The sequence below is a fragment of the Mesoplodon mirus genome, assembly GCF_964341445.2.
Source record: "Mesoplodon mirus genome assembly, chromosome: 3".
NCBI classification, from domain to species: domain Eukaryota; kingdom Metazoa; phylum Chordata; class Mammalia; order Artiodactyla; family Ziphiidae; genus Mesoplodon; species Mesoplodon mirus.
In genome coordinates, this window is record NC_138978.1 from 128,316,043 (window position 1) to 128,843,175 (window position 527,133).

At 39.4% G+C, this 527,133-nt stretch overlaps 6 protein-coding genes and 1 long non-coding RNA gene across 11 annotated transcripts; 4 read left to right on the forward strand and 3 right to left on the reverse strand.

Moving 5' to 3' along the window:
- Nucleotides 1–16,325: 16,325 nt before the first annotated feature.
- On the forward strand, nt 16,326–33,340 carry LRRC52 (leucine rich repeat containing 52; the record flags this gene model as incomplete). Its single annotated transcript, XM_082613899.1, has 2 exons — nt 16,326–16,947; nt 33,015–33,340. The coding sequence occupies 2 exons, from the start codon at nt 16,326–16,328 to the stop codon at nt 33,338–33,340; spliced, it is 948 nt and encodes a 315-aa protein (XP_082470025.1).
- Nucleotides 33,341–131,111: 97,771 nt separating this feature from the next.
- On the forward strand, nt 131,112–149,655 carry MGST3 (microsomal glutathione S-transferase 3). Its single transcript, XM_082614394.1, has 6 exons — nt 131,112–131,238; nt 144,167–144,290; nt 145,410–145,483; nt 146,333–146,390; nt 148,642–148,714; nt 149,411–149,655. The coding sequence occupies exons 2-6, from the start codon at nt 144,174–144,176 to the stop codon at nt 149,545–149,547; spliced, it is 459 nt and encodes a 152-aa protein (XP_082470520.1). The 5' UTR covers nt 131,112–131,238; nt 144,167–144,173; the 3' UTR covers nt 149,548–149,655.
- Nucleotides 149,656–151,542: 1,887 nt separating this feature from the next.
- Nucleotides 151,543–159,673, forward strand: LOC309799491. Of its 2 annotated transcripts, none has more exons than XR_014293289.1 (3): nt 151,543–158,842; nt 159,247–159,362; nt 159,477–159,673. It is a non-coding gene; the product is annotated as an uncharacterized lncRNA (long non-coding RNA). The 2 variants fall into 2 exon arrangements; XR_014293290.1 differs by having other exon boundaries at nt 151,543–156,938; nt 157,036–159,362.
- Nucleotides 159,674–159,756: 83 nt separating this feature from the next.
- ALDH9A1 (aldehyde dehydrogenase 9 family member A1) lies at nt 159,757–188,775 on the reverse strand. 2 transcript variants are annotated; one of them, XM_082612715.1, is made up of 11 exons: nt 188,373–188,774; nt 186,427–186,572; nt 178,132–178,261; nt 177,008–177,142; nt 175,528–175,724; nt 174,716–174,856; nt 169,371–169,559; nt 169,068–169,155; nt 165,394–165,535; nt 162,053–162,165; nt 159,757–160,465 (listed from the first exon to the last, which is right to left on the reverse strand). In XM_082612715.1, exons 1-11 carry the CDS (start codon nt 188,551–188,553, stop codon nt 160,371–160,373), a joined length of 1,557 nt encoding a protein of 518 aa, XP_082468841.1. In that variant the 5' UTR covers nt 188,554–188,774; the 3' UTR covers nt 159,757–160,370. The 2 variants fall into 2 exon arrangements, with proteins under 2 accessions (XP_082468841.1, XP_082468842.1); XM_082612716.1 differs by lacking the exon at nt 165,394–165,535 and having other exon boundaries at nt 188,373–188,775.
- Nucleotides 188,776–218,903: 30,128 nt separating this feature from the next.
- On the reverse strand, nt 218,904–266,511 carry TMCO1 (transmembrane and coiled-coil domains 1). 3 transcript variants are annotated; one of them, XM_082612452.1, is made up of 7 exons: nt 266,284–266,509; nt 265,799–265,876; nt 256,480–256,539; nt 244,575–244,621; nt 243,153–243,220; nt 232,639–232,783; nt 218,904–219,483 (listed from the first exon to the last, which is right to left on the reverse strand). In XM_082612452.1, the coding sequence occupies exons 1-7, from the start codon at nt 266,351–266,353 to the stop codon at nt 219,385–219,387; spliced, it is 567 nt and encodes a 188-aa protein (XP_082468578.1). In that variant the 5' UTR covers nt 266,354–266,509; the 3' UTR covers nt 218,904–219,384. The 3 variants fall into 3 exon arrangements, with proteins under 3 accessions (XP_082468578.1, XP_082468577.1, XP_082468579.1); XM_082612451.1 differs by lacking the exon at nt 218,904–219,483 and adding an exon at nt 227,972–228,415 and having other exon boundaries at nt 266,284–266,511; XM_082612453.1 differs by lacking the exon at nt 218,904–219,483 and adding an exon at nt 228,200–228,410 and having other exon boundaries at nt 266,284–266,510.
- On the reverse strand, nt 225,601–227,959 carry LOC309799394 (fibroblast growth factor 4-like; the record flags this gene model as incomplete). The annotated part of the gene is given in 2 exon segments (XM_082612454.1): nt 225,601–227,608; nt 227,612–227,959. Coding segments are annotated over 2 exon segments (531 nt in total). The 3' UTR covers nt 225,601–227,425.
- Nucleotides 266,512–266,576: 65 nt separating the features above from the next.
- LOC309799235 (uncharacterized protein) lies at nt 266,577–485,759 on the forward strand (the record flags this gene model as incomplete). Its single annotated transcript, XM_082612214.1, has 4 exons — nt 266,577–266,667; nt 301,493–301,586; nt 484,749–484,967; nt 485,702–485,759. The coding sequence occupies exons 1-4, from the start codon at nt 266,625–266,627 to the stop codon at nt 485,757–485,759; spliced, it is 414 nt and encodes a 137-aa protein (XP_082468340.1). The 5' UTR covers nt 266,577–266,624.
- Between the last annotated feature and the right edge of the window lie 41,374 nt (nt 485,760–527,133).

The window sequence follows — 527,133 nt, forward strand, 5'->3', positions numbered from 1 at the left end:
ATGAATGGAGATCTGAGTAGCACATCTACACAGAAAAAAGACTGGAAATGCACCAAAATGTTAACAGTGGTTATGGAATTGTGTATTATTTTTATTTTCTTCTTTATTTTTATTTTCTTCTTTATCCTTTCCATATTTTCCATGTTTTGGCAAAAAGCATAATAATCAGAAAAAAAGGTGTTATACTCAGGAAAATAAGGTCTTTTATTTTAAAATGAGGATTATCAAGGGATTTCTGTTTTCCTTAATCTCTGTTACTCTTATCCCCACAAATCTTTTGAAAGTGATGGTTCTAATATATTCATAGTTTGCTTGGAGACATTTGTGTTAGGATATTATTGTCAGAACAAGACAAAGCTTTAAATCACACACATACACACAGAGCACTGTCTTTGGTTCACTTGCTGAGGTCTTTGCTTCCTTCAATGTTTATGAGGAAGTTTCCAATTTCTCTCTCGAAACAACTGCATTGGGAGGAAGGAAAAGAACTGGAGTCGGGCAGGTGAGGGAGTTCACATTTACAGTCTGCTACATTCAGGGCTGGGGCAGGGGTTTCCAGCATCACATAGTGATAGGTAACATCATTACCAGTCTACAAAAAACAAGGTTCAGAGTCAAGTACATTGCCGCACATCTAGTAAGAGCTGGAGATGGGATTCACTCCAGTTCTGTTCGGCCCAAAATCTGTGTTCATTCCTCTACACCTCACCCCCTTCAGTCAGAATATATCCATATCCTGCAGCTCAGCAAATCTGGGAGAGCTGATCATTGGAAATGCCTTGGCATGCAATGTGGAATTCTGTCAAGAGTGGACTGAGGGTCAAGCGATTGTCTTCTAACACTGGCTGTGGCCAAGGCGCCAGATGACTTTGGACAAGTTAGTCTTCTTGCCCATAGAAGGAGTGGCTGGAATAGTGGTTTCAAAAGGGCTTTCCTGCTTTTAACCTCTGGCTCCCCCAATATTCATTTACATATGTGTGAGCGGTGGTGCTGTCAGGAAGCCAGGGCTACTCATTGTGCTGCAAGAGAAAACAGAGGTCTTGAAACAGTTTCCTGTGAGTGCCTCATCCAGAACTACTGATAAAGTCAACCACACACCAGCAAAAGACTGGTAACAATCCAAACACCAGTGGATAGAGGACTAGTTAAATAGTCCTCTATGTTATAGCCATACAGTGGAATGCAATGCAGACATGAAAAAGAATTGGGGGAGTTATCCAGCACTTTCTATGCTGGGCTTCCAGGATGCCACATCTCCTTCCTCCCTGGTTATCCCATCTCAGTCTCTGTTGCTGGCCTTCCCTCTTCCCAACCTCTAAATGTTAGAGGTACCAGGAATCAGTCCCGGCCTTCTCTACATTCTCTCTCTGCATTCAATTTCTGATGGCCATCTGGGCCCAGGGTTTAAAATATCTGATGACACCCAAATTTATGTCTCCAGCCCTAACCTAAGCCTTGCCCTCTAGACCCATATATCCTACTGGGATAGGAAACAGCCACCCTGAGTATAACACTAAGCCAGAAAATGGCAGTTCCCACCCTACTGGCCCCTCCATCCCCATTTTCCCCATTTTAGTAAATGGAGAACATTCACTTAGCCGCTCAGGTCACTTTGCTTTCTCTCACACCCCACATTCTGCAGGCTTTACTCTCAAAATATAAATCTACTGTTACAACCCTCGCCCACGCCACTGTCACCTGCCTCCTGATTATAGCAACAGCCACCTGCCCGTCAATGCCACTCCTGCCCTTGACAGTCTGTTCACCACACAGCAGGTGGAAGGATCTTTTAAAAACATATCAGCTATTATCCCCTGCCCAAACCACGCAATGGATGTATATATCACTTAGGGCCTTGTGGGCTGCGTCCCCTGCCTGCCTCTGTGACCCCCTCTCCCATCACATACCTGTCTCATTCTGCCGCATCCACAGCAGACGCCTGTTCCTCTCACATGCTTGACACATCCCCATCCTCAGGTCTTTGTGTCGTTCCGTCCATCCGGCAAGCTAATGCCCCCACCTTGGCATGGGTCATGCCTCTCTTTTATGTCATCTTCCCAGGCTGGCCTTCCCTGGCCTTCTTAGCTAAAAGAGCCCCCATCACTTCTATCCTTACCCTGTTTTTATTTTCCTTCATAGCACCCAGAATACTTCTAGAAGGACATACAAATTGTAAAAAGATGGTTGCCTCTGTGAATGGAGACCAAAGGACGAGAGTAGGAGGGAAATGTATTTTTCAGTGATAATTATTGGAGCTGTCCAAATTATTTCCCATGGGCATGAACTAGTTTTTCAATCGAAAAAAGAAAATCCCCTTTTGTCTGGTCACGTGTTGTTCTAATTGGACACATTTTGCCTTATTGATAACACTCCTCAGCCTTCCCTATTGCCCTACCAGTGTCTTCAAACATCTCCAGACCACCTTGATTTCTCCAAATGGGACCACCACATCCTCCAAGTTTTGTTTTGGTTTAGTTTTGTTTTGCAGTGGGGGGAGGTTCCTTACCACCAAGATCAAAGACCAGAGTTTGATTTCACATATACTATTCTGACAGCTCCAGGGACAGTGGCTCCTCTGCAGAAGGACATTTCTCCACTCCTCTCCCAGGGAAGCTCAGAGCTTTGCTGTGTCCCAGTTACATCTCCCCTGCTCTCCCAGTGACTCTTGATTGTTCTAAACCCCCAGGCTGCCAATTCCATTTTGCACCAGTCTCAGAATCACACATCATTAGTTTGGGCAACACCATTTGTAAAGGACAGCTGGGATGTGTCTTTCAGTAGGAGGTAAAGGGGTTGTTTCCTGCCCTGAAGCTTGTCCCTGGCCTGGTCCACAGAACCTGAGACCCACAGACATAGCTCCTGTGTTTCTCAGATGACCAAACAGAAGCCTAAAGTGAGACACTTGCCCAAGGTTGCTAGGTTAGTTAATGAAGCACCAGGACTAAATTCAGGTCCCCAAGTTCCCAGTTCTAGGCTCTTTCCAGCCAGATCACCATCAGGGGGCAATGCAATTAGGCTGCCCCTCAGCCCCAGGCTTAGTTTTCAGGGGAATTGAAGGAAGGGGAGGGAGGAGATCAGGTTCACAGCCAGAGCAGGTTCTGGAGTCTCTGAAGGGCACTGGCCTCTCATGGATTTAACCAGGGCTTGGGGCCAGCTCCTGAGCACACTTGGGACATATAGGGACATGCTAGTAATTTCCTCAGACCTCAGCCTCCTTCACAGACCTCAACACACATATAATTTCCCTTCCATGATCCAGAATTGGGTATACTTTAAGTTGACTGCAGAAAACTCTTACCTCTAAAAAGAAAAAGAAAACAAAGTATTGCAAAAGCAGAGGTCATTAAACAAAACTACTCTTCTCTGTGGTGATGCCTGATCAGAGAAGAATGTTTAAGAAAACACCAAAAGCATGGGATTCCATTTGTAATGGATTTATCCATCAGAGATTACACACTCACACACACTCTCATGGTCAAAATAAGTGATAAGCTTTGGTGGTTACAGGTCTGCTAGGGAAAGAGTCAAGAGGCAGCTTCAGGTGTAGGCTTCATGTAATGCTCCCAAGAAAGTTCATTGTCAAGAGTTTCTCATCCAGTGCAGGGGGCGGTGATCTCATACAGTCCAGTGTTGTGTGAAGAGAGATTGCCTGCATTGTGTGTGCTTTTTGAGGCTGTGCTGAAGGTCTGCAGCCACGAGCTGTGCTCCAGCCTCATCTAACACACACTTGGACTGTTTGGTCCTGGAACCTTGTCTGCTGGTCTTGCTGTTCTCAGAACCGTAGGTTATCTGAGCAACTTCTCTCTGTGGGATGGCCTTAGCTGAGCAGTTCTTTTGGAATTCTTCTGGAACTGGCTCTAATCTCTGATGGTGTCAAACAGCTACTAATAACAAACTAAATTCTAACTCACCAGCAAATTAGTCATTATTACTGCAATATTATTTATTTGGGGGAACTTAAATTATTGTATTATTCTGTATTGGCTATGATATATTTTATTAATAACTCATAACAATTCTAAAATCAAACAAAAATAATAGCTACTGTCTTTTCTGAACACTTTCCTATATGCCAGATTCCCTGTTAATTATGTCGCTGAATATCAAAAAACCATTGTAGGAATAAAGTATGATTATGCCCATTGTACAGATAACAAAACTGAAGAGGGATTCAGTGAGCTGTCAGTCACACAACTGATAAGTCAGGTCCACCTGACTCCAAATTTCATGTTTTAACCACCATGTTATACAACCTCTCATTACTGAGTATTTAGAACATTTATAAGATGCTATTGGCATCATGGAGGAAGTGATTCTTTGGTGGCCTCTAAGTTTGACCTTTTTACCTATTAACCAAAGGGGTATCAGTGAACCCTAGTTTTAGCTTCATGCTATTGCTGCCAGGTATGCAAAGATGATCTTCCTTCCACAGGACATTGTGGAACTTTTTTTTTAATTTAATCTATTTTTTATACAACAGGTTCTTATTAGTCATCAATTTTACGCACATCAGTGTATACATGTCAATCCCAATCACCCAATTCATCACACCACGATCCCCACACCCCCGCAGCTTTCCCCCCTTGGTATCCATATGTTTGTTCTCTACATCTGTGTCTCAACTTCTGCCCTGCAAACCGGTTCATCTGTACCATTTTTCTAGGTTCCACATGCATGTGTTAATATATGATATTTGTTTTTCTCTTTCTGACTTACTTCACTCTGTATGATAGTCTCTAGATCCATCCACATCTCAACAAATGACCCAGTTCCGTTCCTTTTTATGGCTGAGTAATATTCCATTGTATATATGTACTACAACTTCTTTATCCATTCATCTGTCGATGGGCACTTAGGTTGCTTCCATGACCTGGCTATTGTAAATAGTGCTGCAATGAACACTGGGGTGCATGTGTCTTTTTGAATTATGGTTTTCTCTGGGTATATGCCCAGTAGTGGGATTGCTGGGTCATACGGTAATTCTATTTTTAGTTTTTTAAGGAACCTCCATACTGTTCTCCATAGTGGCTGTATCAATTTACATTCCCACCAACAGTGCAAGAGGGTTCCCTTTTCTCCACTCTCTCCAGCATTTGTTCTTTGTAGATTTTCTGATGATGCCCATTCTAACTGGTGTGAGGGGATACCTCATTGTAGTTTTGATTTGCATTTCCCTCATAATTAGTGAACTTGAGCAGTTTTTCATGTGCTTCTTGGCCATCTGTATGTCTTCTTTGGAGAAATGTCTATTTAGGTCTTCTGCCCATTTTTGGGAAGCACCACAGAAAAGGCCAGGGTCACAGTCAATTCAAAAATTCACTTCAGAAATCTTTATAACATCATAATGCATACTATTAACTGGCAGTATATTGTCATGAACTTAATTTCCTTCAACAAGAGTGATTCAGGACCTACTATGAGTTAGGCATTATATGAATATACAAATATTTACATAATGAATAGGTCCCTGGGTCCCAAGGAGCTCACAGTCTAGTGGGAAATGTATAATTATGGTACATTATGATGAGAACTGTCATAAAGTACAAAGTTCAAGAAAGTCTAGGGTAGGTCTGTCTGGAGGGATCCCAAGAGGCCTAGCATGTAAACTGAAGGAGGAGTTTGAACTGGGTCTTAAAGAGTAAGCAGGAATTGCAAAGCCAACAGAGAACAAGAAAAAGAATCCAAAGGGTAAATAATGTAAAGAGGCTGGGGAACACTGTGAGTGTCAGTGGGTGCCAGCAAGCACCTAAGGGTCTAGTGGTAACAAACAAGTTTGGGAAGGAAGTTGGGTCAGATCCTAAAAGGCCTGGACTCACACGTGTTAGGAAGATTGACCATCATCTGTCCACAGGACAATGGTGAGCCATTCAATGTTTCTGAGCAGAGAAGTGGAGCAATTAGAATGGTTTCCTGACAAAGAAAGATCACTCTGGAGGCTGTGTGGCCAACAGATTAATAGGTATCTGGGTCTGGGTAGATTTGATGATCCTGAATATTTAATTAAATGAATTTCCTAAACATGAAAAGTATGATACATTTTAATGTGTTTCTGTCTCTCTCTCTATGGCAACTAATCTTAATTATCTCAGAACTCTGAGCTCAGGAAGATATCTCACCTGTTTATCTTCAGAGGGAACAAGTCAAGGGTTTACTCTGAGTATTAAATGTGCATTTTTATATGTTAAGGGCTTAATTAAGTAGCATTGAAATCCATATGCAGCTTATTGAAACTGAAAGTACATGGAATGATAGAGGGAAAAATATATAAAAGTTGCCATGTTGAAGCATTGTTATTAAAAGAACAGAAAACTCCTGTTAAAAACCAACTCATGGTACCCTGGTGTCTTAATCTATTCAGACTGTTATAAAAAATGCCACAGACCGGGTGTCTTATAACAACAGAAATTTATTGCTCACAGTTCTGAAGGCTGGAAGTCTGAGATCAAGATGCTAGCATATTTGGATAAAGGCCCTCTTCCAGGTTTCAAACTTCTTGTATCCTCACATGGTGGAAGGGGCCTCTTTTATAAGGCATTAATTCCATTCATGAAGCCTCCACCCACACGACCTAATCACCTTTTAAAGGCCCCACCTCCTAATATCATCACTTTGGTCTTTAGGCTTTAACCATAGCACCTGGATTGCATTTGCTACAGGTAAATTCATGTCCTTTGGGTTCTTACAGCATCTTTCCACGTTAAAAAGAAAGCCTGTGGAGGAAATATGATCCAGCCTACACCTGCTGGTCCCCCACACCTGCTCCCTCCTCCCCCAGAACATAGATGGGCACACACCCAACACCCAACACCAGTGTTATAACCCAGTCTACCATTGTGGTTTAGCTGACTCCAAAAGTTTAAAGAAGTCATCCCTAAAGCAAAATAAATTGGGGTAAGCACCCAGGATAGCAGGACAAGTGGAAAAGAAAAAAATCTCAGTAGAGTCAAACAAAAGGAGTGGACCCTGCATCATATACACCAGTATATGCAATCGGCTGGTCATCTATTCATTCAGGAATCAGAGAGCACCTGGTATCTGCTCAGCTCTGGCCCAGGCACTGGGAATGCAAAGAGAAATCAGAAACGGTCACTCTCCTCAAGGAACGTCTATCTATATCTTTTGATGCAATTCTGTAACTGCTTACGTATTCAGAGGAGGAAGTTGAGGCTCAGAGATGCTAATTCACTTTAAGACCAAGGATCCCAGCCTGGGGGTGGGAGGCAGGGAGAGGGTGGATATGAGGCAATAAGACCAAGTGTGAGAGCTCAGGAGAGCAAGCGTCATAAAAGAAGTCCCCAAGCCAGGGGCCAAATTTACACATAGGGACCCCAGATGAGGGGAAGAGCACTGTCTAGACTGGAAGCCATTCAGACCATTATGTGCCCCAAAGACCATCTTAACACTAAAAGCATTAAATAAATAAATAAATAAATAAATAAATAAATAAATTTAAAAGGATTGACTTCTTGTTTTGTTTTTTTGTTTGTTTGTTTTTGTGGTACGCGGGCCTCTCACTGCTGTGGCCTCTCCCGTGGCGGAGCACAGGCTCCGGACACGCAGGCTCCGGACGCGCAGGCTCAGCAGCCATGGCCCACGGGCCCAGCCGCTCCGTGGCATGCGGGATCCCTCCGGACCGGGGCACAAACTCCCACGCCCTGAATCGGCAGGCGGACTCCCAAACACTGTGCCACCAGGGAAGCCCAAAGACTGACTTCTTAACTACAGTAAAGATACTTAGGAGTCAGAGGGTAGAGTGGTAAACTGTGTAGCCTCTGGAGACACAAAGATCTGAGTTCAAATCCCAGCTCTGCTACCTAATAACTTCGAGCAGGTTACTTGATTTTGCCATGTGTTAACAATACTTATCTCAAGGGCTTGTTGTGAGAATTACATGAGATAATGCACCTAATGTGCTTAACACAGTGGCTGGCACTCAGTGAGAATCAGTAAAAGTGAGGACACTTCAAACTCACCAAGCTCAAAAATGAAAGAATGGTTTGTTCTCACAAATCTGTTCCTTCTGCACCTGGATTCCCTACCTGCGTGATTTCCACCCATTCACCAAAATCAGGAGCCATTCTCAATTCCATTTCTCATACCACCACCCTTCCTCCTTTCTCTGTTATCTTCATCATCACAGCTAACATGTTTAATGTATTTCTATGTTCAATGAAGATGTTCATATTTTTTCTGTGATGCTAAGCTAAGCACTTTAGAAGATCTTTAATTGGGCAGAGAAACCCTTATGGGGAAGGTATATCATTATCTCCATTTTGCATTTGGGGAAATTGAGACTTAGAGAGGTTAAGAAACTTGTCCATGATCATACAGCTAGCTCCATTAGACTAATTCCAAAACCCATATGCTTAAACATTACACTATATTGCCTCCCAACCAACCAGTCACTAGATAAGCCCTATGGATTCTCCCTGTTTAGTTCTTGTTGGATTTATTTCTTGTCACTGCCCAATGGCCACGACCTGCTTTGCTAAAGCCCAGGGAGGGCTGTGGGTTTTAGGAATGGAGGTGGGCCACCATGGGGAGCTTTGAATGCCAGGCTGATGGGGAAACTGACCAACACTGAATCTCTGAGCCTGAGAAAGCGTGCTGTTGAGCTGGAAGCAGCCTCAGAGGAGAGGGTGGGCAGGAGGTACTGAGGCCAGGGATGAGAATAATACATTAGATGTGAGGTACATTGGGCCTGAAGTGAGGGGGTGGGAGTGGGAATGAAAAGAAAGTCTGGATGCGACAGACATTACCTCACCAGGCACAAATACTCTCGAGGCTGGAATGTGGTTTAATAATTCTGTTACTAGGGCAACAGCAAAAGAATCTATCTCAGAAGGAACCCAACGTGGACTGTTTCTGCACAGAAGTGTGGCAGCTGTAAGCTGGGAAAACAGAGGTGACGGCAAGTGGCCAAATGATGCAGCAGGATGTATGGACCAGGATTTTCTTATAGGCATTTTTCTGACCTTTAACCCTCTACAGTTTGGGGAGTGGAGAGACATCTGAAGCAAGCTCTCCAGGAAGAAAGACAGCAAGATCTATGAAGCAGAGGCCCTTTAAGCCCCATGACAGACTAGGGACCCTGCCGCTGATACTTAGGTTAATCTAAGGATACCCACAAGGGAGGAGGATGCCTTGCCCACATCCACCCTCATAGTGAAGCTGAGCAGGACACTGTGGGGCTCCTGGGCATGGAAGCCTTTCCGTGTTCCCTGTTCCTTGTTTGTAGAGAACACATGCCAGCTGCCATGAACTTCCTTGAGTCCCAAAGGGCAGATTTAAACAGTTGCTAATCAGGGAAGGGAAGGGATGCAGAGACAAGGGAGGAGCAGCCAAGAAACAATCGTGCAGCCTTGGGGCAGGGTCCTGGTTCTGCCTCAAGGGATACACATAACAATATCTTTTGAGCTCCTAATAGAACTAAAACCTCAAATAAATGGAAGATGTCAGTATTCTTCATTCCAGAGAAGACCACCTGAGGCCAGATTAAAAGGAAACAGAGAAGTTCATCAAGAGATTATCTGAGACCAGATTGAAGGGGTGCAGGCCCTATACACAGCCTAATCTTATCAGCAACCCCACCCTTGATGTATTGCTCTAAAACTCCTCACCAAATCCTCCCAGGTTGGGACACACAGTTTTCAAGGGCAGGAGCCCACTGTGTCCCCCTTTGCCTGGCAAAGCAGTAAAGCTATTCTCTCTACTTCACCCAAAACTCTATCTCTGAGATTCAATGCAGCACTGGTGCACAGAGACCAAGCTTTCAGAATCAACAGGAGCTCTCATGGAGAAGAGCTCGGATGGAGAGCATGCCTGGTGGAGGAGGCAAAAGCATTTATCACAGAGTTAACCTGTCACTCAACTATCTACTTTCCTCTGACTTGATATCACTGGGACTATGGACAGGTCTTAAAGGTCATTTTTTCAGTCTGTCCAGGAAGTGAAGTGCTAGGAAGACCTGCCCATAGGAGTGGGTCCATGAGCTCTGATGGGAAGTACTGATGCTTCTTGCAAGGCCCATAGTACAGTAGGCTTTCTTCCTATGAGCTCCCTGCTTCTCCCTGCCTTTTACCATTTGTCCTTGCAGAAGCAGCATGATGAAGTACCCATATCATTCCACGTAGCTCTGATAGCCAGACCTTCCAAAAAATTAACAGCCTTTGAAAAACACTAGGAAAACTTTGAGACTTAGAGACGTTCTCACCAACCTCACTCAGGATTAGTGCTATCCTTTTCAATTTCCAAATCAAATACCAAGTTGACTGCTCTACATACCATCAAGCAAAAAATCCTCTAACATCTTCCTGTAGCATTTGTGTTCAAAGTTTTTACCTCCCACATTATTTATTTTCTTGAAAATCTGTCCACAAGGCATGCTGAAGGAGAGACAGGATTCAATTTCCTTCAATCCTCCTCCTGACTTCCTGTGAGCTTATGTGAGGTGTAGATTGAGAGACCACCAAAGGCTTTCACTGTATTCAAATTTCAGTAACAAATATTAAAAGAATAGGCCAAGGGGTAGGGTGGTCACACTTGATTATGGAGAGATTTTCACCTGAGTGGTTTTGCACTACCAGGGGCTTCAATAAGTATCCACCACCCAATGGTTTGCTCAAGGAATATAGCATGTACCAGATTGTCTTCAAAGGTCTAATGAATTCCTTCTTACAGGAGTGGGTACATAGGGAATTTGAGTCACCTCAGTGACTCAAATATATATAGAAACAGTCTCAATCTTTAGTATAAGAATTTCAAGCTGATAAGTGTCATAAGCCTTTTGAAAGACAAGGAACCCCAAAACATTCATAGATCATATGACAACAGTGGTTTTGATCTTGTCTGAAGTCAAGGTACCATTTGGTACTAGGAAGCAACAATTTATTCCATGGAGCCTGTAAAAACAAGCATGAACATTTTGAGGCATTTGCCCATGATACAGTGGTATGGTTTAGTAATTAAGGGCTTACACTCAGAAGTAAAACTTTCTGAACCAAATCCTATCTCCATTATTCACCACCTCTGTGACCTTGGGCAGGTGGCACCTCCTAGAGCTTCTCTGTCTTCATCTGTAAGATGGGGGTCATGCTACATGACGCACTGTGTTGCTGGGAGGATCACATGCATGACACAAGGGGATAGTAAACAGTAGATGTGTTATATTAAATCATATGCAATCTTTTTTTTAACATCTTTTATTGGAGTATAATTGCTTTACAATTGTATGTTAGTTTCTGCTTTATAACAAAGTGAATCAGCTATACATATACATATATCCTCATATCCCCACCCTCTTTCGTCTCCCTCCCACCCTCCCTATCCCACCCCTCTAGTAGGTGGTCACAAAGCACCATCTAGAGCTGATCTCCCTGTGCTACGTGGCTGCTTCCCACTAGCTATCTATTTTACATTTTGTAGTGTATAAAATCACATGCAATCTTTATAAGAACGCTGGAAAAGCAAGATTTGTCATCCTTTTTTATCATAAAGGAAACTAATACCACTAGAACTAAGGTGTTTGCCCAAAGTCACTCAATGAGGAGTCTTCTCATCTCAAAGCTCACACTACACCACAGTCCTCTCAGATCCCATGTTGAAATCTACAAAGAGTCCATATTCTCCTCCCACATCAATGGGCTCAGGCAAAGTCACAATGTGAGTTTCAGGCATAATGACTACTCACCTAAGGCTAGCTGTGGGCAATAGGATATAGATTTGTTATAAACTGAAAATGTGATCCTATCCCCCCAAAACAGTGTGCAGTTTTGAGGCTTTCCCTTGGATTCCACTGGATAATGAATGTTGCAGAAATGTGTAATGTGGATGAAGCCTGAAGACAAAGGCATCCCTGGGGAACACAGCAATTGGCCTGATTTCCCCTGGTCTGTACTCTGTAAGGTTCCAATCTCCTGAGAGGAACTCAGGCAGCCTGAGGAAAAAGACAAAAATAGTTCATACCAGGTGGTACTAAAAACAGACCCAAGGCTCATCATAGATAGATAGATAGGTAGATAGATACGTAGATTTGGCCCTTAAGCCCCAGGCTTCCCAGCATGTCTTGGGAGTTTTTTGTGTTTTCCTTTCTTTCAGGCTGACCCTTCTATTAATTTTCATCTGCTTTCCACAGGACTTACCCCAAGCCTCATACCTGCTGAGGTGACCTTGCTGAAAAGGGCTCAGACAATGTCAAAAGTCTGGAGTGAATTGGATACCATCAGCAGCTCCTACAGAAATGTCCTTGAAATTTGGACATTCTTTAGATCTAAATTCACTAAATTCCCTGCCCAGGAAGCAGGACACAGTAGTAACTTGTGTGCCCCTAGGTTCCTAACCCCATGTAAGTACTGACTTGAACACATTAGCAGTTTTAACTTAATGACACATGTATTATTTTCTGCTATTTTTCTCCTGGGCAAATAAACGTGTGTCAAAATTACATTTCCCTTAGCACCTATACCCATGCATCTGGGTGGAATATTTACTGGCTAACTTTTATGGACTTGCTTACACTGTGTCAAGCACTGGGTGGTTGCTTGACTCTCTGTCCCTAGTGCTTGGGTCTTAAAAGCTCCAAGCATCTGTCCTCTCCCTGAGCAGACTGGGTCTTCATAGAACTTTAAATTTGGAAGGGCCCTTAGAGAGCATCCTGTCTCATTTCACAGAAAGGAAATCAAGGTCCTGGGAGTCACAAAGTCACACTGCTTTACAGTGAGAGAAATCGAGTGTCTCGGTTGAGTCCACTTTGCTCTATGTCACCCTGCCCTTTCCTTTTATATGTCAGGGGACTTTTGGATCATGAGAGAGCTGTTTGGAGGCAGGCTGGTACCTGAGAGTGATCATTAAGCTGGGAAGTCAGTGTCTCTATCAGATGCAGCTAAAAATAGAAGCCTGCCCAAGACCAGACTCAGCAAGAGAGATTGTACTGATACCAGGGGCTTCTCAGCATGCTCACCTCATACCCACCTGTGCTACGGGAAGGATCGTCATGCCGGCCACCTAGGGGGCAGAGGTAGGCTCATAAAACAGCTGTCCATACTAAGGGCAACTTAGCTGCAGCTGAAGCTGCATGAGTAGCTCGCTGGAAGAGCAAATTCCGTCTGCACCCACCTGACAGGTGGGGCTACGTGATGTGATTAGAAGGAATAGAAAGGCTCTTCTCTTGGCTCCAAAATTCTTCCCCTACTGGCTCACTGGGTGGTGCCTGAAACCTCTCCACTAAGAAGGAGTTTGGAAGTCCTAAGGAGATTTGGAAATTATCTTGTCCACCTCCCCCAATATGTAGATGAGAAAAATATAGCCCCAGAGACCTTAAACAACTCCACCAAAGGCAAACAGCCCCATCTAGAATTTCCCAAAAAAGGATCCCTGAGATAGTAGTTTCACAAGATGTTCCTTGAAAAAAGAATTTTTACGGTTCTGAGATCAGGTAGTCTGGGAAAGGCTACATTCTTTACTCTCCTTTTTCTCGTCCACTCATTCACTAACACATATTTACTCGGTCTCAAAATGAGGAACACATTTTAAGGATCTGGTCTAACCTGGAAAAGCTGAAATTAGCCTGTGGATATTCAGACTTCAGGACCAAAAATTACACAGCTAGCTCAAGCCAAAGGACTGTTCCTTGAGTTTAACCACTCATGATGCTTTGTTAAAATAAAAATACTTCAGAGAGAGAGACACAGCCATTGTGTGTTAGTCAATAAGCTTTAGTATGCTTTATTCATCTAAGGCTTTTCTAAGTGACAACACTTGTAATCTTATGGCCAGACAGGTAAGCCTGAGCCTGAGGCTAATGTCTTGAGAAAGTTAGTCTACATGAGGGGCTGGAAACTCAATAGGGCAACATGGAGACACTGGTTCCCTGAGGAAAGGAAGAGTCAGAAAGAGAGAGAAAGTCATGGAAGAAAAGGTGGACTTACTTCACTCAGCATGACCATCTCTAGGTCCATCCCTGTTGCTGCAAATGACATTACTTCATTCTTTTTTATAGCTGAGTAATATTCCATTGTGTGTGTGTATATATATACCACATCTTCATTATCCATTCTTCTGTCGATGGACATTTAGGTTGCTTCCATAGCTTGGCTATTGTAAATAGTGCTGCTATGAACATTGGGGTGTATGTATCTTTTCGAATTATGGTTTTCTCTGGATATATGCCCAGTAGTGAGATTGCAGGATCATATGGTAGCTCGGGAGATTGGGACAGAGATATACACACCACTATATATAAAACAGATAACTAATAAGGACCTACTGTATACCCCAGGGAACTCTACTCAATACTCTGTAATGGCCTATATGGGAAAAGAATCTAAAAAAGAGTGGATATATGTATATGTATAACTGATTCACTTTGCTGTACAGCAGAAACTAACACAACATTGTAAATCAACTATACTCTAATAAAAATTTTAAAAATAAAAAATAAAGTATTGAGAAGATTTTTTTTAAAAAGAAAGGGTGGAACATCAGTAGAATCACTCCACGAGCCCTGGTAGGCCAGGCAGCATCATCTCTCATCAAAAAGAAACACAACACACACAGCACCATGTAAATAAAGCATCCCCACCACACCCCACCATCAAACCACACCTTTGCCCCAGCCCCGAAAAGAAACGATCACTCTGGAAATTAATTCTTCTCCATAGACTTTATGTTCCAAATTCCTCTCCTGGGCAATCATGTAAAGATCTGGCCAGGAAGTTATTTATTTTTTTAATTATAAGGAGAGGGTGACACTTCTATCAATAAAATTCTGCTTCAATTAGTACAATTATCATTTGGGTCATTATTTTAAGTGTTTAGATTTCTACTTAAATAAGGTCACTTTCAATTCGGTAAACACACCAAAGTCATCATCCTAATTCATGGCCAGTAACCCTGGGAATGCTGAGTAAGTAAACACAATCGAGCATTAGCTAACCAGCCACAAATCCACTTGAGTTTATTAATTTCTCTCTTGGCAGAGAAACAAGAAAAGGGAGCAAACCATCAGAGACATTCACGCATCATTCATTCAATAAATATTTATTATATATCAGGTGCCAGGCACTGTGCTAAGCTAAATATAGATTTCATTACTTTATTAATATTCAAGTTATGTTATCTATGAATGTTTCAAAGAATGAAATCCTATTTTCCCCAAAATAAAACTTTTAATTCCTGAGATGCTTTTTCTTTGTTTGTGCCCAATGTGCCTTTTTCCATAGAATGGGTGAGATACATCCTAACACTTAAGCTTCCAGACTCTCCATCCTTCCCTCCAAAAGATGCCCTCCCATTCTCCCTCAAGCAGCTAATGAGTATAAACTCATACTAGAAGCACTAGTGAGGCCCTCATTATTTTAAAAATCCTAGAATATAAATGGTAAGAAATAGTTCCTATCATTGCACTCAGATTTTTTTTTAAATACATTTGGGTTTTGTTTTAGGGGGAATATTTATAGTTGCTCAAAAGGCTTTTAAATACTAGTACACATATATATTCCAAATGCAGACAGGGTTGTATGCAAACTGGGAATACAGTCGTAAGAACACCACCTTATCAGGGAATTTCCCTTGCCTCGTTTCAAAGGCACTCCCCCCTCCTCCACCCTTTCCCATCTTCTCCCGACAACACCCCAAAAATGGCACCTATCCAAACTCAATACCTAAGGAAGAGACCCACGCTGAGAACTGACCTCAGACAGGTCACTTTTCACATCAGTAAAAAAAAGGGAGTTGGACTGGAGATTTCCGTGATCCCTCTATGGCCTGCGGATTAGGGGGTGCAATCTAGTCTAATCCACTGCACCTCCTTGGGGAGCTGATTCACACGCGCACACACGGTGAATCCGTGCGCTTCCCCCCACTCCCCCAGGGACAGCCGGCTTACTGAGTTAACACAAAACACCCTCACACCACCCAGAAGAAGAGTCAGGACTCTCCCTCCCTCAGCTGGGCAGTCTCCGGAGGCTGCTGACATCACAAAGGTGTCAACTGGCAACCTCATTGTCACGTGGCTCTCCCCTGGCTCCCCTTCACTTGCGAACGCAGGGAAAGAGTGAGACCTTTTAAAGCCGCCAAGCCGGCAGGCTTCCAGCAGCAGTCTGGGAGTGAGCAATCAGCAGAGCCACCAAGCCGGGCGGCAGGGCATTGGGCCTCGCGTTTCAACTTCTGTTCAGTTCTCCTGTAATGGAAAATCGCTTCGCCCAAAGCCAGTGTTACAGTTCTTTCCAGCGCCCCACCCCCCGCCCCACCACGCCCCTCGGCAGCCTCCCGATCAGAGGGACAGCGCCCGCTGGAAAGTGGAAGGAGGGTAGTCGCCGCTTCTTACTATGTCCCGTGCTTCAGGCCCTGGGCCCGGGTGGTTACTCTTTTCCTTTGGAATGGGACTGGTATCGGGGTCAAGGTGTCCAAATAACTGTCAGTGTCAAGCCCAAGAAGTGATCTGCACAGGGGCCCAGTTAACTGAATACCCCTCTGACATACCCCTGAACACCCGGAGGCTGTACCTGAATGATAACAGCATCCTTTTTTTGCCAGCGATGAATCTAGGACTCCTCAGTGACCTTGTTTACCTGGACTGTCAGAAGAACCTGATTCAGGAGGTGATGGATTATACCTTCGTCGGGGTCTTCAAACTCATCTACCTCGATCTCAGCTTCAACAATTTAACCTTGATCTCCCCATACAGTTTCTCCATGCTCAGCAACCTGGTGCAGCTGAACATTTCCAGCAACCCTCATCTGTTATCACTCAACAAGTACACCTTTGCCAACACCACCTCTTTGAGGTACCTGGACCTCAGAAATACCGGCTTGCAGACCTTGGACCATGCCGCCTTCCATAACCTCATAACACTCCAGACCCTGTATCTGAGTGGAAACCCCTGGAAATGCAACTGCTCTTTCCTGGACTTCACCATCTACTTAATAATGTCCCCTCTGAACCATCCAGGTGAGGACTTGACTGGGTGTGGGGATGAGGATGTGATGGCATAGGAGGAATTGGTTCCAGAAAAAGTGAAGTCAAAAGATGGTCAGTGTGGGAGAGATGTCTGGGTAAAGTTGATTGAAAGCGTTATTGCTCTGCAGGATCCATCCTTGGGTTGACTGGAGAGGCAGTAAGGACCAGTAGAAAAAGTTCTAGAATAGCCATCCAAATAGCTGAGTTCTGCTGCCACACTCAGCCCTTACTACTTGGCTGCCCTTGGGGAAGTCACAAATTCTCTATGCCTCAGTTTCCTGATCCATAAAGTAGGGACAATATTACCAAACATACAGAGTTGTCATGTCAACAGGAAATGATATGTGTGGAAATGGTAAAGTACTGTAACTGCAAAGTGACAAAGAAATACAGGGACACTGTATTCCATTGGTAAACTATTTTAATCTGTTTAAGTCAGTGACTGACATTTTTCAGGATCTAAAAGTAAATTCAGTCATTCATAGCCAGCAGAAAATCCAGTGGTATGATATACAGAAGGGAAAGTTCAACAGAGACAGAGGAGGGGCACGTGAGCGACCTGGACATGAATGAGAGAGGGAGGAGAAGAGAAGGCATTTGATATCTTCTTTGTCATCAGATGCTAACCTCACAAGGAAGGAGAGCACGGCATGAATGGGTGGCGAATGGACCACCAGTGTCCACTGTGTCAAGCAGGGAGATTCCAATCTCACAGGCAGACTCTCAAGTCTTACCTGGTAGAGTTCCAAGCCAGTTGCTGCCACTCTATCCACTGTCTCCACCCCTCTGCCATGGTCCCTGGGGCACTCCAGTGCCTCATCCCTTCTTCTTTTCAGTGACTTTACTGTCCCATTCTCATCCTTCAATTCCCCCACTCCACCAATACCACTTTCACCCAGGGAAGTCAGAACTTCATAGAAGTGTGAAATAACCCCTCACAGAAAGCCTGGAGGCACTGATGTAGTTAAACCCTATCAGAACCAAGTCTCCTCTGCCTTCCCTGGGTGTGTGTTTTTGAAAATATTTTCATGCACCAGCTTCACAAAAGTCCTGCTGAAGTTTCCACCCTGAAGTCCTGCCCATGTGGCAATATTCTAGAAAGATTCCTGACCAAAATGACAGACTTTAAGGCGCACTAGGGGAGAAGGAGATGGGTGGTGAGAACAAGTAAAAATGTGCCCTCCTGGCTTTCCAATGCACGTGTCTTGAACTGTCTTCCAAGCAGGGGCTGGACTGTGATGAGGCAAGCAAGGCTCCCAGGATGCAGAATCGAAGGTGGCACTGAGACTGAGTGTCTCCTTAAATTTTGTGCCCGAGGCACCTGGCCCTGCTGCCAGGTACTTCAACATGAGTTAGAATAAATCAAAAGGAACAAACGTTGTCAGACCATCTTAACAGTACTAATCATAAAAGAACACAGGAGCAGTTTCTTGGGGGGCTCGCCTTGCCTCTCCAGTGATCATGCTTTCCACTTTTCTCAATGACTGGTGCTGTGCTGCTTTCTAGAAAGCTCTCTAAAAGAGGGTCAGTATTAATCATTCTCATGCATCAAATGTGATTCCCAAATGGGATTCTCCCTGTCAGTGTTCATGTAACTAGCCTGTGGACCAGCATCATCTTTTCTTGACACCTCCCCACCGTTCATACACATTTTCCTTGAGCAGAAACCACCAATTTGCCAGGAGGACCCCCTACTTAGCTGAAAAGGGTAAGTAGCTTGGCTTCTTCCCCAGTGCCTAAGCCTATCACTTCACCTCCCACCAAATCTCCCGTAATCAGAATTTTGCTTAAAACGTGTCTTCTCAGAACTTTCAGGCTAACTACTTTGGACTCCTTGACTCAATTCAATCCAGGATTGAAAAGGATTATAAACCAGGTCTGTTTCACTGAATATTTTCAAAAATGTCAGAGGCGGGTGTCTATCTTGTCAAGCTCATAAGCTCCTCATGAATAAAGAGTCTGGCTTTTGAGGCAGAAAAATCTTTCATCCACTGGCCAGTGGGAGCCCCCCACCCTGACACACACACACACACACACACACACACACACACACACACACACACAATTGCTAATCTGCTCATCTCCCTCTGCTGTTTGGTGGCATAGAGGAATCCTCCCAGTTCACTTCATACAGAAATATGGTCTCATTGCTCCAGTTCACTATTATTATCTCTTAAAAACAGCAGTGAGCCCCAGCCCAGACATAGAATAATTTAGCTTTGTACGGAGCTTTGTAGCTGCTGAAGTTTTTTCACACATGCTGTTTCAGTTTCTTTACTTGAGTGTCACACCAACCCTTAAATTTTGTGCTCTAGGACTGTGGAAGAGGCTAGGATGGGTATTTTTAACCCCTATCCTATGGTTGAGAAGATAGACTGATTCACCCAAAACTACACAGCTACTAAAAGGCAAGAAAATGGTTTGAACCTCCTGATTTCACATTCAAGTCTTTTCCCATGTGGCTACTCTCTCTTAAATCCTCAAATTATGGATCAAATTGGATCCATTGATCAAATTGGATCATAACTATGATCCAATAAGTCACTTTAGTTATAAATATGTCATGTTGTAAGCATATGCCCACAGCACCTAAATTTTAGCTTTATTTCCTACCTGTCCACACTTGGAACTCACACTAGATCATTTTCATTGGATAATAAACCCTAGTCATCATAAACTCATTATAATATGCCTGCACTTCCCTTGCGAACCGAGGTTTCACCCCAATCTACCCGAACTCTAAAAGAATGAACCTAACCTCAGTGTTTGCTCTCCTTTGCATGTTATTCAGTCTGGTTCTCCCTTTCCATACACACACACACACACACACACACACACACAAAACCACAAACATACACATGAACACACACGCAAACACATACATACATGCACATATACAAACACAAAGTTGTATCTACACAAACATACCACACATACATATATACATAATTACATACACACTCACCCACATATTACATATGCATGACACACATACACATATAAATGCACAGATACACATCAATACATGAACACACACACACACACATACACAAAAAGCTGAAAACACTCACACAATAAAATTCATTAGATGCTTCTCTTGCCCTTTAGTCAGACCTCAACATAATGGAAGATGTTTATTTCATGTGACTCTCATATGATGATTCATGTCTCTGTTAGGTGGAAATACCTTTGCTATTTACAAACACTCTAGTTGAACTCTCAACCTTTAGCCCACCTATTATACCACATTTTCTATCAAAACGGTACTCTCTGGCATGTTCTAGAATGGGGTCTACACTTCTCTTCCCCATGTGCCCAAATTTCAGGATACAGGAAGAAGTTCTATGAAATAAGCTAAATAACCTGGTTATTTATGAAGGAGAATCCAACTTAAAGATGGGTTTCGTTTTAGACCCAGGGAGATACTAAACCTCAGTATTGGGAGATTTTGCCTGCAGTGCAGTACTGAGGTCTGCATGACAGCAGAATTCCAGTATATAGACCCCTTGAAAAGCAAGGCAGTGAAGTAAGAGACTTCCATGCTACCACTCAGCTCACACATTCATCCATTTAAATATTTCTTGAGTGCCTATTATGTGCCAAACAAGCGTTCATAGAGGTAGCTAGCCAAGAACCCTGGTGTTGTGCATTGAGACTCATCTGACTATGGGCCACCTGCACCTTATGTGTCCCATGGTCCAATTAGGCGCAGCAGAACTAACCTCACTGGACACAGCAAGACAAAAAAGGCAAGCATGTGCCTTTTGGGGTAGAACAATTACTTCGGACAGCCTCAGCTACAGGTGGTGAAGGACGGCCACCATACAGGCAGGAGAGCCCAGTGTGAAGAGCTCAGGTTCTGGAATGTAACTGTTGTGGATCATAACCCTAGCCCTGCCACTTAGTATCTGTAGGAGATAGATAATTTACTTAACCTCTCCACACTTCAATTTCTTCATCTTTCAGACAGGTCTAATAATAGAACCAACCTGTCTAGGGCTGGTGTAAGGATGAAATGAGAACATTTATAAACTGCCGTTAACATTAAGCCTGGCACACCATAAACATTCAATAAACAAATGGTTGGCAGATGTAGGAAAGATACAGGATACTAAGAGAGTAGCAAATATCAGTCAGGTGGTCCCAGGGACAAGCAGTGGACTTCAGGAAGGCTCAGCCTTATTGGAGGACAGTGTACCCTGTCCAGGAGACATGACCATACAGATGCATATGGGGATATAAATAGGAGATGGGAAGGTAGGCAGCAGGTCCCAGGATTCTAATCCCTGAGAATGGGACAGAGGGAATCCTGGAGTTGAATATTGGATGAGTTATGAATACAGGAGTTCAGACCCTGGGAAATAAAACCAGAAGCTGAAATCAAGGCTTGGTCTCAGCCCAGGCCATGAGACTCAGGGCTGTGCCAGCAGCAGCAAGGTGGCTCTTCCTGAGTCACCTGAGTCTGGAACTGAAGTTCTACCTTAAACACAAACCCCACTTCCAGAAACAGGTGTGAACATGCAGACATCTTTCAAGGGATGAGGGCAAGGAGGTCAGTTCAACTATGGGGCAGACATGGCCTTGGGAGAAGGAAGTCACCTACATGGTGTAATTTTGTGATCTGAAGAGTAATGAGTAGTCTTTTTGCCCCAGTCTCTCCCCATCCACAGCCTACCATTGGGCTAAAATTAGCCATTAGAGATTCATCCTTCTGGGTCCCTAAAAGTGCTCCAATCTTGAAAAAGACTGTGAACAAATATGTAAGTTCCAGGGCAGAATAATACAGGTGCCCCTAAGCTTTTATCAACTTTCATATCAGAGGGAAGAGTGAGTGCTTGGGAAATGCAATTAGCTAAGATTAATTCTGCAGCAGTGGGGGAACCTTGAAGGAAACCAAGATCCAGGAAAGAAATGGAGAGGTGTTAAAACAAAAGAAATGAGGGCAATAATATGTCCTTCCCCTATGTCACACCTTGGCTAAGTTCACCCCCCACAGAGGGGCTGTAGAGGAGGCTGAATGTTTTATTCACCGTATTTCATCACAAGGTTACAGCAGATAGGAACCTCAAAACTTTCCCATATTGACAAGAGATTTGGCACTATTATCAAAAGTCTTCCTCAGAGGAAACCCTCCAACGATATACTCACCAGATGCACTGAAAACTGCCCAGTCCTCAAAGAGTTTATGTATTCACTTTCCAAACACAAAAATCATAGCAGGAATGGAGGTGAGTTGAAATGTGCTGGTTGCCTGGATGCTCTGATCAATACAGAGTTAAAACAGGTCCACAGATTCCATTTCCTTTTTGGCTCAGGTCAGAAAATAGGAGAACTAATTCCTGGCTGGAACTGTAATTTTCCAGTCATTAATGCTGCTTGAAGGTGAGAGTAGAAATTGAGCTCTTCCCAGGAGAGAGCTCCCCAGCAGGACAGGGTTGAATGCCTCTGAAGACGCTCTCAAAAACTCACGTAGCTCTAAGCTCCTGGACAGAAAAAGCCTGGCTTCCTACATCCCCTCCACCCTCAAAGTCTGGTCCAGCACTGTCCAACAAAAGCTTCTGCAGCAGTAGAAATGGTCTAAACCTGTACTGTCCAATACACTACCCACTAGCCACATGTGGCTGTTGAGCTCTTGAAATTAGACTAGTGGAACTGAGGAACTGAATTTTTAATTTTACATCATTTCAATTCATTTAAATAGCCACATGTATGGCTAGTGGCCACCATATTGGTGGGTGAAGCCTTTAATATAGGAAGATATAGGAAGCTTAAGCTGGAACTTTAGAATCTAGCCACCTCCCAGGTAAGTGGCTATAGAGCCCAGCCCAGTGTGGAGATCTTCTGGCACCCAAGTTCAATATTTTCTCCCATGCCATGATATTTCCTTACTATCAGGCACATCACATTCTATTCAACTCTGAAACATTTATTGTATGTTTATTACATGCCCAACATTGTATTTATGTTGCTGGGGTGCTTTATCACAGGGAAAGAAGTCATAATTCCTGTCTTTAATAAGGCAAATCTAGGGATACAAGAGAGAGAAAATGTAGTTGAAAGCCAGGAAGCCTGATCCCAGTCATGCCAGTGTGTGATTTGGGGCAAGTCATTTTTCCCTCTGAGTCTCATTTGTCTCTGAAATAAGGGAATAGGATTAAATACTCTATGAATCCCTTCTAGTTGGCAGCTTATGGACCTAATTAGAAAGATAAGATGCACTTAGATGAAGGAAGAGGAGAGCAGTGGTCAGCAGACAGGGTCCCAGATGAGCAAGTGCACAATGAGTCCGTGTCGAGGTGCAGGTGTTCCTAGAGATGAGGGCAGTGGTCACACAATTAGGAAGTGCAACCTCTAACTCCTGCACTCTCCTGCCTCCTGTCTTAAGCAATGGCCTTGAACAATGCCTGGCCTTGAACAATGCCTCCACCTCCCAGGCACTCAGTGCCCTGGACTTTCCTTCCAGACCTGGCCTGCTCCGCCAGTGATTCTCAAACTGTAATGAGCACAAGAGCCCAGGCTCCATATCCAGAGGTGATGACTCAGTGAGATTTTGGGGCAGGTGCTCCTTAGGCCACATTTTGAGAAACCCTAGGACAATGGTCTGGGTTCTAGTTCTATGGTGGCTGCTACAACTGGTGAATAAATTGATTTGCACTAAGATGTTAGTAGCTAATAATGTTTTGATATGTCTCCCTCAAGGGGCATTTGCAATGTAACAGGGAACAACCAGAAACAGTGAGAATTCAGAAAATCACAGGCTACTAGCGTAGATGTGGAGGTAGTCTCAGGACAGAGGGTCCATCTGTGTCAACCCTTAAATTATAGTCCTTAGGCAGTCCTGCTTAGTCCGATGGTGGGGCCCACAATTCAAAAAGAGGAGTCCGGGCAGGAGTGCTGCCGAGGCAGGGAGACAAAGTCACTCAGGGACATCTGCAGGGAGCAGATGGGTTGGGTCATGTGCTGTTTCAAGTACAAGTCATTCTGAGGGCATTTTGAACAGGGAACATCTCAGTTTCATTCTGAGGCTATTTCATCCTGTATTCAAGGCTGCTCTCATAGTATAATGGCCCCATTTCAATCCACCAAGTACAAAATCATCTACAACTGCGCCAAAACTTAGATTTCCAGAATGAATTCAGGTCCTCACACCCTTCCACTATTAATGCTAACCCATCTCCTCCATCAGGGAAATTGCAATAAAGACCAGACACCAAAAAAGGGAACAGCTGGGCAGCAGTCATTGCCAAGGCTGTCAGCTGCTCCGCTAGCACATCTCTCCCACCTGATCACGAACACCCTGGCCTTGTGGCTCCCTCCTGCTGAGAGCCAGAGGAGCAGCCTCATGAGGACAATGAGGGGGCTGAGAGGGGTGAGACTGGGTCAGTGATCCCTAAATCATCCAGAAAATTCGAGAAGCGATGGGGATGGCAAGCATGTGCAGTTTGGGAAGGACCTCTAACTCAGCCCTGTTGGAATCCCTGAGGGTGGGTGATCTAAAGTTCCCTCAAGCTCAGAAATGCCAGACCTCTATGCATGGCCCCTCTGATCAACCAACGCCACTCAGGCCCCTAGAAGGAGGCAGTGCAAGGCCAGCCAAAGCAGCCAACCTCAGTTTCTTCATCTCTAGAGAGGAAGAATTCCCCAAGCTGTAAGGAATCCAGCAAAGCGTGGTTGCAGCTAGAAAGAGAAGTGGGAGTCCGGCCATCTAGGGCCTTTGTTTATGGTTTTTCTAGAGAACATGCAATGTATCCTGAGAAGTTTTGACAGGCAGGTAAGATGGATACAGGGCTAGGAGGCTTGTATGGGCATTCAGACAAGAGAGGATGGCAGCCTATGGCAACAGTGTGGATGAAGAGGTACAGACAGGTCGGAAGGAACTGTTTGGAAGGTAGAAGCAACAGGACTTGGGACTGAACTAGACCCTCCCAGAGTTCCCTGTGCTCCCTTTGTGACTCTTAGCACAATTAACAGATTTGTATTAATTTAACATTTGTCTTCCCTGATAGACAGGAAGGTCGGTAAGAGCAAAGAGCAGGTCTGAATCTTCAGAAAGATTCAGACACAGAGAAAATGCTCAAGAAATATTTGAGTGAATAAAAAATCAATGAGACATCGAAAATAAAGGAAAGGAAAAAAATCAAGTATTGGCTTGGACAGCTATGGGGGCTCCACTGAGAGGAGGGGTAGTGAGGGGGTTAGGGGAGAAGCCAAGTCCCATCTTGATCGTGTTGAGTGGGAGGTCTTTGTGAGCCAGGAGGCATTTGGATATTCTGACCTGAAATTCAGAATGGAGAATAAAATATATGTTTGGAAATCATCAGCTCACTGGTGATCATCAAAACCAAACAAAGGATGAGATCAGCCAGGGAAAGAGTTTAGAATGAGAGGGTAACAGGGCAAGGACAGAAACTTTGGGGAATGCCAACATATTGAAGCATCAAGTAAGAAGAGCAGAGAACTTAATAAAGTGAAGGGACCAGCAATGGAAATATGGTGCAGGGTGGTGTGGTCTTTCTAGACAGAGGGAAGATTAAGTGCAAAGGCCCTGGGGTGGAATGAGCTCAATGTAGCAGAAGGTGGGTATGGCTGAAGCGGAGTGAAGCCAAGGTAAGAAATGAGGTAAAAAATCAGAGGCCAGATCTTATAGGACCAACAGGCCATGGAGAGGCTTTTGACTTTATTCTAAATGTGACAGGAAGTCATGAAAGGGTTTTGAGCAGGAAGTGACACGATCTATGGTTTACAGCTGGTTCCCACTGCTAAATGGAGAGAGACTGTGGAAAGTGGGGACACAAGTTAAGAGGCTGTCACAGTTCAGGTGAAGGAAAGACTGTGGCTTGGCCCAGGGTAATGGTTCAGAAGATAAGAAGAGGTAAGAATTGGGATATATTTTGAAGGTAGGACTAACAGGATTGTCTCATGGCTTAAATTATGGGATGTGAGAGAGGAAACAGGAAGGGCTCCCAAGTTTCTGCCTGGGTGACTGGTGAACGGTGCTGCCTTCCACCACTGAACTTTTCTAAATTGCCTATTATCCATGCGGATAATAACTGTCCACTATCTGGATTTTTCTGAGAGGATGAGTTATCATTCAGCAGGTCCTAGGCCTAACAGAGCAAACTAGGGTTTGCCATTAGCTTCCAGGAACTGCCTGGTACCATCCCCCAGGCCTGTCATGTAGCTGGCTCCCCTCCTCCATTAAAACCTGCTCAAGAAAGGCAGTAGCAGGGGTTCCCCAGGGAAGGGCTTAAGTCATTGGCTTCTTTTTCGGAGGACTTTACACTTTAAGCCTTCTTTTATCAGTGGAATGAAAGGTTCTATCTCCTGCTGGCAGAATTTTGGGTACTGACAAGCACATGAGAAGTATTATGAGGAAAAGGGGTCTTTCTACCTCTAAATCTTGCCCATATACAACCACTTATACAAAAAAAAACAGTCCTGTAGCCTAAAGCACCCTTAAAGCACAAGAATAATCAGGTTGAACTTGCTGGATTTCAAGGTTGTTCCTGTAATGTTCCAAGAGTCTATGAATCAGGTTTAACCTTTACCAAAATATGAACTCTTTATCCAAGGGAAAAAATTGTATCAGATAAGAACTGTACTGCCCAAGCCCAAATCATCCAAAGCCAAGGATGCTTCAGACCGGGAGTCAGCACACATTTTCTATGAAAGGGCAAATAATAAATATTTTAAGCTTTGTGGGTCTTTGTTGCCACTATTCACTCTGTCATTTGTAACATGAAAGCAGCCATAGAATATACATGAATGAATGGGCATGGCTGTGTTCCAATAAAACTTTATTTACAAAAACAGGCTGCAGGATGGATTTGGCCCACAGGTTGTAATTTGCTGAAGCCTGGCTCATGCCATCAAGGGAAGACAGCTGGGTGATGAGGAAAAGGAGCTCTAGGGAGGCAAAGGTAGGAGCAAATGGAGGACTGGAAATGCTCAGAGGACCATGCATGAGGGTCTAAGAAGGGAGCCTTGTTGGCCAGTTGGCTTTGGTGGTGCTGGGCTGCTATATGGTCCAGTCTAGGTTTCCCTCTAGGGAGTCTTCTCTGGGCCACCCATAGTACAGCAGAATATGATAGTGATCCCTTCAAATTCCATCAGAAACCAGTCCTAAACAGCAAGGCCAAAAATATGAGTTTAAGAACTGCTGTATGAGATTAAACCAATAATCCACTCATTCTCTATGCATTCAATAGACATTTATCAAACCTCTATTGTGTACCAGGCACTAGGGCTACAAAGGTGAACAAATAGGGTCTCTGCTCTCAAACAGTAATTGGGAAATAATAATAACTACCTTTTGCCATCATGCTGGCAGCCCTTGCATCCTCAGCCCCTTCCCCATCTGCACTTACCCTCATTTCCTTCTCTGCAGTCTCAGAGGACACTTCAAGGCTTACCCCTCCATTTGAACAGAACAGTCATCTGTTCCTGCCTCCTCCAGGACTTCACACCCCTTAGCTCACTGAATCCTTCCCCAGACTCTCACAAGGTAAGCAGGGATTGGTATTAGCCTAGTGTAGAGTAGTCCAAGGTGGCAAGAGGTTAGCTGACCCACCTATAGTCTTCTATCTCCCCAGGTTCCCTTTCCTCCAGTCGAGCATTATGTCAATGACATTGACCCCAAGAGGCATTAATAACAAACAATATTTAATTCACTCAACAAACATACTTTGAGCTCTAGTATGTGTTAAGCACTATTCTAGATGTTGAGGACACAGCAGTGAAAACAAATCCATGCCTTCATGGAGTTCATAATCTAGTGGGCGGAGGCAGACAAATGAATAGGTAGTTGACAAATACATAATTTAGCTGGAGAAAAAAATACTGAACATCTAATGATGTTCAGGCAAGCTAGGGCCTAAGGAGGAGAAATGAGGGAATTAGGCCTTTCTCTAGGCTCCAGGTGGAAGTTTCATGACAAAGTGCTTAAGCTGTTAGAAACTGGTATTTGCTCTCCAAGTTGCAGTGTAATTGAGAGAGAAGTCTCCAAATTCTATCCTCTCACTCTACGTGGCCACCACATGGAGGCTGGCCTCCTCCACTCAGCCCAGACAGTTCCTAAGCAAGACTGCCCAGGGAGCTCAGAGCAGCCTGCTCCTCTGGAGAGCTAAGCAGACCCCAGAACTGTGGTCACTTCTGCAGACCAAGAAAAGGAGCAGTTCCTCTTAAAACCACCAGGTTCAAGCTGGCTTTCTGAAGGAAGGCTTTCTGGGCTCCTGCATTAACAGGTGTGGTTCTGGGCCCCAGAAACTCTTGCTCCTCCATGCATTCGATTTTGGCAGACAGGTTTTCCACCTGTGAGCAACGTGCCACATGTGGAACTAAATAAGGGGGTAGTTTATGTTTCCTTAGGAACTATTTGCAGGAAGAATTTAAACATTAATGATGCCTGTAATTGTACCTGGGCACTTTAACTGGGGCAAATGTCCTGCACCCGTGAAGTAGAGCTGAGGAAGTGATAAGATGGGGCTTAGTCACATGTTTGTAATGTGAATGAAAGCCCTGGGATTGTGCAGCGCACAGAACACACAGCAGTACCTGATAGCCTTTTCTCAGAGGCAAGGAGATCAAGAAAGGCAGAGACAGAATAATTGATGAACAATTTTTTTCATTCTGTAGTCTGGGAATAATTAAAACTACTTAGTGGGGTGCTCAGGAGTAGAGTTTAATTCTATGAAGCACCTTATATGGTGTCTAGCACATATCAGACACTCCAGGATGAGTAGATAGGTCTATAAACTCTCAAGTCATCATACTAGACTAGGAAAAGAATGCATGACTAACAAGCTAAAGAAGAGGAAATGAAATCATAAAATAGAAGGAACATAGTCAAGGGATGGGATCATTTAAAAAGTAGGACAAATGGAAAACAAATAGTTAATCCAAATATACCAGTCTAACATTAAACATTAATGATTAAAATACAAAGTTTGCTAGATTGATGAAAAACAAAACCCAACTACATCCTGCTTACTAAATATACCTTAAGTATAGAAACATAGAAAGATCAAAAGTAAAAGGATGGGAAAAGCTACACAATGCAAACACTAACCAAAAGAAATTTGGTACAGCCATACTAATGTAATCAAACAGAGTACACTTTAAGTACGAAGCATTACTACAGATAATAAGTGATATTGATCAATGAGAAAAGGGTAAATCTACCAAGAAGAGGTAACTTTATATGCATCTAATAATATAGCTTCAAAATATGTAAAGCAAAACTTGACGGAATTATACAGAGAAGTAGACAACTGCATAATCATAACTGGTGACTTTAACATACTTCCCCTGTAACTAATAGACAACTAACAATCTAATAGTAACTGAGACAATAGTTTTGAAAAGTCAATAAAGATATAAATAAAAATAAATAAAGGGCTTCCTTGGTGGCGCAGTGGTTGGGAATCCGCCTGCCGTTGCAGGGGACGCGGGTTCGTGCCCCGGTCCGGGAAGATCCCACATGCTGCGGAGCGGCTGGGCCCGTGAGTCATGGCCGCTGAGCCTGCGCGTCCAGAGCCTGTGCTCTGCAATGGGAGAGGCCACAACAGTGAGAGGCCCGCGTACCGCAAATAAATAAATAAATAAATAAACAAACAAACAAATAAAGATACAGAAGATCTGTGTAAAACCACACCCTAATCAACATACAATGTACTCAACAAAGACAGAATACATTTTTTTCAGTGCACGTGCAAAAACTACTAAAATCGACTTTATGTCCAGCCATAAAGCAAATTCTCGATAAATCTCAAAGGATTGAAATCATAAAGAGTATATCTCTGACCACAGTAGAACTGAACTAGAACTCAATAATAAAAACATTACTAGAAAATCCCCAAATACTTAAAAATTAAGTAATTCATTCAGTGAATGATAGCTCTTATTATCAAGAGCAGTAATGATCAGACATGGATTATGTCGTCAAGAGCTAAAAATGTCTCTAGTAGGAGAGAAAAGATGTACCCCTTTTCTAGCAAATAACCACCAAGCAACATAGAATGTGATAGGTGCAGTAAGAATGATACTAGGAAATGCTATAGATGAGCTCGGAGTGGGAACAATCACATGACTGCCCTCTGACGTGGTTTGGGAAGGGTTATTGGGGGTAGATGCATTTACACTAGACCTTGAAGGATAGGAAGGACTTGATCACGCAAAAATTAGAGGAAGAGATATTTGATGCAAAAAGAGCAGTGTAACAAAGCTAACTACAGATAAGGGGGATATGTAATCAAGGAATAAAGACAGTTTAATTTGACAAGGGCAGTGTACTGGGAGAACTCAGAAGTAAGGTGGGAAAGGTAGGAGGGGGCAGATCCTGAGGGCTCTGAACACCAGGCCAGTTGATCTGGATGTTATTCTGAGCCCCACAGGGGAGTCAGAGGAGAGTTTTGATCCAGAGTGTGCCTGGCAAGAGCCTAGCTTGCAGAAGGGGAAATCTGGCAGGAGTGTGTGAAATGGTCCAGAGCTGGGAAACTGGGAATGGGTGGAGACAGACCTGCTAAGAGTTGAGAGCTCACACCTTGGCAGTGACAGGCAATGAGGGGGGGGAGAGTGAATACAGCAGTAGAAAAACCCTCCCCACAGATCCACCCACATCCCTCACTTAAAAGCAGCCTAACAATGCATTAAAATCACTGCCTAATTGCTCCTTTCAAGGTAATGCTCCAAAATGAAGAAATATGCGTTTAATGTTTAGTCTCATCTCTGCCACCCAAGCCCCAATTTAAAAGCCTAATCTTTTTAAAAATAGAATGAGATAAACTGCCGTAGGCACACTCCAGACCCTCAGAATCCCATGTTCTCCTTTCTCAAATACATCTTTCTTTGTATATTCCCATGTGGTGTCTTTGGCAGCTTGGGCAGGTGACTTAAGCCCTCTCTTGCTAGAATTCCTGAAGATGGCAGGAGCCTCCCCTGCTCCTCACCAGCCCCACACTCTTGGGCCTCCTGGGCAAAACCCCAGAGGTCCTGGAACCAGGCTGAGTAGAGACAAGTCTTGAGGTGTAATTGTGTTCCTCTCCCTTTACAGCACCCTGAGATGGAGGCCCAAGACCCCTTTCCCTCTCCCATGGGCCAGGGTTGCCCTGAGGGCCACTGTCTCACACTCATTCTAGAGAGGGGTTTCTTCCTCTCCTTTCCTCTGTAATCTTTGTAACCAGTGGATGTAGCAGCCCCCATGCCGGCTTCCTCCTCATATGTCTACAGCCTCCTCCATCAAGGAGCCCTCACAGCATCACAGACTTCAGGCCATCTTCCTGAAAGTAACAAATGACTTCACTATAGGTGCACTGACCCAGAACCAGGGTGCAGGGAATAGTGTCCAGCTTGGAGAGGACTTAGCGCTCAGCCTGGACAGCTCTCTCTAGCCACCCAAAGCCAGCTGCCTCCTACCCAGTCAGCTCACTTCTGTATTCCTTTCCCTAATTCTCCTGCTTCTAGCTCCAGTCCAAGCCTGATTTCCCTCACATCCTTGGTCACCAAGGATATCAGTGTCTTCACATAGTCTGGAGTTTCTACCCTGATCTCGGTGAAGCTTCTCCCCACACTTGCCTCTCTCTGTATCTCCCACTTCTGCAAAAAAAGCTCAGATAGCTCAGTCTGGGTTTTCTCTGTCTCCTGTCCCCTGCCTGGAACCTGCAGGTTATCCAAAACCTTCAAGTTAGGAAACCTTCCTGAGTCTCAGTTTCCTTATGTGTAAAACAAGGATGATAGTGTGTATCAACGTTGCTGTAAGAATTAAACGAGATAGCATTTGTATATCACTTAGCATGTAGACAGAACTTGGTAAATATTAGCTGCTATTATGATTTGGATCATAGTTGTCTCAAGCCCTGGTCTCAACCCTGAATGTGAGCTCATTTATCTAATGCTCATTTATATTCACCTGGACACCACTCACAGGCACCTCAGCATCAACACAGAGGAGTATATGGAGCTAGAAAAATGCAGGGCTGATGACAGAGCTCTGAGTCATCTGTGCATCTATTGTGCACAGTGTATTGTGTGCACTATTGTGTACAATAGCTTGCCTTCTCACCTGCGGCAGTTAAATCCTCCTAACTACCCTGAGAATAGGTAGTGTTCTTTGTAAGATGAGGCAATGGTATTCAGAGACAGAGTCAGACATCCTGCTGAAGTTTACCGAATTAGTAAGTAACAATGGGTTTGAACCCTAGTCTGTCTGGCTCCAGAGCCCACTTTGCCTTCTCTTATATACTGAAGTCTGCAGTGCTTGGTGTGGAAAGGTGCTCAGAGAAGAAGCCAGGCAGCTGAGTCAGTGGCTAAAAAGGACTGAAAACTCATGTAGATCATATGATCATCCAATGATACCAACATCACCACCGAGAAACGGAACTGCTTCCGGTATTAGCTGTCTCTTTTCCCTGAGCTCCGCCTTGATTTCTCCAGGTTGGGGGCAGGTGGGGCTGAGGGTGAGGCATAGAGAGCACACAGTAGGCATTTCCAGAGAATTTTGTCCCTCCTAAATGGTGTGCGATGACATTGGGTGGCCTTAGTGATCCCTGGCTGGGCTCAGGAACAGGACAAGGGAAAAGGACAAGGTGGAGGGGGAAGGAGGGGGTCAATAAGAGGAAGGGGAGACAGAGATGATGAACACTGGTGGAGTTTTGTGGAGTGTCAACACTCCATGGCAATTTTGCTTAAGTTTCCAACCTCCCAGCTCCTGCTGTGGTCTCTCGTTCCTTGAGGAGCCTTAAAAAGCAAAGCCCATTTTCAGGAGGTGAATCTGAACACAGCTAAGCCTAGGGCAAAAAGCAGTCCAGGAGCAGTCTCAAACCTTAATGTGCTCAGAGATCACCTGGGGATCTTGTTAAGATTCAGATTCTGATTCAGGAGGCCTTGGGGTGGTGCCTGAGATTCTGCATTTCTAACGGGGTCCATGTGATGCCGATATCGCTGGCCCGCAGACCACACTTTGAGTAGCGAGAGTCCAGACAGCCTCTCCAAGTCCCTGGTGGCCTCAGGACCCTGGGAGTTCTGCTGTTTCAGCACTCTGCCTGCTGTGTGTTTCCTCTTAGATGAACAAAATGCCACGTGCCTGGAGCCCACAGAACTGGCAGGGTGGCCCATCACGAAGGTGGGGAACCCGCTCCGGTACATGTGCGTCACGCACCTGGACCACCAAGACTACATCTTCCTGCTGCTCATTGGCTTCTGCATCTTCTCCGCGGGCACCGTGGCCGCCTGGCTGACGGGCGTGTGCGCCGTGCTCTACCAGAATGCCCACCGCAGATCAAGCGAGGATGAGGCAGAGGACGAGCTCGGGCAGAGGGTGGAAGTCAGCAGGAGGATTTTTCAAAGCAGGGTGGACTCTGGCCAGGACGGGTTTCCTCAGCTGATTTAGTTGCCAGGCGCTGCTGTCTGATAGACCTTTCCCAGGCTCCCTGCTTTCCATCTTGCCCTCCCCTTCCCACTCCTCAGAGCTGTCTTAGAGATTGAAGCCTATTAGTAAAATAAATAAAACATTTGGTGGCCATTTCACAGGTTGGTCATTTCCTGTTCAAGCAACCCAAGGATAATTCCTTGATCTCAGAAGGATGGCATAGAACAAAGTCTAGAGAAGCTGTTGGAGGCACCTAAATGCTGAGGAAGGCCACCCCGAAAGCGGGCTAACTTGTGTTTGATGAGCACCTACTATGCTATGCCCCTAAACTAAGTGCTGGAGGGAGGGATGTGACAAATGCAAGATTTGAGATCCGTCCTCAAAGAGCAACAATTTAGGGCAGGGCTGGGGGGGGGCAGTCAAGATTAAAATGATTCAAATGGAGAAAAATACAAGGCAAAATGACAAGGACTAACATGAATGGAATATGTCTATGGGCTATCTTCACACTTCACCTCCTAATTATCACAACAATCCTACTTTACAGTGGCACTATTTTACTCAAATGGTAAGCAGTACAGCCTCCCAAAGTCCACATTCTTTCCTTTAAACAAAGCTGCCTTTCAAAGAAATGTTTAGCAACATAACCAAAGGTTCGTCGTGTCAGCCTTGGACAAAACGAAGGAGAGAGGCACACAGAGCCGGCCACCACTTACTGAGGCCTTACCAAATGCCCAGTATCCTACCACGCTTCAGAAGCATTTTCTCATGGGGTTAATCCTCACAACAACCAGGTCAGGAGGTCATTGTTTCCTCATTTTTCTGATGCTCAGAGAAACCAAGTAACCAGCTCAAGATCACACAGATGATAAGATGCAGAACAATTGCTGCACCTCAGGCTGCCTGACCCCAAAGCCCATGCTCTATGCAATGTGACCTCTTGTCTCTGATAAAGCAGAATAGCTAAGTATGTACCCATATGGTCCTGCTCTCAGGAGTGCTTAGAAGAAGGGAAAGAAAGCAGAAGGCAGGGGTGGTTCAACCCAAAGACCCATTCCAGGTTTTCCCTTTCTCTCTACCCAGATCAAATCATGCTCACGTTCAAGACTAGATCAAAGGCCCGCCCATGGAGCTAGCTGTCCCTAAACCCCCAACCAGACCTGCCTTTACCTCTGCACTTCCGCTGTGAATTGCACATTATTCCCCCAAATTTGTCTGGTGTGATGGTTAAGAGCATGGGTTCACAAATAGGATTCCTACCCCTGGTTTTGTCCTTACACCTGTGTGAACTTGGGCTTCCTACTTGTCATGACCTTGAGGACAGAGACTGCCTGTTATTCTCCATGGACACAGCACATGCCTTACACAAAGTAGGGGCTCAATAAATGTTTATTATTGCATTCTATTTAAATCCCAGCTCACCAATCATTCTTATTCTGTTATCCCGATTGTGAGGGGTGACCATGGACAAGTTATTTAACTTCTCTGTGCCTCAGTTTCTTCATCTGTAAATGGCACTCATTATAGTGCTTACATCACAGAGGGATATTGTGGAACTAAAATGAATACCAATTATAATAATATATCCTGGATAATTTTAGACTTACAGAAAAATTACAAAGAGAGAACAGAGAATTCCCATATAGCCTTCACCCAGTTTCCCCTAAAGTTAGCTCATATTACAGTTATCTCACAGTACATCCGTCACAACTAAAAAAGTAACATTGGAATACTACTATTAACTAAATTTCAGACTTTATTTGGATTTCACCAGTTATTCCCCAATGTCCTTTTTCTGTTCCAGGATCCAATCAAGGTTACCACATTTGCATTTAGGATATTCTTTAAAATAACAATATATCTAACATTTATTGGGCATTTCTGTATGTCAAGCATAGTTCTGAGTGTTTCTATATATATTGACTCATTTAACTGTCAAAATAACCCTGTGAGGTGGATATTATCATTATTATTACCCCCATTAGATAAGGAACTTAGGGCTTAAGTAACTAGCTCAACATTACACAATAAGACCAGAAGTCAAACCAGCTCTGTCTGACTGTTTTCCCCAAACCACTAGTCAATAGTAGCTCTCAAGAATTTAAACTACCAAGATAGTCTTGGCAAAAGAAATCTGAATTGCAGCTTTGCACAATAGTTTCTCCCCTAAGAGGCCCTGGATCTTTCCACACACACACACAAAATTGGACTCAGCATCTTCTCTGACTGGCCCTGAAGAGACTGCAGTGAATGGGCAGAATTAAGATGCTCGGGGATCTTACAGTCCAGTTTGGTTGAGACATAAGTAAACATGTGATTTCAGGCCAGAGTGGTAAGTGAAAGGTAGGCCTCGGGGTTCAAAGGGACACAAAGGAAGGATACCTAACCCAGAAAATAGTAGGGAGTCTTGAAAGGCTTCCCTGAGGAAGAGACATCTAAGCTGAGACTTGAAGGTTGAGTTGAGATGAGCCAGGCAAAGTGGCAAAGAATATATGTGGGCTAGGGGGACATTCTAAGTAACAAGAACTACACATGTAAATGCCCAGAAGTGGGAAAGAGCCTGACATGTCATTATAGCTAGAATATAGAGTGGAAGGAGAGGAAGACAGGAGATATCATGTAAGAGAGAGACCCAAGTCCAGACTCTGAAGTCCTTACGCATACCTTGTGTTACACAGGGTTATGATAGGTTCTGCTGCAGTAACAGATAAACCCTAAAGTTTCCTTGGCTTAACACAACAAAGACAATTTTCACTCATGTAAAGTCTGATGTGGGAAGAGCAGCCCTCCTCCATCCTGCAGCTACAGCCTCTAGAACACGAGCCTCAGGTCCACTGCAGAAGAGAGAAGAGATGTAATAGGCATGTAGCTCTTACCTCCCCAGGCCTGGAAATGACATGTCACTTTCCCTCACACTTTGCATGTTCCCAACCTCATGGCAGTCTGTGTGCCAGGAAAGCAAAATACGATGGTAGACAAAACACTGCGTCTAGCCTACTGTGATAAGGAATTTGAAGTGTCCCCTGGGGACCCCAAGGTCCACTCGAGAGTTTTTAGCATGAGAATCACATGGTCTAATTTGTGCTTAGAAAGCTCACTCTGGCTGTAAGGTCTTCACCTTAGGTGAAGGGAGGGAGGTATGACGGCAAACAAGGAAACTAGCATATTACAATTTTCCAGGGGATACAGAGGGTGATGGAGCAAGGGCCATGGCACTGGGACCAGAGAGAAGCAGATGAATGTCAGTTATGTCAGAGGTAGAGTTGACGGAATTCTGTGAGTGCCTGGACAGGGGAGGTAGGGAAAGAATGGATGGGCGGAGGATACAGAGAAAGTAGAAGGAGTTAAGGAGGGTGCCCAAACTTCTGATTTGGACAGCCAGGGGCCTGGTAGCACCAGTCACCCAGGCAGAGAGAACCATCGTGGTGTACTGGATGTAAAAACTGGCCAAACAATAAAACATGAGGCGCGGGACAGGGCGTGAGTGGAAGGCGTGGGGGGAGGTGGGGAGACAGAAGGTTAAATCATTATTCTCTTTAGTGGAAAGTCAATAGACAGTGCCTAAAATTGAAAAATCAGATAGAAGCAATATAAGCATATTCTTTAGAGATACCAAAAAAAAACAGTCAAAAGAGTTTCAAGTGTCTGCCTCTGGGGAAGGAAAAGCATGGGGGAAAAGAATGGAAGATTGCTGTTTTTCATAACAAATTTTGTAGAACTACAACTCTTTAAATAAACTATGTGCTTCTGTATTTGATTTAATTTTTTTTTTAAAGAAAAGTCTGGCTTGTCTAGGGTGTTGCTACCTTCAAGAGGTGTCTTTAACCACCTTTTTTATACAGAGGGTATCCACATGATTTCAAAGGGCAACGTGCCTGCAAAGGGAATGTTCCTACTCCCTGCCAGATTTCTTCATTCACACTGTGCCCCTGAGCTTGAGTCCCAGAAAAACCAGAGAAGGCTTTCTAGAGGAGACCATGTTTAGCCTAGATCTTGAAAAGTCATAGGATTTCATGGAGGAAGGGACACTTCAGATGGATGGTAAGAGTGAAAGCATGGAAGTATGACAGAGATGTGTTGGAGGAATGATTGTAGTTCTGTTTGGCAGCCTGAATGACAAATTGAAGTGACTCTAGGATGGAAACAGAAGATCAGTCAGGTAGCTTCTGAAACTGATTTTCACAAAATCTGGCCCATGGGCCACCTGTATCAGGGTTCTAAGGATCCCTCAGTGCTTCTAAATCCTCAGGAGAGGGTGAGACAGTAATCTGCATTATAATATGTTCTCTCAGTGAATCTCATACATACTAAAATTTGAGAAACACTGGTCAAGCACGAGGAGGTAAAGTCCTGAAGTAGTGACCATGTGACTGGGAAGGAGGAAATGGTCACTAGACCTAGGACCTCATAGAATGTCAGGGCCTCTTGGGTCCAGAGTTGATCTCGGCCATAAGGTCAGGGTAAGTGGTCCTCCTGCCTGCAAAGAAATGCAGATGCTGGGGAACCAGCAACACCTAACAGCTCCTGCCCGCCACCTACTGCCATTCCTGCCTCACTAAAAGGATGCCCACTTCACATGATATGATAGGAGAAGTAGTAACTTCCAGTTTCAGCTTTTCCATTACACGTGTGATCTTAAAGATGTCTCTCCATTGCTTGGGTCTTAGTTTCTCCAGATGTAAAATGAGGTGGTTAGACTAGATTACCTCAAAGCCCACTTCAAATCTAACCTTCTGAAAACAACTATGGATAATATCCAGAATATACAAGGAACTCCTGAAAATCAAAAAGATAAATAACAAGAACCCCGATAAAAATATTGGCCGAGAATACGAATGGGCAACTTATAAAAGAAGAAACCCCCAAAAACTAACTAGCATATAAAGAGGTGCTCACACTCATTAGTATTCAGAGAAATGCAAATTAAAACAATAGATGTTACTTTACACTTATTAGATTGGCAAAAAATTTGTAAACTGGATCATGTCACATGTTGGCAGGGATGTGCACTGCTGAAGGAAGTAGAGATGGGTACAGCCAGCCGGGAGAGCAATCTGGCACCACTTAAGTCAGATTGAGAGTGTGCCTACCCTACCACCCAGCAAGTCCACTCACTCCTGGGTAGATCTCCTGCAGAAATGATCACACAGCCTATAATGGAGCACACATGAAGACATCCACTGCAATGTTATGTGTAGTGGCAGAGAGTTGGAAAAGTGACTAGGTAAAATGTATAGTGTGCTATCGAACAGTTATAAGCAACTAACTAGATGTACATATAGCAAAATGGGTGGATCTCAAAAACACAATACTGAGTGAACAAAGAGAGAAACATAATGAGAAACCTCTGTGATTCTCAAAATCCTGAAACCCTGTGGTAAAATCTAAAGTCCTTACACTGTCCTACAAAGCCCCACATGATCTGCCTCCCCTGTCTCCATCACTCCATTTACCTCACTGACATCATCTTCTACCAGTGTCCCCACTACTCACTCTGACCCAGCCTCACTGGCTGCCCTGCTGTTAATACACGCCAGGCACTGAGACTGCAACAGAGTCTTTGCACTGGCTGTTCCTCTGCCTGGAATTACAAGCCCTCAAAATCCCCTCCACACACACACACACACACACACACACACACAGAGTCCCCCTTGTCCTGCTCTATTTTTACATGAGACAGTAATGAAATGTAATAATAAGTAAATTTTATAATCGTCTGAAAGATAATGAGTATTGTCCCACATTTACTACTAGAAGGTGAGCTCTGTGAGGGAAGGAACTTTTGCCTGTTTTGTTCCCTGATGTCTCTCAAGGCCTAGAACAAAGCCTATCATAAAAGGGGCCTTTATAAACTTTGGTTGACTAAATAAATGAATGGTGAGTGGGAATGAGAGTAAAGAGTATTAAATGAAAAAGAGAGGCACCTAGCACAGGGAAATGATGATGAGGCTCAATTTATTGAGGGATATGAGTAATTTAACTTTGTGTGCCCAAGATTTACAAAGGGGGGTGACAGGCGAGCAATGTCTCATCACCCTTTCCACCCCCCACCCCAGCCCATCTGTTGGAGTTCCTTTTCCTGCCAGGTCATTGTGGAATGAGCAGGAAATGTCCTGGCTGTGGGAAGAACCCTCTGCTTTGTCTACACAGCTGCTGTCTCTGAGATTTCAAGGCTGCAGCAGGGCTGAGGGCACCTCCTGGCATTCACGACTCCACCCAGCATCTCACACTCCTCAAACACAGGACCTACCCGAGGAGGAGAGGACTGGGCTCCACACAGAACAGCACCTAATATTGTTAGAGTGACGTCCAACTCACAGAAGCTTTCCACAACTTTGAAGGAAATTACTGTCCCATTGGATGGATAAGAAAACTAACATTTAAAAAGGTTAGCAGTTGGTCAGAATGGCCATCATCAGAAAGTCTACAAGTAATAAATGCTGAAGAGGGTGTAGAGAAAAGGGAACCCTCCTACAGTGTTGGTGGGAATGTAGATTGGTGCAGCCACTATGGAGAACAATATGGAAGTTCCTTAAGAAACTAAAAACAGAGCTACCATATGATCCTGCAATCCCACTACTGGGCATATATCAGGAGAAAACTGTAATTTGAAAAGATACATGCACCCCAATGTTCATTGCAGCACTATTTACAATAGCCAGGACATGGAAGCAACCTAAATGTCTATCAACAGAGGAATGGATAAAGAAGATGTGGTACATATATACATTACTCAGCCACAAAAAATAATTAAATAATGCCATTTGCAGCAATATTGATGGACCTAGAGGTTATCATACTAAGTGAAGTAAGCCAGATAGAGAAAGACAAATATCATATGATATCACATAAACATGGAATCTAAAAAAAAAAAGAAAAGAAAAAGATACAAATGAACTTTTTTACAAAATGGAAAGGAAAGAGACTCACAGACATAGAAAACAAATTTATGGTTACCTAAGGGGAAAGGGAGGAGGAAGAGACAAATTAAGAAGTTGGGATTCACACATAGACACCACTATATATAAAATAGATAACCAACAAGGACCTACTGTATAGCACAGGGAACTATACTCAATATTTTGTAATAACTATACAGGAGAAGAATCTGAAAAAAGAATACACACACACGCACACACACACACACTCACACACATAACTGAATCACTGTGCTGTACACCTAAAACTAACACAATATTGTAAATCAAACTTATGGATTTGATACAGGCTATGTAAAAGTTAATGTTAGAAAATAAGGCCAAATAAATCATCTCCTACTATTAAGACTTTAAAGGGATTATCCATTCCTTGCAAGCAGCCAGATGGCGGACACTGTATACTAGCCATCATCAGCTCTGGCAATAATAGTTCTGGTACTTTTGGGGGTTAAGGGAGGAACCACCAGGAATATGGGGCAACCTAAAGGCAATGCTAAGTGCAGTCAGATTAGGAAAGGGGGCAGGCTGGTTGGTTTCTTAAGCAGGCCAATTATTTAAGCCAAGAGATTAACGTTTAAGAACAATACAGTCTGGTGTATGACTTGGGGTCTTCTTGAATATCACTCCCTGGACTCATTTAAGTGACACTGGCCTCATTCCCAAAAAGCAAAGTGGATCAGAACTGGCTTAATCCTTTGATCTGGTCTCCCTCAGAAGTAGTCCATGGCTTGCAGCTCTTTATCTCCAGTGAACTTGGCACCATGCAATGCACATGGCAGGAGCTCCATAAAGCTCCCTGAGCTGCAGACTCACTGAAGCCCACACAGCACAACTTTACATTGAAGCACTGAAACCCTGCAACTCTCCTTCTAAGAAGCCTCTTAGGGATTACCAGCTTCCAGTAAAAATCGATTTAGGCTGATCTTGTCTTAACCCCTCAATCCCACCCAGCAAACAACAAGTAAAAAGAAATTCACCATAATGATCAGTGTTACCTACATAGTGAGATATTTCCTTGTAAACTGCATGAACCCTGAACACATTATAATCTCTGTCATTCTCATTTTCCCTCAAGTTAAAGTGGGGATTAAACTCCGTTTGTGGTTCTAAAACTGAGAGATTCTTTACATAAAGGACCTACACCCCAAATCACAAACACAGAAATTTAGAGGTGTAAGAGATATTGGAGCTCTTGTTCACACCTTTATTTTTATTAATGAAAAATTGAAGCCCTTTAGGCTTCACCTCTTTAAGGTGAAATGACTAGTTTAAGGTCACACAACTGGTAGGTATCAAGTAACATTAGTCTCTGAGTCCCATCTGAAAGGCAAGCTTCCTGTACATTGGTGCTAAGGTGGTTCATTTTCTCCCTGAAGTTCCTTAGAAAAAGTTCATTTTTCTAAGGACTACATTGTGCCAGGGAGAAAATGAATGGGGTTTCGTCCAAAAGAGTTCTACAAGCAGAGAATTTTGGTTTCTCTTTGGAACAGTTTTATTTAAACTCAAACGAATTTTTAAAAACATTGTTTGGAGAATAAGACAAAACTCTCAGACCTTGAAGCCCAGGCAGAGAGTTACACAAGCAAACAATAACATTACAAGACACATTCTATGAACATAAAGATATGCATAAACATTTTTATATCATAAAAGAGAAAACAGCTCTCAGCCTGGAGAGGCTGGGGAGTGCTTCAGCAAGGACGGAACATCTGAGCTAGGATTTCAAGGATAGGGGTCAGAGTCAGAACTTTCCATACAGAGGGAATCATGTGCAAAATCCCCAAGGTAGGTGAGGGCGTGACACACTCAAGGATTTGAAATAGGAGAACATTGTAGTGTTCAATACAGACAATGAGAAGAATAATGCAAAATAAAACAGGAGAGAGAGAAAAAGACAGATCACACAGGACCCTCAGGGCCATGGAAAGGATTTTGGGCTTTATCCTAAAAGCTATAGCAGGTCATTGAAGAGTTTTAAGCCAAAGGGAGAAATGGCCAAGTTCAATTTTTTTTTAAATGACTCTGGCTGTAGTTGTAGCACAGAAAACAAATTAGAAGGGGAAGGAAAGAACACAGGGAGACAACTGGGGCTATTGCAGTAGTCCAGGTGACAGAGGATCATGATCTGGGGTGGGGGTGGGGTGGGAGGAGATGGAGGGAAGTGGCTGATCAGAAAGGCCCTTAAGAGACACAGGCAAGGTAACCTGCAAATGGACTGGATAAGCAAAGGAAGGAGAAGGAGGCAGCAAGGATGCATGCTGGTGTTCGATGTATACAAATGGCTGGATGGTCTGGTCCTAGAGGTTACACATAGAGTAACAACAGTTGGGTTTTGTTATATTGAGATTTATATGTCATTATTATAGGATGTCACGTGGGCAGCTGACAATATGAGTCTGGGGCTCCAAGGCATCTGAACTGGGAATGTTGAAAAAAGATTCCTCAGAGAGTAGTCAACTAAAGCCATGGTTCTGTATGAGGTCAGCCAGAGAAAAGAGCATAGAAGTAGAAGAGAAAGGGGCCTAAGAAAGCCAACATTTAAACCAGTAAATAAGGATGGATCAGCAAGTGGCTGAGAAGAATAAGAGGTAGGAAAATATTTTCTCAGATACTGACAAATTATCTTTTATCAGCTTTGCTTTTAAAAAGAAAAACTGAAAAAACAGACAAACTGCCATAGCCAAAGAGAAAGATAAAAACAAAGAAGCCCAAATATTCCATGTATATAATTATTAATCTTTGGATTACCAAGAATTGCCTACAACAAAATTCTTACTTGTTAATATAGCTTGTTTATTCTTTTACAAAGCCTATACCATGCTTCCTTTTAGGTAAAGTACACTTCCCCACCAACTGACGTAGGGTTTGGCCATATGACAAGGGATGTGAGCAGATGTGATATGCACCATGTCCAAGAAGAAACTTTAAATACACTTGTATTGCTTGGCTCCAGCTCTTTTATTTCTGCCCTCTGCCATGAGAAAAGTATGCTTCCTCAATCAGGATCCTGAAATGAAAAGATACAATGAGCAAAACCAAACCCAGTGCAGCCCAGCAAAGGAACAGTTAATTCAGCCCTCAGGTGACATGAGCAAGAAACAATGTATGGAATTTTTAACCACTGAGCTTTGCAGGCTATTTGTTACTGCAGCAAAAGCTGACTAATATACTTGGCCACAGTGAGATTTCTTTAAAACTAAATATAGTTATTTCAAACTCCCATAGAAGGAAGCAAAGGTACTCTTTGTCTAGAACATATTATACCCCTGGCACTAATAAGCTTTTTATAGACATTCTCTCATTTTACTCCTTGTGACAATTATTTTCACCATTTTACATGAACAAACTGAGGCTTAGATAAGTTACATATATTTCTCAGAACCACAAAAGTAGCAAATAATGGAAATGCAATAAAAATTCATCTAACTAATTCCAAAGCCTAGGCACTCTCCATAATACCCTATTAAAGGATTTGCTAGAAATCAAACCTAGATCTCCTACATGGGAAACAAGAAAAAAACAGGTGAACCATCAGACTCAGCTTTAGACTACACTCATATACATGGATAGTTGTGCTGCTGTTGAATAAGCCCAGAGTAACCAGCAACTCTGGATCTGAAATCTCACATTGTCACAACCTCCACCTTCCTCTCACCAGTGATATTGTACTTGAGAAAATGGAAGCTGTAAGGTGGAATTTAGTGCTCATTATGTCACACTGAAAATTGGAAACAAAGGTTGCCTTTTATCTCCATCTCTATAGCTATGTAAACCAGGTGACTTTTTGTAATACCTCACTGTGATCCCCTCTTATGAATTCAGCTTGGTTTTCCCATCTAATCCTTGGTGATGAAAATCACATCTGCCATCCTTAATCTCAAGGCAGAATTAAACCTTTAACATGTTAAGTAAGATAGATAAGCAAGATATATTAATCACTTAACAGTATCCATTTTTCCATTGAAGAGTTAAGTATGTGTTTTGTCCAGAATTTATCATTGTCTTGTAGATCCCCTGATGAGACTTGGTGGGGGTAGTGGGGGTGGTGAGGCGTAAAGGAAAAGCAGAAGCTTTGAAGTTAGAAAAGCCTGGGTTTAAATCCTGCTCTGCCTCTTACTAACTCTGTGACCTTGGGAACTTGACTTTATCTTTCAGAACATCAGTTTCCTTGGTGCAAAATGTGGATGAAAATAGCTAATTCAGTAAGTTGTCTGAACAGAGAAAGACAAATACTGTATGATATCACTTACATGTGGAATCTAAAAAAAATACCGAAAAAAGAAGCAGACTCACAGATACAGAGAACAAATTACTGGTTACCAGTGGTGGATGGGGGGGAGCAATACAGGAATGGGGGAATGGGAGGCACAAACTATTGGGTGTAAGACAGGTTCAAGGATGTATTGTACAACACAGGGAAAGTAGTCAATATTTTGTAATAACTGTAAATGGAAACTAACCTTTTAAATTGCATAGAAAAAATTTTAATTTTTTAAATAAAAATTAAAGTTGCTTGAAGATCAGATGAGATGGAATGTTCACTTCTTCACTGTGGATCATTGGCATCTGCCTTGAGCTGCAAAGAGACTCAGTGTCCAGGATAAGAACCCTTTAATAGCACACACACAATGCTGTATAATCATCATCATCATCACAGGTACCAACAATGTCAAGCACCAAATAGTGAACACCCATATACTCCAACATTTTTCCAAGTCTTTCCACACATTATCTCTAATCCTGACAACCTTGAAGCAAAATAAATGCTATTGTACTCATTTTAGAGAGCAGCAAACTGAGAGGTTAAGTGACTTGCTAAAGATCAGGGTTGTCCTCCTGATCCTCAGGCTAGTGCCTTTCCCACTCACCACACTGCCTCCTGCTCTTGGCTGCTAAGCTATGCCTCCCTCTCTTCACTGTTGTCCATGAGAGCTCTGGGGAGAAAAAAATTACAAGCAAACAAATTTCCCTAGCAGGACCACATGAATGCTCAAAAAGTATTGATTGTAAGACTTGCACACCAAAAACTATAAATTATTACTGAGAGAAATTAAAGATCTAAATAAATGGAGAGACATTCTGTATTCATGGATTAGAAAACTTAATATTGTTCAGTTGGCAACTGTCTTCCAAATGGATTAATAAGTTTAACAACACACACACAAAAAAATCCTAGCAGGCTTTTTGCAGAAATTGACAAGCTAATATTTACACAGAAATACAAAGAATCCAGCATAGCAAAAAAAAAAATTGGAAAAAAGAAGAACAAAGTTGGAGGGCTTATACTTTCTAATTGCAAACTTATCATCAAGCACATAACCAAGGCAGTGTGATACTGACCATAAACATAAACATATAAATAAACGGAATGAAATTGAGAGTCCAGAAATAATCCCTTATTTATGGTCAATTGATTTTCAACAAAGTCACCAAGGCAATTCAAAGCGGAAAGAATAACTTCTTAAAAATGGTACATGAACAATTGGACATCCACACGCTAAAAGATTAGCTTAGATTCCTACACACACCATACCTAAAAGTTAATTCAAAATTAATCAAATGCCGAGGAAGCTTTCACAAGCCTCTTAGATAGTCTCATCCTCCAGAGGGCAGACAGCAGAAGCAAGAAGAACTACAATCCTGAAGCCTGTGGAACGAAAACCACATTCACGGAAAGATAGTCAAAATGAAAAGGCACAGGACTATGTACCAGATGAAGGAACAAGATAAAACCTCAGAAAAAAAATTAAATGAAGTAGAGATAGGCAACCTTCCAGAAAAAGAATTCAGAATAATGATAACAAAGATGATCCAGGACCTCGGAAAAACAATGGAAGCAAAGATCGATAAGATGCAAGAAATGTTTAACAAACAGCTAGAAGAATTAAAGAACAAACAAACAGAGATGAACAATACAATAACTGAAATGAAAAATACACTAAAAGGAAGCAATAGCAGAATAACTGAAGCAGAAGAATGGATAAGTGACCTGTAAGACATAATGGTGGAATTCACTGCTGTGGAACACAATAAAGAAAAAAGAATGAAAACAGCCTAAGAGACCTCTGGGACAACATTAAATGCACCAACTTTCGCATTACAGGGGTCCCAGAAGGAGAAGAGAAAGAGAAAGGACCAGAGAAAATATTTGAAGAGATTATAGTTGAAAACTTCCCTAACATGGGAAAGGAAATAGCCAACAAAGTCAGGAAGCACAGAGAGTCCCAGGCAGGATAAACCCAAGGAGAAACACACCAAGATAATAGTAATCAAATTGACAAAAATTAAAGACAAAGAAAATTATTAAAAGCAACAAGGAGCTCCCATAAGGTTAACAGCTGATTTCTCAGCAGAAACTCTACAAGCCAGAAGGTAGTGCCACGATATATTTAAAGTGATGAAAGGGAAGTACCTACAACCAAGGTTACTCTAACCAGCAAGGATCTCATTCAGATTTGACAGAGAAACCAAAAGCTTTACAGACAAGCAAAAGCTAAGAGAATTCAGCACTACCAAACCAACTCTACAACAAAAGCTAAAGGAACTTCTCTAAGTGGGAAACACAAGAGAAGAAAAGGACCTACAAAAACAAACCCAAAACAATTAAGAAAATGATAAAAGGAACATACATATTGATAATTACCTTAAATGTGAATGGACTAAATGCTCTAACCAAAAGATAAAGTCTTGCTGAATGGATACAAAAATAAGTATGCTGTCTACAAAAGAACCACTTCAGACCTAGGGACACATACACACTCAAAGTGAGGGGATGGAAAAAGAAAGATGAAGTAGCATACTCATATCAGATTAAATAGACTTTAAAATAAAGAAAGTTACAAGAGGCAAGGAAGGACACTACATAATGATCAAGGGATCAATCCAAGAAGAAAATATAACAATTATAAATATATATGCACCCAACATAGGAGCACCTCAATACATAAGGCAAATGCTGACAGCTATAAAAGAGGACATCAACAGTAACAAAATAATAGTGAGGAACTTTAACACCTCACGAATGGACAGATCATCCAGACAAAAAAATTAATAAGGAAACACAAGCTTTAAGTGACACAATAGACCAGATAGATTTATTGATATTTATAGGACATTCCATCCAAAAACAGCAGACGACACTTTCTTCTCAAGGGCACACAGAACATTCTTCAGGATAGATCACATTTTGGGTCACAAATCAAGCCTTGGTAAATTTAAGAAAATTGAAATCATATCAAGCATCTTTTCAGACCACCACACTTTGAGATTGGAAATAAATTATATGGAAAAAAATGTAAAAAACCCAAATGCATGGAGACTACTACTAAATAACCAAGAGATCACTGAAGAAATCAAAGAGGAAATCAAAAAATACCTAGAGACAAATTACAACTAAAACACGACAATCCAAAACCTATGGGATGCAGCAAAAGCAGTTCTAGGAGGGACTTTATAGCAATACAATCCTACCTCAAGAAACAAGAAACATCTCAAATAAACAATCTAACATTACACCTAAAGGAACTAAAGAAAGAAGAACAACCAAATTCCAAAGTTAACAGAGGGAAAGAAATCATGAAGATCAGATCAGAAATAAATGAAAAAGAAATGAAGAAAACAATAGCAAAGATCAATAAAACTAAAAGCTGGTTCTTTGAGAAGATAAACTAAATTGATAAACCATTAGCCAGACTCATCAAGAAAAAAAGGGAGAAGACTCAGATCAACAGAATTAGAAGTGAAAAAGGAGAAGTAACAGCTGACACTGCAGAAATTTGAAGGATCATGAGAGATTACTAAAAGCAACTATATGCCAATAAAATGCACAAATTGGAAGAAATGGACAAATTCTTAGAAAAGCAAAAACCTTCTGAGACTGAACCAGGAAGAAATAGAAGATATAAACAGACCAATCACAAGCTCTGAAATTGAAACAAACAAAAGCCCAGGACCAGATGGCATCACAGGCGAATTCTATCAAACATTTAGAGAAGAGCTAACATCCATCCTTCTCAAACTCTTCCAAAATATAGTAGAGGGAGGAACACTCCCAAACTCATTCTACAAGGACACCATCACCCTGAAACCAAAACCAGACAAAGATGTCACAAAAAAAGAAAAACTACAGGCCAATATCACTGATGAACATAGACTCAAAAATACTCAACAAAATACTAGCAAACAGAATCCAACAACACATTAAAAGTATCATACACCATGATCAAGTGGGGTTTACCTCAGGAATGCAAGGATTCTTCAATATACACAAATCAAGCAATGTGATAAACCATATTAACAAATTGAAGAAGAAAAAACATATGATCATCTCAATAGATGCAGAAAAAGCTTTCAACAAAATTCAACACCAATTTATGATAAAAACTCTCCAGAAAGTGGGCATAGAGGGAACCTACCTCAACATAATAAAGTCCATGTATGACAAACCTACAGCCAACAGCACTCTTAATGGTGAAAAACTGAAACCATTTCCTCTGATATCAGGAAACAAGACAAGGTTGCCCACTCTCACCACTATTATCCACTATTATAGTTTTGGAAGTATTAGCCACATCAATCAGAGAAAAAAGAAATAAAAGGAATCCAAATTGGAAAAGAAGAAGTAAAACTGTCACTGTTTGCAGATGACATGATACTATATATAGAGGACCCTAAAGATGCTAACAGAAAACTACTAGGGCTAAACAATGAATTTGGTAGAGTAGCAGGATACAAATTAATGCACAGAAATCTCTTGCATTCCTATACACTAACAATGAAAAATCAGAAAGACAAATTAAGGAAACACTCCCATTTACCATCACATCAAAAAGAATAAAATACCTAGGAATAGACCCACCTAAGGAGGCAAAAGATCTGTATGCAGAAAACTATAAGACACTGATGAAAGAAATTAAAGATAATACAAACAGATGGAGAGATATACTATGTTCTTTCATAGGAAGAATCAATACTGTGAAAAAGACTATAATACCCAATGCAATCTACAGATTCAATGCAATCCCTATCAAACTACCAATGGTATTTTTCACAGAACTAGAACAAAAAATTTTACAATTTGTATGGAAACACAAAAGACCCCGAAAAGCCAAAGCAATCTTGAGAAAGAAAAACAGAGCTGGAGGAATCAGGCTCCCTGACTTCAGACTATACGACAAAAATCTACAGTAATCAAGACAGTATGGTACTGGCACAAAAACATAAATATAGGTCAATGGAACAGTATAGAAAGCCCAGAGATAAACCCACACATATATGGTCACCTTGTCTTTAATAAAGGAGGCAAGAATATACAATGGAGAAAAGACAGCCTCTTCAATAAGTGGTGCTGGGAACACTGAACAGCTACATGTAAAAGAATGAAATTAGAATGCTCCCTAATACCATACACAAAAATAAACTCAAAATGGATTAAAGACCTAAATGTAAGGCCAGACACTCTAAAACTCTTAGAGGAAAACATAGGCAGAACACTCTATGACATAAATCACAGCAGGATCCTTTTTGATCCATCTCCTAGAGAAATGGAAATAAAAACGAAAATACACAAATGGGACCTAATGAAACTGAAAAGCTTTTGCACAGCAAAGGAAACCATAAACAAGACGAAAAGACAACCCTCAGAATGGGAGAAAATATTTGCAAATGAAGCAACTGACAAAGGATTAATCTCCAAAATATACAAGCAGCTCATGCAGCTCAATATCAAAAAAAAACCAAATAACCTGATCCAAAAATGGGCAGAAGGCCTAAATAGACATTTCTCCAAAGAAGATATACAGATTGCCAAGAAACACATGAAAGAAAAGATGCTCAACATCACTAATCATTAGAGAAATGCAAGTCAAAACTACAATGAGGTATCACCTCATATAAGTCAGAATGGCTATCATCAAAAAATCTACAAACAAGAAATGCTGGAGAGAATATGGAGAAAAGGGAACCCTCTTGCACTGTTGGTGGCATTGTTAATTGGTACAGTCACTATGGAGAACAGTATGGAGGTTCCTTAAAAAACTAAAAATAGAATTACCATAAGACCCAGCAATCCCACTACTGGGCATATACCCAGAGAAAACCATAATTCATGCACCCCAATGTTCATTGCAACACTACTTACAATAGCCAGGTCATGGAAGCAACCTAAATGCCCATCGGCAGACAAATGGATAAAGATCATGTGGTACATATATACAATAGAATATTACTCAGCAGTAAAAAGGAACAAAACTGGGTCATTTGTAGAGACATGGATCGACCTAGAGACTGTCATACAGAGTGAAGTAAGGCAGAAAGAGAAAAACAAATATCATATATTAATGCATATATGTGGAATCTAGAAAAATGGTACAGATGAACTGGTTTGCAAGGCAGAAATAGAGACACAGATTTAGAGAACAAACATATGGACACCAAGGGGGGAAAGTCGGGGCAGCGGTGGAATGAACTGGGAGATTGGGATTGACATGTATATACTAATATGTATAAAATAGATAACTAATAAGAACCTGCTGTATAAAAAATAAAATTCCAAGGCAATAGAAAAAAAATTAATCAAATGTCTAAATACAAGAGCTAAAACTGCAACTGTTTTAGAAGAAAATCTAAAATCTCCTAAAATCTAGGAGAAAACCTTCATGATCTTGAGTAGGCAAAGATTTCTTAGATAAGATACCAAAAGCAGGATTCAAAAAAGAAAAAATTGATAAAGAGGGTTTCATCAAATTTACACATTTTTGATCTTCAAAAGACACCATCAAGAGATTGAAAAGACAAGCTACAGAATTGGAGAAAATATTTGCAAATCATATATCAAATCAGGAACATTATCTAGACTATATAAAGAACTCTTGCAGCTAAATAATAAGACAAACAAGCCATCTTAAAATTGGGCAAAATGTTTGAAGAGACCTGTAGCTAAAGAAAATATATGAATGTCAAATAAGTGCTTGAAAAGATGCTAAACATCATTTATCATTAGGCAGATGCAAACTAAACCATGATGAGATACCACGTCATACTCACTAAAATCAAAAACACAGAAAACAAGTGCTGGTAAAGATGAGGAAAAACTGGAACCTTCATGAATTTCGGGTGGAAATATAAAATGATACAGCCACTTTGGAAAACAATTTGGCAGTTTCTTAAACATATATTACCATACAAATTAAGAAGTCCACTCCAAACTACTTACCCAAGAGTAATGACACCATATGTCCACACAAAACTTATACATGAATGATTATAACAGCCTTAGTCATAATAGCCAAAAAGTGGAAACAATCCAAATGGCCATCAGCTGATGAATGGATAAATAAAATGGGGCACATCCATACAATGTAATACTATTTAGCAATAAAAAAGGAACAAAATATTGATACATGCTACAACATGGATGAACCTCAGAAATATTTGCTAAGTGAAAAAAGCAGGACACAAAAGGTTACACATGGTAGACTCCATTTATATGAAATGTCCAGAGAAGGCAAAACTATAGAGGTAGAATGCAGATTCGTGGTTCCCTGGATCTGAGCTGGGAGTAGGAACTGACTGCAAACAGGCACAAAAGATCTTTTAGGGTAGGGGTGATAAAAATATTCTAAAACTGGATTGTGGTAATGGTTGCATAGCTCTGTAAAGTTACTAAAACTCATTGGACTGTACAGTTAAAACAGATGAAGTTTATGTTATGTAAATTACACCTCAATAAATCTGTTTTTTTTAAGTCTTAATTGAGTTCCTCCACAAAATATCTCAGACAATGTGAAGGAAGAAGCCTGGGGGAGTCAGCTCCCCGGCCTTGCTCCTTTCTGTTCTCTGGGAAGGACACATGAGCCCCTCTGTCTGTGTGCTAAGAGCTGTTTCCCCAGGAGCCTGGAGCAGCTGTGCCTGACTCCTCTACCTTAGTGACTCTTAACTGCCCCAATCCAGGCCTCTGGCAGCAAAGCTCACCTTGCAGAAATACTGTAAGTGTTATAAATACTTTAGGTCCTCAGGGAGCCCTGTCAGTTCTCTACTATGGCATCAACGACCTAGGGCAAGGAAAGTTCTATTTCTAGGCATACTGAGTGTCTGTGAGCTGCCTCAAGACAATAAACTGTTTCTTTCAGGGCATGGTTTGGACCCTTAAGATATCCATGCTCTCTTAAAAGTGAATTCCTACAAGCTAATTACAGCCTACACCCCAGAAAAACAGTATGAATACATAAAATTCAAACTAAAGCCCATTCACCAGGTGGAAGGGCTGTGGAACCTGGGTTTAGAGCAGTGCAACGTTCTCAATCTGGGCTGCGTAATAAAACCATAAAACCACCTGGGAAGCTTTTCAAATGTATTAGTGGAGATGAATGTCCCTAAATGTATTATAACTGCCAATTAAAATATATTTTGTTTGATCAAATTAATAGTAATCAGTAATAGAATAAACACAAAAAATCTAAAAAGTAAAAACAAAAAAATGCCTATTAAGCTTTTTGAAAATACTATAACTGTGTGCCCCCCAAAGAGACTTAAATTTAACTGGCCCAGAATATGTTCTGAGCATCAGTATTTTTTAAAGCTCCGCAGTGAATGTGTTGTGCATCCAGGGCTGAAAATCACCAGCTTTAGAAGGAGATGAATGTCAAAACAAGGTCTTCCATCAGTTACTCATTCACGCCTTAAAATGCATTTCTCTCTGAATAAGCACCTTCTTCCCATCTAGTAAGAGCAGCAACTGGACAGAGCCAGCTGAATGTTGGACCCCAGGATGTTGTCCCTTGCAGTGTAGATGCTGCCAGTTCATCTCTGTTTATCCTAAATGAGTTCACGTTGAGCGTATTGATCTGTACATCCTTAACCGTGACACTCGAAAAAGGGGCTAATGCTACAAACGTAACTGGTGGTGGAGAGGCCAAAAGAAAAAGACAGCCTTTATTATCAGTATTCAAGGACTTTTCTTGACACCAGGGACCAAGAATAAAACCAGTTAGGACCTAGTGCAATAGTAACACAATATTGAATGTCAAAGGCAATCAAACATTCACCTCATCATGAGAATTTAGGGTAGAGTTCCCTGCTGGCTTGAGTGGACCAAAAAAAAGCTTTGTGTATGAAGCAGAACTCCAGCTGGGCCTTGTAAGATTGACAGAATTTGAGCTGGGGAAGGGGAGGAACAGTAAAAATAATCTCCAATAACAATAATTGCAACAGCATTTACCATAAAGCAGCACTCTTACTCAAGCATCATTTTATTTAAACCTCACAACCACCTCATGGTCCTCATTTTACAGGTGAGGACATGGGGGCTTACAGAGGTTAAAACATTTGCCCAAGCTCAGTCAGCAAGCAGGACTTGAATCCATGCAACTTGACTCCAGAATCCAGGTACCTGGGCCAAGGCAGAGAAACAGAAAGGAACCCCATAATTTGTGTGATATTGTGCAAGGAATCCACTATGCTGGAAAGAAAAAACAGCCTAACTGGGACAAGTCTGGATCACCCACCCAGCCTATGACCAAAAAGGGGGATACCCAGATATTAAGCCAGCTACAACAAGGAGAACTGAATGAAAAGCAAACTAAAATGGGATTTCCTTTTTTTAGAAGCACAAGATGAGAAAATCATCTGAAAAGGTGAGCATGACTAGGGAAGCACAGGTCTGGAGATTCCCAAGGGGTGAGATTTCACCAGAGGCTGAGAACTGCTGAGAACTGGAACTGGAAAGGAATCACTAAGCATCAGTCTACATTCTATCCATCTAGGACCCTCCAGGATCATGTAAAGGGCAGAAGAGCTAGAGAGGCATAGACTAGGGGGAGAAAGAACAGAGAGACAACATGAAATGTTAAAGCAAATACATACCTTGGCTGAATTACAGTTTTCAAAATGCCTAGTTGTAATCAGAAGGTAGTCGGTACACAGTGTGTGTTTTAATTGGGGGAAGGTACCCATGTAAGTGTCTGTGAAAGGCACAGAGAGTACACAATCCCTGCCTGCAAGGAATGCACAGTCTTGTTGGAGAGTCAAGGAATAGTACTTATGCATAATCTCCTCAAACCATAGGAACCAAATCAACAGAAGCCTCAAAAGAAAGAAAGGAAAAAAGGAAAGGGAGGGATGAAGGCAGGGACAGAGGGAGGGAAGGAGGGAGGGAGGGAGGGAGGGAGAAAGGAAGGAAGGAAGGATGGATGGAAGGAAGGAAGGGCATGGGAGCAGAAGGAAAGTGAAGATGAAAGGATAGGAAGAAGGAAGGAAATGAAGAAAAAAAGGAGGGAGAAGGAGAGAAAGGAAGAAAAGAAAGAAGGGAGGGAGAGAAGAAGAGAGAGAACCAAGTTCACATAAGAAATTCATTTAGGGGGCTTCCCTGGTGGCGCAGTGGTTGAGAGTCCGCCTGCCGATGCAGGGGACACGGGATCGTGCCCCGGTCCTGGAAGATCCCACATGCCGCGGAGCGGCTGGGCCCATGAGCCATGGCCGCTGAGCCTGCGCGTCCAGAGCATGTGCTCCGCAACGGGAGAGGCCACAACAGTGAGAGGCCCGTGTACCTCAAAAAAAAAAGAAAAGAAATTCATTTAGGGTAATGTTCATCAAAGTGTGCATCACATACCATCTGCATCAGAATCACCCAAGGTGCTTCACAACAAGACAGACCCTCAGAAGTGGGGTCTGGTAGTCAGAACCAGCACAGGTTTCCCAGAGGAACATTACACACTCTGAAATCTGAGAACCACTGGTGTGAGCATCGCCTATGGTCAGTCCACACACTCAGCCTCCTGCACCTCCTGCTACATCTCCAGCTACCAAACTGTACAGAACAATCTCATATTCAGAATGGTGGGCCTCAGGCGAGATGAAGTCCTGAGTCATCAGATAGACATGAAATTATATTCATAGTAGAGCATGGTCTTTTTCTGGAGTCAGGCAGATTCCAATTCAAATCCTAGTGCCACTTCTTCTTAGCCTTCTAGATTTCAGGCAAATTACTTAAACCCACTGAGTTTCATGTTCCTCATCTGAAAATCTTCATAAGACTGTTGGGAGGAATAATTGGGCAGAACCCACTTCTTTCTCTCAGCTGCCTTTTATTTGATGACTTTTAAGACAGGACATTCTAGAAGGATTCTTTAAACACTAACCTTAGATATCAAAAATTGAATACCTCTCCTGGCCACAACTAATGGGAAAAATTACCCTTAAGTATTTCATCAGCTTCATGTTTCTTATTCCTCAGAACATTCTCCTGACATCCATGGTCTCCAAACCTTCACACATAAATTTCTCTCTATCTGAGATACACACACACACACACACACACACACACACAAACAACCCTACCCCCATACCCTCTTTATTCTTGTAAATTCTTACTCTTCCTTCAACATCCTGCTCAGGCTTCACCTCTACATTAAAACCTCCCCAAATCCCACACCCCTGCCCCACCTCACCCATATCCACTGCCTAGGCTGGCTCACAGAACCCAAACAAACTCCACAAGTGTGATCTCACCTCATTATGATGACTGATCTTATTCTCCCTTCCCACCAGATGATGGATCCCCCAAGAAGAAATACTTATTAAACTTCGCAACCTCTCCACGTAATATCATGCCTACTATGTAGCAAGTACCCTGTAATTTGAGTTCATATACTTCATATGTAAAATATGAAATTATGAAACTGATTTTTAGAGTGTTACAACTTACTCATCCTATTGTTTTCAAAAGCCAGTCAGAGGCGGGGTGGGGGGGAATCACACTAGTTTAGTTTGATTTTTTTAAATCTGAATCAGAATTATTCAGCTTGATCCTTCAACTTATTCATTAGATTTGGCTCTGAATTACAAAATCCACCCTCCTAGAAGGAAGATTTGCCACCATTGAAGGCTTAAGAAGACTGTCTCTGACTTTGAAGGTAAGTCAAGTCAGTGCAGCAAACACTGATCAAGGAAAAGGCACTAAGCCAGGCACTGTAATTCTACAAAAAGAATACTTCCAAAATCACAGAATCTCTGATGGAAACTTCCAAAGTGCTGACCTCCTGGCTGGCTGACAGGGTCTTCTCTAGACCATACCCTGGGGGTCTGTCTTTATTTTTTTTAAACATCTTTATTGGAGTATAATTGCTTTACAATGTTGTGTTAGTTTCTGCTGTACAATAGAGTGAATCAGCCATATGCATACATATATCCCCATATCCCCTCCCTCTTGAGCCTCCCTCCCACCCTCCCTATCCCACCCCTCTAGGTGGTCACAAAGCACTGAGCTGATCTCCCTGTGCTATGCGGCTGCTTCCCACTAGCTATCTATTTTACATTTGGTAGTGTATATATGTCCATGCCACTCTTCCACTTCATCCCAGCCTCCCCTTCCCCTGCTGTGGGGGTCTGTCTTTTTATCATAGTTCTGATACAAAGAGCAAAAGCCACATTTCTATACCTGGGCACTACCCAAGCTTACCTTGCAGTCCCCACCCCAACTCCCTCCTTTATGAATCATTATCCATGCCCTTTTCCTGCCATTTCCCATGCCTGAGTTTGCTTTTTCATTTCAAACCATTAATGGCCACTTCAAAATTCTACTCAAATAATAGCTACCATTTATTGAGTGGCTCCATGTGCCAGGCACCCTTTTAGAGGTTTTATGTACAGTCTATCATTTTAAATCCCAACAACCCTATAATGCAGGTACTATAAGTCCCTTCATTTTACACCAATAACTTAATAAGTGAAGATGCTAGATGTGACTCTAAAGTCCATGTTCTTAGCCACAAAGACACATGCCTTCATGAGCTCATTAAATATTCACCTAATTCTCTGTGCATGAGGTATTATTGTTCCCATTTTACAGATGAAGAAACCAAGGCTCAGCCATAATACTTCTCAGACTAATTCTGAATTATTTAAGCCACTCTAGTTACTCATGTCTCTTTAGGTCTATGCTGGCATCTGTCTTGCCAGCACAGACAAAATTGCAGCCAACCAGGAGGAGGACAGAGCTGAGAGGTGGAGAGAGATGGGCCTCGGAGACAAAACCAAGCCTTACTAATATATCTATGGTCTTTCCTGTCACATAAGGCATTAAACTGCAAATTTAATTAGACTGACTTGGCTTTTTAACTGTTGCTTGCAAACCAAAGAGTCCTATCTGATACAAAAATGAACCCCACAAGGTGAGACCATAAAGTACGATGGATGACTTTTTATAAAGTTACAGGTAAAATTGATTCATCCAAAGGAGGGCAGTTCCCTTTAATGTAGTTGTCTTAAGGGAAATAAAGTTGCAACTAAAGAGGGGGGCAGGAAGCTATGAAACTATATCTCCTAAATTACAGTATTAATCAAGCACAGGCCAATATTTTGGAATGAACAATGTACATCATTTTGCAATGAACAATGTACATCATTTTGCAAGCATAGTTGCTTCATGTTGTAGAAGGAAGTAGATCAAAGGACAGGAAAGAAAATATTTGCTTCTACTCCTATTCAAACTATTGAATAGACTGTTGCTCTGGCAATTAGCACAAGGGAAGCCCATTCTGGACATTGGTATATAATTAGGGAGTAATCAGTTTCCCACACTGAACTAAAAGCCTTGAAACCAGCAGATAAAATACCAGTTCTCAGCAAAATCAGGCCTGAAATCCCCAAACAAGTCAAATGCCAGAGTCTACCTTTGACCTCAGATTCTCCTATTCCCACCCCTCACTGGACTGAGACTCAGTGGATTCTCTCCTGGGATGAGGTCAGTAGTTCAGCTAAGGCAGCACAATTCCATGCCCGGTTCATGACCCATGGCCGACACTGCTGCCCAGACTATTACACCAGTGGAATCAAGTCACAAGACCATGCTAACCACAAGCTATGAAATAGGGGGAAATTGCCAAAAAGTCTCCCTTTAGAGCTGTGCTATTTCTCTTCGCGTAAATAAAAGAATATTCATGGCCCTTATGCAATTATAGAAGGATCAGATTAGCACCAAGAAGAATTTCCTTGGTTTAAGGACAAAAGAGAGACTTCAGAAGTGTAGACCCTCAGAATTCTAACCTGAGGCTCTTTGACTCAGGCCTAACTGTGACTTGCACCAACAGAGCTGAAGAGATGAGGGAGAAACTTTTCCTTTGCCAGTTCCCTTTGGTACCATTGAGCTTGGACATAACACACTGTTGACCTCTCTTTCCTTACCTAACTGCACATGAGTGTGTGAAAACCTAGACTAACATCTTGGCTTTCTAGCTCACATAACAAACACCCATAAAGCTAGACCAGCTGTACAGAGGCACTGAATCCAAAAGAACAAGCCACCCTTCAAGGAGATCTGAAAGGCAATTGAAATCTTTGCTGCAATTTCTTTAAAAGGTACCAAGGAAGAATTCCATTCATAATAATAATAAAAATGAAGATGCGCTTTCCCCATCCCCTTCCTACTCTGCCATAGAGTGCTGATGTTCTACCAAGCTCATGGCCCACACTCCCCAAATGCCCAGAAACTACCTCTCAAGTCTCAGCCTGCATTTACTGTCATCCCCTTTCCTGCTTCCCTTCCTGAAATACCTCTTTCCCTCCAGCACTCCCCTGCCCTTACCATTGTAGCTCAATCTTCTGTTCCCTTCTCATGGGATTCCACAGAACAAAAGCTGCTGCCCACCTGAGAAGCCTTCCTTTTAGAAGGCAGGGGAAAGGAAAGCTTCTGAAAGTGAACCTTTTTTTTTTTTTTTGTCTTTATCCCACTTGCTCACCAAAATATAGACTTAAATGTACAGAAGGAAGATGATATCTGAAGTCAGATAACATGGATAGTCTCAGGCACTGTGTGTGACTCTGGGGCAGTTAACCTAAACTGTCTGACCTCTGTCACTACATCTATAAAACAAGGTAACAGTGATGTCTCCTTCACAAGGATGTGGTGATGATTAAATGAGAAATCATGTTTTTTCATAAGGAATAACAAGTAAATCAGAAAGTGCTCCGTGAACATGATTCCCAGTCCTACTGACATAATTCCTTACATTGGTTTGGATATTATATATGCATCATTCTCAATCCTTATAAAAGATTTAATAAGATACTTAGAGATATAAAATAGTCTGTTTGGGGACTTCCCTGGTGGTCCAGTGGTTAATAATCTGCCTTCCAATACAAGAGACGTAGGTTCGATCCCTAGTCAGAAAACTAAGATCCCACATGCCGTGGGGCAACTAAGTCCACGCACGGCAACTACTGAACCTGCACACCACAGCTAGAGAGCCCATGTGCCACACAAAAGATCCCATGTGCCACAACTAAGACCCAGCACAGCCCAAAAATAAATAAATATTTAAAACAATAAAAATAGAAAATAAAATAAAATACTCTGTTTTCCAAGTTGGTCACTTTTCACAATCTTGGCTAGAATCTTAAAAATTAGTTACTTTTGCCTGTGTTGTGAGTCACCTGATTCTTCCAATCTGTTTTGGTGTACTCCATAAAATGGAATCCAGAATCTTTAGGCTATCAGTTTGAAATCTGAATTTTTAAGTCTCAACCTGAGACTCCACATAAAACTTCCAAACCTCAGCTAGCCATAGCACAAAAGGTCTGATCTGATCCCTTTTTAAAAGAGACTCCTGCTAATTTTTAACTATAGAAGTCAAAATCCCCCTACTCCAAATTTCTAATGAACAGCAGGCAAAGACATAAAACAGTCTGTAAGAGAGCTAAATTAGAAGGGAAAAAGGGTGGGGGGTAAATTGACATATACACACTACTATACATAATATAGATAACTAATAAGAACCTACTGGGGCTTCCCTGGTGGTGCAGTGGTTGAGAGTCCGCCTGCCAATGCAGGGGACATGGGTTCGTGCCCCAGTCCGGGAAGATCCCACATGCTGTGGAGCAGCTGGGCCCATGAGCCATGGCCGCTGAGCCTGTGCGTCTGGAGCCTGTGCTCCACAATGGGAGAGGCCACAACAGTGAGAGGTCCGCATACCACACAAAAAAAAAAAAAAAAAAAAAAAAAACCTACTGTATAGCACAGGGAACTCTATTCAATATTCTGTAATGACCTATATGGGAATAGAATCTAAAAAATAGTGGATATATATACATAAGAAACTAACACAACATTGTAAGTCAACTATACTTCAATAAAAAATTAATTTAAAAAAAGCAATTAGGGCTTCCCTGGTGGCACAGTGGTTGGGAGTTCGCCTGCCAATGCGGGGGACACGGGTTCATGCCCCGGTCCAGGGGGATCCCACATGCCGCGGAGTGGCTGGGCCCGGTGAGCCATGGCCGCTGAGCCTGCACGTCCAGAGCCTGTGCTCCGCAGCAGGAGAGGCCACGGCAGTGAGAGGCCCGCGTACCGCAAAAAAAAAAAAAAAAAGCAATTAAAAAAATTTTTTAAAAAGAAGGGAAAAGAATGTAGAAACCCAAGACCAAAGGAATAAAGAATTAAGGAAAAGTCACCAGAGTACTTACACAAAAATAACAAATCTATTCCTTCTGAAACAGGAAATGAAAAAATTGTGGTCATATGTGGATCCACTGATTTCCAGTGAAAATGATTCCAAAGTAATCCCTTTAGGTTCCATGTGGGAAGGTGCCAGGGTGAATAAGCCAGATTGGGTAAAAGGGGACATAAAAAAGGGGAGGATGAAAGCACAAAGTGATGTGCAATCTAACAGAGACGGCACCCAGGATCTTCTTTATCTTTGAGCTTCACATTTGGGTTATGGATACCTATGAACCAGGTGGAGGAAGAACCAGACAGATCCTGTAGCACCTGTTCAAGAAGGGCAGTAGGTTTTGGGTGTCTTTTACCACCCTCCTCTCCCCAAGGATTGGAGGAACCTCATCTTTCAATGAAGATGTGATATTTTCCTTGGTTCACTGTATATCACTGAATAGAGGGAGGAAGATGAATAAGAAAGGATAGGGAGAAACAGCTAGAAATATATTTTTTTAAAAGACTATTGAATTGCTCTCTTTGCCAGACTCCATACCAGGCAGATAATCAGCAACAAAGTTAATTTTCCTTGGTCTTCTCTAATGAAGATATGCTTTCTTCTGTAGGATACACTGGTGGATTGTCCTGGAGAGCTCACAAATCCTGGATAACCCCTTCTTTATGTGAGAGTTTTCCCTTAGATTATCCTCACCACCATCAACAACAGCAGCTAAAGAGGAGGTAACAAAACCTGGATTCCATTTTCAAGGAGGAATTTAGCTCTGCCCATGCTGGTAAGAAACTATGAGATCCAACTGATTGTACGCTCAAATTATAGGCTTAAATTTGACATTGAAACCCAAATAAATATAACACCAGAAGACATTTTCCATTGATCCCTCCTCTGAGTTCCACTGCATTTAGCTTAACAAGCAGCTCATCCACATGTGGCTAGAGAGGAAAATACCCTCAAAGACCAGAGAAAGCCAAAGAGACCCATGCAGGATAGAAAGCTTAGCCATGGAAACTCCACACTCCAGGTTGAATTTCACAAGCAGGACAGACAGGCACCACCAAACTGTGTCCAGTGTCCTGGCTATGGCTCCTAATTCTCTAATCTGGTTCTATCTGTGAGTCAAGGGAAAACCCAGAAATGTTATACGATCACCAAACATGAAGATATTTCCAAAGGATACAGGATGTCATTCTCAAGACAAGCATCTTTTCCTTTTCCCTTAATATCTACCCAACTTCAAAGGCACACTCTAAATGTTGTGACACCAGAGGGAGATCCCATGAAACATCTCAAGAATAAGCAGACTGGATGTTGAGATACCCCAGAGAACTGCAGATTTTTCACCAAATAGGAAAATTTAGTTCTTTAGAGCATATCTCAAAAATCAAATAGCTAAGACCACATGCAGAGGTGGGGCTAAAACAAAAGCTGAACCCCAGGGATGGGGTGACTAAAGAAGAAGACTGAAAATCTTTCCATCAGCTGTACAAGCTGCAGATTAAATCCCCGTGATCAGCTAGGTAGACCCTGAGTCTATGGGATAACTGAGTTGACAATGAGTTTTCCCACAAATGAAAACCATCTAGCTCTGGCAGCTGTGGACTTTGGGGACAAGCACATGCAGGAACTGGGCCACATCAGACTCTGAGTGGTCCCCACAGGGCCCACAGCAGGTCCAGAGACCAGCCCAGAGGCAGAGGAGAGCCTCTTGGGGAGGTGGAGGTGGGCTGTGGCTCACGGTATATGAAAGGACACTTACAGCAGAGACCCCAGGGAAACATAATTATTACTATTAATTTTATTAGGTTTTGGTTCATTCTGTTCTTAGTTCTGACTTTTTTTTTTAGTTTCTTTTTTCTTTTTTTTAGTCTTTTGGGATCTCCATGTTTTATAACATATTTTTAATTTTTTTATATATATTTCTATTTTTACTTTGCTTTTCTGTTGTTCTGTGTTCTTTTACCTTATTTTTTTCTTCTTCTTCTTCTTTAATTATATATATTTTTTAAATTTCCATTTCTACTTTGCTTTTCTGTTGCCCTGTGATTTTTCCCTTTTTATTTTATTTTATTATTTTATTTTATTTTATTTTATTTTTTGCGGTATGCGGGCCTCTCACTGCTGCGGCCTCTCCTGTTGTGGAGCACAGGCTCCAGACATGCAGGTTCAGTGGCCATGGCTCACGGGCCCAGCCACTCCATGGCATGTGGGATGTGGGATCTTCCCAGACCAGGGCACAAACACGCATCCCCTGCATTGCCAGGTGGACTCCCAACAACTACACCACCAGGGAAGCCCTTATTTTATGTTTTAAATCATTTTTATTGGTTTGTTCTGTTTCCTTGCTTTATTCTTTAGTTGGCACACTTCTTTGGTTTTGTTTTTAGGTTATCTGTTTTTGCTAGTTTTAATCCTAATTGTTTGATTTCATTCCTGGGTTCTTTTCTTTGGTTGTTCTCTTGCTTTTTGCTTTATTTGGTTCTGTTGTTGTTTCTTTTGTGTGTGTGTGTGTTTCCTTGTTTCTGTTTCTTTTGTTTGATTTTACTTTTTACCATTTGTCTGGGGTTTTGTTAGTCTTTTTTTCTTTTTAATCCTCTTTTTTGCTGGGATGAGCGACTTGCGGGGTCCTGGTCACTCAACCAGAAGTTGGGCCTGAGGTTCTGAGGTGGGAGCACCGAGTCCAGTATACTGGACCACTACAGAATTCCCAGCCCCAGGGAAGATTAATCATCAAGAGCTCTCATGGAGACTTCTACCTGATTCTAAGACCCGGCTCCACCCAACTGCCAGCAGGTCCCAGTGCTGGATGCCTCACACTAAACAACAAACAAGACAGGAACACAAACCCCCCATCAGCACACAGACTACCTAATGTCATACTAAGCTCAGTTCACAGACACCCCAAAACATACCACCTGATATGGCCCTGCTCATCAGAGGAAAAAGACTCAGCTGCACCCACCAGAACGCAGGCACCTGTCCTCCCATCAGGAAGCCTATGCAAGCCATTGGACAAACCTCACCACCGGGGCAGAGAACAGAAGCAAGAGGAACTGCGACCCTGTAGCCTGGGGAAAGGAGACCTCAAATACCGTAAATTAGACAAAAGGAGAAGACAGAGAAATATCTTACAGGCAAAGGAGCAAGATAAAAACCCACTGGACCAAATAAATGAAAAGGAAATAGGCAAACTACCTGAAAAAGAATTCAGAGTAATAATAGTAAAGATGATCCAACATCTTGGAAATAGAATAGAGAAAATACAAGAAACGTTTAACAACAACCTAGAAGAATCAAAGAAAAAACAAACAGTAATGAACAGCTCAGTAACTGAAATTAAAAACTACTCTAGAAGGAATCAGTAGCAGAATAACTGATGCAGAAGAACGGATAAGTGAGCTGGAAGATAGAATGGTGGAAATAACTGCTGCAGAAAAGAATAAAGAAAAAAGAAAGGAGGACAGTCTCAGAGACCTCTGGGACAACATTAAGTGAATCAACATTCAAATTATAGACGTCCCAGAAAAAGAAGAAGAAAAAAAGAAAGGGTCTGAGAAAATATTTGAAGAGATTATAGTCGAAAACTTCCCCAACATGGGAAAGGAAATAATCAATCAAGTCCAGGAAGTGCAGAGAGTCCCATACAGGAAAAACCCAAGGAGAAACATGCCAAGACACATGTTACTCAAACTAACAAAAATTAAACACAACCAAAAAATATTAAAAGCAGCAAGGGAAAAGCAACAAATAACATACAGGGAATCCCCATAAGGTTAACAGCTAATCTTTCAGCAGAAACTCTACAGGCCAGAAGGGAGTGGCAAGATATATTTAAAGTGATGAAAGGTAAAAACCTACAACCAAGATTACTCTACCTATCAAGGATCTCATTCAGATTTGACGGAGAAATCAAAAGCTTTACAGACAAACAAAATTTAAGAGAATTCAGCACCACCAAACCAGCTTTACAACAAATGCTAAAGGAACTTCTCTAGGCAGGAAACACAAGAGAAGGAAAAGACTTACAAAAACAAACCCAAAACAGTTAGGAAAATGGTAATAGGAACATACATATCAATAATTACCTTAAATGTAAATGGATTAAATGCCCCAACCAAAAGACACAGACTGGCTGAATGGATAGAAAAACAAGACCTGTATATATGCTATCTACAAGAGACCCACTTCAGACCTAGGGACACATATAGACTGAAAGTAAGGGGATGGAAAAATATCTTCCATGCAAATGGAAATCAAAAGAAAGCTGCAGTAGCAATACTCATATCAAACAAAATAGACTTTAAAATGAAGACTATTACAAGAGACAAGGAAGGACACTATATAATGATCCAGGGGTCAATCCAAGAAGATATAACAATTGTAAATATCTGTGCACCCAACATAGGAGCACCTCAATACATAAGGCAAATACTAATGGCCATAAAAGGGGAAATCAACAGTAACACAATAATACTAGGCGACTTTAACACACAACTTACACCAATGGACAGATTATCCAAACAGAAAATAAATAAGGAAACACAAGCTTTAAATGACATATTAGACCAGATGTACTTAATTGATATTTATAAGACTTCCATCCAAAAATAACAGAATAAACTTTCTTCTCACATGCTCACAGAACATTCTGCAGGAGAGATCACATCTTGGGTCACAAATCAAGCCTTGGTAAATTTAAGAAAACTGAAATCATATCAAGCATCTTTTCCAATCACAATGCTATGAGACTAGATACCAATTACAGGAAAAAAAACTGTAAAAAATACAAACACATGGAGGTTAAACAATACACTCCTAAAACAACTAAGAGATCACCGAAGAAATCAAAGAGGAAATTAAAAAATACCTAGAAACAAATGACAATGAAAACACGATGACCCAAAACCTATGGGATGTGGCAAAAGCAGTTCTAAGAGGGAACGTTATAGCAATACAATCCTACCTCAAGAGATAAGAAAAACCTCAAATAAACAACATAACCTTACACCTAAAGCAATTATAGAAAGAAGAACAAAAAAAACCCCAAAGTTAGCAGAAGGAAAGAATTCATAAAGATCAGATCAGAAATAAATGAAAAAGAAATGAAGAAAACAATAGCAAAGATCAATAAAACTAAAAGCTGGTTCTTTGAGAAGATAAACAAAATTGATAAACCATTAGCCAGACTCAACAGGAAAAAAAGGGAGAAGACTCAAATCAACAGAATTAGAAGTGAAAAAGGAGAAGTAACAGCTGACACTGCAGAAATGCAAAGGATCATGAGAGATTACTACAAGCAACTATATGCCAATAAAATGGACAACCTGGAAGAAATGGAGAAATTCTTAGAAAAGTACAGCCTTCTGAGACTGAACCAGGAAGAAGTAGAAAACATGAACAGACCAATCACAAGCACTGAAATTGAAACTGTGATTAAAAATCTTCCAACAAACAAAAACCCAGGGCCAGATGGCTTCACAGGAGAATTCTATCAAACATTTAGAGAAGAGCTAACACCTATCCTTCTCAAACGCTTCCAAAATATAGCAGAGGGAAGAACACTCCCAAACTCATTCTACAAGGCTGCCATCACCCTGATATCAAAACTAGAAAAAGATGTCACAAAAAAAGAAAACTACAGGCCAATATCACTGATGAACATAGATGCAAAAATCCTTAACAAAATACTAACAAACAGAATCCTACAGCACATTAAAAGTATCATACACCATGATCAAGTAGGGTTTATCCCAGGAATGCAAGGATTCTTCAATATACACAAATCAATCAATGTGATAAACCATATTAACAAAGTGAAGGAGAAAAACCATATGATAATCTCAATAGATGCAGAAAAAGCTTTTGACAAAATTCATCACCCATTCATGATTAAAAAAACCCTCCAGAAAGTAGTCATAGAGGGAACTTACCTCAACATAATAAAGGCCATATATGACAAACTCACAGCCAACAGCATTCTCAATGGTGAAAAACTGCAACCATTTCCTCTAAGATCAGGAACAAGACAAGGTTGCCCACTCTCACCAGTATTATTCAACATAGTTTTGGAAGTTTTAGCCACAGCAATCAGAGAAGAAAAAGAAATAAAAGGAATCCAAATCAGAAAAGAAGAAGTAAAAATGTCACTGTTTGCAGATGACATGATACTATACATAGAGAATCCTAAAGATACTACCAGAAAACTACTAGAGGTGATCAATGAATTTGGTAAAGTAGCAGGATCAAAAATTAATGCACAGAAATCACTAACAATGAAAAATCAGGAAGAGAAATTAAGGAAATACTCCCATTTACCATCACATCAAAAAGAATGATACCTAGGAATAGACCCACTTAAGGAGGCAAAAGACCTGTATGCAGAAAACTATAAGACACTGATGAAAGAAATCAAAGATGATACCAACAGATGGAGAGATACACCATGTTATTGGATTGGAAGAATCAACATTGTGAAAATAACTATACTACCCAAAGCAATCTACAGATTCAATGCAATCCCTATCAAACTACCACTGGCATTTTTCACAGAACTAGAACAAAAAATTTCACAATTTGTATGGAAACACAAAAGACCCCGAATAGCCAACGCAATCTTGAGAAAGAAAAACTGAGCTGGAGGAATCAGGCTCCCTGACTTCAGACTATACTACAAAGTTACAGTAATCAAGACAATATGGTACTGGCACAAAAACAGAAATATAGATCAATGGGACAGTATTGAAAGCCCAGAGAAAAACCCACGCACATATGGTCATCTTACCTTTGATAAAGGAGGTAAGAATATACAGTGGAGAAAAGACAGCACCACTTCAATAAGTGGTGCTGGGAAACCTGGACAGCTACAGGTAAAAGAATGAAATTAGAACACTTCCTAACATGATACACAAAAATAAACTCAAAATGGATTAAAGACCTAAATGTAAGTCCAGACACTATCAAACTCTTAAAGGAAAACATAGGCAGAACACTCTATGACATAAATGACAGCAAAAGCTTTTTTGACCCACCTCCTAGAGTAATGGAAATAAAAACAAAAATAAACAAATGGGACCTAATGAAACTTAAAAGCTTTTGCACAGGAAAAGAAACCATAAACAAGATGAAAAGACAACCCTCAGAATTGGAGAAAATATTTGCAAACAAAGCAACTGACAAAGGATTAATCTCCAAAATATACAAGCAGCTCATGCAGCTCAATATCAAAAAAAAACAAACAACCCGATCCAAAAATGGGCAGAAGACCTAAATAGACATTTCACCAAAGAAGACATACAGATTGCCAACAAACACATGAAAGGATGCTCAACATTACTAATCATTAGAGAAATGCAAATCAAAACTACAATGAGGTACCACCTCACACCAGTCAGAATGGCCATCACCGAAAAATCTAGAAACAATAAATGCTGGAGAGGGTGTGGAGAAAAGGGAACCCTCTTGCACTGTTGGTGGGAATGTAAATTGATACAGCCACTGTGGAGAACAGTATGGAGGTTCCTTAAAAAACTAAAAATAGAAGTACCATACGATCCAGCAATCCCACTACTGGGCCTATACCCTGAGAAAACCATAATTCAAAAAGAGACATGTACCAAAATGTTCATTGCAGCACTATTGACAATCAAGTCATGGAAGGAAACTAAATATCCATTGATAGGTGAATGGATAAAGAAGATGTGGCACGTATATACAATGGAATGTTACTAGCCATAAAAAGGAATGAAATTGAGTTATTTGTAATGAGGTGGATGGACCTAGAGTCTGTCATACAGAGTGAAGTCAGTCAGAAAGAGAAGAACAAATACCGTATGTTAATGCAGATATATGGAATCTAAAAAAATGGTACTGATGAACCTAGTGGCAGGGCAGGAATGAAGATGCAGACATAGAGAATGGAGTTGAGAACCCGAGCGGGGTGGGATGGGGAAGCTGGGACGAAGTGAGAGAGTAGCACTGACATATATACATTACCAAACGTAAAATAGCTAGCTAGTGGGAAGCTGCTGCATAGCACAGGGAGATCAGCTCGGTGCTTTGTGATGACCTATAAGGGTGGGATAAGGAGGGTGGGAGGGACACTCGAGAGGGAGGGGCTAAGGGGATATATGTATACATATAGCTGATTCACTTTGTTGCACAGCAGAAACTAGCATAACATTGTAAAGCAATTATACTCCAATAAAGATATATTTTTTAAATCAAATAGCTACCTAAGCTTTCTACTGCCTTCATTGACACTACTCAAAATCAACTTTTCTCAAACCTAAGCTATGAGTCTACACCATACAGCTGAGAGGGCAGGGCACTAAAGCGGCTCAGTCTAAAAAGATGATTAACGGGAGTTCCCTGGTGGCCTGTGTTTAGGATCCGGGCTTTCACTGCTGGGGCCCGGTTTCAATCCCTGGTCAGGGAAGATCCCGCAAGCCATGCAGCATGGCCAAAAAAAGAAAAAAAGAAAAAAAAAAATGGTGAGAGGAAAGACTCAAGTCTAGTTTTGTATAAAGAGATGATTAAGAAGGAAATGTCCAGAGATTGCACAGATCATGACAATAATGTCAGCTATCCATTCATTCACTCAATAAATAAATATTCAGCAGAACAGCTACATATAAAACACACATGTGATAAGCAAAATGAGGAATAGAAAAATAGTTGAGATAGACTTTGCCTTCAAAAACTAAAACACATATATTTTTAAAATCCATAAGTTAGAAAGCATTAGTTGCCCTAAGAAAGGTACAGATAAAGTGTCATACTCACGTGAGTTCAGAGAAGGCTGAAATTATTTCTGGTAGAAAGGGTCAAGAAAAGCTTCACAGAGAAAATAATATTTCAGGTGACCTTTGAAGGATGGGTTAAGATTTGGACCTGAAAGATGAAAGGAAAGTGCATCCATGTGGAAGGATTGGCCTGAACAATGGATCTAAGGAGGCAAAACACTGGAAACAAGACATTTTTCAGTCTGGCTGGAAAAGAGGCTACAAGGCACGTAATGCAGGGGGGAAAGATTGGAAAAAATAAGCTAGAGCTAGTTCATAGGTGGTCTTCAGTAACAATTTGGAATTTATATTGTAAATAATGAAGAGCCCCTGAAGGTCCCTGAGCTGCGAGTGGCATGGTGAGACTTCAGAAGAGTTCATGGGTAAGGCAGATTAGAGGAGAATGCAGCCAGTGGTAAGAAGACAAACTAGGGGGTTTCCCTGGTGGCGCAGTGGTTGAGAGTCTGCCTGCCGATGCAGGGGACGCGGGTTCGTGTCCCGGTCTGGGAAGATCCCACATGCCGCGGAGCGGCTGGACCTGTGATCCATGGCTGCTGAGCCTGTGCGTCCAGAGCCTGTGCTCCGCAACGGGAGAGGCCACAACAATGAGAGGCCCGCGTACCGCAAAAAAAAAAAGAAAAAAAAAGACAAACTAGGATAGAAATACATGGTGGAGGTAAAAAGCAAAGAACTGGGTTATCAGTGAGGGCATGAAGAGGAAGGGGTAGACAAGAGAAATGTTGTCGAGTAAAAGCCAACAGGATTTGGTCATTGGTGGTCATGTGGGAAAAGGACACCAAAGATCATCCCAAAGTGTGTATTCTGGATGTCTGAGAAGATAGTCATATTATCAACAGAAACGGAACTTAGAAGGTGACAAAGGCTGTGGAACACCCAAGTGCTTATGTTTGGTCATCAGCTGGAAATGTGGGGCTGGTGCCAGGAAGACACAGAGAGAGAAACCCAAAGGTTCTGTTCAGTCCATGTCTTATTTTACCTCTGTCGTATTGTCATTGTTGATCCCTCCCTCCTCAAAACTCTCCTCTTGGTGGGACGTCCCTGGTGGTGCAGTGGATAAGACTATGCGCTCCCAATGCAGGGGGCCCAGGTTCAATCCCTGGCCAGGGAACTAGATCCCACATGCATGCCGAAACTAAGAGTTCACGTGCCACAACCAAAGATCCTGCCTGCCACCACTAAGACCCAGTGCAACCAAATAAATAAGTAAATAAAAATATTTTTTTAAAAAATTCCCCTCTTGGGTTTCCATACAACATCCTTTCCTTGTTTTCCTCCTTCCCCTGTAGCAACTCTGTCCTAGGCTCCAACAGCTCCTTTTCTACTACTTGTCCCACAAATAGCTATGTTTCTCAGTCTTTTTCTCATTCTGCATCCTGTCCCTGAATGTTTCATCTTTGCCCATTACTTAACCACGCCTCCAAGTAGATGGCTCTGTAGAAGGCAGTGGTTGAGAATGCAGGCTCTGGAATCAGCCTCGGCTCAAATCCCAGCTCCACCATTTTCTGGACACGTGGTATGGGACAAGTCATGTACCTTGGTCTTTCTCATCTATAAAATGTGGTTACAGGGTTGTGAAAGAGGATTTAACATGAGGATTAATACAGAATGTGGTACATAATAAATCCTCGGTAAATGGTCATTATTAGTAACCACAATTTGTAATTGGAAATCTAGATCTCTCTCCTGATGGCCAGATGCATATAGTAAGTTGTCACCTGGGCAGGATCCCCTGAAGTCTGAAAATAAACTCATCATCTTTCTCACCTCCCACAACCCTGCTCCTCCTCTGTGTTACAAACATTCATCCAATCATCCAAAGTAGAATCCTGGGAATCATCCCACATTTCTCTCACTCTCCAACTCCCCATTTCCATCTGCCATGAACTCCTATAAGATAAAAGTCCCAGTAACTCAACAGGCCATAAAAAGCCCGTCATTATCTCACTCCAGCTTCCCTGCCCAATTCCCACCACTCCTTCTATTCCCCAATGTACTCACATAGTCTACTCCAGCTTCATACCGGGTACTTGTCATTATTCACAAACACCAAGCAATCGAATATGTGTCTTTGTACATTTCATTCCACTGCCTGAATGTCCTTCTTCCAATTTCTTATGCTCAATACAGATAATTTATATTTGCCTTTAAATACTCAGCTTGTGTCACCTCCCTGTGAAGCCTTTCCTAACTGCCAGTGGGTATTTAGGTGCCTTTCTTTCTGTTTCTATAAAAAGGTGTTCTCTCCTGTTGTAGCAGTTACCACACTGGAATTATTGATTTGTTTTTCTCTCTTCTCCAGTAAGTTTTAAGGAGCTCACAAGCAAGGACCATGTCTTACAGCTCAACTCTCTCCCTCACCCCCCAATCTAGCACAATATATAGCACATAGCAGGTTCTTCAATGTTTTCATATATACGTGAATAACTGAACAATTAAACAAAACAAGATAATCCTAGAAGTTTCATGCCCCCTTTTTTGTCAGCATGATTAATCATAAAATTCACAATCATATAATTCAAAAGGTTTTCTGGTTTAGTCCATACCTCTGGAAGAATAAACAACAGTTTTTCTATCTTACTTTTCAAGATATATATCTTTTTGAGCTAATGAGTAGTTTTTATTTTCTCCTTCATGCTTTCCTGCATTCTCTAAATGTTCTCTGGTTAATCTCTTGATCCATACCAAATCAGTCACCTGACAAAAATCAGAAAATGTAAAGGAAAGCCTGAAAGAAGTTTAAGTCTTCAAATATGATTAGATCCTCTTTAATTCAAAGGGTTAGGTAATGTGATGTCTAAAGATTATCATTCAAAGTGCTAAATGCTCATTGTATTGGGTGTTGAGGACCAGGGTGAGGGATAAATCCCAGGTAACAAGATATCAAAAAAAAAGAATAATTTTTAAGCACATCCTTCTAATTCAAAGACATTATGTCCTGGGACTTCCCTGGTGTTCCAGTGGTTAAGAAACTGCCTTCCAATTAAGGGGATGAGGGTTCGATCCCCAGTGGGGGAACTAAGATCCCACATGCCATCCCACATGCCGCAGGGCAAGTAAGCTTGTGTGCCGCAATTTCTGGGGCCACCTTGGAGCCCGCACACCACAACTAGAGAGCCTGCCCGCTGCAACTACAGAGGAGCCCATGCACCACAGCAAAGAGCCTGCGCCCGGCAACTAAGAACAGATGCAGCCAAAAATAAATAAACAAAATTTTTTTAAAAAAGGAATTGTTGATAATTAAAAAAAGACAGTAGATCCTACTAAGGGAGGATGAGGGTAAGAAAATTAATTCCTAGTTATTACAGTGACCTTGCAAGACCAGCGTTTGATACCTATCAGCAGCCTCTGTTTGTGGAGACTCTTAACGTTTTCATGCAGTCTCTTGGGATCAGCCTCTCTACCCTCTCCCTCGCCACACCTGGACCTTTGGTCACCTGCAGGAAAGCATTTCATCCTGCCATCACTCTCCCAGACCCATCTACAATGGGAACCTTGACTCTGGACCTGAGCCATCTCCCCAAGTGTCCGAATGGACAGAAGCTCTGTGTCCTGGGCTTCCTCTAGCACTTTGGGAGCTGACATTGTATTCCAGTGTCCTGAACTTTTTGATGAAAAGCTCTCTTCCCGATTGAGAGAATGAACCATAGATAATGAAAGGCACCAAAAAAAGGAAACTCTGAGGGACCAGCCTGCTCAGAGATCAGTGACTTGGACAATGCTGCCACCCATCGGTCAAAAATAAAAGTACAACTGGTCTTTTTACCGAATTTGGAGTGATTTAACGGAACATTTAACGTGGAATTGGAACGGGCAGTAGCTGAGTTCTTATTACCATTACTACTGGTGCTTTGACTATAAGCCTTTTATATTCATAACACAATCATAACTACAGCGGGCATATGAGCAGGGGCTGCAGCAGAAATGGAGATTTGGGGAATTGGAGTAGGAAAACTTCAGATCCTGAAGAGAGAGTGAAGGGCAAAAAAGGTTGGGCAAAGTGCCCTGATGAGCAAAATAGCTGGAGAAACTGGAAGATAACGGCCCCGGTAGACTGAACGCCTCCTGTACACCACAAACCGACTGACCTAGGTAACTTCACAGGACGAATCTAATTTAATCCCCACTAAAACTCTACCAGACTGGTACTTCTGTGCCCATGACTAGAGTGGGAAGGGCCAAAGAAGCGACAGATTTACATAAGCTCACAGCTCAGCCCCAAGAGGGCTGGTTTGAGCTCAGGTCTATCTGTCCTGTTCCCAAAGTCCGTTCTCATGCTACCAGCCCAAAGCACCTGTTCTCACTTCTCAAATTTGTGTAGGGAAGATGTTGAGTCTATAAGATGGGATTTTTGTTTTGATCACAATGTCCTCCTGGGGAGTCAGATAAAGGAAGTTGATGCTTTCTGTTTAAAGTTGAAATGTTGAACAGAAGGCCACAAACTCTGGGAAATCTGGCGCCATTGATGCTCTATATCCAGCAAGGACTTTTTTTTTTCCCTCTCTTTCCTGCCTCATTTCTCTCTCCCCTCTGAAATCCTCTGCTTAACTACAGATACAGTAACAGTTTAAAACTGTGCTTCCAATTCAACAGCCACTAACTACAAGTGGATGTTGAGCACTTGAAATGTGACTGGTCCAAACTAGCATACACTGTACATGTAAAATACACACCAGATTTCTAAGATGTTGTACACAAATTAAAATATTAAATATCTCACTAATGATTTTATATTGATTACATAGTGACACGATACTATTTTGAATATATTAGGTTAAAGAATATTGTTAAGATTAATTTCACCCATTTCTTTTTACTTTTTAATGGGACTACTAGAAAAAATTTAGTTACACATAAGGACAACACTATATTTCTGTTGGAGAGCACTGTGTTTAAGTCATGCAAACATGCTTTCACAAATAAAGGCATTTCATATATTAATTAGTACAAGATCATGGATATGAAATGAAATCAATTCTTCCTTAGTTGATAGACAGAAAGCTGTCACCTGAGGTTCAATTAAAACAGCTGTAATTATAAAGCAGGAGTTTCACATTGTGAGGAAATTAATGAAGTCTGATTTTCTCTGGTTGCATCTTATAGGTGACTGAATTGTTCACCAATCATCCCAAAGTTTTTATGCTTCAGATTACATTAATAATAGTGTGATTTATATACTAGAAGCATGTGGCCTACCAGGCTCAACAAAGAACTTCACATTCTTACATTAAAGAAAGTAGAACCGTTGCTGCTCCACTCAGAGGTGTGTTCCCAAGTCTGTGGAATCTTCTCACCCCTATTTAGTTCAGTGCCTTTAAACTGGTGGAAATCTCATTGTAAGCTAGACTCTCACACCCTAAGATTAAGGCAATTCAGCCTCCAAGGCTCAATTCCAGGCTAACCAGTGTTTCTTGGCAGGTTTTTCTTATCTCATCAAAAGCAACCCCGGAAAAATGGCCTTGGAGAAATCTACAAGCCAACGAACTCCTAAAGATAGGATATATTCAAAATTCCTAACCAGGGATTTAAAGAACAGGTTTAGTCAATGGCTCCCCAGGGTGACAAACCACCGGTCCAAACCACATGGAGTTACTTCCTCTGCAGGGCCCTAAGAACAACAGTGAGCTGGGACTAGAACACAGCAGCAAGGGTGTTCACCAGCAGGAATGCTTCCTGCTTGCCCCAAAATTTTAAAGAGCCTCCTTTTGCCCTGGAGACAGACTCTCTGTCCGTCATGATGCTGAGTTTCCAGACAGGAGGCGGATGGACTAATTGATTTCTCAAGTTCACCTTTAAAACCAGACTCTGATCTTCAGCTCTCTGCAGAAAGGCACACACAGAAAATTATACTGAAGTAACAAACAGCCTTGGTCTGAGGTCTCCTAGGAACCCATTTGAACAGTGCACTATGCAAACTCAACAGATATATTCTGCCAGCTCTTCTCAATTTTCTCTGCTATGTGTGATATTTTCCATGGATGGGACCAGAGATGTTGGTTGTAAATGATAGTCAGATGTTTAAACAATTTCGTTGCTGAAACATGATAATTTCCAGAAGCCCCTTTTCTGTACACGGTATCTTTTGGTAAGACCCACCACAAGGAAAATGAGTTGTACAAGAAGAATGGCAGAAGATCTGGAAATTAACAAGGAAACTAGACCATAAAGTACCTCAAACAAAACAAAACATCATTAATAGGAAACAGGACAGTTTTTAGGGGTCATGGAAAGAATACACCCTGGGTTCTCAGCACTGGCTACATTTCAAAGTCAGTAACCTCCAACTTGTCAGGGAGGATTGTGGTTAATGCTGCGAAAGACATGTGCTGAAAGGTTTCTAGTTGCCCTTAAATTCCTGAATTTCTAGTCAGAATATCATACCACACATGTGCAAAACAGAAAAGTCTGGTAAAATTTAAATGGGTCCTGCTGTAAGTAAACCCAGTATATAAAATCTTATCTTATAAAATCAATACATTAGAAGGTGACCATTTATATCGAAAAAAGGACAACTTCAAAATATTTAAGTGAAATTTTCCTTATTCAGATATTAGGTTGAATCACATGAAATTGTCCATACTTGACTGTTTTGACCAAATAAAATCAAAATCCTGGCAATCCCATGTGGTTCAATACATACATTTCACTAACAACATAGGGGCTAGAAAAATTTAAAGAGAGAATTAGGAATGCCTACTAATTTCAAAGTGGCAGAAATAAAAACTCTTTTAATGCATCTCAAATAACAATGCAATGTCAACAGTAAAATATTTTGTTCAACATTTTCAATTTTGATCTACATAATCTTTCAGTAGCACATTTATAGCCTGTTTTAATCCTAGTACCACAGGATGTAATCAGTGATGACTAAGAATTTTGGTAATAATTTGGTAATGACTAAAATAATAGTAATAAACTCCATATTTATATTTTTCACATTTCAAAGTAGCTTTAATTGAATTAAGTCTATTAAGTCTTGCCTCACATCCTTGTGAAAATGTGATAGATGGAAGAGAAGGAGGAAAAAAAAAAGGAAAGATGAACTAATTTTGATTATCAGAATTTATACATCCAAACGAGGATTGCTTTGCAAAGGAGTCCCCATAGGAAGCTATATGTCTACTTCCAGGTGACATGACAACATTGCTCAGAATGTCTATGGAATTCCTCTTGGAACTGCCTTCAGAGCTATATAAGAAAACCAGTACATTACTTAAAAGTCATATTTCTCCTTTTCCTTCTTCTTGCTTTTAAATTTCAAACTAGGATCAACCAGCTATTAACCTGCTATTTCACAAACTTAGATCCAAATGCTTTGGGGTTATTTGCTAAAATACATACATAATTTGTCCAAACTCGTAGAACATACAACACCAAGAGTGAACCCTAAAGTAAACTGTGGACTTTGGGTGATGATGATGTGTCAATGTAGGTTCATCAGTTGTAATAAATGTATCACTCTGGTGAAGGATGTTGATAATGGGAGAAGCTATGTGGGTGTGGGGTGAGGAGGTATATGGGAAATCTCTGCTCCTCAGTTTTGCTGTGAACCTAAAACTGCTCATTAAAAATAAATTCTTAATTTTAAAAAAAGGGAAAATTTGCATACATACATAAAAATAATATTAAAACTATTTGGGGAGAGAGAAATTTGTCTACACTGAGGATATCCAAGAATGCCTGGTAGATGATACCGCTTTCCCTCTTTGTCTGCTTATTCCCCCTCTTCTCCATTAGTATCCTCCATCTCTGAGAAGAAAAAGCAGTCTGTTTTCTTTAAACCAAGGCGATTAGGAATGGGATGGTGGGAAAATATCCCTAAGAGTGGCCGACTCCTATCCCACTCTGAGTGACTTCAGAATGTTCCTTACTCTTTCTTGCATCTGTTAACGTATCTGAAAATTTCAGAATGTGGCAGGGATTCGTGGTGTAATCTCTCTATGTGAGAAGAAATACAAATGTCTAGCAAGCATATAAATAACAAGCAGGGAAAGTGTTTTTCTCATAGAAAATGTAGGGAAATGAGAAAAAGGCTGCCTGGCAAAGTTTTCACAGTTTACTTATTTTAAAAAATTACATTGACCCAGAAAATAAAAGTATTTCTTATGCCCATGTCAAGGCAAGTGGATTTTTACTTTGAGGGTGACAAATAAAAATACTTTGGAGATAAAGAATAAAAATGACAGAAATGGAGCAATCGAGGCTACTCTATCTCTTCTGTCAATCTGGAAAGGCTTGCTGAAGAAATTGGGGTTAGTGTCCCCGGCATGACCGTGGGCTCAGCGCTCGGCCAAACTGCAGACGCCGGCCCCGAGCTTCCGCGGTTGCTAAGGCAACAGACCTCCTCCGAGAAGCTGCCTCTGACCAAGCGGTCCCCGCCTGGTCGCTTGCTTTTCGAACTAGTTTCCACTGCCTACAACGCGCGGAGAGATTGCCCAATGGCATCAGCCCTCTCTAACGAGCCTTCGATTATCCACCAATCAGGTGCTGATACATAAAGTCCGACGCTGAATGGTCAGTTCCAAAGGTGGGCGGGGTTGAGGAAACAAGCTGAACGGAGATGAGTGCTGCTTTTCGTTCGCTTTGCGAAATGGATGTTAGTCACTAATGCCCAATGTTCTATTTAGGGTAGGGACGGGACCCTCAGTCGGGGTTCCTGTGGCGCTAGGAAAGCAAGGTTAGAGAAACCCCAGGAAATGAGAGTCCCCTGGACGCGTGCTGGGATGTAGGAAGGACCTCCGCCGAACCCACCCCCATCTGAGATTACACAGTTAGGTCCTGACAGTACCCTCTGCCGGCATCTGATAAACCCACCGGAGAAGGTGACTGGATCACCAACCGCAGGCTTTGTTCCCTAAGATAGGAAAACCAAACATTATTATTATTATTATTATTATTATTATTATTATTATTACCTTACTGCCCCTGGGAAGGGACAGTAGCAACAGGTCATATGAAAGTCTGTAATTGAGAGTAAGCTCACGGAAGATTTGGGCGTGTAGGGGAAGTAAGGTTCTGAGTTGAAGAAGAAAATGTTTTACTTTGTTTTTCAGAGGAAGAGAACACTGTCAGCAAAAAAGTGAATGCAGTGAGGTGACTGGTATTGTGCCAGCCCCATTCTACAGACCAGCGAGACCTCCTAGCCAGGCCAAGGGTTTCAAGAAGAAAGGAAGACAAAGATGATGGAAGATAACAAAGAAAAAAGAAGAGGGAAATATTTGAAAAGCCTGGAAGAAGAAAGGGAACAGCTAAGCCAGTGGGAAACAATAGAAGAAAATGAAAATTCTCAAAGCTTCTGCCCTGCGGTAGAATGACTTTATTTTCCTGCCCACCGTCAGGATATATGAACAAAAGCCGCTGAACTTGTGAAAAAAATTGAGGGTGATTTAAATTCGTCCTGCCCCTGAAAATCCAGGATGTATGTTTGTCCGTCCTAGGGTTGATTCAACTCATAGGCCGGGAGGCCTGCCCCAGTGGAGGAAGGATACAGAACGGCTAAACGTCTGGAGAAGAATTCTCATCTATCAGCACTCAGAGTGGGTAGGGTACTGTCCTCAGGAAGTTTCAGAATATGGTCAGTCCTTTATCAGAATTATTTTAGATTCACTTAAAAATTTTCATCAAATGCACATAAAACATGGAATTGTGCTTCTCTTGAAGTTGTGCTGACCTTGTCCTTTGTCTCAAAGCATGCCTCTTCTGAGAGGAATAATAATGATGATTTTTTAAAAGCCCTACATACATGACATCTTTGTACTTTTCAAATCATTGTCTTACCCCATTCCCTCTTCTTCTGACAGTGTGCCTGATTCAGTCACCCCTGTTCTCACAATGGCTCACAGAAGTCACTTCCTAGAGCTCGCATCATTACACTGTTTTTTATTTCTTTTTCAAACTTGTTTCTGATTTCCAGAGAGGCTGTTGTAATTCTTAACTTACTATATAGAGAGTTCCTTTTCCAGGAACATTATTAATGCAAGGAAAGGTCTCTCTTTTCCATCATGGATATATACCAATGCTTCTTACCTTGGGCCTTGATGGTCTTCTCACTCTGTATTATGAAACCAGCTTTACTGTAATTAATTCCCACTCCCTTGAGCAGCTCTGCTCAGTCAGTTCTCCATTTGCCCCTCAAGAGTTTCTCTTGTTTCATATTTGCATTTTAAGAGCTGGGATCTATCCTTATTTGGAGTCTAGTATCGTGTTCCTCACAGAGCTCTGAAATTGTATAGCAGAGTAAAGGGTGTTGGCTCTCTTTAATTTTCGAACAACTTAAGTGGCAGTTGTTTAGCTTCTACTGTTTCCTGTCTCTTCCTTTTCCCTTTCCATACAGCTGATCCACCTTACTGATGTTTTAAGTCATTCTATCCGCTAGTATTTAGATGAATTGTATTAAAGGCTTTGAAAAACTTCTAGATCTTAGACCTATTGGCCTGAAGGTTTCAGTATTCACTCCCCCGCCCCCATATGGGCAGATGGTGTGTGTTGTTCTTCGATTTCACCTTCTATCCACCTTAGCATGGCCCTCTGCATGCTAAGCCTTAGGAAGGAAAGAATTGAATAGGAATCACCTCGCCCAACTCCTGCTCTTCCATCGTTTTTTTTAAATGTCAAATATTTGGAATATTCCCATTTATTCCTGAATCAGCATAGTCTGAGTGTTTGGAAAAGAGGTATTAGGAGGAGAAGAAAAAGATGAGTGAAAAAACTGAAGTGAAAGATTTCTCTCAAGAGCACCTGCTCAGGGGAAATGGCTCTGGAGGACAGACTACTCTAGAGGTAGTAGGATACACAGAGGAAGAACGGGAGTTCACAGGCAGATCTGAAGTCAACGTTCTAAATGGAATGTAGGGATGAGGGAGATTGTGCAAACTGGGAGTCATGAGAACAAATGTCTGGGTTCACATCCCAGCTCTGGCACCTACTATCTGGGTGACCCTAGAGAAGTCACTCAGCCTCAGTCTCCTTATCTGTAAATGGAGATAGAATGGTACCAACTTCATAGGGTTGTTGTGAAGAATTAAGTGGGTTAGGGACTTCCCTAGTGGTCAAGCAGTTAAGACTCTGTGCTCCCTTTGCAGGGGGCCCGGGTTCTAGATCCTGCATGCCACAACTAAAAGATCCCATGTGCCGCTACAAAAGATCCCGCACGCTCAACAAAGACCCTGCATGCCGCAACTAAGACACAGTACAGCCAAATAAATAAATAAATAAATAAATATTTTTTAAAAAGAAGAATTAAGTGGGTTAATTATATGAATTGCTTGGAATAGGACCTGGCCTTTGGAAGTGCTAAATAGGTATTAACTATTATTATTGGAAAGCCATAATCTCAAACCCACAGCAGTTTGCCACTATGTGAGTATCTCTGACAGAATCAATCTTCGGGGAAGGAGAGTGGGGCATAGTTTCTCATACTTGCTTGTTCCTTTCTTGCTATAGGCCATACTTGGTGTCTAGGATAAGCAAACAAGCTTTTGCTTAAAATTCAGTAAAAGCATCAGAATCTGTTTTCATTTCTACTACAGTACAAGGATGAAAATGAACCCTCATGCATTGATGGTGGAATTTCCCAACAGTAGTTCCACTGTGACCGTATTAGTAGCAGCAGCAGCAGAGAAGAAAATACATGAGAACCTCTTCTATTCCCCATCCCTCTCCCCCATAGCTCTCAGAATTCCACAATTAGATCCTTCATTGCTACAAAGAGAGGCAAAGAAATCAGTGCCCTGAGATCCACCACTGAAATTAAGCATCGCTTGTGGGCACGACTCAAGTGACTTTGACGTTCAAACGTAGGTAGGGATAATGGGAAATGCAAAGGGAGTGAGAGAAGGTGAAGTGTTTGGTGGGAACTGATAAGGTGGCCACAAGGTGGCACAGGATGACAACCAGAGTGCTCCCTTTCTCCCAAGTGACTGCGTTTTCAATGAGGGCTCTGTTTCTGCTGCCCTGACTCTCTTACATCTTAATACCCTGAAACACTCTCTGCATCTTCTTTCTCTTCCACATTCCAGTCTGTGGTCCTTTCTTCTTTGAAAAGTTCTCCTCAATTCTCACTGTTACACTGAACATGGATTCCCTTCTCTCTCAGTTGATCCTGATGGCTGGTCCTGTACTCAGCAACTCCCCACTTCTGGAACGTGGGGTCCTCCAGTATATCTCTAAGTCATTTTCTTTTTTTTAATTGAAGTATAGTTGATTTACAATGTTGTGTTAGTTTCATGTGTACAGCACAGTGATTCAGTTATATATATATATATATATATATATATATGTTCTTTTTCAGATTCTTTTCCCTTATAGGTTATTACAGAATATTGAGTAGAGTTCCCTGTGCTGTACAGTAGGTCCTTGTTGATTACTTTATATATAATAGTGCGTATATGTTAATACCAACCTCCTAATTTATCCCTCCCTTTCTCCTTTCCCTTTTGGTAACTATAAGTTTGTTTTCCATGTTTGTGAGTCTCTTTCTCTTTTGTAAATAAGTTCTTTTTTTTTTTAGATTCCACATACAAGCGATATCATATGATATTTATATTTCTCTGTCTGGCTTACTTCACTTAGAATGATAATCTCTAGGTCCATACATGTTGCTGCAAATGGCGTTATTTTATTCTTTTTATGACTGAGTAATATTCCATTTTATGTATATATATACTATATCTTCTTTATCAGTTCATCTGTTCATGGACATCTAGGTTGCTTCCATGTCATGGCTATTGTAAATAGTGCTGCTATGAACACTGGGGTGCATGTATCTTTTCAAATTATTATTCTGTCTGCATATATGCCCAGGAGTGGGATTGCAGGGTCGTATGGTAGCTCTATTTTTAGTTTTTTAAGGAACTTCCATACTGTTCTCCATAGTGGCTGCACAAATTTATATTCCCACCAACAGTGTTAGGAGGGCTCCTTTTTCTCCACACCCTCTGCAGCATTATTATGTGTAGACTTTTTGATGATGATCATTCTGACCAGTGTCAAGTAATACCTCATTGCAGTTTTGATTTGCATTTCTCTAATAATTAGCAGTTTTGAGCATCTTTTCATGTGCCTGTTGGCCATCTGTATGTCTTCTTTGGGGAAATGTCTATTTAGATCTTCTGCCTATTTTTTGATTAGGTTATTTGTTTTTGTGATATTGAGCTACATGAGCTGTTTGTATATTTTGGAAATTAATCCTTTGTCAGTTGCATCATTTGCAAATATTTTCTCCCATTCTGTAGTTGTCTTTTGGTCTTGCTTATGGTTTCCTTTGCTGTGCAAAAGCTTTTAAGTTTAATTAGGTCCCATTTGTCTTGTTTTTGTTTTTATTTCCATTACTCTAGGAGACAGATCCAAAAAGATCTTGCTGTGATTTATGTCAAAGAGTGTTCTGCCTATGATTTCCTCTAGGAGTTTATAATATCCAGGCTTATGTTTAGGTCTTTAATCCGTTTGGAATTTATTTTTGTATATGGTGTTAGAATGTTCTAATTTCGTTCTTTTTCATGTAGCTGTCCAGTTTTCCCAACACCATTATGTATTTTTGCCTCCTTTGTCATAGATTAATTGACCATAGGCATGTGGGTTTATTTCTGGGCTTTCTATCCTTTTCCATTGATCTATATCTCTGTTTTGTGCCAGTACCATACTGTTTTGATCACTGTAGCTTTGTAGTATAGTCTGAAGTCAGGGAGCCTGATTCCTCCCGCTCCATTTTTCTTTCTCAGGATTGCTTTGGCTATTTGTGGTCTTTTGTGTTTCCATACAAATTTAAAGTTTTTTTGCTTTAGTTATGTGAAAAATGCCATTGTTAATTTGATAGGGATTACCTTGAATCTATAGATTGCCTTGGGTAGGTCGTATAGTCATTTTACAATATTGATTCTTCCAATCCAAGAACATGGTATATCTTTCCATCTGTTTGTGTGGCCTTCAATTTCTTTCATCAACAACTTATTGTTTTTAGAGTACAGGTCTTTTGTCTCCTTAGGGAGGTTTATTCCTAGGTATTTTATTCTTTCTGATACGATGGTAAATGAGATTGTTTCCTTAATTTCTGTTTCTGATCTTTTGTTGTTAGTGTACAGAAATGCAAATGTATATTAATTTTGTATCCTGCAACTTTACCAAATTCACCGATGAGCTCTAGTTGTTTTCTGGCAGTGTCTTTAGGATTTTATACATATAGTATCATCTAAGTCATATTTTCAGTGGAATCTGAGCAAGGCACATGGCAGGGCTCCAGTGAGTTTAGCATCCCACCAGTCAAACTGGGGTCTATCAGGGCTGTGTAATGAAAGGCTATTGGCTGACCTTATATTACCTTCCAGTTTTTCTTGAGCAGTGTCTGAGTTCTTTAGATGATATGATCTACTGAGGACATAGATTGGGGCATTAAAATTTGGAGAGCACCACATCACTGGATTTGGGTTAAAGTCATTACCCAAAGACAAGTGGCCTAAGAATCAGGAAACCTGGTTATAGTCCCAGTCCTGGCACTTATCCTGTGTCATTAGGCACGTTACTTTATTTTTCTGAGTGGCATCTCCTTATCTATAAAATGAGGGTAATAACCACCTTTTAAGATTTATAACATCTTACTCAGTAAGTGTTTTTTCCCCTCACATGCAAAATGAAAGACTGGAATCGATCTTTGAGCCCCTTCCAATGTAAATATTCTGTGTTCTATGTCTTGTTATCATGATGACTGACAAATTAACGAAAGACTAGTAGCAGTTGCATTGTAAAGTATCTCCTGATTTGAGGGAAACGGGAGCCATCAAAAACTAAAATAGGGTTGCTTCATGCTTCTCTGAGCATTCTCCACCTCTCCTTCTCCAAACCTTTCCAAGTCTTCAAAGAGGTATAACAGTGGCTTGTCCCTCAACCAAGAGCCACATATGAACAGGGAGTGGCCCCAGCCTCTGATGGCACCACTCTAGAGTGCAAAGGCTCAGAGACTTCCCAAAGCACTGAGTCCCAGCAGAGAGGCTCACAGTGTGGTGCTTCCCTCAGGAGTGGCTTCCTTTCTCCACTCCTGTTACACCCTCTCAACCCCAGAGATACTGCAGATGCCAGCATCAAGGATGCTCTAGGTAGAAGCTAGTGATTACACAAGCATCAGCTCTTCTACAAACCCTGATGCCTGAGCCCAATGCTCCCAACCTGGAAGATATGCTGCACAGTATCTCTGGAAGCTGACTGCAGTCAATCCCCTCATTCTCCCTATAATCAGCCTCCACACATCCCTGGATCCTAGAGGCCTCCTGGATGGAATTTGGTCTCTAGAGCAGCTGTGGAAAGATCATATAATAGTTATGAAGAAATAGAATTGCTTTCTGACTTTAACCTATTCTCCCTCTAGTACTGGCCTTAAACAGAGAGCTAAGTTAAGAAAACAAATCCCATGACTGAAGTTAATGTCTCTAGGGCCTAGAAGCTCTTTCTCTCAGGGTTCACAACTAAGTTGATGTCTTCAGGACTTAACATTAAGGAGCATGTGTTCTCCACATTGGGCGAGTGTTATGGGCTGAACTTTGTCCTTCCAAAATTCACATGTTAAAGTCCTAAACCCCAGTACCTTAGAATGTGAATGTATTTGGAGATAGGACCTTTAAAGAGGTAGTTAAGGTAAAATGAGGTCATATGTGTAGACTCTAATTCAATACCACCAGTATCTTTATTAGAAGCAGAGATTAGGACACAAATACACACAGAGGAAAGAACCCGTGAAGACGCTGAAGGAAGATGGCCATCTACAAGCCAAAGGGAGAGCTCTTAGAAGAAACCATCCCTGCTGATACCTTGATCTGGGACTTCTAGCCTCCAGAATTATGAGAAAATAAATGTACATTGTTTTAGTCACCCAGCTTGTGTGCTTTGTCATGGTAGTCCTAGCAAACTAACATAGGGAGCATTATCAAGACATGCCCCTTATTTCTGCCCTTTCCTGATGTCTCCCCCCAGATGTATCTGCCTATATCTACTTGGCAGCCTGGAATAGCCACTTAGTAAGATTGGAACTTTCCTGGTTTGATGATGGGGTCGGAAGGACACTCAGAATCAAAACTGTGTAAGTGTTGGTACCTAAGACCCTTACTTGCTGCTTCCCATACTTAATTCAGATACTTATTCGATGTTTATCATGTCCTAGGGCCATGGGAACATAGAGGAAAGTCCTCTAAGGCTAGAGAAGAAATCTTCCCTGAAAAAAATGATAATTTAGATAATTTTAAAGACTGAGTAGGAATTGTCAGAATAAGAATTGTTAGAGAAGGTTGGGGCAGGAGAAGAGAATTCAAGCAGAGCAAACAGCTTGTACAAAGGTACCAAGATGTGAAACAGACTGACTTGTTGGAAGAATATAAGTAATCCTCAGTGACAGGAGTGAAGTATCCTTGTGAGCTGTGGCACTGGGACAGGCAGGAAACCAAACACTGGGTCCTTGTGCACTCATCTGAACTGAGCAGCTTTGGTAGGACTTGTAGTTTCAACGCTGTCTCTGGGACATTTCACCTTAGGGTAGGCATAGGGTGAATTAGACAGGAGGAAGTAGAGACTCAACAAATGTGGATACATTTTTTTAAAGAAACTCCACTGAGAAAGGAAGGAGAGGGCAATAGCTAGAGGAAAGGTAAGGTCAAAGTGAAGGAGAGCCATGGGGAATGGGCCAGTAAAGAAGGTAAGATCCAAGAGAGTGGGTGGCTATGGCCAGAGGCTGTGTCTCTGAGGAGACAAGAGAGGAGGGAGCCCAGAGTGGATGTGGAGCAATCAGACCTAGACAGGCAGAGGGACATCCCTTCTGCCACTATCAGAAGAGGGGCATGTAGCACTGGGGGGTGAGGGTGGGGGCTGAAGGAGAAAAATTGAGCAGAAGAAAGAGAAGAGGAGAAGAAAGTTGGAGGAATTCTTTGCTGGCAGCCTTCATTTTCTCAGGGAAGTAGCAGGGAGGTCATCCACTTGGTGTGAAAGGAGAGGTGGGAAGGAAAGGGCCTTAGAAGTATGGCAAATGTTTTAAACACATTTCAGGGGAAGGGTGAGGAAGTAATTAACAAGGGACTCAGACTTAAATGAGAAATGCCTGACATTGGAAACTATCACACTTTGGGTTCCCTAAGAACCAGACCCTGAGGAGGGATTTAACTACAAGTTGTTTCTTGGGGAGGCAATCCTGGGAAACACCAGAAGAGAATGAGAAAGTGAAGCAGAGAAAGGACAGCAACTAAAAAGTTACCACTGTGGTAACTGCAGAGAAAAGCACACTCTTCAATGTTACCCCACCTATTGGGGAAGGGGATGGAAAATTCATACACCAAGTCCTGATAGCCATTGGTTAAGGGATGGAAATGTTCTGGTTATCTGTTGCTATATAACAAATCACCCCAAATTTACGGACTCTAAATCAGCAACAGTCATTATCCCTTACAGTTTCTGTGAGTTAGGAACTTAAGAAGGATGTGGCTGGGCTCTTCTAGCTCAGGGTCTCTCGTAGTTATTGTCAAATGGTGGCTAGAGATGGAACAGCATGGGGAACTGGGTCAGCTAGGGGATTGGCCAACATCTCTCTCTTTCCATAGTCTCATGGCTCTCCATTGATCATTCGCCATGGGCTAGTTTGGTATTCCTCACAACATGGTGTCCTTGAGGCAGTCAGACTTCTTATATGGTAGCTGGAAGAACGCAAATGATGGTAGTCCAGTAAGCAAGGTAGAAGCTTCATAGCCTTTTATGACCTAGTCTCAGAAGTTACATAGTGACATTTCCACTGCTCTCTGTTGGTCGAAACAGTCCCAAAAGCCTGTTCAATTTCAAGGGAAGAGGACTTAGACTTCACTTTTCAGTGGGAGGAGTGTCAAATTCATACTGTAAGAAGAGCACACGGGATGGGAAATATTGTTACCCTTATTCATTTGGAAAATACAAGGCTGGGGGGTGGCAGTGGTGGGAGGAAGTGTCAGGTAATTCTTCAGTATCTATAGCGTGCACATCACTTCTCATCCTTGTGGCTAAGATCAAGTGCACAGCATGCCCATGTAGAGTAGGCTTCAGCAGCCAGTGGGTGCCCTCAGGCAGAGAGTAACGGCTGCTGGTGATTGGAAACCTTAATTTATGGAAATGATATACACTGAGGAGATATGAGTGGACACCTCCAGCATCTGCTATATTGGTTGTGAGCAGTGGTGGGGTTTTCTTCAGTAGGTCTTGATTCAAATTCTAAATGCCTCCCACCACCACTACAGAGTTGTTTTGAATACTTGGTAAGACCCCCAACTCCTCCCTTTGCAGTTTAGATGACTTGATTAAAGATTACTGTGCCCATTTCCAAGTTCCATTGGCTTCCATGTTCCATACTGCCTATCCAGCCTTTGTAAACCACTCTCTTGAATACTCTGGCCGTCTATACCTTCCCAGTTCTTCTTGCATGATTGCTTACTGGTTGCAGCCCTATACCTTTTCTTGAACTCCAGCTATTGATCCTGACCTAAATATGTCATAACTTAAAGAAGCGCAGATAAAGGCCCACTGGGGCCTCAGCAGGATTCAGAATTTTGGGTTGAATTCCTAACTCTAATCTCTTACCCATATGGAACTAGGCTTTCCCAAAAGACCACCTCCAAGAGTGGTCCACACATGCCCGAATTCTAGCAAGAACTCAATTTAGGCTCAAACCATGATCTCTACATGAAACAAGTTTGTTTTTTGTCCCATGAATTTTTTGACCATCTCCTTTCTTTCTATATACAGCTATTTCCAACCCAAGTCTATGTCATTCTCCTGAATATAATTTGGTTTTGTTCTTGATCTTGTCCATAGCTAAGTGAAATATAGACCCTGCTTCTGAAAAACAAATTAAGAACTGAAATTGTAGTGCAGTTTTAACCTTCTTAGGACCATATTCTTGCTTTACAAGCTTAGCAGCTGGCTCACTGATTCCTGCCATGCCTCCAGAGATGAATTGGTGAATCTAATAAACTTGTTTCTGTAATATAAATAGCATAAATTTATTCTTTATGCTTTCTGGATTTTTCTGTTCACTTGATATTGTCAGTAAAACTCTTTATCACCCCCCTCCCAAAAAAAGAGTACCTCCAATATATCTATTCACTCCATCAGGGTCAGTCCTCCCACCCTCATCTAAATGTCCATAGCCTGAAAAGACCACTGATCTCGGCAATTTGACCCAATTCTTCAAGGCTTCCAAAGGAGAGCATGTCTCCACCTAGTAAGACACAGCTAGACCGACAAACTCCAACCCCTCAGGATTCACTTTCCTTGGACATCTCTCACAAGTCAACACTGCCACCCACACACCAGCCTCATCAGCACACAGTTCTTCATTCCCACCCTGACCCAACAGTTCTCTCTTGATTTGCTGCAGAGCAGTTGTCACATTTCACAGGGATAATAAAAGGAAAGCAAAAGTAGATCAATGGTTGCCTAGGGCCAGGAGTGTGGTGGGGGATGGACCCATCTCGTGCAAAGGAATGCAGGGGAATTTTTTGGATTATGGAAATGTTCTATACCTTCATTGGGTCGTGGTTACACAAGTGTATGCATTTGTCAAAATATATGGAGATGCTTGCTTTGAATGGGGGAATTTTGATTCATATAAGTTATATATCAACAAAGCTGATTATTTTATTTTTAAAATATTTGTTTATTATTTATTTATTTTGGCTGTGCTGGGTCTTAGTTGTGGCTCATGGGATCTTCGTTGTGGCATGTAGGCTCTTATTTGCAGCATGCGGACTCTTAGTTGCAGCATGCATGTGGGATCTAGTTCCCCAACCAGGGATCGAACCTGGGCCCCCTGTATTGGGAGCGTGGAGTCTTAACCACTGGGCCACCAGGGAAGTCCCAATAAAGCTGATTATTTTTAAAGAGGGGTAGTAATCAAATCAACCATGGAGCATGCATGCCATTAATCTGATCTATTGGATGTGGCCTTCTATCCAAAGTCTTCAGTACTATCCCACATCTGAGAGGAGGCAACCTGGGCAGTCTCCCCTGTTTCCCAACATGGCACCCCACAGACTCTGCCTTGGCTGTCTTCCCTACATCTGGGTGGATGGGGACAGATTCACAAAAACATATAAACACATTCCACTCCACTCTCCTAAATTATTTGTATGACATAATGCATGCTAGAGAATAGGCACTCAGTTATATGTTGAATGAAAGAATCAGTGGTACCAAGTTAGAGTAGATGTGTGAGAAACACCCAAAAAATACATGAGATTGATTGACTGATTGATTTTCAATATATCAGTTTAAATGATTTCATCCATAATTGCTCATTTCCTTTAAGCTGTTTCAACTAGAAGTAGAACATATTCTATAAAATTACAAGATTAAAAAGTATCGTAATAGATACTGGGTACCAAATTTTTAAGTACTAACTTAGATATATGTAGAGGTCGAACTTGTCCTAAAAATAAAAATGTTGGGAAAGGAAAAAGGGATTGAATTGTTTAGTTAACGGTTTAAAGCTCAATCTCAGGAAAGATTTTGAATATTTGAGGATTTTCACCTTGATATAGTGGATATTGATTTATTGCTTTTTTGTTTGACAATCAAGGCACAGTGCATCACACTCCAAAGTGGGAATGCAAAGATGAATAGGACATAGTTCACATCATAAAGGCACATAAACCAGAAAAAACAATATGTGACCAAGATTGAATAAGATTGAATAATTGAATAGATTATTGAATCTATTCAAAAGATTTGAACTATTCAAAAGATTGAATAATTATTCACTTCCAAAATAATAACTGAAGTGTAACCTGTAACATTCATGGTATTGCATTTTTTTTTGTAATTTATTTATTTTGTTTATTTTATTTTTGGCTGTGTTGGGTCTTCGTTGCTGCGTGCGGGCTTTTCTCTAGTTATGGCGAGCACGGCCTACTCTTTGTTGTGGTGTGCGGGTTTCTCATTGCAGTGGCTTCTCTTGTTATGGAGCATGGGCTCTAGGCGCATGGGCTTCAGTAGTTGTGGCTCGCGGGCTCTAGAGCGCAGGCTCAGTAGTTGTGGAGCAAGGGCTTAGTTGCTCCGCAGCATGTGGGATCTTCCCAGACCAGGGCTCGAACTCATGTCCCCTGCATTGGCAGGCAGATTCTTAACCACTGCACACCAGGGAAGTCCAACAAATGACATTTTTATTGCAGTCTTCTTTGTATCATTATCTGGTAATAGGTGCTACAAAAATTCTGTTGTTAACATTTTATTTTGTGAATTAACTTTGCTTTATGTATTTCTAAAACATATTTCCACACCACTCATTGTTTTCACCACTAGTTTAAATATGTAGCTCATAATAAAAGATAAAAGTACTATCATATTTCCATGGCCAAATGCCATCCCCAAATCACTCCACTAAATAGATACTTTGTAATTTCAAAAGTGATGCACTTTTATCTGACTTTTTAAAGACTGACTTCATCAAATGATATACTCTAAATAAATTGCATATGATTAAAATACAGTTGTAATAATATTCACCATGGAGGATATTCACAAAATCATTGAAACTCAGTTTTTCAAAGTTTTTCACGCTTTGAGTGATATGTCCCTATGTGCCGATTTCACCTGAAACCAATTGAATTCACTAATTCATATCTAAAAATAAACGTAGGTGGTTTATTACTACTTAATCAAAAAAACCCAAAAAATACAAAACAGGAATAAATAGAATAGAAAATTTAACCCATCTCATACAATAAAGGAAGTATTATTTTACAAAAACTTATTTCATATATGTATATATGTGTGTCAGTTTGCATGAACATGTGTATTAGGTTGCAGTGTAAAAGCTATTTCTCACTGTGAGAAAGTGATCAAAAAAGGTTGGAAAACAAATGCCCAGTTGTTTTCAATAGACTGGCCTTCTGTAGTCTTGATTCCTTGTGATTGCTAAATTGAGATCAGGAGCAGGGGAGCAGGTAGGAGAACCAGATTGCCTTCAGAGCGATGTGGACCTGCAGGGCTGCAGACCGTCTATCTTGGAAAATAACCAGTCATCGTCTACATGAAAATTCTCAGTGATGAAACCTACTTTAGGAGCTGCACTGGGTGAGAAGAGCTTCCAGTATGAAAGTCTGCTCTGAGAGGAGTCCCGTGGACCTGCAACGTCCATGTGAAAACTGCGTGAGTTTCTTTCTCATCTGGTTGGTTTTCACCCCAGGATATGTGTATGCCTGCAGACACTGGTTTCCCCTGATAACCCTGCAGAGCACCTGACTCCAACTCTGTATCTTTTATTTCAGCTCCTCCCTTATGCAATACCGCCTCTCCTTTTGAGGTCACCCAACGGACATTTAAAAAAATGTTTTTGGTAATTCTTTGTTGTATTTTTAAGTAAATTTATATTTGTGGGTAAGTAATAGAGGTGTTGAATTCAAGTTCACAAGCGTAACGCCTCTCCTTTTCCTGTCCTCCTGCCACCACTTTCCTCCCGAGAGGCAGTAAATGTTACTAGATTTTTTTGCTGAGTAACAACCACTCGCACATTTAAAGCTGGGCTGGAAAGGAGGTTCCTGGAAACTGGTTTTGCAACCTTTGGGCTTCTACCACCTGAGGGGTGAAAAAGTTGGGAGAGAGAGTTGGAGATTCATCGATTAGGAGAGAACTGCTAGGGTCCCACACCTGCACTCCTAAACTGTAAGCCTGTTGGAGCAGTGTTGGTCCACCTCTGGCCCTATGACAGCACCACCTTCTTCTGATCCTTCCATACCTCTGGGAATGAATCACCATGGCCTTATCATGGACATTCCAGTGCCTAGAAAGGAGGGGTGCCCTGGGAGCTCCCTTTGTGCACCCCTCTTGGTGCCCCTCCTGCTTTCGACTTAGGATCTCACACAACATTCACTCCTCTGAGGAACAGCAGCTTGGTGTGATCAGTTATCTGCCATTAGGCTTCTTTCTCAAAACAATCCACCTCCCTCCTTTCCACAGGTGTTTCCATGAGATTGATGGCCAGTCCAGTATCACTAGGATCACCTGGGGTTCTTCTTCCTGACACACCTCACACCCACGGGCATGATGAGATCACTACCCAGGCTCTGACCACCATGAGGGATTGTGTATGTCCAAAATGGATCTTAAAGCCAAATGCAGAGCCTTGGGGGCAGAGGTTAGAAAAATAGCTGTGGTCCAAAGCCTGAGCGAGTAGCTGCTGTGGAAGGAGGCTCACTGATGAAGCAAAGGCAAGAGAGAGAAGCAGGAGCCAGAGCAAACCCCAGAGCCATGGAACACCCAGCAGAGCATCCGGGAGGCAGAAGGGTCTGCAAGCTGACCATGGCTGAATTTCCAGGAATGCCCCAGGACCAGCAGGGCTAAGCCCTGCAGGGGAAGGTCATGGAAAGCCAGGATTCATGAAGTGGCAGGACAACAAAGGGCCCAAGGAGTCCCAGCCAAGGGTGTGGGAAGCGGAGGTGGAGCTACTTGCTGAGAACTGCACGTGCAGTGGAGAAAAATCTCCCTGCTACTGGGAGAGAATTGTTTGTCACTGGGTGTACTGAAGCTTCAACGTTGGCGCCCCTGATGCTCATACAGTGGTAGAAGGTTTCATAAACGTGCGTAACATCCTAGGATTCCCATGCATGATCCCAGTAGATTTGACTTCTCCCAGAGACAACAGAGTAACTGGGTAAGTGTTTTCAATCCTAATATCATCCTAACACATCTGAGTATATGGAAGAGTTCTCTGAGACTGTGAGGGATGTAACCTGAGCCTGTGTGTGGGATTATCACAGCAGTGGGGATAAAAAAAAAGCCAGTCACCTTGACCTACAAAGTGGACAAGTCCAGCACACTCACCAAAGACATGCAGGGAAGCTTGGGTGGACTATGTCTTTCAACAAAGATATAACGCAGTCACATAGACACACCACCTACGAAGAAAGATGGGAAATGTAGTCTAATGGAGAGTTATGGACTGAATGTTTGTGTTCCCCACAAAATCTATATGTTCAAACCCTAACTGCCAATGCAATAGTATTTAGAGGTAGGGCTTTAGGAAGGTAAGGGGAGAGGGAAGCGGGAAAGGACAAATTAGGGATATGAGGTTAACAGATACAAACTACTATATATAAAATATATAAACAACAAGGATACACTGTATAGCACAGGAAATTATACTCATTATCTTGTAATAACCTATCATGGAATATAATCAACAAAGATAATCACTATGCTGTATACTTGAAATTAACACAGTATTGTAAATCAACTATACGTTAATTTAAAAAAAAAGAATAGCCACCATAGTCACTAGGTACCCTACTATTTGGAATGAAATAAGACTTTGCCCCCAAGATATTGGCCCTAATATCTATTATTTGCCTAGCTTGCAATTTCATGTGTGTACAGAGCATTTCTTTCTAATCAAGAATCCACCAAAGCATTATACCTCTGTACCCCTGGCACCTATAGCCCATTAACCTCTGTGCGAGATAGCCACGTATTAATCCTTCTTCCTTCACCCACAGAACCCCGCTCAGGTATGCTCGAAGTGCTCGTGTTCTTTGTGCCTGTGTATCTATGTATGGCTTTGATGTTTTGGTTAAGGAAAAAAATATTTTTGCTTACTAAATCCTAGGCAGCGATCAAAATTTAAAACTATTTTTAGACTGGAGAAAAAATTAGACATCAGTGAAACAAAATGGAGAATCCAAAACTAGACCCAAATACATATGGCATTTTATTTCATGGTAAAGCTGGCATTTCAAACAAGTCAGAAAATCATGGATCTACAGAAAAATTGTTAGTGGCAGGAAGCTAGATTCCTACCAATTCCCATATTTTGATACCTCAAAGATTTCAACCTAAATTATCAAAGATTTAGTATGTATCAGGGAGTTGAACATAAAATAAGCCATGAAATTTCAAAGAGAAAGCATGAGTGAAGATGGGAAAGGCCTTTCTAAGAAGAATATAAAACCTAAAGGCCATAAAAATTTTTAATTGGTAAATTTCAATACACAATTTTTTTCTCTATGGAATAAAACTAGTGTAAACAAAGTCCAAAGATCAGTGTCAAATGAAAAATGAATATTTACGACACATATTGCAGCAAAGACTAATTTCCTTAATTTATAAAAAGCTTATAACAGTTAACAAGAAAAAATGACAATCTGATATGACAATGGGCAAAAGATAAGAACTGGCAATTTTCAAATAAGGTTTCAGCCATTAAATACAAATGAATAAATAATAAAACTTACTAATTATTAGATAAATGCAAATCAAAATAAAAATGAAATACCTATGGGGTTGACAAACATTTAAAGTTCAACGTGGAGAAAACCATAATTCGAAAGGATGCATGCACCCTGATGTTCATTGCAGCACCATTTACAATAGCCAGGACATGGAAGCAACCTAAAAGTCCATCTACAGAGAAATGGATAAAGAAGATGCAGTACATATATACAATGGAATATTACTCAGCCATAAAACGGAACGAAATAATGTCATTTTCAGCGACATGGATGGACCTAGAGATTGTCATCCAGAGTGAAGTAAGTCAGAAAGAGAAAGACAAATATTGTATAATATTGCTTATATGTGAAATCTGGAAAAATGGTACAGACGTACTTACCTGCAAAGCAGAAATAGAGTCACAGATGTAGAAAACAAATGGTAATGTAGAAAACTTATGGTTACCAAGGGGGGAATGGGGAGAGAATGAATTGGGAGATTGGGATTGACATATATATACTACTATATATAAAATAGATAACTAATGAGAACCTACTGTATAGCACAGGGAACTCTACTCAATGCTCTGTGGTGACCTAAATGGGAAGGAAATCTAAAAAAATGAGTGGGTATGTGTATAGGTATAACTGATTCACTTTGCTGTGCAGCAGAAATTAACACAACATTGTAAAGCAACTATACTCCAATAAAAATTAATTTAAAAAAAGATTCATAGCAGAACAATAGGAGGGACAAAGGACAAAAGTTAGATCAGTGGGGAAAATGAAAGGAATGGAAATAATTCAGCCTGAAGAGAAAAATGGAATCCAACAATTTTAGAGTGGGATTGACTAGAGAGACCTAGAGAAATGAAATCTTCCTCTTAATCACATCCACCTCTAGTGCTAGTTCTGATTACACAGTGGTACAGTGGAGCTGGCTTGTACTAGCTTTAAGAAAAATAATTTAAAAAATAAAGTTCGGGGCTTCCCTGGTGGCACAGTGGTTGAGAGTCCGCCTACCAATGCAGGGGACACGGGTTCGTGCCCCGGTCCGGGAAGATCCCACATGCCACGGAGCGGCTGGGCCCATGAGCCATGGCCTCTGAGCCTGCGCGTCCAGAGCCTGTGCTCCACAACAGGAGAGGCCACAACAGTGAGAGGCCTGCGTACCGCAAAAAAATAAAAAATAAAATAAAATAAAATAAAGTTCGATGATAGCCATTGTTGTTGCAATGTAGAGATACGCTCAGGTTACTGCTGTGGGAATATAAACTGATGGACTCTTGGGGAGGAGAATTTGTCTGTAGCTATCAATATTCACAGTACTTTGACTTGGCATTTCTACTAATAAGGAGATATACTACGGATAAAGTTACAGCCACTTATGAAGATAGACTATGAGGTTGGGTTCTTTACAGTGTTTGTAACAGCAAAAAAGTTTTAAAGGAGGGAGAGGAAGAGCAACAAATAAATTGACCTTCATCAAGACACTTGTAAAAAATAATTTAATAGTCTGACAGCACCAAGTATTAGCAAGGTTTCTGAGTAATGTTAAGTGTCTTCTGCTCAGGGGTGTGGGGAAGGATGAGTGCTAACATTTAGACAGAGTTTGGCACTTCTGGTGAACCTGACATGACCTAGAAATTCCAGTCTTAGAAATATATCTTTAAAAATTGATGCACATGAGAATCAAAATACATCTATAAATATGATCATAAAAGCATTTTCTACAATAGGCATAAACTGGAAACAATCCATGTGTCCATTGACATTAGAATTGATTTTTTAGTGAGATTTAGTTATACAGTGGAATACTATTATAGAGTAATAAAATGAATGAATTCAGCTACCTGCCATGATATGGATGAATCTCATAAATGTAATGTAGAAAAAAAAGCAAGAAACAAAATTCATAAAGTATGGTTCCATCTAAATAAAGTCTATAAACAGAAAAATAAACTATCCTATTAAGAAATGCATCCCTAGTAGTAAATTTTTTTAAATGCAAGGAAATTATTATCACGAAAGTCACAATAGAGTGACATCTAGTAGGTAGAAATAATGCTGTAATTGAGTAGGAGTCCACTGGGGGTATTTAGGTGGTAACAGTGCTCTATTTCTTGACCTGAGTAGTATCTAAATAGTGTGTTTGTGTGCATGCAAGTGTACACGTTATATATGTTATATACCACAATAAAATAAGGACAAAAGAAATTCTAAATCTATTGGGACATCCTTAGATGACTACAATGCCACCATCAAAGAAAAGAATGAGATAGCTCTTGTTTCCTTTAGATTTTTTTGGAAGTATAGTTGATTCACAATATTTCAGGTGTATAGCAAAGTGATTCAAATATATATACATATATATATATATACACACATACACATTTATTTTCCATTATGATTTATTACAGGATATTGAATATAGTTCCCTGTACTATACAGTAGAACCTTGTTGTTTATCTATTTTATATATACAAGTTTGTATCTGCTAATCCCAAATTCCCACTTTAACCCTTCTCAACCCCATTTCCCCTATGGTAACCATAAGTCTATTTTCTCTGTCTGTGAGTCTATTTCTGTTTTGTAAATAAATTCATTTGTATCATATTTTAGATTCCACACATAAGTAATATCATATGGAAATGTCTTTGTCTGAATTACTTCACTTAGAATAATAATCTCTAGGTCTATCCATATTGCTGCAAATGACATTATTTCACTTTTTATGGCTGAGTAGTATTCCATTGTATATATGTATATATACCACATCTTCTTTATCCATTCATCTGTCAATAGACATTCAGGTTACTTCCATGTCTTGGCTATTGCAAATAGTTCTGCAATGAACATTGAGATGCATGTATCTCTTTGAATTATAGTTTTCTCCAGGTATATGCCCAGGAGTGGGATTGCTGATATCATACGATAACTCTATTTTTACTTTTTGAAGGAATCTCCATGCTCTTCTCCATAGTGGCTGCACAAATTTACAATTCCCACCAACAGTATAGGAGGGTTTTCTTTCTCCACACCCTCTCCAGCATTTATAATTTGTAGATTTTTGATGATGGGTATTCTGACCAGTGTGAGGTGATACCTCATTGTAGTTTTGATTTGCATTTCTCTAATAATTAGTGATGTTGAGCATCTTTTCAGGTTGCTGTTGGCCAAATGGACATCTTCTTTGGAGAAATGTCTGTTTAGGTCTTCTGCCTATTTTTTGATTGGGTTGTTTGGGTTTTTTTGTTTGTTTGTTTTGTTTTGTTTCCTTTTGTTTGATATTGAGCTGTAGAGTTGTTTGTATATTTTGGAAATTACTCGCTTGTTGGATGCATCATTTACAAAGATTTTCTCCCATTATATAGGTTGTCTTTTAATTTTACCTGTGGTTTCCTTTGCTATGCAAAAACTTTTAAGTTTAATTAGGTCCCATTTGTTTATTTTTGTTTTTATTTCCATTATTCTAGGAGACAGATCAAAAAATATTGCTACAATTTATGTCAAAGAGAGTTCTGCCTATGATTTCCTCTAGGAGTTTTAGAGTATCCAGTCTTACAGTTAGGTCTGTAATCCATTTTGAGTTTATTTTTGTATATGGTGTTACAGAATGTTCTAATTTCATTCTTTTCTATGTAGTTGTCTAGTTTTCCCAGCACCACCTATTGAAGGGACTCTCTTTTCTCCACTGTATAGTCTTGCCTCCTTTGTTGTAGATTAACTGACCTTAAGTGCATGGGTTTATTTCTGGGCTTTCTATCCTGTTCCATTGATCTATATTTCTGTTTTTGTTCCAGTACCATACAGTTTTGATTACTGTAGCTTGTAGTATAGTCTGAAGTCAGGGAGCCTGATTCCTCTAGCTCCTTTCTTCTTTCTCAAGATTACTTTGGCTATTTGGAGTCATTTGTGTTTTCATACAAATTTTAAAATTGTTTGTTCCAGTTCTGCAAAAAATACCATTGGTCGTTTGATAGGGATTGCATTAAATCTGTAGATTGCCTTGGGTTGTATTGTCATTTTAACATACTGATTCTTCTAATCCAGGAACATTGTATATCTTTCCATCTGTTTGTGTGGTCTTCAATTTCTTTCATCAGCATCTTGTAGTTTTTGGAGTACAGGTCTTTTGCCTCTTTAGGGAGATTTATTCTTAGGTGTTTTATTCTTTTTGATGTGATGAAAAATGGGATTGTTTCCTTAATTTCTCTTTCCGATATTTCATTGTTAGTATATAGAAATGCAACCGATTTCTGTAAATTAATTCTGTATCCTGCAACTTTCCTGAATTCATTGATGAGCTCTAGTACTTTTCTTGTGGTGCCTTTAGGATGTTCTATGTATAGTATCATGTCATCTGCAACCAGTGACAGTTTTACTACTTCTTTTCCAATTTGGATTCCTTTTATTTCCTTTTTTTTTTCTCTGATTTCTGTGGCTAGAACTTCTAAAACTATGTTGAATAAAAGTGACAAGATTGGGCATCCTTGTCTTGTTCCTGATCTTCGAGGAAATGCTTTTAGCTTTTCACCGTTGAGTATGATATCAGCTGTGGGTTTGTCATATGTGGTCTTTATTACGTTGAGGTTTGTTTCCTCTATGCCCACTTTCTGGAGAATTTTTATCATAAATATATGTGGAGTTTTACCAAAAGCTTTTCCTGCATCGATTGAGATGATTATATGCTTTTTATTCTTCAATTTGTTAATGTGGTATATTACATTGATTGATTTTCAGATATTGAAAAATCTTTGCATTCCTGGGATAAGTCCCACTTGATCACAACATATGATCCTTTTGATGTATTGTTGGATTTGGTTTGCTAGGTTTTTTTTTTTCAGGATTTTTGCATCTATGTTTATCAGTGATATTGTCCTGTAATTGTCTTTTGTTGTGGTATCTTTGTCTGGTTTTTGTATCATGGTGATGGTGGTCTCATGAATGACTTTAGAATTGTTCCTTCCTCTGCAATTTTTTTGGAATAGTTTCAGAAGGATAAGTGTTAACTCATCTCTAAATATTCTGTAGAATTCACCTTTAAAACTATCTGGTCATGGACTGTTGTTTGTTGGGAGTTTTTTTTATTACTGATTCAATTTCAGTACAGGTAATCAATCTGTTCATGATTTCTGTTTCTTCCTGGTTCAGTCTTGGGGAAATGTACTTCTCTAGGAATTTGTCCATTTCCTCTAGGTTGTCCATTTTATTAGCTTGTAGTTGCTTGTAGTAGTCTCTTATGAGTCTTTGTATTTCTGTGGTGTCAGTTGTAACTTCTCCTTTTGCATTTCTGACTTTGTTGATTTGGGCCCTCTCCGTTTTTTTCTTGATGAGCCTGGCTAAAGGTTTATCAATTTTGTTTATCTTTTCAAAGAACAAGCTTTTAGTTTCATTGGTTTTTTCTATTGTTTTCTTACTCTCTATTTCATTTATTTCTGCTCTGATCTTTATGATTTCTTTCCTTGTATTAACACTGGGTTTTGCTTGTTCTTTCTCTAGTTGATTTAGGTGTAAGGTTAGGCTGTTTACTTGAGATTTTTCTTGTTTCCTGATGTAAGCTTGTATGCCTATATACTTCCCTCTTAAAACGCTTTTGCTGTGTCCCATAGGTTTTGGATCATAGTGTTTTCCTTTTCATTTGTCTCTAAGTATCTTTTTATTTCTTCTTTGATTTCTTCAGTGATCTATTGGTTGTTTAACAGCATATTGTTCAGCCTCCACATGTTTTTTGCAGTTTTTTTTCTTGTAGTTGATTTCTAGTCTCACGGCATTGTGATCGGAAAAGATGCTTGATGTAATTTCAATTTTCTTAAATTTACCAAGACTTGATTTGTGGCCCAGTATGTGATATGTCCCAGAGAATGTTCCTTGTGCACTTGAAAAGAATGTGTATACTACTGTTTTCAAGTGGAATGCTCTATAAAGTCCATCCAGTCTAATGGGTCATTTAAGGCCTGTGCTTCCTTATTGATTTTCTGTCTGGTTGATCTCTCCATTGATGTTAAAGTTCCCCACTATTACTGTGTTACTGTCAATTTCTCCTTTTATTTCTGTTAACATTTGCCTTATATATTGAGGTGCTCCTATGTTGGGTGCATATACATTTACAGTTGTTATAGTTTCTTGGATTGATCCCTCGATCACTATGTATTATCCTTCTTTGGCTCTTGTAACAATCTTTATTTTAAAGTCTATTTTGTCTGATATAAGTATTGCTACTCTGGCTTTCTTCTGATTTCCATTTGAATGGAATAGCTTTCTCCATCCCCTCACTTTCAGTCTGTATGTGTCTCTAGATCTGAAGTGGATCTCTTGGAAACAGCAAATATACAAGTCTTGTTTTTGTATCCATTCAGCCACTCTATGTCTTTTGGTTGGAGCATTTAGTCTGTTTACATTTAAGGTAACTATGAACATGTATGTTCTTATTGTCATTTTGTTAATTGTTTTTGGATTTGTTATTGTAGGTCTTTTTTCCCCTTTCTTCTTTTGTTCTCCTCTTCTGATGTGATAACTATCTTTAATGTTAAGTTTGGATTTCTTTTTCTTTTTTGTGTGTATATCTATTATAGATTTTTGGTTTGCAGTTACCTTGAAGTTTTGGTATAGCAGTCTATATATATACGTGATTGTTTTAAGTTGCTGATCTCTGAATTTCAAATAAATTTTAAATACCCTGCATTTATACTTTCCTCCCCTCATGATTACTGGTTTTGATTATCATATTTTACATCTAATTGTATTGTGTATCCCTTAACTGCTTATTGTGGATACAGATTATTTTACTTCTTTTGTCTTTGAACCTCCCTACTAGTTTGTGTGTGGATGATTTCTTACCTTTACTATATGTTTGCCTTTACTGGTGTGCTTTTCCTTTTCATAATTTTCTTATTTCTAGTTGCAGCCTGTTCTTTTCTGCTTTGAGAAGTCTTTTTAGGATTTGTTGTAAAGTTAGTTTGGTGGTACTGAATTCTTTTAGCTTTTGCTTGTCTATAAAGCTTTTGATTTCTTCATCAAATCTGTATGAGAGTCTTACTAGGTAGGGTATTCTTGGCTGCACCTTTTTCCCTTTCATCACTTGAAATACATCATGCCACTCCCTTCTGGCCAGCAGAGTTTCTGCTGAAAAATCAGCTGATAGCCTTATGGTAGTTCCCTGGCATGTTATTTGTTGCTTTTCCCTTGGTGCATTTAGTATTCTCTCTTTAGCTTTAATTTTTGTCATATTGATTACAATGTGTCTTGGTGTGTTCCTCTTTGGGTTAATCTTGTATGGGACTCTCTGCATTTCCTAGACTTGGGTTACTATTTTATTTCCCAGGTTAGGGAGATTTTCAGCTATTTTCTCTTCAAATATTTTCTTGGGCCCTTTCTCTCTTTCTTCCTTCTGGGACCTCTGTGATGTGAATATTAGTGCACTTGATGTTGTCCCAGATGTCTCTCAAACTGTCCTCCTTTCTTTTCATTCTTTTTTCTGTTTAGTGGCATGAGATAGCTCTGGAAGTACTCATGTATAAGGTCTCTAAGACACGTTACATGAAGGAAACAAGGTGCCAAAGTGTTCATAGCAGGAAGTTTTTTGTGTAAATAAAAATGAAGGATAGATACATAGATGATAGATACATGGATACATACATATGTATATACATTCATATATAAATAGATGATGAAGGACTTCCCTGGTGGCACAGTGTTTAAGAATCTGCCGGCCAATGCAGGGGACACGGGTTCGATCCCTGGTCCGGGAAGATCCCACATGCCATGTGGAGCAACTAGGCCAGTGTGCCACAACTACTGAGCCTGTGCTCTAGACCCTGTGTGCCACAACTTCTGAAGCCTGCGCACCTAGAGCCCATGCTCTGCAACAAGAGAAGTCACTGCAATGAGAAGCCTGTGCACTGCAATGAACAGTAGCCCATACTCGCCACAACTAGAGAAAGCCAGTGCACAGCAGCGAAGACCCAATGTAGCCAAGATAAATTTTTAATAAATAAATAAATAAATAAATAGATGATCAATAGATACTTAGGTAGATATGTAGATAAAAACAGAGATGATAGAGAAATATATAGATAATTGGTAGATAAATAGATACATAGATATATGATAGATGCATAAATAGAAAGATAGATACCTTGATAGCAAAATACCTGCATAGATACCTACATAGATAAATGCACAGGGAGAGAGAGAGAGCTATACATAGATAGGTAATAGATAGATAATAGATTGATAGATGAATGGATACATAAGTACATAGATTACATAGACAGGAAGATAGATACATAGAAACATGAGGTGCAAATGTTATATGATAATAGATAAATTAACTCAGAGTTGCATAGATGCAAAAATAGACGAGTGAATAGATATATAACTGATAGACAGGATGCATGTGTATAGATTTGGGGGGTTTTGGGGAGAGAATTACAAGAAAATTTATATGAAAATAGCCATAAAATATGTGGCATTATTTGTGAATATATGCCATTTTGATATATTATTTAATATGATGCCATATTAAAATATAATTTATATGCATAGGAAAAAAATGGTAAGAATCTACACAAAATGTTAAAAGTAATAATGTCTAGTAATAGAATTGTGGATGACCTTATTCCATTTTGCCCCTTATTTCGATTTCCCAGCACCTCCACAATAAATTCCTACTTTAATTTTTAAATATATCTCTTTTAAATGAGTATATAAATAAAACACAGACATACTTGACTTAAAACCAAAAAGCATACAGGAGTCATTACTCTTCATTCACAGCTTTCATCTGAGTCCTTCAACAGGGAGGGGTGACTTCAGCAAATGTTCTAATGAGCTTTTTATCTGAAAGGCCGTGTGAGGTGGGTCAACTGGTCCTACTGCCCCCTGCATTGGTATCTTTTGCTTCAGGCCAATTCGATAGGAGAGAACTCGTCAGAGAACATGGCAGGCTCAGAGTTGGGAAAGGACTCTGCTTTCAGGCAGAGCTGACTTCACTCACAAACCTGAAGCCAAATCTAACAGCTTGGCAAACCATATCAGCATTGCTCAGACATTCATTCACTTCTACACAAATGTTTATGGGACATCTACCAAATGCTGAACTGGCCCTAGACCTCGGGAACATAAATATGAAGTGTCTCCCTGCAGGGATATTACATTATAATGGAGGAGAGAGGTAATTAGTATGTGATTACATTATCAAAAGGTTATAGGAATTAAGTGCACTGAAGAGAAATAAAGCAAGCAAAGGAGAGAGTAATAGCAATTTGCCTATTTTAGATGGGTTGGTCAGGAAAGGCCTTTCTGAGATGGTGACATTTGGGCAGAGTCTCAAATGAAGAGAAAAACAGTGATGTAAGGATCTTGGGGAAGTGCATGCTAGGTAGTGGGGAAAGCAAGTAAAGGCCCTGAGGTCAGAGTAATCTCAGTGTGTTTAAGGAAATGTCTGATGTCAACTGTGGCTTGAGCAAAATAAAGAAAAGATGAAGTTAGAGAGGTCAGCAGAGGCCAAATCAAGTAGGATCTTGTGAGCTCTGGATATTATTCTCTATGTGCCACTGGAGCATCAGCCAAGGTCTTAACTAATACTGTTGATAACTCTCATAAGCTCACTGGGCTTTCCAGGTGTTTGATACAGATGCATTCTTTCCTAAAGCATTTTGGGAGGTTTTTCAGAGATAACCCACTCTCCATACCTTCCTCTGACTGGAGGTATCTCCCCTGCAGCTCCACAGGCATAGGTTAATGCTTATGAGTACTTCCACATTCCAGAGCTTCTGGCAGTACCCTTACAGCTTCTTTCTGTGAGCTCACCTCTTCTCTCCATGTAGTGTTCCTGCTCCCTGCTTCACTCTCACAATTCTGATTCTGGTTTACAAGAATCACTCAAGCGTCCTTTTATGAAACCCTCTGGGAATGCAGGCTGCCCCCGGTTCAGCAAGCTCACCTCTCCACCATTAGCGCAGAGAGCCAGCCTCAGCCTCTTGACATAGGCCAGACATCGGTTCCCTGCATCCACCAATTACGAGAGACATTTAGCCAGTTCTCAAGGAGTTCTGAAGTAGACCCTCTCCTTAGGCTGGTGTTCCTCAAGCTCGACACTACTGACATTTGGAGCTACATATTTTTTGCATGTTGTGAAGGACTATCCTCTACATTGTAAGATATTTAACAGCATCTCTGTCCTCCAGACGCCAGTAGCATCCCTCCCATCATGACCATCCAAAATGTCTCCAGACATTGCCAATGTCCCCTGTGGAGAAAAATACCCCCAGCTGAGAATGAGCTTCAGTCCTAGGCTGCAGGTGAGGTGAAAGCATGCCTCCCAGAGGGAACAGGGTGTGGCTCTCGAAAAGTCCAAGGCAACAGATCTCTTAGTCAATTCAAACTCCACCTAGGCCTTCCCAGCCTCTTTCATACCCTAACTGGTGAGGGCTCAAGGCTTGCAACACCAGTTTTCAGTACTTTTCCAAGTACTACAAAGGCCCTCTGGCATCTCCCTGAGAAACATGGGAATATTTGAAACCCAGAGTCCTGGAACCTTAGTCAAAACTGAGACAGCAGAGTCCCAGTCTCATATCCTATTGTCAAATCATTTTTTGGAGGAAAAAAGAGCATACATCTGCATCACACTCATATTTACTAGTATGTTCTCTGCATAGAATATCGCTGGGAAGGTTCACAAGAGAGTTAAAAGATAATATTTGTTTTTTCTGAGGAAAGGAACTAGGTGATGGGACAAGCAAAGCCAGAAGGTTTTCACTTTTGTAACTTTTGAATTCTAAACCATATTATTATCTATAAAGTTACTTTTAAAAAGGAAAAAGAGCCGAGAATTAAAAAAAAAGTTTAGAACCTTATAAGGAGAGACAGGATTGCATAAGGAGAGGCTAAATTCTGGGAAGGCAAGATAGCCCAACTGTTCTGTGGTCCAAGCATGTTCTGGGGTTAAAATGAAGTAAATGAAAGCAATTTGTGCAATTTTTCTACAAATATTGCAAGTTCACAGGATTTTCCCTCTAAAGGATGGATTCCACCAGAAGACTACAAAATCAACATATTCGTTCATCCTTTTTTTCAACAAATATTTGGGTACCTGTTATGTGCCAGCCACTCTTCTAAGTGCTGAGCATAAAGGATTGACCAGAACAAAACCCCAGGCCTCATATATTCTAATGCAGGACGAAGTCAGAAAGTGTAAAATAAAGGTAAGTAAATTATACAGTATAGCAGAGGGTGGGAAATGCTAAAGAGAAAAAGAAAATTGTAGAGGATAAAAAAGGAGTTCCAGGTGGAAAGGTGCATACTGAAGTTTTAAATAGGGTGGACAGGGAAGGAGGATTCAATGAGAAGATGACTTGGGGGAGGGGGGAAGACTTTCAGTCTTTCACACAAGGCCACATGCTCAGAAGGGCCCCATACTTGGTTTGACACACTACCTCATTGTCTTGAAAATCTTAATAAATTTTTAACAAGAACTCCCACATTTTCATTTTATATTGGCCCTGAATATTAGGTAGAGGATCCTGCTTTCAGATAATTTGGGATGAGCTTTGTAGGAAAGGGGAATAACAAAGAGCATATCTGGAGTTTACAAGGAGCAAGGAGGCCAGGGAGACTGGAGATGGAGTCAGGACAGTAATGGGGTGACGACGTGCCACATAATGTGAGATCATCCTCTAGGTGGGATGGGGAACAGTTTGTGAGGTTTGAGCAGTGGAGTGATCCAACATGTGTTTTAAAAGAATAGCTCTGGATTTTTATTGAGAATAGACTATAGATGGGCAAGAACAGAATTAAAGATACCATTAAGAGGCTATTGCAATAATCCAAGTGAGACATGGCTTGGACATGTTGTTAGGGTGAAGGTAGTGAGAGATGGTCAGATTCTGGATGTGTTTTGGAGGATTTGTCAGATTTTATATAGGGTCAGAGATTGAAAGAAGAGTTGTGGATGGCTCTAAAGTTGGCCTGAGCAACTAGAAGGATGGAGTCGCCATTTGGGGAATGTAGAAGGCTGTGGGAGAAGCAAGTTTTCCAGGGAATAAGAGGAATTCACTTTTAGACATTTTAAGCTTAAGCTATTTCACCTCTAAAAGGAGATATCCAATAGGCAATTGAGTATCTGTGTTGGGAGTTCAGGGGAGAAACTACATTGACAATATATATTTATAAATTATTAGCTCAAATGGATGACATTTAAAGTCATGGGAGAAGATGAATCAGCATGCAAGTGTACAGAGAGAAAAGTACAAGGTCTGAGTTCTGAGGTGCTCCATGGTAGAGACAGAACATGAGGGGGAACCAGCAAAAGGAAGGCTCCTAAAGTACACTGCATATAGAAAAATTACCATCCAATAAAAACCAAATGAGAAGAATATCTCTTAATATACTGGAAAAAACAGTGGCATCCAGTACTGCAGATATACACAGTTTTGACATCAGTCCAGGCTTTAGTAAGAGCTCCCAATTTAGATGATTCACTAGCAAATGAATATAACTGACTAGCAGAAGAGCAGTGAATCTCAAGCCATAGAAATGGATAATTATTATTATTGTTGTTGTTAATAATTTAAAAAGAAGAAAGAGAGAAATAGAGTCTGGACTTGTAGGTTGTCCAACAATCCCAGTTACCCTGATACTGAGGCAATTCCCAGGATACAGGATTTTCATGCTAAAAGTGGGGAAGTCCCAGGCAGATGAGTTGGTCAATCCAACGTGGTGTCAGTCTTTTATTTGCATCCAGTCTTCCCAGCTAATACCTTATGGTTTCTCATCTGTAAAAACAAGAGTAATACAGGATTGTTATTAAGGTAAAACAGGAATATTGTATATCAGAATGCCTGATGTTTAGTAGGTACTCAATAAATGATAGCTATTATTAATATTAGGAGAAAACTACCTTGTGTACCTCGGTAAACCCTAAGGACACCACTAGATTATGGCAAGCAAATTATTTGGTGTTCACAGTTATGATCCAGAGTTACAAAGGAACATTAATTATGTACATTATATTTCTGTTTAGCACCATTATCCATTGAGAGGTATAGGGATCATGACATGAAATAAGAGGAAGCCCAACACAATATTTGGTTCTATCATAAACAGTATTTACACCATCATAATAATATTAACATTGGCTATTGACTTGCAACTTATAGAATTAAACTATAGACAAATTATGGGGAAATTAACCATAGTTTCAGAACAAAGTATAAATGCTATTAATCTGAATATTGTCAAAGTAGATCTATAGCTATCAAAAGAAGAGTGGAAATGGCGTAAAGACAGGCAGTGGAATTATCAAGATCCAAAGTGTGAAATTACATACTATGTCTTGTTTGTGGAAAACAAAGCAGAGATTTAAATGTATTGTTTAAAGATGCCTGAATACAAGTGGAGGAACTGAGACTAGTGATAGAACCTTTTCAAAGGGTGGAGAAATTGGGATTGATGGAAGTGAACTAAATCCTCGCTCATCATAAAATGGCAAGGTGTAAAGTTGATAAATTTTTTAAATGGTGTAATGTTATTGTTGAGAAGTATGGAGTTAACCACCACAAAAAAAATATAGAAATTATTAAAATAGTATCTGGGAACAGGATTGGAGTGGAGGCAGGAGACAGCCTCATACAGAAAATACATGAATTGGTATTTTCATGATAAGCCTCTCTCTCTCTCCCCCCATCTGATTTTAATAGTTTGCATTGATTATATTTATGAAAGAGGTTTTAAAGTTTATATTTATGAAAGAGGTTTAAAAGAGGAAGAAGCATATAAAATTGGCTGCCAGTTCAGAATAATTTTTCAAAGGATATTTGAGTGCTTAAAGGCATTTAGCACTTCAGAAAACTGAGCTATTTGTAGTGACTCATTCTTTGAGTATGTAAGAAAACCAAACTTTTACTCCACCCAGTTCCTCCTCCATTCAGAAACTGGGCCACTATCAATATGGCTGCTGAAAATCGTATTCTCATATCTTGATTGCACTTAATTTAGATAAGACTGACTGGGCTTCCCTGGTGGAGTAGTGGTTGAGAGTCCGCCTGCCGATGCAGGGGACACGGGTTCGTGCCCCGGTCTGGGAAGATCCCCCATGCCGCGGAGTGGCTGGGCCCGTGAGCCATGGCCGCTGAGCCTGCATGTCCGGAGCCTGTGCTCCGCAACGGGAGAGGCCACAACAGTGAGAGGCCCGCGTACCGCTAAAAAAAAAAAAAAAAAAAAATTCTAGATAAGACTGACTAATCAACCAGCCACTATATTAGTTGGCTTGGGCTGCTTTTAAGAAAATATCACAGGCTGAGTGGCATAAACAACAGAAATTTATTTTCTCACAATTCTGGAGGCTAGAAGTCCAAGATCAAGTGCTGTCAGGATTGGTTTCTGGTGAGGCCTCTTTGCAATGTTGGGCATCTTTTCATGTGCCTGTTGGCCATCTGTATGTCTTCTTTGGAGAAATGTCTATTTAGGCCTTTGGCCCATTTTTCTATTGGGTTGTTTGTTTCTTTGTTGTTGAGTTGTATGAGTTGTTTGTATATTTTGGAAATTAATCACTTATCAGTCACGTCATTTGCAAAGATTTTCTCCCAGTCCATACGTTGTCTTTTCATTTTATTTATGGTTTTCTTTGCTGTACAAAAGCTTGTAAGTTTGATTAGATCCCGTTTGTTTATTTTTACTTTTATTTCTATTGCCTTGGGAGACTGACCTAAGAAAACATTGGTACGATTTATGTCAGAGAATGTTTTGCCTATTTTCTCTTCCAGGAGTTTTATGTAAAGCACCATTTTTAATGAAATCAAACCTCCCCCTCAGGATAACAGTTCTAACATACTGGCTGCCTAAATTTCGATGTTGTACATTATCTGGTATGCAAAGTGTTCCTTTTCAATTTGGATTTGGCAGAAACTTCAAAACACACAGGTAGTGTAGTAGCATCTGTACCAGATTTCAGAGGGTTAACAGTTCTCTCATTGGTCAAGAAACTTTCCCAGCAGCTCATTTGCATTCTGAGTATCTGTATTTGTTTTCCATTGCTGTGTAACAAATAATCATAAATTTAGCAGCTTAAAACAACATGCATTTACAGTCTCACAGTTCCTGTATGTTAGAAGTCTGGCACAACATAACTTGGTTCTCTGTTCAGGGTCTCATGAGGCTGCACCAAAGTGTCTACCAGGCTGTGGTCCTATTGGAGTTTGGGGTCCTCTTCAAGCTCATCCAGGTTTTGGCATAATTCAGTTCCTTTCGGTTGTAGGACTGAGGTTCCTGTTGGCTGTCAGCTGGGTGTCACCCTCTGATCTTACAGGCCACCCTCAGGTTTTAGCCACATGGCCCCTCCATTAACAGTTCACCACATGGCTGTTTGTCTTCTTCCAGGCTAACAGGAAAATGTTTCCCTGATGTTTCACCTCTTAAAGGGCTCATTCTAATCTAATCCACAGATCACATTCAAATTTTGTCAATTATCCCAGCAATGTTTATTATGGGTCCAGGATCATACATAGCATTTAATTGTCATGTCTCTTTTATCTTAAGTTCCTCAGTCTTTCCCAACTTTTATGACCTTGACATTTTTTAAAATTAATTTATTTTATTTATTTATTTTTGCCTGAGTTGGGTCTTTGTTGCTGCGTGCAGGCTTTCTCTAGTAGCGGCGAGCGGGCGCTACTCTTCATTGCAGTGCACAGGCTTCTCATTGCGGTGGCTTCTCTTGTTGCAGAGCACAGGCTCTAGGTGCACGGACTTCAGGAGTTGTGGCTCATGGGCTCTGGAACGCAGGCTCAGTAGTTGTGGCACACGGGCTTAGTTGCTCTGTGGCATGTGGGATCTTCCCGGACCAGGGCTTGAACATGTGTCCCCTGCATCAAAGGTGGACTCTCAACCATTGCGCCACCAAGGAAGCCCTGGCAGGTAGATTCTTAACCACTGCGCCACCAGGGAAGCCCCAACCTTGACATTTTTTAAAGAGAACAAGCCAGTTACTTTCTAGAAAATCCCTATAATGGATTGAATGTTTGCACCCACCCCCTACACATTTGTATATTAAAGCCCTAATCTTCAACATGATGGTATTTGGAGATGGGGCCTTTGGGAGCTAAATAGGTTTAGATGATGTTGTGAGATTGGGACCCTCATGATGAGATTAGTATCCTTATAAGAAGAGGAAGAGACCATAGCACCGTCTGTCTGTCTGTCTGTCTGTCTGTCTCTCTCTCTCTCTTTCTCTCTCTCTCTCTCCCCCTGCCATGAGTATACACTGAGAAGGTACACCAGGAAGAGAGCTTTCACCAAAACCTGACCATGCTGGCCACCTGATCTCAGCCTCTAGAACTGTGAGAAATAAATTTCTGTTGCTCAAGCCAACCACACTATGGTATTTTGTTATCACAGCCAGAGCTGACTAAGAGGGCCCCTCAATTTGGGTTTATCTGATATTTCCTCATAATTACATACAAGTTTTATATTTTGGCAGAAATACCCCAAAAGTGATGCTATGTTCTTCTAATGGCATCCTTTCAGGAAGTACACAATGTCAACTTGCCCCAATACTGGGGATGTTTATAAGAGAGTGTCTATTGGATTTCTCTGCCATAAAATTAACTGACAGGTATTTGGTATTAATTAATTAACATGCAGTCTGTGTGGAGATAATTCTGAAAATATGTAAATATCTGTTCCTCATCAAGCATTCATTCACTGGTTTTATTTTTATTTATTTATTTATTTATTTATCTTTGGTTGCAATGGGTCTTTGTTGCTGAACACAGGCTTTCTCTAGTTGCAGCAAGCGGGGGCTACTCTTGTGGTGCATGGGCTTCTCATTGTGGTGGCTTCTCTTGCTGTGGAGCACGGGTTCTAGGAGCACAGGATTCAGTAGTTGTGGCACATGGGTCAGTAGTTGTGGCTCACAGGCTTCTTAGAGTGCAGGTTCAGTAGTTGTGGTGCATGGGCTTAGTTGTTCTGTGGCATGTGGGATCTTCCTGGACCAGGTCTCGAAACCACGTCCCCTGCATTGCAGGCAGATTCTTAACCACTGCACCACCAGGAAAGTCCCCATTCACTGGTTTTAGCATCCACTGATGAATCTTCCCTGAATCAATTATTACTATAATGATTGCAAAATGTTTCTAGTTCATCATTCCCTCTACACTTATTAGTTGGCATCTTACTGTGAGGCAGTTTTCCCTTCTCCCTCAATTTTTTCTTTCTTATTTATGCATTTATTTATACCAGTAAGAACTCATGGATTTCTATTTTATTGAGTGGATTGCATATGTCACTATTATTATTTGTTTTGATGCTTGAATTGTCCCAGATTTAACAAGAAGAATCTCCTTTAAGCAGATTCTTATGTCCTATGACACATCCCTTACTATTCTTTGAGCAATTTTAACTGTCTGGAACAAAATAAAATATCTTCCAGGTTCATTTTGTACTTGTTGTTTTTTCCCATATCTGGAATTAGCTATTTATCCAAGGATCATTTCTTTCAGTAGAAGATAGTATTTAGAAACCAAGATCTGGGCACTGGTTATACTCATTTTTACTGGGATATTATAGCTTTTAGGTCCTCACAGGAAATAGAGCTAGAAGTATATGAATACATGCATACAACTTATAAATCTATTTTTATAGCAATCTACTTGTACAGATTCAAAACCATGGGTTCACACCAATATTTCCAATTCCAAACCAACACCACAGGGTTTTTTTCCAGCCTCTGCTTTTCCATACTTGTAATTCCCTTCTCACATTGTGAGAAATTTGGATTCCATTATTCTCAATATATTTCCTTCTTCAGTCAATGCCCCAGTATGTAAGCAATCTTCTGACTATTCAGACTGTCTTCTTGGCCATGGCCTTGGCAGCCCCAGCCTCTCTGGCTGAGCCATTGGCCCCAGTGCCACCAAACACACCAACCACAAAGGTCAAATACTCAGCACTCGCCATCCTGGACACACTGGCTAATTCTTTAGTACTGCCACCACCAATCATCAGCTAATTCCTCATCCCCAACTCTGCCAACCATGTTGACTGCACCAAGCAAAAAAATTAAATATTTTAAAAACCTAGATAGTGCTGCCATGCTTAAAATTATTTAAAAGATATTGGTGGAACAGAAGAGAAAATCCAGAAATAAACCTAAATATGCATAGTGTTTTTGTTCATAATAAAGATGTCATTTCTGATCAGTGAATTTATATGCAATCTAGTCAGTGGGGTAAATAAAATAGTGTTGGGGGAATTGAAGAATGTTATGAAAAATAAGGCTGGATTCAAATCTCACTGTTTATACCAAAATTAATTACAGATGTATAAAGATTTTGTATAAAATAAATCTATACAATTCCTGAATAAAGCATGAATGAATTATATTAGATCCTGGAGTAGAAAAAGACCTTTCCAAGAAAGATATCAAAGCAGTGAGCTATAAGGCAAAAGTTTGATAAACTTAACCACACCATATTTATAAATTTCTCCTTGACAAATAAATAAATACATAAATAAATAAATCCTAAAAATCATTGACAAACTGGGGAAAGATATTTGCAGTACAGGAAAACAAATAGCTGATATCCTTAATTTTCACAAAACTTTATATAAGTAGACAAAATAAATTCAAATAAAAAGGCTAAATAGAAAAATAAGCAAAGGATAAACAAGTAGTTATAAAATAAATAAAAGTGTAGATGGACAATGATTTTCAGCCTTACACAAAGGTAACAAAATGAGAACAAAGATGATGGAATGCAATGTTTCTCCCATGAGACTGGCAAGAATGTAGGGTGACTTCATGCATCCATGGAGGCTGTGAACACCCATAACTTCCTCTGGAGTTGTGTGGCACAGCAGCCCTAAGCCTGAGTGGTCGAGCATGAGATACAATCATTCTCATACATTGTTCTGGAATGTTGCCAAAGGGTACATTTGTCGACTCCTCCTGGAGAAAAATTTGACAAATGATTTCAATATTTAAAATGTAAAGACTCATTAACCCAGCAATCCCACTGCTAGTTATTTACTGGCAGAATATGCCAGAGTATCTCTTCAACTCTTCAGGGGTATTCACTGCAGTCTTTTTCATAATAGTGAGAGAGAAAAAAAATGGAACTATCTAAATTGTCCGCCATAAGGGGCTTGTTAAACAAAATATAGGTACCTTCAACTGCTACATTAAAATGCCACAATTAAATAGAATGTGTTCTAAGTACTGATATGAAAAGATTTCTGAAATTTTTGTATTGTGTAAAAAAAATTTTTAGTAGAAACCTTTTTGTACAAACAAAATATTTTATACAAAGAGATGAATACAGATAGGCAGCTATGAAAAGATCTTTTTCAAGGCCATCTGAAACAAAGGCATAGCAGGAAAGCAATAGCCTTATTCTAATGTTGAGCTCAGAGCTGGGCTCTTTTTGACTGAGAAAGCCTAACAGGAAGTGTCTGAGCAAGGACAGTTTGATTTCTTACAGTTTGAGATACATTCAAGAAATGCCCCAAATTCTGGACTCTGTCTGCTCTATCTGGTCTTTTTCTGCTTGAAAACAGGTCAGTTCTTGCCTGGACTCATCTCTCTCATAATTTTTTAAAGAATATAAACAGATAGTTTTATTTTTTAATTTTTTAAATTGAAGTATAGTTGATTTACAATGTTGTGTTAGTTTCAGGTGTATGGCAAAGTGATTCAGATATTTTTTTTTCAGATTCTTTTCCCTTATAGGCTATTACAAAATATTGAGTATAGCTCCCTGTGTTATACAGTAAGTCCTTGTGGGTTATATATTTTATATATATTAGTGTGTATCTGTTAATCCCAAACTCCTAATTTATCCCCTCCCCTGCTTTCCCCTTTGGTAACCAAAAGTTTGTTTTCTATGACTGTGGGTCTATTTCTGTTTTGTAAATAAGTTCATTTGTACCTTTTTTTAGATTCCATATATAAGAAATATCATATGATATTTGTCTTTCTCTGTCTGGATTATGTCCAGACATAACTTTGCCTGATAATCTCTAGGTTCACCCATGTTGCTGCAAGTGGCATTATTTATTCTTTTTTATGGCTAAGGAATATTCCATTGTATATATATACCACACCTTCTTTATCCATTCATCTGTTGATGGGCATTTAGTTTGCTTCCATGTCTTGGCTATTATAAATAGTGCTGCTATGAACATTGCCGTGCATGCATCTTTTCAAAATAGATTTTTCTCTGGATATATGCCCAGGAGTGGCATTGCTGGATCATATGGTAACTCTATTTTTACTATTTTAAGGAACCTCCATACTGTTCTACATAGTGGGTGCACCAATTTACATTCCCACCAACAGTGTAGGAGGGTTCCCTTTTCTCCACACCCTCTCCAGCATTTATTATGTGTAGACATTTTGACAATGGCCATTCAGACTGGTGTGAGGTGATACCTCATTGCAATATTGATTTGCATTTCTCTATTAAATAGTGATGTTGAGCAATTTTTCACATACCTGTTGGCCAACTGTATGTCTTCTTTGGAGAAATGTCTACTTAGATCTTCTGCCCATTTTTTGATTGAATTGTTTATTGTTTTGATATTGAGCTGTAAAGCGGTTTGTATATTTTAGAAATTAATCCCTTGTCAGTCACATCATTTGCAAATATTTTCTTCCATTCTGTAGGTTGTCTTTTTATTTTGTTTATTGTTTCCTTTGCTGTGCAAAAGGTTTTAAGTTTAATTAGGTACCATTTGTTTATTTTTCTTTTTATTTCCATTACTCTAGCATACGGGCCCAAAAAGATATGACTGTGATTTATGTCAGAGTGTTCTGTCTGTGTTTTCTTCTAGGAATTTTATAGTTTCCAGTCTTACATTTAAGTTTTAATCCATTTGAGTTTATTTTTGTATATGGTGTTAGAGAATGTTCTAATTTCCATTCTTTTATATGTAGCTGTCCAGTTTTCCCCAAACTTACTGAATAGACTGTCTTTTCTGCATTGTATATTCTTGCTTCCTTTATCATAGATTAGTTGACCATATGTGTGTGGGTTTATTTCTGGGCTTTCTATCCTGTTCCATTGATCTATATAACTGTTTTGATGCCAGTATCATACTTTTGATTAGTGTAGCTTTGTAGTATAGCCTGAAGTCAGCCAGCTTGATTCCTCCAGCTCTGTTTTTCTTTCTCAAGATTAATTTGGCTATTTGGGGTCTTTTGTGTTTCCATACAAATTTAATTTTTTTTTGTTCTAGTTATGTGAAAAATGCCATTGGTAATTTGATAGGAATTATATTGAATCTGTAGATTGCCTTGAGTAGTATAGCCATTTTAATGATATTGATTCTTCCAATCCAAGAACATGGTATATCTTTCCATCTGTTTGTGTCTTCTTCAATTTGTTTCATCAGTGTCTTATAGTTTTCAGAGTACAGGATTCTTACCTCCTTATGTAGGTTTATTCCTAGGTATATTATTCTTTTTGATGTGATGGTGAGTGGGCTTGTTTCCTTAATTTCTCTTTCTCATCTCTTGTTGTAAGTGTATAGAAATGCAACAGATTTCTGTGTATTCATTTTGTATCCTGCAACTTTATCAATTTCATTGATGAGCTTTAGAAGTTTTCTGGTAGCGTCTTTAGGATTTTCTATGTATAGTATCATGTTGTCTGCAAATGGTGTGAGATTTACTTCTTTTTTTTCCAATTTGGATTCCTTTTATTTCTTTTTCTTCTCTGATTACTGTGGCTAGGACTTCCAAATCTATGTTGAGTAAAAGTGGCAAGAGTGGGCATTCTTGTCTTCTTCCTGATGTTAGAGAAAATGCTTTCAACTTTTCACCGTTGAGTGAGAGGTTAGCTTTGGATTTGTCACATATGGCCTTTATTATGTTGAGGTGTGTACCCTCTATGCCCACTTTCTGGAGAGTTTTTATCATAAATGGATGTGGAATTTTATCAAAAACTTTTTCTGCATCTATTGAGATGATCATATGCTTTTTAATCTTTAATTTGTTAATGTAGTGTATCACACCAATTGATTTGCAGATATTGAAGAATCCTTGCATCCCTGGGATAAATCACACTTGATCATGGTGTATCATCCTTTTAATGTATTATTGGATTTGGTTTGATTGTATTTTGTTGAGGATTTTTGCATCTATGTTCATCAGTGATATTGGCCTGTAATTTTTCTTTTTGTGGTTTCTTTGATTTGGTATCAGTGTGATGGTTGTCTCATAGAATGAGTTTGGGAGTGTTCCTTCCTCTGCAATTTTTTGGAATAGTTTCAGAAGGATAGGTGTTAACTCTTTTCTAAATGTTTGGTAGAATTTGCTTTTTAAGTCATCTGGTCCTGGACTTTTGTTTGTTGGGAGATTTTTTAATCATAGATTCAATTTCAGTACTTGTAATTGGTCTGATCATATTTTCTTTCTTCCTGGTTCAGTCTTGGGAGATTGTACCTTTGTAAGAATTTGTCCATTTCTTCTAGGTTGTACATTTTATTGACATTTAGTTGCTTGTGGTAGTCACTTATGGTCCTTTGTATTTCTGTGGTGTTGGTTGTAAATTCTCCTTTTTCATTTTTTTTTTTTAAAGGAGAAGGGGGGGCGGGAGTCCTCTTCTTTTTTTTTTTTAATAAATTTATTTATTTATTTATTTATTTATTTATGGCTGTGTTGGGTCTTCGTTTCTGTGCGAGGGCTTTCTCTAGTTGCGGCGAGCGGGGGCCACTCTTCATCGCGGTGCGCGGGCCTCTCACTGTCGCGGCCTCTCCTGTTGCGGAGCACAGGCTCCAGATGCACAGGCTCAGTAGTTATGGCGCACGGGCTTAGTTGCTCCGCGGCATGTGGGATCTTCCCAGACCAGGGCTCGAACCCGTGTCCCCTGCATTGGCAGGCAGATTCTTAACCACTGCGCCACCAGGGAAGCCCTCCTTTTTCATTTCTAATTCTATTGATTTGGGCCCTTTTCCTTTTTTTCTTGATGAGTCTGGCTAAAGTTTTATCAGTTTTGTTTATCTTTTCAAAGAACCAGATTTTAGTCTTATTGATCTTTTCTATTGCCTTCTTAGTCTCTATTTCATTTATTTCTGCTCTGATCTTTATGATTTCTTTCCTTCTACTAACTATAGGTTTTGTTTGTTCTTCTTTCTCTAGTTCCTGTAGGTGTAAGGTTAGGTTGTTTGTTTGAGATTTTTCTTGATTCCTAATGTAAGCTTGTATCACTATGACCTTCCCTCTTAGAACTGCTTTTGCTGCATCCCACAGGTTTTGGATCATTGTGGCTTCATTTTCATTGCCTCTAAGTATTTTTTTTATTTCCTCTTTGATTTTTTCAGTGATCCATTGGTTGTTTAGTAGCATATTGTTTAGTCTCCATGTGTTTGTGTTTTTTGCAGTTGATTTCAAATCTCATAGTGTTGTGGTCAGAAAAGATGCTTAATAAGATTTCAATTTTCTTAAATTTACCAAGGCTTGCCTTGTGGCCCAGCATGTGATCTATCCTGGATAATGTTCTATGTGCACTTGAAAAGAATGTGTATTCTGCCACTTTCGGATAGAATGCTCTACAAATATTAATTAAGTCCATCTGGTCTAATGTGTCATTTAAGACCTGTGTTTCCTTATTGATTTTCTTTCTGGATAATCTGTCCATCAATGTAAATGTAAGTACAGTGTTAAAATCCCCTTCTATTATTATGTTACTGTCAATTTCCCCTTTTATGTCTGTTAATATTTGCCTTATATATTGAGGTGTTCCCATGTTAGGAACATTTACAATTGTTATATCTTCTTGGATTGATCCCTTGATCATTATGCAATGTCCTTCTTTGTCTCTTGTAACAATCTTTATTTTAAAGTCTATTTTGTCTGATATAAGTATTGCTACTCCAGCTTTGTTTTGATTTCCATTTATGTGGAGTACCTTTTTCCATCCCTCACTTTCAGTCTGTATGTGTCTCTAGATCTGAAGTGAGTCTCTCATAGACAGCATATATAAGGGTCTTGCTTTTGTATCCATTCATCCAGTCTGTGTCTTTTCCTTGGAGCATTTAATCCATTTGTGTTTAAGATAATTATTGATACATATTTTTTTGTGTGTTGTTTTGTTTTGGTTTTGGTTTTTGAAGTACACGGGCCTCTCACTGTTGTGGCCTCTCCCATTGCAGAGCACAGGCTTCGGACATGCAGGCTCAGCAGCCATGGCTCATGGGACCAGCCGCTCCATGGCATGTGGGCTCTTCCCAAACTGGGGCACGAACCTGTGTCCCCTGCATTGGCAGGTGGACTCTCAACCACTGCGTCACCAGGGAAGCCCCAGATACATATGTTTTTATTGTCATTTTGTTAATTGTTTCTGGATTTGTTTTTGTAGGTCTTTTTTTTTCCCCCTTTTCTCTTTTGTTCTCTTCTCTTCTGATTTGATGATGATTTTTAGTGTTGTGTTTGGATTCCTTTTTCTTTTTTGTGTGTATCTCTATTATAAATTTTTGGTTTGCAGTTACCATGAGGTTTTGATATATCAGTCTCTCTCTCTCTCTCTCTCTCTCTCTCTATTTATATATATATACATATATATATATACACACACATATATATGTGTGTAATATATGTGTATATATATATATGATTGCTTTAAGTTTCTGATTTCTTAATTCAAATGCATTTTAAATACCCTGCATTTGTACTCTCTCCTCTCATGATTATTGGTTTTGATTATCATATTTTACATCTAATTGTATTGTGTATCACTTAACTGCTTATTGTGGATACAGATGATTTTACTTCTTTTGTCTTTGAACCTCCCTACTAGTTTGTGTGTAGGTGATTTCCTACCTTTACTGTAGGTTTGCTTTTACTGGTGAGCTTTTCCACTGTGTAATTTTCTTGTTTCTAGCTGTGGCTTTTTTTCTGCTTAGAGAAGTTCCTTTAACATTTGTTGTAAAGCCATTTGGTGGTGCTGAATTATTTTAGCTTTTGCTTGTCTGTAAACCTTTTGATTTTTCCATCAAATCTGAACAAGAGACTTGCTAGGTAGAGTATTCTTAGTTGTAGGTTTTTCCCTTCCATCATTTAAATATATCATGCCACTGCCTTCTGACCTGCAGAGTTTCTACTGAAAAAATCATCTGATAGCCTTATGGGAATTCCCTTGTATGTTATTTGTTGCTTTTCCCTTGTTGCTTTTACTATTTTCTCTTTATCTTTAATTTTTGTAAACTTCATTACTACATGAATTGGCATGTTCCTCCTTAGGTTAATCCTGTATGGAACTCTCTGTGCTTCCTGGACTTAGGTGACTGTTTCCTTTCCCATGTTAGGGAAGTTTTCAGCTATTATTTCTTCAAATATTTTCTCAGGCCCTTTCTCTCTCTTCTCCTTCTGGGACCTGTATAATGTGAATTTTAGTGTGTTTGATGTTGTCCCAGAGGTCTCTTAAACTGTCCTCATTTCTATTTATTCTTTTTTCTTTCTTCCATTCTGTATTCTTTATTCTATTCTTTTTTCTTTATTCTATTCTACCACTCTTCCAGCTCACTGATCCATTCTCCTGTCTCATTTATTCTGCTATTGATTCCTTCTAGTGTATTTTTCATTCAGTTATTATATTCTTCAACTCTGTTTGGTTACTCTTTATATTTTTCTAACCCTTTGTTAACAAATTCTTGTAACTTTTCACTCTGTGCATCCATCCTTTTTCCAAGTTCTTAGATTATTTTTATAATCATTACTCTGAACTCTTTCTCAGGTAGATTGCCTATCTCCACTTCACTTAGTTGTTCTTCTGAGGTTTTATCTTGTTCCTTTGTCTGGAACATATCCTTCTGCCATCTCATTTTGTTTAAATTTCTACTTGTATTTTTATGTATGTGGTAGGTTAGTTAAGTTTCTCAAACTTGGACAAGTGGCCCTCTGTAAGGGATATCCTATTTGTCCCACCCATACACTCCCATCTCATCACCCAAGGGCTAGGGACCACTGGGTCCCTGGGTAAGTTCTGACCTATGTTTGCAAACTCAGTTCTGCAGGCTGCAAGATCCTAGTCCTCTTGCTTCTGGTGTCTGTCCCCTGGTAGATGAAGCTGGTGCAGGTTTCCTGAAAGGAGGAGCCAGTGCCTGCCCATGGTAGGTGGAGCTGGGTCTTGGCCCTTTGGTGGGCAGGACCGTGTCAAGGAGCATGTCTAGAGGTGGTTATGGGTTCAGAAATTCTTTAGGCAGCCTGTCTGCTGATGTGTGGGGCCAGGTCTCAGTGCTAATGTCCCAAGCAAGATGTCTGCCTCTGCAAGAGTTTAGGCAGATGAACACCCCCTGACATCTCCACCATGAGAGTCCATGTCCCTAGCCAGGGTGAGCCACAGCCACCCCCACTTCCCTTGGAGACCCTCCAAGACCAGCAGCTAGGTCTGACCCATGTTTCTATGAAGTCACTGCTTTTGCCCTGGGTCCTGGTGCACATGGGACCCTGTATGCACCCTTCAGGAGTGGAGTCTCTATTTCCCCCAGTCCTGTGGAGCTCCTGCACTCAAGCCCCACTGGCCTTCAAAACCAAACGCTCTGGGGGGCTCCCCCTCCTGATGCCAGAACTGCAGCCTGGGGAGCCTAATGTGGGACTCAGAGCTCTCACTCCTGTGGAGAACTTCTGAGATATAATTATTCTGCAGTTTGTGGGCTACAAACCTCGGTGGTATGGGATTTGATTATATCATGAGAGTGCCCCTCCTACCATCTCATTGTGGCTTCTTCTATATGTATTTGGGTGTAGAATATCTTTCCTGGTAGGTTCCAGTCTTTTTTATCAATGGCTGTTCAGGAGTTAATTGCAACTTTGGTGTGCTTGTGAGAGGAGATGAGCTTGAGTTCTTCTACTCTGCTATCTTGCCCCCAAATCCCCTCTTTCTTATAATTTAGGCCCACAATCATTATCTGAAAAACAGGTTTTTCTATGGCTCATTTCTATAACTTTATGGTGCTGAAACTTGATCTAAATTGATGTGGATTATTTAGAGTTTTTATTTATCCTGCTTAGTGTGAATGATCATACATCTCACTGCAGAAATAGAAATATGGTTATGGGGTGCTGCCCCAGACACTGCTAGGGTATTTTATACTATACTATACAATATATGTGCTGCTAACTTTCTAAATTTCAAAAAATTCTGAATTCTCAAACACATCTGGCTTCAAAGTTTTGGGACCTATACCTTGCTAAAATCAGCAAGCAGCAGCCAACTCACCCTAAAATTTGGGCTCTTTCCAACTGCTCCTTCCATTATTACATGCTCAGGAGGAACTTGTATCTGCCTTCCTGGTTATCTCAGAAAGTGTTTTACCAACTGCATTTCCCCAGCATAACAAGGATCTAAAGCTCTCCATTCCCTCACTGCATGCCGCCCACCTGCTAAGTCAATGCTATGTATTTTGGAGTTTTATTATGCCAGCAACCCACTCCTGGTTCTAATTTCTATATTTTTAGAGTTGTCTGAACTGCTGCAATAAATAGAACAACAAAGTGAAATGGCTAAACCAAATAAACCTTTATTTCTCACTCATGTAACATCCTGAGGAAGCTATTCCAGGTCGGCAAGCAGCTCTCTTCCATAGAATCATGCAGGGCCCCAGGCTGATAGCAGCTCTACCATCCAAGGCTACTCTGGTCATTGCCATTCTAGCTCAAGGGAAGGGGGAAAGGCAAGTACGAGTAGCCTTATGGGTCAGGTCTGGAAATTGCACACCTCACTTTTTTTTACATTGCACTAGGGAGAAGTTGTTCACACAGCCACACCTGACTACAAGAGAATTAAGAAATGAAGTGTAGGGAATTCCCTGGTGGTTCAGTGGTTAGGACTCAGCACTATCACTGCTGAGGACATTGGTTCAATCTCTGGTCAGGGAGCTAAGACCCTGCAAGCCACATGGCATGGCGAAAAAATAAAATAAAAATAAATGAAGTGTAGCTGGACAATCCTTGCCAGCTACCATTAATGAACAGCCAAAGATCCCTGATCACACCCATTCTAGCCAGGGATGAGTCTGGTTAGATTATTCTTTGAGGTTTTTTTTTGTTTGTTTTTTGGGTTTTTTTGCGGTATGCAGGCCTCTCACTGCTGTGGCCTCTCCCGTTGCAGAGCACAGGCTCCAGACGCTCAGGCTCAGCGGCCATGGCTCATGGGTCCAGCCACTCCACGGCATGTGGGATCTTCCCAGACCGGGGCACGAACCCGTGTCCCCTGCATTGGCAGGTGGACTCTCAACCACTGCGCCACCAGGGAGGCCCTCTTTGGGATTTTTAGGGATACAAAATATGGCGGAAATGGAAAGGGAGGGGGAAAAAAATGGTCCCTGTTAAGACCAGGGGAAGAATTTAGGGAAAGTCTGGAAGACAGAAGAATGAGAACAGCTGTGATGTATGAGGAATATAAACAGAAGTGGGAAAGGAAGCTTTTAGATATATCACTGTAATCTTAAATCCCCTTCATGGTATTTGGGGGAGAAATGCAAAAAAGCACCTGAATTATTTTGAAATTGCTTTTTGATTAATGAGTTACTTATTTGGTAGCAATATATCTTTGAGCCACGATGGGTCATGGATTTACATGTGCAACAAGATATTAAACCTGAAGTTTTAACTGAGACACCATGTATCAGATACCAAAGTAAATGGAGAGACAGAATACCATGCAGAAAGGTATAAGCAGGTTTACAAAACCCAGTTAAATGAGTAATGCCTATCAAAGGTACAAAAGGGTTTGGGAGGTTGAAGATTAGAAAGGACTTAGGAAAAGGTTTCTGTATTGAAGTTCCCATCTATCCCCAAGGGGTATAGGTGAGTGGTGCTTCCTTCACACCTCAAGCATGGTGTGAGGACCTTTAAGCAGACTGCTTTAAGAGCTTAACAGGTGTTCCTTAGTTGGAAGGGTATGTGTTGATTGGTGTGGAGAATGATAAATCGAATGGGTGAAAGACCAGGCTGTACTGGAAGCCTGCTTACCTCCCTAATGAGGGTAAATGATGTATGAGTGCTGCCAAGGACCACATGTAGGTCACAACATGGAGAGGGATCAGGCCTGGAGCCCTTCTAAATTCTGACCAAAGAGGATCTCCTAGAAGGACGATGGGAACCCTACTGAAAATCTGACCAAAAGACACCACAGGAAAACCAGAGGCTGAGGGGGTGATATACATCACCTGCACCATGAGAAGTGCCAGCAGAGGTGCCTCTGAAGAAACCAGGAGAAAGGCCCACAGAGAGTCAGCCATAATGACCTACCAGACCCAGAAAGTTCTAGTCCATTCATCCATTCAACAATAAATATTTATTGAGCACCTACTACATGCCAGATGATGTTCTAGGCCCTCTAGCGTATGTCAGTGAAATACTGTGGAGCCTGCATCCTTTAAAGAAGCAGTGGGGGAGGGAAGACAAACAATAATAAATGATGTAATAAATATGTAAATTACAGAGTGTGATAGATACTGAAAAGTGCTATTGGGAGAATGAGAAGCTGGATAAGATGGGAGTTAAATATACTTAAATGTACAATACATATACAAATTTTATATTTTTTAAAAAATATATATATTTTTTGCAGTACGCGGGCCTCTCACTGTTGTGGTCTCTCCCGTTGAGGAGCACAGGCTCTGGACGTGCAGGCTCAGCGGCCATGGCTCACGGGCCCAGCCGCTCCGTGGCATGTGGGGATCTTCCCAGACCGGGGCACGAACCCGTGTCCCCTGCATCAGCAGGCGGACTCTCAACCACTGCGCCACCAGGGAAGCCCTTTAAAAATATTTTTAACAGGGTAAGGACAATGGGAGTTGTAATATTTTTAACTTTATATTTACAACAATTCCAAACTTATAGAGAAGTTATATATTACAGAGAACTCCCATATATCTCCTATGTAATACATATATATAAACATGTGCATTTACATATTACCTATACATTATCAATATCGCTCACAGATTTTTATTTAAAGAACTATAATTTCATACTATCCTTATTTATATTAAATATCAAATTTTTATTAGCACACCTTTTTAGTACAACAAAATTTTCCAGCCATTTTCCCAAGAATCCCTGGTTTCTCCTAGTGGGGAATGGTATTTAGAAATCAGACAATCAGGATCTGGGTCCTAGGTGTGTTCTTTGCTACTTGGATGTCATTACCCTTTCAGCAGACAAAGCTATAAATATATATATTTGTATATACATACATACATATTCTATGATATGAATATCTGTGTCCCCCTTGCAAATCCATATGTTGAAATCCTAACCTCCAAGACGATGGTATTAGGTGATGGGGCCTTTGGGGAGTGATTAGGTCATGAGGGCAAAGAGGATACAGTGAGAAATCTGAGACACAGAAGAGGACCCTCCCCTTACCATGCTGGCACCCTGATCTTGGACTTCCAGCCTCCAGAACCATGAGAACTAAATTTCTATTGTTTCTATTTCTATTGTTTTTGTAAGCCACCCAGTCTGTGGTATTTTGCTATAGCAGCCCAAACAGAGCATTTGTGTGTGTGTGTGTGTGTGTGTGTGTGTGTGTGTGTGTGTGTGTGTGTGTATATTCACATTTATTTGTATGACTAATAAATGTGTGTTTATCTTCTCTTCCCAAGAGTAAGAAGAGTGAACTTGAGCCAACTATATTCAGTTTATTCTTCCCAGAGTCACCAATCAAGTAAGTCATTTCACCTCCCTGGGGACAGCATGGGCAGGGACAAAGAGGGAAACTACGAGCCACAATAGCTGAGCTCCCTCCACCTGGAAGGAAAGGAAGCATGGGGATACCTGTCCTTCCCTAATACTATTTCCCTAGTAAAAATACATCATTTTTATTTTTTTTCTCCCCTCCTGTTACTATAAAGTAGCTCTCTTATCAGTACAGTCTCTCCACTTCTTCCATCTACTCTTGGTTGCCCAAGGATTTGCCTCCTTTAGTTATACCATTTCTTACATCATCAAAATCTCTCCTTAGTGCCTTATTTAGGCCACTCATCATCTTCCTGTTGACCCTTTATTTTTCTACTTCCCTTCACAGCCAAACATATCAAAGAGTTGTCTACACACTCTTATCTCTCTACTTCCTCATATTCATACTTCCTGCAATTCTTTCTTCAACCCACCTTCAATCAAGCATTCTTCCTTCCCCGTGGCTCCTCTGAAGCTGCTCGTATTCATGTCCTTTCTCTTTCCAAATCTCACTTGACCTTTCAGCAACATTTGCCAGTTGATCACTCCTTCTTCCTCTCTGGCCTTTGTAAATCACTCTCTTGGTTTCCCTCTTACCTCACTGGTAATGAATTCTTACCTTCTTCTTGTTTTCCTTTGCCAGCTCCTCCTCCTTTACCAACCTCCAAATGTTGAAGAGCCCAACAGTGGGGATCTCTATCCTGACCTCATTCTATTCCATTTACATGTGATCTTAAATACCATCCACATGTCTTTCATTTCCAAAAATGTATCTTAAGCTCAGACCTGAGAGTCAGACTCTTATAGTAACTCTCAATCTTCTCCTGGATATCTAAGAGGTATCTCAAAATAAGATGCAGTGGCAGAGATTAGCTAGTTGTTCACCAAATCCTTATTACCTTGAGCTCCCAGCCAAGCATTTCCTAGCTTCCCATGCAGCTGGATGTAGCTCTAGAGCAGGGCAGTCACAAGACAGAAGGAGCTTGGATTCATGAATCAATGCACAAAACATCACCCACTGAATACTCACATTGAACTGTTTTATGAACAAGAAAAGAAAAATCTATTGTGTTCTGCCATTGCTATTTTGAGGTTATTTGTTCAACAACAGCTAGCCTACACAGACTATTACAGATGTCAAAAACTGAACTTGGCTCCCCAACCCAAATTCCTTCCCCCACCAATCTTCTCTACCTTGGTAATTCCTTGGTAACTGATGCCTTTCTCCATTCTATTACTCAAGGCAGAAGCCTTGATATCTTTCTTTTCCTTATCCACACATCCAGACCACAAATAAGCTCTCTTGGTTCTATCTCTGTATTACTCCAGTTTTGCTAAAATAACTAACAAACTCAGACTCACAGTGAGTTACAGTAAATATTTATGCCTCACATACAAGTCTGCAGGCTGGCTGTGCTTGTGCTAGGCTTGACTGACCTTGTTTGTGTTCAGCCAAGTTTGGCTCCAGATTGCAAATCAGGTTTGGGTCTGCAAGCCATGTGTCCCATTCTGGGACTCAGAGTGAAGAAGCAATGGCTTCCTGAAACATGCTCTTTTCACATGGGTGGCAGAAGCACAAAAGAGACAACAGAAGTTGTCCATGCTTCCTAAAGATTCAGGTTGAAATCTCAGTCACGATTTGTAATTATCTTGTTTTTACTGGCAATTTCCCCTATTAAAATGCAGGTTCTGTTCCTGCCTGGCAACTAGTAGGCATTCAACAAATGTTTATGAAATTGATGTTAAATGAGAGCATTCTGGAAAATCAGTTTGAGGCTACACTGCTAAAGGATCTTGAAATATCATGTAGGAGAGTCTGGAATCCATTCTAAAGGCGTTAGTCAGTCACCAAAAGAGAGGTCTGCTTTAAAAGGGTAACTATGATGGTAGCTGGGTGATGAATGTCTAAAGAGAAGCAGTTAAAAGGTTACTGTAATTGTCTAGGTTAGAGGAGACTTGAGGCATAAACTAGGGCAGAGGGACTAGAAGGGAGGCTGCTTTGAGGTGTCATCAACAAGAATCGGTTAATAATAACAACATTTATTAAGTGCCTATAGTAGGCCCAGACTTCAGGCTATCTTTACAAAAGCCAAGCAAAATGGGTATTGGTATACTAATTTTGCAGATAAAAAAGAATTTTCAGAGAACTTATATAATTTCCCCCCAGAATCTCACAGCTAAATAAATGACTATTCTGGAATTCCATTGCAGGACTATCTGATTCCCAAGCCCAGGGAGTGAAAGACAAGGAGTGGTGCTAAGTTTCCAGCTAAGGTAGTTACTTAGGATGTCCTTTGCTGAAATACATAAAGGTTTGCTGGGAAAGGTAATGAATGTGGTTTTAGTTACCCTGTGGGTAAAGTAGGTGGTTCTGCCTGAAACAGAAACTGACTCTGGTTAACTCAACAAATAGGGTATTTCTTGGAAGGCTATGGGGACTCCCAGAATCATTGGTAGGCTGGAGGGACAGGCTTCATGAAAAGGTCACAAACCCAGGGAGTTCCAGACAGTGAGGCAACAAGAACTAGCCATATGTGTATTCATTGAACAGATAGTTATTGAGTGTGTACTCCATGCCAGGCACCTCAGAGCACTGGGGACACAGCAGTGAAGAGTCAACACCGCCACCTTCATGCAACTTACATTCAAATGGGGCACTCAGGTCATAAACAAATCAGTTAATTAAATCCAAAAATATGTCAGATGGTAGAAAATAAAACAAGGAAGGGGGATAAAGTGGGTCTTGAGGAGAGAGAAGTTGCAGTTTTCAATGGAGTGGTCAGAAAAGCCCCTCGGAGAGTTCTGGTCCATCCACTGCTGCAGCCACGTGAATGAATGAGAACTCCAAATGTCCCCTTGTTGCTGTTCATTCTCTTGGAAGTAACATCTGATTGGCAAAGATGAAGGCATGTGCTCACCCCCTTATCTCCTCTGAAATGAGGGATAGGAAGAATTGCCTTTCAACTTGTATATTTTGATAAGCATTACCTACAAAGAACATACAGAAAATGAGGGATTTTCCCAAAAGAGATGAGGGTTTGGGCTCTAGAAAACCCAAATAACCACAGGAGTGGATACAACCAATAAGAGAGTCAAGGAAGAGACTCATCAAAGAGAAGAGTGAGAAGAAAAAATAAAGGATAGCACTTTGGAGAATTTTGAATATGTCTGAAGATGCAGGTTGATAAAGAGGAACTAGTAAAGGAGAGCAGAAAGAAAAGAATCTGGATAGAGCAATGTTTGAGAATCCAAGGATAGAGAGAGCTTATGAGGTCAGTGGTGATTTTATGAAGAGGCTTGGAAGAAGACCTTGTAAATGGAGAAAGAACCAATGGTGAGTGAAGTAGGGACAGAGTAACCTCTGAGCCAAAGTGTTCTACATCATAATTCATGTTGTTATAAAGGAACTTGCAAAATATATTATCCTGTGTCAAAAGGAATGTAGGACTTCTGTCCTCATTTCATTTGAACTTCACAATAACCTTGTGAGACAGGTCTTATCCTCACTGTGAGATGGAGGAAAATGATATCTAATATTCAGTGTTGGAGATTATAAATCTTTTCCTGGAGTGCATCTTGTTAATAGATATCAAAAGACCTTAAAATGTATGTATTCTCTGACCCAGAAATTCCTCTTTAAGGGTATTTAGCCAAAAGAAATCAGAGCACGCATACAGATTTATCTACAAGGTTATACGTTGCTTGTAATAGTAAAAAATTGAAAACAAGCTAGTTCCAACAAGAGGGGATTGGTATGTACATGCTGTGAAATGATGTGCAATCAGTACCAAATAATGCTGCAGAATAAACTGTTCAAGAAAGAAAAAGGGAAATGGTTTATAATTTATGAAATGGAAAAAGCAGACAACAAAAAGTATACACAGTATGATTCCATTTTTGCTTCTTGTGGATTTTTCCCCATATTTTCCAAAATATCTGCAATAAACAAATATTACTTTTATAATGAGATTTTTTTGAAAGTAAGGTCCTGGGTGGTTAAGTACTTGTCTGTGTCAAACAGGGATAACTGGGAAAGGAGGGGCTAGAATTATGCTCTTGACTCTTCAATCATTCCTTCTACCACATCAGGCCACTTCTTCTTATATAGAACAGTCAGTAAGTGTCTTACTTCTGACTTGTTGCTATAACAAAAATGCCATAGGATGGGTTACTTAAACAGCAAACATTTATTTCTCCAAATTCTGGAGCCTGGGAAGGCAAAGATCAAGGTGCTGGCAAATGCAGTGTCTGATGAAAGCCTACTTCATGGTTCATAAATGGCTGTCTTGCCTGTGTCCTCACACAACAGAAGGACCAAGGGAGCTCTCTGGGGTCCCTTTTATAGGGACACTAATCCCATTGATAAGGGCTCTACCCTCATGAACTAATACCTGGCAAAGGTCCAAGCCATGAATACCATGGCAGAGGGGATTAGGTTTCAACATATGAAATGAGGTTTGCGTGGGGAGGGGTGGGGGGAGGTGGACAAAGACTACAACAGAGAACACCGTCAGTCTATAGAAGCAAGGGGGTAAAAATGTCCCTCAGTAATGTAAAAATGCTTTCCTACTTTTTCTACTTGCAGTGTTCAGTGAAAACAAGTCCTTTACAATCAACATGCCAGAAACCCTAACATGTAAGGCCTTCTTGTACTGAAAAAGTTAAAAGCGTGAGAATGGTTGGAAGTTGTTTAAACAACAATAGTAAAGATTTTATGAGACTTCAAAATACTTCCGGATGTGTGGATATGACAAATCAATAAAAAGGAACCAACACCCAGCCTAGAGCCTTGTAAGATATAGATTCCAGCCTTTCTACACCTCAACCTGGAAGCACAGGCTCTCGCTGAGAGGGGAAGTACTCCCACATAAGAGACACTAGGGGTGGCCCAGATGTGGCAATCCCTAGTAGGATGTGGGGTATCCAGAGGAAAGGGGTGACGGGCACACTTAAGGCACGTGAAAACTGGAAAGTTTGGTGCCTTCTGCAGTCGGCGGTTCCAAGGCTGAGTTTACGGCACTTAAGAAGCAAGCGCTACTCCTTCCGGATCGACCCTGCCTGCAGGCCTCACTCAAGACCTCATCGGACTTGAACTAGAGGGCCTAACTGGGGCTTGTATTCGCTATCGAAGATCTGTGGATCCCCGAGGCGGTGCGGTCTAGTTCCCGAAGAGCTGGACCCCGGCGAGCGGGCGGCGTGGGCGAGGATGGGTGCGGCCACCAGACCGGCAGGGCTCGCTTCCGGATTTTCGCAAAACTAACAACATTTGTTAGGGAAATAGGCAGACTCTAACATCCCTGAATCCCTTCACTTGGCGACTGTAGCAATCTGAGACACTGAGCGCCCCGCACACCCTAGACGCAGCCAGAACGGACCCATCCCAGCCTTGCAGCCCGGCTCTGGTGACCTGCCCCTTGCCCGCACGCGCCCTGCAAACCCGTGTCCCCGCCCTCACCCCAGAGCCCCTAGAAGCAAGCTACGGTGGCTCTGCTGGGGATAAATTATTACCGTGCTACCATGCTGCAAACTCAATCCGAGAAGTATGAACTGGCTGGGACAGTTTAGGAAGGCGGCCACGAGGGCATCTGCAGAAAGGAACAGATAAATGCATTTGGCAGTAGGAGGGGTAAATCTGTGGACCACGGTGAGGAAGAAGAAAATGCAGTCTCTGCCTCAAGACCAGCGGCCCAGAAGAGGTACTCAGAGCACTCTCTCTGACACCCAGAGCCCCGCCTTCAGGGCGTGGCCTCGCGCAGCCCCGGGAGGGGGCGGGGACTACTCCGGGCCGCGCCCCACTGCAGGAGGCCAAGGGTGCCGCACCTACACTTCCGCTGCGCACTGCGTTCTGCACCAGCCGAGCGAAGGTGATCCAGGTGAGTCCCCGCACCTGCGGGCAGCGAGGAGCGTGGGCCTCGGAGGCATTTCAGCTCCTGCGCTGGGCACCGCCCGTATCTCGGCCATCCCAAGCTGAATAGGGACTCGCTCTCTCTCTCTCTCCCTTCTTGTCTGTAGGTTTCTTTCTACCTTCCCATCCCCTTTGCCCTCCATCCTCCCCATGATGTAGTGGGTTTGGAGCGTCTAAGCTGGGCCGGCCACGCTATCTAAAACTCAGGGGGATTCTCAAGGTCAACCCTTCCTCCGTTACTTCCTTTGCCCTCCTCCGCTCCCTGGGCTGTGCGGACGCCGGACTCCTTCTTTCTGCCTCCCAGAGCCCACCTGACCTTGCCAACTGCATCTCTGGTGCACAGGAGGGGCGGGCAGGGCACTGCAGGGGCAGCTGGCAGTGCAGGCCTGATCGGTAACACAGGTTTTTAAAGTGGCCTGCGAGCGCTGCGCCAGCTGCGGATGTACATGTGTTGCTAGGGACCTTCCGGGAGGGCCTCCCAGGGAATTGTGTTTGTTTTCCTCCGGTTTCATAGAAACGTATGTTTCGTCGTAATGTTTGAATTGGAACCTACGAGTGGGTCATTTCCTACCGCTGCCTTAGAGCAGGAGAGAAGGCAGAGTCTTCGTTGAGGTTGATTTCAGAGAATTTCCCTCATCTGGTGTTGCTGCAGGGAGCGCTAGGGCCACAGCGGTGGGGCAGCTGTGGGGCGGTGGAAGGGGCTGGAGACTGGTTGGTAAGTCATTCTCCGAAGTTCTGGCTTCTACTATCACTTTCCTTGGGAGTCACGAGTTTACCGCTACACTGTAGCTTAGAGGACAAGTGAGTGTGGGAAGGGAGGTAAAAAGAAAGCAGAGACAGGAGGGTGGGTAGGAAAAGAGCTAAGGGCTTGCGGCTTTAATCCGCTAACTGGAGAAAGGGAGATCTGGAGGAAAGGACACTTACTGCTCTGCAGATATATGGCTCTTGGCAGGTGCTGTAGACCTGGGCGTGGTCATGTGGAATTGCCGCAGATTTTCGATTCCTCTGTCGGTGGAAGCAAGGGCATCTCTTGGGAGATCTGTAGATCGCTGGGAGCCTACAGTTTCTGGGAAGCACCCAAGGTTATTGGTCAAAATTACAGACTGTGTTTAGGTCAACGAATTCAGTGATGAGAGCATAGTATCTGAGTCAGGGGATCAAGAACGTTTATTCTCACGGGAGTTAAATTTAACAGTTAAATAAGTTTACATCTAAAACCCAAACAAATACTTTCAGCCGGGGAAGACGTCCTGTAAAGCTTCCCCCCTGACAATGTTACAGAAATAGAAAACTTTGTCAAGTGATTCCCCCCGCAAATGATGTTACTACATATAAAACAGAGGTACTGCGTAGAGGTACTGTGCCCAGTCATAGAAACTGCACTGCAGGGCCTCCTTAGATTAAGGAACAAAACTGGAGAAGGGCAGTCTTCCCCCTTATTTAGACTTAATCCTGCCAGTTTAGAGTTCTGCAGAGATGCAATCCATGAAGGGGAACCTCCTAACCTGGAGGATAGCAAAGAGACTGAACCTATGTGGAGAAATCTGGAATGAAGTGGATGACAAATCAATGTGTCAAAGAGTAATTTAGTGCCTACTGCACAGCTAGCAATATTTAAATATATTCTTCCCTGTATTTCTATTTAAATATTCTGAATCTGTATTCAGAACACCTTTGCCAACCACAATTGACCATGAACCATTTAGCATTTTTTAAAGCAATATGTGTTTAAAAGAATATACTGCTATGGTTTTTACAACTGGTTTCATTAATACTACTTATGAGTATACCATCCTCCTGAAAAAGAAGAATTCAGCAGTTACCAGTTAGGTTACTGCTATGTAAAATAGAATTTTTGTGTTTCCCTCGCTATCTCTTACAGTGTCTATGTGCCTACCTTCCTATGTACTACCTTCCAAATACATTTGCAAATACCTTTAAGGAGTTCAGCATTTAGAATCATCCGTCCCCTGTTACGCTATAAGTTCCTTCTAGAGTTGACCCATTTATTAACTGGAACTTGTGTTCTAATATTTTGGTGACTTAGTTCACTCTTTTTTATTTAATAGTGTTATTTTATTTCTCCAGCCTAAGAAATGTGAATGACTGTGACACAACTTCATTCTAAAGTACAGACAGGCCTGAAGAGTTAGACCCCTGTTTCAGGCAGGAGCCTGCAGCCTATGCAGTTCCTTCATTCAGAATGGCTGGTAGCCTGGTGGGGACTTGTTCAGCAGCTGCTAAGAATTCACTGCATACAGTCCACCCACATTTCTTGTGATGGAAAATCCAAATGGTGTCCATGTGACTCATTAGAGATTTTTTTTTTTCCTCTTCAGGAAGTCAGGGCTTAGTTTCACTCTGCCCCTCAGTTCCTATATAATGCCAGTTAAGGGACAGGTTGTATGGAAATCGTGATGTAAAAATGAAGTGCCAATTTTTGTGTTGCTTTGCCCTTTGCAAACCTGAATGCCTGAAAGTTTGGAGGATTTTTTTTCCCTGTAATCTCTCCTCCTGTCATACTGCAGTGCTGACACTCATTAAAAAGAAAAAAAAATGTTCCTTTTTGGACCTTTTCCAAGTTTTTTTCTTCTTCCAATTAGAAAGCTCTCAGGCTTTAATCAGTCACAGGCTTGGAGTTAATTATTAGCTTTCTGTTCTCGTTAATATATTTTATGCTCAGGAGAGGGTCCGGAGAGGTCGAAAAGTTTCAAAAGAGGTCAAGTGTGGTCAAACTTGCTCCCCAACCTCATTGAGAGACAAATACAGCCAAGGGTTGAGAGCATAACTGTGGAGCCAGACTGCCTGGCTGTGTGTGAATCCAGGCTTTCTCTGTTACAGCTGTGTGTCCCTGGGCAGATTACTTAACCTCTCTGATGTTCAGTTTCTTCATCTGTAAAATGGAGCAATAATATATCATAGAGATGCTGTGAGGGTTTAAATGAGTTAATATTGATGAACTACTTAGAACAGTGTTTGACACATATTAAGTAATATATGTGCTAATAATAAGTGTTATTAATAATCATTGATTTCTCCTACCACTCTTCCTCTAGGTTATATCACTACCCTTCAGCCAACACTGGTCTCCTTTTCATCCTTATACAACTAAACCCCTTTCCTGTCTCCGTGCCTGTGTACTTGCTTTTTTCTCTACATGTGTGCTCACTCTCACATCACTGTTACATCCTTCAGAGCCCTTAGCTCAATCTGTTACCTTCCTGTTTCATGATCCTCGTAAGTTGTCTCCCTCCGTTTGACTCTCTATTCTGGAAGGTCAGGACCTTCTTTCTCAGTCTTGTTCACCATTGTAGCCCTGCACTGCACGTGGTACCCAGCATTCAGTAGGGGATAAATCAGGAAAGGAATCATTCTAAGGCACTACTGAGGAAGGTGGTAGATGTGGACTTAAAGTGAGCATTCCATTTAGGTGAAACGCTTTATCCTGCATTGACTTTGTCAGATCAGCTCCCTTGAATGAATTGTTACAAGATTTTTATTTTCTTCTGCATCCCGTAACTTCTCCCCATTCTCTTCCCTGTCCTCTGAGATTGGTGCCTTCAGACTATGGGAAATGTCCTGCAGCCCGTCCCTGGGATCACACCTCCCTGGAGGCTGGGCTCCAGATGGTTCAATGTGGCTCAGGGCTTTTAGGTCAGCACATCAAGGAACTCTCGCCCAGAGGGCCTTTTGGGTCAAGAGTCTGTTTGGGAAAGTTTGTCATCCTACAAACAGGGGAACCTAGGATTTGTTCTGTCTTACAATCTACTATTCTTAGATTCCTGAAGAGCTGAATTACCAGTTTTTCCCAGGGGAGATTCAGTTAAGCATATGTGTCTAGTGCCTTTTCGCACAGAAGTCAGACTCCAGAGAAGAAAAGAACAGGTAATTTGCTTATTTGGCCTTAACAAAGTTTATTTGTGTCAGTGCAGGCTCATCCCACATAACCAGGAAATATTCACTTGCACTTGAGCATCAAGCTGGTCCTTCCCTCCCACCTCCCGCTCTCAGCCAGTGCATTAATGTAGGCGTCCTCAGCACTGACAGTTCACAAGCGTGTTGGAATTAAAATGACATGTGGAACTTGAATATTTTATATTCTAAGCTGTGGCTACTTAACTATAAAATTGAATATATTTGAATTTATAGGACATTTATCTCTTAAGAAGACAGATCTTCCATCCCCCTAACTTGTAGTGTGCTTCCACTTTCCAAGTGTTCTGTCAGCAACACTGATGAGGAATTAAAGAATATGAGAAACCGGGAAAGACCCACTTTATTACCTGCCTCTGCTGTTTGCCTCACTTGAGTTAATATTCAAGGCTGGACAAATAATGGCCTGCCTATTCAACTAACTTTTCATTTTTAGCCCTTGGAGTGATATTTACTGAATATGCAAAACAATTGTGGGGAATAGTTATTTTTCTTCACATGGTTATTATTCCTTCTCTTAACTGTCCATGTACTCTTTTTTTTAAATAAATTTTTTAATTTTATTTATTTATTTTTGGCTGCATTGGGTCTTCGTTGCTGCACGCAGGCTTTCTCTAGTTGCGGCGAGAGGGGGCTTCTGTTCGTTGTGGTGCGCGGTCTTCTTGTTGCGGTGGCTTCTCTTGTTGCGGAGCACAGGATCCAGGCACGCGGGCCTCAGTAGTTGTGGCTCGTGGGCTCTAGAGCGCAGGCTCAGTAGTTGTGGCGCACGGGCTTAGTTGCCCTGAAGCATGTGGGATCTTCCCGGACCAGGGCTCAAACCCATGTCCCCAGCATTGGCAGGTGGATTCTTAACCACTGCGCCACCAGGGTAGCCCCCATGCACTCTTTTTAAAATCTCACTGCCATTTGAAACTTTGACACTCAAACAGATTTTATCATCTGTGTACTGTAGAAGTGACCAGACTGGCATTCTGAAAATGTAGGATGAACCCAAAGAAATTCTGTGACTCTCCTTTTTTTCTCTCCCATCATGGAAACAGGGAATTACTTTTGTGCTGCTTGCCTCTAGGATCTCAAGTTTCTCTATTTAGCTTTATATGGGCTCAGCTGCCTTGCCTAGAAATAACTTTGAGGACTATTCCTTTGGAGGCAGAAACGAGGCTGGACAGCTACCTCATTAAAAGAGTACAGGCTGAGAAGACCCCTAGCACAACCTCAGAGTTTTTGGAACAACCTCCCAGTGTTGGGGACTCATGGAGGTCCATTTGATGTGACCAGATGAAGCCCTTTAAGTTACCATCCTTGTATTATTCTCATGAAAATGCCATGTAAAATAAAGGACCGGGGCTTCCCTGGTGGCAAAGTGGTTAAGAATCCTCCTGCCAATGCAGGGGACATGGGTTCGAGCCCTGTATGGGAAGATCCCACGTGCCCCGGAGCCACTAAGCCCATGCGCCACAACTACTGAGACTGCGCTCTAGAGCCCACGAGCCACAACTAGTGAGCCCACGTGGCACAACTACTGAAGCCTGCACACCTAGAGCCCGTGTTCTGCAACAGGAGAAGCCACCGCAATGAGAAGCCTGCGCACCTCAAGGAAGAGTAGCCCCCGCTCACCGCAACTAGAGAAAGCCTCATACAGCAATGAAGACCCAATGCAGTCAAAAATAAATAATTAAAATAAATAAATTAAAAAAATATATATATATATATATATGGAAGATTGGATTAATAATACAGGCAGCCAAATAAGGATTTTAATGAAACATTGGGGAATGGCTCCAAGTCAGTCTGTAAGTGCTTTAGCATTGTCCCATTCCTGATGCATTAAAAAAAAAGACTGCTGAGAAATTGAAGTACAGTTGGAGGGGAGCAATCTTGCAAATGGAAGTAAGGGTTACCATTGTCCACACTGGTTTTTATTTGTTTGAGGGCAAAGAGAGAGGTGAAAGTTGAAATCCTCTCTCCCTTAAGACATTTGATTGATTTTCATTTAGGAGAAGATAAGTTGTTGTAACTTCATGGCTCAGAAGTCGTAAATTATTTGAGGCCAGTGCCCAAATGATAAAGCCTGCCTTTTGCTCCATTTGTGCAGTGTTGATTGTGCCCTGGGGAATTTCTGTTGGCAGCTAAGATGGAGTGGAGTAAATAAGTGAAGGAGAGCTTTACTCCAGGAGTATTCCGTTGAATGTAGTTCAGGAAGTTCTCTGAGTAACCCTTTTGTAACTGAAGGAACCCCTGCCCCAGTGAGATAAGGCAAGTGGTGGCAGAAGCAGGAATTGGAGGAAAGGTTGAGCAAAGCATAAGCGCTGGAGTAGTTATGCTTCCAGGTGAATCTGTCAGTCACATTCCTATAGGAGAGTACCTTAGCCAAATATCATAATGAAACTCCATGCTGCTAACTCAGGCACTGGAATAGAGCATAGCTTCTAGGGGTGAGGCCAACACTGCCTCATTCGAAGTCCAAGCTTGATCACTCCTAAAGTAAGACTTTATAGTGGTGCCTTGTAGCTTTTTTTTTTTTTTTTTTTTTTTTTTGCTGTACGCGGGCCTCTCACTGCTGTGGCCTCTCCCGTTGCGGAGCACAGGCTCCGGACACACAGGCTCCGCGGCCATGGCTCGCGGGCCCAGCCGCTCCGCGGCACGTGGGATCCTCCGGGATCGGGGCACGAACCCGCGTCCCCTGCATCAGCAGGCGGACTCTCAACCACTGCGCCACCAGGGAAGCCCCCTTGTAGCTTTTTAAAAATCCACTGGGGGGCTTCCCTGGTGGCGCAGTGGTTGAGAGTCCGCCTGCCGATGCAGGGGACACGGGTTTGTGCCCCGGTCCAGGAAGATCCCACATGCCGCGGAGTGGCTGGGCCCATGAGCCATGGCCGCTGAGCCTGTGCTCCGCAACGGGAGAGGCCACAACAGTGAGAGGGCAGCGTACCGCGAAACAAACAAACAAACAAAAAACCATTTCCAAAAGGATCTCTACTATTAAATAAGTGACATGAATTTTCTAAATAAAGAGAAAAACTAATTCCTTTTAAACCTTCAACTTAATTTTCTCTCAGCTGAACTATTTTGACTCAAGACTGCCAGGAAACAGTTAACTAGGCGCATACACCTCTGTAGTTACTAATAAGTGAAGAGAGAACAGAAACACTTCTGTCCTATCTCTGTCTTTCCCCAACCCTTTTAGTTTCATTTTTGTGGAGGGGGGGTGGGGGGGTTTGTACACAGTTTCCGATCGTTGGTATGAAGGAAAAATCTGGAATTGGGTATTTGTTTACTTATTTGCCTGCTTCCCCCAGTAAAACATGAGCTTCCTGAGGGCAGGGACCAAAGTCTGGCTCGTTCACCTCATCCCCAGCACGGGCCCACTGAGTAGCCCATAGTAGGCACTCAATAAACTTGAACAAGTAAATGAACGGATGCTCAGCCCCATGCGAGGATAAACATGTCTGGCTACAGGGAGGGTTTGCATGCCTGCAGTTTGCTGAGTTCCATAGTCTGTACTAGAAGCCTGCTTCGTTCTGAATACTCCTGCCCTTCAGATAATATATTATAACATGGCTGGCTATTAAGAGTTCAAAAAGGAGGGGAATATATGTAGTTCTAAGCTTTGTTTGCTATTTTAAAATGATAATTCTAAATTATAAATTCTTAAATGTATCTCATCACCATGTATTCGAACATCTGCTTTTATCACTGAATCAGGGCAAAGACAGTTAACAGAACATTAGCACACATAATATAACCTGATATATAACATTTATTGAGTACTTACTATGTGACAGGCATCCTGATGGTTGTTTAGAGACAGTGTCCCCATTTAATCTTTACAACAACTATATGGTGTGGGGTAGGTGCCATGATAATCTCCAATTAACAAGTGAGGAAACCAAGGATGCTTGAAAGACATTGAGTAATTTTCCCGAGGACACACAGCTAGGAATATGAGATCAAGGTTCTAAACCCAGACAATGTGATTCCAAAACTGCCCCCTTACCTGCAAGGCTGTCTCTATACTGCACATAGTGGATAAGTGACAGGATTCAAGCTAAAAATCAGGTCCGATTCTTTGGTTCCTTTGTAACATACTGTCTATTCCTCCTGTCTCCTCGATTACTAATTATTGTCAGGCCATTTTTTTACATAACTTTTTTGGTATATAGTTGCTCATTTTGCACATTATAGAAAGGTACAAAGGAAAATCTATAGTTCAGCCATCTGGAAATAGCTATGCTTATGATTTTGATATTTTCTTCTTTATTTTTTTTCTATTATTGAGAAAACTAGATATACTCTTTGTTTTCTTTTTTTAACTTAATATGCTGTATATTAAGTCTGTTTCACCATCTTTAATGTTTCACCATTTTTAATGGTTATATACTATTCTGTTTTACAGATATATTTATTTAATTAGTCCTCTTTGTTTGGACATCTATACCATTTCTGTTTTTGCTGTTATAAATAGTGCTGAAGTGAATGTCTTTGAACCAAATCTGTTTGCCTTCCTGATTATTACCCCAGGATAGATTCCCAGTAGAATTAATGAGCAAAAGGTTATGAACAATGTAAAGCATATTGCCTGCCGCCAGGCTGTCCTGCAGGTGGCTCTGTTTTACACTTCTCCCAGCAGCGTGTAATACTACCAAGTAACTAAATAAAATTTTATTTGTACAAATCATAAATTTTAATCTTTACAGCTGGTGTGCAACTAACCTCTGAAACTGCATGATAATTCACAAGTGCTATTATACAACCAAGTGAGTTACAAAGTAATCTATACCAGTCATGAAAGTTCAGCTCCAAAAGGACCATTGGACTGCATTCTGTGTGTCTATCACCATGTAGAAGGCAAAGTCTAGGGCAGAGTTCCCACCCCCAAGAACCTTATCTTGTTGGGTGGATATATGGGTTGCCAGTGACACAGAGCAGGTATGTAATCAACAAACTATAGTGTGCAGTCCGAATGCGTGCTCATGTCAGAAAGAGGTTGTGTTGCACATATCAGCTTCTCAAGCCTGTGCCCTGGGAGCTATCGGCTAGCTGCGGACTGGCCCAACCTCGGGCGTGGCTGGAGCTGCCTAGAACGTGGCTGCTGTGAGCCGAGGTGCCTCCCCTTTCGCCAGTGTACGCACCCGCACCAACGACGGGGTGGGAGCGTGCATCTCTTTGCCCTGGATTCCTCGGAAAATAAGGATTCAGCAAATGATGAAGTTTTTTTTGAACCCTAAGTGAATTAAACTGATTCTTTCCTTAAAGGACAAGACTTAAGCGTTTTGCAGTCCCTATTGGATTTATGTTTTCAGCAGCTGTAGCGACAGAGCTTTTCTCTGTGTTCTGATCTCCTCTTTCTCCAGGAATTCATACATCCAATTGATTCCATTGTTTCAGTGGATGCTTTGAGGAGGAAAAAGGAAACTGACATGGGTTAGGCACACACTTTATGCCAGGCACTGTGCAGAGTGGAGGAGGCATTCTGAAAGCTACCTAGACTTACAACTTGCTTCACTTATTCCACAGCTTTCTATAAGCACACACTCTGTGCTTGGCACGGGGGATGCTGGACACACATGGTCCCTCCCTCACGGGAGCTTAGTATCTGATGCAATTGGCTGCTCTCTCTGTTCTAGCCCTGATCACACCAGCTGGGAAGTGCTGGCTACAATGGCCTGTGAAGCAGGGCTCCTCACGTGGTGAAAGTGCAAGGAGGTGTGGGGAGGGCGGGGTGGGGGGGTTGCTGAACAGGCTTGGCTCCGGCACCTATGCAGGTGTGTCCAGGGCTCCTGCAGGGAGAGCCTTGGGGGAGGGCTGCCTCTCTCCTCCTGCCCCTAGTACGCTCACTGTTTCCTGACTGATTACACTGTCCTTTGCACACTACCCACTTTAGCATTGGACTCTGGGTTTCCCTTACTGTAAATTCTCTGTCCTTCAAAGGTCTTGTTCCTGGCTCTGCTTGCCCTCACCTAGATTCTTTTCCCCTCAGTACCTATCACCATAGCAAAATGTGAAGAGGGTCACTTTCACTAGGGTGTGACTGCCTAAGAGTGTAACATCCCAGGTTGCATTTATACTTTAGAAGAGGAGGTCAGTAGTAAACATTAATTTCTAATTGAAGGTTTTTGAGCTGTTGCCTTTCTGAGTGCTCATTGCCTGCAACAGAAACATCTACTCAAAAGATACTTCTCTGTCCTGCCACCTAGCTTCTCCTACCCAAATCCTTACAGGCCAGAAAAACAGAGGCCAGTGACCGAGCCACCGAATTCTAATGTTTTGCCTGGGCTAGCTGGAGTATTTGGGGAAGAATTCTAAAACCTGCTCTGGTCTTAGCTCTGCTCTCATCTCTCTACCTGAGCCTCCATTTCCTTTTCTGTAAAATGGAGCTTATGGGATTTGAGGGGAGATGAAAAATGAGCTGAAAAGTCTGCACCAACACAAGGTGACCCCAGGCTGCAAGAGAGCCTAGCCTCCTGTCTAAAGGTGAGGTCTGAACAGACTTTCAACTTGCACACTTTGACCTAAACCAGATATGCTTAATTGTATCGTGCTTAAACTGGCGGCTTTTGACAAAGTTAGAGACAGCTCCGTTTTCAGTGGCCTGTTTGGCCCAGATGGGTTGAACTCCAGGGATATCAGGTAGTCATGTTTATTTATTTTCAAAGAGGTGTTCAGTATTTGCCCCATATTTTTGTTTTAATAACTACTACCAAAGCTTCCTCCCCAAGCTGATTTTCTAAACTCTGGAAAGGACTAATTCTAAAAGAGAATGAGGGCAGGGAAGCTTGGAAGGCAGCCAAAGACTCCTTGCTCTCTGCAGCCACACAAGATGGCCCAGGAGAGGTTGACCTGGAGGTGATTCCCATGTTGAGTCATGGGGACGGCCCTTTCCAGTGTGTATGTCCCCTGTCCCGGAGGAGGGGATGCTGGGTGCCCCTCCATGAGCAGCTCCAGGTAAAGAAAGAATATAGCAGGGGAAACTAACGGGAATTATTGTGAAACATGGCTGGGGATGGGCAGAATTTAGGATTTTGGTTCCAAATGTTATTTTGCAGACCTAAGGGAAGCTTACTTTTAAAGAACTGACCTGTTTGCTGGCCCCAAATTCCACACTGAGAAAGATTCTGTGATCCCAATGTCAGTTCAGCTCTAAATCGTCAAGTGGGATTGAAAGGGGACATTGGAACTGAATTGGAACCTAAATTTGAATCCCAACTCGGATACTTTCTCTTTTAGACCTTGGGAAAATTACTTAACCTCTGGGTGCTCTTTGGAAAATAGGGATATTAGCATCTTGTTGGGTTGTTTGTGAGGATGACTAAAACATTTTGCAGCAGGGTAACCTTCCCAGGCTTTAAGGAGAGATTTCAGCCAAACAGTTTTCAGGGGTGGAAATTTGTTTTTCTTTGGCCATGTCATGTGGCATGCGGGATCTTAGTTCCCTGACCAGGGATCGAACCTGTGTCCCCTGCAGTGGGATCGTGGAGTTCTAACTACTGGACCACCAGGGAATTCCCAGGGATGGAAATTTTAAACTGAAGACAGAATACACACAGGAGCTGTTGGCCTGTGGCAGCCATGCACGTGATGGGACAGCAGCTAAGGATCTCTGGAAGCATTGTCGCTATTTCTCTGTGTCCTGCCATGCTCTGACCCTTCAGACATCTGGTGATCAATGCTCAGAGAGACTGGAGGGCAGCACTAACTTACTCTGAATTTATTAGGGCTTCTTCCCACCCAGCAGGTTTTCCTCTCCTTGATCCCCGGTCTGTTTCTTTCCTTCTTTCTTCTTTCCTCCTGGAGTAGGACAAGAGCTAAAAGAGCTGAAATTGCTGAACACTGAAAAATGCTGAGATGAGCTTTTTCTCCAAACATTTCATATGAAATTTTTCAAACATGCAGAAAAGTTGGAAGAATTGTATAGTGAACATCCATATAGCTACCACCCAGGTTCTAGCATTAATATTTTGCTATATTAGCTTGCATCATCTTTTTTTTTTTTTTTTTTTTTTTTTTTTTTTTTTGCTGTACGCGGGCCTCTCACTGCTGTGGCCTCTCCCGTTGCGGAGCACAGGCTCCGGACGTGCAGGCTCAGCGGCCATGGCTCACGGGCCAAGCCGCTCCACAGCATGTGGGATCTTCCCAGACCGGGGCACGAACCCGTGTCCCCTGCATCGGCAGGCGGACTCTCAACCACTGCGCCACCAGGGAAGCCCCCATCATTTTTTGATGCATTTAAAAATAAGCTTCATTGCAGGCACTAGAACACATCATGGGGTTAGTTTTGAAGTGTTAATTTGATGAAGAATCTGGGTTCTCCAAGAGCTGCCCAGAGCCTTGCTCTGCTTTCAAAGAACTAGAACTGATCCCTTCCCTACCAGTGTGATATTTCTGCTGCTGTACCAGCACATGCCTCAGGATCCAAGGGAGGCCCTAGGGTTCCTGCCCTGAGTGTCCCCGATGCCAACAGACATACAAGCAAAAAACTTGGAATCACTGTGTACTTACTGACTATATCCTGTTTCTCTCTTTCTCTTTCTCTCTTTCTCTTTCTCTGTCTCTCTGTAACTTAGTATATCTTTTAACATTTTGCCTTGCTAAATATTTTTTTAAATTGTGTTTTTAGTGGCCAGACCATCCAATAGCAATGACTACTGCAGTGGTTTAGATAAATCTCATACATGCAATGTTGATCAAAAGAACTCGGGCACAAAAGAGAATATACAATGTGATCGTGAACTTTTCTGTGTGTATATTGCAGAATTGAATCATTTTTTTAATTCTGTTGGGTGGTGTACAGTAATATCAGTATACAGTAATATCTCTATCTCTTAGAACCACCAGATCACTCACACCTCTTTTTGATCTGTAGGGATACGTTTGCTGGTAACAAAGCATCCCACTCTTGAGGCCTCCTGCAGCTTGGAGCCCACAGTGCCAGGCGGCGCCCTAATGTGTTCTTTCTCCCACAGAGTCAGGATGGCCGTCCTTTCTAAGGAATATGGTTTCGTGATTCTAACTGGTGCTGCCAGCTTCATAATGGTAACTCATCTAGCCATCAACGTTTCCAAGGCCCGCAAGAAGTACAAAGTGGAGGTGAGTGGGAACACAGCAGTGCCTCTGTGGGTTCATCGGGGCAAGAACTTGTTTTCAGTTGTGGAGGAAAAGGTGAGGTGCTAGTGGTCAGCGGTGGCAGTTTCAGGCCTGTTCCTATTGGAAGTTCTGCCCCTGTCTGGCAGGAGGAAGGCAAGAAATATGGGGCCCTTCTGGAGAGTCATTTCCATCTTGTTTTACTTTTGTCTCTTCTGTAAAAAGACCAGGTGTGCTTTTGGCTGGAGCTCTTTGCTTGGAAGACAGTTATTTTCTAAAGGGGGTTAAATAGGAAATTCCCAGACTGTCCGGTGGTTAGGACTCTGCGTTTTCACTGCCAAGGGCCCAGGTTCGATCCCTGTTTAGGGAACAAAGCTGTACAGCGAGGCCAAAAAAAAAAAAAAAACGGGGGGTGGAGTGGGTTAAATAGCAGTTGTTTCCTGGTGTGCCTCTTTAAAATGATGTCTTCTGGTGATTTTCCTGTTTCCCAAGTAGAAAAGAAGCACGTAGTGCTGAGTTAGCCTGTGTTTGGACATCAGACATAGGAAGGAGTTCTACTGAATGCTTCCTTTAGCTCTAGCTGATCTAGAAGGGATAATTACTGAAGCTGTCCCTGGTGAGCAATTTTAAATGTCTACTTCTTTTGAGCAATTTATAATTAGAGCTCCTTTTAAAGTTTTCATGCCTAGTTTATTATTTTGATGGACACATTAAAACTCTCACACACTCAGTTTCTGTTCCCCCATTAAGGGGAACCTTAAAAGGATGTGGTATTTGCTGACTCTTGGGAAGGAGCTGTTTCCCAATGGCATCCCTGTAATGCATCCCAAAGCCACCAGTGATGGCATAACGTCAACAAAAACCCTGAATTTGGCACAAGCTGCCTCTATCCCTTGAATGGCACAGGCATATATTCTTGTCACTGGATATTAATAGACACAGATTGAATCTGCCTCTGAGAATGAGACCTCTGTCACCACATGCATATAAGCAGAAATTGAATGATCATCTTACCAAGGTTATGGCAGAAGATGCTTTGGGATACATTATCTTTAAGGTTGATTTTAACTCTCAACACTGAATGCTACACTTGACCATTTGATCACACACACTTTGTTTTAACAGTATCCTACAATGTATAGCACTGACCCTGAAAACGGACACCTCTTCAACTGCATTCAGCGGGCCCACCAGAACACGTGAGTGCTGGCCCTGCCCGGCCCCCAAGACATCTGCCGAGTGGGTGTTTTCTGTACAACACCTCAACCCTTGGTACTCTGTTTGCTGAGTAATAGCAATGATGATGATCATGAATACTCATTAAAAGTATCATTAAAAATGTATAAGTGAACAGATTAAATATTAAGCAAAATTAAGAGTTGTTAGGATGGTGGGATTCTAGATAACCTTTTCTTTTTTCCTTCCATTTCTTTTATTTTTAATTGAAGTAAAATTGATTTACAATGTTGTTAATTTCTGCTGTACAGCCAAATGATTCAGTTATAAATATATATACTTTTTTGATATTCTTTTCCATTATGGTTTATTACAGGATATTGAATATAGTTCCCTGTGCTGTACAGTAGGACCTTGTTGTTTATCCATTCTATATATAATAGCTTACATCTGCTAACCCCAAACTCCCACTTCATCCCTCCCCCAATGCCCTTTTCAAACATGAATTTAATGCTGCATTACTCTTCTGCAGTATTTGCAGCAAGTTCACTCTAAACTGATACTGAATCTCTCAGCCTAGGGGGTGAGAGGCTTTGAGCTCTGCAAGGAAATCTACTCTAATTCGCCTCATCAGTTGGTTAGATTTGAGGTCTTTGACTCACTGTGTTCTGAGTTACCTCTAATCTAATCCCAAGCAGAGCAAAAGAAGGTGGATCTTAGTGGTCAGGCCTTTCGCCTCTGGTCAATGTTTATTTTTATTCTCAAGTTTCTAACTTGGCAAGTAAGAATGTAAAGCGTTCTTAGTTTTATGTAGACATACTTATATAGAGCACTTTAAAGGAAAAAAACCCTTTTTTTTCTATCTATTCCAGGTTGGAAGTGTACCCTCCCTTCTTATTTTTTCTAGCTGTCGGAGGTGTTTACCACCCAGTAAGTTTTTCCGGGGAGGGGGTTCATCTAATTAGATTGAATAGATTTAATTCACTGAGCCATTCAGGAGGGAAGAGGAAATGAAAATTTAATGAACATCTTCAATGTCTAGGCACCATGTATTTAAAAGAATTTCAGTTACTTCTTACAAAGTTCCTTAAAGTAGGTAGCATTTTTCCCGTTTTTAACAGATAAGGAGAAACCTCTTGGATACTATGTAACTTTCTCAAGATCACATAGGTACAGAGTAGATGAATCAGAATTTGAACCCAGGTCTCTCTGATCCTAGGAGGTTCATGTCCATTGAGTTTTCCTTTGCCACATTATTCATGCAACGAACATTTCCTGAACACCTGAAGTTACTGCAGTGAACAAAACAGGCAAAGACTCCTGGTTTTGTGGAGCTGACTCTTAGCTGGGGTCGCAGACAAAAAGCAATTCAAGGACATCGTGTAGAATGTTAGAAGGTGATGCACCCCACAGAGGAAGCAAAAGCAGGGATGGTGGAAAGGGAGTGCCTGGGGAGGGGCAGGGGGACAGTGCTGAGTGGGGCACTCAGGAGGAGCGCCTTGCTGCGAAGGTGACACTTAAGCAGTAGGTGAGGGAGCAAGTGCTGCAGATATCTCCAGACACCTCCAGGCAGGAGTCGAGCAAGGGCGAGGCCCTGGGGCAGGAGCCTGCCAGGTCTGTGTGGTGCACAGTGAGCAGGGCGGCTTCAGTGGTGAGCAGGAGGTGAGGGCTGGAGGTGAGGGTGGACCTCGGGGCCTTGTGGGCCGCTATGGCCTTTGTGAGCCTTAGGTTTGGTCTGCACTACACCTTATCTAAATAAAGCAAGTTTATCTGAGCCTGATTAGTTGCCATTGGGGTCTTGCCTTACACAGAAAGTGTTTCCTTTTCAGGGCCCAGATTTCCCCTCCACTGAGTTCAGTCCAGAGTGCTGGCACCTCACATTTCTGGTTCTGAGACTTTCATAAGCCTCTGGTCTGTACCTGAATGGCCTTGTGCTTTTTTTGTCAGCTGCCAGAATGGCACATCTATAGTTCATGACCTCAAAGTCTTGTATTTTTTTCAAAGAAAATTCTGCTACTCTCTTAGAGAAGATATTTCTTTCTTGTGCCTCTAAAGAGCCCCAATCCTAGCAAGTAACTAGGCTAGCTGGTCTAAACAGACTAGCTGGTCTCTCTAGGTGTCACCTGATGTCCACCCCAGCCCCGTTCCTGTCCCACTCCCCTAGATCCCATTCCTTGTGCTTAGTTCTTGGAAATACTCTAAGACTACTCTGAAGACAAGCACCTGATATTGTTCCTGGGTTGACGGTAATTATGCGACTTTAAAGAGAGAACTGGCAGAAACTACAGAGCTTCTAGATAGTGACTTGTGTGCCTGGGGGTTTCATTTATAGTTGTTTCATGCTCCTACTGATACTTAAGTTCCCTAAAATCATCAAAACAAACAAATAAAAATCCTAAAGTAGGAATCTCACCCCCACTGATGCCACTGCTAAATTGAAAAGACAGTTGGGGATGGTGACGCACAGTGACTCACGTCCTCACACACCCTCTCTCTTCCTCTCCCCTGTCTCCTTTAGACCAAATGGGTTGGTCACCCCAGCAGGGTATCCAAATGGAAGGATTTCCCATCTTGCATGAGTTTTCACTCTCTCTTCCCAAGGGTGTTGGGAATGGGGAGACTTTCCCCTCCAAGACCACATGTTCTGGGATTCACAACATGACACACTCCCCTGACTTTTTCTAGTGGAGCCCCATGCCTATGCGTGGGCCACAGCACAGCCCCTTAGAACCCTCCCAGGGGGGACCTGGCTGAGATGAAGCAGCACACAGCTGTGGAGTGCGCAGTCCATCTCCTGTCCACAGCGCTCCTCCCCTAGTCCTGCCTTTCAGTCCGTTTCCTCTCCTGGCTTACTCTGTGACCCCCAGGCCTGCCTCTCCTTCCCCTGCGCTCTAGCATACTGAGTCCCCTGGGGCAGGCTGGGAGATTCCTCCCATCCCACCTACCTAGGAGAAGGCCAGCAATCACCTCCCAGGTCTCTGAGCAGTTCATAGAAGGATCACAGCGCTTTGATTTTCCTGACTGAAACAACTTCATTCTACCCTAACTTTGGTAGGGAGTATTTTACTATATCCATGAAACTGTTAACTTTTTGTTAAAACATTGTGTAATCAATCTTAGATGTTAATAAAATTCTGCCTGTTTCTTTCATGCAATAACTAACGGAGCCCTTTTATCTTAGCGTGTAGTTTCTGGCTTGGGCTTGGCCTGGATTGTTGGACGAGTTCTTTATGCTTATGGCTATTACACAGGAGGTAAGGACATATTGACATCTGTCAAGGAAACAAATTTAAAATCTTATACTACTATATTTTCCTGTTTAGCAGGGCTTTAAGAAAAGGGAAAGTAACTTGATATTTAGGTGAAAGATCTGTTATCTTCTTTCTATTAACCTTTGAATAGTAACAAAGCGCATTCTGCATTTTCAATGTGTCGATTGCTGTTCTAAGAACTTTGCATATGCTATTTAGCCTTACAACAATTCTATGACATAGATAATATTATTTTATAGATGAGGAAACTGAGGCTGAGAAAGATTAAGACTCTAGGTCACAGAGCTACTAAGGGTAAACTAGAAAGCCAGGATTCAAACCCAGGCAGTCTGAGCCCAGATCCCCTGCTCCTAATCAGGTGTGCCTGAGAGAGAAGGGGGAAGAGATTCTTCTGGCTGTACTTACCTCTTGGAAGAGGGAAAACTCCATAAGATCCTGGAGCAAAGGTGCTCTAATTATTATCCCATAATGTGTTTTAAAGTTCAACACTGTTGTGGCACACGACTTTGCATGCAGTATCTGACATACTGACAGCTTAGGCTGAAGAGCTGGTTGACCTCCTAAGACTAGATGGTCTAATGTACAGCTCCAAGTGCCTTGACAGAATGGCTGGTGGATGTTGACATCATCATCATTGGGAAGCACCCCCAGTAACTTCTGCTCTTTCCTCTTTTTTAGAACCTAAAAAGCGGAAACGGGGAGCCCTGAGCTTCATCGCCCTCATTGGCCTGATGGGCACCACTGTGTGCTCTGCTTTCCAGCATCTTGGTTGGGTTAGAACTGGCTTGAGCAGTGGGTGCAAAAGCTGCCATTAAAGAGTTATAGGGTGTTTTGAAACTCTCATTCATTTTGAGTGACTTTTATTTTCAGTGACTTTTTTTTCCCCTAAATAAAAACTTACCTGGCGTCAGCCTCATACCTAACCCTGACTCTATCACTTATTTCTTTTTGAGTCTTTATCTAAAATATAAGTAGCCTGTTCCTAGTAGGTGAGAGAGGGGCCACGGGTATTAAGCACCCCTTCTCACCCTGCCAGAGGATGTTTACTTAATGTGTGAGCTGGAAAAAGGTCTAATTGTGGAAATATGTTCATAGTCAGGCCACAGCAGTGAAAAACTGGGGCTCGAAGAAAGTCTTTTAGTGCTAGTTATAAGATTATCTTATCACTTGCTAATACATAGGATAACAATAGGATTTTTTTAAAATCTCTATTGAAGATTGCTTCTAATGCTTAAAAACTGAAGTGATAGACTAAATTTAAGGTTATGAAACTTAATAGAGATGAATCTAATTTCCTGCATTTGGATGCAAAGATCTGATTGCATAGGTACAAATGGGGAAGGACACCCTTAGCAACAAAATATGGAAGCCTTAAAAGGTTTTAGCTGACTTGGAGAACAATGCCAGTTGGCAGAATGAGATGGCTGTTCCAGAAATGAATGTGGCCCTAAACTACTTGACAGTAATAGTGTCTAGATCTGTGCTTTCCAATACAGCCACTAGCCACATAGGCCTATTTACATTTAAATTTATGCTATACTATATAAATAAAACAAACAAAAATATCAGCTCTTTAGTTGCTCTAACTACATTTCAAGTGTTCAGTAGCCTTTGAGGATTAGATAGGATTTGAACCCAGGCCTAACTCTCAAATTCATGCCTTTTCCATTGTACCCCACTACCACTTCGAGGAGCGAAAACATTTAAGGATAGAATGCCCTGGTTGGCAATTGAAGATGGTCAGCTTTGGCTAGATGACTGCCTGGAGTCCTCAGGGAATTGGATGAGAAAGCTGGACTAGATCAGTGTTGGTTCATGAGAAATTTTCACCAGTGGAGAGCAAAATAAGAAAAATGAGGACTGTTTTTATAAAGCTTTAACTTGTATTCTTTTTTACATTAAAATGTCCCTTTATGAAATGATGGTGGTGATGAATAGTACGGTTTTTTTGTTCCTGACTTAAAAAGATAATATAATTAAAAATTTGTAATAAGCTAGGGTTGTGGTTTGGGTTGTTTTTTTATTTTGATTTTTGCCTTTTTGGTTTTTGTTTGATAAGAAATGCACCTAAAGAGATTGGAGAACTTGTTAAGGTTTCTTTTCTCATCAGACTATAGGAGGCATCAGCAAAGCAGGGCAGGGGAGACATGGAGACAAAGTTGGGTTTTAACCTTTGTTTGAAGTCTTAACAGAGTATGCTTTTCAAAGTAATATGATCCATCTTTGTCATTTTGCTATTATAGAATGGGCTCAAAGGAAGTTTTATAAGGAACCCAACACATGAAAGGGTGCTGTGGTTGAAGTGGGGAACCCAGAGCTCTGCCTTTTCATTTCCCTGTTTCCTCCACCAACACACTTCCAGGGCACCCAAGGGCCGGGCAGAATCCAGTTTGTATCAATGCCATAGAGAATAACCCTGCCTGGCAAGCTAGTTTGTATTAAATTCCCTGGTCTCGTGGAGAAAAAAAAAAAGGGCATAAGTACTGCTTCCACTCACTGCTGTTTCAGAGTGTACATTCCAAAGAGTCAGTTTATTTCTATGGAAAAACACATTCTGAGTTCTGTTATAGGTGGAAATTAGACAACCATACCAGTCTACCGTTGCTCCATACTGAACCTCAAGTATCCACCCCCTGCAGGTAGCTATATGATGCCCTTGAGTTTATTAGCCTCCCTAAGCCTCCATTTGCTCAGCTGTAGGTTGAAGATAATGATAATACTTACTGTATAAGGTTTTTTTTTTAATTGAAGTATAGTTGATTTACAATGTTGTGTTAGTTTCTGGTATACAGCAAAGTAATTCAGTTTCATATATATATATTCTTTTCAGATTCTTTTCCATTATACTTTATTACAAGATATTGAATACATTTCCCTGTGCTATACGGTAGGTCCTTGTTGCTTATCTATTTTACATATAGTAGTTTGTATCTGCTAAGCCCAACTTCCTAACTTATCCCTCCCCCATCCCCTTTCCCCTTTGGTAACCATAAGTTTGTTTTCTATGTCTGTGAGTGTATTTGTTTTATAAATAAGTTCATTTGTATCATTTTTTAGATTCCACATATAAGTGATATTATTTGATATTTGTCTGACTTATTTCACTAAGTATGATAATCTCTAGATCCATCCATGTTGCTGCAAATGGCATTATTTCATTTTTTTCATACCTGAGTAATATTCCATTATATATATATATATATACACACACACACACACACACACACCACATCTTCTTTATCCATTCATCTGTCAATGGACATTTAGATTGCTTCCATGTCTTGGCTGTTGTAAACAGTGCTTCTATGAACATTGGGGTGCATGTATCTTTTCGAAGTATAGTTTCCTCCAAATATATGCCCAGGAGTGGGACTGCTGGATCACATGGCAACTCTATTTTTAGTTGTTTAAGGAGCCTCCATACTGTTCTCCATAGTGGCTGTACCAATTTACATTCCCACCAACAGTGTAGGAGGGTTCCCATTTCTTCACACCCTCTCCAGCATTCATTATTTGTAGACTTTTCAATGATGGTCATTCTGACCAGTGTGAGGTGATACCTCACTATAATTTTGATTTGCATTTTTCTAATCCATTGCTAATTAGCCGTGTTGAGCTTTTTTTTACGCATCTGTTAGCCATCTGTATGTCTTCTTTGGAGAAATGTCTGTTTATGTCTTCTGCCCATTTTCTAATTGGGTTTTGTTTTTCTTGTTATTGAGCTGTATGAGCTGTTTGTATATTTTGGAAATTAAGCCCTTGTGGGTCGCATTGTTTGCAAATATTTTCTCCCCGTCTATAGGTTGTCTTGTCACTTTATGGTTTCCTTTGCTGTGCAAAAGCTGATAAGTTTGATTAGGTCCCATTTGTTTATTTTGCTTTTATTTCTATTGCCTTGGCAGACTGACCTAAGAAAACATTGCGGGCTTCCCTGGTGGCGCAGTGGTTGAGAGTCCGCCTGCCGATGCAGGGGACACGGGTTCGTGCCCCGGTCCGGGAAGATCCCGCGTGCCGCAGAGCGGCTGGGCCCGTGAGCCATGGCCGCTGAGCCTGCACGTCCGGAGCCTGTGCTCCGCAACGGGAAAGGCCACAACAGTGAGAGGCCCTCGTACCGCAAAAAAAAAAAAAAAGAAAACATTGCTATGATTTATATCAGAATGTTTTGCCTATGTTCTCTTCTAGGAGTTTTATGGTGTAATGTCTTATATTTAAGTCTTTAAGCCCTTTTGAGTTTATTTTTGTGTATGGTATGAGGAAGTGTTCTAACTTCATTGATTTACATGTGGCTTTCCAACTTTCCCAACACCATTTGCTGAAGAGACTGTCTTTTCTCCACTGTATATTCTTGCTTCCTTTGTCAAAGATTAATTGACTGTAGGTGTGTGGGTTTATTTCTGGTCTCTCTGTTCTGTTCCATTGATCCATGTTTGTTTTTGTGCCAACACCATGCTGTTCTGATTACTGTAGCTTTGTAGTATTGTCTGAAGTCTGAGAGGGTCATGCCTCCAGCTTTGTTCTTTTTCCTCAGGATTGCTTTGGCAATCTGGGTCTTTCATGGTTCCATATAAATTTTAGGATAATTTGTTCTAGTTCTGTGAAAAAATATCCTGGGTAATTTGATAGGGATCACATTAAATCTGTAGATTGCTTTGGGTAGTGTAGCCATTTTAACAATACGAATTCTTCCAATCCAAGAGCATGGGATAACTTTCCATTTCTTTGAATCATCTTCAGTTTCCTTTATCAAGGTTTTATAGTTCTCAGACATAAATCTCTCACCTCCTTGGTCAGGTTTATTCCTATGTATTTTTTAAATGTGATTTTAAAAGGGACTTTTCTTTTACTTTCCTTTTCTGATATTTCACTGTTAGCGTAAAGAAATGCAACCAATTTCCGTGTGTTAATCTTGTCTCCTGCTACCTTGCTGAATTCGTTTACCAGTTCTAGTAGTTTTTATGTGGCATCTTTAGGATTTTCTACATGTAGTATCATGTTATCTGCATGTAATGGCAATTTTACCTCTTCCCTTCCAATTTGGATACCTTTTATATCATTTTCTTTTCTGATTGCTGTGGAAAGGATTTCCAATACTATGTTGAATAGAAGTGGGCATCCTTCTCTTGTTCCAGATTTTAGCAGGAAGGCTTTCAGCTTTTCACCACTGAGTATTACATTGACTGTTAATTGTGTTGAGATATGTTCCCTCTATACCCACTTTGGTAAGAGTTTTTATCATGAATGGATGTTGAATTTTATCAATTGCTTTTTCTGCATCTATTGAAATGATCACTGAATGTCTATCTAAAATAGTCTCTCCAGATTTTGGCAACTTGAAATTCTCTAAATGAAGAGGATTCATTGACTATCTGGGTCATTTCAAATAGGATAAAATATTGGAACATTAATTGCTGGGTGGGTCTAAGTTTACCTACCTTTGCCTTCTTAGGAGAGGAAGACTAAAGCGTAAGTTTTCCAATCAGGAAATGCTGGTATAAAAAAAGTTCACAATTACTTACTCCTTGGTTTTTGCCAGAGATTAAGGTTTTTAAGGGTTAAGATTATAATCAGTCATAATTCTAGTTATTGTAACCAAGTTTCTTTATTGATTACATTGCAATCAGGTGTTTAACTGTACCTTTTTAAGTCTTCTGTCATTTATAGACAATTATTGTTGTACTCTGATGCTTTTGCAAAAAGTGCTCCATCTTCAAGAAGATTCATAGGAAGGACTTTTTGACAAGTACAGGTCTCATAAGTTTCAGCTCATACTGCTGAACTGGGTAAGAAATCAAAGACTGCTAATGGAAAACCTGATGATTTCATAAAAAGTTAAAAGGATTGGTTACTGAGTGAACTGGTGTATACGGTTATAATTTTTATGGTTTTTGTCTGGAGCATTACTGGTTTTGATCTATGTTTTCCAGATATAGGGAAGCCCCTCCCTTCAAGTTAGTTATGACTTCCAGCAATTTGGTAAACTATACCTATGGGTAGAATTGAAACATTTTTCTTTTCTCTTTGCCTGGTCCCCCCAGAAATTGGAGACTCTTGGGTTCCAAGCAGGTGAATGGGAAAGACTGTCTCCTGGCAGGTGCAGGAATCTCAATATTTGGGGGACTTCTACAAGAGGGGACTCCACCGAGGCAGAGTTGATGGCAGGCCTTGGTATGGCTTTCCTGGCCTTGAGAGGCCTTTTGGGAATTCAGTCTGAGACTTCTTAGGAATTCCACCACAGCCAGTTTGGAGGAGCCTAGGTGGCCACTGTAGGTGTGATTTTGGACACATTCCTGTATTACTGAAAACTTGTTTTCTGAACTATATTACAAACCTGGACAAAAACGACAAGCAGGTGTGGTTGGTATTATCTCAGAATACGGATACAGCTTGTATTTTGCTTAATGGTCATGATCTTCCCTGTGTTGTGCCTGTTAGGTGTCTTACATTTTGTCCCTAGCCTGAGTGGAGGAAATCTATTCGAGGACTGAGCAGCAACAATAACCTCACTGAGAAAACAGTCTTTTTTTCTTTTGTCCTACCCGGTGATCTTTCTTACAGTTTTGGTTGTATGAGATCTTCTGCCAGAGTTCAGCAGGTATTCTGTGAGAACTGTTCCACATGTAGATGTATTTTTAATGTATTTGTGGGAGGAGGTGAGTTCCACGTCCTTCTATTCTGCCATCTTGACCTCCACCTGTCCTTACTGTGTAAGGTTCTTGAGGAACAAACCTAGCGTGCTGCTCCCGTGGCCAAGGGCCAGCTCAGGTTCCAGCACAAGATGTGGTAGGAAGCAGGAGAGCCACCTGCTGGTGAAACTTCATCTATCAAAAGTCAGCAACCAGGTTATCTTCTTATGTTCCAAGGACACCCCCAGAGTTTGCCCCACTTTCCTTTCATCCCTATATTACTTGCCTCCAAAGATGCTCTCCTAACTCAATCGAAAACAGCTCTCTCAGTTCCCTCTCTTAAGCAGCACTGTCCAATAGAACTTTCTGACATGATGGAAGTATTATTCAACTGCACTGTCCACTATAGTTACCACAACCCACATGTGGCATCGAGTACTTGAAATGTGACAAGAGCAACTAAAAACCTGAGTTTTTATTTAGTTTTAATTGTATTTAAATAGCTAAATGTGGCTAATGGCTACTGTACTTGGATAGCACAGCAGTAAAGCAGTGGTTCTCAACCTTGTCTGTCCCCTAAATTAACCCCAGCAGGGACCTTTTAAGAATCCAGATGAGCAGACCACACCCCAAATCAATTAAATTAGAATCTCAGTATTTTGTAAGCTCTCTCTGGGTATTTCAAACATGTGGCCAAAGTTGAGAACTGCTGCTATAAAACCAGTGTTTGGCAAACTATCGTGCGTAAGAACCTCCTGGGGATCTTGTCAAAATGCAGATTCTGATTCAGAGGCCTGAGGTGAGAACTGAGATTCCACAGGTCAAACAAGCACAGGCTGCTGCCCCTGGGCCACAATGAGTACCAAGGCTCTACCAGCCCTTCGAATCCGTTCACTTACGCAAACATGAGGTACTTTCTGAGCCCAGTGGCATGACAGTTCTGGCTTTTAGAGTTTCCATTCTAATTGGAGAAATAATAAGCTTGTAATCTCAAACAGTGATAAATGCTTTGAAGTAAATAAAACAGTGTAGTGGGATAAGGATGTGTGCAGCAACTGCAGATTTAAGGAGGTGAATGTTTAGTTTTTGGCTTTCAGGAGCCTACAGGTGAAGATCTGGGAAAACATGCTCTCTGGGGAAGAGGGACAGCGAGTGTGAGGCTCATGAGGCAAGAACAGGCCTGGCAGAGTAACACACAGGTGAACAGGGAGTGACAGAGGGGGGAATCAGAGAAGGGCAGTGGTGGTCACGGTGAGGAGTTTGGACTGTGTTCTAACTGAACTAAAAGCCGCAGTAGGGCCTTAAGCAAGAGCATGAGGAATGCTGATTTACTCTCAAGAGACTGCTCATTGCTGATCTTTCTGATTGATAGTTTTTCACAGCATCATTTAACTGCTAAGACTTGGTCTCCTCTTTCCCCTTTGCTGATATTTTCCCCCCTCACACTGTAAAAAGAAATACAAAGATAGGTCTCTAGGTATAAGAAAAACCAAGGAATCATTTTTACTTCTGAGGAAAAGCCAAACTCAGAACTACACGTTTCAGAGAAGCTAGGGTGGAGACTCTGCCATTGTAAGAAGCAGGTAAGGAACTCAGGGTTGCCCCCCTTCTCCGGAAGCTCCTGGTGGATGACTTCCGTGGATGGTGTCAGTAAACTGTAGCCCCCCTTCCTTCTGCCAGATTCCTGCCTTAGGCAGCAAGAGGATCGAAGGTGTAAGAAATAAAGAGCAGCAGGAGCAAAGAAGGGACCCAGCGGCCACCTTTTGTCTGAAAAAAACCTGCCGAAGTGAGAGACTGCCTCTGTTTGGAGTCACAGAAAAGCCAAGCCAGAGATCAGGACTCTGAGCTATTGCAAAGGAGTAAGCCAACAGGGGTCTTGGTTTTCTTCTTTCTCTCATTAATACAATTCCAAAACCATTTCTACCAGTAGCAGTTAAATGACACTGTAGCACAGGAAGCTGTCAACCAAATAAATCTTAAAATGCATATAAAAGGACATGAGTTGAATAAATTTACACATGGCCTCATCAGGATACAGGGTTAGTTGGCAGTTATTACCTTTAAGAAAATCCTAGGAAAGATATGCACCCAAATGTTAACAGTAGTTACCTCTGGGAGATGATATTAGATGGGAGAAGGAAAAAGAAGGATACCTTCTGCTTAACTCCCAAAACTTAATCAAAATACTAGTAGAGGGACTTCCCAGGTGGTCCAGTGGGTAAGACTCCACGCTCCCAATGCAGGGGGCCCAGGTTCGATCCCTGGTCAGGGATCTAGATCCCACATGCCACAACTAAGAGCCTACATGCCACAACTTAGAGTTTGCATGCCGCAACTGAAGATCCTGCACACTCCAACGAAGATCCTGCATGCCACAACTAAAGACCTGGCGGAACCAAATAAATAAATATTAAAAAAAAAAATACTAGTAGAGAAAAAGGAGACTCCAAGAGCATTTAACTAGATGATACAACTTCTTCCAAATCAAAGGAAGGCCTGGCCTCTTGGTTAAATCATGTTTCCTTAAGTGCATTTTGTACATATTATTACTCTCCTAAGATGCTTCATTAACAAGAATCTTTGTTCAGGTAAATTTGTGAAGTACGATAGCTGATGACATCCTGGAACACACTTTGGACCATGTTGGGTGCGGTAGGCTGCATAATGCTCCCCACCAGCTATGTCACATCTTAAGTTTCGAGACCTGTGAATATTTATATGGCAAAAGGAGACTTTGCAGATATGATTATGTTAAGGATCTTGAGATAAGAGATTATTATGGACCATCCGGTGGGCCCTCAATGCTATCATAAGTGTCCATATAAGAGAGAAGCAGAGGGGGATCTGACTACACAGAGGAAGAAGGTAATGGAAGCAGAGAGACTTGATGCTAAGCTGTTGCTGCTAAACAAAGAGGAGGGGCCGTGAGCCACAGAATGCAGCTCTAGAGATTGGAAAAGGAGGGGAAGGATTCTCTCCTAGAGCCTACAGAGGGAGCATGCCCTGCCAACATCCTGGGTTTTGCCTGGTGAAACCATTTTGGACTTCTGACCTGCAGAACTACAAGATAATAAATGTATTGTTTTAAAGTCCCCACATTTGTGGTAATTTGTTACAGCAGTCATATGAAATGAATACAATGAGTTAAGGTCTAGGAATCGGGGAAGGAGAGCAGAAAGCATAAGAGTTAAAGTCCCACATAGCTGGATTGGAACTCTACTCTTCAACTTACTGACTTGGCTGTGGTCCAGATTTCTCCAATTCTCAGCTTCTTCATCTGAAAATTGGGGCTAACAACTTCCTCATGTTTAGTGTGAGTATTCAATGAGACGGGAAGGAGCAGATGGATCGCAGGGAGTATTCAAATGTTGGTTCCCTTTCCCTGGCTGTTTTCTCTTCAGAGGAACTGCCAGAAACTTGTCTTCTCCCAGGCGGCTCCTACTGTGGAAGTCACACAAAGACCCAGGGTGACCCCCGAAGACCCAGGGTGAGATCATTGTTGGCCTTGCTTGGTATCATGCATGTGCCCGCTGTGCAAATATCCATCAGGAGAGGCTGGTTCAATTGTTCTCATCCTCTAACTACAGTTTTTGCCCATCATAATAGATAATCAGATGCAGGCCCAGTAACAAGAATCATCACTTACCTCTTAGCTACTGTGATGATTAATTTTACATGTCAACCTGACTGGGCGATGGGATGCCTGGGTATGTCTATGAGGGTGTTCCAGAAGAGATCAGCATTTGAACTGGTGAACTGAGGAATGCAGATGGCCCTCCCCATGTGGTGGGAATCATCCAATCCATTCAGGGCCCAAATAGAACAAAAAGGCAGAAGAAGGGCAAATTCACTCTCTCTGCTTGAGCTGAGACATCCATCTTCTGCCCTCAGACAGCAGCACTCCTGGTTCTCAGGCCTCGGGACGTGGACTGAATTACACCACCAGCTTTCCTGGATCTCCAGCTTGTGGAGAGCAGACTGTGGGCCTTCACAGCCGCCATAATCACGTAAGCCAATTCCAATACGAAATCTTCTCTTATACGTATCTGTTCTATTCTATTGGTTCTGTTTCTCTGGAGAACCCTAATACCACTATTAAATCTAAATTATTCCCCTGAAAGGAAGATAAGAGGGCAAGATGAGGATCACTGCAACAGTCTGAGAAGTCACCATGATCTGACAGCCGTTTAAGGACAGGCCCAGTTTATCTGGGCTGGGAAGAACATGGAGCCCAGAAGTCTGAATGGGCCACTGAAAGTTCATTACAGCAACAGAAGCCTGCCCCTGTGTACTCACTGCAAAGAAGGTCAAATCCTCTGCCTTAAACGTTTAACTTTAGCCCTATCCTGTGTCCTCCTATAACCCTGAGATGTATATAGCTTCAAAACATGACACTGAAAGGACTGACGATGTGATTTATTTAGTTTCAGTATACTGCAGTGGATTACAAATAATCTGTACGTTTAAAAGGAAACTCTTCTGTCATAAGAGAGCAAGCTGTAACTCAAGGACTGGAGCTGGTTTCCCCCATCCCCGCAGCGCTGGCTCTGGCCAGTCAGCATTCACACACTGACCCAACTATTAGCCAAGCCCTCTCTCCCGACTGCCAGCCTTCTGAATGGAATGACAAAGGGCCATGTCTTTAAAAATGTCAAGGAGCAGAAATCTCTGCTGATTCCCCCTGAAACCTCTAAAGGCACGGGTTCTTTAAAGCAAGCTAGAGAATGAACCTGTCAGTGGGTCGGCTCTGTGGAAGAGCGGCTCTCAAAGATTTCACAGAAATTTGCTTTAAGGAAAATCACAGCTTTCTTGATTAGCATCTAAAAGGCACTTACGCACATTTTCACTTAGGAAATTGATTGAGCGATGAAGAGTTAACACTGAACCATTCTCTTATCCTGAATGGCCAACATTCTGGATCTCAACTGGTAGGTGGCTGTGCACCACCGCAGTCAAGAGAGCCGGTTCTCATTATTCCCAGGCCCGGCCGTGTTCACTGGCTTCACTGCACATTTTCAAAAAGCAGACTCCACGTCACCCATCTCCACGCACACAGTCTTTAGTTGTGAATAATATTCAATTGTCACACGGCCATTCTCTCTGCCAAACCCTGAAAGGAAGAGAAGGGGTGAGGGTGAGCCACTGCGGTAATCCAGCCACAGTGACCTGAAGAAACAGGCACTGCTCCCAGGGCTGGAGAATAGCACAGAGCCGAGAAGTTCTGGGATCAAGTCCTCAACAGCATGTATTAACTGTGGAGCTAGATGCGGGAAAAGGGACACACTAGCCTTCGGGGATGGGGAAATATTTAGGTTTCATTTCTTACCAGTACGACTCTTAACTTCTAGTATCTACTGTTCTAGACTAAGGTCTAAAAATGTTCAGACTTTCTTATCAAGCATTAGAGCAATCTCTACAATTATCAATAACCTGATGCCTTTGAAAGTCAGTGCTAACTTAAAACTTAACTCTACATAATAGGCTTATTAACCTTCTCTTATACTAAATCTGTAAGAGCACCTACTATTTATACTCTGTCCACTCACGTGGGGAGTGGACCCTTTAGGCTCTCAGGTTACTCAAAGCCAAGACACTGCCCAAGCAATAGTAGATGAGGTTACGTGCTAAAAGGACAGCCTTCCTTGTGGCCCCTACCCCAGACTGAGGCAGGCTCTGAATCCTAAGAGCAAGGCCCAGTCTCCAAAAATGCACATCTCCAGGGGGTATCATTCCAAATGGGACATACACAGTGGCCCTGCTAAGGCCTCACTCTGCCTTTTGTTCCTTTCCAAATCCTCTCAGCACGGAGCCCATTGGGCATGTTAGGCCAGCTTTCTGTCCCTCTCATCTCATATAGGCATATCCATGGGCACTGATGCAAAGATTCAGGTTTAGGGAAGGGAAAGCTGGCCTCAGAGGCCTCACTGAGGCCAAAGCTGCAGATTCCAAACACTGAGGGCTATGAATGAATAAAACAGAGCCTTGGTTCCTACCCTGCATTTAGGTCTGCGTTACAGCTCCTCCAGGTACCCCATAGGGACAAGAATGACTAGTGAAGTATGACTAGAGAATGCCAGAATGATACCAAACGCAATACCAAATAAAACTGTCAAATTAACACCCACCATCTCATCATCATTCATCCATGTTTATATGTTTGCCAACACTGTGATGGCCATAAATATCTGCCAGGAGACTAGGGGTCGGACTCTTAGAATGGTGCACCTACAAAGTCCAAACCAATTCTCATACAGAATTGGTGAAATTAGCAACAAACTCCAAAGAAAGAACCTCAAAGTAATGGCTATGTTCCTGATGCCTCAAATCTCCTGACAGACTAGATTTACAAACTTGCCATGGTTAGAATGCCTAGGGGTGGTTTTACACTTAATGGCAATCACAGACTGTGAGGAAAAAGTAATCCTACCCATGAGATAAACCTTTTTCAGATATATGCCAGCTGTTCACAATCCAGTCTACACATCAAAGACTTCTGGAGAGCTTTTGGAAAAAATAAAGATGCTCAGCTTCCATTCCCAGAGATGGTTACAGTGGGCCTGGGGAGGACCAGGAATTCATATACTTTTCCAGGTGATTCTGATACACACACAGGTTTAGGAACCTGTTCCATAAGGACTGAATTATGACCAGTGTCTCTAGAGACGGGGGTTTGCTTTCACAGTTCCCAGATCCTCACCTGACTTCTTATATCCACCAAAGGGCAACTCCACTGGGCTGACATTATAGTTGTTAATGAAGCACATTCCAGCCTGTAGCTCAGCCACCACTCTGTGGGCACGCTGGATGTCCCTATGAAGAAAAAAATGCATTGGTTATTCACAGTTTCTTTTTTTTCTTTTTTATCTTATTTTTTTATTTTTTTTTTTTTTGCGGTACACGGGCCTCTCACTGTTGTGGCCTCTCCCATTGCGGAGCACAGGCTCCAGACGCGCAGGCCCAGTGGCCATGGCTCACGGGACTAGCCGCTCCGTGGCATGTGGGATCTCCCCAGACCGGGGCATGAACCCATGTCCTCTGCATTGGCAGGCAGACTCTCAACCACTGCGCCACCAGGGAAGCCCCTATTCACAGTTTCTTTTGCTACAACCTTACCAGGAAAAGTTAGACTGTCACTTCTAAGGGTCTCAAAACATTGCCAAATTCTTGTTTCTTCAAAATGTGTTTTAAAATCTTATACCATCCATGCAAAATAGATAAGGATTTGAATTTTATAGTCTCATCCAAACGCATGTATAAAATAAGCAGCCGCAAGAAGGGTGCCAAAACAATTCAATGGGGGAAAATAGTCTTTTCAACAAATAGTGCTAGAACAACTGGATATACATATGTAAAAGAATGAAGGAAGATCCCTTTCTTATACTACACACAAAAATTAACTCAAATGGGTCACTGACCTAAAATGTCAGAGTGAAAACCACAGAACTCTTTGAAGCTAACAGGAATAAATCTTCATGACCTTCGGTTAGATACAATCTTCTTAGACATGACACCCAAAGTAACAGATAAAGAAAAAATAGAATAATTACACTGACAAAATTTTAAAATTTTGTGCTGCAAATGAGACTATCAGGAAAGTAAAAAGACAACTCACAGAAATGCAAATCAAAACTGATACAAGACACCACTGCACAACCTCTAGGATGGCTAAAATCAAGAGAACCAACAATAACAATTGCTGGCTAGGATGTGGAGAAACTGGAACCCTTATACATTGCTGATGGGAATGTAAAATGGTACTGCCACTTTGGAAAACAGTTTAGCAGTTCCTCAAATAGTTAAACACAGAGTCACCATAGGATCCAGCAATTCCACTCCTGGGTATATAACAGAAATGAAATATACAAATATCCACACAAAGACTCATACATGAATGTTCATAGGAGCATTATTCATAATAGCCAAAAAGTAGAAACAGCCCAAATGTCTATCAATGGGTCAATGAATAAACAAAATGTGATATATCCATACAACAGAATATTACTCAGTAGCAGAAAGGAATAAAGTAGTGATACATACTATAACAGTAAATGAACTTTGAGAAGAAGCCAGTAGATGAACTAAGTGAAAGAAGCCAGTCGTGAAGGGTCACATACTGTATGATTTCATCTACGTAAAATATTCAAAATATGCAAATCTATAAAGACAAAGTAGATCAGTGGTTGCCAGGGACTGGGGGGAAGGGAAAATGCAGAGTAGCTGTTATTGTTCTTAGAATGAAGAAAATGTTCTAAAATTAGATTATAATGACAGTTGTACAATCTGTAAATATACTAAAAACTACTTAATTGTACAATTTAAATAGGTGAATTGTTTGGTACATGAATTATCCCAACAAAGCTGTTTTTAAAAAAAAAAAAAAAAAAAAAAAGAGTTACCCTCCTTGTAACTGGCCTTTGTCTGTATCTTGGTGGCAAAGCAAAGCAAGAGGAGAGACTTATCCCACTCAATCCTCAAATCAAAAAAAGCAGCTCCTGGGACTTCCCTGGTTGTGCAGTGGTTAAGACTCCACACTCCCAGTGCAGGGGCCCTGGGTTCGATCCCTGGTGAGGAAACTAGATCCCACACGCATGCTGCAACTAAGAGTTCACATGCCACAACTAAAGAGCCCTCCTGCCACAACTAAGGAGCCCACGTGCACAACTAAGACCTGGCACAACCAAATAAATAAATAAATAAATAAGTATTTTAAAATATACATATATATACCAAAAAAAAAAGCAGCTCCTGGGAATTCCCTGGCGGTCCAGTGGTTAAGACTCTGTGCTTTCATTGCCAAGGGCCTGGGTTCAATCCCTGGTCGGGGAACTAAGATCCTGTAAGCTGTGAGGCACAGCCCCAAAAAACAAAGCAAAACAAAACAAAACAAAACAAAAAAGCAGCTCCTCAGAGAGGACTTTTAGGGTAGTGAAACTACTCTGTATGATATTACAACAGTGAGTACAAGTTATTATACATTTGTCCAAACCCATAGAATGCACACCAAGAGTGAACCCTAATGTGGACTATAGTCTTTGGGTGATAAAGATGTGTTCATGTAGCTTCATCAATTCTAACAACTGTTCCACTCTGGTGGAGGATGTGGATCATGGGGGAGACTATGCATGTGTGGGGCAGGGGTAGCTGGGAAATCTCTGTACTTCCACTCAGTTTTGCAGTGAACCTAAAAGTGCTCTTAAAAATAAAGTCTATTAAAAAAAAAAAAAAGTAGCTCCTCACTTTTTCCTTCAGAACTCAAAAAGAAGCTATTACATCAGGTCCTCAAGGGAGACTTGGATCTTCCATCCCATGTGCCTGACCACAAAACTACAAAAAATAATAACCTTGTATGTCACTAAAGAAACAGCATAATCCCAAGTGTAAACAGTCTTAGAAAACTGCCTACTACTGCCAAAGACTAATCAGAATTTGTACATAAACAAGCAATCTGCAAGAATTTTCTAAGAAATTTTTCTCCAAAATCACTTTTTGTTTTTCTTATAGTGGTTAAAGTTTATGTACAAAGATATTAATCCCAACATTACTTACAACAGTTAAAATTGGAAATAGCACCCTAAATACACAACAACAGAAAAAAGGCCCACATGTGTTACATGCATTACAATTTAAGGACTACTATAAAGCTAAAAATCATGGCTTTGAAGGATACTGCCCAGTATTTATATGCTTACAGATTTCTAAATTCCTTGACATACATGTTTTTAATAGGCACCTAACATGATGCTTTACATAGAGCAGAAACTTAAATATTTATTCAGTGTATGAATGAAAAAAGGACAGAATTTTCATCAATAAAGCTAATAGCTTAATTTAAACTCAACACTAGGATTCTCTGGCTATTCAGGGCTAACTGTGAAATGCTACTTTGCCATCTTTTGACTTTAGCTGAAGCAAATAGAAAGTGCTGATGAAAATGCAGTGAGGACAAACTCCAGTGAGGGAATAAGATCAATTAAATATCTAAGAAGACACTGCAGCCCCATTTCTTCAAAGCCATTTGGGGTGTCCTTCCCCACCTACCTGGTGAAGACACCAGCTGCTAGTCCGAAAGTGGTATCATTGGCTCTTTCCAGAACCTCAGCTTCAGTGTCAAATGATAAAATGGACATAACCGGTCCAAAAATCTCTTCTTTCACACAGGTCATGTCATCTCTACAATTAGCTGCAAACATTATTAAAAAACCAAACATCAGCAAAGGAATGATTATTTCTGGCACATTAAAATTTCCTGTTCATAGTAAACAGTGAATACACGGCTTTAGAGAAATTTCAATGTGACATTTTCAGTGTGAATATAAATCCGAGCATCCTTTCTGCATGACGATTTAACACTACATATTAAGGAGCCATGGCCTCTGTGTTCATTCTAAATCTACTTTTGAATTCATCATAAGGAAATAGCTAATGAGGTGTACAAGGATGTACATACAAGGACTTCCATCACAACATTCCCGTGACAGTCAAAACTAGAAGCAACAAACTAGACATCCAAAATAGATGGGATGATCACGTGAATGGTACACAACCCAATGATGAACTTCTATGAAGCCTCAAAAAGTAATGTTTTGGAGACTTCCCTGGTGGTCCAGTGTTAAGAATCCGCCTTCCAATGCAGAGGACGCAGGTTCGATCCCTGGTTGGGAAACTAAGACCCCACATGCCGCAGGGCAGCTAAGCCCACGCGCCACAACTAGAGAGCCCACGCGCCTCAACTACTGAGCCTGTGTGCCCTGGAGCCCACATGCCACAACTACAGAAGCCCGCGTGCCACAACTAAAGAAGCCCGTGCACCACAACAGAGACTCAGCGCGGCCAAAATAAAAAAAAACCAAAAAACAAAAAAACGGTGTGTGTGTGTGTGTGTGTGTGTGTGTGTGTGTGTAGGATGCACTCCAAATGAATTAAAATGATTACTAAAAAAAAAAGTAATGTTTTTGAAGAAAATTTAATAAGTAAATGCTCATGATTAACACTCACTGAAAAAGGTACAAACTGTATATATCCTCCCAATTTCTGTTAAAATGTTACACATGACTAACATTTTTTATATTTTTTCACATTTTCTTAATGACCCTGATATGATTAGAATGAGAAACAATATTTTTTAAAAATACAATGTAAAAATAATAACTTAGAAATAACTGAAAGTGTTCATTTTATATGAAAATGTACTTAAGTTTTTAAGTTGCTAATTCCCTAAAAAGATTAAATTCACACTTGACATTTTAAAACATGCATATATGTCTAAAGAAGCTCATATATTTAGGTGTGAAATACTGAACCCCACTGATCCTCAAGACAGTGGTGCTTTTATCCACACTTTGGCTGAAGAACAGCTCACCTCAATGCTGGCAACCACGCATGGAGTGAGATATGTTGTTTGTAAGGTTGTGTGATACATGTAAACAATGTGGAGGCAGAAAAACAGCTTGAGAACCCTACTTTAAACACCAGCTTTACACTAGCCAAAGCTAAAAACCAACTTCTCACATATCTACAAAGAGGAGGACTCTAAAATCTCATAAGAGATGAAACAGAGCTTGTGCATACAAAGGAAGAACAGCACTCTGGTCGTCTGTATGTTACACTGTACTCTGAGGACACCTAAACTATCTTCAAAGGTATATTAAATAATTTTAGGTTGTGTTTAAGGATAGTTTATTATAATCTAAATCTTTGAAAATTACTAATCCACATACAATTTTTAGGGAAACTGTTAGCCAGAATATTAAATTACTCAAGACAATTCATTACCCAACAGTCCCAGAATACAGTTTGTCTTACACAGGTTGATAACACAGTATGGCTCTGTGTGCAATGCATTCTATATTGGAGAGTCAAAAGAGATGAGGGGATAAAGCGGCAGTTGATGTTACGAGGAAAGAAAAGGTTCCTGCCCCACACATAACACTCATTATACTTTAGCCCCAAATCTCAAGTAAATGAATCTAAAGATTGAGGTTCTGGAGTCATTCTCAAACTTTAACGTGTAAAAATGAACTGAGGACTTATTAACATGCAGATCTCAAGGTCCTGGGCCCTGAAAGTGACACTTGGGGGGCTAGGGCAGGGACCAGAAATCTGCATTTTTAACAAGTTTTCCAAGTGATACTGACACTGTAGATGACAAATAAGGCTTTCAGAATCACTAGAATGAAGTTAAGGTAGTTAGCTCCCTGTCCTTTGCATAGGTTCACAGTTTGTTTAAAAATATTTTTTTTCCTAATTGTAAAATACATGTTCTCTGTAGAAAATCTGTAATATTCAGAAATGCACAAAGTATAATAAAAAATCACCTTTAATCCCAGCATCTAGAGAAATCCACTATCAATATTATGATGCAGACTTCCCTGGTGGCACAGTGGTTAAGAATCTGCCTGCCAATGCAGGGGACACTGGTTCCAGCCCTGGTCTGGGAAGATCCCACAGGCCATGGAGCAACTAAGCCCATGCACCACAATTACTGAGCCTGTGCTCTAGAGCCCGTGAGCCACAACTACTGAGCCCCCGTGCCACAACTATTGAAGCCCATGCACCTAGAGCCCATGCTCCACAACAAGAGAAGCCACTGCAATGAGAAGCCCACGCACCACAACGAAGAGTATCCCCCACTCACCACAACTAGAGAAAGCCCATGTGCAGCAACGAAGACCCAACACAGCCAAAAATAAATAAATTTATTTAAAAAAAACCAAAAAACCTGATTCCTTTGAAAAAATATGATGCATGTTCTCTGTTCCTTCTTTTTCCCATGCACATATTTGATTTTTAATAGATTTGGGATAATACCATATACACTACTGTTTAACCTGTATTTTCTATGTAAAAACATATAGTAAGTTTTCCCTCTTCTTTAGTAGCTACAAGCTAATCCATAGCATGGATGCTAAATTCACAGCCCTTAAACCTCAGCAGATCCTTAGCTTTTTAGCAAGACCTAAAAGGTTAAACTGCACCAAATATCAAGTGTTGAAAAGTGTGACACCACTATCAACCTTGGGGACAAAAATCAGCTGAATCTATCTTCAGGATAAGGTGTAAGGAATTATACAACATAATTCCATCTATATATAGTTTTTTAAAGCCAAGGAAACTAGCAATATTTTTATAGGAGATACTAACATACAATATAAAATGACACAGAAAAGTAAATGACAACAACAACATCTAGAACAGTGTCACCCCCCAGTAGAAGAGAAGGAGCTGGGTGTGAGCACAGTAGGATGACCACATACTTGACTGTCCAAACCAGGAGATGTTTCAGATTGAAAAGAAGTGCTAAAATTGTTATATCGTATAATTTTTGAAAATATACTGTCCAACAAATTGGTTTTATTATATTGATGACCTAAAGTTCAAAGAAAAGCACATTCTTTACCAACTTTCTTGAGAAAAGAAATTCATTACTGAATTTTTAACAAACATGCCCTTTCATTTTTTTTTGGAGTGCCTTGATTCTAGAACAACAGCTGTACACCCAGTTAAGTCCCAGGTAACTGATATTATTGTCCAAGAAGAGAAGGGGCACATATGAGGCTTCCAAGGTAAGGGAGGACTTCTACTCCTTAAATCTGAGTAGCAGGGACACACAGTTTGCCAACCCTTGCCTTATACCATATACACAGTTTATAAATATTCTTGTCTATCTGACATTTAATTCAAACTGTTTAAAAGCAAACAAGAAGAGGACATACTTAACACACAAGGTCTCATGTAATACCCATCCTTTAATTTGGGATCTTCAGGTACGTAGAGGTCTCCACCACATAATACTTTAGCACCCTGCCAAAAAAGAAAAAAGAACGCATATTTTATGTTAAACATAAAACCCCAGTATGCATTCCCGAAATGCCACTTGTGTCCTGAACAAATGCACACTTAGTCACTCCACTGCGAGTACAATGCAGAATACAGCTCCCAAATGGATATGCCCATAGGAAAGAAGCATAGAGCAAGTAACCTAGGAGTAACTACCCCTCCCCCTCCTCTCATCTCACCTCCACCTTTGCCACTTTAACAAACCCAAGGACTCGCTCCAGATGTGGCCGGTTGATCAGGGGACCCATCCTTGTATCTTCCAGAAGGGGATCTCCAATTTTTATCCTTTGGGTCTGTTTCACCACTTCCTCTGAAAATTGATCAAGAATTTCCTTTTGCACAAATACCCTTGTACCATTACAACAAACCTAAAGGACAGACACATAAAAATTTATATGTAGATGAGGGGGAAAAAAGGAAAAGGAAAAAAAGTCCAACAGCTTTAAATTTAAAAGAGACAGTATACTTTCTTTAAAGGTTAGTTCCATTTCTAAAAATAATCACCATACTGAATAGGATCACACATGTAATTGTGGACATAGTACCCCACACACAAACTCTCTGCCCTTTGAGATAAAAGTTACGCCTTTGTTTTTGTATAAATTTCCTTAAAGTAATTAATAGATCCATATGACCCATAGGACTTTTCCTATTTCCTCATCTCAGATGCTCAATTTGGCTGTATATTTTGAGAGCAGGAGGTAAGAGTGGAAGGGACTGAAGAGTAAAAATAGATCAAGAACTGAGGCCTTGAGTCTAATAAAAACCTAGGGCAGTTCAGAGTCAATGTTTGTCTCTAAAACCACAAGTAATGGGACTTCCCTGGTGGTGCAGTGGTTAAGAATCCCCCTGCCAATGCAGGGGACATGGGTTCAATTCCTGGTCTGGGAAGATCCCACATGCCACAGCAACTAAGCCCATGCGTCACAACTAGTGAGCCTGCACTCCAGAGCCTGCAAGGCACAACTACTGAGCCTGCGTGCCACAACTACTGAAGCCCGTGTGCCTAGAGCCCGTGCTCCGCAACAAGAGAAGCCACCACAATGAGAAGCCCACACAGTGCTATGAAGAGTAGCCCAGTAGCCCCTGCTCGCCGCAACTAGAGAAAGCCCGCACGCAGTGCCGAAGACCCAACCAAAATTTTAAAAAAACACACACACACAAGTAATGACTATTTAGACCTCCCACAGACATGAACATAAATACTACTCAAATGCTATCAGAACAGTAGAATAGAAAAGAAAGTCCAAAAATAGATCCAAGTACTCAAGGAAATTTAGTTTATGATAAAGGTAGAAGCTAAAACCACTAGAGTAAAGATGAATTAGTAATAAATGGTTCCACTGGTTAGCCATGTGGAAAATAAGATACAATCTCATACTGTACACAGGAGTAAACCCCAAATGTATAAGGAATCTAAATATAGAATAAAAAACCAATTACCAAGAGAAAATATAGGTGAATTCTTCTATAACTTAGGTACAGGAAAAGGTTTTCTAACTAGTACTCAAAATCTAGATGCAATGAAAGAAAAAAATGATAAATTTGACTACATAAAATTAATAATCTTTTGCATGGCAAAAACATCCTAAACAAAGCCAAGACAACAAACTGGAAGAAAACATTTACAACATACATCACAGATAAAGGGTACTATCACCAATATTTAAATAACTTATAAAAACTGAGGGAAAATCAAAACTGATAGTATAACACACCAAAAAAAGTGAAGTTGGAAATTCCCTGGCAGCCCAGTGGTTAGGACTTGGCGCTTTCACTGCCAAGGGCCCGGGTTTGATCCCTTGGGGGGATCAAACCTTTGGGGAACTGAGATCCTGCAAGCGTTGCAGCACGGCCAAAAAGAAAAAAAGTGAATTTCACTATGTGTGAATAAGAAAAAAATCTCTACAAAAAGAATTGAAGGAAATGACTAGATGTTCAATATAAAATTGGATAAAAGTTATGCACAATTCACACACACATATAAATGGTCCTTAAGCCTAGAAAAGATGTTCAATCTCGTTCATAATTAGAGAATTGAAATTAAAACTACAATGAAGTATCACCCCTTACCTCATGAGGAAATAGGCACACATATATTGTTGGTAGGAATGCAAGTTGGTCTAAGCCATTTGGAGGGGAATATGGCACTATCTTATAAAATTATATATGCACTCAACATCACTAATCGTAAGGGAAATATAAATAAAAACCTACAGTGAGATACTACTTCACGTCTACTCTGATGGCTGTGACCAAAAAACCCAGAAAATAACAAGTACTGGCAAGGATGTGGAGAAATTAGAGCCTTTGTGCATTGTTGGTGAGAATGTAAAATGGCGCAGCTGCTGTAGAAAACAGTATGGCAATTCCTTGAAAAATTAAACACAGAATTACTATATGATCTAGAAATTCCACTTCTGGGTATATACCCAAAAGAAGTGAAAGCGGGGACTTGAATAGATATGTGTACATCAATGTTCATAGCAGTACTAGTCACAATAGCCAAAGGTAGCAGTAACCTAAATGTCCACCGGTAGATGAATGGGTAAAGCAAATGGGGCATACATATACAACGGGATACTATGCAATCTTGAAAAGGAAGAAAAATCTGACACATGCTACAACATAGATAAACCTTAAAGACCTTAAGTGAAATAAGCCAGACACAGAAGGACCAATACTGTTTGATTCCACTTATATGAGATACCTAGAATAGTCAAATCCATATAGATAGAAAGTAGAATAGTGGTTACCAGGGACTGGGAAGAAAAGGATATATGAAGTTATTGTTTAATGTGTAGAGTTTCAGTCCTGTAAGATGAGAAGAGTTCTAGAGGTGGATGGTGGTGATGGCTGCATAACAATGTGAATGTACTTAATGCCACTGGACTGTACACTCAAAAATGAATAACATGGTCAATTTTATATTATATATATTTTACCACAAAAAAATAGGCACAAAAAAATTACATATACATTTACCACTTCTAGGAATTTACTCTGAAAATACATCTCCAGCAATGTGAACACACACGTGCACGAGGTTATTCACTGCAGAACTGTTTGTAATCACAAAATACTGGAAACTAAATGCCCATCCAAAAGAGAGTAGTTGAATAAACTAACAGCTATACAAGGAATTATACTACACAGCTATAAAGAAGAAAGAAGATTTCTATGAAATGAAGTGATTTCCAGGTGAAAAAAGCAAAAAGCAAAACAGTAATTCTAATATGCTATCCTTTTCGTTGAGGAAAGAAGAGAAAATAAGAAATATACAGTACCTGGTCATTTGTGTAAAAAGAAATAGGAAGGAAAAATGAGAAACAGGTTTGGCTGGATAGGGATGGACTGGAAGAAGGAGGGAACGGGAGTGGGTACAAGGGATAGGAGGAGTGCCATTTCTGTTTTTGCTTTTTTAGTAAAATTCTGACATTTAGAACCATGTTAGTATTTCGCCTAAAGCAAGAATGGGTGAAAATAAACCCCAAATGAAATACAAACAGAAATGAATAAACTCATTATTTAAAATGAATATCATAACCATACTGAAGGGGGTGGTAAAGGAAGAACTGACTCATTAACTTCTGAACACAGAATTTTAACTGTACCCCAGGCTAAAGACAAAAAGAGCTGTAAAAAAAAAATGTTGCACTCTAGTTAGAAGGTTTATTTTTCACAGTAGTGTACTTTCACAAATCTGAAACTATTACAAACATATTCTAGGACGGAGTAATTACATATATTGTGAGTAATGGAAGCTAAATGTCTCACTGTCAGAGAAGGAAATTATAAATATGAAAGGGAGGAGGCTAAAATAAACCTTGCAGTATTGGAATGATTGGAAATATCTGTATAAACTTGTAGTTATTAATATAGATGGATTCATAAATAGATGTGTGTGTGCATACATACACATATGCCAATTATATATTTCCTGGCTCTGGCCTCTGAGAAGACATAGGAGCAATGACACTCCAGTAGAAACGAGTACACCTGGCACCCAGATCTTGGTTTCTAAATACCATTTACCACTAAATGGAACCAAGCCTCTTTAGAGAAACGGCTCATTACAGAGCTCCACCAGGAAAGCACAAGATGTGTCTAGAACACCTTGCTGTGCCAGGAAGGAAAGAAGTGCTCAAAGAATAATGAGAACATATCAAAAAGTCACAGAAAGAGGCTCCCACTATCTGAATCTGCAATTATTTGAGCATCAAAATAAATACTACTAGTAATGGGTTATAACTTGCAGAATGAGATAAGAATCCATGGATCCATGCTGATATAATGAATGAAAAACAAACTAGGGAAAAGGGAAAAAAGTTCTTTCTTGTAATAGACAGTGAACTATATAAATGTAGAAGGAGTAACAGAATTGGAAATACACCACTTGGTGACCACCAGAAAAAAATGTTTCCAGCAAACATCAACAAAGGGTGCTAACACTAGTAAGTCAAAGTTTGATAAGGAACAAGATAGTCTCACTTTTATCTCCTACAATATACTTATTAACCACAAAGGAAAAAACAATAACTTTACAGTAAAGACCCACCTTAAGCAAGTGATCAAAGTCAGCAACACCACTGTGAAATATAAAACATCCTTTTTGTGGTGTTTTGCCAAAAATGCATAACCTGAGTCCAATTAAAAAATAAACAAACAAACAAAACCTAGACAGACCCAAAATGTGGGACATTCCACAAAATAAATGGCCTGTATTCTTCAAAAATGTCAAAGTCCTGAAAGGTAAGAATGACTTTAAAACTGTTCCAGATTAAGTGAAATTAAAAAGACACAACAAGTAAATGCAATGCATCTTCCTGGATTAGATCTTGGACCAGCAAAAAAAAAAAAATTGTTTCTAAAAGGACATTAGTCAAACAAATGGAGAAATCTGAATAAGGGCTATAGATTGAGTAATAGTACTACATTAATATCAAGTTATATATTTTACTAAGTATTTTGTGCTTATTTAAGAGAATGCACTTGTTTTTAGGAAATACACATAGGAATGTAGAGGTTAGGGATCTTCTGTCTGCAACTTTCAAACAGATCAGAAAAAAAACAGTAGTAATATGCATATGTAGGTATAGACATACCAACAGAATGGTAAATGTGATAAAATGTTAACACTGAGGGACCTGGTTCAAAGATAGATTGGAATTCTTTGTACTATTTGTGTAACTTTTCTGTAAGTCTGAAATTATTTCAAAATAACAAGCTTTAAAACACGTTGTGAGGGCTTCCCTGGTGGCGCAGTGGTTGAGAGTACGCCTGCTGATGCAGGGGACACGGGTTCATGCCCCGGTCTGGGAAGATCCCACATGCCACAGAGCGGCTGGGCCCGTGAGCTATGGCCGCTGAGCCTGCGTGTCTGGAGCCTGTGCTCCGCAACGGGAGAGGCCACAACAGTGAGAGGCCCGCGTACCGCAAAAAAAAAAAAAAAAAAAAAAAAAACACGCTGTGAGATGAAGGGGTGGAGATTCCCATTAAACCTCTTCCAGGGTCAGGTACACACCTCGCCTTGCGTGAGGAAGTTGGCCATCAGTGCCCCCTTCACAGCATTCTTCATATCACAATCTGAGAAGATGATCAGTGGAGACTTGCCTCCAAGTTCCAAGGTAACAGGTTTAATTCCTTTAGCTGACATCTCCATGATCTTACAGAACAAGAACAAAAGCATTCAGAAGTCTAACACCAATGAGATTACGTGCTACGTTAACAAGATCCTGACCCGCCAAAGTCATCTTGAACTATGCATGACCTGCAGCCTTGTTCTCAGTATACTTTGTCCTCTGTCTACTTGAAATATTCTTTTCCATAACACGGAAGAGAATCCACAGAATTGCACTTGATAGTCTGAATAGGGAGTTCATTTAAAAAATACTGTCAATTCCCCTGACCGTCATGGGCAGAAACTCTTTTGTATTACTGTTACTATGTTCAAGGCGGACAGAGTTCCGAGCACAAACTGAGGTCAAAACAATGAATCTGAAATAAACTGAGAAAATACCCTTTCTTCCGAGGTGGCTGCTATAGATGAGGTAAGTCACCAAACAATACAAGTGGCAGCTCAGGGCCTGCCCTCTCAGACACAGGCAGGAGAAGATAACTCCCATCCCCAATGAGCCTAACACCAGTGGGCTGTTCTAATTATCCTTCATACTTTTAAAGCACACTTCAGACCTCTGCCCAATAATACCTACAGCCTCCCTGCCAATACAAGCTGGGTAAAATCAGAGGATAAGCCTCCAACATATATTCTGGGGAGGCTTGACACAGCCGGATCTACATGCCATTTATGTTCTCCTATACTGGTCTTGTCTTCACCTTTGAGCCAGTGGGCACACTTCCAGTGAAGGAGACTTTGGCCACATTGCGATGCTGACACAGAAACTGGCCTGTGGCAGCCCCTCCTTGCACCACGTTGAAGAGCCCAGGAGGCACGCCGGCCTCAGTATAGACTTCAGCCAGCAGCAGTGTGGACACAGGTGTGAAGGGAGAAGGTTTAAAGACCATGGCATTACCTGTATTACCGAGACACAAACACAGGAAGACTTTTAAGACAGGATCCTTTAAAGACAGGACAAGAAGACACATCAAGAACAACTCCAATTGTTTCCTTTTTTAAAATTTTAATTAATTTATTTATTTATTTATTTATTTTTGGCTGTGTTGGGTCTTCATTGCTGCATGCGGGCTTTCTCTAGTTGCGGTGAGCGGGGGCTACTCTTTGTTGTGGTGTGCAGGCTTCTCATTGCGGTGGCTTCTCTTGTTGCGGAGCATGGGCTCTAGGCGCACAGGTTCAGTAGCTGTGGCACACGGTCTTAGTTGCTCTGTGGCCTATGGGATCTTCCCGGGCCAGAGCTCAAACCCGTGTTCCCCCTGCATTGGCAGCTGGATTCTTAACCACTGCACCACCAGGGAAGCCCCTCCAATTGTTTCCTGTTCCCCATCAAATGCTAGGTCAAAAATGTTATTAATAAGCAAATATATCTTGCTCTTCCCACTTTGGTTTCTCTCATTAAACAGACCCCAAGCCACACACTTGCAGTGTCTCAACCAATAATACCTTACACTTGCATATCTAGGCCTTTTTGCATATATTAATCTCATTTAACATTTGCAACAGTAGTAAGAAGTAGGTATGATCAGACCCATTTTATAAGAGTTGAAACTGAAGACCAGAAAGGTTAATTAATTTGATGCAAGTACCCAAAGCTAGTAACTTAATTCTATTTCTCCTCTATCACAGAGAAATGTGCAAAAAGAACGTGAAGCAGCAGAAAGAAAAAAGCTGCATTTCAATACAGTGTCCTAATAGTAAAGCTTTTTTAACCTGACAGTTTTTCTAAGGTACAATGTCTTCTTTTCCGACAGATTCTTCTCTTTAAATAGCGTGAGAAAACTTTTTGTTAATCAGCCAAAGCTTCTCCGATGGAAGCCTTGTTTATCACTTCTCTTAAGACACAAATGAAGGAGCAAGTTTATCTTCTGCTTCCTAAATGAAGTCAAAATTCCTAAGTGCTACCCCCTACACAGAAATTCATGCCCAGAATTCCTGTCCATAAAGGAAGAGAACTTACAAGTAGCACAAATCTAATTCATTTGACAGTTTAAAAAAAAAAGACCTCCAAGACCAAAATTAACTTTCTTCCTTCCCATAAACAAAAATAAATTAAATAAAAATGGGAATAATGTAGACACGATCTGTGTGTATAACGTCAAAGCTCCATAAGGGTAGGGCAGGGGTGAAACCGTGTCCTGGGAGAAAGGGTGGCTCACAGGTAGAGGAATAATTCATTCTTACCACAAGCCAGAGCTGGAGCCGACTTCCAACAGGCGATCTGAAAGGGGTAGTTCCACGCTCCTATTCCGACACACACCCCTAGTGGTTCCCTTCTGGTGTAACCAAAGGATCCGCCGGGGAGCTGGATGTGTTCGCCTAAGGGGAAAAAGAGGGTAGGGAAGAGTGTAGTACCACTTGTCCCAAGACTCCACCAGCACCTGGACTCACTCTGGACTTGTCAGACCAGCCCCCTCCCAGGCCCCAGCCACTGGGCTCACCCCACCTCTGTTCTTTTGTTCATTCTAGTCATTCTTACACTGCTTCTGCATGTTCTCTTCACATAAGTAGTCCTTTCTATCCTTCAAAACCATGTTCGTTCAACTCAATATAACCCTCTAAAAATTAACCAAGCATCCACTACATAACTTAGATGAAATGAAACAGAAATAGGGAAAGACTCAGCAGCTGAAGAGTCTGAGGACCCTGAAACCTCAGACTTCTGGCTCCCCAGAGCCCTCATGGGCCCTGATAAACCAGCTGACATGTAAACTGATGTACTCTTCCTAGACAAAGAAAATTTTTTGCTAAGTAGGTAAAACTAATAAATATGATGTACTTACTGACTCTTACAAGAATTGGTTTTTCCACAACCTGTTCTACAGCTCAGGTATGAGGCTAGGTGCTTTACATACATCATCTCATTTAATCCTTATAATAACCAAGAAGATAGAGATTACCATCTCCAGTTTAAATAAAGAAAGATAAAGTAGTTCTCAGTGTCACCGAAGTAGACAGTGATAAGCCGAGGATTTTTTTTTTTTTTTTTTTTTTTTTATGGTACACGGGCCTCTCACCGCTATGGCCTCTCCCGTTGCGGAGCACAGGCTCCGGACATACAGGCTCAGTGGCCATGGCTCACGGGCCCAGCCGCTCCGCAGCATGTGGGATCTTCCCGGACCGGGGCACGAACCTGTGTCCCCTGCATCAGCAGGCGGACTCTCAACCACTGCGCCACCAGAGAAGCCCAAGCCCAGGATTCTAACCCAGGCCTGTCTTAATTCCAAAATCTGTATCCTGCCCCCACCCCAGGCTCTGCTCTCCTGCCTCCTTGTCAGCTGGTCACAGAAGGCCAGGTGAGGGCTTACCGGCCATGGATCCCGCTAAGCCTGCATAGTACTCCAGGCACTGCCAGGAAGTGTCAATGTCCCAGCGGGCCTCAAAGATGGACTTGCCATTGTTGATGGTCTCCACAGTAGCGATTTCATCCTTCCGATCCTTTGGGTGAAACAGAAGACCAGACTTAAGACAAATTACCGTACACCTCAACACATTCAACAGTCAAACCAGAATACATTGCCCAACTTTTAAAAATAGAAACAGCTTTCACTTTCAATGAAAACAGAAGGAATGGCAGTGTGACATTTGGAAGAGAAATAAAACTTATTGCTAAACAGTACCCTGCTCTCCCCATCAAGTAACTGTCACAGATACAAGACCAACACCTCATTTCAAGATCAATTAGAAAAGGAATGTTTTGAGAAATAAATATTATATATGTACATCTGTATAAATATGTATACATACATGTGCATGTGTTTGCATGTATAGAGTAAGAGCAAACAGTCCTTACTTAGGAAAACTGTACAAAATAGCCAAACACACAATTGGCATTTAAAAGGTTATATACCCACGGCTTTAATTCACCCAAAGAAATGCAGCATGTTAAAATCATAAGATAATCACAAGACAATTATTTTCTAATGCTTAGTACTCATCAATTCTCTTTTCTAATACTGTTTCCAGATGTAGTTTATATACAACTTAGAGGTAAGATAGTCCAGGGATGAAGGAAAAAGTCTGGGAAATTAGACCTAAAAAGAAAAGCTAAATAATGCCCCTAAAGGAGATCAAAAAATTGAATATGTAAGAAATAGATATTTGCTATTATGGATCCAATTTAAAATAAACACTGTGGTCAAAATCTAAACATACATAAAAGATGAATCAAATAATTGACAAGAAGATGCATTCTCTTACTAAAACTGATAATCAGTAAGGCTTACCAGAAGCAAAATGAAATAGCAACAGAAATTAACATAAGCATCTAATTAACACAAACTCTATCAAGATTGAGTACAAATCTCAGAAAAGATTGGAAGGAGGAATATGAAAATCAGTATGAAATACATGAAAGGACAGTTTGATAATGATATTTGGACATGTTCTGTTTCTACAAAGACCAGAGGTATAAAGTGCTTTGATTCATTCATTCCATATTTGTTGAATTCCAGACATGGCAGAGTAGAAGGACTTGAGCTCACCTCCTCTCATGAAAACACCAAAATCACAACTAACTACTGAATAACCATTGACAAAAAAGACTGGAACCTACCAAAAAAGATATCTTACATCCAAAGACAAAGAAGAAGCCACAATAAGATAGTAGGAGGGAGGCATTTGCAATCTAATCAAATCCCACGCCTGCCAGGTGGGAGACTCACAAACTGGAAAATAATTATATTGCAGAGGTTCTCCCAGAGGAGTGAGAGTTCTGAGCCCCATGTCAGGCTCCTCAACCTGGAGGTCTGGCATCGGGCGGAGGAGCCCCCAGAGCACTTGGCTTTGAATACCAGGAGGGCTTAATTGCAGGAACTCCACAGGACCGGGAGAAATAGAAACTCCACTCTTGGAGGGCACACGCAAGGTCTCATGCGCACCAGGACCCAGGGAAAAAGCCGAGACTTCATAGGAACCTGGGCCAGACCTACCTGCTGGTCTTGGAGGGTCTCCTGGGGAGGCGGAGGGTGGCTGTGGCTCACTGTGGGGACAAGGACACTAGTGGCAGAGGTACTGGGGAGTGCTCATTGGCATGAACTCTGCTGTAGGCCGCCATTTTGACACCAAGACCTGGCCCCACCCAACAGCCTATAGGCTCCAGTGCTGGGATGCCTCAGGTCAAACAACCAACAGGGTGAGCACACAGCCCCACGCATCAGCAGACAGGCTACCTAAAGTCTTCCTGAGCCCACAATGACCTCGAAACACACCCCTTGACATGGCCCTGCCCACCAGAGGGACAAAACACAGATCCACCCACCAGTGGGCAGGCACCAGTCCCTCCCACCAGGAAGCCTGCACAAGCCTCTAGACAAGCCTCCTACACGAGAGGACAACACCAGAAGCAAGAGTAACTACAACCCTGAAGCCTGCAGAACAGAGACCACAAACACAGAAAGTTAGACAAAATGAGATGGCAGAGAAATATGTTCCAGATGAAGGAACAGGATAAAACCCCAGAACAACAACTAAGTGAAGTGGAGATAGTAACAAATGCGGAATGATTACCTAAGAAAAAAAGGATAGATCCAGTCTCTGCCTTCAAGGAGCTCACTTCAAGGAGTCTCACTTAGTGGGACTTCCTTGGTGGTCCAATGGTTAAGATTTTGCCTTCCAGTGCAGGGGGTGAGGGTTTGATCCCTGGTCAGGGAGCTAAGATCCCACATGCCTCACAGCCAACAAACCAAGAAAAAACAAAAAACAAAATCAAAAAACATAAAAAAGGAAGTTAGTAACTTCTAAATAAATTCTGCAATTACTGAATAGACATGTTCCTTCAGAAAGGATAATTTGTTTACATTCAACACAGTCTAAAATAAATTGCCTTTTAAACCAGCAATTTACCTTCTCTTTCTCTGATTCTATACTCACCAAAACGACTTTTTAACAATTAACTTGTTTCCCAGTTACTGATACTGGAAAGAGGGACTAGTAGAAGGACAACAAGCATCAGTTCTGATGTAACAGTTCTTTAACTAGGTGTAAGTTATTCCCCTTCTTAGATCTGTTGAGTATGATCAACATGAAACACATGTGCAAAAGGCACGATCAACCGTAAGGGACTTAAACTACATTTCTAGAATGCAAGAGGGCAACTAGTCCCTAAAGAGGAAGTAGGTACTGGTTCACTAATCAGCATGAATACACTGATGAATCAGTATATTACACTTCAAACACATGAAGAAATATTAAACTGGCAAAAGTGAAATGCTGTTGTCTTCCACATTAATACAAGAGTGGACAGACAGGAAGTAATCTGTGACTATCGCTGAAAAGCCTCAGAATATTTACTAAGAAAGGAAGTTTTATTATTATTATTATTATTATTTTTGGTAAACAATGGACAGGCAATTAGCTTTGAGGACTGTTTCAAGGTTTGAACTCAAAGAGAAAATTCAATTTATTGGCTGGGCTTTTGAGATTTTTCTTGTCTATTCCAGCATTCTCTACCCTCACAAAAAAGGTTATTTCTAAAAAGCCATTATGAGGGACTTCCCTGGTGGTTCAGTGGTTAAGAATCTGCCTGCCAATGCAGGGGACACGGGTTCGAGCCCTGGTCTGGGAAGATCCCACATGCCACAGAGCAACTAAGCCCATGAGTGACAACTACCGAGCCCACCTTCCACAGCTACTGAAGCCCGTGCACCTAGAGTCCATGCTCTGCAACAAGAGAAGCCACCTCAATGAGAAGCCCATGCACCGCAACAAAGAGTAGCCCCTGCTCGCCACAACTAGAGAAAGCCCACGCACACCAACGAAGACTCAATGCAGCCAAAAATTAAAAAGTAAAATAAAAAGCCATTATGAGATCTTTTAACATACCTTCAAGGATCATCAAAAAAAGTCCCTGACGAAAACTATCAAAGAGTCCAGTGGGTCTCTACTGATACTTAATATTGCTTTCAGGGAAACGGTATTCGCTTACCCTCACAGAATAAGGAGAGCAGAGGGAGAAGAGGAAAACAATATAAGTTTCCTGACCCTACTAGTACAAGAGCCATCACGAAACAAAACTGTCCACCATGACAATGCACTGCTGTAAGTATTTATTGGGAAACATGTACTTCCTATCTACCCCTGTCATCCTCTCCACCACCCTGCTTCACATGTGACCTGACCAGGGGTCCTCTGGGATGAAAGAGAAGAAGCAAAGGGCAGGAGACTCACCTCTCTCCTTCACTTCAAACCCCCCAGCAAGCTCAGTGTTTAGCTTTTATAAGAGAACCACCTGAGCAAAGACATGCCCACTAAACCCTGACAAGCCTGAGCCCCTGCTTGTTTTAAGAGGCAGAGCTGAGCAAAGCAGTTGCTGAAGGCAAGTGCATAATCTATATACACAATCTTTTTATATGTAAATGTGTTATCACAGTTTTAAAACACATTTTCTCTCTCCTTTTAAAGCCAAACGATAGCTACTTTTATAAGAACACTCCAACTAAGAAATGATTGGGGCCTACCATTAAGATCTTTATAATCTGATAAAAAGCATCAAAAGATTCAAAGTGAAAAAGGAAACAAAAGACCAATAAATATACCAAAAACCATTCACTTCACTAGGAGTCAATGGGCTTCCAGCAAAGGTGGAGTTACAGGGACCAGATTTAGCCTCCACCTTAAGCAACTAAAAAGACCAGGTAAAATACTTGAAACAACAATTTTCAGACACTGGACAGACAGCTCAGGACAGTGATCCCTGAGAGAGGGAAACAAATGAGGTGAGCCCTACATGTATTCTTCCCTACTACCTGGAAAGAGTACATCACAGAGCAGGGAGGAGGAACTTAGGTGAGGCCCAACAGATACTCTGAGTTGAGGAAACAGGTTAGGAGTTCAGGGAGTATGTGATGGCTACAGTCTGCAGGCTGAGTATGGGACAGAAGAGAGCTGCACAGGAGAACCCCAGAGATCTCCCTTAAGTCTTCATCTGAGAACTGGTCAGTTGTGAGGACACTACCCAAGGCCAGGAAAAAAACTAACCAAAAAGGTGAAAAAAATCCCCAAAACTCACACAGGGCCAGGAATAGTTCACGTTCCCACCAGCCACAGTGAGAAAAACCTCACTAATACACAGAGCATCAAGCTAGGTATTCAAGAGGGTATTCAGTAGTGGGGCAAAATTAGCTGCTCTGGTCATACCTAACAAAGCATAAAAGCAAGCCTTGAAAGGATCAAATTGATTCCAAGTAACTTCACTGTGTCCCAGAACAAAGCTCATTAATATTTTTTTAAAGTACAAGAATATTCGGCATCCAACAACATACAATTCACAATGTCTACTGGTAATAAATTACCAGACATGCAAAATGTAGGAATGTTATATAATGCCTAACCAGGAGGAAAAAAAACAATCAATAGAAACAGAACCAGAATTCAGAGATGACAGAATTAGTAGACAGGGATATTAAATATTATTATAACTATATTCCATGTGCTCAAGAAGGCAGAGGAAAACATGAGCATGTTAGGGAGCAACGTGGAACAACAACAAAAAAGACTCATGTTGAACTTCTAGAGATGAAAAATACACTGGATGGGATTAATAGCAGATTAAACACTACAGAAGAAAAGATAGATGAACTTTAGGCATAACAATGGAAATTACCCAAAATAAAACACACAGAGGAAAAAAACTGGGGAAAAAATGAACAGAGCATCAGTGAGCTGTAGAATAGTTTCAAGCAGCCCAACATAAATGTAACTGGAGGCTCTGAAGAAGAGGAGATATAAAAGGGGGCAGAAAAAAAATATCTGAAGAAATAATAGCCAATATTTTTTCAAATTTAACTAAACTGTAAGTGTACAGATTCAAGATCAACAAACTCCAAACAAAAGAAATATAAAGAAAACTGCATCAAAAGCCATAATGATGCACCCCAATGTTCATTGCAGCACTATTTACAATAGCCAGGTCATGGAAGCAACCTAAATGCCCACTGACAGATAAATGGATAAAGAAGATGTAGTACATATATATAGTGGAATATTACTCAGCCATAAAAAGGAATGCAATTGGGTCACTGTAGAGATGTGGATGGACGTAGACTGTCATACAGAATGAAGTAAGTCAGAAAGAGAAAAATAAATATTATATATTAACACATATATGTGGAATCTAGAAAAATGGTACAGATGAACCGGTCTGCAAGGCAGAAATAGAGACACAGATGTAGAGAACAAACTTACGGACACCAAGGGGGAAAGTGGGGGGTGGTGGAATGAACTGGGAGACTGGGATTGACAAATATACACTAATATGTATAAAATAGATAACTAATAAGAACCTGCTGCATAAAAAAATTAAATTAAATTTAAAAAAAGGAAGATATAATGAAATTGCTTAAAACTAGTGATAAGAAGAAAAATCTTAAAAGCAGCCAAAGGGGGAAAAAACATTAAAAACAGAGGAACAAAAATAAGAATGACAACAGGCTTCTCTTCTGAAACGACATAAGCCAGATGACAGCGGTGCAACATCTTTAAAGTACTGAAAGAAAAAACTGTCAACCTAGAATTATCTACCCAGGATTCGTTTAAAAAGGAAAGCAAAATAAAGACTTTCAGACATACAAAACCTGAAAGAACATCTCCAGCAAACCTGCAGTATAAAAAATGCTAAAGAAATTTCTTCAAGCAGAAAAAAAATATGGTAACAGATGGAAATTTGGGCCTACCCAAAGGAATGAAGAGCACTAGAAATGCTAAAAATGTGGGAAAATATCAAATATTTTTATCTTATAAAATATAATTGTACATAGTTTAAAAATGGAAGGGGCAAAGAACTGCAGATCACGATTAACTAGAAAAATTACTAAGAGAAACAACTGAGAGCTATAACTGTAGGCTGTGGTCAGAGGGTGGGATTTGTTTAGTTATGGAATAGTTTTGGGTAAAGGCAAATCCAGGGTATGATCTTCAGACAAGAGCTTTAGAGAAATATAGTAATATATTTTTGACTGTAATATGTAAAAACATTACATAAGATATTAAAGAAAATGGAATGGGAGTTTAAAGGAAAAGAAAATTAATATCAGATAGTCCATTTCAGAGCAAAAAAAAAATTAGATATTATTCAGGATTTTAAAAGTAATTTTATAATGATAAAGGAGCCAGTTCTTAAGAAGATATTACAACCCAAATGCTTATGCCCAAGGAAAATGTGAGAGACAAATCAGAATAAAAAATTATCAGCTTTGAGTTACCACTTTTAATCTATCAAATAAAAAATAAATTTTAATAGCAGAAAATACCTTGTTGGGAGAAAATTCTCCAGGAATATTTTGACACTACTGCATGGTCCAGGCTTTCTGAGCAAAGGACACTGGCAAGCTGATTGAAAAACAAAGGCCTTAGAAGGCAGAGACAGGGTCTCCCAAAAGATAGAGGTCACTGGAGCGATGGGAAGATATAAAGCTCTCTACTTCCTGTTCCTGGAGACAACTGCTTATATTCCAGGGTAATAAACCTAATGACACCTTCCCCCATTATGAGATCTGCTTAATGAGTAACCTCTCTCCAGAGAAGAGAATGGGCAGATGTGCAGCCCCCATATAAGCTGAGTCTCATAATGTTAGGGTTCCTCTCCTGTGGTGCAACCACTGCATGCAACAGGGTTAACATCTGCCTCTCACTGCATCACCCCATGGGGACTGGGACTCAGAAAACTAATGCTGAAGTACTGCTCTGGGTACAGCATCTGGGTCCTGTAATAAAACCTTTCCCTAATCCAGAAAGCTTCATGTCTCTTGTCAGAATACACATATAACCTTGCAAGTAGGGTAACTCTTAGACCCTCAGTTTCTGACAACACACTGATGAGGAAAAAAAAAATCATCACAGTCCTACACTGAGAGATATCCTTGACTTATATTTTGGTGTATATCCTCTGAATTTTCTAATTTTCTGTAATGACAATCTAGTACTTTTGCTCTTTAAGACTGTAAAAAGCTAAACTTTATTTCTTAAGAGGGGAACATCAATGAATCTATGAAATCTTCCAGGCAACTAAGGTAGAAAATAAACCTGAAAAAGAAAAGTGAGCTTAAGAGTCATCAGAGGAAAAAGTAAAAAGGAAACAAGTATACATAGTAAAATGAAAAGGAGACAAGCTACAAAGGATACATTATCACTCCAACAAAGAAGGAAAAGAAGGGCTTCCCTGGTGGCGCAGTGGTTGAAAGACCGCCTGCCGATGCAGGGGACACGGGTTCGTGCCCCAGTCCGGGAAGATCCCACACGCCGTCGAGCGGCTGGGCCCGTGAGCCATGGCCGCTGAGCCTGCTCGTCCGGAGCCTGCTCGTCCGGAGCCTGTGCTCCGCAACGGGAGAGGCCACAACGGTGAGAAGCCCGTGTACCGCCAAAAAAAAAAAAAAAACAGAAGGAAAAGAAAACCTGCCGAGAGAGATGTCACAAGGAGCCAAGAGCCAGAAGGAAATCACTGATGGAAAACTTGTTGTACATACCAAGGTGAGCATATGGAAATGCCTTCCTACTTAATCTAAAAGGTATCACCTAATAGCGCATCAAGGTCTAACTGCAAATCATCATAAAGAACTCACAGAACAGTGCAAGAGGACTTTTCTGGAAGACATTATATTAAAACATACCCTTATTATCCTGGCAGCCTCCAAAAGGATTCGGCACCGTTCCATGCCAGATTTTTGACTCCATATTTTAAAGGCAGCCTTTGCATCTTGAACAGCTAAATTTACTTCCTTTTCTCCTGAACACGTGAAAGTAGCTATCACTCGCCCTATAAATACAGGGAAAGTCAGTGTTATCTCAACTGGTTGCCACACATTTTAAATAAAGTATTGTGTATCCAATTTTCCTTTTATTGATCCTCTTCTTGTTTTTAAGTATGGTTTGATTTAGTGACTACCCTTATACCAGCAGCTCACCTTTTTAAGAATCTAATAAAAATTGCAGGCTTCTGTCCAGAAAAATGTACTGAACCATATCACAGAATTATAGAGAGAACATGTCCCTTGCCTAGCACACCATGAACTTCAGGGTAAGAACCCCTGCCCTCCTCTATTTTACATTTGGGTTTACTAACATTAACCTCCAATCAATTATTTCACAATGCTCCTTAACAATGTTTGAGAATACCAGAGGTCATACAAAATCAAAGTACTCCGTCTCCTGGGTTATGAACTCTGATTTTAAATCACTGGTTTATGTTCTATACAAGTCATATAATACTGATACTTGATGAATACGGTTAATAAACAGAATATCAAGAAAAGATACTCCTAAAAGCAAGAAAAATTTTTTCTCAAATATGGGGAAAAAACAAACAGTCCCTCATTTTCTTATTTCAGTCTTATTCCCTATCCTGGGCAAAATATGAAATGATCAGTTTTTCTAGACCCAAATCCCAACGGTTGTGACTGACTCTACTAAAAAGACCCTAAGACGTCAAGTCAGCAGTTTCTTTTCCCCTCCCACAAGAACACCTGGGACGCTGCTTTTTCCAGAGATTTCACAAACCTGCTATTTGTTACAAATTTGAATAGCTAACTGGTAAAGGCAGTGCTTAAGGATCACACACACTGTAGGCAATTAAAATAAAGAGCAATTTTTCTTTCTTTTGTATCAATATGGGGGTGGGGGTCAAGAGGCTGTCTCCTCCTACCTAAAGAAGAGCCTGATGGTGTCTGTGGCCCCTTCCTGCTCTGACAAGTCGCTGCTCTGTGGTTTGGTGTAATTGGTCAAATGTAAATTCTCCAGTCTCTTGAAATCCAGTTTTATCCCTCTGGCTACATACCACTTGGTTTGCACAAACATTTACATTTTTCTCCTCACAAATATTCCATAACATCCAGCAAAACAAACATAAAGCAAAAGCAAAACAAAAAACCTGTTCCTCATTTGCTTTGTGATCTATGGAGCTCCCAGGGCAAACTGAGGGCCTGGCACAGCGCTGGGCACACATTAAACACGGGATAAAAGCAGGATTTTTCTTTTCCCCTTTCCCAGTTCTGGTTCATGTTCAGAAATATTTTAACACTAGGGGACGGCAACAAAGTCCTCATTCACGCTAACTAGAAACCTCTGTGCGCGCTCCTCCATTTTGGCACAAGTGTTTCTTTTCACCCCGTCCTTCTAGAACTCCTGTGCTACGTGCACGGTTGAAGACATTACTGCAGTCCTAACCTTAAAATTTAATAACTAACGAAGACTCCACCTCACCCACCGGGGCTTTGTGGACTCTCTGTTCAGGCCGTTGTAAAACTACCCATGAAAACATCGAGCAACTCACCAGCCTGTCCAGTTTCCTACGACCCCCTTCGTGTCCGGACCACATGCTTCCGGGTTTGCACAGCACCGTTAGCTGCCTACACATACAACTTTATACTCTACACTGTCACTTACCTGGGCTCAGTAAACGTCTGCTGAATGCACTACAGGAAGGTTCAGGGAGGTAGACTAGGTTCACCCCTGGGGCGGGGGAGAGTCAATCCGCGCCCGACCCTCGCCCCTACCCCGGTCCCCGCCTCGTTCCCCGCCCCGCCGCCCCGGCCCTGCCGCCCGGTCTCCGTCCCATTACCGGTTGCTGGCTCGAACGCCTTCTCGGTGCCGGAGGCGTCCACCGGATCCACGCGGGCCCCGCCGCGGTAATTGAGCGGCTGAGACACGACGAAGGTACCAGTGCTCATGGCGGCGACCAGAGCAGGCCGGAGAGTGTGACGAAGCGGAGAGATCCCGGCCAGACCCGCTCGGAGGAACATGGGGGACTGGCGTAGTGTCGTGCCCTAGGTTAAGGGGAGGTGGGGAGGGGCGGGGGCCGCGGGGAGGCCGAGCTAGCTGCAGCCTGAGGGGCGTGGCGCCGCTGGACTAGAGTTGAGGGTCCTCCAGGAAAGGAGCCGGGCCTTCCGGGGCGGAGTTTGCGAGACCTTTGGGGGCCCTTGCTAGGCTCGTCCGCGGTCCAGGTATGGCCCTCGCTTAGCTGAAAGGATGGGCGAAACACCAGACTTACACACACGCACACGCATGCACGCTTTCTCTCTCTCTCTCTCCTTCCCTCCCTCCCTCCGTCTCTCTCTCTCTCTCTCTCTCTCTCTCTCTCTCTCTCTCTCTCTCTCTCATTTTCGCTTTCTTCTTCCATATCAATATTTGAAACAAGAGTTATCAGGTACATCACTGCATGTAATCATCCCAGGATCTTACTCTCGATTTTTCCGTCTGAAGAAAGCGGAGGATTGGAGTGCTAGTAATTTTACTTTGGGGATTACTTCACTCTTAAGCCACCATTTCTTTATTTGTGTAATAATACTTTAAAAAAGTTATTGCCTTTGTTGTACACCTGACACTATCACAACATTGTAAATCAACTATACTCCAATATAAAATAAAAATTTAAAAAAATTTTAAATGTTATTGTAAAGACCAACGGGAGGACTGTCAAGAAAACATACGATATTTTGGAAAGTGCTGGGATCGGGGGTGGTCGTGGGATGAATTGGGAGATTGGGACTGACATATATACACTAATATGTATAAAATAGATAACTAATAAGAACCTGCTGTATAAAAAATAAAGAAAATTCAAAAACAATAAATGCAGTAAATAATTGTGAATAAATTAATACAAGTAAAAAAACAAGATACTTTGATGTGAAGCTGCTTTTTTTTTAAACATCTTTATTGGAGTATAATTGCTTTACAATGTTGTTTGTTTCTGCTGTATAACAAAGTGAATCAGCTATACACATACATATATCCCCATATCCCCTCCCTCTTGCGTCTCCCTCCCACCCTCCCTATCCCACCCCTCTAGGTGGTCACACAGCACCAAGCTGATCTGAAACTTCTTTTTAAATTCCGAAAGATCTACGTAAATTCTATTAATGACAGCAACACAAACGGAAACCTAATGACAGGTTATAAAGAGCAAAATCCTCATGAAAAGGCCTGTGGAAAAAAGGCACTCCCAAGGTCCCGGCAGGTAAGGGATCTTACACAAAAGCAGTCTTGTTCATTCTTCATACTGAATTCCCATGCATCTGCAGCAGCGTGTTTCATGAACAGAAATTAATTGCCAATATGCACATTCCATTATTTCCAGCAGGCTTGTTACTCTTCTAGGGGCTGCAGTCTTGCTCCATGTTCTTTCCTTTACCTACCAGCACAATATTAGGGAGGGTGATTTTCAGGTTTGAAACAGAAATAAACTACACTGGTCAACTTTTCCAGAACTCTATGCCAATTTGTTAACCCCTGCGATGCTTCTGAGATTTGTAGGTCTTGGTCCTCAAGTGGAAACAGCAACATTCAAACTTAGAGCAGCTGGGGCCAAACTCAGCTACTACCTTTGTTATTGTTGGCCATTGGAAACAGAATTGAAACATACCATGAGTTGATAACCAGCAATGTAGATTTCCAGGATCACTGGATCAAAGATGGTCATTTGCATGTACAGAGACCACACGTCTCAAGGTTTTTACTTGGGGGGTGCAATTCCTACTTATAATGTTCTGCCCCAACAGATGCATTTTGACCTGTCAGATCATGGTTCCTGTTGTTTGTTTTAGACATATGGTCATGATGTCTGTTGCTATAATTCATAGATTATTAAAATGACAAAACTCCACCAAAATATTTAGCTCTTCCCCTTACTTACTGGTGCTTTTATTATTAGTGTTATTAACATATTATTATTTGAAAAACCCAACATGTAGAGAGAGCTTTATAGGTTGCAAAGCCCTTTCACATTTATCTCCTCACATAATGTTCATAATAACCCTGTAAAAGAAAAGGAGACTAGTACAGATTGAGTGAGGAGCTCATATAGGGCACTCTCATAAACATCTCAGTGGTAATTCAGCAAGTCAGGTTTTATCATCCTTTGTGTAAAAGAGGCAACTAGCTCAGAAAGGTTGTAGATCTCCCCACCTGGAGGACGTGGGATGGGAATCCAGGTCTGTGCAAATCCAAAGCACATTTCTTCTCACTACACCAGGTCCAGATGTTGTCCCCGTGAAGGTTGCCATCAAAATTCACTCTTAATTGGGTGGTCATTTATCATAGAAAAGGGGGATTTTGAAACCCTGGAAGCTGGCCCTGGGGAAAAGATTTAAAGAACCTGTAAATTTCCTGGGAGGAGCTTGTTAACAATACTCCCAAAGCAGCTGAGAAGCCACAGAGGGTGTTGGCCAGTTGAGATCAGGGTGAAAATTTAAAGAGACAGGCACACACCGAGTGAGAGGAGTGCACCTCCTGAGATGGATGCACGAGGGACGGCACAGGTGAAGGGATAAAGAGGAGTGGGAGGAGTGGAATCGTTGCTAAAGGAGGAGGAGAAGCTGAGAGAAACTGCCTACTTCACAATTTGCTTAGAGCCAAGCTTGGGTGCCACTAAAGCCGCCTCCATATCCAAATTTCCTTCCCCAGAGAACTGGAGGTGAAGAAGAAAAGCAACTAGATCCTCTTCCCCCATCTCCAGGATTCCCAAAGGAGGGAGCCCTTGGGAACCCATTTGGGGTCCCTCACTCCCCTCTCACCCCCATGTCATCCAGCTGCCAGGCTGTTGCTTTGGCTTAGTTTCATCATTAGCGGTACTCCATGCTTTGATGCATCCACCAGGAGGAAATGAAAATGTCTTTAGGGAGTAGCCAGCTCTTACTCCATCTTCTAGAACTACATTAAAAATAAACACTCATACAACTTTTTTCCTGGATACAATAATACGTCTATTACACTTTTCTTTCAGTGAGGAACCAGAAAACCACCCACACAAAAAGAGGAAAAAAATTATTCAGAATGCTTTTCCTGCCCATATTTACAGGGACTTTCTCTTATAATAGTTTACAGATTGAATTCCATTTTAAGCCTTGAGAATGCACATATTCTTCACATATAGAATATAATTGTCTTGGGACTTCCCTGGTGGCACAGTGGTTAAGAATCCACCTGCCAGTTCTGGGGACATGAGTTCGATCCCTGGTCCGGGGAGATCCCACATGCTGCGGAGCAACTAAGCCTGTGCACCAGAACTACTGAGCCTGTGCTCCAGAACCGTCGTGCCACAAGTACTGAAGCCCGCGCGCCTAGAGCCCGTGCACCACAACAAGAGAAGCCACCACAGTGAGAAGCCCGTGCACCGCAACGAAGAGTAGTCCCTGCTCGCTGCAACTAAAAGAAAGCACGCGTGCACCGAGGACCCAACACAGCCAAAAATAAATTAATTTTTTTTAAAAAAGAATATAATTGTCTTACTCAAGATCTAATAGGTTTCCTGATCTATGCACCCTGACGCTAGGATTAAGTCTGTAATGAATATTTGTTGAATAAGCAAATGAACAGTAATTCAGTCAGAGGTGTTGCAAATCTGGACTTTTGACATCATCACCCTGATAAGAATGTTCCAGGACGCCAGTTAGTTATCTCTACTTGGAGAATCCAGTCTTTTCCATTTTCAACGTATTTTTCATGCTGTAATAGTCATATGTTCAAAAATAGGTCGAATTTGTAAATATCAGGTAGTATGAAACAGAATTTGTGAAAGTGGTCTTAAAAAAAGCACTGTACAATTGTTGTCATTATAATCATAATGCATTCATAGTTTGCAGTGCCCTTCTGTTTTGTTTTGTTTTGTTTAATGAAAATCAGAGTCATTGACTTTGGAATTTGTTCTTGGAGCTAATAACCCCAGAATATGAAAGATCATGGATCTTACAGAAAAATTAGAACCCATCTGTATCTGAGAGAGCAGAGTTATACTGCAATTATTTCAACTCTTTTACATGTATATGATATATCATTGGTTGTATTAGTGTTTTTCTCTAAAACATAATAGAACTTTGATTATTTGCATGGGTATAATATGTAGTCTGTTAAAAACAAATTTTAAAAACTTAAACAAGGATCTCTCTATAATATTTTTCCAATTTCTTGAGTCTATAGTATTTCAAAATAAATAGTTCTAAAAATTAAAAAGGAACACATGCTCACTATAGAAAAATCTTTAGAGATTTTTTTTAAAGAAAATTAAAGCAATTATTTCACCACCTAGAAATAATGTTAATAGCTAACCACTTATTAAATACTATCATAATTTACTGTTTTACTTTGTATTATCTCATTTATTCCTCAAAATGACACTGTACGGCAGGAACTATTATCCCCATTTTACAAGTGAGGAAACTGAGATTTGGCAAAACTGAGTAATTTGTCAGATGTTAGATAATAAGATAGATAGTAAGAATAATGAATCGGGCTTCCCTGATGGCGCAGTGGTTGGAGTCCGCCTGCCGATGCAGGGGCCATGGGTTCGTGCCCTGGTCCGGGAAGATCCCACATGCCGCGGAGTGGCTGGGCCCGTGAGCCATGGCCGCTGAGCCTGCGCGTCCGGAGCCTGTGCTCCGCAACGGGAGAGGCCACAACAGTGAGAGGTCTGAAGTGTTGCTGTGATGGATGAGAGTGGCTCAAGGCAAAGCTGGAGGATCAGCCTTCGGCCACAGAAAGGAGTCTGGATTTTATCCTAAGAGCAATAGGACAGTCATCAAAGGTGTTAAGCAGGAGAGTGACCTGACCGAGCATAAACTTTTAAAACCTCACCCTGCCTGCTCTGTGAATAATGGATTGGAGGGAGGGAGCAACACGGGAAGGCAGCAGAAGGACCCAATTAGGAAAGGTTTTTGCAGAGATGACGGTATCTGGACAGACTGGAGTAGCAGGGCAGTGGATGAGTCCAAGATATATTTTAAAAGTAGAAATGATAAGACTTGATAATGAATTGGATCATTCTTCCATCAAGGATCTACAATTAGCAGCACTCCCGTGCCAATACTCAAATAAGCTCTTAAGGTCCATTTGTAGGAAAATGTAGAGTAGTCAAGCTTCCAAGACTCCAGACACATCCAAATGAGGCACAGCATGTGGCAGTCTGCCTTTCTTTAAAAAAAAAAAAGTTCTGGATTATGATTTATGTTAGAAATTGTCCAAAGTACTTTGGTTAAACCTTGCAAAAGAAAAACAAGAAACCAGATTTGAAATTTCAAACATCAGACATTTCAGTGAAATTTTTATAATGTTGTAGAAAAATAAGTTTCTAAGCTAAGATTCATTTTTCAGTTTGACCTGAAGTCATTAACAATAGGTACTACATATAAATGATCAATATCTCCTATCTGGCCATATTAGTCTTCAATTATCTAATACACATCTCCCAAACCTTGATCTCCATACAGATACTAAGGTTTACATTTCAAGTAGGTAACACAGACTTTGAAAAGAGAGTCCTTATTTTTTCCACTTTGCAGTAGCAGGAAAACACAACAGAAAAATCTATTCCACACGATGAACAACAGAGAACAGTTAAATTAATCTCACCATGACTGATCAGAAAGTAGGTTCTCTGTTTACCACTGCATTAATTAGGTTTCATATTTGGTTGCATTATCAAAGGCAAACATAGCAGATGCTTATAGAAGAAATAAATTTTCTTCTCCATCATACAACATGCTGAGCAGTGCAGGAATAATATGGCGGCCCTAAAGTGTTAGGGACTCAGGCACCCTCTGTCTCATTGCTCTGATACTCTCATATGTTAATTTCTCCATGTTCCTTCAAAGGCCATTCTCACTTAACTTCTCATAGAAGAGCTTCTGACATACCGAGACTTAGCTACCATCTTGTATATCATAACAAGTATCCCAGGCAATTCTAATGCCAGTTAATTCTGACGTAGTCCTTGGACCACACTCAAAACGACTAAGCATTGTTTTCCAAATTATGACTCTCAGAACACTGATTTTGCAAGATGCTCCTTATAAAAAAGGATTCTACTTAATATATCTTTCTCCTGGAAATTAGCAATAATTATGAGCACATTTAGAGCTCAAGTAAGTGCTGCAGTAAAGAAATCTGTTCAGGATAGGTGAGGGAGATTAGAAGTACAAATTTCCAGTTACAAAATAAATGAGTCACGGGGATGCAATATACAGCATAGGGAATATTGTCAATAAAATTGTGAAAACTTTACATCAGTCTTGTAGTGGTGATCAGTTTGTAATGTACAGACATATCAAATCACTATATTACATACCTGAAGCTAATACTGTAAGTCAATTATACTTCAATAAAAAAATAATAGCAATCAAAGAAAGAAATCTGTTCAATGTTGTAACCCATGATTTCCCAATCTTATTTGAATGCAGCACACTGTTTTTTCAAGCGGCAACTGTTAAACACTCTGGAAAACGTTGTTTTAGAGTCAAGCTGGGAGATGAGACTGTTAAAGTTGATCAGTTAAGGAATCTTGAGTATCCTTAAATTGAGCAATTTCAGTTGAACAATGAGAAGAAGCTGGACTATAAATTACAGAATGAACCAGAGGTCGCATGGAGAACGTACAACTATACTTTCATGAAGTATATGAAAGGAAGAAAAGTTCAGTACTGTTTCAGGAAGAGAAAAGAAGCCAGGAAGAGGGAGAGCTTGCAAATCCAAGAGAAAGAAGGAACAACTGATGGAAAATTCCAAAGGAAGTAAAAAAGGGGTGGGACAAAGAGAGTAAGTAAAGACATGAAGAGAAGTAATGCTACGGGTTTTTTCCTCAGAAAAAAAACAAACACAAAGATAAAAACATGAGTGTAGATACATATGTTTGATAGTGAAGGAGCATGGCTGAAAGGGAACTGTTTTTCTCTATAAAGTAGGAAACAAAATCACCTGCTGAAAACGAGGAGCAAAGAAAAGCTTCAAATGGGAGATAAAAATTTAGGAACAGCACTTATTAGAAATAAGAAACACTACTGATTCAGAATTAGTAAAAATATTGTTGAGCAAAACTCATTTCTGATTGGACTGTTGAATCAATTGTTCTCCATCCTCACTCAGTGGTCCAGGAGAGGAGCAAGCAGGTGTCAGTATTTGTAAGGATGGATAGAGCTAGGGAACCAAAGGCCCATGCAAGAGTGTTGTTGAATGATAATTTTGTTGTGTTGGTAAGCAAAGGAAGCTAGAAAAAGAGAGTGATGGGTAGAGGTTAAGGCTCTGGAGGTTTCTAGGATGTGGAAGAGCAGGTTTGGTGGGGATATAGGAGTGGAAGAGTTGGGAGGTTAACAGGGTGTGTTCACATGAGATTTCTATGTTCAAAATTTCAGAGTTTTAGGGCTTCCCTGGTGGCGCAGTGCTTGAGAGTCCACCTGCTGATGCAGGGGACACGGGTTCGTGCCCCGGTCCGGGAAGACCCCACATGCCACGGAGCGGCTGGGCCTGTGAGCCATGGCTGCTGAGCCTGCGCGTCCAGAGCCTGTGCTCTGCAACGGGAGAGGCCACAACAGTGAGAGGCCCGCGTACCGCAAAAAAAAAAAAAAAAAAAAAAAAATTCAGAGTTTTAGGTGGTAAATAGATCAATTCACGGGAATGAATTGTTGGAGTGAACTGGAGGGGAAGGTTGCTGCAGTAAAGGATATCTAGGAATTGTAAAGCTAATAAACAGGACATACGACATAGTGAAAACAACAATAGCTACCATTAAATCCTGGATCTGTCTCTTGAACAAGTTGCTCAACCTACTCAGCATGTTTCATTTTTTTGTTTTGTTTTTGTTTGTTTCGTTTTGTTTTGTTTTTGTGGCCACACTGCACAGCATGCTGGATCTTGGCTCCCCAACCAGGGATCGAACACATGCCCACTGCAGTGGAAGTGCAGAGTCTTAACCACTGGACTGCCAGGGAAGTCCCTGTGTTCCTTATTTTTTAAGAAAAGGGGGAAATAATAACTATCTGGTAGGAGCAATGTGAGAAGACAATATACATGAAATATCTGGCACAGTGAATTTAAAAAGCAGTAGCTATTATTATTGGATTGGTTGGCTCTGAGGATTTTATAGATGCCTGGAATGATGGCAGAAAAATGATAAAAAAAAGATCAGAATAGGCCAGATGATGAAGTCCTCCACGAAACTGAGGAACTGACTTGTAAGTTGCTAAGGGGACGATCAGGAGCTGAGAGATTGCTGAGAGGGTAGATCTTAAGAGTTCTCATCACATACACATATACACATACAGACACACAGAGAGAGAGAGAGAGAGAGAGAGAGAAATAGTAACTACATGAGATATGTGAGGAGATGCATATGTTAATTAGCTTGATTATTTCACAATGCATACTTAAAACATCAAGTCATACATCTTAAATGTATACAGTTTTTCTTTGTCAATTATACCTCGATGAAGATGAGGGGGGGATAAAGACTTGAGAGAACCCAGAGAATGTTGAGTCCCTGACTGTGGTACCTTCTGATTCACTATCCTCCATGTTCTCATTTGAAGTGGCTGTTCAGACTCTGCTTCCGAAGATGATTGAATAACTGGGGCCAGATTCATCTTGCTGCCTCAAACAACTAGAAGAGTGGGCAAAATATAGGAAACAATAATTTACAGACATTGGACAACAGGTAACATAGGACAGTGATCTCTGCAAGTGAGCTCTTCAAATTTCCCAGCTCTCTACCTTAAAAGAGTTTCCAGGCCATAATGCAAGAGAGGAAACCCAAAGATAGCCCAGCCATGTTCCTGTATGAAGGAGACATAATTCAGAGTAGCTAGAAAGGAAGGAGCTGTGCAAAGAGAGAGCTTTGGAGAGCTGCAGGGAGTCCCTGATCTGAAGGCTGACGACTGATCTACAGTACTCAGTAATGAGGAAACTACCCAGGGCCAAGGGAAAACCCACCAGAAAGGAGGAGACAGAAAAATCCCTTGAGCTCATATAGGATTGGAAATTGTTTTTGTTCCCACCAGCCAGAGTGGAAAGACCTTATACCATAGGGCATTGTGTAGGGTCCTTGGAAGGATGCCTCAATAGTGGGACCAAATTAGCCCTAGGCTAGTGGTTGCTCTGGGGCTGACAGAACAAGGCTTAAAGCAAGCCTCAAAAAGATCAAATCAATTTCAAGTAACTCATCTGTGTCCCAGAACAAAACCCCTCAAATATTTAAAGGAATACAGTAAAGTCCAGCACCTAACAAAGTAAAATTCACGATGTCCAAAAACCAATTAAAAATTATCAGGCATGCTAAGAACCTGAAGGAATATCAATCAAAAGAAAGACAGAGAAATCACACAAGTAATAGAACTATTAGATACAGATGTTAAAATAGTTATTATAAATGTATAACATATGCTTAAGAAGGAAAACATGAACATGATGAAAAGGAAAATGGAAGATATATGTATGAAAAACATAATATCTGAATATTGAAAATACACTGTGTGGGTTTAACAGATTAGATATTGCAGAAGAAAAGATTAATGGATTTGAAGACAGCAGAAGAAACTCCAAAATGAAACACACAGAAAAAAAAGACTGAAAAACACAATGAACAGAGCTTTAGTGGGCTATAAGGCAATATCTAGTGACCTGACATATATATAACTGGATTCTCAGAAGGTGGGGGTATTAGGAGGTGGAGAGAAAAAATATTTGAAGAAATAATGGTCAACGTTTTTCTAAATTTCATGAAAATTATAAATTTTCCAATCTAAGAAGTTCAGTGAACCTCAAACAGAAGAAATATTAAGGAAACTAAATCAAAACACATCCTAGGGCTTCCCTGGTGGCGCAGTGGTTGAGAATCTGCCTGCTAATGCAGGGGACACGGGTTCGAACCCTGGTCTGGGAAGATCCCACATGCCGCAGAGTAGCTAGGCCCGTGAGCCACAACTACTGAGCCTGCGCGTCTGGAGCCTGTGCTCTGCAACAAGAGAGGCCGCGATAGTGAGAGGCCCATGGACCGCGATGAAGAGTGGCCCCCGCTTGCCACAACTAGAGAAAGCCCTCACACAGAAATGAAGACCCAACACAGCCAAAAATAAATAAATAAACAAATGTGGGGTTTAAAAAAAAAAGAGAAAAAAGAATGTTATTTGTAAAAAAAAAAAAAAACACATCCTAATCAAAATGCTAGGAACCTGTGATAAATAGAAATTTTAAAATGGGTGCTAAGGAGTCCTTCTTTGAGGACTATTTGGCTTTTGAAGCCTGATTTTGCAATCTGAGAGTCCAGGATTTGTTTTATTTTAACAAAACTCTTTTTAGGCCAGGCTTCCTATGGCTTCTTCAGGAATACTCTCACTTCACAAACTTACAAGGCTTTTAATCTATTTGCTTCTATTCAGTTCCATGTGCCAGGGGAGACACCCAGAGTTCTTTTCTAGACAGAGTCCTTAACCTGTTTCAGCACTTTGCTTCCTTGCCCCAAGCTTCTCCTTCTCAATAGTGGTAGTTGCCTTGAAAACATCTGAAACAATTGGGCAAGATTGAAATAAGCTCTTTGTCTGACTGAGATGTCTTAATGAGAGGCCTCTAAGCAGCAAGTCTCATCTCTTGCTATTTATGGTATTGAAGCAGTTGGCTTATTAGTATCCACAACATTCCAAATTTCTGAGATCTTTATTCCCTTCTTCTGCCTGCAAACCAGTAGATTCTGGTTTGAGTGCATCTCTTGCTTGTAATACCTAGATAAAAACAGCAAGCAGCACTACAAATAATAAATGCTGGAGAGGGTGTGGAGAAAAAGGAACCTTCCTACACTGTTGGTAAGAATGTAAATTGGTACAGCCACTATGGAGAACAGCATGGAGGTTCCTTAAAAAACTAAAAATAGAGCTACCATATGAACCAGCAATCCCATTCCTGGGCAGATATCTGGAGGAAATTATAATATCAAAAGATACATGCACCCCAATGTTCATAGCAGCTCTATTTACAATAGCCAAGACATGGAAGCAACCTAGATGTCCATCAACAGAGCACTGGATAAAAAAGATGTGGTACATATACACAATGGAATATTATTCAGCCATAAAAAAGAGTGAAATAATGCCATTTGCAGCAATATGGATGGACCTAGAGATTATCACACTAAGTGAAGTAAGCCAAACAAAGACAAATGTCATATGATATCGCTTATATGTGGAATCTAAAAAAAACAAAAACAAAAACAAAAGAGGGAATTCCCTGGCAGTCCAGTGGTTAGGACTCCCCGCTTCCACTGCAGGGGGCCTGAGTAAGATCCCACAAGCCCTGAGGCATGGCCAAAAAAAAAGATACAAATGAACTTATACACAAAACAGAAATAGACCCACAGACATAACAAATTTATGGTTACCAAAGGGGAAAGGGGGCGAGGGATAAATTAGGAGTTTGGACATTAACACACTATTATATATAAAACAGATAACCAACAAGGACCTACTGTACAGCACAGGGAACTCTACTCAATATTTTGTAATAATCTATTAGGGAAAAGAATCTGAAAAAAATATGTATATATATATATGTATATATATATATATATATATATATATATATATATATATAATTGAATCACTGTATTGTACACCTGAAACTAACACAACATTGTAAATCAACCATACTTCAATTAAAAAAAATTTAAAAAAACAGCAGGCAGCAGCCAACTCATACATTCTGGCTCATTCCAACCACCTTCCCTCACACAACTGACACAATAGGGGTTGTGTCTGCCTTTCAAGTTACCACAGCGTCAGTTCTACCAAACGTTTTGCCATGGCAGAAGAGGAGATGCCATCTTTTCAGCCAGTGATACCAGTTTCTAACCTCCTGCTATGCTTCCACTAAGCCAATGTCATTCTATTCTATTCTACATTTTTTAGCTGCATCTTGCAGGATTTTAGTTCCCCGACCAGGGATCAAACCTGGGACCTCGGCAGTGAGAGCGAGGACTCCTAACCACTGGACCACCAGGGAATTCCCTAGGTGTTTAGTTTAAATAGCACTCCACTTCAAGGTACCAATTTTTCTATTAGTCAGGGTATGTTAAATTAGTTTATGAAACAAATCCAAAATGGAAGAGCTTGAACACAAAAGAAATTTATTTACAACTTACTTAACAGTCCAGGGGCATCTAGATTAGGATGTTTAAGATCTGTGAGGCCAGGGGTGGGGAGGAGGGCACTTGGCTCCCTATAGGTACAGAAGGACCCGGGATGCCATCTTCAACACATGGTTTCTGAGGATGCCCTCTGTGTCACCCGGCCAGTCATCCAGGAAAGACAAAGAGCAAGGAGGTATAATGGGTCAGGCATGGAAGTCGCTCATACCACTTCTCTTCCCACACCAGTGGAGAGAATTTAGCTGCATGGCCACACCAAGTTGCAACTCATCATCGGTTAACTAGGAGAGTGAAGTATGAATTTGTGGAGACAGCTATCCACCCCCACTACAGATATTCTATTAGTCAGTGTTCTCCAGAGAAGCAGAATCCATAGGATATATTTATATAGACAGAGAGAATGAGAGAGAGAGAGAGATTTTAAGGAATTGGCTTATGTGAGTTGGGGGGTTTGCTGGCAAGTCTGAAGTCCTTAGGGCAGGCTGTCAGGCTGGAAGTTCAGGTAAGAGTTGAGGTGGCATAAACAGTAATGGAAAAGGATATGAAAACGAGTGTTTGTATATGTATAACTGAGTCACTTTTCTGTGCAGCAGAAACTAACACAACATTGTACATCAACTATACTTCAATAAAAATAAATTTAAAAAAAGAAGAGTTTATGTGGCTATCTTGAAACCAAATTCCACAGGGCAGTAAGCTGGAAACTTGGGCAAGATATCTGTGTTGTTGTCTTGAGGAAAATTCCCTCTTATCTGGAAAACCTCACTCTTTGCTTTTAAGGCCTTCAACTGCTTGGATGAGGCTCCAGTTACATCATGGAGGATCATCCACTTTCCTCAAAGTCTACTGATCATGAACTCTTATCACATCTAAAAAGTACCTGCACAGCAACATCTAGGTGCTGTTTGTCCAAACAACTGGGCATCATAGCCAGGCCAAGCTGACACATAAAATAAACCATCATAGACATCTAAGTATTAATCGTAGTTATTTTGGAATAGGCAGTGAAGGAGAGGTAGGAGGACAGTATAGGGGAGGGAGGCATAGATTTTTGTTATTTTTATATACTCATAAATATTTGTTTCTTTACTGTGTGTATATATTACTTTCTTTTTTAAAAAAAACTGTTGTTTTTGAGAAGGGAGATAAGATGTTATAGACTGATGATATAGTCTGAAAAGAAGACAGGCTTTTTGAAAAACTGAGGATCGGGCAATGGGTAGCTAAACGCATGTCATCCCCACCTCTTGGTCCTCAGATAGGAGTGTCAGGGAAACAGCAGCCTCTGCTCAGGAGGGTTGTGAACTACCACGTCTTACCAGATGCATTTATGTAATTATATGTATACTTCCCTCACGAGAAAGCCAGGTTTTTAGTTACGGGGGCTGGAGTATTCTATGAGAAATTGAGGCTGTGATAAAGTCTAAGCAAAGAGCGGGGCAGCAGAGGACTTGGTGTAGAGGAAAGGGGAAGCAGGAGGAAGAAGGGCTTGGCTGGATGGAGATGGGCCATAAGAGGACAGACAGTGGTGGGGTGGCCAGTAGGATAAGGGGAACCCTTCCAGGTCCACCTGCTCTCTTTCTCTCCTAATTTTTTAGGATGGTTGCCAAGTCAAGGAAGAAACAAACCTTTTGTGGGTTTTGTTGTTGCTGTTATTGTTTTTTCTTGGACGGACATTGAGAGGTTTGAGGAGTGGCAGAAGGAGAGTCCAAGAGGGGAAAAAGGTAATAATACCTTTCATGCGTTTATGAGATCTGTGCCTTCATGCTAAACCACAGGGAGTCTCCCATTGGCCCTACTCGAGTAGCCATTCTAGAATCCTCTCAGTGTGCAGTCCACTCTGCCTGCTTCCCTTTTGCTGTACAGTGGCCAAGTGGCTCCAAGAACACAGCACCTCATTCCCCTGGATAGCCTGCAGGATCAAGTCTCACCACTAGGTGGCACACACACAAAAGCTGTAGGTTAACCGGCGGAAGGATAAAAATTAGACAGCTAGAAAACTCAAACCCTATAGCAAAGAAGGAATTCAAGAATGAGGTCTACAGATTCAAATATCTATTGCGTTTTTTGAAATTTTGACTACCAAGTGGCCTTTTCCGGTGCCCCCAAACTTGAGGCTGGTTGTTTGGTCATGATGGAAAGAAATATCTCTGCACCAGTGGCAGCAAATAGCAAGATACAAAATAAGAGAGGCTGACGACCCATCTAGAGCCAGGTTACCCCCTCAGGCAGCCCAATTCTATCTTGAATGGCCTCTCTGAATCATTATCCATACTCCTTAATATTTGTATCCCACCCAAAGCCATTTCTCCCTTTTCCCAGGCTTAACTGATCCTGGATTTTTTCCCCAGTGTTTAACTCCCTAGCCACATAACTAGGGCAAATCATGAGTAGACTAAACCAACCAGGGTTGCCTTATTCCCCTTGGCATTGATGGGCTTGGGGATGAGCGTGTGACCCAGATCCAGCCAATGGGCACTGGAGAGGCTGGGCATTTTCTGGGAAAAGATTTCCCAGCTCTTAAAAAAAGCCCCAATATGAAAGTTGGACAGCTGCATGTAAATCAATAAAGTTAGAATACACCCTCACACCATGCACAAAAATAAACTCAAAATGGCTTAAAGACTTAAACGTAAGACATGACACCATAAAACTCCTAGAAGAGAGCATAGGCAAAACATTATCTGACATAAATTATACCAATGTTTTCTTAGCTTGGTCTCCCAAGGCAATAGAAATAAAAACAAAAATAAACAAATGGGACCTAATCAAACCTACAATCTTTCACACAGCAAAGGAAACCATAAAAAGTAATAATAATATAAAAAAAGACAGCCTACAGAATGAGAGAAAATATTTGCAAATGATGCAACTGACAAGGGCTTAATCACCAAAATATACAAAAGCTCATACAACTCAACAAACAAACCAACTGAAAGATGGGCAGGAGACCTTAATAGACATTTGTCCAAAGAAGACATACAGACATGAAAAGATGCTCAACGTTACTAATTATTAGAGAAATGCAAATCAAAACTGCAATGAGGTAACACCTCACACTGGTCAGAATGGCCATCATCAAAAAGTCTACAAATAACAAATGCTGGAAAGAGTGTGGAGAATAGGGAACCCTCCTACACTGTTGGTGGGAATGTAAGTTGGTGCAGTCACTATGGAAAACAGTATGGAGGTTCCTCAAAAAACTAAAAACAGAACTAGCATATGATCCAGCAATCCCACTCCTGGGCATATGCCTAGACAAAACTATAATTCAAAAAGATATATGCACCCCTATGTTCATCGTAGCACTATTCACAATAGCCAAGACATGGAAACAACCTAAATGTTCATTGACAGATGAATGGATGAAGAAGATGTGGTACATATATATATAATGGAATACTACTCAGCCATAAGAAAGAACGAAACATTGCCATTTGCAGCAACATGGATGCAACTAGAGATTATAAGTGAAGTAAGTCAGAAAGAGAAAGAAAAATACCATATGATATCACATATGTGGAATCTAAAATATGGCACAAATGAACCTGTCTACAAAACAGAAACAGACTCACAGACATAAAGAACAGACTTGTGGTTGCCAAGGGGGAGGGGGAGGGAGAAGGATGGACTGGGAATTTGGGGTTAGTAGATGCAAACTATTATATTTAGAATAGATAAACAACAAGGTCCTACTGTATAGCACAGGGAACTATATCCAGTCTCCTGGGATAAACCATAATGGAAAAGAAAATGTAAAAAGAATGTATATACATAGTGTATAACTGAGTCACTTTGCTATATAGCAGAAATTAGCACAACATTGTAAATCAACTATACTTCAATTAAAAAAATAGAGGGACTTCCCTGGTGCTCCAGCTGTTAAGATGCCACGCTCCAAAGGCAGGGGGCCCGGGTTCGATCCCTGTTCGGGGAACTAGATCCTGCATGCATGCCGCAACTAAGAGTTCGCATGCCACGACTAAGACCTGGTGCAGCCATGAATACATAAGTAGTTTTTAAAAATTATTTTAAAAATTAAAAAAATAGAGAATTTTAAAAAAAGCTCCAATATAATAAGAGCCTTCATTCTTTTTCCCAACAGTATGAAAAATAGGTTTGTCTAAGCAAAGAAGAAGTTCATCAGAAAGTCAGGGAAAGGGGAGAAAGGGTATCTTTTTTTGCTCCGTGGTTGGGGGTTGGGGAAGCAGTGAAAACGGGGCGATGTTCCTAGGAGTGTGTAAGCTGCCATGAAAGCCCCATGCAGCTTCAGAGCTGAGCCTCAGCCGTGGCTGTGGCCCTCTTCCCACTCTCTCCTCTTCCGTTTCCCAGTTCTCCTCAGGTGGGTAGGGGGAGAGGATGCTGCAAGGGCCCCCTGCAGCCTCAGTACCGGTGCAGAGGAAGCTGAGGAGTGGCCAGCCCCACAGAGCTCCTCTTGCCCCTCCCCTGTTCTAGTTGCTTCTAAGGTGCACAGCGTGGAGAGACTCAGCCATGTGGCTCCAGGTAATCCATGGGCCCAGACACCACACATGAGCCCAGCCTCTTACTTAAGCTACTTCTTCAGCCTTTAAGCAAATCCAAGTGCCTCTCATCTAAAAATAACAGTTCTCTTCCACCCTACCCACATGTCCGTCTAGCTGCAGACCTGTATCTCTCCTTCCTCAGAACCAGCCTGATAGGAAAAGAGTACACCTGCTATCTCTACTCCAACTCACATTCACTCCCCAATCCACTGTAACCTCTGCCACTCTACTGAAGCTGCTTTGGATAAGGTGTTAATAAGCTCCATCTTGTCAAATCCAATGGAAGCTCTTCTAACTTTTTCATATTGACTTTTTGGTGTGGCATTTGACACTATTAACCACTCGTTCATTTGTTCAGTAAATGTTCATTAAGCCTCTACCATACACCAGGAGTTGTTCTAGGTTCTGAAGATATATTAGTGAATAAAACAGTCCCAAGTCCCTGTCTTCATGAAGCATCTATTCTGGTGGGAAGAGATAGGCAATAAAGTAAATTAATAAGCAAATTATATGGTACATCAGAATGTGTTAGGAGAAAGTGTTATGATACATCAGAAGGTGTTATGGAGAAAAGTAAAGCAAGAAAAATGATAGAGTGCTAGAATAATCTGAATGTAGAGTGTTTTAAAGAATGGGTCAGAGAAGGACTTACTGAGATGATCTTTGAGCCAAGACCTGAAGAAGGTGATGAAGAGATCCACGTAGAAATCTAGGGGGAAGACTTTTTCAGGCAGAGGGAAAAGTAAGTGCAAAGGCCCTGAGGTAGAGTGTGCTTAGTGTACTGAGAACAACCTGGAAATCCCTGCGTCACCATCAGAGTGAATGACAGAGAGAGAATAGTAGGGGATGCTGTCAGAGAGTAAGAAGGGGTGGGGTGGGGAAGAGGAGGGTAATGGACACATCTTATAGTCTTGTAGAAGCTTTGCAAAGACTTTGGACTTTACTCTGAGTTGGGAAGTGTTATGGGTTGACTTGTGTCCCCTGGAAAAAAGATATGTTGGAGTCCTAACCCCCAGTACCTCAGAATGTGACCTTATGTGAAGACATGGTCTTTACAGAGATAATCCAGTTAAAATGAGGTCATTAAGGGGGGTCCTAATCCAATACGACTGTGTCCTTAAAAAAAAAAAGGAGAGGGCTTCCCTGGTGGTGCAGTGGTTAAGAATCCTCCTGCCAATGCAGGGGACATGGGTTCGAGCCCTGGTCCAGGAAGATCCCACATGTCGCGGAGCAACTAAGCCCGTGCACCACAACTACTGAGCCTGCGCTCTAGAGCTCGCCTGCCACAACTACTGAAGCCCACGAGCCCGTGCTCTGCAACAAGAGAAGCCACCGCAATGAGAAGCCCGCGCACCGCAACGAAGTGTAGCCCCCGCTCACGGCAACTAGAGAAATCTCGCGTGCAGCAACAAAGACCCAACTCAGCCAAAAATAAATAAATTAATTTTAAAAAAAAGGAGAAATTGGACACAAAGACAAGACAGGGAGAATGCCATGTGAAACACTGGAGTTATGCACAAGCTGAGAAACTACCAGAAGTTAGGAGAAAGTCCTAAAATACAGCCTTCCCTAGTGTCTTCAGGGGGAATATGGCCCTGCCAACACTTTGATCTTGGACTTCCAGGCTCCAGAACTGTGAGACAATAAATTTCTGCTGTTTAACCCACTAAGCTTGTGGTACTTTGGTTTTTATTTTTGCATTTGTTAATTTTTTTTAACATCTTTATTGGAGTATAATTGCTTTACAATGGTGTGTTAGTTTCTGCTTTATAACAAAGTGAATCAGTTATACATATACATATGTCCCCATTAAGCTTGTGGTACTTTTCACGGCAGCCTTAGCAAACTAATACAGGGAGCCAAGGGAGGGATTTAAGCAGAGGAGTTATACAATCTGGCTGACTTTGTAAAGGAATCACACATTGTTGCTGTGTTAAGAACAGAAGAATGGAATCAAATGGACCAGTTAGGATGCTAATGCAATAACCTGGGTGAGAGGCAATGGTAGACCAAGGTGGTAGTCTAGGTAGAAGTGCTGAGAAAAGCAGAGCCAACAAAATATGCTGGTAGATTGGGTGTGGGGAGGGCATGTGAGAGAGAGAAGAACCTAGAGTGCCCATTTGTTAAAACCTTATTCATCTTCAGCTCAAATAGCCTCCCTTTCTCCTGGGTTTTCTCCTTATTATACTGTGTAGGCATCTCTGCTTCTGTTTCTTCTATAAATGACAATGTTCCCCTGAATTTGTTCTTCTTCCGTCACAAGCTATAGATTCTCCTTGTAGTTCAGAGCCAAACCTGACTTCAACTTTCACTTGTATTTCGATAACTCCCAAATACGTAACTCCATCTTTGATTTCCCTTCTATACAACAGAAACATATATCCAGACCCTATTAGGCATTTCCACCTAGTTATCCCACAAGCTTCTTCCATTCATTTTGTCTAAAGTTGGCCTCATTATGTTTTCCCCAAAGCATGTGCCTCCTTCTCCTGTATTCCCTTCAGTGTAACTGGAACGTTCAAAGGTGGCTTCAGCTTTAGGCATAGTTAGATCCAGGGGCTCAAATAATGTTGCCAAAACTTTTTTTTTTCTTTCTCTCTCTCTCTGCTCTACTTCCACCTGTTTATTGGATACATTCTCTGGTTCTCTACATTGATCAGGAAAGATGTCAATGGTTCAAGCCATTGAGCCAAAAGAATGAGAGACCCTCTCTTTCCTAGCATCCACATATCAAATATCAGAGTAGTTCCTGATTGGTTTTTTGTTTGGCCCCTATGCCCAGCCTGGAGCCTAAGCACCAGGGCCAGGAGGATAGAGCACTTTAACTGAGTAGTCTTTGTTATTTGCCCACCTTTTAGGAAGAAGGGACAATGTGACTGACATATCACATGGAGTAGGGAAGGTATGGTTCCCTAAAGGAAACTGCTGTCAGAAGGAAGGAATGCTGAACTCTAGAGCCCATGTGCCACAACTACTGAGGCCGCATGCCACAACTACTGAAGCCCACGTGCCTAGAGCCCATGCTCCGCAACAAGAGAAGCCACCACAATGAGAAGCCCACACACCAAAATGAAGAGTAGCCCTGCTCGCCACAACTAGAGAAAGCCTGCATGCAGCAACAAAGACCTAATGCAGCCCAAAATAAATAAATTAATTACAAAATAAAAAAAAGAAGGAAGGAATGTTGGGCAGTCAGCAACAGCAGAGATGTACCACAGTCACATTGTCCTACTCTCCCACAGTGATTTAGAATACCTACATTTTGTAATTATGTGTTCATTTGTTTGACATCTGCTTCCCCCACCAGAGTGGAACTCCATGAAAGTGTAACCATGTATATTTTTGATGACCACAGTGTCCTGGCACACAGTAGACACTTAATATACACGTGATGAATGAATGGCTTCCTAACCTGTCCAAAGGCTTGCCTTTCTTAATCTCTATCCACCCTGCCACCAGAGTGAGCTTAAAATGGAAATCTGATTATGCAATTTCTCTTCTTGTAATCAATAGCTTAGAGCTTTCAACCTAAACCCCTTAGCTGGTCAGGAATTGGTCTCATGGCTTGCTGGTTCCCCATGTATCCCCAGAGCTCCAGTCATCCTAAACTACCTACTCTTTCTTGCTTCCTTACTTTCTTGTACATTATTCTTTCTGTCTCCAATGCTTTTCTTCCAACTTTTTCTCAGCCAACTCCAATAATTCCCTTAAAATTTGGCTCCTGTCACCTCTTTCACAACCCTTTCTTGGACCTGTGTTAGATATCCTCCTCTATGTCCTAGAACACATTACGTTCATTTCTACTTGCCATACTTGGCCGAGTCAATCAAATGCTGCCCCATCTATACTCTAAGCTCTTTGAAGGCAGGGGTTTTGTTTTACTAATTTTTGCTAACCCATAGCAAAACCCTCCCCAAACAGAATCAATGGTCTCCTTCTCTCTGTGTAGCTACCTCTATTGCACTGTATACCACAATCATTATTGCTGTTCATACTTTCTCCTAAAGGATATTGACTATGTATTATTAATCTCTGCACCTTCCTGGTGTTGTTGAGCTGCTCTGATGTGACTGAGAAGAAGCATCTTGGGGAAGTGATATTCACATTGTTAGAACTTTTAAGGATTGAGTCTTACCAGAGTTATAGAGATTATGGCCTCTATATCTGTAGCCATGTAATTTTTTAAGAGTGACCTAATAGTACTTCACGTTATTTTGAAGTCTTCTGGGTGTTTTTTAATCTTTATTGTGCATCAATAAATCCTACCTACTGAGATAAGCAGGAAGTTGGTTCATTATTTTTTATTGGAAGATAACATTTTTATTTAAATTATCCTGTGGACATAGGGTACAACCAAGACTAGAAGGAAATAAAATTTGTTCATCTACAAGTCTAGCACTTTTTATCAGCAATAGTTTACTAAATACAGTTAAAGCTTTTAGACAAATGAACTTCAGAAAGAAAATCTTCTAGCTGTCGCCTAGAGTTATTATAAATTGATGATTAAAGGGGAAGAAAGAAAAATAAATTGTCAAATGATTGCTTAGTATACTTGTTCAACTGTTTTTACTAATGTCCCCTTATAATTTACAAAGTATATATCTATTTCTCATTTCATCTTTATAACAATTTTGTGGGTAGCAGGCCACTGAAGGAATTATCATCCTTTTTAAAAATAAGGTAACTGACACAGTAGCCACAAGTTGTCAGTTGTTTGAACATAGAATCCTACTCAACTTACCTTTGTGGCCACTATGCCCCCAGCACAGGGTCTTGCACAAAGGTGGTGCCCTGTATGTGCCTGGTGGATGTGTGAATGAATGTATGTAATTATATCCTGACATTAATTTCAGGTTCTTGTGTTTTCTCGTCATCCAGGAAGCGTCATTCCAACATATTTGATGGAAAGAAGTCACACTTTGGCTAAAGCCTTTCTAGAAATTTGATTATTCTTTATTTTTAAAACCCAATTACTGGGGCTTCCCTGGTGGCGCAGTGGTTGACAGTCTGCCTGCCAGTGCAGGGGACACAGGTTCGAGCCCTGGTCTGGGAATTTCCCACATGCCACAGAGCAACTAGGCCCGTGAGCCACAACTACTGAGCCTGCGCGTCTGGAGCCTGTGCTCTGCAACAAGAGAGGTCGCAACAGTGAGAGGCCCATGCACCGTGATGAAGAGTGGCCCCTGCTCGCCGCAACTAGAGAAAGCCCTCGCACAGAAACGAAGACCCAACACACCCAAAACAAACAAACAAAAAACAACCAATTACTGGTTAACATAGTATAGTCAAAGTCTTAGATGAGCCCACCACATCTAATTTAAGCAGTGTTTTCTATTCTATTGTCCCAAATTTGACTTCAGCCAAATTTCCTAATTCAAGTTCCAAAGAGATCGCTTTTTTTTTTTTTTCTTCAAACTACCTGGTACCACCTATTAGCAGGTGGTAAAATTAGTAGATTGAGACCAAAATGTTTTGTAGATACAGTACTTTTATAAAGTTAGAAAAATTGGTGTGAATATGGAGAATAAAATTTCAGAGGGATCTCTTCAGCAAGCTGACTTTTTTTTTTTTTTTTTTTTTTTGCGGTATGTGAGCCTCTCACTGTCGTGGTCTCTCAGGTTGCGGAGCACAGGCTCTGGACGCACAGGCTCAGCGGCCATGGCTCACGGGCCCAGCCGCTCCGTGGCATGTGGGATCTTCCCGGACCGGGGCACGAACCCGCGTCCCCTGCATCGGCAGGCGGACTCTCAACCACTGCGCCACCAGGGAAGCCCTAGCAAGCTGACTTTTTAAATGATATTTTTATATTTTAAATATCACCCGAGTCAAGGGATATAAATGGGAATAGGGAAGCCAGTGGAATTTCCATTTTCCTGTCCAAGCTGACTTTACTGTTTATATCTGAGTGTTCTTGGAGCAGTGTTATCAAAAAAGAGCAGAACTGCATTTAAAGAATGTGACCAAATTTTTTGAAATATGAAAGTATGAAATTATCAAAGTGCATATAGGAGGTAAACATTGTTTCATGAAACTTCAGTGTCTGGGTTGCAATAATGGTATTCCTCACCATGGATTGTGGTCAAAAAAAATTCAAAAGCACTGCTCTAAAGTTATTGTCTTATTTTGCTTAAAAATGTGAAATTTTCTCTAGAATGGAACAGTCTGTCACCAGCTCAAGCAGGCTTTAGGCATTTTCAACCTTCTTGATATGATCTCTATTTATGGTCGATGACTTTGTTCAGCAAATGGTTGCAGTAATTAATTACAAACCTAAAAATCACTTGCATAAAAAAGGCCTTTGATTACATTCATAAGCAGCCAGATGGGCCTTGGATCCAAATATAATTTTCTGGTTTAAAATATGTGTTTAGCCTCTCATCTTCAGAAAGCAGCCACTCAAAATGTCATCTCTGGAACTTCCCTGGTGGTCCAGTGGTTAGCAATGCACCTTCCAATGCAGGGGACGTGGGTTTGAACCCTGGTTGGGGAACTAATATCCGACACGCCATGGGGCAACTAAGCCCATGTGTCACAACTACAGAACCCACACACTGCAATGAAAGATCCCACATGCCGCAACTAAGACCCAACACAGCCAAAAATAAAATTGAAAAAAATAATTAAAGAATCGGGCTTCCCTGGTGGCTCAGTGATTAAGGATCCACCTGCCAGAGCAGGAGACACGGGTTCGAGCCCTGGTCCGGGAAGATCCCACATGCCACGGAGCAACTAAGCCCGTGCACCACAACTACTGAGCCTGTGCTCTAGAGACAGTGAGCCACAACAAGAGAAGCCACTGCAATGAGAAGACCATGCATTGCAACGAAGACCCAACACAGCCAAAAATAAAATAAAGAAATTAAAGACTCAAAGATTAAAAAAAAAGTCATCTCTGTGATAAGCCATAATGGAAAAGAATATGAAAAAATATATATATTTGTATAACTGACTTTGCTGTATAGCAGAAATTAACACATTGTAAATCAACTATACTTCAGTAAAATAAGTTTGAAAAATAAAAATTAAAAAAAGCAATTTTGAAATTAAAAAACATCATCTCTTAGTAGACTTATGTTTATCCCCTTCCATATTCATCTGTGACAGGTGGACAATTTCCGAATTTAATAATTTAAGATTCACAAAGTCACGTTAATATGTACCATTCAGATGGTGAAACAGGAATGTGGGGAAGTTTTTTAAAAAGAGAGGGAAAAGAGACAATGATAGTCACTTAAATGATACTCCCTGGGAACCCCAGCTTGCCTTACATGAAGACATTTTGCATAAAGGGTAACAAGTCCAGACAGGATTCCAGCTCAGCAGTCTTATATTGTAGACCCAATGGAGTCAGCCTACTGGGTGCTCTAGTGGAAAGAGCATGGACCCTGAGGCCTAAGGCTCTTCCTGGTTCTGCCACTTGCTGTGATCTTGGACACATCACAACATTTCAGAACCTGATCTGTCACATAGAAATTCAGGACAATAAAAAGATATCCTATCTACCTTATAGGACTGCTGTGTTTGAAGATCAAATGCTTTCAATATGCCAGGCATAATGTCAATTGCTTTATATAATCCATCCAAAACACTATGAGGGAAAAATCCATGTAGCTGATGTGACTAGAACCAGTAATTTGTAGGTTAACCTAAAAAGTTAATTACAGAATCATGAAAAAAATTCGTATGTACTTCAGACACTTCTAACTTATAACAAATATATACCTACTCACTTCTGATGTAGGGTCAAGGCTTTTTCCCTGAATATGAGCCTATTTCTTGGAGTCTCGTCTTTTCTTTAATAAATTTATCTATTTTTGGCTGCTTTGGGTCTTCGTTGCTGTGCGTGGGCTTTCTCTAGTTGCAGCGAGCGGGGGCTACTCTTCGTTGTAGTGCGCGGGCTTCTCATTGCGGTGGCTTCTCTTGTTACAGAGCATGGGCCCCAGGCAAGCGGGCTTCAGTAGTTGTGGCTTGTGGGCTCTAGAGCGCAGGCTCAGTAGTTGTGGCGCACAGGCTTAGTTGCTCCGCAGCACGTGGGATCTTCCCAGACCAGGGCTCAAACCCGTGTCCCCTACATTGGCAGGCGGATTCTTAACCACTGCGCCACCAGCGAAGTCCCTTTTTTCTTTTTTTGTATACACCAAACCCATAATGTATCACCTCTCTTTTGTTTGATTCATCATGACTGACTGGCTCATTCACTTCAAAGAACCCTTATCTTTATTTTGTTTTCCATGCATAGTTTACAGCAATAAAACAACAGAATCGAACATTTGCAACTCAAAGGTTTCAAAGACTGGAAGAATTTAAACAGAGTTTTAAAAAATTATTTATTTATTTATTTAATCTTATTTTTTGGCCATGCCGCACAGCATGCAGGATCACAGTTCCACAACCAGGGACTGAACCCGCGTGCCCTGCAGTGCAAGCATGGAGTCTTAACCACTGGACCGCCAGGGAAGTCCCTAAACAGAACTCGTGATGATGAAAATTCCATGTTTTGTGGCAATGCTTTCCTAAAATTAAATGTTTTTAAGATGAAAATGTATCAGCTCTGATTTCCAGTTTTGGCTTCTTTAAAGTGAAGTATGAACTAAAACACTAAGAATGAATATGAGTACTGAATCTTTCTAAACTTTTATTACTTTTTGCAGTCTCTGTTATTTTACCCATATGTAAGTCAAAGCAATTATTTTTAGCAATTTGCTTTTATTGAGTCATTCCAAACCATTCAAATTAGTTTTCATGGACACAATTCTTTTTGCATTCATATTTCATTAATTTACACAATACTTAGTGTACATAATTAAAATTAACAAGTAAAACAAGTAACGTTATACAATTCCCTGGTAAGAGCTAAAGTGCATACGTGCGGCTGAGAGTGTCCAGTGTGCTGTGGGCATCAGGCAGCCGGCTTTTCAGAGGGAACTAAGAGAATCTAGCTGAAGACTCAGATGAGTGATGTTGGATATGACAGTTTTAACTGGAGTGTTCATCCCATTTTCCAGATGAGGCCATTGAGGCTTAGAAAGTTAAGAGATTTGCCCATTTTTAATAAATGACTCATATGAAAAGCTCAAACAAATACAGGGAAAAGAAACCTAACACGATCACATAAAGGTCAGAGAAAACCTTTAGGAGGAGGAGATGCTTGAGGTGAGCTGAGAAGGAAACATGAGAAAATCAGGCAAATAAGAGGAAGAATATTTCAGGCAGAGAAAACGAACGTAATAAAGTCTAAAAATGTGAAAAATGCAGAATTTAAAAAATAAATTTGCTTGACTAGAGCCTAGGATGTATGCGAGACAGGGATGGGAGAAGGGTAGATCCTAGGGGTGGGAGAGGCTGAAGATCCAGACTAGGATGATTTTCTATGCTAAATAGTTTACATTTACTTACAGGTTACTGGGAGCCGGTGGACAACTTTCCTTGGAGGAGCAACACAATTAGATTTATATTTTAGAAAGATTATTGACTTTACAGGATGGATGATGAGCCAGGACAGACCAGAGTAAAGGAGACTACCTGGGAGGCTACTTCAGGGAAATTAAGGGGACAGCGATGAGGACATGAATGAGAAACAAAAAAGAAACTATTCCAGATAATCTGAAATTTCAGTAATCTGACTGTAAACCTGGAGTGGGATGTATTTTAAAGAACACCCCCCCACCCTCCCCCCAAAAAAACTTCAATTATTTTCAGTAATTATATTGTTGGTAGTAATGTTGGTATTGATATTCTGAGACTTTTGGGTGGATATTGTGGGATTATGCTAAAGACTAAGTATATGATAGTCCATCATTTCTGGCAATGAAAACTGGAATTCTTAGCATGAGAATTAAAAGAGACACAGGTTAAAGAAATTAAGGAAAAACTCTGTAGCTCAGAATTTAAGAGGGGCATAGACTGGTATAAACTCATGATGCATTTTATCTTAAAACAACAACAACAAAACATATTACCTATCTTAGTCTACAAAAAGGGCCTAGAAACCTAGTAACCCAGTCTCAACGAGCATCTTTATGCTCTGACTGTAGTCTCCAAATACCATTCCCCAGTAAAAATAATCAGGCCTCCTTGAAGAAAGTGTTGCCTTCTGGTCAGGCAGGAAATATGAGGTGGCCCTGGAACATCTTGTCATATCACTTAGCAAGGATGCCACCAATGAAAACTAGGGTCATGTCAAACAGCCCCAGGAGCCAGCTTAAAGAGCCTCTCACTGGCCAAAAATAGGACAATTTGAGCATCCGCAAGAAAAATAACTTCAGTGAACTGAAATGAATCAAGTACGTTTAAACCTATGAACTGCTAATCACACACATTGTTCACCCCTGGAGCAGTAGAGTGAACAGCTCATTATTTTGAAAACCAGATAATCACGCATTTAGTCTGTCTTTCCTATAAAATTTAACACTGGGTAACTGAACAGTAGATGAAGGGATGCTTCTACCTATAGAGGTATTTTTACCTAATAAATGATGAGATAGTAGAGTATCATAATTTTTAAATCCCTAATTATTAGTAATTAGTGATTAGCAAAAGCTAACATTACAAAAAGAGACAACCAACAAACAGTGTGTAAAACAGGCAAGCAATCAGCAAATTTCAAACTGAGGGAAACCCTACAGGGGAAACAATGCAGTTTCTTCAACAAATAAATTACAAGGAGGGAAATGAAAGAGAGATGGTGGGGAACTAAAATGTGAGTGGACTGCAAACAGCCAACATCAGCGTCACCCTGGAATTCGTTAGAAGTGCAAGTTCTCAAGCTACACTGCAGACTTATCAGAAACTCTGCAGTAGGGCCCAGCAGTCTGTGTTTTAACAAGGCTTCTAGGTGATTCTGATGTATTCTAGTTTGAGAACCACGATAATAGATTAGAAGAGATTTACAACGCTTGTCAACCAACTGATTAAAAAAAAAACTGTAAAAACTTTTGACATCTATAGACAATTATCCTATCAAGGAATTGTCAATTTTTTTAAGTGTGAAAATGGTATTGAGATATATATAGAGATATATTCTTTAAAGTCCTGAAACGTTTATGAGTAAAAGATACAATGCCTAGGATTTGCTTTAGAATAATATAAGAGGAATAGAAGCAAGAAGGGGTAGACATAAGATTGGCCATGAATTAATTGCTGAAGATGAATAATCAGTATCTGGGTGTTCTTTATACATTTTTTTAACTTTCATTTTTGAGTTTTTTTTCCATTCTAAAATGCTTTAAAACTCAAAGCAAGAAGTAAATTCAAAGAAAATAAAAGACTATAACTTAAGCAGAATTAATCCAAAAAAGGAGAAAGTATATGGTGCTTTTACTTGTATTGAAGGGCAGGACTGAAATACACAATATAAGTTTAAGTTATGTTGAAGAAGCCCTACTACACACTAGCCTGTGACTAAATGATTTTGATTTGGATGTAAGGGAAAATTCTGGATGCTCATCAACCCACTGATGTCATTTTAAATCCCTAAACAAACTGAAGAGAATAATTTACAAATGAGAGAAGAGGAACCACAATCTGGTCAAAGGCATATGAGTACACTCGTTTGCTTTCCAGGTTTCAAACTGGCTTAGATTTTGAAGTTTTATCTGTTAATAAATTTAGGTTTACCTACATTTTCAAAAAGTTTACTACTAAGTATATTATGAGCACAACCTGAGTAACCTAATGTAAATATTAATAATGCTTGATTTTTTTTAACTAGGAAGGGGACAACCTATCCTTTACATAAGCAAAGTAGCCAAATCACGTGTTTTGAGAGCTGTTCAGAGGCTTCTCTGGCTTGAAATGTCATCTCCATTAATTCAGTGATGGTCTGGATTTAGAGTCATCCAAATGACTAGTCTTGAATATTTTTCAGGGCAAGTAAATAAAAAAGCTAACTGTGAGGCTATAGTAGCCCTTAGTATCTCCTTGAATTTACATTCTTGTGATGAGATAGCTCTGTTTCCTCTGCATACATCCTTGCTATTGTGTCCTTTTAGGAATAGGGCGAAGAGATGTTCTCTCTCCTCCTTCCTTCTCCTCTTTTACTTCTCCCTCTTATTTAACCTCTTCCACTGAAATATACATTATGAAAACCTCAACATCCATTAGAAATCTGATTAGAAAGCACCAGCTTCAAAACCTAAGAGGGCTGAGGGGAGGATGAACTATATATTTTCACTTTACAAGGTAACAGCAGAGTTTTGAGTGTGGTTTCTTCTCTTTTTATGCTTTATTTTAGATATTCCATCATTTTCTCATCATTGTTATCATGATCATCATTTCCTTCTTTATCACCCTTTTAATTTTTATTTTGCCTGGAACAGTTAATGACATGGAGAAAAGACCATTAGAAGTTATCACTATCCATTATCAGGCATCTTTTCTGATAAAGGTAACCTTGCAATAGAGATTTCTGTTCCACTTCATCTGCTTTCAATGAGCTCCTGCTGTGCTCCCTCCCACCCATGTGATGGCTGTGAGGAAACAAGAACAACAACAAAAAGAGACAAAGCCTCAACTTTAGAGCTCATATACTGTAGCTGAGGAGATAAGGGAAAGAGGTGGGAAGAGACTCACCACAGGCTATATTGGGATGTTATAATACAACACAGCATTTGAGAGCCTGGACTACATGGCTCTAAACGGCTTGGGTTCGAATCCTAGCTCTGCCACTCACTAGCTAAGGGATGCTGAGCAAGTTACTTAACCTCTCTTGCCTCAGTTTCTTCATCTGTTAAATGAGGGCAAGAACAGTAATTACTTCGTGGGGTTGTCTTGAGATAATCCTTAAACTAGATAATCCATAAAATATTTAAATTTATCCATATATTTTTATCAATTTCTGTGTTGACCATCGTTTCTTAGATCCCACACCTTCCCCCTGGTATTCTTTCCCGTCCCTGAAATATATCCTTTAATAATTCAACTATCTTGGATTTTGTAGCTCTGAAAATATTTTCCCCAGTTTTGGTCCCAAACTTCTGGTTTAGCTGTACATAAAATTCTAGGTTGATAATTATTTTCCCCAGCTTTCAAAATATTATCCCACTGTCTTCTGGACTTTATGCCATTGAAAAGTTTGCTGTTGGTTTAACAGTTGTTACTTTGCAATAACGTACCTTTCTCACTGGTAGAATACATGCATCTAAGGACACTGCTGATAAAAGTAAACATTTAGTACTAGAGTTATCACTCCACATAAGATTTCTAATTCCATGGATTGGGGTGGGGAGATCATGGTATAAACATACTCTCATCCTTTACAAAGGAGCAGGGCAGGAACCGAAGGCCACTGTGACTACAAGGAAGCTCTGCAAGATTAATCACAAATAACCATAACCTTGCCTCCAGGGGAGGACTGAGTGCCTTCCCAAGAATCCAACAGACTGTACTACGGTATGAAGGAAACTGCTGAGGACCCTCATTTTTATACTCTCGTGAGTTATTACCTTCCTTTCCTCTCATGCTTTAGAATTCCTATAACAGGGCAAATCTGTATTTTGAGCATATGAAGCAAGTATGATAAAATATTACATTTAAACATTGCCCCAGGGTAGGGGGGACAGGCGAGAAAAAACAAAAACAAAAACAGCACTGCCCCTTACTCGCCAATGTTTACCCTTATGTTCAGATTACTAAAAATATGTATCTAGAAATAAGGTAAGACAAAACACGTCTCTCCTTGTAGATGAAACAGCTAAAATTTTGGCCTCTTTTATTGATCTCAGGTCATATATTTGGGTTGAAAAAAACACACAACAAATGGTTCCAAATAAGAGTTACATAAACTAAATTTTTCTTCCAGATCTCTAAGTGCTCATAGAGAGACAACTTCCATGGTACATGGCACACAGCACATACTTGAAAGCTGATCCCACAGAAATATTTGTGTAAGCAAAGTAAGAATTCATTTCTCATTACATAAACATCACCTGTGCTTATCTAATCAAAACACTTGTTTAAATTAATCTGTGACCAAAAGCACTATCATGTTTGTTGAGTACCATTCTCATTCGAATCATATCCAAAAAAACCTAGAAATAACTCAAAATTAGAAAGTGGCCCAAGTGCTAAGGCTGCCTATGGCTCTTGCTACAAAATAGTTGCCGGTCTGATTTGAGTGTCTAAAAAGAATGACAGGAATTATAGGGTTCTTCTTAAATTCAAGAGAACTTCCCAGAAGGAGGTGGAGGGCCAAGAAATCCACCTGCCTGCTTGGTGGCGGCTCGTGAAGGGGCAAGGCCAAGGATCTTCTGGATGTTCTGTGAAGGAAACAGAATAAAAATTGGGTTTTAATGAGATATAGAGAAAAGTATTTAACATAGATCTCATATAAAGAGAAACCTTACAAATAAAAAGTACTGATATGACCTAAAACAGGATGATTACTACTTATTTTTTAAAAGGCCTACAATGTTACAGAGATCACAGAACAGTAAAAGGACTCTTCCCTCATGGGATCTTGGACTACTAACCAAAGAAGCTGATTTTTTCAAGTGGAGAATCATAAAAAGAGGTAATCTTTTATTTCAACACAAAGTACATTCATTAGCTATTTTGTGTAGGAAGGCTTTTTCTCTGAGTATGCGTCTTATAGCTGGATTTAGTCATTATTGCACCGTCTGAAGCTGAAACTGAAATATTCAGTATCAATGTCTTCAAAGAAGTGAGAGAATTCAGAATTTTGCAAAGTAATCTAAGTTCCGAATCCTCCTAGGTTTCTACACAACCCCTCATCTTTTCAGCTGTCTCACTTAAATCTAATTCAATAGTTTTTTTTTTAGAAACTCAACTTTATGAAACTAGTTCTCATAGAAAAGACTATTTTATACTCAGATTTCATCGGTTAATGTAACATTAAATTAAGTAACATAAGTGCAGCAATGAGTAAAACTAGCATCAACAGTTTAGGGATAAACACAATTGGCTCTTGAAAGGCAATGATTCAACTGGTGGGAGCAGACAGGTGGAGGAGTTCTAAAGAGCAATCAGGAGTGGACACTGTGATGTGGGGATAAGGTGGTTTGCTTTAAAGAGGGAGGGAAGGGGTTCATGAATGTGGAGAGGGTAAATAGGGTCAGTTAAGATATTGTACAGCACCTGTAAGTGGGAAAAACCTTAAAGATTGTCTAATTATTTCTGCTCAAGTCTTTCATTTTATATTTGAGAAATTCCAGTTAAAACTTGGAAGAGTAGGATGGCCTGTCCAAAATTACAAAGTTAAATGAAGAACAGAGTTAGAATTAAAACCCATGTTTTTGGATTCTTAATCTAATGGGTTCTCTTACACAGTACCTCCTCTATTAAAGTTCTGTTCTTCAGAACAAACTCTAACCCAGGGTAGGCAGGTTAGCTTGTGTGCATTCATTCGTTCAACAGTTACTGAGGACCTAATGTGCATAACGCACTATGAGAATATCTATATCTAGGCTCCTCTGAAGTATACACTCCCCAATCCTTTATCATTAAGAATAATTGCTACTGAGAGGGCGGACAGCAGAAGCAAGAAGAACTATAGTTCTGCAGCCTGTGGAAGGAAAACCACATTCACAGAAAGATAGACAAAATGAAAAGGCAGAAGACTTTGTACCAGAAAACCCAGAAAAACAACTAAATGAAGTGGAGATAGGCAACCTTCCAGAAAAATAATTCAGAATAATGATAATGAAGATGATCCAGGACCTCGGAAAAAGAATGGAGGCAAAGATCGAGAAGATGCAAGAAATGTATAACAAAGACCTAGAAGAATTAAAGAACAAACACCTAGAAGAATTAAAGAACAAACAAACAGAAATGAACAATAAATAACTGAAATGAAAAATACACCAGAAGGAATCAATAGCAGAATAACTGAGGCAGAAGAATGGATAAGTGACCTGGAAGACAGAATGGTGGAATTCACTGCCACAGAACAGAATAAAGAAAAAAGAATGGAAAGAAATGAAGACAGCCTAAGAGACTGCTGGGACAACATTAAACACAACAACATTCGCATTATAGGGATCCCAGAAGGAGAAGAGAGAGAGAAAGGACCTGACAAAATATTTGATGAGATACAGTCGAAAACTTCCCTAACATAGGAAAGGAAATAGCTACCCAAGTCCAGGAAGTGCAAAGAGCCCCAGGCAGGATAAACCCAAGGAGAAACACATGGAGACACATAGTAATCATACTGACAAAAATTAAAGACAAAGAAAAATTACTGAAAGCAACAGGGAAAAACAACAAATAACATACAAGGGAACTCCCATAAGGTTAACAGCTTATTTCTCAGCAGAAATTCTACAAGCCAGAAGGGAGTGGCATGATATATTTAAAGTGACGAAAGAGAAGAAACTACAACCAAGATTACTCTACCCAGCAAGGATCTCATTCAGATTCTATGGAGAAATCAAAAGCTTTACAGGCAAGAAAAAGCTAAGAGAAACCAGCAACATGAAACCAGCCCTACAACAAATGTTAAAGGAACTTCTTTAGGTGGGAAACACAAGAGAAGAAAAGGACCTAAAAAAACAAACCCATAACAATTAAGAAAATGGTAATAGGAACATACATATCAATAATTACCTTAAACGTGAATGGATTAAATGCTCCAACCAAAAGACACAGGCTCGGTGAATAGATACAAAAACAAGACCCATATATATGCTGTCTACAAGAGACCCACTTCAGACCTAGGGACACATACAGACTGAAAGTGAGGGGATGGAAAAAGATATTCCATGCAAATGGAAATCAAAAGAAAGCTGGAGTAGCAATACTCATATCAGATAAAAGAGACTTTAAAATAAAGAATGTTAGGGCTTCCCTGGTGGTGCAGTGATTGAGAGTCCGCCTGCCGATGCAGGGGACACGGGTTCGTGCCCTGGTCTGGGAGGATGCCACATGCTGCGGAGCGGCTGGGCCCATGAGCCATGGCCGCTGAGCCTGCACGTCTGGAGCTTGTGCTCCGCAACGCGAGAGGCCACAACAGTGAAAGGCCCACTTATTGCAAAAAAAATAATAATAATAATAAATAAATAAAAATAAAATAAAGAATGTTACAAGAGACAAGGAAGGACACTACATAATGATCAAGGGAGTAATCCAAGAAGATATAACAATTATAAATATATATGCACCCAACATAGGAGCACCTCAATACATAAGGCAACTGCTAACAGCTCTAAAAGAGGAAATCGACAGTAACACAATAATAGTGGGGGACTTCAACACCACACTTCCATCAATGGACAGATCATCCAGACAGAAAATTAATAAGGAAACACAAGCTTTAAATGACACAATAGACCAGATAGATTTAATTGATATTTATAAGACATTCCATCCAAAAACAGCAGATTACACTTTCTTCTCAAGGGCACATGGAACATTCTCCAGGATAGATCACAACTTGGGTCACAAATCAAGCCTCAGTAAATTTAAGAAAACTGAAATCACATCAAGCATCTTTTCTGACCACAGTACTATGAGACTAGAAATCAATTACAGGGAAAAAAAACATAAAAAACACAAACACAGGGCGGCTAAACAATATGTTATGGGATGCAGCAAAAGCAGTTTTAAGAGGAAAGTTTATAGCAATACAAGCCTACCTCAAGAAACAAGAAAAATCTCAAAAAAACTATCTAACCTTACACCTAAAGGAACTAGAGAAAGAAGGACAAACAAAACCCAAAGTTAGTAGAAGGAAAGAATTCATAAAGATCAGAGCAGAAATAAATGAAATAGAAACAAAGAAAACAATGGCAAAGATCAATCAAACTAAAAGCTGGTTCTTTGAGAAGATAAACAAAATTGATAAATCTTTAGCCAGACTCATCAAGAAAAAGAGGGAGAGGACTCAAGTCAATAAAATTAGAAATGAAAAAGGAGAAGTTACAACGGACACCACAGAAATACAAAGCATCATGAGAGACTACTACAAGCAACTCTATGCCAATAAAATGGACAACCTGGAAGAAATGGAGAAATTCTTAGAAAGGTATAACCTTCCAAGACTGAACCAGTAAGAAACAGAAAATATAAACAGACCAATCACAAGTAAAGAAATTGAAACTGTGATTAAAAACTTTCCAACAAACAAAAGTCTAGGACCAGAGGGCTTCACAGGTGAATTCTATCAAATATTTACAGAAGAGCTAACACCCACCTTTCTCAAACTCTTCCAAAATATTGCAGAAGAAGGAACACTCCCAAACTTATTCTATGAGGCCACCATCACCCTGATACCAAAACCAGACAAAGATACCACAAAAAAAGAAAATTACAGACCAATATCACTGATGAATATAGATGCAAAAATGCTCAACAAAATACTAGCAATCAGAATCCAACAATACATTAAAAAAGATCATATACCATGATGAAGTGGGATTTATCCCAGGGATGCAAGGATTCTTCAATATACGCAAATCAATCAATGTGATACACCATATTAACAAACTGAAGAATAAAAACCATGTGATCATCTCAATAGATGCAGAAAAAGCTTTTGACAAAATTCAACACTCATTTATGATAAAAATTCTCCAGAAAGTGGGCATAGAGGGGACCTACCTCAACATAATAAAGGCCATATAGGACAAACCAAAGGATATACAATGGAGAAACACAGTCTCTTCAATAAGTGGTGCTGGGAAACCTGGACAGCTACATGGAAAAGAATGAAATTAGAACACTCCCTAACACCATACACAAAAATAAACTCAAAATGGATTAGAGACCTAAATGTAAGACTGAACACTATAAAACTCTCAGAGGAAAACATAGGAAGAACACTCTTTGACATAAATCACAGCAAGATCTTTTTGATCCATCTCCTAGAGTAATGGAAAAAACAAAAATAAACAAATGGGACCTAATGAAACTTAAAAGCTTTTGCACAGCATAGGAAACTACAAACAAGACGGAAAGACAACCCTCAGAATGGGAGAAAATATTTGCAAACAAAGCAATGGACAAAGGATTAATCTCCAAAATATATAAACAGCTCATGCAGCTCAATATCAAAAAAACAAAGAACCCAATCAAAAAATGGGCAGAAGACCTAAATAGACATTTCTCCAAAGAAGACATGCAGATGGCCTAGAAGCACATGAAAAGCTGCTCAACATCACTAATTATTAGAGCAATGCAAACAAAACTACAATGAGGTATCACCTCATACCAGTTTGAATGGGCATCATCAGAAAATCTACAAACAACAAATGCTGGAGAGGGTGTGGAGAAAAGGGAACCCTCTTGCACTGTTGGTGGGAATGTAAATCGATATAGCCACTATGGAGAATAGTATGGAGGTTCCTTAAAAAACTGAAAGTAGAATTACCATAGGACTCAGCAATCCCACTACTGGGCATATACCCAGAGGAAGCCATAATTCAAAACAACACATACACCCCAGTGTTCATTGCAGCACTATTTCCAATAGCCAGGTCATGGAAGCAACCTAAATGCCCACTGACAGACAAATGGATAAAGAAGATGTGGTACATATACACAATGGAATATTACTCAGCCATAAAAAGGAATTAAATTGGGTCATTTGTAGAGACGTGGATGGATCTAGAGACAGTCATACAAAGTGAAGTAAGTCAGAAAGAGAAAAACAAATACCATATATTAACACATATATGTGGAACCTAGAAAAATGGTACAGATGAACCAGTCTGCAGGGCAGAAATAGAGACAGAGATGTAGGGGACAAACGTATGGACACCAAGGGAAGAAAGCGGTGGGTGGTGGTGGTGGTGTGATGAATTGGGAGAATGGGATTGACATATATACACTAATATGTATAAAATAGATGACTAATAAGAACCTGCTGTATAAAAAAATAAATAGTATTCAAAAAAGAATAATGGTTACTGATGTGTTTATATTTCTGAGATAACACTCTGTAAGAATATCACATAATATTTAAATATGAAGACAGAACTTCAAGAACTCATTTATTTATTTATTTATTTATCTTTTTACACGTGATAAATGTTTTTCATTTATTCTGTATTTCGATGTGCACAGCATATACATCACAATATGGGTCAGCACCTGTGTAAAACTACAGACAGATTCTGAAAACAGCAGTAAGTACAGAAACCTCAAATCCCCATCATAGCAATAGAAACACTTTACAATATTTCAAAGGTTCAATGCTTCACATCCGATCCGCTGAATATATACACATGGTCAAGGATGGCCAAGGTCTGCCCTTAAGACGTCTGAGTTCCTGACAATCTGACTGGGCTCTGGGACAAGACATCGTCCCATATTTAAGGCATCTAAAGCAATCTGGTTTGTTACTATGTGAAAACAGTAAATACAGAACGGCCACAAATCCCAGCTCCTTACCCCTGCCCCCCCGCCCCACTCCCACCCCTATGCAATCAGCACCGAGATCTCTGAGCATTGCTCAGTACTCCTGGAGTCTAGGGCGCAGTTTAAAATTTTTAAAAAACATTTTTATGGCCTGGCCTGAACAGCAGTTTGAGATGTAAGGTCCTGTCTTAAGTGGCTTCTTTCTTCTAGGCCTCAGTTTAAGAATAGTATTTTAAGTAGATGATTTGCATCCGAACAAAGAGTTTTAAAAAGGAATGTGAAAGACAAAAACTCCAATCAGATTTTTCCAGTCTTGCTGTCTGTAGACTCCCATAAAGTTAATTCGGGAGATAGTTCAGAAACATCTTAGGAGAGTATTAAAAGCCTTGAGGAAACATTTGGAGCATTTCTGGTAGCAAGCTAAGGTCATTTTGTATAAACTCGAAAAAGTCATTCATTAAAATTAAATGTTTGCCATCACCTCAGAACTATTTTTAAACCTCACCGCCCCTGCCTCTTCCATCTTTGCTTCCATGACAGGGGTTACATTTGTAAAATATATAAAGAAAAATATAAGGTTACTTGGTGACCATATAGTGTACTCTAACAGCTGTCTGCAAATATTTTCACCATGATTATCCTTACTAAAAGTAAATCACAGGTAAAGATAGCTCAGTGACAAGGTTCGAATGGGGCACACCAACACTATCTGCAATACTTTTTGGCTACATATGGAAAAAAAAGCCACTTGGGATGGCAAACTCCCACACCCGGTCTGAGCTTTCTTCAGATTTTGCCAGATGAGTGGTTTAAGGGCTTTTGAGGTAGATGTTAAATCCACTTAATCAGGAATGCAACAGAGAGAAGCAGTGACTTCCACCACGTAAACTGCCTTAAGGGTTTTTGTACAATGACAAGGACATTTCACCTAAAATGAACAGCTAGTTCTAGCCTGAAGCTTCCCAAACACAGGGAAGTGTGTGTGGTTTTTGGTTTTTGGTTTTTTAAAAATATATACATGTATACACTATTACTTATCAGAGGTCTCCACTATCACAAACTGTCTTTCACCCCTCGGGTTTTGGCAGTGGTTGTAAATCCACCCAATCTTGTCCATTTCCAGCCTTCCAGTGCAATATCAATTCCTCTCTGATGGATTTTACAAAATTGCTTTGTTTTTGCCTTTTCCCCAATGGCCACAGAGAAACACGGGCTGTGGTTGATCCAAAAAAAAGGAAAACAGGAGTTTATAAAGGTGCCTACGGGTCTCCCCCATCCGGTAGGTCGAGGAAGACTGACTGCAGCAAAGTTCAAAGGTCATTCCTGGCAGATCTAAGAGTGGCAGTGGTGGCCTCGACAGTGTGCTCCGCTTTCTGTACCCGAAGTAAACCGATATGTCCTGAGGAATAACTTCAGGGCACAAAGGGAGTGGGGCACTGCAGTATGCTAGGAATGAAGCCAAGACTGGGAGCTTCCTTAACTGGCTTCTAAAGCCCCAGGAAACCTTTCCAGACACAGAGATGCTCACCACCAAACCACAGGGGACAGTGCAAAGCAGGGTTCATGTCACAGACTGATGTCACCGGTTTTTAATACACGGAATAGCAGCAGTCACTTGTGACAACTTTTTGACAAGTTAAATAAACCCAGTGGAAGGGTCTCTACTGTTTTACCAGAAAAGTCAGGGTTTGGTGGTTTTGTTTGTTTGTTTGTTTTTTTCAGAAAAATACAAAACACATCCACAGAGCCATAAATAATCTGGTGGCAATATATACACATTTAAATAATTAATTTAAATATCGTACACCTACTCTTGAGTTAAACTGTCCATCTGAAGAAAGTGCACCAAGGTGGCCCTTGGCACTCCCCTCCTGGGGGCTCTGAGGGTCACAGCCTGGGGAGGAAATGGGTGACCTTCATGGTGGGTGACACCCGCTTCCCCTTCTTGGTCTTCCCGTTCTTACTCAGGGCGATGAACATGCCGGGGTACCTGTAGCACTCGTAGGCATTGTAGTTGCTGGGGAGGAGTCTCTCTTTGAACTTGCACTCCTCGGTGAAGAAAGGCGAGCCTTAGAGTTTGCCTCTGCTGCTCATGGCTACGAAGAACCGGCCGGCCATGCCGAAGATGCTCACCACTCCCTGCTCCACGGGAGAGAGCTCCAGCAGGCTGTCACTCGTGTCCGCGTGCATGCCGCCGATGCGGCCGTCTGGGAGCACCTGGAGGTGGAAGCCGATGCCCACGCTGCAGTAGAGCCTCCGCAGCCTCTTGATGCCCAGCAGGTAGTCCCCGGCGCCACTCTGGACGGCAGCCTCCTTGGGCTGTGCAGCCACAGGCAGGCGTGCCAGCGAGCGTGCCACCAGGCTCTCCCAGCGGCCCAAGAACTCATTTAAATTATATTTGCCATAAAATACTTTATTCATTCATTCAGTCACTCACCATACTATAGACCATGCTGTACTTTAAAAAAGAAATCTAAAAACAGGTTATGAAGAAAAATCAATCATTAGCAGTTCAGGTTACTTCCCCTTAGTAAAGCTGGAGAACGTCTGTATTTCTTTCATAATAAAAATAGCTCCTTCATGCCCCCCTCTAAAAATCCACTGCACAAAGCAATAAGAAGACCAAATGATAGAATGTCACTAAATTTCCAACTTCTTTTATTTATTTATTTTTTTAAATTATTTATTTATTTATTGGCTGCATCAGGTCTTTGCTGCTGTGCGGGGCTTTCTTTAGTTGCGAAGAGCAGGGGCTACTCTTCACTGCGGTGCGCGGGCTTCTCCGAGCACAGGCTCAGTAGTTGTGGCACACAGGTTTAGTTGCTCCGCGGCATGTGGGATCTCCCCAGACCAGGGCTCGAACCCGTGTCCCCTGCACTGACAGACGGATTCTTTATCACTGTGCCACCAGGGAAGTCCCCCAACTTCTTTTACTTAATCAGTAAGTACTTACTGACCACCTACAATGCATCCAGCATTAAGCAACGCATGATGGTAAATTACTTTAAAGATAAAATTTGAAATAAGACGTTTGAGAATTAGCTGCTGATAAACACATTTGTCTAGTTAATGACTAGAATAATACAGTCTAGACAAAACATACAAGGCATCCTTGCTCCATTATTCTGTACAGACAGGGGTCAATTAAGTGACTCTTTACCATTTTAGAGATAAAGACCAGTGTAAAAACCTCTGATGCCCTTTAAATCACAGGTTTACTGTGATTTAAAGACAAATGAAAGGAAAACAGGCAATATTTTGAAAGGCAGACTGAAAGGGTAGACTGTGGACAGTCTCATTATGAATTAAAAACACATAAATGGCTACTGTACACAAGCCGTTGCTCTAGATGGAAAATAGCCCTAACAGCAACAACCACAACAGCAACAAGAATGTTAAAACAAGGTTCAAGTTCATGGAAATCCAGGCAGTGCTTTGGATTTCCTTGTGGCTCTTGTCACAGACTCCCTTTGGAAACACTAAATCAAGTTTATCAATGGTACTTTACTCAAGCATTTGTATTTCAATACCAACCCTCTGCAATCTTATCCTTTAGTGAAATTCTAAACCATCAATTTAAATTCCTATTGTCTCACAAATGAACCCACGATGGTTTTTCTTAGATAAAGTTTTTCCTCCACAGCAGTAATACTATACTACATTTCTATGCACTTTAAAGTTTGAAAATAGTTTTAAGGACTAGATACCAGTCCTTAGTTACCCTTGTTTTTGAGATGAGAAAGCTGAGGCAGAGAGAGGTTACAAATCAGGCACAGTTTTCCTCTATTAAACAACTCACTAAGGGATCTTCACCTTAGGAGTGAAAAATCTTGTAGCAGGCCTGGCCTATAAAAAAATTCACTATTATGAAGACTATGTATGAGCACACCATAGAAAATATATATATGTTACATTGTTAAGTGAATAAATGCATATAAATCAAAACCCACAGAAGGTACAATACCAAGAGTGAACATTAATGTAAATTATGGACTTTGGGTGATAATGATGTATTAGTGTAGGTTCATTGATTGTAAAAAGAACGTATCACTATTATACAAGGTGTTGATAGTGGGGGAGGCTGCGTGCAAGTAGGGGAAAAGGAGTTAGATGGGAAATCTCTGTACAGTCCACTCAATTTTGCTGTGAACCTAAAACTGCTCTAAAACAAAAGTCTATAAAAAATGCATATAAATACTGTAAGAATATATGAAAAAACAATAGTTGTATTAATATTAGTTGTATATCCTTTTCTCTTTCCTTGCCTTCAGCTTTTTGAAATATTGCTGAACAGGATAATTTAAAATAAAGACAAATATTTCCATAGGTGCTATCTCAAAGTGCCAGTCAGGCACTGTTCTAAGCACTTCACATCTATGTTCTCCTTTAATCCTCACAAGAACTCAGTGAAGCAGGCTTATTATTATCCTTACATGCTGATAAAAAAAGGGGATCCAACTGTCAGGCTGTAATTCAATAAACAGTCGCTGAGCTTCACAGTGTATATAGCAGGTATGTGTGTATACGTTATCTCCTTTATATCTTTCAACAACCTCATCCATTAAACTTGACCTGACTGCTTTCCTACAGCCTCTCAATTCTCCTCCAATTTTTCAGGCCTTCTTAATTAGCAAGATTTAGTTTAGAAATATGCACTTTGCTAAAAAGACAGGAGTTTTAATTTGTTATGAACATGATATGGAAGAACACTTAACAGAAATGCAAAATATAAGATGTGAGTCTCCCAAGGAAATAGAGATAAAACAAAAATAAACAAATGGGACCGAAATCAAACCTGCAAGCTTTTGCACAGCAAAGGAAACGATAAACAATATGAAAATACAACCTACAGAATGGGAGAAAATATTTGCAAATGATGTGACCGACAAGGGCTTAATTTCCAAACTATACAAAAACAGCTCATACAACTCAGCAACAACAACAACAAGAAACCCAACAGAAAAATGGGCAGATCCATAGTTCTTAGACTGTTCCCCCCCAGGGTGCCCAGGGACTCCAGGGGTGGGGTAGGTGGGGAGACATTGAGAATTGGGAAGAGGATAAAGGCAGAGAAGCAGGTAGTTGGGGCTCTGGGACCCCTCTCTCACTTCTATCACTTTTACTGCTTTTCTATTTGGTGGTTCTGTGTAAGATTTAACTGGAAAAAGGGGCTGCAATGCTAAAAAAAAAATGCATGGGACTTCCCTGGTGGCCCAGGGGTTAAGAATCTGCCTGCCAATGCAGGGGACACGGGTTACAGTCCTAGTCCAGGAAGATCCCACATGCTGCGGAGCAACTAAGCCCATGCACCACAACTACTGAGCCTGTGCTCTAGAGCCCGTGAGCCACAACTACTGAGCCTGCATGCCACAACTACTGAAGCCCATGTGCCTAGAGCCCGTGCTCCACAACAAGAGAAGCCACTGCCATGAAAAGCCCATGCACCACAACGAAGACCCAACACAGCCAAAAATTAAAAAAAAAAAAAAAAAAAATGCATGAAAGCCTCTGTCTATGGACCTGGGATCAGATCTCAGTCTGGGTGTGGGGCCCTGGCCAGTTGGACTGATTCTGTAGCGTGATTCTTGTCAATAAAAAAAGAATATAAGTTTAAACAAAAACAAAAAATAAAACAAAACAAAAAAAGAAAAATGGGCAGATGACCTAAATAGACATTTCTCCAAAGAAGAGATACAGATGGACAATAGGCATGTTAAAAGATGCTCAACATCACTAATTATTAGAGAAATGCAAATCAAAACTACAATGAGAAAAAAAGAAAAGAAAAAAATAGGGACTTCCCTGGTGGTGCAGTGGTTAAGAATCTGCCTGCCAATGCAGTGGACACGGGTTCGAGCCCTGGTCCAGGAAGAACTCACGTTCCGTGAAGCAGCTAAGCCTGTGCACCACAACTACTGAGCCTCCACTCTAGAGCCCGTGAGCCACAACTACTGAGCCCGCATGCCACAACTACTGAAGCCTGCGCACCTAGAGCCCATGCTCTGCAACAAGAGAAGCCACCGCAATGAGAAGCCTGCACACCACAACGAAGAGTAGCCCCTGCTTGCAGCAACTAGAGAAAGCCCATGCACAGCAGCAAAGACCCAATGCAGCCAAAAAACTAAATAAATAAATAAAATAAATTAATTTTTTTAAAAAAAAGGAAAAAAAAATTTTTAATCAAAAGAAAACTGCAATGAGGTATCAAACCTCACACCAGTCAGAATGGCCATCATTAAAAAGTTTACAAATAACAAATGTTGGAGAGCATGTGGAGAAAAGGGAACCCTCCTACACTGTTGGTGGGAATGTAAGTTGGTGTAGCCACTATAGAAAACAGTATGGAGGTTCCTCAGAAAACTAAAAAATAGAATTACCATATGATCCAGCAATCCCACTCCCAGGCATGTATCTGGACAAAAAATCAGTTCAAAAACTGAATAATGCCCTGAAATATGAAGAGTTCTGGAGCCAGAGACTTTAATTAACCTCTCTTACTTTTTAAAGTCCCATCTCAAAAGCCACTTCATTCTTTCAACCTTTCTGCCTGAATTGTCTGCCACTAATTGAATGTTATGTCTCTCTTCCAGGCTCTCACAACCTTATATGTATCTCTTAGCTCTCACTCTTTTTCACTATGAATGTCTGACCATCATGTTGCTTGAATGTAAATTCTACAGCCAGACGTTATCTCAACTGTGACTAACTTCAAGTCACCAAATTATTATGTTTATTTGTGTTTCTGAAGTGCCAAAAGGCACTGGTGTATAATAAAGAAGAAATGATAGTGGGAAGACAAAACCCACTCTTTACTTTTCTACCTTTAGATAGTTGCAATAAAGGAGAAACTTGAGAGCTCTAAAGGTGGGATGTGGAAACCATGTTTGATTTTATGGCTACTCCCCATCCCTAAGGATCAGTAATCTAGACCTACATACATTTAAAACAGTTTTAGATGATACTCTGGAATTCTAAAACAAGCAACTGAAAGATCTCAGTAGCAACAGGTAGACACTTCCAGTATTACAGAAGTAGACACTAATTTAGGGTGTGACAGCAAGGAAGGATATACATATTAAATAGTGGATGTTGTCACTTACCTGTCGAATTGACATGGTACAGAGAATATACAGGAAGATGAAGGAACAGTCTGTGGTATCGTCCCCCAGCAGATTTCGATGAGACAGTCCTTGGATGTAGGAAAGGGGGGTGAAAGGGAGCTTTGCCACCACTCTACCATCAAATCTAAAAAGGAAAAAACAAAGAACTGTTATTTTTGGAAGACTGACAAGCTTCTTAGTTCCAGAGAAGAATCTGGGACAGAAATAGAACTCTAAGTCCCTTGATCTCTAAAAAACAAAGAAAGGATGATATTCTAAAAAGAGACTTGAAGTATAAGGATGTAAGGAAGGGTGCCTAGATTTTTCCCATCAATCTTTTTCTAAACTAGTGATTCTTAATTTTTTCAGTATCAGGCTCCTTTAACACTCTGAAAAATTATTGAGAACCCTAAAGAGGTTTTATTTAGAGGTTATATCTATCAATATTACTGTTTTATAAATTAAAACAGAAATTTTAAACCATTTATCAAATCATTTAAAAGGTAGCAATATTCAGTATGTTAACACAAGTGTTTTTTTTTTGGTTTTTTTTGCGGTACGCAGGCCTCTCACTGCTGTGGCCTCTCCCGTTGCGGAGCACAGGCTCCGGACACGCAGGCCCAGCGGCCATGGCCCACGGGCCCAGCCGCTCCGCGGCATGTGGGATCCTCCCGGACCGGGGCACAAACCCGTGTCCCCTGCATCGGCAGGCGGACTCCCAACCACTGCGCCACCAGGGAAGCCCAAACACAAGTATTTTTATGGAAAATATATTTTCCATACAGAAAAAGAATTTAGTGAGAAGAAAGGCTTTTTTCCCCCCAATCTCTTTAATGTTTTATTTAATAGAAAAATGTTGGATTCTCATAGCTGCTTCATTACTCAGGCTGTTGCAATATTACACACCCTATGAAGCCTCTGGAAAATTCCACTGTACATTCATGAGAGAAGGAGAGTGAAGAAGGCAAATAACATTTTAGAATTATTATAACAACAATTTTTACCTCAAGGACCTCCTAAAAGTCTCAGAGACCTCCAGGGATCCCCAGACCACACTTTGAGAACCACTGTTCTAAACCATGACACCAATAAGAGTTTAAGAACCCTCTTTTCCAAGACTCAAAGATTCCCAGTATATACACATTAAACAGGATAAACACTTCTGGAGAGAAATTCATGGAATATACATAGTGGTGAATGAAAAATGCCATACATAATACTCTGAGATAACTTTTAACATACTTCTAATGTTTGAAAGTAATTCCTTTTACTTTTTCTAAAATGGAAAAGAAAAATGTTTTGAAAAGAGAAAATCTTAGAAAAAAACTAGAAGGAAATATGTATCAGTGTTTATTTTGAGGTGCTGGGGATATAAACTTCTTTTATAGTTTTCTATGAATAAGCTGTACAGTCAGACAATATTGAAAATTATAAATTAATGTGATTAAGAATAGTGATACTTCATAATATTAGAAAAAAATATGACAGCATCAGTTACATTATCCAAATAAAGTCTTTAACTCCAGTTAAAATATATAGAACATTCCCTCTTAGAAAAACATTTGGTATTTAGAATGTTTCTATAGAGGGAGAGGGAAAAGAGAGGTAGCATTACCATCTTTTTCATTGGGGAAAAAAAATCCCTAAATATCCATATTAACTACTGTGGTTATAAAGAGCTTCTTATACAGCTGAACTCCAAAGAATATAAATAGAATGAATTTGACATATTCTATACATATGTATGATTGTCCACTTACTATGAATTTGACATATTCTATACATATGTATGATTGTCCACTTACTATTTCTAACTGCTTTCCTAGTATATAGTTTGCACAGGGTAAGGGCTCAATCATGAACTGTTGTACTAGGATATGACGAAAATATTTAAAGATCTGCTTGAAGTAGTTATTCTTATCTACTAACCTCACAAAAGCAAAACCAAGTATTGTAATAACTTTTCCAGGAGGAGATATTCCCATTCACTCACAGGAAGTATTATACACAGTTGTTCCAATATTTCCTGGTTACATGCTATATGCAGTATACTGTTCTACATATGCCACCCTACTCTCCATCTGTAGAGTTAAACTGTGAGGAGTAGGGCTGGAATAAATATAGCCCAAAATGTTTACCCCTCTTATTGCTAACATACACACCCTTGACATTTTTGACTTGAAATTGTAACCAAAAAGAAAATCTTTTACAACTAATAAATGAATTCAGCAAAGTTTCAGGATGGAAATCGACATACAAAAATCAGTTGCATTTCTATACACCAACAATGAACTATATGAAAAAAAATAAAACAATCCGATCTACATCAAAAACAATAAAATACTTAGGAATAAATTTAATCAAGGAGGTGAAAGATATATACACTGAAAACTGTAAGACATTGATAAAGAAACTGAAGAAGGCACAAATATATGGAAAGATATCCATGTTCATAGACTGGAAGAGTTAATATTGTTAAAATGTCCATACTATCCAGAGTCATCTATAGGGCTTCCCTGGTGGCACAATGGTTAAGAATCCACCTGCCAATGCAGGGGACACAGGTACAAGCCCTGGTCCGGGAAGATCCCACATGCCATGGAACAACTAAGCCCGTGTGCCACAACTACTGAGCCTGTGCTCTAGAGCCAACGAGCCACAACTACTGAGCCTGCATGCCACAACTACTAAGGCCCGCATGCCTGAAGCTTGTGCTCCACAACAAGAGAAGCCACCACAACGAGAAGCCTGCGCATAGCAATGAAGAGTAGCCCCCGCTCCCTGCAACTGGAGGAAGCCTGTGTGCAGGAACGAAGACCCAATGCAGCCAAAAATAAATAAATAAAATAAATAGATTTATTAAAAACAACGACAACAACAAAGTCATCTATAGATCCAATACAATCTCTAATCAAAACTCTACTTTTCACAAAAATAGAAACATCCATACTAAAACTCATATGGAACCACAAAAGACCTTGAATAGGTGAAGCAACCTTGAGAAAGCTGGAAGCACCAAACTTCCTGATTTCAAACTATGTTACAAAGCTATAGTAATCGAACCAATATATTACTGGCACAAAAACAGACATACAGACCAATAGAATAGAATAGAGAGCCCAGAAATAAACCCAGTCAATTAATATCTGACAAGAGCCAGAAATGCTCAGTGGGGAAAAGGATAGTCTCTTCAATAAATGGTGCTGGGTAAACTGGATATTCACATACAAAAGAATTACACTGGACCCCTATCATACACTACTCACAAAAATTAACTCAAAATGGATTAAGGACTTAAGCATGAGACCTGAAACTGTAAAACTTCTAGAAGAAAACATAGGGAAAAAAGCTCCTTGACATTGGTCTTGGCAATGATTTTTTTGGATATGACACCAAAAGCACAAGCAACAAAAATCAACAAATGTGACTACATCAAACTAAAAAGCTTCTGCACAGCAAAAGAAACAACAAAATGAAAAGGCAAACTATGAAATGGGAGAAAATATTTGCAGACTATATATCTGATAAGGGGTTAATATCCAAAATATATAAGGAATTTGTACAACTCAATAGCAAAACAAAAAAACGCCAAATAATCCAATTAAAAAGTGGGCAGGGATTCCCTGGTGGCACAGTGGTTGAGAGTCCGCCTGCCGATGCAGGGGACACGGGTTCGTGCCCCAGTCTGGGAAGATCCCACATGCCACGGAGCGGCTGGGCCCGTGAGCCATGGCCGCTGAGCCTGCACGTCCTGAGCCTGTGCTCCGCAACAGGAGAGGCCACAACAGTGAGAGGCCCGCATACTGCAAAAAAAATAAAAAAATAAAAAAATAAAAAAATAAAAAGTGGGCAGAGGATCTGAATAGACATTTTTCCAAACAAGACATACAAATGGCCACGAAGTACATGAAAAGGTGGTCAACATTACTAACCATCAGGGAAATGCAAATCAAAACCACAATGAGATTTCACTCATGCCTGTTAGAATGACTATTATCAAAAGGACAAGAGATAACAAATGCTGGCAAGGATGTGGAGAAAAGGGAACCCCTGGGCACTATTGCTGGGAATGTAAATTGGTACAGCTACTATGAAAAACAATATGGATGTTCCTCAAAAAATTAAAAGTAGAACTACCATATGATCCAGAAATCCCATTTCTAGCTATTTAGCCAAAGGAATTGAAATAAACTACTATCTCGAAGAGATCTGTACTCCCATGTCATTGCAGTATTATTCATAATAACCAAGATACGGAAACAACCTAAGTGTCCACCGACAGATGAACGGATAAAGAAAATGTGATATATATACTGTATACAAGTCTGACAGAGAAAGACAAATACTGCATGACATCACTTATATGTGGAATCAAAAAAAGCTGAACTCATGGAAACAGAGAATTAGATTGGTGGTTGCCAGAGGATGAGGGTTGAGGGAAATGGGGAGATGCTGGTCAAAGGGTACAAACTTCCAGTTTTAAGATGAATAAACTCTGGGCTTCTAATGTACAGCACAGTAATTATAGTTAATACTGTATTATATGCTTGAAAGCTAAGAGAGTAAGTCTTAATTGTTCTCACCGCCACCACAACAAAATGATATTTATGTGAGATGAAGGATTTGCTAACTGACCTTACTGTGGTAATCATTTTGCAATATGTATGTGTATCAAATTATCACTCTGTACACCTTAAATGTACACAATGTTCTATATTATATGTCATTATATATATATATCTCAATAAAGCTGGAAAAAAGCTTTAAAAGAAAAAGGAGAGAGAAAACCTTTCATGTCCTATAAGTGAGTTATTCATTTATGTGAAACTGAACATTTAGTATGAATGAGACCTTAAACCAGCCACAAATATGAAGAAAAAAACCCTTCAAATTAATTTTCCCCAGAGATTAGAGGCTTGCCATAGGAATAGCTAAGAATAGACACCATTACTAGTGTGTAGCCTAATAATGAAAAGAGTTAGGGAAAGAAAGAAAAAGGTGCAAAGAGGGAGATAGCTTATAATAGTTCGATTATTTCTTTAAGTGAACTTACTCTCTGCAGTTCCAGAGGGCAGGACCACTGCTCATGATAAGAACAAGCAGGCATATTTTGGTCCAGTAAAAGGAACCACTTTCAAACCCTAAATACTACTCGGTAAAACTATATTATCTCAGAAACCATCAAGCTCCTCATCGTTGAAAATGAAGAAAAATAATGGAAAATTATCTGCTAGAGGTATTATTGGAGGGATTTCCATATTGACACAGAAGTAATGTGTTAAAATGACTTTAAGATCACTTCTAAGATTTAATGTTTCAGCTTTATGGAAATGATCCAGAAGAGAAGCCAAAGACAAATAAATAGCTGAATTTGGTGCCTCTTGTTGCTACTCTGGCAATCTGGGAGCTCAAGTCCTTCCCATCTTAGTCTAACTTGAGGCTTTTTTCTTATCAACAATTTTAAGACTAAAATGGATATTAGAGATAATGTATTCCATTCTATAATAAACAGATGATCAAGGTGAAACTAAGAGAAATTATGCAAAAAATGAATAGTGATTGTTCAATACAATCAAAATATGTACTGTAATAACTGACACCCACATTACTTTTGTTTAGAACTGCTGAGGGATGGTGGGTTTTTTTTCTATATTTTTTTCCCTTTTTTTCCCATTTAAATTTAAAATTCATATATACAAATATGATTAAATTTTGATTAAATTATTATTTGCTAATATTTTTAATGAAAAGAAAAAGAAAGGGGTGCATTCAGTTTCAATCCCAGCTATTGTCTGGACTGTCATGTCACATGAACAATGACGTTTTATCTGAGGATATGAAGATAGCATTGAATCCTATAGATTGGATATTCTGAACATCAGATCTGAAATGTCTGCTTGAAATGTCAATATATGTGAAATAAAACTTGGAATTTGCTCACCAAAAAAAAAAAAAAGGTACTAGACTTTTAATTTCACATACCAGCTTATAAAAATAGAGATACATTCTTTAACTTCTAGGTGCTCACAGTCCTAGACGTAAGAAATATATATATATATATATATATATATATATATATATATATAGATTAAATAAATAAATAAATATATATATTTAAATTTCTGGTCTGGGCACAAAGACCAGAAAAAAAACATGAATACCATTCGGCAACCATGCTCCCTGATATCTATCCAAAGGAGTTAAAAACATGTTCACAAAAAAAACTTGCACACAGATGTTTATGGAAGCATTATTCATAATTGCCAACTAATGAACCTGCAATGGCACCTCATTATCACCCAAAGTCCACAGTTTACATTAGGGTTCACTCTTGGGTTTTCATAAATATATAGCAACATGTATCACCATTAAGTATCACACAAAATAGTTTTACACTAAAAAATCCTCTGTGCTCTGCTTATTCATCCCTCCCTCACACCTAATCCCTGGCAACCACTGACCTTTTTACTGTCTCCAGAGCTTTGCCCTTTCTAGAATGTCATATAGTTGTAATCATATAGTACGTAGCCTTTTCAGGTTGCTTTCTTTCACTTAGTAATATGCATTTAAGGTTTCTCCATGTCTTTGCATGGCCAATAGCCCATTTCTTTTTAGCAATGAATAACACTCCACTGTCTGGATGTTCCACAGTTTATCCATTTACCAACTGAAGAACATCTTGGTTGCTTCCAAGTTTTGGCAATTATCAAGCTGCAATAAACATCTGTGTGCAGGTTTCTGTGTGGACATAAGTTTTCAACTCATTTGGTTTCACTTTCACTTTTTATTCTACATTATACTGTTTGAATTTAGAAGTACTTGTGTATTACTAGTATAAGAAAATTCTTTTTCTTTTTAAACTTTGGTTCTGATGCAAACTCCTGGTTAAGATCTACTACATAAGCTTTGGGAAGCTACCTGATATATCATAAACTAGTCATTTCAAATCACCAGGGAAAATATATTATGTGCTCCCTACCTGGTATTAACAATAGCTAAGCACTTGGTAAAGTTGGAAACAAACCACCAAAAAAAATTACAGGTGAAACAAAATTTAAATATAAAAAATAAAAAGTAGAAAAAAATTTATATAATCTGGTATGAGAAAGGCACTATTTATATAACAGAAAAGAGTAACAGATTTGACATAAAAATTAACATTGCCCATATATCTCAAAAAGAGAGCTTAATAGTCTCAATAAATAAAAAATTCTTATAAAAAGAAAATAAGGGCAAGAACATGGACTAGAAATTTAGAAATAGATAAACATAATAAGTATATGAAAAGATGCTACATCTCACAAGAAATGCAAATTTTAAAAGAAATATTATTATTATTATTATTATATATATTTTTTTGCTATACGTGGGCCTCTCACTGCTGTGGCCTCTCCCGTTGCGGAGCCCAGGCTCCGGACGCACAGGCCCAGCGACCATGGCTCACGGGCCTAGCCGCTCCGCGGCATGTGGGATCTTCCCGGACCAGGGCATGAACCCGTGTCCCCTGCATCGGCAGGCGGACTCTCAACCACTGCGCCACCAGGGGAGCCCAGAAATATTATTTTTTAGCTATTAGATTTGCAAATATTAAACAGATACATAATTCCCAGTGATGAAAAATATATGAAGAAAGAACCACTCACAAGTACTGAGGGCAATAATCGAAACATATAAATTAATAAAACCCTTTCTAGGGGAATTCCCTGGCAGTCCAGTGGTTAAGACTCTGTGCTTCCACTGCACGGGGTCGCAGGTTCGATCCCTGGTTGGGGAAACTAAGATCCCGCATGCTGTGCGGCAAGGCCAAAAAAAAAAATTTCACCTAAGCAATACTTCTAGGATATGCCTGAGGAAAAAATAAGTATACACTGGTGTACATACTACCTGTGAAAATTCTGTGTGAAGATTAATAGAAGATTATATAAGTTAGGGTACATCCATTCAATGGAATACTGACAGACATTAAAAATGATTATGCAAGATGGGACTTCCCTGGTGGCACAGTGGTTAAGACTCTGCCCTCCCAATGCAGGGGGTCCGGGTTTGATCCCTGGTCAGGGAACTAGATCCCACATGCATGCTGCAACTAAGAGTTCACATGCCACAACCAAAGAGCGCACGAGCCACAACTAAGACCTGTTGCCACCAAATAAATAAATAAATAATTTAAAAAATCCTAGCCTGCATGCATCAATGAAGACCCAACGCAGCCAAAAAAATAAAAATAAATAAAATAAATTTTTAAAAAATTAAAAAAAAATAAAAATCCTCTAAAAATGATTATGCAAGAGTTACACATACTGTATTTAAAAAATTATCACAGGTAACTATAGGAGGTTACAAAACAACCATTTTGGGGTATAAAAATTACTACATACAAATATCTAAATGTTTGTATACGGAGAGAAGAAGTACAAATCTTGAAAGGACACGCACTCATTTGAGGAAGGCGGAGTGATCTTTATTTTATATTTTATACATTTATATATTATTGGAATTTTTCCAGTAAGAATTTATTACTTCAATGATTACAGAAAAAAATGTAATAAAAGGTTACACCTGAGAGAAAAATATGGCATTGGGAGAAAAATATATTTGAATCAGATGCCCTTCCCATAGAGCAGCCGTTCATACCATGATATGTTCACAAATAACATTAAGAAAGGGAACCACATGAATATAAGGCAGCATTACCACTGGTAGAAATGGCCACCATTCTTTCTTCCTTTTCTTTTTTTTTAAATTCAGGTATACACAAGTTTTACGATATTAAATAAGTTTCCGGTGTGCAACATAGTGATTCACAGTTTTTAAAGATTATACTCCATTTAGAGTTATTATAGAATATTGGCTATATTCCCCACAGTTCTTTCTTAATCAGCCTATTTCGTTAGAACCCTGTACATAAGACTAAGGAATAAAATCAAATGCTGAACTTCAAGCAAAGCAGTGATTCAAATTTATTGTAGGTATCACACAATAAAGCCAAGACCAATAAGAATAGCTCTACATACACACACCACTAACCTATAAAAATATTATTTTAAAAATCAGAAGTATAAGAAAAATAAGATGTTAAGCATCAAATTTTTTAAATATAGATAAGTACTTAGCTAGCTCTATACTGTCCAGAATGTGACAAATTAAAGAATATTTGAGTATTTGAGTTGTACCAATGAAGCTTACTAGTTAACTACAAAATCTTTCAGTGTTTGGTTTGCCTGGTAATCCACGGTGATATATACCCAAGAAATGGGAGAAAGCATAGCAGTGAAAAAAGGATACTGAGTTTAGAGTTATAAGTTAGAAATTATGAGACTTCTAGAGACCTTGGGCAAGTTATTTAATCTTCCAAAGGTCCTTTTCAGCACTAAAGGCCTATGATTTTAGTAATCACTAGTTAAGTGGAAATTTTGTATTAAAATCATTTTGGACATTCCCTTTGGTGCCTCACCTAAGTAAAAATAACCACTCCCTTTTCCCCCCTGCTTTATTTCACACACATACACATCTATTGTACCATCCATCAATGTATTGATCTGTTTGTCCTTTCTTTCTATAAAATTTTGATATTACTGAGGGCAGGGAACACATCTTATTTGTTATATTCTGATACCTAGCACAATGCCTGGCACAAAGTGGGCCCCTGACAGGTGGGAAGAGAAGAACAGACTGGAGGTGGGGTGGGGGGTGGGTACAAGGAGAGAAAGAGACAGACAGGTAGAAATGAAGCAGGAGAGGAAGAGTAGGAGAAAGGGAAGGAAAAGAGTGAGTGAGGAAAATGTGTGGGATAGTTCAGGAGAGCTCTGAAAGGTAAGAAATGACAGCTTGTCATCTCTGGATATTTTCCCAGCTTCTGTCAAAAGCAGTCCCACAATTACTCAGGCCTGCTATATGCTAGTTTAGACAACAGTAACCTACCTTATCATTAAACAAGGTTATAGTTGTTAAGACTCTATTTTAAGAGTCAAAACACCTCTGTACGACTACCTTCATTTTGAAGCAGTTTGTTAGTAAGGAACTTAAAAACCCAGGAGACATATTAACTTCTTTTTAGAGGACCCATAAAACCTTAGTCTTTGCCTTACACATAAGATATCCTCAATATTAAGAGGGTGAAAAAGTTATCATATAATTGTATTCCATCAAAATTAAATTTCCCTTGATTTTGGTAACTGGATTGAGGTTAAGTAAGAGAACGTCCATGTTCTTAGGAAATACACACTTTAGTAGTTATGGGTAAAGGGGCATGAAGCCTACAACAAACTCTTGAATGATTCAGAAAAATATACAATTAATGTATAAATGAGTACATATATGATATGGAGAAACAGAGAAAAAAGGAAAGCAAACGAGGCAAAATGTTAACAATTGTGAATCTGGTTAATCAATGTACTATTCTTGTAACTCTTCTGTAAATTTGAAATATCAAAATATTACCAAAAAAGCTAATTGTTCACATATACACACACATAGAGCAATATTTAGATAAAACCATATAAAAGGCTACTCACATAGAATTAAACATTCCCATTAGGGCAGTAAAACAAAAGCCAATTGCAAACATGGATTTCATTCGAACCTGGAAGGAAACCAACAAATTGTTATTTTACACTAGAGAAAAACCACCACTAAAGCACACCCCAAAGGTTTTGGTTTACGTCATTTTTAAAAGATGCTCCTTGGCAAAAAGCTGTTTATTGGCTAACCCACCCTCCACCTCCAAGGCCTCTTCTCCTTGCCAGCTTCTGATGAACAGTATTGGGGTGGTCATATGACCCAACTCTGGCCAATAAGATGTAAGTACCAACCAGAACTTTTAAAAGGGACAAACTTGGCTAGCATCCCTTTAGGTTTTTTGCCCATACTTCTTGCCTGGAAAAAAGAACATAATGCCTGACAGTAAAGCACCATCAAACAACCAAACGACCATAAGCTAAGGAAGGTTAACCTGAGTCCTTAGTGACATTACTGTGCTGCCACAGCAGCCCAGGACTACCAACCTCTGCACCTCCTGAGTAAGTGAAAAAATTTTATATGTTTAAGCCATTATTAAGCATTTTGTTTCTTGCAGCTAACTTCTTTCTTAATTACATGTGCCATAGAAGTATAAACAAATAAAAGATCATAAAGATTAAGATGAACAGTTTATCAGCAATTTTTATCTCTTCTTTCTGCAGTTTCCAAATTTGGTCTCATGAACATGTAATAAGTGCGACAACAGAAAAGCTATTTTCAAAAAAATGCACTTCTAAATTATGATCTTTCTTAATAAGAATTTCAAGAAACAGAAGATAAAATAATACAGCAAAGGTCTCTTGGTAAGCAAAAGACAACTATTGTACAGTTTAGATGTCCTGTGTTGAATATATAGAAATTAAGTAGAAAAATAAGTCAAGCTATATAATTAGCCTACCTACACCTCAGAAAGACATGCTTGAACTCTACTCTTTATAAATAATGAGTAAATGGCTAATAAAATCACTTTTCCTTACACTTTATGATATGCCTGACCCTCAGATCAAAAGGCCTCTTAAAGAATAAAGGCCACAATAAAGGCCATCTATGATGCTCCAACTCCTATTTGGGATTACCAGGTCACCATAAAGCCAAAGATTCAGCAATAACATGAGGAAGAAAAAGAAAATAAGCTACTTCATTTGAAAACATAAGGGGGAAGCTAATAAAAACTGTCTGAAAGGGACAAATTATGACTTCAAGAGAGCCTAAAAAAAAAGCTATTCATATTACTAACACGAAGCTTCAGTCCAGTAGCATATTTTCACTTCTATTTGGTCCAGGAACAACCATGATATTATTTATAGCCTGCATAACTATAAATTTCTGAAAAGGTAAGTGCAGTGTACTTGATGAAAACCAGGGTCTTTTGCTGAAAAACATGTGGTTTATCATGAAGTTATATTTAGGACTCTTACCATTGATAGATCCCTGTTATTATTCTTCAGTTTCTCTTCTTGCCGCTCTGCAAAGAATTAATGAACTGGTTAATAAACACAGTGCTGAGCGCAAAGCAGATGTTAAACTGTCACTGCCTGATGACTATAATAGCACTTCTGTCTCAGTATCACTTAATAAGATAAGCTGAATACATGGAACACTGTATACTTTGTACTAATAGAAAATTCAAATGCAGCAGTGCACCAAAATAGTTCAAATTAAATAAATAAAAATATTTAAAGTTTAATTTAAACTTTAAGTGTCTGTACTCTGTACATTAAGATATACTCTTATGTTACATCAAAAGGAAGTATAACCATAATGCCTGTACTTAGGTTTCAAGTATTAATTACCCATCTGTTATGATTTTTCCCCCCTTTCAGTTTCTTTAAGAGAGCATGGAGTCTGAAAATTAAAAGCCAATTAAGATGAATTTAAGATTCAGGTTCTTTCACATTACAGTCAAATCACTCTAAAAATAAGAATAGTTTCATAGTTAAGTCACTTGGAAAGCTAGGAAATTTGACATATATTTCAAGAAAATTGTATATACACAGAACCTAAACCGCTAAAGAAGTCTCAGCTGTACATTAATGACCTTATTTACTGTATTGCATCAACGTAAGGGACTTTATTGTACTTACGAAGAAACTGAGGCCCAGCAAAGGAGAAGTGAGTTCTCAGAGACCACACAGGTATTGTAGGCCAAAGCCAGGACGAGAATCCAAGTTCCCAACTCCCAACCCAATGACCTCTATATATACTATGCTACTGCTTTCTTTGATTATGCATTTTTATCACCGGGATCAATTCATTCAACAAATACTTATTGATTACCTACTAAATGCCGAGCACTTTTCTGAGCACCAGGGATAAATGAATGAACAAAACACACACAAATCCTCACCCTCACAGGAAGATTATGAAATTAAAATATAATACCCTCTAAAATAAAAAATATACAATTGGAATATATGAAACTGGTGTGAGGGCTGCAAGTTCAGGCAGTTAAAGGAAAGGAAGGAAGAACAGGCCTACAGGAACCGCAGACTGGAGTGTAGTTTCCAAACAATGTACGGTGAGATGAATATACGCTTCCTTGTCCTAAATTGTTCCTATCCAGTTTGTTCTCCCGGGGAGGAAAGGATACAGGCAGGAGAAAGTGAGGATTATGAAGATATATGGAAGAAAATGAACAAAATGGGGTGGAACTAAGGTGTATCTCAGGGGCTAGAGTTCTTTTTCTACCTGAGCACCCCTCTTAAAATGCAATAAGACTTTTTAAAATTGGGTGTTTGAAAATTGGGATGACTAGAAGGTAAACAGGCATAAAACCAAGTAGAGGGGGAAAAGGACTACCACTGAGACATGAAAAGAAAGGTATAGAAAAGCATCTATGCTAGAAACCTTGGCACATACTTGACTCCCTACTCTATCTTCAATCAAACACCAAGTCCTATTAATTATACCTCATAAATACTTATGAAATCCACCTCTTCTCCTCCTCCTTACTATCACTTCCTTAGTTAGGATTTCTAACATCTCTTACCTATATTACTTTCAAGTCTCCTAACAGATCTGCCTCCAAACTTGTTCCCTCAAATCCATCTTCCACATAAATGCAGTCAGATCTACTTAAAAGGCAAAACTGAACAAAATCATGATACTCCCCAGCTTAAAATCCTTCCATGTCTTTTCACCCCTACAAGATCATGTTTCTTTTTTTTGGCCACACCACGCGGCATGTGGGATCTTAGTTCCCCAATGAGGGATCGAATGCACCCCCTGCAGTGGAAGTGTGGAATCTTAACTACTGAACCGCCAGGGAAGTCCCAAGATCATGTTTCACTATCACCTGCAAGTCCTGCATCTGGCCCCTGTTTACTTCTGCAGCCACATTTCCAACCACTCCCATAAATTTTTATGTTCTTGCAATACCAAACAACTTTAAGTTCCTGTATATACGATGCTTTTCTCTTGATTCAGTGTTTGTTCATAAAGTCTCTTCTACCTTGGGTGACCAAGTGTCCCAGTTTTCCCTGGACTCTTCCAGTTTTAGCTCTGAAAATCTCATATCCCAACAAACTCTTCGGACTAGACAAATTGGGGTGGTTGGCTACCCTACTTCCACCTAGACTGTTTTATCCTACCCCATCAAACCCTTTCCTGGCTAGCCTGTACTCAACTTTTAAGCCTCAGCTCTTGTGTCACCTCCTTTTGACAATCTTGATTCCTTAAGCAATACTATTCTAAAAAGCTTTCTACAATTATGAAAATATCCTACATCTGTGCTGTCAATACAGTAGTCACTAGCTCCATGTAGCTACTGAGCAATGAAATGTGACCAGTATGATTGAGGAACTAAAATTTCAACTTCATTTATTAATAATTTTAATTAATTTAAAATCTGAACAGTCAAATGTAGCTACAGGCTGCTGTATTGGACAATGCAGTCCTAGACACTGGATTAGAACTCCTTTCTTTATGCTTCCAGAATATTCCAAGCACATCTCTATCATTATACTCACCGAGTTTATACATTTTGTTATAATGATCTGTTTATGTACTTAACAATGCAACTAGATGGCAGGCTCCTGGAGGACAAGGACTTCTTCATCTTTGTATCCTCAGTAATTGGCAAGTAGTTAGTTGCTCAGTATTGTAGTATATGCTCAATATTGCTTAATGAATCAGCAATATAATAAAAGCTGATCTGAAGATACCATACACCAAAAATCCCTTTCCAGGGACAGGAGTCTTTGATAAAGCTGGTAGCCTGAAGAGGCACTTAAAGCCTGAAAGGCTGAGAGGACACTAAAGTGACATAGTTTTTATGAAGTTCTATTCCACTTTTTTCAATTATGTCCAAACAGAAGCTCTAACCATATGTAGTGTCAAGGTAGACTGTATGTATACATGGCTTAAGAAGAATACAGCAGTACAGGTTTATGATATATCTCAACACTACTGTGCTTGGTTCCTGAAGATTTTTCAACTCAAATTGTTTTTAGGTGCCCACCATATACAAATAAAGTAGGTTTTGCTGGTTTCAAATAATTCAGAAATAAGTTAACATTCGTCTGGTTTTGGAGGGGATAAAAGAAACAGAGTCAAGTTTCTTATGACCTTGATGTGCTTAGTTGGTAGGAAATGCTAAGATGCCTCAAGAAGCATAAACACTACAAGGACTTTAACATTTAAAGTCCTAGACAATGAAAGAGTTTTCAGAAATCCAGAAATGCCCATGTGGGAAACAGCAAACCTGATCTAATAGAAATGTTACCAACAGGGAAGCAATTTCAGGTACTCCCCAAGTTACGAACAATAAACTTGTAAATATCTCCATAAAGTCACAGTTAGGTTTATATACCTCCCATCTCCCCAGTAACCCCAATGCCTAATCTAAAGTTTTTCCATTTTCAGTTTTCTCCATTCCCAGCTCAGTTAATTGTATCTCAGATCCTTCTAATCTCTCTCTCTATACCCACGTTCTCTTTTACCCTCTTTATTTTCCTTCCGGTCTTAGAAAATTATTAAACTCCTTCTCTATCTCTCTTCCATTATGACTACCAAACCCTGACTCTAATAAAACTGCTAGGCAAAGATTTATTCTATTCATTCTCATTATTTTAAAATATAAGATTCAAGTTTTACAAGGATATTCTGTTAGACACAATGAGAAATGAAACACTTAAGTCCTTAAAAGTACTTAAAACATCCTTTTAGAGTTTCTATCTCATACTGTAATCAAATCTACTTTTCTTTAAGCCTCAATGATTTAAGTACATTTTAAATGTTATTTCCTAACCAATTTTGCTTTTAATTACCATTAATACAAAAGAGGAACAAAAACAAAACCAACTATTGTCCCTAAAAATAAAGTTTTTACATTACATTATGGGTGAAATAAGCTTATGAAGACAGGTTTGTCAATCTAACCACCATGTAATACATGGTTTTATAAGAATAATCCAACTTCTAATAGACTGTATTGAAAAAGTATCTTTTTTTTAAACAACCTGCTTTTCCCTTATCAAGAAACTTTGTTTCCTCAAGTGAACAATTTCTGGGAAAGTCACATTAGTAAGTAAAATAAGTGCAAACAATTTATTTTGAAATGATGTTTTATATTGTTTATTAGCAGCAATCAAATATTTGAGCATAATGCTTCATGTAATTATGAGAACAGTTTTGGCTGAGATGATGCAATAAAAGCTAGCTAGTTAACTCTTAACTTCTAGTACCTCAAATAGTTAAGAGGATACTGAAATAAGTAAAAGTGATTGACTGGTTCTCTATTGCTCTGTGTGTAACTTAGCCCTTAACTGTTGTCAGTTAACTAGCATAACTCCTCTCAAAAAGTTGTTTCTTGGCCCCAATAAGGTAGGGAAGTCACTGTCTCAGTCTAATGTTATTTTCATCTCGGTGGTGTGTTACTTAAAAGAAGTAGAGCTAGTGAACCTCCTCCTAAGGTTCACTCGCCCTTAGTTTTCTCCCTTGAGAAACTTCAACATCTAGAAGCCCAAGGCTTCCAAGATGGTTGTACTTCCCAACCCACCTTTCAACTGTTATGTTGACATCAGGAGGGAGAAAACGTATGTCTAAAACCTTCTACACCTCCCCTGAAGACCTAGAATTTAAAGGTTTCAAGTCGAGTGCTGGAAATAAATATTCTATGTCATTCAGTGTTCACTTGTCCTGTGTGAACTATTCTTTATGCCATTCAGAACCTCAGGATTTAATACACAGGAGAATCATACCTCAATTCCTCCATTTGAAAGGAATTCTATACACTCTTTTACTACTGAACTTTTGGAATACACTCTCTATGAAATTTGAGGAAATTTCATGGAGAAAAAAAACTGGAAGTATAAAGGAGATATATTTATATTCTAGGATGATTTATTATCCAAGATGATAGACAAAAGGAAACATTAAAATTCTAAAAGGGAATACTCCAATTAAAAAGAAGCTACATTTCTTGTAGCTACTGGAATACACTAGTAGCAACAATGACATCCATTCTGACCAAAGAATGAACAAACCTCAAGCCAATCTATCACACATTTTTATTTGACAGCATTAGGCTTTGTACAATATGGTAATATAATTTAACTAAGAAAGGAACACGTCATCATTTACCTTAGTCAATAACCAGTGACGGGACTTCCCTGGTGGCACAGTGGTTAAGAATCTGCCTGCCAATGCAGGGGACATGGGTTTGAGCCCTGGTCCAGGAAGATCGCACATGACGCGGAGCAACTAATCCCGGGCGCCACAACTACTGAGCCTGTGCTCTAAAGCCCGCAAGCCACAACTACTGAGCCGACGTGCCACAACTACTGAAGCCTGCGAACCTAGAGCCCGTGCTCCACAACAGGAGAAGCCACAGCAATGAGAAGCCCGCGCACTGCAATGAAGAGTAGACCCCGCTCACCACAACTAGAGAAAGCCCATGCACAGCAACAAAGATCCAATGCAGCCAAAAAAATTAAAAAATAAAAAATAAATAACCAGTGACTTTTCTGTCAAAGAATATAAATCAATTAAAGTACTCACGGGGCAACTGGGTAGTCTGATCAAACCGACAGTTTGGGAGATGGGGAACATTTTCAAATAAGGAAGAGATGATCAAAATAGCAGATGCTTCTCTATAGATTAAAGGAGTTAGGTATGCCATGACACTTCTATATTCTGAGTTGTCTTGAATGGAAGACCAATTAATAACATGCCTTTAAAATTTCATGTATATTGGGAGAAGCAAAATTTAAATGAAATGCCTGATACAGCCTTCTTTTATAGAAAATCCAAACAGCATAGATAAACATCTAGAATAAATATATTAATTCAGGGCCCCAAATCAATTTCAAAAATGTCCTCCCATATTTCCAAGTCACCAAGAAAGGAGATACACACCCCATTCAGCAAAGCTTCAGAATGCCTGCTCTCCCTTCTCTGGCCACCTTCTGTGGAATATCTCCCTCTCATCATAGTCTCTGTTCAGTTTCAACCTTATGAAGATTCCTAACACCCCGTGCCCTGCCACTACTGACCAAAAAGGAGGCCAATCCATAGGCTTACCCATGACCTACGGCATAAAAAGATGAGCTGAGCTAGTTGGATTCCTTCTTGCAGGAATTTAAACAAGAAAATCTTGGGAAAGTAAATCATTTAACTGTGGGAGCAGAAACAGCAAAATAGTAATGTAGAACTGGCTCTTGAACTTTAGTTCGTCTAAAAATTATCTGGGCAGCTTGTTAAAAAAGCAGGCTCCTGTGTCCCATGTCCAGAAATTCTGATTCAGTAAAGCCTGGGAGTAAGACTCAGAACCCTTCATTTGTAACAAGTATCTCAAGCAATACTGATATAGGTGGCCAGAGAGCACATTATGAGTAATACTGATATAGAAAGAACCACAGGAGACAAGCCAAAGTTAGGCACAGGCAAAAATTAAATGCTAGGGAAGCACTGCAGAGAAAGTGGGGAAGTTGAACAACAGAAGAGAGAGAAGTACTATAAATTAATAGTGGAGCCCAATGTCTGGCTTTATCCCAGGGCTTGCTCTGCCGGCAGGAATTGCTTTAACACAGTTCCTGCCTTCCTGTAACCAATTAGTTCAGCTTTTCCTGAGTTCTGGATCACATATATCCTTAAATTCCTCATTACTTGAGGTAACTTGACTGCAGCCAAAAGATCTAAATACAATTCATACATCAAAAGTAGTTTCTCTTTTATGAGACGGAAATGTAAAATAACCAAAACATCTGCTCCTGAAATTAAGAATGGGAAACATAAAAACTTCAGACACCTCAGTTTCAAATTAATGTTTCTATCCAAGACCATTATCTCTAAGAGCTTCACCTAGTGATATCAATGACATTTTGCTTCTCTGAAACACTGAATATTGCTGACCACACCCCTCTTACTAAAAACTCCCTTCTTTCAAGGCAGCAATATCATTCTTTATAGTCTCCCCATTACTGTATATATATATATATGTTTGCTTTTTTATAAATAAATTTATTTATTTATTTTTGGCTGCGTTGGGTTTTCGTTGCTGCACGCGGGCTTTCTCTAGTTGCGGCGAGCAGGGGCTATTCTTTGTTGCGGTGCATGGGCTTCTCATTGCGGTGGCTTCTCTTGTTGCGGAGCATGGGCTCTAGGCACGCGGGCTTCAGTAGTTGTGGCTCGCGGGCTCTAGAGCACAGGCTCAGTAGTTGTGGCGCATGGGCTTAGCTGCTCTGCAGCATGTGGGATCTTCCTGGACCAGGGCTTGTACCCGTGTCCCCTGCATTGGCAGGTGGATTCTTAACCTCTGTGCCACCAGGGAAGTCATATATATATATATATATATATATATATATATATATATATTTTTTTTTTTTTCACAGAAACCCAAGTGGGGAATCTGAGCAAAGGGAAAGTAAGGGTTGCATAATAACAAAATTGTAGATAGGGTCAGTATACAAGAATACATTTAACTGGTCTTATAAAGTTGCTGGAGATGAATAGCAAATCTGACTCTATGCTTATTAGCAGCCAGTCTCAAAGTGGAGGGAAAAACCATCAGTTCAAGCACAGGGTCAATAAGATAAAAAATAAATCAATTATTTATGAGAATCACTGCTTGTCTTGACATTGAAAACTACTACAAAGTTTCCATAATTTCTCATCAAAGGGGTATCGTGTAATGTTGTAGATAATGTTCTCAAAAATAGTCCATAGCAGCACTACAGTAAATTTTATCTGGCTGATTTTTTCATGACATGTCTAACAGTGCAAATGTCAAGGAGAAATAGAGTAGAAGCAATTTTACAAAGTCCAAAACTATATACAAGTTTAGGTTTACAGATTTCTGATAGTCTGGTTTAATTTAGGAGTAAAATTTATAAATCTACAGAATGGATAGGATGTTTGTCCTTCAAGCAACTCCTAACGAATATTATGTCTTGTAACTCCTATTATGTTTTGATAAGCAACTCTTCATAAATATTATTTCTTTTACCTTCTGATGACATTCTGGTGAGCAAACAATTTGAGGTAGCATTCCATGGTAAAATAATTTGAGTACAGATAGTTTGTGTTGTCAATTTTAAGGGTAGTGGGTAATGTGCCTTCCATTTTTTTTTTTTTCCTTGCATTACATTACGCGGGCCTCTCACTGTTGTGGCCTCTCCCGTTGCGGAGCACAGGCTCCGGATGCGCAGGCTCAGTGGCCATGGCTCACGGGACCAGCCGCTCTGCGGCACATGGGATCTTCCCGGACCGGGGCACGAACCCGTGTCCCATGCATCGGCAGGCGGACTCTCAACCACTGTGCCACCAGGGAAGCCCATGTGCCTTCCATTTTTACATCTTGCCTATCCTTTATAGCAAAGCTACTCCAAAGAATTACCCATGTTCAATGTCTTCACTTCCTCACCATGCATTATCTCCCTAATCTATACAATCTGGCTTCTATCCCTTATCATGCCACTGAAATTATTCTTGCTAAATCACTAATTATCTCTGTTTTGCCTCTCAGATATTTAACACCCAGCCTCTAACCCTTCCTGTCCTCTGAAACTCTCCCCTCAACTTCCGTGACACAACTCCTTTCCAACTTCTCTGGCAATACTTTTTCAAGCTCCACTTCTTCTTCTACCCCTTAAATTTCTATGTCTCAAGACTCCCTCCATCCTCAGCTCTTTGCTTTTCTTACTTTTTATGGTCTCCCTGTGTGATTTCATTTACTTTGTGGACTCAATTATAATTTATAATCATATGATTCTAAATTCTATTTGTAGCCTTTATCTCTCTGCCAGCTCCAAACCATACATCCAACAGTGTACCAAGTATTTCCGCCCTACTGTCACACAGACGCTGCAAATCTAACATGTTCAAGCCTGAAATCATCCTCTCCTCTTCCTCATCCCAATCTGCAACTTCTCTGATATTTCCTCTCCTAATCAGAAATCTGGGCTTTTTCCCAGACTCATTCCTCTCTACATACCCTACATCTAAAAAGTCTGCAAGTCCTGGGACTTCCCTGGTGGCACAATGGTTAAGAATCCGCCTGCCAATGCAGGGGACTCGGGTTCGATCCCTGGTCCAGGAAGATCCCACATGCTATGGAGCAACTAAGTGCATGCGCCACAACTACTGAGCCTCCGTGCCACAACTACTGAAGCCCGTGCACCTAGAGCCTGTGCTCCACAACAAAGAGAAGCCACCGCAATGAGAAGCCCATGCACCGCAATAAAGAGTAGCCCCCACTCGCCGCAGCTAGAGAAAGCCTGTGCGCAGCAATGAAGACCCAATGCAGCCAAATAAATAAATAAAATTAAGAAAAAAAAAAAGGCCTTCAAGTCCTGTTACATCTACTTCTTCTATATCCATTGAATCCGCACCATTCCCATTGTCACTGCCTAGGTTCAGGTTCTTGCCATTTGTATGCCTAGGATACTTAAAAAGCCTCATAACTTCCCTGCCTCCAGAATGATCCCCTCTCTGATTTATCCTCCGAACTATTGCCAGAGTTGTCTTCCTTAAAATCTGATTTCAAATCTCTGTTTAAATCCCTTAATGGTCACGGGAAGACTTCTGCATACGTTAACCTCCTTACCTTAGTTTAATTTATAAAGATCTTTATGAACTAGGCCCTACTTATTTCTCTAGCCTTGTCTGCTTGTACTTTACACATACCTTCTTTTTTATTTGTTATACTAAACTATTTATAGTTCCAGGTATATACCTTGCTATTTGATCCTTCTATGCTTCTGTATATGCCTATCCTTCTACCGAGAATATACAAGGCTTAAAAATGCAGATTCTTGGGACTTCCCTGGTGGTGCAGTGGTTAAGAATCCACCTGCCAATGCAGGGGACACGGGTTAGAGCCCTGGTCTGGGAAGATCCCAGATGCCGTGGAGCAACTAAGCCCGTGTGCCACAACTACTGAGCCTGTGCTCTAGAGCCTGCAAGCCACTGAGCCCGCGTGCCTAGAGCTGTGCTCCACAACAAGAGAAGCCACCACAGTGAGAAGCCCGTGCACCGCAAAGAAGGGTAGCCCCCGCTCGCTGCAACTAGAGAAAGCCCATGCACAGCAACGAAGACCCAAAGCAGCCAAACATAAATAAATAAATAAATTTATTTTAAAAAACTGCAGATTCTTAAAGTTATGAATGACTAGGTTCAAACCCCTTCTCTACCACTGACTTAATCCATCATACCACTGAATGACCAAGAGCAAGTTACTTAAACCTCAATTTTCTCATCTCTAAAATAGAGGTAACACTGTTCACTACCACATACCATTGTTAAGAGAATTAAAAAATGTCAAGTGCTTACTTCAGGGTGTTGCAGATGGTAAGAACTCAACTGACCAGTATTTTATTTATTTATATTTTTACTTAGTTAACGCATACTAAAGCTTCAAGATTCAGCTTAAGCATTATCTCTAAAAGAAAACCTGATCCTCTAGATTGGTTTGGATATCCTTTCTTCTTTACTTTTATGCCACTCAGAATATCTCTCTAAAAAGTAAGTATTGGGGCTTCCCTGGTGGCGCAGTGGTTGAGGGTCTGCCTGCCGATGCAGGGGACGCGGGTTCGTGCCCCGGTCAGGGAGGATCCCACATGCCGCGGAGCGGCTGGGCCCATGGGCCATGGCCGCTGAGCCTGAGCATCTGGAGCCTGTGCTCCACAACGGGAGAGGCCACAACAGTGAGAGGACCGCGTACTGCAAAAACAAACAAACAAGCAAAAAACAAACAAAAAACAAAAAACAAAAAAAGTAAGTATTACACTGCATTGATCTGTTTTTCCTCTTTAGACCTCTTAAAACAGCAGTCCCCAACCTTTCTGGCACCAGGGACCGGTCTCGTGGAAGACAATTTTTCCACAGACGAGGAGGGTGGGGGTGTGCGTGTGGGGATGGTTCAGGTAGTAGTGCATACGATGAGGAGTGATGGGGAGTGGCAGATGAAGCTTTGCTCCCTCACCCACCCACCACTCACCTCCTGCTGTGTGGCCCCATAATGGTCCGTGGTCCAGGGGTTGGGGACCCCTGTGTTAAAAGACAGAATTTTTTTCTACTTTGTTTCTCCAATGCCCACCAGGGTGACTGACACATACAGAGTAGATGTACAGTAGCATCTTGCCATGGAACTAAATGAATAGGCCATTTAGAACACATCTGATACCCCTACACTAAATTGAAAAGCTTTAACCAGAACAGAACACTTGTATAGTCTAGCCTGGTAGAGTAATCTCCCAGGATTTAACAGCAGTGACCTAGGCATAGAGACATAGTTTCTGAGCCAAATACACAATTTCACAACCATTTTGTTCTGATTGTAGAATCAGGAAGCATCATAAAGTATAAATACAAATCACATGCAGTCATTTATAAATTGTCTTTTTGGAACTGAACTACAGTCTGTATTAAATTCTAAATTACACTGGAAAACCAAAAACATAATTATTTTGCAGACTAGGTAAAATTACTCAGCAGAAAATTTCCTACATCTTGGTAGATCTCCATCACCAGTCAATTCTCAGTAAGGAAGCTATGGCAACAATAAATACAAGTAACTCAGACTTAACTGGAAATAATCATCTCAGAAAAAAAAAAAACAATACCCTTTTACAAACTATGCCAAGAACCTTCAGCCAAGTTCAAAAGCCATGACTGTCAACACCATTTCACTAAACTGAAATTTCAAACCTAAGAGCAAAAACAAGTAGAGAGAATCAAGTAAGATAACATATGCAGTGCTTTGTAGACCATAAAACTATACAAACATAAGTTACCACTACTAAATACTTTATTACATTTTCATTATCTAAGAATTTATTTCTTCCAAGAAACCTCAATATTTTGTATACCAATAACTCGTCTTACCGATTTTCTTTTTTTGTTGTCGACCAGCTGACTCTGTTATCGTTTCCTTCTTCTTTTCCACTGTAAACAACATAGTAACATAGTAAAAATTAATTATGCATTACACAAAAGAAACAAAGGATGTTTTATCACAGCTGAACCAATGAAAGAAGCTTACAAGAAAGTTACATGCTGCCTTTGATTACGGTCATGGTTAACTGGTATGCTCCCACACCTGCTAACAGTAAAAGGTAGACACAATATTCTAAAAATCAAACAGCAATATTGTAAGCATCATTAATTAAATACCCATAAAGGACTTTATAAACACAAAGTCATAATCAAAACTGAGATGATTTTCAGACCATTAGCTGTAGGTGATTGCCTTAGGTAGAGTCTAAGCACAATTTTAAAATTCTGCTCTCTCAGGTGATTAATTGTAGTGCCATTCTCATATTCACCATAGAAGGTGGGCATTCATTCATTCACTTACTGGCTACCTAAGTTAACAGGCACCATTCTAGGTAAATAAAAAGATAAACATGATCCTTGCCCTCTAAAAAGCAATTTAGTGAGGGCACATAATCAAGTAACAATTATAGTATAGAAAAATGGCAACACATGCACAGGGTAGGAAGATCAGGAGAGCCAAAAAAGCTAAGACCAATTTTTCTTGAGGCTTTTCAATTAATATGACGATAGAGTAACAGTAAGCTTTTGAAGAAGAATAGTGTTAATGTATTTATATTTTATATTTACTATCTTTAATCACCTATGAATGGACTAGCGATACACCAAAAATTACCTTTACTCTATTTACATTTTCTGTTTCTTATCTTAGTACACTTCATTTACTAGCAAATAGTACAGTATATTATCTCTAAAAGCTGCATTAAAGAGAATTGGCAGGTAGGAATCTTTCCCTTAGTATATTAAGTATGCTGAATTCTAAAAGCAAAATTGGTGTTACTCCTTTATCAAAGAGATATAAAATTCAATTTAACTCCACTATTACAAATAAAATGGTAAAGTTCTGACTATAATAAAATGTGTGTGTGTGAATATATGTATTGGGTGTCTAAGTGACAGGTACTGTTCTAGGTAGATAAAAAGATAAAACATGACATATATAGGGGGAAAAAAGAGGCTTTTTTTTTTTGTTTGGTCACACAAGGCAGCATGTAGGATCTTAGTTCCCTGACCAGGGATCTAACCCGTGTGCCCTGCAGTGGAAGCTTGGAGTCTTAACCACTGGACCACCAGGAAAGTCCCAAGACAGAGATTTAGAATGAACTACTAGTATGAGATCATAAAAGGAAATTAAGTCAAATTCTACAAGATGTTACAGAAATAACACTTTAAAAGACAAAATGGACAGAAACATTGATGCTTTATTCTTTATCATTATTATTAACCAAAGAAACAAAAAATATTTCCCACCTCAGAAGGACTATAACACAGCTACTTGGCATTTAACCATGACTGCATAAAAAACAAGGGGGAAAAAAAAAGTCAGAAGGATAGAGAATAGAAACATAAGATGATACACAATGAACATTAACCTGACCTTCTAGCACACTGGATTAAGACTAGATAAATCTTTTCTAGGGATAATATAAATTAACCTAATGGTTTCTTAACCTCATGAAGTTGCGAAGAAACTCTTTTTGCTGATATTTATTCACCAGAACCTCACCCCATAACAAGAAATGGAGATACTGGACTTCCCCGGTGGCACAGTGGTTAAGAATCTGCCTGCCAATGCAGGAGACACGGGGGGTTTGAGCCCTGGTCCGGGAAGATCCCACATGACGCAGGGCAACTAAGCCCGCGAGCCACAACTACTGAGCCCGCGTGCCACAACTACTGAAGCCCGCATGCCTGGAGCCCGTGCTCTGCAACAAGAGAAGCCACCACAATGAGAAGCACGTGCACCGCAATGAAGAGAAGCCCCTGCTCGCAGAAACTAGAGAAAGCCCACACGCAGCAATGAAGACCCAAGGCAGCCAAAAATAAATAAATAAATTAATTAATTAAAAAAAAATAAAGGGAGATCCTTCTCTTAAAAAAAAAAGAAAGAAAAGAAATGGAGATATCAAAGTTGACAAAAATAATAGACGTCTACTATGAAACACATTTTTTGCCCATGACTTGGTATTGCTGTGTTCTGAATTACAGAGTTGTCAGTTTACAAATTACTCTAAAAACTTTGTCCTGTTGCACTGTAAACTAAAGAAATACTTCATACTTTACAATAATTTGTACTTAATAAATGCTCTCAAATAAATAATTTTGTTATAAGAATCCAATTACATATAGTACTTTAATCTTTCTCATTTACTGAAGTGTTCTTTCATTGGTCTATGTTATTAAAGTGACACAATGAAAAAAGACTTACTGACATTTAGAGCACACTCATAAGTCTAGTGACCAACTAAATCAAACAGCTTGGTACCTTTATGAAAGCATCTTTTGCCAAAGGCCCCACCACCATAGGACAGTTTTGTAGGTAACACCAGTATTCTCCAAATAATGCCTTGGATCAGATCTGCTCAAGATACGAAATCTACACCTAATTCTGATTCAAATATATTTATATTTCTTTGTATTCCTCAAAAACCCTACAAATTTTTTTTGAGGTTTTAATTATTTTATTTTTTTCATTTCATTTTATTTTATTCTTTTACATTTTGAGCCTGTGCTTCCCATCGCTTTATTACAGAACAAAGAGTAGATGCAATAGCAAGGCTTCCCTTCAGTTTGGTTTATTACTATTGATTGGTTTGTTCACTGAAATGCGTGAAAATATTTAGTCACCTTAAATTCATTATTAGCTATCAAAGTTCAAAATGTACTGATTGATTCAAAATTGTTTCAATAGACAGAAAATTTCTACTTTTTCAACTGTGGCTGCCTACTTATTTATACTCATAAAGGGTTTTTGTTTGCCTGAAGTTGTGAATAGATTAGATTTTTATATAAGTTTAAAATATCAGGTAGTAACTATTTTAATAGTCTACAAGTTGGTGATCATCCAATGAGAGTTGTCACTGGAAAACATTTTAAAGAACAGATACATGTATATGTATAACTGAAACACTTTGCTGTACACATGAAAGTAACATAACGTTGTTAATCAACTACACTCCAATACAAAAATAAAAAGTTAAAAAAATAAATAACCAAAGTAAAACACTCATTTATTTATTTTTTTTTTAATTTATTTATTTATTTATTTATGGCTGTGTTGGCTCTTCGTTTCTGTGCGAGGGCTTTCTCTAGTTGTGGCAAGTGGGGACCACTCCTCATCACGGTGCACGGGCCTCTCACTATCGCGGCCTCTCTTGTTGTGGAGCACAGGCTCCAGACGCGCAGGCTCAGTAATTGTGGCTCATGGGGCCAGTCACCCCGCGGCATGTGGGATCTTCCCAGACCAGGGCTCGAACCCGTGTCCCCTGCATTGGCAAGCAGATTCTTAACCACTGCGCCACCAGGGAAGCCCCCACTCATTTATTTTTAAAGAGTCAGTTTTAAAGATAAGCAGTGGTCTTATGCTTGCCCCCACTCCCTATTTCCTTCATTTCAAAGAGCAACTACTTTTACCTTTTAGCTGATTATTTTGATATTTACCCCTATATATATATATATATATATTTTTTTTTTTTTCAGCACCGGTGGCTTGTGGGACCTCAGTTCCCTGGGCCATGGCAGTGAAAGCACCGAATCCTAACCACTAGACCACCAAGGAACTCCCATAAAGTTTTTTTTTTTTCCTTTTTTCTTTTAACCCCTATATCTTGAAATAAGCTAGTTACATCATAAAATCCATTGTTATAGTTGTAATTTTGGTTAAATGTGAGTTCAACATTTACAAAATTATGACCGTGAAAATACTGTTCACAGGTAATTTATGTAGCAAACGATTTAACTTCCTGCAAGTTTTTCCTAGATTTATGGCATTTTAAAATTTGTTTGGTTGTCTCCGTACTTATCATTAATTCAGCCTCAAATTCTTAGTTAGCTGTCTAAATCTTTCCTGTACAAAGTCAGATCATTAGGTATTATAAATTTTCCTGAAGAAGTTTCTGCTAGCACCCTCTTAGAAGCTCAGCCTCGTGCACAGCTGACATTCCTAAGAATGTCAGATCTAAATCTGCCTTCATCATCGTCCAGGCGATTCCCTTCACCTGAGTCCTGTGTTGGAGCTCTTGTTTCCTGGAGTTCATATCTTCCTCTTTTTTTTTGGTTTACTCATCTGTCTTGGTGTAGTGTATTTTCCAATAGTTGGCTGAGATAAAATTTTTTAAGGCCTTGCATATCGGATAATTTCCTCAAAGGATCCTTTATTTTCTGTCATTTCCATGTGACACTTTTTTATAGTTTCCATCTCCTGAAAATCCCCATCTGTTCATGAATATTGTCTACATTTTCCACTAGATCCTTTAACATGCTAATCAGAGTTATGTACAAGTTCTATGCCTGGGCCATCTCTCTCTTTTTTTTTTCTTTTTTTCTTTGGTCACACTGCACAGCTTGCGGGGGAGCCAGGGATTGAACCCGTGCCCCCTGCAGTGGAAGCATGGAGTCCTAACCACTGGACCACGAGGGAATTCCCATGGGCCATCTCTAAATTTGGTCCCTACAAACTTTTCTTGCCTGGATCCATACCAAATTTTGAACATAGAGTGTCAGAAGGGATTATGTTTGCAATTAAGATGTTTGTTCAAAGAGGGAATTTACCTTATTTCTTCCTATTAAATATCCCATGCTAAATAATAGTTATCCATCTGATTACAAATATCTAGAAGACAGTATCTATGCCCGTTCATTGTGTACTGCACTCATCATGGTAACCTCTACAGCGAGCAAGCAATCATATGTGTCAACTGATCATATAAATGAAAATAATACATGCTTACTGAGTTCTTGTGTTTTTTTTTTAATTGAAGTATAGTTGATTTACAATGTTGTGTGAATTTCTGGTGTACAGCAAAGTGATTCAGTTATACATATATACATAAGTTCTTTTGCAGATTCTTCTCCATTATAGTTTACTACAAGCTATTGAATATAGTTCCCTGTGCTATACAGTAGTACCTCACTGTTTATGTATTTTATATATAGTAGTTTGTATCTTCTAATCCCAAACTCCTTATTTATCCCTCCCCCCACCCTTCCCTTTTGATAATCATAAATCTGTTTTCTATGTTGTGCATGTTCACTGAGTTTTGATAGATTACTTGAAATAGAGGACCTAAGACCATAAGAAATGCCATGAGACATTCCAATCATCACCAACCTACCTCATACTTGTCTTCAAAGCAAGCACATTAGTCAATTATATTAAAAAATACAACTATGGAAGCTTTGCCTGGCAACTATTACTTTGAATTTAGGTGTCAGGTGAAGGAGACTTAACTTCTATAATACAGATAACTAGAAACAAGGCAATTAATTGTGGATACCAAGGAAGCCCAAAATCTACAAAGCAAATTCATATAAGTATTTAAGGTATGAGAATATTAATCCAAACAAATTCGAAACTAAAGGTGTTTTGTATCTCATAAGACTACTCCATGATACATGTGATATGAAGAAATTTGTCTTTGGATGCCACTCCATGCTGGCTAACTAGTTTATGATCACAGCAGAACAATTCCTCACAAAGAATACATGTGATGTTATGTTATAGAGATCATTTATTCTTTAAGCTATTCAACATGCTTTTATCAAGTAGTGAATCTGTGCCAGGACCTGTGTTAAGTGCTAGAGATACAAAGGCCTTTGCCCTCATAGAAATTACAGTTCAGTTGGGGAGAGGACATTATTTGAATAATAATAATCATACATAGAAAAAATTGTAATTATGATAAGTTCTCTAAGGAGAAGTATCTAGATAAATTAAGGTCCATGATCCAAAGATTTGATCCTGCTGGGGAGACTAAATAAGGCTTTGAGATCTGAAGAATGAGTAGGAGTTTATTAGATAAATGAGAAGGGAAAATTATTCCAGACAGAAGAAAAAGCAGATACAAAAGCCCAGCTCCATAGTAGGAAAAAGAAAGATTAGTTCAGAGGATGGCTAGAGAATAGAAAGTAGGGAAAAACATGACGCAGATGTGGTCGGAGAGGGAGAGAGGGAGGTACCCGACCACGCTAAACCTTGTAGGCCACACCTTTGTCCTCAAAGCAATGGGAAGAAATTGAGTGTTTTAAGAAGGACAAATAACACAATCAGATTTGTGTTTTGAAAAACTACTCCGTGTGTTAACTGAACAGAATACATTTGAGTGGCTGCAGGTGGAGCACTGAGGAGGCTATCACAGTAAATCAAATGAAATGTGATAGAAGTTTAGGCTAAGTGATGGAGGTGGAAATGAAGAGATGTGGAAAGATTGAAAACTCTTCAGGAGGACAACAGTATCAGGGGTTGAGAGTGGACTGCACATACAGGGTGATAGAAGGAAGTATTTGAATCGACAAATATTTATTAGACATTTACCATGTGCCAGCCACTTTTCTAGGTGCATGGGATACATCAGTAAACAACAACGATAAAAAAAAAAAAAGAACCCTGCCCTAGTGAAGCATTCATTGTAGCAGATGAATGAAAACAAAACAAAACAGCAGGATAAGGAAGATGAGGAGCGGCAGTGGTACAGGAGGTAGGCTGACTGCAGTTTTAAATAGGGTGGTCAAGTTAAGACTCACTGAGGTGAGCTGTGAACAAAGATTTGAAGAAGATACAAGGGTTAGGTAAACAGATATCAGAGAGAAGAACATTCTAGGTAGAGGGAACAGCCATTAGACAGGTCCCAGCACAGGAATGAGGCTGATGTGTAATAAGGAACAGCAAACAGGTCAGTGAGGGTGGAGCAGAGTGAATGAGAGGGAAAGAAGATCAGAGCTGTAACAGGGGAGCTCTGTAGGCCACTGTAAAAACTTTGGCTTTTCCTCCGAATTCAAATGGGACACCATCACAGAGTTATGAGCAGAGAAAGGACATGATCTGATATACTTTTAAAAAGATTATTCTGGCTGCTATCTTGGGAACAGATTACAGGGAAACACGACCACTTGCTGGAGGCTATCACAATAATTCATGCAAAGGATGATGGTGGCTGGGACTACGGTAGTTAGCAGTGGAGGTGATGTAAAGTGGGCAGATTCTGGATATATTTAAAGGCAGCTCAACAGTACTGGATGTGGGCTGTGAGAGAAGAGTCAAAGATAACTACACAAGGATTACGTCCTTATGTCCTACACAAGGACAGGATTACCACTGACCAAGACTGTGACAGCTACAAATGTAGCAGGCTTGGAAGTGGGGAACAGTGTTCAATTTGGACAGGTTGGGTTTGAGACATACATTAGACATTCCAGTGGAATTAACAAGTTGATAGTTGGATATTTGAATCTTGCATTAGCAGAGAGGGCTAAGGATATAAATTTGGGGGTCACTGGCAAATAGAGCACATAAATGAGTTCATTAAGGGAGTGAGTATAGAGAAAAAAAATAAATTTTGGGTCACTCCCAAAAACAGGAGGTCAAGAAGAGGAACCAAAAAGGAAACTGCAAAAGAACGACCAATTGACAAGGTAAGCGCAAAACCAAGAGAGTGTGGTGTCCTGAAAGCCAAATGAAGAAAGTATAGTAAGGTTTCTGGCTTGCACCATTGGAAGCAAGGAAGTACCATTCACCAAATAGGAAAATACTGGAAAAGGATCACATGTGTGAAGGTAAAGATAATAAGCTTGGTTTTAAATATGTTGAGGTGCATTAACAACATTGAATAAATGAAGGAACAGTAAACCGTAACTTAAAAGGCCTGAATTTGGTTTCTAATTCTTTGTTTGCTCTGAGACATTAATACATCATTTAACCTTTCTGAGTCTCAATCTCCTTTTCTAGAAAAGGAGAATAGTTTTACACAAATGACCACAAATTGTTACTATGTGGATATTAGAAATGGGATGTTGTAAGAAAGAAAACTTCAAACTCTTATGAAGACATACAGAAAAGTCATAGAATACAGAAAGTCACAAGAATTTTAAGATGTGAAAGTTAGAGTTAATCTTTATAAGAAGGAAAAGGAGACTGAAAACCAAATCAAGCTTGTAAGGAACCATTCACATTATACCTATAGCAGCCCCCTCAGCTGTATCCTGTGGAATTCCTGTTTTATTTCAAAAACAACAAACTTGACTTGTTCTTAACCCTTTCCTCAAATACTCCTTCAACCATCAGACCCAAATGAAAGTTGGCTTATCCCTGAAGACACCACTTACCTTGATACCAATCATTATGACCTGTTGTTCTCCAAACACACCTTACTAGTTAAAATTTCCCTATTTTGCACATATGCTATTTCCTTTGCCTGGAACTCCTTTCTCATCTCATCCTCTGTCTAAATTCTAACTACACATGAAGGACTGCAAGGCAATCTGCATCAAAAAAGGCTTCCATGGCCCCTCACAACTGAATGGGGTCTCTTCTTTAGAACCACCACAGCACATAATAAGTACCTCTCTTGTCAGTCACTCCACTGAGGTTTGTATTACGTATTCTGCATAAAAGTCTTATATTTCGGGACTTCCCTGGTGGTGCAGTGGTTAAGACTCCGCCTAACAATGCAGGGGACACAGGTTCAAGCCCTGGTCCGGGAAGATCCCACATGCCGCAGAGCAACTAAGCCCGTGTGCCACAACTACTGAGCCTGCGCTCTAGAGCCGCAAGCCACAACTACTGAGCCTGCGTGCCATAGCTACTGAAGCCTGTGTGCCTAGAGCCCGTGCTCCGCAACAAGAGAAACCAACACAATGAGAAGCCCACGCACCGCAACGAAGAGTAGTCCCCGCTCCCCGCAAGCCTGCACGCAGCAACGAAGACCCAATGCAGCCAAAAATAAAATAAATAAATTTATAAAAAAAAGTTTTCTTTAAAAAAAAAAGGTCTTATATTTCTAAACAGACTTCAATTCTAGTCAGATTCACCTTTGTATTCCTATAAAGTTTTTACATCAGTTGATGCTCCTAAAATATGTACTGTGAACATGCACTCAGTGAGCCTGATGTGTTGAAACTGTTTTTAAAGGATGTTGCCATACTCACATTTTTTTTTTTTTTTTTTTTTTTTTTTGCGGTACGCGGGCCTCTCACTGTTGTGGCCTCTCCCGTTGCGGAGCACAGGCTCCGGACGCGCAGACTCAGCGGCCATGGCTCACGGGCCCAGCCGCTCCGTGGCATGTGGGATCTTCCCAGACCAGTGCACGAGCCCGTGTCCCCTGCATCGGCAGGCGGACTCTCAACCACTGCGCCACCAGGGAAGCCCCATACTCACATTTTTTACTCTGTTTTTCCACTTCTGCCTTCAGTCTCTTGTACTTGTCTGTCCTGTAAACCAGGACCCAGGTTATACCTGAAACATTAAAAGCAGCACGCTAATAGAGAAATGTTTGGAACGGTTACAACAGCCTTTATTAGTGGTTACCGCTGGATAAGAATGGATTTCAATTTTTTGCTTTATATTCACCAATAGTTAACTTTTTTCAAACGTTAAGACAACTGAATCTTCAACCAAAACTGTGACCGATACGAAGGTGTCTTCACAAACATCCAAGTGAAACCTCCCCTAGACCGAAGAAACCTCGGCAATCGATTCCACACTACCCCTCCCGCTCCTGGAGGTAAGATTCCCTGGAATGGAGATGAACCCCACTCCCATCCCCGCCAAGGCTCGCGACCTCTCCCTAGGCTCGAGGGACCCAGGGCCTAGGATCCTTCCCTCGGGGACTGATCAAACGTCAGAGAAGCAGCCGCTCTCACCCTCGGCGAGCAGAGCTGTGCACACGGAGATAAACACGATGAGCAGCGTGTCGGCGAACATGGTGCTCATCTTGCGCTTCAGTCTCTGCACTCCCACCCGCCAGGGGGTAAGCGCTCGAAAGCCAGGGAAAGTGAAGCGAAAACGACTTTCCTAGATTTCAGGAAAGCCGAGTGACACACCGACTCTGTAAGCCTGGAAGCCTCACTTCCGCTTCCTGGGCGCAGCGCCGGAAGTGCTCCTCCTGGCGTGTCGCGCTACCGCGAGAATCCCGAGGAAACGGAGCTGCGTGTTTCTGGGGCTTACGGGCTGGCGCTCAGACCGAATCTCGCGAGAGTTGGAAATGAAGCAGCGGAAACGGAGTTACGGCGACGGAACCTCGTCTGGTAGCGTTTGCCCGCGGTGGTGGGGTTGTGTGATTTTTTTCTCGCCCAGAGTCCGCTTGTTTTGACTCGTCTGCGTTTCTGTCTCAGCCCCACATCTAAGGTCGAGTAGGTAGTTTAGCGTAGGTTTGCGTAAAGTGGGGAGATTGACTTCCGCACACACGTACTGAATGCCTGTGTTTAGATGCCGGGCCACGGATTTGGGGCGCGAACGTCAATGAATCGTGGGCCTATGGCTTCCAGGCACTCACATCCTAGTAAAGGAGAAAAACTTGTACATACGATGTGATTAGGGTTTTAATAGAGGTATGACCAGAATGCTGCGGTGACCCGGTTGAGGGGGTGGTCGGAGAAAGCTAGTAAAAGGAATTGAAGCAGTCGCTTAGAGAAGTCTGAGTGCATTTGTAGAAAGCTTAGTCTTTCCAGGCAGAGACACGGGGCTTGAAAATACCCGGTGTGTAATAGAGCAGTGAGCGGTGTGTCTTGAGAAGGGGTCCTAAACCCAAATACCCATCATGGTCAGGTATAAAGTATTTTACACTGGGTGGGCGTAAGAAAATGGTGGGAGGTACTATGATGAGCAAGGGAGCACTAACTTTATCTGAAGGGAACAATTGATCAACCAATTTCCCTCGGAGAATGAGCACCCAGTTTCCAATACCTTCCCATTTTTCAAGAAAATCCAAAAATCCTGATTTTATGTGAATTTTTAAAAGTTCAGTCTATAAATGCTGGTAACTCATTAAATTTTAAAATGGGTAGAGAAATTGTCTCATTAGCTTGGTTTCAGCCTTTTCAGCTTTTCCAGACTATGTCTGTGTGAGTGTGTAGGAAAATCTGGAAGCTGGCTGAACTGTTTCCCCTTGACCTGTACTCTATCGGTTTTTTTTCTTTTCTCCTAAACTCCAATGCATTTTATTTATAATTTTCCTATAACACTATATTTGGCCTTTATTAGTCATATGTGCATTTCTTGTCTCCTCTTTACACTTAGTGGCAGAGACCCTGTTTCCTTTTAACAGACATTGAGCTTCTCTTCATGTGTCAGGATCAGTGGTAGGCACTGTTAAGGTTGGAAAGAGTGATTAAGATACTACTCCTGACTTCCTTGTAAGTTATACATTATAACAACATATACTAGAGGTGTCAACTGAAAAAAATCGCACAACCTGAAAGTTGGGAGTTACATTTTATTCCACGCGGACTTTTCTGAGGCCTTAAGCCCGGGAGGCAGCCTTTCAGCTCTGAGACACTGCTCCAAAGAGGTAAGGGAGGAGCAAGGATATATAGGAGTTTTTGCAACAAAAACCAGGTAGTTGGCAATCAAAAGATTACTGCTAATTGAAGAAAAACCAGACATCTCAAGTTAAGGAATTTAGCTGTGTATGGGAAGATGCAAGAGTTTGGGCTTATTGAAATCCTTCCTTTGATATGCACCTTAACTGTCTAGGGCCAGTATCCAGTTTTTTACTCCATCCTGAATCCCCTCAGGTTGCACCATTGGGGACAGCTGCAGTGGCTGACAGCTTGGTGACCAGCAGCCTGTTTGTTTTTCTCTATCCTGAGTTGCCTCAGGGCTGATGTAGTGGCTGATGGCTTGATGGCCACAATATCCTATGTTTGCTGATATGGCAGGTGACATTTTACATCCACAGAGGTACTCATAAAATGTTATGGGAGCACAGCTGAGGGCAAGATAGGTTCTTTCTGGAGGCGTTGGAAAAACTTCATCCCACTTGAACTATTCAACTTCTATGGTTTTTATTCAGCTTTGTATCACCCATGGTAAATGTTGAGGTGCAACAGAGCATGACCTTTGAAGAAAGGCTTGGTTTTCTTTTTCTGTTTTTTTTTTTTTTCTTTTTGGCCATGCCACGAGGTTTCTGATTTGAACCCAGGGCCCCAATAGTGAGAGCACTGACTCCTAACCACTGGACCTCCAGGGAACTCCCCAGACCTGGTTTTCAGTTCTGGCTTTGCCACTTAATTGACAGCAGTCCTTGAGCATATTGTTTAACATCTTTTTCTAAAATTAATTTATTAATTTATTAATTAATTTATTTATTTTTGGGTGTGTTGGGTCTTCGTTTCTGTGCAAGGGCTTTCTCTAGTTGCAGCGAGCGGGGGCTACTCTTCATCGCGGTGCGCAGACCTCTCACTGTCGCGGCCTCTCTTGTTGCAGAGCACAAGCTCCAGACACGCAGGCTCAGTAGTTGTGGCTCACGGGCCTAGTTGCTCCGCAGCATATGGGATCTTCCCAGACGAGGGCTCGAACCCGTGTCCCCTGCATTGGCAGGCAGATTCTCAACCACTGCGCCACCAGGGAAGCCCTGTTTAACATCTTTGAGCCTCAGTTTCCTTGTCTATAAAATAGTAATAGCATCAGCTACATGAAACTGTTAGGAAGATTAAATTAGAAAGAGTAATATTATAAAGCATATAAAACTGTTTGTGGCACACATAGTTGATCAAATCCAGCATGCTATTAATTAGAAGATGCACTATTATTTTATGTACTACTAAGAAAGAAAATAATTAAACCATGACACACCATTGATTGTAAGATGCATCCCATCCAGAGGTTTAAAATATGGGGGGAAAAGTCTTACAATCAGTGAAATACAGTAATTAAAAGCATTTCAATTATTCCTATGTTAATATTTACTATAGAACTGTCTGCTAGGATAACATTTCCTTCTCTAGGGCAACAATATCATGACCCTAATGCCCTTTGTTGAAGAACAGTGATAGAGGCAATTCAGTGACATCTTTACTACATGCTACCAGATTCCTTTATCGTATCTCTAAAGTCTCATTGTATTAATTTTTAGATTTCAAAGTTTTCTCCATGAGGACGACTCTCCAAAAATTCACTGTCCTGCTCCAATTTCTCTGACTACTATAAGGCTTTTGTACTGGGACTTCCTTTCACTATTCTCTAGGGTACGAGTCACTATTTCCTGGACCCACATGTTCCACCTTAGTTTATACTTTTTTTATGTTGTGGTACAACCTCAAGTAACTTCCTGTGAAAGGTAAATTGGAGCTAAACTTCAATGTTCTTACATTATTAGTAGTAATAATTAAGGATAATAATACCATTTTTTAAACAAATATTTAGTACTAGGCGAGGCATTGTAAAAGATTATGAGAGAAATTAAACCTCTTCTCATAACTGACGTATGAAAGGATATGGTCTTTAGGTTTGAATCGTAATCCTACTTCATGTAAACTGTATTACTCTACCAAGTTAACTTAGTTTCTCTGAGCCTCATTTTTTTTTTTAACCTATGAAGTAGAGGTAAAAATACCTACCTTCCAGAATTACTGTGAGGTTTGTATAGGGTTGAGAACAGAATTCTGGAGTCAGGCTACCTGTCTTCAAATTTTGGCTTCACCACTCAATATAATATGCAATTTCAGGCAAATTATTTCACTGCACTGTGCCTTGGTTTCCTTAAATGTAAAATGGCATAATACTAAGTCCAAAGTTGTTTTTTTTAAATTATTTGAGCAAAATATTTAGAATGGTACCTGGCTCATAGAAAGGTCACAATAAGCGTTAACTGTTATTGTTACTGGTTCTTATTAAACCACCTAGCACATAATCCTTGAACTAGTTTTTTCTCATTCTATTCATTTTCCCTGTCATCTTGCTTTCTTCAGTAGCTTCAGTTACCATTTATCCACTGATAATTCATGAAATAATATCTGTAGCTCAGGTTTCTTTTCTGATTCTCAGACCTAGTAATTTAATTACCAACTGGGCATTTCTGTTTGGATATCCCAGACTGAACCTGTCCAGTTCTTTCACCCAAACTCCAATTTTCCCTTCTTCCCTTATACTTAGCAATCCAAGTGTTCATAGATGGATGAATGGATAACCAAAATGTGTCCATATATATATATATATATATATATATATATGTATATATATATAAAATTCAGTCTTAAAAGAAGAAAATTCTAACACATTCTACAATGTCGATGAGCCTTGAAGACATTACACTAAGTGAAATAAGCCAGTCACAAAAGTATGAATACTGTGATTCCACTACGAGGTACTTAGAGTAGTGAAATCCATAGACAGAGAAAGTAGAATGGTGGATGCTAAGGACTGGGGAGGGGAGAGAGAGGAGAGTTATTGTTTAATGGGCACAGAGTTTCAGTTTGGGAAGATGAAAAAGTTCAGGAGATGTATGTGGTGGGTGATTATTGCACAACAATATGAATGTACTTAATATCACTGAACTGTACCCTTAGACATAATTAAAATGGTAGGCTTGATATTGTGCATATGTTACCATAATTAAAAAAACACTTTTTTAAGTTGGACCATATCTAGAGGATGTGGATCAGCAGAATCTTTTAGTCATTTCTAGTGGGAGTATAAATTGGTACAGCCTCCTTTGAAAGTTTGTCATTACCCTGTAAAGATAAACATTTGGAAACCCCTTGACCTACCATTTTGCTCCAGGTACATACCCAAAAGAAACCTGAAAAGTACCAGGACATACACAAGATTGTTCATATGAGCATTCTCTTTAATATCAAAATCTGAAGACAACCCAAATGCCCATCTACAAGTAGAAGAATAGATAAATAAATTAGAATATATACAGCACTCCAAATGAATTTATTACAGTTATATGCCATAATGTGCATTAATCCTAGCAATATAATATTGAGTGAAAAAAGTAAGTCTGTAAGAATTACATACAGCATGTGATAGACTTCTTATAAAGTTAATAACTTCTAAGCTGCCCCCCCAAAAACTGTTTAGGAACATATATATATAGATATATATAGATATATATACCTGTGATATTAAAAAGAAAAGCAATAATGATGATTTAGATAGTGTTACCTTGAATGGGAAGAGGCTGGGTGATGCAGTGGAGGGTCAAAGAGGTGAATGTAAATGTAAATTCATGTCCTAGTTTTCATGTTGGTGGTGACTTCATAGATATTTATTTATTTGGTTGTTTATTTATTGGCTGCACGGCTTCTGGGATCTTAGTTCCCCAACCAGGGATTGAACATGGGCCCTCAACAGTGAAAGCTCAGAGTCCTAACCACTGGAACGCCAGGGAATTCCCCTTTTGTATTATTTTAAATGAAAGAATGAATGAATGCTTGAGAGCCTTGAATGAACCGATGGTGAGAATGTGTCATGAGCCAAGAATAATAGTGAATCTAATTTTCTGCATCTGAGCCCAAAAGTATTTTATCTTTTTACATTCAATTCAATATCTCTTTTATACAAGTAAAGAAAAGAAAGGGGGGGAAATAATCTTTTAAATTACTTGCTATCAAGACAAAATGATACTCTAGAAAAATATGTCACATTTCTCTTGTGGCTTCAAGTACCCTCTGATTGACTGTCACTTTTGCCTGGGCATTTAAGCATCCCAAGTGTAGAAGATCAGTGATAGTGGAAAGACACCAAAATATCTTGATTTTGGATGGGAATTTTGCAAAATAAGCAGTGTTTGGTTTTAAGAAAATTAGTCTGTCAGCTTTACATAGGATAGATTTATTTGGAAGGGAGATTGCAGTCAGGAAAACCAGCTATCAGGCTATCATCATGATGCAGTTTTCAAATGAGGAAGCCCTGAACTAAATAGTATCAGCAGAAATTGACAAGAGAAAATCCAAGAGAGTTTTGAAGGATGAAATAGTAATTCTTAGAATTAAATAAAATGAGGTGAACAAGAATACTTCAGTAATTCTAAGGTTTCTACCAGAGTCATTTCTAGGTGTATTGTGACCTAAAGCTTATACAATTCTTGGGCTCTTTTTACAAAGAACAATATGGAATTACATGTCAAAATTAGGTACAAAAGTGAATACTTATTTACTTATTTAAAAGGGGCCAGCGCAGGTGAGGATCCCAAAAGCTTAAGTTTCCTTCATTAATTTCATGGTAAATCTGTCTCTGTATTTTGACAAACCTGATGTAGAATTCTGGGAAAAGTAGCCTTTTAAGAGCAGATAATATAAAAAATTTGGTTTTGACAATAAGCTTTATAATATTAAGAGTTAGAAGGGACCCTTGAAAATGCTTAAATACCTAAACAAGTCCACATTCCTTTTCTCACATGTGAGTCTGGGCCATCTTTAATAGAAGCCTAAAATCTGAGGTGACTTTTCCCATTAGAAATACACATTGTCATGCTTACTCAGTATTCCTATGGTAGATTCTTGGCTGATAATTCACTTGTACTCACTACTTAGACTCTTACCCACCTTAGTAATTCACTTTGCTGCCAAAAAGTCATTGATTTTATTCATGGAGAAACATAAATACCATAAACAATACTATTAAATGTTCATAGGTTCATTTCTCTGACTCTGGGCCTTTTCAGGAGGTCCATCTCAAATTGACATATACATCAAGCACAGGGCCTGTTAGTAGATACTTAAAAATATTTGTCAAAGGGATGAAATGCATGTTCTACGTACAGAAGCGTTCAACCAAAGCACAGGGAAATTTTAACTTTCCATCCTTGTGGTACAGATCACTTATCCTTTCCCAAGCATAGGGAAATTGTTCTGTCCAGGACAAATTAGACCTTTTTCACTCATTTCAATCTGATTCTCACACATTTTTCTGTGGTCTGTTTTCTGTGTTCTCTCTTGAACCTCATGCAAATAATTCATTCCATAATGTTCTTTACATAGATGGCAGTTGGTTATTTCAGGTAAAACTTCCTAAGCGACTGTACCGTAGTGATTTTACCTCTATCTGAGGTCTGATCTTCAACTTTGAAAGTTCAGAAACTTCATTATATGGATTTGTATGAAGGTGATCAGATTTCCATGAACCTAGGTTGAAGGAAAGTGACTTTATCCCTGTCATTTAGACTAATGCCACATTGTAGGTACTCAGTAAGTGTTTTCATTAATGATTAAGAGGCAATAAAATGAAAGTTTGTTGGAAATAACAGATAATTTAGTACAGCTATATCATAAGACATAAAAAGCTGGAGAAATAGGTAAGACTTTGAATTGCAGGTGAAACACAGTCCAAATTTTTATTCAGAGGGCAGCGGAGCCTTTTAAGATTTTATAGCAAAAAAAAGTGACATGATCAAAGTGGTGCCTTAGGAAAAAGAATTTGGCAACACAGTTTAGAGTGAATGGCAGATTAATTAGAAGACCATATTGATGTCCAGACGAACAGAAAATAGAGCCAGAACTAGAGTGTCAGTGAAAAGAATGAATACTAGAGAAACCAGGAAAGTAATTCATGGGACTAATTTAACATGGCTTAGAGAATAAAGAAAGGAGAAATGGCAAAAATTATTCTGGTGTTTCTAGTGTGGCTAATGGGGAAATGGATCCTTAACAGAAACTGTGTTATACAAACTCAGCATAGTCTTGTATGCTCTTTGCAATCTTTTTAGCTATCTTTTTTCCTAAACCTCTATCCTATTTGCCTTTTAGAATCTTCCCTACCTCTCTCACATCTTCCAGCACATTGGAGCTCATCTCATTTCAATAAGTTCACCTTTTCTCAGAAATTTAAGGTAATCTGTGGTAAATTTCCTCTCTGTGTTTCATTTGGGATGATTTCTAGTGCTTTATCTTCAAACTCACTAAACAGTCTTCTGCAATATCTAGTATGCTGTCACTTCAGTGTGGTTTTCATTTCTAGGAGTTCTATTTGTGATTTTTAAATATCTTCCATGTCTCTACTTAGCGTGTTCAGTCTTTTCTCTAGCTTCCTGACCATATGGAATTCAGATATAACACTGTTTTATACTGTTTTTAACTACCACCCTAGATCCAAGAATCTCAACTAACCCCAAATAGGGTAAGTGTAAAAAGAAAAGCACATCAAAGCACATTATAATCACATTGCTGAAAAGCACTGATAAAGAGAAAAATGAAAAGCAATAAGAGGAACTTAAAATACACATTATGTACTGAGAAACAAAGATTAAAATGACAACAGCTTCCTCATTAGAACCTAGGCAAGTCAGAAAATAGAACATTTTTAATACTCTGAAAGAAAAAAAACCTGATTTTTCATGTAACAAAAATATTATTCAAAAATCAAGGAGAGATAAAGATATTTTCAGACAAATCTGAGAGAGGGGGTCTCTAACATATTGTACTACAGTAAAGGAAATGTGGAAGTTCTCCAAGCTGAAGGAAAATGATACAAGATAGAAAGTTGGATTTATACAAAGGAATAAAGATCCCAGAAATAATAAATATGGTAAATATAATGATTCTCATAAATAAACTATAATTTATTTAAAAGATATCTGTTTAAGCAAAAATAGTAATAGTGTATTGTGAGGTTAATAATGTGTAGAAGTGAAATGTATGACAAGAACAGCAACAAAGAATGGATGGGAGGAATGTAAGTATACTCGTATGATTTTTACATTTTATCATGTTGTATAATAGTATTTGAAGATAGAGTATAAGTTAAAGATGCAATTGTAAACTCTAGATCAACCACTAAAAACTAATACAAAAATACAGCTAATGGGACTTCACTGGTGGTCCAGTGGGTAAGACTCCATGCTCCCAGTGCAGGGGGCCAGGGTTTGATCCCTGGTCAGGAAATAGATCCTGCACACATGTCGCAGCTAAAGAATTTGCATGCCACAACTAAGAAGCCCACATGCTGCAACTAAAGATGCCACATGCCACAGCAAAGCTCCCGCATGCTGCAACTAAGACCCGGCACAGCCAAAATAAATAAATAAGCAAAAAATATATTTAAAAAATATATATATAGCTAATAAGCCAGAAGTGGAAATTAAATAAAATTTAAAAATTCAAAAAAACCAGGAAAATATTAAAAAGGGGACAATGAACAGATCAGAAAAATAGAAAACAGCAAAATGGTAAATTTAAACCTAACCATGTGGAAAATTACACTAAGTGTAAATGGTCTAAACACCAAAATGAAAAGGCAGAGATTTTCATACTGGCTTTCATTTTTTTTTTCAAAATTACATTTTATTTTGCTATTGATATGATAAAAATAATACATGCTTAATAAATGAACAAATAGGAAGAGGTCAAGCGATGTTACTTGACATCATTATGCCATTCTTCTGTTGATCATACTGGCTTTTAAAAGGAACCAATTAAATAATACACAAATATATATATATAACGTATATATAGATATGCAAGAATATAATATATTCTTAAATATTAAAACTCATAAGTTAAAAGAAATTTGCAAATATTACTCTTAAGAAAGCTGAACGATATTAATATGAGACAAAGTAAACTTTAAGACAAGTATATTAGCAGGGGTAAAGAGGACATTTCATAATAATAAAAAAATTAGTTCAACATAAAGACATAACCATCTTCAATGTATATGCACCTAATTCAGAGCTTCAAAATACATGAAATAAAAGACTAACAAACCAGAAAAGAAAAATAGATAAATCAACATTCATAGTTTGATACAAGTAGATAGAAAATCAGTAAGAATATAAAAGACTTGAAAACATTAGCAAAATAATTTGAGATCTAAAATTAAAAACATGAAACCATACAAGCCCTAGAAGATACAGGGATAAATTTCTTTAGAACTGGGAGAGGTGAAATCTTTTCTTAACTATTACCCAAAATAAGAAGAAATGATAGTAAAGACTGATACATTTAAGTGTTTAAAGATTATAAATATTTTTTTTTTCATGGCAAAAAGTGCTACAAACATAGCAAAAGACAAATGAAAAACTGCAGCTTGTACCCCAGACAGAAGGCTGATTTACATTAAGAAACAGAAAATGAGATCCTTAACATGATAGGACAATGGACAAAATTCACAAATAGGCAGTTCACAAAAAAGACAGAAAAATGTCTTTTAAGCAAAAAGACAGTCGAGCTTACTCATAATAAGAAAGTCAGTTTAAAACAACACTGGGGGACTTCCCTGGTTGTCCAATGGCTAAGAATCTACCTTCCAGTGCAGGAGACGTGGGTTTGATCTCTGGTCAGGGAACTAAGATCCCACATGCTGTGGGGCAACTAAGCCCACAGTTACAGAGCCCACACACTCTGCAGCCCTCATGCCACAACTAAGGCCCGACTAAGCCAAAAATAAAAATAAATAAATAAATGTAAATAAACAACACTGAGACACTGTTTCTCAACTCTCAACTCTCTCACCTATCAGAAATCCAAAAATTTGACAACATACTCCATTAGCATGGTTATGAATTATCAGACACTCTCATACATTGCTGATGGAAATGCAAAATTGTATATATAACTGCATGCAAAGGAATTTGGCATTATCTGATAAAGTTATATATGCAAATCAATTTTTAGGAAACCATCTTGAAGAAACAATGTGAGAAGGAAAGAAAAAAAGCACAATTAAGTTCTCACCCAGAATATCCATTTTCATGGTATTGGCACACATATTGACTGTCATTTTTTTCCCCATTCAAGAACTGAATCACTATTTTTTCTCCCCCAGGCTTTTCTTGCAGTAATTATGTTAAGTTCTGGAATCTGTCAACATCCTTCTTACTATTATGGCATCTTTACAGTTGGGTAGGAGGAGCAACACTTCAGCCCAAGTTTGCTGTGTGTCCCCAAAGGGTCATTTTTGAAAGATGCTTTAATTTTTTAACAAAACTTCAGCATTATTGAGGTGTAATTGACAAATTGTAAGATATTTGTAGTGATTTGATACACATATACATTGTGAATGATTCCCTCCATCTAGATAGTTAACACATCAATTGCCTCACATATCTTTTGAGTGCATGTGTGTGGCGAGAACTTTTAAATTCTACTCTCATAGCAAATCTCAATTATACAATACAGCCTCATGTTAAAAAAAAAAAAAAGTAACAGGCCCAAAATGGAGTCATTTGCCCCCCATGGCAGCAAACCAAGACTTACAATAAAAAGAACAAAGAGTGTGGCTCATCATCCCATTTATAAAAGGGTTAAGTTGCAACTCACTGAGGTTGCTCACCAACTGAGGTTGCTCTGAGGGGAATTCAGAATGGGATGGGGGGGGGACTTCTCTGGTGGCATGGTGGTTAAGAATCCACCTGCCAATGCAGGGGACACAGTTTAAGCCCTGATCCAGGATGATCCCACATGCCACAGAGCAACTGGCGCCATGGGCCACAACTACTGAGCCTGCACTCTAGAGCCCGCGAGCCATGACTACTGAGCCTGCACGCCTAGAGCCCATGCTCTGCAACGAGAGAAGCCATCACAATGAGAAGCCCATGCACCACAACTAGAGAAAGCCCACGCGCAGCAGTGAAAACTCAACACAGCCAAAATTAATTAATTAATTAAAAAAAAAAAAGGATAGGATGGGTGGGGAACAGCATGAAACATTCTGTGCTTTGGGCTCCTAGATAGCTAAGATGCATATCTAAGGAAAAATTTCAATGACCCCAAATGCTTGAATCTTCCCATATGCAGAAAAGCATTACAATTATTAACTTGAGATATTTGTTCTTTGTGATTAGCAGTCATCTTTTACCAAGATATATGCTTGACTACATGTATTTCCCAGCCCCACAAATCATGTATATCCTGGCTCCTCCCCTACCTCTTCAGAGCAGCCCCTCAGAGCTACTGAGAGGCTGTCTCCTGCACTATAGTCCTCTCTAAGGTCCCTGAATAAAACTTAGCTCACTACTTTTACATTGAGTAGGGTTTTTTGTTTGTTTTTTAAGATAAGGACTTTTTTAATTAATTTATTTATTTATATATTTTTGTCTGTGTTGGGTCTTAGTTGCTGCACGTGGGCTTTCTCTAGTTGCAGCGAGCAGGGGCTACTCTTCATTGCAGTGTGTGGGCTTCTCATTGTGGTGACTTGTCTTTGTTGCTTAGCACGGGCTCTAGGTGCTCAGGCTTCAGTAGTTGGTGTGCGCAGGCTTCAGTAGTTGTGGTATGTGGGCTCAGTAGTTGTGGCTCGTGGGCTTTAGGGTGCAGGCTCAGTAGTTGTGGCACATGGGCTTAGTTGCTCCGTGGCATGTGGGATATTCCTGGACCAGGCATCGAACCTGTGTCCCCTGCATTGGCAGTGGATTCTTAACAACTGGATCACCAGGGAAGTCCCCTCATTGTGTTTTTGATTTGCATTTCCCTGATGATTAGTGATCCTGGGCACCTTTTCATGTACCTGTTGGCCTTTTGTACGTCTTTGGAAAAATATCTATTCAGTTCCTCTGCCCAGTTTTTAATTGGATTGTTTGATTTTTTGCTGTTGAATTGTATGTGTTCTTTATATATTCTGTGTATTAATCCCTTATCAAATATATGATTTGCAAATATTTTCTCACATTCCATAGGTGGCCAATTCATTTTACTGCTGGTTTCCTTTGCTGTACAGAAACTTTTAGTTTGATGTAGTCTCACTTGTTTATTTTTTGCTTTTGTTGCCTCTGCTTTTGGTGACAAACCCAGAAACACCATCAGCAAGACTGACGTCAAAGAGCTTACTCCCAGGCTTCCCTGGTGGTTGAGAGTCCGCCTGCCGATGCAGGGGACACGGGTTCATGCTCCGGTCTGGGAAGATCCCACATGCCGCGGAGCGGCTAGGCCCGTGAGCCATGGCCACTGAGCCTGCGCGTCTGGAGCCTGTGCTCCGCAACGGGAGAGGCCACAACAGTGAGAGGCCCGTGTACAGCAAAAAAAAAAAAAAAAAAAAAAAAGCTTACTCCCTATGCTTTTTTCTGGGAGTTTTATGGTTTCTGGTCTTACATTCAAGTCTTTAATCCATTTTGAATTGATTTTTGTATATGATATCAAATAGAGGTCCAGTTTCATTCTTGTGGCTGTCAGTTTTCCCAACACCATTTATTGAAGAGACTATTTTTTCCCCATTGTATATTCTTGGCTCCTTTGTTAATTGACCAAATATGCATGGGTTTATTTCTGGGCTCTCTATTCTGTCCCATTGATCTATGTGTCTGTTTTTATGCCAATACCATATACTGTTTAGATTACTATACCTTTGTAATATAGTTTAAAATCAGGACATGTGATACTTCCAACTTTGTTCTTTCTCAAGATTGCTTTCACTATTTGGGGTCTTTGGTAGTTACATATGAATTTTAGAATTGTTTACTCTATTTCTATGAAAAATGCCATTGGAGTTCTGTAAGTATTGCATTGAATTTGAGATTTCTTTAGGTAGTATGAACATTTTAACAATATTAATTCTCCCAATCTATGAGCACAGAATAACTTCCCACTTACTTGTGTCTTCTACTTTTTCATCAATATTTTATAGTTTTCAGTATACAAATTTTTTATTTCTTTGGTTAAATTTTTTCCTAGGTATTTTATTTCTTTTGATGCAGTTGTAAATGGTATTGTTTTCTTATTTTCTCTTTTGGATAGCTTTTTTAAAGACAACTAATTTTTTTTTTTTTTTTTTTTTTTTTTTTGCGGTACGCGGGCTTCTCACTGCTGTGGCCTCTCCCGTTGCGGAGCACAGGCTCCGGATGCGCAGGCTCAGCGGCCATGGCTCACGGGCCCAGCCGCTCCGCGGCATGTGGGATCTTCCCAGACCGGGGCATGAACCCACGTCCCCTGCATCGGCAGGCGGACTCGCAACCACTGCGCCACCAGGGAAGCCCCAGACAACTAATTTTTGTAAATTGATTTTGTATCCTGCAACTTTACTGAATTCATTTATTAGTTCTAACAGTTTTTTGATAGAACCCTTGGGGGTTTCTATGTATAATATTATGTCATCTGCAAAAAAGACAATTTTACTTCTTCCTTTTCAATTTGAATGCTTTGTATTTCTTTTTCTTGCCTAATTGCTCTGGTTAGGACTTCCAGTACTATGTTGAGGAAAAGTAGCAAGAGTAGTCATCCTTTTCTTGTTCTTGATCTTAGAGAAAAAGCTTTCAGCTTTCCACCATTGAGTATGATGTTACCTGGAGGCTTGTCCTAATGGCCTTTATTATGTTGAGGTACACTCCTTCTATACCCACTTTGTTCAAAGTTTTTATCATGAATGGATGTTGAATTTTGTAAATGCTTTTTCTACATCTATTGACATGATCATATGATTTTTATCCTTCATTTTGTTAGTGAGGGATATCAAATTGATTGATATGCAGATTATGAACCATCCTTGCATTCCTGGAATAAATCCCACTTGATCATGGTACATGGTCCTTTCAATATATTGTTGAATTTGGTTTGCCAATATTTTGTTGAGGATTTTTGCATCTATGTTTATTAGGGATACTGATCTGTAATTTTTTTTTTCTCATGGCATCTTTGTCTGATTTTGGTATCAGGGTAATGCTGGACTCATTAAATGAATTTGGAAGTGTTCCTTCCTTTTCTATTTTTTGGAAGGGTCTGAGAAGTCTTCGTATTAATTCTTTAAATACATAGTAGAATTCACCAGTAAAGCCATCTGGTCTAATGTAGTTGGAGTGCAATGTTTCCTTATTAATTTTCTGCCTGGATTACCTATCCGTTGTTGAAAGGGACTATTAAAGTCCCTTACTGTTACTATGTTGCCATTTCTCCCTTCAGGTCTGTTAATATTTGCTTTATATATTTAGGTGCTCATATTTCGGTTGCATAAGTATTTACAAATGTTATATCCTGTTTTAGCATTGATCCCTTTATCACTGTATAATGACCTTCCTAGTTTCTTGTTGCAGTCTTTGGCTTAAAGTCTGTTTTATCTGATTTAAATATTGCTACTCCTGCTTTCTTTTGGTTTCCATTTACAAGTAATAACTTTTTCCATCTCTTCACCTTCAATCTGTGTGTTTCCTTAAATCTTCAGTGAGTCTCTTATAGGCAGCATATAGTTACTTAGGTCTTGTTGTTTCTGTAATCCATTCAGACACCAGACACTCTGTGTCTTCCTTTTTTTTTTTCTTTTTCTGCGCCATGTGACATGTGAAATCTTAGTTCCCTGACGAGGGATCGAACTTGCGCCCCCTGCAGTGGAATCGCGGAGTCTTTTTTTTTTATTTATTTTTTTATACAGCAGGTTCTTACTACTTACTTATTTTATACATATTAGTGTATATATGTCAATCCCAATCTCCCAATTCATCACACCACCACCACCCCCACCACTTTCCCCTCTTGGTGTCCATACATTTGTTGTCTACATCTGTGTCTATTTCTGCCCTGCAAACTGGTTCATCCGTACCATTTTTCTAGGTTCCACATACATGCATTAATATGCGATATTTGTTTTTCTCTTTCTGACTTACTTCACTCTGTATGACAGTCTCTAGATTCATCCACGTCTCTACAACTGACCCAGTTCCGTTCCTTTTTATGGCTGAGTAATATTCCATTGTATATATGTACCACATTTTCTTTATCCATTCCTCTGTCGATGGGCATTTAGGTTGCTTCCATGACCTGGCTATTGTAAATAGTGCTGCAATGAACATTGGGGTGCATGTGTCTTTTTGAATTATGTTTTTCTCTGGGTATATGCCCAGTAGTGGGATTGCTGGGTCCTATGGTAATTCTACTTTTAGTTTTTTAAGGAGCCTCCATACTGTTCTCCATAGTGGCTATATCGATTTACATTCCCACCAACAGTGCAAGAGGGTTCCCCTTTCTCCACACCCTCTCCAGAATTTGTTGTTCGTAGATTTTCTGATGATGCCTATTCTAACTGGTGTGAGGTGATACTCATTGTAGTTTTGATTTGCATTGCTCTAATAATTAGTGATGTTGAGCAGCTTTTCATGTGCTTCTTGGCCATATATATGTCTTCTTTGGAGAAATGTCTATTTAGGTCTTCTGCCCATTTTTTTTTAATATTCATTTTTTTATTAGTTTCTGCTTTATAACAAAGTGAATCAGTCACACATATACATCTGTTCCCACATCCCTACCCTCATTCATCTCCCTCCCTCCCACCCTCCACATCCCACCCCTCCAGGCGGTCACAAAGCACTGAGCTGATCTCCCTGTGCTCTGCGGCTGCTTCCCACTATCTATCTACCTTACGTTTGGTAGTGTATATATGTCCATGCCTCTCTTTCGCTTTGTCACAGCTTACCCTTCCCCCTCCCCATATCCTCAAGTCCATTCTCAAGTAGGTCTGTGTCTTTGTTCCTGTCTTACCCCTATGTTCTTCATGACATTTTTTTAAAAATTCCATATATATGTGTTAACATACAGTATTTGTCTTTCTCTTTCTGACTTACTTCACTCTGTATGACAGACTCTAGGTCTATCCACCTCATTACAAATAGCTCAGTTTCGTTTCTTTTTATGGCTGAGTAATATTCCATTGTATATATGTGCCACATCTTCTTTATCCATTCATCCAATGATGGACACTTAGGTTGTTTCCAGCTCTGGGCTATTGTGAATAGAGCTGCAATGAACATTTTGGTACATGTCTCTTTTTGAATTATGGTTTTCTCAGGGTATATGCCTAGTAGTGGGATTGCTGGGTCATATGGTAGTTCTATTTTTAGTTTTTTAAGGAACCTCCATACTGTTCTCCATAGTGGCTGTACCAATTCACATTCCCACCAGCAGTGCAAGAGTGTTCCCTTTTCTCCACACCCTCTCCAGCATTTATTGTTTCTAGATTTCTTGATGATGGCCATTCTGACTGGTGTGAGATGATATCTCATTGTAGTTTTGATTTGCATTTCTCTAATGATTAATGATGTTGAGCATTCTTTCATGTGTTTGTTGGCAGTCTGTATATCTTCTTTGGAGAAATGGCTATTTAAGTCTTCTGCCCATTTTTGGATTGGGTTGTTTGTTTTTTTAATATTGAGCTGCATGAGCTGTTTATATATTTTGGAGATTAACCCTTTGTCCGTTGATTCGTTTGAAAATATTTTCTACCATTCTGAGGGTTTGCTTTTTGTCTTGTTTGTAGTTTCCTTTGCTTTGCAAAAGCTTTTCAGTTTCATTAGGTCCCATTTGTTTACTTTTGTTTTTATTTCCGTTACTCTAGGAGGTGGATCAAAAAGATCTTGCTGTGATTTATGTCAAAGAGTGTTCTTCCTATGTTTTCCTCTAAGAGTTTTATAGTGTCTGGTATTACATTTAGGTCTCTAATCCATTTTGATTTTATTTTTGTGTATGGTGTTAGAGAGTGCTCTAATTTCATTCTTTTCCATGTAGCTGTCCAGGTTTCCCAGCACCCCTTATTGAAGAGACTGTCTTTTTTCCATTGTATATCGTTGCCTCCTTTGTCACAGATTAGTTGACCATGGGTGCATGGGTTTATCTCTGGGCTTTCTATCCTGTTCCATTGATCTGTATTTCTGTTTTTATGCCAGTACTATATTGTCTTGATTACTGTAGCTTTGCAATATACTATGAAGTCAGGGAGTCTGATTCCTCCAGCTCTGTTTTTTTCCCTCAAGACTGCTTTGGGGTGTTTTTTGTCTCCATACAAATTTTAAGACTTTTTGTTCTAGTTCTGTAAAAAATGCCACTGGTAATTTGATAGGGATTGCATTGAATCGGTAGATTGCTTTGGGTAGTATAGTCATTTTCACAATATTTATTCTTCCAATCCAAGAACATGGTATATCTCTCCATGTGTTTGTGTCATCTTTGATTTCTTTCATCAGTGTCTTATAGTTGTCTGAGTACAGGTCTTTTGTCTCCTTAGGTAGGTTTATTCCTAGGTATTTTATTCTTTTTGTTGCAATGGTGAATGGGATTGTTTCCTTAATTTCTCTTTCTGATCTTTTGTTGTTAGTGTATAGGAATGCAAGAGATTTCTATGCATTAATTCTGTATCCTGCAACTTTACCAAATCCATTGATTAGCTCTAGTAGTTTTCTGGTGGCATCGTTAGGATTCTCTATGTATAGTATCATGTGTTCTGCAAACAGTAACAGTTTTACTTCTTCTTTTCCAATTTGTATTCCTTTTATTTCTTTTCTTCTCTGATTGCCATGGCTAGGACTTCCAAAACTATGTTGCATAATAGTGGGGAGAGTGGACATCCTTGTCTTGTTCCTGATCTTAGAGGAAATGCTTTCAGTTTTTCACCATTGAGAATGATGTTTGCTGTTTCTCGTATATGGCCTTTATTATGCTGAGGTAGGTTCCCTCTATGCCCACTTTCTGGAGAGTTTTTATCATAAATCAGTGTTGAATTTTGTCAAAAGCTTTTTCTGCATCTATTGAGATGATCATATGGTTTTTATTCTTCAGTTTGTTAATATGGTGTATCACATTGATTGATTTGTGTATATTGAAGAATCCTTGCACCCCTGGGATAAATCCCACTTGTTCATGGTGTATGATCCCTTTAATGTGTTGTTGGATTCTGTTTGCTAGTATTTTGTTGAGGATTTTTGCATCTAATTTCATCAGTGATATTGGTCTGTAATTTTCTGTTTTTTAGTATCTTTGTCTTGTTTTGTTATCAGGGTGATCGTGGCCTCATAGAATGAGTTTGGGAGTGTTCCTTCCTCTGCAATTTTTTGGAATAGTTTGAGAAGGATGGGTGTTAGCTTTTCTCTAAATGTTTGATAGAATTCACCTGTGAAGCCATCTGTTCTTGGACTTTTATTTGTTGGAAGATTTTTAATCACAGTTTCCATTTCATTATTTGTGATTTGTCTGTTCATATTTTCTATTTGTTTCTGGTTCAGTCTTGGAAGGTTATATCTTTCTAAGAATTTGTCCATTTCTTCCAGGTTGTCCATTTTATTGGCATAGATTTGATGGTAGTAGTCTCTTAGGATGCTTTGTATTTCTGCAGTGTCTGTTGTAATTTCTCCTTTTTCATTTTTAACTTTATTGATTTGAGTCCTCTCCCTCTTTTTCTTGATGAGTCTGGCTAATGGTTTATCAATTTTGTTTATCTTCTCAAAGAAGCAGCTTTTAGTTTTTTTTTTTGAACAAATTTAATCAGTTATACATATACATATGTTTCCATATCCCCTCCCTTTTGCGTCTCCCTCCCGCCCTCCCTATCCCACCCCTCCAGGCGGTCACAAAGCACCGAGCTGATCTCCCTGTGCTATGCGGCTGCTTCCCACTAGCTATCTACCTTACGTTTGGTAGTGTATATATGTCCATGCCGCTCTTTCGCTTGCAGCTTTTAGTTTTATTGACCTTTGCTATTGTTTTCTTTGTTTCTATTTCATTTATTTCTTTTTTTAATTAATTAATTTATTTATTTTTGGCTGCATTGGGTCTTTGTTGCTGTGCATGGTCTTTCTCTAGTTGCGGCAAACGGGGGCTACTCTTTCATTGTGGTGCGCAGGCTTCTCACTGCAGTGGCTTCTCTTGTTGCGGAGCATGGGCTCTAGATGCACAGGCTTCAGTAGTTGTGGCACAGGGGCTCAGTAGTTGTGGCTCGTGGGCTCTAGAGCGCGGGCTCAGTAGTTGTGGTGCACGGGCTTAGTTGCTCCGTGGCATGTGGGATCTTCCCGGACCAGGGATCGAACCTGAGTCCCCTGCATTGGCAGGCAGATTCTCAACCACTGCGCCACCGGGGAAGTCCCTATTTCATTTATTTCTGCTTTGATTTTTATGATTTCTTTCCTTCTGCTAACTTTGGGTTCTTTTTTTGTTGTTTTTGCTCTAGTTCCTTTAGGTGTAAGGTTAGATTGTTTATTTGAGATTTTTCTTGTTTCTTGAGGTAGGCTTGTAGAGCTATAAATTTCCCTCTTAGAACTGCTTTGGCTGCATCCCATAGGTTTTGGATCGTCGTGTTTTCATTGTCATTTGTCTCTAGGTAGTTTTTGATTTCTGCTTTGATTTCTTCAGTGATCTCTTGGTTATTTAGTAACGTATTGTTTAGCCTTCATGTGTTTGTGTTTTTTACGTTTTTTTCCCTGTAATTCATTTCTAATCTCGTAGCGTTGTGGTCAGAAAAGATGCTTGATATGATTTCAATTTTCTTAAATTTACTGAGGCTTGATTTGTTAGCCAAGATGTGATCTATCCTGGAGAATGTTCCGTGCTCACGCACTTGAGAAGAAATGTAATCTGCTGTTCTTGGATGGAATGTCCTATAACTATCAATTAACTGTGTCTGGTCTGTTGTATCTTTTAAAGCTTCTGTTTCCTTATTTATTTTCATTTTGGATGATCTGTCCACTGGTGTAAGTGAGGTGTTAAATTCTCCCTCTATTATTGTGTTACTGTCGATTTCTTCTTTTATAGCTGTTAACAGTTGCCTTATGTATTGAGGTGCTCCTATGTTGGGTGCATATATATTTATAATTGTTATATCTTCTTGGATTGATCCCTTCACCATTATTTAGTGTCCTTCCTTGTCTCTTGTAACATTCTTTATTTTAAAGTCTTTTTTATCTGATATGAGTATTGCTACACCAGCTTTCTTTTGGTTTCCATTTGCATGGAATATCTTTTTCCATCCCCTCACTTTCATTCTGTATGTGTCTCTACGTCTGAAGTGGGTCTCTTGTAGACAGCATATATATGGGTCTTGTTTTTGTATCCATTCAGCAAGCCTGTGTCTTTTGGCTGGAGCATGTAATCCATTCACGTTTAAGGTAATAACGATATATATGTTCCTATGACCATTTTCTTAATTGTTATGGGTTTGTTTTTGTAGGTCCTTTTCCTCTCTTGTGTTTCCCACTTAGAGAAGTTCTTTTAGCATTTGTTGTAGAGCTGGTTTGGTGGTGCTGAACTCTCTTAGCTTTTGCTTGTCTGTAAAGCTTTTGATTTCTCTGTCAAATCTGAATGAGATCCTTGCCGGGTAGAGTACTCTTGGTGTAGTTTCTTCCCTTTCATCACTTTAAATATATTATGCCACTCCCTTCTGGCTTGTAGAGTTTCTGCTGGGAAATCAGCTGTTCCCTTGTCTTTTGTTTGTCATTTTTCCTTTATTGCTTTCAATAATTTTTTGTTGTTTTTAAATTTTATCTATTTGATTATTATGTGTCTCGGCATGTTTCTCCTTTGGCTTATCCTTCCTGGGACTCTCTGCGCTTCCTGGAGTTTGGTGGCTATTTCCTTTCCCATCTTAGGGAAGTTTTCAAATATAATCTCTTCAAATATTTTCTCAGGTCCTTTCTCTTCTCCTTCTGGGAACTCTATAATGCAAATGTTGTTGCATTTAATGTAGTCCCAGAGAACTCTTAGGCTGTCTTCATTTCTTTTCATTCTATTTTCTTTTTTCTGTTCTGTGAGAGTGAATTCCACCATTCTGTCTCCAGGTCACTTATCCGTTCTTCTGCCTCAGTTATTCTGCTATTGATTCCATCTAGTGTATTTTTCATTTCAGTTATTGTATTGTTCATCTCGGTTTGTTTGTTAATTCTTCTAGGTGTTTCTTTTTTAATTCTTCTAGGTGTTAAACATTTCTTGCATCTTCTCGATCTTTGCCCTCATTCTTTTTCCAAGGCCCTGGATCATTGTCACTATTATTGTTCTGAATTCTGAAAGGTTTCCCTCTTTTGAATTTTTTGGTCAATTTTTGACCCCAGGATTTTTTTTAAGGGCAGGTGTCGTTTACAGGCCTGCAAATACTGTTAATATTAAGTGACCATTAGCACTGAGTTTAAAGCTGCTGTTGTGAGAAACGGCCACAAGGTGGCAGCCTTTCTCCATTCCCAAATAGGGTTACTATGGCAGTAGACCTTTCCTGGAAGTTGTGTTTCTAGGTTGTAAATTAGAATGGAATGTGCCAGGAAAAACCCCCATAAGTTTATGTCTCAGTACTTCTTGCTCGTTGTTTTAATTTATTTTTTCTAATCAGGGTAATGCTTAGAATATTATTTGTACTAAGTGTACACAATCTGTTTCATTTGTACATTATATATATCTATTCATGTACCGATCCTCTCCTCATGTAAATTAATACACAGTGTTCAGTACCCCTGCCTTGGTATATGGTCAGTCTTTTTGATATATGTATTTAATATGTATTGGTATCGGTATGGTAAGCCTAATCTTAATTTATCCATTACTCCCACCTTTCATTTTAGATAACCAGAGATTGTTTTCTGAGGCTGTGTCTTCTCTGTGGAAATAAGTTCATTTGTGTCAGTTGTTAGACAACACCTAGAAGTGATATCATAAGATATTTGTCTTTTGCTTTCCGACTTACCTCATGTTCTGTGATTATCTCTAGGATCATTTATGGTGCTGCGAAGAGCAGTGTTTCATTGTTTTCCATGGCTAATATTCCATTGTGTACATGGACCACTTCTTCTTTGTCCATTTCTCTGTTGATGGACATTTTGGTTGCTTTCATGTCTTGGTTTTTGTGAATATTGCTGCAGTGCACCCTTGCCAGCCTGTGTCTTCTCAATTCTGTTCTTCTCAGGTGAAAGGCCCAGCGGTGGACCTGCTAGATTGAATGGTACCTCAATTTTTACTTTGAAACGCAGTTCCTTTCTGTTCTCATTATTGGCTCTTACCACTTTACATCTCACCAGCAGCTAGAGGGTACACAGTTCTCTAAAACCCCTTCAGCACTTATTGTTTGTAGACATTTTGCTGATGGTCATTCGCCTGGTGTGTGTCGAAACCTTTTCATAGATTAGATATGCATGAGTCTAATAATTCCTGGTGTTGACCTTTTATCCATTTTCCTTTTTTTTTTTAAAGAGTGTGTAAAACTTACCTCTCATACGATCTTCTTGAAAAATTTGCTCTCTTGAGTTTTTTTTTTTTTTTTTTTTTTTTTTTTGCAGTACGCGGGCCTCTCACTGTTGTGGCCTCTCCCGTTGTGGAGCACAGGCTCCAGACGCGCAGGCTCAGCGGCCATGGCTCATGGGCCCAGCCGCTCCACGGCATGTGGGATCTTCCCGGACCGGGGCACGAACCCGTGTCCCCTGCATCGGCAGGTGGACTCTCAACCACCACGCCACCAGGGAAGCCCTCTTTTGAGTTTTTTTCGCCACTCCCTACCTCAGAACATTTTTTGAGGGCAGGTGTCCTTTACAGCCCTGAGTCCTTGTGAATATTAAGTGACGATTAGCTGTGGTTTAAAGCCGATCTTGCGGGAAACGGCCACAAGGTGGCAAAATTTCTACATTTACAATTCAGGGGTGTTGGGCAACAGAGCCTTCCTGGAAATCGTGTTAGTAGTCTGTAAATCAGAGTGGAATGTACAAAGGCAAACCCCCAACAGCTTATATCTCCTTACTTCTTGTTTGTTTTTTCAATTTAATTTGTATTGTTTATCAGAGCAAATTTGATAAAAATGTTGTGTATGTTCTAGGTGTACAGAATCTGGCTCATTATATCTATGTATCTATCTATTCATCTTTGGATCCTTTCCCATGGACGTTATTACAGAGTGTTGAGTGTACCTCTCTTGGTATTCCATACGTCTTTGGTGATTATATGTTTCCTATGTTAAATTAGTATAGGTCTGTCACCCCCATATCCTAAATTATCCATTCCTCCCACCTTTCCATTTGGTTCAACATAATTTTGATTTCTTAATCCATGAGGGTCCTTTTCTTGGAAATAAGTTCATGGGTATCATTTTGTAGGTAACACCTATGAAGTGATATCAAAGGATATCTTTCTTTCGGTTTCTTTCTTACTTCAAGTTGTATGATTATATCTAGGTCCTTCTATGGTGGTGCAAGCAGCACTGTTTCATGCTTTTCTGTGGCTAATATTCCATTGTGTACATGGACCAGTTCTTCTTGCTTCATTCATCTGTTGATGGATATTCTGGTTGCTTCCAGGTCTTGTTTGTGGTACATATTACTGCAGTGTAGTATTGCCAGCCTGTGTGTTTTGGATTATGGTCTTCTCAGGTGATAGGCGCAGCAGTGGGCCTACCAGATCATATGGTAGCTCAATTTTTACCTTGAAACGCACGTTCATTCTGTTCTAACTACTGCGTGTTACCAGTTTACATCCCACCAGCAGCTAGGGGGTCCACAGTTCTCTAAAACCCCTTCAGCATGTATTGTTTGTGGACTGTTTTGCTGATGACCATTCTGACTGTTGTGAGGTGAACGTTTCTTTAGATTGGATTTGCATGTCTATTAATTTTTGATATTGAGCATTTTTCCATGCCATTTTTTTGGTGAAAGGAAAAAAAAAGAAAGAAAAGATAAAATGTGTGTAAAATGTGCCTCTTGAAATGGTCTTTTTTAAAGGTTGCCCTCTTTTGAATTTTTTGGTCAATTTTCGACGCCAGAATTTTTTTTTGAGGGCAGGTGTCATTTATAGGTCTACAATTAAGTTGAATTCTAACTGACCATTAGCACTGGGTTTAAAACTGCTGTTGCAGGAAGACCAAAATGCTGCAGGATTTCTCCATTATCAAATCTGGTTACTAGGTCAACAGAGCCTTCCTGGAAGCTGTGTTCCAAGGTTGTAAGTTAGAATGGAATGAGCCAGGAAGAACCCCTATAATTGTATGCCTCATTACTTCTTGTTCGTTTTTTTAATATAATTTTTATTTTTTACCACAGCAAATTTGATTATAATGTTTTGTTCGTTCTAGGTGTGCAAGATGTGTTTGTTTTACACCTATACCTATATGTATTCATCTTGGGATCCATTTGCCATGTAGGTTATGACACAGTGTTGAGTAGTCTTCTTTTGGAATTCCATAGGTCTTTGGAGATTATATATTTCACATGTGTTTGTATATCTCTGTTAACCCCGATATCCTAACGTATCCAATCTTCACAACTTTCCTATTGGTTAACCATAAGTTTGTTTAATAAATCTGTGATTGCCTTTCTCTGTGGAAATATCTTCATTGGTATCAATTTTTAAGTAACACCTATAGTTGATATCATGGGATATGTGTCTTTCGCTTTCTGACTTACTTCCAGTTATGTGACTACCTCCAGAGTCATCTATGGTCCTGCAAACTGCATTGTTTCATTTTTTTTCTGTGGCTAATATTCCATCTGTACACGTACCAGTTCTTCTTTGTCCATTCGTCTCTTGATGGACTTTTTGGTTGTTTCCATGTCGCGGCTATTGTAATACTGCTGCAGTGCAGTTTTGCCTGCCTATGTCTTTCCATGTCTGTCTTTCTAGGTTACAGGCCAAGGAGTGGGCCTGTGGAATCATATGGTATCTCAATGTTTACCTTTTAAAGGCAGCTCCATTCTGTTTTCATTAGCAGCACTTACCAGTTTATGAGCCACTTAAAGTTGAGGGTATGCATTTCTTCACAACCTCTTCAGCATTTATTGTTTGTATTTATTTGCTGATGGTCATTCTGACTGGTGTGAGCTGATACCTTTTTCTGGCTGGATTTGCATATGTCTAATAATTCCTTATATTAAGCTTATAGCCATGTACTTTTTTTTTTTTAAAGAGTGAGTAAAGCGTACCTATTCAAATGGTTTCTTTTATTTTTTTGCGGTATGCGGGCCTCTCACTCTTGTGGCCTCTCCCGTTGCGGAGCACAGGCTCCGGACGCGCAGGCTCAGCGGCCATGGCTCATGGGCCCAGCCGCTCCGCGGCATGTGGGATCTTCCCGGACCGGGGCACGAACCCGTGTCCCCTGCATCGGCAGGCGGACTGTCAACCACTGCACCACCAGGGAAGCCCTCAAATGGTTTCTTGAAGTATGTGCCATATTTTGAATTTTTTTGCCCATTACCTCCCTCAACACATTTTGTTGTCCGGTGTCATTTATAGCCTTGCAGTACTTGTGAATATGAGGTGACCTTTAGCACAGGTTTTAAAGCTGCTGTTGCAGCAAGCGGCCACAGGGTGGCAGCATTTCTACATTCCCCACCCTGGTTACTAAGGAAACAGTATCTTCCTGGAAGTAGTGTTCCTTGGTTGTAAATTAGAGTGGAATGTGCCCGGATAAAGCCCCAAAGCTTATGTCTCCTTACTTATGTTTGTTTTTTATATTTAATTTATATTTTTTATCGGAGTAATATTCCATTGTGTACATGGACCACTTCTTCTTTGTGCATTCATCTGTTGATGGACATTTTGGTTGTTCCAAGTCTTGGCTAGGGTAAATAGTGCTGCAGTGTAGGATTGTCAGCCTGTGTCAGTAAAGATGTTAAATAACTAAATAAGACATTGCCAGAAAAAACAAATCTGAGAAACAGTTTTTTCCCAGCTGAGTTGCCTTTCGGGAAATACTAAAGAGAATTCTGCAGGCTGAAATGAATTTAATTCAGACATTACCAACTAGCCATATAGAACAGGAAAGGGAAGCTTTAATTTTATGTTACTTTATGTCTTTATGTAGTAGTTATAACTGTAATTTGTCTACTTTTTTGAAGTATAGTTGATTTTTAATGTTGCATTAGTTTCTAGTATACAGCAAAGTGATTAAGTTATACATATATATGTATATATATATTGTTTTTCATATTCTTTTCCATTATAGTTTATTACAAGATATTGAATATAGTTTCCTGTGCTACACAGTATGACCTTGTTGTTTATCTATTTTGTATGTAGTAGTTTGTATCTACTAATCTCAAACTCCTTATTTATCCCTCATCCCACCCCTATTTTTTTTTAACATGAATATAACTAACTGATAACTTCATTCTGACTTTGATTTGGGTCATTAGACCTTCATTGTTATTTAATGACAGTATTATGGGACAAGAGGAAATGACTGCCAAGGGTATATCTCTAATCAGCATTTGCTAATGAATGAATGAAAATAAAGCACTGTCTTTTATTTTCTATCTTCTTTAATATCCTGGAGTATCACCTTTTATACTATAAGAGAGTGGTTATCTTTTATTTGTTACAGGATATGTTTCAATTAGACTATTGCAAACCTGAATAACCGGAAAGGTCAGGCAGGTGGCATGAATATGTCAGTCCATTCTGGAATAGGTAACAGAGAAAGAAGGGTTGGAACTATAGTGAAATGAAGAGCGAGGTCCCACCTAAAGCTATCCCCATGCCATTTGTCAAACAAAACATGCCTTCTGGGTGGAATTTGACCAAAAAGCAGGCTAATGTGCTACTCGTTTTCAATTCCTAGCCCTTTCATTAAATTACTCCTAATTATTATAGTGGCCAAGACCTTGGAATTTACTACACTTGTGAGGTATTATTTTCACTTTAGTTCTAAGATTATTTTCTGTCTCATGTTGTTAATATTATTATGGTATAGCTCCTCTAGTTTTTATTCTCACATTTTCTTATTTCTGTTCCTATCTTTTTTCTTCCTGTCTTTCCTACTTTCCTGCTGTATCCTTCATTCTCGCTCTTAGAATCAATGCAGTCAAGTCATGGTTGTCCAGAATGCAAGGTAGAGTTGGTTCTCTTTCAGTGTCACACCACAGTGAAATGTCTAGAGTTCTCTTGTTTGCCTTTTAAGTACATTCACCTGCAGTTCAACTTCGGCTATAATTTTTATTTTTCTACATGTTGGTATCAATTGAATTAGGCTAATAGCAGACTGTTCTGACCACAACATTACTAAATATGTGTAGCAGGTATGTGCATTGGAGCCCAGAAAAGTAGAAAAGAGTAAAAACATAGAAAGGTATGAATAAGGAACTATCACTTTGAAATTAGATATAACTAAAGTTTTCATTTATAATTTGTCTGCTAAAATTCATTTAGCTTCTCATGCAAAAATCATGGCTCAGATTCTTCTGAGTCTTCTATGACAACCAAACAAAAAAATCTAGGCATTTTTCAAAAGGAATTAACTGATCTTCTGGATGACCAGTACTAGGTGTGTATCTCATGTTAAAGATGATAGCTGTCTGGTCTTTTACCCTCACTTAGACCTGCTATTGAAACATTTTCATGCCTTCTGTACCACAGAATTATTGCTGTGTAATATAGGACGCCATAATCTGCCTGCTCTAGGGTGTTAGCAACAGCGTAAGAGCAACCTCCTTGGATTGTCTGTTTTCTGCTAGAGCATGTTGCATCATTACATTGTCAGCTAAGGATATTTCTTAACACATAGCCAAAAGCATTTTTTTGCACATCTCATTGCATTGTAAATTAAATGTGTTATTTAGTTGGGGAGGTGAATCTTTTACCATATGTAGCAACAGGGTGATGGGAATTTTAGTCCCACCTAGAATATTAGTGGTACAGGATTTTTGTCTGTGACATTAAAATTCAGCATCTTTACTAAACCTGACAAGCTGTTGCCCAAAAGAGGCAGTGAGTATTAAATATCTCAAAGAATAGTATTACTACAACCTTTCTGGTGCCCAGAAACTTTCTGTTTCTTTGCAACCACATAATTATGGCAACCAGTAAAATTTGGTACTGAGAAAGGTTGCTTGTTATGACTGGCTCTCTCATCTCCAGATCTCTCAGACTGGTACACAAAATGAACTTTGTTTCAAAGAGTTAGTGTCATTTTAGAACAGACGTTATCAGTCACTTTATTCAGAAGTTTCCTCTCTTTTATCCAGAGAAACCAGGGGGAAATTGTCAGAATGACAATGATTGACTATATTTAACTTAGAAGAGAACATGTTTTCTGTAAATGTAAATAATGGTCAGAATAATCTGGGATGTATTAGATTACAATTTAGAAGATCTAGAGTCACTTTCTCATCATATCTTTCATCTTGAGATCACTTTCATCATCTCTTCGAGAACTGTCAATGTGAAAAGGAATTATACTGATGAGGTACTGACATTGTAAGTTAGGCTGAGGAGGCCAATGAGCGAAGTCCTTAAGAACTTGGATTTGAATTTCAGCCCTGCCACTTAGAAGTTGTGAAGTTTCTCTAAAGCTATTTCCTCTTCCACCTAGGAATCATAATAGACCCCCTCCCAGGGTTTTTGTGAAACACAGGGAGAATGCACCAAAAATGATAAGCATAATGTCTGGCACGTAGTAAGCTCTCAATAAATGGCAGTTGCTATTATATTGCTAGAAATATATATAATAAGCTCCATGTAGCCAATGGTCAGTTATCCCTGCAAAAAAGAAATGCAGAATTCTTGGGCTACTGAATTACACCAAATTATTTAACAACACTATATAGAAAATCAAACAACTTTTCTTCAATAATAAGTGTAATACATTCTTCATTCTTAAAATTTTTTTAAAAATGTCCTGTTAGCTAAAAGAATTTCACTGGTCCAGTTTTCTCATCTCCTTTCATTTCCTCTTGCCATCCTTTAATCAAGATACTCATGGGCTTCCCTGGTGGCGCAGTGGTTGAGAGTCCGCCTGCCGATGCAGGGGACACGGGTTCGTGCCCCGATCCCGGAAGATCCCACATGCCGCGGAGCGGCTGGGCCCGCGAGCCATGGCCGCGGAGCCTGTGTGTCCGGAGCCTGTGCTCCGCAACGGGAGAGGCCACAGCAGTGAGAGGCCCGCGTACAGCAAAAAAAAAAAAAAAAAAAAAGATACTCATAAGCTCTGACAGTCCAAATGTCAGCCGGGATGGGGTGAAAGAAAGACAAGGAAATAGCCTGAAGAGTCCATGAACTCAAAACTTGTCCCCGGATAATTAAGAAATGGAAATGAGCATATCTGAAGGATTTCGTTGTGGTTTTCTCTTATTACACTGTTGGACAAAGTACAGATTTTTTCCCACTAGTGAGACTTTGCCATGACTGAAGCTGATTTTTGCTATCATGATACCTGGAAGCCTAATTCCTGGCTGGACTTTCTCTAAACACCCTTGTTAGCATCTCAAACTATTTCCTCTGGAAAGAATGTAAAGCAGATTCATGTGTTGTATGTATTTACAATTTGAAGGCCAAAACATTTTATTTCAATAGATTTTAAAGGAAAAAGAGAAGTACAAACATGTTTTAAAGATCCATCCAAAAACCATTTATTTAGCACAGACTGCTCCAGACTCTGTGCTGGGGTTGGAATTGAGACCACAGCCATAGTGTCAGACCTCAGGGAGCACAGAGGACAATCAAGTGACAGCCCATAAATGCACTATTGCACACAGAGAAACAGAGCTTATAAAATGGGATATGCTCTGTGCTTCTTTCTAAATTAAAGGCAACATCCTCAGAGGAGTAATTTTGAAAAAACTACACACACACACACACACACACACACACACATACACACACACATATATCTTTATTGGATTCATTATATATTTTTTCAATAAAGAAATATATATGTATTTTTTTCCAATCAAGAAAAACTAAATAAAAGAAATGAAGACCTTCAGTACTTTAGATAATTCTATGAAAGTTAAGAACAAACAAGCCATTATATTCCATTCTTCTTTCTCAATTTTTTTTACAGAGAAACTCAGAGAACTGTTTTTATTCTGCTGGTTTAGGAGAGGATAATTGATTTTTTTTTTTTTTTTTTTTTTTTTTTTTTTGCGGTACACGGGCCTCTCACTGTTGTGGTCTCTCCCGTTGCAGAGCACAGGCTCCGGATGCGCAGGCTCAGTGGCCATGGCTCACGGGCCTAGCCGCTCTGCGGCATGTGGGATCTTCCTGGACCGGGGCACGAACCCATGTCCCCTGCATGGGCAGGCGGACTCTCAACCACTGCACCACCAGGGAAGCCCTGGTAATTGAATTTTAAGTACCTTTTTCTGCCAGCCTTAAAGTCATATCTACCTATGAGAAAATGATTGTCCAATAATAAAAAAGAGAAAGAAAAAAAAAGAAATTAGTCAAAACTTTAAGGAAATAAAGGTTTAGGGTTTTTTTTAAGTTTTTGGCCACACCCCACGGCATGTGGGATCTTAGTTCCCCGACCAGGGATCGAACCCACGCCTCCTGCATTGCAAGGCAAAGTCTTAACCACTGGACCACCGGTGAAGTCCCTAGATTTTTGTTTGATAAGCACCATGTTCCATCTTGATTAATTGACTTTTTATTTTCCCTTATAAAAAACTTCTCTGATTATTACATATGGCTTAATTGTCCTAAAATAATGTCATTATTGCAATCTTCCCATGAGGGATTGTAGTGTGTTTACCAGACACGGTAGGAAAGGAAAAGGAACTCCATTTATTTCTCAGCCTGGATTTCTGCTCACATTCAAGAATCCCTCTGCTTACCTGGCCACCTTCAACTTGTAAATCCACAGATTTTGATATGGCGATGAGAACTGTGGAGTTTTCAGTTGTGTAAAGTGGGAACACAGCCCACTGATATCATGCCCAAGATGGTCAGTACATGGTAACTATCAAACAAGGGTTCTTGAAGGAAGAGCTTTGTGTGGCCATCTCTGCGTGTCAGGAAATTCAAGTGTAAAAAATTGCAAAAGGATCTCATTGGCATTTACACAGGTCAACCAGGGCTGGTAGAGGCAGGATCAGGAGAAAGGTGTGTTTACCCTCGTTAACCCTAAAGGCAAAGGGCACAGACCTTGAGTCTTGAGAGAACTAGAGATTCAAACTTATTAGTAAGATTAAGATAACCTAGTAAAGTGAACATCTAGATTTTTTCCAACTAATTGGGGTTATATGTGAGTGTATCTGAGTAAAAGTAAATTTTTATAATAATTATCCTTAGTTGTTCCACAGCACTCTCTTAGTCTTAAGATATACCATTCAGTATTTCCCTAGGCAACTCTAAAGCTGTCCTCATTTTTGATATGTGTATATATACACACACTATAAATAATTTCTGTTGTATATATAAAACATATATTTAATTTGAAGTGTACAGTTTTTGACTGTAAAATAAAGAAGACAAACTAGACACTTCAGCTAATGAAACCTGCAATTAAGAAATTTTATGATGGGCCTAATCAATTGAGTTCATATAGCCCATGTTTCAGAGCAAGAAATTAGTTTCCCTGTGTTTGAAACCTGGTCCTATGAATTAATGACTATGCAACCTTGCCAACATACCTGAATTCCTCTGAGCTTCAGTTCTTATCAGCTATAAAATAGGATAATAAATAATACTGGACTCATGGAGTTGCTTTGAGGGTTAAATAATGTAACACATTAAAAGCACTTAGAACTCTGCCTGTGAAAAAGTAGCATTTCGTAAATGTTAGCTGTTATTTCAATGTGCTTACTTTATAAAGTACTTCTCATGACATAATGGTATGTCAGTACAATTAAGAGTTTTGCAGTTGTACATTTTGATAGAGCATAATTCCTGGTGCAGAGTTGGCATTCAATAATTTTGCTACATATGGGTGAAAAAATGACTGAAGTATGCATGTGAAATATAACAATTATTAATATTTATAAATTAAGAAAATATGTTGACTAATATATCTTTTTGAAGACATTTCAGTAGTTCAGGCTATTTTAATATATACTGACATATATAGAATTTTAGTAAAACTACATGAGTTTGCATTTGACATTAATTTCCATCTTCAATCTTATTTTAAAATTTTGTGCATTCAATTTTTCAGAATTTGAAAAAAATAACAATTTTACCACTGTTCACTGTATTATGAATCTTATCCCTAATATGTTTTTCCCATGATCTCACCACTTGGATAATTAAGTCCAAAACAGATAGAAACTTTAAAGCTCATACTACACAACGTGTTTTTTTCTTAGTATACCTACTACAGGAATAGCCATGAATTCTACAGTAGCAACCAAAGTTGGCTATTAACTTAAAAGTGGTCATATTCATTCTTCTTATGTCATTAATTTAAAGAATCAAAATAATAATGTATAAAGGGACATAATTTGCTAAAATAGTTTTGAATTTTGTTATAAAATATTTTCAACTTACTGAAAATTATAGAAAATACTGTCACAAATACTTGTGTTCTTGCTATCCAATTTTACCAAATCGTAACATTTTGCTATATTGGCTTTAGATTTTTTTTTAATAAAAAATATATTACAGGTACCCCTGAAGTCCTCTAAAACCATTCCCCTGTCATCCTGAGATAACCACAAAATAGAGTTTAACGTCTATAATTCCCAAGCTGTCTTATGATATTAACGTTTGTCATACATATATACAAGTAGACATAAATAATTTACAGTATTATTTCATGTAATTTTAACTTTATATCATGATAACTGACTATAGGTTTTCTTCTGCAAATTATTTGCTCAAGATTTTTTTTTAAGATTTATCTATCTTGATAAATGAAGGTGTATTTAATTTAATTTAACTGCTGCTTAAATTTCATTGAATAAATATATCATAATGTATTTATTTATTATATTATTAACACACTATTAGAAGCAATGTTGCAATGAATGTTCTTTAACAAATTCCTTTTGTACATGTGGGAGAATTTCTCTAAAGTAGAAGTGGAATTAAGTCAAAGTTGAATTTTCTGGGTACTTGAGTGCATAAACTTCACTAGACATAGACAAATTTACCTAAAAAGTATATGTACAAATGTATACTTTCTGTCCACAGTCTATGAAAGTTCCTGTGTCTTTGAATCATTGCCTATACATTTCCCCAGAATTATTTGCACTTTGTGCTGAATGACAAAATTGTCAAATTCTGCTCTCTTTGTTTGTACATTCAGATAGGTTGGTTACAAACGAGAATAGTGCTGCTTCATTTCTTAAATTGGATTCAGTTCACAGTGGCTGAAATGTGAGGTCTTAGGAGACATGAGCTCAGTGGTTCTCAATTTTGGCAATACTTTAGATTTGCCTAGATCATTTTTTAAATTCTGATGCTCAAGCCTCACCCCAAGACTCTCCTTGGGGGTGAAGGGCAGGGGGATGTGGGTGCCGTGCTAGTTGCCCCACCTACAACCCTTGGAACTCAGATCCCAAAGTGATCCTAATATGCAGTCAATGTTGGAAATTATTGCCCTTGTGTATGTCTGATAAGAAAGAGAATAAAGCCAGAGGGAGAAAAAAAGATACTTGGCTGTAGACCCATCTCTAAAAGTGAGTGGTGAACTGGAGCTTGATTCTTAATAGTTTTATCTAGAATGAATAAGTAAATTAGCATCTGGGGAACAATAGTAGGTATTCCAGAATTTGGCAATGCTTGAGACCAGGAATATAACAAGAGTTAGTCTGCCGACAGTTGGGAATAGAACTACAGGTCCAGGGTCAGGATGCAGTACCTTTAGGGTAAGGCAGTTTATGAAGTCCAGGCACGCGAATGGACCCCAAACAAGTAGATTTGTTTTCTAGGCAGAAAATTTGGAAAAAGCCAGTGAACGTTAGAGAAAAGCTTTGTCTATGTGGGCACCATTGGCTCATAGCAAATGGCAATAATTCCAACCCCATTAGCTGGTTGATGCCAGTTATAAATGTTTTGTCAGACTTAATTAGAATAAGTTTTAAAAATAAGTTATGCTTAAACGTGTAAGATATAAGCTTCTAACTGGTGATCAGAGGGCATGGAAGAGTCAAGGATAAACTGAAATGCCCCAAGTTATAATGAATGAGGAAATGTTTTGATTTGGTTCATCATTTGTAACATAAGCTGTTGACATAAACCAAGAATTTGTATTTAATTAAGATTGTTTCATAACTAGATTAAGTATTCTACTTTACCAAGAGTGTCAAAATCTACTAAATATAAGGTAACAAATGTTCATGGAATCTCAGCTATAGCAACAGCCATTTTTCATCCTTTCCTCAATCAGTATAGTTATTTCAGTTTTTTATAGAAAAAAATGAATTGAAAGACCATTTGGCTTTGCTGACATGATCAGTTGCCAAACTATTGGAAAGTTAAATATCAAATTATTATTTAGAGGACAAGAAGATATTAATGTTACTGTATAGTTCATGTAATTATCTCACACATTCAGGAGAGATTAAGATTTCTAAAATTGTATTCTAATTAGAACACCTAAAAGCTTTTCTTTAAAAAAAATACCTTAGGGAAAATAAAACTAAAGGCATCCAAGATATTTTTAAATTGTCATTGTGCATTCAACTTAAAATACAGTTTAAGACATGAGTATGATGAGACGATTACATAGTGATTCAAAACAAAATACCTTTAAAAGTCTGCATGCCCTTCAGGTTGACTATGAAGTCATCAGTCAAGATAAATAATCAGGGTAATTCTTTCTTTTTTTCCAATTCAGTGCTGAGTACAAGAGAAGGACTAAATATGTTCAGAAAAGTCTTAATCCTGAGTGGAATCAAACAGTCATTTATAAAAGTATCTCCATGGAACAGGTATGCAATGATTATTTTCTATATGAAAGATTCAGGCTAATATAAAACAGTGATGACAGAGTTATTGAAAGATTGTGATTCATATCAATTTTTCCATACACACAAAAAAAATTAAGTAAAATACATGCAAGAAATATAACCAGGGGCTTCCCTGGTGGCGCAGTGGTTGAGAGTCCGCCTGCCGATGCGGGGGACGCGGGTGCGTGACCCAGTCTGGGAGGGTCCTGCGTGCCGCAGAGCGGCTGGGCCCGTGGGCATGGCCGCTGGGCCTGCGCATCCGGAGCCTGTGCTCCGCGACGGGAGGGGCCGCAGCGGTGAGAGACCCGCGTATCGCAAAAAAAAAAAAACAAGAAATATAGCCAGTAAAAGAAACTGGGTGCAGTTCGAAGATACAGTGAACGAAAATGTGCACATTTTGACAAAACAGCTAAAAAAAATAAACAAAATGAATAAGACTAGTGGGACATTTTCCACTGATTATTTCGAAATTAAATATTTCAATAGACTGGGCTCTATTTATCATATTTTGAGGGAAAATATTTCCTAACTAGCTGTATTTTGACTTTCATAAACAAAGAAAAAATAAGATTCAGATGCACTGAAATGAATTACCTCTCCTGGCAACAATTTAGGGATCATCTCTTTTCTAACTTGAGGCTTCCCAGGACCAGATGGCTTCACAGGCGAATTCTATCAAACATTTAGAGAAGAGCTAACACCCATCCTTCTCAAACTCTTCCAAACAATATCAGAGGAAGGAACACTCCCAAACTCATTCTACGAGGCCACCATCACCTTGATACCAAAACCAGGCAAGGATGTCACAAAGAAAGAAAACTACAGGCCAATATCACTGATGAACATAGATGCAAAAATCCTCAACAAAATACTAGCAAACAGAATCCAACAGCACATTAAAAGGATCATACACCATGATCAAGTGGGGTTTATTCCAGGAATGCAAGGATTCTTCAATATACGCAAATCAATCAATGTGATACACCATATTAACAAGTTGAAGGAGAAAAACCATATAATCATCTCAATAGATGCAGAGAAAGCTTTCGACAAAATTCAACACCCATTTATGATAAAAACCTGCAGAAAGTAGGCATAGAGGGAACTTTCCTCAACATAATAAAGGCCATATATGACAAACCCACAGCCAACATTGTCCTCAATGGTGAAAAACTGAAACCATTTCCACTAACATCAGGAACAAGACAAGGCTGCCCACTCTCACCACTCTTATTCAACATAGTTTTGGAAGTTTTAGCCACAGCAATCAGAGAAGAAAAGGAAATAAAAGGAATCCAAATTGGAAAAGAAGAAGTAAAGCTGTCACTGTTTGCAGATGACATGATACTATACATAGAGAATCCTAAAGATGCTACCGAAAAACTACTAGAGCTAATCAATGAATTTGGTAAAGTAGCAGGATACAAAATTAATGTACAGAAATCTCTGGCATTCCTGTACACTAATGATGAAAAATCTGAAAATGAAATCAAGAAAACACTCCCATTTACCATTGCAACAAAAAGAATAAAATATCTAGGAATAAACCTACCTAAGGAGACAAAAGACCTGTATGCAGAAAATTATAAGACACTGATGAAAGAAATGAAAGATGATACAAATAGATGGAGAGATATACCATGCTCCTGGATTGGAAGAATCAATATTGTGAAAATGACCCTACTACCCAAAGCAATCTACAGATTCAATGCAATCCCTATCAAACTACCACTGGCATTTTTCACAGAACTAGAACAAAAAATTTCAAAATTTGTTTGGAAAAACAAAAGACCCCGAATAGCCAAAGCAATCTTGAGAACGAAAAACGGAGCTGGAGGAATCAGGCTCCCTGACTTCAGACTATACTACAAAGCTACAGTAATTAAGACAGTGTGGTACTGGCATAAAAACAGAAAGATCAGTGGATCAGGATAGAAAGCCCAGAGATAAACCCACGCACATATGGCCAACTTATCTTTGATAAAGGAGGCAGGAATGTACAGTGGAGAAAGGAGAGCCTCTTCAATAAGTGGTGCTGGGAAAACTGGATAGGGACATGTAAAAGTTTGAGATTAGATCATTCCCTAACACCATACACAAAAATAAGCTCAAAATGGATTAAAGACCTAAATGTAAGGCCAGAAACTATCAAACTCTTAGAGGAAAACATAGGTAGAACACTCTATGACATAAATCACAGCAAGATCCTTTTGGACCCACCTCCTAGAGAAATGGAAATAAAAACAAAGATAAACACATGGGACCTAATGAAACTTCAAAGCTTTTGCACGCAAAGGAAACCATAAACAAGACCAAAAGACAACCCTCAGAATGGGAGAAAATATTTGCAAATGAAGCAACTGACAAAGGATTAATCTCCAAAATTTATAAAGAGCTCATGCAGCTCAATAGCAAAAAAACAAACAACCCAATCCAAAAATGGGCAGAAGACTTAAATAGGCATTTCTCCAAAGAAGATATACAGACTGCCAACAAACACATGAAAGAATGCTCAACATCATTAATCATTAGAGAAATGCAAATCAAAACTACAATGAGATATCATCTCACACCAGTCAGAATGGCCATCATCAAGAAATCTAGAAACAATAAATGCTGGAGAGGGTGTGGAGAAAAGGGAACACTCTTGCACTGCTGGTGGGAATGTGAATTGGTACAGCCACTATGGAGAACAGTATGGAGGTTCCTTCAAAAACTACAAATAGAACTACCATATGACCCAGCAATCCCACTACTAGGCATATACCCTGAGAAAACCATAATTCAAAAAGAGACATGTACCAAAATGTTCATTGCAGCTCTATTCACAATAGCCCGGAGCTGGAAACAACCTAAGTGTCCATCATCGGATGAATGGATAAAGAAGATGTGGCACATATATACAATGGAATATTACTCAGCCATAAAAAGAAACGAAACTGAGCTATTTGTAATGAGGTGGATAGACCTAGAGTCTGTCATACAGAGTGAAATAAGTCAGAAAGAGAAAGACAAATACTGTATGCTAACACATATATATGGAATTTAAAAAAAAATGTCATGAAGAACCTAGGGGTAAAACGGGAATAAAGACACAGACCTACTTGAGAATGGACTTGAGGATATGGGGAGGGGGAAGGGTAAGCTGTGACAAAGCGAAAGAGAGGCATGGACATATATACACTACCAAACGTAAGGTAGATAGATAGTGGGAAGCAGCCGCAGAGCACAGGGAGATCAGCTCAGTGCTTTGTGACCGCCTGGAGGGGTGGGATGGGGAGGGTGGGAGGGAGGGGGATGCATGAGGGAAGGGATGTGGGAACAGATGTATATGTATGACTGATTCACTTTGTTATAAAGCAGAAACTAATTAAAAAAAATAAATTGAGGCTTCCTACGGATCTGGCATTGTGCAACTAAACTGTACAGAAGAAAGCATGAAGAAGACTAGTGTAAAGGACTATCACAACAAATAGATGACTCTAAGCAAAATTGCATCAATGTGTTTCTGAAAATCTTCATGTCGTAACTTTGTATCAATAATAGAAAATAACTGATGGTTTATAAAGATGAATTCAGAGAGGAAAGAATACAAATAGAATAGGAAGAAGACATCCATGAAAACAATTTACAAATGAGTTGTCTTTCAAAATGAGGTTTCTAATTTATCCTTTGGAAGATTTCTAATTTGACTATGAAATTGAAGCTGGATATAAATTATAATCTGGGTTCTTGAATTTAAAATAAGTTAAATTTCACCTGCAGAAATAAGACGGTGCTACTAATGTGTTTTGGCAATTTACTGAAACAAAAAACTATAATCCAAATACTTTGAATAACCTAGGCATTTTTGCAACCTATGAATTTCATGTATTTAAAGAGTATATATAGATTCTGCTTGGTAATTTTAATAATGGGCAGGGGTAGAATAACAGGAAATAAGTAAAAATCACCCTTTTTTTGGCAAAATAGTGAGGTATCTTATGATCAGATACTTGGTTGGACCACAAAATGATTGACAGTTTACATAATATTGAATGTAAGTATACAGTTTTATATAAACTTAAAGTATTTTTACATAGGCGGAAAGAGTTCAAGGAATGAAAATATAAATGAGTCTATTATATGAGTATAATGAAAATTTATGATGAGAAATGAGGTTAATGACATTTTGATTTGAACTGTAGCTCAAGAAGAAAACACTGGAGGTGACAGTCTGGGATTATGATAGATTTTCTTCCAATGATTTTCTTGGTGAGGTGAGCCTATGGTTTCCTTTTTTTTATTTGCTTCATTATAAACCATCAATTAAATCTTTATGGAAAGCATATTTCTTAAGTGTATAAGATAACTGTTTCTGGATAAAATTCTTTGGTGGATAGAATTTATTTACGAATGACTCTTTGAATAGATGAACAGCAACTGGAGAAATAATTTTCACTTTACCACTTGATGTACTTTATAATTAATTTGCAAGATGAAATATTAATTGTTTTGATTGAAAGTTATATAATCATGCTGTGAATCAAATGATTATGTAAAAGATTTGAAATAAATTTATTGTATTATAAAATGAGCTTGATTTTTTTCAAATGCATTTTCAGGTTATTTAATTGCTATTCCTCATTGCATGCATGAATGACTTGATGTGACATTTTACATTCTTATTTCTTTTAAGTGTCCCACAAAAAATCTAAAAATATTTTAAGAAGCAAAACTAGAAGTAGGAGAAAGCATCAAAAACAATTTTTATAAATTCACAAGGAATGTAACCTAATTATGAAATGTGGCAGGATGGTCAGATTCTGTGATATTTTTCATCTATCATATTCCAAAAATACATATTTTGTTTAGTGATCTTTGCTTAAAGCAGAAATTATGAATTAATGTTAAAAAAATAAATCTCCAAAAATATATAACACCTAGAAAATACAATATCCTTTTGATAAAGACAGTAGAAAACAGTTGAGTAGTCTAGGTGACATGAGGTTTGTTTGGTTCCTACATTCTGTACCTCTTACCCATCAAAACTAGATCATTTGAACTTCACCTGCAGGCTCCATGCAGTATAGCCACTTGGACTAATCTTGGTCTTAGGCAGGACTACTCTAGAGTACAGTTATATCTGATTTATTGTCCTATTTCAAAAAGCTGATTTATTGAAGTCCTTATAATTTATTGTTCTCATGAACCTAAAGCATATATCCAGTGTGTGGTTTTATTTTTTAATATCTGCTCAAATTTAAGATGCCAACTACTGTAAAATGCACCATTGTTTATGTACACTAAGAAAGAAAACATGTTGCCAATTAAACCATGACACAGCGCTTTCTTATTGTAAACTGTTGGTAATATCTCTGTTTCAAATGTGAACTAAAGTGTGTTTTAAAATAGAGGGAATAAGTTAGTAATTGAAAATTAGCCATTCTTTTTCATTTTGTCCCTCTTGTAACTAAAATCAAACAATCTGCAAAAAAACACTAGCCCAGTTTAAGAATATAATGTGTCCATTTAACAAAAGAAGACTTTATTTCATAAAGAGATTGACTTGTGACTCTACCTTTTTGCATCATCTCCAAATAATTTAATTAATAGTCAGAGATGTCATACAGTTTGATTTAACCAGACGTTTATACAGCATCTGGTACGCACAAGACATTCTCAGTATCATGGGTGAAGAAAAATGAGGAAGACCTCATCATCCTAAAGGTTATACTATATCCTTTGACTTATGTCCTTGAATAAATTTCAGATCACAGAAAAAAACAACAAATGAATTACAGCTTAATCCATAAATTTTATTCACTTATTGCACTTTTTTTGAGGTATTGATTGATTTATCTAGCACATCTCACCTCGATAACATGCCTAGGTGGTATCCTCTCAAAGAACAGACTGAAAGCATTGATCATGGCAAGTCCCATTCCAGTCAAAGCAGCCAGCAGTCCCCAAAGCTGTCTGTCATCAAAAGTAAAAGCCATGGTATCTTCCCTGACCTATCCAAGGGTAGGAGATATTTCAAGTAGAAAAAAACTTTTGTCGTTTGTTCACTCAGAATCTTCTTGAATATGAGTGCCTGTATATTTAATATCTTTTGAAAAGTATTATATTGGGAAATATTTAATATAATGTCATGCAAAGATAATGGATATGGAATCAGGAGAAATGGGCTTTAGTCTCAGATCAGTTCATAATTAGGTTGATGCCTTTGTGATCTTCACGTCTCTGATTCTCTGTTTTTCAACCTATAAAATGGAGGAGGTTGGGTTATATGAGCTATTGGGTCTTTTTCAGCTCTCAAAATCTAGGTTAATATGATTTTATAAAATACGTTGGGGTATTTCATAAAGAAAACATAAAAATCCTCAACAATTCATTGACTAGACATAATCATCATTACCATTTATGCATGTTTCTTCTGTTTAAATCCCTATTTTTCATATGTATATTCTTACTCATAAATCATATATGTAATATATGGACATAAACAATTTTGCATTCTACTTTTTAATTATATCAAAAACATTTTCCTCATGTTATCAAAACAATTGGTATGCTGAAAATTACTTAAACCTTTCCTAAATGGTGCATTCAAACTAAGTCTATGATTTTTTTTAAACTACTATTATTATTTTTAAATTGCAGCATCATACATTGGGTTTGGCAATATGCACAGCTTTCCCATTGGAATGAGCTTTTCCTTTGGGAGGTTCATTAACCACTTATCCTACAACACAACAGTAATCTTCATCATAAAATGAGTTATTGCCTGTATGAGAGAACCATGTAGTATCTTTCCAGGATATGCTGAGCTGTTTTTAAATATTAAATAAAAATTTTTATATTGGATCTGAGTATTCCTTCCTTTTTGCCAATTCTCAGGAAGTACAGCAAATTGAAAAGTGGTTCTTTGCAATTTGGATTGGAAATGCAAGTGTTCTAGGAGATGAAAAACTGAGGTCATGTCCAGGAGGCCACTGAGTTCATACAATAAACCACTGACTACAATAAGTGCTATAGATTACTTATGAGTTGTATAGATCATTTCTGGATTCCACTTAGCCAGATCAACTCTGCACTAATTAACATTTTGGAAGATGACTGGTATAGAGACCTCTCTCTCTATGACTACCACAGTAAATGTGTGATCTTATATATACATTCTCTAAAATCACCTGAGATGATGATATAATACAGTCTCCACTTCTATGTATCCCAGTGACTCACACACCTTCCTCCAGGAATTTTACTTAAAACTCCTCCTGCGGCAGTGTCAGCCTATTGTTTCTTACCTGGTCCCTACTAGAATTAGCAGAGTTGCTTAGTGAAACTATAAGTTAATAGATTCATTTATATGAGACTGCTTAGAATGTATTCATTCCTCTTCTCAAACCTCTCTTCTCAAGATTATCATCCTCTTGCCTTTCCTCCCAAAACTTGTCTCCCAAATGTTGAATCACACTGCTGTATGGTGAGCAGTTGCATAAACGCGCCAAAAAAGAAACACAATTAACATAAATCTTAGATGGTTTTAAATTATGTGAGACCCAGCTTGACAGGAGGAACGCTGGAGCAACTTTAACTCATGTTTTACCCTTTTGTAACCAGACATGCAGGTTCCCACCATTGAGAAATCCCATAATAGTCCCGGTAGCTCAAAATCCTCATCTGAAGGCCATCTCCGCTCTCATGGACCATCTCGCAGTCAAAGCAAAACCAACGTCACTCAGACCCACCTGGAAGATGCAGGGGCTGCCAAAGCCTCTGCTGAAGCCACCGTGCAACAACTCCGCCTTCAACCAAGTAAAAGACGCAAATAAATTCCTCAGCATGGCAGCTTAATGTTCATCTGTTGCCTTTCTTTCCTCCTGTCCTTCCCCATTTGCTTTGTTTTGTGCATTCCCTGCTCCCTCTGTTCTCTGTCCCTTTGTCTGTGTAGGAACAGTATCGATACATAAATATGCTGTCTCTCATTTAGTTCTTTTTTGTTTTAATTTATGTAGAACGAAATAAAACTGGCTGTTTCTCCTTTGTCTCCACCATCCATCCAACCTGGCTCATAGTATTTGGTAGCTGTGTCTGTGATGTGTGCAGGCAAAACTATGTTGTGTGTCCTTTTTGTGTGCACTTAAATATCCTTTAGAATACAGGAATTATAAGCACAAGTGGCTGCCAGTTTTCCAGGCATTACACCAAAAAAAGGCACACACATAAGCATTCTGAGCAGATTAGCAGTGAGAGTCTCACCTCTGAAAAACACTAAAAATTTTAGGCAGAAGAGTCATGTAACCAACAGTCAAGTTCTATAACCTAGGGGAAATGGAAAAACCATTTAACGCTTAAAATTTTTAATAAATTATGCATGTGAAATAATGAAGCTTTCCGTGTGAGAAACTTTCTAGTCTTTTTGGAAAAAAATCTGTAAAGAAAATAATGTTTCTTATATTCTCAAAAAAGTATGTAGTATTAATATATGTCTAAGCATATTTGATGAGGCCATGTTACCTCATTAAGGAGCACAGTGGGGTCCATTCTGTTGGATCACACTTTGTATATGATACAAGAGAATTTATAGGGTTATTCTTTTTTCTAACCATTGGAAATCCTTTGGAAGTCAAGATATCAATTAAAGCATAACAATTCACCCATCTTAACTGCTGTAATTTCAATTGATAGAATTATATAAGAACTTAGTGAGTACAGAGACTTTAAAAATGTAGGGGCACTGTTACTTCCAAGAGGCATCAGCCAAACAATGGAGATAGATGAATGTTCTCCCCATCTCCCAAAGTCATCATTTCCAAAGAAACAGCCAGTTTTAACCCCCTTTAGTGCTGTGCATGTGGTGTCATTTTGGCATTTGAAAACACAACTTACTTCACTAGAGCAAAAGATCACTACTGTTTGCATGAATAACATTCAAGCTGGTTCCATCTGAGGATACATACTCTGGGTTTCCATTTCACCCACACTACCACAGCAGCACATAAAAGCGGTCAGTCTAATCATGCCAGGAAGCAGCACAGACACAGCATAGCAGGAGTCCTCCCCATTCAAAGAACTCAGTCTGATAATCTGCCTCCACCAGCTAATGGCAACCAAGACCAAAGCCAGCTAGCCCTCAGGAAGGTGATGTCTGATGGACCAGTCAAGCCAGGAAGTGAGCAGAAAGGCACTATTCAAAGTACACAGCAAGAATATCCTCCAAATTTAAAGCCCTCATCTTTTAATTTTTAGAGATTGTCTTTTTTTTTTTTTTTTTTTTTTTACGGTATGCGGGCCTCTCACTGTTGTGGCCTCTCCCGTTGTGGAGCACAGGCTCCGGACGCGCAGGCTCAGTGGCCATAGCTCACGGGCCCAGCCGCTCCGCGGCATGTGGGATCTTCCCGGACCGGGGCATGAACCCGTGTCCCCTGCATCGGCAGGCGGACTCTCAACCACTGCGCCACCAGGGAAGCCCTGAATATGATAAATATTGATAGGTATAACTCACTTAAAGCGAAGTTCTTTAAGAAATTCAACTATATTTAAGACTGGAAAAGGGGTCTTAAGACCAAAATATTTAAGAGCCAGTGATTTATACCTGGACACAATCATAATTTTTCCAGTAGTCAATGATGTTGGATAATTAGAAATTTCTTACAAGATATAATTATCATATTTGCCTCTAAATTTTCTATGCCTTTTATATCTTGTATTGCATTTTGGAACCCCTTCTTTCTTTTCTTATTTAATGTTAATTTATAATTTAAGATTGACAAATGATTTTTCATTTTATATTCTTATTTTAAATATTTTATTGGGCATGATTTAGATTAAGTTATGATTATATGCCCATATTCATTATTTACATTTGCAGTTTGACTGGTAAGTTGTCTACCAACTTTAATCAAGTTGTTCCTAGCCTAAGGTAGAATGAGAGGGAGTATTATAAAGGTAGAATACATTTTATTTGTGTCCTTATTTTGGTGATAAAATTTATTGGAAAAACATTTATAAATTATTTGTTTCTTTAGTCTTCTACTGTATTATCTATATTAGTGGTCCTATACATTGCAAATTCATTGTTGGCATAAATAACAATAGAAACACTGAAGATCATCCCTTTGATTCAAATTTGAGGAAATGTTAAGTTTCTTACCTCTTACCTAATCCTTGATTCTTAATTTCAAACATATAATTTATTGTGTTTTTAAATAATTAAAGCTAAAAAGGGAATTCTGAAAATATGTATTTATCATTTACAGAAAATATTATCTGAATTACCCATATTAGTCGCTCATCATTTATTCACATTCATACACACATTTTTTTTAACGAATAGTATGTTTCAGAAACTCTTCAAAGTGTTAGTGATTCTGCAGTGGACACAATAGACAAAAATCACTGTCCCCATAAATCTCCCATCCTAGTAATATTTATTGAATAACCGATTAAAGATATGTGGGAAAAATTTGAAGAATGACAAAAGCATGAGTTTTGTCTGTCTTCAACTGAAATTGAAGTAGAACATTGCAATTAGTCATTGACTTAAGTTTATATGCACAGACACCATCATGTTTAGAAATATCTGAAAATAGAATTATTTTGTTATTTGTTCTGGTCTGGTTCTCTCTCGTAATCTTTACAGTTCACTGGGATATAACCAAGTATAGGAGGAGAGAAAGTGTTTGAAAATGATCTATTTGGAGAAGGTAGGAATATTAATGAAATTAATTAGAGATGTTTGATTCCATGGGACTGGACATGTGTTTACCAAATAATTGTCCAAATTCCTCTTTACTTTCTGGCCATTGACTACATTTGAATGATATGAAAAATAATACTCAGTGTTTATTGTAGCATTAGCCGTGTAAATCAGTATGCTATTATTAATTTGTTTACACTGTATTTGTTTCCAGTGTATTTGTTTACAATGGAAATGTCTCCTTTGGGCAGGATTTTTATATAAGTCAAATTATTTGGATTCCGTTTAAAGATAACATCCTTGTTATCTTAGTATTCATGATCTAGGTGATCAGTTTCCGGATTATGTAAGAACATTTTTCAAAACTATTTTTATAATTACTTTCACTCAAACAGGACCGCTTGTTTTGCAAGCAAACTGTGAGAGACAATATTTCAATTTCAAAGGAGAATGAAATAAATATTGAAAAATTGAGTTGTCCATGAAAAATTGATGTAGATCTTGAGTATTTGTTTCTTTCAAACATGATTCTCCTTACTATTAATCTTTTAAAGGTAAAGATCTTTATTGTGTTATTTAAAGGTAAAGATCTTAATTGTGTTAGCATTTTTTTAGCACAAAACCAAAACTTGGTCCTTGATAAACTCTTTTGTTCATTCTATTTATTTGGACATAGCTGGAATTATAAATTAAACTTATTAAAGATAAAATGAATTTACTTTATGATGTCTTAATCAAACTTTTATCCATTATTTACTGTGAAATTTTTGTCTCCACTTAAACTGTATTTAAGTGTCTTCTTCCAAAATAAGTTCTGAACCAAAAACCCCTTTAGAAAGGAAGATACACTTAAAAAGCAACATTATAGCATAAATGCAAGAACTATAGTACACTGAGCCATCACATATTGTATTTATGTAAGAAAAAAATCCTCTACCATGTTATTAAGCTAACTTTACTCTCATTTCAAATACATGTTGTATTGAAGTTATATGCTATTACTTTTGTTCCCTAAAGTGCTCATTGATCCTATTATCCGTAAAACTAGGGAGTGAATGGGAGACACCTGCAAAATGGTGATGCATTAGATCCAAAAAGATTGAACTGATTATTAAAATGTCTTGAAAAAGTCAGTTGTAAGGCCAATGTGGATGGAGAGGGAAGAGTGTGAACATGATTCAAAGCTTTACCAGCTTTCCCAGGGCATAGAAAATAGAGACATCGCATCTTCATTTCCCTCTCTGAAAGAAGCTACTATGTGAATGATGTGGAATATCTTGAGGGACATATTTTGATTTTTATAAGTTTGTTATAACTTTCTGATATATATAATCATTTTTTCTGAGTGACCAAGCCCAGTGTTAGTGTTAATTTCATCCTCAACGACCGTGGGAGAGAGGTAGTATAATCACCAATAGTTTTTCATTTAAAAAATATTTCAATGACATCCTTCCTTTCACTAACCCCACCCAAAGGTTTACAAAGGTCTGATATATTGTAGAAATCAGAGCTGTCTATTTTAAATACTTTTATTTGTGAAAACTTGTAATTTGGAGGTATGTGAACACTCCTACAAATAGTTGTATTGAAGCTACCTATGCCATTTTTCTAGTGTCTTCTTTTAAATTTTTCCACATTAGATAATGAATATACTGAAGTAAATTCAGAAAAAAAGTATATTAAATTTCTAAAGTCCTTTAAGATGCAACAACCCTTCTTAATACCCCTGGATGATAGTAGAAAACCTAAAAATGTTATTGCACATAATTCAAGGGGAAACCTACCAACAGTGCTGGTAACAGTGGAAAGTAAAAGTTGACATTTTTCAGGGCTACATCCAAATCCAATCAACAAATGAGATAAAACTGCAGGATCTCTTTAGTAAATATAACAACTAAAACAACGGCAATAATAAAAGGTAGATAGATAAATAGAAATAGTGAAAGGTAAAGGAGATAGAGTAGAAAAGGTCACTAAAGTTAATACCAGCTAAATTAAAGTTAAACTAGCTAAAGAACCAAAAAAAAAAGCATGCTATAAGTATATAATTTCTAAAATAAACAGGTAGTTATTTCAGTTCCATCATTATACTATTGGAATAAACAAAAGAATTATTGATTGATTTCTCTTAATTTCAAGCAGTTGATCCTAAAATCCTATATATTGTATCTATGAAGATAATACTAATACTGCATCAACCAAGTAATTTGGGAAATTACAGATTACCTACATAATAAATTACTCCTGAAATATTTGGAAATACCTTTGAGCTAGACCAAAGATATAAAACCAATGGAAGTGAGGCTTCATACATTCCAAGCACTGAATTCTAAGGTAGGCAACCTCTCTTAATTTGAGACAATTCAATATGATAGAAAAGTAGATGAGCACTTTTTAGTTTTGATTTGTGACCTGGAACAAGTCACTTAAACTTTCCAGGGCTTAGTTTTTCTATAAGCAAGATGATGGTTCTGGAACAGGTTATTTTTAGAGTCCTTACCAGCTTTTAATTTCCATGATTCCACAATTATAAAATCATCTACAATTCTGATCCGAGACTTTGCGCATGGTGCTGCCATCGTGTGGTAGGCACAGTGATAGTTCTGTATTTTTTAAGTATGTATATATAGTAGAGGGGAAAAATCAACAGAGCAAATTAATTGAAGACAGATGTGCAGTCAAAGAGACACTACCAGGTTTAATTAAGGTTAGCCACAGAAGAGTAATAAAACAAAATGTTTTCTAACCACCTAGCAGCCGCAGAAAATGAAGAGGTCAAAGAATAAGTTAAAACAGGTTGAATTGCCTCACAGAAAATAAAATTCGTTTACCTGAAATGCCCCCTCAATAACTGAGTCACAAAATTATTCAACACGCTAGTATTTATTCTTCTAGCATATAGGGACCCTCTCTGTAGGAGTGGACTTCTTCCATCACATATTTATATGATACATTATTTTTTCTAGTTGGTAGTTAATAGTACAAATAAAAATTCAAAAAGAAAGTAGGCCCCCCAAAATGTAACTCTTTAAGAAAATGGCTCCAAAAATGTTTTTCATTATTAAATAAATCTCAATTCTAATGTAAAATAAATATTTTCATATATAATACACAGGTGCATAATACATGATTTCTGAAATTCTGATTTCAAGATTTGGAAAAATAAAGCAGATAGAATATTTTTAAATTGTTGATTTTGAAATCATAAAATTATGGAAAGTCATATTTAGTTTTAATGTTTTAAAATAATATTTTCTACAAGAATGTAGAAAGAGAGACATTACACTGAAATATAAACCGGAGCTCACCACCTGTCTGTATACTAAGAGGTGCAATCAGCCTAAGTACTAGTATCTGTATTAGCACCATCTAGTGCCTCCCATGGAATGTTACCACACAAATTATTTTATCACTTCAATTTAGAAATATATATATATAATATTCATGGTCTGTAATGAATTTTTTAAATTCACAAGTCTATGCTCTCCCATGTTTCATGTATTATCATTAAATATTTCAGTCAAACCAGTTTTGAGGGAATTGGGATAACAGAACATCTGGTTGAGTGATCATATTTTTATATACAGTATGACAGATTAAAGTTGAATCTCTGATTTTAAAAGCTACCAAAAAAAAACTAGGTTACCCAAAATTTCATTGACAAAGAACGTGGGGTTAAAAAAAAACCTGTATTGTGGTGTCTTTGATGAGATTTTTTGATTTGTATCAACAGAACTGGATTAAAAATGAAAAAGCTACTAAATCACTCAGATGTTTTAAGTTGTTTGGTTAAAGGAAAGAATTATTAATATGTTATCATTATTATAATTTTACTATCAATTTATTAAATATTGCTTAAGCATAGTCCCAGGATTAAGCTTTTAAGAAGGCTACCATGGAGCAAACATAAGTAGGTTCTGTTTCCAATAGCCACATGAATGTAATAACTACAATTAAAGATAGAAAGTGAGAATTGCCATAAAAGACAAAAATTATGTGCTATGAGAGTCTAGGTATAGAAGTTCACTTCTGATTGTAAAGATGAGGAAAATGTATGAAGCAGGTTCTATCTGAGCTGAGCCTTTCCAGATGAGTATAATTTAGATACGAGAAAGTGACAGGGTCATAACAAAACTGGAAAGAAGAGGCTTGGCTAGAGCTCAGGAGGAAAAAAGCCAAACCATAGGGATTCAGAGTGAGTGGTCTGAATGGGCTTCAATGAAGGGTATACAAAGGAAAATTATGGGAGGTACATATGGAAAGGAGGAGATGATAAAGGACTTCGAGAGGCAAACTAAAGAATTTGACTGAAATCATGAGATGTCTTGAAATTGCATACGATCTGGCCTCTAATATTGAATCCTAAAAGTGCTTTATTCATTAAGAAGTTTGCAGTAATACAGATTTAGTTCAGTTTAATTGAGTTGATGGTTTCTTATGTGGGGGCTGATTCAATTAAAAGAAATTAGCAAATAGACATGTTGTTTCAAGTAACTGAAAAAGAACTTTTAAAATATTTAGACTCTTAGCACCAGCTTATCAAAACCTCAGCATTTCTGTATTTTTAATCTCATTTTATGCTATGTATATATAACCCTGTACAGGGAAGATCCACTCTGCATTTTAGTTTAAGTCATTTTCAGAAACTAACTAAATGTCAGGCTATCTATCTCTATGCTTACATACCAGGTTAAGTATAAAAAATTCAAAAAAAAATTCAGTCATGCACCAGATGTTTTGAGATAATGCCAAATATCTAGACTCATTTGAATTATTCACCTAACCACCCAAAATTTCTCTAGATTCAACATTACATGTAATTTTGTTTTGCAAAGATGTTAAAGGTAGACTTAGACTTATTCTGAAATATGTATATGTTCCCTATATTTAGTTTTCTTTCTTGTAATATTTCTTATGAACTATTACTTGTTTGTGTTTAAAATATTGACAACACTTACAAGGTTTTCCAAATGAAATTTCTATTCACCTAGGAAGTATGACAAAACTGGCTTTCCTTAAATTTATTTCTATCCTTGTTCCTTTTCTATTACTATATTGTTTTACATTCTGTTCACATTTCTCAAATTTCCCAGAAGAGGAATAGAACTAGAAATTTCATCAGGTAAAATCAAAGTTTGCAAAAGAAAAGATTGGATATTTTGATATGTAAATAAGAAACATCATTTCTATAATGTGGATATTTTGATATATTGTGAGATTGCTCTGGTATTAAAAAAAGTTTTAAATTAATAAAGATAAATTGATTTTAAAATTAATGTCTATTAATTAAGGTTTGTCTTTGAAAATAGTATATTGAGATTTTCCAGTTGATGAAATTAAATTTTTACATTCAATATCATACTAAAAATTATTAACAACCTAGTAGGTTGGATTATGTAATGACAATCAAAAGGTATGATAGTTTTTCCCTGTTTACAATCAGTTGACTTACCTGACTTATTATGTGATTGGTTATACAGTTTAATCTTCTTTATAATGTTCATAATTTTATATCAGTCATATTACCTTTACATTTTTTAACTTATCCTTTTAAAAGGTCTCTAACACTATATACATCAGCTGGGTTTCTTCTACGTAAGTTGAAGAAAATATTAAACAAACATTATGACTATTATTCTTTTCCTGGAAATCTAGTCCTATGAGTTACTCTTAATTCACTGGTGACTGGCTATTTAACAGGATTCAGACCCTTTTCTAACTAGCTATTCCCAATTTATAGATACCTGATATATAACTGACTAATTATCAAACATTTCTTCCTCCTCTATTCTGGGAAAGGAATCCTACTATCACTGGAATAGATAGTATGAAAATTTCTGGTGGCTTTAGAGAAACTGCTAGTTCACAAATGAAGGGAAGAAGTGAGGAAAAGCTAAAGCCTTTGCAAGACTTGATCCTGGCTAATCTGATGGAGAGTTTCCTGCCCTCAGATGATTTCCCTCACAGTATCTATGCTTTTCACTTTATTTGGGTATATTGGTTAAAACTCCACCAGATTGTCATTGTGTTTTTATACATTTCCTTAAGAAGAATGTTGATAATTTAGAATCATTAAATGATTATCAACTCTTTACCCAGTTGTGTGGATCTATCCAACTGCTTGAGAAACTCCTGAGTGAACAGGAAGAGAGTATTTATGGAGGAGAGAGACTCTTAAGTACTTTTGCAGCCTAGAATACATCTAAAATTAGAAGAGAATCAAGGTGAATTCATTGTCCGGGACTAGGTGTGCTGTTCAGTGGGGAACACCCATTGACAATAAAGCCCTGAAGAAGAGCTTGGGGGTACAGCAAATTAAATCACAAGACAAAGAAGAGTGAGTTACTGAGTTCCTGTTTTATCTCACTCCTCATAATCACAGTCTTTTAAGGGGGCTTTACTGACCCCATTATTTTCAAATGAGGAAACTGAGACCACCTAGAGTTAACTTCAGCAGGAGTTGGGATTCAAAACCAGATCCGTGTGATCAGAGCTCATGCTCTTAAACTCTTGACCACGTGGCAGAAGACAAATGACAATTTCAAAAATTTGCCTAGAGACTCTCCACCCCCACAAAAAAAGAGGAAACACTTGCCTTCTTTTCTTTTTTTTTAAGTTATTTCTGAGATATACATTTTAAAGTAATAACTAGAATTATGTTTTATAACATTATACTAGGACATATAAGATTTTTAGAAATTTCATGTAATGTCTGAAACATTTATATTAACATATTTCCATACAAATAACCCAAAGAAAGTTTAGTATTAGTTGTTTTCTTTTGTTTGTTTGTTTTATTATACTGCAGGTTCTTATTAGTCATAAATTTTATACACATCAGTGTATACATGTCAATCCCAATCGCCTACACTTGCCTTCTTTTTATTTCTTTTGCATCAGAATTTCCTCCCAAATCTCTAATCTAGAACTCTGCTAACAATAGTACCATTCTCTTACTGCATAATTTATAACACAAATTCATATCTCTTCTATGGGAATATGGATTCTTATATACAAAAAATCAAACTCATGTGTTATTTAAAACAAGCCCCAGTCATAAACTAGGACATGCCTAAGGGGAAACAAATATCTTCAAATTTAAAAACCTGCTGGAGGTAGTTGGTAGAGCTACATACAAACAAGTCCAGGATTTTCAGTCATTTCCTGAAATTATCTATTCTATTTTGCATCTTCACTTCTCAGGAGAAAAACAAATTACTGGTTATTAATATGGGAAGTAATTAAGCAATTTTCACATATTCTATCATTTCTATCTACCCTTTCTCCATGAAATAGCCACAATTCTTATTTGTTTGCCATATCATTATTGCAATACTGTATAAAGAAATCACAAGTAATAATAATACTATTTAACTCAGTCTAAAAATCTGATGGTTGATTCCTAGAAGTTAATTTTTTTTTTTTTTATATCCAACAAAACCAATCAAGGGCTTTAGTGTTGCCACTGAGAGTTACTGGTTAAGGTAAAGAAAATGAAAGGCAGGTTAAGAGATGTGGAGTTCTTGCTAAAGCTGTTTCTTTACATACGTAAATGAAGAAAATATACAAGTATGCATTCGGAGATCAATGGGAGGTTCACTGATTGACTGTGGAGTTGACTCTTCCCACACCATGCAGCCAAGCCCACCAATCACCGGCCTGCAGAAAGCTGCGTGTCCACTGGCTTCTCGGGCAGCAGCTTTGGCAGAGGGTATAGCGTGGACAGTGAAGGAAGAAGCAGCACTGCAGGGGACACTAATCTATTTCCTATTCCAAGGATGTAAGTGGTGGTTTGTTTTTTTTTCCCCCACTGGAAAGTTAACAGCCTCATGAGTAAGCTTTTCTTAACATTGAAAAGGAAATAACTAGATAATTATCCAAGTCTGAGTCAGTGTCCCTGAAGGACTTCAACTGTTTATGCCTATGTAAAAAATAGACTGTTCAGGAAAGATTGGATTAATTTAGTGAATTCTAAGCATGAATGCTGGTCACCACAAGAACTACTTAATCAGTGCATTCTGTATTTAATAGAAAAACTGCTAAAATAATAATAACTTAGTTATGCCTGAATCAAGTTCAGCAGCAGTAATACATGGATGCTTTAATCACACAATGCATAGACTAATTGATTTTGAATCAGGAGATATTTAAACATATTTAAAGAACTCATATATCACATTTAAAATAACACATTGGGTTATTCATATAGACTTTTCAACTATAAATTCCTCTACCATTAAAATGGAAGATTTTGAAGTGGATCCATATTTTCTAGAACAAATAACAAGCAGTACATAGGTCCCCAAATAGATACTCTTGGAGTAAAGTTAATTTATAATACGTTAAGCCTCGAGAAAATCATATTGCCAATAAAATGCAAAACTAAAGCAGACTGTATTTGCAATGTGTTAGAATGGGTTTAGTCATATCAGTGGCAAAATCTAGCAGCATCCAAGATAAATATGTTATCTCTATTCCAATATCAAAATCTAAACTTCCTGACTTTCTCCAGTAACTAGTTTTCTAAGTTTTCAAAAACACCATTGGGCCATGCAGCTCCAGGATCTAGCCCAGGGTGAGTCCAACCTGCTGTCTGGTTTTGTAAGGTCTGTGAAGAACTAAAAATGGCTTTTGCATTTTTAAATGTTTCCCAAAAACCCAGAAGAATAGCATCTTGTGACACATGATAATTACATGAATTTGAAATTTAAGTGTCCATGTATTAAGTTTTATTGGAACACGGCCACACCAGTTTGCTTATGTGTTGCCTAATGTTGTCTGTGCTCTAAGGGCAGACTTGTATAATTACAACAGAGACCATTCAGATCATTCACTGTCTGGCTCTTTGCAAAGTGAGTTTGAAGATCCCTGGTCTGGGCCCTTGTTAGAGGGTCTTTTTCATTTTCTCTGTTAAGTGAAACCATCTCTGGGAGTGGGACTTCTATTTCTCTTTGTTTAAATATCACTTTTTTTTATGAATCTTTCCTTTTGATCCCCAGAATAATTCTATTATTTAGATAATGGCTCAAGTTTATAAAAGCAAAATACTGGGGAAAATGTATTTGTAAGGTGAAAAATGTGTTTATTTTGTGATTTTTGGGTTACATTTTTCCTACTTAAATTGACTAATTATTGGATTATCTGTCTATTTTTTTGAGACCTAGGCTATGGATTCAATGGAGTTATTTGTATTTAGTTAGTTCATTTTTTATTGGCAGTTATTTCTAAAAGGAGTATGATCTCATTAGTCTGCAGACTCTGATGATCCAAATTAACTGAAGAGAATTTCTACAAATTCATTACATTCCTCTCTCTCCAAGCTGTGAATATCATATAAATTTGTAAAGGTTTTACACCACACATCACTTACTATCCTTCCAATTTATCTGTACCTTTCAAAATATATAATCTAACACTGATGATAAAGTTATAACTTTCAGAGCATAAAATACATTATTTCCTCAATATCTGAATGTCTGAAGTGGGAGTAGATTGGTTTTTTTACATACAAACCACATTTCAATTTTGCTTTTTCCCATTTTTCTGTTTCTCTTGTAAATCAAAAGCTTTTAAAACTGCATAGGAGGGCCTCCCTGGTGGCACAGTGGTTGAGAGTCCGCCTGCCGATGCAGGGGATACGGGTTCGTGCCCCGGTCTGGGAGGATCCCATATGCCGCGGAGCGGCTGGGCCCGTGAGCCATGGCCGCTGGGCCTGCGCATCCGGAGCCTGTGCTCCGCAACGGGAGAGGCCACAACAGTGAGAGGCCCGCATACCGCAAAAAGAAAAAAAAAAAAAAAAAAAACTGCATAGGAGGCTATTGTTTTTGCCATATGAGCACAAAGAAAACTCTCTTTTCTAAAGCATTACAGGATATAAGTAAAAAGCAGTATTTGGTGGTTCTTTTCTATCTCTTTGTATCTAACACAGTTTTGCTTGGGCTAGCATAAGTGTTCAATAACTATTTGGTGATTGTTTAACAAAGACAAATTATAACCTGTGCAGTCAGAATGTTCTGAGATGAAGATTATTTATTGGGAATTCAGAAAAATTGCATCCTTTATGACCCACAGTTACATTTCCTTTGTACTTCATTTAGCTTCACAGTGCTGCAAGTTTTCTGTATAATCTTAGAAATGCACCTAATACACATCTTGGCTAAATACCAAATGTTAAAATCAGTTTTCATTAGAAACAAATACTGCAGCTGAATAGCATCATTAAAATATGATATGTAGGCCTCAAGATCAAATAAAAATTATCCAAAAATTTTTTATTACAATTACTAAAAATTATACTTATTTTGTTAAAGCTTGGGATAGTATAGGATAGTAATTTTTCAGTACTCTCATCTACTCGATTAGCGCTACTAAAACGATCCTCACTTTCAATTGAGTTTGGCTCAGTAACAAGACGTGTTTTGGCCCGCTCTGCTTGTATAGTATACTGCTAAAGGTGAGATTGCTACTAAGTTATTAAGCTTTCTCCGTGTCTAGTCCTGGCAGACAAAGTCATTTTTTTAAATTTTTCAACTCTTTGTCTTGAATCTCATTGAAGTAATTACACAAATTGAAGTTTTATGCATTGCTTAATCAAGACTTTTTTGTATATATTCAGATGCAAACTATATATAATTATATATATATATAATTTATAACATTTTTTCATGCACTTTATCCTTCACATAATCACTTAATAAAAATTTGTGTTTAAAACTTTGACCTAGAATTGTCATCTTGGAACAATGTAATGGCTTTCAAGATAAAATGATTTTGGAATTTATATCAGTTCCTCTTTCATTATGTGCAGAACCATTTCAGTAGAATGATGAGAGGATCTTTAGAGCAGTTTTCAAGTAAGATCTAATTGGAGTCTTAAGAAATAAGTATGGTTACATTTTCAGCTGGTTGGTCAAACTAAATATTTTTGTGAGAGTGAGAATGAATTGTTAGTAAATACTGCTATGTTTGAATTATTGTCTAGAAAGTATAGTATCAAGACATTCCTTTGTTCAAGCGCCATTTTTAACACTTAAGAAATTTTATTCCATCTTTTTAGAACATTTTATATAACTACATATAAAGGCAACTTCCAAATCTTTTGTACGCCATGTAGCTTTTTCTCTGAAGAAATAAGAAGCGACCTATAATCTTTTGGCTGTTACGTTATCAATATTCTGAACCCACAGTGCTCAGAGTATAATGAATTCTTCATCTGTTTGGCCTTCCAAGAAGTTTAAGTCTGAAATTAAAAATGGTTTACAGCCTTTGGCTGAACTCTAAAGCTGTTATGTACATATCTACCTATTAATACTTTATATTTATTGAACATTATGATGTTTTAGACACTATGCTAAGCACTTACATACATTTTCCATGTGATTTTCCCATAACAAAATGGTAGCTCATGTTACTGTCCTTAAATTACAAAAGAAGAAATAGTCTTCACCAGATTAAGAGATTTACCTTACATGACATAGAGCATAAAGTAGCAAAGCCAGAAGCAGAAACCAAGCTATATGACTTCAAAAGCCAATGTGCTACACACAGCTGAAAATACAGGAAGGATCTGAAAGAAATAATAATCCATGTAATTACAATATTATATTTATAAATTATTCAATTCAAAATTTCCCTTCTCACCAAAGGATCTATACAACTCATCATAACAAAGTGTGAAGATGTAAAAAACCCTTCTCTTTCTTATGTTAAAAATGGCAGGAAAAAAAAATTCTAAAATAAAATTTGAAGATTTCATGATGGTCATGTCTTTCATAAATGAGTCCATGAATAGGACACTGAATTTTGGGGTACTATGTTTGGACTAAATAGGAATGATAAACAAACTTCCACTTTAAAATTAACATGATATAGAGTGATTTATTGTGTTTGTACAACATTTGCCATTCAAGTAATTTGTTGCAGGTCTGAATATATGTCATTGTTTTTTCAAACTTGGACTCCTCATTTGCATTTAGGGTCATAACTGAATATATAAACTTTTATTTCCTTTTTAAACAGAGGAAAGATGGGGCAGAATGGGCAAGAGCCTATAAAACAGCCAGGAGTAGGCATAGGACTAGCAGACACTGAAGGTAAGTTACAGTTTACAATACACTGGATTTTGGTTGTATCTGTATGCTATCCTGTTTGCTTTGTTTTTGTTTTAATATGAATGTTAATTTCTAAGTAGTAATACCAAAAGCACCAGGAAATAAGTCACCATTATCTGTATGATCTATTAAATTAGAATGACTTTGTCACTTCATTTAACATTCATGTTTAACATTTAAGCACTTTGGGGTACTACATATTTTAAAGGGAAAGAAGAATGAGGATTACAGAATGAAACTTGGATATTTTCTCAGGGAAAAAATATCTTGAAATTAAAAAAATGTTTTTGTTTAAAATACTGTACAAATAGAAAATCATGAAACCTCATTTAAGTCAAAGGCAAGCCTTAAAAATGTGGAACTAAGAAGAAACTAATGGTATAAAAATCTTTTTATAGAAAAAATAATGACTGAACTAACTTCTAAAGTGAAAACTTAATTTGAAATTAAATTTTGTTTTATTAAATAGTATTATAAATATATTACAAAATGCAAAAAATATCCTTTTCTTCCACACATAATCAGTATCTCTAAGGTGCACAATGACTTATCCTTCATTTAAAAAAATTTTTTCCTAATGTTTTGATAAGATCTGATAGCACTGGTATCCATCATGACTTACACTCTCAAGAATTTTAACTATTCTAAGTACTTAACACTATTCTAAGTACTTTTCACATATTAGCTCATTTAATTCTTACAATTACCTATGAAGATACTTGGTTTTACATGAAAAGAAACTGAAGTGCGAACATCACACAAGATAAGAGCAAGTGATTGAATCCAAGAAAATGATGCCAAATCACACGCTATTAAAAAGAATGATAAATGGCATGGTATCACATGGACATTCGATGGGGAAATAGGAAACCCAGATTTAAGGTTCAAATCTTGTCTTGACTGGTGACCTGATCTTCCTGTCTTTAGAATCCTGATCTGAAAAATGCTGGGTCTAAGTTACGCTTAAGTTTCATAGAGGACTTAAGTAGACATCACATATTTCTGGTTCTACTAAAAATTTTTCTTTCAACTCATTCAAAGACTGTGCTTCCTCTACTTGTTGCCAGGGTCCCACAGTCCCGTCTTCAATCCACCATTCCTTTTGCCATCTTCCTTCTGCATAAACTCATCAACTCTTGTCTACATGTTGATTGCCATCCAAGCTCACTGGAATTCAGACTCAGATGTCCATCAGGCATTTGTGCCCAACCAAGAAAAGAGAAACCATATTAAAAATATACGTATTTAAAAAATAGGACATTTACGGCTGGCAATTATTATATATGCATGGAAGATGCTGAGAAACCCAGTAGGGGGTAGGGAGATAGCAAAAGAAAGCTACGGTCCCTAAAGGCTGGAGGACAGGGAGAGCTGAAACCAAGATAAGCCTGTCTGCTGGGATCAGGAGGTAAGGAAGAAACACAACAAAAGATAGAAATATATATTGAGATAGACAAGGTTGGGGAGAAATATCCCAGTTTCTCCATTCCTCCCCTTTTCCAGTCTCTGCCAGGGCCTGGTCAAATCAGCTGGAGGCCAAGTAACAGGGGAACCTGGAAAACATACTACGGAGCAGCTCTTCTGAAAGCAGAGCAGAGAAAGACCAAAGGTGCGTCCAAGGGCGCACAGGCATAGGGCTGGTACAATTCTTTACCTGGGAATTTCATAGATGCATCAAACTACATATACCCTGAATTCAATTTTTCCTCCTTCTCCTCCTATACTCGTCTATCACTCACAAAATCTGTGCCTATTTATACCACAATTTTCATATTGTGTTATCATTGTTCTTTGACTTAAATTTACCCATTTCTATGCCTGTCTCCTTCATAAGGCTGAACAACTCTCAGACCAGAGCTATGATTTATTCATCTTGGTGTCCCAGCACTTAGCAGAAAGCCTTGCCCGTAAAGTTGCTTCAAGAATGTTTAAGTGAGTGAATAAACAATATAATCTTATAATAAAGTAATGGCCATTGATTTTCATCTGACTCTATAATTCATGTACACAGAGAAGCAATTCATGGGCACTTTTCCCCAAAAGTTTTAGCTACTTAACTTCATCTTTCTCTTAACCTTAAAGTTTATAAATAAAATTATTTTAGTATAGATGTTGACATTTGAAAAGAATAGAAATTGTTCATCCTAATGCTATCTTCTTATTTCCTATCAGTCCCACACAAAACATGCTTGTTTTCCAAGAAGAAGCCAGTCGTAGGCTACTTTATATTTTATTGAAACTTATGAGTCAATGGGTTTATATTTTAGTGAACTGACCCTTATCAACAGTTAATCTCAGATTAGTTACTGAGCAGAGGGGTGGGAGTTGAGGATGGGAACCATATGGAATATGTAATGTAATGTGAGTCATGCCCTTTTGGCAGCAATATTTTGGACAAATTATTTTTGACTGAGTTACTTATGACATTTTGACAATAAGCAAATTTAGAAGTAACACATTTATGTGAAGTTATGAGTAGTTCTATAAGAGATACATAAGAGATTGCTAATAATATTAAAAAGAAAACTGCAATAAATATTAAACCTTTATAGGAAAGTTGTACTTCAAAATCCAGCAGGTATACCCTGGACAAGCTACAGGGATATTCTGGCCTCAGAGAGGCTGCCAGTGGGCTAGCAGTGCCCTGGCTGCAGCAGGGTCCCTGCCCCCACGTGAAGAGTAGCATACTACAGAGAGGGGTATCTCAGGCCTAGTCATGTGCCAGAGTCAGAAAGCATCCGTGTCTAACACCAAACAAAGAAGTACTATGTGAAGTACTGCAATGATTAAAGTCCCAAGTGAAGAAATTTTACTTAGATACCAAGTAAATATACATTATACTTGTAGGAGCTTTAAAATGGAACACAAAATTTCTCCACTTATTTAGTCGAGTCTTCAAAATCTATGAAAAAAATTATTTTTCATTTTCACCTTCCTTTGCTTTTCTGTATTATTTTTCACAGGGCGTAGTGTGTACACTTACAATTAATACACTAGGAAGTCCCCTGCTTTGAAATAGTATAACAAAAACACAAAACAAATTGGTACTGATGATATCAAAGGAAATAGCTAAATATGGAGACAAAACACTTGGTATAGATTCATTTTATAAATCATTTCATTAAGACCTTTTCACTATGTTCTTCATGTAATAAAATTTACATATCATTAGTAAATTTTAAAAAGAAATCTAAAATAATATTTCAACATAAATAGTTTTCTTTTAAACTATGGTCAGACAACAATATTTACTGAGCAAATACTATGTGCCAAGTACTGTGCTGCATACAATGATTAAGACAGTCTGCCCTCATGGAGCTTACAATCTAGCAAGAAGAGTAAATGTTAAACATTTATTACAAGTGTGATAAAGAAGATGTGACACATATATACAATAGAATATCACTCAGCCATAAAAAGGAACAAAACTGAGTTATTTGTAATGAGGTGGATGGACCTAGAGTCTGTCATACAGAGTGAAGTAAGTCAGAAAGAGATAAACAAATACCATATGCTAATGCATATATATGGAATCAAAAAAAAAATGGTACTGATGAACCTAGTGGCAGGGCAGGAATAAAGATGCAGACATAGAGGACAGACTTGAGGACACAGGTGGGGGAAGGGGAAGCTGGGACGAAGTGAGAGAGTAGCACTGACATATATACACTACCATATTTAAAATGGATGGCTAGTGGGAAGCTGCTGCATAGCACAGGGAGATCAGCTCGGTGCTTATCCCACCTAGAGGGGTGGGATAAGGAGAGTGGGAGGGAGGCTCATGAGGGAGGGGATATGGGGATATATGTATACATATAGCTGATTCACTTTGTTGTACAGCAGAAAGTAACACATCATTGTAAAGCAAGTATATTTCAATAAAGATATTTTTAAAAAAACCCTTTACAAACGATTTTACATTAAGAAGAATATATAGGTAGAAGTTGGGGAGAAAATTGTTGAATCAGACAGAAATTTATTTGTTCTAAGCAGATAAAAAGAAGATACCAATTTAAAGTGTAAGATTTTGTTTTGTCCCCATAGAAATATGGACTCAACCTTGTGTTGGACTTGAGGTATATGTATGATGTAAATTTTGTCTGTTTTGAATGATCCAGAGGATTGCTTTCACTTCCTTTTGTTGTCAGTCAACATAAACAGCTAATTCCTGGGAAAACAAAGAACAGACAAAACAGTTATTTCAACTTGTTTTTAAACATAATATATAGTTTCCTGACCAGAATGTTCCTCCTTTTAATTCTTCACCATAGCATCAGAAAAATAGTGTCTCTTTGTAGATTAGTACAGTTTTCTTGAAATTGTAAATATGGCAATGTTCCACTGCATCTTGAGGCTTTCATATTATTTATTTAAGCACTTTGTTTTCTTAACACCTTGGTCCACTCTAAGTGAAATCGATCTACAGTGATATGACCTAGGATGGTCATACTTTAAATCAGATATATATCATAGATTTTAAGTAATCATCTTTATACAGTCTGTTTTCATAAAATTTTTATTCTTGTTTTGGGATTATAGTGTACAGAATGCAAAAAGTAATGTTTTATGGGACTGAAAGTTTGTGTTGAGCACGTTGAGTTTTTTTTTTAATGCTAAATAGCTGTGTCCTTATTCTACTTATTGAGCAAGTCTACTTATTCTGGGTTCTGATTTTTAAAAATCTACTTTCCTCTTAATTATTTTCTCTAATAAAGATACATCTTCTGTACAGCAGTGACTTATAAATTTTAATCCTAGCACGAGATTAATTCAGTGGGTCAGAATATAAGATCAATCAAAAGTTCTGGAATTCTGACATAAGTTGTAGTGGAAAATAGTAATAGTCTTGTGGACTGTCTCTACTAATGAATGGTTGAACGCCCACAGTTTAACTAAGTGCACGATGTAAAGAGCAAATAAGGACCATGTGTGACACGTGATTAACATTCTTTAACTTGTAGCTATTATTAAATGAGAAGTAGATATAAGAGAATCCCATCCAGAAGAGTGATATTAGTCAAGACAAAATATGCACTTCTTGGAAGAGCTAGACCACTTCCTTTAAAGATTTAGATCAAATCCATTAGACTTTCCAAGTCTGACAAGTGTTTTCCCAGTTTACCTTAAAAACTTCGAATACCCTCAAAATAGACGATCTGGCTCTTTCCCACATTTTTAAAATTTCTAATTGAGTTATTCTTTACTGGTGGGCATCCATGTATATTACATATAGTGACTGACTTGACCCATTTTTTCTTCTAAACCAGGTGTTCACAAGCTTTAGCAGCAGGCATTAGGATTGCTACTTTGTATGAAGCTTAATTTGCCTGGCTGCATGCATTTAAAGAACAAATAACCCTAATACATCATTTATTCTCTTAAGTATCTTTGGAAGCCTGAATTTAATTACTCAATTTCAATTTTCAGTGGGCCAGAACAAATAAACCTCTACTACTGTAGAACTATGCTAAGGTCTACTCACACATGTGTTCAGATACTTGAGTGTGTGAAAGCACATCACCTAAGGATGTGGTGCAGAGGGGTTTAGGGTAGAGAACAAGATTTGATTTAATATATTACTGGAAGTGGGTTTAAAAAAAAAGCATAACAATTTATGTAGAAATAATGGAAATCTATAATAACCACAAACATCTTATTTTAACTGGCATCTCAAGTCTATTTTATATAGGTATATATTTCATACATAGCTCTAACAGTGATTAGTTCGAATCCTTGTTAGGTGAACGGACATATTTTGCAAAATCCATGAAGCAAGTGTACAACAGAAATGACGTCCTGAATTAAACCAAGAAAAATCTAGGCCCCAGGATTGGAGTCCTCTATCTTGTTGTCTTCTTTTGATAAATACACAAAAAATGTTTTTTAAAAGTATTTCCTCCAAGTATTTTCTCTTTTTTAATAGGGAAAAGAAAATGGAGTAAATGATAGTTCTCTCTCTAGAGGTATGTAGATTGGAATATCCAAGTGCTCTATGTAAAATACTCATTTAATTTCCTCATTTCCTTGTCCAACTGGGTTGTTTAAAAATTAGCTTGCAAAGGCAAAAATACAAAACCATTCTGGAAGACTCCCCAACTAGAACAGAATAGCAACTGTTACTAGGGCATCCAGAGAGTCCCTCAGCAAATGCTGTGGCTAACACCAGGATTAATGCTGGGGATGCAGTTTGGAATGTGGCATAATCCTTGGCCTTTAGGAGCTCCCAGCAGAGTTCCCACAACTCAGATGATAGTTACCACTCTTGTTCCTGAAGAAAAATTCATGACGACTCCAGACATTCCCATTTCTTCAGGCTCTGTTTCTAATTAAACCAAGGAACTTTCAAATTAAATACGTAATGCCTTTTTTGTGTCTTCTATCACTTCCTCTTTTATCATTATGGTAGTTTCCTAATTCTCTTCATTTTACCGAGGTCAAGAATGATCTTTCAAGGAGTTAATTTTTAAATTAAAAAGTATCTGTATTTTGTTCCATTTTACTAAAGCTGACAATGGATAAAATTTATTGACAACCTATTTATATTGTAGATGTGTTGTTAAAATTAACAAGGAATTGTGATGTTATCTGACTTTTACCTCAATTTTGAGGTCAGGATGTTGTCAAAAACAATGTGATTAGTGGATTCTTTTGTGTCGTTTGATTATTTGTCCTACACATATTCTCTTTAAAAACCAACCACTGTGCACATTATATTGTAAAATTGTTTTCCGTCGACTGAAAATGTTTAGTTGTTTGTAAGCTTGTTGCCCTAATTTGACTGATACATCATTTTCTTTTTTATATTTTTTAAGTTGCTTAGTGGTCAATATGAGTATGTCTATTATGTGCAAGACATTGTGTTAAAAATTTGGATGCTACAGAGGTCAATTTAATATATACGTGGATCTGAGGGAGCTTACGATCTAGTGTGGTCCTGTCTCATCATCAACCAGTAGGCATGCATGCTTAACCAGTGTGTACAGTCATTGAGCAATGGCATTGGTTGGAGACTGCCATAGCCCTTGTTAACTATTTTATCACCTTTAATAACAGCAATGCAAGGAAGAATTAGGATGAAAATTCATAAGTGAGAGAGCAAATTATGTGCTTTGGGATTTGAAAGCATTGCTAAATCTGTAGGAGTCAGGGGGCATGGTTTTGTGAGAGGGGTAGCTGGTGGTTACTGCTTTGGAAGGTGGACAAGTTCTAAACATGTGTCAATGGGAGAGGCAAATTCCAGACTGAGGGAACAATCTGAGGAAAGATACAAATGGAAGAAAGGATTAGGGGTATGTAGGGGAAAAGTAATTCAGTGCAACTGGAGCAAAGCATGCCAGGGAGAGCAGAGAAATTGGATCTAACTTGTACAAAGTTAGATCAGACAAGGGAGTTCAATGCTTCTGTGAAAGTGTGAAGCTATTAAATGTTAATGAGGAATTTAGACAGTATTAATACTTAACAATATTGAATTTTCTATGGAAGAAAAAAGGTAGACCTCTTTTTTATTCAAATCCCCTCTTAGGATTTTTCAAGGATTGAAGCAAATATAGGCTATCCAAGTAGAAACAATGCATATTATATAGGTGGACTGTGAACCTACAGCTCCAGGTCTCAATTATGCAGAGTCGTGAGGTAGTAACATTTGTGGAGCACTTAACATGAACCAGGAGCAGAGAGGAGCAGTATCTCTTCCAAGCTCCAACCACCAATACAAGAAAAATCTCAGTAACATCTAATAGACTTTTTTCCCCCTGCAAGTCATACAGGGAGATTGAAAACCAGAGGATTTTAGTGCCATTAGGGGCAAAGTCAAGACCCAAACCCAGTTGTGTCTGATACTAAAGTCCATACTTTTAACCAGCACACTGCTACCTCCCAGGAGTTGGAAGTTGTTGAGGTTACTGAGAAGAATGAACTGTACAGAGGGCGGTTTTTCAGCCCAGGGTGTGAGTAACATAACATGTGAACAAAGGGTTGTATCCAGTCCTTTTAAAATGACAATTTAAATCCCTGACTTTTATCCCTAAACTTAAATACAAAAATATGAGGAATCAAATGTATAAGTAATTTTATTTATAATTTCTTCTTTAATCTTTGTTTACATATTCTTTACACACACAGAAAATATTAGATACATAATGATTTCTATTTTCTTCTAGCTCTTTTGTGGTGTGAAAGGTAATATTGAATTATTTAAATAAATTTTGCTTATTCCATGTGATGAGGTAATAGTCAAGAAACTTTCCTGGAAACATTTGCTGAATAAGCTTTCCTTTCCTCACTAATATGAAATACCATATCAATCATACTCAAAATTTTCAAGAATATTCATGGCTGGTAATGAACTTTATGGAATATTTCATTGACCTTTCAGTCTATTTGTATCTGCCAGTGCCAGTCTCATTTTTATTCTCACTTTATTTTCAGTTTTTTTAATAAATTAGACTGTTTATACCCATTTATTTTTTTAATATTAAAAAGAAAACTTTAGTAGGGCCAGACACTATAAAACTCTTAGAGGAAGACATAGGTAGAACACTCTATGACATAAATCACAGCAAGATCATTTTTGACCCACCTCATATAGAAATGGAAATAAAAACAAAAACAAACAAATGGGACCTAATAAAACTTAAAAGCTTTTGCACAGCAAAGGAAACCATAAACAAGAAGAAAAGACAACCCTCAGAATGGGAGAAAATATTTGCAAACGAAGCAACTGACAAAGGATTAATCTTCAAAATTTACAAGCAGCTCATGCAGCTCAATATCAAAAAAACAAACAACCCAATCCAAAATTGGGCAGAAGATCTAAAGAGACATTTCTCCAAAGAACATATATAGATTGCCAACAAACACGTGAAAGAATGCTCAACATCACTAATCATTAGAGAAATGCAAATCAAAATTACAATGAGATATCACCTCACACCGGTCAGAATGGCCATCATCAAAAAAATCTACAAACAATAAATGCTGGAGAGGGTGTGGAGAAAAGGGAACCCTCTTGCGCTGCAAGAGTCATGTACCACAATGTTCATTGCAGCTCTATTTACAAGAGCCAGTACATGGAAGCAACTTGACATTGACAGATGAATGGATAAAGAAGATGTGGCACATATATGCAATGGAATATTATTCAGCCATAAAAAGAAACGAAACTGAGTTATTTGTAATGAGGTGGATGGACCTAGAGACTATCATACAGAGTGAAGTAAGTCAGAAAGAGAAAAATAAATACCATATGCTAACACATATATATGAAATCTAAAAACAAACAAAAAAATGGTTATGAAGAACCTAGGGGCAGGACAGGAATAAAGACGCAGACGTAGAGAATGGAGCTGAGGACACAGGGAGGGGTTAGGGTAAGCTGGGACGAAGTGAGAGAGTGGCACTGACATATATACACTACCAAATGTAAAATAGATAGCTAGTGGGAAGCAGTCACATAGCACAGGGAGATCAGCTCGGTGCTTTGTGTCCACCTAGAGGGGTGGGATAAGGAGGGTGGGAGGGAGATGCAAGAGGGAGGAGATATGGGGATATATGTTTATGTATAGCTGATTCACTTTGTTATACAGCATAAACTAACACACCATCGTAAAGCAATTATACTCCACTGAAGATGTTAAAAAAAATAAATAATTTTTATAAACTTTAAAACTCTCTTTGTTGAGAAGAAAAGGAAGTTCAACATGAATATTTCTTGAAATTATATTAAAATTTTAATATAATTTTGAGGGAATTGATATCGTTACATAAAATATTTTCTTACTCATGGACAGTATATCTTTATATGCCAATGTGCACATGACAATTTTTATTTGTATGATATTAGACAAGTTACTCATATTCTCTAAGTCTCTGATTCCTAGTCTACAAAAGTAAGTATAACAGTAGTATTTACCTTATTAGTGTGTTGCAATGGTTGATGGAAATAACGAGTGTAAGGCACTTGGCACTGTGGCTGGCACGTAGTCAATAAATGCTAGCAGTCATTGTCCCAGTCATCGCCTATATCTTGTAAGTAAATACTTCTGACCTGATTTTCCCCAAGACTTATTTTTTTATTTTTTTTTTATTTTTATTTTTTTATTTTTTTTTTTTGTGGTACGCGAGCCTCTCACTGTTGTGGCCTCTCCGGTTGCGGAGCACAGGCTCTGGACGCGCGGGCTCAGTGGCCATGGCTCACGGGCCTAGCTGCTCCGCGGCATGTGGGATCTTCCCCGACCGGGGCACGAACCCGTGTCCCCTGCATCGGCAGGCGGACTCTCAACCACTGCGCCACCAGGGAAGCCCTCCCCAAGACTTTTAAACTCATGTTTTCTAAAATGATTTCTTTTTCTGCCTTTGGCATTCCACCAGAAAAGATGTTTTCAAGGTCCTACATTTTCTAGTTTGTTTTGAAAAGATGATGCATATATTTATTACAGTATTTCAAACTACTCTTCTTCCCAGAATAAATCTGCTGTGATCCCTTGTATAGTAATGCCTCCCCTCTATGAAGGATGTCTTTTCTAGACCTTATTACGCTTTACTAAATGGCCTGAGTTTAAAATTCAGTGCTACTGATTTCTAGTCCTGGATTACTCACTGGAAATTTAACATTGAAAGCATATCCTAAAAATTGTCTATTATTGAAATAAAAAATAATTCTGGGTCTTTACTGTGAACCAGATTCATCACTGGAGATTATTAATTGACCACTAAAAATGAATTAAATGAATTAAATTTATGGGATAGATCTTGACTGTTTCTTAGCCTTAAGCACACATCAAAGAATTGGCAATTGCTAAATTTAAGCCCAGAATATTTTAGACTTTCAGGGATTAATATCTCTAATGGCAGTTTTTAATAATTTTTGAAAATGTATTCTTTGCCTAGAAGTCCCCAAACTGCTTGCGTTGGGAGTTGGTGCTCTGATTTATTTATGGGAGAGAGGCTTTTGAATCAAGATAAGGACATTAAAACATAGCAAAGGGTAGTGAATGAATATAAACTAAGAATATTCTCTTAGCATAGTTGTAGAAAATTAGCAAAACAAGACATCTAAATATTACAGATATATAGTTTTACTTTGTTCTAAATGCCTTTACATTATCCGGTTCATTGTCACAAAACAGCAGGGGATATAAATATAGAATAATGATTTCGATTTTAAAGTTATGGAAACAGAGACAAAGAACAATGACACCATTCACCCAGAGTCAACTAATTAAACAGTGTGGGTTAAAATCTACAGATATGTAATCTAATATCAACTGACTCTTGCCTATTGTACTTTCCAAGATTTTTTAACATTAATGGTTACAGTGCTATTGCATGAAAAATAAATTTATAAAAGTAGCTGCAACTATTGGAAAGAAAAATAACATTGTTGATGATTATGGCCAATTAACTAAGATTAATATCAATTACATTATAGGTACTATGTGGCTTATAAAACCATTTTAAATCTTGTTCTATCTGATATTAAAAATGTCCATAAAATTACTGTACTCAAAACAGCAAGAGATATAAAGAAGATTCCGATATTCCTATAAACCTAATTAAAATACATTACACACAAAGGAGGAAGGATAAGAATCCATATGATGTCTCAACAGCAATAATAGACACTTAAAAGAGGGTCATGTGTAATGCCCTTGAAATTCCAAGTGGAAGAGAGTATAAACTAAAATTCTATCCACAAACTATCTATTAAGTATAAGGGTTGGATAAAATCATTTTGGTATGTCTAATTCTCAAAAAAATTTAGGTCTCCATGCTACCTATCTGGAAGTTACTTGAGGTTATGTTCCACCAACATAGAGAATAAACCACACACTGACCCCTCCCCCCCACACACACAACTTGGGAGCCAAGAGACAAGAAGGGTAGAGAAAAGAAGAGTGGGGACGTCAATGGTAAAATGAGGAGATTCTAAGGACAGTAGTCATGCAGCAGGCAGAGAAAACACATGGGAAAATCTGATCAGACATGGTGAGTTCTAGCTGCAAGTGGGTGATGAGTGAGGTGTTAGTGTGGGAAGGAAAAGAGGAGTTGACAGGCGTCAGTATCTAGCCAAGTGAAAAATGGTCTTCAGACGGGTTAAGTACTCTTGGAAATTTTGGGAACAGTTAGGAATAGGTACATAGAAAGCAAAGCAAATTGTAAAACAGTAATTAATAACTTGAGGATAAAACACAAAAGAAATCTTGAAGTAAAGAACTCCATGAAATACCCAATGGTCTCAGAAGTGAACAGTATTAGTCACATTAATGTAAATTCCAAACATTAGTTTAATCAAGATTGTGACATAACTATATGTCAAGGAGGAAGAAGGCTAACTCTTCATCTACCAAAATTTAAATGTCAATAAATTATGAAGGCAACACAAAATTATTCTGAGAAATGTGAATATAAGGAACCAAAGAAACAGATAAAAAGAGCTGACAGATTTTTCTTGGCAATTTTATTAAGGGTTTGGGGAAATGAAGAGCTGGGCCAAAGGAGAATTGATTTTTGAAAAAGAAGTCATAAAATTATGAAAAATGATTCAACCTTTTGATATATGAGGAAATAAAAAATGAGGGATAATGATCAAACAGTGTTAACAAGTATGAGAAAAAAAGTGGCAGTTTGTAATAAATAATTTTCTATTATTACCCTAAATTATTATGAATATCCATTCTCTTAAAACTTTTTTAGTAATAGTTATTGCAACTAAGTACTCTGTTTAACATACTCATTAAAAATATTCTGATAGTACCAATGCTATACACAGGGAGCTTTTTCACTTTTAAGAAATTTAACTGTAACCAATAAAAATAAAATACAAAATCTCTGGGGAAAAAATGCTGTAGAATTCAAACTACCAAGTAGTTTTAACCTTTTTTTCACTTCACTCAAAAGTTGAAATGAATTTTCTAAATGCCCAGCAAGAAATAAATTTCAGAATTTTGGACAATGCAAAATTCATTGAAGATAATTCATTTTTCTACCATTTAGATTATTAGTTACTTTCTCTAACTGAAACATTCTGATTTATTTTATCCAGAAAGTCATTTGGAAATTTATACAACTTTCTACAGGAAAAAAACCCCTACAATTAAGTAAAAAAGAGTAGAACTGACAAAAAAAAAAGCCCCACAAAAACAGCCCATTTCCCAAAAGTAGCCCTTGCTCAACCAAGTAACACTTTCCCTAAAGGAACCAATTTTACAGGTAAGAAAGTAACCCAGACATGAGATAATACACTCTGAGGAAAGTCCATACTGCTTCCTTATTAAGTGACTGTTAGTCTCTAAAAAATCAGTATATTCTACTATTTTCTTTGCGACAATAGAGGTGTAGAAAAGAAGCATTAGCCTGTTTACATCTTTTATTTTAAAAATATGCTTTGCTATCTACTCGTCATCTTTTGCATTTGAGTATTTTTCTGCACCAAGCAAATGCAACTTTAGACTGTTATCACAGAAGATGCTTCTTATGCATTAAATAACATACCACTGTGATTTCTGTAATTTACATAACCCTCTGAAGCACAGACAACTATCACTGGTGTATGAAATACTAAGTAGCAGTAACAGGGCTTTACCTTACATGTTTTATTGTGACATTGTTGCTATTGAATAAATAAAATATATATACATATACATATTATCCATTCTACTTGATGACTCATCCTCTCAAAAAACCCAACATATCCTCCTTATCAGCAATAACCACAACAACATTACAACTGACATTTATTTGCCAAACATTTTGCTGGGATCTTTAAAATTTTGGCAGCTCCATTCTTACAATAACCCTCTAAAATATATATTATAATATTTATGATATTCCCAATGTCTAGCACTGAGACTTCTACAAAATACCCACACAATAAATATTTTCTGAATCAAGACATTGACTCCTTGTTTTTTTTTACATCTTTATTGGAGTATAATTGCTTTACAATGGTGTGTTAGTTTCTGCTTTATAACAAAGTGAATCAGTTATACATATACATATGTTCCCATATCTCTTCCCTCTTGCGTCTCCCTCCCTCCCACCCTCCCTATCCCACCCCTCCAGGTGGTCACAAAGCACCGAGCTGATCTCCCTGTGCTATGCGGCTGCTTCCCACTAGCTATCTACCTTACTAAAGGAAAAATCAAGCCGAGTAATACACCTGTGAAATTGAAGTGAATATTTATGCAAAAAAATATTTTGTAAGATGCGATGGAAAACCCGAAGGAACTTTTTGGCCAAACCAATGTATCAGATTTTAGTGTAGTTTTGTTTTGTTTTGCTAGAGGATAGAATGCAAGACTACAGCTCTTAACCTATAAACTCTTCCTCTTCTTATATTTTATAGTTCAAGTTTGGTTGCATTAGTCTTCCAATCACTTTCTCATTTCCTCACTTAGGCAATTGCCAAATTCTTGAAGATTTTACCTCTTAAGTATTTTTTAAATGTCTTCCCTCTTTTCCATCCCAGTGACTGCCCAATTTTAGGCTTTCATCACAGCTCACCAAGAAAAATTCCTAGTTTCCTAGTTGTTCTCTTAGCCTATAGTATCATCATCTTCAAAATCATCTTTGATGGCACTGTCTAATCTGGCTTTGTCACTCTTCAGTATAAAACATTTCTGGGTACCCCTATTGGCTACCTGACTCTAGCAAGGTTCTAATACAACAAGCCCCTCCTACTTCTCCAGTTTATCTCCTGGCATGTTCCCTCTCCCATTCTATATCCTGTTATATCAAAACTGCTTACATTTGCTCATGCTGTTTTCTTTACTTAATAGGATCACCACTTCTCAAATGGCTTTATCTCGGAAGACATCTATTCATCATTTGAGGCCCACTCCTCACCTTACCCCTTCCAAGAAGCTATCTGTGGCACGCACTCCCACTGGCTCTGTTAGGGAAGTCTTCTCTTTGTACCCTCAGTGCCCCTATCATCGCATTAACCACATTGTATTGTAATGACCTTGTTAAGTTCTATCTCCTCACCAGACTGGAGCTGAAATGACTGAGGTGAAGAGATGGAGGGTTAGAGAGATATATGGAAGCATTTCTTAGCTTATATCATTGAAGGTTTTTTTTTCCTCAAGGACAATTAAGAATAATTGCTTTCTTAAGCTAAAGGCAAAAATAAGACATTAAATACTACTGATGAAACATAAATTATTTGGTATGTAAAGACTTACAAAGGCATTAGTAAAGTAATGCTTTCCAGTTTGTGTATAGTGTGTGTGTGTGTGTGTGTGTGTGTGTGGCTGTGAAAAGTTGGAGTCAATATATGTGTCCATTGCTGAAGAATGCATAAATAAATCACATGATATGCAGGTAAAGGAATACTATGGAACTGTCAGAAAAAAGTGACCTAGATTTTCATATAAGAAAATCAGTAGATTTCAAAAACATAACTTTGAGTGGGAAGGAAATGAGTAACAAGAGATTTTTTTATTGAAGTATAGTTGATTTACCATGTTGTGTTAATTACTGCTGTACAGCAAAGTGATTGTTATACATATATATACATTCTACTTTTTTATATTCTTTTCCATTATGGTTTGTCATAGGATAATGAATATAGTTCTCTGTGCTATACAGTACGACCTTGTTGTTTATCCATTCTATATATAAACGCTTACAGCTGCTAACCCCAACCTCCCACTCGATCTCTTCACCAAACCTCTCCCCCTTGGCAGTCACTAGTCTGTTCTCTATGTCTGTGATTCTGTTTCTGTTTCATAGATAGGTTCATTTGTGTCATAGTTTAGAGTCCACATGTAAGTGATATCATATGGTATTTTTTTTTCTCTTTCTGACTTACTTCACTTAGTATGATAATCTACAGTTGTATCCTTGTTGCTGCAAATGGCATTATTTCATTCTTTTTTATGGCTGAGTAGTATTCCATTGTATATATGTACCGCATCTTTATCCATTCATCTGTTGATGTACATTTAGGTTGTTTCCATACCTTGGCTATTGTGAATAGTGCTGCAATGAATATTGGGGTGTATGTATCTTTTTGAATTATAGCTTTGTCCAGATATATGCACAGGAGTAGTATTGCTGGATCATGTGGCAACTCTATTTTTAGTTTTCTGAGGAACCTCCATACTGTTTTCCACAGGGACTGCACCAACTTACATTCCCACCAAAGTGTAGGAGGGTTCTCTTTTCTCCACAGCCTCTCCAGCATTTGTTATTTGTAGACTTTTTAATGATGGCCATTCTGACTGGTGTAGTTTTGATTTTCATTTCTCGAATAATTAGTGATGTTGAGCATCTTTTCATGTGCCTATTGGCCGTCTGTATGTCTTCTTTGAAGAAATATCTTCTTAGGTCTTCTGCCCATTTTTCAACTGGGATGTTTTGTTGTTGTTACTGAGTTGTATGAGTTGTTTGTATATTTTGGAAGTTAAGCCCATGTGGGTCACATTGTTTGCAAATATTTTCTCCTAGTCCATAGGTTGCCTTTTCATTTTGTTTATGGTTTCCTTTGCTGTGCAAAAGCTTGTAAGTTTGATTAGGTCCCATTTGCTTATTTTTGCTTTTATGTCTCTTGCCTTGGGAGACTGACCTAAGAAAACACTGATATTATTTATGTCAGAGAATTTATTCCTAAGTATTTTATTTTGGGGGGTCTGATTTTAAAAAGCTTTTAAAAAATATTTATTTATTTGTTTGTTTGTTTATTTATTTATATTTTACTTTTGGCTGCATTGGGTCTTCGTTGCTACATGCGGGCTTTCTCTAGTTGCAGCAAGCGGGGGCTAGTCTTTGTTGCAGTGCATGGGCTTCTCATTGTGGTGGCTTCTCTTGTTGCAGAGCACGGGCTCTAGGCAAGCTGGCTTCAGTAGTTGCGGCGCATGAGCTCAGTAGTAGCAGCATGCTGGCTTAGTTGCTCTGTGACATGTGGGATCTTCCCAGACCAGGGCTCGAACCCATGTCACCTGCATTGGCAGGCAGATTCTTAACCACTGAGCCATGAAGGAAGGCCGTATCCCAAAAATATCATCTTTTTAAGGTAAGATGAAGATCACGTTCCCAAACATTTTAGTATAAGTTAATCATCTTTGTTATATTATGATTTATAATCCTGTTTTAATATAAAGGAATTGCTGTATCTATGACTGCATATCCCTCATCCTGCAAAACAACATCTTTTTAAAAAACTGAAATATAAGTTGATTTACAATATTGTCTTAGTTTCAGGTATACAGCAAAATGATTCAGTTATACATGTATATATTTTTCACATTATTTTTCACTATAGGTTATGACAAGATATTGGATATAGTTCCCCATGTTGTACAGTAAATCCTTTTTGCTTATCTATTTTATATATAGTAGTGTGTATATGTTAATCCCAACCTACTAATTTATCCCTCCCCCCTCCCTTTCCCCCTTGGTAGCCATAAATTAGTTTTCTATGTCTAAGTCTATTTCTGTTTTGTTTTGTTTTGTTTTGCGGTACGCGGGCCTCTCACTGCCATGGCCTCTCCCATTGTGGAGCACAGGCCCCAGACGCACAGGCTCAGCGGCCATGGCTCACGGGCCCAGCCACTCCGCGGCATGTGGGATCCTCCCAGACCGGGGCACGAACCTGCTTCCCCTGCATCGGCAGGCGGACTCTCAACTACTGCACCACCAGGGAAGCCCTATTTCTGTTTTGTATATCAATTCATTTGTATTATTTTTTAGATTCCACATATAAATGATATATAATGTTTGTCTTTCCCTGTCTGACTTAGTATGATATTCTCTAGGTCCATCCATATTGTTGCAAATGGCAATGTTTCATTCTTCTTTGTGGCTGAGTAATATTCCATTGTGTGTGTGTGTGTGTGTGTGTGTGTATCACATCTTTTTATTATTATTATTTTTTTGTGTGTGTGTGTGTGGTATGCGGGCCTCTCACTGCTGTGACCTCTCCCGCCACAGAGCACAGGCTCCGGACACGCAGGCCCAGCGGCCATGGCTCACAGGCCCAGCCGCTCCATGGCACGTGGGATCCCCCCGGACCAGGGCATGAACCCATGCCCCCCGCACCAGCAGGTGGACCCCCAACCACTGTGCCACCAGGGAAGCCCTGTATCACATCTTTTTAAAGCAATCATCTGTTGATGGACATTTAAGCTGCTTCCATGTCTTGGCTATTGTAAATAATGCTACTATGAACATTAGGGTGCATGAATCTTTTTGAATTACAGTTTTCACCTTTCTCAAATATGTGCCCAGGAGTGGGATTGCTGGATAATATGGTAACTCTATTTTTAGTTTTTTAAGGAACCTCCATACTGTTGTCCATAGTGGCTGTATCAATTTACATTCCCACCTACAGTGTGGGAGGGTTCCCTTGTCTCCACACCCTCTCCAGCATTTATTATCTGTACACTTTTTTTTTTTTAAAGCTTATCTGTACACTTTTTGATGATGGTCATTCTGTCTGGTGTGAGGGGATACCTCATAGTAGTTCTGACTTGCATTTCTCTAACAATTAGCAATGTTAAATGTGCCTGTTGGCCAGCTGTGTGTCTTCTTTAGAGAAAGGTCTATTTAGATCTTCTACCCATTTTTTGATTGGGTTAAAACAGCATCTTCTTTACAATAATTTGTTTTATTATTATTATTTTTTTCTTAACCATAGGGACTGGCTATGTCAGTTTTAAGAGGACTGACAATGCAGTGCATCCAAGACTGTAAATCTATTGTGATGATATATGTTTAGCCAGAAGAAGCTGAAATAAAAAAAGAGAATAAAATGTTGAATTTCTGGAAATAGTCCCCATGCCACATTTGAAAATGATACGCTAAATGAATTATCCATTAATGCTTGATGAACTTTGAAACTTTTTTCACGTTATTATAGAATATCAAAACACATTTCAGAAATTTATTCTAGTACCGTTCTGTATTTCATTCCAAGCAAAAATCGTCTACCATTTCTATGTAATAAGTAGTTACCATACTTTTATTATTATTATTATTATTATTAGTTACATTCTTTATCTATTTAAAAATATTCCCTTTAATACTTAGTAGAAAATTTTCTAGCATCTATTTAAGAGGGTTTTTGTGTGTGTGTGTGTGTTTGTTTTGCCATATCCCTGACTGCTCCATTCAGATTCATGGATTTCAGTACATTTTTGAAAGTATACACAGATATATTCTAACATAAATCTCTTATTTTATCTTTCCAGTATCCCTTGTCTTCTTCTACCACTACACTGGGAATGTCTGCCCCCAAATCCAAATGAGTCTGTTAGGTTGAAAACCACCATATTTCATTTTCTTTGCCACAGTGATTGTTCCAGTGGTGGGCATCTGACCCATGTAGGAAAAAGCAGAGTCCTTCACTGAGGATATTTGAGACATATTCTCTCTTTCCTTTCAGTCAAGAGCTTAAAAGTGGGTCCCAGAACAGCTGGGAGCTCTGTCCCCAGCCTCATGGAACAGCCTGAGTACAAGGCTAACTTGCAAAGAAAATTGAGAAAAGAGTTGAGAATCTAGAACAGGCTGGAGGCTGGTATTTCCTGAGGCTATTTCCAGCTATGAACTTCTCAATTATAGCAACCTATAAACATTCTTTTCTTTTAAGTTAGTTTGTGTTGTTATTTGTCTCTCAACAGTGAAAGATACTGCCTTATATAGGTATAGTTGAGTAAATATCATGTTAAAAGATTGCACCCTAGATGTAATGAACAAATAAATATCAAAATTGCTCAATATTGTTTTCTAAAAATTTAAAATACTTTAGGTAGGTTTAATGGAGTATAAATAATACATAGTAAGCACTCATGTAATGACAGGCCAGCTTAAGAAATAAAACATAAATTCAGATGAAGCCAATTATGGAACCCTTCCCCAATTGTATCCTTCTCCCACATCCCCAAAGTAACCGTTATTAATTTGATGATTGTATTTTAATACTATTACTATGTATATATGTATTATCTAAGCACTTCTCACTGCACTGGACCCTAAACCTGGTCTGAGACATCATCTTCTGTTCCCTGGATAACTGCAATAAATACCCATCAGTTCTTCCTTCTTCTGCTTTTCTTCCCTGCAGAATAGTCTCAAAAGAGTATTTGGGATGAACCTTTTAAAACTTAAGTCAGACTGTTGTATTCCTTGGCTCAAAACCCTCCAACAATGTCCCACACCACTTTCAATAGGAGGCAAAGTTCATGCTGTGTTCTCCTAGGCTCCTGTTCCTCCTCTGACCTCCTCACCTCTGCTCTTCCTTGCCACACTAGCCCCCTTTTCATTGGATGTGGGGGGCTCATTTCTCCTTAAAAACATTTCGTTCTGTATGGACAATTCTCCCCCCAGGTATCCGCATGGCTCTCACTCTCATCTCCTCCAGTGTGGACACAACTGTCTCTCAGTGAAGCTTTCCCAGAAAACACTATTCCCAACATTTTTTTAACTGCAGGTGCCCAGAAATGAGCTGCTCACATTCCTCAATTCATAGCCCACAAGCATTCAATCAGCATTGTCTCTGCCAGGATCCTTCTTTGTTTGGTATTTAATTATCTTTATAGTTTTCCCTTTCATCCCAATAACTTCAACTCATCACCCTCCCAACCACAGCCACCCAATCTTGTGTATTTACTACAATCATTTCAATCCAACTTCCATATATTTGTTTACATGAATATTTACATAATGATGTAGCTATAAAAAATCTAATATTACTTTGTATTTATTTATTTTAATGGAAAAATATTGTGCTAAAAATCTTTCTTGATTATGACAAATTATATGCCAACAAATTTGACAACCTAGAAGAAATGGACAAGTTTCTAGAAACATACAGCCTAGAAGAGAAATAGAATCTGTAATTTAAAAACTCCCTACAAACAAAAGTCCAGGGCCAGAGGGCTTCACAGGTGAATTCTACCAAAGAAACAAAGGAGAACTTATATCGATCCTTCTCAAACTCTTCCAAAAAATTGAAGAGGAGGGAACACACTCAAAAGCATTCTATGAAGTCACGATCACCTTGATACCAAAACCAAAGATGCCACCAAAAAAGAAAATCATGGGCCAATATCTTTAATGAATATAGATGCAAAAATTCTCAAGAAAATATTAGCAAACCAAATTGAACAACACATAAAAAAAAAATCATACACCACGACCAAGTGGGATTCATCTTAAGTTCACAAGGATGGTTAAACATATACAAATCAATCAATGTGATACACCACATAAACAAAAGAAAAGCCAAAAACCACATGATCCTCTCAATAGATGCAGAAAAAGCATTTGACAAAATTCAACATCCATTCATGATAAAAATTCTTACCAAAGTGGGTATGGAGGGACATATCTCAAGATAATAAAAGCTGTTTATGACAAACTCACAGTCAATATAATACTCAATTGTGAAAAGCTGAAAGCCTTCCCGCTAAAATCTGGAACAAGACAAGGATGTACACTCACCTCTTCTACTCAACAAAGTATTGGAAGTCCTAGCCACAGCAATCAGATAAGAAAAAGAACTAAAAGTATCTAAATTGGAAGGGAAGAGGTAAAATTGTCATTTTATGCAGATGATATGATACTATATAAAGAAAACCCTAAAGACTCCACACAAAAACTACCACAACTGGGCTTCCCTGGTAGCAGAGTGGTTGAGAGTCCGCCTGCCGATGCAGGGGATGCAGGTTTGTGCCCTGGTCTGGGAGGATCCCGTGTGCCACGGAGTGGCTGGGCCCGTGAGCCATGGCCACTGGGCCTGCGCATTCGGAGCCTGTGCTCCACAGTGGGAGGGGCTGCAGCGGTGAGGGGCCCATGTGCCGCAAAAAAAAAAAAAAAAAAAAACCTACCACAACTTGTAAATGAATTCAGCAAGGTAGCAGGACACAAGATTAACATACAGAAATCAGTTGCACTTCTTTACACCAACAATGAAATACGAGAAAGGGAATGTAAAAAAACAATGCCTTTGAACTTCCCGGGTGGTGTTGTGGTTAAGAATCCACCTGCCAACACAGGGGACATGGGTTCAAGCCCTGGTCCGGGAAGATCCCACATGCTGGGGAGCAACTAAGCCCATGCACCACAACTACTGAGCCCACGTGCCACCACTACTGAAGCCCACGCACCTAGAGCCCGTGCTTCACAACAAGAGAAGCCATTGCAATGAGAAGCTTGTGCACCACAATGATGAGTAGCCCCTGCTCGCCCCAACTAGGGAAAACCCACACGCAGCAATGAAGACCCAACACAGCCAAAAATAAAATAAATAAAAATTAAAAATTATAAAATAAAATTGCATCCAAAAAAACCCCCCCAAAACGCTTAGGAATAAACCTGACCAAGGAGGCAAAAGACTTACATGCTGAGAACTATAAAACATTAATAAAGGAAATTGAAGATGATTTAAAGAAATGGAAAAATATCGCATGCTCTTGTATTGGAAGAATTAATATTGTTAAAATGGCAATACTACCCAAAGCAATCTACAGATTTAATGCTATCCCTATCAAATTACCCATGACATTTTTCACAGAACTAGAGCAAATAATCCTAAAATTTACATGGAACCATAAAAGACCCAGAATTCCAAAGCAATCCTGAGGAAAAAGAACAAAGATGGAGGCATAACCCTCCCAGACTTCAGACAATACTACAAAGTTACAGTAATCAAAAGCATGGTACTGGCACAGAAACAGACATATGGATCAATGCAACAGAATAGAAAGCCTAGCAATAAACCCACACACCTACGGTCAATTAATCTTGGACAAAGGGACAAGAATATACAATGGAGAAAAGACAGTCTTCTTTCTACTCTTAATCATAGCTATGTATCATGTTGTAAGATAAATATCTTCTCTAGAGTAGGATTAATTTTTATTCTTTTAATACAACCAAAACATAAATTTTGGGACACCAAGAGACCTGGAGTCTGGTCAAAGCAATTTTTACTGCCCATTTACTCTCTACTCCAAACACAATGACAAAACACCCACACATGGCCTCTATGTGTGCATTGTCTTCTTCAGTTCAGAGGCCCAAGCAGATCTGTAGTTGCTGACACCCCACCCACCACTCTACCTCACCCTGTGGAGAGTGAAAACAAGAGGTTTTTGTCACCATCCATATGCATCTGTTTCCAATGACAAAGGTATTCTGAACCAGTGAAAGGGCAAGCACGTTTGATAGTGACAACTCATAATTAATGCAAGCGTCCTTTGAGACCACCTCAGTAGGTATGTTCCTCTCTTCCTTTAGTAGAAACAATAAAGAACAATCTGGAGTAGGAAAAACTTAACAAGAACTTCACAAGTGTCACACTGTGAAGCATGTGAATTTAACCTTCCAAGAAAAAAATAGGCAATGTGATGCTTTGAGAACTTTAGTTAGCAAGTGTTTAATCCTACCTTTCTTCTGAAGTGAGAAAGTGGTAAACAGCAACAATAAATTTTATATGCTTGACATGTTGGAGTTTTAGAGGAATATGACCTATAACAGTGAATTTTTCCCAGAAAAAAATTGTCTTGCTGTTTCAGTTCATCATGTTCAGTGGTGTGATCAATTCTGTCCACAACTCCTATTGGCTCCAAATAGTGGGAGTATTTTCCTTGACTCCTTCCTTATCAGTTAGAATACTCTTTTTTTCCCTTCATCCCAGTTACTGTTTGAGAGATGGGGCAGTAGTAGTTCTATCCAATTTTCTATGCCTTTGGAGGAAAGAAATAGAGCTGTTTCACAGATAGATTTGCTGCCCTGATTGACTACGTTTTGCTCTCTCTGTTGAGATTTGATTTAAATGTTTTTTTTTTTTTTTCTGTGGTACGCGGGCCTCTCACTCTTGTGGCCTCTCCCGTTGCAGAGCACAGGCCCCGGACGCACAGGCTCAGTGGCCATGGCTCACGGGCCCAGCTGCTCAGCGGCATGTGGGATCTTCCCGGACCGGGGCACGAACCCGTGTCCCCTGCATCGGCAGGCGGACTCTCAACCACTGCGCCACCAGGGAAACCCCTGATTTAAATGTTTTTTTGGTTTTGTTTTTGCTTTTGTTTTGCCAACATTCACTCAACCAAGCCCAGGTATGTCTTACTCCAATGAAAAGGCTCTCTCAGCTTTGGATTTTGCTCCTCCTTAACCTTGGATCCCCAGTAAATGGGGAGCACTTTTTGTTTTTCCTATTTTCAGTGAAACTGTCAGCTCTTCCTAGCGATGAGCCAAAGCTGCCACTCTCAAGGGTTTAGTATGACTTTTCTGGGGCTGCCTAAGCTCATTGTTCATCCACTTCTCTGTGCTGGGGACTTGGTGATAATTTTCAGGGTTTTGGCGATTCATCTCTCTTTTCCTGGCAGAATTTTGTGATACATAGTATGGTTGGAGATGCTGCTAAGCTGAGCCTTCCCAGATTCTGCCTTTCCATTCCTACACACCACTCAGCATTTTCTGGCAAGAGACTATTCTTTGGTTAGTTGCTACTGGCTAATACTTTCCTAAATTTTATTTTTTTCCCCTAGTTTTTCTAGGTATTAAAGAAAGGAGATTCTAAGATCTGTCTTGTTTTCTCATTTTTATATTGAAGATTCTTCATTTTCCTGCAAAGTTCTTTAAAATAAAACAGATTGATTTGAATGGGCTTGTTTATACTTATTTAAAATCGTTCAGTAACCCGAGCTATTTGGTCCCTCACAAGTTCAAAGAAATATATTAGACATGTTTGCTGTTTCTGCCTGTCAAGAATGTGTAAATAGAATCTGAGCTGATAGTATTAGGGTATATTCAGGACACTAAAATGTTTACACCAAATCACTGAGAGGAGAGTAGTGTCATAATTAAAAGGCCACATGCCATTTGTAGATCATAATATTAAGGCCACATGTTATTGACTAACTTTATTATTGGTTTTTCTATTTTATTGATGCTAGTCAAAGTACCAGATGTTAATTCATTAATTTTATCTACTATTTTTTTCTATATGCTGCCTCATTAATTTCTGTGTATATTTTTATTATTTATTTTCTTGTACTTTCTTTTATATTACTTTGTTGTTCTTTTTCTAGCTTTTGGAATTGGAAGTTTAAATCAATTGTATTTTTTAAAATTTTGCTGATGGAATATTAATGCATATATATACACTTTCTTCTGATCACTGCTTTAAATAATGTAGGTGTTTAAGACTGGTGATTTTTCTCTGATCATTATTTTTATTCTCACCGATGCTGATAGTGTTTTCATTATCATTGTTTTTCAGAACTTCTGTATTTTCTTATTGTATTTTGCTGTTCAGCCAAGAATTGTTTCATTAAAGCCTTTGTGTGTGTGTGTGTGTGTGTGTGTGTGTGTGTGTGTTATCAGACAATGTATTAGCTTCATTTTATAGAACTTACCATTGTCTACTTTGTAAGTCAATACATAATCAATCAATGTGATCCATGTTCCATATTTAATTGAGGAAAAGATATTTTCTGTCTTATCAGGGTGTAGTGTTTAATATATACATCCTGAGATCTGCTGTATTGGTTATGGTGTTTCAATATTCTGTCTTTACATATTTTAGTCTACTTCACCTGTCTTGTACTGAAAATACTGTGTTAAAGTATTTTATTATTATTCTCTTTATTCTGGTTTTCATCTCCTACATCTTTACACCTTATTTTCTAGTTTCAACCTATTGTAGTGGTGCATAGATATTCATAATTGTTGTGTCTTCATTATGATTTATGGATGTTTAATTTTATAAAATGTCCTTTTTTTGTCTTGTTTACTACATTTCTAATTGATTTCTATTTAGCCTCACAATAAGATATCAACCCGTACTCTCTTATTGTTTCCATACATCTGGCATGCTTACAATTTATGTATTTGTGACTATTTGAAACGAAACTAAGTTTTAGCATAGCATAGCTCGTAAGGTTTGCTTTATGGGCCAATCTGAATATCTTTATAAAAATATGCTCACTGAACCTGTTCATGTTTATTGATATGACAGATATGTTTGATCACAACTCTGCATTTTGTTTTATAACTATTGTGTATATGATGTTAGATTTGTTGTGTTTCTTTCTCCATTTGATGTCTTTAATTTTTTAAAATTTCTTTTGTAATTAAGAAGGCTTTTTCCAATGATTGTCTTTTTTTACACCTTTTATTATGTTTGCTCTTCTTACTTACCATTTACTATCTGTCTTGTCAATTTTAAATAGTATAACTTGTCACCTACCATTTACCTATACAAAAATCAACAATCTCATTCTACTTGTCCCTTTCTCCCCCTTTGTCATCCATCTCTTTCAGTTTCATCCTTTATACTCTACCAGAATACATGACAATTACATGCTGCCCTTCTACCCACCTATATTCTCACTCTTATTTTAGTCTCAGTTCTACAATTAAATATATTAAATATTCACCATCACTCCTTTGGCTGAAGTCTCTCTAGTTATCTCTTTGATGTGATGAAATTCATCCTCTCATATATTTCCTGAGAATGAGCTTTTCTGTGGTATTCTTGAGTTCTTTATGATTAAACTTATAGGCTTGCTGCTTGAAAGACACTTTAGCTGTATAAAAAATCCTTGGCTTGCACTTTATTTTCTTGAATTTCTCAAGGGTAAAACTAACACCCAGCTACTGTGAAGTATGTATGATCACTGGCTGCTGAATTATCACGATAACTATGTCTAGAAGATCTGTGTTTCAGTTTATAAAACATATGGAGGGCAACTTTGCCTATTTGGGGAACTTAGTGTTTTGAAAGAAGGAAGAGAGCAGGTCAAAGTATTGTATTGGTAGATATTTTTCCATATGTCAGGGTACATCTAGACATGAAAATATAAGTTAATTAAAGCAAAAATTAATGCAGGAAAGAAATGCATTCTAAAAACCCATATCCAAAAGTGTGATAAAATTAAATCAAAACGATTAAATAACTATAATCTAATAGATTTTGTACATGATGCTTTTGTTACTTTAATTTCCTCTTGGAGATTACTCAACTGTATTCTTTAACAGTCATTCTCAAAGCATGGTTCAGAAATCCCCGTGGGTCCCCAAGATTGTTGAAGTGCGTCCAGGTCAAAATTATTTTTTAAATATACTAAGATATTATTTACCATTTTACCGTGTTGAGATTTACATTGATAATGCAAAAGCAATGCTGCAGAAAACTGCTGGTGACTTAGCATAAATCGGGGCAGCAGAACCAAATTGTACTAATAGTGACTGTATTTATTTTTTTTTTTACCACCATGCACTTATATGAAAAACATGCCTGTTTCACTTAACAATATCCTTGATAAAGAAATTAAAATACTTGTTATTAAACCTAGACCCTTAAGTACATGTGTTTCTAACAGTTTATGTTCTAGAATATTCTGTGTGATAAAATGGGAACTACACATATAAGCATGTCTGCTGCATACCAAAATATGAAGGTTGACTTGAGAAAATATGTTAGTGCAATTTTTTTGAGTTGCAAGCTTAGCCAGCCTTTTTTTTTACAAGAAATATCATTTTTACTTGAAAGACAACTGACAGATAAACTCTGCTTATTCAAACTTTGGTAGAGTTAGCCCTTGGTATCCATGGGAGATTGTTTCCAGGAGCCCCCCTCCCCCCAACCTCCACAAATACCAAAATCTGCTTACACTAAAGTCCCTTATATAAAATGATGTAACATTTGCATATAACCTATACACATCCTCCCATATACTTTAAATCATCTCTAGATTACTTATAACACCTAATACAATGTAAATGTTATATAAATAGTTGCCTGCATGTGGCAAATTCAAGTTTTGCTTTTTTGAGCTTTCTGGAAAAAAATTTTTTTGATACTTTGATCTTCGGTTGGTTGGATCAATGGATGCAGAAGCCATGGGTGCTAAAGGCTGACTGTATTCAGCTGCCAATTTCTCAAAAATTAACAAAGTGAGTTTTTCACTTTGAAAAAAACAATTGGCAATAGTTGTTGTCAATAATAAAAATCAACTTTTAAGTAAAAATAAAATTTTCCAAAACTTATACCTGCCTCCCTGAGCTTGTCAGCTTTTCAATAGTCACACTTTTTTATGATATCGATGGTGATATTAACAAATATGCTTTTTTTTTTTAATTTATTTTATTTTATTTTTTTGCTTTATAACAAATTTAATCAGTTATACATATACATATGTTTCCATATCCCCTCCCTAACAAATATGCTTTTAATATTGTATGAATTGTGTCAATGTTTTGAAGACCTGCATAACTCAGTAAACCAGTATTTTCCAAAACGAACAATATAGGATGTTACCAATTCAGGCATAGTTAACTGGTCCATTCAAGGTGCAAGATAGACAATTGTATTTTAAAGTAACAGTCCAAAGGTTCATTGATACGGTTTCAGATTTCACATTTACACTAATCTTAAAGAAACTACCACTTTTCAAGTGTTAATGTAGTATCAAAGATTTTCCACAGTTGTCTGAAAGGATATTGAAATACTCCTTTCTTTTCCAACTATATATATATATATCTGTGTGAGACTGTCATATATTTCAAATAAAACAGCATATTGAACTGGATTTAATGTAGAAACAGGTATGAGAAACCCAGTTGTCCTCTATTAAGCCAAGCATTAATGAAATTTGAAAAATATAAAATGTCACTCCTCACTATTTTTTGTTGCTTTGGAAAATCCAGTTATTTTTCATTAAAATACTTATGTATAGGTATATTATTGTCGTTTTAACTGAATCAATAAATAAATTTTTAAATATCCAATTTTACTTTTTAATTAGAAATTTTAATGTTCTTTGAGTACCACCATTTTTTTTTTAAGAGTATAAAGAAATCCTGAGACGGAAACTTTTGAGAACGAATGATCTACATCCATGTTAAAGACCTTTAGTAGATTCCTGTTGTTCTAAATTCTTAACATAGTACCACTTAACAATATCTTATAATCACACGGATATTTATTTAGTTCCTCAGTCCCATGATGTTGCCTTTTGTGAACACACTGCTCCTTCTCTTTATAATGTTCTTCCCCATCCATGTCACCTAGTTAATTCTTTCTTATTCTTCTGGTTTCAGCTCATGAAGCCCTTTCTTAGGCTCTCTTGTAACCATGCTCTTGTATTTCAGAACCTTTCCTCTCTTTCTAATTGTACACTTATTGACGAAAATATTTCATTGATGGATTTCTTCCCAATAGACAGAAAAACCATAAAACTAATAAGCATGTGTATGTTGGCTTATCATTGTATCCATTCTTCCTAACAGAGTGCTTATCACAGAGTAGGGTGGAAAATAAAATATTTGTTGGTGAATGATAAGTGGATAAATATATGCATTGATAGAGAAAAGGATGAAACAATAAAGAATTTGACCTAGTATTAATAGCTTCTTCAGTAATGTAAAGATCCAAGATAAACACTAGAAAGAAATACATTGAATTCACTTCAATCACTCATATTTTCCCTTGTGTAATGTTATTACCATATACTCTTGTTGCCTACTTCTTTTACAAGAAAAATAGAATGGAAGTAGATATAATATACAGCAACATATAGTTGTGTTAGCAAGTGTTCTTTTACAAGCCTGGTAAGTAGCGAGCAATTGTCGGCAAATAACTTCTTGCATTTCACTTGACTTAATACTTCCTATATATTATATTAGAATTTTATTATTTTTATGTATGACTGTCTTCCTATAGTCCCCTGTAGTCTCATCTATTACCTCTTTTGGCCTAAAAGTCTGCAGTTGAGTAATACCTACTTGCATTTCTTCCATACACCTCTTGTTACTTGCTTATCATTATACTTAACATACTTTATTGTAAGCGTATAATTTGTCAGTCTCCCCATGAGACCTTCCTCTCCTTAAGGGCTGGGACTGTATTTTATTCATCTGTATCTCCACAGGATGCAATAAGGTGTTTAGCACTTGATAAACACTCAATAAATGAAAATATGTGTAAATTATTGAACTTACCACTTAATTAATGGCATGACATATTCCTTAACTTTTTAATTAAATTGTTCCAGTTAAAACTCAGGTAATGGGAGAAATCAAGGTTGCACTGAAGAAAGAAATGAAGACAGATGGGAAACAACTCATAGTTGAAATCCTCCAATGCAGAAATATCACCTACCAATTTAAATCTCCTGATCACTTACCAGGTATCTAATTTTATGATAATGAGCAATATAATGTGTCTAGGAACTCTTTAGGAGTATGTCCTAAATAGCCTAGAAAATGCTAATTAAAATTTGAGCTGTGTACCAAATATATCTCAAAAATATGAAATAAGAATGAATTTCTCTTATATAGAGCAAGTTGATATTTTACTAGTTAAAAATTAGATTTTTTCAACACAAATGTAGAGTGATGTATTTATTATACAACAAGAAAACATTTAAGTTGCTAAGAAAATTGGTGTATATTTTAATTATGTTGTCTGAAACAAATTGTTCACAGGCTACTGGCTTTGTGTAAAATGTAGGAGAACCCTCCGTATACGATTGTAACTCTTTCAATAGAAAATTGTATTATTAATGGACACTTAACAAGCTGAATTCTTATTTTCAGATTTATATGTGAAAATATATGTGATGAACATTTCTACCCAAAAAAAAAGGTGATCAAGAAAAAAAACAAGAGTATGTAGACATGATCGAGAGCCTTCGTTCAATGAAACTTTTAGATTCAGCCTAACTCCTGCTGGACATTCTCTTCAGGTAACTCATACAGTTCCGATTTTTAGATTTTCATTTATACTGTATTTATTTCCCATTTAATTATTCAATATTTAAATGCCAATCATACATTATGTGATATTTTACAAGTTAATTTTTAGAGGTAACTTCCCAGGGGCCCTTTAAAATTCCCCAACCCACTCACCCCATCCATTTAGCTACCAAGTTGCCTCTCTTCTACCTACTCAGTTTCTTTTACATAGATTTTTTTCCATGCTCACTGCCACACTAATCCTCTTTGGGTCCTCATCTTTGTTATGCAAATCATCTCAGCAGTATACCTGGCCTACTTGCCATCAATATCTTACCCTTTAATTCATTTTATCACACTGCTGGCAGAGGTGTCTTTTAAAAACACTGGCTAGATTACATTGAAACTCTTCAATGGTTCATCATTATCCTGACTCATTGAGTCCTCTAAGGTGAGTTCTAATTGTATTGACTTAATATCATCTTGTATACATTTCCACTCACTCTTGACCCCAGTCACACCAGTATCTTGAAATCAGGTTAAACCTCTAATTCTTTGCTCATATTTTTCCTCTCCTTCAATACTCCCTTCTCCATCTCTCTCCATCTATCACAATTTTCCATATCTTTCGATGTAAACTCAGCTCTTTAATAATGACCCTGGGTGTAATTTATCACACCTTATTTACATAATGTTTTGCTTATCTCATTAGGCCATTAATCCCAGTCTTGTACAACAATTTGTATACTTACCTCTCACTGCTTCTGTACTATCAGCTTCTGTAGTGCAAGGCCTGATTTTCATTGCTCTTTTTTTTGTAGCCTAGCACAATGCTTGTACATAGTATATCTTTAGTAGATACAGAGACATGGAATGAAAGAGGAAAAAAAAGGAGGGAGGGAAGAGCTGAAAAAATGTGGGAAGAGAAGACCATGGTACTGGCATTTAGAGGCCTGTACTAGAGACCTATATAAGAGATATTGCAAAGCAAAAACTGCACTGAGAGGATTAACTGACATTAAAGTTGAAGGGAGTAAAGCAATTAAAGGATACTCTGAAATCTGTGTGAACAAACATGTCAGTCACAGAGATTGAGTAGTTACAGAAGGGATGGATAGAGAGAAAGAACATGAGTTTGTCTGAAATGTGATAAGCTTGATAGGAAGGCAGGGTCCAAGTAAAACATATAATGTGCAATTTGAAATCCCCAAACCAGAGACTAAAAGAGACAGAAAAGTAGATTTTGAAGTCAGAAATGTAACAGTAAATTTTAGCCAGGAATAAAGATGAATTATCTGAAGGAGATTCCGAAAAGAAAGAGAGAGCATGAGAGAAGAATTGTCAAGGATTAATGGTTATCTCCATCTCAATTTCTCTACCTTTCTTTCAACTGATCCCTAAAAGAAAAAAATTTCTTGAGTATGAGATCCCATGGAATTTCAACTAGTGTAGGCTCTACACATGACAAGAAGCCATTTTGGAAGTGCTTCCTATAATAAAATTCCCAGTAAATTCAATGGCATTTCAAGTCAATGTTATGTTCTATCTGCCTTGTAAACTCGTATTTATGTACTCACCACTCAAATAATTCTGTATTTGAGTTAATATTTCATTAAGTAATGAAACATGCACCTAGCAAATTTCTTTTTTGAAACTTTCAGTCAGTTTAAGCACAATCCTAGCTAGAATTAGCTAGGTTTATCTACCTAGCTAATATTATCTAGGTTTATCTACCTAGCTAATATTATCTAGAATTCTCCTGTCCTTCAGGATATGTCTTTGCCTTTGGGAAATGTTGAAGTAAATTAATTAATATTATGCAAATCTTTTGAGGACATGTTAGTTATTAGTTCTACAAGTATGCCTGCTACTTCTCTCACCCTCACCCTTTCTTGTCTCTGTTACTTCTTTGATGAGCAAATGTCCATAAAAGAAGTTGAAAATATACACACAAATATATATAACTTTGGCTCTTTTTTCTAGATTTTACTTTTTTCCAATGGAGGGAAGTTTATGAAAAAGACCTTGATTGACGAAGCCTGTATCTGGCTAGACAAAGTGGATCTCAGAAAAAGAATAGTCAACTGGCAAAAACTTTTGGTCAGTCCTACTCAAACCCACTGAAGAAATGTGTCTGCTCAGGGTATAGAAAGTGCCTTAAACGGTCTTAAATCAAGACTATAGTCAAATACTATTCTTCTAAGCTATGTTTTCAGGAGTAACCGTGAGAAGGGGAACGAAAGGAAGAAACATACTCAAAGGCTTGCAAATGTATTGTTGTGGAACATAGAAAAAAAACTCAAATGAAAAAGTTCACATATTGAAGACAAGAAAAAAGTTCTGAAACCTTGGATTTCTTGTGGCTGTCAAGAAAAACAGAAAAATTTTGTTTACTTAATGCAAAAATTTTTGAGTAGAGTTGAGCTACAACTATCTAAAGGCTGAGACTCAAAGATTAATATGTTTTCTAACACAGGCAAAAGTAATCCTTTATGCAAAAGAACTTGGTTGAAAGGAAAAAACTAATGCAACAAATCTCAGTTTTCAAGTCTCTTCTTCATCTTATCTACTCAGACATCTAACTGTTTTGAGATTCTGACATAGGATACACCTACAATATGTGTCCAGACTAGAAGTAAGGAGCTTGTGTTTATAGGGAAAAGGGAACAAGGGATGTAGAAATTATAGCTTTTAGATAATGTTGTACAGGTTTTCTCTGTGTCTAAATGTTACAAGGGTGAACACCACCACCACCAGTTTTAGAATTCATGTTGTAAAAGCACATTAGTAAAACTTGAAATAAAGTATAGTTAAGACAATACTAAATAGAAATGAAATTACATTTATCTAGAAATAAAGCCATGACTGGCTAACAAAAAAGAATATTGCCCCACAAACTATTGGAACCTTGGTTGAAACATCAAAAACTCCATAATTTACCCTTAATCCAAGACATTTTCAATCTACATACCAAAAGACCTAGATTAAATTGGTATGTTCTAGGAAGCATGATAACTTGTTCTTTGTGGAATTGCAAATAAATGTATTATCCCATATATTTTCTTTCTCTTGAATGATATATGGATGGAGAGAAAATTCTTCCTCTGGCAAATGAATTGTATTAATCTGTGACATTGATTAAATTGGTGCCATTTCCTGCTCTTCCACAATGGTCTTTTTTTCTCCCTTAATACATTAACTGGTTGTAAAATGAAAACCCTGACCCTAAATTCAAGTTCTCTTTAGTGCTCTATTTTCCTACTTTAGTGACAGTATCACAGTGATCAAGTTCATCAATGTTGGGAAAATATGTGAAAAATCAACATTATTTTAAGGTGAAAATATCCTTTGAGCTATTTTAATAATATGGGATAAAAGGACCAATGTCTAAGTCATTAAAATGAAGCATCCTCTTCCCCATCAACCAACAACATGAACAAAGGAGGTAACGTGTACTTACAGGAGACGCCCTCAGCTAGGATTAAAAGCCTGGCTTCTGGTCTTGGTTCTGCCACTGACTAACTGTCACCTTGCACATGTCACTTAAACTCAATTTTCCTCAGTTTTCTTATTTGTGGGAAAATATAATTATATATTCCTAGCCTTCCTAATGGGATGTTGGGATGATCAAACTAAGTGACCTATGAGAGAAGATGAAAGCACATTTCCAAATATAGTTTTATACACATAAGTGAGGAATAAGTATTATGCAGTTTTTTATTTCCCAATTTTTATATGTGAAAAAGCATCTTCCAAACCAATAGCAAGCACTGACATGCATAAAAGCAGTATATTGGTTTCAAAACTAATTTTTTCTTTAAAATATAAACTTTTGTTTAACTTAAAAAAGGGAGAAAATTCAATGAAAATGATTTGCAAATCGGGTTATCATAAATTAAATAAATTATGCCAATCTTATCCTATTCCCATATCCACAAAAATAAATTAATTAAGTTGCTTCTCTGTGAATTCTGAGTTTAAGAGCTGATTCTTTATTCAAAGGTGAGGTTTTAGTGGGATTAGAGAAATCATCTCCAAATATATTGCTCAGATATTGAATCTTCTCATTTTTAAACAAAAACATCCTTGAAATCTGATAGGAATTGATTAAATTTAAGACATTAAAAATAATTTCTAATAAATACCAGGTTACATATCTTTATTATATTCATAAAGAAATACAAATTCACTCCTTTCCAATCTAAGGAAGATAAGCCACTTTTCTTCCCTCTATTTTTTAAGACCCTCTCCCCCGAAAATGCAATGTCATTTATCATTGATATTGCTGTAAAATGAACGTGTGGCGAGGGGATCGCTAAGGATTTGATATTGCTAGGATTCTATTTTTAGAGACAACTAGAACTGCTGATGGTTGCCATGGATATTTCCAGCAGAATTTATCACTTTAGGAAGCTTATAATCATCACTCATAACTGGGGAAGGGAAGGGTTCAGGAAGATCTCTTTCTGACATAAAAAGGCTCTGCTGTTTGTCCTTAAAAGGAAACTCTGGCTCCCGTGGGCCCTCTTCTGCAGCCATTTACCTCCAGAAGTGTGCATGAGAGGTTTATGACCAGTTAGTTTACTTCATTCCAGTTGCAGTTTCTTTTAGGATACACAAAAGGAGGTGCCACCAAAACAAAGGTCATACCTTGGTAGCCATTTGACCTGAAAAAGTAGGAGTCTTTCCATTACAGGTGCCCCTCTGTTCCAACAACTGGTGATGCGGCCAGGCCAATCCAGAGAGTTAAGTGACAGGGCTTCTTTTTGTGCACTAGCATCTCCCTTCAGAGAGCATAAGTGTGCCAAGTTTACAGCTGACCAAACACCTAGGTTGTACTGGAATTATTCTATGCAACACTGATCCTTCTACAAATGCATTTCTTCTGAATGATATTGATTACCCTTCTTACAACAAAACTATTTCTTTTTTAATTGCAAATAGGGCTCTTGGTGTTTTTTACTTTTTACTTTTTGTATATATCACAGCACATGATTTTCCATTTATTATTTCATTTATTTTACCAGAATTAGCGTTTTTTATCCCAATAGAGACAAAGTTTGTAATCTCTAAATAACACGTGATTAGTCCAACTATAGCACTTATACCTTGAAAAGCATCTTAATTTTTCCCACAACTTCACTGAGTCATCAGAGACAGAAGTTGCTTCTTGTTTTAAAATTCGGTCCTTAAGAAACCTTTAGCTGTGAAGCAAAAGCACAGAGTGAATTTTTACAAAAGACAGGGATATCTAGAATGGTCGTAACAGACACAGACAACTCTAGGAGCAAGAAGTTGGTGTTTCCCTGTTTTACTTAAGGTTAAGGAGATTTTTGGTGACTCTGAACTCTTTATCACTTCAGTTTAAAGGAAGAGTATCCAAGACTAAGGGGTAGTGATTGTCTTTGCTCCATATTGTAATTAATCACACTAGTAAATGTGTATTTTCAGCATATCAGTGGATTTACTTTTGTGGATCACACACATTAAGATAGTCATATTGTGGGAATATTATAGCTGGTAACCAGCTGATATTGATTCTTATTATAGGAACGGTTGTGATGATCGTGGTGATAGAGGTAGTGAATTAGGTTGGTGGTGATATGAAATAAAACGAAATAATATACTATATTGTGCCCAATTTATTAGAAACGATTTGATCAGTGTTTCATTTCATTAAGATATCATAAAGATGTTTATAGTATTTTTTTACTTTATTATTTAAATCATAACTAACAATATTTTAAAAAACTTATTTTCATTGCTACAATGTCTAATATTCCAAAAGCAGCCAACTATAGCTATATATGTGTTTATAACTCTATGTATGACAGAGTGATTTTCCCTCTTTTTGAGCTTGGAGCTGGAAGTAAAAGAAAGCTCAATGAATAATTATGAGCTGTCTCTTTAATAATAACTTGCCTTTGATGTAACACAAGAATGAATGAGTGAAACAGATATTCTCATTGAATATGACACATTGATGCTTTCTGTATGTTCCATGCTGTTGTTATTATTAAAGATATACCCTTTAATCAAAAGCATTTAATCAAATGATTCCTTATCTGATACATAGATTGACAACATTTTCTTAATTCATTACCCTGTACATAACTATACATTTGGTAACCTAGAGGAAGTTGAAATATTAAATCCTTGTGGCATTCATCATGTGAATATGATTCTTGTTTGATTGTGTCTGTATATTTATTGGTAATATGCTCAGGTGCTCCCACTACCAGTTAATGTGTGCCTAACAAAAACACATCTGATGTTAAAGGAAATAAATTTCTTGCCTGAAAAAATAAAAACCTAATAAAATTGATTTCAAGATAAAAAATAGAGTACTTGGAGATATGTCTTGTTTCTAACTGTATGTTGCATGCTGTGTTGGTGATTTGCTAATGTGTCCTTTTTTTCTGTTTTACCCAAATCTCTCTGGAAAATCTAATGAACAAATACAAATTCTTGGGCTAAAGGTTGTATAAATTGAACTGAAATACATGAGATTTGTATAAAAAATGCTTGTAAATCTGTCTTTAGTTCTACTCTATGAAAAAATATGTCTTGGTTTTGTGATTGTATACAAGATGTATCTTGATAACTTTTGCAAATTGTGCTGTATAAAGGCTGTGGCCTCAGCCTTACTAATAAATATTAAAAATATCAACTTCGACTTCTTGTGTTTATCAACTTGATAGATTGATACTTAACATAGAAATGGAACTTTCTGGAACATTTTCTCTGAAAATTATATGATGGATACATTCACTCACCCAGTTTAAAAAGTATGTTTTAAACAGCACAGTTACAGAAACAGAATTAAACAAATGTATAGCTTAATAAATTATTATATCAGATATTCTTATAACCACCACCCAGATCAAGAAATTGAACTTTAACATATTTGATACATTTTAATTCACTGAAGTTGTTACTCTTATTAATCCTCAAATTTACCCTCTTGGGCCAGTGGGTACATCTTTGAGTGGACTTACATGTATCTTAGTTTATTCGATAACTTTCTCTCTGTGGCAAGAATGTTATATATCATTTCTTTAATCTTAAAACAGTATAAGAAATCTACTTAACTTGAATTTTTACTTTTATTTTTCTTTCTATTTATCTCTATAAAATAATTAAGTTTAGGAATGCATTGAACTGATTGATCAACTTTTATCTAATGTGCTATCCCTTCTCAATCTTTTGCTAAGATCAAGGGTAACATAGATTCCAATACCAAAAGCCAAAATTTAACAAACCCAATCTAACAGTGTATAAAAGTGGTAGACTCATGGACATGTTGAATTATCCCAGATACACAAGATGATTTCAATACTGGAAAATTAATTAATGAAATCCAGTACATTAATATATTAAAGTATAAAAATCATAAGATGGTGGAAAACATTTGATAAAATCCAACATCTATTTATATCTATAAACTGAACAACTGAACAAAATATTGAGACCAGCCGACTTGCACAGGAATGGACACTTCATATCTAATAGAGGAGATAAAGCAGAGCTGCAAAAAAGCATGAACTTTCTAAGCATGGGTCAGTTGGGTAGCCACTTGAAAAAGGTGTTTTGCAAAATAAGGTTAATTAGAATATGTGTAGGCTGTTTTGAGAGGAATGATGGGGGCAGAACCAGTTTTTTTTAATGGACTCAACAAATATTTAATTCTTTTTAGACCTTTGGATTGTATCAAGGGTAGACTGAAAACTCTTGGACAAAAGTGGACCCTGCAGTCCACAGGTAGAATTTCTTCATTTTGGAGCCTAAGCTTTTGAAAGGTTTTTAGGACTTTCAGCTGATGAGATCAGCCATACCCACACAGATTATTGAGGATTATCAACTTACTTAAAGTCAGCTGTTTAGAGATGTTAAATATCTCTACAAACTGCCATCACAGCAATGCCTCCGGTCATGTTTGGATGAATAACTGGGTGCTACAGCCTAGCCAAGCTGATACAGAAAACTGCTCACCACAGGTATGATGGAGAAATCTAAAGTTTTTTGTTTTGGTTGGTTGGTTGGTTCGTTCGCTGGTGGATTGGTTTGGTTTGTTCTTTTGTTTGTTTTTAACACCTCTGTGGTTTATTTTTTATTTTCTTAACATCTTTATTAGAGTATAATTGCTTTACAATAGAGTGTTAATTTCTGCTTTATAACAAAGTGAATCAGCCATACATATACATATATCCCAATATCTCCTCTCTCTTGCGTTTCCCTCCCACCCTCCCTAACCCACCCCTCTAGGTGGTCACAAAGCACCGAGCTGATCTGCCTGGGCTATGCAACTGCTTCCCACTAGCTATCTGTTTTACATTTGGTAGTATATATAAGTTCATGCCACTCTCTCACTTCGTCCCAGCTTACCCTTCCCCCTCCCCGTGTCCTCAAGTCCATTCTCTACGTCTGTGTCTTTATTCCTGTCCTGCCCCTTGGTTCTGCAGAACCTTTTTTTTTTTTTTTAGATTCCATATATATGTGTTAGCATATGTATTTGTTCTCTTTCTGACTTACTTCACTCTGTATGACAGACTCTAGGTCCATCCACCTCACTACAAATATCTCAATTTCATTTCTTTTTATGGCTGAGAAATATTCCATTGTATATATGTGCCACATCTTCTTTATCCATTCACCTGTCAATGGACAATTAGGTTGCTTCCATGTCCTGGCTATTGTAAATAGTGCTGCAATGAACATTGTGGTACATGACTCTTTTTGAGTTATGGTTTTCTCAGGGTATATGCCCAGTAGTGGGATTGCTGGGTCGTATGGTAGTTCTATTTTTAGTTTTTTAAGGAACCTCCATACTGTTCTCCATAGTGGCTGTATCAGTTTACATTCCCACCAACAGTGCAAGAGGGTTTCCTTGACTCCACACCCTCTCAGGCATTTATTGTTTGTAGATTTTTTTGATGATGGCCATTCTGACCGGTGTGAGGTGATACCTCGTAGTTTTGATTTGCATTTCTCTAGTGATTAGTGACGGTGAACATCCTTTCATGTGTTTGTTGGCAGTCTGTATATCTTCTTTGGAGAAATGTCTATTTAGGTCTTCTGCCCATTTTTGGGTTGGGTTGTTTGGTTTTTTTGATATTGAACTGCATGAGCTGCTTGTAAATTTTGGAGACTAATCCTTCGTCCATTGCTTCGTTTATGAATATTTTCTCCCATTCTGAGGGTTGTCTTTTTTTTTTTTTTACATCTTTATTGGAGTATAATTGCTTTACAATGGTGTGTTAGTTTCTGCTTTATAACAAAGTGAATTAGCTATACATATACATATATCCCGATATCTCTTCCTTCTTGCATGTCCTTCCCTCCCACCCTCCCTATCCCATCCCTCTAGTTGTTCACAAAGCACTGAGCTGATTTCCCTGTGCTATGTGGCTACTTCCCACTAGCTATCGGTTTTACATTTGGTAGTGTATATATGTACATGCCACTCTCTCACTTTGTCCCAGCTTACCCTTCCCCCTCCCCGTGTCCTCAAGTCCATTCTCTAGTAGTTCTGTGTCTTCATTCCCATCTTGCCCCTACGTTCTTCATGAGCTCTTTTTTTTTTTAGATTCCATATATATGTGTTAGCATATGGTATTTGTTTTTCTCATTCTGACTTACTTCACTCTGTCTGACAGACTCTATGTCCACCCACCTCACTACAAATAACTCAGTTTCGTTCCTTTTTATGGCTGAGTAATATTCCATTGTATATATGTGCCACATCTTCTTTATCCATTCATCTGTTGATGGACACTTCAGTTGCTTCCATTTCCTGGCTATTGTAAATAGTGCTGCAATGAACATTGTGGTACATGACTCTTTTTGAGTTATGGTTTTCTCAGGGTATATGCCCAGTAGTGGGATTGCTGGGTCATATGGTAGTTCTGTTTGTAGTTTTTTAAGGAACCTCCATACTGTTCTCCATAGTGGCTGTATCAATTTACATTCCCACCAACAGTGCAAGAGGGTTCCATTTTCTCCAAACCCTCTCCAGCATTTTTTGCTTGTAGATTTTTGATGATGGCCATTCTGACTGGTGTGAGGTGATATCTCATTGTAGTTTTGATTTGCATTTTGCTAATGATTAATGATGTTGGACATTCTTTCATGTGTTTGTTGGCAATCTGTATATCTTCTTTGGAGAAATATCTGTTTAGGTCTTCTGCCCATTTTTGGATTGGGTTTTTTGGTTTTTTTTATATTGAGCTGCATGAGCTGCTTGTAAATTTTGGAGATTAATCCTTTTAATGTTCCTTCATTTGCAAATATTTTCTCCCATTCTGAGGGTTGTCTTTTGGTCTTCTTTATGGTTTCCTTTGCTGTGCAATGCTTTTAAGTTTCATTAGGTCCCATTTGTTTATTTTTTGGTTTTATTTCCATTTCTCTAGGAGTTGGGTCAAAAGGGATCTTGCAGTGATTGATCTCAGAGTGTTCTGTTTTCCTCTAAGAGTTTTATAGTGTCTGGCCTTACATTTAGGTCTTTTATCCATTTCAAGTGTATTTTTGTGTATGGTGTTAGGGAGTGTTCTAATTTCATTCTTTTATATGTATCTGTCCAGTTGTCCCAGCACCAGTTATTGAAGAGGCTGTCTTTTCTCCATTGCATATTCTTGCCTCCTTTATCAAAGATAAGGTGACTGGGGGCTTCCCTGGTGGTGCAGTGGTTGAGAATCCGCCTGCCAATGTAGGGAACATGGCTTCGTGCCCTGGTCTGGGAAGATCCCACATGCTGCAGAGCAGCTGGGCCTGTGAGCCATGGTCACTGAGCCTGCATGTCCGGAGCCTGTGCTCCACAACGGGAGAGTCCACAACAGTAAGAGGCCCGTGTACCACCAAAAAAAAAAAAAAAAAAAAGGTGACCATATGTGCGTGTGCTTATCTCTGGGCTTTCTATCCTGTTCCATTGATCTATATTTCTGTTTTTGTGCCAGTACCATACTGTCTTGATGACTGTAGTTTTTAGTAGAGTCTGAAATCCGGAAGCCTGATTCCTCCAGCTCCATTTTTCTTTCTCAACATTTTTTTTGGCTATTCGGCATCTTTTGTATTTCCATACAAATTGTGTAATTTTTTGTTCTAGTTCTGTGTTAAATGTCATTGGTAGTTTGACAGGGATTGCATTGAATCTGTAGATTGCTTTGGGTAGTATTGTTATTTTCACAATGTTGATTCTTCCAATCCAAGAACATGGTATATTTCTCCATCTGTTTGTATCATCTTTAATTTCTTTCATCAATGTCTTATAGTTTTCTGCATACAGGTCTTTTTTCTCCTTAGGTAGGTTTATTCCTAGGTATTTTATTCTTTTTGTTGCAGTGCTAAATGGGAGAGTTTCTTTAATTTCTCTTTCAGATTTTTCATCTTTAGTTTATAGGAATGCAAGAGATTTCTGTGCATTAATTTTGTATCCTGCTACTTTACCAGATTCATTGATTAGCTCTAGTAGTTTCCTGGTAGCCTCTTTAGGATTCTCTATGTATAGTATCATGTCATCTGCAAACAGGGACAGTTTTACTTCTTCTTTTCCAATTTGGATTCCTTTTATTTCTTTTTCTTCTTGGATTGCTGTGGCTAAAACTTCAAAAACTATGTTGAATAATAGTGGTGAGAGTTGGCAACCTTGTGTTGTTCCTGATCTTAGAGGAAATGGTTTTAGTTTTTCACAATTGAGAACTTTTTTGGCTGTTGGTTTGTCATATATGGTCTTTATTATGTTGAGGTAATTTTCCACTATACCTACTTTCTGGGGGGCTTTTTATCATAAATGGGTGTTGAATATTGTCAAAAGCTTTTATTGCATCTATTGAGATGATCATATGGTTTTTATCCTTCAGTCGGTTAATATGGTGTATCACATTGATTGATTTGTGTATATTGAAGAATCCTTGCATTCCAGGGATAAACCCCACTTGATCATGGTGTATGATCCTTTTAATGTGCTGTTGGATTCTGTTTGCTAGTATTTTGTTGAGGATTTTTGCATCTTTGTTCATCAATGATATTGGCCTGTAGTTTTCGTTTTTTGTGACATCTTTGTCTGGTTTTGGTATCAGGGTGATGGTGGCCTCATAGAATGAGTTTGGGATTATTACACCCTCTGCTAAATTTAGGAAGATTTTGAGAAGGATAGGTGTTAGCTCTTCTCTAAATGTTTGATAGAATTCATTTGTGAAGCCATCTGGTCCTGGGCTTTTGTTTGTTCGAAGATTTTCAATCCCAGTATCAACTTCAGTGCTTGTGACTGGTCTGTTTATATTTTCTCTTTCTTCCTCGTTCAGTCTCAGAAGGTTGTGCTTTTCTAAAAATGTGTCCATTTCTTCCAGGTTGTCCATTTTACTGGTGTATAGTTGCTTGTAGTAATCTTTCATGATCTTTTGTATTTCTGCAGTGTCAGTTACTTCTTTTTCATTTCTAATTCTATTGTTTTGAGTCTTCTCCCTTTTTTTCCTGATGAGTCTGCCTAATGGTTTATCAATTTTGTTTATCTTCTCAAAGAACCAGCTTTTAATTTTATTGACCTTTGCTATGGTTTCCTTCATTTCTTTTTCATTTATTTCTAGTTTCATCTTTATGATTTCTTTCCTTCTGCTAACTTTGGGGTTTTTTTTATTATTCTTTCTTTAATTGCTTTAGGTGTAAGTTTAGGCCATTTATTTGAGATTTTTCTTTTTTCTTGAGGTAGGATTGTATTACTATAAACCTCTCTTAGAACTGCTTTTGCTGCATTGTTTAGATTTTGGGTCATTATGTTTTCATTGTCAGTTGTTTCTAGGTATTTTTAAATTCCCTCTTTCATTTCTTCAGTGATATCTTGGTTATTTAGGGTGTATTGTTTAGCCTTCATGTGTTTGTATTTTTTACAGTTTTTTTTCTTGTAATTGATATTTAGTCTTATAGCATTCTGGTAGGAAAAGATACTTGACATGATTTCAATTTTCTTAAATTTACCAAGGCTTGATTTGTGTCCCAAGGTAAGATCTATCCTGGAGGATGTTCCATGAGCAATTGAGAAGAAAGTGTATTCTGTTGTTTTTGGATGGAATGTCCTATAAATATCAATTAAGTCCATCTTGTTTAATGTATCATTTAAAGTTTGTGTTTCCTTATTTATTTTCCTTTTGGATGATCTGTCCATTGGTGAAAGTGGGGTGTTAAAGTCCCCCACTATGATTGTGTTACTGGCAATTACCCCTTTTGTGGCTGTTAGCATTTGCCTTATTATTGAGGTGCTCCTTTGTTGGGTGCATAAATATTTACAATTGTTATATCTTCTTCTTGGATTGATCCCTTCATCATTATATATTGTCCTTCTTTGTTTCTTGTCATAGTCTTTATTTTAAAGTCTATTTTGTCTGATATGAGAATTGCTACTCCAACTTTCTTTTGATTTCCATTTGCATGGAATATATTTTTCCATCTACACACTTTCAGTCTTTATGTGTCTTTAGGTCTGAAGTGGGTCTCTTGTAGACAGCATATATAGGGGTCTTGTTTTTGTGTCCATTCAGCCAATCTATGTCTTTTGGTTGGAGCATTTAATCCATTTCATTTAAGGTAATTATCAATATGTATTTTCCTATTACCATTTTCTTCATTGTTTTGGGTTTGTTATTGTAGGTCCTTTCCTTCTCTTGTGCTTCCTGCCTAGAGAAGTTCCTTTAGCATTTGTTGTAAAGCTGGTTATGTGGTGCTGCACTCTCTTAGCTTTTGCTTGTCTGTAAAGGTTTTAATTTCTCTGTCAAATTTAAATGAGATCCTTGCTGGGTAGAGTAATCTTGCTTGTAGGTTTTTTCCCTTTCATCACTTTAAATATGTCCTGCCACACCCTTCTGGCTTGCAGAATTTCTGCTGAAAGATCAGCTGTTAACCTTATGTGGATTCCCTTGTATGGTATTTGTTGCTTTTCCCTTGCTGCTTTTAATATTTTTTCTTTGTATTTAATTTTTGATAGTTTGGTTAATATGGGTCTTGGCATGATTCTCCTTGGATTTATCCTGTATAGGACTCTCTGTGCTTCCTGGACTTTATTGACTATTTCATTTCCCATATTAGGGAAGTTTCCAACTATAATCTCTTCAAATGTTTTCTTAGTCCCTTTCTTTTTCATTTCTTCTTCTGGGACCCCTATAGTTCGAATGTTGGTGTGTTTAATGTTGTCCCAGATGTCTCTGAGACTGTCCTCAATTCTTTTCATTCTTTTTTCTTTGTGCTGCTCTGTGGTAGTTATTTCCACTATTTTTTCTTCCAGGTCACTTATCCATTCTTCTGCCTCAGTTATTCTGCTATTGATTCCTTCTAGAGAATTTTTTAATTTCATTTATTGTGTTGTTCATCACTGTGTGTTTGCTCTTTAGTTCTTCTAGATCCTTGTTAAACATTTCTTGTATTTTCTCCATTCTATTTCCAAGATTTTGGATCATCTTTACTATCGTTACTCTGAATTCTTTTTCAGGTAGACTGCCTATTTACTCTTCATTTGTTAGATCTGTTAGGTTTTTACCTTGCTCGTTCATCTGCTGCATATTTCTCTGTCTTCTCATTTTGCTTAATTTACTGTGTTTGGGGTCTCCTTTTCTCAGGCTGCAGGTTCGTCATTCCCATTGCTTTTGGTGTCTGCCCCCAGGGTTGGTTCAGTGGGTTGTGTAGGCTTCCTGGTGGAAGGGACTGGTGCCTCTGTTCTGATGGATGAGGCTGGATCTTGCCTTTCTTCTGGGCAGGACCACGTCCGGTGGTGTTTTGTGATGTCTGTAAACTTATTATGATTTTAGGCAGCCTCTCTGCTAATGGTTGAGTTGGTGTTCCTGTCTTGCTAGTTGTTTGGCATGGTGTGTCCAGCACTGGAGCTTGCTGGTCGTTGAATGAAGCTGGTTCTTAGCGTTGAGACGTAGATCTCTGGGAGAACTCTTGCCGATTGGTATTACAAGGGGCCAGGAGGTCTCTGGTGGACCAATGTCCTGGACTTGGCTCTCCCACCTCAGAGGCTCAGGCCTGACACCCAGCCAGAGTACCAAGACCCTGTCAGCCACACGGCTCAGAAGAAAAGGAAGAAAAGAAAGAAAAAAGAAAGTAAAAGACAAAATAAAATAAATTCAATAAATAATACAATATTTATAAATACAATAAAGTAAAATAAAATACAGTTATTAAAATAACTTTTTTAATTTATTAAAATTAATTTTAAAAAAGAGAGCAGCCAAACCAATAAAGAAATCCAATTATAACAAGTGCTAAAAACTATAATAAAACAAAATGGACAGACAGAACCCTAGGAAAAATGATAAAAACAAAGCTATACAAAGAAGCATAAACACTCTCAAAAAGAGAAAAGGAATAATAAAAATATATACATAGTTGTTCCCAAAGTCCACCACCTCAGTTTTGGGATGATTCATTGTCTATTCAGGTATTCCACAGATGCAGGGTACATGAAATTGATTGCGGAGATATAATCCGCTGCTCCTGGGGCTGCTGGGAGAGATTTCCTTTTCTGTTCTTTGTCCGCAGAACTCCTGGGGTTCAGCTTTCGATTTGGCCCCTCCTCTGCATGTAGGTCGCCTGAGAGAATCTCTTCCCAAGCTGTTTAAAGTAGCAGCTGATTAGGGGGCTCTGGCTCACTTGGGCCAGGGGGAGAGGGGGTACGGAATGTGGAGCGAGCCTGTGGCAGCAGAGGCCGGCGTGACGTTGCAACAGCCTGAGGCGCGCGGTGTGTTCTCCTGGAGAAGTTGTCCCTGGATCACGGGACCCTGGCAGTGGCGGGCTGAACAGGCTCCTGGGAGCGGAGGTGTGGATAGTGACCTGTGCTTGCACTTGGTGGCTGCAGCAGCAGCCTTAACGTTTCATTCCCGTCTCTGGTGTCTGTGCTGATAGCCGCAGCTTGTGCCATCTCTGGAGCTCATTTAGGCGGTGCTCTGAATCCCCTCTCCTCGTGCACCCCAAAACAATGGTCTCTTGCCTCTTAGGCAGGTCCAGACTTTTGCCTGGACTCCCTCCCGGCCAGCTGTGGTGCACTAGCCCCCTTCAGGCTGTGTTCACGCCGCCAACCCCAGTCCTCTCCCTGGGATCTGACCTCCAAAGCCTGAACCTCAGCTCCCGGCCCCAACCCGCCCCGGCAGGTGAGCAGACAAGCCTCTTGGGCTGGTGACTGCTGGTCGGCACCGATCCTCTGTGCAGGAATCTCTCCACTTTGCCCTCTGCACCCCTGTTGCTGCGCTCTCCTCCATGGCTCCAAAGCTTCCCCCCACGCACCACCTGTCTCCGCCTGCGAAGGGGCTTCCTAGTGTGTGGAAACCTTTCCTCCTTCACAGCTCCCTCCCAGAGGTGCAGGTCCTGTCCCTATTCTTTTGTCTCTGTTTTTCCTTTTTACTTTTGCCCTACCCAGGTATGTGGGGAGTTTCTTGCCTTTTGGGAAGTCTGATGTCTTCTGCCAGCATTCAGTAGGTGTTCTGTAGGAGTTGTTCCACATGTAGATGTATTTTTGATGTATTTGTTGGGGGGAAGGTGATCTCCATGCACGTCTTACTCCTCCGCCATCTTGAAGGTCCCCCCTTTGGTTTGGTTTTTAATATGAGAGAATATTCAGTAAATTGCAGTGTCAATGGAAAAAACAAATTTGAGAGGGAGTGATTCTCTACACTCCCTCTACATATAAAGAACAAACAAATAACTTTGAGTGTATGATATGAGTAGATGGAATGTTAATACTTGTTCAATGACTCCTCTTTAAGAGGAGAAAGAAAAATTTTTCTAAGGATTGATTCCCAGCCTTGACTACACATTAGAACCATATGAGGAGCTTTCAAAAACATGGATACCCAAACTCCAACCCAGACTGTTTAAACCAGGATCTCTGGTGTTTGAGCCCAGGCCGAAGTATTTTTTGAAAGCTCCCCAGGTGTTACTATCAATGTGGAGCCAAGGTTTAAAACTACTGCCCTAATGAAACAAAAAAAGAAAGGGAGATCATTAGTACAGAAATAGACACTGTAAGTTTGATAGGAAGAGGTTGAGTCTTTCCTTCTGATGGCTATATTTTTCTCAGTGAGCTATGAGGTCATCTGCTTTGAGTAAAGAGGAAATGAATAGAAGTTAGATATTTGAAGAGCAAAGGAGTTTTAATATAGTCCTGGAAATGAGTGGGAGAACAAGTAGACAGGAAGAGAAGGATGCTGTGCTTTATTGAAGGCTCTTTGGAGCTTAGTGACAGCACGTAGTCACACCAGTCTTCCTTCCCATATGGCTTTCCCCAGCCTTGACTGGGTTTATTTCTAGGAACAAAGAACAGACACTGTAAATTTTAATTAAATGAATTAGACAAAAAGATAGATGTGCAAGGGAGCACAGGTCTCAGGACCTTTACATTGCCAGAGCATAGAAGGTATAACTGTTTTGTTTTGTTTTTTTTGGCTGCATCAGGTCTTAGTTGCAGCATGGGGGATCTTGTTGAGGCATACAGGATCTTTCGTTGTGGCAAGCGGACCCTCTTGTTGAGGCACACGAGCTCAGTGGTTGTGGCATGTGGGCTTAGTTGCCACACTGCATGTGGGATCTTAGTTCCCTGACCAGGGATCAAACCCTCCCATGTCCCCTGCATTGGAAGGTGGATTCTTTACCACTGGACCACCTGGGAAGTCCTGGTATAATTGTTAAAGAGTGAAGTAAAGAAAGTGAATGACGATTAGATTGGGTAAAAGAATAACATAAAAAATTAAGTAAGATGGAATAACTACTTCTTCCTGGGAAAATCAGGGAAATTTTAGGGAACTATGAGTAAAGTCTTAGAAGGGGACTAGAATTTACCAGTTGAAACAAGAGACTAAGAATTAGGCTATGGGAATATTGTGAACAAGTGTTGTGAAAACGCATTGCTTATTTCAAAAATACTGAGAAACTGTATTTCCCAAGCACAGTTTACAATGGTAAAGAAAACATGAAAAGAGAGGTTTATAAAGTATCAGGATCAGATTGCATAAACTGTCATAAATTCTGATTTTTGGTAATAATGGTATTGCTATAAAATAAGTGTTATGATTCCAGTGGGGCAATATCTGATTCTATCTTTTATTTATCAATTGAAAATTTTGCAAATAATATATTTCTAAACATAGTTTAGTCTCTATTCTTCAAAGAATGTTTCCAAAAACAATAAGAGATTACCATTTTCTTCAAAATATACAGTATTGCATCTAAAAGTTTGAAAAAAGATAGCTGAACCAGAGACAATAACTGATTATTAGCAAAACTGACCAATTTTCCTTCATCAGATGACATTTCTGCTTTCAATGAAGAAAAGTTTCTAATGTGGGGGCCAGCTTTATTCTGTTGAGCTGGGGAATTTAATTTTCTGTTCTACCTGTGAAATTCAAGGAACTGTTTTTGTCAATTGATTAGAGCTTTTGAATGCTTCCCATATTCCCTTGAAAGGGACTACTCAAATCTGCTGTAGACCTTGAAAAGAAAGTCTTACACTGTTGAATTACTTCCTTTTAACAGTAGTTAGGACTTGCAGACTAAATGAATTACAGCTGCCTAGAATTTTTTTTTTTTTTTTTTTTTTTTTTTTTTTTTTTTTGCTGTACACGGGCCTCACTGTTGTGGCCTCTCCCATTGCGGAGCACAGGCTCCGGACGCTCAGGCTCAGCGGCCATGGCTCACGGACCCAGCCACTCCGCGGCATATGGGATCTTCTCAGACCAGGGCATGAACCCGTGTCCCCTGCATCAGCAGGTGGACTCTCAACCACTGCACCACCAGGGGAGCCCGCTGCCTAGAATATTTGATTCAGTTATACCTCATTCATACCCTATCAACTCCTACTTGGATTTCCACAGTAGTTTCTTAATGGCTTTGCCACCTCCTCTCCTTCAAATGCATCCCCTGCACAGCCACCTGTGACTTATCTAAAATCCATATCTGACCATAACATGTCCATTCTAAAACTTCACAGTGGTTCCTATTGCCAAACCATACCAAGAAACTGGACAACATCCTTGGCACCTTCTTCTCTTATACTCTCCCTCTCAAATTCAAGCCATTGAAAAAAACTGCATCCTTCTGTTTTTCTAATTCTCTCTCACACTTGAACTATTGCAAATACTTCTTGTTTGGTTCACCCACTTGCATGGAGAGTTGTTTTTCCATTGGTATAAAGTTTCAATTGTGCAAGCTGAGTAAATTCTAGAGATCTGCTGTACAAGGTAGTGCCTAAGGTTAACAACACTGAATTGTGCACTTAAAAATGTAAGTGGGTAAATGTCATGTTAGGTGTTCTTATCACTAAAAAGGGAGACATGAGGAAAGTTTTGGAGGTGATGAATATGTTTACTATCTTTATTGTGGTGATGGTTTCCACATTTGTATAAGTCCAAACTCATTGAATCTTATTCATTAAATATGTATCTTTTGTATATCAAGATTATATTAAGAAATTAAAATTAAAGTAAGCTCTAAGGAAAGAGAGGTCAGGGGCCTAGAGGCAGAAAGAAGCCTGTCTAAAGTTTGGCAAAGCTGAATGAAATGTTTGAAATGTTAAGGCCATTTTAGTCACCAACTTATTTCTCACTCACCCCCCATCTTCAACAGACACACAGACACACACACATACACATACTTACTACATACACACAGACACTTTTTCTCTTCTCTGGAAAGAAAAAGGATAAATACCAGGTGGGATGAAAGTTAGTAGAAACACTGATAGAACAGAGTTACATCCCTCTTAGTCTTTATAAGGAGTAAGGTTAGGAGGGAGGTGATGGCTTGTCAGAAAGTGTGGTGTGGAAAGGGAGAAGGGGAAAAAGGACTTTGAGGCCAGAATGGTGTTGGTATAACAGTAAAAGATTTTCACGAGTTTCAGTGCTTTAGAGAATAGGAGAGTGGAAAAATCACTTAAACTTTCTTGGCCTTATGTTATTTCCTTTCTGATTCTAGCATTCAGTCAAATCTTAGACAAGTGGACCTTTTTTCTTACAAATTCTGATAGAACATTTCTTGTCATTAAATATTTTTGTCAATGAATTTAATATAAGGTGCTCATACAAAATACATTTTACATAATAAAAATATTTCACAGTAAAAGACTATTGAATTTATAAAATATGTAGAGAAGAAGGAGAAAATTATTCTCAGATAAACTTTTTTTACCTTATGATCTCAGAATCATCACTTGAGTGATGAAAATACTTGTACTGATGAGAAATCTGGGAAAGAAAAAAAATTTTTTCAAGAAAATCTGTGTGAAATGCTGATTAGCTAGTGCTACGGAAATAATCTGAAGTTTAGAATCTGAAATGGGAAAAACCCTGAAAGTGAGCTATTGTCGTTAAACTGACCAAAAGCAAATGTAAATTTTAAATGAAATCTTAGAGTTGAGGATAGAAAATCTATAACCTCATCTCAAGAAGGTACATGATAATCAAAGAAGAGTGTCCAGGGGTAGAATAGTTTGATTAACATTTTCTAAAAAATGCCACTATTAAATATGTGAGAAAACAGCTGGTATAAATTCATAATTTAGAAAGTTACCTGTTATCAGTTTTCATACTTTTCAGCATTATCACCATTTCCTCAAGTTGCATTTTTAATTCTTCTTTTGAACAAAGCAAATGCAGGATTTATTCAGGGCCACGATTAAGACAAATTAAGCCATCAGTTATTTCAAGGAATATGAATTTCATGTAGGTAACGACAGTATTTTCAAATAACATTATTCTAAGTACAATAGACTATATGACATAGTGGAAAAATATTAGACTGTCAGAATAGCTGGATTCTAACAATAGTTTTACCACTAATTAGTGCTATGACACTGTCTCCCTTCTCAAGGCCTGATTTTCCCAGACTAAAGAGTTGAACTACATAATCCACAAGGTTCCCCACAAATCTAACAAAATTGAGAATGCAATTGCATTCCTGAAACAAAACCTTTCTGCTGGCTCATTTGCTCCCATTTTATGTAATTTCCTTCCCCCCCCACCAAATCACTATAAGTACCCATGTTTTAAAACAAGATTTTTCTACAAAGTCTGAGTCAATATCTGAATCTAAATAAGTGTTATCAATAAAGTAAGGCTCACTTTCTGTGGAACTTACTGTGCTTCTGGTTGAATACTGTCTTGCTACATAATTCTGGTATTGATAATTTTCTTCTAAACCTCATGACTTGTTTATATAATTATCATAATTCTTGGTTCTAGATTTTAAACACAATAGAAAGGTATGGGGACAATTAAAAGACAAAGCGGTAAGCATAAACATCATTTAACCTTTGCCCATTTAAAAAAAATCATCTTTGCCCATGATCAAGAAATACCCATAGTGTGACTGTGGCCATTCCATACATGTGTCCCTAATGCCAGTTCTAGACTGGCCAATGACAAAAGTGGCTAATGTCAACTGAGCCAAATCATTTTGTCTACTTCATTGTTCAGTGCCTCTGCTTTGGTGGATACTTTCTGTTAGGCATTAATATATGATTCAAAAATTATACTCAGTGCCAACTCCCACATATCCATCCACAGCTATCCCAGACCTTCTCGTCTCTGATCTTCCAATCTTTTCCTTCCATGCTCCTGACCAGTCTACTAAGCCATTAGCAAATGTCCAGAAATGTACACATGTTCTCCCCTTAGGTCACTTCTCCTTCCACAAACAGTGGGTGATCAGATTCTCTGTTTGGACTTCTACCCATTGGGAATGTTTTCTCTCTCTACTATTATCAAGAAATACTGCTCTCCACTGTTATCCAGTTTCAGTTTGCACTCTTATACCCATCCAGAAATTAAGCTTGGGCCTTTTCCTCTTTCTTCAGCTGGTCATAGGGAATTTACCCACAAAGGGGCTCTAGTACAACAATTGTGAATGACATGGGGTCTGGGCCACCTGCTCATGCAGCTTGCCTATGCCCTCTGTTGTCATTTAGACTTGATCCCAAATGCACTATTTCTAACTTATTATGGACTGCTGCTCAGCCTTCTGCTTTTTGATGTTGTGGGCCTAAGAGAACTCAACTAATTATGGGCAGTTCCAGACACATGGTCACTTGGTGCCCCTTTGTCAAGTATAATGCCAGGAGATGATTCTCTAATGAAGTAGAATTCTCCACTGCAGATGGCATGGCCTTGTTGCAGAAGCCCAGTAGCACGCATTAGGATTCTCTCACAAAGGTTTGCCATAAACTTGGATTCCATCTTTTCCCACCACTGACACTTTTAACAATATAGAACCTACAAGATTATGTGGCCTGAGTAGCAGGACCACTTGTACCATAGCCTGGACCAGCTGCAGAACCCTTTTCTGCTCTGGGATTTTATTCAAATCTGGTAACTTTCCATATCATTGTACTTAAGTGTCATAACAACATTTCTATGTGCACAATGTGTTCCAGCCAGAACCCTAAATGTTCTACCATGTGTTTTGGTTTCTTTCCTATTATAGGAATTGTAAGACACATCAATATGTCTTTTACCTTTCAGGGGATATTGCAAATGTTCCTGGCCACCGGACCCCTAAAGACTTTACTGAAATAGCAGTTCTCTGAAATGTGTTTTAGCAAGGCCTCCAATTTAATAGCCACCAGTTTTTCATAGTGCCTAACTTAGCATCAATGTAATGTCATCAGTGTAATAATGTGATAATCTGTCCAGATAATATATTCAGAGGAAATCTGAATTATGTCAGAGGAGTGAGAGAGTTAATATAGTCCTGGGGGAAAGCCATAAGTAAATGTTGTTGTCCATTCCACAAAAATGCACCTTTTTCCTGATCGTTTGTGATCAATTTTTTTTTGAAAGTGCATTCGCAAAACCCATGTCTGTATACCATGCACTTGAATCTTTATTAGTAAGCTTTAGCAACAATACCGCATATAGCATAGCAACTACGACCAGAGCCGTTACTTGTCTGAGCTTATAGTAGTCTATGGTCACTCTCCACAATCCATTCATTTTCTCTGAGGGCCAGAATGACGAACATTAGGGCCATGCATCCTTTGTGCTAATTTCTATATTCCTTCCTGTCCCCCAGGGATGCTTTGATTTATTATCTTGGCTGGGAGGAGAGTAGAGGAAATAATTTTGGAGTCTTCCACTTGGCCGTTCCAATAAATTCAAGGACTCAACATGGGGAATACCCCAACTTCTAAGTGACATGCCAATTGTGTATTTGGAGGCCAAGAAATGACTATCAGTTATATCTATTGACACAGTGGATCCACTCTAAGCCAGATTTTAGCAGTATTCCATTTATTCCATGGCTCCTGTAATCCCCAGAGTAACTAGGGGGTCATGATGATATACTAAATCTACAAGTATCACTGTCAGCTCAGACTCTGTGTCTAATAGTCCTCTGGGTATTTCCCTCTCCCCAGTATATAATCACATGAGAAAATGACTGTAAGTCTCTTTGGGGAAGGACCTGGGGAATCAGTACCGCATATACTTGCTGTGGTGTTACAGACTTGTTCCTCCTGGATACATGGTCATCTCTTCAGTGGATGAATTCTGTTTTAGGTATGAGAACTGACCAAAGAATTGCGAGTTTTTATTGAGACAATAGCCCTCAGCTTCCTGCTCCTCCAATCTAGCCTGCTTCTGATTGTAAAAGTCAAACAGCACACTCAGTGGCGACCTGTCTATTTTGCATGTGGTGGTGTCATGTTCTATTAACAATCTCTGTAACTCTCTGAAAGTCCAGCCCCCTTTGGCTACTACTCCAATCCTATGGGCCCCTTGTTTCTGGCAGTTAATCATTGCCACCTAGACTCAGTTACTTCAGGGCTTTTCATTCTCATGGATAGTGATCAGACCAGCTCTATGAGCACTTCTTCTAATGACTGCCTTGTCACTCCGAGATGAGCTGCCACCGAACTTATGGATGCTGGTACCCCTACCAGTGCATTCCTGACTGCCCTGCTGAATGTTGGATTCCCCTGAATGCTGGCATCCTCTAATGGGTCTTCTGACCTCACATAACATCAGTTCCACCAGACCCACATTCCTGAGTCTTCTTCTTCTTCTACAACCTGCCAGGCAACAAAGGCATTTGCATTTTGCTCAGTATGAACCACCTTATTCTTATCTTCTAAGAGCCACTCTTAGCAGTGAGTGTTCCATTTTCTGGGGTCCTTACCCAGGTATAAAATCAAAGGTTCCAAGAAAATGCTGCCGAGTCAATATATTCCTCTTGTTCAGGTTTTAATTCTGGCCCCGTTGATCAAACAGCCTCAAAACCTAATCCCAGTGGTATTCCCTTGGCTACCACTTGTAGCTTCTTCAGTGTATAACCTCATTCCTCACTTATCAGGCCCATCACGTCTCTCATTAAATGATGCTAGAATTTAATCATAGTCATCAGCCTAGTAGCCAGGATGCAGGGAGGGACAACTCTTGAGAAGGGCACCTGCTTGGTGTCTTGCAGCCTATTCCCACCTGGAGAAGCATTAGCTCTTACTAAGGAGGGACAGCCTCCTCCCCTCTGTAAGTCCCCAAGGTCAGAGGGATCTGAAGAACTACTATTCTCAGAGATGTTGTTAAAATAAAAATTGCACAGGAAAGCTTTACTCAAGGCTGTTGAAATAGGAGAGAGAGGCCAGAACTCATCTGACCTCAACCCCATGGAAACAAATGTCAAGAGGGCTTTCCAGCTCTGGCGTGAGCTAGCAGAAGTGTGCTGGAGGATGTTAGGGGCAGGGTTGACAATGGGATGTGTCTAGCACATTGAGTCATTCCTGAGTTCACAAATGTTTTTCTCTGTTACTAGGCCTTCTGTATAATTGGTGCCCATGGAAGTTAGGCTCTTACCTTCCCAGAGAAACTGGGAGATGATGCCCTAGCTTTCTGATGATTAGGTTTTGAAAGGTTGGCTCCCAGTTCATCCCAGAAAGACTTTCCTGGGTTGTAAAGTAGTCAACATGTTTTTTTCTAAAGGATTTACATAGGAAAAGGAGAAAGAAAAATGTATAACACATTTTCTAAAGTAAATGCTCTAAGGAAAGAGAGGTCAGGGGCTTAGAGGCAGGATGAACCCTGTCTAAAGTTTAGTCAAGTAGAGGTGAGCATTAAGGCCATTTTGGTCAGCATTTACAAGGTTCACATTTTCCCAGCCACTTCCCTGACCTCAGGGTACCAGTACTGTCTGTGCTGAACATTTAATTGTCTCTGGAGCTCTGCAGTTCTAAATATGAAATCCGGGTCAGCTCCCCTACTGCATCTGCTCTTCCAGTACAGGAAACAAGGGGTTCTACTACACATTACAATAGTGGTCCTCCAGCCATCACATTTTAATTATTTGTTAACTGCCTTCAATTTGTCATTGTCCTTCTATAAAGCCTCAATTTAATTCAGTAGTAAACAGTCAACTGTGCTGTCCTTATAGGCTTTTTTAACACTATATCTTTTTTTAAAATTTATTTATTTATTTTTGGCTGTGTTGGGTCTTCGTTTCTGTGGGAGGGCTTTCTCTAGTTGTGGCGAGCGGGGGCCACTTTTCATCGCGGTGCGCGGGCCTCTCACTCTCTCGGTCTCTCCCGTTGCGGAGCACAGGCTCCAGACGCGCAGGCTCAGTAGCTGTGGCTCACGGGCACAGTTGCTCCGCAGCACGTGGGATCTTCCCAGACCAGGGCTCGAACCCATGTCCCCTGCATTAGCAGGCAGACTCCCAACCACTGCGCCACCAGGGAAGCTCCAACACTATATCTTTAAATCCCTTAATCATCACACCAGCAGGGACATTCCTCTCCATGGGGACATCTTCCTAAGTCACCACTCATGAAATCATGGCAATTGGTCTGCCTCTTTATGCAGGAACTTTCTTTGCCTCACATTTCATTCAAGATGAGGTCTCACTTGCCAACTGGACAGTGACCCCAAACCATATCTCATCATCTGTGTACAATTTGTGTCAGTTTGTGTCTTCCAAGAAGAAGACATCTGGAGTAGACACCTGGGCAGGATTGGATGTGTCAGGGATTTGGGGTATTGCCTGTGAAGGATAAGGCATGGGGGAGGAGAAGCAGGCAGGGAGAGCATTCAGGCTGAGATGGAAGGGTGACAACTGTGAAGACAGAGAAGAAAAGGAAGGTTGGGCAAGGAAGGGAGCCTCAGATCACAGAACAAGTCTGAGAAAATCTTGGACAAGCTAAGGGGAGGCTCCAAGGAAACTTTGTTCTTTAGAAGTATGACTTCAGGCAGGCCTGAGCTGGGTCTCCTCCCCTGCCCTGCTTAGCCATTGTCTGGGAGTAGTTGGAATGCATGGCTTCGGGGCTCATGGGGGTAGCTCATAGTGGCAGGCAGACTCTCAGCCACTGCACCACCAGGGAAGCCCTTTCATTTCTAATTTTATTGATTTGAGTCCTCTCTCCTTTTTGATGAGTCTGGCTGAAGGTTTATCATTTTTGTTTATCTTCTCAAAGAACCATCTATTAGTTTTATTGATATTTGCTATTGTTTTCTTTGTTTCTGTTTCATTTATTTCTGCTCTGATCTGTATGATTTCGTTCCTTCTACTAACTTGGGTTTTGTTCTTCTTTCTCTAGTTCCTTTAGGTGTAAGTTTAGATTGTTTATTTGAGATTTTTCTTGTTTCTTTTTTTTTTTTTTTTTTTTTTTGCGGTATGTGGGCCTCTCACTGTTGTGGCCTCTCTCGTTGCGGAGCACAGGCTCCGGACGCGCAGGCTCAGTGGCCACAGCTCACGGGCCTAGCCGCTCCGCGGCATGTGGGATCTTCCCGGACCGGGGCATGAACCCATGTCCCCTGCATCGGCAGGCGGACTCTCAACCACTGCGCCACCAGGGAAGCCCTTTTCTTGTTTCTTGATGTAGGCTTCTATTGCTATAAACTTCCATCTTAGAAGTGCTTTTGCTGCATCCCATAGGTTTTGGATCATCATGTTTTTGTTGTCATTTGTCTCTAGGTATTTTTTGATTTCCTCTGTGATTTCTTCTGTGATCTCTTGGTTATTTAGTAACGTATTGTTTAGCCTCCATGTGTTTGTGTTTTTTACGTTTTTTCCCTGTAATTGATTTCTATTCTCATAGCGTTGTGGTCGGAACAGATGCTTGATATGATTTCAATTTTCTTAAATTTACTGAGGCTTGATTTGTGACCCAGGATGTGATCTATCCTGGAGAATGTTCCATATGCACTTGAGAAGAAAGTGTAATCTGCTGTTTTGGGATGGCATGTCCTATAAATATCAATTAAATCTATTTGGTGTATTGTGTCATTTAAAGTTTGTGTTTAATTTTCAGTCTCGATGATCTCCATTGGTGTAAGTGAGTTGTTAAAGTCCCCCACTATTATTGTGTTACTCTCAATTTCCTCTTTTATAGCTGTTAGCAGTTGCCTTATGTATTGAGGTGCTCCTATGTTGGGTGCATATATATTTATAATTGTTATATCTTCTTGGATTGATCCCTTGATCATTATGTAGTATCCTTCCTTGTCTCTTGTAACATTCTTTATTTTAAAATGTATTTTTTCTGATATGAGTGTTGCTACTCCAGCTTTCTTTTGATTTCCATTTGCATGGAATATCTTTTTCCATTCCCTCACTTTCAGTCTGTATGTGTCCCTACATCTGAAGTGGGTCTCTTGTAGACAGCATATATATGGATCTTGTTTTTGTGTCCACTCAGTGAGCCTGTGTCTTTTGGTTGGAGCATTTAATACATTAACGTTTAAGGTAATTATCGATATGTATGTTCCTATTACCATTTTCTTAATTGTTTTGGGTTTGTTTTTGTAGGTCCTTTTCTTCTCTTATGTTTCCCACTTAGAGAAATTCCTTTAGCATTTGTTGTAGAGCTGGTTTGGTGGTGATGAATTTTCTTAGTTTTTGCTTGTCTGTAAAATTTTGATTTCTCCATTGAATCTGAATGAGGTCCTTGCTGGGTAGAGTACTCTTGGTTGTAGTTTCTTCCCTTTCATCACTTTAAATATATCATGCCACTCCCTTCAGGCTTGTAGAGTTTCTGCTGAGAAATCAGCTGTTAACACACAAGGGAACTCCCATAAGTTTATTTGTCATTTTTCCCTTATTGCTTTCAATAATTTTTCTTTGTCTTTAATTTTTGTCAATTTGATTACTATGTGTCTCTGCATGTTTTTCTTTGGGTTTATCCTGCCTGGGACTCTCTGTGCTTCCTGGACCTGGGTGGCTGTTTCCTTTCCCATGTTAGTTTTCGACTATAATCGCTTCAATTATTTTCTCGGGTCCCTTCTCTCTCTCTTCTCCTTCTGGGACCCCTATAATACGAATGTTGTTGCATTTAATGTTGTCCCAGAGGTCTCTTAGGCTATCTTCATTTCTTTTCATTCTTTTTTCTTTATTCTGTTCCATGGCAGTAAATTCCACCATTCTGTCTTCCAGGTCACTTATCTGTTCTTCTGCTTCATTTATTCTTCTATTGATTTCTTCTAGTGTATTTTTCATTTCAGTTATTGTATTGTTCATCTCTGCTTGTTTGTTCTTTAATCTTCTAGGTGTTTGTTCTTTAATTCTTCTAGGTGTTTGTTAAACATTTCTTGCATCTTCTTGATCTTTGCCTCCATTCTTTTTCCAAAGTCCTGGATCATCTTCACTATCATTATTCTGAATTCTTTTTCTGGAAGGTTGCCTATCTCCACCTCATTTAGTTGTTTTTCTGGGATGTTATCTTGTTCCTTCATCTGGTACAAAGTCCTCTGCCTTTTCATTTAGTCTGTCTTTATGTGAATGTGGTTTTTGTTCCACAGGCTGCAGAATTGTAGTTCTTCTTGCTTTTGCTGTCTGCCTTCTGGTGGATGAGGCTATCTAAGAGGCTTATGCAAGCTTTCTGAAGGGAGGGACTGGTGGTGGGTAGATCTGGGTGTTGCTCTGGTGGACAGAGCTCAATAAAACTTATTCTGCTTGTCTGCTGATGCGTGGGGCTGGGTTTCCTCCCTGTTGGTTGTTTGGCCTGAGGTGACCCAGCACTGGAGCCTACCTGGCTCTTTGGTGGGGATAATGGCAGGCACTGGGAGGGCTCACTCCAAGGGGTACTTCCCAGAACTTCTGTTGCCAGGGTCCTTGTCCCCATGGTGAGCCACAGCCACCCCCGCCTCTCCAGGAGACCCTCTAACACTAGCAGGTAGGTCTGGTTCATTCTCCTATGGGGTCACTTCTCCTTCCCCTGGGTCCTTATGTGCACACTACTTTGTGTGTGCCCTCCAAGAGTGGAGTCTCTGTTTCCCCCAGTCCTGTCAAAGTCCTGCAGTCAAATCCCGCTAGTCTTCTAAGTCTGATTCTCTAGGAATTCCTCCTCCCATTGCCGGAACCCCAGGTTGGGAAGCCTGATGTAGGGCTCAGAACCTTCACTCCAGTGGGTGGACTTCTGTGGTGTAAGTGTTCTCCAGTTTGTGAGTCACCCACTCAGCAGTTATGGAATTTGATTTGATTGTGATTGAGCCCCTCATACCATCTCATTGTGGCTTCTCCTTTGTCTTTAGATGTGGAGTATTTTTTTGGTGAGTTCCAGTGTCTTCCTTTCAATAATTGTTCAGCAGTTAGTTGTGATTCCGGTGCTCTCACAAGAGGGAGTGAGCGCACATCCTTCTACTCCATCATCTTGAACCAATCTCCACTGGTGAGTTTTTAATTAGCAGTATGAATGGTAATGTTAAAGGTCCTGAATCAGGATTGAAATACTTACCCCCCACATGTACAGGTGTAAGAACCTGGGGAGGCCGCATACAGACAGCACCCTTAGGGCTTCCGACTTGACCCCTCAACACTCTGGTGTCCGCCACTGCTTTAGGATTTCTGGGGGCCCAATGCTTACTTTAAGGGTTCCATAATCCAGCCTCTATCTGCCTTTAGTGAGTCCCACATTTCCAGGATCCTACAGAGCAGGGTCTATGTGACTGTTCTGTGGCTTCTTTAACAAATGACCACAAGCTGGGTGGTTTAAAACAACAAGAATTCATCCTCCTCCAGTCCTGGAGATCAGACATCTGAGATCAAGCTGTTGTAGGACTGAAGTCCCTCCAGAGGCTCCAGGATAGGGTTCTTCCTGCCTTGTCCAGATTCTGGGGGCTCCATGCATCCCCAGGCTTTTGGCTGTATCCGTCCTATCTCTGCCTCTGTCTTCACGTGGCTTCTCCTGTGTCTGGGTCTCTCCTCTTTTGTCTCTTGCAAGGATGCTGTCATTGGATTGGGGGCCACCCTAACCCAAAATGACCTCACCTCGAGATCCTTAACTACATATATGAAGACCCTTTTCCCAGATATGATCCTGTTCACATGTTCTGGGGAGACACATCTTTTGGGGTCACCATTCAACCCATTATCTGTGTATAAAATAACCCTCATTTTAGGAGATTACCAAGATCTCAAACAGATTGGCACAGACAACAGCCATGTGGGTGGGGGTCTGGTGATGATGAGGACTCTAGAATCACCTGGAAAGGATCAAGGCCTGGCTTCATCAGAAAGTGAGCTCTTCCACCATGGGGCTCATGGAAACAGCCACTCCACTCTGTCCGTGGAAAGGGGCACAGTGCCAAGTCCAGAAGTGGTTACGTTGCAAAGCTGGCTCTTTCACAGTCAATAGCATCATGTAACCAACAACTACAGGCTTGGAGGATTCCCTTTCTGGTACTTGATGACAGCACTGTCACTTTAGGTGCAGCAAGCTTAGAATAGGAATGTTTGAAGGAGAAGAGTTTGAGAGATTGCAAAGCTTGGTCGTCAAGGAAACTGAGCAGGTTTTTCAAGGTTGTCAAAGAAACTTCTCTCTTAAACTGAAGGCAGGGCTGGGAGAGCTGAACTCCAGGGATCTTTTAAAGGGGCTGCTCTGAAGCACCATCACCTAAGTGGTGGTCTCAGCATGAGCTGGGTTTTGCAAAAGGTGTGATGAGATTAAGCCTGACTTTATGTGACAGCTGGGGAGGGGTTTGCAAAGCACCTTGGCTTTAAAGCAAAGGTTTGTTGCTGGAACAAAGTGTCTCCCAAAAATGGGCCAAAGCTGAAGATGTCTGTCCCCCTTCTTGTGAAAGTCCAGGGAAGGTGGGTGTCGGGGCCCAGGCTCTGTTCCCCGTGTTTCTTCTCCCTGCTTCCCAGTGAGGGCTCTAACCAGCAGGGTGGGGTGACCACGGGGGCATCATTCCCTCTGTCCTAGGATGCAGGCTGGCCAAGCCCCTCACCACCTCCCTCACTTCCCCTTGGTAACACAAGACACTGTGTCCCAGCTGCAAGGGGTGGGAAGGCTGGGGGATGCAGGGTAGCCATAAACAGGAAAAAGGGAAATGGGTTCTGATGGGCAGCTGGGCAGCTCTCCTGTGAGGGTCACCCAGACGCTAGTGCACAGACTCTGGGTCCTGTGAAGCTTCGATGCTTTGTGGTTCTGGAAATCTTATAGGAGATGGTCCACAGCAGGTGAAGCTAATGCTGTCAGTGGAGGTGGTGAAGCCAAAGATCCACAGTCCAGACTAAAGGTGCCGATGTACATACAGGACAAAACCATCTCGTGTGAATGTAGTTCAGGCTCGTTTAACATGAATGCAGTCTTGTTAATGCCTAACATCTTCTGTCTTGTGCCTCCCCTCTGGGATACCCTCCTCAGTTCCTGAGGCTCCTGTAACTCAAGTACAGGGGGATGGAGAGTGGGCTCTATCTAGTCTGAGCCCTGAGTTATCCTGTGTGTGAGTCTATTCTGGGCTGCCATAACGAATACCACAGACAGAATAGCTTAAACAACAGACATCTCCCAGTCCTGGATGCTCTCTGAGATCAAGGTGTTTCTTCTCAGGCTTCTCTCCTTGGCATGTAGACAGCCATCTTCTCCCCATGTCCTCAGATGGTCTCCCCCTGTGCCTATCTGTGTCCTAATCTCTTCTTGTAGGACATCAGTTCTACTGGATTAGGATCTACCCTAGTGACCTCATTTTTACCTTGATCACCTCTTTAAAACCCCCACCTCCAAATACAGCCACATCCTGGGGTCCTGGGGGTTAGGGATTCAACATGTGAATTTGTGGGGGACATGGCTGAGCCCACAACATCCTGCTTAGGAACCAATATGTGCCTCAGTCCCTGCTTCCCTCAAGTCCCACGGGGATCATGTGATGGCTCAGGGAGAGTCTGTGCAGAGTTTGTGTCCCAGCTGGAGAACCCTTCTCTGCTCTCTTTGATCAGGCAGTGGCAGTGCATTGCTAGCCCCATCCTGAGGTGAGCAGTTCTGGGGTTTCCTGCCGTGTCGCCTGGCCTGCTGAGATGCTTATTGTCAGGGGACCCAGGAGCCAGCAGCCTAGTGAGGATTCCAGGGACTCTCAGGGCCATGATGGACACCTCTCCCCCCAGACACCCCAGCAAAAGTGGGGAAACTTTGCAGGGGTGTACAGGTCGGAGAGAGTCAAAGTCTCACTTATGCTTCAGAAAGACCACTGTTTGGGGTGGGGTGTGAGGTGCACTTTGGGGGCAGCGAGCTTTGTCAGGGCCTAATGGAGGGATCGGGCTTGGGCCAGGGTTGTGGGTGTAGAGGTGAATTAGTGTGGGGACTGGCCACAGACTCTGGAGGAGGAGCTGACAGTCACTGGGGCACAAGGAGAGTGAGAGGCTGAGAGGCCCCAGTGTTACCGAACCAAACTTGGGTCTGCTGCCCAAGTGCAGTAAAGCCAATCTACTGACACCGGTTGTGATGAAGGAAAGTGCAGCTTTAATTGTAAAAGTGCCGATACATGGAGGACAGGTGGCTTGTGCTCTAAAACCCCAAACTTCCTGAGGGATTTCAGCAAAGCATTTTAAAGGCCAGTTTAAGGAGGGAGGTCACAGGGTATGTGATCAGCTGGTACACAACCCTCTGGCTGATGGTTAGGTAACAGGGCAGTTAACACTGTAAATTCTTAGGCACCAGAAGCTCTGGGGCTACCTGTTCATGATCATCAAGTAGTTAATTTCTTCCACCTGGTGGTAGTTTTAACATCTGTAAAACAACTCAGGAAGTGTGCATCAGATACTGTTATCCAGGTACTTCAGAGAGGAGCTACAGAAGAGGATATGGGGGAGGGGTCTGTCCTGGGGAGGCTCCATAGGGTCCTGTTCGGTTACACCCGGTGCCTGGGCTCAGCAACCTGGGAAGGTGGGGCTGCTCCTGGCTGTGGAGAGCTGCAGGATCACAGTCCTCTGAGGGCCCTGTTAGCCCCCAAGGTGAGATGGGGATGCAGTGGCTGGACAGAGGTGTCTGGCCTGGGAGAGGGGTCCAGGCTGGAAATGTCACTGGAATCATCGCAGGGAAGGAGAGGAAAGGCCAGTGGGGGCAGGTAGGTCACAGCAGGCTACGTGAAGGTGACTGCGGTCCTGATGGAAACACCTCAGAGCCAGAAAGGAGTGGCCATCAGGGTCTCAGCTTCATTCCGTTGTTCCTTTGCAAAAACCACTGTGTCAGAGTTTGAGTCACTGCCAGGAGACTTCTGAGCCCAGCGCTGCCATGGCTTCATCAAAGGGCCCAGGTGGAACACAGAACCACTGCAGGCCCCGCCCATGTCCCCACAGGGAATGAATCCCATCGGGGCACCAGGCCACACAGACTTCAGAGAACCTCTGTCCTCAGGACTGATCCTCTTCCTTCCTCTCACCTGCTGGTCAGAGGCCCAGGAAGCCCCAATCTGTCTTCCCCAACAAGGCCTGGATTCTGGGACAGCTTAGGGGTAAGCAAGACCCTTATGCTCCGTTATCTGCCTAGGGGTGAGGATGTCTTAAAAGCTACAATTGACTGATTATGAAGGACTGAGTGTTTCCAGCAGGTTTGGGTGGAAAGATGGGGTGTGAAGTTCCTATGTTTGCAGGGTCTTCCTAGCGTGAAGATCTGTGTGTTTCCCATGGCCAGTCAGCATCTTCCCAGGAAGCCCAGATCCAGGATTACGAGGGCAGAGGCTCTCCCCTTGCTTACTTGTAACTTCCCACTCCCACACCAAGGAGCCTGGCTCCCACCATCTGCCATTTATCTATGCATTGCTCCTTTCCAGGTTACATGTGCAGAGGTTTCAGAATTGTTAGCTACTACACCCTGGAAAGAACTTCATAAAGTAAAGCCCACTGTTTATGTATGGTCAACTTTACCTTTAGTCTACAGATTCTGTTCATTTCCAAAAGTTACTTAGGTCAGCACCTTTTGCCCTATCCCCTACTCCTACTGTGAGTTTTTTCCATACATTTCTTTCTTTTTGGGGGGAGGGGTTGCGTTGGGTCTTCGTTGCTGTGCACAGGCTTTCTCTAGTTGAGGCAAGCGGGGGCTACTCTTCGTTGTGGTGCGTGGGCTTCTCATTGTGGTGGCTTCTCGTGTTACAGAGCACAGGATCTAGGCTCATGGGCTTCAGTAGTTGTGGTGCGCAGGCTCAGTAGTTACGGCGCACGGGCTCAGTCGCTCTGCAGCATGTGGGAACTTTCTGGACCAGGGCTTGAACCGTGTCCCCTGCATTGGCAGGGGGATTCTTAACCACTGAGCCACCAGAGAAGCCCCTTCCGTACATTTCTAATGCAGTTACATTCTGGCACATTATGTATTCCATCCTGTGACACTCCTACCTTCTAAATAACTAAATTTGAATAGATTATGATTGACCCCTTGGGCTATACAAATCTATAGGCTTAGACAAATGCATAGTGACAGGTATCCATCCTAGAGTATCACATGGAATACTTCAAACCCCTCACCCCAGGACCTGCTTATCATCTATGTAGCTTTGCCTTTCCTAGAATGTCATAAATGGGGTCATACTGGGTGCAGCCTCCTCAGACTGGGTTCCTTCACTTAGCAGTATATACTGAAGATTTATCCATGTCTTTCCATAGGTTGCTGGTGCATTCCTTTCTACTGCTGAGTAGTATTCTATTGCACGTGTATGGCAGGAAAAACAATTTTCCCTCTACTTTTCTAGGTTCTTGGTTGAGACGCCCCCCACCCTGAATAATAAAAGACAGGTTACCAGGAGAAAAACAAAAGAAAAAACAGAAGTTTAATAACATTTATACCCCCTGTATACAGGGGAGATACCAAGGAAAACTGACTCACTCCCTGAAATGACCAAAGCCATCACCTTAAATACCATCTTCAGCTAAAAACAGAAGAAAGATATTGGGAAGGGGGAAGCCAGTTATGGCAGGTTATCATGCAAAGCACAGTAAACAAGGGTATGATTGTTTGCACATTTAAGTCAGGACGTCTTCACTGATAACAGTTACTTGAGATTTCATTATCCTTCTTTCTGGTGCAAAGAGGGACATACCCTTATAAATGGAGACTTCTCTACTGTAAATGTCCTTCACAAAAGGGAAATCTCTACTCAGTTTTCCAAGATTCCTTTTTTTTTTTAAAGCAGACTGAAATAATCTTTATGCCAGAGAGATATTTTGGGGTGGCATATTCTACTTACCTTGTCATGGATGTACCCCAGTTTGTTTATGCATTCATCTATTGAAGGACATTCTGATTTCCTAAGGTTTTTAGCCATTTATGAGTAGAGCTGCTGTTAATAATTGCATCTTTGTTTGCATTTGGACATAGATTTTCAAAGCAATTGCCTAAATACTGAAAGCACGATTGTTGGATCCCAAGGTGAGACTTGTTTAGCTTTGGAAAGAAGTGACAAACTGCCTTACAAAGTGGCTGTACATGCATCCCACCAGTAAGCAAGGAGAGTTCCTGTTGTTCCTCACCCTCTAGCAATTGGTATTGTCATTATTTTGAGTTTGGCAGTCCTGATTTTGGAGAGGTAGCAGTGAGCGGTGGTGTGAAGTGAGATCTTAATTCCCTGCCCAGGAATTGAACCTGGGTAGCCTGCATGGAAACTAGGAATGCTAGTCACCACACCTGGCTCTTGCCCCCAGTGAAAAATGCATTTCTTACAGAGGCAGAACTGTAAAAACAGGTACAAAGTTTATTATTAGAGACATAGCACAACAAGTGGGAGAGCACACAGAGAAACTGTTTGTTTATTTAAGACAGAAGCAAGGCAGAGATGCACACCCGGAGAGAAAGGGTGTGGGCATCCCCCCAATGAGAAGGAGTGCAGTAAAGAGGTGGTTAAGTCACTTATATAGGGCAGTTCTTCCGGGTCTCTGTTTACCTCTGGCCAATTATCTGGTTTCTTTTTCCGCAACTGCCCTGCCCTAGGACCCTCCCCAACACGTGAGTGCAGCTTTTTTCCAAGATGGATTACAGCCCAGAGACCTATGGGACGTCCTTAGCATCACCTATTTTGGGGTGGTGCCCCTTCCTTTTTGACCCCCAAGGAGGCTTTCTGCACATGTGCAATGTCTCCCTTGCCCCAAGGATGGGAAATGTATGACCTCTTGATCTTTTAACAGGGTTTAGTCCCACTCTGTCTTTGCCATAAAAATGTCCAATGTCCAATGTCCAGTTACCCTGTTTCTGTTGCTGGTTTTTGTATCGAGGTGCAGATCTCGAAATATAGACAGGAGTCCAGTCATAAATATGTAGTCCTGGAGCCCGTTTGTCTCTTGCTTCAGGAAATGTAAACAGGGGGCTGGTAATGAATGTCCAGCCTGGAGCCCATCTTCTTCTCACCCCAGGAAGTGTGAACAGGAAGCCAGTTGTAAATGTCTAGCCTGGAGCCCGTCTATCTCCTGCCTCAGTCCTAATAGATGTGCTGTGGTATCTCATGATTTTAATTTGTAGTTCTCTAATGGTGTATGATGTTGACCATGTTTTTGTATGACTTTTACTATTTGTATATCTTTTTTGGCCGGGTGTCTGTTCAGATCCTAACCCGTTTTTTACGGGGTTATTTTAGAGGTCTTTGTCTATTTTGAGTCCAAATCCTTTATCAGATACAAGTTTTGCAAACATTTTTCTCCCAGTTTGTGGCTTGTCTCTTGATTTTCTGAATAAGGTCTTTGAGAGTAGAAATTTTTAATTTCATAAAGTCCATAAGATTACTTTTTGCTTTTGTGCATTGACATTTGTGTTATGTGTTAAAACTCAAAGCTCATGATCTCCAGACCAAACCCAAGGTCATATAGATTTTCTATGTTTATCTCTGTAATTTTTATAGTTTCACATTTTAAATGTTAATAAATTTGAGTCAGTTTGGTGTAAGTTTTAAAGTTTGTGTCTACAGTCATTTCATTTCATACAGTTTCCAGTTAATTGCTCCTTAACTGTTTTGGAGAAGTCATGGGATACTTGACTGTATTTCAGTTTGAATTTCCACAGTTTAGTGGATGCAGCTGAAGTGCTCTCAGAGGGCGGGGCCTCCACTGAACTGGGAGGTGGCTTGGTCTGCACAATTCCATTGGCTGGCAGGGAATGTGAGCCCACCTCCCTGACCCTCAGTGGGAACGCGCGTTCTGCCTGCGGACTTGGCTCCCTGCGCAGCCGATGGGAGCCCCGTCTCCTCAGGACCTGCTGGGGCTTTGGCTTCTGGAACACGCGGGGCTGAGTCCATGCTGACGGCCGAGCTTTGGGACAACCCAGAGTCGAGTCCACACTAACGGAAGCCGGGTCTCCTCAGGACCCACTGGGGCTTCAGTTTTGGGACATTGTGGGGTCCATTTCTGACAGGAGCTTGGTCTCCTCAGGACTTGCCAGGAGGTGAGGGCGCTGAGGGAAAAGGTGAGGAAAAGTAGGGAGAAGGTTCCTGTGTGCGGCTGACCACTGAGGGTGTCTGTCTTCAGAGGAGCCAGGAGAGGAAGGGCTTGATGTGGAAAACTGGGTTTTGGCCACTTTTGTGTGTGGTGTAGACAGAGTGCAGTGTTGTTCTTTGGCGTGTGGCGTCTGGTTTTCCCAGCACCATTTATTGAGGGGACTGTCCTTTCCCTGGTATATGTTCTTGGCTCCTTTCTTGTGAATTAACTGACCACATACCTGTGGGTTTATTCCTGGACTCTCTGCTCTGTTCCTCTGGTCTGTGGGCCTGTTTTTGTGCCAATTCCACACTTTTTTGGGACTGTAGCTTCGTAATGTAGTGTGAAATCAGGGAGCGAGATGCCTCCAGCCCATTCTCCTTCCTCAGGGTCGCTTTGGCTCCTCTGGGTCCTCTGTGGCTCCACACAAATGTTAAGATTATTTGTTTTGTTTCTATGAAATGTCATTGAAATTTTGGTAGTGGTTGCGTGTATGTGTACATTGCTTTGGGTAGCATGGATATTTTCACAATATTTTCACCCACGTGCACGGGATACCTTTCCATTGGTTTGTGTCTGTTCAGTTTCCTTCATCAATGTCTTAGTTTTCAGTGTGCAGGTCTTTCAAGTCCTTGGTTAAATTTATTCCGAGTTTTTTGGGGGATGAAATTATAAATGGAATTGTTTTCTTAATTCCTCTTTCTGATAGTTCGTTATTAGTGTATAGAATCACAAATGATCCTGCAGTTTTACTGAATTCATTTTTTTAGTTCTGACAATTTTTTTGGTGGTTTTACATGAAAACCTAGAATTCAGAAATCCCACTGTTTTCCATCCACTACACCCAGGTCATCCACAGTGCCCAAGACCTAGTGAATCCTAATATTATCTTCCCATGGTGCCTTTTAATACCATGTGGACAAAGTGATTAGCATCACCACTTTGGTTGAATTTGGTCTGGGTAAGTCTTGGCCTCTCTAGCAATGTTTGATGTCATCTCTGATTTTCTGGCATGTTACTGACATGGTTGTATTGAAAAGTATTTTCTAGTAAATTTCAAATGTTTAAACTTCAGTACAAAGTTTTCTACATTCACACCAAATACTGCAATATGTTTTGGCCAAAACAGGGCCAGTCTCCCAGGGAACCAGGACATAACCCCAAAAGGAGGTATAATTATGGTTTCCACATTATAATCCTATCCACAGGACCACTTCAGCTTTCACTAGCTGCCCCAACTTTGTGGAAATGTCTTTTTCCATTCTAATCCAGTTTTCTTTTTCTGGAACCATCACTGGGGCTTTCCCTCATTTTAAAAACCTTCATGGATTTTAAGTGTACAAGATGAGTATGATCTGGGTAGCTTTTCCTGTATGGCTTCTTTCACTTAGGATGTTTTCAGTGTTTATCCATGTCGTAACATGTATCATTTTTTTCATTGTGATTGAAAACACATAACATTTATCATTTAAGTCATTTTAAGTATGCATGTCTATAGCATTAAATACATTCATAGTGTTGTAAAAACATCCTCACCATCCATCTCCAGAACTTTTTCCTTTTCCCCAAGTGAAACTGTAACCATTAAACACTTATTCCCCTCAACCCCTGGCAAACTTATTCTACTTTTTGTCTTTGAATTTGACTTATCTGGATACCTCATACTAGTGGAATCATAGAATGTTTGTCCCTTTGTGTCTGGCTTGTTTCGCTTAGCATAATGACTTCAAGGTTCATCCACATTGCAACCTCTGTGTGAGAATTACCTTAGTTTTAAAAGTTGAATCATATTCCATTGTGTATATACTACACTGTATTTATGCATTCATCTGTTGAAGGACACTTGCGTTGCTTCCACCTTTTGGCTATTGTGAATAATGTTGCTATGAATATGGGGTACAGATATCTGTTCCAGTCCTTGCTTTCTAATATTTTGGATGTATACCCTGGAGCGGAATTGAGGGATCATATGTTAATTCCATGTTTACGTTTTTGAGGAGCCGCCATACTGTTTTCCACAGCAGAAGCACAATTTTACTTTATTCCTTTATATGACAGAATAATGCAGCTTATAGATCTACCTTATTTTGCTTATCCATTCACCCGTTGGTGGACATTTTAATTGTTTCTACCTTGGGCTATTGTGAACATTGCTGCTATGAATATTGATGTATAAGTTTTTATTTGAACACCTGTTATCAGTTCTTTGGGTGTATATCTAGGAGTAGAGTTGTTGAAACATAAGATAATTATATTTTTATATTTTTGAGAAAATGCCAAAGTTTTGTACACATAGATTTCACCATTTTTCATTTCCATAAGTAAAGTTTAAGGGTTCCAATTTCCCTACATTGTTGCCAACATTTGTTATTTTTATTTATTTTTAATATAACCATTATAGTGTGTGTGAAAGGGTATCACATTGTGGTTTTAATTTGCATTTCCATCATGACTACTGATGTTTGACATCTTTTCATGTGCTTGTTGACCATTTGTATGCCTGTCTGGAGAACAGTCTATGCAAGTCCTTTGTGCATTTCAAAAATTGGGTTGCTCTTTTATTGAGTGGTAAAAATTCTTGATGTATTCTGGATAAAGACTCTTATCAGATATATAATGTGCCTATATTTTCTTCCATTCTGTGGGCTGTCTTTTTACTTTCTGGATAGCCTCTTTTGATGTAAAAAAGTTTGTAATTTTGAGGAACTCCAGATTATCTGTTTTTTTTTCTTTCATTGCTTGTGTTTTAGTGTCAGATCTAAGAAACTATTGCTAAATGCAGGGTCATGAACCTCTTGGTTTACTCCAGAGTACTGTCATCCCTCTGTATCCACTGGGCTGGAGTTTAGGTCTGGGGTTTGAGTCAAGTCAGGGGGTCAGGGTTATGGGTCAGGGTTTGAGAGTCAGGGTAGAGGGTCTAGAGTTCTGGGGTTAGGGTGTTAGGGTTAGAGGTTAGGGTTCTCTAGGGTTAGGGTTAGGTTTAAGCATAACTGGCCCCCATTACCCTTCCTTTCTCCTCTCTGAGGTCTCCAGGATGGATAGCATTTGCCCAGGGTCAAACATGAGTCAGGAAGTTGAGCTGGACCACTGTATTTCTACCCCCCAGTCCTGGGCACTGAGAGAAGAATGAAATGTCTGTACTGTCTCTGAGTGTTTCAAATTGAACTCGATGTCAGTCATGGGTTGTGGAGGGTGTCAGGAGTCATGCATGGTTGCTTCCTGCCCTCCCATCTGGGAAAGGTGGTGCTGGCCCTACTCTGCCTGAGCAGCCCCAGTTCCAGCAGAGTGCTCAGAGAGGAGGGCACTCAGTGGACATGTGTGGATTAATTCAGGGCTGGGTGTAGCAACGTGCCAGCCCCCTGCATACTTGAGGGCTGGTGGGGCCCTCCTGGGACTGCAGACATCCTTTGTCCCATCTGAGTGGGTATCAATAGACAATCAAGTCTCAGGCAGGACAGTCCTTGACCTCTGACCATTCAGGGAGGCATCTGTGGTCCTCTAGCTCAGTTCAGCCTGGGCGCTGTCAAGACCCCATGGACAATTAGTGAGCTGACCATGGTGGTGAGCAGTGGAACAGATACCTGGGCAATGTAGCCTTTCCTTTGAGATGTTTCAGCTACCAACATCCATGTGGTTGAGAAAAGGGCCTCCCCTTCACAGCCTTCACAGCCTCATAGCCTGCCAAGAGAGGTAAAAACCCTCTAAATATTTGAGTGTGTCCCTGACACAACAACCATACAGCAGACCATGGCCCTGAAATCCTTTGTCCTTTTAGTTGTTAGAAATTTTGACATTCATATTCCTTAAGAGTCAAAGTTATGGGAGTAACCGGGCCTCCCAATGGGAGGTTCACACTAAGACTGCATTGTCTTGGAGAACCATATACATCCATGTAGCCTCTGGAAAGCCTGCCAATTATGGGTTCCATGGCATGGAATAATTCTTGAGCCTCACATTACTTCATTGCACAAAGAGTTTCCTTACCACCCTAGCATTTGGTTTCTTCCCTTAGTAAAGGAGAGAGAAGAAACTGGAAAAGGAGCAGTATTGTTTTTCAGGGATGGGTAATTAATATGGCAAGGGAGATGGCATAACTCAAGGGCTCCCACCTCTCAGGGGCAGGAATGAGGTCTGTGTGTCTTCTGAGGGCACATGGGCTGTTCTGGGCCAGCCTCTGAGATGTGAGGACCTGATGCCCAAGGCAGGAGACTTGAGTTTACCAACAACAATTATCCTGCCTTTTCAGCAAGTCAAAGAACTTCTTGCAGTCTTGGGAAGACAGTAAAAGCACTGGATGAGTAGCTGCAGCTCCTGACCCTAAATGAACCCCTTTCTTCCTTTTGTGTCAGCTTCTGTGCTATGCTGTGGGCTGTCATTGACATAGAATCTGCTGCTTTCTCGCAGCCAGCATCTGTTCTCATGCCCAAGTCTAGTGCCTCAGTTTTCCTTTGGGAATTACATCTCACCTGCTTCCAGTCCAAATAGTTCCAGAAGGATGAGCCCATGTTCCACCCAGCTCGAAGATGGGTTTACAACCCACATCTAGCCTGTCCCATTTTCCATCTTCTGGTGATGGGTCAAGGATGAGAATGAAACCCAAGTCAGGCCAAAAGTATTCAAAACCATGACTTTTCTTAGAACCCAAGAAAAGGAGAAACTTTTTCTCGGAAAAAGGATGGTGAGTGGTTGTCAGCCTAGAGTCGCTGTTGGCCCAAGGGCAGTGAGAGAGACTGTGCCTGTGAATGGGGTCCCCCAAAGGCAGTGAGCAGGACAAAGTTTTGGAGAGAAACAAGGTCACACAGAGAGTGTGAGACACTGGACCCGTCAGGTCCAAACCCATTCTTAAACTTGCCACTTGCAAGTATTAATTTGTTTCTACCCTTATAATAAATACTAATTTATTTTACTTCAGTAACTTTGTCCAGTTGCTGGGAATAAAAAAAGTCCTAGTTGACACATCCAAATCAATAATCCCTGATGCATCCTCAGGTGTCCTCACTGGGTAGGTGTGGCTGGGGGAGATGAAGACACTGGGTGGGGTCATATACTAGGGGAGCTGCCAAACAGCTCTTTCCCTGTTCCTTCCCTGTCCTGGGAGAGGAAAACCCTGGAACACTGTTAGGATAACCAATAGGGGAAGAAGTTCCTCAGTAGTTAATTAGTCTTTTTGTATTTTCCTTAATTTAGGGTCCATTTTGGTAATGTGCTTTTACAAAGAAATCACCTGTTTCCTCTAGATTTCCAGTTTGTTACAATAGGTTTCTCTTATTTGACTTTTAATTTTTCCAGTCTGATTTTGTACAGAATCATCACAAATAATGAACAAATATTGTTACTTTTTTATTAACTTAAGTCTCTATTCATGTTCCCTTTGTTATACCTTTCCTTGTTCCAGGGTCTCAAAGGACATGGGGTCATCATGTCTGTTTAGTCTCTTCTGAGCTCTGACAGTTGCTCAGACTCTCCTTGTTTCCATGACCTTGACAGTGTGGAGGAGGACTGGTCAGGTATTGTGTAAACTGCCCTGCACTGGGATTTGCTTGGTGTTTTTGTTGTAATTAGACTTGGCTTTGAAAAAGCAGATCACAGAGGTAAAGTGCTTCCTCTTCACTATGTATCAAGAGAACAGGCTCTTAGGGGAACTGCTCGTTTATATTCTTAACTTTGGTCACCAGGCTGAGGTAGTGTTTGAAGTTTTCCCACAGTGAAATTAATTTTTTCCCATGTCCATCCTGTGTGTCTTATTTAGGAGGAAGTTATAATGCAGAAGCCACACTTGAGGAGAGAGGGTTTAGCTTCACATCCTTGATGGACAGCTGGGTGTCTACATGAATTGTTTAGAAGCTTTCTGCCTAGGAGATTTCTATTTAACATCATTCATCAAAAACTATGTAACTTATTTTTACCAGTTTGGACACTTGAATAATTATTGTAAACTTTGGGTTATAATCCAGCACTACATTATCAGACTGCTTAGTTCATTCTTGCTTTGGTTGTTGAGAGCTTTTTCCATTTGCTCCTGTTTTCATTTTACATAATTTTTCTTTTGTGCGTTTTCAAAATTTTTCATACTTCTTTACTTTCTGACATTTTAAGATTATCCTGCTTCATATATTTACTGTCTCAGTCCTAGCATCAGCCATTTCTTCAAAGATCCCTTGTTCCTTTTATTAGAGAATGGTGTTAAAAACTTACATGTGGGAGCTAAATATGCTCTGCTGACAGTGCATGGAAATATATGCATGTATCCCAGCCTATGCATGTACACATAATTATAAAGATTTCCATGTGGAACTATGTGTATCTCTATTAGCCTAAAGATAGTTTCTACTGATGCCTCCAACATGATCTGTTATGACATGGATATTGTAACCTTCTCCCTTTGTTTGTCTGTGACTTCCCACTCCAGTGGTAAGAAACCTGGCTTCCACCATTTGTCATTAAATTCAGTGATTGTTCCATTCGATTACTGATATAGTAGTTTCAGTACTGTGAGCTACTACTCCCCATGGGAAAGAACTTACAGAGTCCACTGTGTATGTACAGCATATTTTGCCTTTGGCCTACAGAGTCCACTTATTTCCAAAGTCAACTTAGGTTAGCCCATTTTGTCCCACCACCAACAGTGAGTTTTTTTCATACCTTTCTAAATCAGTTAGATTGTTTGTTACATTCTGTATGCCAGTCTTTGACGCTTCCATATCCTAAGTAAATAATTTGAATAGATTATAATTTACTTGTTGGGTTGTAAAAAATCTGTGGGTGTAGACAAATGCACAGTGACAGGTATTCACCACTAAAGTATCATAAGGACCTTTTCAACTACATGTTCCATAAACTGTTTACCATGTCTGTTTTGCCTTTTCTAGAATGTCATATAAATGAGGTCATACAGTGTGTAGCACTTCAGACTGGATTCTTTCACTTAGCAATGTAAGTGTTAGATTCATCTATTTTTTTTTGCACAGGTTGATGATTCATTCCTTTATATCTCTGAATACTATTGCATTGCATGTATATGAGAAGAAAAATAATTTTCCCTCTACCCTTCTATGTTCTTCATTGAGATCCCCCTTGTAATGAAAGGAAGATGAACTGGAGAAAAACAATCAGGAGTTTAATATATACCTGTATATATCAGGTCCTCACATCTCCTGTATTCTTGAAAGATACCCAGGAAAACTTAGTCTGGCCCAAGCCATTACCTTAAAGGCTACCTTCAGCTAAGAACAGAAGAAAGATGTTAGGGAATGAAGGAAGCCATTTAAGGGAGGTTATTAGGCAAAGCACAGTAAACAAGGGTATGGTTGTTATGCAGATTTACATCCAGACCTATTTCATTGACAAGCTTTTTTTTTTAATATTTATTTATTTGGCTGTGCCAGGTGTTAGTTGCATTATGTGGGATCTAGTTCCCTGACCAGGGATCGAACCCATGCCCCCTGTATTAGGAGTGTGGAGTCTTAACCACTGGACTACCAGGGAAGTCCCGACAAGTTTTTCTTGATATTTAGTAATCATTCAATTCCTGGTCCAGAGAGGGACATACCCTAATAAATGGAGATATCCTTAATAAATGTAAATTTACCTCATAAAAGGGCATTTTCTACTTAGTTTTCAAAGATTCTCCTGGGTCTGCTGTTTTTTAAATTAATCAGTCCAAAGTAATCCTTTTGTCTAATGGGCATACTTTGGGGTGGTGTATTCTGTTCCCCTTGACATGTATGTGCACTAATTTGCTTATGAATTCATCTACAGAAGGACATCCTGATATCTTTAAGTTTTTAGCCATTATGAATAGAGCTGCTGTGCATTACTTGATGCTAGTTTTTGTTTGAACACAGGTTTTCAAAGTAGTTGTCTAAATACAAGAGGTACGCTTCTTGGATCCTAAGGTGAGACTATTTAGACTTGGAAAAAACTGCCAAACCGTCTTCCAAAGTTGGTTGTATGTGCATTCCACCAGCATCTTGAGTATATTCCTGTATGCTTATTTAGTATCTGTTTATCTTCTTTGGCCAGGTGTGTGTTTCAATCTTTACCAAATTTTAATGGCATTGTTTGGTAAAATTTGGGTACAAACCCTTTATCAGATATGTGTTTTGGAAATAGTTTCTTCCAGTTTGTGGTTTGTCTTTTGATTTTCTGAATAAGTTCTTTCATAGAGTAGAAATTTTTAATTTTATCAAGTCTACATTATCAATTATTTTTCTTTTGTTGATAGACTTTTGGTGTTGTGTGTTTAAAACACATCACCAGACCCAAGGTCATGTAGATTTTCTTTCTTTTTTAAAAAATTTATTTATTTATTTATTTATTTATTTATTTATTTATTTATTTATGGCTGCATTGGGTCTTCGTTGCTGCATGTGGGCTTTCTCTAGTTGCTGCGAGCGGGGGCTACTCTTTATTGCCAGGCGTGGGCTTCTCATTGCAGTGGCTTCTCTAGTTGTGGATCATGGGCTCTAGGTGCACAGGCTTCAATAGTTGTGGCATGTGGGTTCAGTAGTTGTGGTGCGTGGGCTCTAGAGTGCAGGCTGTGTAGTTGTGGCACATGGGCTTAGTTGCTCTGTGGCATGTGGGATCTTCCCAGACCAGGGCTCGAACCTGTGTCCCCTGCTTTGGCAGGAGGATTCTTCACCACTGCACCACAAGGGAAGTCCTAGATTTTCTTTTTTCTTCTAGAATTTTTATAGTTTGGTAATTTAAACTTGTCTATGGGCACTTCTGAGTGAATTTCGGTTTACATTATAAAGTTTGTATCTACATTCATTTCATTACATATGGTTTCTAATTAATTGTTCCTTAACCATGATTTGAGAAGATACAGAGAGATACTTGGCTCCAGTTCAGTTTGGATTTCCAAACTTAGTATATACAGCAGAACAGCATTCTGGATGAGGCCTCTGCGTTTGTGAGTGTGGTGCTCCCGGCACTTTTCTGACGTCCCACAGTGGGCACCGAACCCACCTGTCTGACCCTGGGGGCACAGGTGCATCCGGCCCACAGACTTTGCTCTGACAAGCAGACAGGAGCCTTGTCTCCTGTCAGGGCTTAGGTTTCTGGACCATGGGGCAGTGTCTACATTGACTGGAGCTGGCTTTTCTCAGGACCCACTGGTGAGGAAATGCCATGAGAGGAAAAAATGAGAACGTGTGGAGAATCTTCCTGTGCAGCTGACTGCTGGGTGGGTGGGGTGCATCTTCAGGGGACTCAGGAGAGAAAGGGTTTAATGTGGAATACTGTGCTCTTTTAGTTAGTTTTATTTGCAGTGTAGATGGTGACCAGTGTTGTTCTGTGGAGCCTGGTGTCTAGTTTTCCTGGCACTGTTTGTTGATGGCTTTGAGTAGAATAAACATTTTAATAATAGTCATTTTTCTGTTGCATGAGCATGGAATATTGTTTTCTATTGTGTCTTCAATTTCTTTATCAATACTTTATAGTTTTCTGAGTATAGGTCTTTCATGTCCTTGGTTAAATTTATTCCTAAATAGTTTGTTCTTTTTGATGGAGTTGTAAATGGGATTGTTTTCTTAATTTTTCTTTCTGATGGTTCGTTTTAAGTGTATAGAAACAAAACTGATTTGTGCGTAATGACTCCATATTTTGCAACTTTACTGAATTTATTTTTTTTAACATTTTTTGAAGTAATGTGAAAAATTGTAATGCTAAAATTTCACTGTTTCTACTGCATCCCAGGTAATCCGCAGGACCCAAGACATGGTAGCTACTAATATACTCTTCTCATGGTGCCTTTTTAAAAAAAATTTATTTATTTTATTTATTTTTGGCTGTGTTGGGTCTTTGTTGCTGCACTCGGGCTTTCTCTAGTTGCGGCAGTGGGAGCTACTCTTTGCTGCAGTACGCGGGCTTCTCATCGCAGTGCCTTCTCTTGTTGTGGAGCATGGGCTCTAGGTGTGCAGGCTCAGTAGTTGTGATGCATGGGCTTAGTTTCTCCGTGGCACGTGGTATATTCCCGGACCAGGGGTTGAACCCATGTTTCCTGCATTGGCAGATGGATTCTTAACCACTGTGCCACCAGGGAAGTCCCTCCCACTGTGCCTTTTAATACCATGTGGACCCCTACAAAGGAAATAACAATCCAACTTTGGTTGAACTTCGTCTGGATTAAGTCTTGGCCTCTATAACAAAGTTGGGGTTTTTTGTTTGTTTGTTTTGTTTTTTTTCGGTACACGGGCCTCTCACTGTTGTGGCCTCTCCCATTGCGGAGCACAGGCTCTGGACACGCAGGCTCAGCGGCCATGGCTCACGGGCCTAGCCGCTCCGTGGCATGTGGGATCTTCCCGGACCGGGACATGAACTCGTGTCCCCTGCATCAGCAGGCGGACTCTCAACCACTGCACCACCAGGGAAGCTCACTAAGGATGTTTTTAATGTGCATTTATGTTGTAAGAAATATCAGCACTACACTTTTTTTTCATTGTCATTAAAAATACAAAGCATGACATTTACCATTTAATTCCTTTTACATATACACTTTTGTGGTATTGACTGCCTTCATATAGTTGCACAAACAAGTTAACTAACATGTGTACCTCCTGTGTGCATGGGGGACACCCAGGAAATTGAGTAACACCCTGAACTGGCCCAAGACATCACCTTAAATACCATCTTCATCTTTTCTGTCTACATTCATTTGATTGCGTATGGTTTCCAGTTGATTGTCATATAACTAGTTTTGGAGAAGGCATGGGATAGTTGGCTTCATTTCAGTTTGAATTTACAAGTTTAGTGGATTCTGCAGGCTTGATACAAGGTTTACAAACTTGATATTTGATCAGGACATCCCATGGTGTAATCGGTATTAATGGTTTGTTCAACAATTAAAGTTCTGTGTGATATGAGTTCAGACTGGAGTAATCCTGGTTAGTTTCTATCTGTTATACATTTGTCTCAGTATGAAAAGACAAGAAAAACAAGGCCTACTTTATAAAATTGCCTTCAAGCTAATTGATGGTATAATCTCCACTTAATTTTTTAAAAATTTATTTCACTGAAGTATAGTTGACTTACAATGTTGTGTTAATTTCTGCTGTACAACAAGGTGATTCAGATATATACACACACACACACACAAACATACTGTTTATTACATATATACATATGGTTTACTACAGGGTATTGAATATAGTTTCCTGTGCTGTACAGTAAGACCTTGTTGTTTATTCATCTTATATATAATAGTTTGCATCTGCTAATCCCAAACTCCCAGTCCATCCCTCCCCCGTCTTCCCCTTGGCAACCACAAGTCTGCTTTCTATATCTGTGAGTCGGTTTCTGTTTTGTAGATTCATTTGTGTCTCATTTTAGATTTCACATATAAGTCATATCATATGGTATTTGTCGTTCTCTGTCTGACTTCACTTAATATGATAATTGCTAGGTCCATCCATGTAGATGCAAATGGCATTATTTCACTCTGTTTTATGGCTGAGTAATATCCCATTGTATATATTTATCACATCTTCTTTATCCATTCATCTGTTGATGGACATTCAGGTTGCTTTCATGTCTTGGCTATTGTGAATAGTGGTGCTATGAACATAGTGGTGCATGTATCTTTTTGAATTATAGTTTTGTATGAATATGTGCCCAGGAGTGGGATTGCTGGTTCATATGGCAATTCCATTTTTATTTTATTTATATTTTTATAAATTTATTATTTATTTTTATTTTTGGCTGCATTGGGTCTTCGTTGCTGTGCGCGGGCTTTCTCTGGTTACGGCGAGTGGGGACTACTCTTCACTGCGGTGCATGGGATTCTCATTGCGGTGGCTTCTCTTGTTGGGAGCATGGGCTCTGGGCGCGTGGGCTTCAGTAGTTGTGGCATGCGGGCTCAGTAGTTGTGGCTTGCGGGCTCTAGAGTGCAGGCTCAGCAGTTGTTGCGTATGGGCTTAGTTACTCCATGGCATGTGAGATCTTCCCGGGCCAGGGCTTGAACCCGTGTCCCTTGCATTGGCAGGTGGATTCTTAACCACTGCGCCACCAGGGAAGCCCCGGCAACTCTATTTTTAGTTTTTTGAGGAACCTCCATACTGTTTTTCATAGTGGCTGCACCAATTTACATTCTGACCAACAGCATAGGAGGGTTTCCTTTTCTCCACACACCCCCCAGCGTTTATTTGTAGACTTTCTATTGATGGCTATTCTGACCACTATGAGGGGATACCTCACTGTAGTTTTGATTTGCATTGTTCTAATAATTAGCGACGTGGAGCATCTTTTCATGTGCCTATTGGCCATCTGTATGTCTTCTTTGGAGAAATGTCTATTTAGACTTCTGCCCACTTTTTGATTTTTTTTTTTTGAGTTGTATGAGCTGTTTGTATATTTTAGAAATTAGGTCCTTGTTGGTCACGTCATCTGAAAATATTTTCTCCCAAACAGTTAGCACAGGTGCTGGGACAGCTGGATACCCACACGCAGAAGAATAAAGTTGGACCCTTACCTCCCCCCATCCCATAAACAAAATCAACACAAAATGGATCAAAGGCCTAGATGTAAGAACCACAATTATAAAACTCATAGAAAAAACATGAGAGTAAATCTTCATGACCTTGGATTTGGCTATGATTTCTTAGATCTGCTACCAAAAGCACAAGCAACAAAAGATAAAATAGATGAATTGGACTTCCTCAAAGTGAAAAACCATTGTTTATAAAAGGAGCAAGGAATAAGATAATCCACCATCCAAAATGGCACAAGATGTTTGCAAACCATGTATCTGATAAAGGACTGTAGCCCACCAGCCAAGCCCCCGGTGGTCCAGTGGAGTGTCTGTGTAGCCCCTCCCATCCTAGGTGATCAGGAGATTTCAGGCCCCACAGCACCCAAGGGGTGGACACTGGTCATCCTCAGCACCCTCAAGGAGTGAGTGCCAGATTGTTTTGAGCCCATATTCCCTCCCATTACTGTCCTCAAAGGCTGAAGTTTTCAACATGCCTCCAGAAGGATACAGAGTATTTGCAAGTCTTTGAGAACCAAGAGAAGAGTCTTCACTTTTCTGAAAAGGGCATCTTATTATTTCACAAGATGAACATTTTCAATCTGGCTCCCAGGGGTGCCCTCCCACCTTCTTTATTTCTCTGAAAGTGGCCATGGTGGTTTGGCTGTCCCCAATCCCCACACCAGGTGACAAGGCCAGTGGGGCCAGATCCTGGTGGTCCTTAGCTTTGTTGGAGATTAACCCAGACTCTCAGCCTGAGATTGAAAGTGGACACCCTTGCTTCTCCCCATCACCAATTCTCATCTCCTGCCCTGTCTCTTTTCCTCTTGCTTTTCAGAATCAGATTTACCTGATGCTTACCACTCACAGTTCCCTCAGAATCCAGAGATTTCTCCTCAAAGGAAACGTTCTGGAAAAATCAGAGGGATAAATAAAGAATGCAGCTGATTCCGGCCTTGTGCTGATGCCCAAGAGGGTGATGAGAATGAGTGTTTTCATTAGAATTTTAAATCCTCCAAGTAATAGATCATTGGGGGGGCATCCTTTGTCTTCCTGCTCATTTTAATAATGTCATTCCTGAATCTTAATGGGGCAAATAATTTATATTATAAATATGCCGAGGGGGAGATCCATTTAAAAAATGTTAGAGGTAACTCCAAGGGTTTTACAACAAACAAGGACAGAGAACCATGTCCAGACACTGGCAGAGTGATTCCTACCCTGAGCCGCAGTCCCCTGGAGGGTGGAGTGGCCATGACCCTCCTCCCGCAGGTCAGCCTACTCAGGCACATCCCACGTGGGACCACTGCATCGCAGAATCTTAGAGTAGCCAATGGCAAGCAGCTGGCTAGAGATGCGGACAAGAGAAAACTGCCCAGCAGCCTGGGACAGCCCGGGGGTGAGGCCTTAGTAAGGGCCAGTGTCATGTCATTACTTAGGGCCAGCATCAGGGCCGAAGCTAAGACCATTGTCAGGGCATTAGTGAGGGGATATAATTAGGGTGTTAGTTAGGTAAAGAGTCAGGTCATTAGTTACAGACAGTGACAGGGCCTCAGGTAGAGACTTCGTCAAGGCCTTAGTTAAGAAGAGCTTCGGAGCTTCACCAATGTTAGGCAGCGTCAGGATGTTAGTTAGGGCCAGCCACCAAGCCTTAGTTAGGGATAGTGTCAGGACCTCAGAGAAAACTTGAGGGCCTTAATATAAGACAGTTTAGGCCATTAGTTAGGGACACATCAGAGACTTTCTTAGGGACATATTCAGGGCCTTAGTAATTGTCAGGATCGGGGCGTTATTTAGTGACAGTAAATTCTATGAGGGACAGCTTCAGGGCCATAGTTAGGGACAGCATCAGGGCCTCAGTGAGAGATAACTTAGGGCCTTAGTAAGAGAGAGTTCAGGCCGTTAGTTAGGGACATCGTAAGAGACTTTCTTAGGGACATATTCAGGGCCTTAGTTATGGACAGGATCAGGGCGCTAGTGTCAGATATCTCAGTCTATTAGGGTCACCGTCAGGGACTTAATTAGAAATAGTTCAGGCTGTTCCTTAGGTATGTTCTCATGGACTTAAATAATGCCAGAATCAGAGCTGTAGGTAGGGCGAGTGTCAGGGTGTTATTGTGGGATGTCAGCAGCTATTAGGGACATCATCAGGGTATTACAGACAGTGTCAGGGCCTCAGGTAGAGACAGCATCAAGGCCTTAGTTAGGAAGAGCATCAGGGCCTTAGTTAGGGACAGTGTCAGGACCTCAGAGAAAACTTGAGGGCCTTAGTAAGAGATAGTTAGGGACACCTCACTGACTTTTTTAGGGACATATTTAGGACCTTAGTAATGGACAGGATCAAGGCATTATTTAGTGACCACTTAGGCTCTGAGGGACAGCATCAGGGCCTAAGTTAGGGAGAGTGTCAGGGTCCTAGGGACAGGGTTAGGGACTTTGTAAGTTCTAGTTCAGACCATTAGCTTGGGACAGCATCAGGGGCTTCGTTAGGGAGAATGTCAAGGTTTCAGTTACAGATAATTTGTGGGCCTTATTTGGACACAGTTCAGGCTGTTACTTAGGGACATCTTCAGAGCCTCAGTTAGGGACAGCATCAGGGTGTTAGGGAAAGAGTCGGGCCATTATTATAGACAGTGTCAGTGCCTCAGGTAGAGAGCGCATCAGGGCCTTAGGGACAGCGTCAGAGACTTACTTAGGGACATATTCGGGGCCTTAGTTATAGACAGAATCAGGGCATTATTGAGAGGTGTATGAGGCTATTAGGAACAGCATCACAGTATTAGGGAAAGAGTTGGGGCATTATTATAGACAGTGTTAGTGCCTTAGGTAGAGACATCATCACAACCTTAGTTAGGAAGAGGGTCAGGGCCTTGGTTAGGGACAGGGTCAGGCCAACAGTGAGGGCATCTAAGGCTATTAGGGACATCGTCAAGGCCTTAGACTGGGTCAGCATCAGGGCTGTTGTGTTGACCAGTGTCAGGGCATTAATGAGGGACAAAATTAGGGTGTTAGTTAGGGAAAGAGTCAGGTCATTAGTTACAGGCAGTTTTAGGGCCTCAGGTAGAATCAGCATCAAGGCCTTAGGAAGAGCATCAGGGCCCCAATTAGGTTCAGCATCAGGATGTTATTTAGGGCCAGAAACAGGGCCTTAGTTAGGGACAGCATTGTCAGGACCTCAGAAATAACTTGAGGGCTTTAGTAAGAGACAGTTCAGGCCGTTAGTTAGGAACACTTCAGAGACTTTCTTAGGGACATATTCAGGGCTTTAGTAATGGACAGGATCAGGGTGTTATTTAGTGACAGCCTGGCCTATGAGGGAAAGTGTCAGGGCCCAAGTTAGGGAGAGCGTCAAGGTCTTAGCGACAGGGTTTGGGTCTTCACAAGTTATAGCTCAGGCCATTAGCTTGGGATGGCATCAGGGGCTTGGTTAGGGAAAATGTCAAGGCTTCAGTTAGAGATAACTTGAGGGACTTAATTAGACACAGTTCAGGCTGTTTCTTAGGGACATTGTCAGGGCCTTAGTTAGGAATAGTGTCAGGGTGTTAGGGACAAAGTTAGGGTGTTAGGGAAAGAGTCAGGTAATTAGTTACAGATAATGTTAGTGCCTTAGGTAGACATAGCATCAAGTCCTTAGGAAGAGAATCAGGGCCTCAGGACATTAATAGGGCCAGCCTCAGAATGTTAGGTAGGGCCATTGTCAGGTTATTAGGGGCAGATTCAGGGCCTTAGTTAGGGACAGGATCAGGGCCTCTGTTAGAGAAAACTTGAGACCCCTAGTAAGAGACAGTACAGGTGTTAGTTAGGGACATTGTCAGGGACTTAGGGATAGCATCAGGACCTTAGTTATTGACAGTATCAGGGCCTACATTAGGGACAGTATCAGCGTCTATTTAGGGACATGTCAGGGCCTTAGGGACAGTGTCAGTGTCTTTGTTAGTGCCAGTGGCATAGCGTAATTAGGGGAAAAGTTAGGTCATAAGTTAAAGACAGACTTAGGGAATTAGAGACAGTGTCATGGCCTTAGTTAGGACCAGCATCAGGACATTAGCTAGGGATAGTGTCAGGACCTTAGTTATTGACAGCATCAGGGCCTATGTTAGGGACAGCATCAGCGTCTAATTAGGACCAGCATCAGGGCCTTAGTAAGGGAAAGCACCTCAGCCATTATGAGAATAAAGTATTATGTTGTTTATAAAACACCAAGTCTCTGGTATTTCATCTTAGCAGCCAAAGAGCTGGCCAAGGATAAATATCTCTGAGCTTGAATACCTATCAAGAGAAGCCTTCAACTCTCAAAAGAAAAGAGAAAATGGGCTGGAAAGAAACCAACAGAACCAAATAATCAATAATTGTGGAACAACTAAAAATGCTATGACATATATACATAATGGGTATAGCAAGAAAAGAATAAAGATAGAAAATAGAAAATATTTTTTAAATGACTGAGAATTTCCTCAGATGAAAGCCTGACACCGAAAACACAACGTGGGAACTCAGACAAAAATATGAATAGTAAAGGAAACTACTGACCAATATCTCTCTGGAACTTAGATGAAAAAGTCCTCAAAAAAATATTAATGAATTAACGAACCCAACAATGTTTTGACAGAATTTTGTACCATGAATGAGAAGGATTTATCCCAGATATGCAAGCCCTGTTCCATATTCTAAAATCAAATAATTACAGCCATCATATTAACAACCTAAAAAGAAAACTATATTATCATATCAATAGATGCAGAAGACTTTTTTTAAAAATCCAACACTCATTCTTCATGAAAACTCTCAGTAAAATAGAAATAAATAGGAGTTTTCTCAAGTTGATATCAAAAATCTTCAAAAACTTTCACCTCACATTGTGCTTAGTGGTTAGAAACATGAGACTTTCCCACTAAATTCAGTTAAAAATCAAGGATGTCCCTTGCTCATGCAGTAAGGCAAGAAAAGAAATAAAATACAGGTTGGGTAGAAAAAAAATAAGAAAAGCAGCTCAGTTAAAAAGTGGACCAACACAATTTACAGCCACCTCACCAGAGAATACAGACACTTTGCATGTAAGTATATGGAAGAATAATCCAGATTACATGCTGTCATTAAAATGCAAATTAAAAATACAATGATATACCACTATGTAACTCTTAGACTGGCCAAAATGTGAAACAATGACAGCAACAAATGCTGTAGGAGATGTGGAGCAATAGGAACTCTCGTTCGTTGCTGGTGGAAATGAAAAATAATAGAGCTACTTTGGAAGACAGATTGACACTTTCTACAACATTGAACATACTCTTACTATACAATCCAGAAAGTGTTCTCATGGATGGATGCTGAAAGGAGTTAAAAACATTTGTCCATACAAAATCTGCATCTGGATATTTTTAGTACCTTTATTGAATGTTGCCAAAATCTGAGTGAAACCAAGGTGTCCTTCAGTAGATGAATGGAAAAATATACTCTAGTATATTCTGGGAATGGAATAATATTCAGCACTAAAAAAGTAAGCTATCAAACCATAAAAATATATGGGAAATTCTTTTTTTCTCTTTTGAAGTATAAATGATTTAAAATAATGTTAGTTTCTGTTGTATAGCATACTGATTTTTTTGCAGATTCCATTCCATTATAGGTTATTACAAGGTATTGAATAAAATTCCCTGTGCTACACAGTAAATCCTTGTTGCTTATCTATGTCATGTATAATAGTTTGTATATGTTAACTCCATACCCTAATTTGTTCCTCTTCCCCTCCCTTTCCCTTTGGTAACCATAAGTTTTCTTCTATGTCCGTGAGTGTGTTTCTCTTTTGTATATAAATTTATGTATAATTTTTTAGATTCCACCTAAAAGTGATCATATAGCATTTGTCTTCCTCTGTCTTATTTCATTAAGCATAATGTTCTCTAGGTCCATCCATGTTGCTTTAAATAGCATTATTCTATTCTTTTTTATGGCTGAGTAATATTCCATTATACAGGTACATACACCACACCTTTTTTTAAAAAGTATTTATTTCTATCTGCATTGTGTCTTCATTGCTGTGCATGGCTTTCCCTAGTCACAGCAAATGGGGGCCACTCTTTGTCACAGTGTGCGGTCTTCTCATTGCAGTGGCTTCTCTTGTTGCAGAGCAGGGGCTCTAGGCATGTGGGCCTCAGCAGTTGTGGCATGCAGGTTCAGTGGTTGTGGCTCATGGGCCCAGTTGCTCCAAGGCATGTGGGATCTTCTCAGACATGGGCTTGAACCCGTGTCCCCTGCATTGGCAGGTGGATTCTCAACCACTGCCAGCAGGGAAGTCCCTACCACATCTTCTTAAGTCAGTTGTCTGTTGATGGTAACTTGGGTTGTTTCAGTGTCTTGGCTACTGTAAATAGTGCTGCTATCAACATAGAGGTGTAAGTATCCTTTTGGATTAGTGTTTTTGTTTTTTTCAGATTTATACCAAGTAGTGGAATTGCTGGATCATATGGTAGCTTTTAGATTTTTAAGGAATCTCCAAACTCTTTTCTGTAGTGGCTGGAATTCTTAAATGCATATTACAAGGTGAAAGAAACCAGTATGAAAATGGTACAAGATATATGATTCCAAAGATATGATGTTAAAGACATATGTATAAGACAGTTAAAAGGTCAGTGGTTGCCCAGGGTGACATGGGACAATGAATAGATTAAGTCTAGAGAATTTTCAGGATAATTAAAATAATCTGTATAATACTATTGATATAATGATGGATTCTTGTCATTATGCATTTGTCCAATCCCACAGAATGTACATCACTAAGGATGAACCATAAGGTAAACTATGGTCTTTGAACAAGTATGATGTATCAATGTAGATCCATCGATGGTACAAATGTACCACTCTTTTGTGGGGTATTGAGCATGAGGGACCTATACCTGTGTGGGAGCAGGAAGCATATGGGAAATCTCCATCATGTTTTCACTTTTGCTACGAACCTAAATGGCTTTTTAAACAATCACTTAAAATTTAAATATTTACATTGGTAAGCGGAGCATGAAACACTTATTGGCATATATTAAAAGATTCCAAAACTAAAAATAGAACTACCATATGACCCAGCGATTCCATTCCTGGGTGCATAACAAAAACAACCCCAAAACACTAATTCAAAAAGACACATGCACCTCAATGTTCATAGCAGCATTTTTTACAGCTGCCAAGATATGAAAGCAAGTTAAGTGTTCATCAACAGATGAATGGATAAAGAATATGTGATATATATACACACAATGGCATCCTACTCAGCCATTAAAAAGATAAAAATTTTCCATTTTCAGAAACATGGGTGGAGTTGGAGGGCATTATGCTAAGTGAAATAAGTCAGACAAAGAAAGGAAAGTACTGTGTGATATCACATATATGTGGAATCTAAAAAGTACAACAAATCAGTAAATATAACAAAAAAGCAAACTCACAGATATATAGAACAAACTAGTGGTTACCACTGGGGAGCATGGAGGAGCAATATAAGGGTTGGGAAGTGGGAGGTACAAATATTGTCTGTGGGTGGGGATGTATTTTACAAAACAGGGAAATAGCCAATATTTTATAATAACTAAATGAAAAGTAAACTTTTAAAATTGTATAAGAATTTAATTTTTTAAAAAGAATAAAATAAAAATTTTTAATGATTCAGTATTCTCAAAGAATATTCGAAAAAGTAGATATGCTTTTCTCTAATTTTTATTTAATAAATGCACTTTAAAGATGTGAGAAAGTATAAAGTTGGGGTCGGGAGAACAAACTGTGACTCTACAATTCATAACACACACAGTAAGCAAATTATTCTGATCTGTAGATTCATTTATAATATGTTTTATTACTTAAGATCATGACTTTTTTTGTTAATCATCAGATGTGCATTCATGTCATTATTTTCAAAGGTTTCTGTCCATTCCCAACCCAAAATGTTAATCCACCCTCCATCACAGCCTTCGGTTTATTTTCAAACAAATCTGTGATGTAAACAACTTTGTGCTCTGCATCTTTTGGGGTATGGAGTCTCAGCTTACCTGAGAACAGGTGGTCATGCTCTGCTCTGGGAAGTCCTGTGGGTCAAGTGGGCCCTGAGAGGAGAGGGGGCTAGAGGATCTGAGGACTAAGGGTACCTTTCGGTAGATTTCTAAGGGTGACCACTCACATATCCCTAAACCCACCACGTGATTTCCACCAACACAGCAACATCTACCCTAGGCAACAGCAAGACCACACCCATTCCAGGAAGAGCTCAGCCCCTAGGATTCAGGCCCAGGGAACCTGCACTTCTGGAAGTTCTTACCCCAAACCTTCACACTACGCAGTGGACTCAGGTGTGCTATGCCTAATATCTCTAGCTCAGTGCTGCTAAATATGGGTATGTGGGAGTAATATCTGCTCCAACAAAAAACTTGTTAAAGATGCCATTTCATGAGCCCCATAAGGAGGATCATAACTTAAAGTGGGGCCCTGATTTCCCCCAAATTTGTATGCACTTTGAAGCTGCAGAAGAAATGTTTGCTATGTGGTTCCCATGCAGTTTCCCATTAGTACTACATGATGGGTATTTAGAAATAACTTCATCTGTGCCCTCCCCACAGAGTCTATTGATCTGGGTGGGAGCATCCATGTTGTTTTAACTCCAGGTGATTCTAAAGTGGGGCCAGGCTTAAGCCCAAGGGCTGCTGGGTAATCAGTGAGAGTTGCTTCCAGTCTTTGGTCCTTCTTCCTTTGGGGAGGCATCGGTGTCAGCTCTACATGGGACTGGAAGGGGAAGGGCAGTATAGTCCACTGACTCTGTGCTGTAGCAGAGTTTTTGGGCATCTGTGTGAGGGGAGAGTTTGTGTAGACAGGAAGGAAAAAGCTCACAGTTTGGTCTCCATTCAGGGGTCATTGTTCCTGAATCTCTCTTTTTCAAAACGTTGGCATTTCAGCGTTTCGAGGTCCTTTTGTCTTTGGCTGTAGTGGGAACAGGTGAAGGAGCTGTACTGATGGTACTGAAGGCATATTCTCAACATGCTGATGTGGTGCCTCAACATAATGTCCATGAGAAGACGACCAGAGCAGGAGGAAGATGAGGGAATGGCAGTTTCCCAGGTGAGTGTCTTGTCCTGGGTCAGAGGCTGTGTCTGCTTTTCCCCCTGAAATTTCATGGACTGCAAACCTACAAACCTTTTATTTTCGACTTCTGATGTTCCTGACTTGCAATGTTGTTTTCAACTACTTATTTTTTCCTTCTTATGATAGTCAAAGTCCACTCTTTAGAATACCTCTGCCCTGTGATCCAGAGCCTTTTCCCCATTGTCTGCATCCAGGCTCCCTACAGAGCATGGAGAGTTCTCACTATGAATAAATGACATTCAACTGTTGAAATTATTCTTTTTGTGAAAGATCAACATGGGAAGGCAGTAATATCCGAAATGCCCTATGGCATAATTTCGGATGCTGGATATTAGTGAAGAACTGAAAGTGGAATGATTAATGTACATCTGAATGCAACAGAAACGTCAGCTTATCACAGCAGGATGAAGAAAATGCTCTTTTAAGTGGGATGGCATTAGTGGCCCAGATAACTCAAGGTTCTGGGAGAAAAAGTAATTAGGAGAGATTTGTTCTGTATATTGATAAGAAAGACTATTTATTTATTTATTTATTTATTTTCTTTTTTGCGGTACGCGGGCCTCTTACTGCTGTGGCCTCTCCTGTTGCGGAGCACAGGCTCCGGATGTGCAGGCTCAGCGGCCATGGCTCACGGGCCCAGCCGCTCCACGGCATGTGGGATCCTCCCGGACTGGGGCACGAACCCGTGTACCCTGCATCAGCAGGCGGACTCCCAACCACTGCGCCATCAGGGAAGCCCAGAAAGACTATTTAAATACAGTGTAACAGTCAGGGAACATGGGAGGTATATGTGGACTGAAATTTGCATAAAACTGACATTTTTTTCATGATAGTTTCAGATTTTGCTTTTCTTATGTATTTTCACCCAGAATACCACAGTAGTGATAATGTGTCTTGTGAGCTTCAGTCATCTGATAATCATTTGTCCCATTACACCTGCTGTTCACTGGTTCAGGTGCTTTCTGCAAGATTCCTCCACTATGAAGTTCATATATTTTATCTTTAGTAAATGGTGTGATTCACTGAGAAAATGTGCATAAATCATCAAGGTAAATCTGGAAAATCCCATTTCTTCTTCTTGTTTTTTTTGCTTGTAATTTTCTTTGGAAAATGAGCATTGTCACCTTTGTTTATTAAAGATATTGGATTTTCAAGTGGAGACTGCAATTGGTGAAGCCTTGTTCTTGTAAGTTTCTGTTATACTCCATACTCATGTAACAGACATACTCTTCTTTATCACTTCTTTGTATTTTCAAAAAAGTTTACAAGAATCTCATTATTAATATATGCTCATTTGTGTTTAATTTATGAAATAAAGCTCAACTCAAATGATAATTTTTCAAAGAAATCAGAGATTAAGAACCAATAGCTCTAACTTATTTTATATCACTGTGGGTATGTCTCCCCTAGTGTATTTATAATATACAAAGTGTATCACCCACAAATAGATTTATATGATTTACCCAATTAAAATGATTCATATTAATTCTTCTTTAAAAGTTTCGTAGAATTCACCTGTGAAGCCATCTAGTCTTGATATTTTTTTGTTGGAAGGTTTTTGAGAACTGATTCAATCTCCTTAATAGTAATTTGGTCTGTTTAGATTGTTTCATTTCTTCATGATTCAGTCTTTTTATTTATTTATTTAATAAATTAATTTATTTATTTGTTTTTATTTTTGGCTGTGTTGGGTCGTCGTTGCTACACATGGGTTTTCTCTGGTTGCCGTGAGTGGGGGCTACTCTTCGTTGTGGTGCGCGGGCTTCTCATTGCAGTGGCTTCTTTTGTTGCAGAGCATGGGCTCTGGGTGCACAGGCTTCAGGAGTTGTGGCATGTGGGCTCAGTAGTTGTGGCTTGCGGGCTGTTGAGCACAGGCTCAATAGTTTGGCGCACGGGCTTAGTTGCTCCGTGGCATGTGGGATCTTCCTGGGCCAGGGCTCAAACCCATGTCCCTTGCATTGGCAGGCAGATTCTTAACTACTGTGCCACCAGGGAAGCCCGTGGTCTTTTTATTTATTTATTTTTTCTTTGGCCTATTGATTATTTAGGATCATGTTTTTTAATTTCCACATATTTGTAAAATTTCCAGAGTCTGTCCTGTTCGTTTCTGGTTTCTTACCATTATGGTTGAAAAAATACTTAGTATGATGTCAGTCTTCTTAAATTTGTGAAGACTTGTTTAGTGACCCATCACATGATCTGTCCTGGAGAATGTTCAATGTGCACTTGAGAAGAATATGTATTCTGCTGCTGTTGGATGGACTGTTCTGTTTTTGTCTGTTCAGTCCATTTAGTCTAATGTACAGCTCAGGTTCAGTACTTCCTTATTGATTTTTTTTTGGATGACCTATTCATTGTTGAAAATTGGGTATTAAAGATCCCTACACTTCTTTTTTAGTTTTGTCTATTTGTCTCTTCAAATCTGTTAGTGTTTGCTTAATATTTTAAGATCCTCCACTGTTGGGTGTATATTTATTTATGATTTTTGTCTTGATAAATTGAAAACATTATAATTATACAATGACCTTATTTTTTTTCCTTGTTGCAGCTTTAGGCTTAAAGTCTATTTTGTCTGGTATAACTCTAGCTACCACTGCTTTCTTTTGGTTTTCACTTGTATGGAGTATCTTGTACCAGAGCTTCAATTTGAGCTTATTTGTGTTTTTAACTCTGAAGCGAGTCTCTGATAGCCAGCATGTAGTTCGATATTGTACTTTTATCTGTCTAGCCACTCTATGGCTTTGGACTAAAGAATTTAATACATATATGTTTACAGTAATTATTGACAGTTAAGGACTTACCGATGCCATCTTATTGTTTTCTGGATTTTTTGTTGTTTCTTGTTCCTTCCTCTGTTGCTGCCTTTCTTTGTGAATTAATGATATTCTGTAGTGGTATGTTATGATACCCCTCTCTTTATGTTTTCTGAATCTACTGTAAGATTTTTGCTCTGTGGTCCCATGAGGCGTACAGAAAACATCTTACAGATATAACAGTCTATTTTATGTTGATAATAATATAATTCCATGACACAAACACAAAACTCTGCTTTTACTCCCCTCCATGAATTTTTGTATATGGTGTTACAACTTACCTCTTTGTATATTGTTTACACGTTAAAATTATTATAGCTGCAGTTATTTTAAAAATCACATACTTTAACCTTTATACTAAAGTTAACCGGTTAACACACCACCATATCACATTATTAAAAGTATTCTTACCTTAATATATACTTATGTTTACAAGTCTTGTGTATTCTCATATGTTTTCATGGTACTATTTAGTTTATTTTATTGTAGCTTGAGGAACTCTTTTAGAATTTTTTTAAGACAGATATAGTGATTATGAACTCTCTCAGCTTTTTTGGGAAGGTTTTCAGTCTCTTCATTTAAGAAGGACAATTATGATGGAGAAGATATTCTTTGTTGGCAGTGTTTTTTTTTCATTGGGTAATTTTTTTTTTTTTTTTTTTTTTGTGGTACGCGGGTCTCTCACTGTTGTGGCCTCTCCCATTGTGGAGCACAGGCTCAGGACGCGCAGGCTCAGCAGCCATGGCTCACGGGCCCAGCCGCTCCGCAGCATGTGGGATCTTCCTGGACTGGGGCACGAAATTGTGTCCTCTGCATCGGCAGGCAGACTCTCAACCACTGTGCCACCAGGGAAGCCCTCATTGGGTAATTTGGATGTATTATCCCACTCTCTCCTAGCCTGTGAGGTTTCTGCTGAGAAATAAACTGATAACCATATGAGGTTTTTCCTGTAAGTTATAAGTTTCTCTCCTCTTGGTGCTTTTCAGATTCTTTGCTTTTGATTGTTGACAGTTTTACTATAATGTGTTTTGGGGAATGTTTTTCTTTTCTTTTTTTTTTTTTATTTTGGTACCCTATGATCTTCATGAACTTGGATACCCAAATCTCTCTGCTGATTACAAAAGTTTTCAGCAACTATTTCTTTAAATAAGCCCTCTCTCTCTATCTTCTCCTTTTAAGACTCCATAATTCACAGAAGGTTTCTTTTTATGGTATCCTATAGATCACAAAATCCTTCACTTTTATTTTCATTGTTCTCCTCTGAGTGGATATTTTCAACTTACTGTCTTCTAACTTACAGAAAATTTATTCTGCTTGATCTGTTTGTATATTGATTATGCTTATTGCATTTCTTTTTTCTTATATTTAACATAAAATATTACTTGAATTTAATGGTGCTTTGATACATTTAAGTGTTATGCTTTGCCACTGTAGCAGTAGCTATCACCTCTATCATGTCACATAATTATTATTTCTTTATTGTTGTTAGAAAAATTAAGATCTAGTCTCTTAGCAAGTTTGATGATTATAATACAATACCATGGCCTATATTGACTATCGTGTGCATCAGATCTTTAGGAATTATTTACTATTAGTTAAATTTTGTAACCTTAAAACAACTCTCCTATTCCCCACACCCCAGCCCCTGGTGACCAACATTGTATTCTTTATTTTTATAAGTTTGGCTTCTTTTTATTTCCATATATAAAGGATATCACATGATATTTGTCTTTTTCTTTTTGACTTATATCAGCATAATTACCCAAGGTACATCAATGTTAAAAATGGTAGAATTTCCTTCTTTCTAATGGCTAAATAATATCCATTGTGTGTATGTAAATATAGGTAAGTATATAGATATAGATATCATATCTTTCTTATCCATTCATCTTTTGATAGGAACTTAGGTTGATTCCATATATTGGTTATTGTGGATAATGCTGCAAGAAATATGGGGGTGCATATTTCTTTTCAAGTTAGTGCTTTTATTTATTTTTTGATAATTACCCAGAAGTGGAATTGCTGGATTGTGTAACAGGTCTATTTTTAACTTTTCTGAGCAACCTTCATATTGTTTTCCATAGTTGCGAAATTATATCCCCACTAACAGTTTACAAGTGTTCCCTTTTGTCAACATCATCACCAACACTTTTCTCGTATTTTTGATGATAGCCATTCTAACAGGTGTGAGATAATATCTCATTGTGGTTTTTATGGGCACTGTACTGATGATTAACATGTTGAGTACATTTTTGTATACTTATTGGCCATCTATATGTCTTTTTTAGAAAAATAATCAGTTTCCTTTGTCCATTCATACATTGGATTGTTTGATTTCTTGTGGCGTTTTATTAGTGTTTTAAAAAATGTATCTTGATTACATGCCCCTTATCCAGTCTATGGTTTGCATTTTTTCCCCATTTGGTAGGTTTACTTTTCATTTTGTTGATTGTCTGTATTGTTGTACAGTAGCTGTTTTTTAAAACTTTATTTATTATTTATTCATGTATTTTATTTATTTATTTTGGCTGCATTGGGTTTTAGTTGCGGCATGCGGGCTCTTCGCGGCAGTGTTTTTTGTTTTGTTTTGTTTTGTTGTTTTCCTTCTCTCTCTCTAGTTGTGGTGCGCAGGCTCCAGGTTGCATGGGCTCTGTAGTTTGTGGCACGCAGGCTCTCTAATTGAGGTGGGCAAGCTGAGTAGTTGTGACGCACGGGATTAGTTTCCCTGCGGCATGTGGGATCTCAGTTCCTCGACCAGGGGTCAAACCTGCGTCATCTGCATTGTAAGGCAGATTCTTTACCACTGGATCACCAGGGAAGTCCCTAGAAGCTTTTAAGTTTGATTTCTTCTTGGTTGTGGATTTCTGCTTTTGTTGTTTGTGCTGTGAGCGTCATATTAAAAAAATAATCATCAGAACCAATGTGGAAGAGTTTTTTATGCTTTCTTTTAAGAGTTTTATGGTATCAGTCCTTACGTTCAAGTCTTTGATCCATCTTAATTCTTGTTACTGACCTAAGATAGGGGTTCAAATTTCTGTTTTGCTTGTGCTTATCCAGATTTTCTAAACCCATTTATTGAAAACACTATTATTTCCCTATGGTTGTTTTGGCTACCTTGTGAAAAATTAGTTAACCTTAAATGTAGGGGGTTTAATTCTGGGCTCTCTGTTCTGTTGCATTGGTCTGAGTGTCTATTTTGATGCCAGCACTTTGCTGTTTTAATTAATATAGATTGTAGTATAGTTTGAAATTAGGAACTGTGATGCCTCAGGTTTTGTTCTTCTTTCTCAGGACTGTACTGGCTATTCAGATTTTCTCTGGTTCCATAGAAAGTTTAGAATTGAATTTTTTATTTCTGTGGAGAATGTCATTGGATTTTTCAGAGAGGTTTTATGGTTTTGTTAGAATCTACAGATGGTGTTAAGGACTTTTAATCTTAGAAATTCCTCCAATCTATGAACATAGGATATCTTTCCATTTTTTAGTGACTTCAATTTATTTTATCAGTGTCTTACAGTGTTCAATGTAGAGACTTTTCAACAACTTTGTCAAATTTATTTCTAGATATTTTATTATTTTTGATGCTATTGTAAATTAGATTGTTTTCTTTATTTTTTCAGATGTTTTACTATCTGTGTATAGAAATACAACTGATGATGTATGTTGATTTTATATACTGCGATTTTACATACTTTGTTGATTAGTTACAACTTTTTGGTGAAGTTCTTGGGATTTTTTACATACAAAATCATACCATCTTCAAATAATGATAATTTTAGTTCTCCCTTTCTGATTTGGACACCTTTCTTTGTCTTGCCTAATTGCTCCAGCTAACACTGCCAGTACTATATTGAATAAGAGTGATTAAGTGGGCATCACTGTCTTGTTCTTGATCTTAGAAAAATAGCTCTTACCTTTTTACCAACGAGTATGATGTTAACTATGGGCTTGTTACATATGGCCTTAATTATGTTGAGGTACATTCCCCCCTATACTCAATCTGTTCAGAGTTTTTAATCATAAAAGAATAGCATCTGTCCATTGCTTTTTCTGCATGTATTGAAATTATCATGTGTTTTTTAATTTTTACTCTATTAATATGATGTATCTTGCATATTCACTTGTGTATGTTGAAACGTTCTTACATCCCAGCAATAAATCCCAGTTGGTCACAGTGTATGGTCCTTTTAATGTATTGTTGAAGTTGATTTGCTAATATTTTGTTCAGAATTTTTACATCTATGTTAATCAGTTTTATTGACCGTTAGTTTTCTTTTCATACTGAGTTTTTATTTGACTTTGGTGTTTTGGAAATGCTGGCCTCATAGAACAAGTTTAGAAGTATTCGTTTCTCTTCAATTTTTTGGAAGAGTTATTACTGGTGTTAATTTTTCTTCATAAGCTTGGTAGAATTTACCAATAATGTCATCTGGTCCTTTAGTTTTCTGTGTTGGGAGTTTTTTGATTACTGATTCAATCCCTTGTTATTGGCCTGTTTAGATTTTCTATTTCTTCCTGATTCAGTCTTGGTAGGTAGCGTGTTTCTAGGAGTTACCAGTTTCTTCTAGGATATCTAATTTGTTGGCATATATTTGTTCATAGTAGTCTCTTAGGATCCTGTATTTCTGTCGTATCAGTGGTAATGTCTCCTCTTTCATTTCTGATTTTGTCTTCTCTCATTTCTGATTTTGTCTTCTCTCTTTTTCCTAGTCTAGCTGAAAGTTTGTGAATTTTATGGTTTTGAAAATCCAGCTTTTATTTCATTGATCCTTTCTATTGATTTTCTTTTATCTATTTTATTTATTTCCACTCTAGTCTTTATTGCATCCCTCCCTCTGCTAACTTTGGGATACATTTCTTCTGTTTCTAGTTCCTTGAAGTGTAGAGTTAGATTATTTAGGTGGTTTCTAATTTCTTGTCATATGCACATATGGCTGTAAACTTTCCTCTCTGACTGCTTTTGCAGCATCCCATAGGTTTCGGTAGGTTGTGTTTCCATTTTCGTTTGTTTTGAGGGTTTTTTAAAATTCAGTTTAAAAAAATATTTATTTTATTTATTTATTTTTGGCTGTGTTTGGTCTTTGTTGCTGTGCACGGGCTTTCTCTAGTTGTGATGAGCGGGGTCTACTCTTGGCTGCGGTGCGCGGGCACTACTCTTCATTGCGGTGCATTGGCTTCTCATTGCGGTGGCTTCTCTTGTTGTGGAACACAGGCTCTAGGTGCATGGGGTTTAGTAGTTGTGGCACACAGGCTCAGTAGTTGTGGCCTGCGGGCTCTAGAGCACAGGCTCAGTGGTTGTGGCACACGGGCTTAGCTGCTCCACGGCATGTGGGATCTTCCCAGACCAGGGCTCGAACCCGTGTCTGCTGAATTGGCAGGTGGATTCTTAAGCACCATGCCACCAGGGAAGTCCTTTTAATTCACTTCTGATTTCTTTTTTGACCCATTGATTTTTCGGAAGTGTACTGTTTAGTTTCCACATTTTTGTAGATTTTCCAGATAGACTCTTGTTGATTTCTAGTTCTATATCATTGTGTCCAGACAGTTGATATGATTTTGATCTCCTTAAATTTGCTAAGACGTATTTGTGTTTTATGATATGACCTATCCTGGAATATGTTCCATGAGAACAAGTTTTTGGATGAAATGTCCTGTATATGCCTGTTAAGTCCATTTGGTGTAACGTACAGGCCAGAACCTTGATTGTCAGGAAGCTGTGGTGGGGGATATGGGGGATGCTGTTCAAATGGTATAAAACTTTGGTTATGAAAGATGAGTGAATTCTCGAGCACTGAGTACAGCCTGGTGAAACAGTCAATTATGGAGTGTATTATACATAAAAAATAATTTAGATTTAATCAACAAATTATCAATAACATTCTGAAACATACCGTGCATTACAACAGAGTTCACCAGTTAAAGTATAATGTTAAAGCAAATCTTCTGTGGTGAAAAATTACTCCTTTTCCAAACTATCCTTGTACTCATATAACTTTTTTAACGCAATTTATTTTTTATATATTTTTTGAAGTATAGTTAATATACTATATTCCTCCCTCCCATCTTTCCCCTTTGGTAACCATAAGTTTGTTTTCTTTATCTGTGAGTTGGTTTCTGTTTTGTAAATAAGTTCCTGTGTATCATTTTTTTTTTAGGTTCCCCATACCAGTGGTATCATATGGTATTTGTCTTTCTCTGTCTGACTTACTTCACTTAGTATGATTATTTCTAGGTCCATCAATGTTGCTGCAAATGGCATTATTTCATCTTTTTTATGTCTGATTAGTGTTCCATTGTATATATATACCACATCTTCTCTGTCCATTCATCTGTCAGTGGACATTCAGGTTGCTTCCATGCCTTGGCTATTGTAAATAGTGCTGCAGTGAACATTGGGGTGCATGTATTTTTTATTAATTAATTAATATATTTTTAACATCTTTATTGGACTATAATTGCTTTACAATGTTGTGTTAGTTTCTGCTAACAGAAACTGTATAACAAGGTGAATCAGCTATACGTATACACATGTCCCCATATCCCCTTCCTCTTGCGTCTCCCTCCCACCCTCCATATCCCTCCCATCTAGGTGGTCACAAAGCACCAAGGTGATCTCCCTGTGCTATGCAGCTGCTTCCCACTAGCTATCTATTTTACATTTGGTAGTGTACATATATCAATGCTACCCTCTCACTTCATCTCAGCTTAGGCTTCCCCCTTCCCATGTCCTCAAGCCCATTCTCTCCGTCTGCATCTTTATTCCCGTCCTGGCCCTAGGTTCAGCCGAATTATTATTATTATTTTTAGATTCCATATATATGTGTTAGCATACAGTATTTGTTTTTCTCTTTCTAACTTACTTCACTCTGTAAGACAGACTGTAGATCCATCCACCTCACTACAAATAACTCAGTTTCATTTCTTTTTATGGCTGAGTAATAGCCCATTTTATATATGTGCCACATCTTCTTTATCCATTCATCTGTCAGTGGACACTTAGGTTGCTTCCATGTCCTGGTTATTGTAAATAGTGCTGCAGTGAACATTGTGGTACATGACTCTTTTGGAATTATGGGTTTCTCAGTGTATATGACCAGTAGTGGGATTGCTGGGTCACATGGTAGTTCTATTTTTAGTTTTTTAAGGAACCTCCATACTGTTCTCCATAGTGGCTGTACCAATTCACATTCCCACCAGCAGTGCAAAAGGGTTCCATTTTCTCCACACCCTTTCCAGCATTTATAGTTTGTAGATTTTTTGATGATGGCTATTCTGACCGGTGTGAGGTGATACCTCATTGTAGTTTTGATTTGCATTTCTGTAATGATTAGTGATTTTGAGCATCCTTTCATGTGTTGGTTGGCAATCTGTATATCTTCTTTGGAGAAATGTCTATTTAGGTCTTCTGCCCATTTTTGGATTGGGTTTTTTGTCTTTTTGATGTGGAGCTGCATGAGCTGCCTGTATATTTTGGAGATTAATCCTTTGTCAGTTGCTTCATTTGCAAATATTTTCTCCCATTCTGAGGGTTGTCTTTTCATCATGTTTATGGTTTCCTTTGCTGTGCAAAAGCATTTAAGTTTCATTAGGTCCCATTTGTTTATTTTTTGTTTTATTTCCATTTCTCTAGGAGGTGGGTCAAAAAGGATCTTGCTGTGATTTATGTCATAGAGTGTTCTGCCTATGTTTTCCTCTAAGAGTTTGATAGTGTCTGGCCTTATGTTTATGTCTTTAATCCATTTTGAGTTTATTTTTGTGTATGGTGTTGGGGAGTGTTCTAATTTCATTCTTTTACATGTAGCTGTCCATTTTCCCAGCATCACTTATTGAAGAGGCTGTCTTTTCTCCTTTGTATATCCTTGCCTCCTTTATCAAAGATAAGGTGACCATATGTGCATGTGTTTATCTCTGGACTTCCTATCCTGTTCCATTGATCTATATTTCTGTTTTTGTGCCAGTACCATACTGAATTGATTACAAAAGCTTTGTAGTATAGTCTGAAGTCAGGGAGCCTGATTCCTCCAGCTCTGTTTTTCTTCCTCAAGATTGCTTTGTCTATTCGGGGTCTTTTGTGTTTCCACACAAACTGAAATTTTTTGTTCTAGTTCTGTGGAAAACGCCATTGGTAGTTTGATAGGGATTGCACTGAATCTGTAGATTGCTTTGGGTAGTATAGTCATTTTCACAATGTTGATTCTTCTAATCCAACAACATGGTATATCTCTCCATCTGTTTTTATCATCTTTAATTTCTTTCATCAGTGTCTTATAGTTTTCTGACTACAGGTCTTTTGTCTCCTTTGGTAGGTTTATTCCTAGGTATTTTATTCTTTGTGTTGCAATGGTAAATGGGAGTGTTTCCTTAATTTCTCTTTCAGATTTTTCATCATTAGTGTATAGGAATGCAAGAGATTTCTGTGCATTAATTTTGTATCCTGCTACTTTACCAAATTCATTGATTAGCTCTAGTAGTGTTCTGGTGGCATCTTTAGGATTCTCTATGTATGGTATCATGTCATCTGAAGACAGTGACAATTTTACTTCTTCGTTTCTGATTTGGATCCCTTTTCTTCCTTTTTCGTCTCTGACTGCTGTGGCTAATGCTTCCAGAACTATATTGAATAATACTGGTGAGAGTGGACAACCTTGTCTTGTTCCCGATCTTAGAGGAAATGCTTTCAGTGTTTCACCATTGAGAATGATGTTGGCTGTGGGTTTGTCATATATGGCCTTTATTTTGTTGAGGTAAGTTCCCTCTATGCCTACTGTCTAGAAAGTATTTATCATAAATGGGTGCTGAATTTTGTCAAAAGGTTTTTCTGCATCTATTGAGATTATAATATGGTTTTTATCCTTCACTTTGTTTATATGGCATATCACATTGATTGATTTGCATATATTGAGGAATCCTTGCATTCCTGGGATAAACCTCACTTGATCATGGTGTATGATCCTTTTAATATGCTGTTGGATTCCGTTTGCTAGTATTTTGTTGAGGAATTTTGCATCTATGTTCATCAGTGATATTGGCCTGTAGTTTTCTTTTTTTGTGACATCTTTGTCTGGTTTTGGTATCAGGATGATGGTGGCCTCGTAGGAAGAGTTTGGGAGTGTTCCTCCCTCTGCTATATTTTGGAAAAGTTTGAGAAGGATAGGTGTTACCTCTTCTCTAAATGTTTCATAGAACTCGCCTGTGAAACCATCTGTTCCTGGGCCTTTGTTTTTTGGAAGATTTTAAATCACAGTTTCAATTTTAGTACTTGTGATTGGTCTGTTTATATTTTCTTTTTCTTCCTGGTTCAGTCTCAGAGGGTTGTGCTTTTCTAAGAATTTGTCCATTTGTTCCAGGTTGTCCATTATATTGGCATATAGTTGTTTGTAGTAGTCTCTCATGATCCTTTGTATTTCTGCAGTGTCAGTTGTTACTTCTTTTTCGTTTCTAATTCTGTTGATTTGAGTCTTCTCCCTTTTTTTCTTGATGAGTCTGGCCAATGGTTTATCAATTTTGTTTGCCTTCTCAAAGAACAAGCTTTTAATTTTATTGCTCTTTGCTATCGTTTCCTTCTTTTTCATTTATTTCTGATCTGATCTTTATGATTTCTTTCTTTCTGCTAACTTTGGGTTTTTCTGTTGTTGTTGTTCTTCTTCTTTTTCTAATCGCTTTAGGTGTAAGTTTAGGTTGTTTATTTGAGATTTTGCTTGTTTTTTGAGGTAGGATTGTATTGCTATAAACTTCCCTCTCAGAACTGCTTTTGCTGCATCCCATAGGTTTTGGGCTGTCGTGTTTTATTTTGTTTCTAGGTATTTTTTGATTTCTTCTTTGATTTCTTGAATGATCTATTGGATAGTTTAGCCTCCATGTGTTTGTATTTTTTATAGATGTTTTCCTGCAGTTGATATCTAGTCTTATAGCATTGTGGTTGGAAAAGATGCTTGATACAATTTCAATTTTCTTAAATTTACCAAGGCTTGATTTGTGACCCAAGATATGACCTATTCTGGAGAATGTTCCATGAGTACTTGAGAAGGAAGTGTATTCTGTTGTTTTTGGATGGAATGTCCTATAAATATCAATTAAGTCCATCTTGTTTAATGTATCATTTAAAGCTTGTGTTTTTTATTTATATTCATTTTGGTTGACCTGTCAGTTGGTGAAAGTGTGGTGTTAAAGTCCTCTACTATTATTGTGTTACTTTCGATTTCCTCTTTTATGGCTCTTAGAATTTGCCTTATGTATTGAGGGGCTCCTATGTTGGGTGCATAATTGTTTACAATTGTTATGTCTTCTGGGATTGACCCCTTAATCCTTATGTAGTGTCCTTCTTTGTCTCTTGTAATAGTTTTTATTTTAAAGTCTCTTTTGTCTTATATGAGAATTACTACTCCAGCTTTCTTTTGATTTCCATTTGCATGGAATATCTTTTTCCATGCCCTGACTTTCATTCTGTATGTGTACCTAGGTCTGAAGTGGGACTCTTGTAGACAGCATATATACTGGTCTTATTTTTGTAGCCATTCAGCCAGTCTGTGTCTTTTGGTTGGAGCTTTAATGCATTTACATTTAAGGTAATTATTGATATGTATGTTCCTACCATTTTCTTAATTGTTTTGGGTTTGTTTCTGTAGGTCTTTTCCTTCTCTTGTGTTTCCTACCTAGAGAAGTTCCTTTAGTATTTGTTGTGAAGCTGGTTTGCTGGTGCTGAATTCTCTTAGCTTTTGCTTGTCTGTAAAGGTTTTAATTTCTCCATCGAATCTGAAAGAAATCCTTGCTGGGTACAGTAATCTTGCTCGTAGGTTTTTCCCTTTCATCACTTTAAATATGTCCTGCTGCTCCATTCTGGTTTGCAGAGTTTCTGCTGAAATATCAGCTGTTAACCTTATGGGGATTCCCTTGTATGTTATTTATTGCTTTTCCCTTGCTGCTTTTAATATTTTTTTCTTTTTAGTTAATGTTTGATAGTTTGATTAATATGTGTTTTGGTGTGTTTCCCCTTGGATTTATCCTGTATGGGACTCTGAGCTTCCTGGATTTGATTGACTATTTCCTTTCCTACATTAGGGAAGTTTTCAACTATAATCTCTTCAAATATTTTCTCAGTCCCTTTCTTTTTCTTTTCTTCTTCTGGGACCCCTATAATTCAAATGTTGGTGAGTTTAATGTTGTCCCAGAGGTCTCTGAGAATGTCCTTAATTCTTTTCATTCTTTTTTCTTTGTTCTGCTCTGTGGTAGTTATTTCTACTACTTTATCTTCCAGGTCACTTATCCATTCTTCTGCCTCAGTTATTCTGCTATTGATCCCTTCTAGAGAATTTTTACTTTCACTTATTGTGTTGTTCATCATTGTTTGTTTGCTCTTTAGTTCTTCTAGGTCCTTGTTAAATGTTCCTTGTATCTTCTCCCTTCACTGTAGTTTTGATTTACATTTCTCTAATAATTAGTAATTTGAGCATCTTTTCATGTGCCTGTTGGCCATCTGTATGTCTTCTTGGGAAAAATGTCTATTTAGATCTTCTGCATTTTTTTCATTGTGTTTTTTTATACTGAGCTGCATGAACTGTTTGTATAATTTAGAGTTTAATCCATTGTGGGTTACATTGTTTGCAAAGATTTTCTCCCATTCCACAGGTTGTCTTTTCATTTTGTTTATGGTTTCCTTTGTTGTGCAAAAGATTTTCAGTTTAACTAGGTCCCATTTGTTTATTTTTGTTTGTATCTTCATTACTCTAGGAGGTGGATACAAAAAGATTTTGCTGCAATTATGTCAAAGTATCTTCTGTGTATGTTTTTCTCTAGGAGTTTTATAGTATCCACTCTTACATTTAGGTCTTTAATTAATTTTAAGGTTATTTTTGTGTATGATGTTAAAGAATGTTCTAATTTCATTCTTTTACACATAGCTGTACAGTGTTCCCAGCACCACTTATTGAAGAGGCTGTCTTTTCTTCATTGTATATGCTTGCCTCTGTTGTCATAGATTAATTGACCATAGGTGATTGGGTTTACTCCTGGGCTTTCTTTCTTGCTCCATTGATCTATATTTCTGTTTTGTGCCAGTACCCTGTTGTTTTCAGGACTGTAACTTTGTTGTATGGCCTGAAGTCAGGAAGTCTGATACCTCCAGCTCTGTTTTTCTTTCTTAAGGTTAGTGTGGCTACTAGGGGTCTTTGTGTTTTCATACAAACTTAAAATTTTTTTGTTCTAGTTCTGTGAAATATGCCATTGGTCATTTGATAGGGATTGCATTTAATCTGTGGATTGTCTTGCGTTATATGATCATTTTAACAATATTGATTCTTCCAGTCCAAGAACATAGTGTATCATTCCATCTGTTTGTGTCATTTTTAATTTCTTTAATCAGCATCTTATGGTGTTCCGAGTATGGTTCTTTTGTCTCCTCAGGTAGGTTTGTTCCTAGGTATTTATTTCTTTTGATGTGATGGTAAGTATGATTGTTTCCTTCATTATTCTTTCTGATCATTCATTGTGCTTTAAGGCTCCAGTTCCCCCCTGCACTCCCGGTCCAGCCACACACCCAGGGGCCTTGCCACCTGGCTTCCAGTCAAGACCTTGTAAAGATCCATTAAAAATCTGGACTGCAGAGGTGGTCCCTGGGGGCTCCAGCTTAAGAAGTGCTGCCCCAGGGGTTCCAGAAATTGAGAAAGGAAAAGTGAATGGAGTAGTGAGGTGGCATAGAGAAGGGTGAGTTCCCTGGGAGATTTTGAGAGAAATACCCTCCATCCAAAACCCCTGTCCCTGCAGCTGATCCAATGGTGTCATGGGATTTCAGTGCCTTTTTTGAGGTGATGGCTCTGCTTCTTTACTCCTGTGCTCAACACTGTGTCAAACGAAATCCTTGCCTCTTACTGATTTACAATGCCTTTATATGCATGTTTTTGGGTGTGTTTATTTATTTTTTAATTCAGCATTCATTCAGTCTCTCTTTTTCTTAGTTATTCTTGCTAACAGTTTGTCAATTTTGTTTATCTTTTCAAAAAGAAACTCCAATATTATTTATCCTTGTATTGTTTTTGTAGTCTCTGTTACTTTATTTTTAATTTTTATTGGAGTATAGTTGATGTACAATGTGTATTCTCTAAAGTGAATCAGTTATATGTATATCTACTCTTTTTTAGATTATTTTCCCATATAGATCACTACAGAGTATTGAGTAGAGTTCCCTGTGCTAGACAGTAGGCCCTTCTATTACTTTTATAACTGCTCTAATCCTTATTATTTATTTCATTCTGCAAATATTGGGCTTAGTTTGTTCTTTTCCTAGTTCCTTTTGTTGTAAAGTTATGTTCTTTGAGGTTTTTTTCAGAGACAAAAGGTTTTATTACCTATGGCACAGCAAGCATGAGCATAATATTGTATTGGTTCTCCTTCCCTACACCCCAGTTCCCACTGGGATGACAGAGAGGGATCCAGTTCAGTGCTATGCATGTATTCGTTTGTGTTACACTGAGGAACCCTGAGTTTCAGGACTCCACTGCTTTTAAAATGAGAGTTTAGCAGGTTCCTGTTTGTCTGAGGGAGAGACATTAGCTCATTCCTCAAGGCTGTTCGTTACAAACACACTCCCAAGAAATGGCTCAGGGGAAATTCTGTCAGGGCATGTTTTCTTTTTCTTTCTTTCTTTCTTTTTTATAATTGAAGAATAATTGACATATAATATTACATTAGTTTCATATGTACAACATAATGATTTAGGATTTAAGTATATTACAAAACGATCATGTGATGAGGCTAGTAACCATCTGTCCCCATCCACAGTTACTGCAATATCATGAACCATATTATTTATTCTGTATATTAAATTCTTGTCAATTTTTATCATATAACTGAAAATTTGTACTTCTTATACCCCTTCACCTGCCTTGTCCAAGACCCACTCACCTCCCCTTTTGCAACCACCAATTTGTTCACTGTGTCTGTAAAATTGGTTTTGTTGTATTTGTTTCATTTTTAGATTACACATATGAGTGAGATAATGTGGTATTTGTCTTTCTTTGTGTGACTGACTTCACTAAGCATAATACTCTCTAGGTCCATCCATTTTGTCAAAAATGGCAAGATTTTATCTTTTCATGGCTAATATATAACTGTATATGTACATTTGTATACACATATATACATATATGTATCTGTATATGAATATATATCTACATGTATATATGTGTATATGTGTGTATATATATGTGTGTATGTGCATTGTGTATATTCATATATGTATGTGTATACATGTATGTGTGTGGGTGTGTATATATATATATATAAAACACTTTTTTATCCATTTGTCTATCATTGAACATTTAGGTTTCTATCAAATATCGGCTATTGTAAGTTATGTTGCAATGAACACTGGGTGCATGTATCTTTATAAGTTAGTTTGTTGCTTTGTTTTGTTTTCTTTGGATAAATAACCAAAAGTGGAATTGCTAACTCATATGTAGTTTTATTTTTTTATGTTTTCAGAACCCTCTATAATGTTTTCAATAGTGGCTGCACTGATTTACATTCTTAGCAACAGTGCAGGTGAGTGCTCTTTTCTCCACATCCTCAGCAACACTAATTAATTGTTGTCATTTTGATGATAGCCATTCTAACACCTGTAAGGTGATCTCTTTTTGTGGTTTTGATTTTCATTTCCCTCCTGATGATTAGTGATGTTGAGCATGTTTACATGTGCCTTTTAGCCATCTTTTTTTTTCTTTTTTTGGCAAAATGTGTATTCAGAACCTCTACCCAATTGTTTTTATGTTTGTTTTATTTATTTTTTAAAATTATAGTTTATTTACAATATTATAACAGTTTCAGGTGATCTGGGAGTTTTTACAGATTACACTTGATTAAATGTTTTTACAAGAGAATGACAATAATTCCCTGTCCTATACAATATATCTTTGTTGCTTATCTATTTTATACATAGTAGTTTGTACCTCTTAATCCTATATGCCTAATTTGCCCCTTCCCCCTTACCTGTCCCCACTGGTAACCACTAGTTTGTTTATAGGTCTGTGAGTCTGTTTCTGTTTTGCATATACATTCATTTGTATTATTGTTAGATTCCACATATAACTGATATCACAGAGTATTTCTTTCTCTGACTTACTTCATTAAGCATAATATTCTTGAGGTCCATCCACGATGCTGCAAATGGCAGAATTTCATTCTTTTTATGGCTGTGTAATATTCCACTGTACATATATACCATATCTTCTTTGTCCATTTGTCTGTTCATGGGTATTTCAGTTGCTTTCATATCTTGGCCATTGTCAATAGTGCTGCTATGCACATTGGGGCTTACGTATCTTTTTGAATTAGTGTTTTCATTTTTTTCCTAGATAGGTACCCAGGAGTGTTATTGAGGGATCATATGGTAGTTGTATTTTTAGTTCTTTGGGAAACCTCCATCCTATTTTCCATATTGCCTGCAACAATTTACAATCCTACCCACAGTGTACAAGGGTTCACTTTTCCCCATATCCTCTCCAAAATTTGCTATTTGTAGACATTTTGATGAGAGCTGTTTTGACAGGTGTGGGGTTGATATCTCATGGTTGTTTTGAATTGAAATTCTCTAATAATTAGTGATGTGGGACACTTTTTCATCTGCCTTTTAGCAATCTGTATCTTCTTTGGAAAGATGTCTATTCATGTCTTCTGACCATTATTGATTGTGTTGTTTGTTCATTTTTTGTGTATGTGTTATTGAGTTGTATGAACCATTTATATATTTTGGATATTAACCTTTTTTCAGTCATATCATTTGTAAATATTTTCTTACACTTTGCACTTTGAATTTTTATTTTGTTGATGGTTTTCATGGCTGTACAAAAGCTCTTAAATTTTATTTAGCTTCCATTTGTTTATTTCTGCTTTTATTTCTTTTGCCTTAGAGGACAGATCCCAAAACAATATTGCTACAATTTATGTCAAAGAGTGTTCTACCTATGTTCTCTCCTAGAAGCTTTATGGTTTGGTGTATTACCTTTAAGTTCTTAGTCCATTTTGAATTTTGTGTCTGTTTGAGGAAATGTTCTAAATTCATTATTTTACATGTAGCCCTCCAGTTTTCACACCACCACTTATTGAAGAGACTGTATTTTCTCCATTGTATATTCTTACTTCCTTGGTGGTAGATTTTTTCACCATAAGTGTGTGGGTTCCTTTCTGGGCTCTCTATTCTATTCCCTTGATCTATGTGTCTATTTTTATGATTATTGTAGCTTTGTAGTCAGGGAGCATGCTATCTCCAGTTTTGGTCTTTTTTTCTCAGGATTGCTTTGGCAGTGTGGGTATTCTGAGGTTCTATATTTATTTGGGGATTATTTGTTCTGTGTGTGAACAATGTCATGGGTATTTTGATAGGGACTGCTTTAAATCTGTAGGTTGCTTTGAGTAATAGGCTTATTTTAAAAAGATTAATTCTTCCAATCCAAGAGCATGGGATATCTTTTCATTAATTTGTGTCATCTTCAATTTCCTTCATCAATGTCTTATAATTTTTAATATATAAATCTTTCACCTCTGTGGTAAATTTATTCCCAGGTATTTTATTATTTTTGGTACAATTGTAATTTTTTTCTTAATTTCTCTGATAGTAGTTTGTTATTAGAGCAGAGAAAAACTCTGTATATTAATTGTGTATACTTCAATGAAAATAAAAAAAAATTAACAAATGGGACCTAATTAAACTTAAAAGTTTTTCTACACAGCAAAGAAAACCATAAACAAGACGAAAAGACAACACTCAAAATGGGAGAAAATATTTGCAAATGAAGCAACTGACAAAGGATTAATCTCCAAAATATACAAACACATCATGTAGCTCAATATCAAAAAAGACAAACAATCCAATCAAAAAATGGGTGGAAGACCTAAATAGGCATTTATCCAAAAAAGACATACAGATGGCCAACAGGCACATGAAAAGATGCTCAACACCATTAATTATTAGGGAAATGCAAATCAAAACATAATGAGGTATCAACTCACACTGGTCAGAATGGCCATCATCATAAAATCTACAAACAATAAATGCTGGAGAGGGTGTGGAGAAAAGGGAACCCTCTTGCACTATTGATGGGAATGTAAATTGATACAGCCACTATGGAGAACAGTATGGAGCTTCCTTAAAAAACTAAGAATAGAGCTAGGTTATGATACAGCAATCCCACTACTGGTCATATACCCAGAGAAAATCATAATTCAAAAAGACACTTGCACCCCAATATTCACTGTGATAACTGTGACACTATTTACAGTAGCCAGGACATGGAAGCAACCTAAATGTTCATCAACGGAGTAATGGATAAAGAAGATGTGGTACATATATACAGTGGAATATTATTCAACTGTAAAATGAGAAGAAATTGGGTTATTTGTAGAGACGTGGATGGACCTAGAGAGAGTCATACAGAGTGAAGGAAGTCAGAAAGAGAAAAACAAATATCATATATTAACGCATATATGTGGAATCTAGAAAAATGGTATAGATGATCTAATTTGTGAAACAGAAATAGAGACACAGATGTAGAGAACAAATGTATGGAAACGAGGGGGGTAAAGGGGGGATGGGAGAAATTGGGAGATTGGGATTGACAGATATACACTATTGATACTGTGCATAAAATAGATAACCAATGAGAACCTACTGTATAGCACAGGGAACTCTACTCAGTGCTCTGTGGTGACATAAATGGGAAGGAAATCCAAAAAAGAGGGGGTATATGTATATGTATAGGTGCTTCACTTTGTTGTATAGTAGAAACTAACAGAACATTGTAAAGCAACTATACTCCAAAAAACTTAATTAATAAAAAGAAAAAAATTGTGTATACTTCAAATTTACTGAGTTTATTTATGCTAATAATTTGATGGTGAGATCTTTAGGGTTTTCTCTACATATTATCATGTCATCTGCAAACAGTGACAGTTCTACTTCCTTTACAAGTTAGATCTTATTTTTTATTTTTATTTTTGTCTTTTGGCTGTGGCTAGAACTATTCATCCTGTGTTGAATAAAAGTAGTGAGAGTAGGCATCCTTGTCTTGTTCCTGTTCTTAGAGGAGATGCTTTCAGCTTTTCACCATTAAGTATGTTATTAGGTCTACTTTTGTCCTATATCCCATTTATATTTATTTATTCATTCATTCAGGCCACACCGCACAGCATGGGGGACCCTAGTTCCCTGACCAGGGATTGAACCCACACCCGCTGCAGTGGAATTGTGAATTCCCAACCACTGGACTGCCAGGGAAGTTCCTGTCCTTTATTATAAAAAGGTATGTTGCCTCTATACCAACCTTGTTAAGAGTTTTTATCATAATTCAAATATTGCATTTTGTTGAATTTTGCCAGATCCTCTGCTGGAGGTATGAAGTTGATCATATGATTTTATTCTTTGTTCTGTTAATCTGGTTTGTCACTTAATTGATCTGCATAGACTGAATCATTCTGCATTGCTGAGATGATTCATTTGATCATGGTGTATGGTTCTTTTAGTGTATTGTTGAATTCAGTTTACTAATATTTTGTTGAGGGTTTTTGCATCTATGTTCATCAGGGATATTGGTCTGTAATTTACCTTTTTTGATAGTGTGTTTATCTGGTTTTCATATATGGGTGATGCTGGCCTCAGAAAATAAGTTTGGAAGCACTCCTTCATCAATTGTTTGGAAGAGTTTGAGAAGAATAGATGTTAACTGTCCTTTAAATGTTTGGTAGAATTTATTAGTAAAGCCACCTGGTCCTCGACATTTATTTATTGGGAGTTTTTTGATTATTGATTGATTTCATTTCTAGTAATTGATCTGTTTAGATTTTTTATTTATTGCTAACTCAATCGTGGAAGATTTATGTTTTTAGGAATTTATCCATTTCTTCTAGGTTGTCCCATTTGTTGGTGTATAATTGTTTGTCGTAATCTCTTAGGATACTTTGTATTTCTGTGGTGTCTGTTGTAACTTCATCTCTATCATTTCTGATTTATTTGGGCCCTTTCTTTTTAAAAAAACATACTACTACTGTCTTTTATTCTTTATGGAAGCTTAGTAAGTGTTTGATCTACTACCCTTACTCTATGTATACTTTTTGCAGTGAGATTTTTACTTTTGTTTATTTTCTTGTTACTATAATAATTAGTGAGACTTCTTTTGAGCTTACATAAACTCCTTCAACATTGCTTATAAGCCTGTTTTATTAGTGATGAACTCTTTTAGCTTTTAGTAGTCCGGGAAACTCTTGATCTCTCCTTCAATTGTTTTTTTTTTTTTCCTTAAATTTACTTATTTATTTATTTTTGGCCGTGTTGGGTGTTCGTTGCTGCGCATGGGCTTTTCTCCAGTTTTGGCCAGTGCGGGCTACTCTTCATTGTGGTGCACAGGCTTCTCATTGAGGTGGCTTCTCTTGTTACGGAGCACAGGCTCTAGGCGTGCCAGCTTCAGTAGTTGTGGCTCACGGGCTCTAGACCACAGGCTCAGTAGTTGTGGTGCACAGGCATAGTTGCTCCGCAGCATGTGGGATCTTCCTGGACCAGGGCTCGAACCCATGTCCCCTGCATTGGCAGGCAGGTTCTCAACAACTGCACCACCAGGGAAGCCCTCTCCTTCAATTCTGAATCATAATCTTGATGGTAGAGTATTCTTGTTGTAGGCTTTTTTCTTTTAGCCCATTGAATATATCCTGTCATTCCTTCCTAGTCTGCAAAGTCTGCTGAAATGTCTTATGGGAATACCTTGAACATAACTAGATGCTTTTATTTCAGTGCTTCTATGGTCTCTCTTTACCTTAAATTTTTGGCACGTTATAATATGTCTTGATTTGGACCTGTTTGTCTTCATCTTGTTTGGGACTCTGTGTTTCCTGGATGTGGATGTGTGTTTCCTTCCCCAGGTTAGGAAAGTTATCAGTTACTATATCCTCTAATAAGTTCTCTGCCCCTTTCTCTCTTCTCCTCTTTCTGGGACCCCTGTAATGCTCATGTGAATATTCTTGATGTTGTCTCAGAGGTCCCTTTATCTATAGTCTTACTTCTTTTTTCTTTGTGTTATTAAGCTTGTGTGATTTTCACTACTTTATTTTCCATTTCACTGATCTGTTCTTCTGTATCATAAAATATAATTTTGCTTCCCTCGTGTGTGTGTGTGTGTGTGTGTGTGTGTGTTTTAATCTCATTTATTGTATTTTTCAGCTGTTTGGTCCTTTTTGACATTTTATTACTCTTTGTTGAAATTCTATGTCCATCTATTCCTCTGACTTAGGTGAGCATCTTTATAAGCATTACTGTGGACACTTTTTTTTTCAAGTAGAATGCTTATCCCTGTTTTATTTAGTTCTTTTTCTGATGTTGTGTCTTGTTACTTCATTTGTAACATATTGCTCTATTTCCTTATGTTTCCTAATTCTCTGTGCGTTTCTATTCATTAGGTTTAGGTTGTTACATTCCCAGGTCTCAGAGAAGTGACCTTATATAGGAGATGACTGATAGGGCCCAGCAGCACATTTTCCTCTGGCCAGCAGAGCCACATGCTCCAGGGGTGTCCCCTGTGTGGGCTGCACACACTTTTCTCTTACAGCAGGGCCAACTACTGTGGACAAGTTGATAGGAGGGTTTGGACCCTGGCCTAAATGGCTGTGAGGCTCTGCAGTATGTGATTGCTGTGAGTGTGCTAGTAGCCATGGCAGCCCTCCATTATGGGTTGCTGTGTGGTGCTCCAGGTGCACAGGTGGACAGGGTAGGCCCCCAGTGTGTCTGGTTATGAGGCCTTGTGGTGCAGGAGTGCTATGGGCATGTTGGTCGATGGGGCAGGCCCCTGATTCTAATCAGTTCCAGGGAAGACTCTAAAATGTTGCTTGCCAATGTCTCAGTTCCTAGCGGGAGTCTCAACTGCCTCTTGCCTCTCCAAGAAGCTATCTGAGATTAGCAAGTAGGTCTGACCCAGGTGTCTTTCACACTACTGGCTCTGCACAGGGACTGAAAACGTGTGAGATTTGTGTGTGCCTTATGAGAGCAAAGCCTCAGTTTTCTTTAGCCTCCAGCTTTCCTGAAAGTAAGCCCTGCAGGTTTTCAAAGCCACACCTGCTGTGTTCTTTTCTTCCCAGTGCAGGAACCCTGGGCTGAGCAGCCTGATGCAGGGTTCAGACCCTTCCCTCCATGTGGAGGACCTATGCAATTGTGATATCTTCCAGCTGTGGGTCACTGTGCTCGAGGTGTGGGTTCCAACTAGTCTGTGATCCCAGTGCTCCTACCTGCCTTGTGGTTTCTCCTTCCTTATATCTTTAGTTGTGGAAATTTTCCCTGCTAGTCTTCAGGTCATTCTCAGAGATAATTTCCATGTACATTATTGTAATTTGGGTGTGTCCGTGGCAGGAGGGGAGCTCAGTATCTTCCTACACTATCATCTTGATCCCCTCTCAAGAATTTTTTTAATATATGCATTTATTACTGTAAACATAACTCTTTGAATTGCATTGTTTTTCCTGTATTCCATAAATTTAGGTACTTTGTGTTTTCAGTTTTGTTTAAGATGTTTTTAAATTTCCCTTTTGATTTATTCCTGTATGCATGGGCTATTCAGCAGCTTATTGTTGAATTTCTAAGTGTTCTTAAATTTTCAATTTTTCCTTTTAATATTGAATTTCAGTTTCATACCATTGTGGTTGGAAATGATACTTGATATGATTTCAGTATTCTTGGATTTTGAAGACTTGTTTTGTGGCCTAACATATGGTCTACCCTAGGAAATGTTCTGTGTGTACTTAAGAAAAATGGAAATTTTGTTGAGTGGAATGTACTGTATATGTCTCTTAGGTTCATTTGATATCAATTGTTATATGTTGAGAGGCTCCAATGTTGGATACATACATATTTATAATTGTGAAAATTTCTTGATAAATTAATCCCTTTATCATTATATGATAAACTCCTTTCTTTTGAGAGGTTTGACTTCAAGTCTTTTTTGCCTGATAAGACAAGTCAGGCAAGTATCATTTTCATGGAGTATCTTTTTTCCAATCATTTAATTTTATGCTATATATGGATTTAAAGTTAACATGAATCTCTTATGCACAGTACATAACTGAACGTTCATTAATCCATTCAGCCACCCTAGGGATTATTTATTTATTTATTTATTTATTTATTTATTTATTTTTACATCTTTATTGGAGTATAATTGCTTTACAATGGTGTGTTAGTTTATGCTTTATAACAAAGTGAATCAATTATATATATACATATGTTCCCATATCTCTTCACTCTTGCATCTCCCTCCCTCCCACCCTCCCTATCCCACCCCTCTAGGTGGTCACAAAGCACCAGGCTGATCTCCCTGTGCTATGCGGCTGCTTCCCACTAGCTATCTATTTTATGTTTGGTAGTGTAAATATGCCCATGCCACTCTCTCACTCTGTCACAGCTTCCCCTTCCCCTTCCCCATATCCTCAAGTCCATTCTCTAGTAGGTCTGTGTCTTTATCCCTAAGTTTTTCATGACATTTTTTTCTTAAATTCCATATATATGTGTTACCATATGGTATTTGTCTTTCTGTTTCTGACTTACTTCACTCTGTATGACAGACTCTAGGTCCATCCACCTCATTACAAATAGCTCAATTTTGTTTCTTTTTATGGCTGAGTAATATTCCATTGTATATATGTGCCACATCTTCTTTATCCGTTCATCCGATGATGGACACTTAGGTTGTTTCCATCTCCTGGCTATTGTAAATAGAGCTGCAATGAACATTTTGGTACATGACTCTTTTTGAATTATGGTTTTCTCAAGGTATATGCCCAGTAGTGAGATTGCTGGGTCATACAGTAGTTCTATTTGTAATTTTTAAAGGAACCTCCATACTGTTCTCCATAGTGGCTGTACCAATTCACACTCCCACCAGCAGTGCAAGAGTGTTCCCTTTTCTCCACACCCTCTCCAGCATTTATTGTTTGTAGATTTTTTGATGATGGCCATTCTGACTGGTGTGAGATGATATCTCATTGTAGTTTTGATTTGCATTTCTCTAATGATTAATGATGTTGAGCATTCTTTCATGTGTTTGTTGGCAGTCTGTATATCTTCTTTGGAGAAATGTCTATTTAGGTCTTCTGCCCATTTTTGCATTGGGTTGTTTGTTTTTTTGTTATTGAGCTGCTTGTAAATTTTGGAGATTAATCCTTTGTCAGTTGCTTCATTTGCAAATATTTTCTCCCATTCTGAGGGTTGTCTTTTGGTCTTGTTTATGGTTTCCTTTGCTGTGCAAAAACTTTGCAGTTTCATTAGGTCCCATTTGTTTATTTTTGTTTTTATTTCCATTTCTCTAGGAGGTGGGTCAAAAAGGATATTGCTGTGATTTATGTCATAGAGTGCTATGTCTATGTTTTCCTCTAAGAGTTTGATAGTTTCTGGCCTTACATTTAGGTCTTTAATCCATTTTGAACTTATTATTGTGTATGGTGTTAGGGAGTGATCTAATCTCTTACTTTTACATGTACCTATCCAGTTTTCACACCACCACTTATTGAAGAGGCTGTCCTTTCTCCACTGTACATTCCTGCCTCCTTTATGAAAAATAAGGTGACCATATGTGTGTGGGTTTATCTCTGGGCTTTCTATCCTGTTCCATTGATCTATATTTCTGTTTTTGTGCCAGTACCATACTGTCTTGATTACTGTAGCTTTTTAGTATAGTCTGAAGTCAGGGAGCCTGATTCCTCCAACTTCGTTTTTCATTCTCAAGATTGCTTTGTCTATTCGGGGTCTTTTGTGTTTCCATACAAATTGTGAAATTTTTTGTTCTAGTTCTGTGACAAGTGTCAGTGTTAGTTTGATAGAGATTGCATTGAATCTGTAGATTGCTTTCGGTAGTAGAGTCATTTTCACAATGTTGATTCTTCCAATCCAAGAACATGGTATATCTCTGCATTTATTTGTATCATCTTTAATTTCTTTCATCAGTGTCTTATAATTTTCTGCATACAGGTCTTTTGTATCCTTAGGTAGGTTTATTCCTACATATTTAATTCTTTTTGTCGCAGTGGTAAATGGGAGTGTTTTCTTGATGTCACTTTCAGATTTTTCATCATTGGTGTATAGGAATGCCAGAGATTTCTGTGCATTAATTTTGTATCCTGCTACTTTACCGAATTTATTGATTAGCTGTAGTAGTTTTCTGGTAGCATCTTTAGGATTCTCTATGTACAGTATCATGTCATCTGCAAACAATGACAGCTTTACTTCTTCTATTCTGAATTGTATTCCTTTTATTTCCTTTTCTTCTCTGATTGCTGTGGCTAAAACTTCCAAAATTATGTTGAATAAGAGTGGTGAGTGTGGGCAACCTTGTCTTGTTCCTGATCTTAGTGGAAATGCTATCTGTTTTTCACCATTGAGGAAGATGTTTGCTGTGAGTTTGTCATATATGGCCTTTATTATGTTGAGGAAAGTTCCCTGTATGCCTACTTTCTGGAGGGTTTTTATATAAATGGGTGTTGAATTTTGTCGAAAGCTTTCTCTGCATCTATTGAGATTATAATATGGTTTTTCTCCTTCAATTTGTTAATATGGTGTATCACATTGATTGATTTGCTTATATTGAAGAATCCTTGCATTCCTGGAATAAACCCCACTTGATCATGGTGTATGATTCTCTTAATGTGCTGTTGGATTCTGTTTGCTAGTATTTGGTTGAGGATTTCTGCATCTATGTTCATCAGTGATATTGGCCTGTAGCTTTCTTTCTTTGTGACATCTTTGTCTGGTTTTGGTATCAGGGTGATGGTGGCCTCGTAGAATGAATTTGGGGGTGTTCCTCCCTCTGCTATATTTTGGAAGAGTTTGAGAAGGATAGATGTTAGCTCTTCTCTAAATGATAGAATTCGCCTGTGAAGCCATCTGATCCTGGGCTTTTGTTTGTTGGAAGATTTTTAATCACGGTTTCAATTTCAGTGCTTGTGATTGGTCTGTTTATATTTTCTATTTCCTCCTGATTCAGTTTTGGTAGATTGTGCATTTCTAAGAATTTGTCCATTTCTTCCAGGTTGTCCATTTTATTGACATAGAGTTGCTTGTAGTAATCTCTCATGATCTTTTTTATTTCTGCAGTGTCCGTTGTTACTTCTCCTTTTTCATTTCTAATTCTATTGATTTGAGTCTTCTCCCTTTCTTTTCCTTGATGAGTCTGGCTAATGGTTTGTAAATTTCGTTTATCTTCTCAAGGAACCAGCTTTTAGTTTTGCTGATCTTTGCTATCGTTTCCTTCATTTCTTTCTGATCTGATCTTTATGATTTCTTTCCTTCTCTAACTTTGGGGTTTTTTGTTCTTCTTTCTCTAATTGCTTTAGGTGCAAGTTTAGGTTGTTTATTCGAGATGTTTCCTGTTTCTTAAGGTAGGGTTGTATTGCTATAAACTTCCCTCTTAGAACTGCTTTTGCTGTATCCCATAGGTTTTGTGTCATTGTGTCTACATTATCATTTCCTTCTAGGTATTTTTTGATTATCTCTTTGATTTCTTCAGTGATCACTTCGTTATTAAGTAGTGTATTGTTTAGCCTCCATGTGTTTGTATTTTTTACAGATCTTTCCTGTAATTGATATCTAGTCTCATAGCATTGTGGTTGGAAAAGATATTTGATACAATTTCAATTTTCTTAAATTTACCAAGGCTTGATTTGTGACCCAAGATATGATCTATCCTGGAGAATGTTCCATAAGCACTTGAGAAAAATGTGTATTCTCTTGTTTTTGAATGGAACGTCCTATAAATATCAATTAAGTCCATCTTGTTTAATGTATCATTTAAAGCTTGTGTTTCCTTATTTATTTTCATATTGGATGATCTGTCCATTGGTGAAAGTGGGGTGTTAAAGTCCCCTACTATGATTGTGTTACTGTCAATTTCCCCTTTTATGGCTGTTAGTATTTGCCTTATGTATTGAGCTGCTCCTATGTTGGGTGCATAAATATTTACAATTGTTATATCTTCTTCTTGGATCGATCCCTTGATCATTATGTAGTGTCCTTCTTTGTCTCTTCTAATAGTCTTTATTTTAAAGTCTATATTGTCTGATATGAGAATTGCTACTCCAGCTTTCTTTTGGTTTCCATTTGCATAGAATATCTTTTTCCATCCCCTAACTTTCAGTCTGTATGTGTCTCTAGGTCTGAAGTGGGTCTCTTGTAGACAGCATATATATGGGTCTTGTTTTTGTATCCATTCAGCCACTCTGTGTCTTTTGGTGGGAGCATTTAATCCATTTACATTTAAGATAATTATCGATATGTATGTTCCTATTCCCATTTTCTTAATTGTTTTGGGTTTGTCATTGTAGATCTTTTCCTTCTCTTGTGTTTCTTGTCTAGAGAAGATCCTTTAGCATTTGTTGTAAAGCTGGTTTGGTGGTGCTGAACTCTCTCAGCTTTTGCTTGTCTGTAAAGGTTTTAATTTCTCCATCAAATCTGAATGAGAAAAAAAATCTGAATGAGATCCTTGCTGGGTAGAGTAATCTTGGTTGTAGGTTTTTCTCCTTCATCACTTTAAATATGTCCTGCCAGTCCCTCCTGGCTTGCAGTTTCTGCTGAAAGGTCAGCTGTTAACTTTATGGGGATTCCCTTGTGTGTTATTTGTTGTTTTTCTCTTGCTGCTTTTAATATGTTTTCTTTGTATTTAATTTTTGACAGTTTGATTAATATGTGTCTTGGCATCTTTCTCCTTGGATTTATCCTGTATGGGACTCTCTGTGCTTCCTGGACTTGATTAACTATTTCCTTTCCCATATTAGGGAAGTTTTCAACTATAATCTCTTCAAATATTTTCTCAGCCCCTTTTTCTCTTCTTCTTCTGGAACCCCTATAATTCGAATGTTGGTGTGTTTAATGTTGTCCCAGAGGTCTCTGAGACTGTCCTCAGTTCTTTTCATTCTTTTTTCTTTATTCTGCTCTGCAGTAGTTATTTCCACTATTTTATCTTCCAGGTCACTTTTCCGTCCTTCTGCCTCAGTTATTCTGCTATTGGTCCCTTCTAGAGTATTTTTAATTTCATTTATTGTGTTGTTCATTGCTGCTTTTTTCATCTTTAGTTCTTCTAGGTCCTTGTTAAATGTTTCTTGCATTTTCTCTATTCTATTTCCAAGATTTTGGATCATCTTTACTATCATTATTCTGAATTCTTTTTCATGTAGACTGCCTATTTCCTCTTCATTTGTTAGGTCTTGTGGGTTTTTAACTTGGTCCTTCATCTGCTGTGTATTATTCTGTCTTCTCGTTTTGCTTATCTTACTGTGTTTGAGGTCATTTTTTTGCAGGCTGAAGGTTCATAGTTCCCGTTGTTTTTGGTGTCTGTCCCCAGTGGCTAAAGTTGCTTCAGTGGGTTGTGTAGGCTTCCTGGTGGAGGGGACTAGTGTCTGTGTTCTGGTGGATGAGGCTGGATCTTGTCTTTCTGGTGGACAGGTCCACGTCTGTTGGTGTGTTTTGGGGTGTCTTTGGACTTATTATGCTTTTAGGGAGCCTCTCTGCTAATGAGTGTGGTTGTGTTCCCCTCTTGCTATTTGTTTAACATAAGGTGTCCAGCACTGTAGCTTGCTGGTCATTGAGTGAACCTGGGTGTTGGTGTTGAGATAGAGATCTCTGGGAGATTTTCACTGTTTGATTTTATGTGGAGCTGGGAGGTCTCTTGTGGACCAGTGTCCTGAAGTTGGCTCTCCCACCTCAGAGGCACAGCACTGACTCCTGGCTGCAGCACTAAGAGCCTTTCATCCACATGGCTCAGAATAAAAGGGAGAAAAAGTAGAAAGCAAGAAAGCAAGAAAGAAAGGGAAAGAAAGAGAGAAAGAGAAAGAAAGAAAGAAAGAAAGAAAGAAAGAAGGAAAGAAAGAGTATAAAAGAAAATACAATAAAGGTAAAATAAAATAAAGTTATTAAAATAAAAATATAATTATTAAGAAAATAAAATAAAGTAAGGTAAAATAAAATAAAGTTATTAAAATAAAAATATAATTATTAAGAAAAAAATTGTTCAAGTAAAAACAAACAAAAAAAAGCAGATGGATAGAACCCTAGGACAAATGGTGAAAGCAAAGCTATACAGACAAAATCTCACACAGAAGCATACACATACACACTCACAAAAAGAGTAAAAGGGGAAAAAATAATAAATCTTGCCCTCAAAGTCCACCTCCTCAATTTGGGATGATTCATTGTCTCTTCAGGTATTCCACAGATGCAGGGTACATCAAGTTGATTGTGGAGATTTAATCCACTGCTCCTGAGGCTGCTGGGAGAGGTTTCCCTGTCTCTTCTTTGTTCGCACAGCTCCCAGGGTTCAGCTTTGGATTTCGCCCCACCTCTGCGTGTAGGTCGCCGTAGTGCATCTGTTCTTCACTCAGACAGGATGGGGTTAAAGGAGCCGCTGATTCCTGGGCTCTGGCTCACTGAGGTCAGGGGTAGGGAGGGGTAAGGAGTGCAGGGCAAGCCTGCGGCTGCAGAGGACAGCGTGATATTGCACCAGCCTGAGGTGCGCCATGCGTTCTCCCAGGGAAGTTGTCCCTGGATCCCGGGACCCTGGCAGTGGCGGGCTGCACAGCCTCCCCAGAAGGCAGGTTTGGAGAGTGACCTGTGCTCCCACACAGGCTTCTTGGTGGCGGCAGCAGCAGCCTTAGCATCTCATGCCTGTCTCTGGGGTCTGCGCTGTTAGCCGTGGCTCGCGCCCGTCTCTGGAGCTCCTTTAAGCAGCGCTCTTAATGCCCTCTCCTCGCGCACCAGGAAACAAAGAGGGAAGAAAAAGTCTCTTGCCTTTTCGGCAGGTCCAGACTTTTACCCGGACTCCCTCCCGGCTATCCGTGGTGCACTAACCCCTTCAGGCTGTGTTCATGCCGCCAACCCCAGTCCTCTCCCTGTGCTCCGAACTGAAGCCCGAGCCTCAGCTCCCAGCACCGCCCGCCCCAGCGGGTGAGCAGACAAGCCTCTTGGGCTGGTACGTGCTTGTCGGCACCGATCCTTTGTGCGGGAATCTCTCCGCTTTGCCCTCTGCACCCCTGTGGCTGTGCTCTCCTCCATGGCTCCAAAGCTTTCCCCCTCTGCCCCTGCAGTCTCTGCCCGTGAAGGGGCTTCCTAGTGTGTGGAAACCTTTCCTCCTTCACAGCTCCCTCCCACTGGTGCAGGTCCCGTCCCTATCCTTTTGTCTCTGTTTATTCTTTTTTCTTTTGCCCTACCCAGGTACGTGGGGAGTTTCTTGCCTTTTGGGGGGTCTGAGGTCTTCTGCCAGTGTTCAGTAGGTGTTCTGTAGGAGTTGTTCCACGTGTAGATGAATTTCTGGTGTATCTGTGGGGAGGAAGGTGATCTCCATGTCTTACTCTTCCGCCATCTTCCCCCTCTCCCCTAGGGATTATTAAATTGAAGTATAGTTGATTTACAATATTACATGAGTCTCAGTGCTACAACATATGGATTTAAGATTTTTATAGATCATGCTCCACTTAAAGTTATTATAAAATAATGGCTATATTTCCCTGTGTTGTACTATATATCCTTGTTTGTTTATTTTGTATATAGGAGTATTGGATTTAGAGAAACAAACAACTGTCTTTCCCTCCCCCCTTCACTCACCCCACCAGTAACCACTAATTTGTTCTCTGTGAGTCTATTTCTATTTTGTTCTATACATTCCTTTCTTGCATTTTTTAGATTCCACAGAGAAGTGAGAACATAGAGTATTTGCCTTTCTGTAACTTATTTAAGTAGGTATAAATATTGTAGGCCTATCCATGTTGCTGCAAGTGGCAGAATTTGATCATTTTTAATGGCTGAGTAATAGTCTATTGTGTATACATACCACATCTTCTTTATCCACTCATCTGTTTATGGACATTTAGTTTGCTTCCATATGTTGGCAATTGTAAATAATGCTGCTGTGAACATTGGGATGCATATATCTTGTCAAATTGGTGTCTTCATTTTCTTTGGATATATACCAAGCAGTGGAATTGTTGGCTAATATGATAATTCTACTTTTAGCTTTTTTCAGGACCTCCATGTTATTTTCATAGTGGTTGTACCAATTTACAATCCCACCAACAGTGTACTAAGATTCCCTTCTTTCCATGTCATGAACAACATTTCATATTTGTAGACTTTGGAATAATAGCCATGTTGAGAGGTGTGACATGATGTCTCATTGTGGGTTTTTTTGTGGGTCATTCATTAAATTTAATTTACAGAAGAAGGTGATAGGCTGGATGTGATCTGCAGGTTTAGTTTGCTAATGCCTGGTATAGGTTAATTTGAGGAGAATTAATACCTTTACAATGTTATTTATTGCTTATTTTTTTCAGGGTGACATTTAATGATCAGTAACAGATTTAAAAACTTTTCTCCCTAAAGGATATCTGAAGTCTGTCGGTTTGTTTCTGTTTTATAAATTAGTTCATTTCTATCATTTTTTAGACTCCTATAAGTGATATCATATGATATTTGTCTTTTTCTATCTGACTTACCTCACTTAGAATGAAATAATGCCATTTTCAGTGACAGGGCTGGACCTAGAGATCATGCTTTTTCACTTCTGAGTAATAATCGATTGTGTACATGTACCACTTTTTCTTTGTCCATTCATCTGTTGATGGACATTTTGGTTGCTTCTATGTCTTGGCTATTGTAAATAGTGCTGCAGTGCACGTTTGGGTGCATTTGTCTTTTCGTATTCTGGTTTTCTGAAGATGTACTCCCAGAAGCAGGACTGCTGGATGATATGGTAACTCTATTTTTACTTTTTAAAGGCATCTTACTGTGCTTTATAGTGGCTGTTACCAGCTTACATCCCACCAACAGCATAGGAGTGTTCCCTTTTCTCCACATCCTCTCCAGCATTTATGGTTCGTAGACTTTTTGATGATGGCCATTCTGACTGTGCGAGGTGATACCTTGTTGTAGTTTTGATTGCATGTGTCTTATAATTCGAGATGTTGATCATCTTTGCATGTGTTTTTTTAAACACTGTGAGAAAAAGTTACAGTTGACATTGGCTTTTTGAAAGTCTGACTATTTTGAATTTTTTTTCAATAACTACCACAGGACATTTGTTAAGGGCAGGTGTCATTTACACCCTGGCAGTCCTTATGAATATTAATTGCCCATAAGCACATGTTTTAAAGTTGCTATTGTGGAAATGTGCACAAGCAGTTAGATTTCCTTCATTCCCCTCTCTGGTTACTTGGGTAACCAGAGCCACTGTGGAAGACGGGCACCTGGATTGTAAATGAGTGTGGACTGTGCCAGAACAAACACCCAAAATCTTGTGTTTTGTTACTTCTTGTTTCTTTTTAATGTTTCTTTTTTATTGGAGTAAAGTTGATTTAACATACTGTGTTTGTGGTAGGTGTACAGAATCTTGTTCAGTTGTGTATATTCATATGTCTATTCATCTTCAGATTCTTTTCCCATATAGATTATTAGAGAGTGTTGAATAGACTTCCCTTTGTTATACAGTAGGTCTTTGTTGATTACCTATTTTATATGTGTTAGTGTGTAAATGTTTTTCCCAACCTCCTGATTTATTCCTTCCCCCCACCTTTCTCATTGGGTAACCATAAGTTTGTTTTCTAAGTCTGTGAGTCTGTTTCTGTGTTTTATTTCTTTGGCTGCACTGTGAGGTATGCAGGATATTATTTCTCCCAACACCAGTGATCGAAACCACACCCCCTACAGTGGAAGCTCAGATTCTTAACCATTGGACTACCAGGAAAGTTCCTGTTTCTCTCTTGTAAATTGGTTCATTGGTATCCATTTTTTAATTTCACCTATAAGTGGTATCATATGATATTTGACTTTCTCTTTCTGACTTCACTTAGTATGATTATCTCTAGGTCCATCCATTATGCTGCAAATGGCATTCTTTCATTCTTTTTCATTTCTGAGTAATATTTCACTGTGAACATGTACCACTTCTTTATCCATCCATCTGCCGATGGATATTTTGGTTGCTTCCACGTCTTAGACATTGTAAATTGTGCTGCGGTGCACATATGGGCGCATGTGGGTTTTCCAATTCTGGTTTTCTCTCCTTTTTATTTTTTGTGGTACACGGGCCTCTCACTGTTGTGGCCTCTCCCGTTGTGGAGCACAGACTCCAGACGTGCAGGCCCAGCAGCCATGGCTCACAGGCCCAGCCGCTTTGCGGCATGTGGGATCCTCCTGGACCAGGGCATGAACCCACGTCCCCTGCATCGGCAGGCGGACTCTCAACCACTGCGCCACCAGGGAAACCCCCTGGTTTTCTCTTGATATACGCCTGGGAGTGGGACTGCTGGATCATATGGAAGCTCTAATTTTACCTTGTAAAGGCACCTCCATACTGTTCTCTATAGTGGCTGTTATCACCTCAGATCCCAAGAGCAGCATAGGCAGGTTCCCTTTTTTCTACAAACTCTCAAGCATTTATTGTTTGTAGACATTTTGATGATGGCTATTCTGACTCACACAAAGTGATCCCTCATTGTAGTTTTGATTTCCATGCTGCTAATAAACACGAATTAGAGCATCTTTCCAAGTGCTTTTCTTTTATACAGTGTGAGTAAAATTTACCTATTGAAAGAAGATCCTGAAAGCCTGTTTCTTTTCAATTTTTTTTGTGTACCTACCCCTGGACATTTCCTGATTGCAGGTGTCATTTACAGTCCTACAGACCTTGTGAATATTAAGAACCCATAAGCATTGGTTTTAAAGTTGCAGTTGCAGGAAAGGGCAGCAAGGCAGCGGAATTTAGTCATACTCAACTTGATAGGGCAAACAGAGCCTCAGTGGAACTCCTGTTCCTAGGTTTTAAATTAGAGTGGAAATTGCCAGGACAAATACCCAAAAGCTTGTGTCACATTACTTCTTGTTTAATTTTTATTTCTTATCAGAGTAAATTTGATTACAATGTTTTGTTTATTCTAGGTGTACAGAATCTGGATCATTCATACATAGACATATATCTAATCAGGTTTAGACTCTTTCCCATGTTGGTCATTACAGAGCACTGAGTAGACCTCCCTTGTCATCCAGTAGGTTCTTCTTGATATATATTTTTTATATGTATTATTAAATGTATGTTAACCCCAACCTTCTAATTTTTCCATTCCTTTCACCTTTTTCTTAGTCTGTATGGGTCTTTCTCTGTGGAAATATGTTCATGGGTATCAATTTTTAGATAACACCAGTAAATGATATCATCGGATATTTGTCTTCCTTTTTCTTACTTTATGTAGTATGATTATCTCTAGACTCATCTGTAGTGATGCAAAAGGCATTGTTTCATCTTTTCCATGGTTAATATTCCATTCTGTATGTGTACACTTCTTCTTTGTCCATTCATCTTTAGATGGACATTTTGGTTGCATCCATGTCTGGCTATTTTAAATATCACTGCAGTGCACGTTTGGGTGCCTGTGTCTTTCTGAATTCTGGTCTTCTTGGGTTATAGGTCCATTAGTGGTTCGGTAGGATCATATGGTAGCTCAACTGTTACATTTTAAAGGCACGTTCATTCTGTTCTGATTAGTGGCTGTTACCAGTTTACATCCCAGCAACAGCACAGGAGGATGAACATTCTAGGAAACCCATTCATCATTTATGGTTTGCAGATTTTTTTTCTGATGGCCATTCAGACTACTGTGAGATGATACCTTTCTGTAGTTTAAAATTGCATGTCTCTAATAATTCTTGATGTTGAACACTTTTTCATGTACCTTTAAAAAAAAAGAAAAGCACTGTGAGCAAATGTACCTGTTGAAATTGTCTGCTCGAGAGTTTGCCGTGCTTTGAATATTAATGTCCATCCCTGACCCCAGGATATTTTGGGGGGGGCAGGTGTCATTTAAAACCCTGCATTCCTTGTGAATATTAAGTGACCATTGGCACTGTGTTTAAAGCTGCTGTTGTGGGAAACAGTCACAAGGTGGCAGCATTTCTACATTCTCAACTCTTGTTACTATGGCAATATAGTCTTCCTGGACATCCTGTTCCTCTGTTGTAAATTAGAGTGGAATGTGCTCAGACAAAGCCCCAGAAGTTTATGTCTCCTTACTTAGGTTTGTTTTTTAAAGTTAATTTATATTTCTTATCGGAGTCAATTTGATTAGAGTGTTGTGATTGTCTGGCTGTACAGAATCTGGTCCATTATTCATACATATATCTGTTCATCTTCAGATCCTGTTATCATGTAAGTTATTACAGAGTGTTGAGTAGACCTCCCTTGGTATTTGGTAGCTGTTTGGTCATTATATATTTTATATGTATTGGTGATTATATAATTCATATAGTTTATATGTTATATGTTTATATACATTTAACATACATTAGTATATGTATGTTACCCCCATAATCCTAATTTATCCATCCTCCCACCTTTCATTTGGTTAACCATTAGTTTGTTTTCATTTGGTTAACCATTAGTTTGTTTTCTAAGTCTGTGAGTGTCTTTTTCTGTGAGAATATGTTCATTGGTAGCAATCTTAGGCTAACATCTATAAATGATATCACAGGATATTTGTCATTCCCTTTTGACTTACTTAACATAATATGATTATTCATAGGCTCCTCTGTAGTCATGAAAACAGCATTGTTCATTTTTTCCCAAGGCTAATATTCCATTCGAGACATAACACTTCTTCTTTGTCCATTTATCTGTTGATGGACATTTTGTTTGCTTGCATGTCTTGGCTATTGTAAATATTGCTGCAGTGCATGTTTGCCTGTCTGTGTCTTTCCGATTCTTGTCTTCTTAGGTTATAGGCCCATTAAGGGATCGGCCGCATCATATGGTAGCTCAGTTTTTCCCTTTAAACGCAGCTCCATTCAGTTCTCATGATTAGCTGTTACCAGTATACATCCAACCAACAGCATAGTAAGTATGCATTTCTCCACAAACCCATCAGCGTTCATAGTTTGTAGACTTTTAACTGATGGCATTTTGAATGTTGGGTGGCGAAATCTTTTTGTACTTTGGATTTACATCCAACCAATAATTCCTGATATTGAGCTTTTATCCATGTTCTTCTATTTTTTTTTTAAATAAAAGAGTGAGTAAAACTTACCTCTTCAAATTGTTTTCTTGAAAAATTTTCCGTGTTTTGAACTTTTGTGTCATTACCTACCCCAGGACATTTTTTGAGGACACGTGTCATTTACAGCACTACAATTACTGTGAATCTCAAGTGACCGTTAGCCCTGTGTTTAAAGATGCTGCTGTGGGAAAAGGCCACAAGGGGGCAGCATTTCTCTATTCTCAAATCTGGTTACTAGGGCAGCACAGCCTTCCTGGAAGTCGTGTTCCTAGGTTGTAAATTAGAATGGAATGTGCCTGGAAAAAAACCAATAAGTTTATGTCTCATTAATTGTTGTTAGTGGTTTTAATTTTTTAAATTAGAGTAGTGATTAGAATATTGTTTGTTCTAGGGGTACACAATTGGGTTCAACTGAACATTATATATATATTCATGTATAGATCCTCTTCCCGTGTGAATTATTTTTATTTTTTTATAAATTTATTTCATTTATTTTTGGCTGAGTTGGATCTTCATTGCCGCATCTGCGCTTTCTCTAGTTGCGTTGAGTGGGGGCTCCTCTTCATTGCGGTGCATGGGCTTCTCACTGCAGTGGCTTCTCTTGTTGCGGAGCATGGGCTCTAGGTGTGCGGGCTTCAGTAGTTGTGGTGCATGGGCTCAGAAGTTATGGCTCGTGTGCTCTAGTGTGCAGGCTCAGTAGTTGTGGTGCACGGGCTTAGTTGCTCGGCAGCATGTGGGATCTGCCCAGATCAGGGATAGAGCCCACGTCCCCTGCATTGGAAGGCAGATTCTTAACCATGGCACCACCAGGGAAGCCCCCATGTAAATTATTACAGAGCGTTAAGTAGACCTCCCTTGGTATATGGTCGGTGTTTTTGATATATGTATTTAATATGTATTTGTATACCTATGGTAACCATAATCATAATTTATTCATTCCTCCCACCTTGCTTTTTAGATAACCATGGTGTGATTTCTAAGTCTGTGAGTGTCTTTCTCTGTGGAAATATGTTCATTTTTGTCAGTTGTTAGGTAACACTTAGAAGTGATATCACAGGATATTTGTTGTATGCTTTCCAACTTACCTCATGTTCTGTGATTATCTCTAGGCTCACCTATGGGGCTGCAAAGAGTAGTGTTTCATTCTTTTCCATGGCGAGTATTGCATTGTGTATATGGACCACTTCTTCTTTGTGCATTCATCTGTTGATGGATATTTTGGTTGCTTCCAAGTCTTGGCTATGCTAAATATTGCTGCACTGCAGGATTGCCAGCCTGTGTCTTTTTTGTGTGTGTGTGATATGCAGGTCTCTCACTGTTGTGGCCGCTCCAGTTGTGGAGCACAGGCTCCAGACACGCAGGCTCAACGGTCACGGCTTACAGGCCCAGCCACTCTGCGGCATGTGGGATCTTCCCGAATTGGGGCACGAACCCGTGTCCCCTGCATCGGCAGGCAGACACTCAACCACTGCACCACCAGGGAAGCCCAGCCTGTGTCTTTTTGATTATGGTCTTCTCAGGGGATTGGCCCAGCAGTGGGCCTACTAGATCATATGGTAGTTCAATTTTTACCTTTAAACGCACCTCCATTCTGTTCTCACTACTGGCTATTACCAGTTTACATCCCACCAGCAACTAGAGGTACACAGTTCTCTAAAACCCCTTCAGCATTTATTGTTTGGAGACTTTTTACTGATGGCATTTTGAGTGTTGGGTGGTGATACCTTTTTGTAGTTTGGATTTGCATGTGTCTAATAATTCCCGATATTGAGCTTTATCCACGTCCGTTTTCTTTTTCTTTTTTTAAAGTAAAAGAGTAAAACTTATCTCTTCAAATTGTTTCCTTGAAAATTTTGCCATGTTCTGAATTCTTTTGGCCATTACCTACACCAGGACATTTTTTGAGGGCAGGTGTCATTTACAACCCTGTAATAATTGTGTATATTCTGTGACCATTAGCACTGGGTTTATAGCTGTTGCTGCAGGAAACGGCCAGAAGGCAGCAGCATTTCTATATTCCCAACTCCGGTTTCTAGGGCAACAGAGCCTTCCTGGAAGTCCTGTTTGTAGGTTGTAATTTAGAGTGGAATGTGCCAGGACAAACCCCCCAAAACTTATGTCTTCTTATTTGTTGTTGGTATTCTTTGTTTAATTTTCATTTTTATCAAATTTGATTGCAATGTTGTGTTTGTTCTAGGTACAGAATGTGTTTCATTGATACATATACCTTTTCATGTTTGGATTCTGTTCCATATAGGTTATTACAGAATGTTGTGCTGTCCTCTCTTGTTATTCGGTATGTCTTTGGTCATTATATCTTTTATAAGTATTAGCATATGTCTGTTAAACCCAATATCCTCCGTTATACATTCCTCACACCTCTCCATTTTGGTTAACCACAAGTTTGTTTGTTTTCTGAATACTTGAGTGTCCTTCTCTGTGGATATAAGTTCATTAATATCAATTTTTAGATAACACCTATACATGATATCATAGGATATGTCTTGCTTTCTGACTTACTTCAAGTTGTGTGATTATCTCTTGCCTCATCTATGGGTTGCAAACGGCATTGTTTCATTCTTTTCTGTGTCTAATATTCCATTGTGTACATGGACCTGTTTTTCGTCCATTCATCTGACGATGGACATTTTTGTTACTTCCATGTCTTTGCTATTGTAAATACTGCAGCAATACACGATTTTCCATCTTGTGTCTTTTTAATTCTGGCCTTCACATGTGACAGGGCAAATGGTGGGCCTTCCGGATCATATGGTAACTGAATTTTCACCTTTTAAACACACTGCCATTCTGTTCCTATTATTGGCTGTTACCAGTTTACATCCCACATAGACCTAGAGGTTACCCTATTCTCCACAACTTCTTCAACATCTATTGTTTGTAGACTTTTTGCTGATGGTCATTCTGACTGGTGTGAGGTGATACCTTTGTGTAGATTGGATTTGCATGCATCTAATAATTCCTGATGTTGAGCTTTTATCAATATCCTTTTTTTTTTTTTTAAGATTGAGTTAAACTTACAACTTCAAATTGCCTTCTTGAAAAATTTACCATGTTTTGAAATTTTTGGCCATTCCCTACCCAAGGACATTTTTTGAGGGCATGTGCCATTTACACCCCTGCAGTCCTTGTGAATGTTAGTGAACATTAGCAGTGGATTTAAAGCTGCTGTTTGAGGAAATGGTCTTAGTGTGGCAGCATTTCTACATTACCAACTCTGCTTGCTAGGGAAACAGAATCTTCCTGAAAGTGTGCTTTTCGGTTGCAGATTAGAGTGGAAAGTGCCAGGACAAAACCCCATAAGTTTTAGCCTCCTTAATCCTTGTTGGTGTGTTTAATTTTTGGTTTGTATCAGAGCGAATTTGATTTAAAAATGTTGTTTGTTCTAGGTGTACAGAATCTTGTTCATTTACACATATACATATATCTATTGATCTTTGTATCCTTTTCCATGGAGGTTATTACAGAGTGTTGGGTAGACCACTCTTGGTATTCCATAGGTCTTTGGTGATTATATATTTTATATGTAGTAGTATATGTTTGTTAACCCCAATATCCTAATTTATGCATTCCTCACACCTTTTCATTGGCCTAACCATAAGTTTGTTTTCTCAATCTGAGATTGTCTTTCTCTATGGAAATATGTTCATCTTTATGAATTTTCAGATAACATAAGTGATATCATAGGACATTTGTCTTTCACATTCTGACTTACTTTACATTGTGTGATTATCTCTAGGCTCATCTGTTGTGCTGCAAATTGCATTATTTTTTTCATGGCTAATATTCCATTCTGTTCATATACCACTTCTTCTTTGTACATTCATCTGTTTATGGACCTTTTTTTTTGCTTCCATTACTTGGCTATTTAAATATTGCAGCAGTGCACATTTGGCTGCCTCTGTCTTTCTGATTCTGGTGGTCATAGGTTATAGGCCCAGAAAGTGCCCTGCCGGATCATATGGTAGCTCATTTCCTGTTTAAAGCACCTCCATTCTGTTTTAATTAATGCTGTTACCACTTTACATCCCACCAGCAGCTAGAAGGTACAAAGTTCTCTAAAACCCCTTCAGCATTTATAGTTTTAGACTTTTTTCTGATGGTCATTTGACTGGTGTGAGCTGAAACCTTTTTGTAGGTTGGATTTGCATGCGTCTAATAATTCCTTATACTGAGCTTTAGGCATGCCCTTTTTTCTTTTCTTTTTTTTAAAGAACGAGTACAACTTCCCTCTTCATATTGACTTTTTGAAAAATTTGTCATGTGTTGAATTTTCTTGGCTATTCCCTACCCCAGGGCATTTTTTGAGGGCAGGTGTCATTTACAGCCCTGCAGTCCTTGTGAATATTAAGTGACCAATAGCACTGTGGTTATAGCTGCTGCTGTGGGAAACAGCCACAAGGTGGCAGCATTATTACATTCTCAACTCTTGTTACTAGGGCAACAGTCTTCCTGGATGTCGTGTTCCTGGGTTGTAACTTAGAGTGGAATATGCTCGGACAAACTCCCAGAAATTTATGTCTCATGACTTATTGTTCATTTTTTTAGTTTTTAATTTTGTATCGGAGTAATTTGGTTACCATATTGTTTGTTCTAGGAGTATACAATCTGATTCATTTGTACTTACACATCTCTTAACTATATCATAGTATAGCTGTCTTTCTCTTTCTGACTTTTCACGTAGTGTGGTTATCTCTAGGCTGATCCTTAGGCCTTCAAAGGGCACTGTTTCATTGTTTTCCTTGGCTAATATTTCATGGTGTACATGTATCTGTTCCTCTTTTTCCATTCAGCAGTTGATGGACATTTTGGTTGTTTCCACACCTTGGCTATTGCAAATATTGTTGCAGTGCAGGTTTGCCATCCTGTGTTTTCGAGTCTGGTCTTCTCAGGTGATAGGCCCAGTAGTGGGCCGGCCAGATCGAATTGTAGCTCAATTTTTAGCTTTTAACAAAGCTCCATTCTGTTCTCATGAGTGGCTCTTACCAGTTTACCTATCTCCAATTTCATAGGAGGGTATGCATTTATCCACAACACTTTAGCAGTTATTCTTTGTAGTCTTTTAGTGATTTCCATTCTGACTTTTTGAGGTGATATCTCTTTGTAGATTGGATTTACACATTCATCCAATTATTTATCATGTTGGCCACTTTTCCATGTCCTGTTTTGAGTTTTCTTCTCAATTCCAGATGGTAAGATATTTGTAAGGGCAGGTGTCAGTTACACCCCTGCAATCTTTGTGAATATTACGTGATCATTAGCCCTGGTTTTAAAGCTGTTTTGGAAAGAATTGGCCACAAGTCTGCAGGAATTCTACATTTGCAATTCCAGAGCTTTCCTGGAAGTCATATTCCTATGTTGTCAATTAGACTGGAATGTGCCAGGACAAACCCCCAAAAGCTTATGTCTCCTTACTTCTTGTTTGTTTCTTTATTTTTTATCAGAGCAATTTGAGTAAAATGTTTTGTTTATTCTACATGTACAGAATCTGGTTCCATAATATATATATACACACACATATACATATTTTCATCCTCAGATCTTGCTCCCATAAGTCTGTCAGTATTTATATGTGGATATTTATTCATTGGTATAAATTTTAAAATAACACTTACAAAATATATCATAGGATATTTTCTTTCTCTTTCTGACGGACTTCATGTAGTATGATTGCCTCTATGCATCTATGGTGTTACAAAGAGCACCGTTTGATCATTTTCTGTGGCAAATTTTACATTGTGTACATGTACGACTTCTTCTTTATCCATTCATGTGTCAAAGGACATTTTGTATGCTTCCAAGTTTTAGTTGTTTTATGTCTTGCTGCAGTGGACGTTTGGGTGGATGTGTCTTTAGATTCTAGTCTTCTCGGTTGATAGTCCCAGTAGTTGGTCGGCCAGATCATATGATATAAGTTTTACTCATTCATTTTTTTAAAGGACATGGATAAAGGCTCAATATAAGGAATTATTACATGCATGTAACTCCGATCTACAAAAAAGTATCACCACACACCAGGCAGGATGCCATCAGTAAAAAGCTTACAAACCATGAATGCTGATGGGGTTTGGGGGAAATGCGTACACTATTTGCTCTTGGTGAGTTGTAAACTGCTAACAACCAATAACGAGAAGAGAATGGAGGTGCATTGAAAAGGTAAAACTTGAGTTACCATATGATCCAGAAGGCCCACTATTGGGTCTGTCACATGTGAAGAACAGAATCATCAAAAACACACAGGATGGAAAATCATGTATTGCAGCAGTATTTACAATAGCCAAGACACAGAAGCAACAAGTATGTCCATCATCAGATGAATGGACGAAAAAGAGGTCCGTGTACACAATGGAATACTAGACACAGAAAAGAATGAAACAATGCCGTTTGCAGCACCATAGAGGAGGCTAGAGATAATCACACAACTTGAAGTAAGTCAGAAAGCGAGAGACACATATCCAATGATATCACGTATAGGTGTTATCTAAAAATTGATATTAATGAACTATTTCCACAAAGAAGGACACTCACGTATTCAGAAAACAAGCTTGCGGTTAACCAATGGAAATGTGTGAGGAATGTATAACGGAGGCTATTGGCTTTAACAGACATATGCTAATACTTATAAAACATATAATCACCAAAGACATACCGAATACCAAGAGAGTTCTACACAACATTCTATAATAACCTATATGGAACAGGATTGAAACATGCAAAGATATATGTATCAATGAAACAGATTTTGTACACCTAGAACGAACACAACATTGCAATCATATTTGCTCTGATAAAAATAAAAACTAAACTATGAATACCAAGAACAAATAAGGAGCATAAGTTTTGGGGGCTTTGTTCTGATACACTCAACTCTAATTTACAACCTACAAACAGGACTTCAGGAAGGCTTTGTTGCCCCAGTAACCAGTTAGGAGTATAGAAATGCTGCCGCCTTGTGGCTGTTTCCTGAAACAGCAGCTTTAAACCCAGTGCTAATGGTCACTTAATATTCACAATTACTACAGGGTTGTAAATGACACCTGCACTCAAAAAATGTCCTGGTGTAGGTAATGGCCAAAATAATTCAGAACATGGCAAATTTTTCAAGGAAACAATTTGAAAAGGTAAGTTTTACTCTTTAACTTTAAGAAAAAAAGAAAATGGACATGGATTAAAAGCTCAATATCGAGAATTATAAGACACATGCAAATCCAAACTGCAAAAAGGTATCACCACCCAACACTCAAACTGCCATCTGTAAAAAGTCTCCAAACAATAAATGCTGAAGGGGTTTTAGAGAACTGTGTACCTCTAGTTGCTGGTGGGATGTAAACTGCTAAAAGCCAGTAGTGAGAACAGAATGGAGGTGCGTTTAAAGGTAAAAATTGAACCACCATGTGATCTAGTAGGCCCACTGATGGGCCTATCATCTGAGAAGACCAGAATCAAAAAGATACAGGCTGGCAGAGTGTCTGGGCCTTTGGGCCATGGTCGCTGGGCCTGCACGTCCAGAGCCTGTGCTCCAGGGTGGGAGAGGCTGCAGCGCTGAGAGTCCTGTGTACCGCAAAAAAAAAAAAAAAAAAAAGACACAGGCTGGCAATCCTACACTGCAGCAATATTTAGCATAGCCAAGACCGGAAGCAACTTCAATGTCCATCAACAGATGAATGCACAAAGAAGAAGTGGTCCATGAACACAGTGGAATACTCGCCATGGAAAAGAATGAAACACTGCTCTTTGCAGCCCCATAGATGAGCCTAGAGATACTCACAGAACATGAGGAAGTCGAAAAGCAGACGACAAATATCATACGATATCACTTCTAAGTGTTACCTAACAACTGACACAAATGAACATATATTTTCACAGAGAAAGACACTCACAGACTTAGAAAACAAACTATGGTTATCTAAAAGGAAAGGTGGGAGGAATGGATAAATGAAGATTACGGTTACCATACGTATACAAATACATATATCAAAAACACTGGCCACATACCAAGGGAGGTCTACAGAAAGCTCTGTAATAATTTACACAGGGGCTTCCCTGGTGGCGCCGTGGTTTAGAATCCGCCTGCCAATGCAGGGGACACGGGTTCCGTCCCTGGGTCCACGAAGATCTGACATGCTGCAGAGCCACTAACCGCATGCACCACAACTACTGAGCTTGCGGTCTAGAGCCCATGAGCCACAACTACTAAGCCCACGTGCCACAACTACTGAAGGCCGCACGCCTAGAACCCAGGCTCCGCAACAATACAAGCCACTGCAGTGAGAAGCCCGTGCACCGCAACGGAGAGTAGCCCCTGCTCACCGCAACTAGAGAAAGCCCACATGCAGCAACAAAGATCCAACTCAGCTAAAAATAAATAAATAAATAAATAAATAAATTTATTAAAAATAATAGTAATTTACATGGGTAAGGGATCTGTACATGACTAGATATATATAATATTCAATTGAACCTGATTCTGTACACCTAGAAGAAACACTATTCTAATCATTACCCCAAATTAAAACATTAAAACCATGAACAACAATTAATGATACCTAAACTTATTGGGGTTTTCCCTGGCACATTCCATTCTAATTTACAACCTAGGAACACGACTTTCTGGAATGCTCTGCTGCCATAGCAACCAGATGTGGGAATGGAGAAATGCTGCCGCCTGGTGGCCGTTTCCAACAACAGCCGCTTTAAACACAGGGCTAAGGGTCACTTAACATTCACAGTAATTGTAGGGCTGTAAATGACACGTGTCCTCAAAAAGTGTCCTGGGGCAGGTAATGGCTAAAAAAGTTCAGAACACGGAAAATTTTTCAAGAAAACAATTTGAAGAGGTAAGTTTTACTCACTCTTTTATTCAAAAAAAAAGAGGAACATGGATAAAAGCTCAATATCAGGAATTATTGGTTGGATGCAAATCCAAAGTACAAAAAGATTTCGCCACCCAGTATTCAAAATGCCATCAGTAAAATGTCTACAAACTATGAATGCTGATGGGTTGGTGGAGAAATGCATACCCCGTATGCTGTTGGTTGGATGTAAACTGGTAACAGTTAATCAGGAGAATAGAATGGAGCTGCATTGAAAAGGTGAACATTGAGCTACCACATGATGCGGCCAATCCCCTAATGGGCCTATAACCTAAGAAGACCAGAAATGGAAAGACACAGACAGGCAAACATTCACAGCAGCAATATTTACAATAGCCAAGACATGCAAGCAAACAAAATTGAGATCAACAGATAAACAGACAAAGAAAAAGTGGTATATTTAGTGAATGGAATATTAGCCTCAGAAAAAAATGAACAACGCCTTTTGCATGACTACAGTTAAGCCTAGAAATAATCATATTATGTTAAGTCAAAAGGGAATGAGAAATATCCTATATATCATTTATAGATGTTAGCCTAAGATTGCTACCAATGAACATATTTCCACAGAAAAAGGCACTCACAGACTTATAAAACAAACTAATGGTTAACCAAAATGAAAGGTGGGAGGATTGCTAAATTAGGATTATGGGGGTAACATACATATACTAATGTATGTTAAATGTATATAAACATATAACATATAAACGATATGAATTATATAATCACCAATACATATAAAATATATAATGACCAAACACCTACCAAATACCAAGGGAGGTCTACTCAACACTCTGTAATAACACACATGGTAACAGGATCCGAAGATGAACAGATATATGTATGAATAATGGACCAGATTCTATGCAGCCAGACAATCAGAACACTCTAATCAAATTGACTCCAATAAGAAATATAAATTAACTCTCAAAAACAAACCTAAGTAAGGAGACATAAACTTCTGGGGCTTTGTCTGAGCACATTCCACTCTAATTTACAACCTAGGAACAGGACTTCCAGGAAGAATCTGTTGCCCTAGTAACAAGAGTTGAGAACGTAATAATGCTGCTGCCTTGTGGCTGTTTCCCACAACACCATCTTTAAATACAGTGCTAATGGTCACTTAATATTCACAAGGACTGCAGGGCTGTAAATGACACCTGCCCTCAAAAAAGGCCCTGAGGTAGGAAATACCCAAGAAAATTCAACACATGACAAATTTTTCAAGAAGTCAATATGAAGAGGAAAGTTGTACTCACTCTTTAAAAATAAAAGAAAAAAGAAAAAAAAGGACACGCCTAAAGCTCAGTAAAAGGAATTATTAGATGCATGCAAATACAACCTCCAAAAAGGTTTCAGCTCACACCAGTCAAATGACCATCAGAAAAAGTCTACAAACTATAAATGCTGAAGGGGTTTTAGAAAACTGTGTACCTTCTAGCTGCTGGTGGAATGTAAAGTGGTAACAGCACTAATGAAAACAGAATGGAGGTGACTTAAAAGGTAAAAGTTGAGCTACCATATGATACAGAAGGGCACCTTCTGGGCCTATGAACTAAGACCACCAGAAACGGAAAGACAGAGTCAGGAAAATGTGCCCTGCAGCAATATTTAAACAGCCAAGACATGGAAACAAAAAAAAAAAGGTCCATAAAGAGATGAATGGACAAAGAAGAAGTGGTACATGTACAGAATGGAATATTAGCCAAGAAAAAAAGAAAACAATGCCATTTCCAGCACCACAAATGAGCGTAGAGATAATCACGCCATGTGAAGTAAGTCAGAAAGCAAAAGACAAATGTCCTATGATGTCACATATGTTATCTGAAAATTCATTAAAATGAACATACTTCCATACAGAAAGACAATCTCTGATTAAGAAGACAAACTTAAGGTTAAGTCAATTAAAATGTGTGAGGAATGGATAAATTAGGATATTGGGGTTAACAAACATATACTAACACATATCAAATATATAATCACCAAAGATCTATGGAATACCAAGAGTGGTCTACTCAACACTCTGTAATAACCTATATGGAAAAGAACACAAAGATCAATCGATATATGAATATGTGTAAATGAACAACATTCTGTACACCTGGAAAAAGCGACATTTTAAATCAAATCTGATCTGATAAAAACTAAAGATTAAAGATACCAACAAGAATAAAGGGGGCTAAAACTTATGGGGGTTTGTCCTGGCACATTCCACTCTAATCTGCAACCTAAAAGCACAACTTGCAGGAAGGTTCTGCTTCCCTAGCAAGCAGAGCTGCTAACATAGAAATGGTGCCACACTAAGGCCGTTTCCTTAGCAGCAGCTTCAAATCCACTGCTAATGGTCACTAATATTGACAAGGACTGCAGGGGTGTAAAAGACACATGCTCTCAAAAAATGTCCTCAGTTATGGAATGGACAAACAATTCAAACATGGCAAATATTTCAAGAAAGGAATTTAAAGCTGTAAGTTTAGCTCAATCTTAAAAAAAGGGTATTGATAAAAGCTCAACATCAGGAATTATTAGACACATGCAAATCCAATCTACACAAAGGTATCACCTCACACCAGTCAGAATGACCATCAGCAAAAAGTCTACAAACAATAGATGTTGAAGAAGTTGTGCAGAATAGCGTAACCTGTAGCTCTAAGTGGGCTGTAAACTTGGAACAGCCAATAATAGGAAAAGAATGGCAGTGCGTTTACAGGTAAAAATTGAGTTACCATATGATCTGGAAGGCCCAGTATTGGGCCTTTCATCTGTGAAGGCCAGAATCAAACAGACACAGGATGAAAAATCGTGTATTGCAGCAGTACTTACAATAGCAAAGACATGGAAGCAACAAAAATGTCCATCATCAGATGAATGGATGAAAAAGAGCTCCATGTACACAATGGAATATTAGACATAGAAAGGAATGAAACTGTGCTGTTTGCAGCACCATAGATGAGGCTAGAGAAAATCACACCACTTGAAGTAAGTCAGAAAGCGAGAGACACATATCCTATGATATCGCGTATAGGTGTTATCTAAAAGTTGATATTAATGAACTTATTTCCACAGAGAAGGACACTCACGTAACAGAAAAAAAACTTCTGTTTAACCAAATGGAAAGCTGTGAGGAATGTATAACGGGGGATATTGGGTTTAACAGACATATGTTAATACTTATAAAACATATAATAACTTGTAAAATATATAATCACCAAAGACATACCGAATACCAAGAGACTTCTACAAAACATTCTATAATAACCTATATGGAAGAGGATTGAAACATGAAAAGATATATGTATCAATGAAACAGATTCTGTACACCTAGAACCAACAAAACTTTGCAATCAAATTTTCTCTGATAAAAATAAAAATTGAACTAAGAATACCAACAACAAATAAGTAGACATAAGTAGACACTCTAATTTACAACCTACAAACAGGACTTCCAGGAAGGCTCTGTTGCCCTAGTAACCAGATTTGGGAATATAGAAATGCTGCCGCCTTGTGGCCGTATCCTGGAACAGCAGCTTTAAACCCAGTGCTAATGGTCACTTAATATTCACAATTACTAGAGCGATGTAAATGACACCTGTCCTCAAAAAATGTCCTGATGTAGGCAATGGCCACAGGAATTCAGAACACGGCAAATTTTTCAAGTAAACAGGTTGTAGGGGTAAGTTTCTCGGTTTACTTTTTAAAAAAAGAAAACGGACGTGGATAAAAGCTCAATATTGGGAATTATTAGACGCATGCAAATCCAAACTACATAAAGGTGTCACCACCCAACACTCAAAATGCCATCAGGAAAAAGCCTACAAACAATAAATGCTGAAGGGGTTTTAGAGAACTGTGTGCCCTCTACTTGCTGGGGGGATGTACAATGGTAAGAGCCAGTAGTGAGAACAGAATGCAGGTGCGTTTAAAGGTAAAAATTGAACTACCATATGATCTAGTAGGCCCACTGCTGGGCTTACCCGTGAGAAGACCAGAGTCAAAAAGTCACAGGCTGGCAATCTTGCAGTGCAGCAATATTCAGCATAGCCAAGAGTTGGAAGCAACCAAAATGTCCATCAACAGATGAATGCACAAAGAAGAAGTGGTCCATATACACAATGGAATATTGGGCATGGAAAAGAATGAAACACTGCTCTTTGCAGCACCATAGATGAGCCTAGAGATAATCACAGAACATGAGGTAAGTCGGAAAGCAGACGAAAATTATCCTGTGATATCACTTCTAGGTGTTATCTAACAACTGACACAAATGAACTTATTTCCACAGAGAAAGACACTCACACACTTAGACAACAAACTATGGTTATCTAAAAGGAAAGGTGGGAGGAATGGATAAATTAAGATAGGGTTACCATATGTATACAAACACCTATTAAATACATATCTCAAAAAGACCGACCATATGACAAGGGAGGTCTACTGAACGCTGTGTAATAATTTATACGGGAGCTTCGCTGGTGGTACGGTGGTTAAGAATCCGCCTGCCAATGCAGGGGACACTGGTTCGACCCCATTCCAGGAAGATCTCACATGTTGCAGAGCAAATAAACCCCTGCACCAAATCTATTTAACCTACTGTTTTCAGTCTATGAGTCACAACTACTGAGCCCAGGCACCACAACTACTGAAGCCCGCAATCCTAGAGTCTGTGCTCCACAACAAGAGGAGCTACTGCAGTGAGAAGCCCGAGCAACACAAAGGAGAGTACCCTTGCTCACTGCAACTAGAGAAAGCCCACATGCAGCAACGAATATCCAACTAACCCCAAAATAAATAAAGAAAATAAATTTTAAAAAACCAGTAACTTACATGGGAAGAGGATCTGTACATGAATATATATATATATATATATATATATATATATATATATATATATATATATATATATATAAAATGTTCAACTGAACCTGATTGTGTACACCTAGAACAAACACTATTGTAATCATTACCGCTATTTTAAAAATTATAACCACGAACAACCATTAATGATACATAAACTTATTGAGGTTTTCCCTGGCACATTCCATTCTAATTTACAACCTAGGAACACGACTTTCAGGAAGGCTTTGCTGCACTATTAAACAGACTTGGGAATGGAGAAATGCTGCCCCTTGGTGGCCACTTCCTACAACAGCAGCTTTAAACACAGGGCTAACGGTCCCTGAAGATTCACAGAAATTGTAGGTCTGTATATGACACGTGTCCTCAAAAAATGTCCTGGGGTAGGTAATGGCCAAAAAAGTTCATAACACGGAAAATTTTTCAAGAAAACAATTTGAAGAGGTAAGTTTTACTCACTCTTTTATTAAAAAAAAAAGAGGAACATGGATAAAAGCTCAATATCAGGAATTATTGGTTGGATGCAAATCCAAACTACAAAAAGATTTTGCAACACAATATTCAAAATGCCATCAGTAAAAAGTCTACAAACAACGAATGCTGACAGGTCTGTGGAGAAATGCATACCCACTATGCAGTTGGCTGGATGTAAAGTGGTATCAGCTAATCATGAGAACAGAATGGAGCTGCCTTTAACAGGTAAAAGTTGAGCTACCATATGATGTGGGAGATCTCCTGATGGGCCTATAACCTAAGAAGACCAGAATCGGAAAGACACAGACAGGCAAACATGCACTGCAGCATTATTTACAATAGCCAAGACATGCAAGCAAACAAAATGTCCATCAACAGATAAATGGACAAAGAAGAAGTGGTATATGTCTCGAATGGAATATGAGCCTCGGAAAAAAATGAACAATGCCGTTTTCTTGTCTACAGATGAGCCTAGAAATAATCATATTACGTTAAGTAAGTCCAAAGGGAATGACAGATATCCTGTGATATCATTTATAGATGTTATCCTAAGATTTCTACCAATGAACATATTTCCAGAGAAAAAGACACACACAGAGTTATAAAACAAACTAATGGTTACAAAAATGAAAGCTGGGAGGATGGATAAATTAGGATTATGGGGGTAACATACATATACTAATGTATGTTAAATGTATATAAACATATAACATATAAATTATATGATTTATATAATCACCAATACATATAAAATAAATAATGACCAAACACCTACCAAATACCAAGGGAGGTCTACTCAACACTCTGTAGTAACTTATATGGTAACAGGATCCGAAGATGAACAGATATATGTATGAATAATGGACCAGATGCTGTACAACCAGACAAATACAACACTCTAATCAAATTTACTCTGATAAGAAATATAAATTAAATTAAAAAAACAAGCATAAGTAAGGAGACATAAACTTCCGGTGCTGTGTCCGGGAACATTTCCCTCTAATTTACAACCAAGGAACACTACATCCTGGAAGACTCTTTTGCCCTAGTAACAAGAGTTGAGAACATAATAATGCTGCCGCCTTGTGGCTGTTTCCAACAACAGCAGCTTTAAACACAGTGCTAATGGTCACTTAATATTCACAAGCAGTACACGGGTATAAATGACACCTGCCCTCAAAAAATGCCCTGGTGTAGGGAATAGCAAAGAAAATTCAACACATGACAAATTTTTCAAGAACTCAATATGAAGAGGGAAGTTGTACTCACTCTTTAAAAACTAAGAAAAAAAGAAAAAAAAAGGACATGCCTAAAGCTCAGTATAAGGAATTATTAGACACATGCAATTCCAACCTCCCAAAAGGTTTCACCTCACACCTGTCTAATGACCATCAGAAAATGTCTACAAACTAAAAATGCTGAAGTTGTTTTAGAGAACTGTGTAGCTTCTAGCTGCTGGTGGGATGGAAAGTGGTAACGGCACTAATGGAAGCAGAATGGAGGTGCTTTGAAAGGTAAAAACTGAGCTACCATATGATCTGACAGGGCACTTACTGGGCCTATAACCTACGAAGACTGGACTCGGAAAGACAGAGGCAGGCAAATGTGCGCTGCAGCAATATTTATATAGCTAAGGCATGGAAGCAAGCAAAAGTTCCATAAACAGATGAATGGAGAAAGAAGAAGTGATATATCTACAGAATGGAATATTAGCCACGAAAAAAATAAAGCAATGCCATTTGCAGTGCCACAGATGAGCCTAGAGATAATCACACAACGTGAAGTAAGTCAGAATGCAAGAGACAAATGTCCTGTGATATCACTTATGTTATCTGAAAATTCCTAAAAATGAACATATTTCCATAGAGAAAGACAATCTCAGATTGAGAAGACAAACTTATGGTTAGGCCAAAGAAAAGGTGTGAGGAATGGATAAATTCGGATATTGGGGTTAACAAACATATACTAATACATATAAAATATATACTCACCAAAGACCTATGGAATACCAAGAGTGGCCTACTCAACACTGTGTAATAACCTACATGGAAAAGGACACAAAACATCAACAGATATATGTATATGTGTACATGAACAAGATTCTGTACACCTAGAACTAACGACACATTTAAATCAAATTTGCTCTGGTAAAAACAAAAAGTTAAAGACACCAAAAAGTATTAAGGAGGCTAAAACTTATGGGGGTTTGTCCTGGCACATTGCACTCTAATCTGCAACCTAAAAGCACAACTTGCAGGAAGGTTCTGCTTCCCTAGCAAGCAGAGCTGGTAACATAGAAATAGTGCCACACTAAGGCCGTTTCTTCCAGCAGCAGCTTCAAATCCACTGCTTATAGTCACTAATATTGACAAGGATTGCAGGGGTGTAAATGACACATGCCCTCAAACAATGTCCTGGGGTATGGAATGGAGAAACAATTCAAACACGGCAAATTTCAAGAAGGCAAGTTAAAGTTGTAAGTTTAACTCAATCTTAAAAAAAAATAAAAAGGATATTGATAAAAGCTCAACATCAGGAATTATTAGACGCATGCAAATCCAATCTACACAAAGGTGTCACCTCACACCAGTCAGAATGACCATCAGCAAAAAGTCTACAAACAATAGATGTTGAAGTTGTTGTGCAGAATAGCATAACCTGTAGCTCTAAGTGGGATGTAAACTTGGAACAGCCAATAATAGGAAAAGAATGGCAGTGCGTTTACAGGTAAAAATTGAGTTACCATATGATCTGGAAGGCCCAGTATTGGGCCTTTCACCTGTGAAGGCCAGAATCAAACAGACACAGGATGGAAAATCGTGTATTGCAGCAGTATTTACAATAACAAAGATATGGAAGCAACAGAAATGTCCATCATCAGATGAATGGAAGAAAAAGAGGTCCATATATACAATGGAATATTAGACACAGAAAAGAATGAAACAATGCCGTTTGTAGAACAATACATGAAGCTAGAGAAAATCACACAACTTGAAGTAAGTCAGAAAGCGAGAGACACATATCCTATGATATCAAGTATAGGTGTTATCTAAAAATTGATATTAATGAACTTATTTCCACAGAGAAGGACATTCAAGTAACAGAAAGAAAAACTTGTTGTTAACCAAAGGGAAAGGTGTGAGGAATGTATAACGGAGGATATTGGGTTTAACAGACACATGCTCCTACTTATAAAGTATAAAATCACCAAAGACAAAACGAATAACAAGAGAGGTGTACACAAAATTCTGTATTAACCTACCTGGAACAGGACCCAAACATGAAAAGGTATATGTATCTATGAAACACATTCTGTACACCTGGAACAAACACAACATTGAAATCAAATTTGCTCTGATAAAAATGAAAATTAAACTAAGAATACCACCAACAAATAAGTAGACATAAGTTTTGGGGGGTTTGTCCTGGCACATTCCACTCTAATTTACAACCTACAAAGAGGACTTCCAGTAAGGCCCTGTTGCCCTAGTAACCAGAGGTGGGAATATAGAAATGCCACCTTGGGGCCGTTTCCTGAAACAGCAGCTTTAAACTCAGTGCTAATGGTCACTTAATATTCACAATTACTACAGGGCTATAAATGTCACCTGCTCTCAAAAAATGTCCTGGTGAAGGTAATGTCCACAGGAATTCAAAGCACGGCAAATTTTTCAAGGAAACAATTTGAAGAGGTAAGGTTTTCTCTTTTCCTTTTAAAAAAATCGAACATGGAAGTGGATAAAAGCTCAATATCTGGAATTATTGGATGCATGAAAATCCAAACTACAAAAAGGTATCACCACCCAACACTCAAAATGCCATCAGTAAAAAGTCTACAAACCATAAATGCTGAAGGGGTTTTAGAGAACTGCGTACCATGTACTTGCTGGGGGGATGTAAACTGGTAACAGGCATAGTGAGAACACAATGGAGGTGCGTTTAAAGGTAAAAATTGAATTACCATATGATCTAGGAGGCCCAATGCTGGGCTTATCCCCTGAGAAGACCGGAATCAAAAAGACACAGGCTGGCAACCCTGCACTGCATCAATATTTAGCAGAGCCAAGAGTTGGAAGAAACCGAAATGTCCATCAACAGATGAATGCACAAAGAAGAAGCGGTCCATATACACAATGGACTATTGGGCGTGGAACACAATGAAACACTGCTCTTTGCAGTACCAAAGATGAGCCTAGAGATAATCACACAACATGAGGTAAGTCGGAAAGCAGACGACAAATATGCTGTGATATCACTTCTAGGTGTTACCTAACAACTGACACAAATGAACATATTTCCACAGAGAAGACACTCACAGACTTAGAAAACAAACTACGGTTATCTAAAAGGAAAGGTGGGAGGAATGGATAAAATAAGATTAGGGTTACCATACATATAAAAATACGTATTAAATACATATATCAAAAAGACCGACCATATACCAAGGGAGGTCTACTGAACGCTGTGTAATAATTTACACGGAGGCTTCTCTTGTGGCACCGTGGTTAAGAATCCACCTGCCAATGCAGGGGACACGGGTTGGATCCCTGTTCCGGGAAGATCTCACATGCTGCAGAGCAACTAAGCCCGTGCACAAAAACTACTAAGCCTGCACTCTAGAACCCACGAGCCAGAACTACTGTGCCCACATGCCACAACTACTGAAGGCTGCACGCCTAGAACCCATGCTCCACAACAAGAGAAGCCTCTGCAGTGAGAAGCACGTGCACCGCAACGGAGAGTAGCCCCTGCTCACCGCAACTAGAGAAAGCCCACATGCAGCAATGAAGATCCAACTCAGCTAAAAAGAAATAAATAAATAAAATAAATTTATAAAAAAATAATAGTAATTTACATGCTAAGATGTTCTGTACATGACCAGACATATATAATATCTAAATGAACCAGATTGTGTCCACCTAGGACAAACAATATTCTAATCATTACCCCGATTTAAAAAATTAAAATAATGAACAAGAAGTAATGAGACATAAACTTATGGGGTTTTTCCCTCGCACATTCGATTCTAATTTACAGCCTAGGAACACGACTTCCAGAAAGGTTCTGCTACCCTAATATCGAGATTTGGGAATGGAGAAATGCTGCCACCTTGTGGCCGTTTCCGTCAACAGCAGCTTTCAACGCAGTGCTAATCATCACGAAATAGTCACAATCATTGCAGGCCTGTAAATGACACCTGCTCTCAAAAAAGTCCTGGGGTCGAAAATCGACCAAAAAATTCAAAAGAGGGCAACATTCAAAGATGACAATTTTAAGAGGTATATTGTACTCACAATTTTTTTTCTTTTCTTTTTTTTTAAAAAAAGGAAAAGGCCTGGGAAAATGCTGAACATTAGTAATTATTAAAGACCAGCAAATCCAAATTACAAAAATTTATCATCTCACACCAGTCAGAATGGCCACCAGCAAAAGTTCTGGAAATAATGAATGCTGAAGGGGTTGTGGAGAAAGGCGTACACTCTGTTGCATGTTGGACGTGGTAAGAACCACTAATGAAAACAGAATTCGGGTGCCCTGAAAAGGTAAACATTGAGCTACCATTCCATCCAGCATACACACTGCTGGGCTTATCACCTGAGAAGATGAGAATCAAAAAGACACAGGCTGGCAATCCTGCCCTCCAGCAAGATTTACCATAGCCAATACCTGGAAGCAATGAAAATGTCCATCAACAGAGGAATGCACAAAGAAGAAGTGGTCCATGTACACAATGGAGTATTACTACAATGAAAAACATAAATTAGATTAAAAAAACATCATAAGTATGGAGACATAACCATTTGGGTGTTTATCCAAACACATTCCTCTCTAATTTATAACTGAGGAACACCGCTGTCAGGAAGGTCTGTTTCCATAGTTACCAGAGTGGGGAACCTAGAAACGCTGTCACCCTCTTGCCGTTACCTGCAACAGCATCTTTAAAACCTGTGCTAATGATCACTTCATATGCACAAGTACTGCAGGGCTGAATATGAAACCTGCCCTCAAAATGTCTCGAGGGAAGTAATGGCCAAGAAATTTCAAAGTGTGGCACATACTCAAGAAAAGAATTTGAAGAGGTAAGTTCTATTCACAGTTTTAAAAAGAAAGGACATGCCTTAAAGCTCAATTTCAATGGATTATTAGGCGCATGCAAATCGAACCACAAAGAGGTATTAGCTCACACCAGTCAGAATAACCATCAGCAAGGAAACTACAAACAATAAGTGCTGAAGATGTTGTGGAGAAATGCATACCCTCCACTTTAAGTGGGACGTAACCTGGAAAGAGCCACTAATGAGAATGGAATGGTGGTGCCTTTAAAAGGTAAACACTGAGCTACCATATGATACATCAGGCCCAATCCTGGGCATATAACTTAAGAAGACAGAATTGGAAAGACACAGGCAGGCAAATCTGCATTGCAGTAGTATTACAATAGCCAAGACATGGAGGCAACCAAAAAGTCCATCAAGATGTGAGTGGACAAAAAGAACTGGTACATGTACAAATGGAATATTAGCTAGGGAAAAAAATGAAACCTTGCCATTTTTCAGCACTGTAGATGATTCTGGAGGTAATCTGGCAAATTGTACTAAGTCAGAAAGCAAAAGACACATATCCTATAATATCACTTATAGGTGTTAGCTAAAAATTGATACCAATGAAGTTATTTCACAAAGAAAGGCAATCACAAATTCATTAAACAAACTTATGGTTCACCAAATGGAAACGTGTGAGGATTGGATACATTAGGATATTGGGGTTAACACAGATATAGAAACACATGTGAAATATATCATCACCAAAGACCTACGGAAAACCGAGAGAAGACTACTGAACATTGTGTCATAACCTACATGGGAAAATGATCCAAAGAAGTATAGACATATGTATATGTGTAAAAGAACCACATCTACACACCTAGAACAAATAAAACATTTTAATCAAATTTGTTCTGATAAAAAATAAAAATTAAATTAAAAAAAGAACAAGAAGTAATGAGACATAAACTTAAGGGGCTTTTTGCTGGCACAGTGCATTCTAATTTACAACCAGAACACGACTTCCATTAAGGCTCTGTCATCACTAATAAAGCAGCTTTATAAGCAATGTTGAAGGTAGCTTAAAAGAAGTCTCACTAATTATTGATAGTAACAAGAAAACAAACAAAAGTAAAAATCTCACTGCAAAAAGTACAGATAGAGTAAGGGTAGTAGATCTAACACTTATTAAACTTCTGTAAAGAATAAAAGACAACAGTAGTATGTTTTTTGAAAAGGGAAGGCCCAAATAAATCAGAAATGAAAGGGATGATGTTACAACAGACACCACAGAAATACAAAGTAGCCTAAGATACACACAGGGAAACTCAGAGCTCAGACTGGACAGAGCCCACTCTCCATTCCCCTGTACATGACTTACAGGAGCCTCAGAAACTGAGGATGGGGTCCCTGAGGGGAGGCACAGGATAGAATATGTTAGGCATTAACATGACTGCATTCATCTTAAACGTGCCTGAACTACATGCACACAAGGTGATTCTGTCCTGTATGTACATCAGAACCTCTAGTCAGAACTGAGGATCTTTGGCTTCACCATCTCTACTGACAGCATTAGCTTCACTTGCTTTGGACCGTCTCCTAAGGGATTTCTAGAACCGCAAAGCATTGAAGCTTCACTGGACCCAGAATCTGTGCGACTCCACTCAGAGTATCAGAGTCTCAACTCCACTCAAAGACCCAGAGTCTCAACAGAGACTCCACTCCTGGAGGGCACACACAAAGTAGTGTGCACATCAAGACCCAGGGGAAGGAGCAGTGACCCCATAGGAGACTGACCAGACTTACCGGCTAGTTTTAGAGGGTCTCCTACAGAGGTGGGGTGTGGCTGTGTCTCATTGTGGGGACAATGACACTGGTAGTAGAAGTTCTGGGAAATACATCTTGGCACGAGCCCTCCCAGTGTAGCCTTTAGCCCCACCCAGAGCAAGGTAGGCTCCAGTGCTAGGTTGCCTCAGGCCAAACAACCAACAGGGAGGGAACCCAGCCCCATTCATCAGCAGACAAGTGGATTAAAGTTTTATTGAGCTCTGCACACCAGAGCAACACCCAGCTCTACCCACCACCAGTCCCTCCCATCAGGAAGCTTGCACAAGCCTCTAAGATAGACTCATCCACTGGAGGGCAGAGAGCAGAAGCAAGAAGAACTACAATTCTGAAGCCTGTGGAAGGAAAACCACATTCACAGAAAGATAGACAAAATGAAAAGGCAGAGGACTTTATACCAGATCAAGGAACAAGATAAAACCTCAGACAAAAGACGAAATGAGATGGAGATAAACAACCTTCCAGAAAAAGAATTTGGAATAATGATAGTGAAGATGATTCAACACCTTGGAAAAAGAATGGAGGCAAAGATCAAGAAGATGCATGAAATGCTTAACAAAGACCTAGAAGAATTAAGGAACAGACACCTAGAAGAAGTAAAGAACAAACAGAGATGAACAATACAATAACTGAAATGAAAAATACACTAGAAAGAATCAGTGGCAGAATAACTGTGGCAGAAGAATGGATAAGTGACCTGGAAGACAGAAAGGTGGAAATCACTGCAGTGGAACAGAATAAAGAAAAAGAATGAAAATAAGTGAAGACAGCTTAAGAGACCTCTGGGACAATGTTAAACACAACAACATTCACATTATAGGGGTCCCAGAAGGAGAAGAGAGAGAGTGAAAGGACCCGAGAAAATATTTGAAGAGATTAGAGTCGAAAACTTCCCTAGCATGGGAAAAGAAATAGCCACCCAAGCCCAGGAAGCACAGAGAGTGCCAGGCAGGATAAACCAAAGGAGAAAAATGCCAAAACACATAGTAATCAAATTGACAAAAATTAAAGACAATGAAAAATGACTGAAAGCAACAAGGGAAAAATGACAAATATCATACAAGGGAACTCCCATAAGGTTAACAGCTGATTTCTCAGCAGAAACTCTAGATGTCAGAAGGGAGTGGCATGATAAATTTAAAGTGAAGAAAGGGAACAACCTACAAACAAGAGTACTCCATCCAGCAAGGATCTCATTCAGATTTGATGGAGAAATCAAAAGCTTTACAGACAAGCAAAAGCTAAGAGAATTCAGCACCATGAAACCAGCTCTATAACAAATGCTAAAGGAACCTCTCTAAGTGGGAAACACAAAAGAAGAAAAGGGCTCACCAAGACAAACCCATAACAATTAAGAAAATAGTAATAGGAACATACGTATTGATAATTACCTTAAATGTGAATGGATTAAATGCTCCAACCAAAAGATACAGGTTCACTGAATGGATGCAAAAACAAGACCCATATATATGCTGCCTACAATAGACCCATTTCAGACCTAGGGACACATACAGAGTGAAAGTCAAGAGGTGGAAAAATATATTCCATGCAAATGAAAATCAAAAGAAAGCTGGAGTAACAATACTCATATCAGATAAAATATACTTTAAAATAAAGAATATTACAAGACACAAAGAAAAAAAATACATCATGATCAAGGGATCAATCCAAGAAGAAGATATAACAATTATAAATATATATGGGGCTTCCCTGGTGGTGCAGTGGTTGAGGGTCCGCCTGCCAATGTAGGGGATGCATGTTTGTGCCCCAGTCCGGGAGGATCCCACGTGCCGCGGAGAGGCTGGGCCCGTGAGCCATGCTCGCTAAGCCTGTGCGTCCAGAGCCTGTGCTCCACAGCGGGAGGGGCCATATCAGTGAGAGGCCCGCGTACCACACACACACACACACACACACACAAATATATATATATATATATATATATATATATATATATATATATATATATATATATATGTACCCAACATAGGAGCACCTCAATACATAAGGCAACTGCTAACAGCTATAAAAGAGGAAATTGACAGTAACAAAATAATAGCGGGGGACTTTAACACCTCACTTACACCAATGGTGATCATCCAGACAGAATATTAATAAGGAAACACAAGCTTTAAATGACAGAATAGACCAGATAAATTTAATTAATATTTATAGGACATTCCATCCCAAAACAGCAGATTACACGTTCTTCTCAACTGCACACGGAACATTCTCCAGGATAGATCATATCTTGGGTCACAAACAAAGCCTCAGTAAATTTAAGAAAACTGAAATCACATCAAGCAGCTGTGTTGACCACAATGCTATGAGATTAGAAATCAGTTACAGGGGAAAAAACGTAAAAAACACAAGCACATGGAGGCTAAACAATACGTTACTAAATACAAGAGATCACTGAAGAAATAAAAGAGGAAATCAAAAACTACCTAGAGACAAATGACAACAAAAACACGATGATCCAAAACCTATGGGATGCAGAAAAAGCAGTTCTAAGAGGGAAGTTTATAGCAATACAAGCCTACATCAAGAAACATGAAAAATCTCAAACAATCTAACCTTACACCTAGAGGAACTAGACAAAGAAGAGCAAAACCCAAAGTTAGTAGAAGGAAAGAAATCATAAAGACCAGAGCAGAAATAAATGAAATAGAAACAAAGAAAACAATAGCAAAGATCAATAAAACTAAAAGCTGGTTCTTTGAGAAGATAAAAAAAAGATAAACCTTTAGCCAGACTCAAGAAAAACTGGGAGAGGACTCAAATCAATAAAATTAGAAATGAAAAAGGAGACGTTACAACAGACACTGCAGAAATACAAAGCATCATGAGAGACTACTACAAGCAACTCTATGCCAATAAAATGGACAACCTGGAAGAAATGGACAAATTCTTAGAAAGGTATAACCTTCCAAGACTGAACCAGGAAGAAATAGAAAATATGAACAGACCAATCACAAGTAAGGAAATTGAAACTCTGATTAAAAATCTTCCAACAAAAGCCCAGAACCAGATGGCATCACAGGTGACTTCTATCAAACATTTAGGGAAGAGCTAACACCCAACCTTCTCAAACTCTTCAAAAAAATTTCAGGGGAAGGAACACTCCAAAACTCATTCTATAATGCCACCATCACCCTAATACGAAAACCAGACAAAGTTACTACAATAAAGGAAAATTATAGACAAATATCACTGATGAATATAAATGTAAAAATCCTCAACAAAATACTAGCAAACAGAATTGAACAACACATTAAAAGGATCATACACCATGATTAAGGAGGGTTTATCCCAGGGATGCAAGGATTCTTCAATATACACAAATCAAGCAATGTGATATACCATATTAACAAACTGTAGAATAAAATCCATATAATCACCTCAATAGATGCAGGAAAAGTTTTTGAGAAAATTCAACACCATTTATGATAAAAAACTCTCCAGAAAGTGGGCATAGAGGGAACCTACCTCAACATAATAAAGCCCATATATGGCAAACTGACAGCAAACATCATTCTCAATGGTGAAAAACTGAAAGCATTGCCTCTAAGATCAGGAACAAGATGAGGATGTCCACTCTCACCACTATTATTCAACATAGTTTTGGAAGTCCTAGCCGCAGCAATCAGAGAAGAAAAAGAAATAAAGTGAATACAAATTGGAAAAGAAGAAGTAAAATTGTCACTGTTTGCAGATGGCATGATACCATAGATAGAGAATCCTAAAGATGCCACCAGAAAACTATTAGAGCTAATCAATGAATTTGGTAAAGTTGCAGGATATGCAATTAATGCACAGAAATCTCTTTCATTCCTTTACACTAACAATGAAAAATCAGAAAGAGAAATTATGGAAAAAATCCCATTACCATTGAAACAAAAAGAATAAAATACCAAGGAATAAACCTATCTAAGGAAGTAAAAGACCTGTGCTCAGAAAACTATAAGACACTGGTGAAAGAAATCAAATATGATATAAACAGATGGAGACATATACAATGTTCTTGGATTAGAAGAATCAATATTGGGAAAATGACTATACTACCCAAAGCAATCTACAGATTCAGTGCAATCCCTATCAAATTACCGGTGGCATTTTCTACAGAACTAGAACAAAAAATCTTAAAATTTGTAGGGAGACACAAAAGACCCTGGATAGCCAAAGCAGTCTTGAGGAGAAAAAAAAAGAGCAGGATGAATCAGACTTCCTGACTTCAGACTATACTACAAAGCTAAAGTAATCAAGAAAATATGGTACTGGCACAAAAACAGAAACATAGATCAATAGAACAGGAGAGAAAGCCCAGAGATAAACCCACGTACCTATGGTTAACTAATCTATGACAAAGGAGGCAAGGATATACAATGGAGAAAAGACAGTCTCTTCAATAAGTGGTGCTGGGAAAACTTGACAGCTACATGTAAAAGAATGAAATTAGAACACTCCTTAACACCATACACAAAAATAAACTCAAAATGGATTAGAGACCTAAATGTAAGACTGGACACTATAAAATCTTATAGGAAAACATGAGCAGAACACTCTATGACATCAATCACAACAAGATCCTTTTTGACCCACCTCCTAGAGAAATGGAACTAAAAACAAAAATTAAAAAATGGGACCTAATGAAACTTAAAATCTTTTGCACAGCAAGGAAAAACATAAACAAGATGAAAAGGCAACCCTCAGAATGGTAGAACAGTTTTTCAAATGAAGTAAATGACAAAGGATTAATGTCCAAAACTTACAAGCAGCTCATGTAGCTCAATAGCACAAAAACAGAAAACCCAATCCAAAAATGGGAAGAAGACCTAAACAAACATTTCTCCAAAGAAGATATAAGGTTGCCAACAAACACATGAAAGGATGTTGAACATCACTAATCATTAGAGAAATGCAAATCAAAACTACAGTGAGGTATCACCTCACCAGTCAGAATGGCCATCATCAAAAAATCTACAAACAATAAATGCTGGAGAGGCATTTATTGGAGAAAAGGGAACCCTCTTGCACTGTTGGTGGGAATGTAAATTGATATAGCCACTAGGGAGAATGGTATGGAGGTTCCTTAGCAACTAAAAATAGAGCTAGAAGAAGATGTGGCACATATATACAATGGAATGTTACTCAGCCATAAAAAGAAAGGAAATTGAGTTATTTGTAGTGAGGTAGATGGATCTAGAGTCTGTCCTACAGAGTGAAGTAAGTCAGAAAGGGAAAAACAAATACCGTATGCTAACACATATATATGGAATATAAAAAAAACACTTTATGAAGAAACTAGGGGCAGGAAAGGATTAAGGACACAGACGTAGAGAAAGCACTTGATGACACAGGGAGGGGGAAGGGAAAGCTGGGAAAAAGTGAGAGGGTGGCATGGATATATATACACTACCAAATGTAAAATCGATAGCTACTGGGAAGCAGCCACATAGCTCAGGGAGATCAGCTCAGTGCTTTGTGACCACCTAAAGGAGTGGGATAAGGGGGTGAGAGGGAGGTGCAAGAGGGAGGGGATATGGTTTTATATGTATAAGTATAGCTGATTCACTTTTTTATACAGCAGAAACTAACACACAATTGTAAAGCAATTATACTCCAATAAAGGTGTAAAAGAAAAATATAAAGAAAGCCCAGAAATAAACCTACACACCTATGGTCCACTAATCTATGACAAAGGAGGCAAGGATATACAATGGAGAAAAGACAGTCTCTTCAATAAGTGGTGCTGGGAAAAATGGACAGCTACACGTAAAAGAATGAAATTAGAACACTCCCTAACACCATACACAAAAATAAACTCAAAATGCATTAGAGACCGAAATGTAAGACTATAAAACTCTTAGAGGAAAACATAGGAAGAATACTCTTTGACATAAATCACAGCAAGATCTTTTTTGATCCACCTCCTAGAGTAATGGAATAAAAAACAAAAATAAACAAATGGGACCAAATGAAACTGAAAAGCTTTTGCAAAGCATAAGAAACTACAAACAAGACGAAAAGACAACCCTCAGAATGGGAGAAAATATTTGCAAATGAGTCAATGGACAAAGGATTAATCTCCAATATATATAAACAGCTCATGCAGCTCAACAGTAAAAAAAGAAACAACACAATCCAAAAATGGGCAAATGACCTAAATAGACATTTGTCCCAAGAAGACATACAGATGGCCAAGAAGCACATGAAAAGCTGCTCAACATCACTAATTATTAGAGAAATATAAACCAAAACTACAATGATGTATCACCTCACACCAGTTAGAATGGGCATCATCAGAAAATCTACAAACAACAAATGCCGGAGACGGTGTGGAGAAAAGGGAACACTCTTGCACTATTTGTGGGAATGTAAATTGATACAGCCACTATGGAGGTTCCTTAAAAAACTAAAAATAGAATTACCATATGACCCAGCAATCTCACTACTCGGCATTTACCCTGAGAAAACCATAATTCAAAAAGAGTCATGTACCACAATGTTCATTGTAGCTCTATTTACAATAGCCAGGACATGGAAGCAACCTAAATGCCCATACACAGATGAATGGATAAAGATGTGATACATATATAAAATGGAATATTACTCAGCCATAAAAAGGAATGAAATTGGGTCATTTGTAGAGACGTGGGTACATCTAGAGACTGTCATACAGAGTGAAGTAAGTCAGAAGGAGAAAAATATCGTATATTAATGCATACATGTGGAACCTAGAAAAATGGTACAGATGAACTGGTTTGCAAGGCAGAAATAGAGACACAAATGTAGAGAACAAATGTATGGACACCAAGAGGGGAAAGTGGTGGGGTGGTGGTGGTGGTGGGATGAATTGGGAGACTGGGATTGACATATACACACTTATATGTATAAAATAGATAACCAATAAGAACCTGCTGTATAAAAAAATAAATAAAATTTAAAAATTAAAAAAATAGAGTATTTTAAAAAATAAAACAGAAAAAATATTATTTCCTTCACATACACATATTTATATGAATGGATTATTTCCATGCTCATATCTATAAATACAAAAAGAGGAATAAAACCTACCTTGAACCAAAAAAGAAAAAAAAAAAACAAACAGAACCCACCAGTCATACAGAGGAAAACCCTACCAGGGCACTTGCTCCAGTGGTAAACAATTCTGAAGTTGGTCAGAGGTGGGGAATCGTCTCCCATGCAGCCAGCAGCACCCCCGCAAGGAGCATCCTCATTGCAAAGCTGGGGGACCGTGCCAAGGCGTCTGTGAGTAAACGTGAGCTGAGCCCCAGGCCAGGTGCTGCTGAACTGTTCCCACCCTTTCCAGTTAAAACACCTGAATGTGTGCAAAGATTTGAAAACCTAGAGGAAGGGCCGTGGAGCCACACCAGTGAGAGCACGCAGGCCGAGTTGGTGCCTGCAGGCCAGCCAGGATGGTCCTGGCCACGGGCGCCCTTCTGGAGGCTTTCCACTTCTCTGCCTGAGGTACCCCTCCTGTCCCGGCCCCCACTGATTTTTCCTTCCTCACCTCTGCCCGGGGAGAAATTCCAGTGGCAGGTACGGGTGACACATCCTCTTCTTTGGCAGGTGGCAGCCTGGCAACTCCTGCGGAAAGTCCAGCAGAGCCCCACTCACACCGGGCGACCCACAATGCCGTGGGCCCTCACTCCCTCCCACCAGCCCAGCCCCTAGACTGCTGACGGGGCAGAGAATATGGCGTCAGGCACAGCTGCAGGGGCTCTTGCTGCCTGGAGGGGGTGTTTATATTGACCTCAACTCAGGCACACCTGGGGAGGGCTGGCCCACCGGGTCAGGCTGCCCAGGTCAGCCAATCCTCGCCCCTCAGGGGCTCACAGTTGCAGAAAATGGGCCTTGCTGCACCAGCCAGGTCCAAAGAACAGGTGTAGGGTCCTGAGGGTCAGGATAGACAAGGGCCTGCAGCCCTGGCTTGTTTTCTAATCATTTTATCTGGCCCATGAGTGGGAGACAAGTTCAAGAAGACCCTCTCCTAATGAGAGGAACCCAGGAGTCAGGGAGAGGAGGGGTGGTGGGTGGAGACAGAGGCCTGGTGTCCTGGCTGCTGTGGAAGCCTCTGGAAGACCAGGCGGAGGGAGGCCGGACAGAGTGAAGCCCAGGGTCACAGACCTGTCGGAGGTGCTGTTTGTTAGTTAAAAAGTCCTGCTCGCAGGTGCTCTGGGTCAGCTCTGACCGACAGGTGGGCTGGGGGTGCTCTGCAGTGACAGCTATGTGCACGGTTACTGTGTGCCCAGCCTTGCCGGGGTAATTGCCCAGGGGGGCTCCATATCCAGGGAGGGGCCTGACCATGAGAGCCCCATGGGCTGCTGGGTACCTGCCCAGGTGAGCTCCATATCCTGTGATGGGCCTGACCACGAGAGCCCCTGGGCTGCTGGGTACCTGCTCAGGGTAGCTCCGTATCCTGGGAGGGCCCTGACCATGAGAGCCCCGTGAGCTGCTGGGGACCTGCCCAGGTGAGTTCCATATCCTGGGAGGGGCCTGACCACGAGAGCCCCGTGAGCTGCTGGGTATCTGCCCAGGGGAGCTCCGTATCCTGGGAGGGGCCTGACCACGAGAGCCCCGTGGGCCACTGGGCACCTGGTAAGGGACTTCAGGACAGTCAATGAATCCACCGAGGATATACATCCAGTAGTTCCTAATTCCTACACCCTGCTGGTCATTCTACCATCCACCAGGACATGGTATTCTATATTAGACTTCAATGATGCCTTCTTCTGTATTCCATTAGTCCCAGAGTCACAAGAAATTTTGGCTTGTGAGTGGCAGGACTCAACATACAAAAAAAAAAAATACTGCTGGGGCGTCCTGCCCCAAGGGTTCAAAAATTCCCACACCTTTGGGGAAACGTTAGGTAAAGACCTAAAAGTTCTACCTCTGGAGAAGGGAACCCTCCTTCAATATGCAGACGATATTCTGATCGCCAGCCCTACTAAGGAGGCCTCTTAACTACCTAGCCAATAAAGGATTGAAGGTGTCTAACAAAAACCTCAAATATCACAGACTAAGGTGACCTGCCTGGGCTTCATTCTCACAGAAGGTCGGAGAAGTCCATCCCAGGAAAGGGAAGAAGCCATTTGTAGCCTTACTCCTTCTAAAACTAGAAGACAGCTTAGAGGTTCCTGGGGAGGCCGGGGTTTGCTGCATCTGGATCCCTAACTACAGTATAATAGCTGGGCCTCTATATGAAACACTGAAAGGAAAAGATGATGATCCTTTTGAATAGAATCCAGAAGCACCTTTCAAGAATGCAAAGAGCAGTCAATTCAGACCCTTGCCCTGGACCTCCCTAATTTAGCTAAACCCTTTGACCTTTACATTCCCCATAGAAGGTGAATTGCCCTTTTAATATTAGTGCAAAAACTGGGACCACTTGAAATGGAACAACGCAAGAATGCCCTCCAGGTAGGAGGAACTACGGTCACAAAGGGCTTGGCCAGCCGCCCAATCCAGCCAGGTTACTGGGAGATTCTAAAACCTAGAAATCAGCAGCCCACAAGGCCAGCTCCCTCCTAAGGGAAAAGAACCCCACGTGGTGATCCTAACCACCCACCACGCCCTGAAGTTGCAGGGATCGCTCCGTAGGCACACAGACCTCGAGAGACGAAGCCCTCCAACTCCAACCTCCAGAGAGACAACCTGGGGCAACGGGCCCCCATGACGACTCATATGACTATCACTTGACCTGGATCTTCTCTCAGAAAACAACAAGAGTGTGCCCCAAAAGAGCAGACTACTGCTTGCAGGACTTACTGCACCCAGAGGGGAGCTAATAAGCTTGGCGGGAGAACCATAGATAACGCTGTCACCATAGAAAAGCCTACAGACACCGCGGTGACAGCGGCCATTGAGACCGGCTGGACTCCTGGCTACTTCAAAAGGCCGTTGACACAGTGGCCGTCATGGTCATGGATCACCACCAGCCCTGGACTGTCTGGGAGTTGAGCAGGCAGGGCTCTGACACCTGGTGCTGTTTGTACGTTAATTCAGTGGCCTAACTGAAGAAAGCGCAGACTACTGGTCAGAGCACCTAGGCTGGCAGAAACCGTCAGCCTAAGGTGGCCAAACAACTGTGGGGCGGGATAAAACCGGCCCCCCACCCAGCGTCTCTGCGCATCTCTTTCCTGGACCCTTAAAGGTCATTAGGATCTAGAATACTTCTAATGCTGGTGCTCAGGCGGACAAGCAAGTGAGGGAGGAGGCCTGGGGACAATCAACCTCACCTGGAGGCTGCCGGGGAGAAGTTCTGCCCCTCCCCCCCCGGTATGAGGACTCCCAAATCAGCACGAAGCACTTACAGAAGAGGGGTCTGCACCCTCAGCGCCCCAAGAATTAGGAACGGGACAAAAGGCAGAGGAGGGGTTTGTCAAAGGCAAGGTCCATTAAAAATTCCTGGGAGATAAAAATAGAATCTGGGCAATAAAATAAAGTCTAACCTTTTTTTCCTCTGTGCTTTGTCTAATTTCACTTGCTCCTAGGTTTCCACATGCAGAGGTCCCACACCCGGCACTTCAGACCCGATTCCCTAGTGCAAAATGGCTGGGCCGACACCTCAGCTCGCGGGCCCCCTGCAGACTCCGAGACATAGAGCCTGAGCTCCAGCCAACCCGGCCCTCGAGAGCTCCACACCCTCCCCGCCCCCCAGCTGACGCTGCCGGGATCCCTACACAGCAGCCCCACCCACAGCCCACGGAGGAGTGCCCGCTCTCACCTCTCCATTCTCTGATCAAAATATAAAGTGTTCCTTTGTTTCTGAACCAAACTCAGTCTCTTTCTTTTGGCTCCAATGACACTGGGCAGGGGGACCCTTGTTGGGGCCCACTCGAGAGGATCAGTAACAGAGATTGAGAACATTGTAACTTCAATGAACAGACTGTGAGCCAAACTGTAATTAACATACAGCAGTGTATAAGCCTCGTGTAAAATAAGATGTTTCTAACACTTCCATTTGATATTTCCATCACTTTATCATAAGCAAGTTCAGTAGAGGGGTTTGTCTTTTTTATCAGGTCAATATTAGAGAAATGACGTGATTTCTTTCCAAGGATGTACATCTAATAATCTTGGCTGAAGCTTCAATCTTGTTTTGAATGCTTTTCAATTGAAAATGATACCTCTCCTTCAGCTCCCCAATTTCTGAGAAGTATAAAACCTTATAACGTATTATTACCAAAGGGGAAAAGTGGGAGGAGGGATAAATTAAGAGTTTGTTATTAACACATACACACAGCTATGTATAAAATAGATCATCAACAAGGAACTTCTGTATAACACAGGGAACAACATTCAATATTTTGTAATAAACTATAAGGGGAAATCTGAAAAAGAATACATATCTATATCTACATCTTGTATCAACGACAGATAAAATGTAACCTAAGGGAGGCCGATGGTGAGTGCTTCTGACCCTGAAGATTTCAATCATCTAAAGCTCGGACTCTGACTACTGCCCAAGGCCCTTAATGAACATACATGTACCCGTAGCTTAAAAATTTCCCAGTTTGGGGTTCAGGGAGACACTGATTTGGAAAAATCCCCGGTGTCCTCCTTACATGAAAGGGACTCTACCTACAGTTAAAACATACCTGACACCCAGAGGATGGTACACCGTTTGACCAGGAAGAGTTTGGAAAAGGCACCTCATCTCCTCATCTCCTGGTAGTCAGGTTCACCCCTCCAGCCTCTTTTCTAACAAGCTCCCCACTTGCAGAATCAGCAGCTTTAACCTCCTGTTTCATACAGATAGCAATTTGTCCAGAGGATGAACGGGAAGAGAGGGAACCAATGAGAGACCAGCCCTAGGTGTTTGGACAGGCACATGTCACTCTAATTTCCAAGCAGAAAGAACTAACCAAAGTCTCAGCCTGCACCCCGGAACAAGAATAGGGCCTGAAGCAATCCTGGGGTTTTGTGGACAGTGCCCAAAAAAGCGACTTAAAAAATGGAGCTCAGGAGCACTGCAATTAACAAACCTGCAGGGTTATAAATGATAACAATCTTCCAAAGATATACTGAGGTAAGGCAATGAAAATGATTTGAAAGCAAGGCAGAATTGTAGAAACAGTTTTCAAGAGATAGTTTGGAGTCGCCTTTAAAGCACATGAAAAGCGGCAGAACTTCGACAATGGTGCAGTTAGCCAAAAAGGGCCTATGCGTTTTTCCTGAATATATTTAGGAAAAAACGCAGACGCCCTTTTTGGCCAAACAAGCAGGAAATACAAATCAGCACTATAAAGAAGTCTCACTTCCCATCTGTCAAAAGGGCCATCCTGGAAAAGTGTAAAAACCAGAAATGCAGTATAGGACACGGAGAAAAGGGAGCCTTGTTACGCTGATGGGAGGGATGTAAATTGCCAAGGGCCACTCTGGAGAAGTGTATGGTGTTTCCTAAAACAGCTAAAAAACAGAGCTACAGTGCATAGGGCACTTCCACTCATGGGCGTATATATTCGGAAAACCAAAAATCGACAGGACACAGGCACCCCAAAGTTTAGCGCTGCTCGGTTTACAAGGACCTCGACTCGGGTACACCTTAAATATCCAGGAAAGAGAAAAATGGGTAAATAAGTTGTGGTACTTATGTACAATGGAATATCACTCAGCCATGAAATCATTGTCCAAAGGATAGTAATAGCATAATGAGTGATTTAGGTATGATGATACTAAGAGAAATAAGTCACACAGGTAAAGAAACTTATCATAAGACATCACTTATAGACAGAAGGTAAAAATCGCTACACATGAACTGAATTACAAAACAGAACAGAGTCACACGTTTAGAAAACGCACTTATGGCTGCTTACGGGGAAAGGTGAGGTGGGGTGATGCATAAAACAAGATTTGAAATTAGCACAGATACCATTCCATCAACCAAATATGTAATAGAGAAGACCTACTCATTGCTCAGTGAACTGGACTCAACACACCCTATTCACCGCAGAAGAATATATCTGTGTAGTAAAAATCTTTAAAAAGTATTTATTGATATCTCTGTAAGTGAATCAAGTGGGTGTAAAGCGGCATAAACACAGCATTGAAAATCAGCTAAACCCCATTATAAATACAAATTACAAAAAACAAAAAGAAAGATAGTGAAAGAGAGAGAAATTCTTACAAAATTCGTTCAGGGGCTGTGATGCAACCTGGATTGACCACATCTAGACCCACAACTGAAAGAGACATAAGGCTGGACACTCTTGGGGCCTACAGGATAGGTGAGGTTGGGTGAGCAAATGACACTTTAAAATAATACTGCGTGCTACCCATTCCATGGTTCCCAAATCTCCAGGTTCAAGGGAATCTTCCTACAGCTAAAACATGAATGGGAAACCCAGAGGATGGTACACCCTGTGATGGGGAAAGGTTTCTAAAACTCCTGGTGCTCGGGTTCGCCATTCCAGCCACTTTACGAACAATCTCCCCACTTGGAGAATCAGCACCTTTAACCTCCTGTTTCGTACAGTTTGCAATTTGTCCAGAGGATGCACGGGAAGAGTGGGAACTAATGAGAGTCTAGCTGTAGGTGTTTGGACAGGCTGATGTCACTCTAATTACCCATCAGGAGGAAGAATTAACCAAAGGCTCAGCCTGCCCCCTGGAAACAGAATAGGGCCTGAAGCAATACATAGACTGGCTGAATGGATCTGAAAACACGGCCAGTATATTTGCAGTCTACAAGAGACCCACTTCAGACCTAGGGACACATACAGACTGAAAGTGAGGGGATGGAATAAAATATTCCATGCAAATGGAAATCAAAAGAAAGCTAGAGCAGCAATTCTCATATCAGACAAAAGAGACTTTAAAATAAAGACTATTACAGGAGACAAAGAAGGACACTACATAATGATCAAGGGATCAACCTAAGAAGAAGATATAACAATTGTACATATCTATGCACCCAACATAGGAGCACCTCAATACATAAGGAAAATGCTAACAGCCATAAAAGGGGAAATCGACAGTAACACAATCATAGTAGGGGACTTTAACACCCCTCTTTGACCAATAACAGATCATCTAAAATGAAAATAAATAAGGAAACACAAGCTTTAAATGATACATTAAACAAGATGGACTTAATTGATATTTATAGGACATTCCATCCAAAAACAACAGAATGCACTTTTTCTCAAGTGCTCGTGTAACATTCTCCAGGATAGATCATATCTTGGGTCACAAATCAAGCCTTGGTAAATTTAAGAAAATCGAAATCGTATCATGTATCTTTTCGGACAACAATGCTATGAGACTAGATATCAATTACAGGAAAAAATCTGTAAAAGAATACAAACACATGGACGCTAAACAATACACTACTTAATAACCAAGAGATCATTGAAGAAATCAAAGAGGAAATTTAAAAATACCTAAAAACAAATGACAATGAAAACATGACGACCCCAAACCTATGGGATGCAGCAAAAGCAGTTCTAAGAGGGAAGTATATAGCAATACAATTCTGCCTCAAGAAACAAGAAACATTTCAAATAAAGAAGCTAACCTTATACTTAAAGCAATTAGAGAAAGAAAGAAAATTTAAAAAACAAAAAAACAAAGTCAGCAGAGGAAAGAAATCATAAAGATCAGATCAGACATAAATGAAAAAGAAATGAAGGAAAAAACAGCAAAGATCAAAAAAACTAAAAGCTGTTTCTTTGAGAAGATAAACAAAATTGATAAAATCATTAGCCAGACTCATCAAGAAAAAAAGGGAGGAGACTCAAATCAACAGAATTACAAATGAAAAAGGAGAAGTAACAACTGACACTGCAGAAATACAAAGGATTATGAGAGGTTACTGCAAGCAACTCTATGCCAATAAAATGGACAACCTGGAAGAAATGGACAAATTCTTAGAAAAGCACAACCTTCCAAGACTGAACCATGAAGAAATAGAAACTATAAACAAACCAATCCCAAGCACTGAAATTGAGACTGTCATTAAAATCTTCCAACAAACAAAAGCCCAGGACCAGATGGCTTCAAAGGCAAATTCTATCAAATATTTAGAGAAGAGTTAACACCTATCCTTCTCAAACTCTTCCAAAATATAGCAGAGGGAGGAACTCTCCCAAACTTATTCTGTGAGACCACCATCACCTTGACACCAAAACCAGGCAAGGATGTCACAAAGAATGAAAACTACAGGCCAATATCACTGATGAACATACATGCAAAAATCCTCAGCAAAATACTAGCAAACAGGATCCAACAGCACACTAAAAGGATCATACACGAAAATCAAGTTGGGTTTATCCCAGGGATGCAAGAATTCTTCAATACATGCAAATCAATGTGATACACCATATTAAAAAACTGAAGGATAAAAACCATATGATCATCTCAATAGATGCAGAAAATGCTTTCAACAATATTAAACACCCATTTATAACCCTACAGAAAGTAGGCATAGAGGGAACTTTCCTCAACATAATAAAGGCCATATATGACAAACCCACAGCCAACATTGTTCTCAGTGGTGAAAAAGTGAAACCATTTCCACTAAGATCAGGAACAAGACAAGGTTGCCCACTCTCACCACTATTATTCAACACACTTTTGGAAATTTTAGCTACATCAATCAGAGAAGAAAAAGAAATAAAAGGAATCCAAATCGGAAAAGAAGAAGTTAAGCTGTCACTGTTTGCCACTAGATGACATGATACTATACATAGAGAATCCTAAAGATGCTACCAGAAACCAACTAGAGTTAATCAATGAATTTTGTAAGGCTGCAGGATACAAAATTAATGTACAGATATCTCTTTCATTCCCATACACTAAAAATGAAAAGTCTGAAAGAGAAATTAAGGAAACACTCCCATTTACCCCTGCAACAAAAAGAATAAAATACCTAGGAATAAACCTACCTAAGGAGACAAAAGACTTTTATTCAGAAAACTGTAAGACACTGATGAAAGAAATCACAGATGACACAAACAGGTAGAGAGATACACCATGTTCTTGGATTGGAAGAATCAACATTGTGAAATGACTATACTACACAAAGCAATATACAGATTCAGTGCAATCCCTATCAAACTACCAATGGCATTTTTTCAGAAAACTACAACAAAATATTTCCCAATTTGTATGGAAACACAAAAGACCCCGAACAGCCAAAGCAATCTTGAGAAGAAAAACAAAGCTGGAGTAATCAGGATCCCTGACTTCGGACTATACTACAAAGCTACAGTAATCAAGACAGTATGGTACTGGCACAAAAACAGAAATATAGATCAATGGAACAGGAGGGAAAGCCCAGCGATAAACCCATACACATATGGTCACCTTATTTTTGATAAAGGAGGCAAGAATATATGTTGGAGAAATCACAGCCTCTTCAATAATTGGTGCTGGGAAAAATGGACAGCTACAGGTAAAAGAATGAAATTAGAAGACTCCCTAACACCATACACAAAAATAAATTCAAAATGGATTAAAGATCTAAATGTAAAGCCAGACACTATAAGACTCTTAGAGGAAAACATAGGCAGAACACTCTATGACATGAATCACAGCAAGATCCTTTTTGACCCACCTCCTAGAGAAATGGAAATAAAAACATGGGACCTAATGAGACTTAAAAGCTTTTGCACAGCAAAGGAAAACATAAACAAGACGAAAAGACAACCCCCAGAATGGGAGAAAATATTTGCCAAAGAAGCAACTGACAAAAGATTAATCTCCAAACTTTACAAGCAGCCCATGCAGCTCAATATCAAAGAAACAAACAACCTAATCCATAAATGGGCAGAAGACCTAGTAGACATTTCTCCAAAGAAGATATACACATTGCAGGAATCACATGAAATAATGCTCAACATCACTGATCATTAGTGAAATGCAAATCAAAATTACAATGAGGTATCACCTCACACAGGTAAGAATGGCCATCATTCAAAAAATCTACAAACAATAAATGCTGCAGAGGTGTGGAGAAAAGAGAACCCTCTTGCACTGTTAGTGGGAATGTAAATTGATACAGCCACTATGGAGAACAGTATGGAGGTTCCTTAAAAAACTAAAAATAGAACTACCATATGAGACAGCAATCTCACTACCTTGCATATACCTGGAGAAAACCATAATTCAAAAAGAGTCATGTTCCACAATGTTCATTGCAAGTCTATTTGCAATAGCCAGGACACGGAAGCAACCTAATTGTCCATCAACTGATGAATGGATAAAGAAGATGTTGAACATCTTCAATATAAAATGGAATATTATCAGCCATAAAAAGAAATGAAATTGAGTTATTTATAGTGAGGCGGATGGACCTAGAGTCTGTCATACAGAGTGAAGTAAGTCAGAAAGACAAAAACAAATACTGTATGCTAACACATATATATGGATTCTAAAAAAAGAGAGAGAAAAATGGTTGGGAAGAACCTACGGGCAGGACAGGAATACAGACGCAGATGTAGAGAATGGACTTGAGGACATGGGGAGGCGGAAGGGTAAGCTGGAACGAAGTGAGAGAGTGGCATGGACTTATATATACTACCAAATGTAAAATAGATAGCTAATAGGAAACAGCTGCATAGCACAGGGAGATCAGCTCAGTGCTTTGTGACCACTTAGGGGGTGGGGTAGTGAGGGTGAGAGGGAGATGCAAGAGGGAGGAGAAATCAGGATATATGTATATGTATAGCTGATTCACTTTGTTATAAAGTAGAAACTAACACACCATTGTAAAGCAATTTTAGTCCAATAAAGATGCTAAAAATAAATAAATAAATAAATAATACCCCCCCAAAAATTAAATCTTTTTTAAACATAAATAAATAGAAAAGAGCACTCAATAACATGGTAACTCTAAACCTAAGTATTTTCAATACTACAGCAAATGTAAATGGATTAATGTCTCCTATTAAAGTATAATTTTTTAATATTATGTACAACTAAAAATTTTTCCCAATATACAGGTAAAATAAAAGAATTACATTAGAAAGGAGAAAACATTCCATGTATTTAATAACAATAAAATGATAAACATATAATATGCATCTTAGATAAAGTAGTCTTTAAGTTCAGAACAATTTGTCATTATTGTAACTAGTATTATTATCCCAATTTCTTAAGAATATTTCAATACTTTTTCTATTTGAAAAAATATTTTAATATTTTTTTCTTTGCTCTTTTGTGGTCTAATACATGGTAAGTATTTAGGTGCTAACATAACTTAAAAACATATGTTATTTTTTTTACAGCCAAGAAAAACTGAATCAAGAAGAAATAGATAACTCGAACAGACTGATCACTAAAAGCAAAATAGAATCTGTAATTTACAAAAACTCCCTACCAACAAAAATCCAGGATCAGATGGTTTCACAGGCAAATTCTACCAAATATACAAAGCAGAACTTACACTGATTCTTCTCAAACTCTTCGAAAAGACTGAAGAGTAAGGAATACATCCAATGACATTCTATGAAGCCACCATCACCCTGATATCAAAACCAGATGGGGGGGACTTCCCTGGTGGCACAGTGGTTAAGAACCATCTGCCAATGCAGGGGACATAGGTTCGAACCCTGGCCCGGGAAGATCCCACATGCTGTGGAGCAACTAAGCCTGTGTGCCACAACTACTGAGCCAGTGCTCTACAGCCCACGAGCCACAACTCCTGAGCCTGAAAGCCACAACTACTGAAGCCCACGTACCTAGAGCCCATGCTCTGCAAGAAAGAAGCCACTGCAGTGAACAGCCCGCACACCACAATGAAGAGTAACCCACGCGCACTGCAACTAGAGAGAGCCCGTGCACAGCAATGAACACTCAATGCATCCAAAAATAAATAAAGAAAGAAATTTACTGAAAAAAAAAAAACAGATGGGGACTTTTCTTGTGGTCCAGCAGTTAAGATTTCACCTCCCAGTGCAGGGGGTGTGGGTTCAATCCCTGGTGGTGGAGCTAAGATCCCACATGCCTCACAAATAAGAAACCAAAACATAAAACAGAAGCAATATTGTAACAAATTCAATAAAGACTTTAAAAAAATACACGCAGAGAGAAAGACTCTACCAAAAAAGAAAATTGCAGGCCAATATCTCTGATAAATATAGATGCAAAATTTCTCAACTGAATATTAGAAAACCAAATCCAACAACACATAAGAGGATCATACACCATGATCAAATTTGATTCACCCCCGTGTCACAAAGTTGTTTCAACATATGCAAAATCAATCAACATGATACACTCCATCAACAAAGGAAAAACACAAAACAAGTGATCATCTCAATAGATGCCAAAAAAGCATTTGAAAAAGTTCAACATCCATTCATGATAAAAACGCTTACCAAAATGGGTATAAAGGAAACATAACTCAACATAATAAAAGCTATTTATGACAAGCCCACAGCCAATATAATACTCAATGTTCATAAGCTGAAAGCCTTCCCGCTAAAATCTGGAACAAGACAAGGATGTCCACTCTCACTTCTCTTCAACATAGTATTGGAAGTCCTAGCCACAACAATCAGACAAGAAAAAGAAATAAAATCTAATAAAATTGGAAGGGAAGAGGCAAAGTTGTCATTTTATGCAGATGATATAATAATATATATAATGGAAACCCTAAAAATTCCACAGAAAATCTACTAGAACTGATAAACAAATTCAACAAAGTAGCAGGATACAATAGTAACATACATAAGTTGGTTGCAGTTCTTGGTTTTCCTTTTTCTTTTTTTTTTAAATTTATGTTGGCTGCATTGGGTCTTCCTTGCTGTGCACGGGCTTTCTCTAGTTGTGGCCAGTGGGGGCTAGTCTTCGTTGTGGTGCACAGGCTTCTCATTGCAGTGGCTTCTCTTGTTGCGGAGCACAGGCTCTAGGCACGTGGGCTTAAGTAGTTGTGGCACACGGGCTCAGTTGTTGTGGCTCATGGGCTCTAGAGTGCAGGCTAAGTAGTTGTGTAGCACAGGTTGAGCTGCGCCACAGCATGTGAGATCTTCCTGCACCAGGGCTCAAAACCGTGTCCCCTGTATTGGCAGGTGGATTCTCAACCACGGAGCCACCAGGGAAGTCCCTGGTTGCATTTTTTTCTTTCTTTCTTTTTTTTCTAATTTTATTTTATTTATTTATTTATTTGTACATCTTTATTGGAGTATAATTGCTTTACAATGGTGTGTTAGTTTCTGCTTTATAACAAAGTGAATCAGTTATACATATACATATGTTCCCATATCTCTTCACTCTTGTGTCTCCCTCCCTCGCACCCTCCCTATCCCACCCCTCTAGGTGGTCACAAAGCACTGAGCTGACATTTCTTTACACTAACAATGAAATATCAGAAAGGGAATGTAAACAAGCAATCCTTTTTAAAATGGCATCAAAAAAATAAAATACTTAGGAATAAACCTCACTAGGAGGTGAAAGACTTATATGCTGAGAACTACAAAACATTAGTAAAGGAAACTGAAGATGATTCAAAGAAATGGAAAGACATCCCACACCCTTGGAAGGGAAAAATTAATAGTGTGAAAATGTCCATACTACCCAAAGCAATTTACAGATTTAATGTGATCCCTATCAAATTACCCATGACATTTTCCCCAGAACTTGAACAAATAATCCTAAAATGTATCTGGAACCATAAAAAGTCAGAACTGTCGACACAATCCTGAGGAAAAAGAACAAAGCAGGAGGCATAACCCTCCTAAACTTCAGACAATACTAAAAAGTTACAGTAATCAAAACCTCATGGTATTGGCACAGAAAGAGATACATGGATCAATGGAATGGAATAGAGAGCCCAGAAATAAACCCACACACCTATGGTCAATTAACCTTCGACAAAGGAGGCAAGAATATTCAATGGGGAAAAGACAGTCTCTTCAGCAAGTGGTGTTTTGAAAGTTGGACAGCCGTATGCAAATCAGTGAAGTCAGAACATACCCTCACACCATACACAAAAATAAACTCAAAACGGCTTATATGCTTAAATATAAGGTAGGACACCTTAAAACTCCTAGAAGAGAACATAAGCAAAACATTCTCTGACATAAATCATACCGAAGTTTTCCTAGGTAGTTCTCCCTAGGCAGTACAAATACAGTAAGTCACCTACATACGACCCTTCAAGTTTCAAACTTTCAAAGACGCAAACGTCCATTCGCGTGTCCAATCATGTAAGTTAGTTCATGTGTCTGGCATACATTGTCACGTGTGTGCATCCTCTATAAGTGGTTGTGCTTTTGTGTACTTTACAGTATAGAGTACAGTAGTACAGTACCTTTATTTCAAGCCCAAGATGTCTGGAAGCAAGGGTAAAAGCAGCGGTGATGTAGCTGGTACTGTTAAGAAGAGCCAAGCGATAATGATGGAAACAAAACTGAAAATAATTGAGACAGTGGAGCGAGGCAAAAAGATGTTAGACATCACTTATTCTTATAACAAGAGTCATTCAATCATTGGCACGAATCTAAAGAACAAGGACAAGATCATGGAACATGTGAAGTCTGCTGTGTCAATGATGCTGACAAAATATTGAAGAAGCATGGAAAAGTGATGGAGGAGATAGAGAAACTTCTCAGTGTGCGGATGCAGGATCAACATCAGTGCTAAGTCCTGCTCAGCTTAATGCTGATTCAAGAGAAAGCTAAAAACCTTTATGAAGACTTGAAGAAGAAACACGGGAAAGAATCAGAGGGCACATTTTTTAATGCCAGCCATGGCTGGTTTCATCAGTTCAAGGGTAGAGCCAATCTCAACAAGGTAAAAGTAAGTGGAGAGGCAGCAGGTGCAGATAGGGTAGCTGTCCAGGAACTTCCTGAAACACTGAGTAATTATTGATAGTGTGCATTTACCCAACCAGGTGTTTAATGTGGATGAGACACAACTGTACTGAAAGAGGATGCCAGACTGAAGTTACATCAGTAAGGAGGAAAAGTTGATGCCGAGATGTAAAGCAGCAAAGGATAGGCTAACTGTTGTTTGGTGGCAATGCTTCCAGTGATATGAAGCTGAAGTCTCTCTTAGTTTATCATTCAGAGAACCCAAGAACCCTTAAAAGCATAGCCAATGACTCTCTTCCTGTTGTGTGGAAGCATAACCCCAAATCCTGGATTACACAGCCACGTTCCAGGACTGGTTTTGCCACCACTTTATCCGAGATGTAGAGAAATATTTCTTGGAGAAGGACGTCCCAGGAGAACATTCTTTTGCTGTTCAACAATGCTCTGGGCCACCCCCCATTCATGGATGACTTTTCCCAACGTCAAAGTAGTGTATCTGTCACCGAATACTACATTGCTCATCCATCCTATGGACCAGGGAGTTATAGCGACTATCAAGAAATATTATTTATGTCACACTTTTTGTCAGGCAGTAAAGGTAAGTGACAAATCAGGAAGAACCTAGGGACAATTTTGGTAGGACTATAACATCTACAAGGCCATAAAAAACATTGACTTTGCAGGGTGTGAGTGTATGGTGGTCACCATGAATGGGGTTTGAAAGAACCTTTGCCCACAGTTTGTTCTTGATTTTTTTGGATTGGAGAAGGTAGATCAGAAGTCTGAAGAGGACTTCAGCAACATAGTGACCCTCAGCGAGAAGCTGGAGCTAGGTCTGCAAGAGGACGATTTCATTAAACTCCTTGCTGTGCAACATGAGGAGCTTACTGATGGAATTGGAGGCGCAGAGAAAGGATGAAGAGGGACAGGAGGAAGAAGAAGTAACTGAAGAACTGAAGAGATTCACGACACATAAGTTGACAAGGGAATCTTCTTTATTTGAGGAGGCACTGTTAGTTTTTGAGGCACAGGGCTCGAACCTACAATGGTACCCAAAGATGACAGCAGCCATTCAGAATGCAATCCAGTGCTACCATGTCATCATCTATGATAAGAAAAAACGAGCTACTACTCAGACATCAATGGATCGTTTTTTCAAGAGGGTAGATAGAATTAAATCCAGCAAGAAACCAGAACATGTGCCATCAATGTCAGGTATGAGTGAAATTGGAGTTTGCCCTCTGTCTCCTACTGCTGATAATCCTTCACCTCTACCATCTCCCACCTCCTCTCCCTCCTCCAATCAGTAACTCTTCTCACCTGTTCCCTCGATGCCAGCCCGAGTATCCCAGCTGTTGTACTGTATTACTGTACTTTTCAAGTTACTGTACTGTAAGACTAAAAATGTTTTCTTTGTTCTTGTGTTTGTTTTTTATGTATTGTTTGTGTGAAAAGTATTATAAACCTATTACGGTACAATACCATATAGCCAACTGTGTAAGCTGGGTACCTAGGCTAACTTTGTTGGACTTACAAACAAATTGGTCTTACAAATGCACTCTTGGAACAGAACTTGTTCATATATAGGGGACTTACTGTAAAAGCAAAAAAGAAACAGGAACTAATCAAACGTATAAGCTTTTGCACAGCAAAGGAAACCATAATCAAAATGAAAGTACAACCTATGGGCTGGGAGAAAATATTAGCAAATGATGAGACTGACAAGGGCTTAAACAAACTATACAAGCAGCTCATATAACTCAATAACAATATAACAAATAACTCAATGGAAAAATGGGTAGAAGACCTAAATAAATATTTCTCTGAAGAAGACATACAGATAGCCAATAGGCACATGAAAAGATGCTCATCATCACTAACTATTAGAGAAATGCAAATCCAAATTACAATGAGGTACCACTTCACACTGATCAGAATGGCCATCATTAAAAAAATCTACAATTAACAAATGCTGGAGGGGCTATGGAGAAAAGAGAACCCTTCTACGCTGTTGGTGGCCATGTAAGTTAGTGCAGCCAATATGGAAAACAGTACGGAGGTTCCTCAAAAAAAATATAAAGAGAGTTGCCATATGATCTAGCAATCCCACTTGTGGACATATATCTAGACAAAACTATAATTCAAAAGATACATGAAACCCTATATTCATAGCAGCACTCTTTATAATAGCAAAGACATGGAAACAACCTAAATGTTCATTGAAAAATGAATGTATAAAGAAGGTGTGGTATATGTATACAATATATATTACCCAGACATAAAAAAATGAAATAATGCCACTTGCAGCAACATGGATAGACCTAGATATAATGATACTAAGTGAAGTAAGTCAGAAAGAGAAAGACAAATAGCATATAATATCACTTATATGTGGAATCAAAAACAGAACACAAACGAACATGTCAGCGAAACAGAAACAAACACACAGATATAGAAAACAGAGTTGTGGTTGCCAAGGAGAGAGTGAAAGAAAGATTGGGAGTTTTGGAATAGCAGAAACAAACTATTCTACATAGGATGGACAAATCACAAAGCCCTACCGTATAGCAGAGGAAACTATATTCAATATCCTGTGATAAACCATAATGGAAAATTTTATATATATATATATATATATAACTGAATCACTTTGCTGCACAGCAGAAATGAATACAACAATGCATAAAGGCTGGAGAGGGTGGGGAGAAAAGGGAACCCTCCTGCACTGTTGGGAGGAATGTAAACTGATACAGCCACTATGGAGAACAGTATGGATGTTCCTTAAAAAATAAAAATAGAACTGCCATATGACCCAGCAATCCCACTACTGGGCATATACCCGGAGAAAACCATAATTCAGAAAGAGTCATGTACCACAGTGTTCACTGTAGCACTATTTACAATAGCCAGGACATAGAAGCAACCTAAATGTCCATCGACAGATGAATATATAAAGAAGATGTGGCACATATATACAATGGAGTATTACTCAGCCATAAAAAGGAACAAAATTGAGTTATTTGTAGTGAGGTGGTTGGACCTAGAGTCTGTCATACAGAGTGAAGTAAGTCAGAAAGAGAAAAAGTAATACCGTATGCTAACACATATATATGGAATCTAGAAAAATGGTACTGATGAACCTAGTGACAAGGCAGGAATAAAGACACAGATGTAGAGAATGGACTTAAGGACACAGGGGGGGAGGTGAGACAGGGACATAGTGAGAGAGTAGCACTGACATATATACACTACCAAATGTAAAATAGCTAGTGGTAAGCTGCGGCATAGCACAGGGAGATCAGCTCGGTGCTTTATGTCCCCGAGAGGGGTGGGATAGGGAGTGTGGGAGGGAGGCTCAAGAGGGGGGGTGGATATGGGGAATATATGTATACATATAGCTGATTCACTCTGTTGTAAAGCAGAAACTAATACAGTGTTATAAAGCAATTACACTCCAATAAACATGTATTTTAAAAACCCACAGCATTGTAAATCAACTACACTTGAAAATATTTCTTTAGTGCAAAAATTTTTTTGAATGTAAGTTTTATTGTGTGTGTGTACCACAGGTTCAATATATATGAATTATGTCAAATCGATTACATTGTTTTTCAAAATAAAGAATTTTTGATATTTTACATCAGCTTCATAATATAAAGGCAGAAAAACTATACTATTTTTTTCTAAAGTTCAGAAATAGCCATTTTGCTCATTCAGTATACTATAAACCACTAACTTTATTAAAAATGGATTTCTGACCTCTTCCTTCCAAAGAAATATTTCTCCACTCACACAAGTTTAATAGAATGTTCTGCCATGAACTGACTTCCTACCTTAGAGACATGAGATTTGCATCCTGAAATCTCTTTCTTGCAAAAATGTCCACTTAGCATCCTAGCATTACAGAAAAGAAATGCTTTTTTCCAGATCTCAAATTCCATACAACTTTAGTCAAGACATCACGTATTTTTTTCACACACACACACTGTATTTTATTTTTACAAGAGATAAACTGACACCAAGCATTATAAATGGATGACCACACAAAAGCAACAATGATTGCAATTACCAAACATGAAACACACTCATACTATGTCATAATATTGACATTCAGTCCAGGAATCCTCCACTGTAACAGCTCCTTTACTTTGCAGTGAAAGACATCATGTATTTTTAAATTATCAGCACTCACCTGAGGTCTTTAAAAGTCAACAAAAACATAATTTTCTGTTCTCTTTCATTTATTCTGGTTCTAAGTGGTCATTTCTAAACAAAAGTATTTAAGTATGTTAATGTCATCTTATAACATCATATTTCAAATGACTACCGTCTCTCCAAAGATGAAATATGAGGAACTCATAATTAGGTTCTCCAAAGTTTTACTCTCTGAATCTGTATTACCCTTCTACTGAACTCCACACTGTTCATTATTCTCTGAGAATATTCTTTTTCTTGTATGGCCATCTCACATGCTCTTTCATTTCATGAAGGTTTTTCCTACAATTTTATGCCAAGTTTATTTCTGAGAAAATGCATTATTCCAGATTGATATTTATAGACACAAAGACTTCTATATAATTCCCCGAGAGTTTCAAGAACTCCTTCTTCTTTTTTTTAATACCTAGATTCTGAAGCTCTCCACAAAGCATTACTAAAATTGCATTTACATAAGTATCTACATATTAATCACACATTAATGCATTTACAATTGTATTATGCTTTATTGCTAATTTTGGAGCATAAACGTAGCTGTCTTATTTACCACCCTCTTGGAAATCACTTTAATATTTGCACTTAAGACTTGAAAGAGAATGGATAAATAAAAACCTGAAGAATATGCAAATACAATTTATATATTTCTCATAAAATTAGGTGATTATCTAACCTTTATCCAGAAAAAAGAAGAGCCCAGATACTCTGCAGGCATGATACTCGAGAATGTGTGGTCTTCCAGCAGGAAAACATGCAGTAATCCATGTGACAGAGTTTACCTGTGACCTGCTGGGGTTAGTGACCTATGCATTCCTTACATGCAACATATCAGGAGTGGAAAAAGGGAATTTGTCAGTTGTGGCAATAAGTATAATGAAGATTTCTAGCAGGTCATGCTCATGTATTCAGCACAGGTACAATCTAAAATTTGCTCAATTCTGGTAGATCTAAGTCTGTATCTGTTACCTTGTCTTTAACGAGGAAATGCCAGAACTGACTTAACAAAAAAAAGTGTCTTGTTTGTTTGTTTTAATTACATTCATGGTGAGTAAGACATAGCTCAGAAGAGTTAATGTGACTTAGTGATTCTCTCATCAGGAAATACAGTCTCTACTTCCCTGTTTATTCTCCACATCCTGTAGTAAGTTAAGTTTCAGTGAAAGATAAATCTACAGGGCGAAAAGAAAAGAAAACTTACATGTGTTGCTAAGATCATTCTGACAGGTTTTACCACGTATGTCAGTTTTTCTGGCGATGGACACAAGCCAGAGCTCCCTACTCTGACATTTTCACTGATGTCATTCCCCTTGATCCTCAATTTGAAAGTGGATAAAAATGTTTTCTATGTTTTCTTCTTTAAGAAATTAAATAAACAATGCTGTCTAGACATGATCCTCTAATGATTTTCAGTCAGTGGTCGTCAAGAGAGGAAAAGCACAGAATCTCATCCCCACAGAAGGGTGACATTCAGTCAGGTAAGAAAAGTCTCCCCAAAATCAGAGCTTCATCTTTAACATGCAATCAGAGGCTTTCACAGGTTCTTCATCACTCTGCACTCAGCCCTACCATATGGGATTGGCTCTGAGAATCTCACATCAGATGAATGACAAACATGTCATAGTACACTGACCTGGTACCAGATCCCGCCTCTCTTAATGATCTCCCTCAGGGACGTTGCAATATTCTAGGCTATTTCCTGGGGCCCTCTACTCTATACAGGTACACTTCCAAGTAGAAACAGAAGCTTTGATTCTCACTGGGACTCCTGCTCTGTCCCACCAACCTCTCTAGAAATATGATGTTCTAATCTCTCCTGATTAGAACATTTCACGGTCTCTCCCTGTGCTAATTTAGTAAAGGTAAAAGAGAAACAAGAAAGAGCAAACTATGCAGGGAGCAATATATAAGATTCCTTTACTTAATGTATTTATCTGATATACCCAAATATTGGGAAATATAGATTCATTTCATAATGGTCAAAAAAAGAGGAGGAGGAACCTCCATGCCAACAGAATACATAAAATGGAATCAATATTGCATAAGTTCCAGCTTAAGCTTAGCTACGAGGTACTAACTCTTCTCATAAAGAAGCAATAGTTCTCCATCATTTGAAGCACACTGAGGACTCAGACAGCTGGACACTGAGGGTGTAGTCTCCTCACTCGAATTCTGTACCTGCATCACAGAGCAATGAAATATTCCCAAAGAATGATTAAGGATGAGGTGGGGAGCCGAAATAAGAAAGATGAATCCATAGTCTGCCCTACCATCCGTTCTGCTGGATATTACCACCATCTTGGCCCAATATGACCTTCCCACTTTTCTCTGGGCCTCCCTACTTTCCACCTCCATCCTCTCATTATATCTTACCTACACTTGGAAACGACTCTAGTCTTTCCATTGATCTTTATCAACAAGCAATCCAAATAGCAACTGTGTATATAACTCCTTAGAAAACTCAGGTCTGACTCAGTAATACATGACCTTTGAAGTCCAAAGTTTCCCTAATTCCCTTTATTATTTTTTTCCCAATTTCCATGTACTTACACTCTCAGGACCTCCACTGTTCTCAGGTTCATCTTCCCTGCAAAATCTGTCAACCTAGACATACACTTAAGTACCACCCTCTAACTATCTCCTAGGGAATCCAGTTTTTTAAAAAGCCTCAACAAGCCTTATGGACTTTATTAAAGACTCTTTAAGATAACCCAGGTGAGATAGCAGTACACCCACAGATATCTATTTAATACACCCTCAGAGTAAGTTTTTTTCACTTTTATAAAGTATCTTCTGGCCAGTGAAGACTCTCGCCTCTTCTTCTTCAACATATGCATTGTCTCACCCTTCTGATTACTCTCTGCTCTATCCCAGGTCCACTCCCTTTCCTGATATTACATTCTTTCCCAATTTTGTATGTTGGCAAAATCAAATAACATAAAATATAACATGATAATTATTATAAAGTGCATCATTCAGTGATATTAAATACATTCATATAATTGGGCGATCAACATAGCCATTTATCTAATTCTTTTCTACGTCTTAAAACTGTAACTCTATATCCTTTAAACATAACTTTCCTTTTTGTTCCATAACCACCTGAAAAGCATCATTACCCTCCCAATTTCTATGGTTTTGACTACACTAAGTACCCCATATAATTGAAGTAAGTAGTTGCATTGTTATGACTCACTAAAAGTCACAAAAATGGCATTTTTGGTAGCTAAATTTCCTCAGGATTCATCCATGTTGTAGCATATTCCTAGATCTTTTCCTTCTTAACACTGAATAATATTGTATTATATGGGTATACCACACTTTGCTTATCCAGGAACTAGTGGATGAACACTTAGGTTGCTTTCATATTTTAGCTACTGTGATTATTACTGTGCTAAACACTGGAGTACAAATATAACTTTAAGACCCTGATTTCAATTCCTTTGGGTATACCTCATAGTAAAATTCCTGGATCATGTAGTAATTCTATTTTTCAATATCTGAAAAATTGCCATACGCTTTTGCAAAGCAGCCGTGTCATTCTACATTCCCACTTACAGAGCACAATGCTTCCAACTCCCTCACATCCTCACCAATACTTGTTTTCTGCTTGTGTACGTGTGTGTGTGCTTGTGTGTGTATGCATGCACACAAATATATAAACATGCATTTAGTGATATGGAGCATCTATTCAAGTGCTTAGTCATTTGTACATCTTTTTGAAGAACCATCTATTCAAGTCTTTTATCCATTTTTGAATCACGGTGTTTGCTTTTTGTTGAGTTGTAGGAGTTCTCTGTATATTCTGAATAGAAATATCTTGTCAGATAGATGGCTTTCAAATATTTTCTCCCATCTTGTGGGTTGCCATTTTATTCTGTTTACATTTCTTTGATACACATTTTTTTTAATTAGGTAGTGAAAATTGTTTATTTTTTTGTTAGCTGTACCTTTGTTGTTTCTTCGTTTCATATTGAGGAAAACTGCCAAATCCAATGTCATGAAGCTCTTGTCCTGTGTCTTCTGCTAAGACTTTTTATTTTATTAGGTCTTATATTTAGTTCCTTGATACATTTTCATTAATTTTTGCCTAGGATGTTAGGGAAGGGTCCATCTTCCTTCTTTTGCATGTTGGCAGCAAGACTTCTCAGCACCATTTGTTGAAAATACTGTCCTTTCTACTTTGAAAAGTCTTGGTAACTTGTCAAAAATCATTTGGCCATATATCAGCGTTTATTTCTGGGTGTTCTATTCTATTCTATTGGTCTTGAATAAGGGAGAAAATAGTATAACCTATCCAGGTTGATGAAGAGCATAAAGAAAGACCAGGACTGAGAATTAGGAGGGCAATATAAAACAGCAGGGAGTAAAAGATAGTGTGAGAGAATATCTTGTATTTGTGAGTTCATGGAAATATGATCATGCTAAAACCACTAAACGCCTGACTCTGAACAATACGGTAAATGTGCTAGCAAGAAACATAACACTTACGCATCTCTGGGAAATACAGTATGGGCATAAAGATAAACTACACACAAATATATTAAAAAGGGAAGGGTTTTCATGGTGTGAGAATATTGTGGGATTTGAAATACAATTTACTTCTGTTCTACCATTGTCTCTAAAATTTATCACAGTGTATACACAAGCAATTCCAGCTCTGGTAATGTGCTTGACAGGTTTATATATGAACTTCAGCAGACCAGTAAATGTACATTCATAGTAGGACTGTTCCCTAAACCAAAAAACAAAACACAAAAACTGGAAAGACTAGAGTTCACTTTGTCAACACACATACAGATGCAGTGATGGTTAACGGTCCAAAAACAGAAGGTGAGCATGGGTGCAAGAGGTTAATCCCCAGGCTCGGGTGAGGTGCAGAGTTTGAGGGTAACACAAGTAGAAAAGGCTTTTTCCTATCCTTGATTTTTGAGGTATGGAAATTCACAGGTCACTACCTTCCTTTCAAAATGAATGAATGCACTATTCAATTTTTTAAAACAGGCGATGTAAACATGAGTGATAATAAATTTCAAACGGTCGCTAATCAAAGAAGATACTAAGAAAAATTAAATAATATGATTTAAGAATGAAGTGGAGAGATTGTCCAAGATGGTAGCATTCAAAGACCCAGAGCTTGATGCCTCTCATGGGCACACCAAAGTCACAACTGCTTACAGAACAGCAATTGATGAAAAAGGCCGGGACCTACCATAAAAGATGTTTTAGAGCTAAAGATATAAGGAAGGCACCTCGGCAAGACAGGAAGGAAGGGCAAAATCTCAACAGAGTCAAGACCCATACCCCCAGGTGGGTGGCCCACAAATGGGAGAATAATTACAATTTCTGAGGTGCACCCAGGTAGCAAGGGGTATGAACCCAACATCAGGCTCCCAAGCCCAGGGACCCTGTGCTGGAAAGAAGAGTTCCTAGAAAGTTGGGCTTTGAAGACCAGTAGTGCTTATTTTCCAGAGAGCCAGAGGGTTGTGGGAAATAGAGATTCCACTCTTAAAATATGCTCACAAAATCCCACATGATCTGAGTATCAGAACAGAGGCAGTCATTTGAACGGATCCTGGGTCACATCTACCTCCTGATCTTGGAGAGTCTCCCAGAGAGGCAAGAGGCAACTACAGCCCAGCCTCAGGGACATAGACACTGGCAGCAGCCATTTGGGGGAGCTCCTTCTACTTCGTGGCCACTGGTACCAGCAAGCATAATTTCAGAATCCTCCCTCTATCTTTTTAGCCTCAGGATCTAGCCCTACCCATTTCCACCAGACTATATACACAAGTACTAGGATGCTGCAGGCCAAGCAACTAACTGAGTAGGGGCATAGCCCTATCCACCAGCAAACAGGCTGTCTTCAGACCCTCTCAATGCACAGCTGTCCCTGGACATGGGCCCAGCCACCAAAAGCCCCAGGACCAGCCTCCACACCTCAATGGACAGGCACCAGCCCCAGAGTCCCTGGCCCCTCTGAAAAGTGAGCCTGCTCTCTCCTTGGAATCAGCCTCACTGACGGCAGGTGATTACTGCACAGGGATTGGATGGAACTTGGACTTACCCAACAGCAAACCTGCTCTAGCAGTGGGATCAGCCTCATACACCAACAGGCACACACCAGCTCCAGGAATACCACAGCCCAGCAGCCTGCATGACCAGAACACTCACTTGCAGGCCAGAAGCAGCCATGGACTCAGCTGGGTCCTGACCCTGCCCATCAGAATGCCAACACAAGATTAGGGATATGACAGACCCTGCAGATAGCTGTGTCAGGAACAGTGATCCAACACCAACTCTGCGACTCCTGGGCCCTGCAGCCAGAACTCAGGACCTGTGTCTTCCTCCCAGTAGCCAGCATCACCTCAGGACCAGTGACTGGGCACTAGCCCTGATATCACCCGGACTGCAATTCTACCCATAAGTGAACCAGCACTAGATTTGGTGTCTCTCAGAGTTGTGCAGCCAGCTGCCTTATGATTTAGCCTCACCAAGCAGCACAGACATCCTCCATACAAGGCAGAGTCCGGCAAACAAGCACTCTGGGGGCAGCCAAGCCTACCAGACCACCCACAGTAGTCAGCCCACCACAACAGAAGAGCCCAAGCAGCCCACATAGGGAGTACACCTAGAACATATAGTTCTAGTGACCAGGGGACAGTGGGCTGCTGGGACACATAGGACCTCTCCTACAAAAGGCCACTTCTCCAAGGTCAGGAAATGTAACGAAGTTACTACATACATAGCAATAAAAACGGCAAGTTAAGAAAGATGAGGTGACACAGAAACACGATCCAAATGAAGGAACAAGAACTCAGAAGAACATCTAAGTGAAGTGGAGATAACCAATCTCCTCAACAAAGAGTTCAAGGTAATGACTGTAAAGATGATCAAAGAACTCAGGAGAAGAATGGACAACCAGAGCAAGAAGTTAGAATTTTTTTAAAAAGAGTTAGACCATTAAAGAACAACAAAACAGAGATGAGGAATACAAGAACTGAAATGAAAAATACACTAAAAGGAAACTACTGTAGACTAAATGATACAGAGGAATGAATCAGAAAACTGAAGGACAGAGTACTGGCAATCACTGAAGATGAACGGTAAAACAATAGATTAAAATGAAATGAGGAAAGTTGAACAGACTTGTGAAACAACATCAAGTGTACTAATATTTGCATTATACCGGTCCCAGAAGCAAAAAGGAAAGAGAAAGCAGTGTAGAACATACCTGAAGACATAAGAGCTGAAAAATTCCATAACCTGGGAAAGAAAACAGACATCCAAGTCCAGTAAACACAGTAAGGCCAAAACAGGATCAACCCAAAGAGGATCACACCAAGACTCATTGTAATTAAAATGGCAAAAAAATAAAGATAAAAAGACACTATTAAAAGGAGCAAAGGAAAAGCAACAAGTTACAAACATGGGAACTTGCATAAAGTTATCAGCTGACTTTTCAGGATAACCTCTGCATGCCAGAAGGGAGTGGCATGGTATATTTAAAGTCATGAAATGGAAAAGCCTATAACCAAAAATACTCTACACAGCAAGGCTCTCCTTCAGATATGATGGTGAGATCTAAAGTTTTACAGAGAAGGAAAACTAAAAGAGCTCAGCATCGCCAAACCAGCTTTATGAGAAATCTTAAAGGGGCTTTTCTCAGTGAAAAAGAAAAGGCCACGACTGAAACATAAAAATTAGGAAAGGAAACTTACAAAAGGAAAAATCTCATTGGATAAGGCAAATATTCAACAAAGGCAGTAAATCAACCATGTACACAGCTAATAGGAAGGATGAAAGAAAACAGTAATAAAATCATCTATATTCACAATAAGAAGTTAAGGGGCACACAAAACAGGTAGATGTAAAATATAAGGTCAAATTCAGTAACTGTGGGGGAGCAGAGTGACAATGCAGGGTTGTTAGTGTCCACGTGAAATTAAGAGCTCAGCAACTTAAATAATCACACACACACACACACATACACACACAACTGAAAGAAATCCAAACATAATATTAAAGATAGTCCTCACATCACAGATGAAGGGAATGAAAGGGGAAGAAAGGAACACTGAAGAAATTAAAGAGGGATTCTAAAAGTACCCAAGACAAATGAAAATGAACACACAATGATCCAAAATCTATGGGACCAGCCAAAGCAGTTCACAGGGGGAAGTTATAATGATACAAGCTTATTCTTAGGAAACAAGAAAAATATCAAATAAAGAACCTAACATTACACCTGAAGGAATTAGAAAAAGAAGAAAAAAACAAAACTCAAAGCTGTCAGAAAGAAAAAAAATTAAGAAAACAATACCATATGCAATCACACCAAAAAGGAACAAACACACCTAATCAGGTAAAAGACATGTACTCAGAAATCTATCAGCCATTGGTGAAAGAAGTTGAAGGCAACAGAAAAAGATGGGAAAATATAGCAGGTGCATGGACTGGAAGAATTAATACTGTTAAAATAACTATACTACCAAAGACAATCTACAGATTTAATGCAACCCCTATCAGAATACCAAAGCATTTTCACAGAACTTGAAAAAGTAATTTTAAAATTTGTATAGAAACACAAAGACCCCAAATAGCCAAACAATCTTGAGAAAGAACAGAGCTGAAGGCATCACGCACCTTGACTTCAGATTATACTGCAAAGTGACAGTAATCAAAGAGAATCAGACCGGAGCAAAAACAGACACAAAGATCACTGGAATAGAATAGAGATCCCAGAAATAAGCACACACACTTATATTTAATTGATTTATGACAAAGCAGGCAATATGGAGAAAAAACTGTCTCTTCAATAAGTGGTACTGGGAAACCTGGTCAGCTACATGGAAAGAATAAAATTAGAGTATTTTAGCACACTGTATATAAAATGAACACAAAACTGAATAAAGACCTAAATGTAGGACCATAAAACCCCGAGAGGAAAATATAGAACATTCTTCAACATAAATGATAACAACAGTTTTGGGTTCAGTCTACTAAGGCAAATGAAACAAAAGCAAAAATAAACAAATGGGACTTCACTAAACTTAAAAGGTTTTGCACAGCAAAGGAAACCAAAGACAAAATGAAAAGACAACCTGCTGAAGGAGAGACAATATTTGCACATGATAAGAGGTTAACACCAAAAAGTTGATCAAGCAATGGTTCATATCTAAATTACAGAAACAGCACATACAACTCAATATCAGAACAACACCCAAAATATTTTTTTTAAATGAGAAGACCTAAATAGACATTTTTCCAAGGAAAAAATACAGATAGACAGCCAGAACTCACAAAGATGCTAAACATAGCTAATCGGCAATAAAATGCAAATAAAAACTATGAGATATATCACCTCAGTCTTATCAGAATGGCTGTCATCAAAAAGGTCACAAATAACAAACAGTGAGGATGTGGAGAAAGGGAAACTCTTGTACACTCTTGATGTGAATGTGAAGTAGTGCAGCTACTGTGGAAAGCAGAATGGAGGTTCCACAAAAAACTAAAAATAGAACTGCCATAATATCCAGCAATTTCCCTCTTGGGTATATCAGAAGAAAACAAAAACACTATTTCAAAAAAAAAATAACTGCACACCAATGTTCATAACAGTGTTATTTGCCATAGCCAAGATATAGAGTCAAACTAAGTGTTCATCAATAGGTTAGGACATAAAAAAGATTTTTTATGATGACTTCAGCAAAAAATGAAATTTTGCCATTTGCAAGAACATGGATGGACTTGGAGGGTATTATGCTTAGTAAAATAAGCCGCAGAGGAAACAAGCCTGGTAGGTTATCGCTTACACGTGCATCTAAAAAATTGAATACAACAACAACAATAATGAAACAGACTCACAGACTAAAGAACAGACTAGTGGTTACCAGCAGGGAGAGACAGGGTGGAGGAGCAAAATAGTGGTAGGAGATTCTGAGGAAGAATCCACTATGTATAAAATCAATAATCTACAGCAACGTTCTGTATAGCATGGGGAATAGAGCCACTATACATGGAGAAGAACCTAAACATTTATGAATCACTACGTTGTACCTCTGAAACTAATATAATAATGTAAATTAACTATAGATCAATAAAATAAAAGGTAAGAAACAATAAAGGGGAGACAGATTATTAGATAGAAATCAATTAAATAAACACAAGTTTTGGAAATCAAGGAATTAAAAAACAACATGTAAGACACCACATTGGCATTTAAAGTGTACGATCTATTCATTTAAAAGAAATCATTTAAGTGGTGAAAAATGGTACCCATTCTCACAATTTTGTATATCTAGGATAAATTATTATCTACAAAAATGTTACAAATATTCACTCAAAAAGAAAGAAAATTTGGATTAACCCATTTTAGTATACAAATTTAATATCAAAGTCTCTACGTAACATTGATTTAATAAGTTCTGTTAGCCAATTCTAGTTTCTTTGTGATATAAAATCTTTTAATGCATTAAAATCAGCCTTTCTACATTATTCCATAGACATACATAGAAGTTAAAAGAAATGAGAAGACAGAACAATCAACCAGGAAGGTGAATTTACTGAGAAACAGTATTCGTTCTCCCTCCTCCTTTTCTTTTCCTCCTTTTCTAGGTCTCTTTCGGTTCCAATCAAGAGAAGTCTTGAGAATTCTGAGAATATTTATTTGAGGGCTTCAAATCACCATACCTACATCCTCTGCCACAACTACACACACGGGAACAAAAATAAACCTCTGCTATCTACTCATGTAGGAGAGATTCATGCAAAATAAACTCCTACATGGAGACCAACAGGTGAGTTTTCTACCTGTTCTTTATAATGTCCTTCCATTATAGTAAATCCCACACATTATGAGGCAGAAGGGGTTATGTGAGCTCTTCCTTGAAGTCAAAAAACTTGCATTCATTTCAAGTACCTGGTGATCATAGTGTACAGAGAGAGAAGGTGCCATCCCCCTTGGGGGGGTGGCGGTGAATGGGCTCCCGCAACCATGCACCTCCTGATGTACAGATTCTGGAGAAACAAAGGACAGTCACACCACAGTCAGCCTGTCAGGCTGTCGGGCCACTGGTCAACCCCACCAGCCTAGAAGTGCCCCCATCAGATGCTGAAAGCAAAACTCTGTCCCCCCTGTGAAGCCAGGCAATTTGGGCCAGAGAGTCAGAGGAGACCGGTAATCAACTCCTCCTCTCTGCTCACCTCCTTGGGGTTACAGCAACCCCATCTCCAAACCCAACTCTGATCCTGGAGTGCCAAAGTGGGAGTGCAGGTGGGCTCTGCTGGTGCTTCAGAGCCCTCTGAGAAGCCCCCTTGTTTGAATATGATTTGAGATTGATCCTGTGAAACCATCAGAATTTCCCAGCAGAGATAAATGAGGAGATTCTGGCCTTTATTAGTATGCAGGGTGAACACGGTTGTCCTGACTGTACCTGCCAACCCTCCTATTTTACCCACCTATTTTTATTCACCTTCCTCCCTGTGAGTACCTTTGACCAACGCTGAGCTCAGACTCCTGACCTATTACAGTGACTTTGTCAGTCTTTCTTTAAAAATGGACAGGTAGGGCTTCCCTGGTGGCGCAGTGGTTGAGAGTCCACCTGCAATGCAGGGGAAACGGGTTCGTGCCCTGGTCCGGAAGGATCCCACATGCCGCGGAGCGGCTAGGCCCGTGAGCCATGGCCGCTGAGCCTGCGCGTCTGGAGCCTGTGCTCCGCAATGGGAGAGACCACAACAGTGAGAGGCCCGCGTACCGCAAAAAAAAAAAGGACAGGTAATAAAATGAATTTAACCTAGAAGCAGCAGCTCAGTAAGGGAAATAAAATCATCAGAAGTTATCTAATCACAGCCACAGCCATCCAGGGCTCTGTCTTATCTGCTGGGGCATAAGAATGAAAACTTCCTAAACTTGAAGGGCATCTAATCAAATAAGTAAAGGTGTCACTCACCTCTGGCTCTTGGAGGGATTGCTAGGCAGTCTACACAGTGTATACTAACTGCAAAACACAGTCATGGTTTTGAAACACCTATGTTCCAAGAAAGATTTTTGGGGTGCATGGGGAAGGTTTCTTTTTTTTTATTTTTTTTTTTATTTTATTAGTTTCTGCTTTATAACAAAGTGAATCAGTCATACATATACATCTGTTCCCACATCCCTTCCCTCATGCATCTCCCTCCCTCCCACCCTCCCCATCCCACCCCTCCAGGCGGTCACAAAGCACCGAGCTGATCTCCCTGTGCTCTGCGGCTGCTTCCCACTATCTATCTACCTTACGTTTGGTACTGTATATATGTCCATGCCTCTCTTTCGCTTTCTCACAGCTTACACTTCCCCCTCCCCATATCCTCAAGTCCATTCTCAAGTAGGTCTGTGTCTTTATTCCCGTTTTACCCCTAGGTTCTTCATGACCTTTTTTTTTTTTTTTTAATTCCGTATATACGTGTTAGCATACGGTATTTGTCTTTCTCTTTCTGAGTTACTTCACTCTGTATGACAGACTCTAGGTCTATCCACCTCATTACAAATAGCTCAGTTTCGTTTCTTTTTATGGCTGAGTAATATTCCATTGTATATATGTGCCACATCTTCTTTATCCATTCATCCGATGATGGACACTTAGGTTGTTTCCAGCTCCGGGCTATTGTGAATAGAGCTGCAATGAACATTTTGGTACATGTCTCTTTTTGAATTATGGTTTTCTCAGGGTATATGCCTAGTAGTGGGATTGCTGGGTCATATGGTAGTTCTATTTTTAGTTTTTTAAGGAACCTCCATACTGTTCTCCATAGTGGCTGTACCAATTCACATTCCCACCAGCAGTGCAAGAGGGTTTCTCCACACCCTCTCCAGCATTTATTGTTTCTAGATTTCTTGATGATGGCCATTCTGACTGGTGTGAGATGATATCTCATTGTAGTTTTGATTTGCATTTCTCTAATGATTAATGATGTTGAGCATTCTTTCATGTGTTTGTTGGCAGTCTGTATATCTTCTTTGGAGAAATGCCTATTTAAGTCTTCTGCCCATTTTTGGATTGGGTTGTTTGTTTTTTTGCTATTGAGCTGCATGAGCTGTTTATAAATTTTGGAGATTAATCCTTTGTCAGTTGCTTCATTTGCAAATATTTTCTCCCATTCTGAGGGTTGTCTTTTGGTCTTGTTTATGGTTTCCTTTGCTGTGCAAAAGCTTTGAAGTTTCATTAGGTCCCATTTGTTTATCTTTGTTTTTATTTCCATTTCTCTAGGAGGTGGGTCCAAAAGGATCTTGCTGTGATTTATGTCATAGAGTGTTCTACCTATGTTTTCCTCTAAGAGTTTGATAGTTTCTGGCCTTACATTTAAGTCTTTAATCCATTTTGAGCTTATTTTTGTGTATGGTGTTAGGGAATGATCTAATCTCAAACTTTTACATGTCTCTGTCCAGTTTTCCCAGCACCACTTATTGAAGAGGCTGTCCTTTCTCCACTGTACATTCCTGCCTCCTTTATCAAAGATAAGTTGGCCATATGTGCGTGGGTTTATCTCTGGGCTTTCTATCCTGATCCACTGATCTATCTTTCTGTTTTTATGCCAGTACCAGACTGTCTTAATTACTGTAGCTTTGTAGTATAGTCTGAAGTCAGGGAGCCTGATTCCTCCAGCTCCATTTTTCGTTCTCAAGATTGCTTTGGCTATTCGGGGCCTTTTGTTTCTCCAAACAAATTTTGAAATTTTTTGTTCTAGTTCTGTGAAAAATGCCAGTGGTAGGTTGATAGGGATTGCATTGAATCTGTAGATTGCTTTGGGTAGTAGGGTCATTTTCACAATATTGATTCTTCCAATCCAGGAGCATGGTATATCTCTCCATCTATTTGTATCATCTTTAATTTCTTTCATCAGTGTCTTCTAATTTTCTGCATACAGGTCTTTTGTCTCCTTAGGTAGGTTTATTCCTAGATATTTTATTCTTTTTGTTGCGATGGTAAATGGGAGTGTTTTCTTGATTTCATTTTCAGATTTTTCATCATTAGTGTACAGGAATGCCAGAGATTTCTGTACATTAATTTTGTATCCTGCTACTTTACCAAATTCATTGATTAGCTCTAGTAGCTTTTCGGTAGCATCTTTAGGATTCTCTATGTATAGTATCATGTCATCTGCAAACAGTGACAGCTTTACTTCTTCTTTTCCAATTTGGATTCCTTTTATTTCCTTTTCTTCTCTGATTGCTGTGGCTAAAACTTCCAAAACTATGTTGAATGAGAGTGGTGAGAGTGGGCAGCCTTGTCTTGTTCCTGATCTTAGTGGAAATGGTTTCAGTTTTTCACCATTGAGGACAATGTTGGCTGTGGGTTTGTCATATATGGCCTTTATTATGTTGAGGAAAGTTCCCTCTATGCCTACTTTCTGCAGGGTTTTTATCATAAATGGGTGTTGAATTTTGTCGAAAGCTTTCTCTGCATCTATTGAGATGATCATATGGTTTTTCTCCTTCAACTTGTTAATATGGTGTATCACATTGATTGATTTGCGTATATTGAAGAATCCTTGCATTCCTGGAATAAACCCCACTTGATTATGGTGTACGATCCTTTTAATGTGCTGTTGGATTCTGTTTGCTAGTATTTTGTTGAGGATTTTTGCATCTATGTTCATCAGTGATATTGGCCTGTAGTTTTCTTTCTTTGTGACATCCTTGCCTGGTTTTGGTATCAAGGTGATGGTGGCCTCGTAGAATGAGTTTGGGAGTGTTCCTTCCTCTGATATTGTTTGGAAGAGTTTGAGATGGATGGGTGTTAGCTCTTCTCTAAATGTTTGATAGAATTCGCCTGTGAAGCCATCTGGTCCTGGGCTTTTGTTTGATGGAAGATTTTTAATCACAGTTTCAATTTCAGTGCTTGTGATTGGTCTATTCATATTTTCTATTTCTTCCTGAGTCAGTCTTGGCAGGTTGTGCATTTCTAAGAATTTGTCCATTTCTTCCAGGTTGTCCATTTTATTGGCATAGAGTTGCTTATAGTAATCTCTCATGATCTTTTGTATTTCTGCAGTGTCAGTTGTTACTTCTCCTTTTTCATTTCTAATTCTATTGATTTGAGTCTTCTCCCTTCTTTTCTTGATGAGTCTGGCTAATGGTTTGTCAATTTTGTTTATCTTCTCAAAGAACCAGCTTTTAGTTTGGTTGATCTTTGCTATCGTTTCCTTCATTTCCTTTTCATTTATTTCTGATCTGATCTTTATGATTTCTTTCCTTCTGCTAGCTTTGGGGGTTTTTTGTTCTTCTTTCTCTAATTGCTTTAGGTGCAGGGTCAGGTTGTTTACTCAAAATGTTTCCTGTTTCTTAAGGTGGGATTGTATTGCTATAAACTTTCCCCTTAGAACTGCTTTTGCTGCATCCCATAGGTTTTGGGTCGTCATGTCTCCATTGTCATTTGTTTCTAGGTATTTTTTAATTTCCTCTTTGATTTCTTCAGTGATCACTTCGTTATTGAGTAGTGTATTGTTTAGCCTCCATGTGTTTGTATTTTTTACAGATCTTTTCCTGTAATTGATGTCTAGTCTCATAGCATTGTGGTCAGAAAAGATACTTGATACAATTTCAATTTTCTTAAATTTACCAAGGCTTGATTTGTGGCCCAAGATATGATCTATCCTGGAGAATGTTCCATGAGCACTTGAGAAAAATGTGTATTCTGTTGTTTTTGGATGGAATGTCCTATAAATATCAACTAAGTCCATCTTGTTTAATGTATCATTTAAAGCTTGTGTTTCCTTATTTATTTTCATTTTGGATGATCTGTCCATTGGTGAAAGTGGGGTGTTAAAGTCCCCTACTATGATTGTGTTACTGTCGATTTCCCCTTTTATGGCTGTTAGTATTTGCCTTATGTATTGAGGTGCTCCTATGTTGGGTGCATAAATATTTACAATTGTTATATCTTCTTCTTGGATCGATCCCTTGATCATTATGTAGTGTCCTTCTTTGTCTCTTGTAATAGTCTTTATTTTAAAGTCTATTTTGTCTGATATAAGAATTGCTACTCCAGCTTTCTTTTGATTTCCATTTGCATGGAATATCTTTTTCCATCCCCTTACTTTCAATCTGTATGTGTCTCTAGGTCTGAAGTGGGTCTCTTGTAGACAGCATATATATGGGTCTTGTTTTTGTATCCATTCAGCCACTCTGTGTCTTTTGGTGGGAGCATTTAGTCCATTTACATTTAAGGTAATTATTGATATGTATGTTCCTATTCCCATTTCCTTAATTGCTTTGGGTTCGTTATTGTAGGTATATTCCTTCTGTTGTGTTTCTTGCCTAGAGAAGTTCCTTTAGCATTTGTTGTAAAGCTGGTTTGGTGGTGCTGAACTCTCTCAGCTTTTGCTTGTCTGTAAAGGTTTTAATTTCTCCATCAAATCTGAATGAGATCCTTGCTGGGTAGAGTAATCTTGGTTGCAGGTTTCTCTCCTTCATCACTTTAATTATGTCCTGCCACTGCCTTCTGGCTTGTAGAGTTTCTGCTGAGAGATCAGCTGTTAACCTGATGGGGATTCCCTTGTGTGTTATTTGTTGTTTTTCCCTTGCTGCTTTTAATATGATTTCTTTGTGTTTGAAGGTTTCTTTTTGACATCAAGCAAAAAATAAATCACCAAGCTGTTTGAGCATAGGGCTTCTTAAGAGGGCAGTAGAAGGAAGGAATGGGCAGAAAAGACGATCTCCTCTGAAGTGAAGGTCGTTTTTCCAAAAGAGTAGGATTTAGTCTCAGTTTAAGGAGAACACTTTTAAATAGCTGGGACAGCTCCAAACTGCAGTTTAGGGAACGAGTGCTTCAAAAGAACAGTGCTTTAAAAGTCCTGGCAAGGCAGCAAGAGGATGAAGAGTTGGTTTTGCATAGTTTTGAACACAGGAGTAAAGAAGCAGAGGCATCTCTGACTAAAAGGCCCTGAGATCCTAGGGCATCAATGGGTCAGTTGCAGGGGCAGGGGATGTGGGGGGTGATATTTCTCTCTCAACGTCTCCCAGGGCAGCTACCCCTCCCTACCCCACCCCCCTACTCCCTTCACCCTTCCTCCATCCACTTTTGGGTCCCCAGGGACAGCACTTCTTAAGCTGGAGCGCTCAGGCACCATCTCTGCAGTCTGGATTCTTCCTCAAGCCTGGCAAGTTCTGGGACAGGAAGCCAGGTCTGCAAGGCCGCTGGGGTGCACTTGGACCTGAAGGCCTGGAAGGGAACTGGAGTCCTGAAGTCCACCCACGTCCTTGAAGCTGAGGGAGGAACACATCCTCCTAACAGTACTTCTCAGGGGTCAGCGTGCTCCCCACCCGACGGTGATCCATACTCACTTGAGGCAGCAAGGACTGCCTCTAACTGGCCCCCTCGATTCCACCTTCAGGGTCCTCGCACATATGTGAGAGCACAGGCCCCGTATCTCTTTAGTCAGCTGAGGCCAGTGCTTCCGGGGTCCCTCCAGTCCCATCCCCCAGCCCCTCCCTCTGGGACCGTATCTAATAGAAGAAAGAGAACAGAGGAATTGGCTGAATCAAGGGATCTGGGAGCCTGGGTATGAGTTTGAAGACCGAGAGCCTAAGGCACAATTACATATTATTGGAAACTCCTGTGGGATGTGTGGGGGGAGGTTAGGAGCCTGAGAGGCTGAGGTGACCTGGTGAGTCCAGCCCCAGGACACCACACAGCCCCGCCCCCACTTCCCTGCCATCAGACAAGGGGTGCCGCAACTCCAGCCGGGACTCTGCACTTCCCCCTCCCTGATTCTCCTTCAGAAGAGCAGGTGGCCCCCCTCTGAGGGCAGCGGCAAAACAACAGACCAAGTCCCCCTGCACTAAGGCGCTACTGGAAGCTCTTCCTGAACAGCTGTGCTGGCTTGGAGCGAACCCGTACTCCGCCACAGTTGGTCTCGTCCTGCAGCTGAGGGACGCAAGGTTTAAGTCAGCTTCCTGGCTTTTAATCAACCAGCCCGCCCTTTAAGACAGGTGACCCAACTTTAAATCACTGTGTGCCCCTCAAGCCTGCAACTTCAAAAGTTGGGAACTTCACTTTGATCCCGGCACCTCACATAGCTGAATGCACACTGTAGTCACCCCCAAGCCTGGCTTAGAGGCAGGATATAAGGTAAGGGGATGGGCATGCACTCATGGTGATGAGAGTGTACTTAATGTACCAGAAGGGTCTAGGCACTCTGGGGTACAGCAAGCAGTGCACGATACAACAGCTCCCTGGCAAAGCTGGTGATGCACAGGGAGAGCAGGCACACCCAGGCAAGCAGAGGTCCAGGGAGGGAGCTGGGGCACAGCCAGCTGGGAGGGTGTGAAAGCGGAGGATCTGAGCCTTCTTGAGAAAGGCAGACACAGAGGATGGATGAGAAACAAAGACCAGATGAAATATGGATTTGAAAAACACACACTGCTCTTGAAATTGGGGTGGGGGCACCCCAGATTTGAGTCTTCTTACTCCCCAGTACCTAGTGCTTTGGCATTTGCCCAATTACATATAAACTTTACTGATAATATCTAACGCATAGAATACTGCATTTGTAGTGGTATTGCGTGTTAATGTTTCTATAGTGGAATAATCTTTTCCACAAGAAAAATGTACACTATCTGAAATAAATTAAAACCCCTCTTTATAAAGTATTATATCAGACTTCCCTGGTGGCGCAGTGGTTAATATGCCTGCCAACGCAGGGGACATGGGTTCGAGCCCTGGTCAGGGAATATCCCACATGCTGCGGAGCAGCTATGCCCATGCGCTACAACTACTGAGCCTACAGGCCACAACTACTGAAGCCTGCGTGCCTAGAGCCCGTGCTCCACAACAAGCGCAGCAAGAGAAGCCACCGCAATGAGAAGCCCGTGCACCACAACAAAGAGTAGCCCCTGCTCGCCGCAACTAGAGGAAGCCCGCGCATAGCAACGAAGACCCAACGCAGCCAAAAATTAATTAATTAATTAATTAATTAAAAAAAATAGTACTATGTACTTCTGTACAACTTCTCTGGGAAGAACAGAGAGATGGCGTGGGAGAGTGAGAAAGACCAGTATTTAGTGCACATCTCTCATGCAGGTGCTCTGCTGGCTCAGATACATTTATCCCCACTTTACAAAGGAGGAAATAAGCTCAGAGAGATTTAGTAATTTTCCCAAAGCCAAACAGCTATTGAGTGGCAGAACCAAGATCTGAACCAAGTCTGTTACCTTCAAAGCCTAAGTCCTCATCACGACAAAACTCAATTAATATTTACAGTTATCGAATTACATTGCAACCTGGGGAGTTCTTGGCACAATCCTGAATAAGAGAGAAAGAAAGAAATAGCATTGTTCCTACAGTCAACCAAAATTTTTGGAGCAGCTGCTAGATGCCTGGCCCTTTTGGGGGTTCAGCAGTGATCACGACAGGAAGATTCCTGCTTTCATGAATCATGCAGTGGGGAGGAGAGACGGGTGCAACTTGGGTGAGGGATTTCACCTTGCTGGGCTTCTGTTTTCTCATCTGGAAAATGGAATGAGTGTTCCTCATTTTCTGGGATTGTCCAGCCCTCACATTCTCTGATTCCATAAGAAGCATTTGTTTTCCTGTTTCTTTAAAATTCATTCAGGCCGTGAGCCGTGATGAATGCTGTTAGCTGCTCCCCAAATCACTCTATTCCCACCCTTTTCCTGTGATCAGGTCTTTCCCGAAACATGATTCACAATCAGTCAAGTCACAGAACCTAAGGGGCACCCAGCAGAAAAATTCCAACCCTTGCTTCTCAGGAGTTCTGCGGTCTACCTGCCAAGTAAACTTAACTCACCTGGCACAAGGTGGCCATCCCTGGTTTCACATCAACATGATCTCAGGCACAAACCTCCTTGTTTTTCCATTTTGTCTTTAAGTTACTTGTTGAAACAACTGTACAAGTATGACAAAGATAGAAAATCAGGCATCTTCTGCCCCCAGTGCCTACTAATAAATGATTTTCTGCCACTTTAATGATAAAGATAGAACATTTCAACATTCTGCTGCCCTTGTTATTTTGTTGATATTTCTATTGAATACATCTTTCAATATTTTAACAATGGAACATTTATTTAGGTTGTTCCAGACCCAGCCTTCAGTGGTAAAGGTTTTGTTGTTATATTTCTATTATGTTTCCTTTAAAAACCATTATCCTATTTAAATGGATTAAGTCAATTCTATAGGCATTTATCTTATGATATTGATGAAATGAATACATAGAGGGCAGTAGTACAAGTTGATTGCACTTGAGAACCTCTATTAGCACAGTTACGTATAAATATTATCTATATGTAAACCAAAGTACATGCTGAGTGAGATTCTCCGACTCTTTTTCACTGTCTGCCCCTCAAGCCTGTGAGAAATGGAATATTTCTTGCCATCTCAGTAAACAAAGGATGTCACAGTCATCAGCACTTGCAGCCCTCCAGTGTGAGCTGCGGGCCCTTAGGAACTCAGGATATGCAAATACAGAATGCAGGGCCCAGGGCGCTGAGGTGCATATCAAAGGCAGGAATTCAGTGAGCCCAGACTCTGGCATCTTCGCATACAAAGAAAAGCGCTATATTCCTCAGGTTGGGAGAGCTGGTTTTCCTTAGTTAACAATCACCTGCTGATGGTCCCCATTACCTGTGCCGTTCCCCTGCCCTGTCCCCTCCCCCCGGTACTTTAGCTCAGGGAGGAAGGAGCGCAGAGGGACTCGGCTGAATAAGGGGCCTGCGAGCCTCGGGAGTTTTCAGCCGCTTTCCCCGCAGTCAGGAGGAGGGGCGCTGACGCTGCAGCCGGACCCTGTGCCTCCCTTGCCCCGTTTCCCCTCAGGACGCTCAGGCAGACCCCCTCCCCACGCCCCCCAGGCCGCGCGAGCCAGGCCGAGGGCAGGGACGAGAGGAGGGACCGAAGTTCCCCGGGACCAGACGCTGGGGGCCGCTCTTTCTACACAGCAGTGGCGGGTGGCAGCGAACCCCTGCCCCTCAAAAGCTGGTCTTGCGCTGCCGCCTGGGCACCAGACCAGGCGGAGGGTCGGCGCCCACACTTACCCTGCCCGCCGTCCCCTTGACTGTCGCGGCTTTGGCCGCCGTGTCCCCTCCAGAGCCGACAGCCTCAGTGAGGCCGCCCTCCCCTCGGGCTCCGGGGCAGTTCCGTGACGGCGGAGAGAAGAGACCCCGAGCCGAGAGTTCCAGCTCTGCGGAAACGCGGGCTCCGTTCTGGGCGCAGGGGATGGGACCGCTCTGCCCCGAGGCCTTCCGGGAGGGAGCGGGGCGCCGGGGGAGGGAGCCGCCAGGAGCGCAGGGCCCCGTCGGGGGTCCTGGAGGGGCGGCCCGGCCTGGGGGCCCCGCCCACTCTGACCGCAGCACATGCCTTTTTCCTGGAATCCTACACAAAAAAGAAAGATACACGGTCTACAGTAAATATTCACAAATGATTGTTGCTGCTGTGCTTACTATCCTATTAAAGGTATAAAATCCATAAAACACTTTAAGTTCAAAATTAAATATGAATTTTTACCTTTCTAATTATGTCTCTGCTATTCACAGTTGTCGTTAATGAATTAGAGACTGTGGCATCACTAGTTAATAATGAGTTTGTTAAAAAAATAGAACTCAGGCCCACCAGACCTACTGAATCACCATCTGAACTTTTACAATCTCCCCAGTGTACTTGTGTACCCATGAATAGTTGAAAGGTACATTCCTACCTCGACGTGTCTTTTCTGAGAAATACACACATTTTATCCAATTTGATATAAATAAAACACTCAAAAATGCATATGCCTGTGTTGAAACCATCATTTTATCATTTCTTTTCCAGATAAGTATAGTCTCTATACTGGTTTTGTGGATCACATGCCACACTCCTTTCTTGTAGTTAGAAGTAAGGTAGAGAAAGTTACTTTGTTAAAAAAAATTATATATATATATATATATATATATATATATATATATATATATATATAATTGGCTGTTGTAAACAGAGCTGCTATGAACATTGGGGAGCATGTATATTTTTGCATTAGAGTTTCTTTTCTGGATATATGCCCAGGAGTGGGATTGCTGGATCATATGGTAGCTCTATTTTTAGTTTTTAAAGGAACCTCCATACGGTTTTCCATAGTGGCTGTGTGAATTAACATTCCCACCAACACTGGGCTAGGGCTCCCTTTTCTTCACATCCTGGCCAGTATTTGTTATTTGTAGATTTTTTTGATGAGAGCCATTCTGAGAGGTGGGAGAAAATCTCTCATTGTGGTTTTGATTTGCATTTCTCTGATGATTAGTGATGTTGAGCATCTTTTCATGTTCCTTTTGGCCATCTGTATATCTTCTTTGAAAAAATATCTATTTAGGTCTTCTGTGCATTTTTTTTTACTCTAGAATATGGAACACTTCATGAATTTGCATGTCACCCTTGCGCAGGGGCCATGCTAATCTTCTCTGTATTGTTACAGCTTTAGTATATGTGCTGCCAAAGTGAGCAGTCTTCTGCCCATTCTTTAATGAGGTTGTTTGCTTTTTGGATATTGAGTTGTATAAGCTGTTAATATATTTTAGATGTTAACCCCTTATCAGTCATATCATTTGCAAATATTTTCTCCCATTCAGTAGGTTGTGTTTTCATTTTGTTGATGGTTTCCTTTGCTGTGCAAAAACTTCTAAGTTTAATTAGGTCCCATTGGGTTTTTTTTTGTTTTTTTTTTTTTGGCCATGCCACGCAGTGCGCCTAGTTCCCTGACCAGGGATCGAACCTGCAGCCCCTGCAGTGGAAGTGGGGAGTCTTAACCACTGGACCACCAGGGAAGTCCCCCATTGGTTTATTTTTTATTTTGTTTCTTTTGCTTAGCAGACAGAGCCAAAAAAATATTGCTACGATTTATGTCAAAGAGTGTTTTGCCTGTGTTTTATCCTAGGAGGTTTATGGTTTCAGGACTTACATTTAGGGCTTTAATCCATTTTGAGTTTACATTTGTATATGGTGTGAGAAAATGTTCTAATTTCATTCTTTTACATGTAGCTATCCAGTTTTCCCAGCACCAGTTATTAAAGAAACTGTCTTTTCTCCATTGTATATCCTTGCCTCCTTAGTCATAGATTAATTGAACATAGGTGCATGGTTTTATATTTGGGCTCTCTGTTCTGTTCCACTGATCTATATGTCTGTTTTGTGCCAGTATCATGTTGTTTTGATTACTGCAGCTTTGTAATGTAGTCTGAAGTCAGGGAGCATGATGCCTCTATCTTCATTCTTTCTTCTCAAGACAGCTTTGGCATTTGGGGATATTTTGTGGTTCCGTATAAATTTTAGAATTGTTTGCTCTAGTTCTGAGAACTGTCATGGCAATTTTGATACAGCTTGCACTAAATCTGTAGATTGCTTTGGGTAGGTATGGACTTTTTAACAGTATAATTTTTCCAATCCACAAACATGGGATATCATTCCATTTTTTAAAATCATCTTCAATTTCCTTCATCAATGTTTTATAGTTTCAGAGTATAGATCTTTCACCTCCTTGGTTAAGTTTATTCCTAGGTATTTTATTCTCTTTTTTGCAATTGTAAATGGGATTGTTTTCTTGAATTCTCCTTCTGATAGTTCTTTATTAGTATATAGAAAAGCAACAGACTTCTGTATATTAATCTTGTATCCTGCAAATTTACTGAATTCATTTAATAGCTCTAATAATCTTTTGGTGTAGAGTTCATGGTTTTCTATATATCAAATTATGTCATCTGCAAATAGTGACAGTTTTACATCTTCCCTTCCAATTTGGATGCCTTTTATTGATTTTCCTTGTCTGGTGGCTGTGGCTAGGACTTCCAATACTATGTTAATTAGCGGTGGTAACAGTGGACATCCTTGTCTTTTTCGTGATTTTAGAGGAAAGGCTTTCAGCTTTTCACCAGTGAATACAATGTTAGCTGTGGATTTGTCATAAATGGCATTTATTATGTTGAGATGTGTCCCCTTTAAACCCACCTGATGAGAGTTTTTATCATGAATGTAAAGCTGGTTTAGTGGTGCTGAACTCTTTTAACTTTTGCTTGTCTATGAAACCCTATCTCTCCTTTAAATCTGAATTATAGCCTTGCTGGATACAGTATTCTTGGTTGCAGGGTTTTTTCCTTTCATCGTTTAAAATATATCATGCCACTCCCTTCTGGCTAGCAAAGTTTCTGCTGAAAAGTTAGCATATAGCCATATGGGAGTTCTCTTGTATGTAACTTGTTGCTATTCTCTTTCTGCTTTTAAGAGTCTCTCTTTAATTTTTGCCATTTTAATTACCATGTGTCTTGCTGTAGATATCTTTGGGATCATCTTGTTTCTGACTCTCTTTGCTTCCTGGACTTGAATGTCTATTTCCTCTCCCAGGTTAGAGAAGTTTTCAGCTATTATTTCTTCAAATAAGTTCTCTGACCTTTTCTCTCTCTCTTCTCCTCCTTCCGGGACCCCTATAATGCAAATGTTAATATGGTTGATGTTGTTTCAGAGGTCTCTTAAACTGTCCTCCTTTAAAAAATTCTTTTTTCTTTTTATGTTCAGCTTTGGTGATTTCCACTACTCTCTCTTCCAGTTTGCTGATCTGTTCCTCTGTATCATCTAATCTACTGTTGATTCCTTCTAGTGTATTTTTTTCATTTCAGTTATTGTATTCTTCAGCTCTGTTTGGTTCTTTTGTATATTTTCTAAATCTTTGTTAAAATTCTCATTGTGTTACTCCATTCTTCTCCTGATTTCTTTGAACATCTTTATGATCATTACTTAGAACTCTTTATTGGGTAGGTTGCTTATCTCCATTTCATTTTGTTCTTCTTTTTTATCTTTGTTTCCTCATTTGGAACATATTTCTTTGTTGTCTTATCTTGACTAATTTGCTTTTTTTTTTTTTCCCAGTACGCGGGCCTCTCACTGTTGTGGCCTCTGCCGTTGCGGAGCATAGGCTCCGGACGCGCAGGCTCAGCAGCCATGGCTCATGGGCCCAGCCGCTCCACGGAATGTGGGATCTTCCAGGACCGGGGCACGAACTCGTGTCCCCTGCATCGGCAGGCAGACTCTCAACCACTGTGCCACCAGGGAAGCCCAACTAATTTGCTTTATTATTTCTATATATTTGGTAGAAATATATGGTTACATCTCCCAATCTTGGAGAAGTGGCCTTTTGTAGGAGACGTCCTACGTGTCCCAGCAGTGCCCTCCCCTCTGATCACCAGAGCTATATGCTATAGGGATGCCTCCTATACTGGCTGTGTGGGCCCTTCTGTTGTAGTGGGATGACTACTGTAGGTGGTCTTATAGGCATGGCTGGCCCCCAGTCTGGTTGGTTGCCAGGTCCTGCCTTTTGTAGAGGTTGCCAGCCACTTATGGTTGGGGCTGGGTTATGAGGTGCCTAGCTGTGGAGCCCCAGGGGTTCTGGGGCTAGTCCTGGCCCACTGGTGGGTGGAGCTGGGCCCTGAGGTGGCTGTTTGCAAGGCCAGGGATCTCAGACCTACTCTTGCCTGCTTGCCTGCTGGTGGGTGGTGCTGCCTCCTGACATGGCTGGCGGTGGGGCCTAGGGTGTCCCAACTCTGGTGTTGGCCCACTGGTGAGTGGGGCTGGATCCTGAGGCAGATCTAGAGATGCCCAAGTTTCTCAGAACTGCTGTTGGCTTGCTGGTGGGCGGGGTTGGGGCTCAGGGGGGTCCTAGGGCTAGTGCTGGCCTGATGGCTGCAGAGTCCTACAGGTCCCACAGTTGTTGACCTGCTGGTGAGTGAGGCTGTGTCCTGGGGTCTCTGGTTGTATGGTCCTGGGGATCCTGGAGCTGGTTTTGGCCCACTGGTGAGCAGGGTGGGGGCCTAGTGATTCCTGGAGTTGGTATCAACCCGCTGGTGGGCAGGGCTGGGTCCTGGGCCCTCTGGTGGACAGGGCTGAGTCCCCTAGCACCTGGGGGCTCAGGGGGTCCTTAGGCAGCAGCCTGCTGATGTATGGGGCTGTGCCCCCTTCCACTACCTGCTTGGCCTGAGGTATCCTAGGACTGGTGCTGACTGGCTGGTGCGCGGGGCCAGGTCCCAGCACTAGCACACTAGAGGGAGGACTCCAAAATGTGCTTGTCAGCACAAGTGTCCTCTTGGTAGAACAGACCCCCCAAATGGCTGCCCCAGCACCTATGTCCCCCAGTGAGCTCCAGTTGCCTCCTTCCTCTCCAGGAGGCTCTCCAAGGTCAGCAGGTGGGTCTGATCCAGACTCCTTTCAAATTAGTGTTTCTGCCCTGGGTCTCTAAATGTGTGAGATTTTGGGTACATCCTTTAAGAGTGAAGTCTACGTTTCCCACAGCCCTTTAGCTCTCCTGAAAGTAAGCCCAGCTGACCTTCAAAGCCAAACGTTCTGGAAGTTTGTCTTCCCAGTGCAGGACTCCCAGGCTAGGGTGCTTGATGTGGGGCTGAGACCCCTTGTTCCTTGGCGAGAACCCCTGCAATAGTAATTATCTTCCTGTTTGTGAGTTGCTCACCTGGGGTTATAGGTCTTGATTATACTGTGTCTCCACCCCTCCTACCCATCTTGTTGTGGCGGTTCCCTCTTTATATCTTTAGTTGTAGAAGATCTTTTCTACTCGTCTTCAGGTCTTCCTCATCGATAGTTGCCCTATAAATAGTTCTAATTTGGGGCTTCCCTGGTGGTGCAGTGGTTGAGAATCTGCCTGCTAGTGCAGGGGACATGGGTTCGAGCCCTGGTCTGGGAAGATCCCACATGCCGCGGAGCAACTGGGCCCGTGAGCCACAACTACTGAGCCTGCGCATCTGGAGCCTATGCACTGCAATGAGAGGCCTGTGCACCGCGATGAAGAGTGGCCCACACTCACCACAACTAGAGAAAGCCCTCGCACAGAAACAAAGACCCAACACAGCCATAAATAAATAAATAAATAAATTTTTTTTTTTAAAGTTCTAATT

Coding starts and splice junctions, on each gene's coding strand:
- ALDH9A1 (XM_082612715.1), bottom strand. CDS start 188,553: ATGTTCCTCCGAGCGGGTCTGGCCGGGATCTCTCCGCTTCGTCACACT. Junction 177,143..178,131: donor CTTAGCGGGATCCATGGCCG/GTAAGCCCTCAC, acceptor TTTTCCCCTTAG/GCGAACACATCCAGCTCCCC. Junction 162,166..165,393: donor GCAGCTGGTGTCTTCACCAG/GTAGGTGGGGAA, acceptor TTTTCTTCATAG/GGACATCCAGCGTGCCCACA.
- MGST3 (XM_082614394.1), top strand. CDS start 144,174: ATGGCCGTCCTTTCTAAGGAATATGGTTTCGTGATTCTAACTGGTGCT. Junction 144,291..145,409: donor GCAAGAAGTACAAAGTGGAG/GTGAGTGGGAAC, acceptor TTGTTTTAACAG/TATCCTACAATGTATAGCAC. Junction 146,391..148,641: donor TCGGAGGTGTTTACCACCCA/GTAAGTTTTTCC, acceptor CTTTTATCTTAG/CGTGTAGTTTCTGGCTTGGG.
- TMCO1 (XM_082612451.1), bottom strand. CDS start 266,353: ATGAGCACCATGTTCGCCGACACGCTGCTCATCGTGTTTATCTCCGTG. Junction 244,622..256,479: donor ACAACAAAAAAAGAAAATCG/GTAAGACGAGTT, acceptor AATTCTTTGCAG/AGCGGCAAGAAGAGAAACTG. Junction 232,784..243,152: donor ATGGGAATGTTTAATTCTAT/GTGAGTAGCCTT, acceptor TTTCCTTTTTAG/ATTTGATGGTAGAGTGGTGG.